This window comes from Dermacentor variabilis, chromosome 2 (assembly GCF_050947875.1).
Source record: "Dermacentor variabilis isolate Ectoservices chromosome 2, ASM5094787v1, whole genome shotgun sequence".
Taxonomy (NCBI): Eukaryota; Metazoa; Arthropoda; class Arachnida; order Ixodida; family Ixodidae; genus Dermacentor; species Dermacentor variabilis.
In genome coordinates, this window is record NC_134569.1 from 148,497,041 (window position 1) to 149,060,113 (window position 563,073).

General features: G+C 47.2%; 4 protein-coding genes across 10 annotated transcripts in view; 1 reads left to right on the forward strand and 3 right to left on the reverse strand.

Annotated features, from left to right (window-relative positions):
- The window catches only part of LOC142572836 (bcl-2-related ovarian killer protein-like), a 208,038-nt gene extending 92,857 nt beyond the window's left edge, over positions 1-115,181 (forward strand). Inside the window, exons 2-3 of one of the 2 annotated variants that reach the window (XM_075682224.1) lie at positions 78,273-78,530; positions 115,048-115,181. In XM_075682224.1, coding sequence (XP_075538339.1) covers positions 78,273-78,530; positions 115,048-115,113 — 324 coding nt within the window. In that variant the 3' untranslated portion in view covers positions 115,114-115,181. Of the gene's footprint in view, positions 1-78,272; positions 78,531-104,921; positions 109,979-115,047 lie in introns of those variants that run through there. The other variant, XM_075682223.1, reaches the window with a different exon arrangement.
- A 43,172-nt stretch (positions 115,182-158,353) lies between these two features.
- Positions 158,354-404,785, reverse strand: LOC142572837 (uncharacterized). 6 transcript variants are annotated; one of them, XM_075682226.1, is made up of 22 exons: positions 404,515-404,785; positions 398,902-399,451; positions 254,509-254,821; positions 247,119-247,271; positions 245,366-245,477; positions 241,192-241,309; positions 238,919-239,022; positions 222,465-222,566; positions 220,453-220,515; positions 218,520-218,585; positions 218,383-218,448; positions 217,417-217,517; positions 210,340-210,440; positions 207,702-207,823; positions 206,648-206,712; positions 197,028-197,184; positions 195,900-195,970; positions 185,804-185,917; positions 179,620-179,796; positions 174,354-174,476; positions 163,595-163,670; positions 158,354-158,567 (listed from the first exon to the last, which is right to left on the reverse strand). In XM_075682226.1, the coding sequence occupies exons 1-22, from the start codon at positions 404,551-404,553 to the stop codon at positions 158,442-158,444; spliced, it is 2,919 nt and encodes a 972-aa protein (XP_075538341.1). In that variant the 5' UTR covers positions 404,554-404,785; the 3' UTR covers positions 158,354-158,441. The 6 variants fall into 6 exon arrangements, with proteins under 6 accessions (XP_075538341.1, XP_075538340.1, XP_075538342.1 ...); XM_075682225.1 differs by having other exon boundaries at positions 398,902-399,454; XM_075682227.1 differs by lacking the exon at positions 247,119-247,271 and having other exon boundaries at positions 398,902-399,454.
- An 87,977-nt stretch (positions 404,786-492,762) lies between these two features.
- Positions 492,763-508,272, reverse strand: LOC142571021 (lactosylceramide 4-alpha-galactosyltransferase-like). Its single transcript, XM_075679320.1, has 3 exons — positions 508,078-508,272; positions 496,224-496,292; positions 492,763-493,803 (listed from the first exon to the last, which is right to left on the reverse strand). Exons 1-3 carry the CDS (start codon positions 508,181-508,183, stop codon positions 492,977-492,979), a joined length of 1,002 nt encoding a protein of 333 aa, XP_075535435.1. The 5' UTR covers positions 508,184-508,272; the 3' UTR covers positions 492,763-492,976.
- A 30,819-nt stretch (positions 508,273-539,091) lies between these two features.
- On the reverse strand, positions 539,092-551,330 carry LOC142570486 (TBC1 domain family member 25-like). The gene is made up of 4 exons (XM_075678868.1): positions 550,938-551,330; positions 550,317-550,619; positions 542,964-543,145; positions 539,092-539,962 (listed from the first exon to the last, which is right to left on the reverse strand). Exons 1-4 carry the CDS (start codon positions 551,328-551,330, stop codon positions 539,092-539,094), a joined length of 1,749 nt encoding a protein of 582 aa, XP_075534983.1.
- Between the last annotated feature and the right edge of the window lie 11,743 nt (positions 551,331-563,073).

The window sequence follows — 563,073 nt, forward strand, 5'->3', positions numbered from 1 at the left end:
CAGAAAGGCACATATTACTTGTACGAGAAATCGAGACAAATAATAATCTAATTAACAAAAATCCATTAATTAACTTTTCAATTTACCTTAAAGCACATATTGCAATTTACGAATTGTAGCCGCCGCCGGTGATGTTGCGAGGCGTATCCTCTTGGAATGAATTTCCAGAATGACCCCAGTTTACATATATATATATATATATATATATATATATATATATATATATATATATATATATATATATATATATATATATATATATATATATATATATATATAATGAAATGGAACGATGCTACTATGTAAAGAGAACGAGTACTTAGTTTCAACGCTTCCGACCGGTGGACAGGCCTTCGTCAGCGCTGGGCCTGGAGATTGTTTCAGAGAATATAGTACGACGTATACGCTGTTTTTGCACAGTATATTTGTAACGTTTCGGCTCTTTTCTGTGAAATTGTACCTGCGGGGCCAGCGCGATTCCTAAACACACACACACACACACACACACACACACACACACACACACACACACACACACACACACACACACACACACACACACACACACATATATATATATATATATATATATATATATATATATATATATATATATATATATGCGCCAGCGACATTGTCAAAGTGTCCTTAAATCGACAAGTGGTCGCGTTGTCGAGCGCTGTTCTTTGCGCCTAAAGAAAGAATGCACCACCAAATGTGCGCACTCACATTGTTTCCATCCTCCACAAACTACGCTTCCGAGTCTTCACTTCCGCCCGTATACAGGGTAGCCAACTGGACGTTTATTTCAGTTAATTTCCCTTTCTTCCATCCTTCTTTTTTCTTTTCCTCGTTTTTTTTTTCATCGCTATAATTACAATACATTATAGCACAAGTTGTGTTTTGGCTTGAATGCCAATTAAGATCGTAAATACAAGAAAGTCTCGGCAGATACACTTTTTTGGACAGGAGTCGTCCGCCTATGGGGGCAACAACGCTTCCAGTCGCCATTGATGCGCAGGCAGGACACCTTGTACGGCGGGACAGACGTGGTTGACGAGATGCTGCGACGGAATTTTCCCGGACAATAACCCTCAGTGGAACAGACAATAAAGCGTTATGGGGTTCTGCAAGACCGATCGCGTAAGCCGTCACGCAAGTTCTTCGTCGCTATTGTCGCGAGCGCGCGACAGTGTTTTGCTTTTCATCGGCCGCACTTGGGTGGGTCTCGGAAGCCGATTGACCGTGGCTTTCCCGTTTCCTCTAGATTCGGTCAGTTGTTTATTGCTTTTCGCCGGTACCTTTCCTCTGTTTCTATCATCAACCGAATGATCGTCAACCTTTCCCTGCAATGGTTCACGCTCGCTTGCGTTACATCTGTTGGCGATGTCGGCCCGCGCTGTTTCCCGTTGTTTCCAAACGAAAAAACATGCTTGCGCCTCTTGTCCTTCCTCCTTCTCCTGCGGCTTACCGCCATCGCGTAGCCTTCGTGGTATTTTCCTCGATCGCCCCCCTCGCACAGCAGGCTAAAGAGCGTTAAAAGTTGCTGGCGAAGAATAATGACATCGGAACGTCTCCGATGCGTAAAGTGCGCCTCCCGGCCCGCAGTTGCCAAGTGCGGGCGTTTTTTGCGTCGATTCTCTTTTCTTTGGCTTCAGTCGTGACAAGCGCGCTCGACTGCGGCAGGTTTCCCTCCCTACTTCTCGATTGTTAACACTAAAGGTGGAAAGGCTGCATGCGCGCGGTGCGTGAAATCGTGGCTTTAGTTTTTTTAAAGCGATGTGCTTTCTTTGCGCCAGTACCCGCCGTGGTTGCTCAGTGCCTATGGTGTTTGGCTGCTGGGCACAAGCTCGCGGGATCGAATCCCGGCCACGGCGGCCGCATTTCAATGGGGGCGAAATGCGGAAACACCCGTGTACTTAGATTTAGGTGCAGGCTAAAAACGCCAGGTGGTCGAAATTTCCGGAGTCCTCCACTACGGCGTGCCTCATAATCAGAAAGTGGCTTTGGCACGTAAAAACCCCAAAGTTTAATTTTAAGTTTTTTCTTTGCGCCAAAGACGCCAAATGGGCAAATTTATAGCGTACGATTTAACCGGTTGGCGATAGCTTCGCTTCATGTTGATTCGAACGTGCGCGTTGGATCTTCACTATTCTTTATTGTCTAGTTTTTTCTTTCTTTCTTGTTAACAGAGAAAACCCTGTCGGCTTGTTGATTAGCCAGGTACGGTGCGTGCCCTAATTTATTATCCGGGTATTTTAGCGTAGTGTTACAGTTGCACACGTCGCTTCACCCCCTCCCCCCCTCCCTCAATCTGAGCGTCCACAGCAAATCTCCGGCGCATGTGCATTTAGCGGCAAGCGGCATCGGTAAAAGCAACGCTGAGGAGCGTGTATGGTATGCGCCGTATTTTCTTTTTCATGTAGTAGACGAGTTTAACATTTTTGGAACGCCTAAAACGTAGGGTGGAGAAACGTACCCTATAAAACGATCCTGATATCGCTTCGTCCGGTTCAATACCGGTATGTCACGCTCTCGGTGAGCGCGAAGCAAATTTTCGACAGGCAATGTCGAACAGTTGACCAGATGTTGAGAAACGTGTTTCGTATAGTAGGTTCCGTTGTTCCGCTTGTCGCACTAACAGGTCCAGATGATTTGCGTCCCAACAGTGGTGCCAGGGGCAACAAAAAGAAGGGAGAGATTTAGCACTTTTTTTTTTATTATCATCGTTGCGCTAGGTCGTGAGCTTCCATTCCTCCGACGACTGCCATTGCTCGTTCAGTCGCGGTTTGTTGCTGGAGGAGTTAGAAAAAGTCGATAGCAGTTAGACAAAGATACTTTTTTTTTAAAACATACTTGCCGTTACACAGCTCAACTGCAGACACGAGACAAGCACGCTGCTGACGAGCGTGTCTTTGCTTTGGTAGTTGTCCTTTTCGAACATACCGATACAATTTTGTTTTTGTCACTAAGCCTGTCTCAGATTTCAGTAAGGTTCACGTTCTCCACAAGAATAAGTCGCCGACAGGTTGATATTACGGCAAGTTTCACTATGCAACCACTGCTGAAAATGTTGCCGGTAGATCTATTCTTTAGCACACAAAGAGGCAACTACTGTTCGACGCACGTCTAGCTTCTTTGTTGCTTTTTAAGCCGTGACAAATCGGCTCACAACAAAGAGGCCAGTCAGGTGAGTACAAAAAAAATAAAAAATAAAAGAAGAAAAGACGACACTTGGAGCAATGTCATCGGGAACCGCGTTCTGCGCTAACCATTCGCTAAGAGGACAATGCCCGTTTATGAGTCCTCCACAAGGCGGCCTACGCTGGGTTCCTCTTTCCTCGCAGGCTCATTTAGAATTCGCTTTACACACACGCGAATCTCGCAGAAAGCACGTGCATCACAATGCGAACGCGGTTGACGTGCGCGAGACAGTGCAGATCGATTAACGCTATTATTTGACGCACGAGATGGGCCTGACGTCGGCGTTTTGTCAACGCCCAATGCTATAAGCATTCTTATAAATATTGTTAGTTTGCTTACGCTTATCATCCGTGACATATTGGTTAGCAAGCTCGGCTAGAAGTCGTACGAGCGGTGGTCAAATATCTTTTTGTACGTCACGTCGTACGTTGTCTGAAGCGGGGCCCGACGAGCGAACGAACGAACGAACGAACGAACGAACGAACGAACGAACGAACGAACGAACGAACGAACGAACGAACGAACGAACGAACGAACGGACGGACGGACGGACGAACGAACGAACGAACGAACGAACGAACGAACGAACGAACGAACGAACGAACGGACGGACGGACGAACGAACGAACGAACGAACGAACGAACGGACGGACGGACGGACGGACGGACGGACGAACGAACGAACGAACGAACGAACGAACGAACGAACGAACGAACGAACGAACGAACGAACGAACGGACGGACGAACGAACGAACGAACGAACGAACGAACGGACGGACGGACGGACGGACGGACGGACGAACGAACGGACGGACGGACGGACGGACGGACGGACGGACGAACGAACGAACGAACGAACGAACGAACGAACGAACGGACGGACGGACGGACGGACGGACGGACGGACGAACGAACGAACGAACGAACGAACGAACGAACGGACGGACGGACGGACGGACGGACGAACGAACGAACGAACGAACGGACGGACGGACGGACGGACGGACGGACGGACGGACGGACGGACGGACGAACGAACGAACGAACGAACGGACGGACGGACGGACGGACGGACGGACGAACGAACGAACGAACGAACGAACGAACGAACGAACGAACGAACGAACGAACGAGCGAGCGAGCGAGCGAGCCGGGCAAGTACACAATAAGCCTATTTCCTTGCTCATGTAGCAGCTCGGCAACAAGAACGTGTATGCGGACAAGATTTCAAAGTGCCTCCTGCAATCAGAATTCCCCCATTTGCACAATTAATTGCACCAAAGCAAGCGAGCTCACGCCATACCATCGTGCGATGGTGGACCGATATGCAAACCAACAGGGTTGCTGGACAAGTTCAATGCTGATGACCACTGCTGCTGGCTCGCTTAAACGAGTGAACTTCGTAATGGGGTGTTAGCTCATTAGCTTTCGACCGGGGGTACGTTTCTCTATAATTATCAGAGGCTGGAGCATGCGTCAACACACGCTGATATTCCTGCTCGAGGCGAAAGGCATTGACGTTTTCGAAACACGACATCTGTTCAAACAGCACCCCCGCTTAACTGGTCCGAAAATTTTTGAATAACGTAGCCCTTCCATTCTCATGGAATGTACCATAGAAGTGTTTAGAAAAAAGTTTGTTGCAACGAAAGATTTCAACATTTTGAGTAACGATGACCGGCACAATACCACCAGGGCGCTAGCATATACAAAGTATTGAGCTCTGTACACAAAGCACGTTTTCACACAAATGTCCGGCTCCACATGACCTCACTAATACGTGTTACCATTCAGAACAGCAGAAACACAGTTATTCATAATCTAATTATCGACCCGTCGTGGTTGCTTAGTGGCTTTGGTGTTGTGCTGCTAAGCACGAGGTCGCGGGATCAAATCCTGGCTATGGCGGCAGCATTTCGATGGGGTCAAAATGCAAAAACACCCGCGCACTTAGATTTAGGCGCATGTTAAAGGACACCAGGTGGACAAAATTAATCCGGGATCTCCTCCACTACGGCGTACCTCATAATCAGATCGTGGTTTTAGCACGTGAAACACCATAATTAAGAAAAAAAGACTAATTGTAACATTATATATCATGATGTCAATGTACATTGGTTATGTATAATGATGACGTGGCAGACGCATTTTTCATAATTATGTAGCGATGCTCTGAGATGTATATATACAAAAATTGTCATGCATACAAGCACGTTATATATACAGCTACCCGAGCTTTGTTAAGTCCACATACACACGCAGTTTGCGTACAGCCATTTTAAGGAACCTTCGTTGTTGCTTTGCTTATCTGCGGTAAAATATTTAAATATTTCTTGTACATTCGTGAAAGTCGTAAACGAACAACAGCTGTACGCCATAGATTTGTTGTGCAAGCGTATTACTTTTGACCTAACGTCACTATTACCTCTAAACTAAATTTCTATGTTCTGTATTGTAGGTAGAAATCCAGGGAAAACACGGGAAAGGCGGGAGATGTAAAATCAAGACGATGAGCGAAACGATCAAGACTTGTCTGTGCTATAACGTTGGTCTGTGCCGAGAACATTTAGGAGTACATATTTCTATGACCCTGTGGGTCTCATATGTTGAGGAAAGGAAAAAAAAAAAACTTTAGATCTATTTTGTTCCGAATCAACCTAAAGGGTAATGCGGAAATAGCGACCGGTGATTGCCGTGGGAACGGTGAGGTAGACTCAAATACGTTTGGAAGTATAAGGCACTGAAATGTGCATCATCCATAAAAGGAGAAAGCATTTCGAGAGCACGAACCAGAAGGCTAGAAAATATTTATTTAGGCCGAGAAGTGTATGCTAAGGAGTTGTTCGTGGAGCAAGGCTCGAGAAAGTAAGGTTATTTTTTTTTAAAGAAAAATTCAACACGTGCGATATGAAGTTCCGCCATCAATTCGGCCGGGTGTATTGCGCGGAATTTTTACAGCGAAGCTGCCTACGGCTGGGATCCCGGGATTCTTTCTCGTCCATCACGTCGACAGAAAACCCAGATCGGTTGATCCCGGCTGCGGGGTAGGGCTGGGAGCATTGGCTTTTTTTTTATTGATATTGTATAAGGAGATGTTGGCGCGCAATTTAAGGCGCCGGCTACTCCTTATCTCTTGGGTGGTTCCGTCACACATCATTCAGGGTTCACGGTTACATATCAAATAATCTTTTCACACAGCCACCAGGACTTATAAAGCAACGTTTCCACAGGAAGACTATGGCAAATGTCTCCACACCTATGTAGTCGAAAGTCTCAAAAGTACAAACGATACTGTCGCCTAATAACACATTTTCTACTGAGCGGGTCAGCGGGTACATACAATATACACGGCAAATGTCTCCACACTTATGTAGTCGAAAGTCTCAAAAGTACAAACGATACTGTCGCCTAATAACACATTTTCTAGTCAGCGGGTGGTATATACATCGTGTAAATATATTAGCACATACAGTCACAACAGAGCAGTCAACATAACATAATTCCCAAACAGATGGATATATAGAGTGACATTGAAATGAACAGAACAATGAAAGGACTAATAACGTCCCACGATGCCGCTGTCTTCAAAAAAAGTCTTTAGTGCTTTTAAAGCGTTCTTCTGCAAGGCCGTTGTTGGCCAAGGGCCCAAAAGTTTCCTTAAACTGAAAGGTCTGCGGTCTAATTTACTTAGCGCTGATTTAAGTCGGCATCTTGGTGTGTCGTGATGTGGGCAATCTAGAAGGACGTGATGTATATCTTCATCTACAAATCCACAATCACATTGGGGGGTTTCCGCTCGGCCAATTCTGTGTAAGAAATGCTTTGTGTAGGCAGTGCCCAGCCTTAATCGATGAATAAGCGTTTCCATAGTTCTATGTAATGACAATGAAAATTTGAATTCAATAAATGGATCAATATGATATAAGTCAGAGCTATTAGAATTCTGGTCAAACCAAGTGTTTCTAGACATATTGAAAGGCGTTGTCCTTATAATGCAGCGTAATTCATTCTTTGATATTGGGAGCGGAGCCGTATCATCTTTCAGGTGCGCTTGTCGTGCTGCTTCATCGGCTGCTGTGTTGCCAGGAATGTTGCAATCCCCTGGTATCCACTGGAATGCTATTGCATGTTTCGCTTCGCTTGCCTTTGTGAGGTTTTTAAGTGTTTCATATATTGTACTGTCGCTGAATGTTTTCCCCTTTGTGCTGCAGAGTGATGTTAGAGCCGCCTGTGAATCGCTGAAAATTACCAATTTTTGCGCTTCTGTTACTGACAATATAAATTTTACCGCACATAGGATTGCGAACAGTTCAGCCGTTGTGGACGATGTCGCACGAGATAACTTAAATGATTCTTGTTTGTTGAGGTGCGGTATAATGAATGATGAAGTTGAAGAGGTTGCTGTACTGGAGCCATCTGTATAGACGTGTGTGTATCCTGAATACCGCATATATATCTGGTATAGTGCTAGTTGTTGAGCAGCTTGAATGAACATGTCTCTTTTGCTGAATATCCCTTCTACTGACAATTCGATTTTTGGAACTGTAAGCAGCCATGGAGGATATTCGATGTCTGAGTTCCAAAATTCATTTCCTGGCAATATGTGAAGATTTTTTTGAATTTCTATATGAACATAACTTCTATCTCGTTTCATTATGTCTAGAGGCAATGGGTGTTTTTTATGCTGGGTTTGAAGACGGAAATAATGCCGGCATGTTTCTGTAGTTCGCATAACTGGAAATGGTGATTGGTGAGCCTCAGCTATTACAAGAGAACTCGAAGTCGCTCGTGGAACTCCTAGACATAGGCGTAGTCCTCTAGCTAAATGTCTTTGAAGTCTCTCTTCTGACGTGTGGGAAAGTCCGTGTAAGATGGGCGCGGAATATGCAATTTTTTGTCGTATTAATGCATTGTAGACAGTCAGCATGGACGATACTGATCCGCCCCATGATGTGCCTGCAAGTCTGCGAAGTACAGTTACTATGGCGTTGACCTCGTTTTCGAGTTTTTTTATGTGGGGTGCCCAGGATAGCTGCCTATCAAGTATTATGCGTAGAAATCGATGCTGTGGGACAATCATTAGAAGGAGTCCTTCCAGATTAAGAGTGAAATTTTTTAACTGCCTCCGAGTGAAGGGCAATACAGCAGTCTTTGCGTGTGATGGTACCATTCCTCCTTCTCTCAAAAATTGGTTGATGATATTTATGCCGTCTTGCAATGCCCCGTAAGGCGGAGATGTGAAGTGCACATACAGCTCACAGCCATCGTTTCAGTACGAAACGCACAAATAAAATTGACTCGCCATTCTCGCCCTGCGAAAGTGGGTGTCCAGCTGAAGCTATTGCAAAACCGCCACTACAACTGCTGAGGGGAGTATGCAATGCTAACTTATTGATGGTACGGATGCTTGTTTTGATCTTGTTCTTTATTGAAACGTATGGTGTTCTTTTGTGTTGTGTGGGTGATTTCAATGAAGGCGCGCTCTGTTCGCTTCACTTTGCTGAGCGCTTGTAGCCTCTGCCTTACGGGGGTATTGGCCATTGCTGACCATGATGGATGCTTGTTTATAGCTTGTATTACAGCGAAGCTTTATAAGGGTAAAGTGCCAAAGAATTTTCGTGTCTGCACACAAAAACTATCATTATCAATGGCACATACCCCCGTAAGCAAGCAAAAAATGTAATGGCTAATAGCCCCGTACGGTTAAGGCTACAAGCACCGATCAAGGTGAAGCGAACAGTGCTTACATTCTTTCTAATCATGCATACATCTTACAGAACAGCATGCCGAAAACTGTTATCATCAATGGCTCATACCCCCGTAAGCAAGCAAAAAATGCAGTGGCTCATAGCCCCGTAATAAAGTTATTCGTACCATACCATAGCCGCGTAAGATTCATGGCTATTCACTTTGCGTGGATTAGTTGCGATGACACTACCCCTGCAGTCGTTGTCGGTAATCTCAATGTAAATGTGTCGGGACCGAAAAGGAAATGGATTACCCGTTTAGTGTTGCAGACATATCGTTTGCGATGCCACACCGATCCGGCCCAACCGACCACCCGTGCCTCGATTTGACATTATCAAAGAATGTGTTAGCAGTTGCGAGTATTCCGATAAATGTATATCATAGAGACCACAGAGCCATTGAGACGGTCGTTAGGAAGTGACAATGAGTGATGCCAATAATGTCTTTACCACAAGCGCCGCTGGACGCTTACCTTCGCAGGGCGGGATGGATTTGAATTTTTTTATTGAAGCGTACGCTGTTCTGCACGTTGTACGCGTGTTACCAATGAATGTATGCACTGTTCGCTTCACTTTCCTGAGTGCTTGTAGCCTCTGAATTACGAGGGGGAGGAACCATTGCATTTTTGCTTGCTTAGAAGCTACGAGCAATTGCTGACGATGATAATTTTTGTTTATGAACGGACACGAAAAATGCCGATCACCAAGAGGCTTCGCTGTAAAAAAAAAACAAAAAAGCAAAAAAAAACCGCAAACGTTTTGATTGATGACGAGGCGCGCGCACTTCTGCGTTGGTCAAAGTACGTTGCCGCCGATCCTTCGCCGGTGGTCGTTACCGTATACATTAACGTAGACATCTCAAAACCGAAATCAAAGCAGTGGTTCACCGACTTTGTGGAACAATTTGGCCTCGGTTACTTCAATGATCCGAGTCAACCAACCACCGTACACGGGTCATGAATCGATTTAACATGGCATCAGACATTTCTCAAAGAAGAGCGGAAAACATCAGTGTGTATTCTAGCGACCACAAAGCAGCTGTAGCAGTCATTTCAAAGCAATAAATAAAACAAATGCTTTGTAAACTGCACTGAAGTGTGTGTTTGTGTCATATATCGCTTTGAAGAGCAGTGTGCGTAATGGCGCACATCATGGTGTCAGTGTTTGAAAAGCTGATCTACATTAGGCGAAAGATATCTACAGCTTCGCTGACCGGCCACCCTCACAATATTGGATTGGCAGAGATCTTTTTTTTCTTTTTGTCTTTAGACAAACGGCGTTTCGTGGTGCATAGCGCTTCACAGGCATGGTTGGGCACGACACATGACAATTTCATTTGGGCAGAATAAATTAGAAACGGACGTCGTCTACGGCTGTGCCTGACGGGAAATAAAGGAGTTTCCGCTCTTCGATATTACGTAGGCTCCAAACGGACACATATACAAACCTCCGTAGATGTACCGCACATATACTATATATATATATCCACACATATACTACCCAACAGCATAAAAAGACGTACGCCCGTGGTGCGGGAGCACACTCACACTCTACCACATCACATGGGAACGCACGGTCCACACCGAAGAGCAACAAGAGAATAACACGAGAGGGCGGTGGGAGGCATTGCTATCGAGCTTTGCCCTCGAGGACCTGCTCAGGCTGGTCCGGAGGGCAGAAAGAATGGCGAGGGCCAGCGGTGCCTTGGTATAGGGACCCGACCACGCGTCGTTGCCCCGTTTTAAGGGCAATGAAGTCTTTTCTGCAAATAAAGTTTCGTTCTTCTTCAGTGAACGGAACGATGGCCGCCATCTGTCCCATCAAAGTAAAGCGCTCCTTAGGTGATATTTTTGTGAACGTTGCAAGAAATAATAATAATAATAATAATAATAATAATAATAATAATAATAATAATAATAATAATAATAATAATAATAATAATAATAATAACAACAACAACAACAATAATAATAATAATAATAATAATAATAATAATAATAATAATAATAATAATAATAATAAAGAACTGAAATAATAAAAAACTTGAGTCATCAAAATAAGCTATAAACCATCCTTTACAGCCTCCTTCACAGCAGAGGCGTAGATTTGGGATGTAAGTCGTCCTACCCAACGGCGTCGCATGCGAAACCAAGAGTGATTCCTTGTTGAGCGATTTCTCCTGTATCAACGCGCGCTTTTGCATATAGAGTTGCATATCACGTGCAAATGGTGAAGGCCCTTATGTCCTGTTGAACTCACCAAGGACGTCTGCGTGAGAGCGGACGCACATGTCCGCACGGAATGTTCGCGCTGTCTAAAGATGGGCGTATTGATTCGAACGAATCACTACGCTCACGAAGGCGTGGATTGTTCGGTGCATGCTACAAACGGAGAGGGCTGTTCTAAGCGAGGGGCACGACGCTGCTGTTAACGCCACGCAAACGACGAACTGATTGCACTAAGCGCACAATCACAATCGAGAAGCATAGCCTTCGGGCAGGACTTCTGTTCCGTTACGCTATGTCATTACGGACGAGCGATCGAAGCGTCGCGTGTGGGTGCTCAATTTTCTCTCGGTGAACACCTGTCCGTTTAATTGAAAGTGCAAAGAAAAACTGCTATACTACAAAGCCTTCGACGAAGACTAATTACTTACAATGAACCTTGTTTGTGAGAAGGAAATTTCAAAATAATAATGAAAAAAATCCGCCTCCACCCTGTGAAATTATTGTACATGTACAGCGAAGCTGTTGCCGACGTTAGACAAGCACAACCATCGCAAGCGCCGTGCATCACGTGGGCAAGCACGTGTGCGGAAGTGCAGCATACATCCTCATTCTTCTGGGCCCTTCGTGAATCGCAAGTGCGCTGTTGAACTAATTGAATGTTTCAAAGTAAAGTGCGTAAGACAAATCGTAAAGTTTGGCTTACACACAAGCTACAGACGCGACAGCTCGAGATTGTAATTCGAATATACGAGAAAACACAATGCTGTTACGCGGAAACTCAAAGGCGAAGCCCTTTTCAAGATGCCGTTGGAGGTCTGACGGGGTGGCCGTTGGGTGGCAGTACTGTTTTTGGGTGAGTACAGAATGAGGCCGCGAAAAATCCCGACCAACTAAAGACTAAGAGCTTCGCTGTGAAAAATGAGTCGAACCGCGTACGGCATTCATTGCCAAATCAAGGCCGGCAGCCCCCCCCGCCTCTCCCCATACCTCTAACCTTGAAAAGAAAAGCGTACAATCACCGCATATTCCACTGGCACGTATGGGGCCCGAACTTGGAGGCTAACAATGAAACTTGAGAAGTTACCGACAGCGCAACGAGCGATGGAACGAAAAATGTTAGGCGTCACGTTAAGAGACAGCAAGAGAGCCGAGGTGGACCAGAGAGTAAACGGGGATAGCCGATATTCTAGCCGACATTAAGAGATAGAAATGTAGCTGGGCGTAGTGCAAATAACCGGTGGTCTATTGGAGTTGCAGAATGAATGCCAAGGTAAAGGAAAACTTCGCTTAATAATTGGGCTACCATTCTGCAAGGTCGTACAAGCCAACTGTGCTTTTTACCGATTCAGTGTATATGCGACCAGGTCAACGGCGACTCTCACCCTTTTTCTTGTCTTGCTCGTACCCATAACGCTACTTGGAATCATAAAAAGTAATTATAAAATCAAAAATCTGTGTTTTACGCCATCCGTTTGACCACTTAAGCCTTTAACTTATTAAATAATTATTTAAACGCGACTATGAGTCGACTAGTAACGGTAAAGTGTCGATAGAATTCTACGTGAATTTATCGACAGAGAGCTTGCCGTATTTACATAACCTACTTTTTGTTTCATGCGTCATAATAAGCCTATTTGTTAGCTCTGTTCATTGTATGGAAGCATGCTTGGAAATATAACGTGGCGACGAAAGCTGTACACCGTGGAGATTGTAGTAACAGTTAAAAGAGTAGCTGTTTGGTGAATGTCGCGTCCATTCCAAGGTCAATTCGATAACGCAGCATCTGATACGTCGGTGCGAAGCCGTATCCCGCATGGACTGTGTAGCTTGTTCGCCTTAATAGATACGATGCGTATAAGTCGGGACAATCGGATAGTTGTTACATTAACCGATTAAAATATGCTGATGTAAGGTGGCTGCTTAACGGAGGCTCCTAGCGACCGGCCAAGCCTAAAACCCCGTCCCCCTCTATCACGATCACGCGCAACAGGAAGCCAACCACCCGCTTCCCTCTGACGTCAATGAGAATGCAGCTGCCATGCTTACATACCGCACAAGACGTCGCTTTCTTTGATCCACCTATACGGACTAGCCGGTGATGCACGTCGACGCGGCGGACCAGCTGCGATTACATCACGCGCTCCCATTGTCATCCTTGTCAAGGCTGCCGAGAAAAGAGGCGTTAAATCTCCCGCTCGTGACTCGCATGGGACGACGAGAGGGGGGGTCCCAGACGGATCATCGCCCCTGCGCGTCTCGCGACGGGGCGTGTCTCGGGAACCGCGCCGTCCTCGCGGCCAACGCCATCCCGCCCGCTTTCTCTCGGACACCGGCCGGCCCACGCGGTTCGGGGCTCAAGTGCGCGACCTTGAGACGGCGAGAATGCGTGGCGAGGCACGGCGCACCTGTGCTCCGGTTGTTTTGCTTGCTCGCATTGCGATCAATAGCAGCGTGGCTCAAGGAAACGAAATGACTAGCCGCGAATTGCGCGCGGCGGCGTGGAAAACGTAAGAACGCGAACAAGTACAACTTTTATCGATCTATACTGCTGTTCTTTTTGAAGCGAACCCGCCGTGGTTGCTTAGTGGCTATGGTGTTGGGCTGCTTAGCACGAGGTCGCGGGGTCGAAGCCCGGCCACGGCGGCCGCATTTCGATGGGGGCGAAAACACCCGTGTACTTATATTAAGGTGCAGGTTAAAGAACACCAGGTGGTCGAAATTTCCGGAGTCCGCCACTACGGCGTGCCTCATAATCAGAAAGTCGTTTTGGCACGTAAAACCCCATAATTTTTTCTTTGAACCTTTCAATGGGGAGGGGGGGGGGGGGGGGGACGAACGCTCCCGGACTATACTGACCGTGGCTGGTGGGTGCTGCTGATGTCTTCCCGAATAGCTCTCACACTTTAAAAAAAAGCTATTGAATTACCTGCCCATTTACGGGATGGACCATAGGTGACCCGGTGCAACAGCACAATGCTCTAACCATTGGGCCACAGTCGGATGCGTACACTGCTGTCGTGCCAACGCCAACTGACTCGTTGAGACGACCGCACGGGCGTGCCAGGGCACGTACGTGCGAGCTAGTTTTCGTTACGTGAAAGACGCAGGAATGACGTGGACAAATTTGTAGAGTTTCGTTAACCGCTTCGCGAAAACTTCGCCTCACATAGGTTCCAGAATGTGCGTTGGACCTGCCCTTTGTTCTTTGGGTGTCAGAACGGTAGCCTGTCACGCCGCCTTTTTAAACGAGGACATTCGCACTATCGCCCCGATGAATGCAATTCGCTGTGAGTCACCATCGAGGTGAAATCAAAGTGATTCTTGCGATGCACCGTGCAAACTCTTGACTGTAAGTTAAAAGCAGCTTTGAAGGAAACAGAAGAAAGCTGCCCGGCCGACATTGTTGAATCTGCAAGGGTTACTGAAGAGAGGAGATAAAAAGATAAAAACACGGCTCGTTCTATCCGTCGCAGCCATCATGAGTTTAGTGTGCGGTGAATGAAATGTTGACTTCATTCATCGCTGGAGACAACCCGGTACTTCACGAGTTTTGCCATTGCGCATCAGGGTACAAGCAGGTATAAGACGAGCTGTCATTTTGTTTTTCGTTTACTCCTTTAACTTTCGTTACGAATACAAACTGAGCACGTTTCGCGCTTTATGGGCGATTGCTCCCGTCAACATCGCAAATCAATAAAGGCGAGCTTGCCCTAGGCAGCTGTAACACACCAAGGAATATATAACGGGTGCTGCTTTAGGTAAGCGTGGACAGCTGGGCCCTTTGCTTGTGAATAGCATTATGGAACATACTGAGCTGGAAGGATGTTTCATAATGCTGTTTCAGGGACTTACAAAGACCGAGGCTTCGTGAAAGACAAACTTGGCATTAGCCCGAAAGCACTAAACAACAAGTCGATGCCAAGATTCCATTTCATTGGAGAAACATGGCACTCGCCCATGTTATAGGCTCCTCGCTAACTCAGTTGTTAGAAAGACCGATACGAACAGGCAGCAGGTGCTGGCTTCGGTAAGGACGAATCTACCTTCGGCCTCGATGCTTTCCTTCTAAAGAAATCGCAAATGGGATCCCTTTGTAGCGTCATGCTAAATTCAAAATTCAATGAATGACTGATTTCTCTTTCATGAAACTCGTTTTTCATCTTGCGAACTTCCGCGGAACTTATGAGGATCAGACAAGAATACTGGTGAGTATACAAAGACGTCTATAACTGGGTAATCACAATCCTGAGACTCCTAGCTGCCGTATGTCATTTACAGAAGGGACGCTGCGCACATTTGCTTGATCTGCTTACATCCTTCTACAGCGAAGCTGTTTATGGATAGGGTTCCGTGGATTTTTCGTGCCCATCAATAAACCTGCGTGTGCAAAAACTCGGCTCCCAAATTTGACGCCAAATCGCTTCATTCTATGTAGAAAGCTTATACGTGTCATCACTTGGACACGCATCTTCAGCACTCAGCAGATTAGTTATCAATAAGCACCATTTTCAAGATCAGGAGAGCCTCAGGTACATATATATATTGCTTCCTTAAGAGCGTTAGCCATTCATTGTCTTATATGAAGGACAAATTTCTCATAGTGTAGGCATAGAAATGCTTACACATTTAATAACAGAAGTGATACGAGAATGTGTGTGCATACCTAACGTCAGGACAATAAATGTGGTCGTACCTTCGTTCAAAATTCTGTGTCACCTCTGTGTCGCGCGCTAAACAGCTTCGCTAGTCACCCACCTTCACAGAGTGGCATGACTCATGATTTTTTTTTCTATACATATAGACTGCGCGTAGCAATGAGAGACGGAACCAGTTGCACAAAGCAGTAATCATGAGCTGGATGCGTCTTTCAGAAAGCTGTATATTTCCTAATCTTTCGGCACTGGCGCTACGCGTGAATGTTCAAGAGAATCAGTCGTTGCACCTGCTGCCAGCGGGCGCAGTTCCGAGAAAGCGATGATGCTGCGCTCTGAACCTGCAAACGCCGGCGAGACACGTGGGCATTAAGCGGCCCCGTCGTGCTTGAACGAGGGCCCCCTTACTTTTAATTGGGTGCGCGGTTCTCAGTGGGGGTGGGTTTCGGCGAGCTGAATGCGTGCTCTCTGCTTCATTCGCTCCCGCGCTGAGCTCTCGATGTCTTGAACACTTATGTCGAAATGTACGAAAGACTGAAGGTGCATTCGTCGAAGGTAAACCACAAGAGCAAGCCTGCCCCCGGGGAATTTAGTGATATTTTTTTAAATAACGACATTTCTTGGAACATAACCGCGCGCGCAACCTCTGTCTTTGGGAATGCGGGATTATCAGGTCATAAATTTCTTTTTGCTTTCTTCTTTTCTTTTTAAATCTTGCACTTATCTTAAGTCCATAAGTCTGCTTCGTTCGCTGCAGTATAACACGCGCTTTGCTACCAAGTCCGCCTCAAGATTCGTCGCTCATGTTACCGCACCAAGCGAGTTATCGCTGGCTTTACACATTGCGTTGATTCGTGTCATGGCGAGTTACTCCTTGACCATTCTTCATGGTCTTCCAGCATCTACTGAAAGAGGGCTCTACTCGCTAGTGGCAAGAAGCCAACGGATATGCGTAGTGGTACAGCGGCGTACTTGGAGTTACCTGGTACACGCAGAAGCTCGACAACCGTCTTTGGCAGTGCTATGGGCGGGAGACAACTCCAGACATCTGTGTAGAAGCTTTGCGCAGCGTATAAGCGTCCCGAGCAATAGTACTGATCTGTAGTACCGGGCGTTGTAGAGGTATTTTGGATGCATATACGGCGTGCACGTGAAAGATGACATGGCGCCTTTAGTGGCTGCGATAATTTTGTTTGGGAATTAGTGCACAAGCCATGGTGGAACAGTACAGGCACGTACAGATGGATCATGTACTGAATATTATTCACCTTCTGCGTTTACAATCCCAGAGCTTGGTGAAAGGCATTTGCAAAAACTGTCTCATCGATCTTCTCCACCAACGTCGGAGTTACATGCTATTTTTGAAGCGGTGAAGTTTATATGGGAAGGAACAGAAGCAAGTCATTGGGTCATTCTCACTGACGGCAAATCGATATTTCAGATTATCGCGAATATACGAACAGCTTTCATAAATTCATTAATAGTTCATCGCATTGCGGAAACGATAGAAGAAGCATCAACGCAGGGTTGTAATATTGTACTTCAATGGGTACCCAGTCACATCGGATTAAAGGGTAATGAAGGGACCGACAGACTCGCCAAACAGGTTCCAAACGAAGGAAATAACTGTGCGATCCCTCTGTTTAAACTGGATATCCGGACTGTTATAAAACAAGTGTCTATCTTCTGCGGCGGAGTAGCTGGGCAGTGGTAGAGCGAAATGGCCACTGTTGCATATAATTCGGCCTAAAATTAATCCAAGTTTGCAGCAAATCTGCCGCGACACATTGATACAATTATACACAGGATTCAACTGAAAGCAGCATATACAAATAGCTTTCTGTTCATAATACGCCGTTCCAATTCTCAATGAGTGCAGCAGTGGCCATGAAATTAAGAACGTTTGCCCTATTTTTTTTTTATGTTCAAGACGCGCTGCGAGAAATGCGACGCGTTATCAATAAAACTAGGGAGCGATGAGAAGCGCTCCTTTACAACGCAAAAATTACTTGTGCCATGGCCAGCAAGCAATCTACAGTAAAAGGTATATTTTAAAAATAATTTTCTTTAAACAGAGTTGAAAAAGCATTTACAATAAGTAGTGCTGTTCAGATATACGCGTGCTTATGACGTGTTTATGCTTTTTTCTTAAGATCCACTGTGGTTGCTTAGTGGCTGTGGGGATGGGCTGCTAAGCACGAAGTCACGGGATCGAATCCCGGCCATGGGGGCCGCATTTCGATCCGGGCGAAATGCAAAAAAACACCCGTGTACTTAGATTTAGGTGCACGTTAAAGAACTGCAGGTGGTCCAAATTTCCAGAGTTCCACCACTACGGCGTGCCTCATAGTCAGATTTTGGTTTTGGCATGTAAAACCCCATGATACAATTTTTAATGCTTTTTAAGGTGGACAGAACTGGTACTGAGGCGTGTGTTTGGAGCTACCGTTCATTTATTGCGTGAACGACCCTTCTATTTCATAATGTATAAGGACTTCAAAGTGTATATATTATTCGGGCAGCCACAGGGACAGACATCGGTGGACACTGCTTTTTGATGTTGTTATCCTTGTTTGTTTCATTCAATTTTTAATTTTTTATTTACATTACAATTATAATTTGTTCCTTCATTTTTTGTTGCGTAGCATAAACTAAAGCAGTAGCCGAGGTCCTCTTCAGCTCAACCTCTCCATAGCAGTCCATGTATAACAGAACAGAACTTAAACAGGGAAGCATGCTTCGGTGATTAGGGTGCGTTGGCGGACGGAAATAATGCTCTGAAAACAGAAATGTTGCCCCGTAAGTATGGATTCGTTACTTCTGTACCTATCCGGTATTTCACACAAAGCAGTAAGGCAGAAAGTAGAGAATCCAGGTTGAATTCTGTTACAAACGGATAAACAAAACGGCATTTCAGTTATTTGAGTATTTGTATAGTATTATAGTTAAGAACAGCAAAAAAAAAAAAAAAAGGAAGAAACGTTCCCTGTTTCATGTTGCGTAGCTAGCGGCGCACTTATATACTTCAGTACAGGCGACTGCTGCAATATCCTCTCGTCTGCCCCAAGAACAAGTTTCATATCGATAAATTCATTTCTGGGTAAGGTCCGCACGCCTTCTTAGCACGAATAAAAGGAAAAACTATAAAAGTAAGTCGTAAAAAAAGAAATAGCGCGTGCACTTATTCTTACGAGCAAACGAGAACAAAAGTGCGCAATGTGACGCCGCAATCTACAGTGAACTCTGGGGGAAGGATATTCTCGGGAGTAGGGCAAAAAAGAAAAAAAAGAAAGACGATTCGCTCCGCAGATTACAGGCGTTCGCGTGAACAATGCTGGTCTCACACAATGAAGCACAGGGAAAAAAAACAAACCAGACCTTGAACGGACGTTCGTGGCAAAGCCGGGCGGTGGCCAGGCGGCGAGCGGGCCTGGACTGTTGAGAGACCGACTTCCCGGAAACTTGGCCGTCTGCCCTACGAAAGCGAAAGTACAGACCTAGCGGTGTTCCCTCTCTTATTTTTGTCTTTTTTTTAAAGAGCTCGTTCCGCCACAACGCTTGAGTTTTGTTTCACCGCAGTGCTTCGGTACTGGAGTATATGGACGGTGTACAACACAAGGAAAACGGCGCGGACGACGTAATTTAACCTTAGCGCTTGGTTTTGTACACTTTTTGCTACTTTTGTTTGGAGCACAGTACTCTAAATGGAACGGCCCGTATGAACTTGCAGAAATAGAGAAGCATCTCCCCGCTTCAAAGTGAAAGAGACAGATAGGAGGAGGAGGAGGAAAGAAAGGGAGAAGGCAAGGATGTTCAGCAGAAATGCGTCTTGTTTGCTACGCTGGGGAACGGGAAAAGGGGAATAAAAAATTGAGAACGAGAGAGAGAGAGAGAGAGAGAGAGAGAGAGAGAGAGAGAGAGAGAGAGAGAGAGGCAAGACGCGGCCTGTTCGCGCATGCTCGCGGAGGGCACAAGTGACAAGAGATTATAAGTCAAAGGCGTTCACACAGGCCAGTCGCCCTCAAGAAAGACAAAAGTGCCGTCAGAGACTTTTTGACCGAAGAGTGGCCAAAGTGCATGCGCTACACTTCGAGTAGTGCCTGCACTTACAACGGGTGATCGTCCAGTCATCGCAATGCGACAGATAGTGTTTGTCTTTGTGATAAAAGTCGACGACAGCAGCACAATAAACGTTCGATGCTGTATTCGTTGCCGTGGACGTCGCACGCAGCACTGTCGTTCATTTTAATCAATATCGTGTCGGCCTTCGTGAAGGCCACTCCCAACTACAGCTGGTACACAATCGATGCCTCACGTCGATGAAGTTGGAGTTGGAGCGAAGGGTTCAGTTGTCTAACCTGGTGCGCCTTATATTTTGGTGTGCTAAAGAGACCGTGCGTGTCGGCTGACGAAGCTGCCTTGCAGCGTCTGTTCCGGAAAGATGAATGGGATCGTTGCGTTATTATTAGGGTGACGCTCGCGCTTCGTTATCTGCATGATCATTTCCGCTGCTCCGGCAGTGGCCGTACAACTATCGCAAAATAATTTCGTGACCTTTTTGCTTGACGTTGTGATGAAGTCTGACGATTTCGTACGTCAATTGACTGTTAATGAGATACACGTCGGAGAACCGACTGCATGCCGTGTAAAGCCGGTCTTGAGCCGGAAAAGGCGGCCTATTTGCCAGCGCTCTCTCTGTCAATAAACTGAAGCGCACTGTGCAAAGCCGCAAGTTGCGCAGCCGTAGACTTCGTGACGTGTGAAACCTTGAATCGTAGTGTTACTCCTCGCGTCGGTGTGAACACAGCGCCGCCATAGCTGGTCGATGTGGTCGATCCATCAGCATAGGCGTGTACGTGGTTTCTGTAATTCTCGTACAACAGGTGTACTCTGAATTGTTTTAGTTCAGACGGTGGTAGATCCGACTGGTTTTCAGGCCCTGGACTCGTGAGGTGTACTTCAGGGTGGCACAAACACCACGGAGGAAACACCCGCCTGGCCGCAGGTGTGTACCCCGACGTAAGCGAGTCACGATATGCACAGGCAGATTGCGCTATATGTCGTGCGCGGCTTTTCTATGCGGTGAGGCTGGCGAAGTGATGGGAAGGCGTGAGATAAGAAGCAAAGGCAGGGAAGTTAAGCACTAACAAAGGTTTCAACAAGATGGAAAGGTGGGCGAATTGGAATTGATGCATCATTTGAACCAGCGCAGAAACGACGGCAACACACACAAAAGAAAAGGACTCAGGACGAGCGCTGTCTAACAACTGAAGTTTATTAAGCGAAAAGGAAGAGACCATCTGCGTGTGCATGCTATTGAGTCACACGGAACAGATCACGAAGCATCTGCGTCCCACAACCCAACAAAGAGATAGACGGTACCGATACGCGGCCATCAAGCCTCTTTTGTATGCGAAATCGTCTTGTACAAGTTCGCGAACTGTTTTGTCTTCGTGCTTGACGGTTACCTTGGTTAGATCGAAGAAAGGCTTACAACAACACGCTTTGCAGTGTGCTGACATATGAGAGGTTGGCGTTTCCTCTAAAGTAGCGTAGCGCTGCCGCAGATGATCGTTCACGCAGTGGCGAGACTGCCCAATGTAAACTTTTCCGCAAGAGAGTGGGATCTCGTAAACGACGCCAACGCCGCACGAGGCAATAAGGTTTCGGCGATTTACAGAGCTACTAGCAGTAGTTATCCTAAGTGCCCTCTTCTCAAGCCTTTCCAACTTTTTTAGTTGGCAGAATAAAAAGAAGATTAATGTTAAAACCTTCGTCAATATTTTTTGAAGCGATGAGATATTAGGTTCAAAGTCAAAAGCGTGGTAGTTTGGGCGAATTGTATGTCATGACTTTTTTAGGCTTGTAGCGCAGCTCAGAATGAGCAAAAAGGAACGTGGAAGGGGTAATGAAAAGGAACGGAGAACAGAGTGAGCGCTAACTTCCAACTGATGGTTTATGTTGTGACACAGAAGGCTACTTATACACTCAGCCAACCATGTGACATGAAGAGATTACGCAAGACCAAGCAACAAAACCGAAAGTAATTAGCCATGTGAGAAAACATATTCAGACAGCCTGTGGCGGCAGTCTGAGATGCGCCAGTTCATTGCTTGATTACGATAATGAAGGTGAGCTTACACATGCATGGCCAAGACCTATGATAGCCTTTGCTTCGATGATGTCTCATGTAAGCTGATTATGACTACGACCTAGAATGACGCATTCCTCCAAAACAGGTTCGCAACCACACGTTTTGCAGTGCTGCGCAAGAAACCCTCCAGCTGTAATACAATTGTTAGCATTGTAACCATGTTCGCGCAGCCTATCATTCAGACATCGGCCAGTTTGACCAACGTAACGTTTTGCGCACCTTTCACATCTCGTGGGGGTGCGAGGGCAAACCTCAACACTTAAAGACTCCTAGCACGTCATTTGAGCGGTGGGAGGTACAGCTGACCGGCGATACCCTGGCGGGACAAGAAGCTCTCGTCCAGCAAGTACATCGAGCAGCCATGGCCAGTGGAGTCCTGGAATGAGGACGCCACCCAGTCGACCTCAAGAGCAACCACCTCGATGGTCCGAATAAATGTTTTTTCTCTCTCTTGCGCACCTGTGTGGAAAACAATAAACAACACAGTGTGTGCAATCTGTGCGCTACAAGCCTAAAAAAAAGTCGATTCTAAGGGCATACGTTGTCGCTTTATTCTGTAAGGTAACCTACTCATGACTTGACTCCTGGCACTGTACCGGATCAGTATTTCGAAAGAAATCTCTTCGCGAATTGAAAACCACCTATGCATGGTGGATGTTTCTGCTATGTTTAAAGTACTTACTCTACAGTGATAAAGGTAAAAGATACTTCGGTTATATTTTGCTCTATTCTACAGCAAGAACTTGATTATATTTATTGATAAAATATTAAGTAATTGAAAAGAGGGACAATTGAGATTATAACTGCTATACAAATGCCGCAATGCCAAGTTTACTGGACATCTTTGCTTCGAATGCATAAAATTTCGTGTTCTAATCTGTTTGCTCCTGCGTTTTATTAAAAAAAAAAAAAAGGAGCATGCTCAAATCAAGTCGTCCCCGCACGTTACTCTGCATGCTACTCGTCCAGAGAGAGCAATTCTCAGCTACTACGCTGCTATACGTGCTCTCCAAGACAAGTGGTGTGCAGGCAACGGCCGAAAGAAACAGCAGAAGGCCAGGCATGCACGCGATGCGCGAAGCGAAGAATACAGAGAGCCATGGATCGATGCCCGGGTGTCCCCCTTAAGTGAGGCCGGGAGATCCGTATCCCCCGGGGCCTGCGATAACACGATTACTCGGAGAGCGCAGCCGGCAGAGATCGTGTCTGGTATCATCGCCGAGCAAACAAGAAAGAAACCGAAGAAACTGCGCAGAAGGAGAATCAGCTGTATGCCCGCGCTATGGTTGGCTCGTTCCTTCGTCTGACCTTCCTGTAGCAGCTTGAGCCACTGCTGAGAAGCCTCACAGTTGCGCCGTGGGGTCAGGAACGACGGGATCCGAGAATGCATACGCTATAGCCTCGGCCGAATGAAAAAGGCAATATGCAGTGCGCCGCGTCTGGCGTGCACATCTGTGCATGGCTCTCAGTTCTCGCGACGGGGCACATGTGGCGCTCGTAATGTGCGAGCACCGTAGCCAGCCAGCCGAGAAACCATTCTCTCTCGCCGCGCTGAAGCGGCAATGATCGCATTGTTGCTGAGCGTAGAGTGTTTCCGTCTCGAGAGCAACGCGTCTGGTTCCCAAGTCTTTCCGGTTCTTTCTGCCGTCTCTTTCTAGCCTGTCTCTTAATTGAATCAAGCTTAATGACATGGTGCCGGCGCTACCGGCTGAACCTTTACTTACAGGCTGCATTCCGTGAGTCCATTAAGAACAACTGCTGGACGGATGCGAGTGCATTGTTGTTAGTTTCACTTAGCGCGTTGCACACACTTCGTCGGTTACTAACGGGGCACTTATATAATTAGCAGTTTGAGCCTACTAGTAAGACGAAGAGCCAAACGAGAGCTTTAACTCGTGAGACCTGCTTTTTACTGACCCGTTCTAACCCGGATGCTATGTCCCCGGCCACGACTGCCCTAATAAAAGCCCCCTTACGTGCCGTAACCCCCATATCCAATAATCAATATAATTTATGAGAATGTACGGGAATTTATAGTATATGAACGTATACGAAGCTCCATGTCCGTGCTATAGTATATCCAATGTCCATGTTCATGCCTAACTAATTGAATGTCAGGGTAGTGGGGCCGTTTGGTTGCTTCTACAGGGTGGCGGACAATGCATTATATTACAAACTGCTCTATTGCACAGTTGTCCTTCGTGAATACTGTACATTCCTACCTTGTAAACGAAGATGCCTTCTGTCGAGAAGAGGAAGAGGAAAGTACGAATCTAACTCGACCAGTTTTTTGAACGACAAAGAGTTTCAAGAAATGTGCAAGCGCTGTGGAATCGCTGGCACTGGCCAATCACAGGACGAACTTTCGAAGTTCGTACGTTATCAGGGATCGTGCGTGCGTGGGGCCTTGCCTATAGTTTCTTGGGCCATGGTTATTACCAAGACAATTAACGCCACCCAGTTACAGACAGCTTTTAGCATGTAAATAACCTCAATAGCTCGGGCCTGGATTGAATAAGATTATCTGCAACTTACACAAGTGCGCACAGTTATGTGTTGATACCTCTTCATATGTGAGGCACGTCAGAAGCGACGTTCCATCCCGAGTGAAGTCCATCTGAATCGCCCCGCACTTTGTCAAATAGTTCATTGCGGTTGAGTGCCTGCTCTGCGCTCGCGCAGAACCGGCCCGGCATCTCCGGCACGAGCCCTGCGCTAACTATCCCGAAGGTGCAGGCAATCAATGCCGTGCACTCGATTTGCACGAGCCTCCACTGGTTGAACACTATGGCGACGTGCAGACAAGGCCACGTTGCGTTAGTCCAACGGGCAGCACTGTGCACCACCTCCTGAACTACTTCAGCAAGTGAAGGCGAATCGAATGCACCTAGAGATCACCCGCCTCGGCTTTCGAGTTCTTCTTTGCTTAGCTAACTTCCGCAGCACCACAATGCCTTAAGCACGCTTGCGATGTCGTATTTGCTTATTTCCGTCTTATTTTACTCTGTAGAACTTTAAATGTTTTTTTCCGTGCTTCTAGTTTATCCTCTATGATGTGCTTTCCTTCTCACCCGGTCCTTTAACCTTCTGCCCTCATACCCCACTGCTAACCGTTGTTCAAGAGTGAGCAGATCAAGCTAGGCGGTTGCAGTGCCGTTGGTAGTGATTTCCTTCATTTTCCACTAGTGAAAATAAGCAACGACTTCTTAGTGCTGTTCCTTACTACACTTATTTTCCCTATATTGACAAACATGACTCAAAAGGCAGTAACTTGTTCTCATACCAGCTTGATCTTGAAGGCATTGTTTTTTTCGGAGGCAACGATAACAGTTGTCCGAAGATGGGAAAACAATAACTCAAGCAGATAAACAGTGCCCGCACTATTGATATGCGGCACTTTTTTTTCGTCAAACAAACACATCTACTTAATTTGATTACGGTGCTAAACGATTGGTGAAACATCAAGCTTGTTATATATATGTTTTATTCGCGTGTTTAGGCAAGCGTTATGCTTCACACTCTTCAGCGGGATCGAAATTTTTGTGAAAGTGAACAAAGAGCACTTGCACGCACGATAACGAAAGTCAATGCAAGAGCTTTAGTAAAGGATTTTATCGTGAACGTCGTGTCCCGACCACGCTATAGCGATCGCTCCAAGTCTGAATACACACATGCACATATTTTTTTCCAATCGCCACGGAGACAGCCCTTTAAAATCGAGGCTCAATACACACACAAGCCATGAAAGGAGGCTGGAAGAGCGATCTTTACTGTATAAACTAAAATGTTGCAAAACTGAAAGTTGCAAAACAGCCCGTTTGCATACGCATTTCTTTCATTTTTCATTTTTTTTTTTTTGCACGATGCGGTTATGCCGTCGTGAAAGCGAGCTTAAGTATGTACACACGTAATCCTTCTTTACCGCTCGCCGCTCGCGAGCCTTGTCAAAACTCGAGACCCAGAAACGCAAAACGTCTCTCAGACTCTCGGATATCATCAGACGCCCCGGATGACGCAGGGTGCTGCCAAAGACCTTCGGGCTTGGAGACACAAAGGAAAGGCTTTGTGCCCGTCGCTAACCGGCCGGGAAAGACGGGTCTGTTCGAGAGATTCTCCGTGACGTGGTTGCATGCATATTCAATTATACAGGGCGCACTACGAGAGGCGCGCAAACGACGCCGGCGTATTGCGACACGCCGGAGCAGCAGCGGCAGCAGAAAGCGAACTTGGCTCGACTCGGAGCGGCGCGGGGTGCGTCCGGTTGTAGCCGTGACCCTAGCCGTGCGCAGGGGGCTCTGTTGTTTGAGGCCGGAAGAAGCGCCGTCCAGTGACAGGGCGCAAACGCCGGATCAAGGGGTCCTCTTGAAGGCACGTCTGGGTCTGACGCACTGTTTGGGTAAGCGGATTGGCAACCGTGGCGAGGAAGAGGGGGTGGGGAATCAAAGGGGGATATGATGCTCCACGTTGTAAACAGACGGGACTGCGTGGGTACGCATGGGTCTGCCTGGGCGCTTGAGCAGAAGACCGAAATTACAAAGCTTTCTTTTTTTCTTCCTGAGGAACAGTCTATCGTTGACGACTCCTCAAAAAAAAAAAATTACAATTTATAGTAGGTTCACATGAGAACATCAATTGATAGAGTATCTGTAGTTCTTTGACTGTCAGTGCGCATACTGCTAATGTAATAAATTCTTAAGGGTACACATTGCATACGAATACTCCGTTGACTTCTAGACCTTTCACTTTGCACCTTTATTAATTCTGTACACGTAATGTACGGGCGAAAAGGCAAGAAAATCTACGAGAAATAGCATTCCGTATATTGTCTAAAAGAATCTATGGGCGGTCGAAATGTACCGTTGTGTAATGATGGAGCTTTCGGTTTAGTTTAATCAAATAAGTTCGCAAGGTGTTTCGCTTCGCTGCTTCGCAATATTAATTAACTTCAAAACGTAGGGCGTATCACCTTGCCGTTCACAGCGTTCTGCTGTGACTATCAAAAATGTGAGACAGACCTGTAGGTGTCTCGTATACACATTACACGACATCACGACAACTGACACCGACGGCAGTACACAAAAGAAAATAACACAGGCAAGTGAACCTCAGATAACACCGGCGAGGAAGGAAGGGCCGTGTGCGCGGGCAGGATAAAAATAGCTCCGGTCAGGTGCGTGATCCTCAACGAAAGCAAATCTGACACGCGAACGTCCACTGCGCTACGCGCGCGTGATGCATCGCTGGGCCTCCAGACCTCGCATTTTGCGTCCGTGCAGGAAATTCGACTGGCTTCTCCTTCGGTTGCGTTCTCTTCGTCGCCGACAAACAGAAGAGGGAGAGCGTGACTATCGCTTTGGTACGGCCAGAGGTACGCTAGAAGACCACGCATTTGTGGCCTCGTGGCGAAGCTGAACATTTACCTATTCGCGCTCTGTCGAACAGACAAACACGCATTATCAGAAAGAGAGAGAGACGATGCAAAAGAAAACACATGCACGCGCACGTATGCAATGCGGACATAGAATTACGCATGCAAATGCACGCACAGATACGCACACAGGACGCGCACACTAAAAAAAAAAAAAACCAGTATATATATACGCACACACAAACATACAAATACGAACGCGACACACGCGCCTTCTCGACAACGCTGCCTATCGGTCGCCTTGGCAGGAGACCAACGGCGAAGGCGACGGCGCCCCGTCGCGCACCTCTCCGCCCGGTCACTGCCAAGGAGCGACGACGGACCAGTTGTCGCGCTTCCTGGCTAAGTGGCGCTGCCAGTAGCGTGACTCGCGTCGAAGCCGTACGCCGCGACTGCGTGGCTCGGCGCCACACATGGAGCTTCGCAACGCGCGTCGCCGCGACAGGCTTGCGCAACCCGCACGCCTTTGAAGACGGCACATCGCAAACGACCAGCTGGGCGCGATCGGTATCGCATGCGACTGCTGAAACGCCAAGTGCACCAGTCGTATACCCGATGTGTGATGCTGGGACTTGCACTTGGCACTACGTCTGAGAAACCGCTCAGTGGGAACCAGCGTTTTCGCTTCTGCTGTTAAGACCAGCTTTATACAGCATTTCAGACAGTGCAAGGCGTGCAGAACTCGATGGCAAAGGGGGGATCGAACTCGGGAGATCGAGATGTGTTAGCTTGCTAGTTAAGCTATAGCTGAGACGAATAGGCGCCCGTTAAACGACACTTGGCGGGTGCATTAGTCTCTTGAAGCGCTCTGAATGTTAATTAGCTTGGTGAAAAGCGGTGACACCGGGAGAGAGATGAAAGCATGACGGGAACGAAGGAAAGATGGACACAGAGGTAGAGCAGGCACACGTTCTGTTTATTTACCTTTACGCAGGGGGAACCAGGTTTAAAGTTGAAGTTTATTCAAGTGTTGGTTGCTTTTTTGTACAAAATGTGTATAATAGAGTAGAAGGTTCCGCACCTACCCCACCTTAGAAAAAGAAAAGACCAGGAAAATGTCATGGAAACTACCTTTTGAAACAAGTATAGAATCAAGAACGCAAGGTTGGCGAAAGAGGTTTAAAGCAGCGGAATATGCCAACACAGTATAAATAAACAAAACATGAGGTAGTACAAGGTTGTTGGACAGTAATGAGCAAAAGTAATTTATATCTTGAATTATACTTTCAGAGACATTGACAAGAACAATAACCAAGTAATATAAAATTGATGTAAACTAGCCATGATATAAATAAATGAACAAAGGAGAAACACTGCCGGCTTAGCCCACGTGGAAGCAGTACACGTCGAGACCATCACCGGTCTGTTCAGTTTAGGAACCGCAGTGGTGCAGGTGTCGCCTTCGCAGCATGCGAATCATGTCCTCCGTCACCGAGAACAATCTTGAATTCAGGTGATCTCTTTTGCCCTCTCCATTTCAATCACCTTTTTTCTGTTTTTGAGAGCATCAGTGCTGGCAGTGCCATCTTGAGATGTCTTATTAAACCTTAGTGCCTTAGAAAAGTTTTCGTCTTTTGTGATTGCTTGCGCAAAAAAAAATAATTCGCTATGGACGCAATGCTTGTTGATGCCATTGAGGAAAAGTGGCAGCCAACGCATATCTGTGCTGTAATCGACGTCAGCGTCACAAGATGGCGCCACGAGTGCTGCTGCGTTAACCCAGAGGACGTCTGTCTCATGGTGTTCTGGTATTCCATAAAATGAAACACCATTTACGGACCGGATAAAACGCTGCATTTTGAAAGATAAGTCGCGTGCAGCTTTTGGGAGCTTGATGACTTCAGTTAATCATAAGAACTATCAAGACGCCCAATACAGTGCTAAAGAAAAACGAATATTACCGCAATGACTTGTACACTTCCAGGTGCTTTAATCGCAGCAAATATAGTCGTTTACTAGCCGAGAAAATAAACGTCGAATTCGCTCTTCTTGAACCTCGTCCAGATAATGCGCCATCATGAGGGTGTTGTCACGTGTTTCGTTTTACTTTCGCGTATTTATTCGCACTTGTCCTTGGTTTTCCTGCATCGCAAGAACACCAAAGGGTAGAGAACGAAATGCGCTCGTCGCACATCACTAGGCTCCTTACCCCTATACGAGTGGAAGTCGGAGGAAGGTCGGCTAATAACAATATATAACATAATAACAAATCGGAAAGAATAACAGGTTCGGGAAGATTAGATACAGAGCAAAAGAAAAAAAAAGAGAAAGAAATTAAAAGATCGAAGGCCACTAATTTGATTTTGGACTCGGCGCTGCAACTATGTTGACCCAAAGTAAGCTAACAGTTGCACACGGAGATATTCGTTGTTTCCGGTGGGCGGCTAGGAACACTGAGAGCTGCTCGAAAAGTACTCTCGCGAGAGCTCTCGCCTGTGTAGGCGGTGCCATGTAAGTGTCGTGGGTTATATCGAGAGTGTATGTATGTGGTGTTTTTTTTTTTAGCTGCAACAAATTTGTAACACTCACCTTTGCAAATAGCACAATTCTAACCCTTTATTTAAGCTACTCGATGAGGCGGCGATTGCTTCTAGGATAAATCAATATAGTTAATTGAAAAATTAACCTAATTGCGGTTAATGAACTTTTGAATAATTAATTAACGGCACATATTTCAGTTTACGAATTGTATATTCAGTTTGCAAGGCATATCGACTTGTAACGAATTCTGAAGATGGCGCTGGTTTCGAGATAAGAGACGCCAGAGTTGCGGTAAGAATGCACTGTTGTTTCACGTACTTATTAAAACAAAAACGCTTTTTTATGCATTGCAGCACGAAAGTAAATGGAACGCCAGTGCATTTCGTCGGACACTTTGGAAATTATCTCAAAAACTGGTGCCGTCCTGAGGATTCGTTACAAGTGTATATGCCTTGCGAACTCACCGGCTACCATTCGTAGATTGAAACATGTACGTAAAGTGATTAACTGGAAAGTTAATTAGCTTAATTATGTTAATAATTCTTTGAAGCATATTGATTTCTAGTAGAAGCAATGACAGCCTTATCGAGTAATCTGCATCAAGGATTAGAATTGTGCTAACTGCCACGGGCAATTTCTAAAATTTGGCGCAGATAAGGAAAGAACACCTTGTATACAGGTACCGAGTGCTCCTGCTTGTCCACTTGAAGGCGACATAGCACAGTTATGAGATAGACAACGTATCTTAACGCAGAGCTTCCTCAGATGCAGTTTCTTCTTCGCAAAGCCTCTCCATGCTGTTTCCGTTCCTGTCGTAGCTTCTAGTGCGCTGATTCGTTCTTTTCAACAGTTATTACGACAGTGTGACCATAGGCTTTATATATATTTCTTCTTCTGGATGATTCGTTTTCTTCGGCGTTTTTCGTCCGTTTTAGTAAAATAACACACTCCGCTCGCGTTTATTTTAAATGGTACGGGCTTGCTGACTCTAAAAAAAAAAGTGCGAAACTGTCAGAAAGAGGCCTTCATGCCGCACAGATTTTCTCTAAACTACAGCACAGTACCTACAGTAGGTGCACTGGTAAGCTGCTTAAAACAAACAAATATATAAATGTACGCCTTGCAGAGCTTAAGACGAGCGCACGTATACGTATACCACTCTATCACGTCCCAGTCCAACACTTGATGTCAAACGCAGCACCAATACAACGCTTCCATTCACGCATTACCAAAACGTAAATGAACAACACAGCTACATAATACTGAATGGCAAGACAACTAATTGTATTCGTCACTACAGTAATGAGTTCGCTACAGCGCAGTAGACGGCCTGGTTCACCTCGAAAATACTGGAATGTACAAATCGGAGTGCACGCATGAATAATGCACACAGCCGATTTCTCGGTGTAATAAAGGGAGCTTTATCGGCCGATTAATGTTCTCTTGTTTCTTGTAACTGCTTTCCAAGATTGCGCAAGCCGCTTGTGCTCACAGATGGTAAAATGAGCACGGAGTCGCATCGGCGTTCCGTATTGGTAATCCGCGCTCGGCTCATATAGTTACGGTCAGCGCCCTTCGAATCGATCTCCACAGGCGAGACGAGAGAATGCGTATCGATCCTCGGAATAAGTAGAGCGATGGGGCAACGGGGGACGGAATCTTGATAAAGCCGTTCGGCGAGTAAGCATGCTCTGGCGTTGCAATTAGCGCGCATCGATCTCCACACTTAACGCTGCCAGCAGCCCGGCGTAACGCAGCGCTTAGGAAATCCGTGGCGCACGTACAGAGAAAAGTAATAAAACACGTAAAAAGAATGTTAGACTGAATGTAAAATGGCGATGAGAAGCAAAAAGAAGTACAGAGGAAAGAAATTACCGTAGGCGCGACCGATAAGGTAAGGACATTAAGGAGAGATAGGATGGAAGTTCCAGCGTAACGCACGACGAGGTTCTCAAGTTTCTAATGAACTAAAGGTAGTGAGCGTGAAGAAGACAGAAAAGAAAGCATAGATGATGTGTCATTTACTGCCGCAAGGAGAATAAACTCGAACGGTCGTCTGGGGTAACGAACGGCGTAAGAAGAAGGAGACGACGATGGAGAGGGAGTTAACGCGGATGAAAGTGTGAAATTGGATAACGAAGTTGATGGACCATATCTATAGTTTTAAGCTGGGCTGAAAGTACTGTTTCTTTTATTGAAGTGAAAATAAAAGAAAGAGCTGTAGTCACCCTATAATGGGGACAGCTACTCTATTTCTCATAGCAGAAGCAACAATATATAAAAATATATGAATTAGTATTGAAATTTCTGAGCTTTTGCGAACGGAAGAAAACGTTGTCTACGAAGAAAGCCGGATGACTGACCAACAGAAAAAGAAAGAACAAGCCCAGTAGTGTGCATAAGAATAATACACGATGAATAATGTTCTTCAATGCCGCGCAATAAAGTTGTCACGAATGAGCCGCCTGCGCCTTTATCGCGCTTCGATTTTTTTCATTTACTATTATGCGTGCGTGTGCTTGTGCAGCGGCCGGTGGTGCGTTTGCTTTCCTCTCTCTCTCCACAGGCAATTTTTTTTTGTTAACTGTCAACTTTATTATGTCGGGAAAAAATGCAGAGATGGATCAACAATGGTATTATATATCCACGGTTATGTTCAGCCCCGAGTGTTGTCTTTAGTAGTATTTTTCGGGATGTCTATTGTCGGTTTTTTTTCTTTTTGTTAGAATTTTGCGGCCTGTCGCACAAGAGCGTCTCTCTACAGACGGTGCCTGAGGCATGTGCGCATCGAGCTTTTCGAAAGACATTCTGACCCGCAGCGCACGCGTTCAAGCACTCCGGCCTGAAAACGCAGTTCAAGAGGCGGCCCCTTTCAGTTAAAATGCAGCCCCGCGTATATCGTCAAGGGCCACTGAAAAACCGCCTCCTCTCTCGCCCGTACAAACCAGCGTGCGGCCTTGTTATAACCCTCTATATATGGCTTCGTCTCTGCCTTGCGGCACTCTGGTAGAAGGACCTAACTCCGTTTCGAGTGCTTTCATATTTCATTACAGAAGGCTCCAACTGTCGAAACTTTGAGCTTGCGCTTACATTTTTCTTTTCGTGCCCGTTTTGTATAAGCATCCCGTGTGTGGGCCATAAGTAGATTACAGTATGTGAGTTTGTTTTACTGCGGTGATACACTAAGACGCACCAGCATTGTGTGCAACACTCGAACGCAGCCTATCGCGGGTGGAGGCAAGCGGTACAGTATAAACATAGCCGCTGCGATAGAAACAATGTTCATGCGAAGGGTACCAGCCAAAAGGGCGCCCAAGCAGCAGGGTCTTGAACCAGGCGTGCTGGGCCTTTTCAGCGCTTGACTGCTACGTACAAGCGTTAGAAAAAATGGTGTGTCAACCAAAAGCCAACGCAAAAGAAGACAACGTCGACGTGTATGGTATATGTATTTACATGTGTTGAAATTGGAGGCATTAAGGTTGACGCAACGTTGCATAAGTGGATGATATTTTCGCATTATTTTCTCCCTTTCATTGTCATACCTTGTATTTTTTTCGGCCCCACTATTTCTTTCATTCATGTCGACGTTTTTCATTCGCTTTTTCTTTCTTATGTCTTTTTTTTAAACGCATGTACATCCACGTTGTCTTGTTTCCCGTCGACCTTGGTTGACACGCATTTCTTCCTTCTTCCTTTTTCTTTTTTTTATGAAGAGGCCGAATGGTCCGATAATGGAGATAGTACAGTATGTATGGTGCAACGTGGTTCATTTTCGATCACATGGGAGCTAATTCCACTGTCCACTACCCGTACCGTTAACTTTAGGTGCTCTGCGACTAATTCTCACTTCTTGTCTCGCAGAGACGAACATTTTGGTGCGTTTGGCAACTGACTGCGGCATTCCAAAGTAACAAATTGCCCCTCTTCTTAAGAAGTTATGTACATAGATAGCCAGATACCAGATGCGCCCAATCCGCACGAACTCAGATAAGAAAACCTCGTCTTCAAGAGCTGCGAAATATGAAAGAGGCCGCAAGAACTTCAGGAGAACTTCAAGCTCTCGCGTCTCGTTTTTTTTTTTTTTCGTGCTATGTTGGCACATTTAGTTTTTGTAAGTAACTTTAATCTTAAGACACGCACGGACATTTTACTGTTATTGGTCTTGATTTTAGGTGACAGTTATGCAGTATGTATTAAAAGTTACGTCCATTTGAATGCAAGTATGAATGCGAGACATGATGACCCACGTGTGAAACGCGAGCAGAAAGAAAGCGCTTCGTAAACACGGCACAAGCGGGTTCTGCTTCGTGATTTGGCCAATGTCCCCGCGCGACCAGCGGACCTGCAAGAGCACGAGCACAGCACGCTTGCATGCGAAGTGGGACAGGAGGGCTTCGCGGCAAGCCTCCCCCGTCCGGCGGCTCTCCTTCTACCTTCTGACCTCATCGGTGACGTCATGGAGGCATTGTTTTGTCTGTGAATGGTTTCCAATTGGATATCCGGCAACCGCCAGTGGTGGAAGCGGCGCTGCCGCCGCATATCGGCATGGGGCCGAGTGTCCCAAGGGAGGTACAGGGAAGTTTCCGGCCCCTGGTACAGCCATCATCACGTGTCATTAGGTCGTCGCAGTACCTTCTTGCTTCATTTTTTTTTCTGTTCGGGCGCTTCAAAGTCGCTCTGTCACGCGGTGCACGGGAAACCGCGCTCTCACAGTGGCTTCGCGTTCCAACCTGTGTCTGTTAGCAGCCGGCTGCTTGCTGTGCGTTGCTGGCTTCGCCAGTTGCGCTTTGGTCAGTGTACTGCGCCTGAGCTCATATACTTCCTTGGCAATGAGATTCGCTATCTGTTACCAGGCTTACGCCTGAAGAGCGGGCCGCTAGTGTTAAACGCGCCTGCATTTCACTCTATGGCAGTGTCACTTGATAGCCGCGTATAACAGGTCTGCCCCGATGTAGGCGTCCTCGAAAGCCGCCTTGTGAATACGATGGCAGTTCACTGCTCCCTCCAGTACACGGTCCAGTCGTGTGTCGTGTGGTTGGATAACGGCATCCGTTCTGCTTGACCATCTCAGTGGTTTTATGAACAACTACACTACAAAACATAAAACTGTGCTACGAAACGCGAAGAGGGAGAATTCCACCACCCTAATGCAGGCATAGTTTTAACAGATGATGATGAAAACTTTATTTAAGCTTATGGAAAGGGATACAGGGGAGGATCCCTTAGTCCAGGGCCCCTGTGATGTCTTCGGCGATGGACCTAACCCGGTGGATGATCGCTCGCACTGCCTCAGGAGTCCCACCGAAAAGGGCCACCTACTCATTAAGAAATCATCTGCATATTTTATGCTTATCGCTGCCTGCTAATCATGAAACATGGTATAGATAAATTCATATGTGATGGCCTGGTAAAAATTTTTATCCGATGCCTTTGCTGGAGTGATATTACTGCCTGACAAGAGAGGGAATGCCGCATGCGACATGTTCGAAAACTCCAACGCTGTTGGAAATAAATTTGCTTTGGAATGACATCGTTGTACCACATAAGTTAAATGTCTCACTTGATTCTCGACGCATATAAGTAACCTTTCCTTTATGCAAAATGATTAAGGATATTTCAAGACGCCTCTGAACTGGTGGTAGGCAGAGACTTTGTAACAAAAAGTTCGTTTGCAGTATTGGGTGACTTTGATTTCACAGTTGCAACACGGCCAATAGAGTTACTAAAGAAACTTGTGCTAGTTATTAATAGCATTGGCGATTGTTTCGCGAATTCTGACGTCCGTTGCAGTGAAGGTCGGTCAGTAAAATGATCGCTTATTCTTGAATCGGCCATATTGAATACCTTGAGACAGTCGTCAAAATACATGCTCTGTAGAGAGCATTCGACAAAATCTGGATAATTGAATGATTGATCCGGAGTGTTTACCATCCCAATACAACACTGGGCCAATGGCAGGCGCCGTAGTGAAGGCGTGCAGGATAGTTTCGTTGTCCACCTGGGGTTCTCTACAGTAACACTCAAACCTAAGTACACAATAACACTTAAGCTTAAGTACACGAGCGTTGTTGCATTTCGCCTCCTCCTACATGCGACCGCCGTGACCGGGAAAGACATGCATGAGAGGCACATTTCTAAAGGATGACAAAGCATGCTTGGATATGTTTTTTCTGTGCAGGGTGCGAATCCTTAATGCCATGGCGCTAAGCACAACAAAGAGCTGGCGAGTCTCAGAGACTGTCGGCCATTAAGTTAAGAGCCCAATTCGCACTATGGCGTTGGCGAGACCGTCGGGGCTGAGGCGGGCTTTGTCCGAAGGCGCGTTTCGCCACCTCCGGGTCTCAGAACCCTTTGTTGGGACAACGGGCCTTATACTGATGACGATGATAATGACGCTTCCCTTCTCGTTGAAGCGGAAAGGAGATTGCAGGCGGGCGAGCAGAACGCTGAGCGTTTTTCGTTGTCCCGGTACAAGAAGGGAGGGCAACTGGCGGCACTTTTCTCTGCGCTTCGGTTGGTCGTATCTCCCGATGAAAAGGCACGGTAGAAGCAACAACACCCCGCCGCAAGTGCCGCTATATAGGGATAACAAGTTTTGTGTGTGTTCTTCGACACTTGATTTTTGTTTTCTTGCTTGCTACGAGAATCAGCTACGAGGATCACTCGCATTCATCTGAACATAACCCCTTCGGGCGTTTCGTGCACCTTTGTAGACGCTCAGAAAACGCCTCGAAACAAGAAGCACAGTATAAGGAAAATAATGACGCCCTAAACACGTCACAGACGGCTCAACGCACTCCTAATTGGACCCATCCTCTAGAACTGATTAATGTGTGCGAAGTACCTCGGTCAGAAGAGTTACGAGATAGACAGCCACGTGATTGCTACGACGTTAGTATGTTGCCATCTAGCACGTTCTATTCTAGGCTTTTGGCAGTAACTATTCGTATTGGGCAGACTTGTGAAATGGCTTGCTGCTGTTCATGCGTTATTTTCGGCTCTTCAAGCCTCTCTGAGTGTTCAGGCATGGTGCCTATACTCAACGCAGAAGAACTCGCTCCATGTCTTCAATTATGTTGAAGATGCAAGAAATTCGCATCTGCTAAAGCTATGTTTTCAACACACTGGAATAAGTGGCACCTGAAGGAGATATAAGAACACTAAAATAGATATGCCAAAAGCATTTTCCTAATTTGCAAGTGCGCTGCTCTTCAGTGCATTATTTTTCAACTAATTGCGGCACTGGTCATGACCACGAAGTACTAGCCGCAGATGCTGTGTTATTTTCAAATTATTTCAGTTATTTGTTGAATCACCTTCTAAATCCATCCGAGTTGAGTTGTTGAGTTGAGTGGTTGTAGGCTACTGGTGGGATTAGTCTTGCAGTTGCTGCCGGCAATTGCTCCACCGTAGCGACACTTAAAATACATAAATCATATAAATCAGACACAGACGTCACAACTACACATAGTCACTCCTAAGGTCACCATGTGGAGGCCAAATCCGTGTCCTGCAGGTAATTTAAAAGAAGGCGAGAAACCTCCGTTCTACCCAACTGGTTGCCGCGCGGGAAAACAATGTCCTGAAGAGAACTGTGAGGAATTCCTGTCTTCTTGAGGGACCCGAATAACACACTCCTTTCCGCGGTATACAGAGTAAAGCACATAAGGTAATGTTCTATGTCACCGCACACACCACAAGTTGAACATAAGGGAGACAATGCCAGGTCAGCCTTATACATCCACGCAGGGCTACGAGCAGAGTCCGTGCGAATGCGGAGCAGTAAAGTGGCTTGGTTTCTTTTGGGACACTTGGTCACACATGGCTTGTGAGGTGAGCTCCACAAAGAACTGAAGTGGCATGACACCGCTTCTCTGAAGAATCTCTTGTCTTCTTGAGGCACTTTTTTCCATCCGAATCACGGCCAACCCCATTGGTGATTATGAGCCATGAGTAGAGGGCAAAAAAATGAACATACTGTAGCTTGTCTCTCGTGGATGATTTCATCCTAAAAGTCCGTCCACATTTTTCATCACAGGACATGCGCACGGTTCTCGTACGTGGTGATTGCAGTAATGACTGCACCGAAATTAGCTTGGCAAATTCACTCGCTGAAAAGCTACGCATTTAGAACTGTGAAGACACTTCATTATACTGCCGTTCATTGAAAAATATATTTCTATTTATTGAACGGCTCACGTTTGAGTTTTCCTTGAGAAAAGGATGGGGAAACTGCGTTTTTTTTCTCTTAATTTTGAGCTGAAACCATGCCGATGTCACAGATATTCTAATTAGCCCCAGAGTGTAGCACTTTGTTGTGTTTTGGCATTTTCGTCGCAAGAAAGGTTTCGGGAGTTTGTTCAGCTGACTTGTAAGTTCGCTTAGAATGCAGTGCAGTCCTTGTTTATTTTGACGGTTGGCAGCTGACATGAGCCAAGTAGATGCCCGGAGGTGCGAAATTTGCACGGTGGCGTCGCCTATATACCGTCTTTCGTTCTTGCGCTCGTTCTGACATACAAGGCCTACTCTCACGGTAAGAGGGGACCCCCTTGCTATTCAAGGTGTAGTGCACCATGTACAACGTAACTTAATATTACTCTCTCATTGCTTCTACGCCTTCAGCTCTCTTTCCGTGGTGACATTGAGCTAAGTAGGATCCAGCTGCTTGTTCGAAACCAATGGTTATACGTACCAAAACCCTTTTCCTGATTCGCGAGTGTGCCTCTCTCAGTGACATCATTTGCCGACTAATTCCGGCACTGGTCGCCTTCGCACACGACGTCGTTGCCAAGTGTGACTTGCATCATATAAACTTATAGCATCCTTGCGCAATCCGTCGCACGTTCCCATCACTCCTCCATGGACCGTTCTACCAACGTCTTAACCCTTCCCAGATGTCTCGTCTTCGCCAAGTCTTCTCAGGAAAGCAATCAGCCATGAGCAACAGACTGCGACCGCCAAGTCGCTGCCGCTTGAATAAAGCGTGCCTGTGGATTGCCGCTGACAAAGGGTAAATGCGCCGAGCACCTGGCCCAACGCGTACTTATTGTGCCTTGGTGGAATGCGAGGTGGCGCAGGGTCCACGGCACCATGCTGCACCTTCGCTCTCTCCAAGTTTCGAGCTTTCCGAAAGAGGACACTCCTGAAAGCGTGCGCATACATACAGCCGTCTCAACCGCATTTTAAATTCAGGTGTGCGGACAGGCGTAAAAAGCGGACGCTCGGGTCGTCCGAGTAGGCACGGCGGAGCAGCAGCCGCTGACACTCACTCGCTCACGCGAGCGTGCAAACGGACGCACGCACGCACGCATGAACGCGTAGACAAACACACAGGCATACACGCGTTTATCCGCGAACATATATTCAGACATCTGCACATAAACTACTGCAGCGTGCGTACACAACACAACGCGCGCAGGACACGCGCACGCATTTCGTGCCGTTCGTGACACGCTGACGGAATATGCGCTGAGGCAATTGCGAATGTGCACTTTGGTGATAGCAGACTCGGTGCATAACGCCATAGCTGCTGGTGTTCCTTTTCCTGCATTTGCATAAGGCCACGAAAATTGAGTCGTGGAACCGGAGTTGTACGTTTTTTTTTTTTTCCGGGGCAATGCACACGAGCAGTTCGCGAACTTTCGCACGCTCAGTACTTCGAAGTTGAAAAAAAAAGAGAAGAGAAAAGAAATGAAAGAAACACTGGGAGCGCAGACAGAGGGAGAGACAGGTGGAGAGAAAACACTTCTGCCGAAAGGAGAACGACGAGGATACGCGATGACGTGTTTGCGCAAGAGACGTTTGGTGCCGAAAGGAAAATGTGGTAACGGCTTGGGCGCTGCAGACAAGTGAGCTTCTCTTTTTTTTTTTTCTTGATTCTGCGGACACTTGAGCTTCTGCATTGTTTTTTTTTTTTTTTTACTTCAGCGCTGCGCGATGCGAGACATTTACTTCTTTCTGCGTGACACGAAGAAGAAAGAACGTAGGAGCCTATCATTTGGCCCCGGTTTCCTCGTAGTGTGATTTTGCTCAAAATGATAGATGTTTCGTGTGCGTCCTGTTCTGTTATTTTATGAATGCGTTATTCTGGGGAGAGAGGGAGAAAAAAAGAACTTTATTTTTGCTCTCCGGTTTAAAGGCTGAGAAATTAAATAATTCGACAATACTATTTGTTTCCGTTCTACAAAATATGACCGACCGACTGACCAAGCGACGAATGAATGTATTAATTAATTAATGAGAGAGAAAAAAGAGAGAGCAAGGACAGGAAAGGCAGGGAGGTCAACCAGACGAGCACCAGGTTTGCTATCCTGCACTGGGGATGAGGGAAAGGGGAATAGAAAGAAGAAAAGAGGGAAAGAGTGAGCACCGAGTGCGTGTAGGAGAATGCACAGGGTCACGGAAAGCGGTCTCTTAAGCTGGTGCACTTCAAGTAGTGTACTAGTGCACGAATCGCTTTTCGTGTCAGTGATGGGTGTGGCCACACTCCGAGTATCTTTGACTCGGAGGGCGGTTTAAACCAGGCGGTTTAAAGTTGTCCGCAGGGAGAGGCATTGTACGTCGTAGTGAGGGCAGGTACACAATAGGTGCTCGATGGTTTCCTCGCACCTACATGGCTCGCACGTCGGGCTCTTGGCCATTCCGATACGATAGGAGCAAGCGTTCGTGAACGCCACTTCCAGCCACATGCGGCACAGCAAAGTTGTTCCTCCGCGGGAAAGGCTAGATGGCAGTTGTAGCTGTAGCAAAAGGTACAGATTACGCAATCGGCAATCGAAGGCACTTGAACTCCAGAAATCTTGACTTTTTGCGTGCAAGCACGCAAACTTTCCTGGCAGCGTCCGACCTCGCCAAAGGTATTGGACGCGTCTGGGTGTCTTTCGTGGGCAGACCGGGCAGCCCTGTCGGCAAAGTCGCTGCCGACGATGCCACAGTGAGCAAGAATCCACTGAATGAACATGCTGTGTCCTTTTTCCAGAGCATGGTGGTGTACTTCCCTGATGTTGGATATCATCTGCTCGTAAGTTCTGCGATGTAATGCCGACTTGATACCGTGAAGACCTGCCTTAGAGTCACAAAACACGACCCATTTCTCTGTCGACTCTTCCTTGACGTACGTCATAGCGGCATGGAGAGCTGCAAGTTCTGCCGACGTAGATGTTGTCATGTGTGACAATTTGAATGTAACTGTAACCTGCTTAGCTGGAACGACGAATGCCGCAGTTGAGCTGGTAGGTGAGGTCGAACCGTCGGTATATATATGTATGCAGTCATGATATGTCTGGTGAATGAATGAACGAACTAAGACGCTATGAGAATGTTGATGACAATAAGGATGCCGCGACGGATACATTGTAATGGAAATCTAACTGCTATTGATGCCTCGCTATACACAAATGCGGTATATACCTATCTTGTCTCGGAAAATTCTCGCTGCATTAAATGCCCTTAGTTTACTTACGGAGCACCTGCTGTTTTTTTTACAAGTTATTTCTGCCCGTCTTATGGAGCACAACGGGCAGCTGAACGTCCCCCACCGTTAGTGCGAACGTCGACTTCAGTATTTAAACACTTTTGGTAGCTTAGGCTTCTATTCCGAACCAACACCGAGCGCGAGCGGTCATCGAGAAGTCGCTGATATAGTGTTACGTGCATCTCAAGAAAGGGTTCTTCTCAGCGCTGTTCGAACAAGTGGGATGACCAAATCCGTGTAATAGCCGTGCTCTATAAGCTGCAAGGGAAAGTGACAGAAGTGCATCGCTTTGAAGGTCGCACGCCAACTTATTCGCGGACGCCCTGTTTAATAGCGTGGACCTGGACCTAGTTAACTTGCAGCTATATGTAGCTATGCGAGCGATTTTTGGTTCCCGCACCACCACAGTGTGGCTGCCGCGGGAGGGAAATCCAGGCGTTATACCGCGCTAAGCAGCATATAATGCTGGAAAACCAGCAACTGCGTCGATCGTTATTCCGCCTCATCGCTCCTTCCTCCTTGCGCATTTCTGCTTTAGAAGGCCCGGCATACCTTTGTGAGACTGATATAGTCTTGCATCTTATCGAAAGCTCATAAAAAACGTAATCGCCTGCGTAATGCGAGAACCTAGCTCAATTCACGTAATGCATTCTGAGAACGCTTTTCGGGCGGCGGAGTGCGCTTTGAGGACTACAAATGAGCAACAACAGCGGATGTACTTATACGCGGTGATGATCTCTCGGAAAAATTAAGCAACTCTGTTTGGGGTGTCGTAGTTTGTTTCTTTTTCTTTCGCTGGTGTTCCACTGCCGCTTTTTATCCTTATCTCTGGGCGTGCGCTTACCGCAGCTCCTTATTTTGCTTATAGCGCGTTGCGAAAACGCTCATTTGCTTGGCGCATTTTGCTTTTACGGCTTTTTTCATTCACACGCTAATCGACCGTAGTGAACCTCGCTTGCTTTTCTTACACTGAGTAACGCCGCTTAAGTACATAGTAACAAACTCCTGAAGGTGACTGTGGATGCGTGAACCGGCGACTCCTGTAAAAAAATTATGCAGGTCCCACGCACTAAGGGAATGGTTGCAAGCGAAGCTTTGGGACTATATTTTCTCATTGTATATGTTTTTAATATATTTGTGCAATGATGACGTCTGACGGTGATGTTGACGCTATGAGAATGTCGTAATGTGACGTTAAATCGACCCCAGCGTGCACCACTTTTATTTATTTACGTAGTGCAGAAACCACACAGTCGTACGAGTCGAACGCAAGATAGGCGGAGAGGGGAGGGGGGGAGGGAGGAGTGGTGCACAGCTGAGCAAGCGTGAAATTTGCGCAACAATTTGCACACTTGTAGGTCTTATAACTCCTGATGATCACCAGTGTGAGTTTCGAAAATTATACCTACTATGGCATAGTAACCTCTCTCAAATGCGACCACTGCAGCTCAGATTTTCGTCGGCCATTTTTTTCGCATTCTAAACTTGCGAAATAAAGTTGATTTCATTTGATTTGAGACGGGCAAACGTACTGCCGATCTGTGCTTCTCTAAAGGCCGAACGAGAGGCTAACTTTACCTCTGATTAGAGTCTCGCATGGCGAGACAGCATCACCATCTGTGCACGCGACACGTACGTGATCGTGTAGTGGCTTGTTTTCTCTACACGATACGAAAGTAAGGCGCCTGGGTAGTACGGCGGCAAAGATATAAGCGATAAAGCTGTAACGCCATTTTCGATGCATGTGGTTTTATCAAGCGACTTCATTTGACTGATTCCCAGGACGTTTCAAGTCAATAACGCGTGCATTGCACACGCAACCGCAAGGCGACCACATTATTGCGCTGCCATGAAACATTTTGGGACCTTTCTTATCCAAAGTATTGTCATCGCAGCGTTCTCAAGCTTTCACGTTTTTCTCTCAGAACATGGTTCTGACGCTCTTCGGCCATACCTGGCATTCCATAAAAATCCGTACATCGTCATTATCAACAGCGAACAACAACAAAAAAACAACTAACACATCTTGCTGGGCTAGTTCATTGCTAGGCTGGTCTAGCAGTGAACTGAGTTCACTGCTGGAAAAGTGGATGGTTGCTATTTTTGTGTGTGTGTGTGTGTGTGTGTGTGTGTGTGTGTGTGTGTGTGTGTTTGTGTGTTTGTGTGTTTGTGTGTTTGTGTGTGTGTGTGTGTGTGTGTGTGTGTGTGTGTGTGTGTGTGTGTGTGTGTGTGTTTATGTGAACATGCATGCGTCCATTAGCTTAGTGTAGTTAATGCGACGATAAAATCAGTTGGAAGTTGCCGCCTGTCCTGTACTTGTTTTCCATGTCTTGTTTGAGCTATTCTTAAGCTTGAATAATCGTCGTCATCATCATCACCATCGTCGTCATAGCGCGTATTTGTTATTGCTGCTGTATAGAGAGCGCGAAAGGACGAGGAGAACGTCCGGTGGTAGCACTTGCTCATGACAAGTAACGCACAGTCTTACTAACCGCAGGTATGCGCGGCCATTCTTCATCTCTTACGCGAAAACGCTTGCAAGGCAATGCTAAAGACCCGCGGCCGCTGTGCAAGTTGAGACACTATAAGGCGGTTTAAAAAAAGAAAAAAACTTCTGGAGTGGAGGAGATGATATCCTAAGGGCGAAGCCGGCCGCTGCCATCTTACTAGGGGCATCGATTAACGTTAGCATGTGGCGGAGAACAGGACACGTTTTCTTTATTTTTTTCTGTCACATCCAATGGCTTCCACGGGGCCAATTTTGCCGTACAGATGCTTCTCGATGGGTCTATCTGTGTCGCTGGTTTTAGGATGAAGCTCGAAGTTCTTGACAACTTTTATGGGAGATCATGATGTCATTACTCAGCCGATGACAACATTCTAGCTCGAAACAAGATCCTATTATTTTCCAATTCGTCTAAAATTTATATTAACTGATCAAAAGCAGTTAAACTGCGACTGTTCTCCATGTAGTTCAGCACGCTTTCAAGGGGGAAGTAGGGGCAAGCAGCGGCTTCATCTCTGCTGGTAAAAATGTACGAGGGCTGCCACAACAGAATTTTTTTATAACCTTCTAGGTTGATACAGACCGCTCATTGTTCCCTGAAACACGACGTCATTCTAACAAAAGACTTCTGCGGTGTGACGCTGATCTATTCTTAGGCCGTGCTTAATAAAGCCAGTTTCGAGTCCCCCTACCGAATTTACGCAAGCGCCCTTTGCGCGTATGTGTTTATTGCATAAGGATTACCTACGCGGGCGCTTACTTCGCGCTTTTCTCGACAGCGTGAGCGCGAGCACAGCTCGGGGCACAGCTCGTTTCGAATAAAGATTGGCGGGGTGACACCGGCCACCAAGAAAGGTATTACACACGACGGCCGTGTGTTGGGCCTGCTTGTGCCCAAGTGCGAAGGGTCATACAAAGCGAGAATGAGCAGTTAATGTCCCACCTTAGGCTGCGGTTCGTTAACGGCAAAGCAGGACGACAAAGACCCTTGCGTTTGCGCGCCCTTGGCGTGTCGTCGCGCTCTACAGAAGCGTTTGCATTTGCAGTCTCTAGATTAACACCTGCGAGCGGAGATGTTCACCGCACCTCGTCTGGACGACGACCGCTGTGCCAGTAGAGGCCGCTAAAAGCTCCCCGCAGTTAGACCCTTTGAATAAACTATAGCGGCGTGTAGAAACGGGGCCGTCTCCGGTTTCCCTCCTGATGTTCTGCTACTGCTCGCAACTGCGCATGTATTCACCGCTGCGAGTGCAGCCTTTACGTGGTCGCCACACAATGACTATAATGGGACGTAACGGTAGCCTGAATGGGCTTTATAATTACCCCCTACACGTTGACCTTACATGGAAGCGTATGATGTGATAGCAAAGGCTATGCAGGACTGCCAGCGTTGCCAGTTTCTCCTTTACGTCTTTCTTTCTCACTTTCTTTCTTTATTTATTTATTTATTTATTTATTTATTTCTTTCTTTCTTTCTTTTTCTTTCGTTCATGTCCCTGTACTGTGTTCATGTTCATGTCCCTGCACCTTGCGCCATCACTGTCTTTAAATTTTGTTGGTTTCGTTCATGTATATGGTACACGGGTACCAAACAAGAGAATATGTTCGCAGAAAGATTGAGTAATGAAGTGATCAACGGCGGGGGGGGGGGGGAGAGGGGGGACAAGGAGTGTCTGTCTTGAGCCATCGCTTCGACGTGTTACTTGTCTTCGTGGAGTGCCTGACGAAGGAGACAAGTTCCCTCCCCCATCGAAACTTTGGCTCCAGAACTAGATGCTGAAACAGCGCGAGGGAAACAAGGACACGTAGAGAAACAAACACTACAGGACGAACGCGGGCTCCAGAATGAGGCTTCGCTTTCTGGCCTGTATACTTTTCATAGCTGTTTTCCAGAGAAATTCAGGTATACGTAGTATTTTTGGATCAAATCACGGCCGCGGCGGCCGCATTACGATGCGGGGCAAAATACAAAAAAATGGCCGTGTACCGTGATCACTCGCCGAACCTTCCCCCCACCTCACCCCAAGTTCAGCCGGGCGCAGGCTACCACCCTGCGTCAGCTACAAACAAATACGTACGCTTGGCCCGCCCGCCTCCACCTTATATTCCCAGACGTTTACAGTGCCCCCAACTGCCGGTGCTGTGGCATTGACCCGGCTACGCTTTCGCATATGCTGTGGGAGTGCCCAACACAGTACACAGATATTAACACCACGACCCTCTCTTCGAGGTTGCATGAGGCTCTGCGGACCTCCGCCCTCGACAGCCAAACCTGGCCGACCCAGCACAACCGTGAGGCGGCGGCGAGGCGAGCCCTCGACGTCCCCTCATGCGAGGCTTAGGCCCAGCCATCATAACGTGCTGGTTCTGTGATGTACCGTAGCGCTGAGGTGCTTCTATAATGTAGAAGAATCCATTGCAGAGGCAGAAGTGCACGGTTTGGCACGTGCGTTTAAGCTCATGAACTTGATTTGCGCCAAGAAAACCTGTCCATGCATTCACATTTGCTTCACAGGAAGCCTACTGCACTATCAATATGCCGGCTGTTTTTAACTGCACCAAATAAAAATACTAACCAATATAAGTCTTGGTGAGATCGTTTTATCATTCAAGTGTGCATATTGGTAACCTCTAGATACGGATAAGTTGAGACGTTGTGTGAGTAATTAACGAAGCTAGATTAATTATATTTACAAGTATTTATATTAAGTAGCTAAAGAAAATGAGTAGTTTGGAGCCCGTCCTCGATATTGTCTAGCCAAGCGAAGACATTTTGATTAAACATGCTTCTGTAAGAGCTATACGAACAAATATTTTCCAATTAAGCGATCTCGGAAGACGTAACTGACAGAGAAAAAGAAAGTCTGTAAAGTCAACCTGACCGCACGTAGCCTTTTGTGATGTCATTAATGTGGCTCCGTAAGCGTGTTCCTGGTGGCCAGTCCGCTTTCGTTTTGAGAGGAAGCTTTAGCTCGGACCCAACTCCGACGCGGCCCATTCAAATACCTGCACAAAGCAAAAACGTTCTTCTGAGATACCCCCTGACCGATTTTAATCAAATTTGTCGCATTTGAGAGAGAAAGTTAATTTCTAGTGACTGTTGGAAGCGAAATTTCGATTTAGGGCCTCAATTTTCAGATCATTGAAAGCGGACAAATTTGATATGTCATTTGATAAGTTGCGTAAGTTTCTTACGTTGTGTACAAGGGTTCCGCAAAAGCTCTATTTACATTTACTAAATTTTTGAGATTCATGTGTAACTTATCAATGTTGCCCGCTTGATATGTACTATTAGATGCAATTCAGATATTTGTTACATCACTTTTCTTTGCTGAGTTACCGCGTTGTTAACTTGATAGTTTCGTTTTCTGAAAATTTACCATTTTTGTCACTTTTTAATAAAACATTGACGACCTAAATCGAAAATTCCAAACCAACTGTCACTAGATTTTAACTCGTTCTATTAAATGCAACAAACCTCGCCAAATTTGGTGCAGTGGTTGCCCAGAAACACGAATTATCCTTTTACAAGAATTTAGATAGGAGCACCCGAGCTAAGGTTTCCTCTTAACGCTGTTTATTGGAAGGCAAGCAGTTCACAAATTTAATTTCAATATACCAGCGAACGTGTGCCGCCGGAAGCTTGCTTGGTCGTAGAAGCGACGCATGACGCAATGATGGTGCAGGTTTAATTAGCGCGTCGCTGGATTGAAGACGGTGAACTGCCGGTAGCGGCTCACGGAGCCGTGCGTTTGGTGACGGTGCCATCGTGACGAAATTTGAGGCGGCGATATTGACGGTGCAGGCGTGTTTCTTTTTTTTTTTTTCGCCTTGATTTCGCTTTCAGAAAGAGATAGTGCTATAAATGCAGTCATTCGTTCTTGTCTCGTAGATTTAAATGCGGGTTTAATTAAACTCTATATCCCACTTAACCCGGAGAGTAGGCGAAAGCGGGGAAGTGCTCGCGCGCGCACACCCACTCACTCACTCACTCACTCACTCACTCACTCACTCACTCACTCACTCACTCACTCACTCACTCACTCACTCACTCACTCACTCACTCACTCACTCACTCACTCACTCACTCACTCACTCACTCACTCGCTCACTCAAACACACACACACACACACACACACACACACACACACACACACACACACACACACACACACACACACACACACACACACACACACACACACTCACTCACTCACTCACTCACTCACTCACTCACTCACTCACTCACTCACTCACTCACTCACTCACTCACTCACACACACACACACACACACACACACACACGCACACAAAGAGAGAGAGAGCGAGAGAGACATACGACGCATATTTGCACGCATTCACATTTATACGCGCCCACGCGTGCATATACGCACAAAAATGTACGCACGCAGGCAAACGGAACTGCACGCACACACGAACGCACGTATGCTCGCACGCGCATACACGCACTCGTGCGCACGCAGATTCAAATACGGAAAACACAAACACGCGCGCACACGCAAATGCATGTACAAAAGCACGCACGCTCAAGGCGTGTCACATGCATATACACTCCCTCTCCTTCACTGCTGCTTCGCAAAAACATGCGCGTGCAAACAGACTGAGTGACACTTGTTCTGCAATCACCGTCCGAACTTCAGCTGTAATAAATAGCTTTACAGTTTAAATTTGGCACAAGACAAAATTTAAACGATAGAAGTCATTGTGCCCTCTGCCCATATGGAAAAAAACCATTTGCTCCTGTCGCAGTTGAGGGCAATGAATATGCTCATCAACAGGCCCGAGCGCTAAACTCCTGGGCCAACGAGGAGGAGGCAAGGGGATGGCAGCCCATCACAAATTACAGAGATATAGTCAAATATTACAGGGACGGCAGGAAGACATTCCCGCACCCCCACCACTCCTTGACCAGAGCCGAACAAACAATATACAGGCAAATCCAGGCAGGATCCTTTCCCCACCCCTGCCTCCAGAACAATATATACCCAGAGAGATATAAGAACACATGTCCTCACTGCAATGCATTAGGCACCCTTCGGCACGTCATAGGAGAGCGCAATTTTTCCATAGACCACCCCCCACCTATACCCATAACTAACCCCCCTGCTATCCCCACCCTTTACGAGCGATGGGAGATCATGCTGTCCAGCCCCGCCCTGGAAGACCAGCTCCGACTGATCCACAGGGGCCAGGCGGCCCTGGAAGCATATGGAGCCCGCGAAGAGGGAGCCACCCCATCAGACGCTTAACGCGTTTCATTTCATAATGGACCAGTTAAGTTGCTTCTCTCTCTTCTCTCTGTGACATGACCGCCCATCCCCGATCAAAACACTGCTTTTACGCACCCCCAATGTTCCGACTAAGAGCCATAAATACATATGTTGTTACAAAAGACTACCCTCTTGGCGCAGACTGTTGAAACTTGTTGATACTCGGCTATTATAATAAAATTGTGTGATATTTTGTCCATTCAGTTACGCATGTAAATTACAGACAGGATAGTCAAGGTGCAATGTCCAGAATTTCTGAGTATGTCCATGCTACAAGGCACGATAGTATATATTTTTTAGACGTAAAACAAAGACATGCGCTTGCTTGTTGTTATGTTGTCTAAGGAATAAAATGTGAGCATCAAAGCAATGACTTAACAAATACGCAACTAATTCCTACGTTTTAGGAAGTAAATATAGAAAATATAGTATTTAAAGAGCCCTCCTGCAGAAACCAAAACTGGAACGAAATCGTGAGTTTTATGTTTCGGCCATCGGGTGGAAGACTGCCGAACTCAGTCCTACGCGGCGTTAAAAAAATATGGTATCACGGCATCGAACCGCTGCCAGCATGACGCAGAACGATAGGCGCTGGCTGTTAAACGACTCGGCCACGGTTTCCGACGTTGCCGCAAGTGATACGCTCGGTTATTTATAGATACCACTTGAACGTGCACGGCTGTGCGTCGAAAATCGCTCTTGAGAACGGTATTACGCCATGTGTAGGGAGTCAAAATAGGTATCAATCGAAAGCTCAGTCTCCGGACTGCATACGCTGAACTGGGTATTACGATAGACGCCGTAAATTTCTCACAGGCATCGTTCTTGCCTCGAAAATCGAGTACAAATTTTCGTCGTTTCCATAGGCTTCCATTGCTAAATCTTTAACCGCTGTGGGATCAAAATTCGTACGTACCATAGCGTGATCACTGCATTTGGCTCGTGTGGATTGTCTTCCAGAACACGTCTGTCACCTGCCTTTTTCAATATTCGACCTGCAGCTTTTGTTATTCGCGAAAAACCCGCTCGTTCTATTGAAAACGCGCTAGCTTCGTGCCGGGCCCGCTTGCGGCGCTAGTTGGTATGTGTCCAGAAAATCTGGATATGGCTGCAAAAACGTGCATGTAAAAAAAAGTAACAGGCACAAGTTTTGAATTGAGTATAAATTGCCGAGTTCCTGGGCATAGTTTTGGAGTGTATTCCCGGCAAAAAGGCGTTTCGGGATTCTGCGCACTTTTTTTTTGTGCAGCCTTTGTGTACCTGTCTCACAGCCTCCGCATGCGTCGCAAAGCCACACTCGCATCGTCACGCTAGAGTCCTGCTCCAACTGAGATTTGTTTCGCGCAGATTTTGCCAAGCCTTTGGTTACCTTGGCTGTGGTTTCTAAGTAGATAGTCGATAGGGACACACACTGAGCGAGGCTGCTTCAGAAAATCGTTGTCTCGACCGGCTTAAACACTGAATGGAAGGTGTATAGATAGGGACATATATAATGTTTAGGAATTAAAAAAGAGAAAAGTGATAGATGAAGATAGGGACAATGGGAATCTCGGGAATATATTCATGCGTGCCGCTATGATTATAAGCTAACGAATCACGCGGCTATCTTCACTCGCGGGCAGCAGCAAACGCGCTTCCGATGAGACACTCTAATTGAAGGTAGCGGTAGCTTTAGCCGTTTTGCGCCGGGGCAGCACAGACGAGCCCAGTGCACGGACCAGCTCTCTGTACCTTGGGAGGATCCATCTACTACCATAAGATAATTGCTCAAGAATTGCTCAAGATAATTGCTTTTCAGAATTGCGTCGCAGGATATAGAAGATTGGATTAGTGTGTGTGAATGAGATTTTGGTGTTTCCATTGTTTACGGAAACGGGAAGAGCGCGTTCCTCTAGGAATCCGGTTAAGCTGCGCAGCACATAACATTTGAGCGCCGAAGCAAGCGTGACAGACTGTACGGCTTGCCAGAGCGTAAATCTGCGCTGAAACCAAGCGACACGTAGCATTCAAGAAATGCGCCTCGCAGAGATGGCGCTTGTGCCCTGTTTGGATCGGACCGCTGGTACGATCTGTTGGGAACTCGGCGCTGACGCCCGTGGTTGTACCTGGGTCGCAAGCCCCAAGGGTAGCGTTGGCCTGGCGGCCTGGGGTACAACTCGAAGCATCCGAAGGTCCCGGCAAAGCATGAGTCGACTGGTAACAACGAAACAACTTGTTTATTTTAACATCGCAAAGAGTTGGCGGTCAGGTTTGACCGAAGTAGAGAGACGGGAGAGCACTTCACTCAACTGAAGAAATCGGAGCCCTTCTTTTGGCGTCCGGGGGCAGCTGTTTTTATACTCTCGCAGTTGAGGGCAAGAAGGAACCCCTCAAAAGACGAGCACGTGAATGTACAATGGGCTAATGGTGACGCACACTGTCGTGGCGCTGCGCACGATCTCGTAGCACCCTGTCGTGGCGCTGCGCACGATCTCGTAGCACCCTGTCGTGGCGCTGCGCACGATCTCGTAGCACTCTGTCGTGGCGCTGCGCACGATCTCGTAGCACTCTGTCGTGGCGCTGCGCACGATCTCGTAGCACCCTGTCGTGGCGCTGCCGGTCGGACACAATGACTGTAATGAGAGGCTGGTCCCTGCTTTGGCATCGCCTGTTTCGGGCACAATGACTGGAACGAGATCCCTGCTTTGGCATCGCCTGTTTCGGGCCCAATAACTGGAATGAGATCCCTGCTTTGGCATCGCCTGTTTCGGGCACAATGACTGGAACGAGATCCCTGCTTTGGCATCGCCTGTTTCGGGCCCAATAACTGGAATGAGATCCCTGCTTTGGCATCGCCTGTTTCGGGCACAATGACTGGAATGCGAGGAGGATCCCTAGGCGGTCGCATCGCCGCAGACGCGCCTGGAAACACCTGGCGATGAGTGTTGCGGCGACGACGATCGGGCCAAAATGTCTGCCGCCCGCCGCAGTCGCGCCGGCAAAACCACGTGTCGCAGGCGAAACGCAACAGACCGCCCCGCCGGGGGAAGGAGATCCCGATGGACAGGGGACTGCATCCGCTGTCCGGAGGGATGTCGCTCGATGATGCTCATAACCGAAGTCGGGCGTCCCTTGACGTTTCTTGAGCGCAGCGCACAGAGAAGGCCTCGTTCTCTCGTTCAGGTTCGCACGGGACACTGCAAAGTGACTTCGGGAGAGTTCACATTTTTGTTCTCGTTCCCGGCAAGCGTTAGAACTACGCTGAAAACTCAACCGCTCAGTCAGCAAGCACGGCACAACCCTCACTAAGCCCTGCCAGGCTCTTTCCCCTTTTTAGACCACTGCCTAGTTCCTTACAGTAGTCTAGCATCACTCAGAACGCGTCCACAAATTGAAAAATTGCACTAGAAAGCATATCATCACTTTGAAACACTAAACAAAAGCAATATGTTAAAAAAAAAATCCTGCCTCAGGAAGAAAAACATCAGTAACAAACAATTTTGAGGCTGATTCCTACGTTAGGGGCTTCGACTTAAGCCATCGGCGTTACCGTTGAGACTCCCCTTTTTGTAACGTACCTCAAAGGAATATTGTTGTAAAGCGAGGCTCCAGCGCAGGAGGCGGCCATTTTTGGGAGAGATGGTCTGCAGCCATTGGAGAGGGCAGTGATCCGTCTCAATGATAAACCTCGAGCCGGCTAGATAGCATGACAATTTCTGAACGGCCCACACGAGACACGCACACTCTTTCTCGGTGGCGCTATACGCCTGCTCACGACTGGTCAGCTTACGACTAGCATACAGGACGGGGTGTTCTACTTCTCCATTTTCCCGTTGGCACAGTACAACGCCCATGCCTCGCTCACTAGCATCGCACTGAACAATGAACCCTTTTGTATAGTCTGGCGATCGTAGCACAGGCTGGCTTGTTAGGGCACTCTTTAGGGCGCTAAAAGCTCTTTCCTTGGTCTCGTCCCAGACGACTGTTTGAGGCTCTGTCTTTCTTAGAGCATCCGTCAGGGGAGCCGCGATATCAGAGTACCTAGGGATGTACCTCTGATAGTAGCCGGCGACACCCAAGAACGACCGAATATCGGTCTTGGTGCGCGGTTGCGGAAAGTCTCGCACAGCGGCCACTTTTATTTCAGAGGGGCGGCGACGACCCTGACCAATCACGTGACCGAGGTAGACAACCTCGGCCTGTGCTAACTGGCACTTAGGAGCCTTGACTGTCAAGCCTGCTTCGCGCAGGCGGGTTAGCACTGCCCGCAAGTGTGTCATATGCTCAGACCAGGATGCGGAGAATATCGCTACGTCGTCTAGATACGGTAAAGCGAATTCTTGCTGTCCCCGCAACACTTTATCCATGAGGCTTGAAAAACAGTATGGCGCGTTCTTCAAACCAAAACTCAACACTTTAGGACGGAATGTTCCCATTGGTGAAATGAACGCCGCATACCTACTAGCCTCTTCTGTAAGTGGAACCTGCCAATAACCCCTGACAAGATCTAGGGTGGAAATAAACTGAGCGCTACTAACTTTCTCAAGGCGCTCCTCGATGTTAGGGATCGGATAAATTTGATCCTTAGTGATGGAATTAAGCCTGCGGTAGTCGACGCAAGGACGAGGTTCCTTGCCCGGTACCTCAAGTAAAATCAAAGGGGAGGTATAATCACTCTCACCTGCCTCAATAACACCGAGCTGTAGCATTTTCTTTACCTCAGCCTCCATAATATCGCTCTGGCGGGGTGACACCCGATACGCCTTGGATCGTACTGGCTCTGTGGAGGTAAGTTCTATATCATGAGTAAGTACAGAAGTCCTACCAGGCCTCTCAGAGAACAGACCTTGAAACTCTTGTAATAGCTGGTGTAGTTCGGTTTTCTGCTCGGGCGACAGCGGTGCTTTACTGATAAGGTCACTAATGACTTGACCGGTGTCTTCCCTGTTCGTCACTGAGCCTAGTCCCGGAAGCTCGACCGGAAGCTCTTCAGGAACGTTTACCATCATGCACACCACTGCTTCCCTTTGTCTATAAGGTTTGAGCAGATTACAGTGGTAAACTTGCTGTGCTTTCCGCTTTCCTGGCAGACTTACCACGTAGTTAACGTCCGACAGTTTCTGAACAATTCGTGCTGGGCCCTCCCACTGCACGTCTAGTTTGTTGTTTAGCGATGTGCGCAATATCATGACCTCATCGCCAACCTCAAAACGACGGGCCCTGGCTGTCCGATCATAATAAACCTTGGCCCTCTGCTGGGCCTTTGTCATTGCTTCACCTGACAACTCCTGTGCCCTTCTTAAGCGTTCGAGGAGCTTAAGCACGTACTCCACCACGACTGGGTCGTCGCCCCTACCTTCCCACGATTCTCGAAGCATGCGAAGCGGAGATCGAAGCGAGCGACCGTACACCAGTTCAGCTGGCGAAAACCCCGTAGCCGCATGCGGCGCGGTCCTTAAAGCAAACATCACCCCAGGCAGACACAGCTCCCAGTCAGTTTGATGTTCAAAACACAAGGCTCTCAACACGCGCTTCATGACGGAGTGGAGCTTCTCAACGGAATTCGACTGTGGGTGGTACACTGAGCTGTGTAACAGCTTTACCCCACACCTTTCGAGAAAAGTTGTCGTCAAAGCGCTAGTAAACACTGTGCCCTGATCTGATTGGATTTCCGCAGGAAAACCAACTCGCGCAAATATGGACAGTAGTGCATTAACTATCTCAACTGAGCTGAGTTCTTTAAGCGGCACTGCTTCAGGGAACTTTGTCGCTGGGCAGATCACAGTCAAAATGTGTCTGTACCCCGTGGCTGTTACCGGCAGAGGTCCCACAGTATCAATAACGAGCCGTCTAAAAGGCTCCGTTATGATAGGTACCAATTTCAACGGCGCCCTTGATTTGTCCCCTGGTTTGCCCACCCGCTGACAAGTGTCACATGTCCTCACGAAATGGTCTGCGTCCCGAAAACACCCTGGCCAATAGTACTCTTGCAAGAGACGGTCCTTAGTTTTCTTAACTCCTAGGTGTCCGGACCACGAACCCCCGTGTGACAAGCGCAACAGATCCTGACGATAGCATTGAGGCACGACCAGCTGATCGAACTCCACTCCTCTGCGGTCTAGATACTTCCGGTACAGGACTCCACCTCTTTCCACAAAACGCGCAGTTTTCCTGGCGATACCTTCTTTGACATTGCAGCGCACGTTTTCCAGGCTGCCATCCTTTTTTTGCTCGGCTATCAAAGCCGACCGGCTGACTTTTAGCAACCTATCAAGTCCGTCTGACGTAGGTGCGATGAGCAAATCAGTAGATAGCTCTTCTAACTTTCCCGCGTCGGGCGTTTCCTCTCCAGTATCTGGCGCCTTTAACGTTACAGACTCAAGTTTATTCAGTTCGGGCGTGCTCGGAATATCAGCTTGCTGCGCCTCTGACCCTTTTTCGTTGTTTGATAACGTCGGCCCCGCAACTACCGCCTTTGCAGCGAGCTCCCGAACCTTCGATCTGGTTAAGGCCTGAACACTAGCTTCACCAAACAAAAGCCCCTTCTCGCGCAGGAGGTGATCGGACCTGTTTGAAAATAGGTACGGGTACTGGGGTGGCAGCATAGATGACACTGCGGCCTCCGTCTCAAGCGCTCCGAAAGGTCCTTCAATAAGCACTTTTGCTACCGGCAGACACACGCTATGAGCTTCCACGGCTTGCTTGATCCATGCGCACTCGCCCGCGAACATATGGGGTTCTACGTAAGACGGGTGAACTACATCCATCGTAGCTGCGGAATCGCGAAGCACTCGGCACTCTTTCCCGTTCACGAGGAGGTCTCGCATGTAAGGCTCGAGAAGCTTCATGTTCTCGTCAGTGCTGCCTATTGAAAAAAACACAACTTTTGGTGTTGTTTCCGGACACTGCGCCGAAAAGTGACCCGGCTTCTGGCACGTATAACACAAGCGCGCTCGCCTCATCTCGAACCGCTTTCTGCGTTTGGCTGCCGCCGTCTCTTTACGTTTGGTCGGACTGCTTTCACTCGCATCCTCACTACGCGTGTCCCCCTTAAATCTCATGGGCGTGAACCTTGGCCTCTCAAACTTCGAGCCAAATTCACCCTTTTGACCGTCCTTAGCTCCGCGAGCTCGACGCGTCACAAACTCCTCGGCTAGCTCAGCGGCTCTAGCCACCGTACTCACGTCTGGCCTATCCAAGACCCAGTATCGCACGTTCTCCGGTAACCGACTATAAAACTGTTCTAGCCCGAAACACTGCAGAACTTTATCGTGGTCACCAAACGCTTTCTCTTCTTTGAGCCACTCCTGCATGTTCGACATAAGCCTATACGCAAACTCTGTATAAGACTCACTTTTGCCTTTCTCATTTTCCCGAAACTTCCGACGGAACGCCTCCGCAGACAGCCGGTACTTTTTTAGCAGACTCGATTTTACTTTGTCGAAATCCTCTGCTTCCTCTCTATCCAAACGAGCGACTACGTCGGCCGCCTCGCCGGGTAACAAAGTGAGCAAGCGCTGTGGCCACGTTTCCCGAGAGAACCCCTGCTTCTCGCACGTTCGCTCAAAGTTAACCAGGAACAAACCAATGTCCTCTCCAAGCTTAAACGGCCGCATCAGGTCAGTCATTTTGAACAATACGCGTTCTCCTGCACCGTGTGCCTGACTTCCATTACGAGCGCGTTCCATCTCTACCTCAAGACGCTTCATTTCCAAAGCGTGTTGACGGTCACGCTCTTGTTGCTCTCGCTCTTTCTGTTCTTTAAGTTCGCGCTCCTGTTTCTCTTTTTGCTCTTTAAGTTCGCGCTCCTGTTTCTCTTTTTGCTCTTTAAGTTCGCGCTCCTGTCTTTTTGACCTCTCCTCAATAGTCTCAAGGCATTCCGACAGCTCGTCATCCTCAGCCTCTAACTCAAGAATAGCCTTTAGCAGTTCTGGTTTTCTGAGTTTGCCCGAGACATCCAGACCCAACTCTCTTGCAAGCTCCAACAATTTCGGTTTGCGCAACGACTTCAAATCCATGGCTGCTCTGAATGCTGCTTTCTCTACTGCTTACTATTGTCTTGCCGCAAACTAACCCGGCAGCAACGACAACCACAATTACCAGCTCTGTTTCTGACACTAACAAAAGCCTGGCAAAGCTCAGAAGGAGAAAGTCCCGCACTCACCAAACCTCGCAGGCAGGAATTCCGCGCAGTCGTTCCGCTGCAGGCAACCAGTCGTCACACAGGGCTCGTTGCACTGCTCCCGGATCGTCGTTGAGCTGCTCAGCATACAGTCAACTGCATCTCTTTGCTGCTGGCCTCCGTTGTCGCGATCTCACCGCTGGCAGACTGTTGTTTGAAGTCGTAGGCGATCTCACCGCTGGCACGATCTGTTGGGAACTCGGCGCTGACGCCCGTGGTTGTACCTGGGTCGCAAGCCCCAAGGGTAGCGTTGGCCTGGCGGCCTGGGGTACAACTCGAAGCATCCGAAGGTCCCGGCAAAGCATGAGTCGACTGGTAACAACGAAACAACTTGTTTATTTTAACATCGCAAAGAGTTGGCGGTCAGGTTTGACCGAAGTAGAGAGACGGGAGAGCACTTCACTCAACTGAAGAAATCGGAGCCCTTCTTTTGGCGTCCGGGGGCAGCTGTTTTTATACTCTCGCAGTTGAGGGCAAGAAGGAACCCCTCAAAAGACGAGCACGTGAATGTACAATGGGCTAATGGTGACGCACACTGTCGTGGCGCTGCGCACGATCTCGTAGCACCCTGTCGTGGCGCTGCGCACGATCTCGTAGCACCCTGTCGTGGCGCTGCGCACGATCTCGTAGCACTCTGTCGTGGCGCTGCGCACGATCTCGTAGCACTCTGTCGTGGCGCTGCGCACGATCTCGTAGCACCCTGTCGTGGCGCTGCCGGTCGGACACAATGACTGTAATGAGAGGCTGGTCCCTGCTTTGGCATCGCCTGTTTCGGGCACAATGACTGGAACGAGATCCCTGCTTTGGCATCGCCTGTTTCGGGCCCAATAACTGGAATGAGATCCCTGCTTTGGCATCGCCTGTTTCGGGCACAATGACTGGAACGAGATCCCTGCTTTGGCATCGCCTGTTTCGGGCCCAATAACTGGAATGAGATCCCTGCTTTGGCATCGCCTGTTTCGGGCACAATGACTGGAATGCGAGGAGGATCCCTAGGCGGTCGCATCGCCGCAGACGCGCCTGGAAACACCTGGCGATGAGTGTTGCGGCGACGACGATCGGGCCAAAATGTCTGCCGCCCGCCGCAGTCGCGCCGGCAAAACCACGTGTCGCAGGCGAAACGCAACAGCCCGCCAAGCTAGCTGGATGAGTTGAGGAGGAATATTCGTAAGACTTACAAGATGGCCCATGCAATAACTTTCGCATATACTCGCCTTCCACGTGCGCAAAGCTAGGACAAGCTCGATGCCACCTAAATCTTGACTGTATTGGTCGGCGATTAGACATTCGTCAGAAAGCGTTTGTCAGCAAGTATGACGCGTGTCGAGGCTGGCCTCAGGAACATACTCTGTGGACCCTAAAGGCCAGATGGATGGCTAACTAGCCAACCAACGCGTTACCGTCGACCAGTTGAGGACAGATGCTTTTCAGGTTGACACTTACTTCCACCTACGGAAATTATATGTAAATGTGGTTGGTTACAGCATTGTCAACGTGCACGTGAATGAGAACGAACATGCACCAAAACTACAGACCGAAGGAAATGCATATCGCGCTCCCTTGGCCAGAAAGAAAAAGGGTCGGATGAAAACTACCGTAATATCAGTATTGCCAGTTAAGAATTCATGTTAAATATCCATATATATATATATATATATATATATATATATATATATATATATATATATATATATATATATATATATATATATATATATATATATATATATATATATATATATATATATATATATATATATGCCTATTTAACATGAAATAAACGCAGCACCTCGGTCTCAATGTTGCATGCGTGGTCGACTCTATACTGTGGGCGTTGAAGCATCACCTAGCTTATCGCGGTTATTTTTTTTGGTAGTATTGTAGCTATTGTTTTCCTCCTCCCAAGTATCATGTTATTATGTAGGATTCTACTACCCAAATATTCGTGCTTTGTTTTTGCAGGAGTGTCTTCTCTCCTGCGTTATTTGTTCAATGGCGCTGGGGACAGGAAAAAAGAAACACAAACATCAAACATCTTTTTTTTGTTTCGACAGTAATCTCTCCTAATGCAGATTGATTCGTGCGATGCTTAACGCGTGGCGTGCGACGAGAAGCGCTAAAGAAGGATAAGGCTTTGGAGCGCCCGGTACACCCGAGCGAGTTCGCAGCTGGGCCCCGAAGCGTCTTTCCTCGCGACATATATCACGCTGTCTCGCGCTAAGCCACCGCAACCCTTTTGCAGTAAGAAGCTTAGTGTCAAAGTCGTTTACCTAATCCCTTCCTCCTTCTTAGCGAAGATGCGGTAACAGAAAGTCTATGGAACCGAAACTTCCCAGGTCTTCGTTCTTCTTTCGTTTTAAATCTCGAATTTTAACGTTACAGAATTTTACTGTCTTCTTAGATATGACCGAGCTGTACCTTTCCTAGGACGATGTCGTAGACTTGTGCATACAAAGGAAATAGTTAAAAAACGGAAAGCAATAAAATAACAAAAAGCACTCGATCTTTTTAGGATATTTAGAACAATTTCGCCTTGTTTTCATTGACGGCGGTCTTCTTGGACCTTTCCGTCGTAATTGTTTTCAGGAGCAGCTTTGACCGGTTGGGCGGAGGTGGCACGGCACATCTTTGCTTTAATATAGGCGTGGGTCATGACGAGAAACAGTACAAGCAGACCACACCATCGCTTTTGACATACTCGATGACTTTCCTAAACACGTTTGTTTTACAGGGTAAACTTTTCGTGTACGTCGACGTTCTCATTGTTGAAGATTTACCATGCACATTATTTATTTATTTATTTATTTATTTATTTATTTATTTATTTATTTATTTATTGCTACTAAATGCGAATAAATGCGAAAGTAAGCCTCTTTACCCCAAGCTGTCCCGAAACCCCGAATGGAGTGTACTGACAAACAATATATTCAAGAATTTGAATTATAATGCACACTCTTGTCCAATGACAATAACAACGACTACGAAGATGACAACAACAACAAAAGGTGGTAACAGAAGACGGCGTTACCACGCAGATAGGATTCGAAAACGATCTGTACGCCCGCAGACACCGTTGTGCACACAGAACACTCTACATCTTGCCGGCCCCCCAGAGAACCATAACAGCTATGACGCTATAAATATAGCCGCGCTGCCGGGGACACGTGTAGCAAGAGAAGAGGAAGCGAAAGTTCCACAAACTAAAGCAGACGGGGATATCTGTTTCACGGCCTTGAAAAATATTTCCAAGTCCTCTAGGAACTGCTGTGTCGAGCTAACGTGCGATGTATAGCTTTGTCGGGCAGAACGGATGCGATACCGTCGGCGCAGAACGCAATAAATGACGGTGGCCTGGAGCCTCGAGCCCAGACTCCGAATCGTCCCGGTAGTGATGGAGAGACGCAATCCACGTCTCGTAGAAGGAAAACCATTCATCACGCATCGAAGCGTTCTGCTGTATGCCGTTACTGCAGGCGTCGAGCGATTTGTCAAGCGCTCTTGAGAGTGCGTGCGAGCGCACAGACACACACGCACACACTAACACACAGAGAAACACGTATAGTCTACTTGATCTTCGAGGAGTTCTGGATGATCAGAAGAGGCACCTGAGACGGGCTTCTTTGGAGTCAGAAAGTTCGAAGCAGTCTTGAGATTAAAAAAAAAAAAGAACAGACAAGCACACACACACGAACACACATACGACGAACAGAAAGAGAGCACTGGTGGAAATCGAGTGTCATTTTGGCTTTGCGACCGCGAAAGAACGCCACGAAATGGCAGACCATGCCGTGAAGCGGAAGGGCTTCTTTCGTTATTATTTTTCTTCGTTGTGTTCGGTGAATGGAGTGTTCTCTACCAAGAATAGAAGCAAATCGGCCTGCGCTGACGTGGTGGCCAACTCTTCTGTAAGGAAAAGCGCCGCGTTAAGGATCGCAAAGAGGGCCTCTTATTCTTCCTGTCGCCACGGCCTCACCGGTATTCACTCGGCATTCGCCGTGGCGCTCTGCGCCTTCGCTCTTCGCTATACTAACAGAAAGCCGTCTGACTGTCTCCTAGAAGTCCTATGTCACTTTTTATTTTTTTTACGTAATCGTTTACTTAGTGTCAATTTCGGTGCTTGCGTTGAATCCTTTCTATACAGCTGCCCTTTCGCGAAGTTTCGATTTTTGACTTTCTCCGCTGCTGCGGTGCTGTGAGACGACACTCACGCACGCGCAGAGAGAGAGAGAGAGAGAGAGAGAGAGAGAGAGAGAGAGAGAGAGAGAGAAATCGGAAAGCACAAAAGGAAGAAAAATAGAAACCAGGTCTGCAATAGGCTAAGCGTGGTAGAATGGAATTGAATTCAGCAGTCGAAACATATCGGCCGATTCGTGTGTGCGGTGGTCACCGGTGGCGCCTTTCTCTCGCTCAAGATAAACTCGCAGTTGAGAAATGGAGCTGCAGCGATTACATCAAGGCAGAAGCTAAGTGCAGCAATGTCCAACTTCGAATATTTCCGCTCAACTTAAAGAACGCAATGTCGTCGAAGTCAATCTGTAGCCTTTATTTCTGAATCTCTCATAGAACAACGTCAGCTGGGGGGTGTAAATATGAAGTAGTGAATGAATGAATGAGTGACTCATCCAGTAAAAAATAAATAAACAAATAAATAAATAAATAAATAAATAAATAAATAAATAAGTAAATAAATAAATAAATTCATGAGTGATCTCATCATGATATCACGCGCAGTAGTGTGCGTGAGAACGCTATTTGCTGTAGGCGGTATAGCGTGGCGGCAGACGCTCAGTTGTACCATGGGGGCAGTCTGAACTACACTTGTCTAGAGTGGCAGAGTATGGCTGGTTACTGAGTTCCAGACGTGTTTGTTCCCTAACGCTAGCATTCAGTATAGTGCATGATTATGCGTCGCGTTGTCCCGGCGTAGGCCAGTGCTTCTTTTCTTCTTTCTTTCTTTTTCGTGAGAGATATCGGCCAAGTGAGCTGATTGACCACTCTAGACAAGTGTCACTCACGCTGCATGGCACGTTTCTTTGGTGGAAACAGATAAAAAAAAAATTGCAGCTGTTGGTGTCCCTGTCGCACGCGTTACAAGTTCTCTGCGGATCTGGAAGTGCGGGCAAGTTGTTGGTCATCGGGCTTCTGTTCCATGCAGATATCTGTACCTTGATTGATTGTAATTAGAGCGTAGTCTTTTGACTTCACAGCTGTCGCGCTTCGCGACGATGTGTTTTACTTGATAGCTATTGTTCTGCTGTTTCTTTTTTACTTATAATGTTCAGTATACATGACCGCTTTTTTTCTTTTTGCAAGTATCTTTTCCCATTTCTGTTATATTACCGAGGGTATGTATATAGTTCCTGATTTTGGGTTGCTCGTTTCTATACTATCTGTAGAGCAATCACTGTATGTTTAAACAATAATAATGCGGGCTCGCATTCACAAAAGAACGTTTTACGCCAGAACTGCTCGCATAAGATGAGAGACCAGTTAATCGTAATGTTGGAAATAACCTTAGAAAACAAGGATGGTAGTAGGTCAGTGCCAAACATTACATACGAACGAAAAAAATCGTGAATTTGGGGCGTTATAACGTCTGGGTATTCCAAACTGTTTCTATGCCATTTCTGCAACCAGCCCTCCTCGCACCGACCCACGTCGCCTGTCTGTCACGCGACACCATGAAACCCGCCAAAACTCACAATCTGACGCCACGTGTGCGCACTGATTAGGCATGATTACACTGCACATAAGAAACATAATTATTTACAAGTTTACGCCTATTTCGCCATTAGTGCACCGCTATTGGTCAAAACCTCTAGGGCGGCGCCTTCATCGTCTGTCTGTCACGCGACGTCTCAAAACAGTGAAACCTCACGATGTCACAGTGAAGTGTGCGTATTAAAGATGTCATTAATGTGCCGAACGAAACTGAATATTTTTCGGAATAGCCGGAGACTGCCCCGTTCCAAAAAGAATAGCAGACGCGTGCCCGCCGATCTCTGAGGCACTGCCTACTCTGAGTTGCCGGGGAGAACGAATTTATTTACATGCAATAAAAATTTTTTCATGGCAGTATGTAATTGCCAAACCCTTTCAGCACGTATACGACATCACTCGGCCAAGTCTTCTTTGCCGAGGATCCGCCTTAACGCCATTTTTAAGCTTTCGTAGCGACCTGCCGCGATTTTCGACCAGCTACCGCAAGTTAAGCAAGGTGAAGCGGATAAATTCCAAACGCCGGCACCACCCTCCTCACTCGGTTATCAACTTTCCACCGACACGTAACCTCTTCACTTCCGCGTGATTCTCGCCTCTTGTCAGCCAATTGGACGAGAAAAACTTGTCAAGGTAGGCAAAGCTATTCGCTTTGAAGGTAAACGAAAGCGACCTCCTGCAAACGAGGAGAGCGTTTGATTGGGCTGTTCAAACAACGATGGCCGCCCGATGCTCGTGCCGGTGTTTACGCAAGTCTGACATCCGGAGATAGGAATAAAAACCCAGTGCAAGAGTTTTACGCCGTAGGGCCCTTGGCCCCGGAAGCTGAAGCGTCTCGGCAGTGACACTGCGCACGTTCTTCCTTGCGCAGCACTTGCACGTGGCTCGTCTACGCGGGATCGTAGCGCGGCATGCGTTCGCGCTTGTTTCGGAGAGAATACAGACCTAGTCGAGGGAACACTGGCGATCTCTACCATGCCCTCCACATGGCGTTTTATTTGTTTGTTTATTCAGTACTGCAAACCTTGTACAGGTCCAAGCAGGGTGGGTAAAAAAGAGATGCTTACAATTCACAGTTTATACAGATGCTTACTGCTTTACACCCGGGAAATAAAATCCGCCAAGCGCGGAGTAACAAAACTCCGTCGCGAAAGTACATTCCCAGCGAGTGTCGCTTTCCTGTTAAATTTCGGTTTAGCCGGATTTTGCAGCGATTGCGATTTGAACAACGTCCACCGTATTCCGCTTGATTTTCCTGCTGGCGTAGCCGGTTGTTTGATTTTCGTATTTCCCGTGCTGCATCACAAGCAGAGATATGAGGGAAGTCACTACGACTTGCTATTTCTGAATTCGCGCTCAAAAACACAATCACGGAGCCAGGAAGAAGCAAAGGAAGATTGGTGTCATTTCTGGGGCTCGCAAAATACAATTTCCTTTGAGCTGACCGCTAGGGACAGAGAAAGCAATAGATATGCAAGGTAGAACAGCAAAACTTAGATATCCCTAGCAGCCCAGTTTAAATTTCTCGTTTCCGTTCTGCCGGTGGCATGTGTAAGATGGCTGTTTTAATAACACCGTTGGGCTTGCTGTTGTTGAATGCATGTAATCGAGTGTCTCTTTATATTTCTTTGCTGTGCATCAGAACCTGAGCCGCCTTTGTTTCGTTTCAACGGCGCTGTGCTCATTCCGCGTACCGCCGAGGAACAAGCGGCATCGAATTCCGGCTATTTTACAGCGCCTGTAAAAGCTTTTCCGGATTCAATTCCCATGGGACTGCATAAATTTTGTCGGTATTAGTACATTTTCTTTTTTTTACGTCGCCTGAGAGTTTGTGCCGCCATCTGCACCGACTTTTCTCGCTTTCTTTTTTTGTCTGAAGAAAGAAAACGATTACGAATGAACGAACGTATACTGAAGAGAAGTAGAAAAGCTATTTCGCCTCATTAACTAGCTCCAAATTGTATTCCTGTTCCTGGAAGAGTTTTTTTTAATAGAACATTTCAAAATACAACATTTAGTTTTTGTTAATCTGGAAAGATTGGAGTTTGTTGGTTTCATCTCTTCGGGTATATCTATTAGTATACTTTAACTTTAGCACGAAGCGACGTATTCTGTTCTGTAAAGTGCGTGAAAAACGAATAGATTCAAGAAGAAAAAAGAGAAACTGAGAGAATGCGCAAATTGTGCGATGCATACGGACACACACCTCTCACGAGCACACTTGCACCTGCATTTGCTTAGTCCTACATATGCCACTGCGCGACTCGAAGCGTGCACATACAGTCTCATGCTACGTAGCCATGGTGCGCTTCGACACAGCTACTCGTGGGTTCGACTCGGTAATCAGCCCACCTGTTGGGAACTGGAGCGTCGCAAAGCGTGCGAAGGAAGCTAATCTTGTACGAAATCGAGGACGCGGAGCCTTGATTTCGGCACGAACAACCTATATGATACCCTGAATTGCGGTGCGGTTATGTGTATACGTAACGGGGCCCACGTGCGAGAATAAGGACTCGACGAAGTTGAATGCTGAGGCTCCATTAGCGACATGCCACATCTGTGGCGAAGTCCTGAAATAGAACTGATGATTTTGGAATTGTGAGGGGCCACAGAGAACGACAGAACATCCGTAAGTCACGGCTGCTCCTGAAGACAATCGTTTCTGATGTTGAAGTAACGTGATGCAAGCGGTATTATATTGCGAACTTTGAAAATAATTAGGTTGTGCTTTATTATTTTGTGCTTGGAGCATTTGCAGCGCTCTTAGGAATAAGTAACATGTAGAATTAAAAAGCGGTCGATCGACACCACCTACAGAGGCGCGAACGTCTCTTTAAATGGACGCCAAAAGGAGCACTAAATAAGTCTAGGCTTGTGAACTATTCCTTAACAACTTTGATTTCATTCGTTTGACCTAAGAAGGTTAATCGTAAAGGCCAAACTATAGTGTTTGTTGCCGTTTTATTTTTCGCCGAGACTTCAGTGCCACTGACCAATCCGGTGTCGCGGATTTTACGGTACTTTTTCGTATAAGGGCGTTTTGGCGCTGGAAAAGTTACGGATACTTGCTGGTTTGAGTATCTGTTTCGTTTAGGACAAAATGGTTCTCATTCTTTACCGCTAAAAATTTGGGCAGAGACGCGCAGACGCCATTAAAATTTCTGTCATCGTAGCGAGTTCGCCCGGGAGATTCAGGGCGTCGTCGGCATCCATCTTTCGTTTTTGCATCCATTTCTTCCTTACGGAGCCTGTACTCACGGTAATAATGACCGCTTTGTTAATGCGCAGCAGCATAATCTACTAACGCGTCTTATAGTTTACTAATATGCGTTATTAATACCGTGACAGCTGTTACACGCTGAAAACTGGTTTGCTTCGTTCTTTTCTTCATTCCGTAATGCCGGCGAAGGCAGTCACCATCATCGTGAAGTTATCCTAAGCTTCATTCTCACCCGCCGAAAAAGTTATCGTGGCTATTAGCCGGCGCTTAGCGGAACTCTTTGAACGGACCGAGTTAACTCACCTGGCGCCAAGACGTTTCATTGCATAAAAATGAGCAACCTCTGCCGAGCACCCCCTAAACGACCGCGTCTGCTCCTTTGATGCATGCAAGCAGGTGCTTCTAGCATGCCCACGTAAAAAAATCGCGAACGTGAAGCACTCCGTGAACCACTAACGACTCTGCCGTTCTCGGCTGGGCGCTGATCAGATGCGCGGGTGGGGTGCGAATGAATAAAAAGATGGCGTGTACGCGAGGCACATCAATCAGTGCAAGCGTCTTGGTGAGTATCTGCGGTAACTAAACGTACGCCGAGTATCGTCTAGCGGGCATCAAGTCCGCCGTTGTCGTGTCACCGGCAGATGTAAATAAATTCAGTGCGTCGATGGAGTTACCGTATATGGCTTCCTGCAGTAAGTGTACGCTTCGACATCTTCGACAGGTGGAAAAGTACCCCAGCCGAGCCAGGTGTTGCAAAATAATCTGACTGGGTTGTCTTCGGGAGGGCTTCATGGCCTCGTCTTTGTTCGAGTTATGTCTCACGGGCTGTCTTGAATTGGACATAATTTTGGGACATGGGGGCTAAACGTCGCTTACGTTAACAGCGTATACGTGTAAGAAAGTAACTCCAGAAGTGTCTTCCTTGTTTGTTTTATGGAATATGTACGGTGTTTGCTTCCCTCTTCCCTAACTTAGTCTCAAGTCTGCAAGACTTAACTGTTTGAGAACCACACTGAGATTCGCTATACCAGCCGTTATGCCCAGAGCTATGCATGCAATTTTGCATTTTCTTCTCTATTTGTTTCCCTTGAACTGCTTTACGTTCCCTGGCAAGATTATCCAGTATCATTAGGCAAAAGTGAAAAATGGGCGAGTTGGTATGGAAACATGGCTAAATTCAGAGCGCGAACCACTGGGACACAAGCTAAGGAATAAGAAAAGACACCTTGGACACGGCGCTTGCTATGGAACAAGAAAACACAGGACACAGCACTATTCCTTAGATTTTGTCCCAGTGGTTCAAGCTCTGAATTTAGCCTTGCTTCTAAACCAACTCGAGCGCTTTTCACGTTTTGATCAATTTAATTTCTAGTTCAAGGGGTTCTTTCCCGTGTCCTAACTCATAAGTGCCGTATCCTGTCTTTTCTTGTTCCTTAGCTTGTGGCCCAGTGGTTCGCGCTCTGAATTTAACTATGATCACTAGGCTTGCGTTGTTTGCAGAACATCAGACAGCGTCCTGCATGAAAGTCTTAGCCGTCCACTGCCATGTTCAACAGAAGACAGAAAGGAAAAAAAAGAACTTATATTTACATCCTTTGCTGCCATGTTCTCGACTGACTTATCTGATGGCGATATTTGCGGAAGCGCGAGGAACGCTTGCTTGCTGTTTTCTTTCTTTGAATGTCAGTTATATGATCGAAGAGGACAGGGATGCAGCAGGATAAATAGGTGCATATCAGATTTGCGAAAGAGGGAGGAAGTAATTTTCTTCTGGTGCGAGTCCCCCACGTGATCTGCGGCTGTGGTGAACGAGGTCGCAGGTTTGACTGCCGTCTGTGTACCGATGGCAGCTGAAACTAAAGAACGTTTTCGAATCGGGCAATGGGAAGTCTGCTTGGAAGATCCTCAGGTGAATGGTCGCTATTATTCGCGAACACTTAATTGCAGCGTAGTTTATAATCTCCCTGTTACTCTGTGCTGGTAAAATGAACAGGGTTGTGCGAATATTTAAAAACGTCAACTGCACCCAATTAAACATGAAATTGAAATAAACGTACGGTAGGTTTCCACTCCTGTGGAAAATGTATAGACATAAAACGTGGCAACTTGCGTAGTATAGCAGGCTAAGTCGCTTAGGTAGCCGTACATTACAGGCTGTACGGTGATAATTCGCGCTTACTGAAGAGGCCGGTGCATGTGAGGAAACTACTTGTTTGCTCCTCATGCGCCATTTGTATTTTTAATAAACAACGCTTCATAACGTGTTATTTAATGATGAAAACTTGCTTACTTTATGAATACTGGGATATGAACATCATTTATATTAATTGTGATAACGGCTGTTTATAATTGAAAAACTATCCGAAAACTTTTCGATGTTCGATTCGGTTCGCTTTGGAATTATTCGGTTCGTAGTCGATAATTCGTTCTCAAAAATCACTATTCGCACATCCCTAAAATTGGGTGAGTGATAATTAAGCGAATGAATGAATGAATCAGTCAATTAATCTGAAGTAACGCTTCATTGTACGTCTAACTTTCCTCATAGCTTCCGCGACTTCATTGTCTATTGTATTCATGTGACTACGTAAAAATAAAAAAAGAATTCAAATCCCACAGCGCTCTTCTCTTTCCTTGCTGAAGGAGGGAAAGCGATGAAATGAAATGTCAGTAATGAAATTTCCTTTATGTAACGAATAATCTTAACAGAACGAGAAGTCCTGAAAAAAAAAACGTATGAAATGACATCATGTGTTTCTGACACACAAGCATGATGGCCATCTTAGGCAGCATATCCGCAGCAGTAATCCAGTGGCTATGATGTCGCACTTCTGAGCTCGAGGTCGCAAATTCGGTACCGCTGCCACGGTGGCTTCATATTGATGAAGCCATACGCAAAAAAAAAAAAGAAAAATCAGTTGTGTGCTTGATTTAGGTGCACGTTAAAAAAACCCCAGGTGGTCAAGATTGTCCAGGGGCACTGTAGATACGGCGCCCCTCTAACAAGATGTTTATTTTGGGAATTCAAACTTAAATTTAAATAAATTGATTTAATCAAGGCAGAGCAGCCAATATTCGGAATTGTCGCCTAACTTTTTTCTGCTTTATCATCTCACGTGGTCGTACTGCAATATTTTCGTGGTGCAGTTCATAATATTTGTACCGCCAAGAGCACTATCGAGTGCTATTATTCGTAGCCAACCGAGTGCAACATTCCTTTCGACATCACAACACCGTCTCTCAGAAGAGGAAAAGGGACCGAGAGATGATAGTGAAAATACGCAGAGACACAAACGCAGGCGCGTACTCACTTCCTGCTGCATTCGCTAACTTGTCGGCGTCGGTCTTATGGGCTGGCGTCGTGCCAGCGATGGCATGAATGGGAACCGCTGTGCGCGGTTGTGCTGCGCTGAAGAGCGATGGTTATGGATTGAGCTCCAGTTGGTTTTCGAGGCCACGAGTTGGACTTGGCAGAGGAGAAAGAAGCCATATTTAGAAAGAAGAAAAGCGTAGAACCATCTTTGGCTGCGCTGTAGAGGGTGTATACCTCTTTCCAGCACTAAAAAGAATGCAGTGTACGCGTACTCGCAGTGAGACCTTAGCGCGCGCGTTGAATGTAAAATGTACACATATGTAGAGCGTCAAACGCTGAAGCCATTTGCTGGAGGCTTCTTCTAAGTCAGTGCACATCTGTGACAGGCAAAAAGAACGAAAAAAGCCAGCTCTTGCACCGAATTATAGTGCCGTCGCCTGCGTAAAATGGGTGCACTATACATCTGCGTTGATTCACTCACGCTTACTCGCTACAGATATGCCAATGTATTCTCACACTCTTATTACCTGCAGTAGTTTCGATGCCTCGATATCTCTTACAGTCGCCTCAATAAATTCTTACACGCTGGGGCCGTGAAATTAAGCCCATTCCAAGGAACACTATAACACAAAGCGAGAGAGAAGGAAGTTTAAGTGAAGGACAAAAAGGGCGGATGTTTACAATTACACGCGAGTGTGGGAGAAATGTCCACGTTTCTGCTGCTTGCTGCAGCGTATTTGGGAGGCGTTAAGTTTATTTATTTACTTTCTGTTTGGTGAGGGTTCGCGCGTTCCTTCCTTTTTTGCCCACAGACAGGAGAGAAAGCGAACACGACAGGGGCGGTACCTCGAACTGATTTTTTTTCTGGTAGAGGCCCAAGAATAAATATACACTCCTAAAAAAAGAGATTATAGAAAGGTGCAGTGAAATCTGCTGCAGTCACAAAATTTACCACCTATTACCACCACTTTACTAACTGTTTAACGCTTTCGATAATTCAGACCTACGGCAAGTCATGCCTTTACTAAGCAATTGGTATGTTTCACAGACCGCTTAGTAAGAGCTAAGATATACCACCGTCACCTGTAGTTTATTGTTCTGTGCAGTCACGGTCTTAATGTGACGTTTAGGTGAACTACATTTTCTATCACTACGTTCAATCGGTGCCGATGTCCTGTGTTTTGTCGCACACGTGTGCCGACTATACGTTATACAATAATACTTTCATAACTTTGTTTATTCATCCAAACACACAAATGACCACCGGTAGAACCTGTTATCCCAAAAAGTCATGGCTATATACGCTCATGAGCTGGCTCGTAGAAACACATCACGTACAGTATCCCGATCATTCTATCGTTCGGCGAGTTGTTCCCATTTGTCGTTTGTTCCTTTCCATACAGCGCAGTTTGCTACACGTGGCCCAATGTTCCTTTCATTACCCAACATTAAACTGTGTGACCAATTCTGTCCTCATTTTCCTTTTCTTTCTTTAAATGCGTAAGCATTTCTGTGCCTACACAACAAGGAAAAACCTGCGCGTCTGTCACGTAAAACAAATCGCTACAAAGGCCAAAAAAAAAAACAACCTTGGCGGTGGTACGACCCCACGTTCAGAAGCCAAGTATCCTACTCACTGGGCTAAACCCCCACTTTCTTTTCTTTCTTTATTGCATGGAAAACAAAACTGAAAATATATTATAGAGCGAACATCGGTGCACACTCAAATCTCGGGTAAACACACACATGCGTCCAACAAGTGGATCCAGTCAGGCGGAGGGTTCCGCGCAGCGTACACACTTTCCACCTCAGCTGTACTTTCGCGATGGAATGACCTGGTAGCTCGCGGGCTCTCGGCATGGCGATCACATAGTCTAGATCTCCATAGGCCGTGTATATTCAGTACCATGAACATATCGTAGGGAGGAACGCCAGTATCATTAAAAGGTAGAACCCTAGTTGAGTATGGCGTGATCTCAATGTCCTTTCTAAGTGTCCATTAGAGAATGCCCCCCCCCCCCCCCCCCCCCGAGAGAGAAATATAGCATCTCTGCAATCCGTGAAACAGTGAGCTATGGTCTCGGCACGTGGACAGAGTCGGCAGTTCGTCGACCACGGCACAAAGCAGCCTCTCGAGTTTAACCAAGCTTTAAAAGTAAGTGTTTTCGAATGCTGATTAAAGAAAAATATTTTAACTCCGAGAGGTACACACATTTCACGGATCCGCCTCACTACGTCCTGATAAGTCCAACCTAAATAAGGTGCATGATACGAAGTATCTGGGAAAATTGAATCCAGTATTGCAACAGAAATTGCCTTTCGACTCGCAGTGAAAATGTACTGCAGGCTGAATCTAACTTCCAAGAGATGAGTCAATCACCTCCTTGAGAAACCCCCAAGAAGCCCGTGGGACATATTTGGTATCTGATGACTAATGTGGTAATGTCATCGTCATCATCATCATCATCATCATCATCATCATCATCATCCTGATTACGCCCACTGCAGGGCAAAGGCCTCTCCCATACTTCTCCAACTACCCCGGTCATGTGCTAATTGCGGCCATGTTGTCCCTGCAAACTCCTTGATCTCATCCTCCCATCTAACTTTCTGCCGCCCCCTGCTACGCTTCCCTTCACTTGGAATCCAGTCCGTAACCCTTAATGACCATCGGTTATCTTCCCTCCTCATTGCATGTCCTGCCCATGCCTATTTCTTTTTCTTCATTTCTACCACGATGTCATTAACTCGCGTTTGTTCCCTCACCCAGCCTGCTCTTTTCTTATCCCTTAACGTTACACCCATCATTTTTTCCATAGCTCGTTGCGTCGTCCTCAATTTAAGTAGAACCCTTTTCGTAAGCCGCCAGGTTTCTGCCCCGTACGTGAGTACTGGTAAGACACCGCTGTTATACACTTTTCTCTTGAATGATAATGGCAACCTGCTGTTCATGATCTGATAATGCCTGATCTGGAGGCCATCTATTGACACTAACATGATCTAGACCGTCGTGTCGTCACACACAATGGAAAGCGCCCGTGAAGCGGAACAGCGAGTTTACGTAAAAATCCAGGACGGTTCACAAACATGCCAGCCTACATAGTGTCTAGGAAAATGAGAGCGGTTTTTAGGACAAGACACGTGACGAGATTAGTAATTCCAGCGAGTAAGTACATGGATGCGCCGCTTTCAAAATTTAAACTTTTAACATAAAAGTCGGCAATGAGAACCCACTCAAAAGCCATTATTCCTCTGAGCTGTATTCGACTCTCAGCCGTCTTTCATGTGAAATTCCTTTCATATAATACACCCCCCCCCCCTTCCCCATCACCACCAAAAAAATAAAGCGTCAAGGCAGCCAAGCGTCATCTTTCTCTACAGATAAAACTTATTGATCCATCATTTCTCATATCACCGTCAATGTGGAACCGTTTCTATAGCGTGGTGCTGTTCTGAATTTGAGTTCTTGTCTTTCTTTTCTTTAATTATGCGTTCGGGGGTGAGCACAGCAGCTGCTAGTAAGACGAAATGGTAGTCTAATATTTTGTCACTACGCCCACTACTACTGAATTTCTTACTTAGTTCTTGTGAAAGTGACATGGCGGCAACCATATTTACTAACCTGCGCTGCAGATATTGCAGCGAATACTTGTCATAACTATTGACAAGGACAGGGTGGGGCGCTGGTGTTCCTTGAAAGTGTGCCTATGGAATGCGAAGCATGCACGATAATGCTATGCACTGTGCTTGCACAACAAGAGCGCGCAGAACAGTCTATTGTGCCGGAGCTTACATAAACATATGGAAGCACTGAGGGATCACGCAGCAGTTTGCCGGCTGGATTGTACATTGCATGCGCAGGTTCTTTACGTTATGCCGGGTGATCATTTTCAAATTTCATGGAATTTTGAAAAATGGCCTGTTACAGATATCATCATTCTTGTCGTTGAGCAGGATTCTTTGAAAAGGCGCACATAACTAGCATGATAAATTGAAACACATGTTCAACTAATCAACAATAATAACTAATTAACTTCTTACTTAATTGCCTTATGCTACATATTAAGTTACAAAATGTAGCCGGGGAGTTTGCAAGACAATGCATCCACTTGAAATAAATTTCCAGGATGACATCAGTTTTGAGATATTTCCCAAAGTGTGAGACGAAATACATGGGCGCTCCAGTTTCTTTTGTGCTTCATTGCACAAAACAGCGTTTTGTTAATAAATGTAGGTGAACCAACAGTGTAGTTTTACGGAGAATTTGATCGCACGTATCTCGAAACTGATGTCATTCTGGAAATTCCTTCCAAGCAGATACGCCTGACAAACTCATGGACTACAGCTTGTAAATTTCAATATGTACCGTAAAGTAATCATTTAAGAAGTTAATGAGTGAATTTTCATTAATTATTTAAATATCTCATTTCATTTGTTGTGCAAAACAATGTCCGTCTATCTGAACAACCCAGCTCAAGGACTAAAATTGCGTTATCTGCAATAGACGATTTTTAAAATTCCATAAAACTTGAAAATTATAAACACGCATACTAAAGCGAAGATGTTAACGTAGCTCACATATACTTTCCGCTCTGTGTATAGTGTTCACTGGATTTATCATTTATTAGTACTAATGTCAATCGACGGCTATGGCCACGCATTTGCATATTTGAGACGTTACGAGAACTACTACCGATTGCAGTAACAGCAGCTTAATAAAACACTTTCCTCGGGTGACTCTCGTTCAAGCCAGGTACCACAGCAGCCGCACTGACTGTTTCTTCCCTGAAGGCCTATAATTACGAGCCGCGCTCAAACTTCCCGTCTTGAAAAGCCCATGCGAACTCTTCCTTGATTCTCAACTTTCGTGACCAGCCTCTGAAACAGGGATGCTGGCATTTCTCTGTCAGTGCGCCTACTTCCTTCTTGAATTTCCCAGTATTCACCACAATCATCATCAGCAGCCTATTTTTATGTCCACTGCAGAACGAAGGACTCCGCGGTGAACACTGATTACACCTGTCTTGCGCTAGCTGATTCTTGCTTGGACGTGTAAATTTCCTAATTTCACCACTCCAACTAAATTTATGCCGTTCTCGACTGCGCTTCCCCTCCTTTGGCATGCATTCTGTAACTCTATAGGTCCACCGGTTATCTACCCTCCTCATTACATGACCTCCCAGATCCATTTCTTTTTCTCTTAGTGTCGACTAGAACATCGGCTATTCCCGCTTGCTCTCTGCTTCACCCCGTGCTCTTTCAGTCTCTTAACGTTACGCCTAACATTATTAGTTCCATTGCTCTTTGCGCGGTCCTTTATCTGTTCTCGAGTTTCTTTTTTAACTTGCAAGTTTCTGCCCCATATTTTAGCAGCCGTAGAATGCAGTTATTGTGTAGTTTTCTTTACAACGACAGTTCTAAGATGCCATTCAGGATTTTATGATGTGTGCCCTATGCAGTAGCACCCATTCTTATTTTGCTGTAAATTTACTTCTCATGATCAGGGGCGCTATAACGTAAACCTATTCCAAACTTTCCTATTCCAATTTTGCAATCAACCCTCAGCGATTGGTGAAAAACTTTTTTGGACAACCCCTACTTCACCTGTCTGTCACGCGACGTCATGAAAACCGCGATAGCTCCCCATCTGATATGACGTGTACACACTCACTATGCATGATGTGACCGACAAAGTAAAATAGTTATTTCTGATTCGACGCCTTTTCACCATTAGCACTCGGCTATTGGTAAAAAGTTTTTCGGCTGCACCCACTTCATCTATTTTTCACGCGAGGTCACAAAACCGCACGAACCCACCGCGTCAAAGTGACGTGTACGCGTTAAAGATGCATTAATATGCCGAACAAAAGTGAATTTTTTTTCTGAATAGCCGCAGGCTGTCCCGTTCCGGAAGGAATAGCAGATGGCTGCCGCCGATCGCTCAGGCACTGGCTACTCGCACCTGTCGGAGAGCCTGTGTTTATTTGCGTTTAATAAAACTTTTTGCGTGGCCGTGTAACGTTTTAGAGCACTTTCGACACGTTTACGACCTCGTTCTGCCAACTCTTCTTTGCTGAGGATCCGTTTTAGTGTCATTCTTAAGCTTCCGTTGCGTGCCGCCGCGATTGTCGACGAGCCACCGCAAGCTAAATAAGAGAAAGTGGACCAATCGCAGACGCCGGCACCACGCTCTTGATCCGGTTATCGATATTCACTGGAGTGGCTCGGCCCCATCGAATTCCTTTCCACTTGAGCATACATCTCGCCTCTTGTTAGCCAATTAGATAAGACAAGCCGCTCAGCGCAAGCAATGTTATTCGTTTTTCAAGCAAACAAAAGAGACCTCCTATGAACAAGGGGAGCATTTGATTGGTTTGTTTAGGCAACCCTGTGGGTGACCGCCCGATGCTTGCGTCAGCGGTTACGCAAATTTGACGTCAGGAGATTGGAATAAAAACATATTGGAATAGTTTTGCGTTATAGGACCGCAGGGTCCCCTGCGAGTTATGGAACTACGTAAACGCACTTCTAGAGGCTCTAGATTCTAGAGGCTGATAGGCGGTTATCAATTCTTGCTCCTTTGCCAGACTATTGAATTTTACCTTTGTTTTCTGTATATTAATCTTCAACCCTACTCTTACAGTTTCTCGGTTAAGGTGCTCAATCATTTGTTGCAATACATCACCAGTATTTTTATAGTTGTCCTCAGCAGGAATGGTACGTCGCGTATGAAGCTGTTAAGTGGAACCATCCATCCGCACATTTTCTCCGTTTTTCTCTATTGGTGTTTCCTTCACCCTTGCGTTTCACTTTTGTGTTTTATCTATGCTTTTATGTAATAACTATATCATTGCATTAAGCAGTGACACTTTGCATGATAAAGAACGCGAAATAGATTGATTCTGGCAAGGTCTCAAATGTGAGTTTTCCTAAATTGTTTGATATTATGGTGCAGGCCAGGGATGGAAAATGTGTGGTCTACTCGTGGGTCCAAGTGCGGCTCAGGACTTCCTGGCCTCTGCAATTCCCCCTCCGCCCTTTCCCCCCATATTTCTGCATCTAAAGACCATTTACCCTTATGTGCTAGAAGAGAGGCCCCGCACACGGGCAGCCAAGCTTGAAGGTGCTTATTCACGAATGGGGAAGCACAGTGCAGTGGCACAATGAGCAATTGCTGCATAAGTGGCATTCACAGTGATCGTCAGCTTTGTTGGACGAAAAAAAAAAAGTCACACCCCCTTTATACTGCGGCTCTTGACTAAAGAGGTTATTTCTTATGGCTATGTGCATACGCCTGTATGCCACCTTTGGTGTACGTTTTCTTCGCAGGCGCTTCCCTATTCGCCTGTCGTAAGATAACAGACCGCACGCACACACACACATGCTCACAGATGCACGCACAAGCACACATACACGCACAAGCACACATACACGCGCACGCACACACACAAGCACACACGCACGCGCGCGCGCACGCACACGTACATACACACATGCACGCGCACACACACATGCACACACACGCACACACATGCACGCACAAGCACACATACACAAACGCACTCACACACAGGCACACAGTCACACACGCACACACACACACACACACACACACACACACACACACACACACACACACACACACGCACACACACACATGCACGCACAAGTACACGTACACACACACATGCACACACACACACACTCGCACGCGCACACAGACACACGCGCACACACACCCACACACACACACACACACACACACACACACACACACACACACACACACACACACACACACACACACACACACACACACACACACACACACACACACACACACACACACACACACACGTACGTACGTACGCACACGTACGTACGTACGCACACACACACACATACACGCGTACGCACACACGAACAAACTCACGCACACACACACACACACATTCGTTGCAATTTGCAAAGAATAGTAAATTTTAGAATTGTTTTCGCGCTTTGCCACAGTAACTATTTCCTCGGTACTACCCGAAAGATTAACACTGGCTCCAATACTTGAGATGTCAGAGTAGATTAATTTCGAATGAGAATCGTCGATAACCCAGATTTTCTTAAGGGAGGAGAAGTGCTCGTCGACGACCGGTTTGGCTTCACTACAACTACGAGAGTGGCCTGCATACATGTTTAACAATGGAGAAAAAGAAGCTGAACCAAACTGGGCGTGATACGCGCCGCACTATAGGACCTTTCTGTAAATTTTTCATTATAATTAAAATATTATTACTTGCTACAATAAAAAAACGTATCTGAGTAGCGTTGTGGTTTACCCGAACAATATGCCGTAAATTTGTAGCGATCGGCTTAATTTTTTTTTTGCTATTTCGTACCTTCGCGGTCATTGGCTACTAGGTCCGCCACGCCATATATATAGTTATCGCTGGGTGGGGATCGACCACTCAGCGTGTCGGTGCTGCATTTAGTCTACCCGCGCCGGAGCGAACCCAGCACGACGAAGCTGCGGCAGCAAGACAGGCGCATAAGATAAGTGCGTAAATAAGTACAAATAGGTCAGAAATAAGCGCATTTTCTAACGTCACCTGCAAGCGAAACCCAGCCAACTGTCCGCATTCTTGTGTTCGCGATTGCGTCCCAACCGTGTTCCTTGCCCCGCCTCTCCTTTCGCACGGCAGACGGTGACGGGCAACATCGGCGTTCACGCGCTGCCCTCGGAGACGGCCGTGCAGAACGTGTTCGAGGCGGTGGCCCGCGAGCTGTTCCGCAACGACATCTCGTGGGGACGCATCGTGGCCCTCTACTCGGTCTCCGGCGGGCTCGCCGTCGACTGCGTCAAGCTGGGCCACCCCGAGTACGTGCTAGGCCTCGTTCAAGCCCTGGGCCTGTTCGTCGAGAGAGACCTGGCCACGTGGATCAGTCAGCAGGGCGGATGGGTGAGTGGGACCTTCTTTCTCTATCTTTCGTTCCCCATCCCTGGGCATTTATTTGGCGGTGTCAGAGGCTGAATTAAACAAAACATTTTAAAACTTTCCTTTTGTAAAAGCTGTTTGTCATTGGTAGCCCGCCTTTCTAATAAAATGTCCGTCATCACGATTGGAGGACATAAGCTCTTACGATCAATTATAGGGTAAGTACCTTTTTTGTGAACGCGAGACCCTGAGCGCGTATTTACAAAGCTTTCGTTCGTAAGTGCTCTTTCCGAGAGTCAGCCACCTTCACTAATATTATGATGATAGATAAAAATTTTCTCTCACGATCGAATATAGCGTAGGGGAGCTTTTGCTAACGCAGGAGCAGTTTTGTTTGTTACTATTTTGACATCAACGAAATGACATGAAATACGCACCGGCTACATTGATCGCTTTCTATTGTTCCTAAATAAATGTCACGGTGTATCATAGTATAATGAAAGTACCGCCTGACAATTAGAGCAATAGTGGGAATAATGGTTACCACATTTCCAATAGACAAGTGAAATTCTGGGGTTTTACAAAATAATTAGTACAACGGCACTAGAAGCTTATAGCCTCGCCAACAGTGCAAATGCGAGCAATAGCAAAATGTGAGCCATGCAACATGTGTATCCACTCATGGCCACAACGTGATTAGACAGGATGTGTGCACTGAGTGATTACACCTAACAAAACATAGCTATTGTTCTGTATAAATTTCTTAAAATAAAGTTTTTTTCAGATAGCGCTTTTTCGTCATGGGCCCTTCGTTATCGCCGATGTCAGTCGGTATCAGTCCGTATGTATATAACACTGTGTCTCATACTCCTTCATTATCGTGGCAGCACTCAGATTGCGCCTTTATTTTATCTCGCTGCATCTTTAGTATTGCATACTGAACGATGCTCCAGGCTTTCTGCGCTACTGCGGTATACCATGTGTCCCAACTAACGTAAGCCAAACCGCTCAACAACAACAACAAAAAAACTATTTCAAACACAAGCTGCAAGACGTAATTATAAGACTTACAGTGTTCGCTCATCAGAGTTCTGACAGCCTAACACCGTAGGTCTTAAAATCGTATCGCGTATCGCATTTTTCAAATATCTTTTTTTGGCTTAAGTTAGCCGGGACACCTTATATTACGAAATGATCCGCTTGAGTCGCGTAGTGTTCACTTTCGTTACAAGGTACAAGTGCCCCTGATGTGTATGGACACTGTCGCGCATTCAGACTGGTTACCTGGCCCCATCAAGGAGACTTGTCGAAATATGGTTAGACGTGCCGGGTTGGCATCGTAACCGGCTGACTAAGCTCGTCCTTAAATTTCGTAGGCAACTTCAAGAAGTTAAGCCGATAACACGGCATGACTTGATCACGCGGTTAGATCTGCTTGCCTTTGGTGCGGAGAGAGAGAGAGAGACAGAGAGAGAGAGAGGAGTAAACTTTATAGGAAAGAGCACAGTAGCGTAGGTAGCTCTTCCGCTGTGCAGCGGGTGTTCCCCACAGTCCAGGAGTCCAGCATCCTTAGCTGCCCATCTCGCTCGGTTCACCAGGTTGAGCTGGTTGGTCGAGTCGGAGCTGGACGGCGCTACCTCCAATTGCCATGTGGCGGGATGTGTTATGTGGGTGTGAGCTGTGGTGTGCTTACGCAAGCCCATACCATGTGGTAAAGCGTTGGGCATAGATCGCAGTGTGGGTAGTTATATGAATACAGCGCAGAGTGTATGTCGTGGTAGAGAGTCAAGTGTGGATTTGTGTTTGTTTGGAGTTTCCGCCATATTACGGAATCCTCCCGGGGCAGAGCATTATGAGTTGGTGGTAGTGTTCTTTGTGAAAGGCGATACTGTTGTAGGATGTGTGTGTAGATTAATGGTATGGGCTCGGGGTGGAAATGCCCGCCGTGAGTCTCTCGCAGCTCCCGGTGTGCATGCGCTTGGGCGTAGGCGTGTGCCTGCTGATTGCCGCGTAAGGACTCAAGCCTCGGGGTCCACACGATTTGTATGCATGGTGGGAGCTGGTGCACCCCAATCAGAATGCGATGTGCGGCCCTGGAAATCTTGGCCCTGGAGAAATTTCTGCATGCCGCGTGGGAGTCCGACGGAACTATGACGCACTCCCAGTGCGGCCTCGTCGTGATGGCTAACGCTATCGCTACTTCCTCTGCGTCTTCATTGCTCACTCTGGAAACCAACGACGGATTTATTTCTGTCCCGTGATTGTCGACTACGCTGGTGACAAATGCAGTGCTTCTTGATGTGCTGGCCTCGTCTACGTATAAGCTATTGGGGTGGTTCTCATATTTCGTCGCCGTCTCATGTCTCATGTCGCCGTTTCGTCTCATGTCGCCGTCCGATGTGGCAGGTCGGGTGCATGTTTCTGGGTGCGGATATTCATGGCACTTGGGCTTAACGTGCACGCGATATCTCATCATGCGATGTCTCTCTGCGCTCGCCTCTTCAAATGAACGTGCTTAGGCGTAATATGACTATTGACATATATGACATATTGTATTGACATATTGAGAATATGGCATATATATATATATATATATATATATATATATATATATATATATATATATATATATATATATATATATATATATATATTATGCAAGGTGTTCTATGGTAGCCTTTTGTTTGGCGTCCCTCACACGTCTGCCAAGACTTGCGTTCACCTAACGCGCAGTCTGACACTGCCAGCGCACTTGATCCTGCTACGGAGACAGAAAACGGGAACAAAGCGATCGGGCATCGCGGCCGCCTTTCGCGAGCTATAGAAGTTCGCCAATATTTTATGACCTTACCGAGGAAGAAGCGAAGAAGCGCCTGTCATCCGTACTGCGCAGCCCTAAGACGACGTTTGAATGGCAGACGCCGTGCCAAGAGGAAGCATTTGGCGAGCAGGATATTCGGATCATCGTTATCGGCACTGACACAAATGCTGACAGGTTTGACGCAGGGACGTACACATGCGCAAACTGTTCGCTGGACCGACAGCCCGCGCGCTGAGCAATTCGAAGGTTTTGACAGGCAGGAAGCTATGCGAGGTCAGCGCTGGCAATATTGCTTGCGGGATTGTTCTTTTATGCCTGGCTACAGAATTGAGCAGGTATTCGCGTTATTTTCCGCATTTCGAATAACTTGACAGTGGTTAGGCTTATGCACTTATCAGGACCCTTTTCTTCCAGTTCCTCTAAGTTAGCGCGGCTGTAGTGGTGGAAAATCGCCTTACTAGATGCACTGATGAAGCGAAACACACACACACACACACACACACACACACACACACACACACACACACACACACACACACACACACACACACACACACACACACACACACACACACACACACACACACACACACACACACACACACACACACACACACACACACACACACACACACACACACACACACACACACACACACACACACACGCACGCACGCACGCACACACGCACGCACGCACGCACGCACGCACGCACGCACGCACGCACGCACGCACGCACGCACGCACGCACGCACGCACGCACACACACACACACACACACACACACACACACACACACACACTGAAGTACGGTGAAGTATGGAGTGTGTGTTTTTCGTTCATACACTATTATCGCAAACACCTTTATATTCACTTAAATCGCCACGTTTGTTCACCGACTGCTCTTCCGGTGTACTCCTTCGTGGGTTTCTTCAAGATAATGCAGTGGCCCTGCAATTGATGGCAATTTCACTATTAGCAAACAATACAAATAGTCATTCTGCTTCCTGTCGACGGCGAAACTTCTTAGACACACAGATTAGGCAGAGCCACTCTCTTTACATTGCTAGGTAATGGTGCAGTTCAGTAATGACTTGTCGAAAAATTTCGTATGTGACATGTCTTTCCTATATATAGAACACTATGATCGTACGAGATCACATACGTATCATATTACATGATGGACTAGATTACATGTGCATGTGGCATATTGGCTTTTTGATAGGGTTAATCTGATTTTCGTATGGAAGAGGCTTTAATTTTGATATGGTTAATGTATCAATGTTTGTTTGAAGCGTTGCCCGAGTTACACTGTAGCAGATGAAGGCGATGTTATATATATTTTGCATCCCAAGAAAGGTTTTTTTTTTTTTTTTTAGAATACACGTTTGAAGAGTGGCATTGTCCATTGTGAGATCTTTCTGTTGTAGCGGCGAAATATTTCAGTGCCGGAGGAACCGATGAAGTCTTCTGATTTGTTTTTCCATCACAACGCGAGCGTCCTGAAATCGCGCAGTGACCGCGCAGTGCGACGTCGGATGGAACGTGATATTCAAATGTGCAAGCTGACTTTACGATTAAGCAGCGTTACATATAAACGAGCGTTGCGTAATTGCCCATGCTTGCTATTAGCAGAATCCTTCAACACATTCGAGGACTCTGCTATTAGCTACTTGACCTGCTCTGGGTTGGACGAAGGAATCTCTTGCAGATGAAACGATCCCACGGGCCCTCTCCTCATGAGTGTGCGATGCAGCTTAAGCCACAGAACAGCTGCTGCGTTTTATGGAAGACTGTACCGGCCTTTGTGGCTGTCTTTTTTTACTCAATGACAAACTTAGGAGCGCGTGTGCGCATGCGTGCATTATCTCTTCTTCATTCCTTCTATTCATGTTTCATCTTCCTGGGAGCTAAATGGCTGCCAACCAGGTCCAGCCTAGCCGACCTCCCTACCTTCTCCTCGCCGTTTCTTTCTGATTCTCTCTCGCTCCCACGAATGCAGTCCCTGCTTTGGCCAAACATCCTAACCTGGAATTTAGTTCTTCTAAAAACTCCCTAACTGCTGCAAAAAGAAAAAAGAACGCACTGTTATTCATTTGTAATCGATAAACGTTAAAGGATGGGACGCTTCATTATAGGCGTTGACTTATTTTCTTGCAGTATTGTACGTCTTTTTTTTTGCGTTCGCGAAGAAAAGAAAACAAAACGAAAGGTTTACGGAAAATACTACAAGCCGCAGGCCTTGACTCTTTTCTTAACTTTCGGCTCGCCTCTCACTCACCCTTCCCCATGCTCCTCGTAAGGTAAGGAGCCGTTGGCAAATGTGGCTATGGCGGCGGGCAATTTTTTTTTTCGTGACGTCTACTAAGATTATCATAATCGGCGGGTTGAATTGGGTTATGATAGTCGATCGGCGGAAAACGACAGGGTTTCGACCGCACAGGTTGGAAGGAGGTCGCAGAAGCACGCCCATCGGTAGTTTGCCTCCGCTTTTGGGGGTTTCATGCACAATGATGCCGTGAGGCTCTGTTCAAGTAGATTAAAAAATGCACAGAAATACATACGGCACTCTCACGAAAAAAATGCGCACCAAGAACAACACTAGAAGACAACCGAGCATGCTCGTATAAATTGGTAACGACGTGCTTTAGCCGGCTTAGGTTATTTTCTCTTTGATGATTTCGCGTACAGCCTTCCCTTGTGCGTCGCCTAATTTATACTATAGTAAGTCCTTGAGTCGGTTTTGTTGGCTCCTTCATGTCACGATTGTTTTTCGCATTCTATGTTATACGGTTTCAGTACGTTAACGAGTCTCAAATTTGACTATGCTTGTGATAGCATGCCTCATTAACGTCCGTGCCATTGAATGTGGCGGTTGTCTTTTGACACCCAATCTGTGTGGGGCGCAGAAGGTTATAGAATTAAATTACCCAGAAAAGTAGTCTCCTGAATGGAGCAGTGAATGACCCCGGCGACTCCCAAGTGCACGTTTCTATAGTGAGTTGCAACTTGATTACCTGTGGCGGTGGTAAGCGAAGTTTTGTTGAAGAGGCGGGCCGACTATGATGACAACGGTCGTGATAAGCGTAACGGAATGGATGAAGCATATTGGCTTGCTGCGGGCATATTGTCCAAAGCAAGTCTAGTGCCGAGTTTGTAATTACTGTCAAAAAACTTGTTTTTATGGATGTGATTACGTAGTATAGCGATTACAAATTCCTTATTCTTGTAGTGAAACGGGTGGCATCAAAATCAGCTGACGGAACTATGGCCTAGTGAATAAACGCCGTAATCGCATTTCATAGCACCAAGTGTCGTGAATGATTTGTTGTGGTGTTTTTGCCGGGCATCATCTTGATGTGTCCGGTTCTAGCCTCTGATGATAACAAGAGAGCTAACTGAGGACTAGCACTGCCCGCTCCCGCTTGAAGCTATGGCATTAGTTTCCTTTTTTTTTTGTCAAGGAAATCTGTTACGGCTCCCCGAAGCTCTGTCTCCGTGCCCCAAGTTACAATTGGTGGTCATCTTCTGTATTACCGCATCCTTGACAAACAAATTCCATAATCTCGTGCAAGCTGTTGCTTATTATCTGGCGGTATAATAAAATCTAGCACATGTAAGCTCGTGGCTATCCTATTATTGTTGTCAAAACAAGAACTCAGTTTTACATTGATGTCATTGATTGTCATTGACAGTCAGCAAAACATTGATGGTGATATCAAATTATTAGACAGCTATACGAAGTAAAGTCAGTCGTTTCGTCGGCTCCATACTTTGCTGTAAACATTCGTTTACTAACTAAATTAATAAGCACGTTGTACTGCGCGCAGAGACAAACACGAACAGATCTCACTCGACATCAGTGGACGCTCGCTGTCAGAACGCTGGCGGGATGAACAGCGGCAGCAGCGGCGAGCGAATTACCCTTCGTGCTGCCTTTTGCTTGAACGCGAACTAGGCACGTGAGAACAAAGCGCACGCGAAGCCATCAGCTACCTCAGGTCGACTAGCCTTCGAACCCAAAACACATTGCCTCCAAGTTAAGACGCGCGCGGTCGCAGCTGGAGTAGAAAAAGAAGATGCGCACTAACCTTCCTCTGGGTTTCTTCAACTTCAAATCCAAGTGCACGAGTGTTCTTGCACACCAGACGCACCGTAGGCGGCCGCCGCCAGCGGTAGTCGAACATGCGACCTCGTGCTCTGCAGCAAAATGGCACAGTTAGACGCGGTGTCACCGCTCTGGATAACTTAGAGAGGTAAAATACAGAAAGAAACATAAAAGTCCGATAAAGTATATATAATAGCTATCGTTCTAGCAGTGCTGCAAGTCCTCACAGCATTGTGGGCTTTCAGATTTGTTCTCCTTGTGTACCAAGAGCAGCTCATCAATTGAATATACTGCATTGGCAATCGAATACAGAGCCTTGCTGAACTCCCTTCATGATGCAACATTGCACTCGAATTGAAAAGTATTTTTTTTTAGTTTTTTTTCCCTATGCCGTAAGGTAGCCCTCCGGTAAAAAAAAAAAGGAACAGTGCAACAGCGAAGTGCACGTTGCTAATGGCGCTCGCTTTCTCACGGGCCTTGTGCAAGAGCTTTACAGTCAGGGCCGTCCCAGTGCAAGCTCATGTAAACTCACATACGCGGACGTATCGGCACAGGCAAGTGTCTGAGGCAGTATTGCTCATACAGCACAGTTTAAACACGCTGTTGCTCAAGAGCCTTGTCGGCTTTACGCACGCCGACTAGTAATTGCGGGGGAAACGTATGCATACTTCTGTAACGTCAAGCGCGCCTAAGGAAAGAAATGAAGTTGTCACGTGAGTGTAACCCAGCTATCGAGTGATAGTTTAGTGGAATCTGCACTAGGTGCTGCGCTACGATTGCTGCTCCGCTGAAAACGACAGGTGCATCGGGTGACGGACGGCTGAGGAAGCGATAATCGGGCGCGTGCGCTTTAAGGCTGCACTTGCGCAAGTCCTGAACCGTGACGGGCAAGCAGAGAGATCGAATGAAAGACTCCGCTCCTTTTCCTCCTCCTGTGCAGTAGATCGTGGCGTATCGTGCACGAGGTCGTCGATGAGAAAACAAAGCTTCCCGATTACTTTTTTCCTCGGTCGAAACACACGTGTGACAGCCCTCTAGCCGAGCGTCCTGTAGCGAGCTGGCGCTGCATCCGAAAAGCGTGTTCATGTTTTTCGCCGCTCGGTACGGCGCTGTGACTTTAAGAGGAAGTTGCGCTTCAGAAGCTCACTATATATTAACCCATGGCAACAGAGAAATCACTTCTTCGCTCGGCATCTACTGCACCGAATTGGATGAAGCTTCTGCATTGAAAAGAATCAGTTGAAATCTACCGAGTGTAGGGAACTGACATTTTAATAAGACCATCATTGAAAAAGGAGAAAGAAAGGACGGTTTCTTCGATGAATCGCAGAGAGGTTGACCTGAGGGAATATCCGCTACCCTGCTACGCTGCTCACAGGGGAAGGGAAGAGGAGAAGGAAGAAGGATATGAGGGGTGATGATGAGGATAGGCACAAGGATCTACATCTACATAGGCACTAGGATGCGATTATACGGGTACACACGCTCGTGTCGGAAGGGACCGTTTACTGTTTTGAATCTAGCCCTACGTTATTTAAGTATTCTAAAGGTGCTTTGATGGCTCGCTTTGTTGATATTATGCCGAGCCATGGGCCCAGTTATACGTTTTCAGTTTAGCGGCCTGTTATTAAATGGCGCCAACGAACAAGCCTGCCGTTCACGGTCATACTTGAGACAGGCAACATGTGTGTGTTCCACTGTTTCAGGTACAGGAAACGCGTAACAGATCTAGTGAGTCCGTGCGTCGCATGTGATGTAAATATTGTCGCGTAAGGGCAACATCAGTAGTCTAAGTCGTTGTAGGAGGCTCGCGTGGCTAGCTTGATACCACACGGCACCAGAAATGTTTTATAGGAATCAAGCCTATAGAAACGTTTGTGACAATTTTATAGTTGGGCTAAATGCTTGCTAGTGCTTTCCGAATAGCCTCTGTAGACTAACTTCTGATGACATCGTTTTAGTTACCGCTGAGTCCCACGACAGAGGATTAGATCAGAATTAGATTTGGTCTACCGGTACTTTCCATCTGCTCGTCGGCGTACAGCAGGAAACATTTTGGCAGTTTATGCCGGAAGAAGAGTGCATGTCCATTGGTGATCTGGACACAGATATACTGATAAACTTCGTCATGTCTTTCACGGAAGATTTCTTTGAGTTCACATGGTGAGTTCATGTCTATGCAGGACTCTACAAGAGACGTTTTGTAAGCAGACCAGTCCGTGCAGCGCGCACGAGGCGCTGTAAAGCGAATGAACCACCTAAACTGGACGTTCGCTACTCCCGTAGCTTTACGTGCTGTGCATCAGCTGGCTGAATACAGGTGGTGCGCAAGACATGAAGTTGAGGTGCAGGCAGTCGCAGTATGATGTACCACTGCAGAGAAACGTGCGCAGGGGCACCATCTTTGATCACTACCGAACCATGGTTGTGCATGAAGCGTGCCAAGTCTTGTGCCCGGCAATTCATTGCTAGCACTGCTCAACTGCGGATGATGGGCGTTAAAGTCACCAACTACTATGTGAGGTTCCTGCAGCTTTGTATGGCTGATGACAGGTACGGGCTGCGAAACTTTTTTTTTTTTGGTGGTAGGCGCCAATGACAGAAAATGCACGACGCTTTAACTTCAGAATCAGTCACACAGGCGTAGTCTGTCGTGTGGGTCAAGCACATGTCAGACATATGTCACCTCGCGACGTATAGAGCGTAGTAATTTCGTGGTAGATTCAGTTTCTCGGGGCTAAAGTTGAACGTAACCGGGCAACTTGGACGATGAGGTAATATTCTGTTCCTAGATAACTTTTAGATGAAACTCGTACTTGACTGAACGCATGCTGTCAAAAGTCAAACGAGCAAACACGCAGACTTCTTGCATACTATTGAATGATAGGAAAGTGATGTATGCATTGTTCAGGGGATGTGCTTCCTGCCTAATGTGCCGTGGTCGTCTACTGTAATGCCGCCAAAAGCGGCTCCAAAGCGTCTAATAAACGGACTATTGTCGTCGCACTTGGTTTTTTTAGGCCAGCAATCAGCTAGAACAGGTCAGTAAAAAGTTCCTTCAGTGCTACCTTCACATTCTCGGATTCTTTTCAACCAGTGGCGGCCCCATTGTAGGAAGGGACCGTGCCTGTGTGTGGCTGGCATCGGCAGGTCTTGGTGTTACAAGAGGCCAGCCAGCCTCTGGACTCGATGTAGGTGAGGCAATCCGTGATGCACTATTGTTGGTAGAAAGCGGTACAGCAGGAGACGCTGGCTGATTTCTTGTTAACTGAATCCAATGAAAAGGCAGAGTCTGCGGCTTGGAAAAACATGGATGAGCACAGCTATTTGACCTGTCACGTCAGCGCCGTGAACGATGTTTCCATTTGTGAACGGAATAGGTCGTCCGTATATGAGTAGAATTGCCCCTCACCATCTACCTCAGGATACGCCTTTCTTCTGCGATATTCAGGCAAACTTGGGGTTGCCTCGAATGTCCAGAGCAAATGGTGCTCTTCATTTAAAAATGAACTTTTCGTAGGCAGACTGTTAACTTGAAGTTGTAAACTCAAACACCAAATTTACCCGCTTTAGATGCTCTAGCAGGAGCAGTTTGCAGGACTGCGGTATCTTTTCTTGGCACAGAGTTACGGATTTGTAAACCTTGCATGTATAATTTTTAAAAAATTTACTGATGTACAGCCCGTTCTCTATGAAAAGTCGCAGTCTCACCCGTAAGGCGAAGCATAGAGAGCAATAGGAAAGTATTAGACAATTACGCGACCTATGTGTCGTAGTTGTACCGGTCGTAAAAATTGCAGCAATAACGTTCGCTTACTAACTAAACAAAAAATGAACAAGCACTGTGGCAGGCTCGCGCATACAGACAAGAAGAGTTCTCATTCTGTGACCGCGAGCACTCGCTGTCACAAGGCTGGCGTGATGAAGCGCACGAGCAGATGGATGCGCTGTTGCTCGTTTCGCCGAGTCTCCGGAACTGACGGCATCTTCGGTTGACCGCATCTAGGATACCGCCTGCAGGGGGTGGCGTACGCTCTCAGCCGCGTGGACAGCCATGCATAGAGATGGAGATGTGAGATAGGCTAAGGAGTGGGCCTCCCTGCAGCGCTAATGTATCGCAAGAAAGCCACCTTACTATCGCAAGAAAGCCGTGTGTACTAGGCCACTTTAACCATGCGCAGCTATGCGCAGCCACTGCCGGGCTAGAGGGGGACACGCGCTTTTCTCTCCCAGCGAGCACTTGACCACGTGACCTCAAATGTAGGGCGCGCGCATCAAGCCACCCTTCTCCGCTCCCACTCGCATGCTTTTCGCCGCACCCGCAGCACATGGGGCGCTGCGGCCGCTCATTCTTATCGAACTTTGACTTTATACGGAACATCATGGCGACGGCGAGGACGAAAATTCGCCTGCAGTGTGAATATGATTGCTATCGCAATAAATTTATGATGCCCTTCTGCAGGGGTACATACAGATGTACCGTTCACCTTGTCAGTGCCTAGGAAGCAGGTAATTAGCAGGCGTAGAACACCTTTCTTGTCTAATCCGGGCCTCGCTCGCGTGCGGAAGACCCCTCTTTTGTAGGCCACGAAGTGACGCCTTTCCACTCTTACTTCGTAAGGCACAAATCAGGTAGACGGATCAGTAGTAGCCAGTTATTACGCGATACAGGATATCAGTCTGTTCGCTACAGCTACTGCTTTGATCACACAGATTTGATGAGGAGTTTTATAGAATGTCCGGAAACAGTTGCGGATTGCGTCCTTAGTGTGCTGAAGGTTCTTTTAGAGCTCTTAATTTTGAGGAATGGTTGTCCTAAGTGGGTAGCAGAATCACGTCTGGTTTACTACTTCACACTGGGCGATGAGAACGTGATATCTCGCCCGTATCTGCTGTAGAACTTTCGTTTTTGTGATGCGTGCAAAGTATGGCGTGCGGGAATGTTGAAGGTGAAGGTACCGGCGTGCTATAAGTTAGGCGATTGTGTTAGAATGGGTTAAGTAGGTGCCACGATCGATGTAGAAAGAAAAGAGCAGGAAATAAGCTTATTACGTGAACCTAGACTCGCTAAAGCAGGCACAACCTGAATACTGTAATGCGCGACTGTCGCCGCCCTTGTGCTGCCGAAAGCAAGAGAGATCACCGATAAGACTAACCAACCATCAAACACCCGAAAGAGAGCTGGGTGTAGCTGCGTTTCTCCTGCTCTGCTTGTGTGTACAGTGTTCCCGCGATACCCCACTTCAACATCTTTATGCCCTACCTTTGCCAACTCCCCCCGGAGCGCACGTCTGTGTAAAGACAAGTAAATTTGGCAGTGAAAGGTCCGCGTTGCTAAGAAAACTTTTGGTGCCACTCTTATACTACTCCCAGCCACAGGTGCGGGGTGTACCAGTGGGCCGTCTCCTGAGTGTTGTCTTACACGTTCGCAGTGGTATTAAGTTTTGAAAGGTACGCATCTAATTTTCATACAGTACTGACAGCTATGCTGGTTTTTATATGTTGACCGTTTTTAGGAGGTCAGCTACCATTGAACAGAATAGGAACTTCAATATTGTGTAGGTAACTATGCGTCGTAGTGATACATGGCATAAAATATTTCCTGGACCCGCAATTTTCAATCAGTTCATCCTGTAACATTTTGCACTGATAGATGCTACTTCTATCCCCGCGAAAAATTACAGAAATATCGAAATTAGCTCAGCCCTTGCTCTCTCAGAATAAAACAAAACGTTAAGCTTTATGCTTCTTATAACTTGAACTTAATCCATTGTTAGAAGAGATAGCATTTTAGCCAACAAAGATGCAGGTTTTAGGCGCCTGAAACGCGCATTTAAATCTTGATTTAGCTACGACAGGGCTGAAATAAGCACTATAATCTGTTCGCAAACAGTCACGTGGGGCGCTATAGCGTAAAACTATTCCAAAGTTTTCTATTCCAATTCTGCAGTCATCCCTCTGCGATTGGTGAAAAACTTTTTTGGGACCACACCCACTTCACCTGTCTGTCACGCGACGTCACGAAAGCCGCGATAGCTCCCCATCTGATATGGCGTGTACACACTGATTATGCATGATTTGACTGAACAAAAGAAAAATACTTATTTCTGATTCGACGCCTTTCGCCATTAGCCCGCGGCTATTGGTCAAAAGCTTCCGGGCCGCACCCACTTCACCTGCCTTTCACGGACGTCACAAAACCTCAAGAACTTACCGCGTCAAAGTGACGTGTACGCGTTAAAGATGCAACAATATGCCGAACAAAACTGAATTTTCTTCTGAATAGCTGCAGGCTGACCCGTTCCGAAAGGAATAAAAGATGGCTGCCGCCGATCGCTCAGGCACTGGTTACTCGCCCCTGCCGGAGAGCATGGGTTTATTTGCGTAAAATAAAACTTTTTGCGTGGCCGCGTAACGTTTTCGAGCACTTTCGGCACGTTTACGACCTCGTTCTGCCAACTCTTCTTCGCTAAGGATCCGTTTTAGCGTCATTCTTAAGCTTCCGTTGCATGCCGCCGCGATTGGTGACGAGCCACCGTAAGCTAAGCCAGGGAAAATGGACCAATCACAGACGCCGGCACCACCCTCCTCATTCGGTTATCGATTTTCAGTGCAGTGGCTCGGCCCCATCGAATCCTTCCCCACCTGAGCGTGCTCCTTGCCTCTTGTCAGCCAATTAGATAAGACGAGCCGCTCAGTGTAGGCAATGTTATTCGTTTTTCAAACAAACAAAAGTGACCTCCTATGAACGAGGACAGCGTTTGATTAGTCTGTTCAGACAACCCTTCGGGTGACCGCCCGATGCTTGCGTCGGCGGCTACGCAAATTTGACGTCAGGAGATTGGAATAAAAACATATTGGAATAGTTTTACGTTATAGGGTCCCTGCTTTATGCATTGAATATGTGTCGCCAATTTACATGGTAAGAAACTAATGTAGTATTCACTTGTGAGGTCTGAAAGGCCTCAGCCACACCGTTGAAGCACATGAGTATGCACCATCTTTACACTTATGCAAATAAAGAAAAGTGGGAGAGGGAGGCTTGATTGGCCAATTTTATGGTTCCCTTGTAGCAGAATTTACAAGAGCCCAAGTTTACTTGTACAACCTCAATAAAGAAAAAAAAGAAAAGAAAAGAAAGCAGGGCGCTTAAAAGGGGGAACGCACAAGTACATTCTACAGTACTTTTAGGTTTCTTTTCATGCTTTTGCCTAACACGAGCACAGCGTAATTTACTGTTCCCACTCTTTCTACCCCGCAGTCTACACTAAACTTTTCTCCAAATGCGGCGACTTTCTCTCTGAAAGCGCCATCTGCAATGTAACGTGAAGTTGCGTGTCCACGGCCGATAAAAAACAAAAAAACTTTTCGTTATGTTTTTCAGTGGCATTGGTAATCAATGTCAGTTACACGGCGAGATGCTATCAAAAACGTTGATAAAGCAAGCGGCTTTTGTGCTACGTCACACTGGCATCTTCGTTGTCATTAGCAACAGCATATGTAACTGCTGAAGAGCACTCAACTCGGTGGTAGAAAAGGCACGAGAAAGCAAAGTACGTAAGAGACTTCATGTGTTCGATGGCACATTTCCATTTTTTGTTTTCCTTACCAAACATATACGCAAGACTTACCTAACTTATATTCATTCTGTCTTTTTAATGCTCTGCTGAGAAGCAGGACAGAAAAGAAGGCACGTGCAGCATAATTTGTTTTTTTACGCAGCGAAAAAGTGAGCAGTGTGATTTTCCACGAAGATGCTGGAATTTTATTTTGCTTACTATCCCAGGAAGCAAATGCAACATAAAGGTAGTAGGTAGGTTTCATTGCGCAAACATAATCTCAATATTTATTTTCTGTGGAACCTAAATACGCTTTGCAGACTAAATGTTGTTTGGAAGGTTGCGTTACAGCTTAAAATGTAACCAGGGAAATGGTTGAGGTACCTAAGAGGGTCAGTACAACCATGAATGTTTTCATTGACTGCGAGCAAGTTCTTTTCACGAAGAAGGCGTCACAAACAATGGAAAAACATTACGCCTGGAATAACAATGTAGGACTGCCTGACGTGGCATCGCATATTATCCTTACGTTGCACCAAACGTTGATTTCAATGCATTTGCTTCCTTAGAAGAAACTTTTCTTTTAATGATACATAGCTGGGCCGTCACCGACACTGTTTGCAATCCCAGAGTAAATATCCATGGAGGAGGTTATCTTAAGTGAAGGGACAAGAAAAGCTGACGATGCGGCATAGAAAAGTGCTAGTATTGCATTATTATTAGGATCTTGAAGGGATATTGAGTTAGACCCTGCTGGCGAAAAGAAAAGAATCCAGATCTTCCACGATGCAGTAGACGCCAAGGTTGGTGAGGCAGTAAACAACAGGGCTCAGCCATTTGCCCGGTTCTATTGTTTTCTCACGGTGTGTTGACAAAAGCGACGCGGCGTTTCCAATATATGAGCCGCGAAAGAAAACAAGCTGCAGCTCGGCGGCATCGGCTGAAAGGAAAGTGAGAGATCTTGACACCCAGTCAAACGATGTCCGCCAACTCTTGAACGAGCACTGACGCCTACTTTAGAAGATGCGCAAGCACTACCACACGCTTCTCGCACGTAGCAAGATCGCGCTTGTCGAGTTTGAAGGTTGGCAAACTCTTATAATACATTTAAATTTTACTTATTTACACAGTACTGCAGGCAGCGGTGCTGCCCAAGCAGGAGCGAGTTTGTAAAAGATGGCTTCACGACATTTTATCAAAAGAATCGTGTAATGTGCATTCAGCAACACTTTTCAGGATAGATGAACTTTTCCACTTTCGGCTCGTAATTGGAAATGAAGATTTCTGAAATAGTCTTGTGCAGGCAGAGTATGATATCACTAGTTTGGAACGAAAAAGTCACGATGACCTGCCTGAAGCATGAGGAGCATATGTGGCATCTGCCAGGCCTCTTCGGTTATGAAAAATCAACTAGGAAAATTTCAGCCTGACGATTCTACGGCGCACGTGAAGCGAATTTATTACGAATTCGCCTAGCATGCAAGATATTGATGATGACGTTTTGTAGCTTAATAAGCCGTGAGCAAACAAGCCGTGTAGTAACGCGCTGAATTTGTTCCTCTTTGGCTATTTCCTTATTAAAGTACGGGTTACATACTATGGTAGCATACTCTATAGCATGTTATATAGTAGTTTGCGCACTAGGGTCCCGTTAAGATATGAAAGGCTTCTTCAAATGCCGAAACTGGCGTCATCGGCATTTTCGTCACGTCAATACACGGAAGGTAATGTACTATCTTCGTGCATAGCAGTAAGTCTTGGTAATATCGTTACGCTCATCAATTCATAAACAAGGATGCTATACGCGTTTCTTCCGGCTTCGCCCGCGCGGCGAAAATGAAGCGTTTACAGAAGCGGAGCAAGCTGTGTCGATACGTCATGGCGCATCCAACTCCTGAGAATTGTAGCCGTAATTGGTTTACTTAGCAGAAACAATTACCACAATAAACTACGCACACATTATCTAATATCACGATATACACACCCTGTAATGCGCCGCGGCGCTTTCGACAGCGCCAGTCCTGGGTTCGTCCACAGCGATATTCCCAGTGCCCCAAGACCAACGATCACCGCTGGAAACACACTCGTATATTTTCGAGCGGATTCGTTAGGGATGACAGACTACAGTCACTGCAGATCACGTCATACAGCAGTTTCGAGCACCACCACTTTATGTGGCTGTCACGCCGATTTTTGCTTTTGTTCTTCACGTCGCCGTCAACCTTACTAAAAAAACGTGCGCCTTTTGCGGTAGTTGAGGGAATCATCTAGGGATATGGCCAGTGGCGTAGCTAGGTCGTCTGGCACCCGGGGCCCATAGGTCTTCTGTCACCCCCCCCCCCCCTCGTCTGTAGTTGAGGAAGGCGAGGGTATCGACAATTTCCGGGTTTCAGCAACCAGTACAGCCGCCTCGGATACCGCGCACGTCCCCCGAGTCCCCCTATCCTTCGCTTTCTTTCCCAGAGATCACCAATGCGGCAGGTATTGGCGCCTCGCTGGCGTAGTATGAGGGATCACGCGGCGTGCTCCTCATAGGTTTTGCTGTCAGCGCTCACTGAAAAAAGCACGCGGGAACTCTCCCGGACATTTCTGTAAGTACTTTCGAAACGAAAGAAGGTTTTTACTGTCAAAATTATAGTCTTGGCCAAACTGAAAGCACAGAATCGTTTACAGATGCCATCTCTTTACCGAATACGTACAGTGAACGCCACTGTGCGCGGTCGCAGCGATGGAGTCTCCCGAACCGGCTTCTTGCGTGAAAGGTAGGCAAACGCTGAGAGTAAACTATGTGAAATATGTTAGAGTGGGCTGTCTGTATAACCAAATGGGGCATAACAGAATGAAGCCTCAATGGAGCGATCGCACAGCTTCGCAGCGACCGACTGCGCGTCTGCATGCTTGTCCGCGCACTGTTTCGCTTTCGCCGCGTGCGCGTTTTCGCACCGTGCCATGAGCTTTAGGCCGCAGAATATGAGCATTTCACAGTATGCGAGCAACCATTGTTGCGTGGGCGCTATCAGAGTTGTTCAAAAATAATTTCATTTTAGAGACTTCGACGCCTACGGGGACTGTGAAGTGCCGACGCGACGATTCAATCTTTTTTTTCTTCTAAATTCTTGGACGTTTCAATATTATTTCTCGAGTTGCGTCGCACTATATGTTTATCGGTTTTCTCAGCGTGCGATTTCCCGCTGCTTCTTTCTTTGTAATCCAGTGCATTATTTCATAACACAAACATGACCATATGCCATGCTTTTCTTTAATGTGCTTCTTACTGCTCTCTTTCCACTCCAGTGAACTTGCCAGTATCTATAGCATCGACAAGTTCATAGACCAAACCGTCATGACATTAGTCGGGCAGCGGACTCGGGCGAGAGTCTCAGTGGGCGTTTTTCGAACATCGCAGACCCGGCGCCGTAGCAGAAATCTTCCTCGCGTCTGTGCTTGCTGCATACCCGAGTTGTACCCGATGACTGTTTGCCGGTTTTATGTTTCGCGAGCCAAGCTTCACGCAGCTTCTTGTCCTGCGGCTACGTATGAATAAGGCTGACACCGGGCTCCGTTGCGTACGTCCTGCATTGCGGCACCGAGCAGTAGCCTACCATGTTGCGCGCCTGCAAAGGCAGCCACTACGTATTGTAGTGCTTTCAATCGTGTTAAAGGAGACACTCGAACCGGGAAAAGCTCGCCACTAAATGAGGACCACAGCGTACGAGGGAACTTGAACTCTCATCTCCAGCTCGCTTCGGCGCTCCCGAAGCAGCCGACGCGGCCGCTATGTCCACGTGATCCATCCTAGCACGTCACGCCGACGGTGGCGCCAGCTTTTCCCATGGTGGAGCTCGAGGCCAATACACGCTGTTTTCTCTGCGCCAAATAACACAGGGTGCTGCACTGATAACTTGTGATAAGCGCATGTGCACATCTTCTGTCAGACTGTAAGGCTTGGCAACCAATACAAATGCGGCATCGTGGCAAATACGGCTCACGTCACAAGTAAAAAAAAAATTTTTATAAAGTTTTAATTATTTAGTGGCAACATTGCATTTGCAAAATTGAAGGCCGACATTCATATCTTGCCCAACAACAACTTCACAAAAATCGTCGTGGATACTACTGCCCGCAGTATTTTGGTTGTGGGCAGCCCTAAACGAAAATGAAATTGTGTCTCAGTGACGCTGATCTCCCCACCAAATTAGAAAAACGGAAAACGCCACCTGCCTCCCTGCTGCACGGGCGCCAATGCTATGACGATTACGAGTTCTCTTCATTCTAATCAATAAAGCCTTGTTTTTATTTGCTGCTATACGGTCAAACGTGATTATTCGAGCTGCGGTACCACCAAAAGATTGGGAACAGAATAGAGCACGCTTCGCGTCGATTCTTGGCGTCACCATAAAAAAAAAAAAAAAAAAAGAAGACCGCGATGAAGCCCGTGCCAGCGAAACCTGTTGGTCTGCACTCGCAATGGAGAGGGAAGAGGGATCAACGTCACTGGTCCACTATTTCATATTTCTTTCGCTATTGCCACACTGGGCGCCGCCCGCCATGCCAAAGTACCGTAGTTTGTAGCACCCAAAACGATTTTGTTTAAGAAGTTTTTGTTCAGTTAATAATATTACTTTGAGTCCTCAATTCTTGGAATTGAAGTGCTTCCTCTATAAGTACTAATTAAGGAATTATTAAGAATATGGTTATTACTTATCTGCCATATTTTTCACGCTACCGAGTTCCTAGCAATCACAAAGACACGTAACTTCATAGAATATCGGGAAGTATACTTACAAAATTCATGTTTTTTTTTTGTAAAATTCTGTGCAGCTGACACAGACACTGTACTTGTGACATGAAGTCACACAATAATAACAGTTTTCTGAAACTTTCGAGGGTAGGAAGGAAAGCGTGAAACATACCGCCATGTTTCGCAGCGGCTTCTCGGAGCGAGCGGGAGAGGGGAAGTAAAAGAGAGCTGAACATCGCAGCACCCGCGACTATATGCAGCCTGTCGAGTCATACGCCGCCAAACTCTTCGACCGCACCTAGTCTGAAGACGATCCAGAGAATCCGATTCGCGAATTTTGACGGCCGCACTTATGCAACGTCGCTCTCAACGAACGCTTCGCCGTAAACGCGAGCGCCGGGTGCGCTGGTTGAACGCCCTCTTTCTGCTGTCTTTGTTCGTCTTCGCTGCGCGTTCTGAAGGGAAGAGGGACTCAAGAGCCTCAACGCCTTACTACGCCTCACTGCATGTTTAGCGACTCCTGCTCCCAGCATCAACACACGGTACGAGCGCACCCCACATGAAACGTTCCGCTAAGGCGAGTAGATTAGCGACCATTTCGCGAAATAAATTTTTTAGCCCGCACATTCGTGCAATTATTTAGTGGGGTGTTTATAGAGCTGCAGCCGACAATTCTGCAGCGCAACGCATCGGGTACATGAGCTCGGGCTTCTGGAGCATTCTTTGCCATTTGCGGCCAGTCAAGCCGGCGGAAAGAGGGGTGTCTTCAGGCGTATGACACCCCCCCCCCCCCTCCTCTGACCCCTTGCACCCGGGGCCCACGGCCCCCCGGCCCCCCCTGTTGCTACGCCACTGGATATGGCAAAGATCGCGTGGTGCCTAACGCAACGGGGCGCCATGCCGAGGTCCAGACGAACGGCAATTTGCAGGCTCGCTTGAATGAACAGCGTTTTCCGTCAAAAACAAGGACCAGGCTACCATGAACGCAATTGTGCGTAATTGCAAATGTGTGCGTAGTTTGGAAAATCGCCCACTGGCGCAAGGAAAATAGCATCGTGTACGAGACGTCTGCTACGTTCATTAGAGGCTCCATTCACGCAGGCTTTGAGACAGCTCGTGGCGTCGTTAACTGCGACTATGACAATAACGCCACTAACAAAAGTGCCATAGGTGAATGGCCAGGGTCACCTCTTCACATTGAGATGGTTGTTTGTACCAGCAGAAGATGATGCATGGCTTAGGCACTGCCCCAGTGCACATCTGCCCCCCCCCCCCCCCTCGTTGCTGACTACAAGCCGGTTGCACCGCAGTACTCGTATTTTCTTATAGCTGAGGAAATGTAAGGATGGCATCAGAAATCCTCCCATATCTTTTGCTGTCAAAAGCAAAGCACGTCGAACGCTCCACAGTACGAATTTTACCGATTTTCGCACATTGTGCGGGGCCTGGTGCTGCTGATGTCCTGAAAGATGCAGCGTCCGAACTGTTGCTTCGCGTTCTGATCTGCATCGGCCAACCTCCGACAATTTCACGTTGGTCGAACAGCCTAGTTATTAAGGACATACATAGAACGTTGCACGAGTGGCTAGCACGGCGAGAAAGAAGGGAGAAGCGGAATAAATACGACGCGTTGTAGAATTGCGTCATCAATCAGGTTGCCAGCGTGGTGTTTCGAAAATAAAAAGCCGCCTGCCATGAAATGGGACACCGCTCACTCCTTACATTTCAGCGAGGGAGGACAGAGGCAGGAAAAAATGGGTCGTCGTGAATGCGAATATTGTATTGATTTGGCCCGGGCCTCCCTAGAGGGAAACGCCAGCTTTGGGGACACCCGTGACATATGGAGCGCACGTGGAGGTGACAGGTGGGCAAACTGAGCTTCTTGAGCGAAATAGCCTTTGACAAAACGAGTATTCTGATCCAGCGATGGGGTGTTGTCTTAGGCTCTCGAGCCTCGACGTTCGCCTACTAGCCGGATGACATACGTGTTTGCTTTCAGGGAAATGTGCCGAACTTTATTTGACCTTATTACCACAGAATAATAAAAGAAATTCTTTGTTTTATTTTTTTGCCTAAGAAGAACAGGAATGGTACAAAACAGGATGAAACTTAATTTGCCATTCGTATAACTCGTTGTCGTACAAGTGATGCAGGGATGAAAAGCAAACGAGACTCAAAGCGGCCAGGAGCACACAGAATTAAGCGTGACTCCGATGAACACTAAGATTACTTGAGTGATCTCCCTCAAACCTTCTCCAAGATTACACATAAATATAGAAGGAGACAAGTATAGTGCGCAGTCTTGCATAATAGGGCTATTTGTCGTGTGACCACTTGCAAGGGAACAAAAAATAAAATGACGTTTGCTTCCGTTTCTTATATACGACACGTTTCTGACATATAGAAATGTGTCTGATGTGGAAACGGCGCAGCGGTTTCGTCTCGGAACTGTTAGATGAGTAGCCCCGATAGCAGGCACTGAAGACGCACTCATTACCTGAACCCGTTCGAACACTAACACCTCGTACTGGTTTTTGAAAGAGCTGAACCCGTTACTTGACGTGCTAGAGAATAAAACACTACGCCGTCCGCCTTTCCCAGCCCGCCTCGGGGGACTCGCCGAAGAACACAACGTTTTCTATCGCACCCCGGCGGCCCCGTGTTCCGCCGGGCGGATCCTAGGCAAACAAACAACTCAGCGTCTGGACGATGGCTGGAAGGGCGAAAGCGGTGTGCGGCGTGTATTGACGCAGAAGCAGACCCCGCCGTGGCCGCGCGTCAATCAAGCGCTACCCTTCGACACGGCCCTCAAAGACAACAACAACAACAAAAAAAAAAAGGAAGCCTGAAAAGCGTTTACACAGACGGGTAGCGTGTTTTCTTCCTTTACTGAAAGGGAAGTCTGGGCGACTGGAAAGAGCAAAGGAATGGCCGTGCCTCCTCCACATCGCCCAGAGCATCCGCACGCAACCCAGATGGCCCCACTTTCACCCGTCCTTCCCTGTCTGCGTCCGGCGGTGATGATCTCGAGGGAGGTTCTTCAAACCGGCAAGAACCTCCGTGCTTGCCCGTCGTGCCCAGCTTCAGTACAGCTCCCATGCAGTCTGAAACACCGGCTGGAATTAACTCGTCGCACAGCCGGATTCATCCGAACTGTTCGCTTGCCACGGCAATCCCGAGGGTGAAGGAAGTACTGCGAGGGAAGCTTGTGTGTCTCTTGCCAACATGTGTTCTGCTTTCTAACATCGGAACAACGCCTGGAAGAAGACCGCCTCGTGGGTGCCGTTAACGTACCTGAAAGTATCACCGGTTCCGCACGCATCACTTGCTGTCTACTGTAGAATGAACTCACATTTGCTTCGAAACAGCCCGAGACGCAAATGAAAATTTTATTTTGTGCGAATAGGAACACCGGACCTGTGTAGCGCTCGAGGTTGAGTCGAACAGTCCGCGCTGTTGAAGAGCTCACGATGCTTTTTGAACTGTGAAGCATAGCATTGACCGTGAAGCATACGTTGCAGGAGTGCACTTGTGTGAACGCATATCCGCTGGTTATATCCGGTGGTTTCAGAACGTTGATTGTGTGGCGCACGAAATTAGATCGATGCCCTTTTGACAGTTGCGGCAGACATTGATGCTTGACCATAACTCATGCGTTTATGTCTTAATATGGTTATTTAATTTGCTCTGTACTCCGAACCGCTACCTAATGGTCTAATGGTCTAAGAAATGCAGTGGTAATACAAGCTTGATGGCTGTCAAGCCATACCTAGATCGATGAGTGTCCTAGAGCGACGTACATTCGGTCGATGTTTTCTCCGTAATGTTGGCCTGTTCAGTAATTTATGAGAGCCTAACGAGATGAAGTTCGCAAAAGCGTGTTCCCTCTAGATGTGGGCAAGTTACATAGCTTTACCACTATTGGCGTTCACTGAATGTTGACGAGAGCCCCCTTCGTCGCAAATCAACAATCGTTGTGTCCCACGTTGTGGCACGGCGCTTGAGGAAGAAGCAGCCGTGGTTCACCGTACACAGGAGGCAAGCGATATCGACCCTTCCTCCTGCCTAATATACAACGACAGAGAACGCCGCCTGCTGCGCAGTCCCGGGATTTCGATCGTATTGACCCGTTTGCGCAAATTTGAACTGCCTTGGTGAAAGTGAAGCGGAAACAGCGGACCGCCAGCCGACGGGAGTCTCACATGCGAACTGGCAATCATGCGATGAAGACGTGGGGCGTACATGCATTCAATAATGTGCTGGTGAACTTTATACGAGTGCACGCGCCTTCTAGCGAATCGTGAACCATGCAAAGCAGAGACATGTGCACGGCCGTTAACCAGCAGCCTTCCCTGCAACAGCAGCAGCAGGTGGCTAACAGAAAGACAAAAGCCAGGGAGCAGATTCTGAAGTTGTATGCCTACGAAAAGAAATTGTCCGTCAAGAACCGCAAGCGGCAGAAAAGCGCCAAGCCCGTCAAGCCCAAGAAGGTAAGTGTTTGCGTGTGGAATCTGAAATAGCTCTTAATTGAAGAAACCTTATGCATAAAGAGCTTCGTAAGTTTAGTCCCAAATTAATAATTAGGTCTTTGGTAAATACGAGTATTTAACATCGTAAGCAAGTGGAGCTCCCTCTATGCGCCCTGATGCATTGACACACCTCTTTTGACGCCTTACAACACTTCTGTAAGAAATATTAATGAAGTACCTCCAAATTTTGCTACAGCTGCGGGTACAAAATAGCCGCGATGTTTAAAAAAAAGAACCCTTGCTTTGCGCGGGATTGCTGAGTGATACTGCGAACAGGCAATAAGTACATAATCCAAGTCAAGGTTGCTTGCTCTACGATGAAAAGCGTTCAAGTTGGCCCCTTATTTATTTAAGTTTACCAGAGGCAACTGTTGCAATAAACGTGTATACGCGAGGAACAGTCGGTCATCATGCTGTTCAAACACTTTTGAACGACTGCTGTCATATGTGATTTAGGCGTTTGGGAATTGCTGAAGTATATATGGCTTTGTAGTATCTCCTGAGGGCTACTTCAGCTTTGATGACACCACTTATTCAGTAGATAACACATCCGTCATTCTCGGTGAGAATATGCTCGCTGAGCGCGGCAGTTTCTGCCTATGAAAGCACAGTCCGTTAGCCTGAACAGCGCCACGCGGACATTTCATTATATATCGAGCATATTTACTGCTGGGCTCAGTAAAGCGATAAGCACGTTGCTAAAAATGCCGAAGTCGGCAGGTTTCGCAACCGTTTACAGACTCGGTGTTCACTCCATCACGTGTGCGCGCAACTACTGGTTGTTCACTTCTTTCTCTCCTTCTTTATTCCATTATTTTTCTTCGTCTGAGTGCACGGTAGAAAAAAAATCACCACACACACGCTCTCATTCAGCGTAATGCTGGACTCTAAATGGCGCGGAGCTTGTTTGAGTTAGCGAGGTAGCAGCAGTAGCGAATGACACGACGACAGCCTCATCACCTGTGGCGGTTAGCTGTATGCAACACGTAAGCCATGCGCGATCCTGGTCGAGGGGAGAACGTTGTCAAAAGGCGCAAAGAAGCACGATACACGTCGAAACGCATTTCAGGCTTCGTACCCATTGTGTCTCAGCGGCATACTGAGGGATTTTCCAAGAATGGGCACGCGTACCCAGCGGTAAACGTGCCCATTACGTGGGGCCCCAAGGTGCCTATACCGCACTATAAGTGGCGACCCAAGGTGTCTATACCGGGCCAGACATTAGCCCAGCAACAAGTTTGCCATACGCGCACCTATACCCGGCGGCCACACGTTGTCTACTCGGTAATACAGCAGCCAGCACATACCCAAAGTACTACTCTGGACATTGTCGAATTCTGCAATGGCGGCACTTTGATCCAATCAGAGAGGTCCTGGCAGCCGTCGGGGCCAATCAGAGCTGACCATATTGTGAATTAGACACTGTTCAGAATAGCACCCCGCGTGCCCAAGTTGTTTATATGTATAATTCCCAGGGTTAGTTCTAGTAGATAAACATAAATACTCCAGAAATTGGATGGGGAAACGGCGCCGCGGTACATAACTGGTAAGAGCATCGCGCGCGTAATGCGTAATGCGTTTTGTATACCACCTGCGACAAGTTGTTTTTTTTTCATCCACTTTCATTTTGATTAATTTCTCATTTCTTCAATTCAATTAGTAAGTACAAGTAATTTCCCCTACGTTGTCCTTGGTGTTCTTGTTTGTTGGTTTCTTATGATACAAAAACTGCGACGGCAAATCTGTATTCTAAATTTCGCCGCCCTTGCGTATCCCAACGCTCGCCGAGGCGCCAAATTTTGGGGCCCCTACTGGCCAAGCTCTCTGTTAGTTCTGGTGGACTACTAGCTTCGGAAATACCATCCCATATTTTCTTTATTTCCACTAAACCCGCTTTATGGGCAAACCTGGAATGGTCTTCTCCTGCGTGGTGTTCTTGCCGATACAGCAGCGTAAGTGAGTTTGGTGGCCTGTTTTATACCGCAGGTGGGACTTAAGTTTTGTGTGCTTGTGTTTGTGCCTGTGCTGTGAAAAGAAATGACGGAGGCTGCTCTCCCTTTGATATGCAACTGGATAAAATAACCTTATGGAGAAATCGTCGTCTGCTCTTCCAAATGCGCTGCGCACTTTGACTGCCACACGAATCGAGCATGTTCATGTCAGAGTGGTAAAGTATATCATGTTTTACAGAAGTACGCGAAGCTTGGATACTTGGTTTTATGCAGACATTCTTTTGGCTACTTAGGCTTGCGTTGACGATCTAAAAGCTGCACAGCAGAGGATGGGACGACGGACACACATTAAGCTGGACGACTCCCTGTCTCTCCCGTCTATTTTGTTTCATGCTGGTGGCCTGTGGTCTGTGACACTTTATGACGTCTCAAAATGATCGACACCGTCAGCACCATTTACTGTTATTTACATATGTTGACGTTTTGATGACGCCAATTATGTACTGTACAGAAAAAGAGGGAGGCCTCTCCTGCAGACAAATATCCGACTGACCCTGTCTTGTGTCAGCCGATTACACGTACGCTATGGCTTGAATTCATGATGGACCTTATAATTCATCTGGGAGCGACTATGCTTTAATCTGATATAATCCTGCATCCTTTCGTTCATGTCGCCTTATTCGCTTAACATATCTTTTCATGCAGGGAACCCTAATCACACGTTTCCGACGACGGCCCCAGCGGTCAATCCTGGTCGACTTCTTGCTTATCGTGGCTGGCCTGGTGCTGGTGGTGGTCCTTCTCTATTACTGGCTGTCCTGACGCCCGGCGCAAACCCTACACCTAGCAAGGATGCTGTGATCGGCGCCATTTCCTTCCGCCCACGTTTGCCCAGCGTCACATCCTGGAGCCCCACAACGCCAAAGAAGCGGTGCTATGTGTAGTGTGACAGCGAGCCTCGCGAACAAACCCACCAAACACAGCCTAGACCTGACTGAACGAACTGAGTGCGGTGAATCTGTGCACGTGAAACCGTCTTGCGTATAGTTCAACCCGTTGGTGCTGTGGACGTTGTGCTTCAGTTTTATAGGACAATGTTCGCATGATCTTGGAATGGTTACCATAGATGCAAGACGCATGTTCCTTGTTCTGTTGTAGCGTTAATCACGTATGCTGCACCTGGCTTTAGTGGTTCTGTCGTAGCAGATTCCAAAGTCCAGAACTTGTCACAGGGATCATCGCCGAGCGAGAAATAATTTTTGAGGGACCACGTTGAGGAATGAGCGGGGCCAGAATTTTGTACATGGATGTGTATTCTCGCTTCGAAACTACCGCAGTCCTCACGCGCAAAGCTTGTGATTGCGCCCGTGACGAAATGGGCTGACTTGGTGTCCTAAACTGTGCGGATCGCGCTGTAGCGGCGGCCGTCGAGACACTGCATTTCTGTTCCTGGACTTGTTTGTGTGAATACAGTGCGTGTTTTGTGTGGGTGTGCCCCGAGCCGTTAATATCGAACATGCATTTATTCTTGAAAGAAAACTACGGTTGAATACAGTGTGACACAATAGTTATCCACGCAAGGTGCAGGGGAAGTCTTACGCGGTAGCTGATAACAAAGAAACGAGATATCAGAAGGTACTCCACCACATGAAGACTTCCGCACGCAAGGTATTTTGGCGTCGTTAGTTTAATAAGAATTTGCTGGGTTCACAATATGTATCGGCCAATGGCACTAATTTTCATGCAATTCAAGCAAACACACAGGCCAACTGATAAAGCTTTTTTTCTTTTTTTGACCTGGGAGAAAATACTGAGCTGGGCTACACCGGTAGGAAATGCGCTAAAAGGTAACGAGAGCAACACAGGGTGAATGCAAATTATCAGGTTAGGAAAAAGTGTTAATTAAGAAACAACAATTAGTCTTAAATATCCTAGGTGAAGATTTTTAAGAGCGGCAATGTTCAGAATACGCCCAGTTAGTGACTCCGGGGCAGAAATATTCCATGAAACGTTCACTCAGAGGAGTAACTTTCTTAGTACCTCCAGATTCAGCCACCAGTACTGCGTTAGGAAAGCTAAACGATGCAATTTGTAGATGTTTTTATGAAGTAGTTCGTAGAGAGTATTCTCTGTAGCTGCTACCGCCTGACTGAAAAAGAGCACTTACCTTCCTAGTTTGCGCAGGATATCATGCCTTAACGCTCATAGCAAGGCTACTCAAGCGCACGCAGGTAGGTTCAAGTGTATATTGCATTATTGCGTGATAAGTTTCCATGTTCCTTAAGCTAGAGTAGGGCAGTGTTAGCGTTGCTATATAGCCGATCTCCTAGCTAACGAATGATGCAGATAAACATTTTCTTCAAGCATTGATGCCGTGCAGTGTGTAAGACGGTAGAAGTGCAGTCCGGGCATATGCCATGCTGGGACCAACCGACCCTAAGCATCCGCCACTGCAGACAGCCAGGTTAGATATTTCTGCTATATTGGAGGCGAGCTTCTAAGACGAGAAACGGAAAGTGGATTGCCTGAATTGTCGGCCGTCCATTGGGTGTGGGAAGGGTAGCAGCTGTGAAGCTGCGCTTTTTCTTTCCTTTTCCTTTCTTTATTCTGCCCTGCCTCAGCTGCGTCTAAATTTCGGATGAAAACTTGGAGTGCGAAGCATAGCTAATGCAGCAACTAATAATGCGAATTGTGCGGAAAAGGTTTAAGAAACAGCTATGGAGGGTTTTTATTTCCGTTTGCCGGCGCTTCTGTCTTTTGCAGTATTTTTTCTGTCAGAACTAAAAGCTCGAGGCCAGTTCTCCCAAAGACACTCCGCGCAGAAGGCTTTATTCGCGGTACTATGGTTCCTGCGGTCTACTTTAGGAACGCTGCCCGCTACAGCTCTATAGTGTACGCGGTTTGTTTGTGTCTTCTCCTCTCTTTCTCTGGCCAACGGCTGTCTCTCTCCTTTTAGTCCGCTACTCCTTCGCCCCGTGCAAAAGAGCCACCGGAACTACATCAGGCTAACCTCCCTGCTTTTCTATGCATCCTTTTCTCTTTCTCTCTCTCTCTTGTCTGTTCTGTTTAATGCCTCATATACGCAGAAGTTGCAGTATAGGGTTGCACGGAGCCGTAAGGTTGATACAGTCGGATGACGGCGCACAGGTTTAACGGGTAGCACCGGCACCGAGAAAGCCAGCCACAGACGCTTCTGGCTTTCCTGATATCGTAACTGTGCGCTTTGAAGCGTGAAATACGGCCTACCAGCCTTACGTCCGAAACGACCGGTCTTTAGCTGTCAGATCGGGGTTTTGCTTTCTGATGACGTTGTCCATTGCGTCAAGGGCCGTCAGAGAAACTCCCGGCGAGGTTATTTTCTACGGCAGAAGCGGCGCGGGCCGCGGCGTCATTTAGCGCACTTCCGGTGGAGACGTGTTGAAAGAGGGTTCCCCAGAGACGCAGAAGGCACCGTATGGGCTTGTTTTAATGTGTGACGATAATATGCAGGAATGCTTTAATGTGTGATGGTAATATGACAGGAGAAAGTGACATAAGCCGCTAATAAAGACGCCAGTGGTGCTGGTTATTTTTACGCGGATTACCCGTAGATTCGCTACACGTATTTATTGCGTCCGGATTGAATGACCAAGCGGAAGGTGTCTTAGAGCCATTAGGCGTACTGCGCAGCGCTTAATCATACACCATTCTTTAACTCGACGCACGTTTAACTCGCGCCACATATTTTGCCTCATGGTTTGCGCCTGCTTAGTGTAAGAAACGATGAGCTCCTTTTCTGTCGTTTAATATCCTTTCTCTCTTGCTGCTCTCGCGGCCCAGTCAGGTGGCAGCGGCGGCTGTGCCGGGATCACAAGCCGTGCACGACTATCTGTTGCGGTAATAGAAATAAATGGCCCGTAATAAGCGTTCGTTGCTGTCTTCGGGAGAGTCACTCTTTATAGATGCTTATTCGCGCCCTGGATTGTTGTGCCGGGCAACGCGGTTGTCATGCTATTGTTATTCGAAACTATTCGGATCGTAAAACTAGCCACTGAAACAGCCATGAACACGTCACGTATGGCATTACGTACCATTGGTGCGCAAAGTTCGGGGCGCAAATGCCTTTCTGAAGAGACTATAACACTACAGTACACCACCTGTGCACGCACAGTGTATGACTTTCCGGGATAATTCGCTTAATGATGCAGCGATGTTTAATATCCATACTCTTTCATCGCTATAGTGGAAGATGTTGGTCATGCTTCTTAACTTTTAGTACGGATATTCGGAGTCATTTGCAACGATATTCAGATCTGTCACAAATACCGCCTGTAAGTTATTCCAGTCTGACGTATGCGATTTTGTTCCAGAAGAGCAGATTACTTGGGATCGATGACCTGTTTTTCTCGAATACATGGTAGCCGACGAAATGTGGCGTGTATGGACGACATGTTATTGGGCGCATTTGCTGCACAGGGAGCACAATGTATGTCGCCTATGGGGCAATAGTATATTTGTACTGATGCAGACAGTAGAATGTGCACTTGCGCTGAACAGACCTCGCGTAGTTTTCTTAGAGGTAACTGTCGTGCATCTCTCACATTAGCATATCGTAAGGATGTGCTGCAGCAGCTGCACGTTGTTGTCTAACATCAGCATACTTGTAGAAGCTACTAGTCAAAGACTGCGCAAAATGTAACCGGGCAGGCGTGCGCACAATGTTGATCCTGAAAGTTCACTGAAATATTTCCGACGCGCGATTTCTCTTCGTCGTCGTGGCGGGTCTGCTCGATGCGCGCGTGTCTGATGGCACCAGCCCCCGGAAGAATTCTAGGGATCCCGCTGCAGAGCCCATGCAGTTGACGATGGCGCCGGTATGGCAAGTTGCACACACATTTCATTGAATCCCTGAAGTAGCTGATTAGCTACTGAATCCCTGAATAGCTTGATTTGGTTAGTCGATCAGTGCATGGTCCTGGCGTGTACGGCCTATTTTTTTGCAGCATCACCATGTGCCAGTCAGTGTTTTCAGTGTTGTTTTTTTTTTTGTAGAGAAGTCCACAGTGCTCTGGGCCACAAAGTGTAGTTACTCGGTCTGACTGTCTGGAAAAACCAAACCGATTAGATTCACGTTGAAATAAACGACCCACTATGACTTCGCCCGCTTAACATTTTGACGAGCCGTACACAACTTTCGTTTTCTACAGGCATGGCCAATTGATCTGGGAAAATATCCCAACACGTCCTTCGAAAATGCCATAGTTGAAAAAACAGCGATATCAGTGGACGCCGATTGCAAGACACTGTGAGTACTGGCTGAATTCTAATCGACAGTACTCGGAGGGGAAACCGAGGCATCGTTAAGCAGTTGACACATTTTTGCGCAGGCAAATCAGGTATTGTGGCAGAGTGAAGCGTGTGCTCATGCAGGGGGCACAGTCAGTCAAACGTGAATCGAGCAGACTCTGGATAACTTTACTGACGTTTCGTTAAGCGTCGCATTCATTATAGTGTATCTACTAGTACTGTGTGTCGCCATATAGATGTCATACATTATAGTTGTACGCGGTTAGGTGTAAATGCATATCAAGTTGCTACTTTGTCACTGTTGATAGTACTTTCTTTCCCGTTAAATCCCGGTATTTTGTAAGTGTACATTTTGTTTTGACGATGACAAGAATTGCGCGTCTGTTTATTTTATTTTGATCCCCGTGTGTTATCGTTGGTATGTGCGTTTTCTCCCAACCATTGTTTACGGAGATAATAAAGGTGGATCTTATTTATGGAAAAAGTTCGCCTAATTATTTGCTTGTTTTGACGGTTAAGATTTCGTGTACCGTTGTTTGCCTGCAAGGGGGTAAGCAAGAAGGATGGAGACGGGTAAGTAGAGAAAAGAGCGCAATTTTCCGCTGTAAATACCTGTGAGAACGTCCAGAGCCTTGAGGTATCATTATAGAAAAGCCGAAGACCAAAATTACGAGAAATACTTCTGATTGTCCTGAGAAATGACGCCTGAACGGCGAGGTTCGTTTGCGAGCTAGAACGTCCTGTTAGTATAAAGCCTGATAGTCTACTGATGGGATCAGGTGTGCTTGGAAAGATTACCAGAGGGGTTGGAACCAGGCGCTGATGGGACGGCGACGTGATGGAGGCGGAGCGTCGGATTGTGAGTCTTACTTGAGCAGAGCCGAGGCGGTTGTGACGCTCTAAGCAGGCTGATCTTGTTACGTGCCGTATATATATATATATATATATATATATATATATATATATATATATATATATATATATATATATATATATATATATATATATATATATATATGTCTGTGGCAGTTCGCGGCCGCTGATGTACGCCGCGGCTTGACAATGCAGTCGAGCTCACCCGCGGAACCTGGACACTCGGCAGCCATTGATCAACGGTAGTGTAGAAGGGCAGGACCCAACGCCTGCGTCTCGGGAAAGGCGGAAGCGCTGAAAACTGTCCCGGTCTGTGGGACAGCGCCCTGGAAATACTATCGGCCAGAACACGGGCTGCCAAAGGACAACTGCCGGTCGGTTATCTCTAAGTCTTCGCACGTTGTCGTTGTTTTCTTGCAAACTTTGCTGCTAGAGACGTTGATGTTTCATTGTTGTTATACTCGCCTTTCACTATTTGCCTGATCGAGTCGCCAGTCGCTGGTTGCAGTCATACAGAAATTTACCTTTCTGCGATGGTTAAGGGAAAGTAAATCAGTCTCGTTCCTCCCTCTCACCCCCAATTCAGACGGCATCGTTATGTAGTGATAAAAATAGCGGTAGAATGAAAAATACCAATGATAGCTGAAACAAGTAACGAAGTAAAGGAGTAATAAATAAGCAATTTGTTGACAGGGTGACGCTTCGTCCTATGACAAAAGAAATAAAATATTTTCTGTGGTTAGCGTTTTACCAGCGACTACCTCATCAGAAGTGAGGCACGCTCTACGCATGAGGGCTGTGACAAGTGCCACCTAGCAGTGCGTTCCTGTGAATTGTGCCCGCGAATACACGCAAAACTGCCTCGAGCGGCCAGTCGAGCGGCAATTTTGCGTGTATTCGCGGGCTTCTTTCACGCTCGGAAAAAACACTTTTATGTAGCACGTATAGAGCAACAGAAAGTTGTATCGGGACTTTTCCGTGTTGCTCTGACATTTTCTCATTGACACTTCTCGTCTATTACATCTGGAAAGTTGATTAATGAATTAAGATTAATTATGCAATTAGGCCGAACGCAAAGCTATATTCTGAGTATCTCCAAGCGGCGGCGAACAACATTACCTTGATTCTGTCGAGCTACGTGGCATTCGCATATTTTTAAGTCTTAGTGCATGGTAGTTGGGACACCCTGTATATAGCTGGAGCAAGGCTGGCAGGCGAATGGAGCAATATATACTATTGAAGCAGGGCAAAGCTACGGGCCTGCTGTAGTCGTATAATTTTCTTATCAGCAGCATTTAAATGAACCCTTAAGCGCGGACGCGCGCGTGCTTGTTAGCTGATATGACGTAAATCCCAGGAATTTGCCTTCGACGCTACAAATATTACCAGAGGGAACTCTGGCGGTGCAATCGTTGAGCCACCAAGGGAATTATGGTTCCTACACGGAGTTGTCTGATCTTGGTACTTGTGGCTTCAGACGTTCTTTTGGCTCGGTTTGACCACACAGTTTATCAGTGCTTATCGGCCTCACTTTCGAACAAATTGTGTTTTCGTAAACGCAGCAGGTAATACGAGTGCGCACGTGGGTAATCATTGCGGCTTTGTTGCAATTGTAACGCAATATTCGATTGGAAATTAATAATTTAGGGTTCACAAGGTCGTCTTAAGCCATAAGAACGAAGTTTAGACAAGTGCACTAAGTAGCCACCCCCATTCCTGTGCTGACTGAAGAACCATGCTTGCAGCTCCCGTAGACATGGTGGCACAGTTCTAGTAATTATTGTAGGTAACCATGACCACGGGTTCTACCTGATCCAGGAGGTCTTACGAGCAGCGGCGCTGGTTCTCAATGTGCTGGGTGAGCCACCACATTCCGCGAGCAGTAATGGCGGCGTCTTAAGCTTCATCCTCTATTTAGTGATGAGAACTCGTATATCTGCGAATGGCCCCTTAAGCGCAAATAACGTGAGAATGCATTTTCACGAGCAGCCAGCTGGAGTAAATCGAGAAAAGCGGATGACAGCACAGCTGAAAGTCGGGCGGATACGGCGCTTTCGACGAGGTTGTGTTCACGATAGTGAATACGCAACAATTGTTTTTTTTTTCGCTGTATTTCGGAAACGCCGTCGACGAACCGAAGACGTGCCGGCTACTCGCGCATTCGTACTTTGTTGCGTGGAAAGAGGGGAAAGCCAACGTTTGCAGCCTCAGTCAGTGTAACAGGCCGTCAGACAGTCAAACGTCTACAGTTCTTCAGAAAACTATTTGTCCATATCTTATATCAGTTAAGCTGCACTGTCCAGGACTGCCCAGAAATGACCTGTACAGGTGAGGAAAGCAAGCGCCGTTGTTTTGCACAAGTGAGTTTTTGGCATTGTACATCTGGCGCGTCCTGTTTTCGCTCGGACCGTATACGCCAGTAGCGTGAGCTTCAAGCATGCGTAACACCCGCCGCGATGCTCAGGTCGAGGTCGCGAGTTGGAACCCAGCTGTGGAGGTTGCATACCAATAGGGGCGGAATGCAAGAAGACTCGCGTACCGAGTGCCGAAGGAACAACTGTAGGTGGTCGAAATTAACGCGAAGTCCCAGACTACGGCATGTCTCAAAATCAGATCGTGGTTTTGGTATGCAAAACCTAAGAATCTAATTTTGTCATGAAAGGTATGGCGAGTACAAGAAATTTCCCAGCGAATTGTTCAGCTGGTTGCAAACAGTTTGAACTACTGCCTCCGGCAAACATGCGCGCAGGCACGGTATGACGTAACTACCACAGAGGCCAAATCAGCACATTTCTTTACATCTCTTTAAATTGTTATAGTTGTCTTGCGGTAACCTTCACAATGGATACATTTTAGCACCACTGTAAAATATTAACCTGTGCTTGAACAGAATACACTAATGCAGTGACGGACGCTGCGCACTGTCTGCACCTTCAGGTGCCGAAGATTAAACCAATCTCTTTCCAAGATAAACAGAAAAATAGAGCAAAAGAAGTGCGTCTGTCTCTCTTGATGCTTTATTAGCAGGAGCGCGCACCATCCATATCTCAAATATCACTCCTTGTGGTAGCATTACACAAAATTGTAGAGGGATAAAAAACTGGACTTTCTATAATGTGCTCGAAGAGCCATCTGGTAGACCGGCTATTTAATTCCGGTCTTCGCACTGCATTTCATTGTGCAATCAGTTTAATTAAACGAAATGTTTCTTTAACTGTATTGGTATTGAGAAGTTCCTTTTTTTATCGAGGAAACGGGAGTAATAACTCGCTGGAGACTGAGGCACGGGATCTCCGGCGCTAAAGAACAAGTTACTACGAAGGAATATTGTTACGTTTGGAGTAATCGCAGAAGGTCGGAGGCCGGAGTCATTGTGGTACCGACGCCAAGCAAAATTCCACCGAGTCAACGTGGACACTGAGAGGCTGATAGTGACGCCAAATTAGAGGTGAGCGACACGACGGATGTTCTCCCAAAACTTCAGCGAAAGGCGCCAAGACTTGGAGAAGCTTCACCTGCTGGCGAGCTTGAGCCATCGTTGTCTCCCCGGTCGTCAGTGAAACACTTGGTCAGGTATGCTTGCTTACCCATTTCCAGGGTCAGCTTGGGGGCGGCGCATGGGCTTTGTGTCAACCTTGTCCTTCTCAAAGGCGATGTGCTGTGCTGATACGAACCATCGGACTGGGTGACTGGAACATTACCCGTTCGTTTCCCTAGCAAGTGATCTAGGGAAGACGGAAAGCTTTTAGGGACATCCTGAGTCTGTGTAGTGTGCTCTTTCAGAACAGCTGGAGCTGCAGCACCGGGCAGCCACCCGGCTTTGCGTGGGCATTCCTCGCACCTCGCGGCTCGCTGCGACCCTTGCTGAGACGGGAGCATGACCCCTGTCGCTCCTCCTCTTGCGACAGAGACTCTGCCATGTTGACCGCGTCCACCCTGCTCCAGATAGCAGTGCCCTGCTGTCCCGCCTGCGTTCGCGACCCTCATCACAGATAGGGCGTCCATGCTGCCTCTACGAGGAGGCGATTGGGAACTATGATGGGCATTACAGCTGCCCTTACCTAAAAGCTGCTCTCTATCACCACCGAGCTGTCGGGCGGCTCCAAGGGGCGCTCTCCGACCTTTGTCCTGCAGCAGACGGCTGCCTCTTACTTGCACGAGGGCCACGGAGGTCACCTCCCGGTCTTCGTCGACGGCTCAGTAGTTCCAGTCTGAAGTTCGGACTGGAAACGGTGGCCTGCGTGGCACCTGCTCTGCGAAAGACTAAGCTGTGTCGCATCCCATCACACACGAGCTCTACTGCAGCGGAGGAGGCGGGCCTCCAACTGGCCGTCGCCCTGCTCACGAAGGAGCTTACTGACACGCCGGTAGCCATCTTCTGCAACTCCAAGATGGATCTCCTCAGTCTGTAGAGACCGGTGACGGCCAGCATGGGGGTCGCTGTCCTCTCGACCCGGCTGGCAGCGCTCCAGGGCGCAGGCTGCCAATTGTCCCTGCCCTAGATTGTTTTAAAAGGACGTCTTGTTGGGCGAGTTGGCCGCAATTCATCTTGGTTACTAGGCGCGAACACACACACACAAAAACAAAGCAGTAGACTGTCCCGTCTCCTGCCTTGCTTCTTGTGTGTATTCGCGCCTAGTGCCCAAGATGAACTAGATTTTTGCGCACGCAGGTATCCCGGGCAACGAGGAAGCCGACGCCATGGCGAACAGCGGCCACCGCGGCGCCGTCCCACTGAGCCCTGCAGTCACAGCCGGGGACTTCACCAGGCACAGGTTGTGATGGCACCTGCATACCTGGCACCCCAACAAGCGTGTGTCTCTGGGCTGCCCACCACGGCCACTCCCGCAGTGCGGCTTTGCGCACAGGGAGACTTCACTCTTACTGCGCCAGAGGATCGACTGTTGCTGTACAGGAGCACGACGCTACCGGCTTGGACTCGCCACCTCTCCAGCTTGTGCGCTGAGTGGAGAACCTGAGACGCTGCGGCAACTCCTGCTCGTCTGCCCGGCACACCTTCGACAGCTGGGCCAACTTCTGCAGCATTTCCGTCGCGTGGGGCTTACGGCTGGCACGGAGCAAGACATCCGCTTCGCCCGCTGAAACCAGCTCCCGGCCATTCGACTTCGTCATCCTTTTGTGCTGCAGAAGTACTACCAAACAGAGAAAACAAATTCAGCCAACTGTGAATTTGGGGCAGAATCCAACTTTTTCACGGCGCGATTTCGCATGCGCCCTTCCCTAGCCGATTAGTGGCGAAACGTTTTGGAATGGACGCGCACGCGGCCGCGTGGCCTGAAATTGGGGCAATGTCCCTGAAAAAAAAAAAATCGGCCACCATTCCACTCTGTGAAGGTGGACGACCAGCGAAGCTGTATATATGGTATAATGTACAACACAGAGGTACATAAATATTTTTGTGTTGTTCATTATTTCACGCAAGCTAAAAGCTTTGTGGCCGCTATGGTAGACGGCCAAGGGTTCCGTGACGAACGATGGACAAGTTCTTGGTGAAGGTCAAGTCCGAACACGAGCGCCTCGTGAATGTTGGCACCTGACATATATGGCTACTCCGCGAGCTTGCGAGTCGACTCGACGGGCGCACGTGACGCCGGTGTAGCCGTCGACGTGAACGAAGAAGTCGGTCCACGTTTCGTAGAGACACAAGATGGATTTCCGTCGGAGTAGGGCGTCGTAGACCACGTCCGCCGCGTGCAGACGCAGCGACCTGACATTGAGAGCCGCCAGCGTGAAGGTACACTGCAGGCCGTCGAGTCGGCGCACACGCTTTGGTGACGATGGGAAGGTGGTGGCTATCTAGTCGCCGAAACTCGTCCATCAGGTGGCGGTCCAGGTTCTCTCAGGCGTGGTAGAAGGTGTGATCTCCCTTGGCGTGGGTGAGGTATAACCGGTAGACGTCCGTGCAGCTACTGAGAGCAACGTATACCACCTTCCGCAGCTGCCTACGGTCGTACTCGTACACCACGTTCGAGTAGGTGGCCCCCTCGACTTGAGAACGGTAACGGCACTGGCATGAACCACGGGAAACTGCTTGCGCCGACACGCAAGCTCCGTCTTTCTGTCCAGAGTGACGGTGACGGCACGCAACTCTATGGGCACCCAATGGGCCTTGACCTTGATGCCGCGCCTGCAAGCTGACTGCGCGAGCGGTTTTGCCTTGACGCGCGCCATGCGACCGGTGTGAGGGACGTCATATTGAATCCAAAGGCGAACGGCATCGTACGCGTTGCCCTCCCGGTACTCGATCTCCCGCAATAAGCCGACTCCACCAATCAGGAGTCTGTCTTTGATGTCGATGTTTAACGTGACCATGTAGGGCATGCCGCGGGCGAGCACGATCGCGTGCGAAAGATTGTCAATTTATACGTGCGTCATGCGTGGCACCTTGGCATGGACGATCCCATAACATCCGCATGAAGCTTGCGATGCTCTACCAGAAAGCCAGTTGATCTGGCTGACAGCTCACCGTATACACCTGCCTTGTGTATTTGCGTAGTGCATGTATTTATAACCTTGCACTGGAAGTGTAAGCCAGCGCCATTCATAGATATGGCACAGGTCCTAAGGGATCGTAGGAGAATGCAACTCGCCAATAAGCCCTTTTAATAATTTATCTATGTTAATGTGACCACAGTCCCGCATTTACAAAGTTGTGCTCACGGCCCAAAGGGCCTTAGTGCAGCACGCTAGTGAGGTAGCTAGGCTCAGTGGAGCCCTGGAATAGGGGCCCACCCTTGCCGGAAGAGGCTCCAAGTCGCCGGCGCCCAAGACGACCGAGACCTCGAGACGCTAAATCCTTGAAGGAACCAAATTAAGTTTCTCTCTCTCTCTCTCTCTCTCTCTCTCTCTCCCCCCCTCTCTCTCTCTCTCTCTCTCTCTCTCTCTCGCTCTCTCTTACGTGTTCGTGCCGTCCGCGACTGGTCATACCATTTTACGCTGACGTTTTGTTTTCACCTCTATTTCGTGTGCCCAAACGCTCGCTATAGAGGAAGGGCTCTTCCTAAAGGAAAACACAGACCAAGACTTTCTTGAGCCCAAAGCTTTGCGCGAAATACTGAGAGAGAGTGCATGTATATTTGACCCGAAATGCCTTTCAGTTCGGTCAGCACAGGGAGGCCACCTGCTAAAAGCGCATGTAACGAAAACATGTAAATACTATCACCGCTTGATCCTTTGCAAAAATTTTTGCAACTGTTTTAACTACACGTCTTCCAATGGTATTATTGCGCGGAGGAAAGACACCATTACCCAATCATGCATGTGTTGCCTGCACAGGTGGTGTCGTCGTCACTCCACGCATGACACAATCGTAGCTAAATTTAGCCTCCCGCTCGGCGTTCAGAGAGATTTAGCTCGGCAGTACCTTTGTCGAATAACAAAAAAAAATCAATTCTAGGGATTTACGTGCCAAAACCATGATCTGATTATGAGGCACACCGTAGATTGGGCACCGAATTAATTTGGACACCTGGTATTTTTTTAAAGTGCACTCAATTCGCGGTGCACGGGTATTTTCTTTATTTGATCCCTATCGAAATACAGCCGCAGTGGCTGGGATCCGATCCAGTTTAGTGGCTAGCGCGTTGCGCTAACCACTAAGCAGTTACGGCGGGTACGTTTGTCGATCCGAGCGGAAGCGAGCTGACAGCTCACTCAGCTATGGTATGTATAATCCTTCAAACTCAAACGTGCACTCATCAAGAGTCTCAAGTCTCATCACCTTGATCATCAAGCTCATCAAGTCTTGCAAATGTGCCGTTTGTTGCAGAACTTCGACGAATCCTCAGCTATGGCAACCCCGCGTTCGACACGTAGGGTCCAGAAATGGCCTGAAGAGACTGGGCTGCAAGACATAGGGATGCCAGTACGCGCCTATTACCGTTGAACACGGTGTGGCCCACTGTTATTAGGGCGCAAGCACGATCGCAAGATTACACTTCAGGACGGTCATTGGCTGCACGGTGAGTTAAGCACGTCAGGTTTGTAATGCGTGAACAAATGTCACTTATGTATTTGGTTAAGTCATTGGTGAACCCTACTGCCCACACATGCTAAGTAGACGCGAACATAAATTTTCACGTGGCCTACTGCGGCCGTGTCCCTTATACAGATCACCCGACATTGAACTTCATATTTTTTAGTGTGTTTGTGCTTTAGTGCGTTTGGTAACACGGAACGTGACTAGGGAGGTTCAGCGGGAGACTGCAACTCAAAGAACGCCGAGAGCCCTGTGTTTTGCCCGCGCTTAACCATGCTAGCTTGATTTCACCCTCGCTTCAAAACTGTTATATTGCATTTGTGCCTTCAGACTAGACACATGGAAGTCTGGCGGGGAGAGCTGATGTTACATACGCTTCATGCAAAAACAAGGACCGGCACTTTCTCGGTGTAGTCGCGCGTTCGTCTGAAACTCTACCAGTACAATACATTTTGAATCCAAGCCGCGTTGGCGAGTTAGATAGAAGACAGTGGTTTGTTCCTGTGAAGCAGTCTATTCCAGTGATCCTGCATCTATGACCACCGGCCAGCCATTTGGCCGGTGGCCATGGCCACGGCCGGCCAGCCATGCTGAAGCCATTTAGCATTATCCCAACGCGACGTGACACCGCCTCGAAAAGGGGACAAAACACATCGTCCATAACAAAAGGGTGCCAACCAAGGTCGTAAAGCCGAGACGTGTCCCGCCTAAATCTCGTGGCCTACCCGCTTTAATCTGGGCGGGCACGCGTATCGCTGTCTGGGCGCTCACGCGCTCACGCGCGCACGCACACTCTCACTTGGCAAATTCGAGTCGTGTGGCAGTAGCGGTGGCAATAGCCTTCGGACTGCGACGAATCACTCTCCCTGCGCGTGGAACGTGGGTGGCATCGCCTTTGTACCGTACGTGAAACGATTCAGAGTCTACGTGCTGCACTGGAAGGAGTCTTTCGTTGATCCAGCGTTCATAATGCACTCAGTGTCGGAGCCACATTGCGTGTATGTCGCAATGGAATATGTATAGCTTTGTTGTACAGTCAATCGGCTCGTTTTGATAGAGTGAATGTCTGCGTGCGTGTTTCCTTATTTGCATTTATCCTCTTTTTATCTAATCTTTCGCATCTATTTCCTCCTTCCCCGGTACAGGTTAGCCAGCGGGAGATATTCTCTGGTTAAACTCCCTCTCTTTCCTTTGCCTTTACCTCTCTCTGCTCAGCCAAACGACATCAGCGAGAACGATGCTCTAAAAGCCTCTACATGGAAAATAAACGTTTACATACTCGTGCTGAAAGTGCGCAAGGGTCCTTGCGGTTATGCACTGGAATTCTCAGTTTTCATGATGTGTCCCAGACTTCTGGCTATTGACGCATATTTAGTGCAGAGGCTACGCTTTGCCATCATGGTCAGTTCAGTAAGCTCCGAAAAAGTCTTTGACACTGAGCTCACGAGGGAACCTTGGTGAAGACAGCTGAACAACCTGCCAAGATTTTAAAATTCTGATTTTATTTATCTACCGGCGACAGAAGGCATAAGCAACTGTAATTATAATACTTAAGTTATATAGAGAAAGCGCTGATAGTCCATAACACTTAAATTCTAACAAAGACGAATGAGATTTTAAAAAAAATATCGTCGGCGTATCCAGCATATATTTATAGAACAGAAGAAAGAAAACTGTGGTACCGGACTTTTATTATGAATATAATAAGAAGCCAACAAACAATAACGCCAAGGACAAAGTACAGAAAATTTCTTGTGCTTACTAACTGAGTGAAATTATAAAAATAAGGGAAATGAAAGGGGATAAAAAACAACTGGCATCAGGTGGAATACAAGCCCACGTCTTCGCATTACGTCTGTGACGCTCTTACCAATTGAGCTACCGCGGCGCCGTTTTCCAAGCATATAGGTTTTCACACACTTTCATTTTTCATAAACCATTAATTGTTCATTTCTTTAACTCAATTAGCAAATACAAGTAATTTCCTCTTTCCTCTATGTTGTCCTTGGTGTCTTTGCTTGTTGGCTTCTCATCTATCTATCTATCTATCTATCTATCTATCTATCTATCTATCTATCTATCTATCTATCTATCTATCTATATATATATATATATATATATATATATATATATATATATATATATATATATATATATATATATATATATATGCTTCTTTAGTTGAACATCATCAGTGTACCCATACTTTATTGTGTTGCGGTCACCTCCCTTCTAAAAAGTAGGCAAGCGTTGTGCTCCTTCCAGTGGCAGTTGCCAACCTGCTCCTCGCTTTCCCTTTCCTGTTAATTGTATCTATGTGTTCAAAACAAATAATAATAATAATTTCAATGGCTGAAAAGGGGAGAATCAATTTAGTATATACTAAAGAGAATGAAGGCGAAAGCCTGCGCGCTTACGAGACATTCATTAACATACTTGTTTTTCTTTCGAATGCGTTGTTACTTCCGGTTACTTGTTTTCTCCACCGGAGGTCGTGGATTCGAGTGCCCTAATTAACTTCGCCCAAATTAACACCAGTGGTGATGGGTTCGACACCCACAAAGGTCGAGGGCTTGAGTGGCTTAAATGACTATCATAACTAACTATGCCCTAATTTGCCTTATTTAACACCAAAGGTGGTAGGTTCGACCGTCAGTGGTGGCGCAATCAATTTTGGTGCCATGACGCCGGACGGCCACTCTTTCGATAGCGTCGAACAACGAATTTTTCGACCCAGGAGCCTCTTAAGGCTCTCGCCTTAAAAATATTGAAATTTATCGCTCAGCGCAAGACACGCCTTTCTGCATGGGAAGTTTCTACAACGTTATCGCAGGTTCTATACATTGTCTGTTGTCAACGAACCTTGTGTAATCGGATTGTATGCGCGACCCGAATTGTGTAATACTGTCTGGAAGGCAAGCATTCACCAGCGATTACGTAGGAGCCTTCGACGATTCATGTAAGAAGTCGACGTGCTTTACCCACAGATAAGATTTCGACGATCGACGAGTGTGCTCGACGCTATTATTGTTCTAAGTGCCACCCGTTTTGCTTGGCACAGGTTCAACCAATAAACAGTTAGTTCCGTGACATGAATTGTGCTACTGTGGTTGTTCACCTGACACCGTCACCACAACGTAACAGAATTAGCTCTTACCCGCTTCTCGCTAAGCACAAGGAAGGGACTACATAAACGACTTTAAGCTTCTTATTGAAAAACGTGTCGGGTCGCGGTGGCTTAGCGCGGAAGAACGAAATAAGTGTCATGAAGAAGGAAGCCTCTGCGCCTTTCTACATATGCAGTAGCATGTAACGGATGCTGAAAGCTTTCGCCTGCGTTTCTGCTCCTCATTGTAAGAGGGGCGCCGGCTCTCATAACTGTCTGCATTGAGGTTACCGTCCAGGCAGGAAGAGCTGCGCCTCAGGTTCTTTGTATTTCTACCGTCCCATAGCACAAGGTACCTCAACAGTGCTGAGCTTTAGCGCAAGAAGACATATGAGGCTGGAGACAATCCTACAAAAAATTAAGACAGAGATGGAAAGGAATGAGATATTGCTTGTTTCATCAAGTCTGGAAAAGAGATTAACGATGCTGAGCAGGAAGGAAATGGCGCAAAAAGACACAAAGGAGCCGGAAGAGAGAAGGCGTGCGGAAAAGTGTGCCGCTTTATTACAGTCGGCTGCGTCGGCTACTAGACCGGTAGCGGTCGTTTTATCTTAATAAGCTCCCGAAGCACTTGTTTCCGCATTAATTAGTGAATGTCACTTCCAAATCAATGACAAATGTGCCCTGCATCTTTATTCTTTCCGGCCTCGGAAACGTATCACTGTTTTGGCCTGTTATCGTGCGTCTGTGCTCTCTCTACTTACTGCTCAAAGGCGTATCTACCGGGTGGAAGGGGGTTGCAGGGGAAGAGGCACTTTTCTCAACCCCCCACGCCGCTCTCACAACTGAGGGGCAACGTAAGCCCTTTGAGCAACCCCCCTCCCCCTTAAAAGCCGGGAATACGGCGCCTGCAGTCCCGACCAAGATCACAAGAGTCTACAGAAAGCCTCTTGAAGCCCTGATAATGGGGGTCTGGCCTGTCCACCAGCTGCACTAGGAGGCATATTGGTTCTTCAGGGCACTCATCACCGGCATGTATATATCGCACAGGGTCTACTCGGTTCCAACTGGTAAATTTACCCACCTCTACATGTCTGCATTAACCCACCCCCCTTACACACATGTGGAAGCGGGCACTGTCGGGCTGCTCACGAACAAATCCAACAAAAGAACAGGGGATGGCGGCAAGTTTTCTCTGAGATTTGCGCCCATATAGGTACGCTTTACTACGTATGCCCTCCTCGGTCAGCTAGGATTGTCTTTCGGGCGTCGCCACCACGTGCTGGAGCAGATGACACTCGGTCGTCGACACTGAGCAGTTAAGGGTTACTGTATCTAGCGGTGGGAGACGCCTGTTGGGCGTGCTTTGCAAGCCTGCAGCGCTCGTATTCGCGATTCGTGCGAAAGAACTGTGCGCGAGGACCTTGGAGAAGTGAACGGCCGCGGCTCTAGGCATCGGCTTTACAGTGCGTCACCATCTTTGGCGGTGGCACGCAGCGAGGAAGCGCCGTCGCCCCTGATGAGCGATAGGCTGAACGCACGGGTGACAGCGCTGCAATACGATAGCGCACGAGCGCAGTCACGTGGCTTTATTTCATATTTCGCGGGTTTACATTAAACGCCGAAAAATGTCGCCATGAAGCCTGTACGTTGCCACAAAAAATTGTATCGATCGTATATCAACCCCGCTCTACGATGAAACGAAACGCACTTGACCCTACAATGAAAATTAAAATTTTGCATAGTTCATTTTAGTTAACTAATTAAACGGAATATAAAAAAAGATACTCTAAGGAGCGTCACAAGACTGCCAACCATATGCCTTTGGTTCAATTCAGCTGCGGCTAACCACTTTTTTTTAAATCCTTGGCACAAGTTACGTGAAACACCCAGTATACTGTGTAACACCGCTGCAGCCACGCGTGACGAGGCCCTTCCACGCTAACGCGTCACCATACTGACGCTGCCGGTGTGATTGTGACAAGCGGCTGCATCGCCAACTCGATTTCCATTCAGCGCTAAACTTAAAGAGAGAGAGAGAGAGAGAGAAAGAGAGAGAGAGAGAGCAAGGTGGAGGCAGCATATCACGCAGCATTTGAACGATAAGGTGGCGGCATCTATGGTTAGACGTAAGCTCTATGCGGACTCGTTTCGCTGCCTACGTTTTGGCGCGAATTTCGAATTTGTTTCCGGGTTATAGAGTGGCCAATTTCGCCCCGTTTTGCCCGTTTCCAGCGATAGAAGGTATCGTTGCACCATCAATAGAAAGTCCCGCATTTCCACCACTATCAAGCAGTGCGTCGCAATCTGGATATCTAGTAGCTGATTCGCCAGTAACGGTTGCTGAGTCACTTGTCTAACCTCGCACCATGCATTTTCAATATGATGATTTTCTGCAATTGAGCGCCTTAAATGAGATCAGGTAACTCATCCAAAGTGTTGTTATGTATATAAGACACGCGTTAACTTCGAAAAACATGCAGGAGAAAATTCCCACGTGCACATGCTAGGACGAAAGGGGCAGGAGTCCAACAAGGGGACATGACCCCTGCCTACTTCCAAAGGGAATGGACGGTACAAAGGGCGAGAAAGCCAACTAAAAGTGCCTGCCCTCTGTTTTCCTGTCATTTTGTGTGTTTCTGCTCATCGATTTGTCATGATGTCGAACGAATAAATCTAGAGCCACAATTCAAACTAATTTCGCCAACTTCCTTTTGGGGTTTAATTCCGTTGGATCAAGTTCTGCAAAGTCCGCAATAACCATTCAGCCCACCCTATTCCACCTTCCGTAACGGCTGCGTTACATTGTTAAGGTACTTGACATTTTCCGCAAGGTTTAGCACTACAGGCTGACCACACGTACAACAGCTCTCGCCATCACTAGAACGGCAAAAAAAAAAAAAAAAAAGCGCGCCTGTCAATTCGTCAACTCATGGCGTTTCTTCCATCGGTGTCGATTCAAAGATTCGTCTCTTCTAGAACGACGCGAAGGAGTGTTCATGTTAGCGGAAATTTTTGGACACGGGCAGATTTCTATAGAGGAATTCTCTTTCAGATATACATCATTCAGAAATTAGTACAGTGATCACTGGCCGTGATCGTATACTAACTGAAATTCAACTGAATTACTTGTCGAAACCAAGTGGGCAGAATCAACGCACTGTCAGAAAACTTTTCGACGTTCTTGGATTCTGAACAAATGAGCGAAACTCAATACGCGTATAGACGTATATTGACAAACTATTGATAACCCAATTAACCCTTTCAGAGTAGATTTTTCTCGCCATACGCGACCGCCCGGTGTCAAATTTTTTTATACCGATTTAAACTTTTCAGGGGAACCTATTTCGAGAAAAATTTACCGTAATTTTTCTTAGGTGACCGTAAAGTGAGAAAGAAATGTTTTGCATTGGTGTATATATACTGTTTATTCATGAAAAACAATAAAGGTAGGAAATAAAGTTATAAGATTTTAAAAAAATATTAATGCATTGTTATACACAATGCGCAAACGAAAAAAATACACAAGAAAAATGCACACACGAGAATTTTTCGCAAATCTCAAATGTTCCCCTTACACTAATATTCCTTCTGCGTGTGGTAGTCTTTGAAGCATGGCTTCACCCAGAGCGCTTTGTTGCACTCAACGTACATGTACCTTGTGTCCTTGCGACGTTTTTCCTGCTAAGTGGTGTTGGCGCAGAGCTGGCATCTCCTCTGGGTACTGCTTCCCTGAGCAGCGGTGGGAGGCAACTTCTGAATGAAGTGTCGCGCTGTCAACCTTAGAGGATTTTCTTCAGTTGGCCTTCCCCGTTTGCTTTTCTCAAACTGATGTTCTTCAATGAGTTGGCTCACTATTAGCCGTTTGAACTCGACATATTTTGTTGTCGACCCGTTGTTCTCACGAAAAAGAATAAATTCGTTGAGCAGCGACATGTCAAGCAAGGGAAAAAGAAAATTCTTATTCCACTTCACTGTCATGTAATACTTTCGGAAAAGCTCAGTTGCATATCGACTTTGTCTACCAGTCCCCCTTTCTTTTCTTTTTTTTTTGTGTTCTAACACGCATTTCGGCTTCTTCTTCTATTCACCCGTCCTCCAGTCCACCCCCGTTTCGGCAAGCTCCGCTCCATACATTGTCGACAGCACGTGCATATCTCTTCTATCCCGCCACTTCAGGGCCCAGCATGGTGTTCGTGTGAAAGCTATCAATTTGTCCTTGTTGAAACTTTGCGAACTTAGGAAGCCCTCTCCAATTTGTTCGCACCGTACCACAAGCACTCGTCTACCTGCTGTGGAGAAACCCGAACAGGGCCGGGTTGGTATACCAATTGTCAATGACCAGGGAATGTCCCCTCCCGAGAAAGTCTCCAAGCAGCTCCCCCACAACGTACCCTGTAAATCTCAGCTCTTTCAATATGGTTACAGCCGTAGTAGCTCCAGTGTACCCGATAAACCGCAAGGTGTAGCCTGTGTTGACGTCACAAATCACGAACAGCTTTTACACCAAACCGATGTCTCTTAGAAGGAATACACTGTCGAAAAGCAAGGCGTCCTATCCAAGGCATCAGAGACGTGTCTGTGCACAAGTATTTAAAAGGAACAAAACGTGCGGCAAATCTTTCTTGTATTGCTTCCACCACCGGTCTCATTGCCCTCAGGCGGTCTTTTCCATCTGTGATTCAACTGAACTGCCGCACTCGCATCAACAGGCAAAAACGGTTGGCGGGAAAGACTGACCGGAAAAACGCAGTTTGCAACATGGCATCTTTAGACCACTATTCCCTGAGAGTACGTTTCCGCACCAGGCCCATGAATAGCCCAACCGCTAGAAAGCAATAAAGTTCTGCGACGTCCGTCAACTGCCACGACCTGAGTCACGACTTTCGGGGCAGACTACGCTCGTGAACCTTCTGTTTTACGTAATTGTTTGTTTCAGTCACGATCTGCGAGACTACACCTTCGTCAAAATAAGCTTGAAGTAGACGACTTCTTTTGCGTACGGGGGCGACTTAGAGCTGGACACTTGTCCAGAATGTGGGGCGTCAAATGTAAACAAGGAGGGAGAAAAGTCACATTTGACCCAGTCAGCATCGTCATGTCGCGCATGCTTTTGCGATGTTGCACCTTCGTCAGCTTCCGAGTCTGAACTGGTGAGCAACTCCTCATCTGACGGGCTCACATCCAATGAATCTGACCCCGACCCGGTACTTGGGCAGTAGTCCGCATCGGAGGAATTGCGGCTCCACTCACTTGCATGCAGAGCAGCCGGCGCCTACGTCCATAGCGCAATCGAACTGCGAGTTGAGCAAACTCAAGAAAACTCTGTGGTTGTGCGCTCGTCAGAAAAGTAAAACGTTGCGGCAAACTTCCGCTCATCCTTCAATCTTATCGCCAACCAGAGGCAATTAGCTTTCGCGAGTCAAACAAAAAAGTAAACGCATGCACGGCAGCATCCTTCGTATGTGCAGCCCGGTGAGCAACAAACGAGCGAGTAACAGGCGGTCACCCTTTGAGTGATTAGAACGAGATGGCTGTCAGTTTTGCGTGCGAAAGAAGCGGAAACCGCGTGCTGAACAAAACCAAAACTAACCGCCGCGCACCCGCGCCCGCAAATGCGCAAGCAGTAGCAAACGCGCCGAAGCAAACAAACCATACAACGAAAACCGAAACAGGGAGACGCGAGCGAAAATTCCCTGTATTCCCGCACAGTGGCAGCACATGCCAGGCAAGAGAAAGTTAGGAAATTGGCGCGTTTTTTAACGTACAGACGGCTCCGTAGATATACGGCGTCGAACATTTTGGACTTGATGGCGGAGCCGTATATTTACGTCACTGACCCTGAAACGCTTAAAGCTGCACTACAAGCCGCGGTTGATGAAATCGACTAGCCTTATAGACCAATTATAGGCGTGAAGTGATGAACCACAACATGCGTCCACATCGACAGCATCTCATTTTCTAGGTCCCCTGCCTTACTTTTCTTCCGTTAACCGTCTAGTGACGTACAGAATGTAGCTAATCTTCTGTGCATAGGTTTTCCAGGCCTTTCGCGAAGATAGGCAAAATCGATATTCGTTTGTAATTTGACAGTTCATTCTTATTGCTCTTCTTGGTATAAAACAATGACTTCAGGAATCTGCATATGCTTGGGAAAGCACCCCGTTGATAACACGTTTATATACAGGGTGTCCCATGTAATTTGAGCTAAACGTTAAATATATGCCAATGCCACGTTCCTGGACAGAACTAAGGTAAGGTTGTTTGCCGTCGCTTGGAGATACTCAGATTATTTCTTTTCATTCCACCTAATTAGATAATTAGCAAACTGCTCAAATATTACGATTAAATGAAAAGTGCCAATAAGAAAATTGTAGAACAACATGGAAAATTGGCGATACAGCTTGCTGGTGCTCGATACCTGCAACATGAAAGTGTTTTTCCGATCGTGAAAGCCAGGCACGTACCCAGGAATTTTTTTCGGCGGGGGGGGGGGGGGGGGGTGCAAACCGAGGTAAACTTTCTATGCAAGTGAGGGGGGGGGGGTACCTTTACTAGCACAAATGTGAATAACGCCCACCCGTCACCATTAAGGCACGTAAACCCGGAAAAGAGAAATGAAATAAGGTGTATCTCACAGGTACGCCTGTGAGGTTCACATCTCCTTCACTTGGCAAACAAGGAACCACATCAAATGGACTCGCGCAGGAAAGAAGCGCAAGAGCACTGCCAAGAACAAGTAAACAAGAGAAAGTGTAAAATAAAAATTTCTATAGTAGAATTAGCAACCAAGGCACCCGGACCGCGCAGGGTTGTGTTACTCCGCCAGCCAATCACATAAGCAAACAAAATCATCATCATGCGGCCTTTTCAATATGGCATCGTACTTGACAGCTCTGGAGCGTCCGCTGTTCTTGCAGAGTCTTTTCATCGGCGGAAGCAATGAGGTGTGCAACAGACATGGAAAAAGTGTACGGAGTCTCAGCGTTTCACTCTTGAAAAATCTGCGATACAGTTCATTTAACTGGTCAGCCCGCTTCGCTTGTGAAACTTCACTTCCAACTGAAGTGAAAATTGACGATAAGTATATAGTTGCAGCGAAGCAACCATTTTATTTCAGTTCAATAAAGAATTAGGCTTTCGCCGTTCCACTATAATAGGCGAAAGAAAACGTATAAAACTACGCGCTAATAATTTTACGTTTGTGGTTGCCGCCTTATTTTGGTAACAGGAAAACTCTGAAGTACGAATTATTTGCAGCCTCGCAGAGGAACAGTGGCTGGCGGTTATGAGGACGTGAGCGGGCCTTCGCTGCAGACATTAGTTGTATACGACTATAGTAGCGTTTTGATAATTAGTTCTGGAAGAATTTGAGAAATATATATTTGCGGAACAATCACAGTTTTTTTGGATCCCTCGTTTACGGCTCTACCAAGTTAAGTGTCAAAACCGACTCGTATTGTTATTCGGGAAGTTGCGTAACGATGCGTGTTCACCAGTCCCGTACAACCGCGTAGAGCGCATGACGCTGCGGTTCTAGACGTACTGCGCCCACCATGAAAAGTTAGAAAAACACCCACATAAGCACAGCAGAGAAGTGGCTACGTCATGCGGTTCGACCGATTACTGTAGAAGCGTCATTCAACATACAGGAACTTGTTCTCCACTTCCGGCGGCGTTTTCTCCACTTCCTCTTTAAGTAAAAAGATGTTGATCGATCAATATTTTCATAAACAATAGTTTGTTAATTTTCGCTTTTGCTTCCTGTTTGGCTGCTGCCTTGGCTCTCTCCCTTTGGAGATCACTTAATTTCTCAACACCTTGCGACTCTTGTTCCCAGGTGCCAATTTTGCATGAAAAGTGCTGTACAATTGAGGAAAAGCCAGACGAGGTAACAGGTGACAGTCACATTGTTATGGGTTTAAGGGTAATTGCAGGGTTTGATGATGGATGCTGTTTCGCATTATATTATTTTACACCTTATCTAGCCCATATCGCGGGTATATAGTTGAGGGGATCTGCCAGCGTCGTGGCGAGCCGCCACTCGAGGAAATAATGAAGCAAAATGAAAAGTTAAACGCAACTGGCGTTTTCTCCGGCCGAAACTCGTTCCACGAGCATACAGACCAGCTGACTAAGAACCGAACCCCTTTGCTGGTCTCTGGATCAGTCTAAACAAAGGAGGTTGAACTAACAAAGCAACAGTAATGCGCGTGAACGTTGGATAGACGGTGACAACTGAACGCACCTCGAGTTAATCGCGCAGGCATCGAATCTATGAGAAAACTGGCCTTCCCACCCCAGGAGATGCCGATGACCACGGATAACCAAAAGTAGGGAAAAAGGCAGCAAAATGTTGACCGCCGAATAGCTGTCAAATGTCAACATTAATTTGGCGGCGGTCCCCCCGGAGTCCCCCTCTGGGTACGTGTCCGGTAAAAGCAGCCCGTCAATGCACGCAAAATTGCCGCGCGACTGGGCGCTCGGGGCACTTTGCGCGTATTCGTGGACTCCCTCACTTCATGAGTGAAATAAAGGATATTATTAATATCAACTTTTGATCGCTTGGCTACAAGAACCAGGATAGTCGAATATTAAACCATACGCGTCCCCCAGCCGCCCACAGGAAACGGCATGACCACTGTCGAAGGAACTCCTCTGGCATCAACGACAGTAGCTGAGAGTAGAGAGCCTCCAGAAGTGGAAACAGACAGCGGCGACCATGTCCCGTGGCAACTGCATCGCACCGGTGACGTCATAGGCAAAAGGCCCCCTGCAGCAATTAAAAGTCGGGCGAAGCGGCTACGTGAGCAGAGACCAGATGTATGAAGCGGTTAACTCCAAGGCCACGAAAAGCAGCATCCACGGCCCTCCTAGATATCATAGCAACGACGCATTGCAGCAGTACATGGTTGTTCGATTCTTGAACAGGGCAACTGGGACAGAGCGAAGATGGGACTATGGCCCCCGTACTCCATACTCGGGTATTTCCGTACTCAGTGAAAATTGGAAGGCCATGGGATCAGGTATTTTCATTCCTGAGATACAATGAGATGTCATTGGCGAAGGCTGCCACCTTCACAACACCGCTACCAGGCATTGGGAGACCACACACGTAAGGGTGTCTCAGTACCGAGCGCAGAAAAGGCTCAAGGCTGAGGGCAAAGAGTACTGGGGATAGCGGGCGCCCTTGACGAACACCCCGAGTGACGGGAAATGGTGCACTTTCACGACCATGAAGAAGCAAGGCACTTCGGATATTACAGCGAAACAGTTTACCTGAGGATCTTTATGAATTAGCCGTATGCCTGTTCTCGTAGGGGGAAGGGGGGCGTATCTGTGCTGGCTAACGTCCGTAAAGTGAACAAAAAGGATGGCGGCGCGAGTGCCGAATAGGGGAGAACGAACGATAGTACGGCGGAGAAGAAAAAAAAAAGTACACGACATTTCACCGTGCGCCGCACCTACGGAGTCGAGGAGTTCACCCGTGCCGGCCGTGGTTGCTGCCGGTGGCGCCTGCTATTGTCTGCCCTCAGTACAACGGCGTGGCAGTTGTGGCGGGAAAACATGGGGATGTGCGCCGCGGTAGCCGCCGCGGTGTGTGAGAACCAGATTGTGCATTGCAGAGTTAGACCCATCGCAACAGTTTCCACTCCAACAAGAATGGGAAAAGTGGGAAGACCTAGCATTGTGCGCACCGCCGAAGAACAAGCCGAATACGACGAGAGGCGTCGACAGCAGAGACGTGACTATAACCGACGACAACGGGCCCATGCGAAAGCGGAGAATGCGGCCACTGACTCTGCCTCCAAAGATCGTCAGCGAGAGCAGATGCGCGAGTTTAATCGTCGGCGTCCAGCGCAAGCTACCGATGAAGATCGCGCAATGGAGGCCGCTCGTAAGCGTCAAACTATAGGTAGTTCGAGTCTGCGTCCAAGGGGCACAGACGTGAGTTGTCACCTCCTTTGAGTAGCTTTTACGCCACTATTTTGGTCCCTACAATATCATCCGACACATTGGCGCGCTGGACCATGAGGTCGTACCAGACGGCATCTCGCTATCACAGCGCGCGGCCTCTTGGTTTCATTAGATCAAGAAAAGGCATTCGATCACCTTGAGTATAGCTACACATTTATTGTACTAACCTCGTTGGGCCTTTAGTCGAATTTTCTTGAACTTATTAGGAATGCTTATTAAAAAAACACAATTCGGTTCGAGTTATTCATATGGTGGCAGACGAGCCAGCAGAAGTGTCGGTCACAGACCGAATAAGTATGGCCAAACTCCGCGTCCAGAAACATTTTCTTCAATTTGGAATTCGCTCCAGTACTCGTCGGCGTATTTGGGTGAAACTCAAACACGGTCGCCGAGCTGGTACTCGACGTAGCGTCGTCGAAGATTGTAGTATCGGCTGTCCGTCCTCTGCTGGTTCTTGATCCGCATGCGGGAGATAACGTGGCGAATCTTGAGGTGGCGACCTCAAGATTCTCTTTGTCGGTGACGTGCGGCAGCATGGCGTCGACAGTCTTCATCGGGTTGCTGCCGTAAACCAGCTTGAACGGCAGCGCATACGTGTTGTTTTGCACCGCCGTCTTGTAAGCGATGGTTACATACGGCAGGACGGCATCCCAGGTGTTGTGTTCGACGTTGACATACGTAGCTAGCATGTCGGCAAACGTCTTATTCATGCGCTTCATAAGACCCTACGTCTGCGGGTGGTAGGCAGTTGTCCTCTTGTGGCTTGTCTGGCTGTATTGGAAAATGGCTTGGGTGAGCTCTGCTGTAAAGGCCGTTCCTCTGTCGATGATGAGGACTTCTGGGGCGCCATGTCGCAACAGGATGTTCTCCACGAAGAATTTTGCCACTTCGGCTGCGCTACCTTTCGACAGAGCTTTTGTTTAAGCGAAGTGGGTGAGGTAATCATTCGCCACGACGATCCATTTATGTCCGGATATTGACGTCGGAAAGGGTCCCAGAAAGTCCATCCCGATTTGCTGAGACGGTCAGCAATGAGACTCGATCGGCTGTAGTAATCCTGCTGGCCTTGTCAGTGGTGTCTTTCGTCACTGACAGTCTCGGCATGTCTTGACATAGCGGGCGACGTCGGCGGTCATTCGCAGTCAATAATACTCTTCCTGTATCCTCGGTGCCGTCCGGGGATATCCGAGGTGCCCAGCGGTCGTATCGTCAAGCCGGGCGTGCTGTACTTCTGGACGCAGCAGCGAGGCAACAACAAGAAGGTAGTGGGCACGGACTAGTGAGTTCTTTTTTATGAGTAGGTTGTTTTGAAGCGACAACGAAGACAATCCTTGCTTAAATGCCCCAGGGACAACGTTGGTGTTCCCTTCCAAATACTGGACGAGGCTTTTTAGCTCCAGATCTGCTCGTTGTTGTTCAGCGAAGTGTTCCGTGCTCATTATACCAAGGAAGGCGTTGTCATCCTCGTCATCTTACGGTGGCGGGTCGATGGCGCCGCTTGATAGGCAATCGGCATCATAGTGTTTTCTTCCAGACGTGTAGATTACAGTGATGTCATATTCTTGCAGTCTGAGGCTCCACCGCGCCAGCCATCCTGAAGGGTCTGTTAACTTACCTAGCCAACATGACGCGTGATGGTGGCGGACGACTTTGAATGGCCTGCCATATAGGTAAGGGGGGATTTTGCAGTAGCCCAAATGATGGTGAGGCATTCCTTTTTACTCGTAGAATAATTGCCGTCCGCTTTTGACAGCGACCGGCTAGCGTAAACTATCACCCGTTGTAGTCAGTCTTTCCTCTGGACTAGGATGGCACCGACTCGTAGGCTACTGGCGTCAGTGTGGATTTTGGTATAGGCGTCCTCGTCGAAGTGCGCAAGTACCGGCGACGACTACATGCGTCGTTTGAGTTCTTGAAATGCGTCGGCCTGCGGCGTTTCCCACTTGAACTCGACATCACATTTGGTTAGATGTGTCAGCGGCTCAGCAATGCGTGAAAAGTCCTTGACAAAGCGCCTGTAGGCAGGCATGCCAAGAAATCTACGCACTGTCTTCTTGTCGATGGGCTGCGGGAACTTTGCAATTGCAGCTGTCTCCTGCGGGCCGGGGCGCACTCCAGATTTGCTGATGACGTGGCTTAGAAAAAGAAGCTAACCGTAAGCGAAGCGGCACTTTTCCGGCTTCAGAGTGAGCCCTGATGACTTTATGGCCTCTAGTACTGTCGCAAGCCGCCTAAGGTGATCATCGAAATTTCCGGCGGAGATGATGACGTCATCCAAGTAAACAAGACAGGTCTGCTACTTCAATCCTGCAAAACCATGTTCATCACGCGCTAGAACGTTGCAGGCGCCGAGCACAGTTCAAATGGTTCGTTACCAGACCGCCATGTGCGACGACGACGGTGAGCCGTTTACATACATACAGTTTTAGTTTCACGTGCGTAGAAGCGCTGCACCCGTGAAGATCTTGCGGGATCTAAATGTGCATGCGCCGTACGCAGGGAGGCCCGTCGTGTCTCACGTACGTACGTGAAATCTGCGAGCTTGCGTCGCGCGTCCCACGTACACGTGACGGGCTTTGCGAGCTACGAGGCACAGAACGCAGCACAAGATAGCACGGACGCGCAGTTCGCAAAGTGCAAGAAACACGCGAGGGCTCCGATTACGGCTCATCGTGAACGAACTTGGCAGGAGTAGCGTTCCCGTATGCCGGCAGAAGGTGCCAGTCATAGAGTTTCTCACTACATTACCTAGAGGGAAATCTGGCGCTACTGCACTGTGGTATGCGTGGGAATGCCGGTATATTGTGGATTCGGATTGGCATCGTTCTCGTAGAGACAGGACACCTTGAAGACGCGCTTGGCAAGTACCGTTCCGTCTGTCACAATGATTCATTTTCTACTAGAACAGCACATGGAAAGCTGTTTTAGCTTTATTATTACGCGAAAACATGTTTTGTTTAACTATGAGAACTTGTCATTGTGTGTATGACTACATGTTACGTTAAAAGTTTCAGCGGGCCGCTAAAGTTGGAGGACAGACGACAAGGTTCGCGCTCGCTTTGAAACAGTTGGTCGTCTGTTCTTGCTTTTCTTCGCTTGGTCATGCATGGTGGGTGAGTAAAGATGTAATATGCGTGAATGGAAACATTTTATGAAGATTTTACTTTGAGAACGCGTTATTTGCGTAGCCATATCCTCGTTTTAGACGAAGCCTCTTACAACACCAGCCAACACGAGCCTCGCAGACACATATACCGGCATTCCCATGACGGCACGGTGCTCCCATGTCCAGGAATTCTGGACATTCTCCTTCGGAACTTCACAGCAACGCACAAGTGTGACTCAATGGGAATTTTTTTTTTCTAATTTATATTTCAGAATATAGGGCGAGGGTCAAAAAGTTTCAAACGACGACAACAAGAGGGTAGTCCCTTCTAGCAGCATATGCATTTTGGCACTTAGTCGGAACATTGGTGGTACGTTAAAGCAGTTAAAGAAAGTCAGACAGGGGCGGTGAAGTCCAACGACAGGAGAAAATCGTTTTGCACCCTCCCGCCAGAGGGCACATTGGCTTAAAAAAGCGCCAAATTTAAACCTTAAAGCGATTCATTACAGCTGACATTGAAAAGGTATTGGTAGAGGGAGTGTTATGCAGCCTGTTTGCACGTGCAGGCTTTTGAGAAGCAGCCGAGATGGTACAGAGTGGTTATGCATGTGCATGTCTTGAGCGTGCCTGGGTATGGTTCTATGCGCATGTTCGCTCTGTGTATGAGTGTGCGGGCGTGTGCCTCCGTATTTGCGTTTGCATGCGCGCGAGTGCGTGTATGCGTGTGTCAGCGTTCGCGACGTGTGTGAGCGTTCGCAGCGTATGTGGATGCCTGCGTGTGCGCGCGCTTGTGCGCGCCCTTGCGGTGCATGCGTGGGCGTGTGTGTACGTGTACGCGTGCCAACGTGTGCTTTTCGAGTTTCAGCATGCAGGATTGCGAAAAAATGTGTGCGTGTTTGTGTGCGCATGGATATCTGTGCGTGCGTATTGTGTGTGTGTGTGTGCGCGCGTGTGTGTGTGTATGCGTATGACGGATGGAGAGAGAGTACGTGCGTGTGAGGGAGAGTGCGTTTGCGTGCGAGGGATACAGAGTGTGTGTGTGTGCGTGCGTGTGTGTGTGTGTGTGTGTGTGTGTGTGTGTGCGTGTGTGTGTGTGTGTGTGTGTGTGTGTGTGTGTGTGAGAAGAAAGAGAGAGACGCTGTTTAGAGACAAGACAAAGCGGACGTTGCGTACTACGCTGCGATGTTTTCCTTTGTTAAACTGTACTGCATGACCAGAATATAAGTTCTTTTAAAGTTTTTTTTCCCTTTAAACTAAGTTCTCTGTTATCAATCTCGCACAGCCGGCGTATAATCACTGTCGCGCTCACCTATCACTGTTTCCAGCATGTGTGTGCGCGCGAGGGAAAGAGAGCGTGTGTATACGCGAGGGAGAGAGATAGTGTGCGTGAGTGTGCGTGCCAGCGGAGAGTGTGTGCGCGTGCTAGTGCCTCCGTATGTACATATGCTTGCACGCGAGTGCGCGTATGTGTGTGTGAGCGTTCGCGGCATGTGTGCATGCCTGCATCTGCGTGTTAGTGCATGTGTGTGTGCGCTTGCGTGCTTTCGGCGCATGCATGGCGGCGCGTGAATGTACACATGTGCGACCGTGCTTGTTCGTGTTTCAGCATGCATGCCTGCGGACATAACTGTGCGTGTTTGTGTGCGCATGGATATCTGTGCGTACGATGGGCACGATGAAGAGGGCGTGTGAATACGTTTGAGGAAGAGAGTGTGTGCTCGTGCCAGGGAGAGAGAGTGCGTGTGTGTGTGTGCGAGGGTATTTGCGTGTTTGCGGGTGTGAGCGAACATTTTCCTGCTTACACCTACTCTTGGAAACAAACGCGATGTGGAGACCATTAAAGCCCGTGTTTAAATGCATGAGACAACTACGAATGACACTGCAAAAAGAAAGCGCCTGCGATGTCAGTAATGCCGCCCTTGCCTACCACGGCCCGTAAGAGGCTGCCAAGCAGTTCAACTTCGTTATCTTGCTTCCGTCGGTGGCAGCGCAATGTCTTGAAGGCAATGACGCGCAAAATCTGCACTATCATTCGATCGTGTATCGTTTCGGTGACCAAGCGAGCTTTCGGCAGCGCACGTTTGTTGCTATATTGACATTTCAACTTTAAACGGCTTGCGCTCGGAAAAAACAATGTGAATAAAAATCGACAGTCGTCTGGCCGCAAGAAACATGCTCACGGAGCCGTGTCATTCATGACAATATCTCAAAAGGCTGGAAGCGGTCAGGTCAACGTTACCCTCGACCTTTTTCCGCGTCAGCGAGGCTTTCAGAGAGCGCTTAATTGCAAGATATTTGTTCTTACTCTTACAGGATCATGTTTCATAAGCATATATTCGCTCAACTATACAATGTCGAAGGCAGGCTCCAAACTACTCATTCGCTTTAGCCACCCAAGATCAATTATTTAAAAGATAATCAACATACATTCGTGAATTACGCACACAACTGTTCAACTTGCTCCGTATCCGTAGGTTACCGTCTGAACACTCTAATGATAATAATGTCAGGAAGATTTACATTGATCTATTTCTTAAAATTTGGTGCCGTTAAAAAAGACCACCTGTATAATGATAGTGCAGTAGGCATCTAATAAAGCAGGTGCGAATGCTCGGACAGGTTTTCTTGGTGCAATTCAAGTTGATGAACTTAGAACACACGCATCCAAGGATGCACCTCTGTCTTTACAATGTATTCTCCTACATTGTTCAAGAAATGCCTCAGTGCCACGGTACATCACAAAAGGTGCGTGGTAGCATTATTTGCTCTCCCTAATAGATTTCTGAGCGTTCGCGGCATCAGGCTTGGTTTTCTGGCGTCATCAGGAATCAGAACAGTGAATTAGGGTCTGATTTATCTTGCATGAGTAATTGACAAATCGCGCAACAGAAGGTTCCCGGAATGATGTGTGATGACGACATTCTGCCACTATCGAGAATGAATGTGATTTATACACGAGCGAATGTTTGTGGCTACGCAGCGAAAAGCCTAGGCCTTAAGTTTAGCAGAGAGAAATCGGGAATTATGATGTTTAATGAAAAGACGAATAATTACATGGTGTCAATTCAACAGCAAGTCATACGCATAGTCAAACAATGTATATGCATATTCAGCCATTGCATATTTGCTTGCTTACGAGGGTATGGGCCATTCCTGATTATGTCGTTCTTGTTTCGGGTATGAGCCCCCATTGCAACGAGCCACTTTAGATTTTTTCGCCCTAATCAACCAATATATCGTTTGCCAATGTAGCCGTGCGGTTTGGGGCTGCCTCCACCACGGGCACTAGGTCGGAACTCATGTTTCCATTGACTGCATACGTATATCAGCAATAATTCTAGAAAAAAAGCGGTATTTTTTTCTTTATGTGCTAACAATAGCCAGGTAAAATATATTCCGCAAAGCACTCATCCCAATACTTCAGTACTTTTTGTTCTAACACACACGTGCGCGCTACTGTATTTGATATAATGTACCATAATAATTTTGCATTGATTTCCGCCAGGCAGCTGTTTTTATTTTTAATGACGCCAGGAAACCCAGCCTGATGTCAGCAACGCTCATATAAGTAATCGGGAGCGCGCACAATGTTCTCGCATATACCTATGCGTATATACAGGGTGTCCCACGTAACTTGAGCCAAACATTAAATACATTCAAATGCAACGTACCTGTACAGACTCAACGTAATGTTTGCCATCGCTTGAAGATACTCAGATATTTATCTTTATTTCGGCATAATTAGATAATTAGCCTTAATTAATGAATCAAATTCTAAAATATTATAATTAGGTGAAAAGTGTCAGTGACAAAATTGTATAGCAATATGAAAACTCCCGATCAAGCAAAAAATGCAATGCCTCATAGCCCCGTAAGGCAGAGGCTACATACACTCAGCAAAGTGAAGCGAACAGTGCCTAAATTCTTTCTAATCACGCATACGACATACAAAACAGCATGTCGAAAAATGCCATCATCAATGGCTCATACCCCCGTGAGCAATGGTTCATACCCCAGTAAGCAATAAAAAATGTAACGACTCATAGTCCCGTAAGGTTCATGGCTACTCACTTTGCGTGAATTAGCTGCGATGACACTGCCTCTGTTGTCATCGGTGATTTCATTGCGTATGTGTGGGTACCGAAAAGGGAGCGGTTACGCGTTCCGTGTTGCAGATATATCCCTTGCGATGCCACACTGATCCGGCCCAACCGACAACCCAGCGGCGTACGTGCATCTATTTGACATTATCAAAGAATGTGACAGCAGTTGCGAGGGAAATAATGACGACCCATTAGGACAATAAGTGAGTTTGTTCCTTTTGTTCAAAATTATGTCACCTCGGTCTCCTGTGCCAAACAGCTTCGCTGGTCAACCACCTTCACGGAGTGGATTGGCTCATGATTTTTTTTTTACTTTCTCTCTGTCGATGAGGATCGCTATAGCGGCTTGTTGGTACGGCTTATTTTATTTTGTTGTAGCGCAAGCTGAACAAGGACAACACACGGGCTGCATGACGTTTCGAGGGTGTATATATTGCGACGAGAATGGGAAATAAATCTGTTGTCGAAAGTTAGCGTTGTGTGTGTCAGATGTGCCTTTCTGTTGACCTTGTTCAGCTCGCGCTACAACAAAATAAGATTTCTCTCTTTCTTTCTTCGTTTCTTCCTTTCTTTCCTTCTTTCTTTCTTTCTGTCTTTGTTTGTTTTCTCTTTCGTTCTTTTGTTCCTTCTTTCTTTCCTTCGTTCTTTTTTCCTCTTGTTTCTTCATTCATATTCAGCCATTGCATATTTGCTTGCTTACGAGGGTATGAGCCATTCCTGATTGTGTCGTTCTTCTTTCCGGTATGAGCCATTGCAACGAGCCACTTTAGACTTTCACCCTAATCAACCAATATTTCGTCTGCCAATGTAGCCGTGCGGTTTGGGGCTGCTTCCACCACGGGCACTAGGTCGGAACTCATGTTTCCATTGACTGCATACGTATATCAGCAATATTTCTAGAAAAAAAATAGTGGTATTTTTTTCTTTATGTGTTGAAAATAGCCAGTTAAAATATATTCCGCAAAGCACTCATTCCAATACTTCAGTACTTTTTGTTCTAACACACACGTGCGCGCTACTGTATTTGATACAATGCACCATAATAATTTTGCATTGATTTCCGCCAGGCAGCTGTTCTTATTCTTAATGACGCCAGGAAACCGAGCCTGATGTCACCAAGCTCATTTGTGTAATCGGGAGCGCGCACAATGTTCTCGCACACCTTGTGTGATATACCGTAGCGCTGAGGTGCTTCTTGTATAACGTAGGAGAGTCCGTAGTAAAAGCAGAAGTGTACTGTTGAGCGCATGTGCTTAAGTTGATGAACTTGAATTGCGACAAGAAAACCCGTTGGAGCATTTGCACCTGCTTTAACAGAAGCGTACTGCACCATGAATATCCAGGCAGTTACTTTTTAACGGCGCCAAATTTTAATAGAGCAATGTAAATCTTGCTGACATTATTGCTATCATTCCAGTGTTGAAATTGGTAGCCTCTACATACGGAGTAAGCTGAGCAGTTGTTTTCGTAATAAACGAAGGTACGATAATTAAATTGTCAATAATTGATCTTAGGTGGGTAACGGACATGTGTAGCTTGGAGCCAGTCCGCGAGACTACCTAGCTGAGCGAATAATAAATAAACATGCTTCTATTTTACAAATCCTTTACAGATAAACTCTGAAAGCATAACTGACGCTGAAAAAGACCGTCTTTAAGGGCGACCTGACAGAGCCCAGCCTTTTGTGATAATGTGATCAATAGCATCACTCCGTGAGTACGTTCCCTGCGGCCAGTGCACTTTTGATGTACATTTGTTTTGTTTTTTTTTCTAAATCAAGCAGTTTAAACCTTTGATGTCAATACAAAAGCGAACGTGTGCCGCCGAAAGCTGGCTTGGGCGAAGTAGGGGTGCACGACGCAATGATAGTGCAGATTTAGCGCGTCATCGCCATCAAGACGCAAGGAAGATAACGAACGCGAACCGCTAGTAGCTCCTAGCGGGACCGTGCCGATGGTGATGGTGCCATCGAGACAAAATACAGGGTGGCAATACTGACTGTACAGGCGCTTTCACAGCGAAGCTGTGTACCTCTGCCCCGAAATGCATTTGTCGTGTCAGGGAGCAAGAATTTTGGCCGATCCTGGAGGTTGCGAAGTATCGGGCTGTCACGCGGCGGAGGTGAAGCAGGCTTCAAGTGCTCCTCCAATACTACTACTACTACTACTACTACTACTACTACTACTACTACTACTACTACTACTACTACTACTACTACTACTACTACTACTACTAATAATAATAATAATAATAATAAAGATGCATTGTTTCCCGTCGATGGGCATGCTGGAATCATTTGTGAACCGCACATGGTCTCATGCGCAGAAGGCATTGCCGCATATGCATAGGCGGAAATGTATGTACAACCATACAACATGACTCGTAAGAGGAGAGAGGCACCGACTGTGGAGTGCAGTGTCTGCCGTACAAACGAAAGACGAAATTATGATATCCACTGTCTATATATGTATATTCAGGCACACCTAAGTGTGGTACTGAGAAGTTCATTACCACGCACTTTGCATTGGTTAGCTGCGATGACACTACCTTTGTGATCATCATTGAAGACTTCAATTTGGGCATTTGAAAACCAGAAAATAAATGGTTCACTGAGTTTGTGCATGAAGAATTTGGTTTGGAGTGCTACACCACTCGAAGTAACTCAATTAACCAACAATGGTCGTGCATGGATTCTACTTTGGCCAAGACATCTGTCTAAGGTTGTAACCGGACCAACTCGTATATATCACAGTAATCACAGTAAGGCTATCGTCACTACCATTACCAAGTGGTGACAGTGACAAGAACTTTATTAGAGTGTCCTGAGGAACTTGATTAGGGGGCACCCGAAGGCTCCCCGATCAAGTTGGTGGCTCCACCCACTACGGGACAGGGAGATGGTGACTCTCCGCGACGTCGCGGGCCCTCTGGACGGCCTGTAGTTGGCTTGTGAAATCCGAGCTCTTCAGCAAGGCGTCCCACTTGGACTCGTTATGAAAGTCGGAGCCCGCGTTGTACGGGCACAGCCAGAGCATGTGGTCGAAGGAGCAGCACGCGTGACCGCATTTGGAGCACGATTGCGGAAAGTTCGGGTCTATCCAACTAAGCGCTCTCGAGGTGAGGTACGATCTCGTCTGTAAAAGCCTGAAAGTAACAGCCTGAGCCCTGTTCAGTTTCGGACTGGGGGGAGGGAATTTTCTCCTGCTTTGTCTGTAATGTGACGTAATTTCGTGAAAGGTTGTAAGTTTATCTTTGAAGGGGCAATCCTGCGGGAGAGCCGGACTGCTAGCTCTGGCGCGGTTCGCGAATTCACGCGCCAGGCAGTTGGCCCGCTCGTTAGGGTTGCAACCCGCTCGGTTAGTTGCATCGTCCATGTGTGCCGGGAACCATGCTATGTTGATATGACCTGCAGTTTCTTCTCGCGTATTAATACGAAAGCATCTGTTAACGATGTTGGCTGCGTATTTACAAACTAGAGCGGACGAGAAAGCCCTGACCGCCGTGCGCGAGTCAGAGAAAATGGACGCCGGGCCTTTTGCGGCTTGAAGAGCCAAGGCTATCGCGGTTTCCTCCGCCTCGTTCGCGTGTTTGGCGTAGATTGATGCGGCGCTGATAAGCGTTCCGCGCGCGTCAACGACCGTGATTGCAAACCTGTCTTCTCTGCCATATTTGGCGGCGTCAACGAAGAATGCATCTGCCCCGTAAGGATCTATTCGTCGAAGGATGGCTCTAACCCGCGCTCTTCTGCGACCTTCGTTATATATTGGGTGGATGTTCCTCGGCACGGGCTCGACCTTTATACCTTCACGGGCTAATTTAGACAGGGGGTGTCGGTTGAGCGGAGCCTGCATAGGGAGTTGACCAGCTTCATCAAGAATTTTGATTCCCGGCTTAGTTGACGAATGCCTGGAGATCTGTGCAATAAACTGTGCTTCAATTAATTCGTCTGTGGTATTGTGAATTCCAAGTTCAAGTAGTTTTAATGTGCTAGCGGATTGTGGAATACCGAGTATTCTTTTGACGCCGGACCTGATGAGTGTGTCGAGTTTGTTCTTTTCAATTTTGCTCCACTTGAGGTACGGTGCCGTGTAAGTAATGTGACTGATAAAGAAAGTTTGGAAGACCCTGAGTAGGTTGTCCTCCTTGAGTCCCCCCCTTTTGCTTGCGATTCTAGTTATGAGTCTTGGCATGTTTTTCGCCTGCGCGCTCAGCTTGTTTAGAGCTTCTGCATTACAGCCTTTGGCGTTGATTAGAAGTCCTAAAATTTTGATGGAGTTCACCCTCGGAATGGGGTGCCCTTCTCATGTTGTAATTTCGACTGGCAGCGTTTCCAGAGTGGTGAAAATAAATACAAGACCGCTTGTGTAATCCTGTGTGATGTGCTAGAGCTTAGCTGGTCATCCATCTTCACAGAGTGGAATGGCTTCTAATATTTTTTTTCCTTTTTGCGTCGGTTTCGCTTTCAGAAAGTGATAATATTGTCACAGTCGGTAATGTTCTCGACGGACGATTTCCCTTGTGCAGTCTGTCGTCGCGACCAGTTGAGTAACCTTGGAATTCAAACTGTCTGTTCCGTCAACCGATCGGACACCTATGCCTTTCCTACGGTCCCTCATTCGTGACGGCAGTGCCCCTCTCGACCTTTTCGCAATCCAGCGGAATAGCGAACATCTATATGGTATATATATATGGATATATATACCATAGAGAACCATAGAGCCATAGATTCCATAGATCGGCCGATTTGTTGCAACTGCCGAGGCGCTGCAGCCACATTTCCCCTCACTACCGCAATACCTGGACGTCATCCCAATATCAATCTGCGTTCCAACCTTACCACCGGTCACCAGGTACTCGTATAGTACAGGAAGATTCCATAGAGCCATCGAACTCTACTAAGGCGTCCTCATCTACACGGCAGAGTCGTTCACCTTCACCACGACGACCTCTGTCTCACTCACTCCCTGTTCGCAGTTCTCCTTCGCCCATGTACCGGCGCTCTACGGGAAACTGAAGGGTGCAGCTCCTTGGAGTGACGCTGCTAGAACGATCCCGACTGCAATTGCTCTACTGACCTTGCCGACGGATACGGATTTACTTGATGTGTACGTAGATGGTGTCCCTTCACCGCTCTGCTAGATGCAGGCGCGTGCATCTCTGCGATGAGCGACCAGCTTCGTAGACGGTTCACTAAAGTTTCGCAATTTTCAACTTTGACTTCTGATATTACGCCATCTCCTGTTGACGTCTTCTTTGCCGGCTGTCTTTCCTCACCTAACAAACATGGTTGCTCCCGAACTTTCGCCTCACCACGCCGACCAGTTATGCCACCTGCTCTCCTCGTTCAGCGACATTTTTTACTTGGGTCGCCCGTTAGGACAGACCTCTCTCACGACCCACTGTATTGATACCGGTGACGCACACCCTATTCACAAGCGACCATGTCATGGTCCTTGCACAAACGACAAACAATTCAAACGGAGGTCAGGAACATGATCTCGAGAAGTCGTGGAACTGTCATTCAGTCCTTGGGCGTCCAATGTCGTTCTAGTTAAAAGGAAGGACGCCAGCTGGCGCTTCTGCGTGGATTACCAGCCCTACAGCCTACCAGCCCTACAGGCTTGGCGGGCGGACGGTGCGGACGGCGGTACGGACGCTCCTGTGGTCGAGGCTTCAGCGACTTCGTTCGTAGCTAAGTACCTTTTTATCTTTATTAGCTAGTGTTTTGAAGTATTTTCTGTTGCATGGAGTAGGGGCGCAAATTTTGAATTCTTGGTAAGAGTAGCAAACGCACCGGCTTTGTCTAGGTCTGGCGGCTCCCCCGTTAGGCCTAGTTGGTAGGAGGGACCTATTGATAGGCTTCGTTAATTATTTCAGCTAGCTCCTCCGATTCTTGCATGGGGTAGGGAGTGACAATTCTTTATTTTAGTTTGGGATAGCGGTCGAGGTCGGCTTTGTTTGAGTGATTTGGCGAAGTTCCTCGTTGGGCCTCGGAACGTAGGCCTAGCGATGAAATCGAAGAACGCGAAGGCCGCGGGGGACGGGGAGCAAGTGCAGTGCGACGAGTGCCTGCGATGGTGCTTCCTCGACGAAACTAAGTTCCAGAATTTAGCAGACGCGGAGGGGTCTAGCTTCACGTGCAGGTCGTGCGAGGGCGTCAGGGAAGCCGTCCAAAAACTGGAAGGGAATTGGGCGGCTAAGTTCGACGAGCTTAAGGCAGAACTGAGGGAGGAACAGGAGAAGCGGGTAGCACTGCAGGCGAAAGTTGACAATTTTGTCAAGGTGGAGGCGGCCCAGGCCGCGCAGTTAGTAAGGACGGTGGCCGAGCTTGAGGCAGAAAAAGAAAGGAGCGCCGAACTGGAAAGGCGGCTCGACGCGCTGGAGACGCGGGCAGCGGAGAAGGTCGGGTCAGGACAACAAAGTGTTGGCAAAAACTCGGAAAGTAGGGTAGACCCTACAGGCGAAGCGGGAGGCAGGGAGCCAAAGCAAGCCGTCGTCAGCTCGCCGCCGGTGACACGGCGTAGTTATAGTGAAGCTGCACAACGCGCCCCGAGTGAGGCGACGCTGCAGCCACAGGGGCGCCAGCGGGCGCAAAGGGAGGGGCAGCAGGCACAGGCTGCAGTCGAACGGTTTGCACGTAGAAGGGTCCTGGTGATAGGGGACTCCAATGTGGGGAGGGCCGAACAGGGCGTGATGGCGAGAGTGAAGGCGGACGGGCGAGTACAGGTGGAGGTGCAAGCGGGCAAGGGTATGGCGGAAGCAATGACCAAGGCGCGGGAAGTAATTGGGGTCAGCACGGAGAGCGACAGCTTGGTCATTATGCATTCTGGGCTCAATGACGTGCTTAAGGGGAGAAGCCAGGACCTTGAGAGGCACATTGAGACTGGGCTGAGTAAGCTTAGAGAGGCCTCCGGGAGGGTGCATGTGACCATATGCACTATCCCAGAGGTCCAGGGCCAGGCTTACCAGGTAGAAAGGAGGGTGGTTGAGGCCAATCGGGTCATTAGGAGTCTGAGCGGACGACTCGGGTACAGCGTGATGGAGGTCAACAGGGACGTGTACGGAACCGGCTTCCGGCCTTTTGTGCAGGATGGTATTCACTACAGTGGTGCCACTGGCAAAAGGATAGGGGGCAGGATGGGTCGCCAGGCAACAGCTTTTTTAGGGGGACCCAGAGCCCTGAAAGAAGCAGTGTAGGCGTGGACGATTCGAGGCAGGAGCCACAAACACGCGAACATCGGTACTGTAGGAGAGGTGACAGGAATAAGCGCAAGAGCCAAATTAAGTCAGACATAGGGTTCATTAACATGCAAGGTGGCAGAAATAGGCTAAAATGGGAGGAAATCGAAGAACAACTAAGGCAGGAGAACTTAATGGTTTATGGGTTTGTAGAGACACATCTTAGGGACATGGAACAACCGCCCTGTAACCCTGATTATGCATGGGAATACTGCAACAGAGTGCAGGGTAGCAGAAAGGGTGGGGGAATTGGAGCATTCATTCATAAAAATACAAATTGGCAAAGGGTCAAACAGGAATGCAAGGAGCATTTATGACTAGAAGGAAAAGTAGCAGGGGCGAAAACACTTCTGGGCGTTGTATACCTTTGGACAGGATCAAATGCTAAAGAGGAAAACAAAAAAATGTTGGACTGTATAGCAGCGGACATCAATGAGCTAGGAAAAGGATGTGAAGTAATTGTACTAGGAGACATGAATGCGCATGTTGAAGATATGGATGGGTACACAGACTCCACAGGTAACATGCTGCTGGATATGTGTGAGAGGCTTAACTTAGTTGTCTGTAACTCTACTGAAAAGTGTGACGGGATCATAACATGGGAGGTAGGGGGTCGACACTCGACAATAGATTATGCGTTGCTGTCACATAGGATGTACGATAGATTAGGAGCCATGATTATAGATGAACAGGGCTCCAGAAGTATAGGTAGCGACCACAAACGTATCAAGTTGAGTTTTAAGAGGGAAACTAAAGCACGAACGACGCGCGAGGAAACGCCAGATGTGATTTTTTACTCAGAAGACGAAGTGGAAATAGCGGCCAAACAAATTGAAGAGGAAATATCAGAGAGTACTGAAACTGATTGGACTTACCCAAAGTTAATGAGACTATTTGAGCGTGAGCTAGGTAAGGCGCGAGTCAGGAAAACAAGGCAAGGGATACGAAAACTCAAGAGCTGGTGGGATGAAGAAGTTAAGAAGGCCATAAAGAAACGTCAGGAAGCCTCCAGGGAACACAGGTATTCCAAAAGTAAGGGAGAACCTGAAGCAGAAGTAGAGAGGAAATGGGTAAACTACATAAAATGCAAAAGGGAAGCATCTTATTTGGTCAACGAGAAAATCAAGACAAAAGGGTCCCAATGGCTGTCAAAAATAAGCAATAAAAAAGATAAACAGGCAGCTAGAAAATTCTGGCAACATCTGAACTCCTTGGGTAATTGGACAAGCCTAGAGCAGAGGTATATAGTAACAGCTCAAGGTACTCGGTTAGAAGGAGAGGCGGCAATGGAGCATATAGGAACCATGATGAGGGAAAAATTTACAAAACAGACAAATGGTACATGCAGTACGTCGGAAAGGGATAGCCCGGTCAACCCACTGCTTTCGCTTGGACAAAAAGAGTGGGAAAGGGCGGAGAAGAGGGTACCAAGTAGCACATCGGCAGGCCCCGATGGTATTCCAATTATGTTAATAAAGAAATTGGGCCCGAAATCTAAGAAAGCATTGAGGGAGGTGGTGAGCAAAATGCTAGTGGATGGTAAAGTGCCTGACGAATGGAGGCTAAGTAGGATGAGAATGATATATAAGGGAAAGGGGGACAAAGCTGACATAAATAACTACCGGCCTATAACAGTGGCGTCAGTGGTTTACAGGGTGGTTATGCAGATTATAAAGGACAGACTGCAGGCATGGGTAGAGAGAACGAGGGGGTACTTGGAGAGCTACAAAATGGGTTCCGGAAGCATAGGAGGCTAGAAGACAATCTGTTCTCGCTAACACAGTGCATTGAAATAGCTGAAAAGGAACACAGACCCCTATGGCTGGCTTTCTTGGACATCAAGGGAGCCTATGACAGTGTACTTCAAGAGGGCTTGTGGGGCATTCTGGAAACTTAAGGAGTGCGAGATGGAGTAACCAATTTCTTAAAAGATATCTATGAAGGTAACCGGGTGATTATACAATGGCAAAAGCAGGTTTCGGAGCCTGTGATGATTCGGCGGGGGCTTAGGCAGGGGTGCCCATTGTCACCTCTGATGTTTATGCTGTACCTACAAGGTCTAGAGGCCAAAATACAGCAAAGCGGACTCGGCTTCAACCTATCATTTCTCAAGCAAGGAAAATTGATTGAACAGTCATTACCAGGACTGATGTACGCGGATGATATTGTATTAATGGCTGACAATGCAGAAGATCTGCAGGAATTAATGGACATATGTGGTACAGAAGGAGACAGGTTAGGCTTGAAGTTTAGCAAAGAAAAATCAGCAGTCATGATTTTTAATGATAACAGTTGCGGCGAGCATAAGATACAGGAGGCCACGCTGGAGATAGTCGATAAATACAAGTACCTTGGGGTGTGGATAAATAATGGCATTGAGTATCTGACAGAGTACGAAAAATATCTAACGACTAAAGGTAACAGAAGTGCAGCGATTATGAAGAGTAGGGCACTGTGGAACTACAATAGGTACGAGGTAGTACGAGGGATATGGAAGGGGGTAATGGTACCAGGCCTGACTTTTGCCAATGCAGTTCTATGTATTAGAACAGAGACCCGGCAACAGTTGGAAATTATTCAACGTGGTGTGGGTAGGCTCGCTCTGGGAGCACATGGCAAGACACCAAATCTTGGAGTGCAGGGGGATCTGGGATGGTCTTCTTTCGAGGGCAGAGAGGCTAGTAGCAAGATAGCATTTGAGGAGCGATTGAGAAAAATGGGGGAAATTCGGTGGGCTAGGAAGGTTTTCAGTTACTTATACACGAGGAATGTTGACACGAGGTGGAGGAAGCGAACTAGAAAATTGACAAGCAAATACTTGGGAAGTAGCGGGGGAACAAGTAAGGAATCATCTGTCAAGAAAAAGGTTAAGGAGGCAGAGAGGGGTATGTGGAGTACAGAGATGCAAACCAAATCGGCATTGGAGACATACAGGACGTTTAAGCAAGAAATAGCCAAAGAAAATATTTACGATAACTCTAAGGGAAGCTCATTGTTGTTCGAAGCCAGGACAGGTGTACTGAGGACTAAAACGTACCGAGCCAGATACCAGGAGATAGATTTGGTGTGCGAGGCGTGTAGAGAGGAGGAGGAAACGGCGGAACACCTGATACTTGCTTGTAAACAACTTCACCCTGCAGTTGAATCTAACGGGGAACTATTCAAAGCCTTGGGTTTTAAAGACAGTGAAAGTAGAATAGACTTTGAACAGGCAGAAATAACTAAACGGAGGCTATATGATTGGTGGACAATATCAACGCAAAAGTAAAGGAGTAAATACATAGGTATGCATGCATATAGAACCATTCAAGGCTAGGTGGCGCGCGGCGCCGCCGCCCGATTCAAAGGGTTGAGCCACAATCATCCATCCATCCATCCATCCATCCAGCGCCTCAACAAAATCACCAAGAAAGGCGTTTATCCTTTACCAGCCGTTGATGACGCCTCCAACTGCCTCCACGGTGCAAAGTACTTTTCTTCCATCCATCTTTGTTCCGGATACTGGCAGATTGCTGTTGACAACATAGATTGAGAGAACATCGCGTTTATAACACCTGATGGCTTATATCATTTCAAAGTCATGCCTTTCAGCTTATGTGATGCTCCAGCTATTTTTTAACGCATGATGGACACACTCTTTCATGACCTCAAGTGGTCCATCTGTATTTGTTACTTAGATGACGCCTTGATTTTTGCTCCTGCATTCGCCACGTACCTGGGGTGCCTCTCGCACATTCTTTCTGCTTTTCTCAATGCTGGCCTTCAAATTCATTCTTCTAAATGCCACTTCGGACGCAGTCAAATTACTATCCTCGGTTATCTTGTTGATTCATCTGTTGCGCGCCCAGACCCGGGCAAAGTTCGTGCCGTACGGATGCTTCCCGTGCCAAATGTGCTAAATATATCCGGAGCTTCGTGGGCCTGTGCTCGTACTTCCGCCGCCGCATGCACAATTTTGCGGAGGTCACCCGCCCTCTGCTCTTGTGAAGGCAGACGTTTCATTTTCTTGGGGTCCTGAACAAGCAACTGCCTACTCGGAGTTTATCTCTCTCCTAACATTTCCATTCCTTCTTGCACACTCCGACCAGACTGCTCCAACAGGAGTCCGCACTGATGCCAGTGGTCATGGAATCGGTGCCTGTTTTTGCGAACGTCAACGACGCCACGACCACGTCATTGCCTGCGCCAGCTGTCTGCTTCCTCCAGATGAGTGCAATTAGTTCATTACTGAACGTGAGTGCTTTGCACTTCTCTAGGCAGTGGCAAAATCTCGCCCTTACCTGTATGGTCGGCCCTTTACATTCACGAAAGACCACCATGCGCTCTGCTGACTTTCGTCCCTCAAAGACCCTACCGGTCACCTAGGTCACTGGACGCTACGCCTACAGGAATACTCGTACACGGTTGCTTGTGCGAGTTTACACCAACATGCCAACTGCTAGTACTACCACCTAGACGATGCTCCTGATGTTCCTGTGTGCTATGCTTCTGCTTCTGCATTTTCGCTATGTGCTTCGCTGACCTCGCTACCGAAGAGTGCTGAGATCCGGTATACGTGGCATCATGTACAAGCTCACATCTAGATCATGTGATCCTTCTCTTGTTGATCCTTCTGTCCAAGCTGTACGATCTACCAACTTTTCGTCACTTCGGGGAATCAGTACGTACGACCGTGTCCGGCAACGATTCTTACGGCCTGGTCTGTACCGATCGGCCCGCCGCTACGTCGCTTCTTGTGAGTTGCATCAACTACAGAAGAAGCCATCTGTTCTCACTGATGGTTTACTCCTACCTCTTGGCAATCCTACCGAACCCTTTTATCGCGTTGGTGTACGACTGTTGGCCCCTTTCCCCACATCTTGCTGATGCAACAAATGGACTGCCGTCGCAACTGATTCTACAACTTGGTTCGGGTTCACCAGAGCCCTTCCAACAGACGTAGTCTACTTCCTCTTGCACAACATCATGTTCACCACGGCGCTTCTCGTCAACTTCTTACCGACAGGGGTCGCTCCTTCCTCTCTACAGTTGTGGTCTACTTGCTCCGCTCCTGTTCTACCAAACATAAACTTCGTACAGCATCCCACCCTCAGACGAACGATCTTAGGGGGCGGCTTATTCGATCAATAACGGACAAGCTCTCCATGTGTGTTTCTGAAAACCATCTTGATTCAGATATTGCTCTCACTTTTGTCACATTCGCCTACAATTAATCACGCTACGACACTATAGGTTACTCGCCATTTTATTCCTTGTACGGCCGAGATCCAGTATTGCCTTTTTACAATACTGCCTACAACTCAAGAGCCCGTGTTTCAGTATACCCGCCATGTAATTGCTCGAGCCCAAGAAACATGCCTAGTTGCTCACCGTCGCCTTTGTGCTTCTTAGAAAACGCAGAAAAGCATTTGTGACATTAGTCACCGGGACGCCGATTATGTTCCCGGGGATCTTGTCCTTCGGCGATCTCCCAGCCGCCGCTTCGGCCGCTCGAAAAAACTAATGTCCCGCTATTCCGGCCTTACCGGGTCCTTTGTCAGGTAAGCGACGCAACCTATGAGATCTCTCCGACCGCACCTACTACTCGCTCCATCCAGGCATCCCATGACGCCGTACTTGTCGGCTGCCTAAAACGCTACTGGTCCGTTTCAGCATAAAAATCAGCGGAATGGCGCTTCCATGCCAGGTGGAAATACGTTACAGAGTTCTGCACAACGCTGAGGAAGATGAGCAGGAGCTTGGGACTGAAGAAGACAATGCTTCAGAAACTAGACTGCAGTAATTGTCTTTGCCAATTACTGTAAATTACTCCTGATTCTGTAACTTACAAAAAATTAAATTATGCAGCTTTACCTGCCAAAACCACCATCTGATTATGAGGCACGCCATAGTGGAGGACTCAGGAAAATTTCGACCACCTGGGATTCTTCAACGTACACCAAAATCTAAGTACAAGGGTGTTTTCGCATTTTCACCCCCATCGAATTGCGGCCCCCATACTGTAAATACGCTACCCGTCTTGCTTCTTCTTTCAGCAATAATATTCTAAATCGAACCTAACCGGAAGCTTTAGCTCCTACATGGGAAATGAACAATGGTTTCTTCTCACAATCACTGCACCGAAATTAATTAGTTATGTTGAACTCACAAGAGACCGTTAAAATGAGATTGCAGAAACCACGAATTTTTATTTAACTTCCACTTTTTTAAATTCTGAAAATTTGCGAAATTTAAAGAAACGCTACCTGAAGTATACAACCCCGCACCTCACCAACAAAAAATAATGTCGCAATTCTCTAAGCTGCACCTAATATTTCATTTATTGCGGACGAAAATGATATAACATATGCCACCCTTAAGTACACCACTAATTCCTGAATGTGGCATTCGCAAAACCTTGACAAGCATTGTAACAACCTCACATACATCATAAATTCATACACCCGCCGTGGTTGCTCAGTGGCTATGGTGTTGGGCTGCTGAGCACGAGGTCGCGGGATCGAATCCCGGCCACGGCGGCCGCATTTCGATGGGGGCGAAATGCGAAAACACCCGTGTGCTTAGATTTAGGTGCACGTTAAAGAACCCTAGGTGGTCAAAATTTCCGGAGTCCTCCACTACGGCGTGCCTCATAATCAGAAAGTGGTTTTGGCACGTAAAACCCCAAATATTATTATTATTATAAATTCATACGTCAAACTTGCCCGATTGAGCTGCTCCAATATAGAGATGTGATACCAGTTTTTGATGCTAACAAGCGGATTTGTAAACTTCGTACTTCTATTCTTTTTTCAGATTTACTGATTTCCGACGTCTTGTCAATACTTCTATATGACCTAAATCAAAATTATTTCTGCTGCAATCACTGATTTAACGTTCTCTCTTAAATGCTACACGTTCTCTCTTAAATGCAACAATTCTCATTCAGGTCATTGAGCTGTTTTCGCACAAAATCATGCCTTTTACATGTATTTGAGCGGCCGGCATCGAAGATAGGCCCTAGCTAAAGCTTCCTCTTATTCAATCATTCCGGTTCTACCGGAAACCCACGAAACACAAAGCTGACTATATGGAAGCCCACGGCTGAAGTGGTGTACAAATAATAGGAAAATACAACGAAGGAAACCAAAGGGAAGCTTTGCGGGAGCCATTATCTCGGCCAGACATCTCACACGGAATGCCAACGAGCTGTCTGGCAAGGTGTCTAACAAAATCGTCGATTCATTGCCAGTCGGGCAAGTAGCAGATAAGGCCGATACTTGAGCGCGCTCGTTTTCAAGTACCGAGGTGAAGCAACAGTCTCAGGGTGCGCTTCTTTTTATTATGTTTTCTTTTGTTGTGCGTCATGGCATACGTCACGGCGCGAATTTCAAATCATTAAGGTGGATACGCCACGTGGTGGCGAAAAAGGAAACCAAACGCTTGTCCAGAATTCCTGGGTATGCTTAAGAAACTCCCATAGACGGTGGCGCCAGATTACCCTCTAGGTGTTATAGTGAGAAACTCTATGGTGCCAGTAGACCACGCAGACGCAACGATCTAAACATTTGCCGGGCCTACCTATACACCGGCAGACGATTGCATGCGCCAAACTATAAGCGTCCCACGGATGTGGCGCGTTGTGCACGTAGAACTCCCACATTTACGTGCGCAAAACTTCTGTGTCCGTGAAACTAAAACTGTCTAATGATTCCAGCGTATCTCGAGATACAAATTTTATTTCTCCTCTTGCGCGAGAATGTAAAGCTAGTGCTTGCCTTCTGCCAATAAAGTCGCGCGTTCTGTTCACTCATTTGTGGCTTGTTAGTATGGGCGTCAGTAGAGGCTCTTTGGTCTCCTGACAATTAGAACGCACCAGCTACACGGCAGCCATGGCTATGACGTATGTCGTATAGCCAGCAGGTCGAGCACGGCGCACGCTACCTGTGAGAAACGACCATATTGAATTTTGCTCGAAAAAAAAAAAACTTCATTTCGGCTGGATCGATGGATGGATGGATGTTATGAGCGTCCCCTTTGGAACGGGGCGGTGGGTTGCCCCACCAAGCTGCTAATGTCCTACCTAGGTTAAAGAAAAAAAAAAGAACACTATGAAGTATCACGCCCAAATTTTCTGATCCCCTATTGCGAACTGTGCTTTTATACGCCTCCGTTTTTTGTCGTTTCCCTACGCTTCTTCCACCAATCCTTCAATCGCCTCTTACTAATACCTATTGCGGACATGTTTATTTTTCCACTGCTGCCACTGAACCGAAGGCCAGTGGTGCCTAAGTCGACCGCTGGGTAGACGTCTTCACATTCAAATAAAACATGCTCCATAGTTTCCCTAGCTTTACCGCAGCAAGCACAAGCTTCTTCTTCCTTCTTATATCTCGCTTTATATGTGCGTGTTCTAAGGCATCCCGATCTCGCTTCGAAAAGTAATGCCTTTGAGCTATCATAAATTGTTTCTTTCCTGATTTCGTTTTTTCCTCTTAAGTAGTTACTAATGGCAGGTTTCTTTTCCATTGCCACCACCCATGAGATTATTTCAGCCTCTTACTCTCCGCTTGACCTTCTTTGTTGCTGTGTTGCCCACTCTACAGGCTGCATACTTGCTGGTAAGCTTCCTAGTTCTTTTCCTGCACTGTGAATCAATGTTTTTCCTGTACAGATACCTCAACACTCTCCCAGCCCATTTACTTTCTTCTATATTACTCAGCTGTTCTTCATACTCAATTTTACTGAGAGCTTCCCTCACTGCAAAACTAGACCAGCCCATATCACCCTGCACAGCTTCATTCGTAGTCTTCCCGTGAGCGCCCAATGCGAGGCGACCCACTGACCTTTGGTTAACATCGAGTCCTGATTGTACCCCTGATTTAAAGCAAGCAACCGCATTTCCAAAAGTAAGCCCTGGAACCATTACACCTTTCCACATACCTCGGAGGACCTCGTACCTATGGTATCACCATAGCGCTCTGTGCTTCCATTATGGCTGCATTTCTCTTCCCTTTCACGGTTATTGTTTTTTCCTGTGTTTCCATATGTCTATTGCCTTCGTTTATCCATATACCAAGGTATTTATGTTCTGTTACCCGAGGTATTACCTGGCCCTGTATCTCCATTGTCTGTTCACTGTTTTCATTGAATACCATAACACCTGATTTTCTAACACTAAATTTCAAACCTAAATTGTTGCCTTCCTGCCTACAGATATTAGCCAGACGTTGCACATCAATTTGCTTGTTAGCTAGCAACACAATATCGTCCGCATAAAATAAACCTGGGATCTGCTGCTCTATTTCTGTACCCGCCTGTTTGTATGAGAGATGAAACCCGATATTACTTCCTTCTAGCGCCCTCTCCATCCTCACCATGTACATCATAAACAGCAGCGGGGATAAAGGGCACCCCTGCCTCAGTCCCTTGTTGATATGAACTTTCTCCTCGCTCCTCATCCCTTCCCATTCCCTTCCCAAACTGTATTTTCTAGGTAAATCTCTCTCAAAAGCTGCAGACAATCGTCACTTAAGCCTTCCCCTTCCAGAATATCCCACAAAATGTTGCCGACTACGTTGTCATAGGCTCCTGTAATGTCTAAAAAGGGCACATATATAACGGTCTGCTTTCTACTTTTGATACTTCAATACACTGAGTAAGAACAAATAAGTTATCATCTAAAGGCCTACCTATTCTGAAGTCATTCTGAAGTTCTCCGAAAATTCCATTATTCTCTGCCCATACTTGAAGCTTTGATTGCCTGCATTGCTACCTTCTATATTACTGATGTAATGGTCAACGGTCTAAATGAGTGAATTCTATCTTTCTCCGCCTTACCTTTATAAATTAAATTCATTCTACTTTGTCGCCAACTGTCTGGTATTCGTCTATCTTTTAAAGTTTTTTCCACTGCTTTCACCAGAGCTTCCTTACTTTTTGGTCCTAGTTCAATAATCAGCCTAACGGGAACCTCGTCTAGCCCCGTGGCTGTGCGCTTAGGAATTTTCTCTTCCGCTTTCTTCCAGTTGAAATTTGTCAGCAACAGCTCCTTTTTCACTTGGGTCTCTTTCGTGGTCTGTTTTTCTTTAAACACAACCTCGTCATTGGCTTGGAAAGATTCGGCTGTTATTTTTCGGATGTAATAATGGTATTTTGTTTGAGCAGCGCCATCTGTCGTCCACCTACGTAAGTTCGACTTGCTTCCGCTGCTTATTTTCGTACCACTGTGGAAGGTAAAAAAAAAGGCAATTATGGGGTTTTACGTGCCAAAAACGCTAATTATGAGGCACGCCGTAGTGGAGGACTCCGGAAATTTCGACCACCTGGGGTTCTTTAACATGCACCTAAATCTAAGTACACGGGTGTTTTTGCATTTGTGGAAGGTACGGTTTCCCTTCTCTAAAGCTGGTCCTTTATTCTATGAGGACACTCACAATGAGGTTCACTAGAATACAGGTTCCTGCGCTGGGGTATAGTGTAGTGCGCCGTTACGAAATAGCACTATAGCCGTTTTAAGATTGTGGCTAGTATCATCTCCAACCAGACTGCTTTGCCGGTAGCCATTTCATGCTTACACCTACTCTCGATTACGCGATTAAGGATTACGCCGAAGCTGAAGCTGGAAAAGCAATCCTGTACAAGTCTACGGAAGTGAGCGTGCTGGGCTTCCGTAAATAGCAGCCGAACACCTGGCCGGGAGCACGCGATCGTGCCGGCTTTACCATTAGGCAGCCGCTCCAGCACTCTACCTACCACGTGAGTGAATGAGTGAGTGAAGAAACTTTATTGCAGGTCCGGCGAGCACACGCCCTCGTCGCGCACCCGGCTAGTCCCACGTCGGGACCGACAGGTCTAGCCCACCGGCCCGGTCGCGGGCACGCCGGACGGCCAGGATTTGCTTTTCTAGAGCGGGGCTACGCAGAAGCGAGTCCTACTCCTCCTTGATGAACATGGGGTATGTCGACCCGCACTCCCAGAGCATGTGAGGAATAGTGGAGGTCTGGCCGCAGGACGGGCAGGCGTCGTCGCGATAACGTCGGGGTAAGCCTCGTGGAGAAGGACAGACACGGATATGTGCTGGTCTGTAGAAGCCTAAGGAAACGGCTTGCTCCCTATTCAACTTGGGTTGAGGGGGTGGAAAGTCCCTTCTAGGCATGAAGAATTTAATAATCTCGTTGTGAGTAGCGGGAGCATCCCTGTGACCGTAGAGAGGAGGGGAGTCAGTGCTCTTTATAGAGGAAGCGTGGTCGGTGAGGTCACGCGCAGCCTCGTGAGCAAACTCATTGAGGTTCGGGGGAACACCCTCGACCGACCCTACGTGAGCGAGAAACCAGTGAATTGAATGGTTTGTGAGAGCATATTGACTCGAGCCGCTAAGAAGACGAACAGCTTCCTTGGCGATGCAACCCTTCTGAAAAGCCCTAACTGTCGTTTTGGAATCACTATAGATTTCGGACCCACGACCGTCTAGCAGGGCGATGGCGACTTGCTCGGCGACTCCGGGGTCTGAAGTGCGAATCGAGGCGCTATTGGAAATCTTGCCGCTCGGGTCGACCACAACGACGGCAAAAGCCTTCCTGTCACTGTAGTGTACTACAACGTAGTAAAGTGCTCTACTACAACGCAGTGTGATCTCAAAGTGTCATCTCCGTGCTACCCCCGCCGTCGCGATTGTGGTGTCATCACCATAGCTATCCTGCCATGGCCTTGTGATGAAGGAGCATTTCTGGGGTGGTAATTGGCGAAATCTAGTCCCCAGAAAATGGTCAGATTTGCCGACGAAAATTAGGCCCAATTATTCTTCTCTTCGGCGCCCATTTAATATGATGTTTTCTTAGCGTCGAATTTATTTATGCAGCATTTATTTGTGCGGCGCATATCATTTACTTCTGCAACAATTCTTTAACCGCTTAACGGAAGCACTTTAGCCGCCGATTTTAATGTGCCCCGTAATCGCAATACGCTAAAGTCTCTAATACGGGCCCCATTAAAAAAAAAGTACCAAATGCTTTGAAATATAGGTCACATAGGGCCAGATAAAGCGTAATAAACGCAGCCATAGTTTTCAAGAAAGAAAACGCAAGAAACGCGGATGACAATTACTGTCTGGAGCAAAGGCGCGTGCCAAAGAGCCCTCAATTTTTCGAAAAAAAAAAGAAATAAACTATGGGGTTTTACGTGCCAAAACCACTTTTTGATTATGAGGCACGCCGCAGTGGGGTACTCGGGAAATTTGGACCACCAGGGGTTCTTTAACGTGCACCTAAATCTAAGTACACGGGTGTTGTCGCCGTTCACGCCCATTGAAATGCGGCCGCCACCTTAAGAGACTGCAGCCACTGGGCAGGTAGTTCAGCAGGAGAGTACGATTGCAAAAAAAGGGCAAATAAGTTCTATTGAGCATCACCATTCGAAGAAAGTCGTCATTCGCAAAGCCCACTGTTGAATCTAGTATGTTCACAGGCGTGGGAGGGCCAAACCAATTTATTTAGAGGTGGCTCCATATCGGGGAGTGGCTGGCACCACGCAGTTGGGCCTCCTTGCGCTGGCGCACTTAAGGCGTCGGCGGTGAGTAGTTGATCCATTCTTGGAGGGGCGCATTCACCGGTACGACGCTGGCATTGAGTGCTTTCAACTCAGTATCCGGAACACCCCCTTTGGTGGTAGCTTCAGTCTGCAACTGTAATTTTAGGATAAAATGACCACCCGTTAAAGACACAGGGAGCACGAATAACACAATCCGAGCACGCCTGCGAGTTAATTAGCGTGTGGCTGGTCGGGCCGGAAATACCAGCTTCCATAGGCGCATAAGGCGTTCAGTTAAATATCTACTCTGCAACTGTGAAGAGTGTAAATAAATCTGTTGCTCAACTCCGGGATATTATCAACGACGACGTTAATATGTTTGCCCATAAGCGTCTACGAACGTGGCCGCAAGGTGGTCGCAGCAAGCTGACAAGTTGATAAAACTTGCTGTATAGTAGTTAGAGCAGTGGCGCTAACAGTAAAAAATGGAAATGGAGGGTGTGCCCGAAGCATAAGTTAACGATACGCAGCCAGCCCTTGACCGGTCATCGCTAGAGGCTGGGGAGCCCTGGCTGTTTATCCGCCGGATGCGACGATGCTCATCTACTGCGAGTTTTCCTTTTGATTTCTTGGAGCTTTTTGTTCTGGTGCTATCGAAAAGGGAGAAAGGACAAGGTCAAAGGAAGCAGGAGACAAACAATCGCAGTAAGACCACCATCCTGGCTTGTAGCAGTCAAAACTGATGCACGCGCCTGTCTATAGTTGGCGACTGACACTGTGTACCTTCAGTTATGCTTCGAGCACACGCTCCACGCTTCGCGTTTAAAGTTTTGCGTTATTTCACTTGTAGCTAGTATGTATCGTAAATCAATTCTGCGGAAGCCCTCAAGGTAGGAAGAATCTTGAAGAAAAAAAGAACCATTGTCATGCACCTTACAGTAGCCGAACCTGCAACGGAAAGCCAATAAGCGTTTCTCGTTTTCGCACTTGATTTGTCGATTAAATTGCCCTCACTCTGCGATCGCCTTGCCTGCTTGGTTAGTTCAGATGGTAGAGCGACCTTCTCGAACATGCGTTGGTCCTGGGTTGAATTTCTGGGCTAAAGGACGAATTTTATTAAACCGCGACGCTTTATTTCCTGAGAAACCTGTATTGGATTTCCCTTGTAGCTTCGGAAAGTTTTTCCTGTCATTGGTTGCTGGCCCTATGCGACTACTCGTAAGAACAGCACGCAAAAAACTGGCATTTCATATTTCAGTGGAAGTCTCTGTGTGAGGAGCTTTGTCCACTCAGTGCGGCAGCTTCGCCGTGGTGCACCACGCTGGATTGAGTGCGGCACTTTCACCTTCACTGCGGACGGCATGGCGCCCGCAGGAAAGGTAGGCAATCCGAATGCCACAGAAACACGCGTTGATAAGCGACAGTGCAGACTGTAACCTTCCTAACCTCCATGGCGAAGTGAACAACACGCTTTGCGAGCTTCGACAGAGGGTTTGGGTTGTGAAAGACCATTAAAAGTGTGCTAAGAAGTTCTGTATCTTGCAAATTCCATACGCCTGCTGCCGAGTCAGCACCGCTCACTCCATTGCCAGGAGAGAGAATCATCGAAGCAAGCTCGTTCTTTGTCGTTGGCTTGCGTTACTGCGGGCCCCACTACACGCGTCATACGGTGGCTACCAGCATGAGGGCACACATCCTGATCTTTGTCGTGTGCCGTCACTCACGCCATCCATTTAGAAATGACGATCAGTAAGATGGGCGAAGAGAGTTGTTCCACACTTTTGGCCTTCCGCCGTTTTATATTGCGGCGTTGCATCTCCGACACCATATGCTCGGATAACGCACTCTATTTCCACAGCTGTGCGCGAATGTTTAAGGCCATTCTGCCGGCTCTCCAAGATACGCTGCTGATGACAACATCAAATAGAATGGATGTATGGATAGATGGCTGTTATGAGCGTCCCCTGTGAAACAGGGCGGTGGGCTGCGACACCAAGCTTTTATTCTATTGCCTAATGTCCAACTCATGTTAAAAATATATATATAAACAAACACGATGAATTCTCATAACCAAAGTTTTTGGACACCTGTTGTCAGCTTTGTTTTTGTACGCCTACATTGTTGTTTGCCGACTTTTCTGCCACCAATATTCCTATCGCCGCTTACTGTTCTCTATTTCGGACATGTTTACTTTCCCCCTACTCTCTCTGAACCCAAGGGCTTCAAGGAGGCCAGTTATTCCTAAATTGAGCGCTGGGCAGGTATTCTTCACATTCTAGTTTCCTTCACATTCACATGCTCCATGGTTTCCCTAGCTTTACCGCAGCAAGCACGTGCTTCTTTTTCCTTCTTATATCTTGCTTTATAAGTGCGTGTTCCAAGGCATCCTGACCTCACTTCGAAAAGTAATGAGCTTCCCTTGGAGTTATTATAAATTGTTTCCTTCCTGATTTCATTTTTTACCCCTTAAGTAATTGCTCATGGCAGGTTTCTTCTCCATTGCCGTCATCCATGAGATTATCTCAGCCTCTCTGACTTTCCGCTTGACGCTCTTTGTTGCTGTTTTGGTCACCATACAGGCCGCGTACTCGCTGGTAAGCTTCCTAGTTCTTTTCTTGCACTGCAAATTAATGTTATTCCTGTAGAAGTACCTAACCACTCTGCCAAACAATTTACTTTCTTCCATATCCCTCAGTCGTTTTTCATAATTAATTTTAATGTGAGCTTCCCTCAATTCAAAAACTTGTGCAGTCCGTATCAGTGATCCCTGCGCTGCTTCATTTGCAGTCTTCCCGTGAGCGCCCAATGCGAGGCATCCCACTGACCATTGGTTGCCATGGAGTCCTGATTGTACCACTGATTTGAAGCAAACAACCGCATTTCCAAATGTAAATACTGGAACCGTTACACCTTACCAGATATCCCGGAGCACCTTCAACCTATTGTAGCCCCATAGCGCTCTCTGTTCTTTCCTCTGTTTCCATAAATCTATTACTTCCGTTTGTCCATATACCAAGGTTCTGATATCTCGATTTATATTTTTTCTTACGCGAGGCATTTCCCGGCCCTGTATTGTCACTTTCTGTTCGCTGTTTTCATTGAATACCATAACACCTGATTTCTTAACGCTGAACTTCAGACCTAACTTATCGCCTTCTTGTCCACAGATATTAGACAGACGTTGCATATCACTTTCCTTGTCAGCTAGCAGTACAATGTCGTCCGCATAAAACGAACCTGGATGCTGCTGCTTTACAACTGTACCCGCCTGTTTGTATGCAAGATTAAACCCGATATTACTTCATTCTAGCGCCCTCTCCATCCTCACCATGTACATCATAAACAGCACTGGTGATAAAGGGTTCATTACGCAAAAAAGAGGTGAGGCGTGCAGACAGGACACAAGAGTAGAGAAGTGAACAACACGAACGCCGACTATCAACTGAAGGGAGCACTGAGCCGAAAAAAGAAAGAAGACACGAAACTCATCTGCGCAAGCTCAGGAATGGTATCACCACGTGTAAGTCGGGTACACAACTGAGAGGTAACTGTTAAGGCACTTAATCTCTTCCTTATGTAAAGCAATCGAAGGCTGACTCACGCACGCACTTCCACCATTATAGATATGCCATGCCTCTACCATAAGACGCGTGTCTTCATTCTTATGCCTGTACAATATCGCGCATTCATCTAACTCTGGCGTGCAGTTACAATCTTGACAATGTAGGGAAAAGATTAGAAGGCGATCCACCGGTTAACGACCATTTATGTTCCAGTGGCCTCTGATTGATACACCGTCCCGTTCGCCCTATGCGGTCTGTTGTGAGCGTCTGACACCGGAGCTACGAATCCGATTGAAGTGGCCGTACTTGCTCTTTTTTCGGTCCGCGCTCAACACTCCTTGTTGTCAACTGCCTCGGTTACGCGAAGGTGACGTCGTGCTTGTGCACGACGACAGCGCTAATGCGCTGCTGTGGAAGCTGGCCAGAGTTCTGTCAGTGCACGCCGGAAAGGTCGGCATTACGCGCGTTTGTGCATTTCTGCTATCTTCTAGACAGACGATCAAAAGACGCGTTCGGAAGGTGTGCGTTCTCGAAGCGAACTACCCAGAACCAGATACCGAGTGATCACCTTGGCTCCTTGGGAATATGTTGAAGATCATTGCCGACAGGCGGCGACAGGGAGAACATAAGAGAAGGAAGAAGAGCAAGGCGCGAGCAATAGAATAAAAAAAGATGGAGTCCTTGGGCTAGGGCTAGGGTCTTTACACGCCACAGACTCTGCGAAGATACAACACTTCCTTTTGGAATTTAGCACCGTCCATTTTCGACAGACATACACGTGACACGCGGTTGAGGGTGAAAGGCGGAGAAATGAAGCTACACCATTATGGATTCTGTTGCTGTGCTCGAAAAGTCCCTTTGTCGTTGTCGTGCCATAAACGCGTACCGCATTCTCTGGTGCTGCTTATTTCGGGTACTGGAGATTGAGTTGGTATTCTTTACCAACTCAATCTGCCTTCCGTTTGTCATTGTGATGATGCACTTGTTAGCTTGATAGCTGTCGCTGGCAACCATAAAGGTGCCGTTGAATTGCACATATTACCTCGACTATCAGCATGGAAGCGCATGTGTAGTTGTTTATATCCTGTTCTTGTTTCCGTTGAAAGCCTTCGCCCAAGATGAACCAGCTACAGAATATTCCAAGACGTTAGCCGGAAAATGACCGCTTTACGCAAAAGCTCGCCTTTTCCCGCCAGACTGACCAGCTTTGTGAGTGACGCCGCGTGTTTGTAAAGTTCTCCAAAACTTGTCGCGGTCGGCTTGTTCTAAATTCTGAATTTCGCACATAAAATATGCAACTCACATTGTTTAAACCATTTATTCATGTTGGCTCGACTTAACGTTTCAGGACTCACCTAACTTCAGCGTGAAGTTAAAATGCGCCGAGGGAATTTCAGTTAAAGCGATTAAGCCAAATATATGTATTCCGTATAAGGGATATACGTCTTATATTAGTGAATTGCTGCGCAAGCTCTGGCGGATTGTTTATTTTTGTTTTGAGAAGTCACATAAATCACAAGTACTCCTGTGCTCAAACTGTTCATGGTTACATCAAAGTATCTCACAGTGAGCTTTCCGGCGGAGCATGCATTTCGCATGTCTGTGTAGAGGTACTAACCTTTCCCAGCTCTTCTGTCGTTCGTACGAGTTTCAAGATTGCAGCGCTCTTCAGAAATTTTTGGTACACGGCAACCCTGCGCAGTGACATGGAAATAATGAATTATCAGTGGTGTTAAAGCATTACTCAGAATCGCTGCATTAAAACCATTTATCGGCAGTCACCACTTCCCCATAGACGCGGAGCAAAACCAGGAACTGGGCGAACGGTCATAAGGCACAATGGCGAGTAACGAATGGTGAGCAACATACAGAATGGCGAAAACACGGGGAAGGCGGGAGATGGAAATTCAAGACGATGAACAAAATAAGAAGGTGAAAGCAGCAGCCAACGTTTCGAGAAGTGAACTTGTCTTCTCGGCGAGTAACGTTCAACGCGTGGTTGTGCGTTGAACGGCGGCGTTATATGCGAATGTGGTGATTAAGAAAATTGCGTCCCAATTTGATGTGGTTGAATATAGGTGGCTATCATGCCAGAGAGCGTACAATGAAATCGCTCAGTCAGGCCGCTGGTCAGAGGATGGTAACTTGAAGTAGTCTTGTGAGTTGTGCCAGAGGCTCTGGAGGCCCTCTGCCAGAGGCCCTTCACCTAAGATTTCTGATAGAAATGTCTTTCCGCGGTCGCTCAGAAGGACATGATGGGCGCCGTGTCGTAGGATTATCGCTTGAAGGATGAAGGCAGCAACTTCGGAAGCAGATGTAGAACTGACACAAGCTCTTTCGGCATAGCGCGTAAGGGGTTGATGGCTGTAACTTTCCGTCCACTACTGGCGGGATTCATGGGAAGTGGCCCATATAGATCAATGCAAACAACCTCGAACGGTTCCGCAGGACACTTCGAGGTTCAAGGATAGCCCGGCAGCACCGGACGTTGGCCACTTTCGACGCTGGCAAACGCCACAGGAAGCGACGGATCTCGCCACACTGGTAGACAGGTCAAGCCAGTAGAAACGACTTCTTATGCGGTCGTAAGTTTTCTGGATACCAAGGTGGCCCGAAATCAAATCATCATGAAAGGCCTGAAGGACACGAGCACAACGGCAACGAGGTAGTACGTCAGGATGATGGATATGGCGGTATAGCATGGAATTTTCCAGCTTCAATTGTGTCAGCTGTCGATAGAGCCTGCGAAGGCGGGCGCGAAGCCGGTCTGTAATTCTATAATACGCGTAGATCGTACGAGTCGACGAGTTGTTGAGACGGAAATGATTCATGGTCGTCCGAAGTGAGATGGTCAAGAGCGGCGAAGGACAATTTCGCCGTTGAAGGGACGTCACTGGAGGTGGTTGTGCAATCACAGATGAATGTGGCTGTAGGAAGCGTGCCGCGAGAAAGAGTGTCTGCGTCTTGGGGCCTCTTACAGACTTGTAGATGATCTCAAAGTCATTGTCTTGCAGATTCAGAATCCAGCAACCAAGACGTCCAGACAAGTTCTTGTGTGTGGAAAGCCAACATAAGGCGTGATGGTCCGTAACGACGGTAAAATGGCGGCCGTGCAAATAATGGCGGAACTTCTGGACGGACCAAACAGCAGCTAGGTATTCCTGCTCGGTGATGGTATAGTTCTTCTCGGCAGGTGTGAGTACACGGCTGGCAGATGCAACGACTCTCATGCGAAGAGTTTTCTCATTGGAGTAGGACAGCACCAATTTCATGGCCGCTTGGGTCCATGTGCAAGAGTGTGGGGGGCAGCCTCATCAAAATGACACAGGACAGGTTAGGATGAGAGGGCGCCCTTCAGCTGGTCAAAGACAGGTTTACATTCCGGTGACCACACGAAGGGAGCACGAGAACGAAGCAAGTTGTGTAAAGAAGCAGCTATAGAGGCGAAGGCACGTATAAATCAGCGAACATAGGAGGCGATACCAAGAGAACTGCGGAGTTCTTTGGACTTTTCTGGTAGAGCAAAGTGAAGCACCGCCAAAATTTTGTCAGGATCAAGTCGAATACCATCCTTGCTCCCAATATGACTTAACACCTTGATCCCCTTGTTTGCCACTTTTTGGTGTTGAACTGAAAGCCAGCGTTAGCGAGGCATGTGAGAACCTCGTCCAGACGTTGCAGCTGTTGTGCAAATGTCGATGAGAAAATAGCGATATCGTCCAGATATCACAAGCATGTCTTCCATTTCAGGCCACACTTCAGGCCGCACTTCATGCCCATGCCACACAGAACAGTGTCAGTCAGGTGCTCAAAAGTTGCGGGAGCATTGCAGAGGCCGAAGGACACGACTCATAAGGACCATCTGGGGTTGCAAACGCTGTTTTTTATTATTTGTCTTCGCACATCGGAATTCGTCAGTAACCTGAACGCAGATAAAGAGTGGAGAAGTACTCGGCATCTTGCAGAGAATCGAGGGCATCGTCAGTGCGAGGCATAGGGTATAAATCCTTGCGCGAGATCTTGTTGAGCTCTCGGTAATCGACACAAAATCGCACGGAGCCATCTCTCTTTCGGACAGAAACGGTAGGAGACGACCAAGGGCTAGCAGAGGGGTGGATTACCTCACGTTGCAGCATGTTGGCGATGTTTTCCTCAATAATTTTGCGCTCGGCTAGAGACACGTGATACGGCCGGCAACGTACGATGGATCTGCCATCTGTCAGAATTCGATGCGCTGTAACGGAAGTCTGTCATAATGTTGAAGAATGGGCGTCAAATGAACTTTTATGCTTCTTCAGCAAAGTGAGTAACTGTTACGTCTGCGAAGGGGTCAAGTCAGGCTTATTACGGCAGCAAGAGCGGAGGTAGAGAGAGAATGTCCAGCAGACGGGATTTCAGAGGAAGCAGCCCAAAGGGGAACGACAGAGAGAGGCTCGGAATCAACAACGCAAGCCAAAGTGTCGTCTTTAGAAAGACGAATTTTCTCACGCGTTGTGTTCCTTGCGGCGAAAAGCGCAGACCCATTGTCAAATCTAACTAGGCCTGATACAATGGCTATACCCTTTGTGAAACAATGCACAGAATATAAAATTAACGCATCTCCATGGTCGATGACGTCAGATGTGATGGTCAGAATTTGCCTGGAGCTTCGAGATAGCTCGGTATCTTCTGCAGCGGGCAGACGAAGTGGCTTGCATTTTTCGCCGCCAAAAGAATAACCGGTGCCGATCATATGCACACGTTGCCCAGAACATATAGCAGCAGAAGCAAAGGCAAGGAAATCTCATCCTAAAATGAGGCGGTGGGAGCATGGCGACAGCACAGCAAACTGTATAACGCTGTAGGTCATTGCATGCACAGTACAAAACGCGGAAGGCCGGATAGTGCCCCTTGAGCTGCAACCAGCGGCGGTCCATCGTAAGGCGTTGTAGCTTCCCTGAGACGCCTACACAAATCAGCATGCATAACAGATAATGTCGCACCGGTGTCCACCAAAGCTTCAACTTGCACACATTCAACGAACGCAGATATCATATTGTTACGTAGGAAGACGCACGCGAAAAGCTATATACAAGTATATTTACACGGGAATACGCCGCACTTGGCCAAGAGGCAACAGCCCGCGCTAGCCTCCAATCGTCGTCGTTATCTTCACACTGCTCACCTCTTCGTCATTGAAAATACTGTTCCGTAGAACTACCCCCGGCGGCAAAAGCGCCGCCCCGGAGCGACTAAAGACCGCACTCGGAAGCAGTGCAGCAGGCCTTGAGCCTACTGACGTGCACGGCATCACTAGATGCCAGAGTAGAGGACGAGGTTGAACTCACAGGGGCAATTTCGTACGTCACAGGCGTCACCTGGCGCTGCACGCGGTAGGGCCCTGTGTATCGCGAAAGGAGCTTCTCTGAAAGTCCGACGTGACGAGAGGGCGACCACAGGAGCACGAGCGCACCAGGCGAAAACTGTACGTGACGGTGGCGGGCGTTGTACTGACGCTGCTGAGTGGTTTGCGAGGCCGTCAGTCGAGCACGGGCAATCTGGCGTGCGTGGTCGGCGAGGGCGATGGGGTCGCGCGCAAACTCGCTTGTTGAGATCGCAGCAGGAGGAAGTGCCGTGTCAAGGGGCAAGGTCGGTTCGCGACCGCACAGTAGGTAAAATGGAGAAAATCCGGCGGTGTCGTGCCGGGAAGAATTATACGCAAATGTGACGTAAGGAAGGGCAATGTCCCAGTCGTGGTGGCCCTTGGAAACGTACTTGGACGTCATTATCGGTAAGAGTACGGTTTAATCGCTCTGTCAGGCCATTCGTTTGAAGATGATATAAGGGAGTCAGCTTGTGTTGAGTGGAGCAGGAACGCACAATGTCGGCGAAAACTATCGAGAGGTAGTTACGACCACGGTCAGTAAGCAGCTGTCGCGGGCGCCGTGAAGTAAGATAATGTCAAGCAAAAGAAAGTCCGCGACGTCAGTGGCGCAACTGGTAGGGAGAGCCCGCGTGATAGGGTATCGGGTGGCGTAATCAGTTGCGACGGCTACCCATTTGTTCCCGGAGGATGACGTGGGAAAGGGACCGAGGAGGTCTAATCCAACACGAAAGAACGGTTCCACAGGGACGGTGATCGGCTGGAGATGACCGGCAGGTAGCACCTGAGGTGTTTTCCGTCGCTGGCAGGGATCAAAGGCAGCAACATAGCGTCGGACGGAGCGAGCGAGACCAGGCCATTAGAAGCAGCGGCGGACGCGGTCGTACGTGCGGGTTACCCCAAGATGTCCTGCAGTGGGTGCGTCATGCATCTCAAAGAGCAGTTTGTCGCAGATGTTTTGGCACGACAAGAAGAAGATCAGATCCGTCAGAGAGGAAGTTCCTTCGGTACAGAATGCCGCCCTGGAGGACAGACATATCGGCGAACGGATGCGTCGGTACGTGTAGAGCGCCGACGCTCCATGAGTGCTCGCAGCGATAGGTCTAGGTACTGCTCATCGGCGATGTTAGCGACACAGAGAAAATGCCGTTGGCGCTACTACTGTCGGCGTCGTCAGGCTCGTCGACCGGGTAGCGAGACAGGCAGTCAGCGTCCTTGTGTAGTCGGCCAGATTTATAGGTGACAGTATACGAATATTCTTGGAGGCGTAAGGCCCAGCGACCAAGTCTTCCTGTAGGATCTTTCAGTGAGCATAACCAGCAAAGCGCGTGATAGTCTGTGACAACGGAAAAGGGTTGGCCATATAAGTATGGGCGGAACTTCGCAACGGCCCAAACTAGGGTCAGACACTCACGCTCAGTGATGGAATAGTTGCGCTCCGAGGGTGAGAGGAGCCTGCTGACGTAAGCGATAACACGGTCGTTGCCACGCTGGCGTTGTGCCAGTACTGTGCCCATTCCGTGACCTGTGCCATCAGTACGGACTGCGGTAGGCGTCAAAGGATCGAAATGTGCCAGAACGAGAGGCGTTATGGGAAAGTCGATTAGATTCGAGGATTCAGAGGCCTCGTTATCGCCCCACTGGAAAGGGACGTCTTTTTTCAAAAGCTCGGTTATTGGTTGTGCTATGGTCGCGAAATTTTTCACGACACGGCGGAAGTACGAACAAAGGCCGATGAAGCTGCGCACATCATTGACACACTTCGAAACAGGGAAGTGCGTAACAGCATGGATCTTGCCTGGGTCCGGTTGCACTCCGTTTGCGTCAACGAGATGTCCAAGAACGATAATCTGGCGACGGCCGAATTGGCACTTCGATGCGTTGAGTTGCAGACGGGGTCGACGAAAAACGTCCAGGAGTGCTGAGGGGCGCTCGAGGTGCGTAGCGAACGTTGGGGAGAATACTATAACGTCGTCCAAGTAGCACAAGCACGTGGACCATTTGAAACCGTGAAAAAGGGAGTCCGTCATGCGTTCAAAAGTGGCAGGAGCGTTACATAGACCAAATAGCATTACTTTGAATTGATAAAGACCGTCGCGTGTTGCAAAAGCACTCTTCTCGCAGTCGAGATCATCCAATTTGCCAGTAGCCGGGGCGAAGGTCAATAGAGGAGTAGTAACGAGCACCATGGAGGAAGTCAAGGGCGTCATCAATCCGAGGTAGGGGATAGACGTCCTTTTTGGTAACCCTGTTAAGGTGCTGATAATCCCCACAAAAGCGCCATGAGCCGTCCTTCTTTCTTACCAGTACAACAGGTGACGCCCATGGACTACATGACGGTTGAATAATGTTCTTGGCAAGCATTTTGAAAACGTCTGCGTGAATAACTCGACGCTCAGCCGGTGACACTCGATACGCGCGGCAATGAATAGGAGGGGCATCGCCGGTATTAATGCGATGTTTAACAGCTGTAGTTTGGGCCAAAGCACGATCGTTAAAGTCAAAAATATCGTGGTAGGAAAACAGCACGCGGTAAAGCTCATGAGCGTGCTCGGACGGCATGTGAGGCGCAATCATCTTCTGTAAGTCGGCGATGGTACAAGTTGCCGACTGCGTTGGTAGATGTGGATCGGCTGAATTGTCGTCGACTGCAATAGATGCTACAGAGTGATCCTCGAATGAGCAAAGCTGGGCCAGAGACATGCCGCGTGGCAGCACTTGTGTCGTCAAGCCAAAATTGACCACTGGCAGGCAGACGCAATTCGCCGTAATAGATAAAACTGTATGAGGTACTGCGATCCCGTGTGTAAGTAGGACGTCTTGCATCGGAGCCGCGATGTAGTGACCGTCGGGCACAGGTGGGGATGACACTAAGTCAACGTAAGTCAGTGCCGAAGGTGGCAAGCGAACGAAGTCGACGGAACTGAGGCGACTGGGGTGTGGTTCAGCGGGATCAAGAACTGGCAGGTCAAGGCGGAGAGTACTGGCGGAACAATCGATGAGAGCAGAATGTGTGGAGAGGAAGTCTAAGCCGAGGATGATGCCGTGGGGACACTGGGCGATGACTGAATAGCACGATAGTGGAGCGATCAGCGCAGGAGACACGGGCGGCACACATACCAATTACGGGGGCTGTTCCGCCATGGGCGACACGGACAACAGGCGTCGTGGCGGGCGTGATTATCTTCTTCAGGCGGTTACGAAGAACAGCGCTCATTACCAACAGATGCGCCCCAGTGGCTATAAGAGCAGATGCAGAAACACCGTCGACTTGCACGTCAAGAAGGTTCAGATGAGTGGGCAACGTCAGTAGAGGATTTGGCGGCGTAGGGAACAATGCAGCCTCACCTCGAGGCGCTGCATCCTCTAGTTTTCCGGCTGGGAGCGTCGTGCGAAGGCAGTCGGCGAATAGGAGCGACGGGGCTGGGGAGAGCGAGATTGTCGATGTTGGGGCGAAGGCGAACGAGAATTGGGGCGGTTCGGCGCAGGAGAATCAGTGGCGGCATTATCGGAGCGTGCGGCATAGGGACGAGAAGGGCCACCTGGGGGACGAGAGTAGGCAGTATAAGTAGACCGGGTCGGGGAACTCCAGCGAATGGGACAGTGCCGAGAAATGTGCCCGGTTCGATGTCAGTGAAAACAAATCGGCTTGTCGTCAGCAGTGCGCCATTCAGATGGGTTGCGGAAACGTGGTGGGTAAGAAGATGCGGGACGGGGCGGAATCGAAGAAGCCGGGTGGGTATCAGGGCGATGGGCCGAGCAGATGGTGTGAAGACCCATGTTTTCGAACTCGTGGCGGACAACTGCCTAGATAAGGGAAACCGTGATTGCAGGTGCGTTGGTGGGGCTGGAGTCGAAGGCAGCCGGATAGGCAGCCTCACGCCGGACGATCCTTGCAACATCGCCAGTGTTGTTGGTACGAGGAGCGTCGGCACACGAAGATGCCGCTGGGGTATTGGGCACACGGGCAAACTGCTGGTTGATACACCGGCTTTTAGCGAGTTCCAGGCGGCGGCACTTTTTTATAACTGCATCCGCCGTCGCCACGTTGTTGAAAACGAGCAAGTTGAAGGCGTCATCGGCAATGCCTTGGAGGATGTGGGAAACCTTGTCGGAATCAGTCATATTTGCATCAAGTTTGCGGCACAGAGCCAAGACATCCTGAATGTACGTGACGTAGAGCTCCGTTGACATCTGCACACGGCTGGATAACCCCTTCTGTGCGGCAAGTTGGTGACCGTATGGGTTGCCGAACAAGACTCGGAGCTTTTCCTTAAGCGAATCCCAACTGGTGAGCTCATTTTCGTGCGTCCGAAACCAAACTCTAGGTGTGCCACCGAGGTAAAAGACTACGTTGGCGAGCATAATAGTAGGGTCCTACCGGTTATTACGGCTGACGTGTTTGTACAGGCTGATCTAGTCCTCGACGTCTTCCTCATCTATGCCCGAGAATACGCCATGATCATGGAGAGAGTGATGTAGGACGTCGAAGTGGCAGCAGGTGTCGGAGCCGGCTGAGTCGAGTTATCATCGCCGGGAGCCATGACGGAAGGCTCGACGTACCGTCCACTGCGAAGCTCCGTGACGAGGTACAGGGAACGTCCACCGCCACCAGATATGTTACGTAGGAAGACGCAGGCGAAAAGCTATATACACCTACACAGGGGAATACGCCCCACTTGGCCAAGAGGCAACAGCCCGCGCTAGCATCCAATCGTCGTCGTCGTCTTCACACTGCTCGCCTCTTCGTCATCGCAAATACTGTTCCGTAGCAATATTACAAAGGCGCGTTGGAGGAATCGTAGCCCTGTCGGTAAATGCAGTTTTCTCTCCGAAAACTGCATTACTTAGTTTTCTGGGCGGCGGTCAGAGGTGAACAAGGTATGCCGGAGCGGTGACAAGGAGCGGCGGAAGGGCGAAGGTGAGTGGCATCTGGTGCTGCGGTAATCGTTCAGTCTCTCGATCTTTGCGGGCGGAGATGTGGAACGATGCGGAGGGGACGCGTAACGATGGCTTTGAGAAGGGACCCCACCAGAAACCGCATCGCGTTCACACGTGTCGTACCGGCGACGCTGATATTGTTGGCGCTTGCGGCAAAAACACGATATAAGGCCGCGACAACCACAGTAAGAGCGGACGAGATGATCGTCAAGGCGGCTAGTAGGTGGCGCTCGATGTGCTGGAAGATAGTGCGGTAAGATGAGGCGACGGAAGCTCAAGTGCCTCTACCCACATACCTGGGCGTATGTGGGCAGAGGCAGCATTGAACGGACGCCGGTTGGAGGCGAGGAGCAGGAGGATCCGCATGTACAGAGCAAGCCATGGACGGGAGCGTTTGATGACGTCGGGCGAAGCTGCGCCAGAAGGCTGAGGAGGAAGGACGAACGTAGACGAAAAGCCGGGTGAATGAAGTTCCTCGCAGGTGATCGCCCGAATGATTACATGCAGGTCGGGGTGAGACGTAGAAAGGTGTTCGCAGTCCGGCTGCAAGCGTACGGACTCGAGCTAGTCGAGGCGCTGGCACGTCAAGACGATATCACCAACGGTAGTCGGGCTCCTCACGGCAAACGCGTTGAAGGCCACAGTCCCAATACCTTGAAAAATATGACGCACCCTGTCCGACTATGCCATATCATCACTGACACGGCGCCAGAGTGCAAGCACATCCTCCATGTACGATGTGTAAACTCTCCGGAGTGTTGTTTGCGACCATCTAGAGTTTTCTTCGCAAGGGCGGAGCGAACCACCGGCGTTCCAAATACTTGCCGACGCTGCTGTTTGAAGGTTGTCCAATCGGAGAAATCAATCTCATTGTTGAAAAACCAGGTCTTCGCCACACCCATCAGATAAAACGACACATGCCGGAGCTTGAAGAGATCATACAACCGCTTAGCAGAGCTTACGCGCTCGTAATCGTGCGACCATCCCTCAACGTGTTCACCCCGAAGATCTTCACTGTGAAGCGAACGATTGGGGATCATGCTGGTGGCTACTGATGATCAATAAGGTGCTGCTTGCGGTGTCGAGATGGTTAGGGTAGAAGTGCCAGGCTTCTTGTCCTGCGGCATGCTGGCGAACAGTGGGCACAAGCGCTATCGGGAACGGGGCTCCAGGATGTAGGCCAGGCATGCACCGGACGGCTGACCAAGAAACACCTTCACCACTTGGACGTTTGTTGAGCCCTAGAGACGCGGCGAAGGACCCTCGACACAGTCCACTATGAAGATGCTCCTACACGCACGATGAAAAAGGGCACCCACATGATGACGATAATACACAGATGAAGAAGTGATCTTATCACCACCCTACGTTGACCAATCCTCATCTTGATCTCTCTCTCTCTCTCTCAATATATATATGATATGCACCAAATTTTTAAAAAATTGCCTACGGCAATCAGCACAATTCTAACCCTTCATCTAAATTACTCGATGAGGCGGCCATTACTTCTAAGTGAAATGAAAATGTTCAATTGAAGAATTAGCGCAATCACTCTCATTAACTTTCTAATTAGTTTACGCAACATATCTGAATATACGAATTTGAACCGCCGAGTTCGTGCGGCGCACCCGCTTGGAACGAATGCTCTGGACAGCACCATTTCCGAGATATTAATATTCAAAGTGCTCGTCGAAATGCTTTGGCGTTTCAGTTATCTTTTAAAAAACCGCTGTTTCATGCATTGAAGCATGAAAGTAAGCCATAGACCGCTTTGCCGTAAAAAAAAAAAAAAAAGAAATGGAGACAGTTGCGCAGACCCATATAAAGGAGAGGACAACATGGTTCACGTCAGAAGAGTTGCAAAGGGAATTCATGGTGACGACGATCTTCTGACGGCTCCCCATGGTTTTCCGAGTGCTGCGACACTTGGGAACGATTAAACGGGCACACTTGCACGGGACGTACGCGATATGCAAGGCTGGCCGCAGATGCACTAAAGCGAGCCATACGGAAAGGACAGTCGAGAGCACATGTGGGCATGCATGTATGCTCAAAGACGGAAACAGTCACTTACTCCGTAGACAGTGTCGCTGCAGGAGCCAAGGTATCGAGTGCCAATTTACGCAGGCCGTATGGCACACGAATGGACGCGGCCTCTGCGTCTGTCCAGTTTTGCTCGAGCGCCAGTCTGTACTGCCTGCGAGTGCACCGACATCAAGATTCTAATTTAGCACAACTTACTTAACCTAGCGTGCTGCTAGCTATCTCGAGACTTCAGTGCTTCAGGCGGGGAACTGCACGTCCTCTTTGACACTGACCAACTTTAGCACGGAATAACTTGCAGAGGTACAAGCACCTAGCCCTTAAGGTAACAACCATCCTTTCATTGTCTTATTCCAAGTGAAGGCCAAATATGTTCGTTATTGTGTTAGCATTGGGAGTTTAAAAGTAAAAAAAAAATGAAGATGTTTGTGCCTGAAGTGTCGGAAGCCTGTCGCTTGCTAGAGTGACCACATGCTGCTGGTGTTGTCAGCCGAAGACAGAGCCGACAATGCGAGCGGGCACTGTCGGCGGTGCCACACACGCGGAGCCAGCGCCCTGCGCTTCAACTGAAGCGCCGTGAGCTCGCGTCTAAAGCAACAAAAGGTACGCTCGACGTCAGCTCCCACTCAGAACCACCTATGTTACTGCTGTATGCGTCGGCGAGCGCTGCCCAAACCATTCCCGATCAGGGACCAAGGGAGAAGACACGTGAATAAATATTCTCTCGCGCCAGCACAATGACATCACGCAGCGCTTTCGATGGTGTCCTGTGCGATGTCAGCTACCCCGGCCGCTGTCTGGGCAAGTAGGCGTCTCCAAAAAGCCTTGGCCGGAGCGCAGGACCCAGTGCCGACAGCCAGAGAAGCTGTTTGTGCGCTGGACGGCTCCACGACGACGACTCACTTCCCCGTGGCCTCAACGACGATGACGCGTCCGGACTTGGCGACTGGTCTTCATCGCCCGCGCACCCTTACAACCGTCACGGTCAACGTCGCCGACTCCACATGCCACGTTAGCGCGTACCATGGTGCAAGCCGCGCCGGAAACTTGCAGCGTGGCCGTGTGTGAAGGCGAAGTATATACGCAAGTAAGTGCGCTCAAGGGAAAGGAACGCAGGGAACAACAAAGACGAGGGAGAAATAAAGAAGGCGTTCGGAGCGTCGGCCTCTTGGGTGCTTCTTACCATTACTGTTATACAGGGTGATAGCGTAATTCTAGTCCTTGAGCTGACTATTCAACGCGACGTGCACTACTTGCACGAGAAGTCGACACACATATTTGAATAATTCACAAAAGATACTATTTATCGTTTGAGTTGTTTACTTCAAGGCACGTATTGCAATCTACTATTTGCAGACGGTGAGTTTGAAAGGCGTATCCAATTGAAATGAATTTCTAGAATGACGGCAGCTTGCAGATATGCGTCATCAAACTTGCCATGAAACTACACTGCGGTTCCACTTACTTGAAAAAAAAAACGTTTTTACGCATTGAAGCCCTAATGTAACTCGAACGCCCATGTAATTGTTTACACACTTTGGGAAATAATATTTTAAAATTGGTGTCATGCTGATATTCATTTCAAGCAGATTCAAGATCACCGGCTACAATTCCCTTATTGCAATATTAATTAGCGAATTTGTTAAATAGTTGAGTATGCGTTTCGATTTTTCGTGCTAGTAATCTGTGTCTTTGAATAATCCAGCTCAAGGAGAAGAATTATACTATCTGTCACTGGCGTTTTTTAAAAAAATGCCATAAAATTTAAGAATGATCATCATTTCATTTATTTCATTTCATTTATTTGCTCTCAAGGCCGTGCAGGAATTACAGAGAGGAATGTCAATAGAAAAAAAAGAAGAAAAAAGGCTAATGAGGCAGCATATGGTCACAGATAGCCGACTTGAACACATCATATCTGTGATAGTGACGATGGATGCGGGAAGGGGATTCCAGTCTTGGCTTGTTTTCGGGATGAAGGCTTCGACGTATACATTGCTTTTACACTGAGGCACCCCAACCTCTATTCGATGACCAATACGGAGTGACATATGGCTCGGTGGCGAAAAAAGTGTCATTTTTAGGTCATTATTAGTGTAGTATATTTTATGAAACAGGCATAACCGGGAAATTCGACATCTAGTAGAAAGGCGAGGTAGTTCAAGCTTTTGCTTCATGCGAGAAACGCTGGCTAAGCGATAGTAGTCAGGATAAACCTAACTGAGCGGTTCTGAACCGATTCTATGGACTGTGTGAACGAGCTAGTGTACGGGTCCCATATCGATGAAGCGTACTCGAGTTTAGAACGAACGAGTGTTTTATATAGTAGTAGTTTCAACGGAACGGCAGCGAGGTGGAAATTCCGGCGAAGATAACCAAGGGGACTGTTAGCTTTGTTAATAACATGGTGGATTTGCTTCTGCCATGACGGATTATTAGTGATATGGACACCTAGATACTTGTAGCTGTCGACGAACTGAAGAGGGCAACCGTTAAGATCATAGCCCTGAGAAATGAACTGGTTAATCTTTCGACCCACCCTCATTGGTTTACATTTGTTAATGTTTAGTTTCATAAGCTATGTATCACACCAAGAAGAAATTTTATTTAGGTTAGATTGAAGAATGGAGAAGTCAGAGTCATAAGAAATTACGCGGTACAGAACGCAGTCGTCTGCAAAAAGCCTTATGTTAGAAGTAACAGAATCAGGCAGGTCATTAATATAAATTAGAAAAAGAAGAGGCCCTAGGACTGACCCCTGAGGAACACCGGATGTTACATTGCATGATTTATCATGATCATTAACAGAAACGTAATGTGTTTTATTCTGCAAGAAACATTCGATTCCACTTAAGCAACTTACAATAAAGATGGAGTGTGCTAAGTTTCAGGACTAGCAGTCGATGTGAGACGGTATTTAAAGCTTTCGAGAAGTCAAGGAAGATGCAGTCAATAACTGAAGCTCGATCTAAAGCGGAAGACAAATCAATAGTAAAGGTTAATAACTGAGTCTCACAAGAATAATTTTTATGAAAACCATGCTGCTGTGACGCAAAAAAAATTATTAGACTCGAGAAAACCAATCAGGTTGCAGTAGATCATGTGCTCGAATAACTTGCATGATAAAGAACTTAGGGAGATCGGCCGGTACTTTAAGGGGTTATGTGTATCACTAGATTTGTGGACTGGAATCACCTTCGCCGTCCTCCAGTCCTCCGGAAGTGTTGAACTCTGTAAAGGGTGTATAAAAATATATGACACGAAAGCAAATGAATATGGTACAGTACTCTTAAGGAATTTGTAATTTATGGTACCAAAACCTGCCGATGGAGAAAGTTTAGCTATTTTAATCAAATTGTATATGCCATCTAAGTCGATCGAAATCGGCTGCATCTCAGGGTACGTAAAGGCACGTGCGGACAGTGAAGTATCTATTAGTGTGTCAGAAAAAGATAGCGAGAATGTGTTGTTAAAAACCGCTCAGCAAAGCTCACGGGGGACAGGAAATGCATAGTCAATTTTCAGAACGATTTCTTTAGGTTTACGTACGTTGATAACGTTCCAAAAATTCTCAGGATTAGCTGTGAGCAGATGAGGTAGTGTTTCAGAAAAAAAGTAATTCTTGGCTGAGCGGATTGCCGTTTTATATTCAGATGTGATAGCTACATAGGTAGCTTTTGCTTTGGTTTCCCGAGACAGCTTGATGCGTCGAAAAATGCGTTTTTTCTTGTTAAGAAGCCGTTTTAAACTCAAGTTGAACCAAGGCGTCCAATTTCATGGAGATAATAGGCGAGTCGGAATATATTTTTCAGTTAGTGTTTCAACCTTGTTTTTGAAAAGGAGCCAGTGTTTTGCGATAGTCCTTTCCCAGAACTCCGGAAAAAAGAAATCGGTAAAACTTTGTAATTCGTTATTGATCGAGGAAAAACCTGCTCGACTGTAGTGACAAACTTTCTTACACTATTTTAGACGCTGGGGCGAGCGTAAGGGGATTGCAAAATGAATCACGGAATGATCGCTTGAACCAGGTATAATTGATAATGAAGAAATTGAATCAGGAGATGTGGTGAAAACGAGGTCAAGGATGTTGGCAGAATTGGTTGCATATTATATATATATATATATATATATATATATATATATATATATATATATATATATATATATATATATATATATATATATATATATATATATATATATATATATATATATTTGTGTGTGTGTGTGTGTGCGGCGGCCTGCACCGCACTAAATTGCACTTCGCTCCTCGAAGAGGCTGGACGTGTTTCGATGAGTTCCTGAACAACGCGTTGCAATGAGCTGAACGTGGTTGATGTCATAGACCCGCGAGCTCAAAGAAGGCCGACGTATAACTAAATCAGTTCTCTCGCGTTTACCGCTACATGACCAGTGATTCTTTTTCAACACCCGACACCGGTACTTGGTAGTGCGCACGAAATTATTTGATGCCACACCGGTAGTGTACTGGCCGCTGACAGAGTGGTAATTGTTTCTGACGATCGCTATGAACTTCCTCAGAAAGTCACAGCCGCTGGCTCCGTGTGCGTTCATGAACACCATTGCTGGCTTTATGAACCACAGATAGATCGGTGCCAGCACACTTTATGCACAGGCAAGAACAGAAACGAACGATTTGGTGTCACCGCGTCTTGTACTGACGCGCTCTCTGCCTATAGGCTGACCCGTTGATGATGAGTCAGCCAATGGTTCACTCAATGGTTCACTCGCACTCTTCACAGACCCGAGTGAACGAAGGCTATAGTTTCACATTTGAGTGAATATGCACGCTGTCAATCTCCGTAGGTCTCATGAGGACGTGCGTTCAATTATTTAGACGTTTAGAAGGCGCTTAACGGACGGCATTTCAAGGGGCGAGTATTATCCGAGCCCACGACTTGGGGTCTATATATAATTTTGGTAATGCACAGTGGCTGTGCTGGCAACGAAAAAAAAAGCAGTAAACCTCCATGGCAGAACGCACGCGTGTTCTGCCCTTTTCGGTATTTCACCGGCACTGCTCTCTACTAGGTCGTCTAGCAGCAACAATAGCGCTTTAAGGCGGCATGAGGCAGCGTGTTACTCTCGCGCACGTTAAACACAGCGCCCGGCAGGGCTGCCCATTAATGCTTGCTTTTCTATAAATTTGGCCTATGAAATGTCTCTGGGGCTTTTTTTCCCCCCCCTTGCCACGTCGTCATCTGTCTTTAAGAATAACGTTAAGTTTCGATAAGAATTCTGTACACAAAAGAGTGGAATTGCAGCAGCGCACTTACTCGTTGACCTTATCGGTCAGGTTTTCATTCTGACTCGGAATGCAACCGCAGAAGGCCAAGCGTACCGACCAGGACGGCTCGGAGCCCGGCGTCAGAGGCATCTTGGCGTCGAACTCTGCTTCATGCATCACAGTGGAGCCGAAAGAGCAGGCTACCGCCTCGGGGGCCAGAGGTGCGCTGCAACAAGCGGCCGCAACGCGGCGTCACTATATTCTTGGACATGTGATGACGGCGCAGACTTCAACGCCCATATCCCAGTGTACCACCGACGGAAAGCAAATGACGACCACAAAATAAGTTAGCACTTATGAACTTTATTTTCAAAGCTATAGTTTACCTCACATGATAAAGAAAGTGTTATTAATGTTGAAGGAAATGCGAGTAAAAGGTGCCTTTATAACACTGAAACATCAGTGCCAGTGAGGCGTTAGGGTTTTCAAAGTATTTTCCATCTGCCACTTTGGCGCATGAAATGCTTTTGACTGCTAATAGGCTGAATGTGAGGTTTACTTACGAAACTGGAAAATTTATAGCCCCTCGGCGAGCCTCGGTGTCATTTTGGTGGTGCCAGCAGGTGTCATTGTCAAACCGAGTCGTTTTGAGTCTTTGCGCATTTCTTGAGTTCCCCTAGGGTGCTTCGTCTCGAGGTAAACGTGGCTGTCTGGTCATTAGGGGAGCGCTAGTACGTGGCGCTAATAGTTTGATTTCATTACTATCTGTGAGTGTGCTTCTAATGAAGGGGCAGAGCTGAGTCAAAGTCGGCCGAGTCTGTTAAAAAGTCGCATGGTGAAGTTGGTCATTACGCGCGTACGTGGATGGATGGATTGATGGATGGATTGATGGATGGATGGATTGGTGGATGGATGGATTGATGGATTGAAGGATGGATGGATGGATGGATGGATGGATGGATGGAGGGATGGATGGATGGATGGATGGATGGATGTTATGAGCGTCCCCTTTGGAACGGGGCAGTGGGTTGCGCCACTAAGTTCTTGCTATTATACTGCCTAATGTCGTACCAAGGTTAAGTAAGAAAAAAAGAAAAACACTATGAACTCTCACAACCAAATTTTCTGATCCCCTATTGCGAACTTTGCTTTTGTACGTTTGCGTTTTTTGCCGTTGCCCTACTTTTCTTCCACCAATCCTCCAATCGCCTCTCACTAATCCCTATTGCGGATATGTTTACTTTTCCACTGCTCTCAGGGAGCCCAAGGGCTGAGGCCAGCGGTGCCTGAATCGACCGCTGAGTAGACGTCTTCACATTCTAAGAAAACATGCTCCATAGTTTCCCTAGCTTTACTGCAGCAAGTACATGCTTCTTGCTTCTTATATCTCGCTTTATAGGTGCGTGTTCTAAGGCATCCCGATGTCGCTTCGAAAAGTAATGAGCTTCCCTTTGAGTCATCATAAACTGTTTCTTTCCTGATTTCGGTTTTTTCCTCTTAAGTAGTTAATCATGGTAGGTTTCTTTTCCATTGCCGCCACCCATGAGACTATTTCAGCTTCTCTGACTTTCCGCTTGACGTTCTTTGTTGCTGTGTCACCCACCCTACAGGCCGCATACTTGCTGGTAAGCTTCATGATTCTTTCCCTCCACTGTGAATCAATGTTTTTCCTGCACAGATACCTCAACACTCTCCCAGCCCATTTGTGTTCTTCCATATTCATCATTCGTTCTTCATACTCAATTTTACTGCGAGCTTCCCTCACTTCAAAACTAGTCCAGCCCATATCACCCTGCGCAGCTTCATTTGTAGCCTTCCCGTGAGCATCCAATACGAGGCATCCCTCTGACCTTTGGTTCCCAGCGAATCCTGATTGTACACCTGATTTAAAGCAAACAACCGCATTTCCAAAAGTAAGTCCTGGAACCTTACACCTTTCCACATACCTCGGATCACCTCGTACCTCAGTGTGCTTCCATTATGGCTGCATTTCTCTTCACCTTGACTGTTATTGTTTTTTTTCCTGTGTTTCCATATATCTAATGCCTTTGTATATCCATATACCAAAGTATTCACATTCTGTACCCGATGTATTTCCTGGCCCTGTATTGCCACTGACCCCCCCCCCCCCTCCCGTTCACTATTTTCACTCAATACCATGACACCTAATTTTCTAACACTAAATTTCAAACCTAAATTGTTGGCTTCCGGTCCACAGATATTAGCCAGACGTTGCAATCACTTTGCTTGTTAGCTAGCAAGACAATGTCGTCCGCATAAAATAAACCTGGAAGCTGCTGCTCTACTACTGTACCCGCCCGTTCGTATCAGAGATTAAATCCGATATTACTTCCTTCTAGCGCCCTCTCCATCCTCACTATGTACATTATAAACAGCAATGGGGATAGAGGGCACCCCTGCCTCAGTCCCTTCTTGATGTTAACTTTCTCCTCGCTCCTCATCCCTTCCCATTGAACGCAAGCGGTAGTTTTTAGGAATATCTCTCAAAACCTGCAGACAATCGTCACCGAAACCTCCACCTTCCCGAATATTCAACAAGATGTTGTGGTCTACGTTGTCATAGGCTCCTGTAATGTCTAAAAAGTCACATATAACGGTCTGCTTTCTACTTTTGATATTTCAATATACTGAGTAAGAACAAATAAGTTATTATCTAAACGCCTACCTATTCTGAAGCCATTCTGAAGTTCTCCCAAAATTCCATTATTCTCTGTGCATGCTTGCAGCTTTAATTTGATTGCCTGCATTGCTAGCCTGTATATTACCGATGTAATGGTCAACGATCTATAACAGTGACTTCTATCTCCCCCCCCCCCCCTTACCTTTATAAAGTAAATTCATTCTACTTTGTCACCAACTGTGTGGTATTCGTCTATCTTTTCTTCTGTTCTAAAGTTTTTCCACTGCTTTCAGCAGAGTTTCCTTACTTGTTGGTTCTAGTTCATTAATCAGCCTAAAGGGAACCTCGTCTAGCCCTATGGCTTTGCAATAAGGAATCTTTTCGTCGGCTTCCTTCCAGTTGGAATTTGTGAGCCCCAGCTCCTATTCCATCTGGTTCTCCTTCATGCTCTTTTTTTCTGCAAATCCAACCTCGTCATTGCCTTGGAAAGATTTGGCTGTTATTTTGCGGATGTAATTAATTGCCGCTTCTCGTTTCAGTGTGTTTCCATCTTCGTCTAGGATAGGCTGTTTTATTTTTGTTGACGTCATGCCTAATAATTTTATGTGGTTCCAAATTATTCTAGGTGCGGCCTTCTTTTTCTCACGTATTTCTGACAACCAACGTTCACTTCCCCGTTTTATCTTTGCTTGCACCAGTATTTGAACCATAGACTTTTTGTCCCGGTATATTTCCAATTAACTGGCTACTTCATCCTGCGGAAACTGCGCCTTCTTTGCCTGCCTGTGCTATCGGGATGCTTTCTATCGTTCAGCGATCGCTTCTCGTAACTCCCTGTTCCACCATCGTTTCCGTTTCTTTTTTCCTTTCCAACGAACATGTTGGCTCTCTTTCCGTATTTCTGCCGTTATTACACTTGGAAACTCCGTTTATTCCCACTCTTTACCATCTGCCAAGTTCTTCCTCGACTCTAGTGACTATATATTTGTTATTTGTTCAGCGTTCAAATGAGGACTGGCCACCTTGCACTGCTTGCTCTGTTTCCCAACTACATATCCCATTTTCAATATGATGCGTTTATGGTCACTCCCTATGCTGCTATACCCTTCCTCGTCAATGACACTTTCTCTCAACTTAACATGGCTTCGTTCTGTCATCAGACAGTAATTAATGGTCGATTTCCGGTTTCCCACTTCCCACGTGATCTACCCTTCCCACTTCGGCTGTGTATTCAGGACGCACCAAACGCACGTTACGCGCGTTTGGTTCGCCATCTATATGACACCCGACCACACGCGGGGCACTTTGTCCGCATTGCATAAACCGGCGGTGTAACTGGAAAAGCTGCCTAATGTAGGTCTGCAAACGCAACATCTTCCACGAGCACGTGCAGGCTGAGGACGAATAACAAAGAGCGACTGTATTCTTCAGAACTCGAAAAACAAACACCGCGAAAAAGGGCGCGCATTTATGAATCGCGATGTTCAGACGCAAGCGGTATTATTAGCGAGCGTCATCAGATTAATAATACGAAGTTATCGAACCGGTTCCTCGGCAGGCACTACACACTAGTGCAAAAATTACTAAGTAGGGTCAGCATAATTAGATAGGCTTCTCCGCAAACACTGCAATGAACCGATTCCGCCGACTACGATTCGAGGCACGGCGCTCCAAAAGGACCGGGATCGCATTACGAGACGCACAGATACAGATATAAGAAATCTAGGGGCGAAACTCACAAAGCTATTAGTTCGTAAGCGCCGTTTGTCATTGGCCAGCTGCCTTCACTAAGAAAATATCCAACGCGAGGACTGGCTGTGATCTGCTCTTACCTGTGATCTGCACTTACAAAGGCTTTTAGCGTATTAAGGACGTTCTTGTGAACACGAGTGCCGATGAAATAGCAGGCAAGTGGAAAGCGCTGCCACGACATTGCATTGAATCGCCCTATTGGGATTCAGGATACTTGGTATTCAGGCGCACTAGCTCTGAATACTTTCAAGTATTCAGGGCTAGTATATGCACATGTTACTTGCTCTCATTTCTCTCGTGCTAAGTTGTGTTGTAGGTATCGTTTCAAGAAACACGTGGCGCCAAAAAACCGATACGAAGTGACTGCTCACGTTCAAGTGGGCATTTGCGTTACTCGATACATAACAGCTGCTCTATGGGGAACCAGCGCTGGATAGGCGGCGCGTCGAAAAGAGCGCGTTGCACGCCGCCCTGGCGACGAAACGCGGCACATTCAAGCCTCTCGACCAGACGACACGTCCGCGGCCGTTTCATAGTTCGCACATACGGTTCGCATGTTTCCGTTTTCGCGCCGCTTCAAGTGGACAGTTTTCGTAAAGAAGCTAGCGCCATGAAGTGAAGAAATGACGAAAGAAGCTTTTTAAGCGTTATATATTTTTCACAGTGTGTCGCGGAGAGCACGTACGTTCGTTTAACGGTTGCGCCGTGTGCCGTTCCCATGCTTTTGTGGCAGCCTGCCTCGCAAATCTAGCAGCCAAGGCGCCGGTCTTGCTGCGCTATGGTTTCTGAAGTATTAGTTGGCCTGAAGACATTCCATACTTCTCTGGCTAGACATAAGAAATTCTGATGTTACTTGGCCACAGCAGTCAATGGAGAAGAAAGCTTTATCGCATCAGCTGACTCGGACAAACAAAGGTTTGAGTGCTCTGCTGCTTGATCCGCAACAACCCTGGCTACATTTAGCACTAATTACATAAATTTACCGGATGCATCTCAGCGCCGAGTCCTCATCCGCATGCGCATATTTAAAAACACATAGGCGGCTTAGTCGCGCGTGCGCCGGCAGTATGCGCACACAACTCGTGTTACAAGGCAGCTTCCTTGCCACATAATTCTTGGCAATGAATGGAAACTATTTACCTTTCGTATCGTTCGCTTGGTGTGGTGGCATTGGAAGTAGCTTGGCGGTAGTATATATGCCGGATGGTGCATGCTATTGCTCATATTGTTTTCGACGAAATACCGACTGCAGATTCTGTTGTTCGGTACTGGCTGCCACGGCTGACCGTCTTCATTATCGAATAAACCAAGCACACACGCGAAATTCGATTTAGAAACCAGCCCGACATCGCTTGACAGGGCGACAAGACGGGAACCTACTCGGCTCGCCTGACTGCTTGGATGCAACGCCGCCTCCATTCTTGTTCGTAAGGTTTAGATGGAAAAACGCAGAAGGATACATCCTCCCTCATTCCGACGTAGTTGTGACACTTGTATACGCAAGAGTACCGGCGGCGTCCTTTTGTTTTCTTTCGACTTTGAGCGCACGCAACGCCGCTACCAGCAGCAATTTTCGTCCGCGGGAGCGGCTGCATTGTGCACGTTCTGACCGCCAGGGTGGCGCTGCAGGCGTCGTAAAAGCTCCAGCGCTGGTTCCCCATGGGAATTCTGAAGCCCTTGGAAGCTAAGGTGATGCTCAGCTTGCGATTCTTGCACGGCAAAGATGCGACGTGCTCTTGAAAAAAAAAGTTTTTTTTCAAGCGCATTCAAAGGGGGACAGAAATTGGGAGTAACGCCAGTTCTACACCGAGTGTAATCTATTGTGGTGTTTGCTACTCACGAATCGAAGGCATTGTCAAGTCCACGTGCAGTGACGGTATCGGGGACAAGCGCGATACATTCCTCCATCCCGATCTCGCACGCCAGGTTGGCGAGCAGGACAGGTGCCTTCTGACTGTACAAGAGAAAAACGAGTGGAAATTAAGCCATCGGGAGAAACTGAAGCACGTTGCGCTGCACTACCGGTGTTTTACTTTATTTAACGTAACACACACACACACACACACACACACACACACACACACACACACACACACACACACACACACACACACACACACACACACACACACACACACACACACACACACACACACACACACACACACACACACACACACGCACACGCACGCACACACACACACACACACACACACACACACACACACACACACACACACACACACACACACACACACACACACACACACACACACACACACACACACACACACACACACACACACACACACGATCAGTGTGAAACAAAAGAGAAAACAATCAGTTGATTCCTTTTTGAGAGCAACTGGCCATAGTACGAAAGTGAAACGTGTATCCTAGGAAGCAGAGCCATTTTAAATGCAAAGCCATAAATGTGCACTATTTCTTATCTTCACTTTCGCGCGAAGCAATCGCAGCGATAGGAAGCACGCGAGGCCTGAGCTTAAACAGCACGCCGAGGAGACCTACCAGGCGACCGGCCCCTCGGGGCCACTTTGCGTGTGTGTTCGCGGGCTTCTTTCACGCTCTGAAAAACACGTTTATGTAGCACGTATTGAGCAAAACAGAAAACTGTATGGGTAATTTGTCAGGTTGCTCTACAATTTTCTCACCGACTCTTTCATCAAATTATAATATTTGAGAAACTGAATAATTCATTAAGACTAATGTAATTATTAGTTCTCCCAAGGCAAGGTAGCGGGGCGCGATTCCACTTCTCCTAAAGCAGCTACGCATAGACCGGCAGCGCGCTTTTATCTTGGAGGTAATGTGCGTTGGGGTTCGAAGGCTAGCCGATCTTGGAAAGCTCATGGGTTCGCGGGTGCTGTGTTGTCACGTGCCTAGTTCGTCTTGAAGCGAGAGGCAGCGCGAATGGGAATTCATCCAGCCGTCGTGCTAACAGCGGGTGTCCGCGGTCATCGAGTGAGATGCGTTCATGATTGCGAAATCGTGGTACCACGCCTGGTAATTTCATTAGTAAGCGAATGTTTACAAGCTTATACGGCCGATAAAGCTAATATCCTTACTTCGCATAGCCGTCTAATAATTGCTGTCGCAATCAGTGCTTCGCCTTTCGGCTGAAATAGCGAGTTTTCTTGTTTATCTGTCTATTCATATACAAGGTGATACATATTAAGTTTTGCGAAAATATTAAAACCCTCCTGTGACAGATAACATAATTCTTGTCCTTGAGCTGTATTATCGAGCACCAGTTCTCCCCAAAGTGAGGAATGATATACATGGGCGTTGCAGTTACTTACCTGATTTGATGCATAAAAGAGCGTCTGGTTAAAAAAATTAAGTGGCACAGCGCATTTTTACGCCAAGTTTATGGCGCCTATCTCCAAAGTGGCACCGTTCAGTAAATTCATTCTATGTAGACACACCTTGCAAACTCACCGGTTACAATTGGTAAATTGCAATACGCCGTAAAGTAATAAATTCGATATATAATTAGCGAATGTTTGTTAATTAGTTAAATATGTGTTTCGATTTCTCATACAAGTAATCTCCGCCCCTCCGAATAATCCAGTTCAATGACTAGAATTATGGTATCTGCAACAAGCTATTTCTCAAAATTTTGTAAAACTTAAATATAATTACGCCGCACTATGTGTTCATGTGACTTGTGCCGAAATATAAATATGCAAGTGCCACTTAGCTGGACAAAACCAACGTAATGTTTGCATTCGCTTGAATAAAGTCAGACAATTTTTTTTCCGCTTAATTGAATAGTTATTATCACTTATCAACTTCTCAAGTAATATTTTCAGAGCACAAGTATGTACATGTGGTTATACATGGGTCACTGGGTGCATGCGTGTGTTCATACGAGTACATAAATATAGGCCACTCGGCCTGTGCTGGCCTCCAATGAACCTCTCCGATGCCAACTTGGGTCCCTGGTGATGTGCCCGCAGGTGTGTGACGCTCTTCAATGAACGCCTTTGTCGCCAACTAGGGTAGCTGGGTGTGTGCCTCTGGGAACGTGGCACTCTACAGCGAAGAAAAAAATATCCCTTAAGTTTCTCCGATGCTGAGTTGAAACAAGCCCACGCCACAAGGGTTCCCCAAGGACGGCAACTCGATGCATTACCAGGCTGCACCACAAATGCACTGTGTGTATGCCGCTGTTTAATAAAGGCGTTTCTCGCCAGCGCTTTAACGAGCTGCGCCATTAACGCTCCGGGTATGTGTCACTCTTCAATAAACCTCTCAGCAACTTGGGTCGCTGAGTGTGCGGCTGAGCGAGGAAACAATTCTTAGCGTTCGCAGGCACCGACGCGCCACGCTTCTCGTCTCGGAGGCTACGCGCGGGCTTCTCGGCAGCGCCACTAGATGGCGCAGTGCGTCCAGAAAAAAAAAGGAACGCGATAGAGGAGGGCGGTTGCAGCATGACGCGTTTCTCAGGCTTCGCACGCACCCGGGCACCATGCATTTCGGTGACCACGAGCAGGCTTCAGGCGGCCGAGGTGCTAGATGGCCCCGAGTGTTCCTAGAGAAGCGTGAAGGAGGAATTCCGCCAGCAGTACACGCCTCATGTGTGGCTCGTTTCGACGGTGGCAAAGCGTTGCGTCGCTATATTGATTCAATGCTTCTGCATTACCGTAGACAGTCATCGTCAGACGGGTTATTGCCGCAGTTTTTACAGCGAAGCGGTATGCGGCTCAGATCCGGAGTTTCGGCACGTCTGTGTGCAGAAACTACAGTGCGTGGGCCGATCCTGCTCATAGTGCAGAAACGGTCCAAGCTCAGTGGCGCAAATCCCTGCCGGCTCGGGAACTGTAACGCGCCCTTTAAGCATCCTTATCACACCTGGGACCCAAGGAGGTCCCAGACGAAAGGGTAAGGACAGATATTTTTGAAGAAACACATGTTTTGTTGAGCTTTTTCAAAAAGGACCGTTAAAACTCTCGGCGTCAACCACGCGAACTCGCGCGTGCCACTGCTCACGCCTTCATCGTCGTTGACTTCTTCCACAGCTGTGTACGTTGGCGCTTATTCCAGCGTGGAATGTAACTTGTCCTAATTGGGAGGCCGCGTTTGCGGGGGTATGAGCCATTCACAGTCCTAGTGACATACGAGCTTTATTAACAGAGGTGATACGCGAATGTGTGTGCGTACCTGTATCGTCACGATGACCACAGATTAAGTCAATAAATATTCGTACCTTTGTTCAAAACTCTGTTTCACCTCTGTGTCGTGCGCTAATCAACTTCGCTGGTCACCCACCTTAAGAGTGGAATGACTGCATTTTTCCGATAGCTTCCAAAGAATATTCTGCACAGTCGGATATCAGATTTTATAAATAGACATGCATTAGCGAAAGGGAAATTTGGCTGCGTTAAATACGAGTCGGTCGAGTCCGCATTGCTAGAATAGAAATACTGCATAATTCTACAGCTTGAAAATAAACGCAATGTACGCGGTGCATTTGTATAGACTTCTCTAAGGCTTTCGAGCTTGAAAATCGCAGTATCTTACTCAGAACGCTTAATATAGGCGGTATTTGGGACCAGGCTTCGTTATTATTAAAATCCTACTTACCGCAACAAAAAACAGAGTGCGCAAATAGATAATGCGAACTGAGACTCCGAAGTCGTCCCCTGCGCTGTTCCGCAAAGCAGTTTTCTGGGACCTCCTCTTTAACTTGTACCTTAAATGGCAACTTCGGTGATTTTTCGACCATGTCAAGGTAATGGAATGTGTAGGTTCCGGAGACCTCCTGTTATGCGCCTGATACTATAACTGTCTGCAAATTCGAACTTTAAGCAGCAAAGAAAAAAAAAAGGCGCGAAAGCCAAACCGATACCTCACCAAGCAGCCGAGCAAATCTCTTCATGTGTAAAGCCCCCTAAACTTCGTAAAGTAGCGACACTCTCCTCCTCCGCCTTCACTCCTCCTCTTTTCTCCTCTCTTTCACGCTCCCTCCTCGACCGTGCCGTCGCCTACATTGCTCGAGCGTAGTAACGGCGCCAACATGCGCTCCTCGCCGCTCCGTAGACGCTCCTCGAGCAAAAATGGCGCTGATGCATGGCGCGAGGGCCCACGTGTTGCTGTTAGGCCAATAGCGACGCGCCATCGGCCTCGGCCAGAGCGCGCGAGGAGGAGGCGGCATTCTTCAAAGCGTGGCAGTACTTTACGAAGTTTAAGGGGCTTTATTCATGTGATGTCACGAGCGCCCCCCGCGGAGAAGGCGTGTAAGGCATGCCGGTCTCGCCCGCTGGGCGAACAAAACCAGCGAAGTGTAGACGTTCAGCTGATTCATGACCGCGCCCAACCATCGGCATGACGGAAGTGTTTGTAGCGACCGTCCGTCACTTCGTTGTCCCCGCTTCTTGGAAATGCGGTTTCCCTCGCCGTGGGGGTCGTTGCAACCTGCTCTCCCAACGGGGGCGCCACCAGAGCCACTCGCGAAACCTGCTTTTCATTTTGAGCCAGCCGTCTGTCCGCTCTCAACCTGTTAAAACGTGTATTACTTGCCTCCACTAAGCCGAGCTCTCAACAAGTGGAGACCCGGGACATACACGTTTTTTTTTTTCGAACACTAGCCATGGACGACGGTGCTCTTACTCCTGCTGACAGAGATGGCGCCACAATTACGTCTCCTGTCATCGCCGCAGAGCTTCAGCTTCCAAGCCTTTGGCCCAAGAATCCTTGAGTTTGGTTTATGCAAGTAGAGGCCCGTTTTCAACTCCAGCACATCACAGACAGCAAGGTACCTGCACGTCGTCGTCGCATTACTCTCCGACAGCGCCTATGCCACAGACGACTTGGTAGCGGGTATGCCTTCGGCCATAGCATACGACGACCTGAAACGCACGGTCCTGCAGCGCCTCGAGCCATCGTAACCGAGTAGGCTCCAACAGCTCCTCTCCGAGAAACTCGGCGACCAACGACCGGTGACCAACTCTTACACCGGTCGCGTCAGTGTTTGTGGGCGGCCACTCCCCAAAGAGCCAGTTTACAATTTTGCGTGAGATTTTCTTGCCGCACCTCCCACTGCCCACGCGTGTGGTGATGGCGGGTTCCGACGAGACTAGTATCGGCACTCGAACGCATATGCGACTGCTCGCCAGCGTCACTGCTACCTATAACCGCTGCGAGAGTCTCAGAGCCAGGAGACCGACTCTCGCGCCTGGGGGAAACAATCGACCGCCTTACCAGTGGACTGGAGAAGCTTACGAGGAGTGGTAACATTGGCGACCAACTTCGGCGCAACCATTCGCCTTCACAGCCTCGCAGCGCAGCTGGAGATTCGCCGCGGCAGTTGTGTTGGTACCGCCGTCGCTTTCGCGAACAAGCAAGTCGCTGCACTCAGCCCTGTTCGCGGACCGGAAACGCACCGGCCAGTCGCTAACGACGGCATGCGACCTCGGCCCTCGCACAAGCCGCCCATATATTCTTCGTAGTTGACCGCATCTCCGGCACCCGCTTCCTCGTCGCAGACTTTCGCAGTTGAAGCCCTGGATTTTGTCGGCCATCACATTTCCCCCCAACGCATCAAGTCACCGGAACCTCGGGTGCGGGTAATCGAGACTTCCCCTCTCTAACCTCCTTCCGAAAGTTGCTCGAGCTTCTGGGGCTCATAAATTTTCACAGGCGCTTCAAACCATCCTGTGTGCAAGTTCTTCAGCCACTTACCTACCTGCTGCGTCGCGACCTTAAAGAAGCGCCTACGATCCAGTGGTCCACGGAGCACGAACACTCCTTCCAGGAAGCCAAAACGCGGTTGACGGCTACAGTGTTGGTGATCCATCCGTTGCCCGACGCGCCAACTCGCCTTATACTAGACGCGTCGACCATGGCAGTGCGTGCAGCACTGCAGCAGCACGATGGCACAGACTTGAGGCTGCTGGGCTTCTTCTCAAAGAGCTTTAAACCTACAGAAGCTCGCTACAGTACCTTCGGGAGGAAGACGATCGCCATCTGTTGCGCTGTCAAGCATTTCAGTTTTTTATCGAAGACTGTAGCTTTTGTATTCTGACCGACCACAAGGCGTTAACCTTCGTTTTCAAGAACAACAGTTCCTCGTACTCAGAACGTAAGCTTCGGTAACTTTCTTTTATCTCCCAATTTTCTACGCACATCCGCCGTATCTCTGGGACCAAAAATCAGGCAGCTGACGCACTGTCACGAAACGACGCTGTGCCGGCTGGCCCTGTGTATTTCCAAGTTGTAGCCTTCCGCCCAGCCAAACGACCCTGAGTGGCGTCCATTAAGGGGAAACAGGATTGTCGCACCAGCATGCGAAGGTGCCGCTTTACGCAACAACATTGGCCACGTGCAACACAGATTGCTGGCAGCTCCTGGTCCGTTCGTGCCCCATTACCTTCAGCGGCCGATATTCGATTCACTGCACGGGCTAAGCTTTCCCGGCATCAGAGCGACACAGATGTTTATCACAGACCGCTTCGCCTGGTCAGGGATCAACGAAGTTGTTCGAAGCTGGGCAAAGAGCTGCCGAGTCTGTCAAGCCGTTAAAGTGACCTGGCACACGCGTTCAGCGGTGCAGCCGTTTCGACTACCAGAGAGCCGTTTCGATCTCATGGGGCCTCTTTCACCCTGCCAAGGTTTCAAGTACCGCCTAACGTGTGTCGACCGGTACTCAAGTTGGGTTTAGACGACCCCTCTACAAGACATCACGGCCTAAACAGTGGCGGAAGCATTTGTTGCTACGTGGATGTCGCGGTATAGTTGCCCTTTGCGCATAACTACTGACCGAGGTCGGCAGTTCCAAAGCTTGCTATTTTCCGCCCCGGCGAGACTGCCCGCACGCATCTTCTTAACACTATGTCTCACCACCCACACAGCAACGGCATCGTCGAGCGTCTCCACCGACAGCTGAAGGCCTCATTGACCACCACTCTCCATAGACAGCACAGGGTGGAAAGGCTACCTCTAGTACTACTAGGGCTGTGAACAACAATCAAGGATAACCTCGGAGTCAGCGCAGTAGAGATGCTCTATGGGTCAGCAATCCGCGTTCCAGGCGAGTTTTTCGGCACCCAGCAAGGCACTTCGCCAGCGGCCGCGCAGCACTTAGGCACCATCCGTGGCTCGACCAGCTTCGACCTACAGCCCTACGTATCGCCCGCGATCAGCCTGTGTTCTGAAAATGCACACAACCACGCACTTCTTCCCGCGACTCGACTCTATCAAGCCACCATTGACTCCTTCCTATGAAGGCCCCTTTCGTGTAGTTTCGCATTCAGAGAAAACGTTGAAGATTGTCGTTCGCGGTAAAAAAGAGAGAGTAGTGCGACCACGTGAAACCAGCCCATCTTGAGCATTAGAGAGTTTAGTTTAGGGGAATGCAAGGCGTTGGGGCCCCTAGCTCTTGCGGGCGCTTGTGTGCGCAAGCAGAAACACGTTATATGTCAGTGGCCCCAAACGCAAGCCGCACTGAGGTCGCATACGCTCGCAGCACCATCAGTGTCTGATCGTTGCTGCTGTTTCGTTATTCTTTAAAATATGAAATCAAGCCATATCAAGAAAGTACATTAAACTATTTTTGTAAAAAGCAGTTACTATATATAAAAACGATATCTGTCGACACTAGGCAAAAGCTTTATAAGATTACCTACGCGCCTACAGTACGACTGAGGCCGAGCCGAAGCAATCCAAACATACGTTTGGTAAACTGCAGTTAGGCGTCTCACGCAGCATAATCCGTTGTGGTCTGTGTTTTGTTTATTTAGAACCTCCTGCAAATTTTGCCAAGCCGCCGTTGCGGCGGCAGCGTGCCGGCGTGCTCTGCGACCAGCTTCTTTGCCACGTCGGCCGTGAAATGCACACGTGCACGCGTCCTCACCGGCGCAGCCATGTTCTCCATCTGTGTGGCGGGATGGGCGGCTCGTTTCGGCTGGTCTCGCTTCTCGTAAATTCTCATACACCGCGAGAGTCACGTGGGTAACATGACCGCTTAAGGGTAGCCATGGGAGCAGCGATGTTTTCGGCCACCCCAACAACCCAAGGACGCAAGTGGACCTAGTGGTCCGCGCATGCGCAGTACCGTCGCCCCTAGTTCTTCCGTACGCAAGCCGCTTGTGTCCCTTAAACTAGAACTCTCTATTAAATTTTCATTTTTTCCTGACCGCGGCGCAGTCAAAGGAGTGCACGAAGCAAACCACGTTTGTAATTTGCGATTGAGCATATTTCCTTCTTAATTAGCTGAATGAAACTTGGAAGTACTAGAGTTTTCTAGCGGACAAACATGGGGTTGTCCTCCGTATCCCTCCCGTAGAAGCCCAGCTGGGAATTCCACAACATTTACAACTTCACTATGAACTACGTAATTATAAAAAGTACGCGAAACTCGGCGTAATGTTTCAGTCCTTTTAACGGCTCATTGTCACATAATTTGTTTCAGGATAGTTTCGATAAAAGAAGAGTTACAGCCGTTTTATGTAACCATACTGTCTTCGTATACGGCCATGTACTGAGAGCAGACGGGAATTCTGTAACGTTTACAATTTCACCGTGAACTAATTATGACAAGTAAATGGAACTCGGCGTACTGATAGACTGGTCCTAGCGGCTAACTTCAGTTAACTTTTTGCGAGATACCTACATTAGAATGAGAGCAACCGAGCATTCGCGAAGAAACTGGAGACGAAAATATTTCGTGCCGACGCAACGAGTAGGCGGACGAACATCGACCACCGCCGGAGGGTAGCTATATACACAGCTTCGGTGCAAAACTCCCTGGGGTCCTTAGGTATCGCCTATGAGACGCGAAGGCGAAAGCCAGCTGTGGATGAAGACGACGAACGCTGAAGCGCTGAAGCAGAGGCACGAGCGCGTTTCTGTGACCACGTGATACTTTTACAGCAAAGCTGTACATGGCTTGTTTCTGACCAACGAAGAGTTCTTATCAAAAGTGCCCACGTCCACAGGGTGGGCAGAAAAAAGTCGCGTCGACAGAGAAAATGGTGGGCCGGTCCCGAAGACTGTGCAATACAGGGCCAACCTGCGGCGGAGGTACTCCATCCACCAACTAATGTGGATGAAGGATGATTAGGGTGGATTAGGTTTCATTGCGGTCGATTAGGGCGAATTAAGGCGTACTAAATAGGATTAGGGTTGATTAATGTTTATTAGGGCGCGTAAAGGTGCATTAAGGTAGACTAAGGTAGATTAAAGTATTAATGTGTATTAACGAGGGTTAGGGTTGATTAAGGTGGATGAAGGAGGATTAAGGTAAATTAGGGCGTCTTTGTGTTGATGCTTTAATTGCATTTATATAGTCATACATATATATATATATAATTTCGTCATTTTAAAAGAACACAGCAGCTTCGCTGGTCGTCCTTCACAGAGTGAAAGGGCACTAAGTTTTTTGTGCGGTCCTGACTGCACGGTCATGGTTCTACGTCTCCTGGCCAAAAGGTCGTTCAAGGACACCTCCCAACGAAACATATAAGGCTTTCGCCTTAATAACGTCAACGGCATCGTGAGTGCCTTGCGCCAACGCTCTGTGTCAGACGTCAGCCAGACGATACATGTTATGCGGCAATTCAACAGCAATCGTCCACTGACTTGGAACACTACTACACGGTTGTCCGATTCAAAAATAATAAGAAAAATAATAAGAACAAATGCTAATTTGCCAAAAGTGAGAACCTCGTCGTCAGAAAGAAAATGCGTCGACAATGCGCAACCCGCGTGAGATTTGGCTCGTATTACGCTCGAATCATGTAAACGTGCGCAGCCAGCAAAAGGAAAGAACACAACAGAAGAAACTGCTCAAGCGACTGAGATACTCCAGATAACATGCTCCATGATTGAGATGTCTCAAGGTCTCAGTAGACCAGTAACTTTGCTAATGCAGCGTTATAGATGGGCAGATCTCATCGACATCGTCCTGTACTCACGCGTTTTCTGCTGTTATTTCTGAGGCTTTGATGGCTTTGACCCTGGCTTCTATCACGGCCTTGATGCGTGCCTGCACGAACAAAAATGAACTTGCATTCTAAGCATTCCTGGGCACCAGGTTCCATAGCATATACCACAGGGCACATATTCAGAAGCTCGGGCAGCGCCACTCGATATGGGCTATGACTCTTAACGCTGGCGTCCTGAAACGGTGCGGGGTGTCTTTGCTTGCTCCTCGCATCGCAGGCTCTCTGCAGTTGCTATGACCAGTACGTAGGGGCAGCGCCACTTTGATTTGGTTAAGTGTTATACAGCAACTAAGCACAGTTTGACAATAAAAAAATCATTAAAAACCTTGTTAATATCTTTTAAGTACAGATGTTTGTATAGTGCGGACTAGATCTATGCATGGGGACGATGGAGGCGAGGAAGTGGTTCCATTGTTTATTAATCTTGCGAGCATATCTTACAGATTTCGTCTTATTGTACAGAAGAGGACCCAACAACTTTTCAAATATTTAAGCTAGTCCGCGTGGCACAGGTTCAGCAGACTTTCCTCCCATGCATTCCACCATATCGAAGCCGAGAGCCCACCACCTTTTATTTCAAGACCACCGCTTCTACCTTTCCCTCCTTTTATTTCCAAGCGGCACAGGAGCGGTTCTGCGCTGTTTGCGTTTCACTGAAATACACTAGAGCTATTTGCGCCGCCGGCTATTCGTGCAGTGCGCACTACATCCACATGCTATGCGCGTGACGTTGAGTACTCTCCTGGGAGCCCGTCACACGCTTTCGCGGTGTGCATTGGTGTACTGCTCAACTTGCTTTGTTCTGACAAACCCGACGACGGTGATTGACAGGTTCAGAATTGACTACTGCGGCTACTACTTATTGACTACCATGCAGACTTTTACTGGTTGAGAATAAAATATTTGCTTCTGTAGTGGATACTAGTTCGTCCCTGCAGCCTTTGTATACAGCGGGTATGGACAACAAAAAAACAAAAACAAAAAAAAACATTTTTTTTGTGGGTAACACCGTGTGTATGCGTTTGTGTTTGCAATGCGCAACCCCGGCGAGAGGCCGTCGAATAAAAATTTGGGCTTCCGACACGCGCAAGAACGCACCTCGTACTTGGTCTCGTCAGTTTGCGTGTCGAGCATGGAGTAGAACACCCTCTCGACTTCGACAAACTTCTTGACGTGCTCGTCCCACAAGTCTATGTCGCCGGACTTCAGGGCAGCCCACATCCACACGAAGCCGCTGAAGTCTTCGCTCCGCTGGCTGCGTGGTGCACAACAATTGGCACGGTGGTGGTGAATACACTGCGTTCTGGCTTAGTTGGTGGGATCAGGTCCTCACGCTGTGCAACACAAACAAGAACCATTTTGTCTCAACGAGAACGCGCTACGGAAGCTCGCCAAACGAACTGCTTGTAACTGTATTCAACCACCTCTGTAGCGCCATACGGTTCACTCTCGAGATCTCTTGAATTTGAAGAAGCGAAGCCATTTCACATTTTATTGCGATAGCAGTTGTACGGGCAATCCAGGCGTATTACTGCCGTCGCCGTCGCCGTGAGGTTCCGTATAAAGACCAAGGGCGGAAAAATTGCCGCCGCGCGCTCTCTGCTGCATGTGCGGGTGAAAGCCTGCGAGGGTGAGCCGGCGCCGATAAATCTACTATACTTCGCGTAGCTGTCCACTAATGCTGACACAATCGTTGCTCCGACTTTTGGGTGAAGCTTGCAACGTCCCCCCCCCTTTTTTTTTGCTTTAGGATTGTTACACCTATTTACGTGTAGCAGCAAACAGTATACACACCTTTTCACGTGTGCTCGCGTGTGTTCTTATACAACGTAAAAAAAAACGCATAAAAAAATAAAACAGAATATTTCTATTCCTACTACAAAAAATTCTTGAGAACGATAAATACAGGGATTCTTTAAGCTAAAAAAATCTGTGATCAAAATTAGTTTTGTTTCTTTGCGAGTTTCAATTACCCATTTGTGTGCAGCCTCACTGCCCACGTAAGTGGAGGCAGACAGACCGTGTTTCCTTGGGTGAATTGTGTTCCCCTTTGAAAAAGATACGGCTGCTCACAGAGCAAGTTATGCTAGTCTAAACATGGCTAGATAAATTACTAGAGATTTTCAACTTATGCGTCGCGTAATGAGGATGTCGTATGTTATGTGTAGTGTAATTATCCGTACTACAGTACGTTCAGTTGCAGGCGCATCGCAGCACTTGAATCTGTACCCCCTGAAAGCTACAATGAGAAAAAGTAATATTTTTTTCTAAATTGAGTCAGCTATGTAAATCAATTTTTCCTGTTATATGACGGGAAAAGCAGGTAACAAGAAATATCAGTGATACCACGAAAGAACTAAGAAACAAAAGACGGAGGGAAAGAGAAAAAAATTGTAATAATATTACCACATTCTTACTGATCCTTATTTTCTTTTTTTTTTGTTGCATTAAGATATTTTAGAACCTAAGGAGGCGTGCTGGCGAACACTCGCAAGTACTGAAATTCTTGAAATATAAGGAAGTGTCCTCAATTGTACTATCCTCATCAGAAAACATGGATGGATGGATGTTATGAGCGTCCCCTTTGGAACGGGGCGGTGGGTTGCGCCACCAATCTCTTGTTATTCGATTGCCTAATGCCATACCTATGTTAAAAAAAAATAAAGAAACGAAAACCGACTATAAAATCTCATAACCAAAGCTTCTGAACCCGTATTGTGCTCTCTGTTTTCGTATGCCTCAGTTGTTTGTCGTTTTCCTACTTCCACCAATCTTGCAATCGCCTCTTACTAATCTGTATTGCGAACATGTTTACTGTTCCCCTGCTCTCGCTGAACCCAAGGGCTTGAAGGAGGCAACTGATTCCTTTCTACCGCTGGGCAGATATATTCACATTCTAATACAACATGCGTTATCGTTTCCCTAGCTTTGCCACAGCAAGCACATGCTTCTTCCTTATATCTTGTTTTATAAGTGCGTGTTTTAAGGCTTCCTGATCTCGCTTCGATAAGTAAGTAGTGTTACCCTTTGGGAAAGATACTGTTGCTCACACTTCTTTCATCTTTCATCGGACTTATCCTGGACAATGCATGCAGCAACTGTCTGATCCAAAGCTTCTTAGTTGGTCTCTACCTGCGCAGGAACTTGCGTAATGCGCTTTCTAATGTACGAAAACTAGCATATCTTATGTTCACCCAAAACTGGAATACGCTTCATTCACATAGTCACCATATCAAGATTATCTAATTCGTATGTTGGAAGCCGTTCAGAAGAGGGCAGCCATATTCATATCTGGCAACTACGACTATCATTCGAGCATTACCCGAATAAAACAAGACCTTGAGTTCAGTCATTAGAAGATCGCCGCGTCATCGCTTTTAAGTTTGTTTCACAGGCACATTTATAGTAATAACTTTCACTGTTTGCCGCTCCATGCTCCTGTGCACACATCTCGTCGAATTCACAACACACTTAGATTCATGCGCATTCATGGTCAAACGCAGGCATTTAACTCATCACCACTACCAGGAGCTATTGCACATTGGAACAGTCTCCTGTATAACATTGCATCCATCTCCAATCGTGAAACATTCCGTGAGAACCTGACTTCGTTGCGTATTAATATTGTATAACGATGTTGCACTTGCTATTTTTGTCATGTAATTGGTGTTGCCGCCCTTACTCAATGGCCTTTGATGGGCCTGCAAACCAATGTAAAGAAGTAAATAAATACACAAATAAATAAATAGGTAAATAAATATAAGTCCTTCCGTAGGGGTCCTTCTTCATTACTACCTGCACTGGCCTCCTGAGCGCCCGTGGGGCCCCTAAAAGGCAACAGCGCAACAGGCAAGTCGCCAGGTACTTCTCATCCAAGCCTGTAATTGAAGTGGATCACGTCTCGTTCAAAATCTCCACACCTTGTCTCTTCCCTCTTTACTTCGACAACCTCGAAACCTTTCTCTCGGCTGATTGTCCATATAGCCTCATTAGCAGCCAGGCTCTTTATACGTTACTGTCACGTAGAGGCACCTTTGGCACCGTGCACACCACGACCTGCACCTGTGGGGCGGCTCGCGCAGGTCCTGTCCCTTTCCTGTTTAGGACGTCAGTTAGCTTACCTGCTACTATGACAAGGTTGCGCACGTGGGCATTTTCCACCAGCTTTGCTTTTGCTCGCTCCATGACGGAACCGAGTGTCCGCCCTGAAATTGTCCCTACCGCCACTCTTCTATCGCGTTCACCCTCTCCACAACTGCTTCTGAGCACCTAGCCGAGTTTGAGTCACCAGCGATAATCGCCCTTTCACGCTCTCCTACTGCCGAGGCCTCTCCTGGCTTCCATTTGTTATTCTTTTTCGTGTGATTCGGATTTGACAAAGGGTATTGGCCACTGCGTACCTGTATTTTCTTCATGGCAACCGCAAGGTAGGTGCAGTTCTTTCCAGCTACGCCCTCCTCACGTTGCACGCATTCCAAGTGCTTTTGCTGGCACTTCCTGCCCTGCCACGTCGGGAGACTGCGTTCCATGGTCCCGACCAATCTCGTTCACGATGGCGGCCCTGTTCAGCTTTTCCTCGGCCACTTGAAGTCTTTTTTTCCATCGCCTTCCGTGCATCACGCTCCATATTTAGCTCATTTTTGAGCTCTCCGACGGGTGTTTCACAAGCTCCATACTGGAAATCCTCAATATTCTTTAGCCTAGCATCGACATCGCAGTGTGTGCCGATTGACTCGATTTCTTCTCCCTTCTCATCCTTCCCCTCGTCTACCTTGAGGGACCCACCGCACAGTGCGCGCTTTGCCGTACTTCCTGCCATGCATTTTACTCAGCTTTTTCTGATGCAAACACCGAAGCTTCCAGAGCACGTGCCTTATAGCAAAAGCCCATAAGCCGATGCGCACTGTATCTAAATCCTTAAAATACCGCAAAGTAATTATGACCCATGTTTTAGAAGCCGTAAATGACGCACAGACTTAAGGTATGACACGTGTTCGCACGTGCACAACCACGCGGCCACGCTGCCACTTTTCTACCAAAGCAATATTCCCGACGCCAATGCACACACAGTAAAACCGCAAATAGCTATTAGTCTTGCCACTTCCAAGCTACTATTTAAAGGCTATAAAGATTTAGCGTCCCACACGGTTGCACGTGCTGAAGCAGGTGCAGCGAAAGGACGCTCCGACTATCCTGCAAAACCAAATATATACCAAACTCACCCGCGCATAGGAAAAGAAGAGAAAAAAGAAAGCTAGGTAATTATTATTTAAAGGCTAAAAAATCAACAAATCTAAAAGAGAAGCAGCTCCAAGCATGCACAAAAAACTTGTTTTCGTCGCCGCCACGGAGCCCTGGAAAAACACATCCTTACGCCACAAACGTCCCCACTGAAAACCACTCTGAACCATTCTGGCGCCATCTCTCTGCGATCCACACAACGAACCAATTTCCAGCATTAAAGTTTTTTTTTTTCGTGATGGAATCAAAGATAAACGTTTAATTCATCGCATTAGAAAAGCTCTCCTCATTTCATTAATGCGCATCATTAAATCATTTTGGACTCAAGCCGACCTCTCCACCTTTCTGCCATTAAATATTATCTCTCTCTCTCTCTTTTGGAGTCGTGTTTACCTTAAAAAAAAAAAAAAACACTCACAATGTCAGCGTGATCTGTTGGGTATGCCCCTCAAAGCAATCTACTTCCCTAAATTTTCTACAAAGCCTATATTCAAAGCATTTCTGAATTGACTTGTGAAAGTGATGGCGTTGATTCTGTAACACTGTACGGAGAACGAATGATTACTATTCTTTATCGCAGGATGTATTGCCAGATACATTGAAAAGGCGGGCAATATTTTTAGGATAAATCGCGTTTTGTTATCGATGTTCAATTATTGACTTTAGGGCACACGTCTTAAGTGCGGAATCAGCGCTGCGAAAATTGAAATTCTGAGCTTTTACGTGTCAAGACCACTATATGATTATGAGGCATGTCATAATGGGGACTCCAAATTTTGACCGCCGGGGGTTTTTAACGTGCACCCAATGCACGGTGGACGGGCGCATTTCGCCCCCATCGAAATGCGATTGTCGTGGCCTGCATTTGAACCCGCGCCATCAGGCTCAGCGCAGCAACACCAATGCCACTACAGTGCCCCGACGGGTAATAACTAGGTCTCAAACATCTAGGGGTGCTGTGCTTAGCACCAATTTCGAGAAGTGCCTCTACGGAATCTGTGTCGAAACGTGCTGGTATTGCAGTTAACACTTAGGCCTCTGGAAAAAAATGAAGCGGCGGCAAGGGCTGACTCAAAGATCAATGAATTTCCCTACAGGATTTCGAAACGTATGCCTTGAAACAGTCCTTAGTTACAAAACCTATGCTTCATTACTGCTTCATTACTACTCGCATTCAATTCCGCTATTATGACACTTGCTTAAAGTGAGTAATTTGCAGGTTTACTAGCGAAACATTGCTAATGTCTTAACATCACACGGTGATTTATCGTGCGAATTATGTTCGCCTGTTCAAAAAATGCAGATAATGCAACAGAGAGCTGAGATCCCGCGTAAGATTTGTAAAGGTTGGTTTCCACTAAATGAATCATTGGATTATTTCAAAGTATCTAAATTTAGTTTCGGGCAGTTACTGAAATGGGTGTACTGATCTCGCATAGAAATGTTTAGTTTTTAAGGTCGCTTTGAATGATGCAGCTTTTTAATGCTGTTGACATTGACCGTGACAAAATGTTAAAACCAAAGTTAAATGAAAGAAAACTGTGCTGATTAGGGACGCAAAATTTAAATAATAAGCTAACTAACATCAATGGCATTGCCTGGATTTGTTGTGCAATGGCATTCAAGAACCATGCTTAGGACCACTACACTGCCTCCTAAAAATATGAAAGTACATCTGATGAAAGTTTATTTTTTGGCATTTCACCCGCTATGTGCGCCTGCTTAAACTATACGTGAAACTAGACTTTGAGAATAGATCATAGCATTGATCTAGCTAGGTCTTAGCTGGGCTTGTTTGCGGCGCTTTAGGAAGTCGCATATTTTTTACGGCACGTTTTTTTATTTATTTGTGAATACTTTCAGTCCCCATAACGGACCGTAACAGTAAGAGAATCTTCGTAGGATAATGAATGCTTACCGTCAATGTGCCAAAGTTAAAGAAAAATGAAACAAGATAAATAAAATGCACACAATATAAGACTAGGACAATCCACATAAGTAGAAAGTAAATAGTTTGCACTAATGAAGAAAAAGAACAGCCAGAAAACTATACATACTAATGATTTCAGAAAGATAAAAAATATATGTACAGAGTATGAACAGTTAGTTCAATATAATAAATTATACTGGAAACTCGAGTGGCAAGCCTTGTCTAAATAGGGTGAAGTATTATTCATTCAATACAACCTTGAATACAATATCAGTGGGAATATGAAACAAGAATTTGACAAGAGAAACGTCTAGTGAAAGAAAGTGTTTACCATTGTGGTATATACAACTCACGCTCAAGAAACGCTACGAAACCGTCGAATGCCGTACTAAGAGTGGTATTTTCGCTCAAATTATTCCAATCGCGGATTATCTTTGGGAAAATTGAGAAATAAAAGCAGTTCGTGTGGAATGGTAATTAAAGTTAGCGAATGCTTATAACGTGTCGGTATAATTCTGGATATATTTTAGTATATTGAAGTGTAAATGTTTAATTGATTAGATAAAAGTTGGTGCAGAACTTTAAGGCGTGCTAGCTCGCCGCTATTGTGCAGGGTAAAAATTCCCGCCTGGTGTAGTAATGCTGTGCGGGAATCTGTTGATCTGTGTTTATTGCATATGGGCACCACTGCTTTTCTCTGCACATCATTAAAGTTTGTGTATGTGTGTGTCTCTTTCTCTGCAGATCGTCTACTTTCTTCATGAGTCGCTCAAAGTACGGAAACCAAATTGCGCTAACGCATTGCAGAGTAGACCTGACGAACCCGCCGTGGTTGCTCAGTGGCTATGGTGTTGGGCTGCTGAGGACGAGGTCGCGGGATTGAATCCCGGCCACGGCGGCCGCATTTAGATGGGGGCGAAATGCGAAAACACCCGTGTGCTTAGATTTAGGTGCACGTTAAAGAACCCCAGGTGGTCAAAATTTCCGGAGTCCTCCACTACGGCGTGCCTCATAATCAGAAAGTGGTTCTGGCACGTAAAACACCAAATATTATTATTATTAGACCTGACGAATGTTATGTGCGGTGTCAGTCTTTTATGTCGTCTGTTAATAAAGAAGAGCTATTTTAGTGCGGCTGGTGTAATGTTAGTAACACGAAGATCCCACGTAAAATCACGTGTTATTGTAAAGCCAAGTTACTAATGAATACTTTTGTATTCTTGTGCGACAGAACGAGGTTTGACGGGACAAAAACAACGGGCAAAACCGGTGTGTGTCTGTGTTTTCGATTGACCTTGCCTCCCCATCGGCATCATTTTCAAGTCGCATAGTTGTAGAGTGTATCAACATTTTTGCCCGTCCTTACACTCAGCGGTACTGTAGAAAAAGTTGAAGACACTGACAAACGCATGGAAAGTGTCCAGAAATATTGGTTGGAATGAAAAATGCCATGAGTTACAGCGATATAATCGAGCACGCTGTTTGCTGCTAAGCAGGAGTTATAACTTTATATTGGCGTAGAAAGTCGCGAGACATGACGCGTCACGACCCCTTGCCCCATAAATTTCGTGCTGCATCGGCATGAATTTCCACTATATACGCGGCCGCAGCTTTTACTGTCGGCTGTATCTAAGTCGATCGATGTTGAGTTCATCATACGTCTTCTTTATAGTTGCAGTCTCTACATTTTGCAGGCATTTGGGCTTTATTTTATGTGCATTATGGTCCAATCAAAGCTATTGCTCGCAAGTGTCGCTACCTTCGCGGGAACGAGTGAAACAGCGGAGCCGTGGCGGCCCTCATTTGCATGACGACGCACATCACGTTGACGACGCATTCAAGTTCACATTATTTTCGCTCCCGCCCGCTGATGTTTTCAAGAGACGAGCTGCGCAAGAACGGCAACGCATTGAACTGCGCGTGATGTGCAAAAAAGTATAGTCCACCGTAGTAAAGACGTCATTTTGACGTTATAAATCTTGGCTTACCTTGGATAAAGAAGGACGAAGAAAAAAAGGGACAGTTTCACTAAAACGGGAAACCAGGAAAGCACCCAGCTATTATTGATAAATAACGTGCATTTCTAACAGGCAGGTATTTGTCTGCTTCCCGACCGTTTCGGCGTACAATCGCTATCGCGTTTACCCCTCGCCGTTTCAAGCACATGGATTCATCAACGTGACCGCTATTTCCGATGGAAAAAAGTCCGATTAAACATGTTTTACGGCGGTATCCTTGTAATCACCGCAGTATTTGACATTCTGACCGGTCGGCTTTCTGCTGCGTTCAAAAGAAAATGAGCACCATAAGTATGATTTGTCGGTACCTTCAAGGCACGAACAAACGGGAGAAACGAGGCGATTTTACACTGATACTGCGTGGGACGCGGTAGTAAATCTTTAGATTACCATATACACTATAGCCATTACGCATATGCCGGCACATAACAGTTACACACATAATAGTTACATACTTGTTACACATATGCAACAGGTATGCTTGGCGAGATCTTGTGACGCGATGTTTAACCAAAGTGCGCAATTTAAACCTTTTTGTTCGCGTGAGCCAGCTAGCGGTCGTGTGATACTCATGAGCGCTGGTGGCGTTGTGTGGCACATCAGGGAAACAAAATCTAGGTAGCCAGGATATTCAGAGGCTGCCTCTTCGTATCAAAGTGGTGACAGGTATCAGTTGGTATAGTTGTCAGAGCTGCACTAATTCTGCAGCCTGGTACCAAAGTTTCTCGCGTTAAATTTTTACGTCGCGATGTTAGGCGATCCTATAGGGCATGTGGGATCTCTGTTGATTGCCTCGTCTGCTTGGGGACTAGAGATATACACATGGATAAAAAATAAAGAAAGAGATTAGGACGGTGCTTGACGCGATACAGCCGCATGCGAAAAAAATCGGCCCAACCCCTGACCCCGTCTCGATGTTAACGTGTCGCACCGTCTTCCTCGGCAATCTCAGCGCGCACGCTTCCTAAAAGACCACAGCCGCCGATAGCAGTGTGCTGCTGCCACACTCGTTATGAGGCGAAGATAAGTGCACGAGTTGCAAGAAGCGACTGAACTCGTCCGAGCCTAGCGGAAGAAAAGGTGCCCAGGCTCGTTATCGAAGCACCCGAAGGAAACATATCGGGGGCGCCCTGCGAGCGCATGGCCACTTGTTAGGCCGATATTTTTGGGGAAACCGAAAAAGAGAAGAGGCGGCGATGGCGCTTTCACGGAGAGTTGGCTGTCAAATACTAGCAGCGTGGGCTAACGTTCCCGTCCTAGCTTTTTTCATTTCTCCGAGGATTTACACTTTAGTAAAACGCGTTCAATGGTTTAAGCTGGGTTGCACGCATGTGAGAGAAAAAACGTCTGTATCGTCATTTTCGATAATAGCATCTCGCCCTCTGGCACGCATTTCTAATTCTCAAGGAGTACAACGCTTATCCTGGAGTTGCCCAGGAAATATTTTGAGAGAACGGTGTGAAGTGGAGAGCGCTGTTACAGTTAAACGGAATGGCGTAACTCCAATAGCAACTCAGTATATCGCTTACATTGTTGGGACCTGCTTTCCCGCCTCGCCCAGAAGGTACCAAGCGTTGATGGCATCTGGTGGTGTCTGAAAATGCAGCAGTGACCATTAGCTCGAACCGATACATTTATGTTTGGTAAGAGATTACGTCGTGTAAGCATTTCTTCTTCTCGCAAACCTGACGTTTCCACTTATTTATCCCGAAATGATATGCTCAGCGCGGCTTATTTCTCACTCTCAGATGAAAATGCCCCTGAGCCACGCCTTTTCCAGGTGGCCTAAGGCTACTGAAACAAGTTTCAGTGCCCTACGGCTACTGAAACAGGTTTCACTTGCATAATACAGACGTGCCACAGTAACGCAGCTCATTGCGACGTGGTTTACTCGTTTCACAATTACTGAGTGTCACTCTGAAAGCATCTCCTTTTCGATTTGATGTTCGTTCTAGTGAACGAACAGTTGTATACGTGTTCCTTATTTAGAACAGTCGTAGGCGCCATTCCGTCATGATTACCGTATCAGCGCTTACGAAAATTAATGTTTCGCAAGCTCGGCTGAAGTTCAACAGAAAAACATCCAACAAGATGAACTGCCTCAGTATACCAGTATTGTTAATTATGCGCTTTTGTAGTACTTTTTGCGCACGCTACATGTTTTCCAAATTGCCTTAAGCTACTGTAAAAAAGCTATACACTTGCATAATTGCATAAGTGACACGTGTGATCCCCCACGTGTCACTTATGCAAGCGTAGCTTTTGGCGGCCGTGGTGGCACGGTATTCCCTCGCACGTAATGAATACATAGCGAGGCCGTAACTTTGCGCCAAAGTAAGCTTTAGTGGCGAAGCGCCGATCGCTTGGGCACAAAACGGTGCCAATAAAAGGAAACCACGCTGGCCCAACTGTTCGGTATGCCAACACGCCGTGCCACGCGCCAGTGTAACACCAATACGTAACCGAATGAAAACTGCGTTTCAGCTGTTTCATTGCCATTATTTCCTTTTTGCCCCCATATATGAGGCGCACCGTCAAGCATCAGTGATGTGGCCCTAATGCGTGAAGTAAGGTTGTTCTCACCGTCTCCATGTCTTTGCCAATGAGTGCCCACCACTCCGAGTTGAGATGGATTCCGTAGCACGCCATCACCGAGGGGTTCACGTACAGGGGCTTTGTGTCCTCGGCAGTCACCTCGAAATCAGCTGCATGGACGATTTGGGAAACGTCTCACGCCGAAGTTGTCGGGAACTGCTTCTTTTTCCCTCCTTAGAGTTCGATGACGTACACCGATTCTCACTGGCGGAGGAAACGAGCTCTTGTGGCGCTCTCTCCCTTTGCTGGCGCTCTATAGTGACCGGCTCAAGCTACTCCAATTCCTCACCGCAGCTAAACGTAGCAGCAAATAAGCTATTGGCCCCGACGCCTGCCTGGGCCAATAACCTATCTACTGCAAGACCAAGCGACTGTTCATTTGCGAGAGGGCAAACGCATGTGCTCCCATGCGCGAGCTTAACACTTCTTTGTTCCCCTTAACAGTGAGCTGCGCAATACTCCACTGAGATTACGTACAGGAATCACTTCAGTGCACATTCGATACAGGCTAATTAGGACGGTAATACAGCCCATTACGCCTACGGTGTTAAGCTACACAGAGCGTCAGTAAAGGATGCTACCGGAACTTTTTTTCAAATGATTTCTCCACAGAACTTAAGCGTCTGTGGTGTCCCGTCTTGTCGCCTTTGTGTCTGCAGTGTTTTACTTGCGCGAAAATGGAAGGCTTCGCCAAGTATCAATCAACTAGCTAAAGCGCAACTTCTTTCAATACGAGGTTAAATAAGCAAGATTTCCTTATACAAGTGTATATAGCCGTGCCTTAACGTACTTTTTGCTGTTTAATCAGTATCATTAAGTGGAATGAACTTTTTATTGTGATATTAAATGTATGGACACTCCAACGAAATTTTCGCACTCATCGTCGCCGTGAGGCCCCGTATAAATTGAGGTACATTTATGCTATATGCCATGTCTGGCTTAAATGACATGCGGTGTATGCCGGTTATATTGCTACACGACTATATTACTAAAGTTACTTACACCAGGTATTACATCCTTTACAAAATTATTCTTCGGTAATTTGAGAATGGCAGCCCACGGAAACAAAATACCGACAGCGCATGCGTTTTACTTTAATTCAAGCTGCCATTACTCAAGCGAGTCTTAAACTTCCTGTAGTATGTTAACATGCTGCTATCGCATTCATTGCTCCGCCCTTATGGCGAAACTGACATTTGTTTTTGGATAAACTTTTTCACGCCGACCTACGTTCGGGCCTCAGTCACTCATAAGGATAGTGGTAGGCATTATAGCGAGATAATCACCGCGGCGGTATGATATAACAGTAGTACTAATTTTGAATACGCACTCTGCGATATTCACTTTGATGATGGCTAAGACAGCGCGCACAAAATGGTACAAGAGCCACCCGCCGAAACAGTCACGTGCGAAAGGCCAAGCTACAACAGAGATGTCAAGGGGCTTCCTTAGTAACATCTCTTTCCGCGTTCTGATGCCTACAATTATTTTCGATATAGTGCAATGTGACGAGTTCAGTGATCACAGTAACGAATTTCACGCGAGAGGTATGCGGGCGTGGGCATATGACGCTGGCGTAACAGGAGGGTGTCCGAGAGCTGACAGCCCCTGAAATTTAGTCTGCAAATACTTAAGAGCACTCCTTCCAAGGTTTCTTAAGAAATACAGCGAATTGGTTATCGATAAATAAATAAATAAACAAACAAATATATATATATATATATATATATATATATATATATATATATATATATATATATATATATATATATATATATATATGCGCTCTCTCTTCCGGTGATGTTAAGTCTATTCTGATTTAAACCGGTTGTAGATAGATTGTTTTTGCTTTGATGTATTCTTTCATTTATTATTATTTTGTTCCACTTTATTTAGACATTATGCATAGTTCTTTTCACCACTCGAATGGTGGTCTTTTCAGAGTTACTTGGGATTTTAGTTTCAATTTGTGTGCACAGTGTACAAAGATTCACGAGTGTGTTCCTTCGTTATTTGGTGATTGCATGTTACTATTTATTTCTGTTAAGCATAATACTTAAAAACACTGAAAATACCACATTTAGTATTGCTTTTTTCTGATAACGCGACACCTTAGTTATAAGATTTGTTATCTAACAGTGTGACTCGGTGAATATTGTTATAAACTCCACATTATCGGCAGTTGGCGTTCCTTCAAGCCGGTCTTGCTGCTTTCTTCCCTAAGCTCATCAAATATTTTTTATGAAAAGAATAAAGAGAGAAAGGAAAATGTTTTTGGCGGGAGGAAGGGGGGGGGGGGTTACAACGCTGAGGCATTCTTATCTAGAGACATGGAGACATGTACGCGAAACGTTGACATGCACATATAAGGCTGGGATAGTATTGGAAACATATAGGGAGGCTCACCTTTAAACGGAGCACATTTGCGACGCATCATTGCGTTCATTCTGCACCGGGCGAATAACTACACTGCCATATCGCGGCTGAAACGCGCACCATGGTGTGCGCGCTATGATCGCCAACCGTGAGATACGATGGGTCTAGGCTCAGCTACGTAACTGACTTGACTGGCTTAATACTTTTCCAAAATTTGAGGGACCTCGTCCCAGCAGAGGCATGTGCGTACCATGGGTCGTGTTCAGCCAGGCAACGGCGACAGGAGCGGGTGCGCGAGCAGCTACGGAGCTCGTCGTGGCGTCCTTGGCGAAGGGCGTGGTATCGTTCGTCCTGCCGAAATCAACCGTAATTTTTAGCTATATAGTGCAGCAGCCGGCCAGGAGTTTGTGCGTATCCCCTCCATGCATGCCGTCTGTTACTGCCTACCCATATTAGCGAACCTGCGCAGGAATTCACATTTACACACACTCAACAAATGTGTTACTCTCTTAAAGGTGTTCGCCACTCACACGGGTAGCGTCCCCTACATTTAGGGCTTTAAAAATTATTTATAGCGAACGACAACGAGCTTTAAAGGGTAATGAAGAGCAAAATCATTTCTTCTGAATCTGCGAATCACTCTTGCACAGTACCGAAAACTCCATTTCTACCGAGAGAAGCCGCTTGGTAGGTAGAAAAAAAAAATGAAAAAACGAGAAACACAATAGATGGGTGGCGACGCCACCTTGAAATTCCCGCACCAGCTCGCCGCTGTGACGTCATAGAGTGTGACAGCGTCTGCTAGGTTCCAGTTAATCTCTTAGCGGTAAAGATTGACTACATTGTGCCCTACAGGAGCCAAAGACTATGACAAGCTTCGCGAACTTTTACTGAGTCAACGCGTCCCAAAACACAAAATACTTCAAAATACGTGACGTCACACTAACGTGCCGCCTTTGGTGTTTCGGCGCGAAACTAAAAAAAAAATGAAGCTGTGAGTTTCGCTTTGTCTTTTAACAAATGACATATTATTGTCTAATTAACGACAACGTAGTTCTCATAGAATGCTATATCAGTAGAAATTGATTTATCGTTTTTCTTTAGTGTCCCCTTATCTAGACGCGAGATCAGAAAAGACGTAATTGAAAACAGTCTTATAATTCTGACAACCTTGGACGCACAGAAATACCTGAGAAGAGATTTTGACAACGATCGCTTTGAAAGTGTATTTAATTCTCTTTTCGGTCGTCTATTGCAGTTATTTTAACTATATACTTGCCCGAGAAAATCGCCAATCGGCAAGCAAGGCGTTTCGTTGGGCCCTAGAAAGAATTCTGTCTTTCACCTTCAACGTGAGGGTGTTTGCCTTGGAACAACCAAACACCCTTTAAGCGCCCCATAAAGGTGCGAGAATGTTTAGTGTGCACGAAGACAAAAACGTGGACAGAACTCGCACAGTTCAGCACTTTATTAGGCTACTGCGTAGCCCTGCCTCGACGTAGAGATTCCTACAAAAAAAAAAATCCTAGATTTAACTCTGGCTTTGCGATGTCTCAAATGCCATGGGAATGATGGTTTGTATGTACATGGAGTTGTCTAATTTGCATGCTCGTGCATTCGTCATATCCTTTAGCGGCGTTATTCGTTACGCTTTAGATTTTTAAATATTCAAGCAGTGATTACCAAATACAACAAGACCCTGCTGTGCACATGCGTAATCGTCGCGAATTGCTGTATTTTCTAACGCAATACCTTGTCCAAGAAGGAACAAGAAACATAGTCGCAAATCCTTGTGAAGCCACAAAAACCAAGTGGCACATCTATGCAGTTGTTCCAACACCGGCTACACCGCCACACAGGCGCGTCTCTTTTAGACGCAAGAGATACCTTCAAGTAACTTTTGTGGAGAACTGCGTGCCTCTACGGCCGAGGTCTGCGCGATGAGTTTCAGGAAAGTGCACTCGCGCCTGCCTGCTCCTCGAACAACAACAAAAAAATGTAACCTTCTGTCTTAGAGGTCCATGTCATGTTTTGTAGTGAGTGCAACGCGCGAGACGCGTCGCTTTGCGTTTTCGCACCAAAGAATCAAGCGCTGCGCCTTGCCTGCGCTCATGTACAATTTCTCGAGTACTTTAGAATGAAATTATTTATAAAATTACTATGAGCTGCAAAGTGCCTGCGAGCTTCTGTATTGGCGCACTATAGTGTGGTTAGCCACTTTCTTTCCCGATGGATAAACTTGGGTTCTTTCCGAGGGTATGACGGGAAACCTTTCAGAGCCTGTGTTCGTAAGCGGCGCAAGAGAACATATTGGGTGGTGTGCCACTGTACAGCCAGCCAAGCACTACGCTGCTGTTAAATTTCGAGCAATGTTTCGCGCAGACGTTTCCAAAACAAACGCCGCCTGTAGAGTATGCTCGCGACCAAGCACAACCCGATGTAGCCGCTCTGTTCTACTGCACAAATTATTACCTTGGTACTCGTTAGGCCGTTAGGACCTCTGATATTCATGTTATTTTCCATCCATCAAGGCCTTGTGGCTTTCGAAATAGTGGCACAGCCATGAAATTTTCCAATTTTGTTACAGCCCCATTCATGTGTTGTCATTCCAGACTGCTCACAACGATCACGCTTTTGTATACTCGAGTAAGTTTGCCAATGACCAGACACTTCGCTGTGACCTCGAGGCTTTTGTACGGCAGTAGGCTTGCGAATCATCAGACACTTTGCTGTGCCATTGAAGCAAGGAACGTTCCCACAACGTAAACTATCACCGCCACAGTTGACAAGCAAGCAAGAGAGGCACGGCGGTGCGAGGAGACGAGTTCCACACGCAGGATCGCAGACGTTTGTCAGTTCAGCGCGAAATAAAAAAATTCACACCCGGATTTGTAGGAAGAAAACTACCTTTTGCATTTGCCGTTCATTTTGACTGGCTATCAAGGCGTTGAGGTTTTGCTCTACATATTCCTACATGAAAGTTTGATGGTTTGTGCATGAGGGTTGATCATGGGAGTCTTTTCTGAACACTCCGCTGCTTACAGCGCAAGCGGCCTAAGAGAATGTATATTTCCTACAGACGCAAATCACTTGTCACCTGCATTTATTGTCCGCACTTCTTTGTATGATTCGACATTTGCCCGGGACATCGGTTTCTAGGGAAGACGCATCTTTTTCTTTCTTTAATTTATTAAATGTTCTGATTCGACGTACAGTATCGAGCATTGTTAGGGATCACGGCGTTGCATGATATCCCAGCAGCTTAAGTTTGTCAGAACCATGGTGAACCATTCGCACCTGTTTTATTCTGTCCATGTTTGTTGTGCAGGCGCTTGTTACATCTCAGTACCACAAAGACGTTAACTGGACATTTGTCAGAAGGTCAACACAGGCCCACCCATCAGCACCTATCCAGACGTCAACGCAGCGTGCACACCGACTCTTGACGGGTCCCAACCCAAAAAACCTGGCAGCCTGAGCTAAGGATGAAGGGGTGGGGTGGGGGGTGGGGCGGTCGTCTAATGCTATCAAACAACGACGGCGACCTGGGATTCGCAGTTAGACGTTTACCACGAGGCAAAACCACCACCTATCCATCAGCGTCGATCCAGAGGTCCACGCAACATGGTGGTCCACGAAAGGCCACCAACCCCACACTAAGGGGGATACCATTCAATGTTACCAAACAACGACGGCGACCTTGCATTCGCCGGTTGCTTTCTTGCCGCATATTCCAAGCCATCGGGTTTCGGAGGCGGGGTTACTGCGTAGTGCTGCAAGCATGGGTGTGGTATTGCAACGGATTCGACGATTGTGATTTGCTGCTGGACAGTTTTCAGATTCCCTAGTTGACTTGCCTATGGAAGACGATGGTATGAAGAGCGGATACTTTTCGAGCAGTGGAAAGAGCGTCCTGATGTGAACTCCGACGTTTAACTTGCTCCCGCATGGAGTGGGCATCCTTACTGGAGCCGTGTAACTAAGCCAATAAACCCCTTTTCCTCCATTTTCTAGAACCTGACGTAGCAGTTGATGGGCTGGATGTACTCCTTGCCCTAACGCCTCATCAAGCTGCAACATGCTATGGTATTGCACAAAATCTTGCATACTTCCATTTGTATTATTAGGTATCCGCATTAAGAGTCGTATAGGGCGAATTTTTCGCATGAAGTAAAATAGTAGTAGTGAAAAAATTTGTTCGGAGTGGATGGTTTCAAGGCCTACGCGGGAATGGGGTGAACATATCGCGAGAGCTGAAAGGTAAGAGGTGCGTGATGTATGAGGTGCAGTTCAGCCGCGCCTCTACGCAACATTCGCCTTGCAGGATGACTTTGCATTGGGCGGCATGACGATGTCTGATTATTTGTAGCAGTTGGGAAGTGTCCATGGTAAATGAGGCGAGATCTGTCCTCCAGCTCATCATGTTGAGGGAATCCTAAAGTTACGCTGGCGTCAATCCTATGGGAGCTGACTGTGTAGTACATGCGGAGGCGTTGTGTAATTTAATCTGTGCGTTGATCGCAGCTTGCACGAGGACGGCCTGCAGAAGAAACATTACGCCCGTATTCAGAAATGCGCCGTAATTTATCATCATAACGCATCATCACCGCATTTGTGTCGCACTTGGGTGGTGTTGAAATTTGTCGTTTGGAACACATTATTTTTAGACAAACGCGTACATTTAAACTATTATTCGTTGGACATTACAAACCTGCGACATTTTGCACTGTTCCCTGTTGCGTTCCTATTGAAATCAAGATCAGATGGCAAGACAATGAACGGCGGCCTTGTAATTTGTGAAAGCAAATTTAGGCAAGGCGGCGCGTTGAACTTCCTCATGTGGTGCGAGTCAGCAGCAAAGTGAACGAGAGATGGCAGCACTGGCGCTTCCGTCGCGCAAGCGCGTCGGCCGCTTCTCTGCCAGCTGAGTAGGGCTGAGTCACTTGTATTTCACGAGATAGCGATAACGCGCCCTAGAATGTGCGCTCATTACCATTGGTCGGCCGCGTATGATGTCTCAAAGCAGAAAACATGCACGTTGGCGCCAATATACGATGACTACTTCCGCTTCTTGGCGATACCTATTCATGTCAATGAACCAGACGACGTCTTGAATGCAGCCGACGACGGACGAGAGACGCTTTTGACGGAATACTCGTAAGCTTTTTTTAAAGCTTACGAGTATTCCGTCAAAAGCGTCTCTCGCTTCCATCGTCGGCTGCATTCAAGACCTGCGACATTTTGCACTGTTCCCTGTTGCGTTCCTATTGCAATCAAGATCAGATTGATTAAATCATGGTTTTGGCGCGTAAACAAGCATAATATTTTTTTTTAATTATGGGTATTTACGCGCCAAAACCACGATCTGATTATGAGGCACGCTATAGCGGGGGACGCCGGAAATTTGGACCACCTGGGGTTCTTTAATGTGCACCTAAATCTAAGTACACGGGCGTTTTCGAATTTCGGCCCCATCGATATGCGGCCGCCGCGGCTGGGATTCCATCCCGCGACCTCTTGCTTAGCAGCGCGACACCATAGCCGCTAAACAACCACGGCGGGTGATCGCAAGCTTTGAGCTGGGTGCTTTTATTATTCCGAGAGCAATGATTATGAACACTTCAAGCGAATTTGCGTTGTCGGCGTCGCCGTGAGGTTTCGTATAAAGGCTAAGGGCAATAGCACCGACGCCGCACGCCCTACGCTGTATGTGCGAGCGAAGGCTTGCTAGGGGAGCCAAAGATCGCGGCTGAATCTCGCCCGCTCGAAAGAGACGAAATCGGGCAGAAAGCGCGCCGTCTCCCGCCGTGCTCGAGGCACCGAGGGGAAGGGAGAGAAGTTGGGGCGGCGTTCCACTACGGCTGCAGCTGAGCGGGTGGCGGCTGCTCGCGGTCTACCGCCAGCTATCTTGCGAGCGATCTGCGTAGGGGACAGAGTTTAGGTGCGTCGGCGGCTCGTAGCTTTGCGAGTGCTGTGTGTTCTCGGCGCTCATTTTTCGCTGAAGCGATCGACACCACGAATGTCACTTCGCTAGTTTCCACTGTAATCGAGTCAGATGTGTTCATGTTTGCTTGTGCCCGCGTGACACAATGCTTGTTTAATTAGTGCGCCTGTAGTTACACGTTTGTACGGCAAATAATAGAGGACGACGCAACGAGCTATGGCAAGAAGAATGATGGGTGTAACATTAAGGGATAAGAAAAGACCGGATTGGGTGAAGGAACAAACGCGAGTTAATGACATCTTAGTTGAAATCAAGGAAAAGAAATGGGCATGTGAAGGACATGTAATGAGAACGGAAGATAACCGATGGTCATTAAGGGTTACCGACTGGATTCCAAGGAAAGGGAAACGTAGTAGGGGGCTGCAGAAAGTTAGGTGGGCGGATGAGATTAAGACGTTTGCAGGGACGACATGGCCACAATAAGTACATGAACAGGGTAGTTGGAGAAGTATGGGAGAGAACTTTGCCCTGCAGTGGGCGTAACCAGGCTGATGATGATGATGATGATGCTGATGATGGCAAATAAATCTACTATCCTAACTTCGTATAGCTGTCCACTAGTTTGCTATTGCAACCGATGCTTTGCCTTTTGTGTGAAGCTGAAACTTTTTTTTTTACTGAGGAGGAAAACTGGGCCGCTATTTTGTAGCGATGCCTTATGCCTTATTCTATGCTATTCTTATCATCCATCACACACGGCCGCCCAATCCCGTTGATAATGTGGGCATACCGTCGCTCTGACCACTGGCCAAGCGCGAAAAGCCTGAAAAAGCATAGAATCGGAAAAGGCATCGCTACAAAATACCGGCCCTGTATTGCTTTAACAGGAGCGATAGGTTCAGTGCCTTTTTTCAGTTTCTTTGACAAAAGGTCAAGTTTGCGTCCCGTTAGGAGAGCGAAACGAGGCCATCTACGCAATTTTAGAAGTGTAGCGCCTACGTCACGCCTCGAAAAGAAATGACGGAATGTCTAGAACAAAGCTCTTTGTCTAATCGTCATGGCGCCATTTTTTTTTACTTATCTTTCAAGCATTCCAAGCATTCTGAGTTTTCTAAACAAGGTAAGACACATTTGGAATACGAGGGTAACATTCGCATTGACTGATAGGCCACGCATCTTTGCCGCAGCATGCGATGCACCCAACAGGCCTATAGAAGACCAACAAGATGGAGGACGAAGACACTCCAGACGTCTGAGACTGTAGAAAATAGCGACCATGCTGGCCGACAATTGGTTTTTGAATAACTTGTTGCAAGCAGTGAAAGAGAAAATGCTGCCTACGCCGAGCCTGGAGTTCACGCAAACACGCAAAGGTTCGCTTACGGTTCGTTCCATGTGATCTTTTTGGGGGTTCCCAGGTGCCTGTCCAGCTTCTTTGTCTTGAATTCTTCCGTGCGCCAGCGAGCGATGTTTTCTCCAGTAATCTGCGAAGGGGTAAACGTTGTGTGAGCAAGCAACGTTCTGTAGCGTACGATGATCATGCTTTTTAAGTTTAGCCATTCTTCGTGTACTTTGCCCGAGTGACAGTTGCTGGTGAACATCGAATATACTTCTTAGGAACGCGAGAAAAAGTGAACTGTTTCTGTTGGACATAATTTCTTACAAAGCGATATTACATGCGAAGAAATCTAACAGACCGAACTAATGAGCTGGTTGATAAAATGCATACTACTATCGGAACACGTAAGAAGCAGTGTCTAGATCCTCCAAATTCTGTGTTCGCGTTCTGAAGTGCGTAAAGCACATCACATGCTCGTGACAATTCTTGTGCAATTTAAACTTAACTATGGTCGTAGATGTTTCGTAGAGCTTAGTCTCTTAAAAATAAATTCAATTGGGAAATTTTCCTCCATGCATCCGTCCGTCCGTCCGTCCGTCCGTCCGTCCGTCCGTCCGTCCGTCCGTCCGTCCATCCGTCCATCCGTCCATCCATCCATCGGAACGATGGGAAGTGACTAGATTTGTCAAAATGTTCGTGCTTGCGGCTTCAGAGGCGTCGCTCATGGCGTCAGCTTTTTCCCAATGTTTCTCGATAAATTTCCAGGAATTAAAGTTTTTTAAGCGAGGCCTGGTTACATTTACAGCAATATATTGCTAAAGATTATTAAGTCGGAAAGACCTTTGAAGCCACAAGGACGAAGGTTCGTGATGTCCGTCATTCTCACGTTGGCTGAATCGGCATAGTCGAACTTCCGGTAGGCTCTAGCGACGTAGTTGTTTCTTGAATTTTTCCGGTAAGGTATGCGTAATGGGACCGCGAGAACGCTTGTGCCAGGGAAGCGCACTTACCGGACTGAAAGCAGCCATTTCTTTCTCACTGGTCGTGGCTTTAAAGATATGTGCGGTGACGTGTGCCTGCGGATATAAGCAGCAACGAAGTGCACGTGTGTTACAGTTCGACGACGGATTTTATAGGTACAGGATACCTGTATAGCCGTCTGGGTGGCTGCGTCACCGAGAATGATGTGCACCATGCGAAACGCCAGTAGGTCCTGCAGAGAAGAGAGCTACGGTTGTTTCAAGTTAGCCACAGTTCAGCTCCTCTGTGCCGACCACGAGGACGCGATTAGGACGAACGCCGTTTTTCTCTCCAAGTAATAGTTCTATCCAGAGGTTGAATTAAAGCGAGGCGGCAGACTCTGTTCGTCCAAGCATGCAGGCTCAACCCAGGCAGTAGTATCCTGATCATCCAGGCGACACGTTTTGCCCAAACACTTGCAAAGAAATGAAAATTGGAAACTATGTAAACCTTATAAGCTTTAATCAATCAACAAATTATTGAAGAAAACAGGGCGTGAAATGTCAATTGGGGCTTACACCTTGACGACAAACAAAAATGTTTGCGGAATACTGGGTCCCCGTTTACATTTTATGCCGTTTATGCCGTTTACATAACCGCGATATCTGTTCTCGATGCAGAGCTATGAATTTGTAAACTTCGTGCTTCTATTTTTGTCAGACGGTCAAATATGTGAAAATCTTTTTAACAACATTCAAGCCCTAAATCGTAATTCCGCTTCCAACAGTCACTAGAATTAAACTTTCTTTCTCAAATGCAACAAATTTCATCAAAATCGGTGCAGGGGTTATCTCAGAAAAACGTTTTTGCGTTTTACATGTATTCGAATAGGCCGCGTCTGAGTTGGGCCCGAGCTAAAGCTTCCTCTTAACGTGTTTCGTTAGACGCAAATTTCAAGCAACGCGCACCTTGTCCAACTTCCTTGCCAATCACTCTGTGGATATACTCTCCCTACCCCCACCCCAAAAAGCTTCATAAACCCGGATTGTCTATTGCAATTCATGCGTTTACAGTCTTCGTTGAGACGGGAGGTTAGGGCTGTCGCACCCATTGTGTTTTACAGCGCAGCTTTCTATGGCTGGGATCTGGAAGAAAATGTGTCCGATATGCTGACAAAAACAAAGCGCCGGAGTGATGAATGCTGTTGCCCAAATGCTAGCCTATGAGGGTGGGTGTCGAAACGTATATGTATGAAGTAAAAATAAAATAAAACATATGTAAAATAAATAATGAAGAGACGAAACAAACAACGAAGTTGCCTGTTCGTGCCTTTATTCAACGAATATAGCACAATCACCATATAGAACTTAATATAGCTGTTGCACAATGCAGCTTCACTGGTCTTCCATTTTCATATAGTGGGAGGGCTCCAAATTTTTTTCGAGGGGCCTGCGCTGCGCGCTGAGATATGGTAGACACTAATGCCAACCGCGTTAAAGTGCTTGCGTCGTGGTCCACGGGCTTATTTAAACACCTGACGCTCTCTTAGTACTTTTTTAAAGGTTGACATTTTATGCGGACGAGCTAAATCTCTTTAGGTTATTCATACCGCGAGTGTGCGTATGTGTTTCTTTTTTTTTTTCGTTTGCATTGAGTGTACACCACAATTCGTCCTCTTCAGGTGGATTTCCTAACAGGCACACATTAGTAGAAGCACAAATAGCAATGTGCAAACAGATAAGAAAAAGAACACTAATTACGTTTCTAGTTATTCGCTTTACAAGACATGATGAAATTACGAAACAAAAGCATAGCAGTCGCGAAGTCACGCCTGCTTACGGGAATCCAGCTCCAGTTTCGATATGTGCTCTAAACATGTGTTACGAAATATGCTAGTTTCCCCAAAGGCCACCAAACTTTTCTTTGGGCTTTGGCCCACGCACGAGCAGTGGACAATGACAAATTCACGATATACTGATTCTCTAAGAATCTGCGCATTTCCATTCACCGAGCAATACCGATATCGTCACCTAGATTACACGGGATAACTACAGAACGAGAAATCTATCTCAGCCGAGCAGCCGCGACAAATATACGTGTACAGCGAACAGCGAACTCACCATTGTGTCAGTATCCGGGGTAGCATTCGTGCATTCTTTCACTTGTTTTAGGATCGTGGCTGGCTGTGTTGAAATAGAGGAATGACAAGGGAAGTGAGGGCAGCAAGTCTGAAAGACCGAGACTCACGGCAAGGTAAACGCACATGTAGGCACATCGTATAAAACGACAATTAAGCAATGCTGCGTCACACGGTACACACACGCCGTGCCAGCGCTGTGCTTCGCAGGCATCGAGGCGTTACATCCAACAAACGTTTCCCCGAACTGGGGATGACTAATTGTTTTGGGGAACAACGCGAGGCTCATCTTAACGATCAATTCTTGCGGTTGAGCAAAACACCAGCGGGAAGCTGCCTCTTGTCCCGCTTGCATATCCGACATATAACCCACACGGAACCCAGAGTCTCCCTGTCATATGCTTGACGTCTCACCTTACCGTGACTTTCAAATACTTAAAAAATGTGAGAATCAGGGATTCCAACCTCGGCGCTCCATTTGGGTGGGCCCCAGCTGATCAGGGAACGGAGGGGAACGAAGTAGCCGATGCTACAGCCCGCGCGCTTCATTTCCGGGCGTTGCCTCTATCTCCCATCGACGAGGCCCCTGAATTCAAACCGGCAATCGCCTTTAAAGAAATCACACAGCTGTATCAGCTTAATCACGGCCGATACTTCTCCCCTTGCAAAGGCCTCAAAAAGATGGAGGAGCGCTGGCTTCTCCGTCTCTACACGAATACAGTACTGTGCCCGGCGGTGCTGAAACACTTCAACCCGGCATTTTCGGGCGAGTGCCCGCACTGTGGGGAGGTGTTTGCGAACACATACCACATGGTGCTGGCATGCCCCTCCAACCCTGCTTTCCCCGCAAACCCCCACCCAACCCGAGAGGATTGGGAGGCCGCCCTGCTCGGATGCTCAACCCTCCAGGACCAACGTGCCCTTATGGCCCGAGCCAAAGACGCTGCAGAAGCCACGGGAGTCCCGGACTAGGGACTCCTCTCCCCCACCCCCACTAGACTTGGTAAGGACTGGGCCCTTAGGGCTCAGCTCATGCCTCTCCTGTAAATAGCAGAAATAAAGTTTATCACCACCGCCACCAACACCTTACGCGCGATTTTATCAACATGCACCTAACGTTGATCACGTTTATTACCTCACACTGTCGAGAATTGCAAGGTTCGACCAAAATTTTACGGCGCCGTAGCATTGGTTTTCGCGCACTGCAGTAGGGCTTGTGAGACCGGGTAGTTGGTGGTTCATGTTTATAAACAGCGCAAAACCAAACAACGGGCGTCAGAAGAAAAAAAAAGGAGGGTACTGGGGGGATTTGGAGGAGCGACGAGTCCTCTCCTGGCCGATAATTATATATATATATATAAATACTGCAGCTCAAGCGGAACAGTGTGTTAAATTCTGGCCGAATTTAGAACGTTGTAAAACGGAATCAGGTTATTATTGCGTCCACTTCAGGACGAAGGCCGTTCTCGGCGATCCCTATATTACCCCTGACCTGCGCTAGCCGATTCCACGTTGTACCTGCAAATTTTCTCATTTCATCACACCACCTAATTTTCTGCCGTCCTCGACTGCGCTTCCTTATATATATATATATATATATATATATATATATATATATTCCTTTTTCCAATTTCTCTAATTTCTTTAAACCATTTCTTTTATTCCAATACTAAGTACAAGTAATTTCACCTAAGCTGTCCTTGATGTCTTTGTTGGCTTATGATATGACTAACAAAAATCGGACCCCTCGCTTTTTTCCTTATGGTTCATATTATGTATATATATATATCTATATATATATATATATATATATATATATATATATATATATATATATATATATATATATATATATATCGTAGCAAGTACGAGCCTCTAGCGTCGCCTCCCAGTGTAAAGGGAGGCGACGCCGTAGGCTCGTAGCAAGTGCACGCGTATGCGACGCAGTACACTGTGTCGCTAACCCAGCAAAACAACCAGACGAGAAACACTCACCAACACGCTTTCCTCGGTTACCGCCAACTGGCACAGGTAGGTGATGCCAGCGGAACCTAGCCAAGTGGTATCGTTTGGCTGGCTCATCAGGACGTGTGTCCACTGCGACGTAAGTTCCGACGTTAAATCTCGGTTTCATCTCGACCCACGCACGCACGCAGTAGTATACACACGCACACGTAACTAGAACTGTTGGTCTTCTGCACGGCGTTTCGATGCATAGCGAACATGTGCCTGCCCGAGAAGACGGCAAGACGCGGAGACGTACCCCACGCGACAGCGGATTACAATGTTTCTGAGATCGCCCTGCTTTACTTCACGCTATTTCATGGTTTACTCGGTGGGAAACCGAACGAGCACGCGCTTCAGACCCGGCGACGAAAGGGAGAAAAAGAACCAACAGAATAAGGAGAGAGCACAGCGTTAATCATAGCATTATGCGCTTGAAAATCTGTATTTGTTGAGGCGAGAATATAAGTTGTTCGCTCTTTCATTGCGTAACCCAGCACAGGAACAAAGCTATCTTCGGCACATTTGTTGGGGTGCAAGAGAAGGCTATATTATTCACTATCACGCGGATTTTTCGTATATAGCATTTTGCGCTATCGTATATGTTGAGCTGCTCGGCGAGAAATTCGGCGTCGACTCCAGAGGCCGTGCGGACAACGGGCAGGGAAAAGAGCGAGGAATGGAGTAGGGATAATCCCTATATATAAGCCGATTCGTTTTCTCGAATCGGTTAGATACGATTCACCGCGTGTGCAGGAACGCGTGTGCTACCAAATGCCGCGTCTCGCGGCATTTGTTAGCGCAGCCCTTGATTATGCACGCATCAGTATTTATTATGTTGTACTAAGTGTAGTTATAATCGCTTGCACCTATCCATACATGGTAGCACGCGAAAAAAAAGAGGGACGACCTGCTACGGTACGTCTTGTCACAAGAAATTAAAAGCCGCGCCTGCCGTGCACACTTTCTTAGCGGAAAAGTAATTACGCTGCTATAAGGGTGCAACTGAAGTGGCAGCTCACATATATATGAGAGCGATCTGCGTTATATGAGAGCTTGTACTTATATGAGACATATATATGAGACTTATATGAGACTTATACGAGACTTATGATATCGTGAAGGAAGCAACGCACGGCTTAAACAACAAGAAAAGAAAGAAGCACGGTCAACTGATAGCATGCATGATCGCACAGCATGCATCTGTATTTGAGGCTGCATTCGCACGGCCAAATCGCTGCACGCCCAACTCTTCTACAGCATTCCTTTTCCGGCCGTCTGCTAAAGGGCAGACGAGAACAATCACGCTCGGCCGTTGGCCGCATTGCCGTGGCAATGCAGAATGGCAGTGTCACCGTTATTCTCGCATTTCTGAGAGAGAGAGAGAGAGAGAGAGAGAGAGAGAGGACTGGCAGACACACAGTCATATTTGGTGCAGAAAGAGACACACAAGCGCAGCAATAGCTGGCCAGGTGTGCCAGGCTAACCCCGCCTGTAACAACATCTCCACCGCCATATTACAAAGTGTCTTTATTTTGATACTGATTAGGGAACCTGCATAATTAAACTGTATAATTTAAGAGCTCAAGGCAAAACTAGCGGCACTCGCGTGTATATCGGGATGGCATGTAGTCGCGCTGCACACGGTAGCAGGTGCGGTTCCAATGTGGCGTCTAGGCTCAGTATCTTCTCCGCCACCGGTACCGTCTAAGGTGCGGGCGAAATGCGAAAACACCCTAGTACTTAGATTTAGGTGCACGTTAAAGAACACCAGGTGGTCAAAATTTCCGGAGTCATCCACTACGGCGTGCCTCATGATCAGAAAGTGGTTTTGGCACGTAAAACTCCATAATTTAATTAACGATGTCGTCGAGCAACAACCGACGACGAAACGCGCGCTCCCTTCGCATATTATCCTTATCGAGGCGACGGAGAGCTATGAAAGCCGCCATGAAAGACATGCAGAAAGAAACAATGGCTACCAACACTGCCAAACTTTTGAAAGAAAATATGGCTGCGTGACACCCCTTCCTAATAAGTTCCGCTGCTTATCATACTTTTACGTTGTATCAGCGATGGCCGCTTCTCCATGCCTTCTCCTCAGCTGATAAAAACGACCATGCCTCGCGCCAAGCAATCAGTTCATTTTGAAGACTCAGGCTGTCGCATTCCGACAGAGGCGAAATGCACAAAGGCGCGTCGTCTGCAATTTTGCAGCCCCATAACAAATTATTGGTTGGTTACGTCAACACCTGCAGCCCCTAGCTACGGTGTCCGTTACAGCCCAAAACGGTACCTTACAGAACTTGACGCCAATCGGTCAATATAACAACAATGACCAACGCCAACGTTTGCTTAAGTTTACCAGCTTTACAAGAACGCCCGTTCAAGTGCACGTCAGAATACGGCGCAGCAGCGCATGCAAAGCACACAACGGTTCTACATTCGAGATGGTTTCGGATCAAATCGGTTCGAGTTGTCGATCTTGCTACACTGACGCACTTTGTCTGGATCCCGCCACTGCACAAATAGTGTGAGGCCAAGGTTGGGTTGATTTTATCCAAGCGGCGGCAGACGCCATTTTGTAAGCACGCGAATGCAGCCTCACAGACGCGAACTGCAGCTCAAGAGGAACAGTGCGTTGAAATTTCCGACGAATTTAGCACGTTGTAAAGCGTCATCAGGCCATTTTTGTGTCCACTACAGGACGATGTCCTTTATCGGCGATCCGATGTTACCCCTGACTTGCGCTAGCCGATTCAAAGTTTTAGCTGCAAATTTTCTCATTTCATCACCCCACCTAATTTTCTGCCGCCCTCGACTGCGCTTCCTTTCCATCAGAATCCACTTTTTATGCCTAGTGGACCACCGATTATCCGCCCCAGTAATCACGTAGCTTGCTCAGCTCCACATTTTCCTCTTAATGTAACCTAGAATATCCGACTACACCCGTTTGCTCTCAGATACAACTCTCTTCTTATCGCCTATCGTTAAGCCTAACATCTTCGTTCCATCGCTTGTTGCGCGGTGCTTAATTTATTATCTAGCTTCCTTGGGAACTTCCAAGTTTCTGCCTGATATGTTTGTACCAATATAATTCAACGTTTGCACTTTTTTGCTTTTCAATGACCGTGGTAAGCTTAATGTCATGATTTGGTAGTTCCTGCCATATGCGCTCCAACCTATTCTCATTATGTAATTTTCTTATCACCAGGGCCCCCTGCAAGTAATAGACCTAGATAAACGTACTCTTTCGAACATTCTAGGGGCTGAATGTTGATCATGAATTTCTGTGCGCTTTACAGGCTGTCGCACATTACCGTTCTTTCCTGCATATTAGCCTTGTACCCTACCCTTCGACTTTCTCCGTTAAAGTCCTCAATCGTTTATTGGAATGCATCCCCGGTGTTGCTCAACAGGACAATGTCATCTGCAAACCAAGGTTGTTGAGGTATTCGCGGTTGATCCTCACTCCTAAGCCTTCATAGTCTAATAACATGAATATTTCTAAGCTTGCTGTGAATAGCACTGGATAGATTCTGTGTCTGCAAACACAGGTTGTCGAGATTTTCGCCGTTGATCCTCCCTCCTAAGCTTCATAGTCTAATAGCTTAAATACTTCTAAGCATGAATAGCATTGCACAGATTGTGTCTCCTTGCCTGACCTCTTTCTGGAGAGAAGCTTTGCTTTGAAATTCCAGAATTTGGCAGGTCCAATACCAAGGGGTAGTCGTTTAGAAGGTTAGGAAATTGAACGGCTAGTTTTTGATCTCCGTATTTTGTTCTGCAACGTGGCTTTCCTATCAGAGTTCCAGTGGGGAGTTGAAACTTGTGCAGCTGTAACTATCACTGAAGCAGAGTCGAAGCGAGTTAAGGATTTGCGGATACTTGTGTTGTGGCTTAAGGTAAATATGGCAGTTCTTTCTTTCTGTATTGATTTATTTAAGACAATGAACCGATTGTCTTAGGGGTCACGGCTAAAGGCAAACATTTGCCTGACTAGGCCGTGCCACCCGTACATTGGCAGCAAAATGGCAGTGGCAGGCTTTGAGGAGGCCACACATGAACTTAATGTAGTACACATTTTCCGACACTTGAGTACACAATTCACGTAAAAAGAAAGAAAAAAAGGTTAAAGTTTACACAGTTTGCTAAGCACTTGAAGCACAATAACAACAAGAAAAAGAAAACGTATGAAATTTTCCATACCTGTAGTTGAAAGGTTAAAGTTTACGCAGTTTTCCAAGAACAACAACAAGAAAAAAAAAACATGTACGAAATCTTTTATACCTGTAGCGTAACATTTCTATCAGTCTTCGGATAGTAATAATTCTTTTACCGTTTTCTTAAAGCTTTGCTTTGAAATTCCAGAATTTAGCAGGTCCAGTACCAAGGGGTAGTCGTTTAGAAGGTTAGGAAATTGAACTGCTAGTTTTTGATCTCCGTATTTTGTTCTGCAACGTGGCTTTCCTATCAGAGTTCTTCTGAGGTTATAGCTTGTCATTCTGCCATGCTATTTACTTTGGAAGGAACATTTGTCTTCCCAGAATTGCCGTGAAATTTTGAGGAATAATTTGTAAGTGTGAAGTTTTGATGCTGTTATCATTCTATATTTGTTATAGTATGGTTTAGTGGTATGAGTGCGTTCTAAGTTACCTATCGCGCACAGTGCGCGGTTTTGGAGTTTTTGAATTTATCTTAAGTTTGTCTGTGTAGTGGTTGACCAAACTAGACAACAATAAGTTAATCGAGAATGTATAAGCGGGTTGTAAATATTGCGCTTCACATTTATTGGTCGCAAATATCGCAACCTGTTTAGCACACCGACAGCATGAGCAATATTTTTTTCTGATAACATCTACGTGCAGTGACCAGGACATAGTTTCATGGAATATAATTCCTAAAAATCTGGCTATTGGTGCCTGTTCGAGGTTGACCTCTGAAATTGGAGTGTTAGCTGAGGGTGTATTATTTTTCCTTTTGATTTAAGCACTAGATACTTAGTTTTAGTTATGTTTATTTGGAGTTTATTTGCATTTAGCCACAAGCTTAGTTGCTGTAGCCAGATGTTATCGTGCTCAAAAAGCTTACCTATTTCCCTTCCTGAGAAGAACACGTTAGTATCATCCGCGTATAATATAATATTGGAACAGCCTTGAATATTGACAATATCATTAATATAGAGTAAAAATAAAACAGGCCCCAAGACGGATCCTTGCGGCACGCCGTACATAATGTGCTGAATTTCGAAACTAACTCCATTTTTTGTAGTGTACTGTGTTCTACAGGTGAGATAGCTTTTTATTATGGATAATGCGACACCACGAATTCCATAAAGACGTAGATTTTTCAAAAGGACATCATGTTGCACGCAATCGAAAGCCTTCCTAAAATCTAGAAAGGTACCTAGAGATAACATTCGGTTTTCTATGTTGTCAAGGATTTGTTCTTTTATTTCAAGTAAAGCGGTTTCTGAAGATTTAGTCCTGCAGAAATCATATTGCTCCTGAGCTATTATTTTATACGTGTTTAGAAACTCACAAAGTCTTCTATTAATTACATGATCAGCAATTTTCGCGAAGACAGAAAGAACGCATAAATGCAATAATTTTTTTTTATTTGTCAGCCTAATGCTGCAAGCTTCGCCTCATTAATGTCAAGTTCTTTCAGGCCTTCAGTAAAATCTAAGCAATATGCACTTGCTCCGCTAAATACAAAATAATGTCGTAACTTCGCAGAGACGCATTGAATTATGTGATGGCATTGTGCGCCGGCGGGACTGCACATGACAACATGATTTGAGCAGCGCAAATGCTGACTTTGCTGGCGCGAAGCGTTTTAGTGACCACGCTCAGCGTCGTGCACACTTGAAATTGTTCACTTCGCGACACCAGGCCACTGCGGTCGGCTTTTTCCACGCAGTCATATTGACTTGACAACTGCGTAGCAGGCGCGGAGCACCATAGGATGGTCACGGGCTGGAAGAAAATTATTCTGCCGAATTCGGAAACGCCTACGAAGGCTTTCTCAAGTGAGAGGAGGAAAAGATAGAACATCGCACGAAGCGACTGATAGACACGAGTGGCCTCATTTTGCACAGGACTGATGTTAGAGGTTTAGAACAAGCCTCTCCAGCCAATCATAAGGCGACGATAGCCCGTCGTCTGCTGTCGAGCCGTTCATGAGGAGTATTTATTTCGCCGCATCAGCCTTGTCAGGCATCACCATACCTGACGGACATGTATGAATGAGCCGTATGGGTGTTCTCATAGAAGGGGCGGGGGAGGTGTCTAACCTCTGTAAAGTGAACAAAAAAGATGGCGGCGCAGCGTGGAGAATGTGAGGGGGGGGGGAGTATCTGGGCTGGCTAACGTCCGTAAAGTGAACGAAATAGGTGACGGAGCGAGTGCCGAATAGGGGAGAGCGGATGATAGTACGGAGGAGAAAAAATGGCTGTGGCTTAGCTAAGGTTAAGCCCAGGATGCGAAGCATACTAGCCTTTATTTTAGTTGTTGAACCACTGTTTAGCCTGGTGAACTGCTGTTGCTTGGCTATATTTGGTTCGGCTAGACGAAGAAACAACTCATGCGTTACTCTGCTTCGCCTTCAAGAGTGGAACGCGACAGCGTTCCCGTCGACCCGCCAAGGGGTGTAAGACAATGGGCTACGGCGCAGCGACTACGCGCCCCGCATTGGACGCGGTGAGCGACGAGCAAAGCAGCGTTCGGCGCGGCAACGAAATGTGCGCCTGAGCAAGCGACGCATGCCTGAGCCTTAGAAACAGCTCGTTTCTAAGGCAACACCGCATTCACTAGAGGCGCTTTTGTACCGCTTTGAAGCATCGTACTCGTGGCTCAGTGGTAGCGTCTCCGTCTCACACTCCGGAGACCCTGGTTCGATTCCCACCTTGCAAGAGTTGAGCCAAAGCCACCTAGAAACAAGCGCAGGCGCCGCGACGCCGCGAGCGACGGCGCGAGTTGGAGCCCCGTTTCTCCTCTGTCGTGACGTCACGGTGTCACGTGGTCAGCCTTGAAGGCGACGGCGCGAGTTGGAGCCCCGTTTCTCCTCTGTCGTGACGTCACGGTGTCACGTGGTATTGAAGGAGACACCGCCGCGCCTGAGGAGCTGGGTTGAGCTCTAGTAATATGCTTCGCATAAAAAAGAAAGCTTAGGACAGGTGACTTCACGGGGCGCCGTAGCTGCGGAGTGGGGGAGTACACCCGTTTTGGCTACCGTTGCTGCCGGCTGCGTCTGCTGTCGTCTGCCATCAATACAACGGCTCTGCAGTTGTGGCGGGAAAACACGGGCAAGTGCGCCGCGGTAGCCTCCGTGGTGAGTCAGAACCGGATTGCGCATTGCAGAGTTAGACCACTCGAACAAGAATGGGGAAAATGGGAAGGCCACGCATTGTGCGCATGGCCGAAGAACAAGCCGAGTACAAGGAGAGGCGTCCACAGCAGAGACGCGGCTATAACCAACCGCTACGGGCCCCTATGAAAGCGGAGAATCCGACCAGTGACTTTGCCTCCGAAAAATTTCAGCGAGAGCAGATGCACGAGTCTAATCGTCGGCGTCAAGCGCAAGCTACCGATGAAGATCGCGCACTGGAGCCCGCTCGTAAGCGTCAAACTAAGTCCTTCCAGTCGGCGTCCAAGCGGCAGAAGCGTGAGTTGCCACCTCGTTCGAATTCCACCAGGGCGAATTCCAAATTCGTTTCTGGACGCGGAGTTTGGCCGTTAGCTGCTCAGAACAGCCTTGCTGGTTAATGTGGCACCATATGAATGGTTCGGCCCGAATTTTTTTTTTTTTTTACGTGGATGTGTTTGTAAAGACGTATTGACGTCCCGCTTCTTATCGTAGACGGACTTGCTGTTCGTCTTACGCATACGTTCGCTCACACCGCAAGCTGCAGGATGAGCGAAACCGTGGGCACAGACACCACGACGCCGCTTCGACTTTGTGCTTAATTGAAACTATGAGCAATAGCATAATAAAAGGCCGAGGATAACAGCATGGAAGGTAACAACTAATTGTCTAAAAGCAACGAGCTTTGATAATCAGAACAATTAGGCGTTTTTAACGCGTAAGCATTCTTTGGAGTGCCCTGGAGAAACCGTGCCTGTCCCGTAACGCCTTGTAACTGGTAGAAAAGTGCGCAATTGGTCAAGTTAAGACATTTAAGCGTTATAGTAGTCTAACTGTAGACGAATGGTGGCTTTAGAATTGATTTACAAAAAACACTGGTCACGTCGCCGTCGCCTCGACATAGTAATTTGATGCAATAAAATAGTATAACATGACAATAATAAGTTGGTGTATGTGGGTGGGCAAAAAACGCGTTGTGGTAAAGTTCAGTATCAGTTTACACGATCGCCTTGAAAGGGCTGGATGCAGCGAGACGAGTTCTTGCAATGGCAACAAAGAAACCGTAGGCTTGGTGAAACGGAGAAGCAGTGTAGGAACGATGAACCACAAAGGGAATATCGTAGTCGGCAGAAGGAACAACGAGAACAGCGACAGCAGCTGTAAGATAATCAACAGGAAGGAGAGCCAGGGATTTGTTCAGAAGCGGATCGGAAACGGACGTTATGGGCGACGCTCGAAAGCAAAATTGTCCAGAAATTCTGAAAATAGTCTACTAATGCGTAAGGATTCTTTCGCTCCGGAAAAAGAAACGATGAGTAGACTTGCATAAGCTAGCAACGTAAGTAAGCAAGTGCGAAGTAACAGTGTAGTCAAATATTGATTACGCGTTATGAGTTAATTATTAAAATTTCTGTAGTATTTTTTGCGTTGTTGCATCTAGTACTGGAAATGATAACCTCGAAAGCCTCTGGAAAGGTAATCCGAAAGCCACATAAGCGAGGCAAAGCTCAACCTAGAAAACAAAATGCCCGAAAAAAGTGCTCGAAACACACCAATGAATAACTTGCTGGTGGTTAAGGCCAGACACTTCACTTCTAGCTGCTACCATTCAATACAGTGCCATGACGAGTATGAAAAGTCAGGTTATTGCACGCATGGAGAAACACAGCCTATCAGACACTTTTTCGTTACCCCTAGAACTGGGCCCATTTTCATTCATTATGCAAAACAGAAGTGAAGCGTGCAGACAGGACACAAGAGTAGAGAAGTGGACAACACGAACGCCTACTCTTGTGTCCTGTCTGGACGCCTCACTTCTATTTTGCATAATCAATCCTTACCAACTAGCTCAGCTTTCTGTCGTTCTAAGCTCCATTTTCATTGTTTTATGTTTTAAAGTTTTATTTCAAGGCATATTAGTCCCCACTGATACTACCATACATAATATTGAAGCCTCGTCAATGGTGTTTGAAGTGAAGGTAAAGCAGTAATAATTGCTCAAACAGTTTAAGAAATCGTATGCCAAGCTTCAAACAAGTTCACAAGCCCTTCCACTCTGTGAAGAAGGAAGAGCAGCGAAGCAGTGGTGTGTTTTACCTCAATCGACGCATTATGTATATTGTAACGTAGACTGAAGACGGAGTCTTACAAAAGAGACGTTTCTCTTTAATGGCGAACCAGAAGAAGAACGTGCAGCTGACGCGCTTCATCGTCTTTCATGGCGCCGACCTATGCGCGCGGGAGCCCGACATCATTGCGTCAATTGCCCCCAGCGAAAAGCGACCGTCTCGGTCGCGTGAAAAAATTCTTTCAGCGACAAGAAATGGAGCTCCTCACGTACACCTCGGCGTTCACGTACGCACATAGTAGGGTTTCATGCGCACTACATGAACAACTTCAGCGCGAGGACGACGACGGAGCGAACCGGGGTGAGAACTGCAAGGGATGACTTCGCAGGTCACGTCACTGAGGCTGGGTGTAACCTTGTAGGGACCAAAATAACGGCGGAGATACTCTTCCGAGAGTCCACGGCGACGGATGGGCGTCCAGACCCACACGAAGTCACCCGTATTGTAATGGACGTCGCGTCGACCCTGGTTGTATCGAAGGGTGCCGGTATGCTGTTCGCTCCGCATACGATGCCGAACAAGCAGGCGTGCTTGTTCGATGCTGAACAAGCATGGCGTCAAGTGTTGACGTGACGTGGCGTCCGTATGCAAGTTCGAAGGGCGTAAACTGCGTAGTCTCCAGTACAGCAGTGTTATACGCGAAGGTCACATAGGGTAAAATCTAGGCCCACGTCTTGTGCTCTACGTCGATGCACATGGAGAGCATATCAGCCAGCGTTCTGTTCAGACGTTCAGTTAATCCATTGGTTTGAGGGTGATACGCAGTGCTCTTGCGGTGAGAGCAATGCGTCAGCTGGAGAACGTCCTGCATAAGTTCGGCTGTAAATGCTGCACCGCGGTCGGTGATGAGAACAGACGGTGCACCATGTCATAGGACGATATGGCGTATAAGGAACTTGGCCACTTCATACGAGTTTGCTTGCAGAATAGCTTCGGTTTCGGCGTACCGGGTTAAATAGTCGGTAGCGACGAGTGTCCATTTGTTGCGCGAAGAGGTCACTGGGAATGTCCCAAATAGATCCATTCCTATTTGTTGGAACAGTGCTTGAGGAAAGTCCACAGGGTGAAGAAAGCCAGCTGGTTTAACTGGTGGGTTCTTGCGGCGCTGACAATCACGGCAGGTATTCACGTACCGTTGCACAGAAGAAAAAAGCCGAGGTCAGTGATACTTCTGGCGTATACTTGCTAATGTCTTAATGAATCCCAGGTGTCCCGCGCATGGCTCATCATGGCAGGCTTGCAAAATGTCTTGGCGCAGCGCCGACGACACGACAAGGAGTTACGCATTTGGGCCACTTCCGCAGTTTTTCCTGTAAAGGACGTTGTTGTGCAAAGTGTACGACGATAAGCCGCGCACGAGCGAGCGGGGTAAGACACCTTCAACTCCTTGAAGATGCTCGATCAGCTGCAGCAGCTCAGGGTCAGCGCACTGGTGCTCAGTCATCTTTATGGCGTCGATAACGCCGACAAATGGCAAGTCATGGTAAGGATGGCAAGTCATGGTAAGTTGTGCGCCTGACAAACAGTCAGCGTCGCTGTGCTTCTTTCCAGATCGGTAGACGACTGTAATGTCGTACTCTTGTAAGCTCAGGCTCCAACGGGCTAGTCTGCCTGAAGGACCCTTGAGGTTGGCAAGCCAGCACAGGGGGGTGGTGATCGCTGACAGCCTTAAAAGGTCTACCGTACAAGTAGGGTCGGAATTTACCAATTGCCCACACAACCGCTCAGCATTCTTTTTCAGTGGTTGAGTAGTTTTTCTCAGCCTTGGTGAGGCTGTGGCCTGCATAAGCAATGGGGCGTTCCACACTAGCTTGCCACTGCACAAGAACTGCACCGAGACCCGTATTGCTGGCGTAAGTATGAATTTCAGTGTGAGCGTCTTCGTCGAAATGAGCAAGTATTGGGGCCGCTTGCAAGTGCTTGCGCAATTCATTGAATGACTGCTGCTGCTTGTCCGCCAAAATGAAAGGCACATCGTCGCGTGTAAGCCGTGTCAGGGGCTCAGCAATTCTCGAGAATCCCTCGACGAAGCGTCTATAATATGCGCACAAACCAAGGAAGCGTTGGACAGCCTTCTTGTCTGTGGGTGGCGAAAACTCGGCTACAGCAGCTAACTTGGGGTCTAGTCGGACGCCTTTAGGACCGACGACATGGCCAAGAAATTTGAGCTCTTGGAACCTGAAGTAGCATTTTTCAGGCTTGATCGTGAGGCTGGCAGTATGGATCGCCGCCAGGACACTCTCGAGTCGTGCGAGATGTTCGTCAAACGTGCTCGAGAACACGACGACGTCGTCCAGGTATACGAGGCAGGTCTGCCATTTGAGTTCAGCAAGCACGGTATCCATCATCCGTTGAAAGGTGGCAGGTGCGGAACAGAGACCGAAGAGGAGAACTTCGAAGTCATAAAGCCCGTCAGGTGTCACAAGCACTGTTTTTTCACGGTGCTGTTCATCAATTTCGATTTGCCAGTACCCTAATTTAAGATCTAACGAAGAAAAATACTTGGCATGTTGTAGACGATACAATGCGTCGTCGATGCGTGAAAATGGATAAACATCGCGTTTGATGACACGGTTCAACTTTCTCTAATCTACACAGAAGCGTAGTTTATTGTCTTTCTTTCTGACTAACACCACAGGGGAGGCCCACGGGCTTGTGGACGGCTGGATCACGTCGTCTTGGAGCATCTCTCTCACCTGATGCTTGATAGCTTCCTTTTCCACTGGAGACACTCTGTAAGGATGCTGACGAACAGGACGTGAGGACTTCTCCGTTATAATGCGGTGCTTTGTGATGGACGTGCGCCGTACGTTGGATGACATTGAAAAACAGTCTGCAAATTCATTCACGATACTCAGTAGACGGTCTTCCTGATGGTCTGGCAGAGCAGCGTTAACATGAATCCGTTCTTTTAGGCTGGGTAACTCAAATTGCTAAGACGATGCGATTTCTAATGTGGCAATGTCAGTAACGTCAATGATTTCGCGAAGAAATCCGATTGTCGTTCCTCGCGGTACATGCCGATATTCGTTGCTAAAATTTGTTAGCAAAGCGACTGAACATTTGTTGCGCACCTCAAGAAGCCCTCTGGCTATGCAGATGTGGCGCTCAAGAAGCAGGGGGACGTTTGCCTCAGCAAATCCTTCGGTGTCCTCCTCCATGTCGCATCGGACAAGGGTAAGCACGCTGGTCTTCGGTGGCAATGTGACGTGATCATCAGCTACGCGAAGCGCAATGTCACGGTCGTTGGCATTGCTATTTGCTATGGCTTGCGTAGTAGCGAAGCTGACTCTAGACTCTTGCAAGTCGATGATGGCACCGTTCGCCTGAAATCTATGCCGAGTATAAGGTCCTTTGAACATTCAGGAAGAATGACGAAGTCGCCGATGTACGTGAAGCCCCGAATGTTGACTCGTGACGTGCACCGGCCCATTGGAGTTATGAGGTGCACTCCTGCAGTACGAATCTGAGTTCTGGCTCATAACAGACGCGTCCGCACCCGTGTCGATTAGCGCCGTGACTTCGTGGTCATCCATAGTAACCAGTACGTCGCAAGATACTGACACCGAACTACACTGTTTTCTCTGCGTCTCAATTACGTCATATCGCGGTCGTCGAAGTGTAGGATCTTCAGCGTTCGCAACGTCAGCGACCTCACCTCCGCAGGTCGCTGGACTCAGTTTTCCCGGAAGGCAGGGCTGGTGAGCGACGCCTTGGTGCACTCAGGTAGAAGGCGGGGCTGGAAGACCTGTTTCGGGCGGGTGACGGTGACCGGGGGACACAGCATCGTGGGGCAAACGAGGTCCTGGTGTCCGCGAGGTAGGCTTCAATTTCCAGGGGGCGTTCACCATTGCGCAGGCACGGCGCATTCAGTGAAAATCCACGAAGGCCAGCTCGGCGGTAAGGACACGCCCTGTAGAGGTGATCGGCTTCACCGCCGCAATGAAAAAACCAGGGCCTCCGGTCTGCAGTGTGCCATACGTCGCTCTTGCGTGGTGGTCGTGTTTCAGCCATGAATGGCGCGCGGCGAGGCCTGAAGTCGCCAGTTGCTTGTTCAACGGCGCGCACGCCATGAAAGTCCGGGACATCGCGCACATCGTAAAAAGTCGGGGACAACGAAATTCGTGCAGCTTCCGCATACGACATGCGAGGCTGTGGCTGCCGTACCTCCTGCTGTGGTGTCTCGCGTCGCTCAGGGACTTGGACTGCCTGCCTGATTTCCTCCCGGACGACCTCAGCCAGAGCGAGTCGCGGTACCGATACCGGAGCCACCTGAAGCTTTCGGAGCTCTTCTCGAACAATAAGCCTAATGGGCTCCCGCAAGGCGCCGGTATTGTCCAAGGGCACAGCGAGAGAGTCGCGCAATAGGGTTGACACGTCGCAGTTGTACTGCCTTGTTCGCTGCTGCAGTGCCTTTCCCATGGATATGGCTTCCGCGAGAAACTCTGCAATGGCCTTTGGTGGGTTGCGTATTAGTCCACCGAAGAACTCTTGCTTGACGCTGCGCATCAAGTTCCTGAGCTTCTTCCGACATGGATGGAGCCGCGCGTCGGGAAAGTCGGCACATATCTTCGACAAAGATTGCGACACTTTCGTTCGGCCGCTGTACTCTCGCCTGAATTGAAGATTCAGCTCGCTCCTTGCAATCGAGGCTGGCGTACGTGCTGATTAGCTGCCGTCGGAATTCGTCTTATGTCGGTAGGGCCGCCTCACGGTTCTCAAACCATGTCCGCGCACAGTCCTCGAGGGCAAAGTAGGCGTTGCGTAGCTTGCGCTCTGGAATCCAGCCGTTGAATTCTGCGACACGCTCAAAGTGAGCGAGCCAGTCCTCAACATCCTCGAAGGTGTCCCCATGGAAGGATGTGGGGATTCGCGGCTGGTTAAGGACGACCTCGGTCGGTGCCGTTGTGGAAGAAGACGGAACTGATGCACTCATCCTTCTGGCTGGACTGGGTAAAGGTTCGTGCTCAGGTGGCAGTTCTTGAAGTCGATAGCTTATCCTTACGTGAACTGGAGTCAGCTCGACCGGTCTTCGCACTGAGCTTGTAGGCGGTGTTCGATCTGGGAGCGGTAGCAGGTACCCAGCACCTCCACCAGAAAAATGTAACGTAGATTGAAGACGGAGTGTCACAAAATAGACGCTTCTTTTTAATGGCGGGCCAGGAGAAGAACGTGCAGCTCACGCGCTTCATCGTCTTTCATGGCGCCGACCTATGCGCGCGCCATCCCGCAGTGCGGGAGCCCCACATCATTGTGTGTTATTATTATTATTATTATTACTATAATAATAATAATAATAATAATAATAATAATAATAATAATAATAATAATAATAATAATAATAATAATAATAATAATAATAATAATAATAATTATTATTATTATTATTAAGGTCGCCTAAGCGACTATGCTGTAGCCACAACAGACAACGCCCACTGGTGGTAAAGTGTGTATAGGTCGCAGGTGGCCATAGCATTGCCGGGGCGCTAAGAAGCGCCTCATGCAAGAAGACATGCAGGGTGTTGCAGCGACCACTTTCAAATTTTATTTGTAAATCGCCTGTGACTGATAGCACAATTCTAGTCCATGAGCTGGTCTACTTGGAGAGGCGGATATGCACAAAAAATTCAAACACATAATCGACTAATTAAGAATTCATTAATTAGGTTATAACTAATGACCTTGGGAAACACTTTGCAATTCACAAATTTTAGCGCGTAAGACAGCAAGACATATCTACTTGAAAAAAGAATTGTGTGGATGGCACCATTTACGAGATATGCGCCGTCAAACTTGCGGCAAAAATGCACTGTCCGTTCCACTTACTTTCCTAACAAAACGTCGTTGTCTGCATTGAAGCTCAAAAGTAACTGGAACGCCGCAAAGTTCGGGAATTAATATCTCGAAACTGCTGTCATCCTGAGAATTCGCTCCAAGCGGATCCGCCTTGCGGACTCCCCGGATAGAATTTGTAAGTTGCAAAACAGTAAACTCTCAGTTGTACGAACGTCAATTTATCGAATATTTCAGAATAACGAACTTTTTGAAAATCCCCGGCAGTTTTCTTATAGACACTATGCAAAAATGTTTCACTGAAACGAATTTCGGAACAGTCAATATTTCAGTTTAACGAACTCGCTCAGAGGACCAAGGCTTCCACTACACTGCACTGAAGGCGCAACCGATGCCCGCCTTCATCAAACCACCACTCCAGCGGCAATGTAATGTCGCTGGCGCTACAGCGCCCCTGGGGCAAAGCGGCGGCGCGGAAAACGAACGGCAACGAAGCATGGCCTCCAAGATCGCCCGCACAAAACGAGCAAGCATGTAATTTCGGAGGCCATGAACAAAGTTACATTGCTGGCGCTTACAACGTCGCCAGAAAAAAGCGGCGATCTGTCACACCACAAACCACGTGGTGTGTGTTTTTTTCCAACCGCCTAGTCGTGGTATGGTCGTCGTCTCTTTCTTTCCAGTCTCGTCGGTTCCGCATGTGCACACAAACGACCCACGTGGTGTGTTCTTCATTGACATGTACAAATTCCATTTCACACATTTCTAACACTATGGATGCCATGTCTTTTGCTCCATGAATTGCACTTCAAATTTTTGACTCTGAATTCCATGTCTTATGTTGGTCTAGTGAATGTTCAGTTTAGCGAACTTTCAGTTAAGTGAACTATTTCCTTCGGTCCCTTGAAGTGCACTCAAGTGAGAGTTCACTGTATAGACCATACGATAACTAGGTTAAGACGTAATTAGTGCATGTTTATTAATTAGTTGAATATGCATATCAATTATTTGTGGTTGTAATGTTTGTCTCTTCGAGTAGACCTGCTCATGGACCAGAATTGGGCTACCTGCCACCGGAAATTAAAACAAATATGCGAAAGTGTTCACTAAAACACCCGTAAAGGACATGATGAAACTTGGCATGCGTCTCCTGCTCACCTGGCGGGCGATTTTAGCACAAATTTTCTCTTGTTTAAGGGTTTCGTCCAGGACAATAATGCCGAGGCTCTCCTGCGCCTCTGATGCCGGGGCGAACACCATGTCTGCAAGAATTCGTTTGGAAAACTAAGCAACAAAACCTGAAACCCGAATGTGAATATAACACAACCAAGTACGCTTGCTGCCCTCTACAGCTGAATATACTGCGCTTTTCTAACGTTAGCATTAGGCATGAGGAGATACAGCACTTAACGCATTGGCTGCGCAAGAGACGCTCGTACGCGAGCCCCGTTTTGACCCCGTAACGCTCTTTTCTCAACCTGGGCAACCAATAGTGGGTTTCGCATTGAATGACACCGCAGAATGCATTCGGGAGCAACATTTACTTTAGTACAACAAAACAAATGGAGAACAACATAAGTTGAACAAACAGTGATTTGAAACCGCTTCCAAGACGCAACGGGCCTAATACGGCCTAACGTGACAGGCCGGCAACATATTTAGCGATGCTATTAGGCTTTGCAAGTATATATGCTCACAGGGGTAACTGCGGGATTGAGCTTGGAGACAATAACAATACTCATGAACAAGAATTCGGTGGCGATTTAGTGGTAAAAGCAAGAGGAATATCATACACACACACACACACGCACGCACGCACGCACACACACACACACACACACATATATATATATATATATATATATATACATATATGAAAGCGACCCCAATTTTAATTTAAATCGTGTACTGTACATGGCCAAGCAAGCTGCAGCTGTTCAGCCAACTTGAGAATCATGCTCAGTACACGGATTTCGTACGATTAGTATCGGCTTGTCGACAAAAGATATTGCAGCATCTTTTGCTACTCTTTGTCATCCAGTTGTGCCAGCGTTCTCGCCTCACAACGCTTACGCATGGTAGCAAAGAGCTTGGGTTGACAATAGACGATTATTTACAAAATAGTGCGCGCCCTACTCCGTGCAGCGGCCCAACTATCGTCTAGTCGGTAAACAAAGCATATCCCCGCTATCGCTACCCGTGGTACTCGGTCGTTTCTCGGTAAGCTGAGCTCGGCTGGGTCCCTTGCGTTTCAAGAGATTACAACGGAACGCGCTCTTGCCGTCTGGTTGCAGGCGGTATACTTCAATATAGACGAACACCTTCCGACGTGCGAGACACTGTTAGGGCTCGCAGGAAAGCCGAAAAAAAACTACAAGTTAGAGAGGCTGTGCACGATAACACATTGATATGCCATTTGCTCGCTTCTTCGTGAGACATGTGAGACAACGAAAGCGAAGAGACGTGACGCTGCGATAACTACCAAACTGAAATTTTTTTTTTACATGTAGGGTGGTTTACAAAACATTATAAGGCCACGAAAAAGAACACAGTGATGCAAACTTGACTTAAGTATGCACGGAATACTAATTGAAGACTAATTGAAAAATCAGTTTCATATTGGCTTTCGTTTTCTTTTTTTATGCCAACTGACGGTTCGTAAACGGCGTAACATGCAGTATAGTGCAGAATAACTTTTTGCTGGGCGAGTTGGTGCGTGGCTATGTTTTAGGAAGAGTTGCGTCTAAGAACGAACAAACACAGGAATGTTCACACGTGACAAAAAAGTAAGAAATGGGGAATGAGGAGAAGCATTTCACATCAAGGAATAGGGCGATGCCTGCGTCAGTGATACTTCTGTTGCCTTATATCATGCTGAACACGATTTCCTGCGCAGCTTGTGTTGACTTGACGCAGGCTTGATTTGCCCTCGCCTCCTCATTCCCTCCTCCTTTTTTTTGTCACGTGTGAATACCGCCTATCGCGCTCTTTTCGTCTACCCCGAGTTTTTCCTGTGTTTGTTCCTTCTTAGGCGCAACGCTCCCTAAAACACACACACACACACACACACACACACACATATATATATATATATATATATATATATATATATATATATATATATATATCGGAATCAGTACATAGACGTGTGTTTTCGTTCCATGTCCCCTGTTTAGCGCTATTTCCTCCCAAAGCTAGCTTGTACAAGTTAGCTCATTTCTTTACGTTATGTTGATAAAGTCAGCGCTGGTACCACTGGCTGAGCGTCAACACGGCGCCCACACCGAAGTGCCGTGACTACACTATGCAATGTACACTGTATACATTGTACTCTGCTGCGCACTGCGTGAGTGTCGTTTCCGAATAGCTGCCGTGCGGATGGCTAACATAACGTCACTTAAACTCCTGCGCGATAAAGTTCTAGTACGCACCAATCTTTGGGATGTGTTCTCCGCCAGCCTTCTGGAAGAACTTTTCAAGAAACTCAAAGGCCTTCTTAGCAGCTCCCGTCAGGTCCGTATTCTCTTGCTTCATGTATATGTTCAATTTCTGCGAAGCGGAAACAAAGTGACCAAGGTAAGCTGTTGAAGTGGGTGACATGACGCTAGAACTTTTGCGTAGGCTTCTCAGTGGTTGACTTCAGGCTCACGATTAGAAGTGACACCATCAGGAATGCAATTAATCGAACACCTTGCAGTTAAACCGACGTGGAACGTCGCGTCTGTGCCCTTTCGCCACCTGCGGTAGTTACATATGAGATAATGGATAGCCATAGCAGCACAAGGTGAGTGCAGGGGGCGCTCAGCTGCGTATAGTAGCGGTACTCGCAAACAGAACTCTAGGAAGGATAATTGGATTACGGAAAACAAAACGCCACGCTACCCGTCACAACTGCTAACAAGTATATGGTATTCAAGAAATATGGGGTTTTACGTGCCTAAACCACGATTTCATTACGAGGTACGCCGTAGGAAGGGGGGCTCCGAAATAATTTCTACCGCCTGGTGTTCTTTAACGTGAACCTAAATCAAAGTACATGGGTGTTTTCGCATTTCGCTCCCATCGAGATGCGGCGGCCGCCGTGGCCGGAATCCGATCCCGCGACCTCGTGCTTAGCAGCCCATGCACCATAGCCACTAAGCAACCGCGGCGGTTTATGTGGTACTGCGATTTGTTACGCGGTATTTTCGTGTGAAGGATCTGACGCGCGTTAGGGAGCGCAGGGTAAATCGTAGGACTAACTTACATTCCAGTTCAGGAGGAACAGCCGGTGCTTTAGAGTCGCGAGAGTTGAGTACAAAACACTTAAGATAAATGTCATGTCTGGTACCAAGGAACATATAGCATGGATGAATGAGGGGAGGATGGTTAGGAAAGCAGCAAATGTACTGCGGAATAACGCAGCAAGAACAGAAGATGCGAATAGAAAATAGAAGCAAAGTAGTGCTCAGTACTCGGGAACTGCGCTTCGTCGTGAGACCCGCCGTGGTTGTTTAGTGGCTATGGTGTTGGGCTGCTAAGCACGAGGCCAGGCGGCCGCATTCCTAAGGGGGCGAAATGCACGAAACACTCGTGTCCTTATATTTGGGGTCATGTTAAGCAACGCCAGGTGGCATAAATTAATACTAATGGGCGTGGCGTGCCTCGTAATCAGATGGTGGTTTCGGCACGTAAAACACGGTAATTATTCTTTTCCCCTTACGAGTGTAACTATGTATGCGCGCTACGTTTACTTCATCTAATCGTGTTACTGTGCGTCCCGACATCGAATTATGAAAAAAAATCTTCTTAAGAAAACGGTTTGAAATTGAAACAAAAGTGCAAGAGAAAAAAATCAAGTGTTGGAACTGCAAGTTGTAGAAAAATTACTAGTTTCGCAGGCAGCTAAGGCAAAATTTTTACTTAGAACCAGCTGCACACACTAGTATGGTAAGTTTAGTGATTATTCGGCCGCGCACGCCGAATCACGAAAAAGAAAGATTTAACGTATGCGAAAACTTCTAGGCGAAGGAACCACTCAGTGAGACAGTGACATAAAAAGAATCCAGATTTGAAGGAGTTTCCAATGCTTTCTTGAAGGGGGTGCATTAAAATTTACAATATACCATTTTATAGGGAGAATGAAGCTATCACATGTTAGAAAATGGATTTAGAAATATCCCTCTTGAACAGAGAGCGCAGCGTTATACCATTATACACATTGCTAGACAAGCCACCGGAAACATCGTTGCCTTTCAACAACAGGATACTCAATCGTCGGCGCAACCATACTGCCGACACTCGGTGCTCACATTTTCTCTAAAACAGGTGATAACAAAATATAAAATTACGCAGATTCCACGCACTGTGGGAATTTACGTTATAAGTTTTTTGCAGGTACCTGGCGCAAGGTACCTGCAGGTACCTTGCGGTTCCGCAAAACGATAGCAGGTGGACCAACGTGAGCCTTTAAGTGTAGTTGTGTAGCTGGGTAGCTAGCATACGAGTATTTTACATCAGCACGACGACAACCAAGTCGTAGACTACCGTATGACGGCAATGGCACGATTTCTCCACCGGCCGTTCAACGCGAGCCCACGACATGGCGATTGTTGGGTTCAAAATAGGTAGTGGATGAGCTTAGGCGAGAGAAACATGGATTTTGATGTTATCATCAGAGACTATACGTGTTATGCGATCACACGTACACATGACTATTTCATGAGGTGCATATTAAAACGAAGGTGGCGTTCGCACTTCGGCGAAGAAATGTTAAAACTTGATTAACTTGGCCGATCATGAAGTCTGCAGAACATCGCACAGTTTCTACGCAGCAAAAGCTGTTACGAGAAAAGTACTGGGCAAAGTGGGCCGGTCGTGGAGATAGTACAGTCTAACACGGCGTCTCAATGCGCGAGCTGTCACAAGGAAAGACGATGATGGGGCACGGTTTGTACGCGCCGAGTGTTTCAAAGAGCTGGTTGGCTTTTCAACGAGATAAGCATGCGTGCCATGATGGCCTACAATAAAGACAAAAAGATAAAATCACCGATGACTACGATACTCCCGACTGCGAAATTTGAGCGCAGCTGTACGCGTGTTTTGATTTTTCCGTATACTGAGACAAAAAATTTGAGAGAGAGGTGTAGCAGAGTCCGAAGTCGTTGAAAATCTGATCTGCCGGTCAAGCACCTAGGCTTCTATGCATGACACGTTGAAGTTTCTAGCGTACATAATCGCCGGTGCCGCGTGGCTTCGAGAAAGTACTACACAATTCGCGATTACAAAACAATCGCAAGCCATGACAATCGAAACAAGTGCGAACAGTATACCAAACCAAGCAAACCAAGAAAGCGCGAGCGAGAGCTTACGGGAGCCTACAATAGTACGAAACGAGTGGTCCGGCTGAGACCAGATAGGAGTACGCATCGAGCGGTCGGGCTGGTGCGCATGACACCAGTTTCCTGCGCGCACGTCATTGAAGGGGCCGCCTTCATTGGTTCTCCACCGTTCGCGACTAGCCTCTTCCGTTCTCCCGCTCCGCGTGCGCTCTTTTCTGCTTCGCTGCGCTCGTTCGCTCGGTTACGCCGTAGGAGCGGGCGCCTCAGAGCTGCGCTCTATGGCTTAATGCTTAAAGCATCCGGCTGCTGTGCTCGATGGCAGATGCTTGATCCCCACATCGGCCACAATATATATTTCTTAAAGTGAGGTGAGAAAATTACCTGTCTACCTGCTTACCTACCTACCGCGAAGTGCCAAAGATGAGGCAGTGAAACGATAGAATGGACCTTACGGAGCCGCTAAAATATTTAATAGACAAAGAAAATAACTGCATTCCCTTAAGACTGGAAAAGTTCGCCGACGATTACGATACTCCCTAATGCGAAATTTGAACGCTGCTCCCTATGTGTTTTCATTTCATGATATATGGTCGGCGCGCACAATCTGTCTTGTGCGGCACGTTGCAAACGGAGCCAAGTGCGGCGCGACTGCCTCGCTAATCGGGAGATCGCGTGAGGCAGCGCGTGGGCGCGACACCCCCCAGACCACGCGCGCTATACTCTGGCGCCATCTCGTAGCCGCGGTTGGCAGAGCCCATGTTCGCTTTTCTTCTCACGCTATCGCGATACCCTCCTCCTCCGCTCTATTTCTTCTCGCGCTCTCTTCGCTATCGCCATCTTTCATTCACAGTTGCGCTGCGCGTTCTCTTTATTATTCTTCGCTGTGCTCGTTCGCTTGGTTACGCCGACACTCATTGCAAGAACGGGCGCTTAAGAGGTGCGCTCTAAAAAAAAAAAAGAAAAAGAAAACAACAACTCACACTTCAATTGGGTGCAACCGGTGCCCAGAACAAATATTCGCGCAGCACTTGCGATTACGCAGTTTTGTCGAATACTAGCACGTGCGCCGAGCCATATATCCCCAAATGCCTTTGTATATATGTACATATGAAAGATTCGTTTCGAACAAACCATTCTGTATACAGTAGATGTTATTCTATTCACTTGCTCTTTTAAGCACTTCGAGTACAGCGGAGCTGAAGAAGAACGCGTCGCACCGTTCTTGTGTTATCAACCACCGTTCATGTGTCATTCAACAACCACAAAAGAATATTTCCCCACTTACGTTTGGAACGGCGGCCGTATGCTTCATAGTCTTTGGAAACACATTCCAGGCAAGCATGTCCGGTGGCATGGCCTTCGTTGGCTCGAACTTGTGGATAGTGAAACTGCCATCCCTGCAGATAATAATGTGGAAGCCTTCGCCCATATACATACTTTAAATTGGGAAGATGTGTCTCAGGAGGCCGGAAATTGTGAAAAAAAAGAAATCGAATTTGTAAAGTTAAGTTTTCGGAATCTGTAACCCTTTTCATAACTTCTTAATGTTTCTGTCTACATGAATGAACAATATTGCCAAAAAATCTATAGCAGGCCTCTCAGATGAATGGCAACCAAATGCAATTTTCTCGCGATAAACCTTTCGACTTCTTTCTCAGCTATACATATCATAAGTGCTTTCGAAATTTATTTCAGCCTATTCTTGTCACTTTGTTCCCACGCCATAAAAAGTGAAGTCTAATAAAATGGCACTTGCGTGACCCCACAAAAAAGAAGAAAATGCTTGTATCATTGTATTCTCTACCTTTTGGGCTTTGACTCATGCAATAAAATAAACTTTTCCTGATGTCATTTTCTCATAATGAAGAACTCAAACAATGACAGGCGATTTTCAATAACCTCAGGAATTTACTGGCCTGCACAAAACTGAGTCTAATCCGAAATCAGCATGATAAACTGGACACGTATGCATAATTTCACCGCGAGATTAGCTCAAAGTAGCGCATTTGGAAAACCAGGCGAGCCTTCTCGCTTTGCAAGTGAACTTACGCAATGCTACCAATTTACACACAAACACACACACACACACACACACACACACACACACACACACACACACACACACACACACACACACACACACACACACATATATATATATATATATATATATATATATATATATATATATATATATATATATATATATATGCATGCTACATCCAACAGTATTAACGGAATTACCTGCAATAGTAAATGACCACGTCTTTTGCATGGCAAGTTCTGTCAATACTGCTGATGTAGGCTATGTATATATATAGGCTACATCCAACAGTATTGATGATAGAACTAAATGCCATGCAAAAGACGTGGTCATTTATTATTGCAGGCAATTATTAAAAGATTATAGTAATCATGATCAATTGATTGTACCCGTAAAGGCCGCTTCAGTAATATTAAAAAGAGGTGGGGGACAAAGGGGGAAAGACAACGTTAAAAATATACTGAAATCTAAAAATCAACTCATCTATATAAATGCTACATTAAATGAACAAGTTTCGACACAATAAGTCGTTAGATAAACAAACATTGCGCAAGGAAGCACTTAAATAAGCCTTGACACAGTAAATAAATGCATAATCCAGAGTTCGACGGAAACCCGTCTGGCGAGGAATGAGCATAGTGAAATAAAACGAACACTCGCCCATGGAAAGACGTGTATAGGCTCATAAAACTTTACGTTTAGGGTCTCATACGGGACCCTTGATCACAATAAAAGCAAACACAGTGGCTCTTATTTAAACATATTTAAACAACAGTCACTGTGTTTGCATTTTTGTGATCAAGGGTCCGTACGGTACCCGGAACGTCAAATTTTATTTTCCTATGCACGTCTTTCCATTGGCGAGTGTTCGTTTTATTTCACTAAGGAAATAAATGTAATAGAAAAAAGGAACAGCGTAAAATACGAACTAGTTTATCCGACCATGGCAAAACGTAAAGCAAGATACCAGGCGTAATGAATGCGGAGTACTCACTCTGTTGGATCCGCAGTCAGGGGCGCGTTTGAGACAGCCACCAAGTCCGCGGGCGTCTCTAGTGTCAGATTAATGGGGACATTCCAGCCTTCCTTTTCGGAGCACGGAAACAAGGAGTGCGCCTGCCCCTTCTTCAGCACCATTTTGGTGAGCCTGCGGCATCGGAAAGCCGGGCGCCCCCCACGTGTCCGAAGGGCTTGACGGGCTTTTTTTGTATTTGCCATCTCGCGGGCGTTCCTCGTTAGTGCGCGAAGAGATCACGCTGACCGAACCATACGCCAACAGAATAACAACTCGTTAAGGCACGCGACCCAATAGATTAACAGATTTGATGTCTATATAATTATAAATGAGAAAACTACCTCACCGGTGGAGATGGCAAGAGGAGTAAGGAGGAAAGCTGAGTTATCGGCGCCGTTGTCAGTGTTAATGGTCGGAACCACTTGAACGAAGAGTTGTAATATGTAATGCAATTAGAAGCTTTCCCCGAGCAACACGGGACGAAATCAAAACGTTCGCCGCATGCAGTTGATAATGGACCAACAGGAGACACAAAATTGCGCGTTTTTAAAACACATTGAACGAACGCGGTATAATACCGCAGCGCCGAACTAAACACTGCAAATAAATATAAACTAAAAACGGCGCACACGCTTTCAACGTGTCACGAGTTGCAACAATCCGGGCAAAAACAGCTGCGCATCTTGCAACATTAGTTACAAAGGTGGAGAGAAAGACGGATAGAGCAGTAATAATAATAATAAACAAATTAGAACTTGCGGGCGACAAGGGAAGACAGAGCATGCCCTTCATATCTGAAACAACCAGAATCTTCGATGCTAAACTTACGCAATATCTAGCAGACAAAACTTATGTAGGAAGACCCTGACTACTATAAAGGTTAAGCTCGATCAAATATTTTAACAAAAAAAAATTACAATGTACCTGTGGCAAAACAAACACCACCACATTTACAAAAAGATTGCCGGTATGAGGAAAAAAATATGTTACACAGGCAATTATAAAAGCTGCCATTAAGGAAAATTTACTCCAGCAACACGCTTAACAAAACAAATGGAAGGAATCACCGAAAGAAATTCCCATACTTGACAAAAAGACAACAGACTGGGGTGACTTAGCAGAATCACAAGCCCCTTTCCAAAGTAGTTGGGCCTTTATTCACAAAGATGTTCGTCCGTAAGGGCTCTTTCGCATCGGCCACCACCTTTCGCTAATATGTCCAGCACGAGGATCGGCTACGAATTTTATCTCCCGCATATTTCCAGCGCCATAGTTTTTTTGCAAATATGGGCCCTGTGTATTTCGAACAGTTGCTATAAGAATTTCAGTTCCCTGCAATTACATCGCTCATTTTTAAGCAGTGCACGCATATGACTGGCCCAGCTGAAATCTTTCTCACGTATAAGGCTTTCAAACGCTTCCACAAAGATATATATTTTTTTTTACGGAGGCAGCAGTTCCACCACAAAAATTTTACTTGGCGAGCACAGGCGTTGTAATGGAGTGTTCCATATAACCGAACAATGGCCACAGGTAACGGATTCTTGAGATGCGAATAATACGCACTTGGACTTTAGCGTAAACTCTGCCTAATCTCAAAGAAACTTAAAAGGTGCATTGGTCTGTCTAACGAGGACACCGAGGAAATCCACTACGAACTTCGTATACGCAACTGAGAGAGAAAAGAAACTAAACGCACAAATGGTTGAGTAATTATTTGCAGCGCTTCCAATTAAGACCGGAACGGGAAATTTTCGCCACATACTGAATTTAGCCTGCCCTCATTTTAGCAGATTTACTCTTCGTGTCTTGCGCAGCTTATCTAGGACTAATAAATTGAGATGGGTGAATATTCTATGTCCCGAATACGAATCGAATACTACACCTCAGCTGCCGCTATCGGTATTCAAAAAGGAACTATTGAATCGGTATTTTCGACTATTGGAAACAAACTAAATATTTCGCTCGTATAGTCTGGTTACTATTCTCCATCTAGTAAATAAGTATCGGAAATCATCAAAAGTGCGGCAACGAGAAATGTTTTTGAAGCACTGTACAAACAGCACGGGCAGTGCAAGCATTGTTATAGTTTTCGCGGCGGAACCCTTTATGGAAACCAGTGATTTTGGCTTGCACAGGCGGATTCAGACGTGTCTACGAAACACAAGCCGTTCAGCATCTTTTTTGCCACAACTTTTCATCTTTGTTTGCCGACAATTATGTAGCATTTTAGAAAGGGTAGTATAGTACAGCAGCAATTCTTTATTGCAAAGATCGTTTGCAGACAGACTCTGAAGCTGTTAAAAGGATATTGGCACAGCTTTTTTTAAAGCGCAAGCTTCGTTTGCCGAGCCCTCCAGCCGTGTCACGCGAAACGTGCGAATACCTTGTATCTTCACAAAAATGCAGAATTTGCAAAGAGATAAACTCGTTATGATAGTGCAAATGTAGATGATTGGTAGCTTTTTAAGCAATAAGGAACAATTTCAGATGCATTAATATGCCGAACAAAACTGGATTTTCTTCTGTATAGCCGCAGGCTGCCCCGTTCCGAAAGGAATAAAAGGTGGCGGCCGCCGATCGCTCAGGCACTCGCTACTCGCACCTGCCGGAGAGCATGGGTTTATTTGCGTATAATAAAACCTTTTGCGTGGCCGTGTAACGTTCTTGAGCACGTTTGCGACCTCGCTCAGCCAGCTCTTCTTTGATGAGGATCCATCTTAGCTGCAATAACCTTCCATTGCATGCCGCGGCGATTTTCGACCAGCCGCCTCAAGCCAAGTAAGGGAAAGCGGACCAATCGCAGACGCCGGCACCACCGTCTTCATCCGGTTATCGATTTTCATTGCAGTGGCTCGGCCCCATCAAATCCCCCTCCACTTGAGCGTGCTCCTCGCCTCTTGTCAGCCAGTTAGATAAGACAAGCCGCTCAGTGTAGGCAATGTTATTCGTTCTTCAAGCAAACAAAACTGACCTCCCATGAACGAGGACAGCCTTTGATTGGTGTCTACAGACAACCCTGCGGGTGCCGGCCCGATGCTTGCGTCGGCGGTTGCGCAAATTTGACGTCAGGAGGATGGAATAGAAACATATTTGAATAGTTTTACGTTATAAGGCCCATATAAACACTCATCGCCGCTTCTCGTGGCGGGTAGGATCGGCCAGTGTCGTGAGCTGCGCGCCTTTCCCGTCTCGACGGCAGGAACGGCGATAGGCGCGCACTGCTGAAAACCAATTATCCAAATGTGTTTATAACGCGCTCGTGAAGCAAGGGCCCTCGACAACAGACCACCAGCCGTCTCCCTACCCCTTCTCTTCAGCACTTCTGTGCGGCGCGACCAAAAAGAAGGAAAATGCGTATCTCAAGCCTAAAGCTCCTCAAGCTAAACTTAGGGAAATAAATCGCGTCTTTCTACCGGCAAGCGTGCATGGGTGATGTTTACGCAAAGCTCAAGGTGCATGGATTAATTACGGCCCTTGGTATGAAATTACCTATGCAAGCACTTCTTAGCGCTATAAGTGTGTTTTACGGACAGCACAGAGTTTATCCCGCGGTCCTGCCATATATAAATGCCACCAAGACCTCATTTAGCGTAACACCACCCTTATCCGGCAGGTTTCCCTTTCTTTCCGTGAAAGCTCTGCTTCACAGCAAGCCTCATAATCATTATCATCATCATATTCATCATTCTTTTTTATGTACACTGCAGGACAAAGGCCTCTCCCTGCGATCTCCAATTACCCCTGTCATGCGCCAACAGATTTCAACAAGCACCCGCAAATTTCCTAATTTCCTCTCACCACCATGGTATTCTGCCGTTCTCTACTGCGCTCCCCTTCTCTTGGTATTCATTCTGTCACCCTAATGTTCCCACGGTTACCTAATCTGCGCATTACATGACCTGACAAGCGCTATTTTTTTCTCTTAATGTCGATTAGAATATCGTCTATACCCGTTTGCTCTCTGATACAAACCGCTCTCTTTCTGTCTCTTAAAGTAATGCCTAGCATCCTCCGTTCCATCGCTCTTTGCGTGGTCTTTAACTTGTTCTCAAGCTTCTTTGTCAGTCTCCAAGTCTCTGCCCCATATGTCAGCACCGGTAAAATGCACTGATTGTAGACTTTCCTTTTCAATGATAACGGTAAGCTCCCAGTCAGGAGCTCACGATGTCTGCGGTATGCGATCCAACCCATTTTTATTCTTCCCTGAATTTCCTTCTCATGGTTAGGGTTCCCTGTGATTGGTTGACTAAGGTAAACGTACTACTTCACAGACTCTAGAGGCTGAATTGCGATCTTGAACTCTTGTTCCCTTGCCCGGGTATTTATGATTATCTTTGTCTTCTGGATATTAATCTACAACCCCACTCTTAAACTCTCCCTGTTAGGGTCCTCAATCATTTGTTGTAACTCGTCCGCAGTGTTGCTGAATCGAACAATGTCATCAGCAAACCGAAGGTTGCTGAGGTATTCGCCGTCGATCCTTACGCCTAAACCTACCCAGTTTAATAGACTGAATACTTCTTCCAAGCACGCAGTAATCGCAATGGACAGATTGTGCCTCCTTGTCTGAGCCCTTTCTGTATGGGTGTCTTCCTACTTTTCTTGTGTAGAATCAAGGTGGCTGTGGAATCTCAGTATGTATCTTCCAGGGAATTTACGTAAGCGGTCTGTACTCCTTGATTACGCAATGCCTTTAGGATTGCTGGTATCTCTACTGAATTAAATGCTTTTTTGTAATATACGAAAAGCATATAGAGAGGCTTATTGTACTCTGAAGATTCCTCGATAACCTGATTAATGACATGGATGTGATCCATTGAAGAGTATCCCTTTCTAAAGCCAGCTGGTTACCTTAATTGACTAAAGTCCAGTGTTGCCCTTATTCTATTGGAGATTATTTCGGTAAATATTTTATATAATACTGGGAGTAAGCTAATGGGCCTATAATTTTACAGTTCTTTAACATCTTCCTTTTTGTGGATTAGTATAATGTTTGCATTCTTCTAGTTTTCTGGGACCCTTGCAGTCGATGGACACTTCGTATACAGAGCCGCCAGTTTTCCTAGCCTTATGTCTCCTCCGTCTTTGATTAAATCGACTGTTATTCCATTCTCTCCTGCCGCTTCTCCCCGTTTCATGCCTTGCAAGGCCCTTCTAATGCCATCGCTAGTTGTAGGAAGTGTCTCTGTATCCTGTTCATGACTGTTTCTACTGGAGGTATCCCGACTCCTCGGGGCATAGTACAGGTGAGTATAGAATTCTTCCGCTGCTTTTATTACAGCTTCGAGATTGATTATATTACCCTGCTTATCTTTCAGGGCATACATCTTGGTTTGCTCATAGCCAAGTTTCCTTATCTCTGATTTCAGGCTAGGTCCATTTCTTACGGCTTCTTCAGTCTTTCTCACGTTATAATTTCGAATATCACTTATTTTCGCTCTGTTGATCTGTCTTTATAGTTCCGCGAATTCTATCTTATCGCTTTAGTTGGACACTTTCATTCTTTGTCGTTTCTTTATTAGGTCCTTTGCTACTTGGGAAAGCTTACCTACTGGTAGCCTTGGTGCCTTGCCTCCCACTTCAATTGCTGCCTCTGATGTCAGCCTTGTTACAGCTTCACTAATTACCTTTAGGTCACCATCATCAAAGGCTGCATATTTGTTTGCAAGGCTACCAGCCTAAATTTGTCTACTTATCCTTACTGCCTCTAAGTTGACGTGTTCTTTCTTGAGTAATTTTACTCTTTCTCTCTTCAAATTGAGGTGAATCCTAGCCCTCACTAACCTACGACCACTGCACTTTACTCTACCTATCACTTCTATATCCTGCACTATGCTGGGATCAGCAGAAAATATGAAATCAATTTCATTTTTTGTTTTACCATTAGGGTTTTTCCAGGTCCACTTCCTTTTGCTACGTTTCCTGAAAAAGGTGTTCATTATTGTCAGCTTATTACTTTCTGCGAATTCTACCAGCATCTCTCCTCTAACGTTTCTAGAATCGACGCAGTAGTTGCCAACTCGTGTGCTTATTCCCCACTCTTGGGTTGAAATCACCCACTACTACTGTATACCGAGTTTGCAGTTTTCTCATCGATAATTCAACATCTTCATACAACTGATCTACTTCCTCATCGTCGTGACTGGATATTGGAGCGTAGGCTTGTACGATATTTAATCTATATCTCTTATTAAGTTTGATTACGACTACTGCTACCCTCTCGTTAAGGCTGTAGAATTCGTCAATGTTGCCCGCTATGTCATTATGGATTAGGAATCCTACCCCGTATTGCTTCTTATCACGGAGACCTCTATAGCAGAGAACATGGCCGTTGTTCAGCAATGTGTAAGCCTCACCAATTCTTCTAATCTCATTAAGGCCCACAAAAACCCAAACAATGTCTGATAGTTCCTCGAAGGGTCCCGCTAAGGTAGCCTCACTCGAGCGGGTTCGGGTATTAAGCGTTGCAAGGGTCAGTTTCCATTCGTGGCCTGTCCGGATCCAGAGATTCTTAGCATCCCCTGCTGCGTTACAGGTTTGACCAGCGCCTTGGTCAGGTGCTCCGTAGCTGCTGAGGACTGAAGTGCATTGGTTAATTGAAGATATCACAGCGAGCTTACAGTTGTCGAAAAGGCGGTCATGTTATGCTTATAATACGCGGTGAAGCCTATAGTGTCTCTTTCCAATTAGAAGCTTCCAAAATTATTATTGCTGAGTTCTCACATGCCTCCCCCCCCCCCCCCCCCGCCAGATTTCTACACGTCATAGCTTAGCGATAACTTTCGCCGGCTGCATCGCTGAGCTGAAGAACGCACCTTGTCTATATCTGTTTAAACTATGGAGCTGTTGTGTTTGACGTGTAAGAAAAGTTGAAAGGGTGTGGGCTAATTACGGCTCTTGCACAAAAATTACATATTCAACTGGCCTAGAGCAGAATGTATTCCACTGTTCTGGGAAAGCTATATTGCCACCAAGAGAAATATTTTTAAAATTTTGTGAAAAAGGTTAATTTCTTATACGAAGGTACATCTGCATGAATCAAGCAAGGGGCCACTGCAAAATTTTTCTTTATCGAAAGCTCAAAACCGTTACCGAGGCCGTTGTGAGAATTACCGTGACAATTTCCAGGAAGCATTAAATGCGGACAACGTGTTAAAATGATTTAAAATGAATTGGCGGTATTGATGCGACTGCTCGAATGAAACACCATCCCTGTAAAAAAAGGGCTGTGGTTCTCCCATGTCGCGCAGGTTTTCTCTGTTTCTCATTCCTTGTCATTACTGCTGTCCACGTCTGGGATTAACAGCTAGGTCTTCCGTGGAAGGTAATGCAATGCTTATAAATCTAAAACGATCTATTTACTCACTCTGCCGCCAGCTTGATCGGTCCTTCTTGCGCAGCCTTGTCGTAGTCGTACTCGACGACCAAAGTGTACAACTTGTTCAGTGTCAACGGTTTCTCGAGCGTTGCGATCAGGAACGCGTTACTGGAGCTCAGAGTCGTGATATTCTGACCCTTGCTCTCTTCATCAGTGGGCGCAGCTTCGAGAAGTGCCAATTTCACATTCTTGATGGTATTCGGCAAGGCCTTCAGGACAAGCTCCGAGGTGGCCTTGACTACCTTGTACGAGACCTCTGCTTTGCCGGTCACTTGCATCGCGTCGTCGGCCAGGCTTGTTCCTGACGGCGATTAAGAAAATGGTTGCCTTCAATATGGCGACACGTAGGTGGGCAAACGGGGAGCACGTAGATGCGGCAACAGCCACACCTACGGCTAGTGCTTTTTGCGGTGCAATATTTACATAATGAATGACTTAAGCCACCTTTCGATATGCTTTCTTACGCACCGTCACCCCATCAGCGAAACGGCTCAGAGCTGCCTGTAGCGATAGATCTCGTGTTTGTTTGTTTGGAAACAGCAGCGGTGACAAAACAACAACAGAACATTCTTAGCACATGTTAACATAATCTTAGGATTAATCCGTTCACAATCATATTGGAAAATTTGCACAATGGAAAGAAAAGTTGCGCTTAGTCTGAAACCGAATGAGCGCTTATGTAACTTTCTGTCGAGTACTACTCCACTGCCACACGCCCACCTTCTAGTATGGTTAAGCGTTATAAGCCAAGAAATAGGCTGAACGTGTGTGGGTTGAGGAGATCTCAGGGCTGCGCAGAATGATGCATAGAAGAAACGAAAGGGTCTAGCATAGTTCGTGCGAGACTAGAGGTGAGTACAAAAAAGCTACGCGCCGCTTATCGCTAACCATATGCCTACAAAAAAAAGAAGAAACTCATGCACGCCTTCATCCAGAATATAGAGCGCCACGCCGGTGGCCTCGCATTACTTGCTGTCCGCAGCAATGGACCTAAGGCGATAAAAGAGTTGCACTAATTAGCCTTTTCTGGTTTTTATTTGTTGCGAACCATTTCTTTCCACACATTCTAGCTGAGACAGCCTCAGGAACTGTTGCACCAAAGCTCGGTATTACCTGTACAGGGCATCGCAGAATACATTAGGTTTGAAAACGGGTGTTATGTATTGGATTTTTATATATTTGACTTATGTGGATACACGCGTAAGCTGAAAGCCATGCTTTAACTAAGTTTGTCGAATTCAGCTGGTAACTAGCGCAATCATCTTACTGATATTTTCCAAGAAATGACCTTAAATGTGCGTCATACGATCACAGTCTTCCTGATTCAAAATAAATCGATTGAAAAACCCTCACAAATTTTTCTTGTGAACGTAAAGATACGGATGTTGTCGCCATACTTACTAAAACTGAGCTGTATGTGAGAGTGAAGAGCATTCATGAATTGCATGGCCGTTATACGTGCGACAGTTGCTTGTTTCTCCCGTTACGAAGCACCTTTAAATATTTTGTACAAGCGGTTACCACTGCAATTGTTATTTTGCGGATAAAGAAGATGCAAACGCGATATGCATGCGTCACCCTGAGTGTGAATGCCAAAGGGCGTGCTGCCATAAAATAGGCAAATTTTCGCGAAAATATTTCGTGCCGAGGGCAGACGAGAGCAAAGGGGACCACAAAAGGACTCAAAACCCCGTGGTTATAAGAAGCCCTTACTAATTAACCCTATATATGCACATTCTGCTTGACCATTCTGCGCAAAATTCCTAGGTCAAAAAGTATATGATGATGATGATTTATTAGCATCCCATTTGAAACGGGGCGGGGACACATCCTCACCTAGCTTGATATGCTATCAATGTTTTTCCTTCTGGCATTCTTGTATACATCTTTTAATATTATTCACTACCCTGTGCCACTACCTGTGCCTGTAATGAATCCCGTCGTTTAAGTTTCTTCCGTTTTTTTTTTCCACCAACAATCTAAACGGCTCTTGTTTACCTCGACTGCTGAACGGTTGATACTTCCTTCTACTTTAAATATAAGGTCTTAATTTATCGGGTTTAACGTGTTACAACCACGATCTGATTATGAGGCGCGCCGTAGTGGGGGACTCTGGAAGTTTGGACCAGCTGGAGTTCTCTAATGTGCACCTAAATCTAAGTACACGGGTGTTTTCGCATTTCGCCGAGGCTACCGTCGCCAATGCATGCAAGCTCTTCTGAAAGGTGTACGTTACGCACCGATCTCGCTGGGCGATTCCCTTCGCATTCCATTAGTACGTGCTGAGTGGTCTCCGGGTTTTTTCCTGCAGCATTCACAGGCCTTATCTAGTTGCGAATATTTGCTCCGGTATGTTTTTACCCTTTGGCAACCAGTTCGAGCCTCAAATAGCAAGGCACTTTCCTTCGTGTTATCGTGCAGATTTTCCTTCTACTTTCTTTTTTCTCGTACTTGTAAATCTCCATGGTCTGTTTCGTTTTCATTCTTTGCATCCAATTCCCTGTCTGTCACTCTCAGTTTCTGATTACTCTTGGTTGTCTGTCCACACTTTCAATTACCCTGTACTTGGTTGCAAACTTTCTTGACCTCTTCCTGCATTCTGTGTCCCTGCTTTTTAAGCGCAGATAACTTGTGCACTTTAGCCGCCTATTTATTTTGATCCATGTTCCTGAATCTTTCTTCAAAAATAATTTTGCACTGCGCTTCTCTCACTTCAGACGAGGCCCAACCCATTTCCCCTTGCACCGGCTCATCTGCGGTTCTGCCGTGGGCTCCCAAAGCCAACCGACCCACCGATCGTTGGCTAACTTCCAAAACTGGCAATATATCCCATTTCAGGCACAGAGGGGCATTTGCGAACGTCAGCGCTGGCACCATGACTCCTTTCCAGATTCCAAGCACCACCTCATTTATTGTCGCCCCAAAGTGCCCTATGTTTCATTGTTGCGGCAGTCGGCTTCCCTTTGATTCTCAGATTAGCTTGGTGGTTGCGTAAGTGTTAATTTCCTTTGTTTACGCGTACACAGAGGTACTTATATTGGTACGACTATGGGTATGACTTGCTGTTGAATCGACACCGCGTAGTTACTCGTCTCGTCATTCCCTATTTCTCTGTGCTAAATTTTAGGCGTATATTTGTCGTTGCATTGCCACACGTATTGGCAAGTGCCTGTAAATCTCCTGCGTTGTCTGCAAGTAGCACTACGTCGTCCGCATACATCAGTGAGGTGGGGGGGGGGGGGGAGGGGCTTTCCGCTGCACCATTTTGTCCGTTACGCGTTCATGATACATAAAATCCTAGTTGACTGCTTTCCAGTTGCCTATCTATGCCCTTAACATAAAGCGTGGGCAACAATGGAGACTGCAGGTTAAAATACGTTGGCGGGCTAGTTGGTTAGAATCCATGGTAGAGCGTGTAAGCGCGACTATACGAGGACGTGTCTGTGTATCTCCGCTGTGTCTGTGTATCTGTTTCTTCCTACGTCCTCGTGCAGTCATGCTTAAATACTCTACCATGGAGACTGAGGGCAGCTTTGCTTCAGTCCTTGGTGAATTTTTACCGCTCCATTGCAAGTTCGGCCTTGACATATAATTTTTACTGCCCACAACTGCCGGCAGCGCCTCCTGGTTTGTGCCAAGGAAAAAAAAAGTATTTGCGTGAGCCCTAAGAGCTGCGTTACATTAAGCGGCTGTGCGACATCAGGCGTCGGATAAATGAGTTTGGTGTCTCCTTTCAAAGCCATTCACTCCTATTCATTTTCATTTGCCAGAACAAACGGAGAAGAACCCGGGCACAGCGGAAGCTGTTGTCATGCTACAGCCACGCCACACCAGATGGAGCATTAGGCCGGAAGGTGCGCGTGAGGCAGATGTCGCCCTGGTCCAAGCCAGGGGGCGCGCTGAAGTTATCATCCAATAGCGTAGTTCGGCGGCGAGGTGAAAGCCTTTCGCAAATGTTTTGCATCTGCGGTGACACCAGCGCCAGGACGCCACTTGACGAGCAGTGGAAACAAGATGCCAGGGAGGCTGTTCCCAATCGCCAAGTACCAGCTGCGGTCGCTCATTAGGAGCAAACACCGAAACTGTCTGAGGGAGCGTGCTCTCAAAGTGATCTCGGTTAGAAATACGCGAGGTGTTTTCGTTGGATTTCTCAATTGGCTGGCATAAATACAGGCCTTCGCTGTCGCCTGTGTCGTCTACCTTACAAGACGGGTATAGAACTGCAGGAAAAGAATGTTCAAATGCCACGGCCCCACAGGTAAGAACACGCCCAAGCTATTGCTCGGCCAGCCATGGTGCGTAGCAAACAAAATAGCACACGACGTGGACTAACGATGGAGACCCGCAGTGGAAAATGTACAGTTAATCGTGTCAAGTCGGCCAGCCATGTCATCCGTGTCATCCCAAGGGAGTTAGCTTTATATACAGGGTGACCATTTAAGTTTCACGCGATTTCTAAATATCACCTATAGCAGATAGCATAATTCCTGTCCTGCAGCTGTGTTGTTTGAAGAGGGGGACATTACAAGCTCGCAAAATCGGAACACATGTTCAACTAACGAAAATTCGCTTAATATCTTGTCAATTCATTAATTCACAGGACACATTGCAAATTACAAAGTGGAGCCGGTTATCTTGCAAGACGTATCCATTTGAAATGAATTTTCAGGATTACACTTGTTTCGAAATATTATTTCCAGTGTGGGACAAAATACATGGGCGTTTTTTAAATTTTTTTTATTTATTCATACTGCAGGCCAACATACTGGCCCATGCAGCAGGGGTAATACAGTTGACAAGGTAATAACAATGCAACAAAGATAATAAAAAATGTATATTTAAAGAGTGCATGAAAATGATGCATCCCATAGCCAAGTTACAAAAATCACAATGCTTCCCTTAGCACAGTAACTACAACAAAATAATCGCACATTTGAATTTATATGTTGATCGAAACGCTATGCCAAACAACAATCGGACACTAAACATAACTAAATACAGGAAATTTCACATATAAAAACGAAAAAATTGTGAAAGAAAATGTGTTTATGGTTCTGTTATTTTATGTGAAAAATAGTTTTCCAACGCATTTGTGAAGTTCCCCGATTGAAGTACTTCAACAGGGAGAGAATTCCATTCGTTTATAGCACGCGGATAAAAACTATTCATGTGAGATTTTGTTTTAGCAAATAATGGCGTAAGGGAAAAGTTGTGTCTATGTCTTGTTTTTCGTGCATTAAGAGGCGTTACATAATGAGGTATTTGAAGCCCGATTTTTCCATTTATGATGTTATGTAAAAACTGGAGACGGCTAACTTTACGCCTGTGTTCTAGTGAAGTGATTTTATTCCTAAGCATTAGTAAGGACGGGGAATAGTCTCTTTTATATTTTCCAAAGATAAATCTAACGGCCTTCCTTTGTACACGTTCCAAATTCATGATGTCCTTTTTGGTATGAGGATCCCATACAACCGCTGCGTATTCAACTTTCGATCGCACGAATGTGTTATATGCTAAAATTCTTGTGTTTACCGGTGCCTTTTTAAGTTTCCTTTTCAAGAACCATAATTTCCGCAAAGCTGCTGAACATGTAAGGGAAATATGGTCTGACCAGGAGAATCTGTTAGTGAATGTGACGCCTAAGTATTTGTATTGTTCAACTTCAGCTATTTTTGTGTCGTTTAGAACATACGAAAATGTACTAGGTTCCTTTTTTCTTGTTGCGCGCAGCAAGACTGTTTTATGTACATTTAATTTCATGCCCCAAAGTTTGCACCAATTGGAAATTGCCATGACCGTTTTCTGCAAGCATGCGTGATCGTTTCGTGAAGCGATTTCTTTAAATATGACAGAGTCATCCTCAAATAGATTGACATGCACATCATCGGGGATTGCGTCTATTATATCATTAATATAGATCAAAAATAAAAGCGGTCCTAATACGCTGCCTTGCGGTACGCCTGAAGTCACCTGACGGACACTTGAGGAACATTTATTAATTTCTACGAACTGCTGCCTGTGTCGGAGATAGGCTTGGATCCATGACATAATATTTAATGGAAGACCAATGCACTTGAGCTTGTAGATTAATTTTCCGTGGCGTACCTTATCGAACGCTTTGCTAAAATCTAAAAAGAGCATGTCAACTTGTCCGGACGAGTCAAGTACTTCAGAGATTTCATGAACGACTGACACAAGCGGAGCCGAAGTCGATAATCCCTTTCTGAACCCATGCTGTAGTGGGGATAGGACATTGTGACCTGTCAAATACAGACGAATAAAGCCTGCAACAACGTTTCAGTGAGCTTTGTGCTTCAATGCATGAAAGAGCGTTGTCTTGAAATGCTGAGTGGAACAACGGTGCACTATTGCGGCGAGTTTGATGGCGCATATCTCCAAACTGGTGTCACTCAATAATTTCATTCGAAGTGGATACGCCTTCCAGACTCACCGGCTACAATTCGTAAATTGTCGTATTGCGTAAAGTAATTAGTCAGGAACTTCATTAGTGACTTTTTGTTAATTAGTTAAATATGTATTGATTTTTTGTGCCAGTTATGTCCGCATCTTCAAATTATTCAGCTAAAGGACAAGAATTATGTTATGTGCCACGGGCCATGCATCCTTAAGTATTCCGCAAAAATCAAAGAGATCCTCCCGCACAGCGTTAGCGTGTTGACGTCGCGTTGTTATTGACGGCGCCGGAGACTTGTGGGAGAGAGTAAAACATACATATGTTGACGTCACATTTTTGTTGATGGCGCGGCAGTCTGCGGGAGAGCACTAAAGATGTACATATAAAATGAAGAAAGGCCTTCTTATTTATTACCATTATTAGGTCAGAACGGGCTAGAGAGAGAGAACGTCGCATTCAACGGGGATAGGATCGTCTGTGTGTCATAGCGATGACCGCTAACCACCTGTTATATGCATGCAGCGCATTCTGCTTTAAACCGGTATCTGACTAAACTTGATTGGTTGTCGGTACCTTAAGCAGCTTCCATTTCGCTGCTGAAGCACGCAGACAAAAAAAAAAAAAAGAAAGAACTGGGATTGCTGCTTTAACCGTCCGTCCGCGCTTTCCGTTGTACACTGATGGCCGTCTTTGTCATCAACTTGTGTTGTCCAAGGGTTACATCCTCAATATTCTAAACATCCGGCGAATAGCTATACAGGAAAAAGCTTCTCCCGCACCACTACTACGCTGCTAGCGCTGTGTACTCTGAGCGTCAGCGAAAAGGACTATACGTAAATAGAAAGAAATTTCCATAGACCCATCCGGGTGGTGCCAGTGCGCCTTACCTCTGCTCTCTTTAATCAAAGAATCACGATAAGCAACCGCGCATGGTGGGTTCCTATGCGTGATCACATAACAGAGCTTGCAGGGAAGAGCGCATTACATGATGTTTTCGCCATAGAGGTGTAGCACATAGGATGCTGCTGCGTCACATTACTCGTTACCAAGTTCTCAAAAATACGCCGAGGGTATGCCTGCCAACCTACGAACAGTGAAATTCGCAGAAACGTCCCCGTTATATGACAATGGGAGGGTGGGGGAAGTTGCGTGTAGCTTGAATCTCATTTTCTGTGCTCATACCGTTTGTAGGACATAAACGAGCTTTATTTACGATGATTTACTTATGTTCGCAGCACACAAGCAGCAGCAAATTATGGAAACCACAAAGAGTAAAAAGCTACGCGTTGTTTTTACGTCATAGTTACTTATGCAGCAACAACTAACTCTGTTGCAGATTTCGTCTGTGTCAAGGACTCGTCTGAATAAACTTGCTGGAAGGAAGTACACCCATCTGGTAGGGTGTATTACGCTGCTACAAAAGTGCAACACGGGAACCGTCGTATTATTCGTTCTTGTACACATTGCTGGCAATCTTGCACCGACCCCGTCCTTTAACACCTCTAAAACATTTTCGCGAAGCTATTTTCCTTAAGGCTTGACGCAACATTTGTAAAATCGTAAAATTCATAAATTCCTAATTTCGTAAAATCGTAAAAGCCCGAGCGAACACGCGCACGTTTGGTTGCCGCGACGGCCTGCAAATAAAAGAAAAATCCGCAAAGAAAAAGAACTAAAAACAAATTTTTCTCAACCAACGTACCAGAAGCCGTACAAGCACGTTGTTCTTCAAATACTTATTCTTTATTTTTTCACTAAATACTGAATCTAAATAAAATACGGCAGAACTCATCTCGCGACGACTGTCGACACTAATAAGTATAGCATTCGAGCAATGTAGCGACAAACCGCATTCCTGAAGACCGCATTCCTGAAGTGATGACGATGGTGAAACGACGGCATGACGACAGCTTGGCGAGAGTTGGATGTCTAAGTTACAATAACGACGATTAAACGACAGCGATGGCATCGACTCGAATGTAAGGCGACAATGGCATGACAACGGCATGAGCACAATGGGATGACCACAAGTCTACGATGGCAATGGCGTGACACGGACTGCGTCATGCAACTTGCATGATGACGATCGCACCACTACGACGGCATGACGACGAGAGTCTGACAACGAATACACGATAGCGGCCGTCTAACGATGACGGCATGCTATGGCCAGCATAATCATGATCTAATGACAACAGTATGATTGCAATACATTGAGGAAGAAAGGTTGGTGTGGATGTAACGAAGGCGTATGACGACGGCGCAATGACGACAATCGGATGACGTTACTAAGTGCTAAGGCCCGTGCACATTACCGGCACGGCAACTCACCGCATGCTATGTGCCCTTCGACGGTAGTTTTGCTAGTGAACGGCGAGATTTCCTTGCCGTAGAGAGGAAGGGAGGGACACATATGCGGTAGCCGTACGGCGAAGTGGCAATCAGCGACCGCGGAGTGGTCACCCTGGCACCAACGGCAGCCTCACCACCGCTGATCGCTCAGCGGCGCCAATATCATTCCTAGACCTGCTCCGGTTCACTTCAAAGCTAAAGCTCGCGGCGCTTCAGAATGAATCACCGACTCTCACAAGCCGCAATATTTTCTTACCGTTGCTGTCGCTCTTCGTAATAGTTATACATAAAGAAGAAAATAGGTTGTTACTAGCGGCGCCGTCGGCTGCGATGCGAGCACAGCCGAGCCGGTCGTCTGCAGTGGATAGCCGCGCTCTGCAGCCGAGCTCGACAAGTATCGGAGCTCTCTTTCGTGTTCAACGTTTGACAGTGGATGTCGTTTTTCATAAAATGTACAATCTATGAATCGCTTTATCTGGCGGAAATTATTTTGCTTGGAACAGAAGCTGCAGCCGATGTGCGTCATCGCCGGTGGCGGAGGCAGCTCTCGCGCGGCACACGCTCTACGGCACTGGAGGCCGGTTCGCCGTTACTGCACGCTTGCCGCTAGCATGGACGTGCCTTCAATGATAAAAGGACTGCTGCGATGACAACGGCATGACGACGATTGGATGACAAAGCTGGAATGACAACGATGAAACGACCACGGCGTCATCACGACCTTGAACACATACCTAGTGACCCAAGCTTTAGACAGCTTGGACCACTGTGCCGGAGTGGAAATCGTATCGGCGACGGCACGAAGAAAGTCAGATCGCGAAGCTAGAATGACAACGATCGTAACACTACGACGACACGACGATGGTGGCGAGACAGCGGACGTATGACGATTGTACGACGATTGTGGCTTGATGAAGAAGGCATGACGCTACAGTCGGATAGCGAAGCTGTAATGACGACGATGCAACGTCCGCGACGGCATCACGACCAGTGGACTAAGCTATTAGACAACTCGTGTCACATAGTCCGAGTAGAAAGCGTGACAGCATGACGGGAGTAAGACACCGAATCTGGATTAACGACGATGGAACGACAACGACTTCGTCACGACCAGGAGCCCAAACCTAGCGGACAAAGCAGATAGACAACTTGGGCCACTTTGTCGGCGTATAAGAGGCTAAATCATCATCATCATCATCATCATAATCATCATCATCATCATCATCATCATCATCATCATCAGCCTGGTTACGTCCACTGCAGGGCAAAGGCCTCTCCCACTCAAAAGGGCTGAAGTAAGGAAAGGATGTCGCTCGCGTTAAAACGGTTTCGCCAAGGGTCACTTTGTCGGCGTATAAGAGGCTAGATAGGTAGACTCAAAAGGGCTTAAGTAAGGAAATGATGCCGCTCGCGTTAAAACGGTTTCGCCAAGGGTCATCTTGTCGGCGTATAAGGGGCTAGATAGGTAGACTCAATAGGGCTGAAGAATAAGGAAAGGATGTCGCTCGCGTTAAAACGGTTTCGCCAAGGGTCACTTTGTCGGCGTACAAGAGGCTAGATAGGTAGACTCAAAAGGGCTGAAGTAAGGAAAGGATGCCGCTCGCGTTAAAACGGTTTCGTCAAGGGTCATCTTGTCGGCGTATAAGAGGCTAGATAGGTAGACTCAAAAGGGCTGAAGTAAGGAAAGGATGTCGCTCGCGTTAAAACAGTTTGGCCATGGGTCATCTTGTCGGCGTATAAGAGGCTAGATAGGTAGACTCAAAAGGGCTGAAGTAAGGAAAGGATGTCGCTCGCGTTAAAACGGTTTCGCCAAGGGTTACTTTGTCAGCTTATAAGAGGCTAGATAGGTAGACTCAAAAGGGCTGAAGTAAGGAAAGGATGTCGCCGGCGTTAAAACGGTTTCGCCAAGGGTCACTTTGTCTGCGTATAAGAGGCTAGATAGGTAGACTCAAAAGGGCTGAAGTAAGGAAAGGATGTCGCTCGCGTTAAAACGGTTTCACCAAGGGTCACTTTGTCGGCGTATAAGAGGCTAGATAGGTAGACTCAAAAGGGCTGAAGTAAGGAAAGGATGTTGCTCGCGTTAAAACGGTTTCGCCAAGGGTCACTTTGTCGGCGTATAAGAGGCTAGATAGGTAGACTCAAAAGGGCTGAAGTAAGGAAAGGATATCGCTCGCGTTAAAACGGTTTCGCCAAGGGTCACTTTGTCGGCGTATAAGAGGCTAGATAGGTAGACTCAAAAGGGCTGAAGTAAGGAAAGGATGTCGCTCGCGTTAAAATGGTTTCGCCAAGGGTCACTTTGTCGGCGTATAAGAGGCTAGATAGGTAGACTCAAGAGGGCTGAAGTAAGGAAAGGATGTCGCTCGTGTTAAAACGGTTTCGCCAAGGGTTACTTTGTCGGCGTATAAGAGGCTAGATAGGTAGACTCAAAAGGGCTGAAGTAAGGAATGGATGTCGCTCGCGTTAAAACGGTTTCACCAAGGATCACTTTGTCGGCGTATAAGAGGCTACATAGGTAGACTCAAAAGGGCTGAAGTAAGGAAAGGATGTCGCTCGCGTTAAAACGGTTTCGCCAAGGGTTACTTTGTCGGCGTATAAGAGGCAAGATAGGTAGACTCAAAAGGGCTGAAGTAAGGAAAAGATGCCGCTCGCGTTAAAACGGTTTCGCCAAGGGTCATCTTGTCGGCGATAAGAGGTTAGATAGGTAGACTCAAAAGGGTTGAAGTAAGGAAAGGATGTCGCTCGCGTTAAAACGGTTTCGCCAAGGGTCATCTTGTCGGCGTATAAGAGGCTAGATAGGTAGACTCAAAAGGGCTCAAGTAAGGAAAGGATGCCGCTCGCGTTAAAACGGTTTCGCCAAGGGTCATCTCGTCGGCGTATAAGAGGCTAGATAGGTAGACTGAAAAGGGCTGAAGTAAGGAAAGGATGCCGCTCGCGTTAAAAAGGTTTCGCCAAGGGTTACTTTGTCGGCGTATAAGAGGCTAGATAGGTAGACTCAAAAGGGCTGAAGTAAGGAAAGGATGCCGCTCGCGTTAAAACGGTTTCGCCAAGGGTTACTTTGTCGGCGTATAAGAGGCTAGATAGGTAGACTCAAAAGGGTTGAAGTAAGGAAAGGATGTCGCTCGCGTTAAAACGGTTTCGCCAAGGGTCATCTGATCGGCGTATAAGAGGCTACATAGGTAGACTCAAAAGGGCTGAAGTAAGGGAAGGATGCCGTTCGCGTTAAAACGGTTTCGCCAAGGGTTACTTTGTCGACGTATAAGAGGCTAGATAGGTAGACTCAAAAGGGCTGAAGTAAGGAAAGGATGCCGCTCGCGTTAAAACGGTTTCGCCGAGGGTCACTTTGTCGGCGTATAAGAGGCTAGATAGGTAGACTCAAAAGGGCTGAAGTAAGGAAAGGATATCGCTCGCGTTAAAACGGTTTCGCCAAGGGTCACTTTGTCGGCGTATAAGAGGCTAGATAGGTAGACTCAAAACGGCTGAAGTAAGGAAAGGATATCGCTCGCGTTAAAACGGTTTCGCCAAGGGTCACTTTGTCGGCGTATAAGAGGCTAGATAGGTAGACTCAAAAGGGCTGAAGTAAGGAAAGGATGCCGCTCGCGTTAAAACGGTTTCGCCAAGGGTCACTTTGTCGGCGTATAAGAGGCTAGATAGGTAGACTCAAAAGGGCTGAAGTAAGGAAAGGATATCGCTCGCGTTAAAACGGTTTCGCCAAGGGTCACTTTGTCGGCGTATAAGAGGCTAGATAGGTAGACTCAAAAGGGCTGAAATAAGGAAAGGATATCGCTCGCGTTAAAACGGTTTCGCCAAGGTTCAGTTTGTCGGCGTATAAGAGGCTAGATAGGTAGACTCAAAAGGGCTGAAGTAAGGAAAGGATGTCGCTCGCGTTAAAACGGTTTCGCCAAGGGTCACTTTGTCGGCGTATAAGAGGCTAGATAGGTAGACTCAAAAGGGCTGAAGTAAGGAAAGGATATCGCTCGCGTTAAAACGGTTTCGCCAAGGGTCACTTTGTCGGCGTATAAGAGGCTAGATAGGTAGACTCAAAAGAGCTGAAGTAAGGAAAGGACATCGCTCGCGTTAAAACGGTTTCGCCAAGGGTCACTTTGTCGGCGTATAAGAGGCTAGATAGGTAGACTCAAAAGGGCTGAAGTAATGAAAGGATGTCGCTCGGGTTAAAACGGTTTCGCCAAGGGTCGCTTTGTCGGCGTATAAGAGGCTAGACAGGTAGACTCAAAAGGGCTGAAGTAAGGAAAGGATGCCGCTCGCGTTAAAACGGTTTCGCCAAGGGTCACTTTGTCGGCGTATAAGAGGCTAGATAGGTAGACTCAAGGGCTGAAGTAAGGAAAGGATGTTGCTCGCGTTAAAACGGTTTCACCAAGGGTCACTTTGTCGGCGTATAAGAGGCTAGATAGGTAGACTCAAAAGGGCTGAAGTAAGGAAAGGATGTTGCTCGCGTTAAAACGGTTTCACCAAGGGTCACTTTGTCGGCGTATAAGAGGCTAGATGGGTAGACTCAAAAGGGTTGAAGTAAGGAAAGGATATCGCTCGCGTTAAAACGGTTTCGCCAAGGGTCAGTTTGTCGGCGTATAAGAGGCTAGATAGGTAGACTCAAAAGTGCTGAAGTAAGGAAAGGATATCGCTCGCGTTAAAACGGTTTCGCCAAGGGTCACTTTGTCGGCGTATAAGAGGCTAGATAGGTAGACTCAAAAGGGTTGAAATAAGGAAAGGATGTCGCTCGCGTTAAAACGGTTTCGCCAAGGGTCACTTTGTCGGCGTATAAGAGGCTAGACATGTAGACTCAAAAGGGCTGAAGTAATGAAAGGATCTCGCTCGCGTTAAAACGGTTTCGCCAAGGGTCGCTTTGTCGGCGTATAAGAGGCTAGACAGGTAGACTCAAAAGGGCTGAAGTAAGGAAAGGATGCCGCTCGCGTTAAAACGGTTTCGCCAAGGGTCACTTTTTCGGCGTATAAGAGGCTAGATAGGTAGACTCAAGGGCTGAAGTAAGGAAAGGATGTCGCTCGCGTTAAAACGGTTTCGCCAAGGCTCACTTTGTCGTCGTATAAGAGGCTAGATAGGTAGACTCAAGAGGGCTGAAGTAAGGAAATGATGCCGCTCGCGTTAAAACGGTTTCGCCAAGGGTCACTTTGTCGGCATATAAGAGGCTAGATAGGTAGATTCAAAAGGGCTGAAGTAAGGAAAGGATGCCGCTCGCGTTAAAACGGTTTCGCCAAGGGTTGCTTTGTCGGCGTATAAGAGGCTAGATAGGTAGACTCAAAAGGGTTGAATTAAGGAAAGGATGTCGCTCGCGTTAAAACGGTTTCGCCAAGGGTCATCTGATCGGCGTATAAGAGGCTACATAGGTAGACTCAAAAGGGCTGAAGTAAGGGAAGGATGCCGTTCGCGTTAAAACGGTTTCGCCAAGGGTTACTTTGTCGACGTATAAGAGGCTAGATAGGTAGACTCAAAAGCGCTGAAGTAAGGAAAGGATGCCGCTCGCGTTAAAACGGTTTCGCCGAGGGTCACTTTGTCGGCGTATAAGAGGCTAGATAGGTAGACTCAAAAGGGCTGAAGTAAGGAAAGGATATCGCTCGCGTTAAAACGGTTTCGCCAAGGGTCACTTTGTCGGCGTATAAGAGGCTAGATAGGTAGACTCAAAAGGGCTGAAGTAAGGAAAGGATGCCGCTCGCGTTAAAATGGTTTCGCCAAGGGTCACTTTGTCGGCGTATAAGAGGCTAGATAGGTAGACTCAAAAGGGCTGAATTAAGGAAAGGATATCGCTCGCGTTAAAACGGTTTCGCCAAGGGTCACTTTGTCGGCGTATAAGAGGCTAGATAGGTAGACTCAAAAGGGCTGAAGTAAGGAAAGGATGCCGCTCGCGTTAAAACGGTTTCGCCAAGGGTCACTTTGTCGGCGTATAAGAGGCTAGATAGGTAGACTCAAAATGCCTGAAGTAAGGAAAGGATATCGCTCGCGTTAAAACGGTTTCGCCAAGGGTCAGTTTGTCGGCGTCTAAGAGGCTAGATAGGTAGACTCAAAAGGGCTGAAGTAAGGAAAGGATGTCGCTCGCGTTAAAACGGTTTCGCCAAGGGTCACTTTGTCGGCGTATAAGAGGCTAGATAGGTAGACTCAAAAGGGCTGAAGTAAGGAAAGGATATCGCTCGCGTTAAAACGGTTTCGCCAAGGGTCACTTTGTCGGCGTATAAGAGGCTAGATAGGTAGACTCAAAAGGGCTGAAGTAAGGAAAGGATGTTGCTCGCGTTAAAACGGTTTCGCCATGGGTCACTTTGTCGGCGTATAAGAGGCTAGATAGGTAGACTCAAAAGGGCTGAAGTAAGGAAAGGATGTTGCTCGCGTTAAAACGGTTTCGCCAAGGGTCACTTTGTCGGCGTATAAGAGGCTAGATAGGTAGACTCAAAAGGGCTGAAGTAAGGAAAGGATGCCGCTCGCGTTAAAACGGTTTCGCCAAGGGTCACTTTGTCGGCGTATAAGAGGCTAGATGGGTAGACTCAAGGGCTGAAGTAAGGAAAGGATGTCGCTCGCGTTAAAACGGTTTCGCCAAGGGTCAGTTTGTCGGCGTATAAGAGGCTAGATAGGTAGACTCAAAAGTGCTGAAGTAAGGAAAGGATATCGCTCGCGTTAAAACGGTTTCGCCAAGGGTCACTTTGTCGGCGTATAAGAGGCTAGATAGGTAGACTCAAAAGGGTTGAAATAAGGAAAGGATGTCGCTCGCGTTAAAACGGTTTCGCCAAGGGTCACATTGTCGGCGTATAAGAGGCTAGACATGTAGACTCAAAAGGGCTGAAGTAATGAAAGGATGTCGCTCGCGTTAAAACGGTTTCGCCAAGGGTCGCTTTGTCGGCGTATAAGAGGCTAGACAGGTAGACTCAAAAGGGCTGAAGTAAGGAAAGGATGCCGCTCGCGTTAAAACGGTTTCGCCAAGGGTCACTTTGTCGGCGTATAAGAGGCTAGATAGGTAGACTCAAGGGCTGAAGTAAGGAAAGGATGTCGCTCGCGTTAAAACGGTTTCGCCAAGGCTCACTTTGTCGTCGTATAAGAGGCTAGATAGGTAGACTCAAGAGGGCTGAAGTAAGGAAATGATGCCGCTCGCGTTAAAACGGTTTCGCCAAGGGTCACTTTGTCGGCATATAAGAGGCTAGATAGGTAGATTCAAAAGGGCTGAAGTAAGGAAAGGATGCCGCTCGCGTTAAAACGGTTTCGCCAAGGGTTGCTTTGTCGGCGTATAAGAGGCTAGATAGGTAGACTCAAAAGGGTTGAAGTAAGGAAAGGATGTCGCTCGCGTTAAAACGGTTTCGCCAAGGGTCATCTGATCGGCGTATAAGAGGCTACATAGGTAGACTCAAAAGGGCTGAAGTAAGGAAAGGATATCGCTCGCGTTAAAACGGTTTCGCCAAGGGTCAGTTTGTCGGCGTATAAGAGGCTAGATAGGTAGACTCAAAAGGGCTGAAGTAAGGAAAGGATGTCGCTCGCGTTAAAACGGTTTCGCCAAGGGTCACTTTGTCGGCGTATAAGAGGCTAGATAGGTAGACTCAAAAGGGCTGAAGTAAGGAAAGGATATCGCTCGCGTTAAAACGGTTTCGCCAAGGGTCACTTTGTCGGCGTATAAGAGGCTAGATAGGTAGACTCAAAAGGGCTGAAGTAAGGAAAGGATGTTGCTCGCGTTAAAACGGTTTCGCCATGGGTCACTTTGTCGGCGTATAAGAGGCTAGATAGGTAGACTCAAAAGGGCTGAAGTAAGGAAAGGATGTTGCTCGCGTTAAAACGGTTTCGCCAAGGGTCACTTTGTCGGCGTATAAGAGGCTAGATAGGTAGACTCAAAAGGGCTGAAGTAAGGAAAGGATGCCGCTCGCGTTAAAACGGTTTCGTCAAGGGTCACTTTGTCGGCGTATAAGAGGCTAGATAGGTAGACTCAAGGGCTGAAGTAAGGAAAGGATGTCGCTCGCGTTAAAACGGTTTCGCCAAGGCTCACTTTGTCGTCGTATAAGAGGCTAGATAGGTAGACTCAAGGGCTGAAGTAAGGAAAGGATGTCGCTCGCGTTAAAACGGTTTCGCCAAGGGTCATCTGATCGGCGTATAAGAGGCTACATAGGTAGACTCAAAAGGGCTGAAGTAAGGAAAGGATATCGCTCGCGTTAAAACGGTTTCGCCAAGGGTCAGTTTGTCGGCGTATAAGAGGCTAGATAGGTAGACTCAAAAGGGCTGAAGTAAGGAAAGGATGTCGCTCGCGTTAAAACGGTTTCGCCAAGGGTCACTTTGTCGGCGTATAAGAGGCTAGATAGGTAGACTCAAAAGGGCTGAAGTAAGGAAAGGATGTCGCTCGCGTTAAAACGGTTTCGCCAAGGGTCGCTTTGTCGGCGTATAAGAGGCTAGACAGGTAGACTCAAAAGGGCTGAAGTAAGGAAAGGATGCCGCTCGCGTTAAAACGGTTTCGCCAAGGGTCACTTTGTCGGCGTATAAGAGGCTAAAAAGGTAGACTCAAGGGCTGAAGTAAGGAAAGGATGTCGCTCGCGTTAAAACGGTTTCGCCAAGGCTCACTTTGTCGTCGTATAAGAGGCTAGATAGGTAGACTCAAGAGGGCTGAAGTAAGGAAATGATGCCGCTCGCGTTAAAACGGTTTCGCCAAGGGTCACTTTGTCGGCATATAAGAGGCTAGATAGGTAGATTCAAAAGGGCTGAAGTAAGGAAAGGATGCCGCTCGCGTTAAAACGGTTTCGCCAAGGGTTGCTTTGTCGGCGTATAAGAGGCTAGATAGGTAGACTCAAAAGGGTTGAATTAAGGAAAGGATGTCGCTCGCGTTAAAACGGTTTCGCCAAGGGTCATCTGATCGGCGTATAAGAGGCTACATAGGTAGACTCAAAAGGGCTGAAGTAAGGGAAGGATGCCGTTCGCGTTAAAACGGTTTCGCCAAGGGTTACTTTGTCGACGTATAAGAGGCTAGATAAGTAGACTCAAAAGGGCTGAAGTAAGGAAAGGATGCCGCTCGCGTTAAAACGGTTTCGCCGAGGGTCACTTTGTCGGCGTATAAGAGGCTAGATAGGTAGACTCAAAAGGGCTGAAGTAAGGAAAGGATATCGCTCGCGTTAAAACGGTTTCGCCAAGGGTCACTTTGTCGGCGTATAAGAGGCTAGATAGGTAGACTCAAAAGGGCTGAAGTAAGGAAAGGATGCCGCTCGCGTTAAAACGGTTTCGCCAAGGGTCACTTTGTCGGCGTATAAGAGGCTAGATAGGTAGACTCAAAAGGGCTGAATTAAGGAAAGGATATCGCTCGCGTTAAAACGGTTTCGCCAAGGGTCACTTTGTCGGCGTATAAGAGGCTAGATAGGTAGACTCAAAAGGGCTGAAGTAAGGAAAGGATGCCGCTCGCGTTAAAACGGTTTCGCCAAGGGTCACTTTGTCGGCGTATAAGAGGCTAGATAGGTAGACTCAAAAGGGCTGAAGTAAGGAAAGGATATCGCTCGCGTTAAAACGGTTTCGCCAAGGGTCAGTTTGTCGGCGTATAAGAGGCTAGATAGGTAGACTCAAAAGGGCTGAAGTAAGGAAAGGATGTCGCTCGCGTTAAAACGGTTTCGCCAAGGGTCACTTTGTCGGCGTATAAGAGGCTAGATAGGTAGACTCAAAAGGGCTGAAGTAAGGAAAGGATATCGCTCGCGTTAAAACGGTTTCGCCAAGGGTCACTTTGTCGGCGTATAAGAGGCTAGATAGGTAGACTCAAAAGGGCTGAAGTAAGGAAAGGATGTTGCTCGCGTTAAAACGGTTTCGCCATGGGTCACTTTGTCGGCGTATAAGAGGCTAGATAGGTAGACTCAAAAGGGCTGAAGTAAGGAAAGGATGTTGCTCGCGTTAAAACGGTTTCGCCAAGGGTCACTTTGTCGGCGTATAAGAGGCTAGATAGGTAGACTCAAAAGGGCTGAAGTAAGGAAAGGATGCCGCTCGCGTTAAAACGGTTTCGCCAAGGGTCACTTTGTCGGCGTATAAGAGGCTAGATAGGTAGACTCAAGGGCTGAAGTAAGGAAAGGATGTCGCTCGCGTTAAAACGGTTTCGCCAAGGCTCACTTTGTCGTCGTATAAGAGGCTAGACAGGTAGACTCAAGAGGGCTGAAGTAAGGAAAGGATGTTGCTCGCGTTAAAACGGTTTCAGCAAGGGTCACTTTGTCGGCGTATAAGAGGCTAGATAGGTAGACTCAAAAGGGTTGAAGTAAGGAAAGGATATCGCTCGCGTTAAAACGGTTTCGCCAAGGGTCAGTTTGTCGGCGTATAAGAGGCTAGATAGGTAGACTCAAAAGGGCTGTAGTAAGGAAAGGATATCGCTCGCGTTAAAACGGTTTCGCCAAGGGTCACTTTGTCGGCGTATAAGAGGCTATTTGTCGGCGTATAAGAGGCTAGATAGGTAGACTCAAAAGGGCTGAAGTAAGGAAAGTATATCGCTCGCGTTAAAACGGTTTCGCCAAGGGTCACTTTGTCGGCGTATAAGAGGCTAGATAGGTAGACTCAAAAGGGCTGAAGTAAGGAAAGGATGCCGCTCGCGTTAAAACGGTTTCGCCAAGGGTCACTTTGTCGGCGTATAAGAGGCTAGATAGGTAGACTCAAAAGGGCTGAAGTAAGGAAAGGATATCGCTCGCGTTAAAACGGTTTCGCCAAGGGTCACTTTGTCGGCGTATAAGAGGCTAGATAGGTAGACTCAAAAGGGCTGAAATAAGGAAAGGATATCGCTCGCGTTAAAACGGTTTCGCCAAGGGTCAGTTTGTCGGCGTATAAGAGGCTAGATAGGTAGACTCAAAAGGGCTGAAGTAAGGAAAGGATGTCGCTCGCGTTAAAACGGTTTCGCCAAGGGTCACTTTGTCGGCGTATAAGAGGCTAGATAGGTAGACTCAAAAGGGCTGAAGTAAGGAAAGGATATCGCTCGCGTTAAAACGGTTTCGCCAAGGGTCACTTTGTCGGCGTATAAGAGGCTAGATAGGTAGACTCAAAAGAGCTGAAGTAAGGAAAGGATATCGCTCGCGTTAAAACGGTTTCGCCAAGGGTCACTTTGTCGGCGTATAAGAGGCTAGATAGGTAGACTCAAAAGGGTTGAAGTAAGGAAAGGATGTCGCTCGCGTTAAAACGGTTTCGCCAAGGGTCACTTTGTCGGCGTATAAGAGGCTAGACAGGTAGACTCAAAAGGGCTGAAGTAATGAAAGGATGTCGCTCGCGTTAAAACGGTTTCGCCAAGGGTCGCTTTGTCGGCGTATAAGAGGCTAGACAGGTAGACTCAAAAGGGCTGAAGTAAGGAAAGGATGCCGCTCGCGTTAAAACGGTTTCGCCAAGGGTCACTTTGTCGGCGTATAAGAGGCTAGATAGGTAGACTCAAGGGCTGAAGTAAGGAAAGGATGTTGCTCGCGTTAAAACGGTTTCACCAAGGGTCACTTTGTCGGCGTATAAGAGGCTAGATAGGTAGACTCAAAAGGGCTGAAGTAAGGAAAGGATGCCGCTCGCGTTAAAACGGTTTCGCCAAGGGTCACTTTGTCGGCGTATAAGAGGCTAGATAGGTAGACTCAAGGGCTGAAGTAAGGAAAGGATGTCGCTCGCGTTAAAACGGTTTCGCCAAGGCTCACTTTGTCGTCGTATAAGAGGCTAGACAGGTAGACTCAAGAGGGCTGAAGTAAGGAAAGGATGTTGCTCGCGTTAAAACGGTTTCAGCAAGGGTCACTTTGTCGGCGTATAAGAGGCTAGATAGGTAGACTCAAAAGGGTTGAAGTAAGGAAAGGATATCGCTCGCGTTAAAACGGTTTCGCCAAGGGTCAGTTTGTCGGCGTATAAGAGGCTAGATAGGTAGACTCAAAAGGGCTGTAGTAAGGAAAGGATATCGCTCGCGTTAAAACGGTTTCGCCAAGGGTCACTTTGTCGGCGTATAAGAGGCTATTTGTCGGCGTATAAGAGGCTAGATAGGTAGACTCAAAAGGGCTGAAGTAAGGAAAGTATATCGCTCGCGTTAAAACGGTTTCGCCAAGGGTCACTTTGTCGGCGTATAAGAGGCTAGATAGGTAGACTCAAAAGGGCTGAAGTAAGGAAAGGATGCCGCTCGCGTTAAAACGGTTTCGCCAAGGGTCACTTTGTCGGCGTATAAGAGGCTAGATAGGTAGACTCAAAAGGGCTGAAGTAAGGAAAGGATATCGCTCGCGTTAAAACGGTTTCGCCAAGGGTCACTTTGTCGGCGTATAAGAGGCTAGATAGGTAGACTCAAAAGGGCTGAAATAAGGAAAGGATATCGCTCGCGTTAAAACGGTTTCGCCAAGGGTCAGTTTGTCGGCGTATAAGAGGCTAGATAGGTAGACTCAAAAGGGCTGAAGTAAGGAAAGGATGTCGCTCGCGTTAAAACGGTTTCGCCAAGGGTCACTTTGTCGGCGTATAAGAGGCTAGATAGGTAGACTCAAAAGGGCTGAAGTAAGGAAAGGATATCGCTCGCGTTAAAACGGTTTCGCCAAGGGTCACTTTGTCGGCGTATAAGAGGCTAGATAGGTAGACTCAAAAGAGCTGAAGTAAGGAAAGGATATCGCTCGCGTTAAAACGGTTTCGCCAAGGGTCACTTTGTCGGCGTATAAGAGGCTAGATAGGTAGACTCAAAAGGGTTGAAGTAAGGAAAGGATGTCGCTCGCGTTAAAACGGTTTCGCCAAGGGTCACTTTGTCGGCGTATAAGAGGCTAGACAGGTAGACTCAAAAGGGCTGAAGTAATGAAAGGATGTCGCTCGCGTTAAAACGGTTTCGCCAAGGGTCGCTTTGTCGGCGTATAAGAGGCTAGACAGGTAGACTCAAAAGGGCTGAAGTAAGGAAAGGATGCCGCTCGCGTTAAAACGGTTTCGCCAAGGGTCACTTTGTCGGCGTATAAGAGGCTAGATAGGTAGACTCAAGGGCTGAAGTAAGGAAAGGATGTTGCTCGCGTTAAAACGGTTTCACCAAGGGTCACTTTGTCGGCGTATAAGAGGCTAGATAGGTAGACTCAAAAGGGCTGAAGTAAGGAAAGGATGTTGCTCGCGTTAAAACGGTTTCACCAAGGGTCACTTTGTCGGCGTATAAGAGGCTAGATGGGTAGACTCAAAAGGGTTGAAGTAAGGAAAGGATATCGCTCGCGTTAAAGCGGTTTCGCCAAGGGTCAGTTTGTCGGCGTATAAGAGGCTAGATAGGTAGACTCAAAAGTGCTGAAGTAAGGAAAGGATATCGCTCGCGTTAAAACGGTTTCGCCAAGGGTCACTTTGTCGGCGTATAAGAGGCTAGATAGGTAGACTCAAAAGGGTTGAAATAAGGAAAGGATGTCGCTCGCGTTAAAACGGTTTCGCCAAGGGTCACTTCTTCGGCGTATAAGAGGCTAGACATGTAGACTCAAAAGGGCTGAAGTAATGAAAGGATGTCGCTCGCGTTAAAACGGTTTCGCCAAGGGTCGCTTTGTCGGCGTATAAGAGGCTAGACAGGTAGACTCAAAAGGGCTGAAGTAAGGAAAGGATGCCGCTCGCGTTAAAACGGTTTCGCCAAGGGTCACTTTGTCGGCGTATAAGAGGCTAGATAGGTAGACTCAAGGGCTGAAGTAAGGAAAGGATGTCGCTCGCGTTAAAACGGTTTCGCCAAGGCTCACTTTGTCGTCGTATAAGAGGCTAGATAGGTAGACTCAAGAGGGCTGAAGTAAGGAAAGGATGTCGCTCGCGTTAAAACGGTTTCGCCAAGGGTCACTTTGTCGGCGTATAAGAGGCTAGATAGGTAGACTCAAAAGGGCTGAAGTAAGGAAAGGATATCGCTCGCGTTAAAGCGGTTTCGCCAAGGGTCAGTTTGTCGGCGTATAAGAGGCTAGATAGGTAGACTCAAAAGTGCTGAAGTAAGGAAAGGATATCGCTCGCGTTAAAACGGTTTCGCCAAGGGTCACTTTGTCGGCGTATAAGAGGCTAGATAGGTAGACTCAAAAGGGTTGAAATAAGGAAAGGATGTCGCTCGCGTTAAAACGGTTTCGCCAAGGGTCACTTCTTCGGCGTATAAGAGGCTAGACATGTAGACTCAAAAGGGCTGAAGTAATGAAAGGATGTCGCTCGCGTTAAAACGGTTTCGCCAAGGGTCGCTTTGTCGGCGTATAAGAGGCTAGACAGGTAGACTCAAAAGGGCTGAAGTAAGGAAAGGATGCCGCTCGCGTTAAAACGGTTTCGCCAAGGGTCACTTTGTCGGCGTATAAGAGGCTAGATAGGTAGACTCAAGGGCTGAAGTAAGGAAAGGATGTTGCTCGCGTTAAAACGGTTTCACCAAGGGTCACTTTGTCGGCGTTGTTGCGTTTCGCCTGCGACACGTGGTTTTGCCGGCGCGACTGCGGCGGGGCGGCAGACATTTTGGCCCGATCGTCGTCGCCGCAACACTCATCGCCAGGTGTTTCCAGGCGCGACTGCGGCGATGCGACCGCCTAGGGATCATCCTCGCATTCCAGTCATTGTGCCCGAAACAGGCGATGCCAAAGCAGGGATCTCATTCCAGTCATTGTGCCCGAAACAGGCGATGCCAAAGCAGGGATCTCATTCCAGTCATTGTGCCCGAAACAGGCGATGCCAAAGCAGGGATCTCATTCCAGTCATTGTGCCCGAAACAGGCGATGCCAAAGCAGGGACCATCCTCTCATTACAGTCATTGTGTCCGACCGGCAGCGCCACGACAGGGTGCTACGAGATCGTGCTCGACATGGTGCTACGGCATCGCTACGACAGTGTGCGTCACCATTAGCCCATTGTACATTCACGTGCTCGTCTTTTGAGGGGTTCCTTCTTGCCCTCAACTGCGAGAGTATAAAAACAGCTGCCCCCGGACGCCAAGAAGAGGGCTCCGATTTCTTCTGCTGAGTGAAGTGCTCTCCCGTCTCTCTACTTCGGTCAAACCTGACCACCTACTCTTTGCGATGTTAAAATAAACAAGTTGTTTTGTTGTTACCAGTCGACTCATGCTTTGCCGGGACCTTCGGATGCTTCCAGTTGTACCCCAGGCCGCCAGGCCAACGCTACCCTTGGGGCTTGCGACCCAGGTACAACCACGGGCGTCAGCGCCGAGTTCCCAACAGATCGTACCAGCAGTCCGATCCAAACATCTGGTGGCAGCGGTGGGATAGCAAGAATTCGCTTTACCGTATCTAGACGACGTAGCGATATTCTCCGCATCCTGGTCTGAGCATATGACACACTTGCGGGCAGTGCTAACCCGCCTGCGCGAAGCGGGCTTGACAGTCAAGGCTCCTAAGTGCCAGTTAGCACAGGCCGAGGTTGTCTACCTCGGTCACGTGATTGGTCAGGGTCGTCGCCGCCCCTCTGAAATAAAAGTGGCCGCTGTGCGAGACTTTCCGCAACCGCGCACCAAGACCGATATTCGGTCGTTCTTGGGTGTCGCCGGCTACTATCAGAGGTACATCCCTAGGTACTCTGATATCGCGGCTCCCCTGACGGATGCTCTAAGAAAGACAGAGCCTCAAACAGTCGTCTGGGACGAGACCAAGGAAAGAGCTTTTAGCGCCCTAAAGAGTGCCCTAACAAGCCAGCCTGTGCTACGATCGCCAGACTATACAAAAGGGTTCATTGTTCAGTGCGATGCTAGTGAGCGAGGCATGGGCGTTGTACTGTGCCAACGGGAAAATGGAGAAGTAGAACACCCCGTCCTGTATGCTAGTCGTAAGCTGACCAGTCGTGAGCAGGCGTATAGCGCCACCGAGAAAGAGTGTGCATGTCTCGTGTGGGCCGTTCAGAAATTGTCATGCTATCTAGCCGGCTCGAGGTTTATCATTGAGACGGATCACTGCCCTCTCCAATGGCTGCAGACCATCTCTCCCAAAAATGGCCGCCTCCTGCGCTGGAGCCTCGCTTTACAACAATATTCCTTTGAGGTGCGTTACAAAAAGGGGAGTCTCAACGGTAACGCCGATGGCTTAAGTCGAAGCCCCTAACGTAGGAATCAGCCTCAAAATTGTTTGTTACTGATGTTTTTCTTCCTGAGGCAGGATTTTTTTTTAACATATTGCTTTTGTTTAGTGTTTCAAAGTGATGATATGCTTTCTAGTGCAATTTTTCAATTTGTGGACGCGTTCTGAGTGATGCTAGACTACTGTAAGGAACTAGGCAGTGGTATAAAAAGGGGAAAGAGCCTGGCAAGGCTTAGTGAGGGTTGTGCCGTGCTTGCTGACTGAGCGGTTGAGTTTCAGCGTAGTTCTAACGCTTGCCGGGAACGAGAACAAAAATGTGAACTCTCCCGAAGTCACTTTGCAGTGTCCCGTGCGAACCTGAACAAGAGAACGAGGCCTTCTCTGTGCGCTGCGCTCAAGAAACGTCGAGGGACGCCCGACTTCGGTTATGAGCATCATCGAGCGACATCCCTCCGGACAGCGGATGCAGTCCCCTGTCCATCGGGATCTCCTTCCCCCGGCGGGGCGGTCTGTTGCGTTTCGCCTGCGACACGTGGTTTTGCCGGCGCGACTGCGGCGGGGCGGCAGACATTTTGGCCCGATCGTCGTCGCCGCAACACTCATCGCCAGGTGTTTCCAGGCGCGACTGCGGCGATGCGACCGCCTAGGGATCATCCTCGCATTCCAGTCATTGTGCCCGAAACAGGCGATGCCAAAGCAGGGATCTCATTCCAGTCATTGTGCCCGAAACAGGCGATGCCAAAGCAGGGATCTCATTCCAGTCATTGTGCCCGAAACAGGCGATGCCAAAGCAGGGATCTCATTCCAGTCATTGTGCCCGAAACAGGCGATGCCAAAGCAGGGACCATCCTCTCATTACAGTCATTGTGTCCGACCGGCAGCGCCACGACAGGGTGCTACGAGATCGTGCTCGACATGGTGCTACGGCATCGCTACGACAGTGTGCGTCACCATTAGCCCATTGTACATTCACGTGCTCGTCTTTTGAGGGGTTCCTTCTTGCCCTCAACTGCGAGAGTATAAAAACAGCTGCCCCCGGACGCCAAGAAGAGGGCTCCGATTTCTTCTGCTGAGTGAAGTGCTCTCCCGTCTCTCTACTTCGGTCAAACCTGACCACCTACTCTTTGCGATGTTAAAATAAACAAGTTGTTTTGTTGTTACCAGTCGACTCATGCTTTGCCGGGACCTTCGGATGCTTCCAGTTGTACCCCAGGCCGCCAGGCCAACGCTACCCTTGGGGCTTGCGACCCAGGTACAACCACGGGCGTCAGCGCCGAGTTCCCAACAGATCGTACCAGCAGTCCGATCCAAACAGCGTATAAGAGGCTAGATAGGTAGACTCAAAAGGGCTGAAGTAAGGAAAGGATGTTGCTCGCGTTAAAACGGTTTCACCAAGGGTCACTTTGTCGGCGTATAAGAGGCTAGATGGGTAGACTCAAAAGGGTTGAAGTAAGGAAAGGATATCGCTCGCGTTAAAACGGTTTCGCCAAGGGTCAGTTTGTCGGCGTATAAGAGGCTAGATAGGTAGACTCAAAAGTGCTGAAGTAAGGAAAGGATATCGCTCGCGTTAAAACGGTTTCGCCAAGGGTTGCTTTGTCGGCGTATAAGAGGCTAGATAGGTAGACTCAAAAGGGTTGAAGTAAGGAAAGGATGTCGCTCGCGTTGAAACGGTTTCGCCAAGGGTCATCTGATCGGCGTATAAGAGGCTACATAGGTAGACTCAAAAGGGCTGAAGTAAGGAAAGGATATCGCTCGCGTTAAAACGGTTTCGCCAAGGGTCAGTTTGTCGGCGTATAAGAGGCTAGATAGGTAGACTCAAAAGGGCTGAAGTAAGGAAAGGATGTCGCTCGCGTTAAAACGGTTTCGCCAAGGGTCACTTTGTCGGCGTATAAGAGGCTAGATAGGTAGACTCAAAGGGGCTGAAGTAAGGAAAGGATGCCGCTCGCGTTAAAACGGTTTCGCCGAGGGTCACTTTGTCGGCGTATAAGAGGCTAGATAGGTAGACTCAAAAGGGCTGAAGTAAGGAAAGGATATCGCTCGCGTTAAAACGGTTTCGCCAAGGGTCACTTTGTCGGCGTATAAGAGGCTAGATAGGTAGACTCAAAAGGGCTGAAGTAAGGAAAGGATGCCGCTCGCGTTAAAACGGTTTCGCCAAGGGTCACTTTGTCGGCGTATAAGAGGCTAGATAGGTAGACTCAAAAGGGCTGAATTAAGGAAAGGATATCGCTCGCGTTAAAACGGTTTCGCCAAGGGTCACTTTGTCGGCGTATAAGAGGCTAGATAGGTAGACTCAAAAGGGCTGAAGTAAGGAAAGGATGCCGCTCGCGTTAAAACGGTTTCGCCAAGGGTCACTTTGTCGGCGTATAAGAGGCTAGATAGGTAGACTCAAAAGGGCTGAAGTAAGGAAAGGATATCGCTCGCGTTAAAACGGTTTCGCCAAGGGTCAGTTTGTCGGCGTATAAGAGGCTAGATAGGTAGACTCAAAAGGGCCGAAGTAAGGAAAGGATGTCGCTCGCGTTAAAACGGTTTCGCCAAGGGTCACTTTGTCGGCGTATAAGAGGCTAGATAGGTAGACTCAAAAGGGCTGAAGTAAGGAAAGGATATCGCTCGCGTTAAAACGGTTTCGCCAAGGGTCACTTTGTCGGCGTATAAGAGGCTAGATAGGTAGACTCAAAAGGGCTGAAGTAAGGAAAGGATGTTGCTCGCGTTAAAACGGTTTCGCCATGGGTCACTTTGTCGGCGTATAAGAGGCTAGATAGGTAGACTCAAAAGGGCTGAAGTAAGGAAAGGATGTTGCTCGCGTTAAAACGGTTTCGCCAAGGGTCACTTTGTCGGCGTATAAGAGGCTAGATAGGTAGACTCAAAAGGGCTGAAGTAAGGAAAGGATGCCGCTCGCGTTAAAACGGTTTCGCCAAGGGTCACTTTGTCGGCGTATCAGAGGCTAGATAGGTAGACTCAAGGGCTGAAGTAAGGAAAGGATGTTGCTCGCGTTAAAACGGTTTCACCAAGGGTCACTTTGTCGGCGTATAAGAGGCTAGATAGGTAGACTCAAAAGGGCTGAAGTAAGGAAAGGATGTTGTTCGCGTTAAAACGGTTTCACCAAGGGTCACTTTGTCGGCGTATAAGAGGCTAGATAGGTAGACTCAAAAGGGCTGAAGTAAGGAAAGGATATCGCTCGCGTTAAAACGGTTTCGCCAAGGGTCACTTTGTCGGCGTATAAGAGGCTAGATAGGTAGACTCAAAAGGGTTGAAATAAGGAAAGGATGTCGCTCGCGTTAAAACGGTTTCGACAAGGGTCACTTTGTCGGCGTATAAGAGGCTAGACAGGTAGACTCAAAAGGGCTGAAGTAATGAAAGGATGTCGCTCGTGTTAAAACGGTTTCGCCAAGGGTCGCTTTGTCGGCGTATAAGAGGCTAGACAGGTAGACTCAAAAGGGCTGAAGTAAGGAAAGGATGCCGCTCGCGTTAAAACGGTTTCGCCAAGGGTCACTTTGTCGGCGTATAAGAGGCTAGATAGGTAGACTCAAGGGCTGAAGTAAGGAAAGGATGTTGCTCGCGTTAAAACGGTTTCGCCAAGGGTCACTTTGTCGGCGTATAAGAGGCTAGATAGGTAGACTCAAAAGGGCTGAAGTAAGGAAAGGATGCCGCTCGCGTTAAAACGGTTTCGCCAAGGGTCACTTTGTCGGCGTATCAGAGGCTAGATAGGTAGACTCAAGGGCTGAAGTAAGGAAAGGATGTTGCTCGCGTTAAAACGGTTTCACCAAGGGTCACTTTGTCGGCGTATAAGAGGCTAGATAGGTAGACTCAAAAGGGCTGAAGTAAGGAAAGGATGTTGCTCGCGTTAAAACGGTTTCACCAAGGGTCACTTTGTCGGCGTATAAGAGGCTAGATAGGTAGACTCAAAAGGGTTGAAGTAAGGAAAGGATATCACTCGCGTTAAAACGGTTTCGCCAAGGGTCAGTTTGTCGGCGTATAAGAGGCTAGATAGGTAGACTCAAAAGGGCTGAAGTAAGGAAAGGATATCGCTCGCGTTAAAACGGTTTCGCCAAGGGTCACTTTGTCGGCGTATAAGAGGCTAGATAGGTAGACTCAAAAGGGTTGAAATAAGGAAAGGATGTCGCTCGCGTTAAAACGGTTTCGACAAGGGTCACTTTGTCGGCGTATAAGAGGCTAGACAGGTAGACTCAAAAGGGCTGAAGTAATGAAAGGATGTCGCTCGTGTTAAAACGGTTTCGCCAAGGCTCACTTTGTCGTCGTATAAGAGGCTAGATAGGTAGACTCAAAAGGGCTGAAGTAAGGAAAGGATGTTGCTCGCGTTAAAACGGTTTCGCCAAGGGTCACTTTGTCGGCGTATAAGAGGCTAGATAGGTAGACTCAAAAGGGCTGAAGTAAGGAAAGGATGCCGCTCGCGTTAAAACGGTTTCGCCAAGGGTCACTTTGTCGGCGTATCAGAGGCTAGATAGGTAGACTCAAGGGCTGAAGTAAGGAAAGGATGTTGCTCGCGTTAAAACGGTTTCACCAAGGGTCACTTTGTCGGCGTATAAGAGGCTAGATAGGTAGACTCAAAAGGGCTGAAGTAAGGAAAGGATGTTGTTCGCGTTAAAACGGTTTCACCAAGGGTCACTTTGTCGGCGTATAAGAGGCTAGATAGGTAGACTCAAAAGGGCTGAAGTAAGGAAAGGATATCGCTCGCGTTAAAACGGTTTCGCCAAGGGTCACTTTGTCGGCGTATAAGAGGCTAGATAGGTAGACTCAAAAGGGTTGAAATAAGGAAAGGATGTCGCTCGCGTTAAAACGGTTTCGACAAGGGTCACTTTGTCGGCGTATAAGAGGCTAGACAGGTAGACTCAAAAGGGCTGAAGTAATGAAAGGATGTCGCTCGTGTTAAAACGGTTTCGCCAAGGGTCGCTTTGTCGGCGTATAAGAGGCTAGACAGGTAGACTCAAAAGGGCTGAAGTAAGGAAAGGATGCCGCTCGCGTTAAAACGGTTTCGCCAAGGGTCACTTTGTCGGCGTATAAGAGGCTAGATAGGTAGACTCAAGGGCTGAAGTAAGGAAAGGATGTTGCTCGCGTTAAAACGGTTTCGCCAAGGGTCACTTTGTCGGCGTATAAGAGGCTAGATAGGTAGACTCAAAAGGGCTGAAGTAAGGAAAGGATGCCGCTCGCGTTAAAACGGTTTCGCCAAGGGTCACTTTGTCGGCGTATCAGAGGCTAGATAGGTAGACTCAAGGGCTGAAGTAAGGAAAGGATGTTGCTCGCGTTAAAACGGTTTCACCAAGGGTCACTTTGTCGGCGTATAAGAGGCTAGATAGGTAGACTCAAAAGGGCTGAAGTAAGGAAAGGATGTTGCTCGCGTTAAAACGGTTTCACCAAGGGTCACTTTGTCGGCGTATAAGAGGCTAGATAGGTAGACTCAAAAGGGTTGAAGTAAGGAAAGGATATCACTCGCGTTAAAACGGTTTCGCCAAGGGTCAGTTTGTCGGCGTATAAGAGGCTAGATAGGTAGACTCAAAAGGGCTGAAGTAAGGAAAGCATATCGCTCGCGTTAAAACGGTTTCGCCAAGGGTCACTTTGTCGGCGTATAAGAGGCTAGATAGGTAGACTCAAAAGGGTTGAAATAAGGAAAGGATGTCGCTCGCGTTAAAACGGTTTCGACAAGGGTCACTTTGTCGGCGTATAAGAGGCTAGACAGGTAGACTCAAAAGGGCTGAAGTAATGAAAGGATGTCGCTCGTGTTAAAACGGTTTCGCCAAGGCTCACTTTGTCGTCGTATAAGAGGCTAGATAGGTAGACTCAAGAGGGCTGAAGTAAGGAAAGGATGTTGCTCGCGTTAAAACGGTTTCAGCAAGGGTCACTTTGTCGGCGTATAAGAGGCTAGATAGGTAGACTCAAAAGGGTTGAAGTAAGGAAAGGATATCGCTCGCGTTAAACGGTTTCGCCAAGGGTCAGTTTGTCGGCGTATAAGAGGCTAGATAGGTAGACTCAAAAGGGCTGTAGTAAGGAAAGGATATCGCTCGCGTTAAAACGGTTTCGCCAAGGGTCACTTTGTCGGCGTATAAGAGGCTAGATAGGTAGACTCAAAAGGGTTGAAATAAGGAAAGGATGTCGCTCGCGTTAAAACGGTTTCGCCAAGGGTCACTTTGTCGGCGTATAAGAGGCTAGACAGGTAGACTCAAAAGGGCGGAAGTAAGGAAAGGATGCCGCTCGCGTTAAAACGGTTTCGCCAAGGGTCACTTTGTCGGCGTATAAGAGGCTAGATAGGTAGACTCAAGGGCTGAAGTAAGGAAAGGATGTCGCTCGCGTTAAAACGGTTTCGCCAAGGCTCACTTTGTCGTCGTATAAGAGGCTAGATAGGTAGACTCAAGAGGGCTGAAGTAAGGAAATGATGCCGCTCGCGTTAAAACGGTTTCGCCAAGGGTCACTTTGTCGGCATATAAGAGGCTAGATAGGTAGATTCAAAAGGGCTGAAGTAAGGAAAGGATGCCGCTCGCGTTAAAACGGTTTCGCCAAGGGTCACTTTGTCGGCGTATAAGAGGCTAGATAGGCAGACTCAAAAGGGTTGAAGTAAGGAAAGGATGTCGCACGCGTTAAAACGGTTTCGCCCAGGGTCACTACATCGGCGTATAAGAGGTTAGATAGGTAGACTCAAAAGGGCTGAAGTAAGGAAAGGATGTCGCTCGCGTTAAAACGGTTTCGCCAAGGGTCACTTTGACGGCGTATAAGAGGCTAGATAGGTAGACTGAAAAGGGCTGAAGTAATGAAAGGATGTCGCTCGCGTTAAAACGGTTTCGCCAAGGGTCGCTTTGTCGGCGTATAAGAGGCTAGATAGGTAGACTCAAAAGGGCTGAAGTAAGGAAAGGATGTCGCTCGCGTTAAAACGGTTTCGCCAAGGGTCACTTTGTCGGCGTATAAGAGGCTAGATAGGTAGACTCAAAAGGGTTGAAGTAAGGAAAGGATGTCGCTCGCGTTAAAACGGTTTCGCCAAGGGCCACTTTGTCGGCGTATAAGAGGCTAGATAGGTAGACTCAAAAGGGCTGATGTAAGGAAAGGATGTCGCTCGCGTTAAAACGGTTTCGCCAAGGGTCACTTTGTCGTCGTATAAGATGGTAGATAGGTAGACTCAAGAGGGCTGAAGTAGGGAAATGATGACGCTCGCGTTAAAACGGTTTCGCCAAGGGTCACTTTGTCGACGTATAAGAGTCTATATAGGTAGACTCAAACGGGCTGAAGTAAGGAAAGGATGCCGCTCGCGTTAAAACGGTTTCGCCAAGGGTCACTTTGTCGGCGTATAAGAGGCTAGATAGGTAGACTCAAAAGGGCTGAAGTAAGGAAAGGATGCCGCTCGCGTTAAAACGGTTTCGCCAAGGGTCACTTTGTCGGCGTATAAGAGGCTAGATAGGTAGACTCAAAAGGGCTGAAGTAAGGAAAGGATGTCGCTCGCGTTAAAACGGTTTCGCCAAGGGTCACTTTGTCGGCGTATAAGAGGCTAGATAGGTAGACTCAAAAGGGCTGAAGTAAGGAAAGGATGTTGCTCGCGTTAAAACGGTTTCACCAAGAGTCACTTTGTCGGCGTATAAGAGGCTAGATAGGTAGACTCAAGGGCTGAAGTAAGGAAAGGATGTTGCTCGCGTTAAAACGGTTTCACCAAGGGTCACTTTGTCGGCGTATAAGAGGCTAGATAGGTAGACTCAAAAGGGCTGAAGTAAGGAAGGGATGCCGCTCGCGTTAAAACGGTTTCGCCAAGGGTCACTTTGTCGGCGTATAAGAGTCTAGATAGGTAGACTCAAAAGGGCTGAAGTTAGGAAAGGATGCCGCTCGCGTTAAAACGGTTTCGCCAAGGGTCACTTTGTCGGCGTATAAGAGGCTAGATAGGTAGACTCAAAAGGGCTGAAGTAAGGAAAGGATGTCGCTCGCGTTAAAACGGTTTCGCCAAGGGTCACTTTGTCGTCGTATAAGAGGCTAGATAGGTAGACTCAAGAGGGCTGAAGTAAGGAAAGGATATCGCTCCCGTTAAAACGGTTTCGCCAAGGGTCACTTTGTCGGCGTATAAGAGGCTAGATAGGTAGACTCAAAAGGGTTGAAATAAGGAAAGGATGTCGCTCGCGTTAAAACGGTTTCGCCAAGGGTCACTTTGTCGGCGTATAAGAGGCTAGACAGGTAGACTCAAAAGGGCTGAAGTAATGAAAGGATGTCGCTCGCGTTAAAACGGTTTCGCCAAGGGTCGCTTTGTCGGCGTATAAGAGGCTAGACAGGTAGACTCAAAAGGGCGGAAGTCAGGAAAGGATGCCGCTCGCGTTAAAACGGTTTCGCCAAGGGTCACTTTGTCGGCGTATAAGAGGCTAGATAGGTAGACTCAAGGGCTGAAGTAAGGAAAGGATGTCGCTCGCGTTAAAACGGTTTCGCCAAGGCTCACTTTGTCGTCGTATAAGAGGCTAGATAGGTAGACTCAAGAGGGCTGAAGTAAGGAAATGATGCCGCTCGCGTTAAAACGGTTTCGCCAAGGGTCACTTTGTCGGCATATAAGAGGCTAGATAGGTAGATTCAAAAGGGCTGAATTAAGGAAAGGATGCCGCTCGCGTTAAAACGGTTTCGCCAAGGGTCACTTTGTCGGCGTATAAGAGGCTAGATAGGCAGACTCAAAAGGGTTGAAGTAAGGAAAGGATGTCGCACGCGTTAAAACGGTTTCGCCCATGCAGGGTCACTACATCGGCGTATAAGAGGTTAGATAGGTAGACTCAAAAGGGCTGAAGTAAGGAAAGGATGTCGCTCGCGTTAAAACGGTTTCGCCAAGGGTCACTTTGACGGCGTATAAGAGGCTAGATAGGTAGACTGAAAAGGGCTGAAGTAATGAAAGGATGTCGCTCGCGTTAAAACGGTTTCGCCAAGGGTCGCTTTGTCGGCGTATAAGAGGCTAGATAGGTAGACTCAAAAGGGCTGAAGTAAGGAAAGGATGTCGCTCGCGTTAAAACGGTTTCGCCAAGGGTCACTTTGTCGGCGTATAAGAGGCTAGATAGGTAGACTCAAAAGGGTTGAAGTAAGGAAAGGATGTCGCTCGCGTTAAAACCGTTTCGCCAAGGGTCACTTTGTCGGCGTATAAGAGGCTAGATAGGTAGACTCAAAAGGGCTGATGTAAGGAAAGGATGTCGCTCGCGTTAAAACGGTTTCGCCAAGGGTCACTTTGTCGTCGTATAAGATGGTAGATAGGTAGACTCAAGAGGGCTGAAGTAGGGAAATGATGACGCTCGCGTTAAAACGGTTTCGCCAAGGGTCACTTTTTCGACGTATAAGAGTCTATATAGGTAGACTCAAACGGGCTGAAGTAAGGAAAGGATGCCGCTCGCGTTAAAACGGTTTCGCCAAGGGTCACTTTGTCGGCGTATAAGAGGCTAGATAGGTAGACTCAAAAGGGCTGAAGTAAGGAAAGGATGCCGCTCGCGTTAAAACGGTTTCGCCAAGGGTCACTTTGTCGGCGTATAAGAGGCTAGATAGGTAGACTCAAAAGGGCTGAAGTAAGGAAAGGATGTCGCTCGCGTTAAAACGGTTTCGCCAAGGGTCACTTTGTCGGCGTATAAGAGGCTAGATAGGTAGACTCAAAAGGGCTGAAGTAAGGAAAGGATGTTGCTCGCGTTAAAACGGTTTCACCAAGGGTCACTTTGTCGGCGTATAAGAGGCTAGATAGGTAGACTCAAGGGCTGAAGTAAGGAAAGGATGTTGCTCGCGTTAAAACGGTTTCACCAAGGGTCACTTTGTCGGCGTATAAGAGGCTAGATAGGTAGACTCAAAAGGGCTGAAGTAAGGAAGGGATGCCGCTCGCGTTAAAACGGTTTCGCCAAGGGTCACTTTGTCGGCGTATAAGAGTCTAGATAGGTAGACTCAAAAGGGCTGAAGTTAGGAAAGGATGCCGCTCGCGTTAAAACGGTTTCGCCAAGGGTCACTTTGTCGGCGTATAAGAGGCTAGATAGGTAGACTCAAAAGGGCTGAAGTAAGGAAAGGATGTCGCTCGCGTTGAAACGGTTTCGCCAAGGGTCACTTTGTCGTCGTATAAGAGGCTAGATAGGTAGACTCAAGAGGGCTGAAGTAAGGAAAGGATATCGCTCGCGTTAAAACGGTTTCGCCAAGGGTCACTTTGTCGGCGTATAAGAGGCTAGATAGGTAGACTCAAAAGGGCTGAAGTAAGGAAAGGATGTCGCTCGCGTTAAAACGGTTTCGCCAAGGGTCACTTTGTCGGCGTATAAGAGGCTAGATAGGTAGACTCAAAATGGCTGAAGTAAGGAAAGGATGCCGCTCGCGTTAAAACGGTTTCGCCAAGGGTCACTTTGTCGGCGTATAAGAGGCTAGATAGGTAGACTCAAAAGGGCTGAAGTAAGGAAAGGATGCCGCGCTCGCGTTAAAACGGTTTCGCCAAGGGTTACTTTGTCGGCGTATAAGAGGCTAGATAGGTAGACTCAAAAGGGTTGAAGTAAGGAAGGGATATCGCTGGCGTTAAAACGGTTTCGCCAAGGGTCACTTTGTCGGCGTATAAGAGGCTAGATAGGTAGACTCAAAAGGGCTGAAGTAAGGAAAGGATATCGCTCGCATTAAAACGGTTTCGCCAAGGGTCACTTTGTCGGCGTATAAGAGGCTAGATAGGTAGACTCAAAAGGGTTGAAGTAGGGAAAGGATGTCGCTCGCGTTAAAACGGTTTCGCCAAGGGTCACTTTGTCGGCGTATAAGAGGCTAGACAGGTAGACTCAAAAGGGCTGAAGTAAGGAAAGGATATCGCTCGCGTTAAAACGGTTTCGCCAAGGGTCACTTTGTCGGCGTATAAGAGGCTAGATAGGTAGACTCAAAAGGGTTGAAGTAGGGAAAGGATGTCGCTCGCGTTAAAACGGTTTCGCCAAGGGTCACTTTGTCGGCGTATAAGAGGCTAGACAGGTAGACTCAAAAGGTCTGAAGTAATGAAAGGATGTCGCTCGCGTTAAAACGGTTTCGCCAAGGGTCGCTTTGTCGGCGTATAAGAGGCTAGATAGGTAGACTCAAAAGGGGTGAAGTAAGGAAAGGATGCCGCTCGCGTTAAAACGGTTTCGCCAAGGGTCACTTTGTCGGCGTATAAGAGGCTAGATAGGTAGACTCAAGGGCTGAAGTAAGGAAAGGATGTTGCTCGCGTTAAAACGGTTTCACCAAGGGTCACTTTGTCGGCGTATAAGAGGCTAGATAGGTAGACTCAAAAGGGCTGAAGTAAGGAAAGGATGTTGCTCGCGTTAAAACGGTTTCACCAAGGGTCACTTTGTCGGCGTATAAGAGGCTAGATAGGTAGACTCAAAAGGGCTGAAGTAAGGAAAGGATGTCGCTCGCGTTAAAACGGTTTCGCCAAGGGTCACTTTGTCGTCGTATAAGAGGTTAGATAGGTAGACACAAGAGGGCTGAAGTAAGGTAATGATGCCGCTCGCGTTAAAACGGTTTCGCCAAGGGTCACTTTGTCGGCGTATAAGAGGCTAGATAGGTAGACTCAAAAGGGCTGAAGTAAGGAAAGGATGCCGCTCGCGTTAAAACGGTTTCGCCAAGGGTCATCTGATCGGCGTATAAGAGGCTACATAGGTAGACTCAAAAGGGCAGAAGTAAGGGAAGGATGCCGCTCGCGTTAAAACGGTTTCGCCAAGGGTTACTTTGTGGGCGCACAAGAGGCTAGATAGGTAGTCTCAAAAGGGCTGAAGTAAGGAAAGGATGCCGCTCGCGTTAAAACGGTTTCGCCAAGGGTCACTTTGTCGGCGTATAAGAGGCTAGATAGGTAGACTCAAAAGGCCTGAAGTAAGGAAAGCATATCGCTCGCGTTAAAACGATTTCGCCAAGGGTCACTTTGTCGGCGTATAAGAGGCTAGATAGGTAGACTCAAAAGGGCTGAAGTAGGGAAAGGATGTCGCTCGCGTTAAAACAGTTTCGCCAAGGGTCATCTTGTCGGCGTATAAGAGGCTAGATACGTAGACTCAAAAGGGTTGAAGTAAGGAAAGGATGTCGCTCGCGTTAAAACGGTTTCGCCAAGGGTCATCTTGTCGGCGTATAAGAGGCTAGATAGGTAGACTCAAAAGGGCTGAAGTAAGGAAAGGATGTCGCTCGCGTTAAACCGGTTTCCCCAAGGGTCACTTTGTCGGCGTATAAGAGGCTAGATATGTAGACTCAAAAGGGCTGAAGTAAGGAAAGGATGTCGCTCGCGTTAAAACAGTTTTGCCAAGGGTCATCTTGTCGGCGTATAAGATGCTGGATAGGTAGACTCAAAAGGGCTGAAGTAAGGAAAGGATGTGGGTCGCGTTTAAACAGTTTCGCCAAGGGTCATCTTGTCGGCGTATAAGAGGCTAGATAGGTAGACTCAAAAGGGTTGAAGTAAGGAAAGGATGTCGCTCGCGTTAAAACGGTTTCGCCAAGGGTCATCTTGTCGGCGTATACGAGGCTAGATAGGTAGACTCAAAAGGGCTGAAGTAAGGAAAGGATGTCGCTCGCGTTAAAACGGTTTCGCCAAGGGTCATCTTGTCGGCGTATACGAGGCTAGATAGGTAGACACAAGAGCGCTGAAGTAAGGTAATGATGCCGCTCGCGTTAAAACGGTTTCGCCAAGGGTCACTTTGTCGGCGTATAAGAGGCTAGATAGGTAGACTCAAAAGGGCTGAAGTAAGGAAACGATGCCGCTCGCGTTAAAACGGTTTCGCCAAGGGTCACTTTGTCGGCGTATAAGAGGCTAGATAGGTAGACTCAAAAGGGTTGAAGTAAGGAAAGGATGTCGCTCGCGTTAAAACGGTTTCGCCAAGGGTCATCTTGTCGGCGTATAAGAGGCTAGATAGGTAGACTCAAAAGGGCTCAAGTAAGCAAAGGATGTCGCTCGCGTTAAAAAGGTTTCCCCAAGGGTCACTTTGTCGGCGTATAAGAGGCTAGATAGGTAGACTCAAAAGGGCTGAAGTAGGGAAAGGATGTCGCTCGCGTTAAAACAGTTTCGCCAAGGGTCATCTTGTCGGCGTATAAGAGGCTAGATACGTAGACTCAAAAGGGTTGAAGTAAGGAAAGGATGTCGCTCGCGTTAAAACGGTTTCGCCAAGGGTCATCTTGTCGGCGTATAAGAGGCTAGATAGGTAGACTCAAAAGGGCTGAAGTAAGGAAAGGATGTCGCTCGCGTTAAACCGGTTTCCCCAAGGGTCACTTTGTCGGCGTAATAGAGGCTAGATATGTAGACTCAAAAGGGCTGAAGTAAGGAAAGGATGTCGCTCGCGTTAAAACAGTTTCGCCAAGGGTCATCTTGTAGGCGTATAAGAGGCTAGATAGGTAGACTCAAAAGGGCTGAAGTAAGGAAAGGATGTCGCTCGCGTTAAAACGGTTTCGCCAAGGGTCATCTGATCGGCGTATAAGAGGCTACATAGGTAGACTCAAAAGGGCAGAAGTAAGGGAAGGATGCCGCTCGCGTTAAAACGGTTTCGCCAAGGGTTACTTTGTGGGCGCACAAGAGGCTAGATAGGTAGTCTCAAAAGGGCTGAAGTAAGGAAAGGATGCCGCTCGCGTTAAAACGGTTTCGCCAAGGGTCACTTTGTCGGCGTATAAGAGGCTAGATAGGTAGACTCAAAAGGCCTGAAGTAAGGAAAGCATATCGCTCGCGTTAAAACGATTTCGCCAAGGGTCACTTTGTCGGCGTATAAGAGGCTAGATAGGTAGACTCAAAAGGGCTGAAGTAGGGAAAGGATGTCGCTCGCGTTAAAACAGTTTCGCCAAGGGTCATCTTGCCGGCGTATAAGAGGCTAGATACGTAGACTCAAAAGGGTTGAAGTAAGGAAAGGATGTCGCTCGCGTTAAAACGGTTTCGCCAAGGGTCATCTTGTCGGCGTATAAGAGGCTAGATAGGTAGACTCAAAAGGGCTGAAGTAAGGAAAGGATGTCGCTCGCGTTAAACCGGTTTCCCCAAGGGTCACTTTGTCGGCGTATAAGAGGCTAGATATGTAGACTCAAAAGGGCTGAAGTAAGGAAAGGATGTCGCTCGCGTTAAAACAGTTTTGCCAAGGGTCATCTTGTCGGCGTATAAGATGCTGGATAGGTAGACTCAAAAGGGCTGAAGTAAGGAAAGGATGTGGGTCGCGTTTGAACAGTTTCGCCAAGGGTCATCTTGTCGGCGTATAAGAGGCTAGATAGGTAGACTCAAAAGGGTTGAAGTAAGGAAAGGATGTCGCTCGCGTTAAAACGGTTTCGCCAAGGGTCATCTTGTCGGCGTATACGAGGCTAGATAGGTAGACTCAAAAGGGCTGAAGTAAGGAAAGGATGTCGCTCGCGTTAAAACGGTTTCGCCAAGGGTCATCTTGTCGGCGTATACGAGGCTAGATAGGTAGACACAAGAGGGCTGAAGTAAGGTAATGATGCCGCTCGCGTTAAAACGGTTTCGCCAAGGGTCACTTTGTCGGCGTATAAGAGGCTAGATAGGTAGACTCAAAAGGGCTGAAGTAAGGAAACGATGCCGCTCGCGTTAAAACGGTTTCGCCAAGGGTCACTTTGTCGGCGTATAAGAGGCTAGATAGGTAGACTCAAAAGGGTTGAAGTAAGGAAAGGATGTCGCTCGCGTTAAAACGGTTTCGCCAAGGGTCATCTTGTCGGCGTATAAGAGGCTAGATAGGTAGACTCAAAAGGGCTCAAGTAAGCAAAGGATGTCGCTCGCGTTAAAAAGGTTTCCCCAAGGGTCACTTTGTCGGCGTATAAGAGGCTAGATAGGTAGACTCAAAAGGGCTGAAGTAGGGAAAGGATGTCGCTCGCGTTAAAACAGTTTCGCCAAGGGTCATCTTGTCGGCGTATAGGAGGCTAGATACGTATACTCAAAAGGGTTGAAGTAAGGAAAGGATGTCGCTCGCGTTACAACGGTTTCGCCAAGGGTCATCTTGTCGGCGTATAAGAGGCTAGATAGGTAGACTCAAAAGGGCTGAAGTAAGGAAAGGATGTCGCTCGCGTTAAACCGGTTTCCCCAAGGGTCACTTTGTCGGCGTATAAGAGGCTAGATATGTAGACTCAAAAGGGCTGAAGTAAGGAAAGGATGTCGCTCGCGTTAAAACAGTTTTGCCAAGGGTCATCTTGTCGGCGTATAAGATGCTGGATAGGTAGACTCAAAAGGGCTGAAGTAAGGAAAGGATGTGGGTCGCGTTTAAACAGTTTCGCCAAGGGTCATCTTGTCGGCGTATAAGAGGCTAGATAGGTAGACTCAAAAGGGTTGAAGTAAGGAAAGGATGTCGCTCGCGTTAAAACGGTTTCGCCAAGGGTCATCTTGTCGGCGTATACGAGGCTAGATAGGTAGACTCAAAAGGGCTGAAGTAAGGAAAGGATGTCGCTCGCGTTAAAACGGTTTCGCCAAGGGTCATCTTGTCGGCGTATACGAGGCTAGATAGGTAGACACAAGAGCGCTGAAGTAAGGTAATGATGCCGCTCGCGTTAAAACGGTTTCGCCAAGGGTCACTTTGTCGGCGTATAAGAGGCTAGATAGGTAGACTCAAAAGGGCTGAAGTAAGGAAACGATGCCGCTCGCGTTAAAACGGTTTCGCCAAGGGTCACTTTGTCGGCGTATAAGAGGCTAGATAGGTAGACTCAAAAGGGTTGAAGTAAGGAAAGGATGCCGCTCGCGTTAAAACGGTTTCGCCAAGGGTTACTTTGTGGGCGCACAAGAGGCTAGATAAGTAGACTCAAAAGGGCTGAAGTAGGGAAAGGATGTCGCTCGCGTTAAAACAGTTTCGCCAAGGGTCATCTTGTCGGCGTATAAGAGGCTAGATACGTAGACTCAAAAGGGCTGAAGTAGGGAAAGGATGTCGCTCGCGTTAAAACAGTTTCGCCAAGGGTCATCTTGTCGGCGTATAAGAGGCTAGATACGTAGACTCAAAAGGGTTGAAGTAAGGAAAGGATGTCGCTCGCGTTAAAACGGTTTCGCCAAGGGTCATCTTGTCGGCGTATAAGAGGCTAGATAGGTAGACTCAAAAGGGCTGAAGTAAGGAAAGGATGTCGCTCGCGTTAAACCGGTTTCCCCAAGGGTCACTTTGTCGGCGTATAAGAGGCTAGATATGTAGACTCAAAAGGGCTGAAGTAAGGAAAGGATGTCGCTCGCGTTAAAACAGTTTTGCCAAGGGTCATCTTGTCGGCGTATAAGATGCTGGATAGGTAGACTCAAAAGGGCTGAAGTAAGGAAAGGATGTGGGTCGCGTTTAAACAGTTTCGCCAAGGGTCATCTTGTCGGCGTATAAGAGGCTAGATAGGTAGACTCAAAAGGGTTGAAGTAAGGAAAGGATGTCGCTCGCGTTAAAACGGTTTCGCCAAGGGTCATCTTGTCGGCGTATACGAGGCTAGATAGGTAGACTCAAAAGGGCTGAAGTAAGGAAAGGATGTCGCTCGCGTTAAAACGGTTTCGCCAAGGGTCATCTTGTCGGCGTATACGAGGCTAGATAGGTAGACACAAGAGCGCTGATGTAAGGTAATGATGCCGCTCGCGTTAAAACGGTTTCGCCAAGGGTCACTTTGTCGGCGTATAAGAGGCTAGATAGGTAGACTCAAAAGGGCTGAAGTAAGGAAACGATGCCGCTCGCGTTAAAACGGTTTCGCCAAGGGTCACTTTGTCGGCGTATAAGAGGCTAGATAGGTAGACTCAAAAGGGTTGAAGTAAGGAAAGGATGTCGCTCGCGTTAAAACGGTTTCGCCAAGGGTCATCTTGTCGGCGTATAAGAGGCTAGATAGGTAGACTCAAAAGGGCTCAAGTAAGCAAAGGATGTCGCTCGCGTTAAAAAGGTTTCCCCAAGGGTCACTTTGTCGGCGTATAAGAGGCTAGATAGGTAGACTCAAAAGGGCTGAAGTAGGGAAAGGATGTCGCTCGCGTTAAAACAGTTTCGCCAAGGGTCATCTTGTCGGCGTATAAGAGGCTAGATACGTAGACTCAAAAGGGTTGAAGTAAGGAAAGGATGTCGCTCGCGTTAAAACGGTTTCGCCAAGGGTCATCTTGTCGGCGTATAAGAGGCTAGATAGGTAGACTCAAAAGGGCTGAAGTAAGGAAAGGATGTCGCTCGCGTTAAACCGGTTTCCCCAAGGGTCACTTTGTCGGCGTAATAGAGGCTAGATATGTAGACTCAAAAGGGCTGAAGTAAGGAAAGGATGTCGCTCGCGTTAAACCGGTTTCGCCAAGGGTCATCTTGTAGGCGTATAAGAGGCTAGATAGGTAGACTCAAAAGGGCTGAAGTAAGGAAAGGATGTCGCTCGCGTTAAAACAGTTTTGCCAAGGGTCATCTTGTCGGCGTTTAAGAGGCTGGATAGGTAGACTCAAAAGGGCTGAAGTAAGGAAAGGATGTCGGTCGCGTTTAAACAGTTTCGCCAAGGGTCATTTTGTCGGCGTATAAGAGGCTAGATAGGTAGACTCAAAAGGGTTGAAGTAAGGAAAGGATGTCGCTCGCGGTAAAACGGTTTCGCCAAGGGTCATCTTGTCGGCGTATAAGAGGCTAGATAGGTAGACTCAAAAGGGCTCAAGTAAGGAAAGGATGCCGCTCGCGTTAAAACGGTTTCGCCAAGGGTCATCTCGTCGGCGTATAAGAGGCTAGATAGGTAGACTGAAAAGGGCTGAAGTAAGGAAAGGATGCCGCTCGCGTTAAAAAGGTTTCGCCAAGGGTTACTTTGTCGGCGTATAAGAGGCTAGATAGGTAGACTCAAAAGGGCTGAAGTAAGGAAAGGATGCCGCTCGCGTTAAAACGGTTTCGCCAAGGGTTACTTTGTCGGCGTATAAGAGGCTAGATAGGTAGACTCAAAAGGGCTCAAGTAAGCAAAGGATATCGCTCGCGTTAAAACGGTTTCGCCAAGGGTCATCTGATCGGCGTATAAGAGGCTACATAGGTAGACTCAAAAGGGCTGAAGTAAGGGAAGGATGTCGCTCGCGTTAAAACAGTTTTGCCAAGGGTCATCTTGTCGGCGTATAAGATGCTGGATAGGTAGACTCAAAAGGGCTGAAGTAAGGAAAGGATGTGGGTCGCGTTTAAACAGTTTCGCCAAGGGTCATCTTGTCGGCGTATAAGAGGCTAGATAGGTAGACTCAAAAGGGTTGAAGTAAGGAAAGGATGTCGCTCGCGTTAAAACGGTTTCGCCAAGGGTCATCTTGTCGGCGTATACGAGGCTAGATAGGTAGACTCAAAAGGGCTGAAGTAAGGAAAGGATGTCGCTCGCGTTAAAACGGTTTCGCCAAGGGTCATCTCGTCGGCGTATAAGAGGCTAGATAGGTAGACTGAAAAGGGCTGAAGTAAGGAAAGGATGCCGCTCGCGTTAAAAAGGTTTCGCCAAGGGTTACTTTGTCGGCGTATAAGAGGCTAGATAGGTAGACTCAAAAGGGCTGAAGTAAGGAAAGGATGCCGCTCGCGTTAAAACGGTTTCGCCAAGGGTTACTTTGTCGGCGTATAAGAGGCTAGATAGGTAGACTCAAAAGGGCTCAAGTAAGCAAAGGATATCGCTCGCGTTAAAACGGTTTCGCCAAGGGTCATCTGATCGGCGTATAAGAGGCTACATAGGTAGACTCAAAAGGGCTGAAGTAAGGGAAGGATGTCGCTCGCGTTAAAACAGTTTTGCCAAGGGTCATCTTGTCGGCGTATAAGATGCTGGATAGGTAGACTCAAAAGGGCTGAAGTAAGGAAAGGATGTGGGTCGCGTTTAAACAGTTTCGCCAAGGGTCATCTTGTCGGCGTATAAGAGGCTAGATAGGTAGACTCAAAAGGGTTGAAGTAAGGAAAGGATGTCGCTCGCGTTAAAACGGTTTCGCCAAGGGTCATCTTGTCGGCGTATACGAGGCTAGATAGGTAGACTCAAAAGGGCTGAAGTAAGGAAAGGATGTCGCTCGCGTTAAAACGGTTTCGCCAAGGGTCATCTTGTCGGCGTATACGAGGCTAGATAGGTAGACACAAGAGGGCTGAAGTAAGGTAATGATGCCGCTCGCGTTAAAACGGTTTCGCCAAGGGTCACTTTGTCGGCGTATAAGAGGCTAGATAGGTAGACTCAAAAGGGCTGAAGTAAGGAAACGATGCCGCTCGCGTTAAAACGGTTTCGCCAAGGGTCACTTTGTCGGCGTATAAGAGGCTAGATAGGTAGACTCAAAAGGGTTGAAGTAAGGAAAGGATGTCGCTCGCGTTAAAACGGTTTCGCCAAGGGTCATCTTGTCGGCGTATAAGAGGCTAGATAGGTAGACTCAAAAGGGCTCAAGTAAGCAAAGGATGTCGCTCGCGTTAAAAAGGTTTCCCCTAGGGTCACTTTGTCGGCGTATAAGAGGCTAGATAGGTAGACTCAAAAGGGCTGAAGTAGGGAAAGGATGTCGCTCGCGTTAAAACAGTTTCGCCAAGGGTCATCTTGTCGGCGTATAAGAGGCTAGATACGTAGACTCAAAAGGGTTGAAGTAAGGAAAGGATGTCGCTCGCGTTACAACGGTTTCGCCAAGGGTCATCTTGTCGGCGTATAAGAGGCTAGATAGGTAGACTCAAAAGGGCTGAAGTAAGGAAAGGATGTCGCTCGCGTTAAACCGGTTTCCCCAAGGGTCACTTTGTCGGCGTAATAGAGGCTAGATATGTAGACTCAAAAGGGCTGAAGTAAGGAAAGGATGTCGCTCGCGTTAAAACAGTTTCGCCAAGGGTCATCTTGTAGGCGTATAAGAGGCTAGATAGGTAGACTCAAAAGGGCTGAAGTAAGGAAAGGATGTCGCTCGCGTTAAAACAGTTTTGCCAAGGGTCATCTTGTCGGCGTATAAGAGGCTGGATAGGTAGACTCAAAAGGGCTGAAGTAAGGAAAGGATGTCGGTCGCGTTTAAACAGTTTCGCCAAGGGTCATTTTGTCGGCGTATAAGAGGCTAGATAGGTAGACTCAAAAGGGTTGAAGTAAGGAAAGGATGTCGCTCGCGGTAAAACGGTTTCGCCAAGGGTCATCTTGTCGGCGTATAAGAGGCTAGATAGGTAGACTCAAAAGGGCTCAAGTAAGGAAAGGATGCCGCTCGCGTTAAAACGGTTTCGCCAAGGGTCATCTCGTCGGCGTATAAGAGGCTAGATAGGTAGACTGAAAAGGGCTGAAGTAAGGAAAGGATGCCGCTCGCGTTAAAAAGGTTTCGCCAAGGGTTACTTTGTCGGCGTATAAGAGGCTAGATAGGTAGACTCAAAACGGCTGAAGTAAGGAAAGGATATCGCTCGCGTTAAAACGGTTTCGCCAAGGGTCACTTTGTCGGCGTATAAGAGGCTAGATAGGTAGACTCAAAAGGGCTGAAGTAAGGAAAGGATGCCGCTCGCGTTAAAACGGTTTCGCCAAGGGTCACTTTGTCGGCGTATAAGAGGCTAGATAGGTAGACTCAAAAGGGCTGAAGTAAGGAAAGGATATCGCTCGCGTTAAAACGGTTTCGCCAAGGGTCACTTTGTCGGCGTATAAGAGGCTAGATAGGTAGACTCAAAAGGGCTGAAATAAGGAAAGGATATCGCTCGCGTTAAAACGGTTTCGCCAAGGTTCAGTTTGTCGGCGTATAAGAGGCTAGATAGGTAGACTCAAAAGGGCTGAAGTAAGGAAAGGATGTCGCTCGCGTTAAAACGGTTTCGCCAAGGGTCACTTTGTCGGCGTATAAGAGGCTAGATAGGTAGACTCAAAAGGGCTGAAGTAAGGAAAGGATATCGCTCGCGTTAAAACGGTTTCGCCAAGGGTCACTTTGTCGGCGTATAAAAGGCTAGATAGGTAGACTCAAAAGAGCTGAAGTAAGGAAAGGATATCGCTCGCGTTAAAACGGTTTCGCCAAGGGTCACTTTGTCGGCGTATAAGAGGCTAGATAGGTAGACTCAAAAGGGTTGAAGTAAGGAAAGGATGTCGCTCGCGTTAAAACGGTTTCGCCAAGGGTCACTTTGTCGGCGTATAAGAGGCTAGACAGGTAGACTCAAAAGGGCTGAAGTAATGAAAGGATGTCGCTCGCGTTAAAACGGTTTCGCCAAGGGTCGCTTTGTCGGCGTATAAGAGGCTAGACAGGTAGACTCAAAAGGGCTGAAGTAAGGAAAGGATGCCGCTCGCGTTAAAACGGTTTCGCCAAGGGTCACTTTGTCGGCGTATAAGAGGCTAGATAGGTAGACTCAAGGGCTGAAGTAAGGAAAGGATGTTGCTCGCGTTAAAACGGTTTCACCAAGGGTCACTTTGTCGGCGTATAAGAGGCTAGATAGGTAGACTCAAAAGGGCTGAAGTAAGGAAAGGATGTTGCTCGCGTTAAAACGGTTTCACCAAGGGTCACTTTGTCGGCGTATAAGAGGCTAGATGGGTAGACTCAAAAGGGTTGAAGTAAGGAAAGGATATCGCTCGCGTTAAAACGGTTTCGCCAAGGGTCAGTTTGTCGGCGTATAAGAGGCTAGATAGGTAGACTCAAAAGTGCTGAAGTAAGGAAAGGATATCGCTCGCGTTAAAACGGTTTCGCCAAGGGTCACTTTGTCGGCGTATAAGAGGCTAGATAGGTAGACTCAAATGGGTTAAAATAAGGAAAGGATGTCGCTCGCGTTAAAACGGTTTCGCCAAGGGTCACTTTGTCGGCGTATAAGAGGCTAGACATGTAGACTCAAAAGGGCTGAAGTAATGAAAGGATCTCGCTCGCGTTAAAACGGTTTCGCCAAGGGTCGCTTTGTCGGCGTATAAGAGGCTAGACAGGTAGACTCAAAAGGGCTGAAGTAAGGAAAGGATGCCGCTCGCGTTAAAACGGTTTCGCCAAGGGTCACTTTGTCGGCGTATAAGAGGCTAGATAGGTAGACTCAAGGGCTGAAGTAAGGAAAGGATGTCGCTCGCGTTAAAACGGTTTCGCCAAGGCTCACTTTGTCGTCGTATAAGAGGCTAGATAGGTAGACTGAAAAGGGCTGAAGTAAGGAAAGGATGCCGCTCGCGTTAAAAAGGTTTCGCCAAGGGTTACTTTGTCGGCGTATAAGAGGCTAGATAGGTAGACTCAAAAGGGCTGAAGTAAGGAAAGGATGCCGCTCGCGTTAAAACGGTTTCGCCAAGGGTTACTTTGTCGGCGTATAAGAGGCTAGATAGGTAGACTCAAAAGGGCTCAAGTAAGCAAAGGATATCGCTCGCGTTAAAACGGTTTCGCCAAGGGTCATCTGATCGGCGTATAAGAGGCTACATAGGTAGACTCAAAAGGGCTGAAGTAAGGGAAGGATGTCGCTCGCGTTAAAACAGTTTTGCCAAGGGTCATCTTGTCGGCGTATAAGATGCTGGATAGGTAGACTCAAAAGGGCTGAAGTAAGGAAAGGATGTGGGTCGCGTTTAAACAGTTTCGCCAAGGGTCATCTTGTCGGCGTATAAGAGGCTAGATAGGTAGACTCAAAAGGGTTGAAGTAAGGAAAGGATGTCGCTCGCGTTAAAACGGTTTCGCCAAGGGTCATCTTGTCGGCGTATACGAGGCTAGATAGGTAGACTCAAAAGGGCTGAAGTAAGGAAAGGATGTCGCTCGCGTTAAAACGGTTTCGCCAAGGGTCATCTTGTCGGCGTATACGAGGCTAGATAGGTAGACACAAGAGGGCTGAAGTAAGGTAATGATGCCGCTCGCGTTAAAACGGTTTCGCCAAGGGTCACTTTGTCGGCGTATAAGAGGCTAGATAGGTAGACTCAAAAGGGCTGAAGTAAGGAAACGATGCCGCTCGCGTTAAAACGGTTTCGCCAAGGGTCACTTTGTCGGCGTATAAGAGGCTAGATAGGTAGACTCAAAAGGGTTGAAGTAAGGAAAGGATGTCGCTCGCGTTAAAACGGTTTCGCCAAGGGTCATCTTGTCGGCGTATAAGAGGCTAGATAGGTAGACTCAAAAGGGCTCAAGTAAGCAAAGGATGTCGCTCGCGTTAAAAAGGTTTCCCCAAGGGTCACTTTGTCGGCGTATAAGAGGCTAGATAGGTAGACTCAAAAGGGCTGAAGTAGGGAAAGGATGTCGCTCGCGTTAAAACAGTTTCGCCAAGGGTCATCTTGTCGGCGTATAAGAGGCTAGATACGTAGACTCAAAAGGGTTGAAGTAAGGAAAGGATGTCGCTCGCGTTACAACGGTTTCGCCAAGGGTCATCTTGTCGGCGTATAAGAGGCTAGATAGGTAGACTCAAAAGGGCTGAAGTAAGGAAAGGATGTCGCTCGCGTTAAACCGGTTTCCCCAAGGGTCACTTTGTCGGCGTAATAGAGGCTAGATATGTAGACTCAAAAGGGCTGAAGTAAGGAAAGGATGTCGCTCGCGTTAAAACAGTTTCGCCAAGGGTCATCTTGTAGGCGTATAAGAGGCTAGATAGGTAGACTCAAAAGGGCTGAAGTAAGGAAAGGATGTCGCTCGCGTTAAAACAGTTTTGCCAAGGGTCATCTTGTCGGCGTATAAGAGGCTGGATAGGTAGACTCAAAAGGGCTGAAGTAAGGAAAGGATGTCGGTCGCGTTTAAACAGTTTCGCCAAGGGTCATTTTGTCGGCGTATAAGAGGCTAGATAGGTAGACTCAAAAGGGTTGAAGTAAGGAAAGGATGTCGCTCGCGGTAAAACGGTTTCGCCAAGGGTCATCTTGTCGGCGTATAAGAGGCTAGATAGGTAGACTCAAAAGGGCTCAAGTAAGCAAAGGATGTCGCTCGCGTTAAAAAGGTTTCCCCTAGGGTCACTTTGTCGGCGTATAAGAGGCTAGATAGGTAGACTCAAAAGGGCTGAAGTAGGGAAAGGATGTCGCTCGCGTTAAAACAGTTTCGCCAAGGGTCATCTTGTCGGCGTATAAGAGGCTAGATACGTAGACTCAAAAGGGTTGAAGTAAGGAAAGGATGTCGCTCGCGTTACAACGGTTTCGCCAAGGGTCATCTTGTCGGCGTATAAGAGGCTAGATAGGTAGACTCAAAAGGGCTGAAGTAAGGAAAGGATGTCGCTCGCGTTAAACCGGTTTCCCCAAGGGTCACTTTGTCGGCGTAATAGAGGCTAGATATGTAGACTCAAAAGGGCTGAAGTAAGGAAAGGATGTCGCTCGCGTTAAAACAGTTTCGCCAAGGGTCATCTTGTAGGCGTATAAGAGGCTAGATAGGTAGACTCAAAAGGGCTGAAGTAAGGAAAGGATGTCGCTCGCGTTAAAACAGTTTTGCCAAGGGTCATCTTGTCGGCGTATAAGAGGCTGGATAGGTAGACTCAAAAGGGCTGAAGTAAGGAAAGGATGTCGGTCGCGTTTAAACAGTTTCGCCAAGGGTCATTTTGTCGGCGTATAAGAGGCTAGATAGGTAGACTCAAAAGGGTTGAAGTAAGGAAAGGATGTCGCTCGCGGTAAAACGGTTTCGCCAAGGGTCATCTTGTCGGCGTATAAGAGGCTAGATAGGTAGACTCAAAAGGGCTCAAGTAAGGAAAGGATGCCGCTCGCGTTAAAACGGTTTCGCCAAGGGTCATCTCGTCGGCGTATAAGAGGCTAGATAGGTAGACTGAAAAGGGCTGAAGTAAGGAAAGGATGCCGCTCGCGTTAAAAAGGTTTCGCCAAGGGTTACTTTGTCGGCGTATAAGAGGCTAGATAGGTAGACTCAAAACGGCTGAAGTAAGGAAAGGATATCGCTCGCGTTAAAACGGTTTCGCCAAGGGTCACTTTGTCGGCGTATAAGAGGCTAGATAGGTAGACTCAAAAGGGCTGAAGTAAGGAAAGGATGCCGCTCGCGTTAAAACGGTTTCGCCAAGGGTCACTTTGTCGGCGTATAAGAGGCTAGATAGGTAGACTCAAAAGGGCTGAAGTAAGGAAAGGATATCGCTCGCGTTAAAACGGTTTCGCCAAGGGTCACTTTGTCGGCGTATAAGAGGCTAGATAGGTAGACTCAAAAGGGCTGAAATAAGGAAAGGATATCGCTCGCGTTAAAACGGTTTCGCCAAGGTTCAGTTTGTCGGCGTATAAGAGGCTAGATAGGTAGACTCAAAAGGGCTGAAGTAAGGAAAGGATGTCGCTCGCGTTAAAACGGTTTCGCCAAGGGTCACTTTGTCGGCGTATAAGAGGCTAGATAGGTAGACTCAAAAGGGCTGAAGTAAGGAAAGGATATCGCTCGCGTTAAAACGGTTTCGCCAAGGGTCACTTTGTCGGCGTATAAAAGGCTAGATAGGTAGACTCAAAAGAGCTGAAGTAAGGAAAGGATATCGCTCGCGTTAAAACGGTTTCGCCAAGGGTCACTTTGTCGGCGTATAAGAGGCTAGATAGGTAGACTCAAAAGGGTTGAAGTAAGGAAAGGATGTCGCTCGCGTTAAAACGGTTTCGCCAAGGGTCACTTTGTCGGCGTATAAGAGGCTAGACAGGTAGACTCAAAAGGGCTGAAGTAATGAAAGGATGTCGCTCGCGTTAAAACGGTTTCGCCAAGGGTCGCTTTGTCGGCGTATAAGAGGCTAGACAGGTAGACTCAAAAGGGCTGAAGTAAGGAAAGGATGCCGCTCGCGTTAAAACGGTTTCGCCAAGGGTCACTTTGTCGGCGTATAAGAGGCTAGATAGGTAGACTCAAGGGCTGAAGTAAGGAAAGGATGTTGCTCGCGTTAAAACGGTTTCACCAAGGGTCACTTTGTCGGCGTATAAGAGGCTAGATAGGTAGACTCAAAAGGGCTGAAGTAAGGAAAGGATGTTGCTCGCGTTAAAACGGTTTCACCAAGGGTCACTTTGTCGGCGTATAAGAGGCTAGATGGGTAGACTCAAAAGGGTTGAAGTAAGGAAAGGATATCGCTCGCGTTAAAACGGTTTCGCCAAGGGTCAGTTTGTCGGCGTATAAGAGGCTAGATAGGTAGACTCAAAAGTGCTGAAGTAAGGAAAGGATATCGCTCGCGTTAAAACGGTTTCGCCAAGGGTCACTTTGTCGGCGTATAAGAGGCTAGATAGGTAGACTCAAATGGGTTGAAATAAGGAAAGGATGTCGCTCGCGTTAAAACGGTTTCGCCAAGGGTCACTTTGTCGGCGTATAAGAGGCTAGACATGTAGACTCAAAAGGGCTGAAGTAATGAAAGGATCTCGCTCGCGTTAAAACGGTTTCGCCAAGGGTCGCTTTGTCGGCGTATAAGAGGCTAGACAGGTAGACTCAAAAGGGCTGAAGTAAGGAAAGGATGCCGCTCGCGTTAAAACGGTTTCGCCAAGGGTCACTTTGTCGGCGTATAAGAGGCTAGATAGGTAGACTCAAGGGCTGAAGTAAGGAAAGGATGTCGCTCGCGTTAAAACGGTTTCGCCAAGGCTCACTTTGTCGTCGTATAAGAGGCTAGATAGGTAGACTGAAAAGGGCTGAAGTAAGGAAAGGATGCCGCTCGCGTTAAAAAGGTTTCGCCAAGGGTTACTTTGTCGGCGTATAAGAGGCTAGATAGGTAGACTCAAAAGGGCTGAAGTAAGGAAAGGATGCCGCTCGCGTTAAAACGGTTTCGCCAAGGGTTACTTTGTCGGCGTATAAGAGGCTAGATAGGTAGACTCAAAAGGGCTCAAGTAAGCAAAGGATATCGCTCGCGTTAAAACGGTTTCGCCAAGGGTCATCTGATCGGCGTATAAGAGGCTACATAGGTAGACTCAAAAGGGCTGAAGTAAGGGAAGGATGTCGCTCGCGTTAAAACAGTTTTGCCAAGGGTCATCTTGTCGGCGTATAAGATGCTGGATAGGTAGACTCAAAAGGGCTGAAGTAAGGAAAGGATGTGGGTCGCGTTTAAACAGTTTCGCCAAGGGTCATCTTGTCGGCGTATAAGAGGCTAGATAGGTAGACTCAAAAGGGTTGAAGTAAGGAAAGGATGTCGCTCGCGTTAAAACGGTTTCGCCAAGGGTCATCTTGTCGGCGTATACGAGGCTAGATAGGTAGACTCAAAAGGGCTGAAGTAAGGAAAGGATGTCGCTCGCGTTAAAACGGTTTCGCCAAGGGTCATCTTGTCGGCGTATACGAGGCTAGATAGGTAGACACAAGAGGGCTGAAGTAAGGTAATGATGCCGCTCGCGTTAAAACGGTTTCGCCAAGGGTCACTTTGTCGGCGTATAAGAGGCTAGATAGGTAGACTCAAAAGGGCTGAAGTAAGGAAACGATGCCGCTCGCGTTAAAACGGTTTCGCCAAGGGTCACTTTGTCGGCGTATAAGAGGCTAGATAGGTAGACTCAAAAGGGTTGAAGTAAGGAAAGGATGTCGCTCGCGTTAAAACGGTTTCGCCAAGGGTCATCTTGTCGGCGTATAAGAGGCTAGATAGGTAGACTCAAAAGGGCTCAAGTAAGCAAAGGATGTCGCTCGCGTTAAAAAGGTTTCCCCAAGGGTCACTTTGTCGGCGTATAAGAGGCTAGATAGGTAGACTCAAAAGGGCTGAAGTAGGGAAAGGATGTCGCTCGCGTTAAAACAGTTTCGCCAAGGGTCATCTTGTCGGCGTATAAGAGGCTAGATACGTAGACTCAAAAGGGTTGAAGTAAGGAAAGGATGTCGCTCGCGTTACAACGGTTTCGCCAAGGGTCATCTTGTCGGCGTATAAGAGGCTAGATAGGTAGACTCAAAAGGGCTGAAGTAAGGAAAGGATGTCGCTCGCGTTAAACCGGTTTCCCCAAGGGTCACTTTGTCGGCGTAATAGAGGCTAGATATGTAGACTCAAAAGGGCTGAAGTAAGGAAAGGATGTCGCTCGCGTTAAAACAGTTTCGCCAAGGGTCATCTTGTAGGCGTATAAGAGGCTAGATAGGTAGACTCAAAAGGGCTGAAGTAAGGAAAGGATGTCGCTCGCGTTAAAACAGTTTTGCCAAGGGTCATCTTGTCGGCGTATAAGAGGCTGGATAGGTAGACTCAAAAGGGCTGAAGTAAGGAAAGGATGTCGGTCGCGTTTAAACAGTTTCGCCAAGGGTCATTTTGTCGGCGTATAAGAGGCTAGATAGGTAGACTCAAAAGGGTTGAAGTAAGGAAAGGATGTCGCTCGCGGTAAAACGGTTTCGCCAAGGGTCATCTTGTCGGCGTATAAGAGGCTAGATAGGTAGACTCAAAAGGGCTCAAGTAAGGAAAGGATGCCGCTCGCGTTAAAACGGTTTCGCCAAGGGTCATCTCGTCGGCGTATAAGAGGCTAGATAGGTAGACTGAAAAGGGCTGAAGTAAGGAAAGGATGCCGCTCGCGTTAAAAAGGTTTCGCCAAGGGTTACTTTGTCGGCGTATAAGAGGCTAGATAGGTAGACTCAAAACGGCTGAAGTAAGGAAAGGATATCGCTCGCGTTAAAACGGTTTCGCCAAGGGTCACTTTGTCGGCGTATAAGAGGCTAGATAGGTAGACTCAAAAGGGCTGAAGTAAGGAAAGGATGCCGCTCGCGTTAAAACGGTTTCGCCAAGGGTCACTTTGTCGGCGTATAAGAGGCTAGATAGGTAGACTCAAAAGGGCTGAAGTAAGGAAAGGATATCGCTCGCGTTAAAACGGTTTCGCCAAGGGTCACTTTGTCGGCGTATAAGAGGCTAGATAGGTAGACTCAAAAGGGCTGAAATAAGGAAAGGATATCGCTCGCGTTAAAACGGTTTCGCCAAGGTTCAGTTTGTCGGCGTATAAGAGGCTAGATAGGTAGACTCAAAAGGGCTGAAGTAAGGAAAGGATGTCGCTCGCGTTAAAACGGTTTCGCCAAGGGTCACTTTGTCGGCGTATAAGAGGCTAGATAGGTAGACTCAAAAGGGCTGAAGTAAGGAAAGGATATCGCTCGCGTTAAAACGGTTTCGCCAAGGGTCACTTTGTCGGCGTATAAAAGGCTAGATAGGTAGACTCAAAAGAGCTGAAGTAAGGAAAGGATATCGCTCGCGTTAAAACGGTTTCGCCAAGGGTCACTTTGTCGGCGTATAAGAGGCTAGATAGGTAGACTCAAAAGGGTTGAAGTAAGGAAAGGATGTCGCTCGCGTTAAAACGGTTTCGCCAAGGGTCACTTTGTCGGCGTATAAGAGGCTAGACAGGTAGACTCAAAAGGGCTGAAGTAATGAAAGGATGTCGCTCGCGTTAAAACGGTTTCGCCAAGGGTCGCTTTGTCGGCGTATAAGAGGCTAGACAGGTAGACTCAAAAGGGCTGAAGTAAGGAAAGGATGCCGCTCGCATTAAAACGGTTTCGCCAAGGGTTACTTTGTCGGCGTATAAGAGGCTAGATAGGTAGACTCAAGGGCTGAAGTAAGGAAAGGATGTTGCTCGCGTTAAAACGGTTTCACCAAGGGTCACTTTGTCGGCGTATAAGAGGCTAGATAGGTAGACTCAAAAGGGCTGAAGTAAGGAAAGGATGTTGCTCGCGTTAAAACGGTTTCACCAAGGGTCACTTTGTCGGCGTATAAGAGGCTAGATGGGTAGACTCAAAAGGGTTGAAGTAAGGAAAGGATATCGCTCGCGTTAAAACGGTTTCGCCAAGGGTCAGTTTGTCGGCGTATAAGAGGCTAGATAGGTAGACTCAAAAGTGCTGAAGTAAGGAAAGGATATCGCTCGCGTTAAAACGGTTTCGCCAAGGGTCACTTTGTCGGCGTATAAGAGGCTAGATAGGTAGACTCAAAAGGGTTGAAATAAGGAAAGGATGTCGCTCGCGTTAAAACGGTTTCGCCAAGGGTCACTTTGTCGGCGTATAAGAGGCTAGACATGTAGACTCAAAAGGGCTGAAGTAATGAAAGGATCTCGCTCGCGTTAAAACGGTTTCGCCAAGGGTCGCTTTGTCGGCGTATAAGAGGCTAGACAGGTAGACTCAAAAGGGCTGAAGTAAGGAAAGGATGCCGCTCGCGTTAAAACGGTTTCGCCAAGGGTCACTTTGTCGGCGTAAGGGGCTAGATAGGTAGACTCAAGGGCTGAAGTAAGGAAAGGATGTCGCTCGCGTTAAAACGGTTTCGCCAAGGCTCACTTTGTCGTCGTATAAGAGGCTAGATAGGTAGACTCAAGAGGGCTGAAGTAAGGAAATGATGCCGCTCGCGTTAAAACGGTTTCGCCAAGGGTCACTTTGTCGGCATATAAGAGGCTAGATAGGTAGATTCAAAAGGGCTGAAGTAAGGAAAGGATGCCGCTCGCGTTAAAACGGTTTCGCCAAGGGTTGCTTTGTCGGCGTATAAGAGGCTAGATAGGTAGACTCAAAAGGGTTGAATTAAGGAAAGGATGTCGCTCGCGTTAAAACGGTTTAGCCAAGGGTCATCTGATCGGCGTATAAGAGGCTACATAGGTAGACTCAAAAGGGCTGAAGTAAGGGAAGGATGCCGTTCGCGTTAAAACGGTTTCGCCAAGGGTTACTTTGTCGACGTATAAGAGGCTAGATAGGTAGACTCAAAAGGGCTGAAGTAAGGAAAGGATGCCGCTCGCGTTAAAACGGTTTCGCCGAGGGTCACTTTGTCGGCGTATAAGAGGCTAGATAGGTAGACTCAAAAGGGCTGAAGTAAGGAAAGGATATCGCTCGCGTTAAAACGGTTTCGCCAAGGGTCACTTTGTCGGCGTATAAGAGGCTAGATAGGTAGACTCAAAAGGGCTGAAGTAAGGAAAGGATGCCGCTCGCGTTAAAACGGTTTCGCCAAGGGTCACTTTGTCGGCGTATAAGAGGCTAGATAGGTAGACTCAAAAGGGCTGAATTAAGGAAAGGTTATCGCTCGCGTTAAAACGGTTTCGCCAAGGGTCACTTTGTCGGCGTATAAGAGGCTAGATAGGTAGACTCAAAAGGGCTGAAGTAAGGAAAGGATGCCGCTCGCGTTAAAACGGTTTCGCCAAGGGTCACTTTGTCGGCGTATAAGAGGCTAGATAGGTAGGCTCAAAAGGGCTGAAGTAAGGAAAGGATATCGCTCGCGTTAAAACGGTTTCGCCAAGGGTCAGTTTGTCGGCGTATAAGAGGCTAGATAGGTAGACTCAAAAGGGCTGAAGTAAGGAAAGGATGTCGCTCGCGTTAAAACGGTTTCGCCAAGGGTCACTTTGTCGGCGTATAAGAGGCTAGATAGGTAGACTCAAAAGGGCTGAAGTAAGGAAAGGATATCGCTCGCGTTAAAACGGTTTCGCCAAGGGTCACTTTGTCGGCGTATAAGAGGCTAGATAGGTAGACTCAAAAGGGCTGAAGTAAGGAAAGGATGTTGCTCGCGTTAAAACGGTTTCGCCATGGGTCACTATGTCGGCGTATAAGAGGCTAGATAGGTAGACTCAAAAGGGCTGAAGTAAGGAAAGGATGTTGCTCGCGTTAAAACGGTTTCGCCAAGGGTCACTTTGTCGGCGTATAAGAGGCTAGATAGGTAGACTCAAAAGGGCTGAAGTAAGGAAAGGATGCCGCTCGCGTTAAAACGGTTTCGCCAAGGGTCACTTTGTCGGCGTATAAGAGGCTAGATAGGTAGACTCAAGGGCTGAAGTAAGGAAAGGATGTCGCTCGCGTTAAAACGGTTTCGCCAAGGCTCACTTTGTCGTCGTATAAGAGGCTAGATAGGTAGGCTCAAGAGGGCTGAAGTAAGGAAAGGATGTTGCTCGCGTTAAAACGGTTTCAGCAAGGGTCACTTTGTCGGCGTATAAGAGGCTAGATAGGTAGACTCAAAAGGGTTGAAGTAAGTAAAGGATATCGCTCGCGTTAAAACGGTTTCGCCAAGGGTCAGTTTGTCGGCGTATAAGAGGCTAGATAGGTAGACTCAAAAGGGCTGTAGTAAGGAAAGGATATCGCTCGCGTTAAAACGGTTTCGCCAAGGGTCACTTTGTCGGCGTATAAGAGGCTAGATAGGTAGACTCAAAAGGGCTGAAGTAAGGAAAGGATATCGCTCGCGTTAAAACGGTTTCGCCAAGGGTCACTTTGTCGGCGTATAAGAGGCTAGATAGGTAGACTCAAAAGGGCTGAAGTAAGGAAAGGATGCCGCTCGCGTTAAAACGGTTTCGCCAAGGGTCACTTTGTCGGCGTATAAGAGGCTAGATAGGTAGACTCAAAAGGGCTGAAGTAAGGAAAGGATATCGCTCGCGTTAAAACGGTTTCGCCAAGGGTCACTTTGTCGGCGTATAAGAGGCTAGATAGGTAGACTCAAAAGGGCTGAAATAAGGAAAGGATATCGCTCGCGTTAAAACGGTTTCGCCAAGGGTCAGTTTGTCGGCGTATAAGAGGCTAGATAGGTAGACTCAAAAGGGCTGAAGTAAGGAAAGGATGTCGCTCGCGTTAAAACGGTTTCGCCAAGGGTCACTTTGTCGGCGTATAAGAGGCTAGATAGGTAGACTCAAAAGGGCTGAAGTAAGGAAAGGATATCGCTCGCGTTAAAACGGTTTCGCCAAGGGTCACTTTGTCGGCGTATAAGAGGCTAGATAGGTAGACTCAAAAGAGCTGAAGTAAGGAAAGGATGTTGCTCGCGTTAAAACGGTTTCACCAAGGGTCACTTTGTCGGCGTATAAGAGGCTAGATAGGTAGACTCAAAAGGGTTGAAGTAAGGAAAGGATGTCGCTCGCGTTAAAACGGTTTCGCCAAGGGTCACTTTGTCGGCGTATAAGAGGCTAGACAGGTAGACTCAAAAGGGCTGAAGTATTGAAAGGATGTCGCTCGCGTTAAAACGGTTTCGCCAAGGGTCGCTTTGTCGGCGTATAAGAGGCTAGACAGGTAGACTCAAAAGGGCTGAAGTAAGGAAAGGATGCCGCTCGCGTTAAAACGGTTTCGCCAAGGGTCACTTTGTCGGCGTATAAGAGGCTAGATAGGTAGACTCAAGGGCTGAAGTAAGGAAAGGATGTTGCTCGCGTTAAAACGGTTTCACCAAGGGTCACTTTGTCGGCGTATAAGAGGCTAGATAGGTAGACTCAAAAGGGCTGAAGTAAGGAAAGGATGTTGCTCTCGTTAAAACGGTTTCACCAAGGGTCACTTTGTCGGCGTATAAGAGGCTAGATGGGTAGACTCAAAAGGGTTGAAGTAAGGAAAGGATGTCGCTCGCGTTAAAACGGTTTCGCCAAGGGTCACTTTGTCGGCGTATAAGAGGCTAGATAGGTAGACTCAAAAGGGCTGAAGTAAGGAAAGGATATCGCTCGCGTTAAAACGGTTTCGCCAAGGGTCACTTTGTCGGCGTATAAGAGGCTAGATAGGTAGACTCAAAAGAGCTGAAGTAAGGAAAGGATATCGCTCGCGTTAAAACGGTTTCGCCAAGGGTCACTTTGTCGGCGTATAAGAGGCTAGATAGGTAGACTCAAAAGGGTTGAAGTAAGGAAAGGATGTCGCTCGCGTTAAAACGGTTTCGCCAAGGGTCACTTTGTCGGCGTATAAGAGGCTAGACAGGTAGACTCAAAAGGGCTGAAGTAATGAAAGGATGTCGCTCGCGTTAAAACGGTTTCGCCAAGGGTCGCTTTGTCGGCGTATAAGAGGCTAGACAGGTAGACTCAAAAGGGCTGAAGTAAGGAAAGGATGCCGCTCGCGTTAAAACGGTTTCGCCAAGGGTCACTTTGTCGGCGTATAAGAGGCTAGATAGGTAGACTCAAGGGCTGAAGTAAGGAAAGGATGTTGCTCGCGTTAAAACGGTTTCACCAAGGGTCACTTTGTCGGCGTATAAGAGACTAGATAGGTAGACTCAAAAGGGCTGAAGTAAGGAAAGGATGTTGCTCGCGTTAAAACGGTTTCACCAAGGGTCACTTTGTCGGCGTATAAGAGGCTAGATGGGTAGACTCAAAAGGGTTGAAGTAAGGAAAGGATATCGCTCGCGTTAAAACGGTTTCGCCAAGGGTCAGTTTGTCGGCGTATAAGAGGCTAGATAGGTAGACTCAAAAGTGCTGAAGTAAGGAAAGGATATCGCTCGCGTTAAAACGGTTTCGCCAAGGGTCACTTTGTCGGCGTATAAGAGGCTAGATAGGTAGACTCAAAAGGGTTGAAATAAGGAAAGGATGTCGCTCGCGTTAAAACGGTTTCGCCAAGGGTCACTTTGTCGGCGTATAAGAGGCTAGACATGTAGACTCAAAAGGGCTGAAGTAATGAAAGGATGTCGCTCGCGTTAAAACGGTTTCGCCAAGGGTCGCTTTGTCGGCGTATAAGAGGCTAGACAGGTAGACTCAAAAGGGCTGAAGTAAGGAAAGGATGCCGCTCGCGTTAAAACGGTTTCGCCAAGGGTCACTTTGTCGGCGTATAAGAGGCTAGATAGGTAGACTCAAGGGCTGAAGTAAGGAAAGGATGTCGCTCGCGTTAAAACGGTTTCGTCAAGGCTCACTTTGTCGTCGTATAAGAGGCTAGATAGGTAGACTCAAGAGGGCTGAAGTAAGGAAATGATGCCGCTCGCGTTAAAACGGTTTCGCCAAGGGTCACTTTGTCGGCATATAAGAGGCTAGATAGGTAGATTCAAAAGGGCTGAAGTAAGGAAAGGATGCCGCTCGCGTTAAAACGGTTACGCCAAGGGTTGCTTTGTCGGCGTATAAGAGGCTAGATAGGTAGACTCAAAAGGGTTGAAGTAAGGAAAGGATGTCGCTCGCGTTAAAACGGTTTCGCCAAGGGTCATCTGATCGGCGTATAAGAGGCTACATAGGTAGACTCAAAAGGGCTGAAGTAAGGGAAGGATGCCGTTCGCGTTAAAACGGTTTCGCCAAGGGTTACTTTGTCGACGTATAAGAGGCTAGATAGGTAGACTCAAAAGGGCTGAAGTAAGGAAAGGATGCCGCTCGCGTTAAAACGGTTTCGCCGAGGGTCACTTTGTCGGCGTATAAGAGGCTAGATAGGTAGACTCAAAAGGCTGAAGTAAGGAAAGGATATCGCTCGCGTTAAAACGGTTTCGCCAAGGGTCACTTTGTCGGCGTATAAGACGCTAGATAGGTAGACTCAAAAGGGCTGAAGTAAGGAAAGGATGCCGCTCGCGTTAAAACGGTTTCGCCAAGGGTCACTTTGTCGGCGTATAAGAGGCTAGATAGGTAGACTCAAAAGGGCTGAATTAAGGAAAGGATATCGCTCGCGTTAAAACGGTTTCGCCAAGGGTCACTTTGTCGGCGTATAAGAGGCTAGATAGGTAGACTCAGAAGGGCTGAAGTAAGGAAAGGATGCCGCTCGCGTTAAAACGGTTTCGCCAAGGGTCACTTTGTCGGCGTATAAGAGGCTAGATAGGTAGACTCAAAAGGGCTGAAGTAAGGAAAGGATATCGCTCGCGTTAAAACGGTTTCGCCAAGGGTCAGTTTGTCGGCGTATAAGAGGCTAGATAGGTAGACTCAAAAGGGCTGAAGTAAGGAAAGGATGTCGCTCGCGTTAAAACGGTTTCGCCAAGGGTCACTTTGTCGGCGTATAAGAGGCTAGATAGGTAGACTCAAAAGGGCTGAAGTAAGGAAAGGATATCGCTCGCGTTAAAACGGTTTCGCCAAGGGTCACTTTGTCGGCGTATAAGAGGCTAGATAGGTAGACTCAAAAGGGCTGAAGTAAGGAAAGGATGTTGCTCGCGTTAAAACGGTTTCGCCATGGGTCACTTTGTCGGCGTATAAGAGGCTAGATAGGTAGACTCAAAAGGGCTGAAGTAAGGAAAGGATGTTGCTCGCGTTAAAACGGTTTCGCCAAGGGTCACTTTGTCGGCGTATAAGAGGCTAGATAAGTAGACTCAAAAGGGCTGAAGTAAGGAAAGGATGCCGCTCGCGTTAAAACGGTTTCGCCAAGGGTCACTTTGTCGGCGTATCAGAGGCTAGATAGGTAGACTCAAGGGCTGAAGTAAGGAAAGGATGTTGCTCGCGTTAAAACGGTTTCGCCAAGGGTCACTTTGTCGGCGTATAAGAGGCTAGATAGGTAGACTCAAGGGCTGAAGTAAGGAAAGGATGTTGCTCGCGTTAAAACGGTTTCACCAAGGGTCACTTTGTCGGCGTATAAGAGGCTAGATAGGTAGACTCAAAAGGGCTGAAGTAAGGAAAGGATGTTGCTCGCGTTAAAACGGTTTCACCAAGGGTCACTTTGTCGGCGTATAAGAGGCTAGATGGGTAGACTCAAAAGGGTTGAAGTAAGGAAAGGATATCGCTCGCGTTAAAACGGTTTCGCCAAGGGTCAGTTTGTCGGCGTATAAGAGGCTAGATAGGTAGACTCAAAAGTGCTGAAGTAAGGAAAGGATATCGCTCGCGTTAAAACGGTTTCGCCAAGGGTCACTTTGTCGGCGTATAAGAGGCTAGATAGGTAGACTCAAAAGGGTTGAAATAAGGAAAGGATGTCGCTCGCGTTAAAACGGTTTCGCCAAGGGTCACTTTGTCGGGGTATAAGAGGCTAGACATGTAGACTCAAAAGGGCTGAAGTAATGAAAGGATGTCGCTCGCGTTAAAACGGTTTCGCCAAGGGTCGCTTTGTCGGCGTATAAGACGCTAGATAGGTAGACTCAAAAGGGCTGAAGTAAGGAAAGGATGCCGCTCGCGTTAAAACGGTTTCGCCAAGGGTCACTTTGTCGGCGTATAAGAGGCTAGATAGGTAGACTCAAAAGGGCTGAATTAAGGAAAGGATATCGCTCGCGTTAAAACGGTTTCGCCAAGGGTCACTTTGTCGGCGTATAAGAGGCTAGATAGGTAGACTCAGAAGGGCTGAAGTAAGGAAAGGATGCCGCTCGCGTTAAAACGGTTTCGCCAAGGGTCACTTTGTCGGCGTATAAGAGGCTAGATAGGTAGACTCAAAAGGGCTGAAGTAAGGAAAGGATATCGCTCGCGTTAAAACGGTTTCGCCAAGGGTCAGTTTGTCGGCGTATAAGAGGCTAGATAGGTAGACTCAAAAGGGCTGAAGTAAGGAAAGGATGTCGCTCGCGTTAAAACGGTTTCGCCAAGGGTCACTTTGTCGGCGTATAAGAGGCTAGATAGGTAGACTCAAAAGGGCTGAAGTAAGGAAAGGATATCGCTCGCGTTAAAACGGTTTCGCCAAGGGTCACTTTGTCGGCGTATAAGAGGCTAGATAGGTAGACTCAAAAGGGCTGAAGTAAGGAAAGGATGTTGCTCGCGTTAAAACGGTTTCGCCATGGGTCACTTTGTCGGCGTATAAGAGGCTAGATAGGTAGACTCAAAAGGGCTGAAGTAAGGAAAGGATGTTGCTCGCGTTAAAACGGTTTCGCCAAGGGTCACTTTGTCGGCGTATAAGAGGCTAGATAAGTAGACTCAAAAGGGCTGAAGTAAGGAAAGGATGCCGCTCGCGTTAAAACGGTTTCGCCAAGGGTCACTTTGTCGGCGTATCAGAGGCTAGATAGGTAGACTCAAGGGCTGAAGTAAGGAAAGGATGTTGCTCGCGTTAAAACGGTTTCGCCAAGGGTCACTTTGTCGGCGTATAAGAGGCTAGATAGGTAGACTCAAGGGCTGAAGTAAGGAAAGGATGTTGCTCGCGTTAAAACGGTTTCACCAAGGGTCACTTTGTCGGCGTATAAGAGGCTAGATAGGTAGACTCAAAAGGGCTGAAGTAAGGAAAGGATGTTGCTCGCGTTAAAACGGTTTCACCAAGGGTCACTTTGTCGGCGTATAAGAGGCTAGATGGGTAGACTCAAAAGGGTTGAAGTAAGGAAAGGATATCGCTCGCGTTAAAACGGTTTCGCCAAGGGTCAGTTTGTCGGCGTATAAGAGGCTAGATAGGTAGACTCAAAAGTGCTGAAGTAAGGAAAGGATATCGCTCGCGTTAAAACGGTTTCGCCAAGGGTCACTTTGTCGGCGTATAAGAGGCTAGATAGGTAGACTCAAAAGGGTTGAAATAAGGAAAGGATGTCGCTCGCGTTAAAACGGTTTCGCCAAGGGTCACTTTGTCGGGGTATAAGAGGCTAGACATGTAGACTCAAAAGGGCTGAAGTAATGAAAGGATGTCGCTCGCGTTAAAACGGTTTCGCCAAGGGTCGCTTTGTCGGCGTATAAGAGGCTAGACAGGTAGACTCAAAAGGGCTGAAGTAAGGAAAGGATGCCGCTCGCGTTAAAACGGTTTCGCCAAGGGTCACTTTGTCGGCGTATAAGAGGCTAGATAGGTAGACTCAAGGGCTGAAGTAAGGAAAGGATGTCGCTCGCGTTAAAACGGTTTCGCCAAGGCTCACTTTGTCGTCGTATAAGAGGCTAGATAGGTAGACTCAAGAGGGCTGAAGTAAGGAAATGATGCCGCTCGCGTTAAAACGGTTTCGCCAAGGGTCACTTTGTCGGCATATAAGAGGCTAGATAGGTAGATTCAAAAGGGCTGAAGTAAGGAAAGGATGCCGCTCGCGTTAAAACGGTTTCGCCAAGGGTTGCTTTGTCGGCGTATAAGAGGCTAGATAGGTAGACTCAAAAGGGTTGAAGTAAGGAAAGGATGTCGCTCGCGTTAAAACGGTTTCGCCAAGGGTCATCTGATCGGCGTATAAGAGGCTACATAGGTAGACTCAAAATGGCTGTAGTAAGGGAAGGATGCCGTTCGCGTTAAAACGGTTTCGCCAAGGGTTACTTTGTCGACGTATAAGAGGCTAGATAGGTAGACTCAAAAGGGCTGAAGTAAGGAAAGGATGCCGCTCGCGTTAAAACGGTTTCGCCGAGGGTCACTTTGTCGGCGTATAAGAGGCTAGATAGGTAGACTCAAAAGGGCTGAAGTAAGGAAAGGATATCGCTCGCGTTAAAACGGTTTCGCCAAGGGTCACTTTGTCGGCGTATAAGAGGCTAGATAGGTAGACTCAAAAGGGCTGAAGTAAGGAAAGGATGCCGCTCGCGTTAAAACGGTTTCGCCAAGGGTCACTTTGTCGGCGTATAAGAGGCTAGATAGGTAGACTCAAAAGGGCTGAATTAAGGAAAGGATATCGCTCGCGTTAAAACGGTTTCGCCAAGGGTCACTTTGTCGGCGTATAAGAGGCTAGATAGGTAGACTCAAAAGTGCTGAAGTAAGGAAAGGATGCCGCTCGCGTTAAAACGGTTTCGCCAAGGGTCACTTTGTCGGCGTATAAGAGGCTAGATAGGTAGACTCAAAAGGGCTGAAGTAAGGAAAGGATATCGCTCGCGTTAAAACGGTTTCGCCAAGGGTCAGTTTGTCGGCGTATAAGAGGCTAGATAGGTAGACTCAAAAGGGCTGAAGTAAGGAAAGGATGTCGCTCGCGTTAAAACGGTTTCGCCAAGGGTCACTTTGTCGGCGTATAGGAGGCTAGATAGGTAGACTCAAAAGGGCTGAAGTAAGGAAAGGATATCGCTCGCGTTAAAACGGTTTCGCCAAGGGTCACTTTGTCGGCGTATAAGAGGCTAGATAGGTAGACTCAAAAGGGCTGAAGTAAGGAAAGGATGTTGCTCGCGTTAAAACGGTTTCGCCATGGGTCACTTTGTCGGCGTATAAGAGGCTAGATAGGTAGACTCAAAAGGGCTGAAGTAAGGAAAGGATGTTGCTCGCGTTAAAACGGTTTCGCCAAGGGTCACTTTGTCGGCGTATAAGAGGCTAGATAAGTAGACTCAAAAGGGCTGAAGTAAGGAAAGGATGCCGCTCGCGTTAAAACGGTTTCGCCAAGGGTCACTTTGTCGGCGTATCAGAGGCTAGATAGGTAGACTCAAAAGGGCTGAAGTAAGGAAAGGATGTTGCTCGCGTTAAAACGGTTTCACCAAGGGTCACTTTGTCGGCGTATAAGAGGCTAGATAGGTAGACTCAAAAGGGTTGAAGTAAGGAAAGGATATCGCTCGCGTTAAAACGGTTTCGCCAAGGGTCAGTTTGTCGGCGTATAAGAGGCTAGATAGGTAGACTCAAAAGGGCTGAAGTAAGGAAAGGATATCGCTCGCGTTAAAACGGTTTCGCCAAGGGTCACTTTGTCGGCGTATAAGAGGCTAGATAGGTAGACTCAAAAGGGTTGAAATAAGGAAAGGATGTCGCTCGCGTTAAAACGGTTTCGACAAGGGTCACTTTGTCGGCGTATAAGAGGCTAGACAGGTAGACTCAAAAGGGCTGAAGTAATGAAAGGATGTCGCTCGTGTTAAAACGGTTTCGCCAAGGGTCGCTTTGTCGGCGTATAAGAGGCTAGACAGGTAGACTCAAAAGGGCTGAAGTAAGGAAAGGATGCCGCTCGCGTTAAAACGGTTTCGCCAAGGGTCACTTTGTCGGCGTATAAGAGGCTAGATAGGTAGACTCAAGGGCTGAAGTAAGGAAAGGATGTCGCTCGCGTTAAAACGGTTTCGCCAAGGCTCACTTTGTCGTCGTATAAGAGGCTAGATAGGTAGACTCAAGAGGGCTGAAGTAAGGAAAGGATGTTGCTCGCGTTAAAACGGTTTCAGCAAGGGTCACTTTGTCGGCGTATAAGAGGCTAGATAGGTAGACTCAAAAGGGTTGAAGTAAGGAAAGGATATCGCTCGCGTTAAACGGTTTCGCCAAGGGTCAGTTTGTCGGCGTATAAGAGGCTAGATAGGTAGACTCAAAAGGGCTGTAGTAAGGAAAGGATATCGCTCGCGTTAAAACGGTTTCGCCAAGGGTCACTTTGTCGGCGTATAAGAGGCTAGATAGGTAGACTCAAAAGGGTTGAAATAAGGAAAGGATGTCGCTCGCGTTAAAACGGTTTCGCCAAGGGTCACTTTGTCGGCGTATAAGAGGCTAGACAGGTAGACTCAAAAGGGCTGAAGTAATGAAAGGATGTCGCTCGCGTTAAAACGGTTTCGCCAAGGGTCGCTTTGTCGGCGTATAAGAGGCTAGACACGTAGACTCAAAAGGGCGGAAGTAAGGAAAGGATGCCGCTCGCGTTAAAACGGTTTCGCCAAGGGTCACTTTGTCGGCGTATAAGAGGCTAGATAGGTAGACTCAAGGGCTGAAGTAAGGAAAGGATGTCGCTCGCGTTAAAACGGTTTCGCCAAGGCTCACTTTGTCGTCGTATAAGAGGCTAGATAGGTAGACTCAAGAGGGCTGAAGTAAGGAAATGATGCCGCTCGCGTTAAAACGGTTTCGCCAAGGGTCACTTTGTCGGCATATAAGAGGCTAGATAGGTAGATTCAAAAGGGCTGAAGTAAGGAAAGGATGCCGCTCGCGTTAAAACGGTTTCGCCAAGGGTCACTTTGTCGGCGTATAAGAGGCTAGATAGGCAGACTCAAAAGGGTTGAAGTAAGGAAAGGATGTCGCACGCGTTAAAACGGTTTCGCCCAGGGTCACTACATCGGCGTATAAGAGGTTAGATAGGTAGACTCAAAAGGGCTGAAGTAAGGAAAGGATGTCGCTCGCGTTAAAACGGTTTCGCCAAGGGTCACTTTGACGGCGTATAAGAGGCTAGATAGGTAGACTGAAAAGGGCTGAAGTAATGAAAGGATGTCGCTCGCGTTAAAACGGTTTCGCCAAGGGTCGCTTTGTCGGCGTATTAGAGGCTAGATAGGTAGACTCAAAAGGGCTGAAGTAAGGAAATGATGTCGCTCGCGTTAAAACGGTTTCGCCAAGGGTCACTTTGTCGGCGTATAAGAGGCTAGATAGGTAGACTCAAAAGGGTTGAAGTAAGGAAAGGATGTCGCTCGCGTTAAAACGGTTTCGCCAAGGGCCATTTTGTCGGCGTATAAGAGGCTAGATAGGTGGACTCAAAAGGGCTGATGTAAGGAAAGGATGTCGCTCGCGTTAAAACGGTTTCGCCAAGGGTCACTTTGTCGTCGTATAAGATGGTAGATAGGTAGACTCAAGAGGGCTGAAGTAGGGAAATGATGACGCTCGCGTTAAAACGGTTTCGCCAAGGGTCACTTTGTCGACGTATAAGAGTCTATATAGGTAGACTCAAACGGGCTGAAGTAAGGAAAGGATGCCGCTCGCGTTAAAACGGTTTCGCCAAGGGTCACTTTGTCGGCGTATAAGAGGCTAGATAGGTAGACTCAAAAGGGCTGAAGTAAGGAAAGGATGCCGCTCGCGTTAAAACGGTTTCGCCAAGGGTCACTTTGTCGGCGTATAAGAGGCTAGATAGGTACACTCAAAAGGGCTGAAGTAAGGAAAGGATGTCGCTCGCGTTAAAACGGTTTCGCCAAGGGTCACTTTGTCGGCGTATAAGACGCTAGATAGGTAGACTCAAAAGGGCTGAAGTAAGGAAAGGATGTTGCTCGCGTTAAAACGGTTTCACCAAGGGTCACTTTGTCGGCGTATAAGAGGCTAGATAGGTAGACTCAAGGGCTGAAGTAAGGAAAGGATGTTGCTCGCGTTAAAACGGTTTCACCAAGGGTCACTTTGTCGGCGTATAAGAGGCTAGATAGGTAGACTCAAAAGGGCTGAAGTAAGGAAGGGATGCCGCTCGCGTTAAAACGGTTTCGCCAAGGGTCACTTTGTCGGCGTATAAGAGTCTAGATAGGTAGACTCAAAAGGGCTGAAGTTAGGAAAGGATGCCGCTCGCGTTAAAACGGTTTCGCCAAGGGTCACTTTGTCGGCGTATAAGAGGCTAGATAGGTAGACTCAAAAGGGCTGAAGTAAGGAAAGGATGTCGCTCGCGTTAAAACGGTTTCGCCAAGGGTCACTTTGTCGTCGTATAAGAGGCTAGATAGGTAGACTCAAGAGGGCTGAAGTAAGGAAAGGATATCGCTCGCGTTAAAACGGTTTCGCCAAGGGTCACTTTGTCGGCGTATAAGAGGCTAGATAGGTAGACTCAAAAGGGTTGAAATAAGGAAAGGATGTCGCTCGCGTTAAAACGGTTTCGCCAAGGGTCACTTTGTCGGCGTATAAGAGGCTAGACAGGTAGACTCAAAAGGGCTGAAGTAATGAAAGGATGTCGCTCGCGTTAAAACGGTTTCGCCAAGGGTCGCTTTGTCGGCGTATAAGAGGCTAGACAGGTAGACTCAAAAGGGCGGAAGTAAGGAAAGGATGCCGCTCGCGTTAAAACGGTTTCGCCAAGGGTCACTTTGTCGGCGTATAAGAGGCTAGATTGGTAGACTCAAGGGCTGAAGTAAGGAAAGGATGTCGCTCGCGTTAAAACGGTTTCGCCAAGGCTCACTTTGTCGTCGTATAAGAGGCTAGATAGGTAGACTCAAGAGGGCTGAAGTAAGGAAATGATGCCGCTCGCGTTAAAACGGTTTCGCCAAGGGTCACTTTGTCGGCATATAAGAGGCTAGATAGGTAGATTCAAAAGGGCTGAAGTAAGGAAAGGATGCCGCTCGCGTTAAAACGGTTTCGCCAAGGGTCACTTTGTCGGCGTATAAGAGGCTAGATAGGCAGACTCAAAAGGGTTGAAGTAAGGAAAGGATGTCGCACGCGTTAAAACGGTTTCGCCCAGGGTCACTACATCGGCGTATAAGAGGTTAGATAGGTAGACTCAAAAGGGCTGAAGTAAGGAAAGGATGTCGCTCGCGTTAAAACGGTTTCGCCAAGGGTCACTTTGTCGGCGTATAAGAGGCTAGATAGGTAGACTCAAAAGGGCTGAAGTAAGGAAAGGATGCCGCTCGCGTTAAAACGGTTTCGCCAAGGGTCACTTTGTCGGCGTATAAGAGGCTAGATAGGTAGACTCAAAAGGGCTGAAGTAAGGAAAGGATGTCGCTCGCGTTAAAACGGTTTCGCCAAGGGTCACTTTGTCGGCGTATAAGAGGCTAGATAGGTAGACTCAAAAGGGCTGAAGTAAGGAAAGGATGTTGCTCGCGTTAAAACGGTTTCACCAAGGGTCACTTTGTCGGCGTATAAGAGGTTAGATAGGTAGACTCAAGGGCTGAAGTAAGGAAAGGATGTTGCTCGCGTTAAAACGGTTTCACCAAGGGTCACTTTGTCGGCGTATAAGAGGCTAGATAGGTAGACTCAAAAGGGCTGAAGTAAGGAAGGGATGCCGCTCGCGTTAAAACGGTTTCGCCAAGGGTCACTTTGTCGGCGTATAAGAGTCTAGATAGGTAGACTCAAAAGGGCTGAAGTTAGGAAAGGATGCCGCTCGCGTTAAAACGGTTTCGCCAAGGGTCACTTTTTCGGCGTATAAGAGGCTAGATAGGTAGACTCAAAAGGGCTGAAGTAAGGAAAGGATGTCGCTCGCGTTGAAACGGTTTCGCCAAGGGTCACTTTGTCGTCGTATAAGAGGCTAGATAGGTAGACTCAAGAGGGCTGAAGTAAGGAAAGGATATCGCTCGCGTTAAAACGGTTTCGCCAAGGGTCACTTTGTCGGCGTATAAGAGGCTAGATAGGTAGACTCAAAAGGGCTGAAGTAAGGAAAGGATGTCGCTCGCGTTAAAACGGTTTCGCCAAGGGTCACTTTGTCGGCGTATAAGAGGCTAGACAGGTAGACTCAAAAGGGCTGAAGTAAGGAAAGGATGCCGCTCGCGTTAAAACGGTTTCGCCAAGGGTTACTTTGTCGGCGTATAAGAGGCTAGATAGGTAGACTCAAAAGGGTTGAAGTAAGGAAGGGATATCGCTGGCGTTAAAACGGTTTCGCCAAGGGTCACTTTGTCGGCGTATAAGAGGCTAGATAGGTAGACTCAAAAGGGCTGAAGTAAGGAAAGGATATCGCTCGCATTAAAACGGTTTCGCCAAGGGTCACTTTGTCGGCGTATAAGAGGCTAGATAGGTAGACTCAAAAGGGTTGAAGTAGGGAAAGGATGTCGCTCGCGTTAAAACGGTTTCGCCAAGGGTCACTTTGTCGGCGTATAAGAGGCTAGACAGGTAGACTCAAAAGGGCTGAAGTAAGGAAAGGATATCGCTCGCGTTAAAACGGTTTCGCCAAGGGTCACTTTGTCGGCGTATAAGAGGCTAGATAGGTAGACTTTAAAGGGTTGAAGTAGGGAAAGGATGTCGCTCGCGTTAAAACGGTTTCGCCAAGGGTCACTTTGTCGGCGTATAAGAGGCTAGACAGGTAGACTCAAAAGGTCTGAAGTAATGAAAGGATGTCGCTCGCGTTAAAACGGTTTCGCCAAGGGTCGCTTTGTCGGCGTATAAGAGGCTAGATAGGTAGACTCAAAAGGGGTGAAGTAAGGAAAGGATGCCGCTCGCGTTAAAACGGTTTCGCCAAGGGTCACTTTGTCGGCGTATAAGGGGCTAGATAGGTAGACTCAAGGGCTGAAGTAAGGAAAGGATGTTGCTCGCGTTAAAACGGTTTCACCAAGGGTCACTTTGTCGGCGTATAAGAGGCTAGATAGGTAGACTCAAAAGGGCTGAAGTAAGGAAAGGATGTTGCTCGCGTTAAAACGGTTTCACCAAGGGTCACTTTGTCGGCGTATAAGAGGCTAGATAGGTAGACTCAAAAGGGCTGAAGTAAGGAAAGGATGTCGCTCGCGTTAAAACGGTTTCGCCAAGGGTCACTTTGTCGTCGTATAAGAGGTTAGATAGGTAGACACAAGAGGGCTGAAGTAAGGTAATGATGCCGCTCGCGTTAAAACGGTTTCGCCAAGGGTCACTTTGTCGGCGTATAAGAGGCTAGATAGGTAGACTCAAAAGGGCTGAAGTAAGGAAAGGATGTCGCTCGCGTTAAAACGGTTTCGCCAAGGGTCATCTGTTCGGCGTATAAGAGGCTACATAGTTAGACTCAAAAGGGCTGAAGTAAGGGAAGGATGCCGCTCGCGTTAAAACGGTTTCCCCAAGGGTTACTTTGTGGGCGCATAAGAGGCTAGATAGGTAGTCTCAAAAGGGCTGAAGTAAGGAAAGGATGCCGCTCGCGTTAAAACGGTTTCGCCAAGGGTCACTTTGTCGGCGTATAAGAGGCTAGATAGGTAGACTCAAAAGGCCTGAAGTAAGGAAAGCATATCGCTCGCGTTAAAACGATTTCGCCAAGGGTCACTTTGTCGGCGTATAAGAGGCTAGATAGGTAGACTCAAAAGGGCTGAAGTAGGGAAAGGATGTCGCTCGCGTTAAAACAGTTTCGCCAAGGGTCATCTTGTCGGCGTATAAGAGGCTAGATACGTAGACTCAAAAGGGTTGAAGTAATGAAAGGATGTCGCTCGCGTTAAAACGGTTTCGCCAAGGGTCATCTTGTCGGCGTATAAGAGGCTAGATAGGTAGACTCAAAAGGGCTGAAGTAAGGAAAGGATGTCGCTCGCGTTAAACCGGTTTCCCCAAGGGTCACTTTGTCGGCGTATAAGAGGCTAGATATGTAGACTCAAAAGGGCTGAAGTAAGGAAAGGATGTCGCTCGCGTTAAAACAGTTTCGCCAAGGGTCATCCTGTCGGCGTATAAGAGGCTAGATACGTAGACTCAAACGGGTTGAAGTAAGGAAAGGATGTCGCTCGCGTTAAAACGGTTTCGCCAAGGGTCATCTTGTAGGCGTATAAGAGGCTAGATAGGTAGACTCAAAAGGGCTGAAGTAAGGAAAGGATGTCGCTCGCGTTAAAACAGTTTTGCCAAGGGTCATCTTGTCGGCGTATAAGATGCTGGATAGGTAGACTCAAAAGGGCTGAAGTAAGGAAAGGATGTCGGTCGCGTTTAAACAGTTTCGCCAAGGGTCATCTTGTCGGCGTATAAGAGGCTAGATAGGTAGACTCAAAAGGGTTGAAGTAAGGAAAGGATGTCGCTCGCGTTAAAACGGTTTCGCCAAGGGTCATCTTGTCGGCGTATACGAGGCTAGATAGGTAGACTCAAAAGGGCTGAAGTAAGGAAAGGATGTCGCTCGCGTTAAAACGGTTTCGCCAAGGGTCATCTTGTCGGCGTATACGAGGCTAGATAGGTAGACACAAGAGGGCTGAAGTAAGGTAATGATGCCGCTCGCGTTAAAACGGTTTCGCCAAGGGTCACTTTGTCGGCGTATAAGAGGCTAGATAGGTAGACTCAAAAGGGCTGAAGTAAGGAAACGATGCCGCTCGCGTTAAAACGGTTTCGCCAAGGGTCACTTTGTCGGCGTATAAGAGGCTAGATAGGTAGACTCAAAAGGGTTGAAGTAAGGAAAGGATGTCGCTCGCGTTAAAACGGTTTCGCCAAGGGTCATCTTGTCGGCGTATAAGAGGCTAGATAGCTGGACTCAAAAGGGCTCAAGTAAGCAAAGGATGTCGCTCGCGTTAAAAAGGTTTCCCCAAGGGTCACTTTGTCGGCGTATAAGAGGCTAGATAGGTAGACTCAAAAGGGCTGAAGTAGGGAAAGGATGTCGCTCGCGTTAAAACAGTTTCGCCAAGGGTCATCTTGTCGGCGTATAAGAGGCTAGATACGTAGACTCAAAAGGGTTGAAGTAAGGAAAGGATGTCGCTCGCGTTAAAACGGTTTCGCCAAGGGTCATCTTGTCGGCGTATAAGAGGCTAGATAGGTAGACTCAAAAGGGCTGAAGTAAGGAAAGGATGTCGCTCGCGTTAAACCGGTTTCCCCAAGGGTCACTTTGTCGGCGTAATAGAGGCTAGATATGTAGACTCAAAATGGCTGAAGTAAGGAAAGGATGTCGCTCGCGTTAAAACAGTTTCGCCAAGGGTCATCTTGTCGGCGTATAAGAGGCTAGATACGTAGACTCAAAAGGGTTGAAGTAAGGAAAGGATGTCGGTCGCGTTAAAACGGTTTCGCCAAGGGTCATCTTGTAGGCGTATAAGAGGCTAGATAGGTAGACTCAAAAGGGCTGAAGTAAGGAAAGGATGTCGCTCGCGTTAAAACAGTTTTGCCAAGGGTCATCTTGTCGGCGTATAAGAGGCTGGATAGGTAGACTCAAAAGGGCTGAAGTAAGGAAAGGATGTCGGTCGCGTTTAAACAGTTTCGCCAAGGGTCATCTTGTCGGCGTATAAGTGGCTAGATAGGTAGACTCAAAAGGGTTGAAGTAAGGAAAGGATGTCGCTCGCGTTAAAACGGTTTCGCCAAGGGTCATCTTGTCGGCGTATACGAGGCTAGATAGGTAGACTCAAAAGGGCTGAAGTAAGGAAAGGATGCCGCTCGCGTTAAAACGGTTTCGCCAAGGGTCACTTTGTCGGCGTATAAGAGGCTAGATAGGTAGACTCAAAATGGCTGAAGTAAGGAAAGGATGCCGCTCGCGTTAAAACGGTTTCGCCAAGGGTCACTTTGTCGGCGTATAAGAGGCTAGATAGGTAGACTCAAAAGGGCTGAAGTAAGGAAAGGATGCCGCTCGCGTTAAAACGGTTTCGCCAAGGGTCATCTCGTCGGCGTATAAGAGGCTAGATAGGTAGACTCAAAAGGGCTGAAGTAAGGAAAGGATGCCGCTCGCGTTAAAACGGTTTCGCCAAGGGTTACTTTGTCGGCGTATAAGAGGCTAGATAGGTAGACTCAAAAGGGTTGAAGTAAGGAAGGGATATCGCTGGCGTTAAAACTGTTTCGCCAAGGGTCACTTTGTCGGCGTATAAGAGGCTAGATAGGTAGACTCAAAAGGGCTGAAGTAAGGAAAGGATATCGCTCGCATTAAAACGGTTTCGCCAAGGGTCACTTTGTCGGCGTATAAGAGGCTAGATAGGTAGACTCAAAAGGGTTGAAGTAGGGAAAGGATGTCGCTCGCGTTAAAACGGTTTCGCCAAGGGTCACTTTGTCGGCGTATAAGAGGCTAGACAGGTAGACTCAAAAGGGCTGAAGTAAGGAAAGGATATCGCTCGCGTTAAAACGGTTTCGCCAAGGGTCACTTTGTCGGCGTATAAGAGGCTAGATAGGTAGACTTTAAAGGGTTGAAGTAGGGAAAGGATGTCGCTCGCGTTAAAACGGTTTCGCCAAGGGTCACTTTGTCGGCGTATAAGAGGCTAGACAGGTAGACTCAAAAGGTCTGAAGTAATGAAAGGATGTCGCTCGCGTTAAAACGGTTTCGCCAAGGGTCGCTTTGTCGGCGTATAAGAGGCTAGATAGGTAGACTCAAAAGGGGTGAAGTAAGGAAAGGATGCCGCTCGCGTTAAAACGGTTTCGCCAAGGGTCACTTTGTCGGCGTATAAGGGGCTAGATAGGTAGACTCAAGGGCTGAAGTAAGGAAAGGATGTTGCTCGCGTTAAAACGGTTTCACCAAGGGTCACTTTGTCGGCGTATAAGAGGCTAGATAGGTAGACTCAAAAGGGCTGAAGTAAGGAAAGGATGTTGCTCGCGTTAAAACGGTTTCACCAAGGGTCACTTTGTCGGCGTATAAGAGGCTAGATAGGTAGACTCAAAAGGGCTGAAGTAAGGAAAGGATGTCGCTCGCGTTAAAACGGTTTCGCCAAGGGTCACTTTGTCGTCGTATAAGAGGTTAGATAGGTAGACACAAGAGGGCTGAAGTAAGGTAATGATGCCGCTCGCGTTAAAACGGTTTCGCCAAGGGTCACTTTGTCGGCGTATAAGAGGCTAGATAGGTAGACTCAAAAGGGCTGAAGTAAGGAAAGGATGTCGCTCGCGTTAAAACGGTTTCGCCAAGGGTCATCTGATCGGCGTATAAGAGGCTACATAGTTAGACTCAAAAGGGCTGAAGTAAGGGAAGGATGCCGCTCGCGTTAAAACGGTTTCGCCAAGGGTTACTTTGTGGGCGCATAAGAGGCTAGATAGGTAGTCTCAAAAGGGCTGAAGTAAGGAAAGGATGCCGCTCGCGTTAAAACGGTTTCGCCAAGGGTCACTTTGTCGGCGTATAAGAGGCTAGATAGGTAGACTCAAAAGGCCTGAAGTAAGGAAAGCATATCGCTCGCGTTAAAACGATTTCGCCAAGGGTCACTTTGTCGGCGTATAAGAGGCTAGATAGGTAGACTCAAAAGGGCTGAAGTAAGGAAAGGATGTCGCTCGCGTTAAAACAGTTTCGCCAAGGGTCATCTTGTCGGCGTATAAGAGGCTAGATACGTAGACTCAAAAGGGTTGAAGTAATGAAAGGATGTCGCTCGCGTTAAAACGGTTTCGCCAAGGGTCATCTTGTCGGCGTATAAGAGGCTAGATAGGTAGACTCAAAAGGGCTGAAGTAAGGAAAGGATGTCGCTCGCGTTAAACCGGTTTCCCCAAGGGTCACTTTGTCGGCGTATAAGAGGCTAGATATGTAGACTCAAAAGGGCTGAAGTAAGGAAAGGATGTCGCTCGCGTTAAAACAGTTTCGCCAAGGGTCATCCTGTCGGCGTATAAGAGGCTAGATACGTAGACTCAAACGGGTTGAAGTAAGGAAAGGATGTCGCTCGCGTTAAAACGGTTTCGCCAAGGGTCATCTTGTAGGCGTATAAGAGGCTAGATAGGTAGACTCAAAAGGGCTGAAGTAAGGAAAGGATGTCGCTCGCGTTAAAACAGTTTTGCCAAGGGTCATCTTGTCGGCGTATAATATGCTGGATAGGTAGACTCAAAAGGGCTGAAGTAAGGAAAGGATGTCGGTCGCGTTTAAACAGTTTCGCCAAGGGTCATCTTGTCGGCGTATAAGAGGCTAGATAGGTAGACTCAAAAGGGTTGAAGTAAGGAAAGGATGTCGCTCGCGTTAAAACGGTTTCGCCAAGGGTCATCTTGTCGGCGTATACGAGGCTAGATAGGTAGACTCAAAAGGGCTGAAGTAAGGAAAGGATGTCGCTCGCGTTAAAACGGTTTCGCCAAGGGTCATCTTGTCGGCGTATACGAGGCTAGATAGGTAGACACAAGAGGGCTGAAGTAAGGTAATGATGCCGCTCGCGTTAAAACGGTTTCGCCAAGGGTCACTTTGTCGGCGTATAAGAGGCTAGATAGGTAGACTCAAAAGGGCTGAAGTAAGGAAACGATGCCGCTCGCGTTAAAACGGTTTCGCCAAGGGTCACTTTGTCGGCGTATAAGAGGCTAGATAGGTAGACTCAAAAGGGTTGAAGTAAGGAAAGGATGTCGCTCGCGTTAAAACGGTTTCGCCAAGGGTCATCTTGTCGGCGTATAAGAGGCTAGATAGCTGGACTCAAAAGGGCTCAAGTAAGCAAAGGATGTCGCTCGCGTTAAAAAGGTTTCCCCAAGGGTCACTTTGTCGGCGTATAAGAGGCTAGATAGGTAGACTCAAAAGGGCTGAAGTAGGGAAAGGATGTCGCTCGCGTTAAAACAGTTTCGCCAAGGGTCATCTTGTCGGCGTATAAGAGGCTAGATACGTAGACTCAAAAGGGTTGAAGTAAGGAAAGGATGTCGCTCGCGTTAAAACGGTTTCGCCAAGGGTCATCTTGTCGGCGTATAAGAGGCTAGATAGGTAGACTCAAAAGGGCTGAAGTAAGGAAAGGATGTCGCTCGCGTTAAACCGGTTTCCCCAAGGGTCACTTTGTCGGCGTAATAGAGGCTAGATATGTAGACTCAAAAGGGCTGAAGTAAGGAAAGGATGTCGCTCGCGTTAAAACAGTTTCGCCAAGGGTCATCTTGTCGGCGTATAAGAGGCTAGATACGTAGACTCAAAAGGGTTGAAGTAAGGAAAGGATGTCGGTCGCGTTAAAACGGTTTCGCCAAGGGTCATCTTGTAGGCGTATAAGAGGCTAGATAGGTAGACTCAAGAGGGCTGAAGTAAGGAAAGGATGTCGCTCGCGTTAAAACAGTTTTGCCAAGGGTCATCTTGTCGGCGTATAAGAGGCTGGATAGGTAGACTCAAAACGGCTGAAGTAAGGAAAGGATGTCGGTCGCGTTTAAACAGTTTCGCCAAGGGTCATCTTGTCGGCGTATAAGTGGCTAGATAGGTAGACTCAAAAGGTTTGAAGTAAGGAAAGGATGTCGCTCGCGTTAAAACGGTTTCGCCAAGGGTCATCTTGTCGGCGTATACGAGGCTAGATAGGTAGACTCAAAAGGGCTGAAGTAAGGAAAGGATGCCGCTCGCGTTAAAACGGTTTCGCCAAGGGTCACTTTGTCGGCGTATAAGAGGCTAGATAGGTAGACTCAAAAGGGCTGAAGTAAGGAAACGATGCCGCTCGCGTTAAAACGGTTTCGCCAAGGGTCATCTTGTCGGCGTATAAGAGGCTAGATAGGTAGACTCAAAAGGGCTGAAGTAAGGAAAGGATGTCGCTCGCGTTAAAACAGTTTCGCCAAGGGTCATCTTGTCGGCGTATAAGAGGCTAGATAGGTAGACTCAAAAGGGCTGAAGTAAGGAAAGGATGCCGCTCGCGTTAAAACGGTTTCGCCAAGGGTCACTTTGTCGGCGTATAAGAGGCTAGATAGGTAGACTCAAAAGGGCTGAAGTAAGGAAAGGATGTCGCTCGCGTTAAAACGGTTTCGCCAAGGGTCACTTTGTCGGCGTATAAGAGGCTAGATAGGTAGACTCAAAATGGCTGAAGTAAGGAAAGGATGCCGCTCGCGTTAAAACGGTTTCGCCAAGGGTCACTTTGTCGGCGTATAAGAGGCTAGATAGGTAGACTCAAAAGGGCTGAAGTAAGGAAAGGATGCCGCTCGCGTTAAAACGGTTTCGCCAAGGGTCATCTCGTCGGCGTATAAGAGGCTAGATAGGTAGACTCAAAAGGGCTGAAGTAAGGAAAGGATGCCGCTCGCGTTAAAACGGTTTCGCCAAGGGTTACTTTGTCGGCGTATAAGAGGCTAGATAGGTAGACTCAAAAGGGTTGAAGTAAGGAAGGGATATCGCTGGCGTTAAAACGGTTTCGCCAAGGGTCACTTTGTCGGCGTATAAGAGGCTAGATAGGTAGACTCAAAAGGGCTGAAGTAAGGAAAGGATATCGCTCGCGTTAAAACGGTTTCGCCAAGGGTCACTTTGTCGGCGTATAAGAGGCTAGATAGGTAGACTCAAAAGGGTTGAAGTAGGGAAAGGATGTCGCTCGCGTTAAAACGGTTTCGCCAAGGGTCACTTTGTCGGCGTATAAGAGGCTAGACAGGTAGACTCAAAAGGGCTGAAGTAAGGAAAGGATATCGCTCGCGTTAAAACGGTTTCGCCAAGGGTCACTTTGTCGGCGTATAAGAGGCTAGATAGGTAGACTCAAAAGGGTTGAAGTAGGGAAAGGATGTCGCTCGCGTTAAAACGGTTTCGCCAAGGGTCACTTTGTCGGCGTATAAGAGGCTAGACAGGTAGACTCAAAAGGTCTGAAGTAATGAAAGGATGTCGCTCGCGTTAAAACGGTTTCGCCAAGGGTCGCTTTGTCGGCGTATAAGAGGCTAGATAGGTAGACTCAAAAGGGGTGAAGTAAGGAAAGGATGCCGCTCGCGTTAAAACGGTTTCGCCAAGGTCACTTTGTCGGCGTATAAGAGGCTAGATCGGTAGACTCAAGGGCTGAAGTAAGGAAAGGATGTTGCTCGCGTTAAAACGGTTTCACCAAGGGTCACTTTGTCGGCGTATAAGAGGCTAGATAGGTAGACTCAAAAGGGCTGAAGTAAGGAAAGGATGTTGCTCGCGTTAAAACGGTTTCACCAAGGGTCACTTTGTCGGCGTATAAGAGGCTAGATAGGTAGACTCAAAAGGGCTGAAGTAAGGAAAGGATGTCGCTCGCGTTAAAACGGTTTCGCCAAGGGTCACTTTGTCGTCGTATAAGAGGTTAGATAGGTAGACACAAGAGGGCTGAAGTAAGGTAATGATGCCGCTCGCGTTAAAACGGTTTCGCCAAGGGTCACTTTGTCGGCGTATAAGAGGCTAGATAGGTAGACTCAAAAGGGCTGAAGTAAGGAAAGGATGTCGCTCGCGTTAAAACGGTTTCGCCAAGGGTCATCTGATCGGCGTATAAGAGGCTACATAGGTAGACTCAAAAGGGCTGAAGTAAGGGAAGGATGCCGCTCGCGTTAAAACGGTTTCGCCAAGGGTTACTTTGTGGGCGCATAAGAGGCTAGATAGGTAGTCTCAAAAGGGCTGAAGTAAGGAAAGGATGCCGCTCGCGTTAAAACGGTTTCGCCAAGGGTCACTTTGTCGGCGTATAAGAGGCTAGATAGGTAGACTCAAAAGGCCTGAAGTAAGGAAAGCATATCGCTCGCGTTAAAACGATTTCGCCAAGGGTCACTTTGTCGGCGTATAAGAGGCTAGATAGGTAGACTCAAAAGGGCTGAAGTAAGGAAAGGATGCCGCTCGCGTTAAAACGGTTTCGCCAAGGGTCACTTTGTCGGCGTATAAGAGGCTAGATAGGTAGACTCAAAAGGGTTGAAGTAAGGAAAGGATATCGCTCGCGTTAAAACGGTTTCGCCAAGGGTCAGTTTGTCGGCGTATAAGAGGCTAGATAGGTAGACTCAAAAGGGCTGAAGTAAGGAAAGGATGCCGCTCGCGTTAAAACGGTTTCGCCAAGGGTCATCTTGTCGGCGTATAAGAGGCTAGATAGGTAGACTCAAAAGGGCTGAAGTAAGGAAAGGATGTCGCTCGCGTTAAAACAGTTTCGCCAAGGGTCATATTGTCGGCGTATGAGAGGCTAGATAGGTAGACTCAAAAGGGCTGAAGTAAGGAAAGGATGCCGCTCGCGTTAAAACGGTTTCGCAAAGGGTGACTTTGTCGGCGTATAAGAGGCTAGATAGGTAGACTCAAAAGGGCTGAAATAAGGAAAGGATGCCGCTCGCGTTAAAACGGTTTCGCCAAGGGTCACTTTGTCGGCTTATAAGAGGCTAGATAGGTAGACTCAAAAGGGCTGAAGTAAGGAAAGGATGCCGTTCGCGTTAAAACGGCTTCGCCAAGGGTCACTTTGTCGGCGTATAAGAGGCTAGATAGGTAGACTCAAAAGGGCTGAAGTAAGGAAAGGATGTCGCTCGCGTTAAAACAGTTTCGCCAAGGGTCATATTGTCGGCGTATGAGAGGCTACATAGGTAGACTCAAAAGGGCTGAAGTAAGGAAAGGATGCCGCTCGCGTTAAAACGGTTTCGCAAAGGGTGACTTTGTCGGCGTATAAGAGGCTAGATAGGTAGACTCAAAAGGGTTGAAGTAAGGAAAGGATGTCGCTCGCGTTAAAACGGTTTCGCCAAGGGTCATCTTGTCGGCGTATAAGAGGCTAGATAGGTAGACTCAAAAGGGCTCAAGTAAGCAAAGGATGTCGCTCGCGTTAAAACGGTTTCCCCAAGGGTCACTTTGTCGGCGTATAAGAGGCTAGATAGGTAGACTCAAAAGGGCTGAAGTAGGGAAAGGATGTCGCTCGCGTTAAAACAGTTTCGCCAAAAGTCATCTTGTCGGCGTATAAGAGGCTAGATACGTAGACTCAAAAGGGTTGAAGTAAGGAAAGGATGTCGCTCGCGTTAAAACGGTTTCGCCAAGGGTCATCTTGTCGGCGTATAAGAGGCTAGATAGGTAGACTCAAAAGGGCTGAAGTAAGGAAAGGATGTCGCTCGCGTTAAACCGGTTTCCCCAAGGGTCACTTTGTCGGCGTATAAGAGGCTAGATATGTAGACTCAAAAGGGCTGAAGTAAGGAAAGGATGTCGCTCGCGTTAAAACAGTTTCGCCAAGGGTCATCCTGTCGGCGTATAAGAGGCTAGATACGTAGACTCAAAAGGTCTGAAGTAATGAAAGGATGTCGCTCGCGTTAAAACGGTTTCGCCAAGGGTCGCTTTGTCGGCGTATAAGAGGCTAGATAGGTAGACTCAAAAGGGGTGAAGTAAGGAAAGGATGCCGCTCGCGTTAAAACGGTTTCGCCAAGGTCACTTTGTCGGCGTATAAGAGGCTAGATCGGTAGACTCAAGGGCTGAAGTAAGGAAAGGATGTTGCTCGCGTTAAAACGGTTTCACCAAGGGTCACTTTGTCGGCGTATAAGAGGCTAGATAGGTAGACTCAAAAGGGCTGAAGTAAGGAAAGGATGTTGCTCGCGTTAAAACGGTTTCACCAAGGGTCACTTTGTCGGCGTATAAGAGGCTAGATAGGTAGACTCAAAAGGGCTGAAATAAGGAAAGGATGTCGCTCGCGTTAAAACGGTTTCGCCAAGGGTCACTTTGTCGTCGTATAAGAGGTTAGATAGGTAGACACAAGAGGGCTGAAGTAAGGTAATGATGCCGCTCGCGTTAAAACGGTTTCGCCAAGGGTCACTTTGTCGGCGTATAAGAGGCTAGATAGGTAGACTCAAAAGGGCTGAAGTAAGGAAAGGATGTCGCTCGCGTTAAAACGGTTTCGCCAAGGGTCATCTGATCGGCGTATAAGAGGCTACATAGGTAGACTCAAAAGGGCTGAAGTAAGGGAAGGATGCCGCTCGCGTTAAAACGGTTTCGCCAAGGGTTACTTTGTGGGCGCATAAGAGGCTAGATAGGTAGTCTCAAAAGGGCTGAAGTAAGGAAAGGATGCCGCTCGCGTTAAAACGGTTTCGCCAAGGGTCACTTTGTCGGCGTATAAGAGGCTAGATAGGTAGACTCAAAAGGCCTGAAGTAAGGAAAGCATATCGCTCGCGTTAAAACGATTTCACCAAGGGTCACTTTGTCGGCGTATAAGAGGCTAGATATAGGTAGACTCAAAAGGGCTGAAGTAAGGAAAGGATGCCGCTCGCGTTAAAACGGTTTCGCCAAGGGTCACTTTGTCGGCGTATAAGAGGCTAGATAGGTAGACTCAAAAGGGTTGAAGTAAGGAAAGGATATCGCTCGCGTTAAAACGGTTTCGCCAAGGGTCAGTTTGTCGGCGTATAAGAGGCTAGATAGGTAGACTCAAAAGGGCTGAAGTAAGGAAAGGATGTCGCTCGCGTTAAAACAGTTTCGCCAAGGGTCATATTGTCGGCGTATGAGAGGCTAGATAGGTAGACTCAAAAGGGCTGAAGTAAGGAAAGGATGCTGCTCGCGTTAAAACGGTTTCGCAAAGGGTGACTTTGTCGGCGTATAAGAGGCTAGATAGGTAGACTCAAAAGGGCTGAAATAAGGAAAGGATGCCGCTCGCGTTAAAACGGTTTCGCCAAGGGTCACTTTGTCGGCGTATAAGAGGCTAGATAGGTAGACTCAAAAGGGCTGAAGTAAGGAAAGGATGCCGTTCGCGTTAAAACGGCTTCGCCAAGGGTCACTTTGTCGGCGTATAAGAGGCTAGATAGGTAGACTCAAAAGGGCTGAAGTAAGGAAAGGATGTCGCTCGCGTTAAAACAGTTTCGCCAAGGGTCATATTGTCGGCGTATGAGAGGCTACATAGGTAGACTCAAAAGGGCTGAAGTAAGGAAAGGATGCCGCTCGCGTTAAAACGGTTTCGCAAAGGGTGACTTTGTCGGCGTATAAGAGGCTAGATAGGTAGACTCAAAAGGGTTGAAGTAAGGAAAGGATGTCGCTCGCGTTAAAACGGTTTCGCCAAGGGTCATCTTGTCGGCGTATAAGAGGCTAGATAGGTAGACTCAAAAGGGCTCAAGTAAGCAAAGGATGTCGCTCGCGTTAAAACGGTTTCCCCAAGGGTCACTTTGTCGGCGTATAAGAGGCTAGATAGGTAGACTCAAAAGGGCTGAAGTAGGGAAAGGATGTCGCTCGCGTTAAAACAGTTTCGCCAAGGGTCATCTTGTCGGCGTATAAGAGGCTAGATACGTAGACTCAAAAGGGCTGAAGTAAGGAAAGGATGTCGCTCGCGTTAAACCGGTTTCCCCAAGGGTCACTTTGTCGGCGTATAAGAGGCTAGATATGTAGACTCAAAAGGGCTGAAGTAAGGAAAGGATGTCGCTCGCGTTAAAACAGTTTCGCCAAGGGTCATCCTGTCGGCGTATAAGAGGCTAGATACGTAGACTCAAAAGGGTTGAAGTAAGGAAAGGATGTCGCTCGCGTTAAAACGGTTTCGCCAAGGGTCATCTTGTAGGCGTATAAGAGGCTAGATAGGTAGACTCAAAAGGGCTGAAGTAAGGAAAGGATGTCGCTCGCGTTAAAACAGTTTTGCCAAGGGTCATCTTGTCGGCGTATAAGATGCTGGATAGGTAGACTCAAAAGGGCTGAAGTAAGGAAAGGATGTCGGTCGCGTTTAAACAGTTTCGCCAAGGGTCATCTTGTCGGCGTATAAGAGGCTAGATAGGTAGACTCAAAAGGGTTGAAGTAAGGAAAGGATGTTGCTCGCGTTAAAACGGTTTCGCCAAGAGTCATCTTGTCGGCGTATACGAGGCTAGATAGGTAGACTCAAAAGGGCTGAAGTAAGGAAAGGATGCCGCTCGCGTTAAAACGGCGTCGCCAAGGGTCACTTTGTCGGCGTATAAGAGGCTAGATAGGTAGACTCAAAAGGGCTGAAGTAAGGAAACGATGCCGCTTGCGTTAAAACGGTTTCGCCAAGGGTCACTTTGTCGGCGTATAAGAGGCTAGATAGGTAGACTCAAAAGGGTTGAAGTAAGGAAAGGATGTCGCTCGCGTTAAAACGGTTTCGCCAAGGGTCATCTTGTCGGCGTATAAGAGGCTAGATAGGTAGACTCAAAAGGGCTGAAGTAAGGAAAGGATGTCGCTCGCGTTAAACCGGTTTCCCCAAGGGTCACTTTGTCGGCGTAATAGAGGCTAGATATGTAGACTCAAAAGGGCTGAAGTAAGGAAAGGATGTCGCTCGCGTTAAAACAGTTTCGCCAAGGGTCATCTTGTCGGCGTATAAGAGGCTAGATACGTAGACTCAAAAGGGTTGAAGTAAGGAAAGGATGTCGCTCGCGTTAAAACGGTTTCGCCAAGGGTCATCTTGTAGGCGTATAAGAGGCTAGATAGGTAGACTCAAAAGGGCTGAAGTAAGGAAAGGATGTCGCTCGCGTTAAAACAGTTTTGCCAAGGGTCATCTTGTCGGCGTATAAGAGGCTAGATAGGTAGACTCAAAAGGGTTGAAGTAAGGAAAGGATGTCGCTCGCGTTAAAACGGTTTCGCCAAGGGTCATCTTGTCGGCGTATACGAGGCTAGATAGGTAGACTCAAAAGGGCTGAAGTAAGGAAAGGATGCCGCTCGCGTTAAAACGGCTTCGCCAAGGGTCACTTTGTCGGCGTATAAGAGGCTAGATAGGTAGACTCAAAAGGGCTGAAGTAAGGAAACGATGCCACTCGCGTTAAAACGGTTTCGCCAAGGGTCATCTTGTCGGCGTATAAGAGGCTAGATAGGTAGACTCAAAAGGGCTGAAGTAAGGAAAGGATGTCGCTCGCGTTAAAACAGTTTCGCCAAGGGTCATCTTGTCGGCGTATAAGAGGCTAGATAGGTAGACTCAAAAGGGCTGAAGTAAGGAAAGGATGCCGCTCGCGTTAAAACGGTTTCACCACGGGTGACTTTGTCGGCGTGTAAGAGGCTAGATAGGTAGACTCAAAAGGGCTGAAGTAAGGAAAGGATGCCGCTCGCGTTAAAACGGTTTCGCCAAGGGTCACTTTGTCGGCGTATAAGAGGCTAGATACGTAGACTCAAAAGGGTTGAAGTAAGGAAAGGATGTCGCTCGCGTTAAAACGGTTTCGCCAAGGGTCATCTTGTCGGCGTATAAGAGGCTAGATAGGTAGACTCAAAAGGGCTGAAGTAAGGAAAGGATGTCGCTCGCGTTAAAACAGTTTCGCCAAGGGTAATCTTGTCGGCGTATAAGAGGCTAGATACGTAGACTCAAAAGGGTTGAAGTAAGGAAAGGATGTCGCTCGCGTTAAAACGGTTTCGCCAAGGGTCATCTTGTCGGCGTATAAGAGGCTAGATAGGTAGACTCAAAAGGGCTGAAGTAAGGAAAGGATGTCGCTCGCGTTAAAACAGTTTCGCCAAGGGTCATCTTGTCGGCGTATAAGATGCTAGATAGGTAGACTCAAAAGGGCTGAAGTAAGGAAAGGATGTCGCTCGCGTTAAAACAGTTTCGCCAAGGGTCATCTTGTCGGCGTATAAGAGGCTAGATAGGTAGACTCAAGAGGGTTGAAGTAAGGAAAGGATGTCGCTCGCGTTAAAACGGTTTCGCCAAGGGTCATCTTGTCGGCGTATAAGAGGCTAGATAGGTAGACTCAAAAGGGCTGAAGTAAGGAAAGGATGTCGCTCGCGTTAAAACGGTTTCGCCAAGGGTCATCTGATCGGCGTATAAGAGGCTACATAGGTAGACTCAAAAGGGCTGAAGTAAGGGAAGGATGCCGCTCGCGTTAAAACGGTTTCGCCAAGGGTTACTTTGTGGGCGCATAAGAGGCTAGATAGGTAGTCTCAAAAGGGCTGAAGTAAGGAAAGGATGCCGCTCGCGTTAAAACGGTTTCGCCAAGGGTCACTTTGTCGGCGTATAAGAGGCTAGATAGGTAGACTCAAAAGGCCTGAAGTAAGGAAAGCATATCGCTCGCGTTAAAACGATTTCGCCAAGGGTCACTTTGTCGGCGTATAAGAGGCTAGATAGGTAGACTCAAAAGGGCTGAAGTAAGGAAAGGATGCCGCTCGCGTTAAAACGGTTTCGCCAAGGGTCACTTTGTCGGCGTATAAGAGGCTAGATAGGTAGACTCAAAAGGGTTGAAGTAAGGAAAGGATATCGCTCGCGTTAAAACGGTTTCGCCAAGGGTCAGTTTGTCGGCGTATAAGAGGCTAGATAGGTAGACTCAAAAGGGCTGAAGTAAGGAAAGGATGCCGCTCGCGTTAAAACGGTTTCGCCAAGGGTCATCTTGTCGGCGTATAAGAGGCTAGATAGGTAGACTCAAAAGGGCTGAAGTAAGGAAAGGATGTCGCTCGCGTTAAAACAGTTTCGCCAAGGGTCATATTGTCGGCGTATGAGAGGCTAGATAGGTAGACTCAAAAGGGCTGAAGTAAGGAAAGGATGCCGCTCGCGTTAAAACGGTTTCGCAAAGGGTGACTTTGTCGGCGTATAAGAGGCTAGATAGGTAGACTCAAAAGGGCTGAAATAAGGAAAGGATGCCGCTCGCGTTAAAACGGTTTCGCCAAGGGTCACTTTGTCGGCGTATAAGAGGCTAGATAGGTAGACTCAAAAGGGCTGAAGTAAGGAAAGGATGCCGTTCGCGTTAAAACGGCTTCGCCAAGGGTCACTTTGTCGGCGTATAAGAGGCTAGATAGGTAGACTCAAAAGGGCTGAAGTAAGGAAAGGATGTCGCTCGCGTTAAAACAGTTTCGCCAAGGGTCATATTGTCGGCGTATGAGAGGCTACATAGGTAGACTCAAAAGGGCTGAAGTAAGGAAAGGATGCCGCTCGCGTTAAAACGGTTTCGCAAAGGGTGACTTTGTCGGCGTATAAGAGGCTAGATAGGTAGACTCAAAAGGGTTGAAGTAAGGAAAGGATGTCGCTCGCGTTAAAACGGTTTCGCCAAGGGTCATCTTGTCGGCGTATAAGAGGCTAGATAGGTAGACTCAAAAGGGCTCAAGTAAGCAAAGGATGTCGCTCGCGTTAAAACGGTTTCCCCAAGGGTCACTTTGTCGGCGTATAAGAGGCTAGATAGGTAGACTCAAAAGGGCTGAAGTAGGGAAAGGATGTCGCTCGCGTTAAAACAGTTTCGCCAAGGGTCATCTTGTCGGCGTATAAGAGGCTAGATACGTAGACTCAAAAGGGTTGAAGTAAGGAAAGGATGTCGCTCGCGTTAAAACGGTTTCGCCAAGGGTCATCTTGTCGGCGTATAAGAGGCTAGATAGGTAGACTCAAAAGGGCTGAAGTAAGGAAAGGATGTCGCTCGCGTTAAACCGGTTTCCCCAAGGGTCACTTTGTCGGCGTATAAGAGGCTAGATATGTAGACTCAAAAGGGCTGAAGTAAGGAAAGGATGTCGCTCGCGTTAAAACAGTTTCGCCAAGGGTCATCCTGTCGGCGTATAAGAGGCTAGATACGTAGACTCAAAAGGGTTGAAGTAAGGAAAGGATGTCGCTCGCGTTAAAACGGTTTCGCCAAGGGTCATCTTGTAGGCGTATAAGAGGCTAGATAGGTAGACTCAAAAGGTCTGAAGTAATGAAAGGATGTCGCTCGCGTTAAAACGGTTTCGCCAAGGGTCGCTTTGTCGGCGTATAAGAGGCTAGATAGGTAGACTCAAAAGGGGTGAAGTAAGGAAAGGATGCCGCTCGCGTTAAAACGGTTTCGCCAAGGTCACTTTGTCGGCGTATAAGAGGCTAGATCGGTAGACTCAAGGGCTGAAGTAAGGAAAGGATGTTGCTCGCGTTAAAACGGTTTCACCAAGGGTCACTTTGTCGGCGTATAAGAGGCTAGATAGGTAGACTCAAAAGGGCTGAAGTAAGGAAAGGATGTTGCTCGCGTTAAAACGGTTTCACCAAGGGTCACTTTGTCGGCGTATAAGAGGCTAGATAGGTAGACTCAAAAGGGCTGAAGTAAGGAAAGGATGTCGCTCGCGTTAAAACGGTTTCGCCAAGGGTCACTTTGTCGTCGTATAAGAGGTTAGATAGGTAGACACAAGAGGGCTGAAGTAAGGTAATGATGCCGCTCGCGTTAAAACGGTTTCGCCAAGGGTCACTTTGTCGGCGTATAAGAGGCTAGATAGGTAGACTCAAAAGGGCTGAAGTAAGGAAAGGATGTCGCTCGCGTTAAAACGGTTTCGCCAAGGGTCATCTGATCGGCGTATAAGAGGCTACATAGGTAGACTCAAAAGGGCTGAAGTAAGGGAAGGATGCCGCTCGCGTTAAAACGGTTTCGCCAAGGGTTACTTTGTGGGCGCATAAGAGGCTAGATAGGTAGTCTCAAAAGGGCTGAAGTAAGGAAAGGATGCCGCTCGCGTTAAAACGGTTTCGCCAAGGGTCACTTTGTCGGCGTATAAGAGGCTAGATAGGTAGACTCAAAAGGCCTGAAGTAAGGAAAGCATATCGCTCGCGTTAAAACGATTTCGCCAAGGGTCACTTTGTCGGCGTATAAGAGGCTAGATATAGGTAGACTCAAAAGGGCTGAAGTAAGGAAAGGATGCCGCTCGCGTTAAAACGGTTTCGCCAAGGGTCACTTTGTCGGCGTATAAGAGGCTAGATAGGTAGACTCAAAAGGGTTGAAGTAAGGAAAGGATATCGCTCGCGTTAAAACGGTTTCGCCAAGGGTCAGTTTGTCGGCGTATAAGAGGCTAGATAGGTAGACTCAAAAGGGCTGAAGTAAGGAAAGGATGCCGCTCGCGTTAAAACGGTTTCGCCAAGGGTCATCTTGTCGGCGTATAAGAGGCTAGATAGGTAGACTCAAAAGGGCTGAAGTAAGGAAAGGATGTCGCTCGCGTTAAAACAGTTTTGCCAAGGGTCATATTGTCGGCGTATGAGAGGCTAGATAGGTAGACTCAAAAGGGCTGAAGTAAGGAAAGGATGCTGCTCGCGTTAAAACGGTTTCGCAAAGGGTGACTTTGTCGGCGTATAAGAGGCTAGATAGGTAGACTCAAAAGGGCTGAAATAAGGAAAGGATGCCGCTCGCGTTAAAACGGTTTCGCCAAGGGTCACTTTGTCGGCGTATAAGAGGCTAGATAGGTAGACTCAAAAGGGCTGAAGTAAGGAAAGGATGCCGTTCGCGTTAAAACGGCTTCGCCAAGGGTCACTTTGTCGGCGTATAAGAGGCTAGATAGGTAGACTCAAAAGGGCTGAAGTAAGGAAAGGATGTCGCTCGCGTTAAAACAGTTTCGCCAAGGGTCATATTGTCGGCGTATGAGAGGCTACATAGGTAGACTCAAAAGGGCTGAAGTAAGGAAAGGATGCCGCTCGCGTTAAAACGGTTTCGCAAAGGGTGATTTTGTCGGCGTATAAGAGGCTAGATAGGTAGACTCAAAAGGGTTGAAGTAAGGAAAGGATGTCGCTCGCGTTAAAACGGTTTCGCCAAGGGTCATCTTGTCGGCGTATAAGAGGCTAGATAGGTAGACTCAAAAGGGCTCAAGTAAGCAAAGGATGTCGCTCGCGTTAAAACGGTTTCCCCAAGGGTCACTTTGTCGGCGTATAAGAGGCTAGATAGGTAGACTCAAAAGGGCTGAAGTAGGGAAAGGATGTCGCTCGCGTTAAAACAGTTTCGCCAAGGGTCATCTTGTCGGCGTATAAGAGGCTAGATACGTAGACTCAAAAGGGTTGAAGTAAGGAAAGGATGTCGCTCGCGTTAAAACGGTTTCGCCAAGGGTCATCTTGTCGGCGTATAAGAGGCTAGATAGGTAGACTCAAAAGGGCTGAAGTAAGGAAAGGATGTCGCTCGCGTTAAACCGGTTTCCCCAAGGGTCACTTTGTCGGCGTATAAGAGGCTAGATATGTAGACTCAAAAGGGCTGAAGTAAGGAAAGGATGTCGCTCGCGTTAAAACAGTTTCGCCAAGGGTCATCCTGTCGGCGTATAAGAGGCTAGATACGTAGACTCAAAAGGGTTGAAGTAAGGAAAGGATGTCGCTCGCGTTAAAACGGTTTCGCCAAGGGTCATCTTGTAGGCGTATAAGAGGCTAGATAGGTAGACTCAAAAGGGCTGAAGTAAGGAAAGGATGTCGCTCGCGTTAAAACAGTTTTGCCAAGGGTCATCTTGTCGGCGTATAAGATGCTGGATAGGTAGACTCAAAAGGGCTGAAGTAAGGAAAGGATGTCGGTCGCGTTTAAACAGTTTCGCCAAGGGTCATCTTGTCGGCGTATAAGAGGCTAGATAGGTAGACTCAAAAGGGTTGAAGTAAGGAAAGGATGTTGCTCGCGTTAAAACGGTTTCGCCAAGGGTCATCTTGTCGGCGTATACGAGGCTAGATAGGTAGACTCAAAAGGGCTGAAGTAAGGAAAGGATGCCGCTCGCGTTAAAACGGCGTCGCCAAGGGTCACTTTGTCGGCGTATAAGAGGCTAGATAGGTAGACTCAAAAGGGCTGAAGTAAGGAAACGATGCCGCTTGCGTTAAAACGGTTTCGCCAAGGGTCACTTTGTCGGCGTATAAGAGGCTAGATAGGTAGACTCAAAAGGGTTGAAGTAAGGAAAGGATGTCGCTCGCGTTAAAACGGTTTCGCCAAGGGTCATCTTGTCGGCGTATAAGAGGCTAGATAGGTAGACTCAAAAGGGCTGAAGTAAGGAAAGGATGTCGCTCGCGTTAAACCGGTTTCCCCAAGGGTCACTTTGTCGGCGTAATAGAGGCTAGATATGTAGACTCAAAAGGGCTGAAGTAAGGAAAGGATGTCGCTCGCGTTAAAACAGTTTCGCCAAGGGTCATCTTGTCGGCGTATAAGAGGCTAGATACGTAGACTCAAAAGGGTTGAAGTAAGGAAAGGATGTCGCTCGCGTTAAAACGGTTTCGCCAAGGGTCATCTTGTAGGCGTATAAGAGGCTAGATAGGTAGACTCAAAAGGGCTGAAGTAAGGAAAGGATGTCGCTCGCGTTAAAACAGTTTTGCCAAGGGTCATCTTGTCGGCGTATAAGAGGCTAGATAGGTAGACTCAAAAGGGTTGAAGTAAGGAAAGGATGTCGCTCGCGTTAAAACGGTTTCGCCAAGGGTCATCTTGTCGGCGTATACGAGGCTAGATAGGTAGACTCAAAAGGGCTGAAGTAAGGAAAGGATGCCGCTCGCGTTAAAACGGCTTCGCCAAGGGTCACTTTGTCGGCGTATAAGAGGCTAGATAGGTAGACTCAAAAGGGCTGAAGTAAGGAAACGATGCCGCTCGCGTTAAAACGGTTTCGCCAAGGGTCATCTTGTCGGCGTATAAGAGGCTAGATAGGTAGACTCAAAAGGGCTGAAGTAAGGAAAGGATGTCGCTCGCGTTAAAACAGTTTCGCCAAGGGTCATCTTGTCGGCGTATAAGAGGCTAGATAGGTAGACTCAAAAGGGCTGAAGTAAGGAAAGGATGCCGCTCGCGTTAAAACGGTTTCACCACGGGTGACTTTGTCGGCGTGTAAGAGGCTAGATAGGTAGACTCAAAAGGGCTGAAGTAAGGAAAGGATGCCGCTCGCGTTAAAACGGTTTCGCCAAGGGTCACTTTGTCTGCGTATAAGAGGCTAGATACGTAGACTCAAAAGGGTTGAAGTAAGGAAAGGATGTCGCTCGCGTTAAAACGGTTTCGCCAAGGGTCATCTTGTCGGCGTATAAGAGGCTAGATAGGTAGACTCAAAAGGGCTGAAGTAAGGAAAGGATGTCGCTCGCGTTAAAACAGTTTCGCCAAGGGTCATCTTGTCGGCGTATAAGAGGCTAGATACGTAGACTCAAAAGGGTTGAAGTAAGGAAAGGATGTCGCTCGCGTTAAAACGGTTTCGCCAAGGGTCATCTTGTCGGCGTATAAGAGGCTAGATAGGTAGACTCAAAAGGGCTGAAGTAAGGAAAGGATGTCGCTCGCGTTAAAACAGTTTCGCCAAGGGTCATCTTGTCGGCGTATAAGATGCTAGATAGGTAGACTCAAAAGGGCTGAAGTAAGGAAAGGATGTCGCTCGCGTTAAAACAGTTTCGCCAAGGGTCATCTTGTCGGCGTATAAGAGGCTAGATAGGTAGACTCAAGAGGGTTGAAGTAAGGAAAGGATGTCGCTCGCGTTAAAACGGTTTCGCCAAGGGTCATCTTGTCGGCGTATAAGAGGCTAGATAGGTAGACTCAAAAGGGCTGAAGTAAGGAAAGAATGTCGCTCGCGTTAAAACAGTTTCGCCAAGGGTCATCTTGTCGGCGTATAAGAGGCTAGCTAGGTAGACTCAAAAGGGCTGAAGTAAGGAAAGGATGCCGCTCGCGTTAAAACGGTTTCGCCAAGGGTTACTTTGTCGGCGTATAAGAGGCTAGATAGGTAGACTCAAAAGGGCTGAAGTAAGGAAAGGATGCCGCTCGCGTTAAAACGGCTTCGCCAAGGGTCACTTTGTCGGCGTATAAGAGGCTAGATAGGTAGACTCAAAAGGGCTGAAGTAAGGAAAGGATGCCGCTCGCGTTAAAACGGTTTCGCCAAGGGTCATCTTGTCGGCGTATAAGAGGCTAGATAGGTAGACTCAAAAGGGCTGAAGTAAGGAAAGGATGTCGCTCGCGTTAAAACAGTTTCGCCAAGGGTCATCTTGTCGGCGTATAAGAGGCTAGATAGGTAGACTCAAAAGGGCTGAAGTAAGGAAAGGATGCCGCTCGCGTTAAAACGGTTTCGCCACGGGTGACTTTGTCGGCGTATAAGAGGCTAGATAGGTAGACTCAAAAGGGCTGAAGTAAGGAAAGGATGCCGCTCGCGTTAAAACGGTTTCGCCAAGGGTCACTTTGTCGGCGTATAAGAGGCTAGATAGGTAGACTCAAAAGCGTTGAAGTAAGGAAAGGATGTCGCTCGCATTAAAACGGTTTCCCCAAGGGTCATCTTGTCGGCGTATAAGAGGCTAGGTAGGTAGACTCAAAAGGGCTGAAGTAAGGAAAGGATGTCGCTCGCGTTAAAACAGTTTTGCCAAGGGTCATCTTGTCGGCGTATAAGATGCTGGATAGGTAGACTCAAAAGGGCTGAAGTAAGGAAAGGATGTCGGTCGCGTTTAAACAGTTTCGCCAAGGGTCATCTTGTCGGCGTATAAGAGGCTAGATAGGTAGACTCAAAAGGGTTGAAGTAAGGAAAGGATGTTGCTCGCGTTAAAACGGTTTCGCCAAGGGTCATCTTGTCGGCGTATACGAGGCTAGATAGGTAGACTCAAAAGGGCTGAAGTAAGGAAAGGATGCCGCTCGCGTTAAAACGGCGTCGCCAAGGGTCACTTTGTCGGCGTATAAGAGGCTAGATAGGTAGACTCAAAAGGGCTGAAGTAAGGAAACGATGCCGCTTGCGTTAAAACGGTTTCGCCAAGGGTCACTTTGTCGGCGTATAAGAGGCTAGATAGGTAGACTCAAAAGGGTTGAAGTAAGGAAAGGATGTCGCTCGCGTTAAAACGGTTTCGCCAAGGGTCATCTTGTCGGCGTATAAGAGGCTAGATAGGTAGACTCAAAAGGGCTGAAGTAAGGAAAGGATGTCGCTCGCGTTAAACCGGTTTCCCCAAGGGTCACTTTGTCGGCGTAATAGAGGCTAGATATGTAGACTCAAAAGGGCTGAAGTAAGGAAAGGATGTCGCTCGCGTTAAAACAGTTTCGCCAAGGGTCATCTTGTCGGCGTATAAGAGGCTAGATACGTAGACTCAAAAGGGTTGAAGTAAGGAAAGGATGTCGCTCGCGTTAAAACGGTTTCGCCAAGGGTCATCTTGTAGGCGTATAAGAGGCTAGATAGGTAGACTCAAAAGGGCTGAAGTAAGGAAAGGATGTCGCTCGCGTTAAAACAGTTTTGCCAAGGGTCATCTTGTCGGCGTATAAGAGGCTAGATAGGTAGACTCAAAAGGGTTGAAGTAAGGAAAGGATGTCGCTCGCGTTAAAACGGTTTCGCCAAGGGTCATCTTGTCGGCGTATACGAGGCTAGATAGGTAGACTCAAAAGGGCTGAAGTAAGGAAAGGATGCCGCTCGCGTTAAAACGGCTTCGCCAAGGGTCACTTTGTCGGCGTATAAGAGGCTAGATAGGTAGACTCAAAAGGGCTGAAGTAAGGAAACGATGCCGCTCGCGTTAAAACGGTTTCGCCAAGGGTCATCTTGTCGGCGTATAAGAGGCTAGATAGGTAGACTCAAAAGGGCTGAAGTAAGGAAAGGATGTCGCTCGCGTTAAAACAGTTTCGCCAAGGGTCATCTTGTCGGCGTATAAGAGGCTAGATAGGTAGACTCAAAAGGGCTGAAGTAAGGAAAGGATGCCGCTCGCGTTAAAACGGTTTCGCCACGGGTGACTTTGTCGGCGTGTAAGAGGCTAGATAGGTAGACTCAAAAGGGCTGAAGTAAGGAAAGGATGCCGCTCGCGTTAAAACGGTTTCGCCAAGGGTCACTTTGTCGGCGTATAAGAGGCTAGATACGTAGACTCAAAAGGGTTGAAGTAAGGAAAGGATGTCGCTCGCGTTAAAACGGTTTCGCCAAGGGTCATCTTGTCGGCGTATAAGAGGCTAGATAGGTAGACTCAAAAGGGCTGAAGTAAGGAAAGGATGTCGCTCGCGTTAAAACAGTTTCGCCAAGGGTCATCTTGTCGGCGTATAAGAGGCTAGATACGTAGACTCAAAAGGGTTGAAGTAAGGAAAGGATGTCGCTCGCGTTAAAACGGTTTCGCCAAGGGTCATCTTGTCGGCGTATAAGAGGCTAGATAGGTAGACTCAAAAGGGCTGAAGTAAGGAAAGGATGTCGCTCGCGTTAAAACAGTTTCGCCAAGGGTCATCTTGTCTGCGTATAAGATGCTAGATAGGTAGACTCAAAAGGGCTGAAGTAAGGAAAGGATGTCGCTCGCGTTAAAACAGTTTCGCCAAGGGTCATCTTGTCGGCGTATAAGAGGCTAGATAGGTAGACTCAAGAGGGTTGAAGTAAGGAAAGGATGTCGCTCGCGTTAAAACGGTTTCGCCAAGGGTCATCTTGTCGGCGTATAAGAGGCTAGATAGGTAGACTCAAAAGGGCTGAAGTAAGGAAAGAATGTCGCTCGCGTTAAAACAGTTTCGCCAAGGGTCATATTGTCGGCGTATGAGAGGCTAGATAGGTAGACTCAAAAGGGCTGAAGTAAGGAAAGGATGCCGCTCGCGTTAAAACGGTTTCGCAAAGGGTGACTTTGTCGGCGTATAAGAGGCTAGATAGGTAGACTCAAAAGGGCTGAAATAAGGAAAGGATGCCGCTCGCGTTAAAACGGTTTCGCCAAGGGTCACTTTGTCGGCGTATAAGAGGCTAGATAGGTAGACTCAAAAGGGCTGAAGTAAGGAAAGGATGCCGTTCGCGTTAAAACGGCTTCGCCAAGGGTCACTTTGTCGGCGTATAAGAGGCTAGATAGGTAGACTCAAAAGGGCTGAAGTAAGGAAAGGATGCTGCTCGCGTTAAAACGGTTTCGCAAAGGGTGACTTTGTCGGCGTATAAGAGGCTAGATAGGTAGACTCAAAAGGGCTGAAATAAGGAAAGGATGCCGCTCGCGTTAAAACGGTTTCGCCAAGGGTCACTTTGTCGGCGTATAAGAGGCTAGATAGGTAGACTCAAAAGGGCTGAAGTAAGGAAAGGATGCCGTTCGCGTTAAAACGGCTTCGCCAAGGGTCACTTTGTCGGCGTATAAGAGGCTAGATAGGTAGACTCAAAAGGGCTGAAGTAAGGAAAGGATGTCGCTCGCGTTAAAACAGTTTCGCCAAGGGTCATATTGTCGGCGTATGAGAGGCTACTTAGGTAGACTCAAAAGGGCTGAAGTAAGGAAAGGATGCCGCTCGCGTTAAAACGGTTTCGCAAAGGGTGACTTTGTCGGCGTATAAGAGGCTAGATAGGTAGACTCAAAAGGGTTGAAGTAAGGAAAGGATGTCGCTCGCGTTAAAACGGTTTCGCCAAGGGTCATCTTGTCGGCGTATAAGAGGCTAGATAGGTAGACTCAAAAGGGCTCAAGTAAGCAAAGGATGTCGCTCGCGTTAAAACGGTTTCCCCAAGGTTCACTTTGTCGGCGTATAAGAGGCTAGATAGGTAGACTCAAAAGGGCTGAAGTAGGGAAAGGATGTCGCTCGCGTTAAAACAGTTTCGCCAAGGGTCATCTTGTCGGCGTATAAGAGGCTAGATACGTAGACTCAAAAGGGTTGAAGTAAGGAAAGGATGTCGCTCGCGTTAAAACGGTTTCGCCAAGGGTCATCTTGTCGGCGTATAAGAGGCTAGATAGGTAGACTCAAAAGGGCTGAAGTAAGGAAAGGATGTCGCTCGCGTTAAACCGGTTTCCCCAAGGGTCACTTTGTCGGCGTATAAGAGGCTAGATATGTAGACTCAAAAGGGCTGAAGTAAGGAAAGGATGTCGCTCGCGTTAAAACAGTTTCGCCAAGGGTCATCCTGTCGGCGTATAAGAGGCTAGATACGTAGACTCAAAAGGGTTGAAGTAAGGAAAGGATGTCGCTCGCGTTAAAACGGTTTCGCCAAGGGTCATCTTGTAGGCGTATAAGAGGCTAGATAGGTAGACTCAAAAGGGCTGAAGTAAGGAAAGGATGTCGCTCGCGTTAAAACAGTTTTGCCAAGGGTCATCTTGTCGGCGTATAAGATGCTGGATAGGTAGACTCAAAAGGGCTGAAGTAAGGAAAGGATGTCGGTCGCGTTTAAACAGTTTCGCCAAGGGTCATCTTGTCGGCGTATAAGAGGCTAGATAGGTAGACTCAAAAGGGTTGAAGTAAGGAAAGGATGTTGCTCGCGTTAAAACGGTTTCGCCAAGGGTCATCTTGTCGGCGTATACGAGGCTAGATAGGTAGACTCAAAAGGGCTGAAGTAAGGAAAGGATGCCGCTCGCGTTAAAACGGCGTCGCCAAGGGTCACTTTGTCGGCGTATAAGAGGCTAGATAGGTAGACTCAAAAGGGCTGAAGTAAGGAAACGATGCCGCTTGCGTTAAAACGGTTTCGCCAAGGGTCACTTTGTCGGCGTATAAGAGGCTAGATAGGTAGACTCAAAAGGGTTGAAGTAAGGAAAGGATGTCGCTCGCGTTAAAACGGTTTCGCCAAGGGTCATCTTGTCGGCGTATAAGAGGCTAGATAGGTAGACTCAAAAGGGCTGAAGTAAGGAAAGGATGTCGCTCGCGTTAAACCGGTTTCCCCAAGGGTCACTTTGTCGGCGTAATAGAGGCTAGATATGTAGACTCAAAAGGGCTGAAGTAAGGAAAGGATGTCGCTCGCGTTAAAACAGTTTCGCCAAGGGTCATCTTGTCGGCGTATAAGAGGCTAGATACGTAGACTCAAAAGGGTTGAAGTAAGGAAAGGATGTCGCTCGCGTTAAAACGGTTTCGCCAAGGGTCATCTTGTAGGCGTATAAGAGGCTAGATAGGTAGACTCAAAAGGGCTGAAGTAAGGAAAGGATGTCGCTCGCGTTAAAACAGTTTTGCCAAGGGTCATCTTGTCGGCGTATAAGAGGCTAGATAGGTAGACTCAAAAGGGTTGAAGTAAGGAAAGGATGTCGCTCGCGTTAAAACGGTTTCGCCAAGGGTCATCTTGTCGGCGTATACGAGGCTAGATAGGTAGACTCAAAAGGGCTGAAGTAAGGAAAGGATGCCGCTCGCGTTAAAACGGCTTCGCCAAGGGTCACTTTGTCGGCGTATAAGAGGCTAGATAGGTAGACTCAAAAGGGCTGAAGTAAGGAAACGATGCCGCTCGCGTTAAAACGGTTTCGCCAAGGGTCATCTTGTCGGCGTATAAGAGGCTAGATAGGTAGACTCAAAAGGGCTGAAGTAAGGAAAGGATGTCGCTCGCGTTAAAACAGTTTCGCCAAGGGTCATCTTGTCGGCGTATAAGAGGCTAGATAGGTAGACTCAAAAGGGCTGAAGTAAGGAAAGGATGCCGCTCGCGTTAAAACGGTTTCACCACGGGTGACTTTGTCGGCGTGTAAGAGGCTAGATAGGTAGACTCAAAAGGGCTGAAGTAAGGAAAGGATGCCGCTCGCGTTAAAACGGTTTCGCCAAGGGTCACTTTGTCGGCGTATAAGAGGCTAGATACGTAGACTCAAAAGGGTTGAAGTAAGGAAAGGATGTCGCTCGCGTTAAAACGGTTTCGCCAAGGGTCATCTTGTCGGCGTATAAGAGGCTAGATAGGTAGACTCAAAAGGGCTGAAGTAAGGAAAGGATGTCGCTCGCGTTAAAACAGTTTCGCCAAGGGTCATCTTGTCGGCGTATAAGAGGCTAGATACGTAGACTCAAAAGGGTTGAAGTAAGGAAAGGATGTCGCTCGCGTTAAAACGGTTTCGCCAAGGGTCATCTTGTCGGCGTATAAGAGGCTAGATAGGTAGACTCAAAAGGGCTGAAGTAAGGAAAGGATGTCGCTCGCGTTAAAACAGTTTCGCCAAGGGTCATCTTGTCGGCGTATAAGATGCTAGATAGGTAGACTCAAAAGGGCTGAAGTAAGGAAAGGATGTCGCTCGCGTTAAAACAGTTTCGCCAAGGGTCATCTTGTCGGCGTATAAGAGGCTAGATAGGTAGACTCAAGAGGGTTGAAGTAAGGAAAGGATGTCGCTCGCGTTAAAACGGTTTCGCCAAGGGTCATCTTGTCGGCGTATAAGAGGCTAGATAGGTAGACTCAAAAGGGCTGAAGTAAGGAAAGAATGTCGCTCGCGTTAAAACAGTTTCGCCAAGGGTCATCTTGTCGGCGTATAAGAGGCTAGCTAGGTAGACTCAAAAGGGTTGAAGTAAGGAAAGGATGTCGCTCGCGTTAAAACGGTTTCGCCAAGGGTCATCTTGTCGGCGTATAAGAGGCTAGATAGGTAGACTCAAAAGGGCTGAAGTAAGGAAAGGATGTCGCTCGCGTTAAACCGGTTTCCCCAAGGGTCACTTTGTCGGCGTATAAGAGGCTAGATATGTAGACTCAAAAGGGCTGAAGTAAGGAAAGGATGTCGCTCGCGTTAAAACAGTTTCGCCAAGGGTCATCCTGTCGGCGTATAAGAGGCTAGATACGTAGACTCAAAAGGGTTGAAGTAAGGAAAGGATGTCGCTCGCGTTAAAACGGTTTCGCCAAGGGTCATCTTGTAGGCGTATAAGAGGCTAGATAGGTAGACTCAAAAGGTCTGAAGTAATGAAAGGATGTCGCTCGCGTTAAAACGGTTTCGCCAAGGGTCGCTTTGTCGGCGTATAAGAGGCTAGATAGGTAGACTCAAAAGGGGTGAAGTAAGGAAAGGATGCCGCTCGCGTTAAAACGGTTTCGCCAAGGTCACTTTGTCGGCGTATAAGAGGCTAGATCGGTAGACTCAAGGGCTGAAGTAAGGAAAGGATGTTGCTCGCGTTAAAACGGTTTCACCAAGGGTCACTTTGTCGGCGTATAAGAGGCTAGATAGGTAGACTCAAAAGGGCTGAAGTAAGGAAAGGATGTTGCTCGCGTTAAAACGGTTTCACCAAGGGTCACTTTGTCGGCGTATAAGAGGCTAGATAGGTAGACTCAAAAGGGCTGAAGTAAGGAAAGGATGTCGCTCGCGTTAAAACGGTTTCGCCAAGGGTCACTTTGTCGTCGTATAAGAGGTTAGATAGGTAGACACAAGAGGGCTGAAGTAAGGTAATGATGCCGCTCGCGTTAAAACGGTTTCGCCAAGGGTCACTTTGTCGGCGTATAAGAGGCTAGATAGGTAGACTCAAAAGGGCTGAAGTAAGGAAAGGATGTCGCTCGCGTTAAAACGGTTTCGCCAAGGGTCATCTGATCGGCGTATAAGAGGCTACATAGGTAGACTCAAAAGGGCTGAAGTAAGGGAAGGATGCCGCTCGCGTTAAAACGGTTTCGCCAAGGGTTACTTTGTGGGCGCATAAGAGGCTAGATAGGTAGTCTCAAAAGGGCTGAAGTAAGGAAAGGATGCCGCTCGCGTTAAAACGGTTTCGCCAAGGGTCACTTTGTCGGCGTATAAGAGGCTAGATAGGTAGACTCAAAAGGCCTGAAGTAAGGAAAGCATATCGCTCGCGTTAAAACGATTTCGCCAAGGGTCACTTTGTCGGCGTATAAGAGGCTAGATATAGGTAGACTCAAAAGGGCTGAAGTAAGGAAAGGATGCCGCTCGCGTTAAAACGGTTTCGCCAAGGGTCACTTTGTCGGCGTATAAGAGGCTAGATAGGTAGACTCAAAAGGGTTGAAGTAAGGAAAGGATATCGCTCGCGTTAAAACGGTTTCGCCAAGGGTCAGTTTGTCGGCGTATAAGAGGCTAGATAGGTAGACTCAAAAGGGCTGAAGTAAGGAAAGGATGCCGCTCGCGTTAAAACGGTTTCGCCAAGGGTCATCTTGTCGGCGTATAAGAGGCTAGATAGGTAGACTCAAAAGGGCTGAAGTAAGGAAAGGATGTCGCTCGCGTTAAAACAGTTTTGCCAAGGGTCATATTGTCGGCGTATGAGAGGCTAGATAGGTAGACTCAAAAGGGCTGAAGTAAGGAAAGGATGCTGCTCGCGTTAAAACGGTTTCGCAAAGGGTGACTTTGTCGGCGTATAAGAGGCTAGATAGGTAGACTCAAAAGGGCTGAAATAAGGAAAGGATGCCGCTCGCGTTAAAACGGTTTCGCCAAGGGTCACTTTGTCGGCGTATAAGAGGCTAGATAGGTAGACTCAAAAGGGCTGAAGTAAGGAAAGGATGCCGTTCGCGTTAAAACGGCTTCGCCAAGGGTCACTTTGTCGGCGTATAAGAGGCTAGATAGGTAGACTCAAAAGGGCTGAAGTAAGGAAAGGATGTCGCTCGCGTTAAAACAGTTTCGCCAAGGGTCATATTGTCGGCGTATGAGAGGCTACATAGGTAGACTCAAAAGGGCTGAAGTAAGGAAAGGATGCCGCTCGCGTTAAAACGGTTTCGCAAAGGGTGACTTTGTCGGCGTATAAGAGGCTAGATAGGTAGACTCAAAAGGGTTGAAGTAAGGAAAGGATGTCGCTCGCGTTAAAACGGTTTCGCCAAGGGTCATCTTGTCGGCGTATAAGAGGCTAGATAGGTAGACTCAAAAGGGCTCAAGTAAGCAAAGGATGTCGCTCGCGTTAAAACGGTTTCCCCAAGGGTCACTTTGTCGGCGTATAAGAGGCTAGATAGGTAGACTCAAAAGGGCTGAAGTAGGGAAAGGATGTCGCTCGCGTTAAAACAGTTTCGCCAAGGGTCATCTTGTCGGCGTATAAGAGGCTAGATACGTAGACTCAAAAGGGTTGAAGTAAGGAAAGGATGTCGCTCGCGTTAAAACGGTTTCGCCAAGGGTCATCTTGTCGGCGTATAAGAGGCTAGATAGGTAGACTCAAAAGGGCTGAAGTAAGGAAAGGATGTCGCTCGCGTTAAACCGGTTTCCCCAAGGGTCACTTTGTCGGCGTATAAGAGGCTAGATATGTAGACTCAAAAGGGCTGAAGTAAGGAAAGGATGTCGCTCGCGTTAAAACAGTTTCGCCAAGGGTCATCCTGTCGGCGTATAAGAGGCTAGATACGTAGACTCAAAAGGGTTGAAGTAAGGAAAGGATGTCGCTCGCGTTAAAACGGTTTCGCCAAGGGTCATCTTGTAGGCGTATAAGAGGCTAGATAGGTAGACTCAAAAGGGCTGAAGTAAGGAAAGGATGTCGCTCGCGTTAAAACAGTTTTGCCAAGGGTCATCTTGTCGGCGTATAAGATGCTGGATAGGTAGACTCAAAAGGGCTGAAGTAAGGAAAGGATGTCGGTCGCGTTTAAACAGTTTCGCCAAGGGTCATCTTGTCGGCGTATAAGAGGCTAGATAGGTAGACTCAAAAGGGTTGAAGTAAGGAAAGGATGTTGCTCGCGTTAAAACGGTTTCGCCAAGGGTCATCTTGTCGGCGTATACGAGGCTAGATAGGTAGACTCAAAAGGGCTGAAGTAAGGAAAGGATGCCGCTCGCGTTAAAACGGCGTCGCCAAGGGTCACTTTGTCGGCGTATAAGAGGCTAGATAGGTAGACTCAAAAGGGCTGAAGTAAGGAAACGATGCCGCTTGCGTTAAAACGGTTTCGCCAAGGGTCACTTTGTCGGCGTATAAGAGGCTAGATAGGTAGACTCAAAAGGGTTGAAGTAAGGAAAGGATGTCGCTCGCGTTAAAACGGTTTCGCCAAGGGTCATCTTGTCGGCGTATAAGAGGCTAGATAGGTAGACTCAAAAGGGCTGAAGTAAGGAAAGGATGTCGCTCGCGTTAAACCGGTTTCCCCAAGGGTCACTTTGTCGGCGTAATAGAGGCTAGATATGTAGACTCAAAAGGGCTGAAGTAAGGAAAGGATGTCGCTCGCGTTAAAACAGTTTCGCCAAGGGTCATCTTGTCGGCGTATAAGAGGCTAGATACGTAGACTCAAAAGGGTTGAAGTAAGGAAAGGATGTCGCTCGCGTTAAAACGGTTTCGCCAAGGGTCATCTTGTAGGCGTATAAGAGGCTAGATAGGTAGACTCAAAAGGGCTGAAGTAAGGAAAGGATGTCGCTCGCGTTAAAACAGTTTTGCCAAGGGTCATCTTGTCGGCGTATAAGAGGCTAGATAGGTAGACTCAAAAGGGTTGAAGTAAGGAAAGGATGTCGCTCGCGTTAAAACGGTTTCGCCAAGGGTCATCTTGTCGGCGTATACGAGGCTAGATAGGTAGACTCAAAAGGGCTGAAGTAAGGAAAGGATGCCGCTCGCGTTAAAACGGCTTCGCCAAGGGTCACTTTGTCGGCGTATAAGAGGCTAGATAGGTAGACTCAAAAGGGCTGAAGTAAGGAAACGATGCCGCTCGCGTTAAAACGGTTTCGCCAAGGGTCATCTTGTCGGCGTATAAGAGGCTAGATAGGTAGACTCAAAAGGGCTGAAGTAAGGAAAGGATGTCGCTCGCGTTAAAACAGTTTCGCCAAGGGTCATCTTGTCGGCGTATAAGAGGCTAGATAGGTAGACTCAAAAGGGCTGAAGTAAGGAAAGGATGCCGCTCGCGTTAAAACGGTTTCACCACGGGTGACTTTGTCGGCGTGTAAGAGGCTAGATAGGTAGACTCAAAAGGGCTGAAGTAAGGAAAGGATGCCGCTCGCGTTAAAACGGTTTCGCCAAGGGTCACTTTGTCTGCGTATAAGAGGCTAGATACGTAGACTCAAAAGGGTTGAAGTAAGGAAAGGATGTCGCTCGCGTTAAAACGGTTTCGCCAAGGGTCATCTTGTCGGCGTATAAGAGGCTAGATAGGTAGACTCAAAAGGGCTGAAGTAAGGAAAGGATGTCGCTCGCGTTAAAACAGTTTCGCCAAGGGTCATCTTGTCGGCGTATAAGAGGCTAGATACGTAGACTCAAAAGGGTTGAAGTAAGGAAAGGATGTCGCTCGCGTTAAAACGGTTTCGCCAAGGGTCATCTTGTCGGCGTATAAGAGGCTAGATAGGTAGACTCAAAAGGGCTGAAGTAAGGAAAGGATGTCGCTCGCGTTAAAACAGTTTCGCCAAGGGTCATCTTGTCGGCGTATAAGATGCTAGATAGGTAGACTCAAAAGGGCTGAAGTAAGGAAAGGATGTCGCTCGCGTTAAAACAGTTTCGCCAAGGGTCATCTTGTCGGCGTATAAGAGGCTAGATAGGTAGACTCAAGAGGGTTGAAGTAAGGAAAGGATGTCGCTCGCGTTAAAACGGTTTCGCCAAGGGTCATCTTGTCGGCGTATAAGAGGCTAGATAGGTAGACTCAAAAGGGCTGAAGTAAGGAAAGAATGTCGCTCGCGTTAAAACAGTTTCGCCAAGGGTCATCTTGTCGGCGTATAAGAGGCTAGCTAGGTAGACTCAAAAGGGCTGAAGTAAGGAAAGGATGCCGCTCGCGTTAAAACGGTTTCGCCAAGGGTTACTTTGTCGGCGTATAAGAGGCTAGATAGGTAGACTCAAAAGGGCTGAAGTAAGGAAAGGATGCCGCTCGCGTTAAAACGGCTTCGCCAAGGGTCACTTTGTCGGCGTATAAGAGGCTAGATAGGTAGACTCAAAAGGGCTGAAGTAAGGAAAGGATGCCGCTCGCGTTAAAACGGTTTCGCCAAGGGTCATCTTGTCGGCGTATAAGAGGCTAGATAGGTAGACTCAAAAGGGCTGAAGTAAGGAAAGGATGTCGCTCGCGTTAAAACAGTTTCGCCAAGGGTCATCTTGTCGGCGTATAAGAGGCTAGATAGGTAGACTCAAAAGGGCTGAAGTAAGGAAAGGATGCCGCTCGCGTTAAAACGGTTTCGCCACGGGTGACTTTGTCGGCGTATAAGAGGCTAGATAGGTAGACTCAAAAGGGCTGAAGTAAGGAAAGGATGCCGCTCGCGTTAAAACGGTTTCGCCAAGGGTCACTTTGTCGGCGTATAAGAGGCTAGATAGGTAGACTCAAAAGCGTTGAAGTAAGGAAAGGATGTCGCTCGCATTAAAACGGTTTCCCCAAGGGTCATCTTGTCGGCGTATAAGAGGCTAGGTAGGTAGACTCAAAAGGGCTGAAGTAAGGAAAGGATGTCGCTCGCGTTAAAACAGTTTTGCCAAGGGTCATCTTGTCGGCGTATAAGATGCTGGATAGGTAGACTCAAAAGGGCTGAAGTAAGGAAAGGATGTCGGTCGCGTTTAAACAGTTTCGCCAAGGGTCATCTTGTCGGCGTATAAGAGGCTAGATAGGTAGACTCAAAAGGGTTGAAGTAAGGAAAGGATGTTGCTCGCGTTAAAACGGTTTCGCCAAGGGTCATCTTGTCGGCGTATACGAGGCTAGATAGGTAGACTCAAAAGGGCTGAAGTAAGGAAAGGATGCCGCTCGCGTTAAAACGGCGTCGCCAAGGGTCACTTTGTCGGCGTATAAGAGGCTAGATAGGTAGACTCAAAAGGGCTGAAGTAAGGAAACGATGCCGCTTGCGTTAAAACGGTTTCGCCAAGGGTCACTTTGTCGGCGTATAAGAGGCTAGATAGGTAGACTCAAAAGGGTTGAAGTAAGGAAAGGATGTCGCTCGCGTTAAAACGGTTTCGCCAAGGGTCATCTTGTCGGCGTATAAGAGGCTAGATAGGTAGACTCAAAAGGGCTGAAGTAAGGAAAGGATGTCGCTCGCGTTAAACCGGTTTCCCCAAGGGTCACTTTGTCGGCGTAATAGAGGCTAGATATGTAGACTCAAAAGGGCTGAAGTAAGGAAAGGATGTCGCTCGCGTTAAAACAGTTTCGCCAAGGGTCATCTTGTCGGCGTATAAGAGGCTAGATACGTAGACTCAAAAGGGTTGAAGTAAGGAAAGGATGTCGCTCGCGTTAAAACGGTTTCGCCAAGGGTCATCTTGTAGGCGTATAAGAGGCTAGATAGGTAGACTCAAAAGGGCTGAAGTAAGGAAAGGATGTCGCTCGCGTTAAAACAGTTTTGCCAAGGGTCATCTTGTCGGCGTATAAGAGGCTAGATAGGTAGACTCAAAAGGGTTGAAGTAAGGAAAGGATGTCGCTCGCGTTAAAACGGTTTCGCCAAGGGTCATCTTGTCGGCGTATACGAGGCTAGATAGGTAGACTCAAAAGGGCTGAAGTAAGGAAAGGATGCCGCTCGCGTTAAAACGGCTTCGCCAAGGGTCACTTTGTCGGCGTATAAGAGGCTAGATAGGTAGACTCAAAAGGGCTGAAGTAAGGAAACGATGCCGCTCGCGTTAAAACGGTTTCGCCAAGGGTCATCTTGTCGGCGTATAAGAGGCTAGATAGGTAGACTCAAAAGGGCTGAAGTAAGGAAAGGATGTCGCTCGCGTTAAAACAGTTTCGCCAAGGGTCATCTTGTCGGCGTATAAGAGGCTAGATAGGTTGACTCAAAAGGGCTGAAGTAAGGAAAGGATGCCGCTCGCGTTAAAACGGTTTCGCCACGGGTGACTTTGTCGGCGTGTAAGAGGCTAGATAGGTAGACTCAAAAGGGCTGAAGTAAGGAAAGGATGCCGCTCGCGTTAAAACGGTTTCGCCAAGGGTCACTTTGTCGGCGTATAAGAGGCTAGATACGTAGACTCAAAAGGGTTGAAGTAAGGAAAGGATGTCGCTCGCGTTAAAACGGTTTCGCCAAGGGTCATCTTGTCGGCGTATAAGAGGCTAGATAGGTAGACTCAAAAGGGCTGAAGTAAGGAAAGGATGTCGCTCGCGTTAAAACAGTTTCGCCAAGGGTCATCTTGTCGGCGTATAAGAGGCTAGATACGTAGACTCAAAAGGGTTGAAGTAAGGAAAGGATGTCGCTCGCGTTAAAACGGTTTCGCCAAGGGTCATCTTGTCGGCGTATAAGAGGCTAGATAGGTAGACTCAAAAGGGCTGAAGTAAGGAAAGGATGTCGCTCGCGTTAAAACAGTTTCGCCAAGGGTCATCTTGTCTGCGTATAAGATGCTAGATAGGTAGACTCAAAAGGGCTGAAGTAAGGAAAGGATGTCGCTCGCGTTAAAACAGTTTCGCCAAGGGTCATCTTGTCGGCGTATAAGAGGCTAGATAGGTAGACTCAAGAGGGTTGAAGTAAGGAAAGGATGTCGCTCGCGTTAAAACGGTTTCGCCAAGGGTCATCTTGTCGGCGTATAAGAGGCTAGATAGGTAGACTCAAAAGGGCTGAAGTAAGGAAAGAATGTCGCTCGCGTTAAAACAGTTTCGCCAAGGGTCATATTGTCGGCGTATGAGAGGCTAGATAGGTAGACTCAAAAGGGCTGAAGTAAGGAAAGGATGCCGCTCGCGTTAAAACGGTTTCGCAAAGGGTGACTTTGTCGGCGTATAAGAGGCTAGATAGGTAGACTCAAAAGGGCTGAAATAAGGAAAGGATGCCGCTCGCGTTAAAACGGTTTCGCCAAGGGTCACTTTGTCGGCGTATAAGAGGCTAGATAGGTAGACTCAAAAGGGCTGAAGTAAGGAAAGGATGCCGTTCGCGTTAAAACGGCTTCGCCAAGGGTCACTTTGTCGGCGTATAAGAGGCTAGATAGGTAGACTCAAAAGGGCTGAAGTAAGGAAAGGATGCTGCTCGCGTTAAAACGGTTTCGCAAAGGGTGACTTTGTCGGCGTATAAGAGGCTAGATAGGTAGACTCAAAAGGGCTGAAATAAGGAAAGGATGCCGCTCGCGTTAAAACGGTTTCGCCAAGGGTCACTTTGTCGGCGTATAAGAGGCTAGATAGGTAGACTCAAAAGGGCTGAAGTAAGGAAAGGATGCCGTTCGCGTTAAAACGGCTTCGCCAAGGGTCACTTTGTCGGCGTATAAGAGGCTAGATAGGTAGACTCAAAAGGGCTGAAGTAAGGAAAGGATGTCGCTCGCGTTAAAACAGTTTCGCCAAGGGTCATATTGTCGGCGTATGAGAGGCTACTTAGGTAGACTCAAAAGGGCTGAAGTAAGGAAAGGATGCCGCTCGCGTTAAAACGGTTTCGCAAAGGGTGACTTTGTCGGCGTATAAGAGGCTAGATAGGTAGACTCAAAAGGGTTGAAGTAAGGAAAGGATGTCGCTCGCGTTAAAACGGTTTCGCCAAGGGTCATCTTGTCGGCGTATAAGAGGCTAGATAGGTAGACTCAAAAGGGCTCAAGTAAGCAAAGGATGTCGCTCGCGTTAAAACGGTTTCCCCAAGGTTCACTTTGTCGGCGTATAAGAGGCTAGATAGGTAGACTCAAAAGGGCTGAAGTAGGGAAAGGATGTCGCTCGCGTTAAAACAGTTTCGCCAAGGGTCATCTTGTCGGCGTATAAGAGGCTAGATACGTAGACTCAAAAGGGTTGAAGTAAGGAAAGGATGTCGCTCGCGTTAAAACGGTTTCGCCAAGGGTCATCTTGTCGGCGTATAAGAGGCTAGATAGGTAGACTCAAAAGGGCTGAAGTAAGGAAAGGATGTCGCTCGCGTTAAACCGGTTTCCCCAAGGGTCACTTTGTCGGCGTATAAGAGGCTAGATATGTAGACTCAAAAGGGCTGAAGTAAGGAAAGGATGTCGCTCGCGTTAAAACAGTTTCGCCAAGGGTCATCCTGTCGGCGTATAAGAGGCTAGATACGTAGACTCAAAAGGGTTGAAGTAAGGAAAGGATGTCGCTCGCGTTAAAACGGTTTCGCCAAGGGTCATCTTGTAGGCGTATAAGAGGCTAGATAGGTAGACTCAAAAGGGCTGAAGTAAGGAAAGGATGTCGCTCGCGTTAAAACAGTTTTGCCAAGGGTCATCTTGTCGGCGTATAAGATGCTGGATAGGTAGACTCAAAAGGGCTGAAGTAAGGAAAGGATGTCGGTCGCGTTTAAACAGTTTCGCCAAGGGTCATCTTGTCGGCGTATAAGAGGCTAGATAGGTAGACTCAAAAGGGTTGAAGTAAGGAAAGGATGTTGCTCGCGTTAAAACGGTTTCGCCAAGGGTCATCTTGTCGGCGTATACGAGGCTAGATAGGTAGACTCAAAAGGGCTGAAGTAAGGAAAGGATGCCGCTCGCGTTAAAACGGCGTCGCCAAGGGTCACTTTGTCGGCGTATAAGAGGCTAGATAGGTAGACTCAAAAGGGCTGAAGTAAGGAAACGATGCCGCTTGCGTTAAAACGGTTTCGCCAAGGGTCACTTTGTCGGCGTATAAGAGGCTAGATAGGTAGACTCAAAAGGGTTGAAGTAAGGAAAGGATGTCGCTCGCGTTAAAACGGTTTCGCCAAGGGTCATCTTGTCGGCGTATAAGAGGCTAGATAGGTAGACTCAAAAGGGCTGAAGTAAGGAAAGGATGTCGCTCGCGTTAAACCGGTTTCCCCAAGGGTCACTTTGTCGGCGTAATAGAGGCTAGATATGTAGACTCAAAAGGGCTGAAGTAAGGAAAGGATGTCGCTCGCGTTAAAACAGTTTCGCCAAGGGTCATCTTGTCGGCGTATAAGAGGCTAGATACGTAGACTCAAAAGGGTTGAAGTAAGGAAAGGATGTCGCTCGCGTTAAAACGGTTTCGCCAAGGGTCATCTTGTAGGCGTATAAGAGGCTAGATAGGTAGACTCAAAAGGGCTGAAGTAAGGAAAGGATGTCGCTCGCGTTAAAACAGTTTTGCCAAGGGTCATCTTGTCGGCGTATAAGAGGCTAGATAGGTAGACTCAAAAGGGTTGAAGTAAGGAAAGGATGTCGCTCGCGTTAAAACGGTTTCGCCAAGGGTCATCTTGTCGGCGTATACGAGGCTAGATAGGTAGACTCAAAAGGGCTGAAGTAAGGAAAGGATGCCGCTCGCGTTAAAACGGCTTCGCCAAGGGTCACTTTGTCGGCGTATAAGAGGCTAGATAGGTAGACTCAAAAGGGCTGAAGTAAGGAAACGATGCCGCTCGCGTTAAAACGGTTTCGCCAAGGGTCATCTTGTCGGCGTATAAGAGGCTAGATAGGTAGACTCAAAAGGGCTGAAGTAAGGAAAGGATGTCGCTCGCGTTAAAACAGTTTCGCCAAGGGTCATCTTGTCGGCGTATAAGAGGCTAGATAGGTAGACTCAAAAGGGCTGAAGTAAGGAAAGGATGCCGCTCGCGTTAAAACGGTTTCACCACGGGTGACTTTGTCGGCGTGTAAGAGGCTAGATAGGTAGACTCAAAAGGGCTGAAGTAAGGAAAGGATGCCGCTCGCGTTAAAACGGTTTCGCCAAGGGTCACTTTGTCGGCGTATAAGAGGCTAGATACGTAGACTCAAAAGGGTTGAAGTAAGGAAAGGATGTCGCTCGCGTTAAAACGGTTTCGCCAAGGGTCATCTTGTCGGCGTATAAGAGGCTAGATAGGTAGACTCAAAAGGGCTGAAGTAAGGAAAGGATGTCGCTCGCGTTAAAACAGTTTCGCCAAGGGTCATCTTGTCGGCGTATAAGAGGCTAGATACGTAGACTCAAAAGGGTTGAAGTAAGGAAAGGATGTCGCTCGCGTTAAAACGGTTTCGCCAAGGGTCATCTTGTCGGCGTATAAGAGGCTAGATAGGTAGACTCAAAAGGGCTGAAGTAAGGAAAGGATGTCGCTCGCGTTAAAACAGTTTCGCCAAGGGTCATCTTGTCGGCGTATAAGATGCTAGATAGGTAGACTCAAAAGGGCTGAAGTAAGGAAAGGATGTCGCTCGCGTTAAAACAGTTTCGCCAAGGGTCATCTTGTCGGCGTATAAGAGGCTAGATAGGTAGACTCAAGAGGGTTGAAGTAAGGAAAGGATGTCGCTCGCGTTAAAACGGTTTCGCCAAGGGTCATCTTGTCGGCGTATAAGAGGCTAGATAGGTAGACTCAAAAGGGCTGAAGTAAGGAAAGAATGTCGCTCGCGTTAAAACAGTTTCGCCAAGGGTCATCTTGTCGGCGTATAAGAGGCTAGCTAGGTAGACTCAAAAGGGCTGAAGTAAGGAAAGGATGCCGCTCGCGTTAAAACGGTTTCGCCAAGGGTTACTTTGTCGGCGTATAAGAGGCTAGATAGGTAGACTCAAAAGGGCTGAAGTAAGGAAAGGATGCCGCTCGCGTTAAAACGGCTTCGCCAAGGGTCACTTTGTCGGCGTATAAGAGGCTAGATAGGTAGACTCAAAAGGGCTGAAGTAAGGAAAGGATGCCGCTCGCGTTAAAACGGTTTCGCCAAGGGTCATCTTGTCGGCGTATAAGAGGCTAGATAGGTAGACTCAAAAGGGCTGAAGTAAGGAAAGGATGTCGCTCGCGTTAAAACAGTTTCGCCAAGGGTCATCTTGTCGGCGTATAAGAGGCTAGATAGGTAGACTCAAAAGGGCTGAAGTAAGGAAAGGATGCCGCTCGCGTTAAAACGGTTTCGCCACGGGTGACTTTGTCGGCGTATAAGAGGCTAGATAGGTAGACTCAAAAGGGCTGAAGTAAGGAAAGGATGCCGCTCGCGTTAAAACGGTTTCGCCAAGGGTCACTTTGTCGGCGTATAAGAGGCTAGATAGGTAGACTCAAAAGCGTTGAAGTAAGGAAAGGATGTCGCTCGCATTAAAACGGTTTCCCCAAGGGTCATCTTGTCGGCGTATAAGAGGCTAGGTAGGTAGACTCAAAAGGGCTGAAGTAAGGAAAGGATGTCGCTCGCGTTAAAACAGTTTTGCCAAGGGTCATCTTGTCGGCGTATAAGATGCTGGATAGGTAGACTCAAAAGGGCTGAAGTAAGGAAAGGATGTCGGTCGCGTTTAAACAGTTTCGCCAAGGGTCATCTTGTCGGCGTATAAGAGGCTAGATAGGTAGACTCAAAAGGGTTGAAGTAAGGAAAGGATGTTGCTCGCGTTAAAACGGTTTCGCCAAGGGTCATCTTGTCGGCGTATACGAGGCTAGATAGGTAGACTCAAAAGGGCTGAAGTAAGGAAAGGATGCCGCTCGCGTTAAAACGGCGTCGCCAAGGGTCACTTTGTCGGCGTATAAGAGGCTAGATAGGTAGACTCAAAAGGGCTGAAGTAAGGAAACGATGCCGCTTGCGTTAAAACGGTTTCGCCAAGGGTCACTTTGTCGGCGTATAAGAGGCTAGATAGGTAGACTCAAAAGGGTTGAAGTAAGGAAAGGATGTCGCTCGCGTTAAAACGGTTTCGCCAAGGGTCATCTTGTCGGCGTATAAGAGGCTAGATAGGTAGACTCAAAAGGGCTGAAGTAAGGAAAGGATGTCGCTCGCGTTAAACCGGTTTCCCCAAGGGTCACTTTGTCGGCGTAATAGAGGCTAGATATGTAGACTCAAAAGGGCTGAAGTAAGGAAAGGATGTCGCTCGCGTTAAAACAGTTTCGCCAAGGGTCATCTTGTCGGCGTATAAGAGGCTAGATACGTAGACTCAAAAGGGTTGAAGTAAGGAAAGGATGTCGCTCGCGTTAAAACGGTTTCGCCAAGGGTCATCTTGTAGGCGTATAAGAGGCTAGATAGGTAGACTCAAAAGGGCTGAAGTAAGGAAAGGATGTCGCTCGCGTTAAAACAGTTTTGCCAAGGGTCATCTTGTCGGCGTATAAGAGGCTAGATAGGTAGACTCAAAAGGGTTGAAGTAAGGAAAGGATGTCGCTCGCGTTAAAACGGTTTCGCCAAGGGTCATCTTGTCGGCGTATACGAGGCTAGATAGGTAGACTCAAAAGGGCTGAAGTAAGGAAAGGATGCCGCTCGCGTTAAAACGGCTTCGCCAAGGGTCACTTTGTCGGCGTATAAGAGGCTAGATAGGTAGACTCAAAAGGGCTGAAGTAAGGAAACGATGCCGCTCGCGTTAAAACGGTTTCGCCAAGGGTCATCTTGTCGGCGTATAAGAGGCTAGATAGGTAGACTCAAAAGGGCTGAAGTAAGGAAAGGATGTCGCTCGCGTTAAAACAGTTTCGCCAAGGGTCATCTTGTCGGCGTATAAGAGGCTAGATAGGTAGACTCAAAAGGGCTGAAGTAAGGAAAGGATGCCGCTCGCGTTAAAACGGTTTCGCCACGGGTGACTTTGTCGGCGTGTAAGAGGCTAGATAGGTAGACTCAAAAGGGCTGAAGTAAGGAAAGGATGCCGCTCGCGTTAAAACGGTTTCGCCAAGGGTCACTTTGTCGGCGTATAAGAGGCTAGATACGTAGACTCAAAAGGGTTGAAGTAAGGAAAGGATGTCGCTCGCGTTAAAACGGTTTCGCCAAGGGTCATCTTGTCGGCGTATAAGAGGCTAGATAGGTAGACTCAAAAGGGCTGAAGTAAGGAAAGGATGTCGCTCGCGTTAAAACAGTTTCGCCAAGGGTCATCTTGTCGGCGTATAAGAGGCTAGATACGTAGACTCAAAAGGGTTGAAGTAAGGAAAGGATGTCGCTCGCGTTAAAACGGTTTCGCCAAGGGTCATCTTGTCGGCGTATAAGAGGCTAGATAGGTAGACTCAAAAGGGCTGAAGTAAGGAAAGGATGTCGCTCGCGTTAAAACAGTTTCGCCAAGGGTCATCTTGTCGGCGTATAAGATGCTAGATAGGTAGACTCAAAAGGGCTGAAGTAAGGAAAGGATGTCGCTCGCGTTAAAACAGTTTCGCCAAGGGTCATCTTGTCGGCGTATAAGAGGCTAGATAGGTAGACTCAAGAGGGTTGAAGTAAGGAAAGGATGTCGCTCGCGTTAAAACGGTTTCGCCAAGGGTCATCTTGTCGGCGTATAAGAGGCTAGATAGGTAGACTCAAAAGGGCTGAAGTAAGGAAAGAATGTCGCTCGCGTTAAAACAGTTTCGCCAAGGGTCATCTTGTCGGCGTATAAGAGGCTAGCTAGGTAGACTCAAAAGGGCTGAAGTAAGGAAAGGATGCCGCTCGCGTTAAAACGGTTTCGCCAAGGGTTACTTTGTCGGCGTATAAGAGGCTAGATAGGTAGACTCAAAAGGGCTGAAGTAAGGAAAGGATGCCGCTCGCGTTAAAACGGCTTCGCCAAGGGTCACTTTGTCGGCGTATAAGAGGCTAGATAGGTAGACTCAAAAGGGCTGAAGTAAGGAAAGGATGCCGCTCGCGTTAAAACGGTTTCGCCAAGGGTCATCTTGTCGGCGTATAAGAGGCTAGATAGGTAGACTCAAAAGGGCTGAAGTAAGGAAAGGATGTCGCTCGCGTTAAAACAGTTTCGCCAAGGGTCATCTTGTCGGCGTATAAGAGGCTAGATAGGTAGACTCAAAAGGGCTGAAGTAAGGAAAGGATGCCGCTCGCGTTAAAACGGTTTCGCCACGGGTGACTTTGTCGGCGTATAAGAGGCTAGATAGGTAGACTCAAAAGGGCTGAAGTAAGGAAAGGATGCCGCTCGCGTTAAAACGGTTTCGCCAAGGGTCACTTTGTCGGCGTATAAGAGGCTAGATAGGTAGACTCAAAAGCGTTGAAGTAAGGAAAGGATGTCGCTCGCATTAAAACGGTTTCCCCAAGGGTCATCTTGTCGGCGTATAAGAGGCTAGGTAGGTAGACTCAAAAGGGCTGAAGTAAGGAAAGGATGTCGCTCGCGTTAAAACAGTTTCGCCAAGGGTTATCTTGTCGGCGTATAAGAGGCTAGATAGGTAGACTCAAAAGGGCTGAAGTAAGGAAAGGATGTCGCTCGCGTTAAAACGGTTTCCCCAAGGGTCGCTTTGTCGGCGTATAAGAGGCTAGATAGGTAGACTCAAAAGGGCTGAAGTAAGGAAAGGATGTCGCTCGCGTTAAAACAGTTTCGCCAAGGGTCATTTTGTCGGCGTATAAGAGGCTAGATAGGTAGACTCAAAAGGCTTGAAGTAAGGAAAGGATGTCGCTCGCGTTAAAACGGTTTCGCCAAGGGTCATCTTGTCGGCGTATAAGAGGCTAGATAGGTAGACTCAAAAGGGCTGAAGTAAGGAAAGGATGTCGCTCGCGTTAAACCGGTTTCACCAAGGGTCACTTTGTCGGCGTATAAGAGGCTAGATAGGTAGACTCAAAAGGGCTGAAGTAAGGAAAGGATGTCGCTCGCGTTAAAACGGTTTCGCCAAGGGTCACCTTGTCGGCGTATAAGAGGCTAGATAGGTAGACTCAAAAGGGCTGAAGTAAGGAAAGGATGTCGCTCGCGTTAAACCGGTTTCCCCAAGGGTCACTTTGTCGGCGTATAAGAGGCTAGATAGGTAGACTCAAAAGGGCTGAAGTAAGGAAAGGATGTCGCTCGCGTTAAAACAGTTTCGCCAAGGGTCATCTTGTCGGCGTATAAGAGGCTAGATAGGTAGACTCAAAAGGGTTCAAGTAAGGAAAGGATTTCGCTCGCGTTAAAACGGTTTCGCCAAGGGTCATCTTGTCGGCGTATGAGAGGCTAGATAGGTAGACTCAAAAGGGCTGAAGTAAGGAAAGGATGTCGCTCGCGTTAAAACAGTTTCGCCAAGGGTCATCTTGTCGGCGTATAAGAGGCTAGATAGGTAGACTCAAAAGGGCTGAAGTAAGGAAAGGATGTCGCTCGCGTTAAAACGGTTTCGCCAAGGGTCACTTTGTCGTCGTATAAGAGGCTAGATAGGTAGACTCAAGAGGGCTGAAGTAAGGCAAGGATGTCGCTCGCGTTAAAACGGTTTCGCCAAGGGCCACTTTGTCGGCGTATAAGAGGCTAGATAGGTAGACTGAAAAGGGCTGAAGTAAGGAAAGGATGTCGCTCGCGTTAAAACGGCTTCGCCAAGGGTCACTTTGACGGCGTATAAGAGGCTAGATAGGTAGACTCAAAAGGGCTGAAGTAAGGAAAGGATGCCGCTCGCGTTAAAACAGTTTCGCCAAGGGTCATCTTGTCGGCGTATAAGAGGCTAGATAGGTAGACTCAAAAGGGCTGAAGTAAGGAAAGGATGTCGCTCGCGTTAAAACAGTTTCGCCAAGGGTCATCTTGTCGGCGTATAAGAGGCTAGATAGGTAGACTCAAGAGGGTTGAAGTAAGGAAAGGATGTCGCTCGCGTTAAAACGGTTTCGCCAAGGGTCATCTTGTCGGCGTATAGGAGGCTAGATAGGTAGACTCAAAAGGGCTGAAGTAAGGAAAGAATGTCGCTCGCGTTAAAACAGTTTCGCCAAGGGTCATCTTGTCGGCGTATAAGAGGCTAGATAGGTAGACTCAAAAGGGCTGAAGTAAGGAAAGGATGCCGCTCGCGTTAAAACGGCTTCGCCAAGGGTCACTTTGTCGGCGTATAAGAGGCTAGATAGGTAGACTCAAAAGGACTGAAGTAAGGAAAGGATGCCGCTCGCGTTAAAACGGTTTCGCCAAGGGTCATCTTGTCGGCGTATAAGAGGCCAGATAGGTAGACTCAAAAGGGCTGAAGTAAGGAAAGGATGTCGCTCGCGTTAAAACAGTTTCGCCAAGGGTCATCTTGTCGGCGTATAAGAGGCTAGATAGGTAGACTCAAAAGGGCTGAAGTAAGGAAAGGATGCCGCTCGCGTTAAAACGGTTTCGCCACGGGTGACTTTGTCGGCGTATAAGAGGCTAGATAGGTAGACTCAAAAGGGCTGAAGTAAGGAAAGGATGCCGCTCGCGTTAAAACGGTTTCGCCAAGGGTCACTTTGTCGGCGTATAAGAGGCTAGATAGGTAGACTCAAAAGGGTTGAAGTAAGGAAAGGATGTCGCTCGCATTAAAACGGTTTCGCCAAGGGTCATCTTGTCGGCGTATAAGAGGCTAGATAGGTAGACTCAAAAGGGCTGAAGTAAGGAAAGGATGTCGCTCGCGTTAAAACAGTTTCGCCAAGGGTCATCTTGTCGGCGTATAAGAGGCTAGATAGGTAGACTCAAAAGGGCTGAAGTAAGGAAAGGATGTCGCTCGCGTTAAAACGGTTTTCCCAAGGGTCGCTTTGTCGGCGTATAAGAGGCTAGATAGGTAGACTCAAAAGGGCTGAAGTAAGGAAAGGATGTCGCTCGCGTTGAAACAGTTTCGCCAAGGGTCATCTTGTCGGCGTATAAGAGGCTAGATAGGTAGACTCAAAAGGGTTGAAGTAAGGAAAGGATGTCGCTCGCGTTAAAACGGTTTCGCCAAGGGTCATCTTGTCGGCGTATAAGAGGCTAGATAGGTAGACTCAAAAGGGCTGAAATGAGGAAAGGATGTCGCTCGCGTTAAACCGGTTTCACCAAGGGTCACTTTGTCGGCGTATAAGAGGCTAGATAGGTAGACTCAAAAGGGCTGAAGTAAGGAAAGGATGTCGCTCGCGTTAAAACGGTTTCGCCAAGGGTCACCTTGTCGGCGTATAAGAGGCTAGATAGGTAGACTCAAAAGGGCTGAAGTATGGAAAGGATGTCGCTCGCGTTAAACCGGTTTCCCCAAGGGTCACTTTGTCGGCGTATAAGAGGCTAGATAGGTAGACTCAAAAGGGCTGAAGTAAGGAATGGATGTCGCTCGCGTTAAAACAGTTTCGCCAAGGGTCATTTTGTCGGCGTATAAGAGGCTAGATAGGTAGACTCAAACGGGCTGAAGTAAGGAAAGGATGTCGCTCGCGTTAAAACAGTTTTGCCAAGGGTCATCTTGTCGGCGTATAAGAGGCTAGATAGGTAGACTCAAAAGGGCTGAAGTAAGGAAAGGATGCCGCTCGCGTTAAAACGGTTTCGCCACGGGTGACTTTGTCGGCGTATAAGAGGCTAGATAGGTAGACTCAAAAGGGTTGAAGTAAGGAAAGGATGTCGCTCGCGTTAAAACGGTTTCGCCAAGGGTCATCTTGTCGGCGTATAAGAGGCTAGATAGGTAGACTCAAAAGGGCTGAAGGATGTCGCTCGCATTAAACCGGTTTCCCCAAGGGTCACTTTGTCGGCGTATAAGAGGCTAGATATGTAGACTCAAAAGGGCTGAAGTAAGGAAAGGATGTCGCTCGCGTTAAAACAGTTTCGCCAAGGGTCATCCTGTCGGCGTATAAGAGGCTAGATACGTAGACTCAAAAGGGTTGAAGTAAGGAAAGGATGTCGCTCGCGTTAAAACGGTTTCGCCAAGGGTCATCTTGTAGGCGTATAAGAGGCTAGATAGGTAGACTCAAAAGGGCTGAAGTAAGGAAAGGATGTCGCTCGCGTTAAAACAGTTTTGCCAAGGGTCATCTTGTCGGCGTATAAGATGCTGGATAGGTAGACTCAAAAGGGCTGAAGTAAGGAAAGGATGTCGGTCGCGTTTAAACAGTTTCGCCAAGGGTCATCTTGTCGGCGTATAAGAGGCTAGATAGGTAGACTCAAAAGGGTTGAAGTAAGGAAAGGATGTTGCTCGCGTTAAAACGGTTTCGCCAAGGGTCATCTTGTCGGCGTTTACGAGGCTAGATAGGTAGACTCAAAAGGGCTGAAGTAAGGAAAGGATGCCGCTCGCGTTAAAACGGCGTCGCCAAGGGTCACTTTGTCGGCGTATAAGAGGCTAGATAGGTAGACTCAAAAGGGCTGAAGTAAGGAAACGATGCCGCTCGCGTTAAAACGGTTTCGCCAAGGGTCACTTTGTCGGCGTATAAGAGGCTAGATAGGTAGACTCAAAAGGGTTGAAGTAAGGAAAGGATGTCGCTCGCGTTAAAACGGTTTCGCCAAGGGTCATCTTGTCGGCGTATAAGAGGCTAGATAGGTAGACTCAAAAGGGCTGAAGTAAGGAAAGGATGTCGCTCGCGTTAAACCGGTTTCCCCAAGGGTCACTTTGTCGGCGTAATAGAGGCTAGATATGTAGACTCAAAAGGGCTGAAGTAAGGAAAGGATGTCGCTCGCGTTAAAACAGTTTCGCCAAGGGTCATCTTGTCGGCGTATAAGAGGCTAGATACGTAGACTCAAAAGGGTTGAAGTAAGGAAAGGATGTCGCTCGCGTTAAAACGGTTTCGCCAAGGGTCATCTTGTAGGCGTATAAGAGGCTAGATAGGTAGACTCAAAAGGGCTGAAGTAAGGAAAGGATGTCGCTCGCGTTAAAACAGTTTTGCCAAGGGTCATCTTGTCGGCGTATAAGAGGCTGGATAGGTAGACTCAAAAGGGCTGAAGTAAGGAAAGGATGTCGGTCGCGTTTAAACAGTTTCGCCAAGGGTCATCTTGTCGGCGTATAAGAGGCTAGATAGGTAGACTCAAAAGGGTTGAAGTAAGGAAAGGATGTCGCTCGCGTTAAAACGGTTTCGCCAAGGGTCATCTTGTCGGCGTATACGAGGCTAGATAGGTAGACTCAAAAGGGCTGAAGTAAGGAAAGGATGCCGCTCGCGTTAAAACGGCTTCGCCAAGGGTCACTTTGTCGGCGTATAAGAGGCTAGATAGGTAGACTCAAAAGGGCTGAAGTAAGGAAACGATGCCGCTCGCGTTAAAACGGTTTCGCCAAGGGTCATCTTGTCGGCGTATAAGAGGCTAGATAGGTAGACTCAAAAGGGCTGAAGTAAGGAAAGGATGTCGCTCGCGTTAAAACAGTTTCGCCAAGGGTCATCTTGTCGGCGTATAAGAGGCTAGATAGGTAGACTCAAAAGGGCTGAAGTAAGGAAAGGATGCCGCTCGCGTTAAAACGGTTTCGCCACGGGTGACTTTGTCGGCGTGTAAGAGGCTAGATAGGTAGACTCAAAAGGGCTGAAGTAAGGAAAGGATGCCGCTCGCGTTAAAACGGTTTCGCCAAGGGTCACTTTGTCGGCGTATAAGAGGCTAGATACGTAGACTCAAAAGGGTTGAAGTAAGGAAAGGATGTCGCTCGCGTTAAAACGGTTTCGCCAAGGGTCATCTTGTCGGCGTATAAGAGGCTAGATAGGTAGACTCAAAAGGGCTGAAGTAAGGAAAGGATGTCGCTCGCGTTAAAACAGTTTCGCCAAGGGTCATCTTGTCGGCGTATAAGAGGCTAGATACGTAGACTCAAAAGGGTTGAAGTAAGGAAAGGATGTCGCTCGCGTTAAAACGGTTTCGCCAAGGGTCATCTTGTCGGCGTATAAGAGGCTAGATAGGTAGACTCAAAAGGGCTGAAGTAAGGAAAGGATGTCGCTCGCGTTAAAACAGTTTCGCCAAGGGTCATCTTGTCGGCGTATAAGATGCTAGAGAGGTAGACTCAAAAGGGCTGAAGTAAGGAAAGGATGTCGCTCGCGTTAAAACAGTTTCGCCAAGGGTCATCTTGTCGGCGTATAAGAGGCTAGATAGGTAGACTCAAGAGGGTTGAAGCAAGGAAAGGATGTCGCTCGCGTTAAAACGGTTTCGCCAAGGGTGATCTTGTCGGCGTATACGAGGCTAGATAGGTAGACTCAAAAGGGCTGAAGTAAGGAAAGAATGTCGCTCGCGTTAAAACAGTTTCGCCAAGGGTCATCTTGTCGGCGTATAAGAGGCTAGCTAGGTAGACTCAAAAGGGCTGAAGTAAGGAAAGGATGCCGCTCGCGTTAAAACGGTTTCGCCAAGGGTTACTTTGTCGGCGTATAAGAGGCTAGATAGGTAGACTCAAAAGGGCTGAAGTAAGGAAAGGATGCCGCTCGCGTTAAAACGGCTTCGCCAAGGGTCACTTTGTCGGCGTATAAGAGGCTAGATAGGTAGACTCAAAAGGGCTGAAGTAAGGAAAGGATGCCGCTCGCGTTAAAACGGTTTCGCCAAGGGTCATCTTGTCGGCGTATAAGAGGCTAGATAGGTAGACTCAAAAGGGCTGAAGTAAGGAAAGGATGTCGCTCGCGTTAAAACAGTTTCGCCAAGTGTCATCTTGTCGGCGTATAAGAGGCTAGATAGGTAGACTCAAAAGGGCTGAAGTAAGGAAAGGATGCCGCTCGCGTTAAAACGGTTTCGCCACGGGTGACTTTGTCGGCGTATAAGAGGCTAGATAGGTAGACTCAAAAGGGCTGAAGTAAGGAAAGGATGCCGCTCGCGTTAAAACGGTTTCGCCAAGGGTCACTTTGTCGGCGTATAAGAGGCTAGATAGGTAGACTCAAAAGCGTTGAAGTAAGGAAAGGATGTCGCTCGCATTAAAACGGTTTCCCCAAGGGTCATCTTGTCGGCGTATAAGAGGCTAGGTAGGTAGACTCAAAAGGGCTGAAGTAAGGAAAGGATGTCGCTCGCGTTAAAACAGTTTCGCCAAGGGTCATCTTGTCGGCGTATAAGAGGCTAGATAGGTAGACTCAAAAGGGCTGAAGTAAGGAAAGGATGTCGCTCGCGTTAAAACGGTTTCCCCAAGGGTCGCTTTGTCGGCGTATAAGAGGCTAGATAGGTAGACTCAAAAGGGCTGAAGTAAGGAAAGGATGTCGCTCGCGTTAAAACAGTTTCGCCAAGGGTCATTTTGTCGGCGTATAAGAGGCTAGATAGGTAGACTCAAAAGGCTTGAAGTAAGGAAAGGATGTCGCTCGCGTTAAAACGGTTTCGCCAAGGGTCATCTTGTCGGCGTATAAGAGGCTAGATAGGTAGACTCAAAAGGGCTGAAGTAAGGAAAGGATGTCGCTCGCGTTAAACCGGTTTCACCAAGGGTCACTTTGTCGGCGTATAAGAGGCTAGATAGGTAGACTCAAAAGGGCTGAAGTAAGGAAAGGATGTCGCTCGCGTTAAAACGGTTTCGCCAAGGGTCACCTTGTCGGCGTATAAGAGGCTAGATAGGTAGACTCAAAAGGGCTGAAGTAAGGAAAGGATGTCGCTCGCGTTAAACCGGTTTCCCCAAGGGTCACTTTGTCGGCGTATAAGAGGCTAGATAGGTAGACTCAAAAGGGCTGAAGTAAGGAAAGGATGTCGCTCGCGTTAAAACAGTTTCGCCAAGGGTCATCTTGTCGGCGTATAAGAGGCTAGATAGGTAGACTCAAAAGGGTTCAAGTAAGGAAAGGATTTCGCTCGCGTTAAAACGGTTTCGCCAAGGGTCATCTTGTCGGCGTATGAGAGGCTAGATAGGTAGACTCAAAAGGGCTGAAGTAAGGAAAGGATGTCGCTCGCGTTAAAACAGTTTCGCCAAGGGTCATCTTGTCGGCGTATAAGAGGCTAGATAGGTAGACTCAAAAGGGCTGAAGTAAGGAAAGGATGTCGCTCGCGTTAAAACGGTTTCGCCAAGGGTCACTTTGTCGTCGTATAAGAGGCTAGATAGGTAGACTCAAGAGGGCTGAAGTAAGGCAAGGATGTCGCTCGCGTTAAAACGGTTTCGCCAAGGGCCACTTTGTCGGCGTATAAGAGGCTAGATAGGTAGACTCAAAAGGGCTGAAGTAAGGAAAGGATGTCGCTCGCGTTAAAACGGCTTCGCCAAGGGTCACTTTGACGGCGTATAAGAGGCTAGATAGGTAGACTCAAAAGGGCTGAAGTAAGGAAAGGATGCCGCTCGCGTTAAAACAGTTTCGCCAAGGGTCATCTTGTCGGCGTATAAGAGGCTAGATAGGTAGACTCAAAAGGGCTGAAGTAAGAAAAGGTTGTCGCTCGCGTTAAAACAGTTTCGCCAAGGGTCATCTTGTCGGCGTATAAGAGGCTAGATAGGTAGACTCAAGAGGGTTGAAGTAAGGAAAGGATGTCGCTCGCGTTAAAACGGTTTCGCCAAGGGTCATTTTGTCGGCGTATAGGAGGCTAGATAGGTAGACTCAAAAGGGCTGAAGTAAGGAAAGAATGTCGCTCGCGTTAAAACAGTTTCGCCAAGGGTCATCTTGTCGGCGTATAAGAGGCTAGATAGGTAGACTCAAATGGGCTGAAGTAAGGAAAGGATGCCGCTCGCGTTAAAACGGCTTCGCCAAGGGTCACTTTGTCGGCGTATAAGAGGCTAGATAGGTAGACTCAAAAGGACTGAAGTAAGGAAAGGATGCCGCTCGCGTTAAAACGGTTTCGCCAAGGGTCATCTTGTCGGCGTATAAGAGGCCAGATAGGTAGACTCAAAAGGGCTGAAGTAAGGAAAGGATGTCGCTCGCGTTAAAACAGTTTCGCCAAGGGTCATCTTGTCGGCGTACAAGAGGCTAGATAGGTAGACTCAAAAGGGCTGAAGTAAGGAAAGGATGCCGCTCGCGTTAAAACGGTTTCGCCACGGGTGACTTTGTCGGCGTATAAGAGGCTAGATAGGTAGACTCAAAAGGGCTGAAGTAAGGAAAGGATGCCGCTCGCGTTAAAACGGTTTCGCCAAGGGTCACTTTGTCGGCGTATAAGAGGCTAGATAGGTAGACTCAAAAGGGTTGAAGTAAGGAAAGGATGTCGCTCGCATTAAAACGGTTTCGCCAAGGGTCATCTTGTCGGCGTATAAGAGGCTAGATAGGTAGACTCAAAAGGGCTGAAGTAAGGAAAGGATGTCGCTCGCGTTAAAACAGTTTCGCCAAGGGTCATCTTGTCGGCGTATAAGAGGCTAGATAGGTAGACTCAAAAGGGCTGAAGTAAGGAAAGGATGTCGCTCGCGTTAAAACGGTTTTCCCAAGGGTCGCTTTGTCGGCGTATAAGAGGCTAGATAGGTAGACTCAAAAGGGCTGAAGTAAGGAAAGGATGTCGCTCGCGTTAAAACAGTTTCGCCAAGGGTCATCTTGTCGGCGTATAAGAGGCTAGATAGGTAGACTCAAAAGGGTTGAAGTAAGGAAAGGATGTCGCTCGCGTTAAAACGGTTTCGCCAAGGGTCATCTTGTCGGCGTATAAGAGGCTAGATAGGTAGACTCAAAAGGGCTGAAATAAGGAAAGGATGTCGCTCGCGTTAAACCGGTTTCACCAAGGGTCACTTTGTCGGCGTATAAGAGGCTAGATAGGTAGACTCAAAAGGGCTGAAGTAAGGAAAGGATGTCGCTCGCGTTAAAACGGTTTCGCCAAGGGTCACCTTGTCGGCGTATAAGAGGCTAGATAGGTAGACTCAAAAGGGCTGAAGTATGGAAAGGATGTCGCTCGCGTTAAACCGGTTTCCCCAAGGGTCACTTTGTCGGCGTATAAGAGGCTAGATAGGTAGACTCAAAAGGGCTGAAGTAAGGAAAGGATGTCGCTCGCGTTAAAACAGTTTCGCCAAGGGTCATCTTGTCGGCGTATAAGAGGCTAGATAGGTAGACTCAAACGGGCTGAAGTAAGGAAAGGATGTCGCTCGCGTTAAAACAGTTTCGCCAAGGGTCATCTTGTCGGCGTATAAGAGGCTAGATAGGTAGACTCAAAAGGGCTGAAGTAAGGAAAGGATGCCGCTCGCGTTAAAACGGTTTCGCCACGGGTGACTTTGTCGGCGTATAAGAGGCTAGATAGGTAGACTCAAAAGGGCTGAAGTAAGGAAAGGATGCCGCTCGCGTTAAAACGGTTTCGCCAAGGGTCACTTTGTCGGCGTATAAGAGGCTAGATAGGTAGACTCAAAAGGGTTGAAGTAAGGAAAGGATGTCGCTCGCATTAAAACGGTTTCCCCAAGGGTCATCTTGTCGGCGTATAAGAGGCTAGGTAGGTAGACTCAAAAGGGCTGAAGTAAGGAAAGGATGTCGCTCGCGTTAAAACAGTGTCGCCAAGGGTCATCTTGTCGGCGTATAAGAGGCTAGATAGGTAGACTCAAAAGGGCTGAAGTAAGGAAAGGATGTCGCTCGCGTTAAAACGGTTTCCCCAAGGGTCGCTTTGTCGGCGTATAAGAGGCTAGATAGGTAGACTCAAAAGGGCTGAAGTAAGGAAAGGATGTCGCTCGCGTTAAAACAGTTTCGCCAAGGGTCATCTTGTCGGCGTATAAGAGGCTAGATAGGTAGACTCAAAAGGCTTGAAGTAAGGAAAGGATGTTGCTCGCGTTAAAACGGTTTCGCCAAGGGTCATCTTGTCGGCGTATAAGAGGCTAGATAGGTAGACTCAAAAGGGCTGAAGTAAGGAAAGGATGTCGATCGCGTTAAACCGGTTTCCCCAAGGGTCACTTTGTCGGCGTATAAGAGGCTAGATAGGTAGACTCAAAAGGGCTGAAGTAAGGAAAGGATGTCGCTTGCGTTAAAACAGTTTCGCCAAGGGTCATCTTGTCGGCGTATAAGAGGCTAGATAGGTAGACTCAAAAGGGTTCAAGTAAGGAAAGGATTTCGCTCGCGTTAAAACGGTTTCGCCAAGGGTCATCTTGTCGGCGTATGAGAGGCTAGATAGGTAGACTCAAAAGGGCTGAAGTAAGGAAAGGATGTCGCTCGCGTTAAAACAGTTTCGCCAAGGGTCATCTTGTCGGCGTATAAGAGGCTAGATAGGTAGACTCAAAAGGGCTGAAGTAAGGAAAGGATGTCGCTCGCGTTAAAACGGTTTCGCCAAGGGTCACTTTGTCGTCGTATAAGAGGCTAGATAGGTAGACTAGAGAGGGCTGAAGTAAGGCAAGGATGTCGCTCGCGTTAAAACGGTTTCGCCAAGGGCCAATTTGTCGGCGTATAAGAGGCTAGATAGGTAGACTCAAAAGGGCTGAAGTAAGGAAAGGATGTCGCTCGCGTTAAAACGGTTTCGCCAAGGGTCACTTTGACGGCGTATAAGAGGCTAGATAGGTAGACTCAAAAGGGCTGAAGTAAGGAAAGGATGCCGCTCGCGTTAAAACGGTTTCGCCAAGGGTCATCTTGTCGGCGTATAAGAGGCCAGATAGGTAGACTCAAAAGGGCTGAAGTAAGGAAAGGATGTCGCTCGCGTTAAAACAGTTTCGCCAAGGGTCATCTTGTCGGCGTATAAGAGGCTAGATAGGTAGACTCAAAAGGGCTGAAGTAAGGAAAGGATGCCGCTCGCGTTAAAACGGTTTCGCCACGGGTGACCTTGTCGGCGTATAAGAGGCTAGATAGGTAGACTCAAAAGGGCTGAAGTAAGGAAAGGATGCCGCTCGCGTTAAAACGGTTTCGCCAAGGGTCATCTTGACGGCGTATAAGAGGCTAGATAGGTAGACTCAAAAGGGCTGAAGTAAGGAAAGGATGCCGCTCGCGTTAAAACGGTTTCGCCAAGGGTTACTTTGTCGGCGTATAAGAGGCTAGATAGGTAGACTCAAAAGGGCTGAAGTAAGGAAAGGATGCCGCTCGCGTTAAAACGGCTTCGCCAAGGGTCACTTTGTCGGCGTATAAGAGGCTAGATAGGTAGGCTCAAAAGGGCTGAAGTAAGGAAAGGATGCCGCTCGCGTTAAAACGGTTTCGCCAAGGGTCATCTTGTCGGCGTATAAGAGGCCAGATAGGTAGACTCAAAAGGGCTGAAGTAAGGAAAGGATGTCGCTCGCGTTAAAACAGTTTCGCCAAGGGTCATCTTGTCGGCGTATAAGAGGCTAGATAGGTAGACTCAAAAGGGCTGAAGTAAGGAAAGGATGCCGCTCGCGTTAAAACGGTTTCGCCACGGGTGACTTTGTCGGCGTATAAGAGGCTAGATAGGTAGACTCAAAAGGGCTGAAGTAAGGAAAGGATGCCGCTCGCGTTAAAACGGTTTCGCCAAGGGTCACTTTGTCCTCGTATAAGAGGCTAGATAAGTAGACTCAAAAGGGTTGAAGTAAGGAAAGGATGTCGCTCGCATTAAAACGGTTTCGCCAAGGGTCATCTTGTCGGCGTATAAGAGGCTAGATAGGTAGGCTCAAAAGGGCTGAAGTAAGGAAAGGATGTCGCTCGCGTTAAAACGGTTTCGCCAAGGGTCGCTTTGTCGGCGTATAAGAGGCTAGATATGTAGACTCAAAAGGGCTGAAGTAAGGAAAGGATGTCGCTCGCGTTGAACCGGTTTCGCCAAGGGTCACTTTGTCGGCGTATAAGAGGCCAGATAGGTAGACTCAAAAGGGCTGAAGTAACGAAAGGATGCCGCTCGCGTTAAAACGGTTTCGCCAAGGGTCATCTTGTCGGCGTATAAGAGCCTAGATAGGTAGACTCAAAAGGGCTCAAGTAAGGAAAGGATGTCGCTCGCGTTAAAACGGTTTCCCCAAGGGTCACTTTGTCGGCGTATTAGAGGCTAGATAGGTAGACTCAAAAGGGCTGAAGTAAGGAAAGGATGTCGCTCGCGCTAAAACAGTTTCGCCAAGGGTCATCTTGTCGGCGTATAAGAGGCTAGATAGGTAGACTCAAAAGGGCTGAAGTAAGGAAAGGATGTCGCTCGCGTTAAAACGGTTTCGCCAAGGGTCGCTTTGCCGGCGTATAAGAGGCTAGATAGGTAGACTCAAAAGGGCTGAAGTAAGGAAAGGATGTCGCTCGCGTTAAACCGGTTTCGCCAAGGGTCACTTTGTCGGCGTATAAGAGGCCAGATAGGTAGACTCAAAAGGGCTGAAGTAAGGAAAGGATGCCGCTCACGTTAAAACGGTTTCGCCAAGGGTCATCTTGTCGGCGTATAAGAGGCTAGATAGGTAGACTCAAAAGGGCTCAAGTAAGGAAATGATGTCGCTCGCGTTAAAAGGGTTTCCCCAAGGGTCACTTTGTCGGCGTATAAGAGGCTAGATAGGTAGACTCAAAAGGGCTGAAGTCAGGAAAGGATGTCGCTCGCGTTAAAACAGTTTCGCCAAGGGTCATCTTGTCGGCGTATAAGAGGCTAGATAGGTAGACTCAAAAGGGCTGAAGTAAGGAAAGGATGTCGCTCGCGTTAAAACGGTTTCGCCAAGGGTCGCTTTGTCGGCGTATAAGAGGCTAGATAGATAGACTCAAAAGGGCTGAAGTAAGGAAAGGATGTCGCTCGCGTTAAACCGGTTTCGCCAAGGGTCACTTTGTCGGCGTATAAGAGGCTCGATGGGTAGACTCAAGGGCTGAAGTAAGGAAAGGATGTTGCTCGCGTTAAAACGGTTTCACCAAGGGTCACTTTGTCGGCGTATAAGAGGCTAGATAGGTAGACTCAAAAGGGCTGAAGTAAGGAAAGGATGTCGCTCGCGTTAAAACGGTTTCGCCAAGGGTCATCTTGTCCGCGTATAAGGGGCTAGATAGGTAGACTCAATAGGGCTGAAGTTAGGAAGGGATGTCGCTCGCGTTAAAACGGTTTCGCCAAGGGTCACTTTGTCGGCGTATAAGAGGCTAGATAGGTAGACTCAAAAGGGCTGAAGAAAGGAAAGGATGCCGCTCGCGTTAAAACGGTTTCGCCAAGGGTTACTTTGTCGGCGTATAAGAGGCTAGATAGGTAGACTCAAAAGGGCTGAAGTAAGGAAAGGATGTCGCTCGCGTTAAAACCGTTTCGCCAAGGGTCACTTTGTCGGCGTATAAGAGGCTAAAGAGGTAGACTCAAAAGGGCTGATGTAAGGAAAGGATGCCGCTCGCGTTAAAACGGTTTAGCCAAGCGTCACTTTGTCGGCGTATAAGAGGCTAGATAGGTAGACTCAAAAGGGCTGAATTAAGGAAAGGATGTCGCTCGCGTTAAAACGGTTTCCCCAAGGGTCACTTTGTCGGCGTATAAGAGGCTAGATAGGTAGACTCAAAAGGGCTGAAGTAAGGAAAGGATGTCGCTCGCGTTAAAACAGTTTCGCCAAGGGTCATCTTGTCGGCGTATAAGAGGCTAGATAGGTAGACTCAAAAGGGCTCAAGTAAGGAAAGGATGTCGCTCGCGTTAAAACGGTTTCCCCAAGGGTCACTTTGTCGGCGTATAAGAGGCTAGATAGGTAGACTCAAAAGGGCTGAAGTAAAGAAAGGATGTCGCTCGCGTTAAAACAGTTTCGCCAAGGGTCATCTTGTCGGCGTATAAGAGGCTAGATAGGTAGACTCAAAAGGGCTGAAGTAAGGAAATGATGTCGCTCGCGTTAAAACGGTTTCGCCAAGGGTCGCTTTGTCGGCGTATAAGAGGCTAGATAGGTAGACTCAAAAGGGCTGAAGTAAGGAAAGGATGCCGCTCGCGTTAAAATGGTTTCGCCAAGGGTCATCTTGTCGGCGTATAAGAGGCCAGATAGGTAGACTCAAAAGGGCTGAAGTAAGGAAAGGATGTCGCTCGCGTTAAAACAGTTTCGCCAAGGGTCATCTTGTCGGCGTATTAGAGGCTAGATAGGTAGACTCAAAAGGGCTGAAGTAAGGAAAGGATGCCGCTCGCGTTAAAACGGTTTCGCCACGGGTGACTTTGTCGGCGTATAAGAGGCTAGATAGGTAGACTCAAAAGGGCAGAAGTAAGGAAAGGATGCCGCTCGCGTTAAAACGGTTTCGCCAAGGGTCACTTTGTCGGCGTATAAGAGGCTAGATAGGTAGACTCAAAAGGGTTGAAGTAAGGAAAGGATGTCGCTCGCATTAAAACGGTTTCGCCAAGGGTCATCTTGTCGGCGTATAAGAGGCTAGATAGGTAGACTCAAAAGTGCTGAATTAAGGAAAGGATGTCGCTCGCGTTAAAACAGTTTCGCCAAGGGTCATCTTGTCGGCGTATAAGAGGCTAGATAGGTAGACTCAAAAGGGCTGAAGTAAGGAAAGGATGTCGCTCGCGTTAAAACGGTTTCCCCAAGGGTCGCTTTGTCGGCGTATAAGAGGTAAGATAGGTAGACTCAAAAGGGCTGAAGTAAGGAAAGGATGTCGCTCGCGTTAAAACAGTTTCGCCAAGGGTCATCTTGTCGGCGTATAAGAGGCTAGATAGGTAGACTCAAAAGGGATGAAGTAAGGAAAGGATGTCGCTCGCGTTAAACCGGTTTCGCCAAGGGTCATTTTGTCGGCGTATAAGAGGCTAGATAGGTAGACTCAAAAGGGCTGAAGTAACGAAAGGACGCCGCTCGCGTTAAAACGGTTTCGCCAAGGGTCATCTTGTCGGCGTATAAGAGCCTAGATAGGTAGACTCAAAAGGGCTCAAGAAAGGAAAGGATGTCGCTCGCGTTAAAACGGTTTCCCCAAGGGTCACTTTGTCGGCGTATAAGAGGCTAGATAGGTAGACTCAAAAGGGCTGAAGTAAGGAAAGGATGTCGCTCGCGTTAAAACAGTTTCGCCAAGGGTCATCTTGTCGGCGTATAAGAGGCTAGATAGGTAGACTCAAAAGGGCTGAAGTAAGGAAAGGATGTCACTCGCGTTAAACCGGTTTCGCCAAGGGTCACTTTGTCGGCGTATAAGAGGCCAGATAGGTAGACTCAAAAGGGCTGAAGTAAGGAAAGGATGCCGCTCGCGTTAAAACGGTTTCGGCAAGGGTCATCTTGTCGGCGTATAAGAGGCTAGATAGGTAGACTCAAAAGGGCTCAAGTAAGGAAAGGATGTCGCTCGCGTTAAAAGGGTTTCGCCAAGGGTCATCTTGTCGGCGTATAAGAGGCTAGATAGGTAGACTCAAAAGGGCTCAAGTAAGGAAAGGATGTCGCTCGCGTTAAAAGGGTTTCCCCAAGGGTCACTTTGTCGGCGTATAAGAGGCTAGATAGGTAGACTCAAAAGGGCTGAAGTCAGGAAAGGATGTCGCTCGCGTTAAAACAGTTTCGCCAAGGGTCATCTTGTCGGCGTATAAGAGGCTAGATAGGTAGACTCAAAAGGGCTGAAGTAAGGAAAGGATGTCGCTCGCGTTAAAACGGTTTCCCCAAGGGTCGCTTTGTCGGCGTATAAGAGGTAAGATAGGTAGACTCAAAAGGGCTGAAGTAAGGAAAGGATGTCGCTCGCGTTAAAACAGTTTCGCCAAGGGTCATCTTGTCGGCGTATAAGAGGCTAGATAGGTAGACTCAAAAGGGATGAAGTAAGGAAAGGATGCCGCTCGCGTTAAAACGGTTTCGGCAAGGGTCATCTTGTCGGCGTATAAGAGGCTAGATAGGTAGACTCAAAAGGGCTGAAGTAAGGAAAGGATGTCGCTCGCGTTAAAACAGTTTCGCCAAGGGTCATCTTGTCGGCGTATAAGAGGCTAGATAGGTAGACTCAAAAGGGATGAAGTAAGGAAAGGATGTCGCTCGCGTTAAACCGGTTTCGCCAAGGGTCATTTTGTCGGCGTATAAGAGGCTAGATAGGTAGACTCAAAAGGGCTGAAGTAACGAAAGGATGCCGCTCGCGTTAAAACGGTTTCGCCAAGGGTCATCTTGTCGGCGTATAAGAATCTAGATAGGTAGACTCAAAAGGGCTCAAGTAAGGAAAGGATGTCGCTCGCGTTAAAACGGTTTCCCCAAGGGTCACTTTGTCGGCGTATAAGAGGCTAGATAGGTAGACTCAAAAGGGCTGAAGTAAGGAAAGGATGTCGCTCGCGTTAAAACAGTTTCGCCAAGGGTCATCTTGTCGGCGTATAAGAGGCTAGATAGGTAGACTCAAAAGGGCTGAAGTAAGGAAAGGATGTCGCTCGCGTTAAACCGGTTTCGCCAAGGGTCACTTTGTCGGCGTATAAGAGGCCAGATAGGTAGACTCAAAAGGGCTGAAGTAAGGAAAGGATGCCGCTCGCGTTAAAACGGTTTCGGCAAGGGTCATCTTGTCGGCGTATAAGAGGCTAGATAGGTAGACTCAAAAGGGCTCAAGTAAGGAAAGGATGTCGCTCGCGTTAAAAGGGTTTCGCCAAGGGTCATCTTGTCGGCGTATAAGAGGCTAGATAGGTAGACTCAAAAGGGCTCAAGTAAGGAAAGGATGTCGCTCGCGTTAAAAGGGTTTCCCCAAGGGTCACTTCGTCGTCGTATAAGAGGCTAGATAGGTAGACTCAAAAGGGCTGAAGTAAGGAAAGGATGCCGCTCGCGTTAAAACGGTTTCGCCAAGGGTCATCTTGTCCGCGTATAAGGGGCTAGATAGGTAGACTCAATAGGGCTGAAGTTAGGAAGGGATGTCGCTCGCGTTAAAACGGTTTCGCCAAGGGTCACTTTGTCGGCGTATAAGAGGCTAGATAGGTAGACTCAAAAGGGCTGAAGTAAGGAAAGGATGCCGCTCGCGTTAAAACGGTTTCGCCAAGGGTTACTTTGTCGGCGTATAAGAGGCTAGATAGGTAGACTCAAAAGGGCTGAAGTAAGGAAAGGATGTCGCTCGCGTTAAAACGGTTTCGCCAAGGGTCACTTTGTCGGCGTATAAGAGGCTAGAGAGGTAGACTCAAAAGGGCTGATGTAAGGAAAGGATGCCGCTCGCGCTAAAACGGTTTCGCCAAGGGTCATCTCGTCGGTGTATAAGAGGCTAGATAGGTAGACTCAAAAGAACTGATGTAAGGAAAGGATGCCGCTCGCGTTAAAACGGTTTAGCCAAGCGTCACTTTGTCGGCGTATAAGAGGCTAGATAGGTAGACTCAAAAGGGCTGAATTAAGGAAAGGATGTCGCTCGCGTTAAAACGGTTTCCCCAAGGGTCACTTTGTCGGCGTATAAGAAGCTAGATAGGTAGACTCAAAAGGGCTGAAGTAAGGAAAGGATGTCGCTCGCGTTAAAACAGTTTCGCCAAGGGTCATCTTGTCGGCGTATTAGAGGCTAGATAGGTAGACTCAAAAGGGCTCAAGTAAGGAAAGGATGTCGCTCGCATTAAAACGGTTTCCCCAAGGGTCACTTTGTCGGCGTATAAGAGGCTAGATAGGTAGACTCAAAAGGGCTGAAGTACGGAAAGGATGTCGCTCGTGTTAAACCGGTTTCGCCAAGGGTCACTTTGTCGGCGTATAAGAGGCCAGATAGGTAGACTCAAAAGGACTGAAGTAAGGAAAGGATGCCGCTCGCGTTAAAACGGTTTCGCCAAGGGTAATCTTGTCGGCGTATAAGAGGCTAGATAGGTAGACTCAAAAGGGCTCAAGTAAGGAAAGGATGTCGCTCGCGTTAAAACGGTTTCCCCAAGGGTGACTTTGTCGTCGTATAAGAGGCTAGATAGGTAGACTCAAAAGGGCTGAAGTAAGGAAAGGATGTCGCTCGCGTTAAAACAGTTTCGCCAAGGGTCATCTTGTCGGCGTATAAGAGGCTAGATAGGTAGACTCAAAAGGGCTGAAGTAAGGAAAGGATGTCGCTCGCGTTAAAACGGTTTCGCCAAGGGTCGCTTTGTCGGCGTATAAGAGGCTAGATAGGTAGACTCAAAAGGGCTGAAGTAAGGAAAGGATGTCGCTCGCGTTAAACCGGTTTCGCCAAGGGTCACTTTGTCGGCGTATAAGAGGCCAGATAGGTAGACTCAAAAGGGCTGAAGTAAGGAAAGGATGCCGCTCGCGTTAAAACGGTTTCGCCAAGGGTCATCTTGTCGGCGTATAAGAGGCTAGATAGGTAGACTCAAAAGGGCTCAAGTAAGGAAAGGATGTCGCTCGCGTTAAAACGGTTTCCCCAAGGGTCACTTTGTCGGCGTATAAGAGGCTAGATTGGTAGACTCAAAAGGGTTGAAGTAAGGAAAGGATGTCGCTCGCGTTAAAACAGTTTCGCCAAGGGTCATCTTGTCGGCGTATAAGAGGCTAGATAGGTAGACTCAAAAGGGCTGAAGTAAGGAAAGGATGTCGCTCGCGTTAAAACGGTTTCGCCAAGGGTCGCTTTGTCGGCGTATAAGAGGCTAGATAGGTAGACTCAAAAGGGCTGAAGTAAGGAAAGGATGTCGCTCGCGTTAAACCGGTTTCGCCAAGGGTCACTTTGTCGGCGTATAAGAGGCCAGATAGGTAGACTCAAAAGGGCTGAAGTAAGGAAAGGATGCCGCTCGCGTTAAAATGGTTTCGCCAAGGGTCACTTTGTCGGCGTATAAGAGGCTAGATAGGTCGACTCAAAAGCGCTGAAGTAAGGAAAGGATGTTGCTCGCGTTAAAACGGTTTCGCCAAGGGTCACTTTGTCGGCGTATAAGAGGCTAGATAGGTAGACTCAAAAGGGCTGAAGTAAGGAAAGGATGTCGCTCGCGTTAAAACGGTTTCGCCTAGGGTCACTTTGTCGGCGTATAAGAGGCTAGATAGGTAGACTCAAAAGGGCTGAAGTAAGGAAAGGATGTCGCTCGCGTTAAAACGGTTTCACCAAGGGTCACTTTGTCGGCGTATAAAAGGCTAGATAGGTAGACTCAAGGGCTGAAGTAAGGAAAGGATGTCGCTCGCGTTAAAACGGTTTCGCCAAGGGTCACTTTGTCGTCGTATAAGAGGCTAGATAGGTAGACTCAAGAGGGCTGAAGTAAGGAAATGATGCCGCTCGCGTTAAAACGGTTTCACCAAGGGTCACTTTGTCGGCGTATAAGAGGCTACATAGGTAGACTCAAAAGGGCTGAAGTAAGGAAAGGATGCCGCTCGCGTTAAAACGGTTTCGCCAAGGGTCACTTTGTCGGCGTATAAGAGGCTAGAGAGGTAGACTCAAAAGGGCTGATGTAAGGAAAGGATGCCGCTCGCGCTAAAACGGTTTCGCCAAGGGTCATCTCGTCGGTGTATAAGAGGCTAGATAGGTAGACTCAAAAGAACTGATGTAAGGAAAGGATGCCGCTCGCGTTAAAACGGTTTAGCCAAGCGTCACTTTGTCGGCGTATAAGAGGCTAGATAGGTAGACTCAAAAGGGCTGAATTAAGGAAAGGATGTCGCTCGCGTTAAAACGGTTTCCCCAAGGGTCACTTTGTCGGCGTATAAGAAGCTAGATAGGTAGACTCAAAAGGGCTGAAGTAAGGAAAGGATGTCGCTCGCGTTAAAACAGTTTCGCCAAGGGTCATCTTGTCGGCGTATAAGAGGCTAGATAGGTAGACTCAAAAGGGCTCAAGTAAGGAAAGGATGTCGCTCGCATTAAAACGGTTTCCCCAAGGGTCACTTTGTCGGCGTATAAGAGGCTAGATAGGTAGACTCAAAAGGGCTGAAGTACGGAAAGGATGTCGCTCGTGTTAAACCGGTTTCGCCAAGGGTCACTTTGTCGGCGTATAAGAGGCCAGATAGGTAGACTCAAAAGGACTGAAGTAAGGAAAGGATGCCGCTCGCGTTAAAACGGTTTCGCCAAGGGTAATCTTGTCGGCGTATAAGAGGCTAGATAGGTAGACTCAAAAGGGCTCAAGTAAGGAAAGGATGTCGCTCGCGTTAAAACGGTTTCCCCAAGGGTGACTTTGTCGTCGTATAAGAGGCTAGATAGGTAGACTCAAAAGGGCTGAAGTAAGGAAAGGATGTCGCTCGCGTTAAAACAGTTTCGCCAAGGGTCATCTTGTCGGCGTATAAGAGGCTAGATAGGTAGACTCAAAAGGGCTGAAGTAAGGAAAGGATGTCGCTCGCGTTAAAACGGTTTCGCCAAGGGTCGCTTTGTCGGCGTATAAGAGGCTAGATAGGTAGACTCAAAAGGGCTGAAGTAAGGAAAGGATGTCGCTCGCGTTAAACCGGTTTCGCCAAGGGTCACTTTGTCGGCGTATAAGAGGCCAGATAGGTAGACTCAAAAGGGCTGAAGTAAGGAAAGGATGCCGCTCGCGTTAAAACGGTTTCGCCAAGGGTCATCTTGTCGGCGTATAAGAGGCTAGATAGGTAGACTCAAAAGGGCTCAAGTAAGGAAAGGATGTCGCTCGCGTTAAAACGGTTTCCCCAAGGGTCACTTTGTCGGCGTATAAGAGGCTAGATTGGTAGACTCAAAAGGGTTGAAGTAAGGAAAGGATGTCGCTCGCGTTAAAACAGTTTCGCCAAGGGTCATCTTGTCGGCGTATAAGAGGCTAGATAGGTAGACTCAAAAGGGCTGAAGTAAGGAAAGGATGTCGCTCGCGTTAAAACGGTTTCGCCAAGGGTCGCTTTGTCGGCGTATAAGAGGCTAGATAGGTAGACTCAAAAGGGCTGAAGTAAGGAAAGGATGTCGCTCGCGTTAAACCGGTTTCGCCAAGGGTCACTTTGTCGGCGTATAAGAGGCCAGATAGGTAGACTCAAAAGGGCTGAAGTAAGGAAAGGATGCCGCTCGCGTTAAAATGGTTTCGCCAAGGGTCACTTTGTCGGCGTATAAGAGGCTAGATAGGTCGACTCAAAAGCGCTGAAGTAAGGAAAGGATGTTGCTCGCGTTAAAACGGTTTCGCCAAGGGTCACTTTGTCGGCGTATAAGAGGCTAGATAGGTAGACTCAAAAGGGCTGAAGTAAGGAAAGGATGTCGCTCGCGTTAAAACGGTTTCGCCTAGGGTCACTTTGTCGGCGTATAAGAGGCTAGATAGGTAGACTCAAAAGGGCTGAAGTAAGGAAAGGATGTCGCTCGCGTTAAAACGGTTTCACCAAGGGTCACTTTGTCGGCGTATAAAAGGCTAGATAGGTAGACTCAAGGGCTGAAGTAAGGAAAGGATGTCGCTCGCGTTAAAACGGTTTCGCCAAGGGTCACTTTGTCGTCGTATAAGAGGCTAGATAGGTAGACTCAAGAGGGCTGAAGTAAGGAAATGATGCCGCTCGCGTTAAAACGGTTTCACCAAGGGTCACTTTGTCGGCGTATAAGAGGCTACATAGGTAGACTCAAAAGGGCTGAAGTAAGGAAAGGATGCCGCTCGCGTTAAAACGGTTTCGCCAAGGGTCACTTTGTCGGCGTATAAGAGGCTAGATACGTAGACTCAAAAGGGCTGAAGTAAGGAAAGGATGTCGCTCGCGTTAAAACGGTTTCGCCAAGGGTCACTTTGTCGGCGTATAAGAGGCTAGATAGGTAGACTCAAAAGGGCTAAAGTAAGGAAAGGATGCCGCTCGCGTTAAAACGGTTTCGCCAAGGGTCACTTTGTCGGCGTATAAGAGGCTAGATAGGTAGACTCAAAAGGGCTGAAGTAAGGAAAGGATGTCGCTCGCGTTAAAACGGTTTCGCCTAGGGTCACTTTGTCGGCGTATAAGAGGCTAGATAGGTAGACTCAAAAGGGCTGACGTAAGGAAAGGATGTCGCTCGCGTTAAAACGGTTTCACCAAGGGTCACTTTGTCGGCGTATAAGAGGCTAGATAGGTAGACTCAAGGGCTGAAGTAAGGAAAGGATGTCGCTCGCGTTAAAACAGTTTCGCCAAGGGTCATCTTGTCGGCGTATAAGAGGCTAGATAGGTAGACTCAAAAGGGCTGAAGTAAGGAAAGGATGTCGCTCGCGTTAAAACGGTTTCCCCAAGGGTCGCTTTGTCGGCGTATAAGAGGTAAGATAGGTAGACTCAAAAGGGCTGAAGTAAGGAAAGGATGTCGCTCGCGTTAAAACAGTTTCGCCAAGGGTCATCTTGTCGGCGTATAAGAGGTAAGATAGGTAGACTCAAAAGGGCTGAAGTAAGGAAAGGATGTCGCTCGCGTTAAAACAGTTTCGCCCAGGGTCATCTTGTCGGCGTATAAGAGGCTAGATAGGTAGACTCAAAAGGGCTGAAATAAGGAAAGGATGTCGCTCACGTTAAACCGGTTTCACCAAGGGTCACTTTGTCGGCGTATAAGAGGCTAGATAGGTAGACTCAAAAGGGCTGAAGTAAGGAAAGGATGTCGCTCGCGTTAAAACGGTTTCGCCAAGGGTCACCTTGTCGGCGTATAAGAGGCTAGATAGGTAGACTCAAAAGGGCTGAAGTAAGGAAAGGATGTCGCTCGCGTTAAACCGGTTTCCCCAAGGGTCACTTTGTCGGCGTATAAGAGGCTAGATAGGTAGACTCAAAAGGGCTGAAGTAAGGAAAGGATGTCGCTCGCGTTAAAACGGTTTCCCCAAGGGCCACTTTGTCGGCGTATAAGAGGCTAGATAGGTAGACTCAAAAGGGCTGAAGTAAGGAAAGGATGTCGCTCGCGTTAAAACAGTTTCGCGAAGGGTCATCTTGTCGGCGTATAAGAGGCTAGATAGGTAGGCTCAAAAGGGCTGAAGTAAGGAAAGGATGTCGCTCGCGTTAAAACGGTTTCGCCAAGGGTCGCTTTGTCGGCGTATAAGAGGCTAGATAGGTAGACTCAAAAGGGCTGAAGTAAGGAAAGGATGTCGCTCGCGTTAAACCGGTTTCGCCAAGGGTCACTTTGTCGGCGTATAAGAGGCCAGATAGGTAGACTCAAAAGGGCTGAAGTAACGAAAGGATGCCGCTCGCGTTAAAACGGTTTCGCCAAGGGTCATCTTGTCGGCGTATAAGAGCCTAGATAGGTAGACTCAAAAGGGCTCAAGTAAGGAAAGGATGTCGCTCGCGTTAAAACGGTTTCCCCAAGGGTCACTTTGTCGGCGTATAAGAGGCTAGATAGGTAGACTCAAAAGGGCTGAAGTAAGGAAAGGATGTCGCTCGCGTTAAAACAGTTTCGCCAAGGGTCATCTTGTCGGCGTATAAGAGGCTAGATAGGTAGACTCAAAAGGGCTGAAGTAAGGAAAGGATGTCGCTCGCGTTAAACCGGTTTCGCCAAGGGTCACTTTGTCGGCGTATAAGAGGCCAGATAGGTAGACTCAAAAGGGCTGAAGTAAGGAAAGGATGCCGCTCGCGTTAAAACGGTTTCGGCAAGGGTCATCTTGTCGGCGTATAAGAGGCTAGATAGGTAGACTCAAAAGGGCTCAAGTAAGGAAAGGATGTCGCTCGCGTTAAAAGGGTTTCGCCAAGGGTCACTTTGTCGTCGTATAAGAGGCTAGATAGGTAGACTCAAGAGGGCTGAAGTAAGGAAATGATGCCGCTCGCGTTAAAACGGTTTCACCAAGGGTCACTTTGTCGGCGTATAAGAGGCTACATAGGTAGACTCAAAAGGGCTGAAGTAAGGAAAGGATGCCGCTCGCGTTAAAACGGTTTCGCCAAGGGTCACTTTGTCGGCGTATAAGAGGCTAGAGAGGTAGACTCAAAAGGGCTGATGTAAGGAAAGGATGCCGCTCGCGCTAAAACGGTTTCGCCAAGGGTCATCTCGTCGGTGTATAAGAGGCTAGATAGGTAGACTCAAAAGAACTGATGTAAGGAAAGGATGCCGCTCGCGTTAAAACGGTTTAGCCAAGCGTCACTTTGTCGGCGTATAAGAGGCTAGATAGGTAGACTCAAAAGGGCTGAATTAAGGAAAGGATGTCGCTCGCGTTAAAACGGTTTCCCCAAGGGTCACTTTGTCGGCGTATAAGAAGCTAGATAGGTAGACTCAAAAGGGCTGAAGTAAGGAAAGGATGTCGCTCGCGTTAAAACAGTTTCGCCAAGGGTCATCTTGTCGGCGTATAAGAGGCTAGATAGGTAGACTCAAAAGGGCTCAAGTAAGGAAAGGATGTCGCTCGCATTAAAACGGTTTCCCCAAGGGTCACTTTGTCGGCGTATAAGAGGCTAGATAGGTAGACTCAAAAGGGCTGAAGTACGGAAAGGATGTCGCTCGTGTTAAACCGGTTTCGCCAAGGGTCACTTTGTCGGCGTATAAGAGGCCAGATAGGTAGACTCAAAAGGACTGAAGTAAGGAAAGGATGCCGCTCGCGTTAAAACGGTTTCGCCAAGGGTAATCTTGTCGGCGTATAAGAGGCTAGATAGGTAGACTCAAAAGGGCTCAAGTAAGGAAAGGATGTCGCTCGCGTTAAAACGGTTTCCCCAAGGGTGACTTTGTCGTCGTATAAGAGGCTAGATAGGTAGACTCAAAAGGGCTGAAGTAAGGAAAGGATGTCGCTCGCGTTAAAACAGTTTCGCCAAGGGTCATCTTGTCGGCGTATAAGAGGCTAGATAGGTAGACTCAAAAGGGCTGAAGTAAGGAAAGGATGTCGCTCGCGTTAAAACGGTTTCGCCAAGGGTCGCTTTGTCGGCGTATAAGAGGCTAGATAGGTAGACTCAAAAGGGCTGAAGTAAGGAAAGGATGTCGCTCGCGTTAAACCGGTTTCGCCAAGGGTCACTTTGTCGGCGTATAAGAGGCCAGATAGGTAGACTCAAAAGGGCTGAAGTAAGGAAAGGATGCCGCTCGCGTTAAAACGGTTTCGCCAAGGGTCATCTTGTCGGCGTATAAGAGGCTAGATAGGTAGACTCAAAAGGGCTCAAGTAAGGAAAGGATGTCGCTCGCGTTAAAACGGTTTCCCCAAGGGTCACTTTGTCGGCGTATAAGAGGCTAGATTGGTAGACTCAAAAGGGTTGAAGTAAGGAAAGGATGTCGCTCGCGTTAAAACAGTTTCGCCAAGGGTCATCTTGTCGGCGTATAAGAGGCTAGATAGGTAGACTCAAAAGGGCTGAAGTAAGGAAAGGATGTCGCTCGCGTTAAAACGGTTTCGCCAAGGGTCGCTTTGTCGGCGTATAAGAGGCTAGATAGGTAGACTCAAAAGGGCTGAAGTAAGGAAAGGATGTCGCTCGCGTTAAACCGGTTTCGCCAAGGGTCACTTTGTCGGCGTATAAGAGGCCAGATAGGTAGACTCAAAAGGGCTGAAGTAAGGAAAGGATGCCGCTCGCGTTAAAATGGTTTCGCCAAGGGTCACTTTGTCGGCGTATAAGAGGCTAGATAGGTCGACTCAAAAGCGCTGAAGTAAGGAAAGGATGTTGCTCGCGTTAAAACGGTTTCGCCAAGGGTCACTTTGTCGGCGTATAAGAGGCTAGATAGGTAGACTCAAAAGGGCTGAAGTAAGGAAAGGATGTCGCTCGCGTTAAAACGGTTTCGCCTAGGGTCACTTTGTCGGCGTATAAGAGGCTAGATAGGTAGACTCAAAAGGGCTGAAGTAAGGAAAGGATGTCGCTCGCGTTAAAACGGTTTCACCAAGGGTCACTTTGTCGGCGTATAAAAGGCTAGATAGGTAGACTCAAGGGCTGAAGTAAGGAAAGGATGTCGCTCGCGTTAAAACGGTTTCGCCAAGGGTCACTTTGTCGTCGTATAAGAGGCTAGATAGGTAGACTCAAGAGGGCTGAAGTAAGGAAATGATGCCGCTCGCGTTAAAACGGTTTCACCAAGGGTCACTTTGTCGGCGTATAAGAGGCTACATAGGTAGACTCAAAAGGGCTGAAGTAAGGAAAGGATGCCGCTCGCGTTAAAACGGTTTCGCCAAGGGTCACTTTGTCGGCGTATAAGAGGCTAGATACGTAGACTCAAAAGGGCTGAAGTAAGGAAAGGATGTCGCTCGCGTTAAAACGGTTTCGCCAAGGGTCACTTTGTCGGCGTATAAGAGGCTAGATAGGTAGACTCAAAAGGGCTAAAGTAAGGAAAGGATGCCGCTCGCGTTAAAACGGTTTCGCCAAGGGTCACTTTGTCGGCGTATAAGAGGCTAGATAGGTAGACTCAAAAGGGCTGAAGTAAGGAAAGGATGTCGCTCGCGTTAAAACGGTTTCGCCTAGGGTCACTTTGTCGGCGTATAAGAGGCTAGATAGGTAGACTCAAAAGGGCTGACGTAAGGAAAGGATGTCGCTCGCGTTAAAACGGTTTCACCAAGGGTCACTTTGTCGGCGTATAAGAGGCTAGATAGGTAGACTCAAGGGCTGAAGTAAGGAAAGGATGTCGCTCGCGTTAAAACAGTTTCGCCAAGGGTCATCTTGTCGGCGTATAAGAGGCTAGATAGGTAGACTCAAAAGGGCTGAAGTAAGGAAAGGATGTCGCTCGCGTTAAAACGGTTTCCCCAAGGGTCGCTTTGTCGGCGTATAAGAGGTAAGATAGGTAGACTCAAAAGGGCTGAAGTAAGGAAAGGATGTCGCTCGCGTTAAAACAGTTTCGCCAAGGGTCATCTTGTCGGCGTATAAGAGGTAAGATAGGTAGACTCAAAAGGGCTGAAGTAAGGAAAGGATGTCGCTCGCGTTAAAACAGTTTCGCCCAGGGTCATCTTGTCGGCGTATAAGAGGCTAGATAGGTAGACTCAAAAGGGCTGAAATAAGGAAAGGATGTCGCTCACGTTAAACCGGTTTCACCAAGGGTCACTTTGTCGGCGTATAAGAGGCTAGATAGGTAGACTCAAAAGGGCTGAAGTAAGGAAAGGATGTCGCTCGCGTTAAAACGGTTTCGCCAAGGGTCACCTTGTCGGCGTATAAGAGGCTAGATAGGTAGACTCAAAAGGGCTGAAGTAAGGAAAGGATGTCGCTCGCGTTAAACCGGTTTCCCCAAGGGTCACTTTGTCGGCGTATAAGAGGCTAGATAGGTAGACTCAAAAGGGCTGAAGTAAGGAAAGGATGTCGCTCGCGTTAAAACGGTTTCCCCAAGGGCCACTTTGTCGGCGTATAAGAGGCTAGATAGGTAGACTCAAAAGGGCTGAAGTAAGGAAAGGATGTCGCTCGCGTTAAAACAGTTTCGCGAAGGGTCATCTTGTCGGCGTATAAGAGGCTAGATAGGTAGGCTCAAAAGGGCTGAAGTAAGGAAAGGATGTCGCTCGCGTTAAAACGGTTTCGCCAAGGGTCGCTTTGTCGGCGTATAAGAGGCTAGATAGGTAGACTCAAAAGGGCTGAAGTAAGGAAAGGATGTCGCTCGCGTTAAACCGGTTTCGCCAAGGGTCACTTTGTCGGCGTATAAGAGGCCAGATAGGTAGACTCAAAAGGGCTGAAGTAACGAAAGGATGCCGCTCGCGTTAAAACGGTTTCGCCAAGGGTCATCTTGTCGGCGTATAAGAGCCTAGATAGGTAGACTCAAAAGGGCTCAAGTAAGGAAAGGATGTCGCTCGCGTTAAAACGGTTTCCCCAAGGGTCACTTTGTCGGCGTATAAGAGGCTAGATAGGTAGACTCAAAAGGGCTGAAGTAAGGAAAGGATGTCGCTCGCGTTAAAACAGTTTCGCCAAGGGTCATCTTGTCGGCGTATAAGAGGCTAGATAGGTAGACTCAAAAGGGCTGAAGTAAGGAAAGGATGTCGCTCGCGTTAAACCGGTTTCGCCAAGGGTCACTTTGTCGGCGTATAAGAGGCCAGATAGGTAGACTCAAAAGGGCTGAAGTAAGGAAAGGATGCCGCTCGCGTTAAAACGGTTTCGGCAAGGGTCATCTTGTCGGCGTATAAGAGGCTAGATAGGTAGACTCAAAAGGGCTCAAGTAAGGAAAGGATGTCGCTCGCGTTAAAAGGGTTTCGCCAAGGGTCATCTTGTCGGCGTATAAGAGGCTAGATAGGTAGACTCAAAAGGGCTCAAGTAAGGAAAGGATGTCGCTCGCGTTAAAAGGGTTTCCCCAAGGGTCACTTTGTCGGCGTATAAGAGGCTAGATAGGTAGACTCAAAAGGGCTGAAGTCAGGAAAGGATGTCGCTCGCGTTAAAACAGTTTCGCCAAGGGTCATCTTGTCGGCGTATAAGAGGCTAGATAGGTAGACTCAAAAGGGCTGAAGTAAGGAAAGGATGTCGCTCGCGTTAAAACGGTTTCGCCAAGGGTCGCTTTGTCGGCGTATAAGAGGCTAGATAGGTAGACTCAAAAGGGCTGAAGTAAGGAAAGGATGTCGCTCGCGTTAAACCGGTTTCGCCAAGGGTCACTTTGTCGGCGTATAAGAGGCTCGATAGGTAGACTCAAGGGCTGAAGTAAGGAAAGGATGTTGCTCGCGTTAAAACGGTTTCACCAAGGGTCACTTTGTCGGCGTATAAGAGGCTAGATAGGTAGACTCAAAAGGGCTGAAGTAAGGAAAGGATATCGCTCGCGTTAAAACGGTTTCGCCAAGGGTCACTTTGTCGTCGTATAAGAGGCTAGATAGGTAGACTCAAAAGGGCTGAAGTAAGGAAAGGATGCCGCTCGCGTTAAAACGGTTTCGCCAAGTGTCATCTTGTCCGCGTATAAGGGGCTAGATAGGTAGACTCAATAGGGCTGAAGTTAGGAAGGGATGTCGCTCGCGTTAAAACGGTTTCGCCAAGGGTCACTTTGTCGGCGTATAAGAGGCTAGATAGGTAGACTCAAAAGGGCTGAAGTAAGGAAAGGATGCCGCTCGCGTTAAAACGGTTTCGCCAAGGGTTACATTGTCGGCGTATAAGAGGCTAGAGAGGTAGACTCAAAAGGGCTGATGTAAGGAAAGGATGCCGCTCGCGCTAAAACGGTTTCGCCAAGGGTCATCTCGTCGGCGTATAAGAGGCTAGATAGGTAGACTCAAAAGAACTGATGTAAGGAAAGGATGTCGCTCGCGTTAAAACGGTTTCGCCAAGGGTCACTTTGTCGTCGTATAAGAGGCTAGATAGGTAGACTCAAGAGGGCTGAAGTAAGGAAATGATGCCGCTCGCGTTAAAACGGTTTCACCAAGGGTCACTTTGTCGGCGTATAAGAGGCTACATAGGTAGACTCAAAAGGGCTGAAGTAAGGAAAGGATGCCGCTCGCGTTAAAACGGTTTCGCCAAGGGTCACTTTGTCGGCGTATAAGAGGCTAGATACGTAGACTCAAAACGGCTGAAGTAAGGAAAGGATGTCGCTCGCGTTAAAACGGTTTCGCCAAGGGTCACTTTGTCGGCGTATAAGAGGCTAGATAGGTAGACTCAAAAGGGCTGAAGTAAGTAAAGGATGTCGCTCGCGTTAGAACGGTTTCGCCAAGGGTTACTTTGTCGGCGTATAAGAGGCTAGATAGGTAGACTCAAAAGGGCTGAAGCAAGGAAAAGATGCCGCTCGCGTTAAAACGGTTTCGCCAAGGGTCATCTTGTCGGCGTATAAGGGGCTAGATAGGTAGACTCAATAGGGCTGAAGTTAGGAAGGGATGTCGCTCGCGTTAAAACGGTTTCGCCTAGGGTCACTTTGTCGGCGTATAAGAGGCTAGATAGGTAGACTCAAAAGGGCTGAAGTAAGGAAAGGATGCCGCTCTCGTCGGCGTATAAGAGGCTAGATAGGTAGACTCAAAAGGGCTGAAGTAAGGAAAGGATGTCGCTCGCGTTAAAACGGTTTCGTCAAGGGTCACTTTGTCGGTGTATAAGAGGCTAGAGAGGTAGACTCAAAAGGGCTGAAGTAAGGAAAGGATGCCGCTCTCGTCGGCGTATAAGAGGCTAGATAGGTAGACTCAAAAGGGCTGAAGTAAGGAAAAGATGCCGCTCGCGTTAAAACGGTTCAGCCAAGGGTCACTTTGTCGGCGTATAAGAGGTAGATAGGTAGACTGAAAAGGGCTGAAGTAAGGAAAGGATGCCGTTCGCGTTAAAACGGTTTCGCCAAGGGTTACTTTGTCGGCGTATAAGAGGCTAGATAGGGAGACTCAAAAGGGCTGAAGTAAGGAAAGGATGTCGCTCGCGTTAAAACGGTTTCGCCAAGGGTCACTTTGTCGGCGTATAAGAGGCTAGAGAGGTAGACTCAAAAGGGCTGAAGTAAGGAAAGGATGTTGCTCGCGTTAAAACGGTTTCGCCAAGGGTCATCTTGTCGGCGTATAAGGGGCAAGATAGGTAGACTCAAAAGGGCTGAAGTAAGGAAAGGATGTCGCTCGCGTTAAAACGGTTTCGCCAAGGGTCACTTTGTCGGCGTATAAGAGGCTAGATAGGTAGACTCAAAACGGCTGAAGTAAGGAAAGGATGCCGCATGTTAAAACGGTTTCGCCAAGGGTCACTTTGTCGGCGTATAAGAGGCTAGATAGGTAGACTCAAAAGGGCTGAAGTAAGGAAAGGATGTCGCTCGCGTTAAAACGGTTTCGCCAAGGGTCATCTTGTCGGCGTATAAGAGGCTAGATAGGTAGACTCAAAAGGGCTGAAGTAAGGAAAGGATGTCGCTCGCGTTAAAACGGTTTCGCCAAGGCTCGCTTTGTCGGCGTATAAGAGGCTAGATAGGTAGACTCAATAGGGCTGAAGTAAGGAAAGGATGCCGCTCGCGTTGAAACGGTTTCGCCAAGGGTCACTTTGTCGGCGTATAAGAGTCTAGATAGGTAGACTCAAAAGGGCTTAAGTAAGGAAAGGATGCCGCTCGCGTTAAAACGGTTTCACCAAGGGTCACTTTGTCGGCGTATAAGAGGCTAGATAGGTAGACTCAAAAGGGCTGAAGTAAGGAAAGGATGTCGCTCGCGTTAAAACGGTTTCGTCAAGGGTCACTTTGTCGGCGTATAAGAGGCTAGAGAGGTAGACTCAAAAGGGCTGAAGTAAGGAAAGGATGCCGCTCGCGTTAAAACGGTTTCGCCAAGGGTCATCTCGTCGGCGTATAAGAGCCTAGATAGGTAGACTCAAAAGGGCTGAAGTAAGGAAAGGATGCCGCTCGCGTTAAAACGGTTCAGCCAAGGGTCACTTTGTCGGCGTATAAGAGGCTAGATAGGTAGACTCAAAAGGGCTGAAGTAAGGAAAGGATGCCGCTCGCGTTAAAACGGTTTCGCCAAGGGTCGCTTTGTCGGCGTATAAGAGGCTAGATAGGTAGACTCAAAAGGGCTGAAGTAAGGAAAGGATGCCGCTCGCGTTAAAACGGTTTCGCCAAGGGTCACTTTGTCGGCGTATAAGAGGCTAGATAGGTAGACTCAAAAGGGCTGTAGTAAGGATAGGATGTCGCTCGCGTTAAAACGGTTTCGCCAAGGGTCACTTTGTCGGCGTATAAGAGGCTAGATAGGTAGACTCAAAAGGGCTGAAGTAAGGAAAGGATGTCGCTCGCGTTAAAACGGTTTCGCCAAGGGTCACTTTGTCGGCGTATAAGAGGCTAGATAGGTAGACTCAGAAGGGCTGAAGTAAGGAAAGGATGTCGTTCGCGTTAAAACGGTTTCGCCAAGGGTCATCTTGTCGGCGTATAAGAGGCTAGATAGGTAGACTCAAAAGGGCTGAAGTAAGGAAAGGATGCCGCTCGCGTTAAAACGGTTTCGTCAAGGGTCACTTTGCCGGCGTATAAGAGACTAGATAGGTAGACTGAAAAGGGCTGAAGTAAGGAAAGGATGTCGCTCGCGTTAAAACGGTTTCGCCAAGGGTCGCTTTGTCGGCGTATAAGAGGCTAGATAGGTAGACTCAAAAGGGCTGAAGTAAGGAAAGGATGTCGCTCGCGTTAAAACGGTTTCGCCAAGGGTCACTTTGTCGGCGTATAAGAGGCTAGATAGGTAGACTCAAAAGGGCTTAAGTAAGGAAAGGATGCCGCTCGCGTTAAAACGATTTCGCCAAGGGTCACTTTGTCGGCGTATAAGAGGCTAGATAGGTAGACTCAAAAGGGCTGAAGTAAGGAAAGGATGCCGTTCGCGTTAAAACGGTTTCGCCAAGGGTCACTTTGGCGGCGTATAAGAGGCTTGATAGGTAGACTCAAAAGGGCTGAAGTAAGGAACGGATGCCACTCGCGTTAAAACGGTTTCACCAAGGTGCTGGCACGAACAACCAACGCAGCCTCTGCAGAAAGTCTCGCTAGCTTTCCCAGCATTTCTCGCGATATAAAAACATTGTATAGGCTATCGTCAAAGTTTCGGGCTTTGCAATATGGGCAATGTTTCGGGCGTCATGGAGACAGCGTTGGCGCGCGTCCGAGCATTTCGGAGGCTGCAATGATCACCAAGGCTTGTAGACGACCGCGGCGTTACGCGCATGGCAAAGTGGAGTTGTAATTGAACAATGGAGTGACAGAGAATGGTTTCTCATGACAGGAACATCTCCTTCGAGGCCTAGCTATGTGGTCTCCCCAGCACAGTTAGGCTTTTTCCCTTTGGAAGATCTTTTCCAATACCAAACATACTAACCGGTAGCACCGGCGCGCGCAGCAGTGGTTGTTTGTAATTTCGCCTCTGCAACTCCACCCGCGCCATTATGCATTACGAATGTTGCTCTCACCGTTCAGGGTAATCGTGACCTCGTAACCCTCCGGCGTGATGTCTCCTGGCAGATCTCCGGTATGGACTGCATTGCCCGGCTTCGGCTTGTACGGCACGGTCAGATCAACTTCCGCATCGTGGGTTTCCGCAACAGTGGTTTCCGCAACAGTGGTTTCCGCAACAGTGGTTTCCGCAACAGTGGTTTCCGCAACAGTGGTTTCCGCAACAGTGGTTTCCGCAACAGTGGTTTCCGCAACAGTGGTTTCCGCAACGGTGGTTTCGGCAACGTCGGGTACGATGACATGGTGTTGCGTAATATTGGATTCCGATGACGTAGGTGGTGACCAGGGTAATGGGGTCGCAGTTATGGGGATTGCGACTGCCGCGTTGGTAGGTGCCACTGTGGTAGGCCCCACTTCGTTGCGCACAACCCGTGGGCCCCGTGTTACGTAGCGGATGACCAGAGCGCTGCCGAACATGACCGGAATGAGCGAGAGAAGCAGGATCACAAAGATGGGTGACCGGCCTTTGTTCGGGTTGGTCCCTCGTGCCGATTCTTTCGCCCCTGGCTGCTGTCAGTGGGTCACAAAAGAAAAGTTGAACTTGTACAAACTGGGATCATGCGCCACGCGAAGTCGCGAGGCGGTGTGCATTCTCCCCAAAGGGGCTACTGAGAAGTGCGGCCTCTGTCGAACGTTTTCGAAGCCGCTCTCAACAAGTAGGTACCACGCCTGCCATCGGACTGTACTCTGACTATAGATACTTTTCGCGAAGGTATGCATTTTCACGTCTTAGGTGCGACCATTGCTCTTTTTCTTAACTTTCAGCAACTGCCACGGGGTCTTGCGCATCCTGTCATTGTTCTTCGTTAGGTATAAAGCTATAAGGTTGACGTGAATGAAAATTGACCTAGACACTATACAATGAGCTTAAGCGCTAGCCTTGCTGTTATACAGGACATCTGACGCCATTCATAACGTACGATCGGCCTGACAAGGAGTCTTGAAAACAGCAGTTTTCTTGTATGCACACCTGAGACTACTGATACTAGGCCGATTATGCGGCATTATTAGTATCTAATCTGGAGCAAGCGTTCTTTTTACGTGGGACAAGCCACTTGGAGAAGTGTTATCTGGAACGCCGGATTTATTTGGTTGTTGCTCTTTCATTTATGCGGAGCGGGCAAGAAGTAAGTGGACCAGTCGCTTGTTTTTGAGCTAACTTTTTTCCTTTGCACTGCGAAGATGTATTAGTAAATCATGTATGTCCCCATTGTTATTTTTCTTTCAGTGATGTAATTGGCATTGATTATTATTCCAAATGTTACCTTATGATCAGAGTAACAAATTAAATCATATTGTAGCAATACTGAGCGACTGAAGCCGCGAAAGAGGAAGTAGGGGGTGCGCGCGTTGTCTCGGGGTAATCTGCGCCGGCTAGGCCGTGCCTGTGGCTTCCTCCTGGACCTCGTTTTACTCTGTAAATAAACATCTTTCGTAACAATATTCCGGGGTTTTACATGCCAGAAACAGGATATGAATGCGAGGCACGCCGTAGTGGAGAGACTGCGTAAATTATTTTGACGACCTGGTGATCTTTAACGTGCAACCAATACACAGCGTGCGCATGTGCGTTTTTTTTTTCTTTTCTTTGCGACCCCATGGAAATGAGGCCACCGGGGCCGGGATTTGATCCCACGAACTCGTGCTTAGCAGCGCATCGCCACATCCGCTATACCACCGCGGTGGGTGGCAATAAATGCAATTTAATAATTACATTTATTATTTATCGTTGCAAGCGAGATGACAGGCTTCTAAAGCTAGAACGCTTGCCAAAGCTGTCGCCGTGGACAAAAACAAAACGTCTGCGCGGAGTCTCGTGACAGATTCATTAGGGAAAATTGTTGTTTCCCACGGCTCCATTACGACTCCCAGTGGTCATATGACGCGGGATGGACACGCAGAGCTTGCTTCCGTGCCTGCCAACATTAACGTATGTGCTAGTCTTACAAAAAAAAAGCAAGATGCTGTTCCATGCGCTCCTGACCGTAAGAACATAAATGTGCTCGATGTATGCTATACAATATACTGGGTGTTTCAGGGAACGCTATCAAAGATGAAAAGAAAAGAGAGAATGCCTTTGGCAAATAGTACAATTCTAGCCCATATATGTATATCGAAGAGGTGGACATCACTTGCAGGAAAACTGAATCGGATAATCGAAAAATGAGCAAAAATTCGCCCAATGTTTAACTAATTACCTTAGGCACCATATTGCAATAATACTCTCTAGCGGGTTGATTGGTTCAGTCTTGAATTATAAATGTTCTGCGAATTTTGCACAAGTTACCAGTGCTGACATATGGGGCATAGGCTTGGAGACTGATAAAAAAGGTTGAGAACAAGTTAAGAACCACGCAAAGAGCGATAGAACGAAGGTTGCTCGGCATAACGTTAAGAGACACAAAGAGAGCGGATTTGGATCAGAGAGCAAACGGGTATAGACGATATTCTAATTGACACCAAGAGAAAAAAATGGAGCTGGGCAGGTCATGTAATGCGCCGGTTAGGTAACCGCTGAACCATTAGGGTTGCAGAATGGATGCCAAGAGAAGGGCAACGCAGTTGAGGACGGCAGCAGACTAGGTGGGGCGATGAAATTAGTAAATTCGCGGGCGCTAGTTGGAATCGGTTGGCACAGGACAGGGGTAATTGGAAATCTGAGGAAGAGGCCTTCGTCCTGCAGTGGACATAAAACAGGCTGCTGCTGCTGATGATGATGATCAAAGACCATTTTAAAAAGCACCAAAAGCAAAATCAAAATAAACCAAAAAAGGAAGAAAGACAATAGAGTACGCAGTAAAAACGAAAAGAAAGGAAACCAACAAGAACCATTTCACGGAAAGCATACGCAAAGTCAACAATAACCGACGCCCATAACAGTAGAGCAGAGAATGGTGAAAACAACACGACCAGAGGAATGCAAAATAATAAAACAGATACGTAGCTATCGAGAGAAGCGACTTCCCTGTTTGAGAGTAAAATCGAAGGCGTGCCTACGCACTTGTCCCTCTGTTGCCTGATGAAGAAAGCTTCAATGATTTCCCTTTCCGTCTCATCACGTGATTTTGCCATGACCCCGATTTGGTGGAACTGCGGTGAGCAGCCGCAACTACTGCAATGGACAGCTAAATGCCGATCATCGTTACTCCTTGCAGCCAGACTGTGCTCGCGCGTGCGATCATTGATGCAGTGCCTCGTTTGCCCAATGTACACACCCCCACAAGATGAAGGAATACGGTAAACAACAGCGGATACACAATTCATGAAACAATGTTGCATGCTTCTTTGCGCACGCACACTTTTTTCTGTTTGAACATCAGCGAGCAAAATCTGCCCTAACTTTCAAGGCACTGAAAGCACCACATTCAAGCCGTACCTTCTCGCGACCTTCTTGACATTGTGGGAGACATTGTGCACGTACGTGATAACTTGAATTGACTTCTTATTCCTTTCCTTCGCCGTAGGGCTCCATTCCTTGTATCTTTGAAGCAGACTTTCACGTGCGCTGGACACTGAACGCATGTGATTTTAGGTTGCCTATAGAAAGGCTTTCCGTCGTTTCATGAAATAAACTTGGTAGTCTGGGCTCTGTCCTGTCGTCTTTTCTCCTTGCGCATCTTGCGTAGCACGCTTATAAGTCCCCTAACGCAATTTACAAATTCTAGCCGGGGAGTTCGGAAGGCGGATCCACTAGGAACGAGTTCTGAAGATCACACCAGTTTCAAAGTATTAATTCCCGAAACTTGCGGATAAGTGCGTTGGAGTTGCAGCTACTTTTGTGCTTCAGCGCGTAAAACGACGTTTCGTTAAGAAAGTAAGTGGAACGACACTGCATTTTTGTCGCAAGTTTGACGGAGCATATTTCGTAAATGGTGCCACCCGCATGATTCTTTTTTGGAGTAGATATGTCTTGCAGTCTCACGCGCTAACATTCGTGAATTGCAATATGTGCCATGTGGTAATTAGTTCAAAACTTAATTAGGAAGATTTCGTTAATTAGTTTATTATGAATGTCAATTTTATGTGCAAGTAATACCCGGCTGTCCGTGTAGATCGGCTAACGAGCTCAAATTGTGCCATCTGACACAGGCCATCTTTGAAATTTCGTCAACGTGCCAGCGGAAATACCTTTATATATATATATATATATATATATATATATATATATATATATATATATATATATATATATATACACACACCCAAGAAAGAGATGACGAACCTTTTGGAAGACGTATTTATTAACGTTTTCGCCGGGTGGACCAGCCGTCGTCAGAGTACAGTAACGAAGGCTGGTCCACCAGCCGTAAACGTTAAAACGTCTTCCAAAATGTTCATCGTCTCTTTCCTGCGTATGTTACGTCGGGTCCTGGGTGCTGAACTTTGAAGAAACCCCCCATATATATATATATATATATATATATATATATATATATATATATATATATATATATATATATATATATATATAAATGTATGCATGGAGAAACTTAGCGGCGCCGTTTTCACTGCAATTCATCGAAACGAACGCCACAAATGGCTCGAAATCTGTTCATTCACCGGCTGCTTTTACTGCCCGCGTACTCCGATGGCCACTAGCAGTACCGCCACGTTTGGAAGGCCTGAACCCTTCTAAGAGGGTTAAGGATGACCTGAACCCTTCTGAGAGGGTTAAGGAATGTAGATGGTTAAAACCTCTACCAAGCAAGCAAACGACGACTCCTTGCGGCTTACGGGAAAAAAAATCATGAGAAGAACGCACAATGTCCTCATATATGAAGGAACGCGAAGCAAAGGTTAGCCCTAAAACTAGAAAAGCTTTAAACTAAAACCTAGCGTTCCTAGCTCTCACCAGTGTGAAGCAAAGTAGTGTAGCTAATTAAAGTCATAATACTAAAAAGAAAGCTAGCGCCACTGGTTTAGATCGATGTTCCCGACAACAGGCTATGCTAGTCAATAGCCTATAACAGCGACGTGTGCAATATTATTGTGGCCAAAATGAAGAACAGAATGTCGTGAAACTCCTTTGGATTGACAAGTACAGCTACATTTACGCAAGCTCAAAGTAAACGCTGCAGAAACGGTGCCTTTACCCGTGCACTAGGCCAAAAACATATACCGTGCATAACGGAAAAGACCACTCTCAAAGTGGACTAAATTTTCCCCAATATGTAAATTCTCCCAAGTAATAGCTGTAACATTTTAGAGCAGTTGACGAACCACTTACTTTGAATTTCAACCGTTTAAGTCTCGTGTAAACAACCGTTGAAGGTCAACTTAAGGAGCCCTCAAGGACGCGCCTTCCAGAGCTCACTCTAGCCATCAACGCTCTAGTCCACTCACAAACTCGGGCAGGCTAAAGTATAGCGACTGGTCGCTCCAATAAGAATTATATAAAAATAGAAATAGTAACTGTACTACTGCCTCGTTCTTACGAGAAGACTATGAAAAAAGGGGACAGCAGGCGATCAATGCGCCTTTAGTGCCAATGCAAGTACAGGTGTTCCATATAACGTGCTTAGGCGTGGCGGGACTTCCATGGCAAAAGAGGGGAAATGCATATGGCTCACCTGCGAACCCTTCTGCTGAGACGGCATAGCTGCGTCCATGGCTTACCGACGAGGAGGCTTCAGGAGATGGTTTACGACGCGAGGCTTAGGAAGAGCGCCGGGAGGCTTGTCCGATGAGAAGCTGCGGTCTTGGCCGAAAGACGCGACAGAAGCTGCGACGGAGAGCTGCCGCCGTAAGGCCTGAACACAGTGGCCCAGGAGCTGCGAGTCCGGTAGAGAGAGAAGGAAGGGATCTCAGGGGGACGGGCGGGGAGACGCGTCGTTCGCGGGACGCTTCGCGGTTGAAAATGGCGACGGGCGGACCGATGATGATGATGATGATGATCGAACCGGCGGTTGCTCTCGTCACGAACTGGTGCGAGACGCGAGAGCAGGCGCCCGCGCGGCACACTTCTTTTGTTTTGCTTGCTTGTTCGCTTGCCTCCGATAGTGCCTCAAACCCACTATAGGGAATTGGCCATGAATGGCGTGATTTAAGAAAAAAAAAAAAGATTATCGGAGTCTGAAGAGAATCACTATTGAGAAATGTTGTATGGCTAAAGGAATGAAGTCAAATCAATTTTGAGAAATTAGCGAGTAAATTGTCCTGATTCAATTGTAAACCCCACAACCGCTACACCAACTTCCCTATGTCCCAGAGTAGAGGCTCCCAGAGATATAATATCAGGAATCGCTATATTGAATCCTGCACTATGCAATTTTGCTTCTGAAGTGTGTTTTCCTAATGCGCGAAAACGGCGGCATGACAGGAAGAGGTGTTCTATTGTTTTGTCTTCACCGCAGTATCAGCACAAGGAGGAGGGCGCCAGACCAGATCGATGCAGATAATAGTTTAATGCGGGTATTCGGCGTCTGTATTTTGTCAGCAGGACTTCAACTTTTCTATTACGGCAGAAGTTTCTGTTCCAAGGAAATAGGAGGTGTCGGTAACCAGTTAAAATGATAGGTTCCAAGAATTTTGCATGATTGCTCGTCTTCTGAACCTAGCAGCAGTTATGAAAGCAGGTACTTGAAGCAATGGCAGCTCTCGCCAAGTTGTCTGGTAAATATTTGCTAACTAATCCTTTATAATCAGGCAGCCATACCAATCTAATCAGTTTTAATTGAGAAGGTACTAAACACTGAAATGTACGTGCAATATGTGAGCCACTATTTCTAGTGACAGCTGAACATAAAGATAAAGAATCCGTTATTATTGCAACTTCCGAAATTGATGAGTTCTGTTTTCGTATAACCAATTTAACCGCCACAAACTCAGCTAATAGTACTGGCACGTAGCCAATAAGTCTTAAAGATAACTACCAGTCAAAAGCGGTAGAGAAAATTCCAATTCGAGATTTTTAGATTTTTCTTCGGTTTGCGATGTATCGTCGCTACGACAGCGTTTATTTTTCGCTTCGATAAGTGTTTTTGTAACATACCATTTCATATATTGTAAGACAGGTGATTTGCGTTGTTTGGGTATATATCATCAAACATAATCTGTGGATTCTGTCTCTCACTGCCAATAAAAAGGAACTCACATAATGGTACATCTAGGGGACCAAAAAATGCCCGAACAAAGATGATCTGAGCATTGTGGAAACGAATACTGCAGGTTGCCGAACATACAAGGTTGAGAAATAAAAACCATTGGTAATTTTATAGAAATTCATACATCTTTAGTAATGTTTGGACCATTGATAACCGAAATCTGCACAAAAGAGACGGTAAATCAGTTTCTAGGTATATATAATACACTGTTGGCAAATAACTTTGGTAAAACAAGGCACAAGCGGAAACCTCCTCGTTCCAGAAGAACAAGGGGACGTAGTTTATATGCCGGGGCAGCTGAATATAGAACACATTCAAATTCAAAAATTGACCGTACGTACATTTTATAAATCATTAGAAGAGAGGCTCTCCCCATTCCCGATTGACAGTTGCAAAACCTTCTTAGCATTCCAACCACTCGTACTACTTTCTTCATTTATTTTGTTACGGGGAGTATTTAATCGACAGTAAACGGCTAGCACTTGGCTAGTCAAGTCTGCAGAGGGCACACAGCTTTCAGCAGGTTTTTTAGTACGCCAGGAGAAACTCTGACCCCGCCCCTTACAACGCTTTTTTTTCACCACCGTTCGTGACATTATCCCCGGCCGGTGAAGCACTGTCCCGTTGCTGGTTGTGGTCAAAAGGTGTTATCACAGTTGTAATGCTTGTGACAGAAAACATGTACCATGTCACTTCGTGGTGTGGCAGTCGATGGAAGTGGATGCAATGGGAGTTATCTCATAGGTGACAGGAGTCACCTGGCGCAGCACGCGGTAGGGCCCGACATACCGCGACATTAACTTTTCACAGAGGCCAACTGACGATATGGGAGCCAGAGAAGTGCTAGAGAACCCGGTGAGAAAGCAGTGTCCCGGAGTCGACGATCCTAAATGGACTTTTGTTGTGCAGTCTGCGATGACGAGAGCCGAGCGCGGGCTACTATGTGCGCGACGAGCGCAAGCGTGATAGCATCTTGCGCAGACGAAGTCATGGACGTGGACGCCAGATCAGAAGGGTGCAAGGCGTCAAAGGATAAGAAGGGATAAGAAGGGAATGGCGGCCAAAGGGAGAGTAGCCGGCTGTCATCATGCGATGAGTTGTATATATATATATATATATATATATGCAAATGTGACGAACGGAAGGGCGACGTCCCAATCGGGGTGATCATCAGAAACGTACATGGAAAGCATGTCGGTGAGTGTGCGGTTGAAACGTTCGGTGAGGCCATTGGTGGAGTTTTCGGGCTCTATCCTTCCCGGCCCTGGATTTTCGGAGCAGACGCCACGTTTCTCCCACCTCTACGACGCGTTTCGGCAACCATGGTGGGTGGACGCCTGACTACGGCGCGTCCCGCAGCGCCCACTCGCCTGCGATACTACAAGTTGCCGCGTTTCTCGAAAGCTGACACCAATCTTGCATGCCGTGAGTTTATTTTTTGCCGCTCCCCGCGCCTCTACAGCTCCGAAGCAGTTCCAACACGGTTGTGCCTGCCGGGACCACAGCCGCCTTGGCGCGTTTTCTGCACCATGAGCCAAGAGTGCCAAGCAACCAGCTCTTCCGAGGCCCATGTTCTAAACGGGCGTGCAAAGGGACTTCGGCCAATTCGCCGCTCTGTTTTGATGGAGCATTTATCTACCGTAACGTCATTTACCAACCAGCAGGAGACGCCATCGGCAACGGAGAACGCCGCCGCGCGTTCATCGACAACAACGAAGACGCCCGAGTTGGATACCGCGGGAGTGGCCGCCGATCCCATCGTCGCCGATTTTCCCTCCCAACAACGAGAGCTGGACACTCCGACCGGGAAAAGCATGGAGTAAGATGCTGTCCTGATCATTTACGACGACAAAACTGACCACGACGCAGATGGCTGTTGGAAGACAGTAATACATAAGCGACGCGTCCATCAAATGCACACCAAGACGCAATCCTTCGAGAACATCTTGGGCATTCCGGACGCCTCAAAGCTTACCGTGCGCAAGCGCAGTCGAATCAGAACCTACCTCGACTTCCCTTGCACGATGAAAAGATAATTCTGCTGCCTCACGGAGGACTTTGTCTAGATAAGTGGACGCGCCCAGAACTCGCTAGTGCTCTATTGTGTTTAGCCGGCTTGACCACCCAGGATGATGAGGACAACATATTCCGACTGCGACCTCAGCAGAACTTGGCAATCATCAGCACACTCCAGTCATATGTCGCAGTCGCATTGTACAAGGTGAGGGAGCTGAACCTTCATCAGCGGGTCTATCCCATCATAACATATTGTGCGGCACCAGACAACTCATGCAATGGAATTGTTCTTGGTCTTTTGCCCGGTACGCCGTCTTTCAAGCTGGTGGATGACCCTCCCCCCTTTTGGCTCTTGAAACTCAGATACTTCAAGCACGAATGACGAGTGAGACGAACGTTGCTTCTTAATGACTTAAAGTGCCTCGCTACGTGCGTGTCTATGGTGCAGAACTCCGCTGCTACCTTCATCGCCCCAGCCAACTGGTTTGCAAGGTATTTCACAAGCTCGGCCATTGAGCTGATTACTGTTCTACGCCACACGCGCTCATTTGTGCGACGTGAGGGACTGACAACCCCACCCCGTCGCATTTGTGCACCTCACACCGCAGATCCTGTGACGGGATCCACCCTACAACGGATCCAAATTGCCCGCGGCGTGCTAGGCAGACACTGAAGAAGGCTTGGGTGCGGAAAGCTCTCGACAAAGAGCAGGAAGAACTCCAAACCTCCAGCGCCCCGACAACAACCACAGATACGGCGGAGCCCTGAACGTCACGCTTGCTAACGAAGGAGACCGGACAAGCACGGTCGGAGGCCCATTCGACATCCCGTCTAAAGTTCCGGACCAGCTCCAAGTCTCGGTCCCGATCCCGCGAGGCATCGGTGCACCTCCCGAAGAAGCGCCCTCCTTCATCGTCTTCCCAGCAACACTACAAGAAGACCCTGCAGACCAACGCCTCAGCCAGGGTGACCCTGGCCCCCTCAGGGGTGCAGCGGACCCCGGAGAAGAAAACAGCAACGGAAGCAGCTCGGGAGGTAAGTCGGATGGAGGGTCCCCACAACTAGCTCCGCCCCGGAAATCTCTCCCTACGCCTTCCCCTATTAATAATTCGTTATCAACCCCCGATCCTTCATTAGAAATAGCCCGTCTACGCCGTGACATGGAGGCGCGCTGTGAGCGCCTGCAAGAACAAATGGACGCTCTGGTGGCAGACATGAGCACTAGGCCCTGGACCGGATAGAACGCCAAATGGAGGACCTTCGAATAGGGATTACGGAGCAAGTCAAATCATGTATAGAGTGCACTTTCGTACGCATGCACGTTAGCGCTTACAACGAAAGCCGGCTGCCCGTCCAAAGCTCTCGGCCGCAACCTTCAAACCTGGGTACCCGGCGCTCACAACCCTATACAGTAACTCTTGCTTCCTCTCACGATGATGATGACGCCGCGTAACGCGGAGCAACTAGCAGCGTGGCAGTGGAATCGAAGGGGATTCCGCCAGAAAATAGGTTCCCTATACAGTATATTGCCATATCCAATAACCCTCCCAATGTCGTCCTCTTACAGGAACTCAATTGCACCCCTTCGTTATTCGGCTACAGCACGCTATCGGGTGTCTGTCCTCTTGTGGGAGCAATTCTTCAATTCTTCCGCCATTCACACCCAAGCCTCCAGCATTCAAGGGCGGGGACCTTGTAGCGACCGTCCGTCGCTTCGTTTCCCCCCCCATGGGGGTTCATTGCCCCCTGCTCGAACCGAAGCGCCTGTCCAACAGGGGCACCACAATTGCCACTGGGCAAACCTGCTTCTACTGTTGAATAATGCCAGTGGACACTACGTTCTCAACCTCTCAAAACGTTTATTACTTTCCTCCGTTAAACCGAGGTTCCAACAATACTGTCGCATGAATCCAATTGCTCGCGCTTAATTTTTCATATAGAGAGCCCGCGTTGGCCCCGTGTGGGGTCCTTCCATGTACAGTTGCTCTAGAAAATAAACGTAATAAACGAAATAAACGTGCGCTAGAAATGGCAGCGCGTACTACAGAGCATACGCGAAAGAAATCTGTGTTTACAGTGCGATCCGCTTTTCCCCACTGCAGAATCAACGGCTCAGGTGAAAAAGCATTTTAGAGAGCAGCTCTTTAACGTCCGTTCCTGGGTTTCGCGTCGTCGTCGGCGTTGTCGTCGGCCTCGTAACCAGCTCCGCCCCCCTTTCATCCCCCCAGCGCTAGCAGCGACCGACTGATACCGCTGGATGCCGCTGACGCCGCTAGAGAGTCAAGATAACGTGACTGCATAGAACACCGTCGCCGCCATGCAGAAAGAGGAGGAAAGGGTCCCCCCCCCTGTTCTTGTGTGGCGGATAGGGTGCTCTTCAGTTGCCGACGCGCCGGTTATTTCACGTAGGCCCCGGCACGTCGACGAATACGTGACCACCTTCCCACGGCTAGACCTGGTTCTTATCGCTGCGGAAGCGAGGGTATCATATTGTTTGTGTCGGCATCGGCGGCGTTGTCCCTGAAACCAACTCCGCAGCTGGGGTTGACTCACTATCGGCGTCAGCGGCATCAGTCAGTCGCTGCTATCTCTTCCCTCCTCCCTTTATCGTGTTGTCCGCTTGCTGCGCGCGCTTCTGCCCCCATCGTTTGCCGCTGGGTGTACACGCCGCCCCCCTCCCCCCTCTTCCTGCGAGTCTCCGGTTGTCAAAGCGCCGGCTCGAACTTAATTCCTTTCTTCGCTCCTCCTCCAATGCAACCCCTGTGCGGTGGCAATCAGAGAGCCAGATCGGTGGCGGCGGATCTGTATATGTGCACCGCCCGAGCCGAAATTGCCGCTGCCGTTCGCCCTGTGCGGTGGCAATCAGAGAGCCAGATCGGTGGCGGCGGATCTGTATATGTGCACCGCCCGAGCCGAAATTGCCGCTGCCGTTCGCCACTGCGAAATTATCTGCCAGTTCTTTCTGAGCCATGAGCGAGACGACCGATGGAAGTCCTCCGTCTGCTGCTGCTGCTGCTGCTGCTAAACGAGCTGCCAGAGCAGAGGCCCAGCGCCGTCGCCGTCAGAATCCAGAGGTGCGTGCCGCCGAAGCAGAAGCTTACCTAGTGGAGTCTTTGTTAAAGGAATACGTGTGAAAAATAAAAAAAAAATTCTGTGATAGCGCATACATGTGTTGCTCGATTTCTTTGCCTCAATCTATCGAAAAGGTGAAACAGCTTATTTGCTGCGCTCAAATTTCGCATTAGGAAGTAACGTAATCGTCGGTAATTTTTTTTTCCAACAGTCGTCGCAACTGGAGCTTTCCGCGCTCGAAGCAGCAATTCATCGGCGGTAAGGAGCTCCTAAAGTTCCGTTTCCTTTTTTTTTTGCACTTTTGAATAAGTCATGTTTATTAAACGCACGTAGTGGAAGCCGTCGGGGTCTACCGCGTGTAAGGATAAGCGAAACGCGGCGCCTAACCGTGGTGTTCTCCGCGATGAAGGGACATCGGAGATCGTTAGTTGCCGGGAAGGGCGATCGTCCAACCCCTGAAGAAACAAAGATCCCGCTGTTGCGCGCGCTACGCATGCATGAAATAAAGGCACTTCTGAAAAAAACTGCTCGCTGCCGATAAATAGCTGCTGCGAGCGCAGTAATTTCCCCTAGCGTTGACCGTTGGAAGAAGCGGCTCCTTTCCCTGAGCCGTCGGTGAAGCAGTGGTCGCACGGTCACCGCAGGTTTATATTGCGAATGCTCTGTAGTACGCACTGCCACCGCTAGCGCACGGTGATGCGATTCCGCCACCGCTCGCACATTCCGTTTATTTTCTGGGGCGGCTGTACGAATTCGGGGCTTCTAACTTTTGACCATGCACAGATCCTAGGAATATATAAGCCTGCGGCACGCAGGCGTCGAAGCGAAAACAAAGCGCCATACAGGCGAGGTAGCTAGCAATGGTGTGTCAGCACAGACGACAGACGTGACCCCTGAAGGTTCCGCCGTCCATTCCTCTCTAGGAGTTCAACACTGAAACGTGCAAAACGCGGCCCGGGAAACGATGCAGAAAATCGCTACAAGTTCATAATAACGGTACAAGGTGTTAAGAGAAAAAATACAGGAGCTTCAACATCCCCAACGTGCTCTCAACGCCGGCTACATGTCACACTAAGGATCACCAGTCAACGGAACGTTACAAAAGCAATTTTAGACACCTTCCGACAAGCTACATATGCATGCCATAAAAGAAATGTACGAAGACGTAGGCATGGCTCTAAAACAACACTAAAGATTTCAATTTAAAAAAAATTATGGGGCTTTACATGCCAAAACCACTTTCTGATTATGAGGCATGTCGTAGTGGAGGACTCCGGAAATTTAGACCACCTGGGGTTCTTTAACGTGCACCTATATTTAAGCACACGGGTGTTTTCGAATTTCGTCCCCATCGAAATGCGGCCGCCGTGGCCGGGATTCGATCCCGCGACCTCGTGCTCAGCAGCCCAACACCATAGCCACTGAGCAACCACTGCGGGTAATTAAAATAAAGGCGCCTTCATTGGGAAATTTGCCGCCTACATCTCCTGCTTAAAACACACTGTATAAACAATTAAACCCGAGAGGTGTCTAAGAGGCAGTGACTACTTACGTGAGCGAAAAGACGGGGAATGCAGGTTGTGCTCCGCATTTCATAGACAAACACGCGTCAGAAACTTCACGGCTGGTACTGACAAAAAGAAGTGTGTGGGGTTCAAGGCAGATTGAACCTGGTTATACAAGCGAAAGCGCTGTAAAGCATGGTTAGACACGGTTCTTTAGTGCTTCTTCCTCGCGAGCTATATCGGCCGGGTGCGCACACTCAGCCGGGTGCCTGCGGCGAAGTGTTGGAGCGCTCGCACCGTCGCCTGCTTCAAACATGGCGAGAGTGAGCGCCCAAGCACCGCCGAAGCGGCTGCCAAGACGCGTTTATATGTTATGACCAGGCCCGACGTTATCCGTGCGGGCGAGCGTTACTCGACGCCGGCGGCGTCGGAGCGCGTTGGCAGCGTCAGTTACGCTGCCTGCGCCAGGGTGTCGAACCATCGCTCGATCTATACGCACTGTTGTTCTCGCCAACGTGACGTAACGTGTGCGCGCGCTCATGCTCTATCGGACTATATTTAGCCCTTAAAAATTGGAGGACGCTTAAGCTTCGCCTTCAGGAGTGGAACGCGATAGCGTTATCGCACCCCATTCGCACCGCCCACTCATTCGCTCGGCATGCTCTTGACGAGACGAAGGGGAGAAGCGGGCGAGTGGCGCGCCAGCTGTCGGGGCAACGCCGTACATTGCGAGGAGGGGGTCTTCTTTGTTTGCCGCAAGATGACTCTGCGTGTGCGCCAAGCGCAGAATAAATGTAGCGGAAACGTACTTCGCTACTAGTTTAACTGCGACATCCGTAATCTACATACTCACAATTACCGATATACACCGCAGTATAACTTTCTACGGGACGTTTCTAAGGCAACACCGCATTCACTAGAGGAGCTTTTGTAACGCATTGAACCATTGCACCAAAGTATTTACTAAGGTAATTGCAGACAGAATCAGGAACACCTTAGACTACCGTCAACCAAAGGACCAGGCAGGATTCCGTAAAGGCTACTCAACAATAGACCATATTCACACTATCAATCAGGTGATAGAGAAATGTGCGGAATATCATCATCATCAGCCTAGTTACGCCCACTGCAGGGCAAAGGCCTCTCCCATACTTCTCCAACTACCCCGGTCATGTACTAATTGTAGCCATGTTGTCCCTGCAAACGTCTTAATGTCATCCGCCCACCTAACTTTCTGCCGCCCCCTGCTACGCTTCCATTGGAATCCAGTCCGTAACCCTTAATGACCATCGGTTATCTTCCCTCCTCATTGCATGTCCGGCCCATGCCCATTTCTTTTTCTTGATTTCAACTAAGATGTCATTTACCCGCGTTTGTTCCCTCACCCAATCTGCTCTTTTCTTATTACTTAACGTTACACCCATAATTCTTCTTTCCATAGTTCGTTGCGTCATCCTCAATTTCAGCAGAACCCTTTTCGTAAGCTTCCAGGTTTCTGCCCCATACGTCAGTACTGGTAACACAAAACTGTTATACACTTTCCTCTTGAGGGATAGTGGCAACCTGCTGTTCATGATTTGAGAATGACTGCCAAACGCACCCCAGCCCATTCTTATTCTTCTGGTTATTTCAGTCTCATGATCCGGATCCGTGCTCACTACATGCCCTAAGTAGATGTATTCCCTTACCACTTCCAGTGCCTCGCTACCTATCGTAAACTGCTGTTCTCTTCCGAGACTGTTAAACATTACTTTAGTTTTCTGCAGATTAATTTTCAGACCCACCCTTCGGCTTTGCCTGTCCAGGTCAGTGAGCATGCATTGCAGTTGGTCCCCTGAGTTACTAAGCAAGGAAATATCATCAGCGAATCGTAAGTTACTAAGGTATTCTCCATTAACTCTTATCCGTAATTCTGCCCAGTCCAGGTCTCTGAATACCTCCTGTAAGCACGCTGTAAATAGCATTGGAGAGATCGTATCTCCCTGCCTGACACCTTTCTCTATTTGGATTTTGCTGCTTTCATTACGGAGGACTACGGTGACTGTGGAGCCGCTATAGATATCTTCCAGTATTTTTACATATGGCTCATCTACACCCTGATTCTGTAATGCCTTCATGACTGCTGAGGTTTCGACTGAATCAAACACTTTTTCGTAATCAATGAAGGCTATATATAAGGGTTGGTTATATTCCGCACATTTCTCTATCACCTGATTGATAGTGTGAATATGGTCTATTGTTGAGTAGCCTTTACGGAATCCTGCCTGGTCCTTTGGTTGATAGAAGTCTAAGGTATTCCTGATTCTATTTGCGATTACCTTAGTAAATACTTTGTAGGCAACGGACAGTAAGCTGATCGGTCTATAATTTTTCAAGTCTTTGGCGTCCCCTTTCTTATGGATTAGGATTATGTTAGCGTTCTTCCAAGATTCCGGTACGTTCCAGGTCATGAGGCATTGTGTATATAGGGTGGCCAGTCTTTCTAGGGCAGTGTTCCCACAATCCTTCAACAAATTTGCTGTTAACTGATCCTCCCCAGCTGCCTACCCCCTTTACATAGCTCCCAAGGCGTTCTTTACCTCTTCCGCCGTTACTTGTGGGATTTCAAGTTCCTCTAGACTATTCTCTCTCACCTTATCGTCGTGGGTGCCGCTGGTACTGTATAAATCTCTATAGAACTCCTCAGCCACTTGAACTATCTCATCCATATTAGTAACGATATTGCCGCTTTTGTCTCGTAACTCATACATCTGATTCTTGCCTATTCCCATTTCTTTTTCACTGCTTTTAGGCTTCCTCAGTTCCAGAGCCTGTTCAATTCTATCCATATGATAGTTCCTTATGTCAGCTGTCTTACGCTTGTTGATTAACTTAGAAAGTTCTGCCAGTTCTATTCTAGCTGTAGGGTTAGAGGCTTTCATACATTGGCGTTCCTTGATCAGATCTTTCGTCTCCTGCGATAGCTTACTGGTTTCCTGTATAACGGCGTTACCACCGACTTCTACTGCGCACTCCTTAATGATGCCCATGAGATTGTCGTTCATTGCTTCAACACTAAGGTCCTCTTCCTGAGTTAAAGCCGAATACCTGTTCTGTAGCTTGATCCGGAATTCCTCTAGTTTCCCTCTTACCGCTAAATCATTGATTGGCTTCTTGTGTACCAGTTTCTTCCGTTCCCTCCTCAAGTCAAGGCTAATTCGAGTTCTTACCATCCTATGGTCCCTGCAGCGTACCTTGCCAAGCACGTCTACATCTTGTATGATGCCAGGGTTCGCGCAGAGTATGAAGTCGATTTCATTTCTAGTCTCACCATTCGGGCTCCTCCACGTCCACTTTCGGCTAACCCGCTTGCGGAAAAAGGTATTCATTATCCGCATATTATTCTGTTCTGCAAACTCTACTAATAACTCGACCTCTGCTATTCCTAGAGCCTATGCCATATTCCCCCACTGACTTGTCTCCAGCCTGCTTCTTGCCTACCCTGGCATTGAAGTCGCCCATCAGTATAGTGTATTTTGTTTTGACTTTACTCATCGCCGATTCCACGTCTTCATGACAGCTTTCGACTTCCTGCTCATCATGACTGGATGTAGGGGCGTAGACTTCTACTACCTTCAATTTGTACCTCTTATTAAGTTTCACAACAAGACCTGCCACCCTCTCGTTAATGCTATAGAATTCCTGTATGTTACCAGCTATATCCTTATTAATCAGGAATCCGACTCGTAGTTCTCGTCTCTCCGCTAAGCCCCGGTAGCACAGTACGTGCCCGCTTTTTAGCACTATATATGCTTCTTTTGTCCTCCTTACCTCACTGAGCCCTATTATATCCCATTTACTACCCTCTAATTCCTCCAATGACACTGCTAGACTCGCCTCACTAGATAACGTTCTAACGTTAAATGTTGCCAGGTTCAGATTCCAATGGCGGCCTGTCCGGAGCCAGGTATTCTTAGCACTCTCTGCTGCGTCACTGATCTGACCACCGCCGTGGTCAGTTGCTTCGCGGCTGCTGGAGACTGAGGGCCGGGGTTTGATTGTTGTATTTATATAGGAGGTTGTGGCCAAGTACTGCACCAATATGGCTAATCCTGCTCTGGTGAGAGAGTGCGTTACCGGTTCTAGTCACCGGGATCAGGCCGCACTCCAGGCCTGTTTGTGCAATTTTCTCAACACACGTTTTTTTGTATTCTCCGGTGGAGAATTGCGCGGCACCCGGATTTGAACCACGGTCCTCTTGCACGGGAGGCGGATACTTTACCGCCCCCGCAGGAGTTAAATTAAAAAATAAGTTATGTGGTTTTACGTGCGAAAACCACTTTCTGATTATGAGGGACGCCGTAGTGGAGGACTCCGGAATTTTCCACCACCTGGGGTTCTTTAACGCGCACCTAAATCTGAGTACGCGGGTGTTTTCGCATTTCACCCCCATCGAAATACGGCCGCCGTGGCCGGGATTTGATACCACGGCCTCGTGCTCAGCAGCCTAACCCCAACACCATAGCCACTGAGCAACCACCACGGGCAACCTACAATTAATGAAATACGCGGTGAACAGCTTGCACGCCTTTCTTCCAGCTAAAATACGTTTCTTTGCCACAAGCACGCGCTAAAGCCAATTCGATGCTTAGTTTTGATTCGACGGAATGATTCCTTACCTTTTACAAAGGCAGCGGGTTCTGCCTTCGTGGTTTCCATGTCGGTGACCATAGCAGACGACGCCGGCAGTCGGGGTGATGTGTAAGGTTTTATAAGGGAGTTAATTTTTTCGGTGCAGGTATTTAACATATCATAAAGTAAGTGACGAAGCCATAGCAGTATTTTACTGATCTCGCCGTAATCGAATACAATAATAATACAAAAAACACGACGCCAAAGCGGCTGCGGGCTGAGCAGGAGAGGGCTGGAGGAGCATTCCGACTTTGCACGACAGACGGATGACTCCGCACGGCGGCGGCATGGTATGTCCTCGCCCCCAATAGCGACGAGCGTTCACCAGCGCTAGTTTAGTTTCGCGCACCAAATCCAGCGGCTTTTAATGCCGAATTTCCTCGTTCGGTCATCCCCTCGGTGATGGAGACCGTGCAGCAGGGGCTCAAACGTAGCATAAATCGTATGGGTTGCGAGGCAGGTGAGCAGGATCTCCGAAGAAAGGCTCAGGTGGCACCTTACTTCCACAAGGTGAGCCACAAAGCCCACAACCTCAAGAAGGTGAAGAACAGGTATGGGGTACTTGTTTTGTTTCCCGCCCCAAACGAACTGTTTCGCCGATGTGCCCAAATCACGGGATGTGCTGGGCAAACGTGCAATATCAAGCACGCAAAACACTGCTTGCAAGGGTTCCGCTGCTGTGGTTTACCAGATACCGCTAAGTTGCTGAAAAACCTACGTCGGACAGACCGGCCGTTGTGGGAAGGACCGAATGATGGAACCCAAAATAATAATAAAAAAAAGATATGAGCAAACACCTTCCTGCGCATTACAGATCGTGCTGCTGAAAGCCACGTTTTTCGGAGTTGAGAATCCTAGGTAGGAGTATACGTAAAACTGTGCGGGAACTGCTAGAGGCATATCACATTCATATCAGTGGACAAGCATGTATTAGTGAAATACCTGTTTCATTTTATGATGCGGAAAGGAAATTGTTAGGTTTGACGCAAACAAGCAGATTTGTCGCTTGCTGTTAGGCGTTGTCGAGAGTGTGCGCGGTATATATGTAGCAAGCTTTGCACCTAATAAACAGTGGTTAGTGTAGCGCCGTCTTTCGTTCTCTTCTGTCTGTCCCTTAGAATCTTTCCTTCCCGGTTTTTTTGCGCTACATTATAATGTCGTGCAGCTTATACGTGTTTTCATTTGCGATATATTGGCTGATGCGGACAAGCGATCTCGCGCGGCACGTTGCAAACAGAGCGGAGTGTGGCGCCACTGCCTCGCTAATCTGGAGACCGCGAGAGCCAGCGCGTTGTTAACGCATGGGCGGGCTTCACAGAAGCTGCAGCCGACAACCTCCCAGACGACGCGCCCTACTCTGGTGCCATCCCGTAGCAATTGTTTGGAAACTCCAGGTGCATGTCTGCCGTCGCCGTTGCCGTGAGGTTCGGCATAAAGCCCGAGGGCGATATAACCGCCGCCGCGCGCCGTATGCTGTGTGCGCGAGGGAAACCTTGCGACAGTGAGCCGGCGCACACGGCTCAATCTCTCGTTCCCGACCAAGAAAGGAGGAGGAGGTGGAGGGGGAGAAAAACGCTCTATTCTGTCGCGCGCGAGGCACGAAGGTGAGGTGAGGGAGAGGCGGTTCTTCTTCTCTCGCGGCTGCAGCTTACGGCGCGGCCATGCGGGCACCGTACCCCGAAAGCGATCTGCGACGTGGCCCAAGTTCATGCCTACGCGGGCCTCGTGTTCAAAGCCATCTGCGGTAGTTGTAGTGCGCGTAGTGTCCGTAGCTTCGTATGCGCTCTGCTTTCGACGTTTCGTTCGCGTTGAAGCGAGACATGCACGGAGGTCCGTTAACTCGCTGCTGCTACTGCGATTCCTCACTACAGCGTCATGACAGCGATTCTTCGCGGTCATAAAGCGAGATGTGTTCATGTTTACGTCTGTATGCGTGTCACCATGGTTGAAAATTTAGTTAGTAAGCGAATCCTTACAGGTTTATACGGCCGATAAGGCTACTGTCCTTACTTCGCATAGCTGTCTACCAATTTGCTATCGCGATCGATACTTTGTATTCGGGCGAAACTGCAGCTTTTTTCTCACGCTTTCGTCATAGCTCCTCTTATTTCCGCCTCAGGGTTCGGCTGTACCCACCTCTCCGCTTTCCTCCTCCTCTTCTCTCTCAACACTTTTTTCACTCCCGCTGCTCGCTGCGATCGCTCTCATCTTTCGTTGTGCTTGTTCGCAAGGTTATGCCGGGAACGCGGACGCTCAGCACAGGAATGGCCACTTAACAGCTGCGCTGTGAAACGAAATCAGAAGAAAAAGAATTGATGAAAGCTCAAAGGGAAGATCTTTACTTTTCGAAGAGAGATCAGGATGCCTTGGAAAGCGTAGTTATAAAGCGAGGAAGACAAAGAAGCAGCTACGGAAACGATGGAACGTGTTTTACTAGAATGCGAAGATATCTACCTTGACGTCAATTTGGGTTCAATGGCTTCCGTGAAGCCCTTGGGTTCAGGGATAGCAAGAAGAAAGCAATATTTGCGGGCGCTTTGGTCGGCTGCGCTGCTCAGCCCACAGCTCCAAGACCAACTTTGGGCCGTCCAAGCGAGCCATGGAGGCCTTACGGGAGCAGCAGCTCCCAGTGGCCATCTAGGCCGCACCAGGCCCGGGCCTCCCATCGTCGAATCCCAAATAAAGTTATCTCGCTCTCTCGCCCTCAATGGAGGACAAAGAAAGCACGTATCGCATTGTGTGGCACGGAACATTCCAACATTTCTTGTATGTCATAACCCCAACGGCCTCGATTGTCGTTGTGCTTCACAAAACTGTTATATTGTCGATACTTGACAGATTCGAAAGAGAGTTGGGAATTGTGTTTTCTGATTTGCTGGTGTCTTTGATGGTTCAAAAGCCTGTTCCCGCCACTCACACAAGAAACAAATCGGTCGCTAAAGAAAAGGTTGTTTAGCAACATCCAGCGTTCGCCAAGCCGTGCACGCAAGCATCCTGTAATTACACCTCCATCATCAATATTATTTTTGGCATCCCCTTTCAAACGGGCCTAGGGCAAATGGTGACCTTGTCTACTTGAGCTAATCAGGCAATCTATACATGCCTACCAGTTAAGCAATCTGCCTCTCTATCCTCACTATTTTTTTCATTCCGGTGTGCAAGGTTGTCTCCCAGAATACTATTCAAATATTCATAGGGAAGATGTTTATCATGATTAGGAAAATATCGTCAACTTCGATTTTAGCATCTGGAACCGAGGAATCAAGTAATACCACCCCGCATAGGTGAACGTTTAATGGGTCTAATAGTTTTTGAACGAAAGCAACTTGAGGGCAACATCAGCGATTCCACTGACAGTACAAAATGAGGCCGGTTTATTAAGGAAAATATATTGTGATCTCCTCTGTGGTGATGTATATACCCTTAGAAAATTTTGTACTGTTATGATATGAAATCGCATGAGAAGAGAAGGCAGGCATGCTTCTTTATATAAGATATCGTTAGCGACAAATTTAGGAAACCCAAGACACAAATGTAATGGCTCTAGTTCTAATAAAATCAAAGGCCAAATTTTGTATGCAGGTCCGACAGAAAACAATACGCAGCCATACTCCATTATCGGGCGAACATACATGCAATAGACAATAATGAGAACATGTTGACGCAACCCTGATCGATTGCTGCTGAGTCTACGCAGCCTTCCTAGTGCGCGTGCTTCCTTTGAGGTAATATGCTTAATATGTGGACTCTAATTAAAATTCTCTGTGTATATCACTCCTAGATATTTGATAGCATTGACCTGTGGAATTCTGTCTTGCCGGTAAAGAATCGACATTTGCACAGCAATGCTTTGAGGGAAAACTAGGACGGCGCTTTTTCTGATATTGAGAGAGGTTAATTCCATAAGGCCACATTTCTAGGTGGTTCATATTAGACTGTACAGTTTGATACAAAGCATGTAAGTCTACCGATGCAGCAAAAAAGAAATGCAATATCGTCGGCGTATGAGTACACATTGTTACGAACGGCCTGCGGGGGCTGGCGAAATAGAGGAGGAGCGACCGACGAAACCTGCCTGGCCCGCTGCGATGACTCACTTTGTGAAAATAACAATGCGCCGAGTCAACAGGCCATTGGCGCCACCATGTCTACTGTGACATGGTGGCGCCCACTGGACCACTACCTAAACGGCAGAATCAGCCACAGCGCGCTCCGCATCCTCCGCTCAAGTGGCAAAACCGTCAACAACCAGGCCAAACAGACGATAGTTTGGGTACCGGCACATACTGACATTACGGGAAATCAGGAGGCGGATAGGATAGCTCGAGGGCACGCAACAAACCGAGCATCCAACAATCACGACCCCGCTGAGGAACCCCAGCCGGTAGCCCAAAGCTATTCAGAGATGCTAAACTACTACAGAGGGATCAGACGAAAATACCTGCCCCCTCACAAACAACTAAATAGAGAAGACGCCGTAGCATGGCGACAGCTACAAAGGGGAACATTCCCGTGCCTAAACATGCTAAGCAAAATCTACCCCACGCAGTACGAGAGCAAGTGCCCATGGTGTGGAGACAAACCAACCCTATACCATACCACACCGGCTTGCCAGAAAACAGATGGGCTAGCCATAATAAAAAACCCGAGTGCGGAACAGTGGGAGAGGATGCTATCCAGCGACATCCTGAAAGCCCAACAAGGACTACTAAGGCGTGCACGCAGGGCAGCTACCCTCAGTGGAGCCCTGGATTAGGGGAACCGACCCTGAAGAGAAGATGGAAGACTCCATCTGAAGCCGCAAAAATCACTGTAAAATAGAGCAAATAAACGTTTTTCATCTTCATCATCATGGACGGCTTGGTCGCTGGGCGTTGCGGCTCCAGGAATTTTTATTTGTTGTCAACTATAAGTCTGGACGCCATCACAAGGACGCTGACTGCCTCTCGCGTCATCCCATGGATCCTCGCGATCCTGTTGCGCATGATCTGGTGACCTGCGTGATGGCGTTGATTGACATGACCGACATGCGCGCTGAACAACAACGCGACACATCCTTACAGCCCATCATCGCCGGAGTGCGATCTGGCAACACCGACGGCACATACCACATGTTCGTGCTGCATGCCGGCATCCTCTACTGCCGTAATATCAGCCCTGACGGCCCTGAGTTGCTCCTTGACCTTCCTGTTCATCCGCGATCCGTCGTTCTCGAACAACTTCACAATGCACCGACGGTGGGACACCTTGGAGTTTTGCGTACATACGACCGCGTACGACGCCGGTTCTTCTGGCTGGATCACTACCGCTATGTGCGTCATTATATCGCAAGTTGCGAACTGTGTCAGCGCCGGAAGAAACCTCCCCTGCCACCTGTCGGCCGACTCCATCCAATTGAAGTTCCCTCTGAACCCTTCTTTCGCGTTGGCCTTGACCTGCTTGGCCCTTTTCCGACTACGACTAGAGGGAATAAGTGCATCGCTGTCGTTACTGATTACGCGACACGCTACGCGATAGCAAAGGCGTTGCCGACTAGTTCCACAACTGACATCGCCGATTTTCTCCTTCACGACGTCATTCTACAGCACGGTGCACCTCGACAGTTACTTACAGACCGCGGCCGCTTGTTCTTGTCTAGAGTTGTGGACGACCTCCTACGCTCTTGTGCCACTGAGAACAAGTTGTCCATCGCCTACCACCCACAAATGAACGGTCTTACGGAACGTCTCAACCGAACACTCACAGAGATGCTGTCGATGTACGTTTCCAACGATCGCCGCGACTGGGGCGCCACGCTGGCCTACGTGACATTCGCGTATAACTCGTCCCGACATGACACCGCAGGATATTCACCCTTTTATCTTTTGTATGGTCGCGACCCCACTTTGCCCTTTGACACCATTCTACTTTATGTGCACCGCGTTGCCACTGAGTACGCTCGTGAAGTCATCGATCGCGCTCCCATGGCGTGTCAAGTCGCCCGATCTCGCTTATTAGCCTCGCAGCGTCTGCAAAAAGAGCCTTATGACCGGTGCCATCGCTATGTTCAGTTCGCCCCAGGTGCATGGGTGCTGGTTTGGTCACCATGTCGTCGGGTCGGCCTCTCCCAGAGGCTTCTCTCTCGCTACACAAGGCCTTATGAACTCCTACGTCAAGCTAACGGCGTCAATTGCGAGATCGTGCCAGTACAATTTCATCCATCATCAAGTCCGCCGCCTGTTGACGTCGTGCACGTTTCGCAGCTGAAGCCACACTTCACTCGCAGTTCTTCGCCTACCATGCGCCGAGACGGCGCTTCATAACCCGGGGGTCCTGTTATGGAAGGCTGACAGAAGAGCGAGAGGAAGAAAAAGATCGCGAGACGCTGGCTAGGGGCGGGGGTCAGCCATCTTGACCACAATGACTTTACTTGTATATGCACTGTATATATATTCGGTCTATACTCCCAACATCCCCGTAACAATATCATCACATCATGCCTCCACAAGTTATTAAATATTGCCCGTTTCCTGATTTTAAAGCTTGACGTGAGATCCGGTGTTTGTCATATGTGTACATATCTTTCTTCAATTACTTTTTGTGTCATTACGCCAGTATTTGTATAACTAAATGGCCACACAGTGCTTTTGTCACGTTATAGTAGTGCTCGCAAAGCCTTGCGAAAATCAACCTATTTAGTCAAAATATGCTTTTGGACATAAGTTTTTCCAAAAAGAAAGGCTGCCAGGCCAAGAAGGTAACAAGAATCAAGAGCATTAAGTTAAATCCACTGCAATGTTTTTCTTTTTCGCCTTTTTTCCTTATACATAAGTGGATAAGCCAGAGTGCGAATGTTACAGAACTGTGCCAAATAAGTTTTTTTTAATCATGCAAAAATGTTAACGCAACTAAGCATAGATTTATGCGCAATAATAAGCTACAGTCTCAATTTCTTTCCTTCTGACACAATTATGACATATTTTATTCCTTTGGGAAGAAGAAAAGCATATGAACGCCAGACAAGGCTATATCTGTATCAAGGCCTTCACGATGGAACGCCAGTATAATGTGACCATTAGAGTACATGCATTAAAAGCAGTGCAGATGATGGCCTGAATTTGACAAGTGCAGCGTGTTAGCAAAATCAGCACTCATTAACCCAGAAATTAATCAAATCCCTCAAAATAACAAAAAAAAGAAATGTGCCAGTGCAGAATCTGTTTTCTGAAGTTACCAGAAAATGGCGTGCTTGTTGGCAAACCTAGAACCACGTCACCTTTGTGTGTTCATCCCCTGCCTCTTTAGGTGCTTTCATGCCTTTGACAAAGCGTTACTGCATACTTAATTGCTTGTCTGTTCTAAAAACAGATGAATTATCAGTCAGGGCACAGTGCACCCAGCCATTTTTCTATGTGGACTCTCTTTGTGTCCTTAGCACTGCTCTCACCTGTTAAGAACAAAGAATCACAAAGAGATTAGTTCCATTTAAATCTACGTGCCAGAATATGTGGGTTCTGCAGTGTAAGTACTGTAAATATAAGGAAAACAAATGATAATGCTAGGATAAAGTTTGTTTTCATAATCTAACTGTTTATTTTGGCACATAACCAGCCATAGTATCCGTACTAAAATAAGAAAATTAATTCAACAACAAAAAGATATATACTGGTTGGTGCTCTACTGATTTTAGCACAAAAATTGAACCAAGGACAGGCAACGACAAATACGAACAACCATTAACTTCAAGATGGGATTATTGTTCACATGTGCACATCATATAGCCACGAAAGCCCAAACGAAAGGAAACATAGAAAAAAGTACATCTTAAAAGAAAAGAACAAGACGAAACAAAGAAAACTTCTCTTAGTAGCTAAAGTACCTGTCAAGACGCAAATGAGAGCCATACTTTGGCAAGCACACGTTTAGTTATTTCGCTCAGTCCTTCGATATCACGCTTGTTTGACAGTGACATCGACAAGACATCTGCGCACATTTTCATTACACATGCCATTTTTGCTCCCTCCAAAATCCTTCTCTTGTGGTTATTTATTTAGCACCTGCTTCGCCTGTACTGGCATTGCAGTCGGGGCTATGCATTCTGTGTAATGTAACTTACACTCAAATCAAGTACAGAAAGCAGGGAGGGAATTATCATTGGAAATTTTGCAAACAGTTGCAGGTGGAAGAACATTTCAGTGCCTTTGGTCGAAAGAAATAACACAATGTGAAGTATCACCTATAAGAGTAAATTAATAAATTTACTTAGTGTGATCTCTTTCATGTGAGGTATGAGAGCCTAATATGAAATTTTCTATCTCTACATGTTTGGAACAGTACATATTGTATAATAATTTTAGTTGCAGCCATTTTCTACAGTCTTTTAATTCCTCCCGTTGCAGCTCACCCTTTACTCTTAGTAACACAGAGCTTCTTGATATGACATCTTATTACAAATCTAACTGCCATATTTTGAACATTTACAAGCATGCCAGCTAACTCAATATTGTGGGAATCCTAGCAAACACATGCTTATTCGAATAGTGAATGCGCATAAGCAAACTACAACTGTTCATTGAGGTTTTCGGGTAGCCGACAAAATGTATACGGGTGGACACACAACTGCTACTACACAGATAAGCATGGTGTCCAACCAAACTCAAGTTTATTCCTACATGGCTGGGCACGGCGGAGTGTGAGCAGAAGATAGTTGGCTTTTTCTGGTGGTACGTACAGTTAAACCCCGACATTACGAAGTCACTAAAATCCGCAATTTTGTTTCTTGTACTGAAGTTTCGCCATTTAGTCAGATAAGTGCATTTGCAAATGGATTGTTTTTACACGGACAGGGCCGCAATCAGAAAAAGCAAACTTCAATGATACAAAAAGAATTTGAGAATCGGCGACCAAAGATATGGTTTCATTTTGTGTCAACAATACTTTCACATAGGCAGTATGAAGCGAACCCAGGTCTGCTTACGCATCCACTTTGCCGTCACTGATACTGTCACATGAAGTGGGACGACGCTATCATGAAAAACGCCAGCAGCAGGGGCGAACGCTTTTTCTGTCTATCACTTTAGTGCATCTCTCAAACTACAGATTATGCAACCTCCAGTGAAGAAACTCTGAAAGTTTAGATTATGCAACCTCCAGTACTAATCACATGAGAAGACTGTGCACATAATGCCACGTCATGTCAGCATGTCCGTTCTTTGCGCACAGCGGATCGCCTCTAGAATAGGGTGTGCAGGCTGCATATGTGCTCAGCTGCGTTCACAGCCATGTGCAGTTAAGGCTGTGCTAGAAAAGAAGACACTCGCGGAATGGGCTCCTCTGGGGGCCCCTTTAAAAGGTCACTTTGTCATTCTTTCTTTCCGTTATAGCCTAGTATAAAAAGCGAATTTGCTTCATTTCTATTAAGAAATTTTGTACATGTGGTAGAAAAATTATGAAAGTGTAGAACATTTTATAGCAGAAAAAGGGTTAAAGCATGCAGACACGGACATGAGAGAAGTCTATCAACTATCAACGCCGGCTATAAACTGAAGTAAGTATCATCATCATCATCATCACCGTAATCATTACTCGCCTGTTTTATGTCCACTGCAGGACGAAGGCCTCTCCCTGCGATCTACAATTACCCCTGTCCTGCACCAACCGATTCCAACTAGAACCCCTGAATTTCCTAATTTTATCGCTCAACTTAGTCTTCTGTCGTCCTCGAGTGCGTTTCCCTTCTCTTGGCACCCATTCTGTAACTCTAATGGTCCAACGGCTATCTAACCAGCCAATTACATGACCTGGCCAGCTCCATTTCTTTCTCTTGATGTAGATTAGAATATTGTCCATACGCGGTTGCTCTCTGATACAAACCGCTCTCTTTCTGTCTTTTAACGTTATGCCTAGCAATCTTCGTTCCATCGTTCTTCGCGCGGTCCTTAACTTGTTCTCAAGCTTCTTTGTCATTCTCCAAATCTCGGCCCCATATGTCATCATCACTGGTAAAATGCAGTGATTGTACACCTTTCTTTTCAATGACAATGGTAAGCTTCCAGTCAGCAGCTGGCAATGTCTGCCGTATGCGATCCAACCCATTTTTATTCTTCTGTGAATTTCCTTCTCATGATCAGGGTTCGCTGTGATTAATTTACCTAGGTAAACGTACTCCTTCACAGGCTCTAGAGGCCGACTGGTGATCCTGAACTCTTGTTCCTTTGCCCGGCTATTTATCATTATCTTTGTCTTCTGCATATTAATTTTCAACCCCTCACTTACACTCTCTCTGTTAAGGCCCTCAATCATTTGTTGTAACTGGTCTGCAGTGTTGCTGAATATAACAATGTCATCGGCAAACCGAAAGTTGCTGAGAGATTCGCCATCGATCTTTACTCCTAAGCCCTTACCAGCTTAATAGCTTGAGTACTTCTTCCAAGCACGCACTGAATAGCATTGGAGAGATTGTGTCTCCCTGTCTGACCCCTTTCTTTATATGTATCTTCCTGCTTTTCTTTTGTAGAATTAAGGTAGCTGTATAACCTCTGTAGATATTTTCCAAGGTATTTACGTAAGCGTTCTGTACTCCTTGATTCCGTAACGCCGCTATGACTGTTGGTATCCCTACTGAATGAAATCAATCAATCAATCAAATCAATCAGTCAAAGTTTTATTTCATCTCTCAACAAAGAGTGAAGGGGGGTAGTGGGAAAAAGCTGCATTACTGCAGCTTGACTAAGCCCGGCCCCCTATGGAACAATTCGACAGTGTGCAGCAGTAGTATAGGTACATAACAACATAAGTCAAGGCACTTTACAGGAAATGTGAAGAAAAAAAAAGAAATGGTAACATGGACGCACAGGCAGTAATGTTTTTTCTGCAGAACAACAAAAAAATGAAGAAAAAAGAGGTACATACGAAATAATTTCAGAAAATAAGCTGTGATAATGCAGTTAAGAATGAAAACAAGATTGAATACATCAGATGCATCGAACTCGATATACGTAGAGGACATACGCATACATACATACATACATACATACATACATACATACATACATACATACATACATACATACATACATACATACATACATACATACATACATACATACATACATACATACATACATACATACATACATACATACATACATACATACATACATACATACATACATACATACATACACTAATACTAATGCATACTGATGCCAATGTACGTACTAATATGTATACTATAATCAAATACAAGTACAGGAATCACACAGCGGGATTTTGCGATAGAAAATAAGTGAAAAAAGAACGAGGAGACATAGTATCCGGGCTTAATCCACTTGTAGTTAGGGTGTTTAGTAGATCAGCTATGCGGTAGGATACAGATTGCTGTCCATAATTAGCAAGACAAAAGCTTGTTAACCAAATGTCGGCATGTCTCGTGCTATAAGGAATTTCGCGATGGTTCAGGTTAAACAAATTTGCATAATCAACATTTCCCCTTCTCAACGTTTTTCTGTACACGCAAGCTAGACGAAATGAATAAATGAATTCAAGCGGCATTATTCTGCATTCGTGAAAATATTTAGACGTGTGTTCTTTGGAGGAAAGATTAGTTACAGCACGAATTGCTCGCTTTTGACATAATTTTAGTTTAGCGATGTTTTGTTTTGATGTTGCTACCCAGACTAGGTGACGGTAATTTAGTGTAGAAAGAAAAAGTGAGTTATATAAAGTTCGTTTCACAGTGGTAGCCAAGAACTGTAAGTGTCTATGTAACAGTCCCGTTATTCTGTTCAGCTTTCTGCAAAGAGATTTCACATGTTTGTTCCAAAGCAGATTTTCTGAAAGTATAACTCCTAGTGTTGTAACGTCGTTTAAACTTTTTTTCCTCACTTTTTAAATACAACCTGTATTCCTATATGCCTTTCAGTAATCCATGAAAGCCGTATAGAGAGGATTATACTCTGCGGATTACTGGATTTCATGGATGTGATCCATTGTAGAGTATCCCTTCCTGAAGCCTGCCTGTTCCCTTGGTTGTCGAAAGTCCAGTGCTGCCCTTATTCTGTTGGAGGTTATTTTGGTAAATATTGTGTATAATTCTAGGAGTAAGCTAGTGGGCCTATAATTTTTCAATTTTTTAACGTCTCCCTTTCTGTTGATTAGTATAATGTTTGCGTTGTTCCAGTTTTCTGGGATCCTCGCAGTCGATAGACAGTTCGTATGAAGAGCCGCCAGTTTTCCAAGCATTATGGCTTGTCCATCTTTGATTAAATCCACTGTAATTCCGTCTTCTCCTGCAGCTCTTCCTCGCTTCATGTCTCGCAAAGCCCTTCTGAACTCATCACTAGTTTTAGAAGGAGTTTCGGTATCCTGTTTATTAGTGTTTCTAATTGAGGTATTGAAGGAAGCACTGAAGCGAAAAAAGAATGACACCTAACTCATCTGCGCATGCTCTGGAATGATAGCACCACGAGTCGATTGGGTACACGTGCCGGTATACGTGAGAGATAACTGTTAAGGCAATTGATCTCTTCGTTATGTAAGGTAATCGAAGGCTGACTCAGGCGCGCACTTCAACCATTATTGATATGCCATGCCACGACCATAAGACGCGTATCTTCATTCCTATGCCTGTACAGTATCACACATTCATCTAACTCAGGCGTGCAGTTACAATATTGGCAGTCTTGGCAGTGTAAGGAAAGATTAGAAGGCGACTTACCGGCTAGCGACCTTTTATGTTCTACTAGCCTCAGATTCATACAGCGCCCCGTTTGCCCTACGTAAAAATAGCCACAGCTAAAGGGAACTTTATATACCACACTGATATGACAGTGAGTAAAATTGTTGTTCTTGATGGGCTGCACTGGACAAATATCTGCTCTTTCTTTTTTTGTCTTTCACCTGCTCTTTTTCCCTCTGCGCGGCAGCGCATATTTTAGCTAGCTTATTGGGAGCAGTTAAAACAACATAAACACCATATCTACTTGCACCTTTTTTAAGCCTGTGCGATACTGAATGAAGGTAAGGAATAGCCACTAGTCTTTTCTTGCTATTACTGCTTTGTGTGATCACGTCTGTTCCCCTCGAAATCGACTTCTTTAGGCGTTCAGTCACAGTGACCTCTGCCACGGTATGATAACCTGCTTCTAATAGGCGCCGGACGTGTGCATTAAAACTGGCGCTCATATTCTACATGCACGATCTGCTGAGAGATGACTTAAGCGTGGAAATTCCGTTTTTTACTACTTTGGGATGCTTGGATTGAAAGTTTAACAATGGCTTCAAATATCTAGAGGAGTACTGCCAACACACGTGATTTTGTTCCAAGCTGAAATGCTTCCTGCGATGAATATTCAGGCAGCAAATCGTTACCCTGATATGACTGTGCCCCCAAGAAAAACAAATGTAGTAGCCTACATCAATGCAATTGGAAAAATCTTCAGTCCGTGCTTGCTGGCACCCTGTGTCTGTATTGGCTACGAGGAGACATTGTGGCGCCCCTCTACTGGAATCATTCCGTGGCGTCGAAAACAACGTTATGTGATACTGCCTGTGAAGTGTTAATCAGTTTAATCAGCAGTTTAATCACCGCAGGAGTTTAATCAGTGTTACTTCCAAGTATTTCCTTCCACAGAATCCGTGAACGACACACAAAATGACATATGGTTCATCGAAACATCCGGTAAACGAAAACTCGGCGCGAGGCAAGCCTGCAGCATCGAGTCAGCTTGCCGGTACAATGGCGACTACAACGTGCACCTGCTCTTCATCGGAAACATCAGCTCCTCTCACTGTCCTTACCATCGCATACTTTCAGAGTTGCCAAACTTTCGCTCGGCGAAGCTGAATGTGAGCGTCGAAATAGCGGGGACTGCGTTGCGTGCCGTAGAAGCAGCGCTAAATCGAAGCGTTCATAAGGTGGTGCATCTAAGTGATTTCCTGCGGTACATCGTGCTTTGGAAGCACGGCGGTATTTATTTCGACACTGACGTGATCGTGACGAAGTCACTGAAAGGAATAAGGAATGCGGTGTTCTACCAGGGCCGAAAGAAGTACGAGGAGATTGCAAACGGTATACTTTCCTTCGACAAGCGGCATCCCATCCTCGGAGCCATCATTGATAAGTGCGCCCTCGTGTACAATCCTAAGTTTTGGATGTCATGCGGTCCTTCACTAATGTCGCTGCTTCTTTTAGACACTGAATTTTCTCGCCGCGTCTCATTCTTTAATCAATCGGTGTTCTTCCCTGTTCGCTGGCGAGATTGGAATGACTTTTTCCAACCCGAAAAGGCACCATCGGTACTCAGAGCGATGAAAGTCAGCTACGGTGCCCACTTCTGGAACTCTGCCAGCAAGAAGACGCGAGTGGTGCCCGGATCTGGTTGCGCTATGGACGTTCTCGCGAGCACCCACTGCGCCGAAGTGTACAGACGAGCCTCCACTGAGGAGTACTTTTGAGTACATTGTGTCCCGGCAATGAAATCGTAATTTGCATGTACTAGAGATTTACACCACTGTGATTCCCTTGCTATACCATGCCTCAACAAGTGTCTTGACTAGGTGCGAGTACAGTACTTTACATAAACGTTTTGTCCATCTCCTCCCGCAATAAGGCATTGCGTCACGCGGCTTGCGACTTCGCACAAAGTGTGGCCGTTATAACACGTCTCTAATTTGTAAATAATAAAGGTTATCCTCGTTCACGTGACCCCCTTTTCGAAAAAATGTGCTCTTTAAGATGTGTCTATTGTAGAAATCACACATTGCAAAACCAAAAACAAAGAAACAGGAAAGTAAATATAATCTAGCATGTTCCGTAACACACATAGCAAATGCACTGCCGACATTCCCCCTCTATGGGAAAAGCGTCTCCACTGAAGTATTCTTCTGAAAGTAGGCTCTTGATAAAATCCTTTCAGATCGCAAGAACATGCATGTGCATTTTGCGCAAAGTCATTTGTTAGGAGTGTGGGAACTTTTTTTGTAGTTTCGAACCTCATTTGTACACATTTTCATGCAAGTGTGTCGCCACTGTTAGCTGGCGTATTGTCTCACACTGGCGGATCCCCCCTGGGTCCGCCAGTGTGAGTATTGAGTGCCCGACGACACTTTGCACTCAGGGAGGCAAATGTAAGAATACATTGGTTTATTGCGACAAAGTCGCCTACACTGACAAGCGGCGGCCGATTATCGTCTCGCTCGCTTTCCCGTTTCATCTCTACACAGTCTTTTAAGTACCCTTGCGAAATGGGGTGGTCTCTTTATTTTAGGTCTCCTCGCTCACATTCTACCAATGAGTTCTTTCTTCTTTTTTTTAAATGTAGGCGGGACCATCAACAACACACTGTGACCGCGTTCCCCCCTCCCGTCCTTTTTAGTCCGTTTGTTTGGAATACGCAGACCAAGATCACTTAAACGAACGCCACCTAGCCCTTTTACTCCAGGTTCGCACGCCTCAGAGCAGCCGGCCCGGTGCAATGGCATGGCCCGCGAACACACAAACGGCCACGTAAACCATTAACCCCGGACATGCTGCAGGATCGTACTCGCGCGCGATGTGGCCGACAGGCCTCCCCTTGCATACGCATGCTTGCTGGCGTAAACTGTGTATCTACCACACCGCAACGGGAATGCTGCCATCCACGGCAGTGCCTGCGTTTGCGTTAGCCCACAGGAACGCACCTGTATGCCGTTGAGCGACATGCGCGCGATGAGGCAGCTGCCTGGCCTCTCATTACGTACGCTTCTCCCTTAGATGTCCGTATATATCGCAGTGGTCCCCAGCGGTCCCCGTCTTGAAAAACAGCGCAGTTCTAAAAACAAAAATGACTGTCGGCTGCGATAGAAAAAACAACCCGCGCGAGTGTCATGCATCTGGCGTCCGGGTTTCAATGTGGTTGCGATCAATGCTGCAAGTCTGATTATGTCAGCCCACTTCACTATGACGATGATGATCAAGATGATTTACAAACTTTCTAGTAACATTTTTTCAGCTTTCTGCTGCTCACCTTAGAATCATGCTTGCAACTTTCTTTTATGTTTTAGAAACACCCTGGTGACATTTTCCGCTTTCTCTATAGAATTTTTTGAAGTATTTTGGTGCTATTCTGATGTAACCTTGCACATAGGTGGGATATAAACGCATCTGTGATCAAAACCCAACGATCTTTTCAAGCCCTCATATTTATTGTGCAACCCTTTCATACATGTCCTTCGAAGCCACAAGCAATCAGCGACGATAATGCATTCTTCATATCCCAGTGGTGAAATTAAGATGCCTAGCCGTGAGCCTAAGGAAGGAAAAATGCAAAAATAGTTAGAATAGCCTGATGCATTGTGTCAGTGTGTGTGGACGGGACAGCATGTAGCAGTCATACACAAGGCACAAGAACTTTAAATAACCTACAATGAAAGCGAAGATTTTGACGGCCTTGCCACACATGCTCAGAATGGCATTCACACATATGGGGCCCAACGCCTCTTCTTCAGCGACGTCATTATGGCCATTGAAACACCACCTAAAAAGCGAATGAAGCGTACTGCTGCACAGACTATGAACCTGTTTCATGTAGGAATGATGCTGTTGTGTAAAGTAGACATAAATCACTTGCAACAAGGATATTCAAGCTTCTTAACGGCTTCAGCCAGACATGCCTGATAATAAATGCTATGGCATCAATTATGCAGTATACAACATTCGAAATTTGAAAGGTCCTTCAAACAGTAACAATAAACAGTAACAGTAACAGTAACAGCAACAATAAACAGATCAATAATAAACGCAGCTGCCTGGACTGTTCAGCTATAGAATATCCATAACCATAGCATCTAACAAAGAGTATTCTATATTTTATTTGACAGATGACTTCTAACAAGTATTGAGAAGAAATGCTCCATATTGGATAGAGTTATGAACTACTTTCATAAACGGTAATTGCCAAATGCTATATATGCTTGCTTGTAGACTGAAAAAGTTAAATGCACAGAGTGCACCATGAAAGAAATCTATATGTACTTTTTACAGCAATGTTCCACAATTACTTGCCCTATACTCAAAAATACAATGTGCATGTGAAGTTATATTTTGCTCGGTTAGCTTGAACTATGGCTGATAGGCAGCTGAAAAGTACTTTCCTTTAAGCAAATGGCAACTCGTGGCGTCAAATGCTTTGGCAGAGCACGCAGCAATGATTAAGTACAACAATGAATGGGTGAACTCTAGTACAATTGGCCAGGAAAGAAACTGGAAGCCACGCCTGTACTTGCGGGGTCCCTAAGAAACAATCAACAGGACACACGCTTATCAAAACGAAGGAACTCCCTCCCCATCTTGCATTGCATGCTAAAACCTACTTAAATAGGGACTTCATTTTTTTTTGCCCCGTTGTAAATAAGGCTTTCGTATGGAAGCCAAAATGTCTAGCTTGTGAAGTTTTATTTGTTTAGTCTGTCTTTCTTTGTCATGTTTCATCGCGACCAGACAAGCTTCCATCAAACTCGATGATTAAACTTTTGTGCGAAAGCATTCAGACACTTTTTACCTAAACAATGTATTTAGGTAGCAGAACACATTCTTCTAGGCGCTCTAAGCATAGTACGAAACTTCAATTCGTTAAGAGTGCAACAAATAATTAAACTACATTAAAAAGTTAATATTTCAAAAATTAAGTGCAGGACCGCTTGAGCTTGAAGCAAGCCTCCTTGTGGCATCTTCGTAAATCCGAGGGAAAGTAAAATGAATTCTTCGCATTACATATAAGTAACTGCAAAGAATAAACTTTATCCCACGGCAACTGAAAAAGGGCAAAAAGATGAAGAAAAAATATGGCAATGTAACAGTGAATGCTCAGCATTCAGCTGTACTGTCATAGTATGGCTTGCAACTACTGCACTGGTCTGATTGATATATGATTCAGCATTTTCCTATACCACGTTGCCAACTCAAATTTCTGTAATGTATAAAGGAGACCAGCTTACAGCCTGAAGCGCACCTGCACTTGGGACTCATACTGAGCATCTAACATTAAAAAGTTAATGATTTGTTATAAGCTTGAGGAATTGAACTCTCATACTGTAACTAGGAATTCAGCAGCTACCTAATAAAGCAATAGAATATATTGTTTCTTTCAAATGTTTTAGGAGGTGAAGTATGGCATGCAATACATAGGTGTGACCGATTGGAGGGAAGAATATAGACACATAGGCAATAGTGTAAGAAGTTAACTCCATAAGACTGCATAATGAAAAGACAAAAATGATACACGTGTGGAGACCTCATGCATCTCTACTCGGTTCTTAGGCAATTAGGCTAGATTAATATAGAGCCTGTATGGAGTATATCATGCATATTTACTCAAGCCCCCCGATTATAGTTAACTCAGAGGAGACGGCTTTGGTTAGTTGATTCAACTGAAGGCACTCCAGATCACCAAAAGATAATATTCACGTGATCTACCACTAAAAATCCCGAAAATGGCACATACAGTAAAACGATTGCATATTACACAAACGCATCCTACAACTTACAAGTAAGCAGCACTTTTGCACGCACCTTTGTGAAAGCATGCAGATCATGTGCTTTGTCGTTGTGCTTTCCCGCTTCCAGCAGTGCAGCAGGTTCCTGCGGGGTGGAAGGATGCCTCCAGAATCCACATAGCCTTCAACAGTAAAAAATGTTCATTTATAGCACTATGAAAGTGGTAAGTTGTGATTTACCAGTGTCATGTGGAATTGCAAAAAGAACCTCACACAGGCAGCTAGAAAAATCTGCGTCTGGTCGTACAAATGGTTCTTCGTTATATCTCAGGATTTTACACTGCTACTATGTAACAAGTAAAACTTCAGGAAGAAATCAAATCAGCAGTAAACATCAGATTACCAGGATAACCTTCCCTAAAACTAAAATATGCAGCAAATCATGGAGCATTGGATTAAGAAATAAGTATGGAGCACATGAAAAACAATCTGAAACCTAGGCCGCTATTTCGTAGCGATGCTCTTCGCTCTTCTTTAGTGGCCTCTCCAACGCCCCGGCCTGTTTTACGTCCTGGAATAGCCGGCCGTCAAGGGTGGAGAATGAGTGGCATAGAATCGAGCGTGAAGTCTCGCTAAAAATCAGTCCTTAATTTATTAAGCAGTGCCATAACAGCAAGACCTGACACCATGTTCCTAAAATCACACACACACACACACACACACACACACACACACACACACACACACACACACACACACACACACACACACACACACACACACACACATATATATATATATATATATATATATATATATATATATAAAATAAAGGCCAGTGTCTGCTGTCTCGATTAAAACAAAACTCGTTATTGTAATATCGGCCTATATCTGCCCGGCATTATAGCAAACAAATTGGGGAATACACCCAAAAACAAACAGTACAGACTGGTTCTCGCGACGCGTGCCTTCAAACCGAGCTGTATACATCAAAAAGTCTTCTTGGAAGCTGATATCTGTTCAAGTGTCAAAAATACCAATCGTGTGCCAACGCGCGAAGCATATGAGACTTCGACGTATACATTACACCTCTAGAGTCCTGGTGTTAACACCACCAAACGTATAAGGGACACGCGACCAGAAGACGAGACCACGAGCGCTTACTGTCAACAGCGTTTGTTTGAAAGAAACGCAGCTTTTTTTTTATACATTTGCCCAAACGTGTCGCAGACACGTCACTGCACATCATCGGAAACACGCACTTCTCTGCGCACTGAAGAAAATGATTTCACGTGCAAAAGAACAAAAACGCCACGTTTGTTTCGAATAAACGTTGTTGAAAGTCGGTGCTCGTGGTGTATTCTCGTCTCGTGTCCCTTCTACGTTTGTCCCTGTTAACACCAGGATAGAAAACCAACAAGCCCAAGCTGCTATTCTAGCGACATGTACTATACTTGCAGGATTTCCCATATAACGAAGAACTTCTTGCCAGGAAACTAACGTAGAAATAGTAACTTGCAGTGTTTTCATAATTGTGTGCCCATTCAGCCGTAGCAATCAGGGCGGGTAGCGTACTTGACAGCGAATGCAAGTGCGCGGTAACGTCACAGGAAGCTTTTGTGAAATCGCTTGCTAAATGCGCACAGAAACATGGACAACCGGTACAAAAAATTATTGAGAAGGCATTGAAATATCGTTGGTCAATGTTGAGTTCTTTATTTAGAAATTATTGAGTTTGTTGGAGAATTGTTGGTTTGAGTGTTGAGGGCTCTTGAATATTGGCCACTGAAATTTAATTGAAACACCAGTGGGTATCTGAATGTTGAATAATTGTTAAGTTACCGTTGAAAGTCCATTGTGCTTAAACGGCCCGTTGTTGTCGTTTTGTTGAATGGTTGTTGGTTTACCATTGATTCTGCGTTGAAATGACGTTGTGGTAGTTCTGCTGACCTGTTCTTGAGTTATTATTGCCATAGCACTGAAAAGTACATTGTGGCCTAGTTGAGATGGCATTGAAATTTCAGAAGTCGCCATTGAAATATGATTGATGTCTCGTTGGGATAGTGGATTTTTATTCATATATTGGAATTGCTTTGCTGTTCACACTTACATGCCCCGGTGCCTGCTCATAACTTTTCCAAACACAAACAAAAGCAAAGGAGAGACTGATCAATCTGAAGTACCTTTATTTACACTAAAGATGCGTGTACATGAAACATTACAGTACATAAGGCACCACTACATCGAACCTGGACATAGGCTAGTACCTCCAGCACTCTAGCAGTGTAAATGCATATGAAAAAACCTATACATATGAATTCAATCAAAAGGATCATTGTGGTCTTCACTTTGGACATAAGTTTAAGACTAGAAGGCAAAGCAATTCAAAAGGCAGGGCTTAAGCATACCCTTGTAACAACTAACTTTGAACACATGAACACTTGATGCTGCTTGCGTGTGAATACGCAAAAGACATCTGAATATGTTACATTAAAATGTTTCGCACACTAACACGTGAGAAGGCAAAATAACAGACTTGAAACAAATGACTTCACGTAAATAATACGAGCTTTAGCACACGTCTTTCCCCGCGATTAAAATTTAATGAAGTACCAAAGTAAACTTGCTTGAGCTTTTTGTCTTCGAGATGTATATATTTTCATGTTGCCCAATTATTTTATAAAATACCATCACTCAACTTAGCTATTAGTCGACGAGACATCATTTAGAAAGTTGTCGGGCATGGTGAACACCTGAATCATATGTTTCTGACGAGCCAGGTTTGCTTTCTTCAGAAAGAAACTTGTAAAACTTTTGTGCAATTATAGCAGCTTATCTCTCTGGCACAAGTCAAGAACGAACAGTAGACAATTTGATTATGTTAATTTGGGGTACAGAGGAGTTTGTTGGTGGCATTTCCTCAATTTAATGAGCTCATTTTCAGATATTCTTTCTGGACTTGTACAAAGATAATTAGAGCACATTTTGTGGCCCTTTCCCCTATACCCAGCAACTAAGTGGTACCTCAGTCAATAAAGATGTAAGGCAAGGCCTTCAGCGATAAGGTAACCTTGAACGATAAGAGAAAAAATAATTATTTAGCATAAAAAATTGGTAGTAACACACGGCTAACACAATTTCAAACAGCCAAATAAATGCTCACCTGCACTTTCAGTGTCAAGTACCCCAGAAATAGTCATAAAGGATGAGAAAAGGTTCCAACGACTGGACAGCCAGATTGGTGAGAGTGAAAAACGCAAATAAATGCGTATGCGAAACACCAATGACCTCAATTGCGCACGTAAAATGTTATTGATATGCTACCAGAATTTTATTGCATAAAATACATAAAAGTTGCATAACAATTGGGACAAAGCAGTAACAAAGACGGAGGGAGGTACACCACCCGTGTTGAAAAAAAAATTACAAGTGATATACTTGCTTATGTAAGCTCAAGACAATTTTTCTCCAATACATACAAAAAGAACACATGCACTCACCGCATAAAAAAGGTTCCTGCGCCTGGAGAAGGCAGCACAGTACAAAGCAGCGTCATGAGAACCGAAAAGTAGAGCTTAGTATGTTTAAAAACCAGGAATGCTTGCATACCTACAAACAGGCATGTGACATGTCATGCCTTGAATGGATGAAATTCATAAGTCATACACACAAAGGAAGTTACCATCACTCTTATTAGCTTCCTCAGGGGACTCCTTGAAGTTGAACTAGAAAATGTACATCAGTGTTAAAGACAAAGAGAAGATAAGACCCTATGGCGTTCTTCCTGAAATGAACAGCGCAAATAACTTCATATATCAATTCTATGGACACTTCGCCAATTCGGTGTACATTTATGTTTGACAACCACCCAAACAGAGACGACAAGGATGAATTAAGGTAGGAACACACATGAACGCTGACTCAACTAGAAGTTTATTCGTGAAGACAAAGATTTTAAACACACTGGCCAACTTCACAAAATAAAGCCGTGGATGCGCAGCAGAAACAGTCCGGCACAACAAAAAAGGAACGAAAGCCGTCCTGTAGAATAAACATGTGCGTCAAAAACTAACAAAAACATGAAAACTGAAAGGTTTGTCCTGTAAGTGATATTAACGAGAAGTACTGCAACAACTCTTTCCCACTAAGGGTCACAGAAATCTTGCATATGAATTTTTCTTCGTGATCAATAAATAATGCTGCCATAAGTCCTCATCTGTTCAGGTCATTGTGATGAAACAATCGTTCTTTCTGCTGTATACCGCAACACCAGAGAAGTTCCAGAAGCAATACTTATTGATCACAAACGAAGTAAATGCATAACCAAGTTATCCGTTGCCCTTAGTGGGAAAAAGTTGCAGTTCTCAAAAGAGTATTTCTCTTTGGGTAGTTCGAAAAAGCGAAAAATTTGTCCGATATAGTTCTCGTTTTTCACGCACGTTTATTCTACACGACATAGCTTTTTCATATTTTTTTTCTTGTCGCACGTGGCTGTTTCTGCCACGCATGCACGGCTTTTTAACTTTGTCAAGTTGACCAGTGTCTTTAATACCTCTGTCATCAAAAGTAAACTTTTAGTTGAGCTTGCGCTCGTGTGTGCTCCTACCTATTTCGTCGTCCGTCGTCCGCCTCTGTTCGTGCTGCTTTTTACCATACGCACGTATCACTTGGTTAGGCTGGTAAACATTATCACAAAGAAAAGTAAATGCCTCCCTTCAAAAGGTAGCCCATCCTTTACTACTAAACGCCAGAGCAAATCGAAAGTAGGCCTTCGCAGCGTCCGTGCGGCAGCTGGTACCCCACAGAGAAGCACAAAAATAGTTGAAAATCCCACTTAATGGGGAGTGGCAACAGAGACGCGAACTTGCTAGTGAATCAGCCACATATCAACGTGTGTCTCTTGCACGACGCCAAGGTACTCTTGACGTAGAACACTTTAGCACCTGGGAATTTACTGCATGCGTAGCCTGTGAGAAGGGAATGCGGAGGGCAGAAAATGGATTACGCGGATTAAGAATCTGCCACACACTGCACATAACTACGCACGAAATAGAAGTACACACTATACTGGCAAGTAAAAATTTGCGACTCTTTACGAGTGCCGTCGAGAAAACGAAGAAATGGGTTGGTAGGGTAAATGTTAGCTAAAAAACGCACAGCGATGTTTCACAGCGGGCAAAAATATTCCCGGCTCTCTCGCAGAACCAAAGACCACGCGACAGTGCATAGCCGATACCAGGCAGAAAACGAATCTGGGTAGAAGTCCTGCAGAAGGAATGACCTAAAGATACGCCGAGAGCAATGCGAGCGTGAGCGTGCCTGTACGAGTGAGAACATGTACCGCTTCTTTGAAGCTAGCCGCTCCGGCGTGGCTCCGATCATCCCACGCAATTTGTGTGCAGAACGTCGCGCACACGCTCTTGCGCGTATTGCGCGGTAGCGTCTGCGCAGTGAGCTAGCTTCACGCACGCGTCATTAATCGGCGCGTAAACGGTGCTCGAGTGCGACGCTTAGCTCGAGGTGACAACGCGCCGATTGGCGCTCCTTTCGCTTCTGCAAGCAACGCACATTCGGATCGCTCCAACTCAAAGAGGCAGCAGAGAACGGTGACATGTTTCGGTTATCGCCTATTAAAATTGTAGAGTACGCCTTCAATGGCAACCCGCCGCGCTAGATAAAGATGCTTACTGCGGTTGTTTTGGCGGTGGCGATAAAGCGAGCCCGTCGGCGGCTGCGTTCTTTGCCGACGTCGTCACCTCACCTCTGTTCATTTGCGCTGGGTATCCGGTACAGTCACCGCGCGGAAGCTGCGACTAATCGGTTGGCCGTTCTCCGCAAATTCCAAAGAGGCGAAATATATTTTGCGGTGTGCCGCATCATTAGCTGCAACCTAAATCGAGGCGCGCTTAACCGCTACGCCACAAAAGGTGATCACACTAACCGTATGGCATACGATGAGCCACTACGGATTAAAAAAAATAATTCTGATGTCCTACGTGCCAAACGAACGATCTGATTATGAGGCAAGTCGTAGTTAAGGACTCCATATTAATTTTGACTTCCTGGAAATTTTTACGTGCATACAATGCACAATGCACGAGTGTTTTTGCATTCCGCTACTTTGGAATGCGGCCGCTGCTGGGATCGTATCCACGACCTCGATCCCCAAATTGCCACGGCGGCCGCCATAGTTACGAAATGCGTAAGCGTGAAGTGCAACACTGCCTTCCGGTATGAGTGTGGTACAAGCGTAGCACAGCTGCACACCTGCCACACAATTATTTGTCGCGGTTCTCCTAAGCTCGCAGTACCTGCCGAAATACCTTGAAAGGCAGCGCGCCTCTCACGTATTGGAACGCGATACCAAGCGCTTAAACGGCCCACGTGAGCCCCTATGAAAGATGACGTGGCCACTGTACAAAATTATCACTGCGCAGAGAAGCCGATCCTTATGTTCCAATTGGGTTCTCTCATACAAATTAAGGAAACGTTATTACAGACAGGAACAAATGAAGCAATGCAATTTTACGCACATGGGGCGCCGCTGCCTCTTCGCCTACCAATGTTTCAAATGAAGTGACAGCGGCAGCGAGAGATAGTATCGCGCGCTTTTGCTCCGGGGCATGCGGTTTACTTGAAGAAAGTGAACTGTCTGCTTAACATCTTACGCTTGTCAATATCAAGATAGAAAAAAAGGCTACGTGCTCAAGAAAACGAGGTTACTTACCTATCTGAAGAAGTTCGGCTGCGACTGTTTCGGGGTGCACGCCTTCTCTCCAACAGGCACCATGACCTCTGCCGCGCAACTCATGAAAACAACCAGGCTCCCACATCAGTCGAAGACTAGTAGCTGGGTGAGCTAACGACTTCAACGGATAAACGTCCCACTTATCGTCGTTAAAGCATTTCACTAAAATGTGCGTCGTGATGTTCGAAAAGAAAAAAATACTTCCATCAAAAAGCACGAGGCGTGAACCACCGCACAACTGCAGCCAAGTAACTGAGTCCGAAAGCCGTTCACAGCTTCACTATCGTACTGAGCTGTAAAAGCCTTTCAAACACAAAATAACGGCATTGAAAAACCGCAAATTATTAGCAATAATTTTTCATCCACAAACCATCATAAATTTTTAAGAACAACCTAATTTGTAGCGTAAACAATAAGTACAACGACCAAAATATACCACTACGAAACTAGCTGTAACCATGTGTACTGTTGCAAAAGTGTGCGCAAAACAAAGCTACAACGGTTGCAACCGCTTGTGCGCGCACACACACACCGGAACGCTACCTTGACGTTTTTAGCGCCACCTAGAAAAAAAATTACTACTCATTTTGCTGTTCTTACAAAAGTAATGCTTTTAAAATAGCTTGTAGCACTTATTCAGATGACGAGGTGACAAATAAGGTATAATAAGAGTCCGTTAACTGTATTTGTTTCATTTCCCCTTGGTGCTGTTCTATTTAACTGAACATACGAGACCTGCAGGCTTGGGACATGAGAGAACGACATTTCGGCGAGGCTCAAATAAATCGCGTGCTTCTTGCAAGGCGAGAGTCGGGAGCAGCCGCAGATACAGCGATTAACTATGATACTGTTGCGGCTGTTGCTGAATCCGAAGCTCTTTGAAGTCAATGGTTGTAGCGGCTGCGCGCTGCGATCTCAAAGCGCGTTCGTTCTTTGATCTCTAGTACCACGGACATTGGATAAAAAAACTATATTTGCTTTGCGGACAGAGGGTACGCCACAGGAAATTTGAAGACCTCACACGTGTATGTTTATAGCGTGTGCGCGCTTGTATCCTACGATTCCCACAGCGCGTCCGATGCTCCAAGGTAGCGTCGTCGCGTGTGCGCGCCTGTCTTATCGCCGGCCGCGATGCCGCCGTGTCTACTTTTGGGGAACTCCACATGTGCGTAGTCACCGTGTTTGCTAGTGAATTTCGCATTCTTCTGCTCCCCGAAATGTGCTCATTTTGGATCGTACCAATGGCTGCGTCATCTAGTGTATGTTAAAACGACGATGGCATTTGTACGCCGGCGAATAACTAAATTGTTACGAACTTGGGCGGTCATGAATCTACTCTAACGTTGCAGTTTTTACGTAGCGAAAACGGTTACGAAAGTGGGGCGGTCCTGGAGATAGGCGCTTCAAAGCGCCAGCTGTAGCGACAGCACGAGGAAGTGGCACGCGGCGCACGCGCCAAGCATTTCAGAGCTTACTGGGTTTCGAATGAGAGGAGTATGCGCGCGCTCGTGGCCTATTGGTTAGAGTACCGGACCCGACGGCCGACGTTCGATTCCACCCCATCGGTCACACATTATTTTCTTTTAATAAAAGCGAGGCGAAAGAAAAACCTACCTGCCGCAAAGTGACAGGAATGAGGTTGGAACGCTTCGCAATACATTTTTGGAATGTCTTCATATGCGACTCCTAATTATCTTGTACTGAACTCAACTGCTACACAACAAGAAAACAACTAGAAAAATCAACACAAGTTACCCAATAAATTCTTTATTGAGAACACTCAACTGTAATATTGTTGTGCAAGGGTTGAGTGAACTCAATTGCTCTTGAAAATTTGTTGAAGTCCGTTGTTTCAATAATTGCCCAACAATATAACAATGGTTAATCAACAGTCATTTTTGTACAGGTAGATATGATAGACCCAAACGGTAAAATTTGTTTGCCCCCGAAGGTTACGCGGAGCAAAACGCCATTGCTACACAGGATTCGGCTGGACGTTGCTTTCACACGTCGCTACGCGCACCACATCGGCCAGTCGAACAGCCCTGATTGTGTACACTGCCAGATGTCTGAAACTCTCGAACACGTACTGTGCTATTGCCCAGCATATATGCTGGAACGAAGGACGTTGGAAAGTTTCCTAGGCAGTGTTGGCAGGCAACCACTCTTGGAGGAACCAACCTTCGGCCCATGGCCTGACACTGCAACTTCAATGCGCGCAACTAAAGTGTTATTGAAGCTTCTGCAGAACACCAAGCTCGACGAGCAGCTCTAGCAAGGCAACTGTCTTATATACATAAGCACTCAACACTTCTCTTATCATCATCACCAATCCCAGTTCTTTCACTCCCCTTCCCTCTTCCCTAGTACAGAGTAGCAGAAGAGCGCACTAGCTCAGGTCAACCTCGCGGTCTTTCCTGTCAATAAATTATCTTCTATATATAACTTAAATCTCGGAGACAACATCAGAGACCGCGTCCCTGGGTGCCGCAATGCTAGCGAAAGGGGCCTATGGCGAGAGCCAATAGGCGCGCAGCTCTGACCCCCCGGCGTCTACGGGATATGCTTTCAGTACGCGCCGCCGGGACGGCGGCGCCAGAAATAACCACGCGGGACTCAGAATGGCGCCGAGACGAAGAACGGCTTTTGACGAAGACGAAGAAGAGCCGGCCTATTTGCAGACTCGACCGCTCACTATCTTTTGGAGCCTCCATTATTGGGTTCAGTCACAGAAATGTTTGCTTAGCAATCCAAAATTACCTCATTGAAAGCAATCGATTTCCATGTTAGACTGATCGGTCTCCCTCCCAAGCATATCTTTCTTTTATTTCTTATCTATTAATTATTATTATTATTATTATTATTATTATTATTATTATTATTATTATTATTATTATTATTATTATTATTATTATTATTATTATTATTATTCTACAGCATTCTATGTGCTAAACTACATAATTACGGTTTTCGGGGGCATTTCCATACATTTATACAAAACTACCTGTTAAATCGGTCCCAGATCGTATGTATTGGTGACGAAAAGAGTTCTTTGCGGTTTCTTAACGCAGGGGTTCCACAGGGTTCCGTTTTGTCTGCGCTTCTTTTTAATTTCTACGTTTGTGACTTGGCTCAGGTAACAACTTCATGTACTATTTTCCAGTATGCAGATGATACGTTGCTTGTATCTAAACACATGCAGTACGAAGCAGCTGTCGCTTTACTTCAAAGCGACATAAAAATGTGATGAACTGGTTTTAAAAAAAACCGTACAAAAGTCAGTGCTAAGAAAACTCGATTAGTATGTTTTAGAAATCCGTTAAAGGCTCTTGTAACAAATCAACATGTTTTCCTTCACGGTTCTGATTGCTTAGACTGTGTTTGTGCCCCAGTACAATATGCGGATAGTGTCAAGTACCTTGGAGAATACTTTGAGGCTGACTTATCATGGAATATTCAAATGGCTCGAATATGTGCGCGATTACGTAATGTTGCGTGTGTCCTTTACCGTATAAGGAGTTATGCACCTACCAAGATTAAAAAAGTGATAGTGCATGCTTTAGGCTACTCGCATATAAGATACGGCATTCCCTGTTTTTTTAATTGCAGCGGATTTTGGAAACATAAAATTGACAACCTATTAAAAAGCATACTAAAAAGTGTTGCGTACAAACAAACCACAGATAACTTATTTCGAGATTTAGAAATGCCCGGTTTCGAGTCTCTGTTTCGTTCAACAATTGTGATGCGTTATTTCTGGAGCAATGCTTTCCGAGAACCTGTCCATAAAAGTGTTGCTTTGCGTAGTCATCCCAGATATGTAGTTCCTCGGACAAGAACTCGTTATGGAAAAGGACAAAGAAGGTACTACATCCCCCACCTGTTTAATAACCTTCCCAGTGCTGTACTGGATCAGACAACTTTGTCGGGATTAAAAAAGGCCTTCAAGGCAATGATAGAGTAGTTCACACTTGTATAAAGTCTCTTTTGTTGTACTGTGATCTTTACCAAAATGAATGTCAGACTGTTTCCGCTGCTTTCACCATTTTTTTCTTTTTTCGTTCTAGATAGGTTGTGACTTTGTTTACATATTGTGCCATGTTTACTCAATTGTAATGGTTGTTGAGTGCTACGTGTTTTCATATGAACATTAGGTGTTGTTTTCTAGGCATGTTTACCTGAAAAACCTGTGAAACGGTCTTTCTTATTTATTTTTTTTTTAGTTCGACATTTAGTTTGTCTGTAATAAGGTACATAATGCATTGCCCTGACTGCCAGGTTTCTACCATACAAGCCCACAGAAGACTTCGGCAGACCTAGCAAAATCATATGTACAATTTCATTATTTGTAATAAAGATTATATTATTATTATTATTATTATTAATATTATTATTATTATTATTATACTGGTTTTTTTCTGATTATTTCTATTTTCTCCAAACACGAAACGCTTACTTTTAAACTCCAACGCTCAAATTGTTAACTCCCTTTTTATTATTATTATTATTATTTTTATGCACCTGATTGAACCACCCGATTCACTGCCAATTCCCCACTGTGGGTATGTGCCACTGCCGCTCAGGACAACAACAACAACGACCGCTCATGTGACCACACACAAAGGCGCCCTCTGGGCGCCAGTAATTCTTGCTTCAAGACCAAACCGCACAACAACCACTACGTCTCACTATTTATTCATAGCGGTCGAACTTCCCCCCAAAATTATCAAATTTATTATTGAACCATTCGTTCACCTATACATCGATGCATTCTAACCGAATGATTGGTGGCCCATGCCTCGCAGCGGGTACGTTGCATATCTTGAAAGCATATCACCATCATCATTTCAGGTAGCCAAGTTTCCTTTGTGTGTTCCAGGGGCGAGAGCATTGGAAATATGACATTCCGAGAAGATGCACTGGGCAACAAAAAGCTTACAATGTTTGCCTGTATTTCAGCGTTCATGGTATTTTTCATCGTGGGACATCTATTGCTGACTGAGGGTGAGTAACATCGAAGCGAAGGCACCCTCATTGTGCCTTTTACCGGGTAGATAGCCGGACATGCGTCTGGTTGCCCTCCCTACTTTTCCTTCCTTCCTTTTCATCCTCCCTTATCTATCTATCTATCTATCTATCTATCTATCTATCTATCTATCTATCTATCTATCTATCTATCTATCTATCTATCTATCTATCTATCTATCTATCTATCTATCTATCTATCTATCTATCTATCTATCTATCTATCTATCTATCTATCTTGCTTCTTACGCCGAGCCAGCGGCCCAAATTCCCTACAAGTTTGGGCCCCTAGGTATAAGCATGTGGTCTAAGAACACGTCGTGGTCGTTCCATTATTGTCACTCCAGCATGATCCGATTCTCGCCATGCCGTCATCTTCACGCTTTCTATGCCGACGCAGTGACCCAAGTTGTCTACCATCACGGGCCACTAGGTATATATTTGAGGTCGTGATGCCATCGCGGCCGTTATATCGGCTTCCTTCCTGCTTTGTCAGCTGACCCTCCTAAAGCTGTCGACATCACGCCATCGTCATCATGCAACAGTTATACATTCACTGTCACACCATGATCGCGACGGGGCGTCGTGGTCATTCCATCATCGTCACTCCAGCTTCGTCACCTGTTTCCCGTCATGCAATCGCCGTCGTGTCATCGTCCTCCTACACGCGTCATCTCATTTTCCTCATACCATTGTTGTACATCGTCGTCATTGTGTAGTTGCCGCACAGTCATCGTCATGCATTCGGTGTCATACCTTCGTAGCGACGCTGTCACGGTCCTTAGATTGTCCATTTAACCTCGCCATCCGATTCTCGCCATGCCGTCGTCTTCACGCCTTCTATGCCGACGCAGTGGCCCAAGTTGTCTACCATCACGGGCCACTAGGTATATGCTTGGGGTCGTGATGCCGTCGCGGTCGTTACATCGTCCTCATTCCTGCTTTGTCATCTGACTCTCCTCAAGCTGTCGTCATCACGCCATCGTCGTCACGCAATAGTTATGCATTCACTGTCACACCACAAGCATGACGTGGCGTCGTGGTCGCGGTCATTCCATCATCGTCACTCCAGCTTCGTCACCTGTCTGTCGTCATGCAGTCGTCATCCCGCCATTGTCCTCATACACGCGTCGTTATTGTGTAGTTGCCGTACAGCCATCGTCATGCATTCGGTGTCATACCTTCGCAGCGACGCTTTTACGGTCTTTACATTGTCCACTTAACCTCTTATCCGGCTCTCGTCATGTCGTCGTCGTCACACAGTGGTCGTCATACCATTGTCATGCCGTCGTCGTCGTGGTGTCATTTTACCTTAGTAATCACTTCAGTAGCGTCGTCCCATTTTCGTCATGCCGCCGTCACCATTCCGCCTTCGTTGATCCATCGAAATCGTTCCTTCGTCATTTCATCGTCATCGCATGGACAGCGGGATATAGTCGTTGCCATGTCGTCATGCTGGTGGGCGACCTTGGCTAGCGAATGTCGTAGCATCGTGGGACGATATGGAAGTATGCCTGATAAAGCCAAAGCAACGTAAGTCTCAGAATAATCACTGCAGATGTTAAATAAGCGTGTCTTCAGGAATACGATGTGTCGCTACAGCGCTCGCATACTAGGCGCATTGCTGTAGACAGTCATCGTGAGATGAGTTCTGCAATAATCTATCTATCTATCTATCTATCTATCTATCTATCTATCTATCTATCTATCTATCTATCTATCTATCTATCTATCTATCTATCTATCTGTCTGTCTATCTATCTATCTATCTATCTATCTATCTATCTATCTATCTATCTATCTATCTATCTATCTATCTATCTATCTATCTATCTATCTATCTATCTATCTATCTATCTTTTTTACAGCGAGTAATCTCCCTTCTGCTTTCGACAGTTTTTGCTAGCAGTTCTTTATGTATAAAAATGTGTCCGACGACTACAATGCTCCAGAGTGCATGATTTTCATTGCGTGAGGTATTGAGGCAAAGAATTTGAAATCGAAATCATCACACTCACTACTGGCTCTGGCCATCAGTGCTTTAGCAGAGGGAGGGGCAGTATGGGAACGCTGGCATGATGAGCGGCACCAGAGCCAACTACTGTAGAACACGACGACGAAAGCGCGAGCAGTGGCACCAACGCGTTCGTGTGGTTACGCCGATCGAAAGGCGCCGCCGCTCAACCTAGGAACGTGCGCGTAAGAGCTGCACTCTAATACATAGCTCTCATAGCTATGCGCCAGATGTTTTAAGACCAGTCAAAATTGCAACCATACAGTAGCGTAGTTCGCGCGTGAATGACCATGTATGGGAAGTATTACACTGATCAACGACAAAAAGAAAAATAGCAGGAAATTTAAACAAACTCCAGGCTGACTTTCGCACATTTCTGAAGGTTCCATAGTGGCTCTCTCGCGCGCTTTAACTAACGAAACACAGTGCGAACAAGCCGTTATTCAAGGTATAAGATATGTAGAGGTTGTTAACGTGTAAGAGCGCAACGTTAAACCGCAACGTATACAGATGAATGGGCGTGATGTGATCAGTGTAAAGTGAGCGAATGTCAGCTTTAAGACACCATACTGCAAGCCTGCTTCATTTATTGAGCCGCTGAGCAGCTTGCGAACAGCAGCGCGCGGGAGTCGTGGGATCGAAAATGCCATCAAAGTAGGAAAATTGGGAACTCACATATCGTGTGCAATTTGCCTGCAGATACTGTGAACAGTCGACAGATTGATGACGACGACTCCATTTCAGCAGCAGTGGTTGTGGCCTAAAGTACGGTCCTAACCGTTGTCTAAATTCTTGCACAGATTACGTAGCCATCTGAGTTCAAGGAACAGCACTTACACAGCACCTACTATGAAGGCGGAAATGTTTCGAGACAACTGCGCTGCGTGCGGTGGCTGCTGGCGAAGACAAGCCTTCTTGAGCGGCTGACTCTGGACGGCGTTCTTCAGTTCGGCCGCAGTGGTTCTGTCCTAAAGTACGGTCCTAACCATTGTCTAAATTTCTGCGCAGATTACGTAGCCATCGGAGTTCAAGGAACAGCACTTCGACAGCACCTACTATCAAGGCGGACACGTTTCGAGACAACTGCGCTGAGTGCGGTGGCTGCTGGCGAAGACAAGCCTTCTTGAGCGGCTGACTCTGGACGGCGTTATTCATTTCGGCAGCGGTGGTTCTTGCCTAAAGTACGGTCCTAACCATTGTCTAAATTCTTGCTTAGATTACGTAGCCATCTGAGTTCAAGGAAAAGCACTTCGACAGCACCTGCTATTAAAACGGACACGTTTCGAGACAACTGCGCTGCGTGTGGTGGCTGCTGGCGAAGACAAGCCTTCTTAAGCGGCTGGCTCTGGACGACGTTCGTCATTTCGGCAGCAGGGGTTGTGGCCTAAAGTGCGGTCCTAACCGTTGTCTGAATTCTTGAGCAGGCTAGTGCTTTAGTAATTTTTTCATAGCCCTTCACAAATACAAGTACTCTCTGTGCCGCCACCACTGCTGCCTTTTCGATCTTTGTTTTACTGCTTGTGTTTATTGCTCTGTGTGCTTAACCTCGATGCCGACTAACGCTGAGCTGGCAAAGGAAATTGAAGTGCTCCTTTCCGAAGCCGCAGAGATGCGCCAAAGCCTGATGGCATTTCACGACTTGTACGAATCTGTGAAATCAAGGAGTGACAGTCTTGGTGCAAGAAAACAAATCCCTGAGGGATGAGAACAAGTCCCTCGTGGATAGTAACAAGAACCTTACGCAAAGGGCTGGTGACTTGGAGCAGTACTCGCGGCAAAACAATGTGGAAATTAAAGGCATCCCAAAAACAGATCGAGAAAACTGCCTGCATTATACAGGTCTTGGGCGAAAAGATCGGCTGTCCTGTGGCTGCTGCTGATATAGATGTTGTTCACCACGTACCTGCTAAACAGGGACCTGATATCATAGCACGGTTCTGCTCTACGACAAAAAAGGCTGACTTTTCATCCAAAGCGCGAAAGGCCCGGCTCACTACGACCGCCATTGGGCTCTCGCATAAGGCGCTGACATCTATCTTTGTCAACGATCATCTAACACCGGAAAATAGCCGACTTCTTGCGCAGGCGTTAGAACTTAAGAAAGCTAAAGATTGAAAATTTGTGGACCGACAACAGAGCTATCAAGGCCAGAAAGTCGGAAGACAGCCGTGTGCACCGCATCTCCCGTGTGACTGATCTAACTATCTTTACGTAATCACATATCGTTTTCTTAGCACTTATTGATCTTTACGAATCATCATGGCTGAGTCTGTTTTTTCACTTGATCAAACTAATTCTCTGCTGGAAAAAGTCAGCCCACGATATCTTTAGTACATCTTAACATCCGCAGTATTCGTAGGCATCACGATGATCTTGTCACGTTTCTTTCCGTTCTGGACCACGCTTTCTCTTTCATTTACCTGTCTGAGGCGTGGTTGTCATCATATGACGGAAATCTGTACGGTCTTGCCGGTTAAACTTCTGAATACTGTCATCGCGAAGAACATCGTAGTGGCGGTTCGGCCATATTAGTGAATTCAAAACTGTCATATAATCGCCGTCATGACCTCACTTTGTGCACCTCTCATTGCAAATCTGTTTGGTTAGAAGTAGATCAAAGTATCTTTCAGTCAAGCAGTAACCTGTTGCCGACCAATCGTAATATTATAATGGCGTCCATCTATCGCTCACCTTCGTCTTCGTATATTGAGTTCTGCAGGAAATTTGAGCAGTTAATGAACATGTTAATTGACAATAAGGACATTGTAATTTGCGGTGACATTAACATCAATATAATTGACCCTAACAGTCAGTCATGCTCTGAGTACGTTAGCACTTTTCTTAGCTGTGGATTTTCTTCGCTAATTGATACTCCCACTTGGTGTGAACAAGGCCGTTCTAGCACTCTAATATATCATATCCTTTCAAGCTTACCTACTGATAATACCACGGCCGGTGTAGTAAACTATGATATAACAAACCATTATCCTATATTTTTAGCGCAGGCTCCGTAACATCTAGTCTCCCTAGAAAAAACATTAGGCCATTCTTTGATTCAAATAAATTCATTGACGCAATTCGTGCAACTGAATGGACTGACGTGTTGCAGGAGCAATGTGCAGAAAAAGCTTTTGTATGCTTTTCAGCGAAGATATCGGAGTGCACTAATTTATGCATGAATAACTTCACCGTGATGCGCTGGTTTATTGCACCAAGAAAGCCTTGGATCAGCAACAGTTTAATGCGGTGCATCGCAAAAAAAGACAACCTTGGCAAGAAGCTCAAAGCTCAGCCATTTAATAACACATTGCGTTCACGATTCAAAGCATATTCAAAAGTTCTTGCAGCCACCCTAAAATGTGCTAATGTAATTACTACAAAAAAACAAGATTAGACAAAATTAAAATGACACCTGACGAAACTGGCAAGTTATTAAAGAATTTTTAAACACTAATGCCACTGATGATGGCATATCATTCGTCAGCTACAATTCAGTTCTTTTAACCGACCCCAAGGACGTCGCTAACGCTTTCAGTAACCATCTTAGTGCTATAGTTGATCTACAGCATGAACCACCCTTACCTAGTTTACCACGCAGTCCCTATTCATTCTACTTATACCCTACAACTTCACAAGAAGATTGTAATATCATAACATCACTGAAAACAACTGGGCCTGGCCTTGGCTCATCCGACCGTCAAACATTAAGCTTGTGCATAAAGAAATTTCACCCGTACTTGCTGACGTTATAAATCAGTTATTTAAAAATGGCGTCTTTCCCAAAAGCCTCAAAATGGGTAAGGTAATCCCAATTTTTAAAAAAGGTAATCGTGAGTGTTTGAATGATTATCGTTCTATTTGCATTTTGTCTTTCTTTAGCAAGGTAATTCAAAAACTTATTCACAAGCATTTAACTATTTACTTATCCAAATTTAAGCTTATCTCCTCATCGATTCAGTTTTAGAGAGCATTTGTCAACAGAACTTGCAGTTATTACGTTTACTGACAAAGTTAAATTAGCTATAGACGAAGGCCTATTAGTCGGTGCTCTGTTTATTGATTTCAGTAAAGCGTTCGATACAATTAACCACCTCATCCTCCTACACAAACTTGAATCTTATGGCATTTCTGGCCCGTTTTTTGCAGTTAATTCCGGACTGCCTAACAGACCGACCACAAGTAGGCCCAAGTGAATAGTTCCTTCTCTTCACCTAAAGTTATTAATAGAGGCGTCCCTCAGGGATCAATACTTGGGCCATTGTTATTTTTATTGTTCATTAATGATTTGCCACAAATATTAACGCATGTACACTGCCTTCTCTATGCTGATGACACAACCATTTTCGTATCCGACAAAAACTCCGTCGCACTACTAAACAAATTAAACAATGATTTCGCTAATGTTCATGCATGGTGCCTGGAAAACACGTTATCTATCAATCCATCGAAGACAACATTTATGATGTTTCACTCCCTCAAACATTATTCAAAGATTCCTTAGTTGTATCACTTAAACATCACATAACCACAAGATCTGGGTCAACCAAATTTCAAGGCATTATCTTAGGCGAGCACTTCAAATTCAATCGCCATGCCCAATCTCTTGTTTGAAAAATTCCTTTTGGCATTCACGTCATTATCAAATTGCGCTCCTTTCTTAAGCCAAGTATTCTCTCGTCTTTGTATTACGCATATATTTAGCCATCTTTCATATTGTCTCTCATCATGGGGTAATACATACTTCACTCATCTTTACCAACTGGATACTTTCCAAGGCAAGCGGTACAATTAATGACATTTCAACCTCTTAGTCTCACTCTGCTCCCATTTTTTGTTCCCTAAACCTTCACCCCTTGCGCATGTTATTCAATCATAAGCTATTGCTAATAATGTTCTGCCTCATAAATAAGGAGCTATGTATTGAAAGTTTTAGCCGTACTGACCTCACTAATAATAACACAAGGTTTACCACACGTCACAATTTTCTCCTTCCTAAAATCCGAACTAACTATGGGAAATTTACTGTCTTGATTTCAGGCATATCATTGTGGAATTCAATTCCGCCTGATATCTTGTGCACTTGAAGCCTTAAAGCGCAAAGCTTAGGCGTATTATATTAACTCTTTACCGAACTCCTGGCATTTTTATTGTGAAATGTAAATATTATGAAATATACTTGTACTGTACTGTTCCTAATTGTTTGATATATATTGTAATTTTTTTCTGTACCTCTCAATATTTTACAGCATTGCTTCTTCCCCATGCACCACCACCATGTTTCGTATTAAAACGCGTTTTTTTTTTCTGATGAAGACTTTTCCGCGTTGCATGTTCCACACACTACAACATCAGTTTTGTATTCAAAACTGTTTTTTTTTTCTTGTTTATTTTCATTCAGTATTTCTTTTTTTTTTTTGCTGGCAAACACAACCTTTGTATGATGTAGCCTGCTACTGTTGCCACAATTGTACTAACCCCCATTTATTTCCTGTTCGGGAAGTCCCCCGGACAGTTTTTACTTCGGGACCTCCGATTGCGCTATTATACTTCACCTGTTTGTACTACTGTTTGTACCTGCTGATGAAAATAAATTCAAATTCAACTTCAACTTCAACCTGCACACAGACTAAAGAGTGTAAGAAGAGAATTCGCGCACTGGAATTTGTCGAAGCACAGGCTTGTGATCTGTCTTTTTCCTCGTAATACGGTATCGTCGTTTGCTATGCTGGCAAAAGAAGTCTACCTTCTTGAAAACGCTTGCCCTCTCAATGCATGCCTGACTACACTAAATAAAGCCTAAGTGTCTAAGGATTTGCTCGAGGCAAGCAGCCATTCGCCTGCAGACTCAGCTGCGGAAGACAGGTTGCCCGTTTCGAAACCACTGATCACATGTTTCAAAGTGCTAAAATTGCTTCTCTTATTTATTTACATTACGCTCATATCTTACATTGTTGTAAGCATTTTACAGACGAGGGGATATACATTGTTACAACAGTACGTCAGATAACTCGCTTCAACAAAAATATTCCTAGTGAAAAGCACACTAGAGACATAGAATTCATCCTGGTTTACTATCAGAGCTCGTTATAGCGAAATAATGGCTTCAACGCAGGAAGCGAAATTGCCCTGTATATCTCCTTAGACATTCAGAGTGCAGTACATGCAATAATGAATATAACGAAGTTTTGCGTATAATAACGTACTTTGGCGCCCCCTTCAAAGTTGTTATCATGACCTTTAACTCTGTATACAGATAAACATCGACGGAGATGTTCATTATGAGCCGAAGAGCCCGCTTTAATACGCTGTACTCGTTGCGATCAGGAGTAACGGGAACAAAAAGTGTGGGACAAAGCGAAGATGAAAGAAATGTAGGTGCTCATCAAGATTAATAATAAAAAATGGTCACATTAAGTGTCTTCAATTTTACGTAAACACTGCAGTGACAAAACTTAAATCTTTTATTTCAGGCATAACAATGCAGCCACTGAGGTTTCTGTACTTCAATGTCACGTGGTACAACAATAACCTACCTAAAGGCAAGTGCAGAGTGTGTCCGCTTCATAAGCGCACGGCAAATCTGGACCAATACCGGGTGTCCCAGTCAACTTGAAGCAAGATTTTAAAAAGGAGCTAGGAGATCTAGAGAAATCTTACCGACTGCATAGTAGCGGCAGTCGTGTGTACACACAGCCAGTATTTCTTTCATCACGAAGCAATCATCTACTTAGTGCTTTTAATTAGCGTAGTTTTAATTGCTTGAATCGCAAACATATCAATTACAAAGTTGAAGAGGAGCAAAAATAACCTCCCAATCAAGCATTTATTTCGTGCTGAAGTGTCTGGTTGTTTCTTCTGCAAAAACAAAAAAACAAAAGGGGGCGAAATACGCGAAATATGCAGTAGGTGCGCGCTAGCCCGCAGCTACTCAAGCGCCTGCAGGCAACCTTTGAAATATTTATGGCTGTACTCGTTTATCGCCGCATTGTATAAGGCTTCGTTGTGTAAGATAGCTCCAGAGGTTTCGCGAGCTAACTAGCATGCTGCGATAAGCGCCAGCATCCCCGGACGCAAGATAGTTGTGCTCCATCATGAGGCTCTCGGGATAGTTAACCTTCGCCTATCATGAAACAAAGCGACAAAATAAATTCAACCAATCTTTAAAAAACCACACAGCGCGCAAAACAGCACGAAAAAACAAAAAAAGGTAGCTGTCAGAAGAACAGGAAAGAGCCACTCAGGAGTTTATTTCAATAAAAAATGAACCAAAAACCATGTTAGGCGACTCAGCCGGCCGAAGACACATCCAAAGGTAGAACTGGTTTAGCCATTTACCCTTTCTGTCTCCTGAACTCGGGAAAAGAGGCAGAACAAAGCAGTTTTTCACCTAATTCTACCTTTATCTCAAGCTTTTTTTCTTTTTATGCAAGAATATGTTGAAATCATGAAGGCGCGTGTTACACCAATTTTTAGCGGCTGTTTTCCACTTCATTTATGGCAAGCGGTCAAACAGTTCACTGTGTGGAGCAATACAGTACTTGCTTTTTCCAACACTTGTGCTGTTGCAATTCTGACCAACGTCGTTGGAATCTCGCGGCACACTCTGCTTATTTTTGCGGCGTGGTATTTTCGCTGCTATACGCGTGATTATTCACGTAGCCCCCTCCCCCCCCCCCCCCCCCAAGAAGAAATCCATCGGTGCGTGCCGGCTAGTCCTCTGCCAATGAAAAAGCTTGTGGAGCCACGCTGCAGACTCACTACTACTATGCGCAGCAGCATCATCGTTTTCAAACCAGATGTTCGGAAGCTGCGCAAGTGGAACGTTGCAGCAGACGTCGTTCACGCTGCCCTCGGGGATGTCGTTGACGTAGCGTTGCGTCGTCATAGCGTGTTGTCAAAAAAGATGAGTCCGATGATGTTGTTATCAAAAATACCGCACCACACAATAAACGACGACTGGTATTGGTGTCGTGTTTGTGCCAGCCAGTGGACGTTCCTATCACTCTAGTAGTGCGCATTGTAAAGATTAACCTGTGCATTTCTGGTGAAATTAGCCTTGTCCGTCGAAAGCACGTGAGTGAAAAAGCCCAGCTCTTGTTCACATTTTGTGAAAATCCAATTATCGAAATCAAGTCTGTTTCCAAAATATTGGTCTTCAAGTTTTTGATGAAGATGATCCTTTATGAGAGGGATCACGAGAGCGCGCGGCCCGTGCTCTGCTGGATGGATGGATGGATGGATGGATGGATGGATGGATGGATGGATGGACGGACGGACGGACGTTCTGAGCGTCCCCTTTGGAACGGGGTGGTGGGTTCCGCCACCGAGGTTTTCCTATTATACTGCTTAATGTGCTACCTACGTTAAAACAGGAAAAAAACGATGAATTCACGATGAGTTCCCGTAACCAAATATTCTGACCCCCCATTGCGAACTTTCTATGTGAACTTTCTATTGTGAACTTTCAGAAATGGATGGATGGATGTTATGAGCGTTGTTACGACTTTGAGGTGGTCCCGTAGCGCTCGTCACCCGTTTCGTGACAGAGCGTTGGTAGCGAAGACTCCGAGTCAGGCGTCGGTGAGAATAACAAAAGGGACTTTATACACTATATACAGGTCATTATACAGGACATGAAGGGATCGGCACTGGGGCCGAGAGCTCACAGCAAACGCGACTGTTCTCGCACGGCGACGTCCGGCGAAAACGCGTGACACATCTCACTCCAGTCGAGAGCGGCACTCTGCTCCCGGTGGGTCGGCGGATCCGGTTTTCCAGGCGGCGCGCCGCGGCTTATAAGCCCCCAGAAACCATTGTCACTCAAACGGCCCAATACAAAGTGAGCACTCGACGGTCGTCGAAGAGGTCCAACCAGCGACCACGCTGGCCACCCCGTTCAAAGTTGGCGGGCGCGGTGACATCCAGGGAAGGGGAGGTACGGCGCCGGGCTGTCTGGCACTTGGCGACACGTTTGAACATGTTGCTCGCCGATGCTTCTCCGGAGGACACCACTGCCTGACGGCTCAGCATCTTGACTTGTCAAGGGAGAATTAGGGCGCTGTGCCTTTCGGCGCAGCCCCGGGTTTGTCCAAAGGGCGCTCGCAGGAAAATTCTCCATCTTGCAGATTCGGAATCCGGGCTTGTGGTAATGGCACAACAGCGTCCCCTTTGGAACGGGGTGGTTTGTTGCGCCACCAAGCTCTTGCTACTATACTGCCTAATGTCCTACATAGGTTAAAAAAGAAAAAAGAAAAACACATGATGAACTCTCGCAACCAAATTTCCTGACCCCCTATTGTCAACTTTGCTTTTGTACGTCTCCGTTTTTTGTCGTTTCCCTACTTTTCTTCCACCAATCTTCTCTATTGCGGACATGTTTGCTTTTCCCCTGCTCTTGCTGAACCCAAGGGCTCCAAGAAGGTCAGTGGTGCCTAAATCGACCGCTGGGGAGATATCTTCACATTCTAATAAAACATGCTCCATCGTTTCCCTAGCTTTATCTCAGCAAGCACATGCTTCTTCTTCCTTCTTATATCGCTTTATAGATGCGTGTTCTAAGGCTTCCCGATCTCGCTTCGAAAAGTAATGAGCTTCTATTTGAGTTATCATGAATTGTTTCTTTCCTGATTTCGTTTTTTTTTTCTCATAAGTAGTTACACATGGCAGGTTTCTTTTCCATTGCCGCCACCATTGAGATTATTTCAGCCGCTCTGACTTTCCGCTTGACGTTCTTTGTTGCTGTGATGCTCACCCTACAGACCGCATACTTGCTGGTAAGCTTCCTAGTTGTTTTCCTCCACTGTGAACCAATATTTTTCCTGTACTCCACACTACCAGCCTATTTCATTTCTTCCATTCCATATAGTCGTTCTTCATAATCAATTTTGCTGTGCGCTTCCCTCAATTAAAAACTAGTCCAGCCCATATCACCCTGCACAGCTTCATTAGTAGTCTTCCCGTGAGCGCCCAATGCGAGGCGACCCACTGACGTTTGGTTCCCCTGGATTTGTGCTTGTACCCCTGATTTCAAGCAAACAACCGCATTTCCAAAAGTAAGTCCTGGAACCATTACACCTTTCCACATACCCCGGAACGGAGGCTGCTTAGAGCGCCAGCAATGGCAGCAAGGAGATAGATGTCCGCTTCTGGTGTAATCTATTGGCGGCCAGAATAACCAGGCTTGGCCGATAGGCAAGCTCCTGCAAGGCGCGGGATTTGCAGCGCAACGTCTGCTGCTAGCAAGCCGCGTTAGGTACGCAAGCGCACTGGAAAAGTGGAAGCGCCAACATACACGCAGTACTTATTAGGTACTCCTGGCCCACCTATATTAGTGCGTAAGCATTCTAGGGCTACTTCCCTAGGAACTCTGTCCGTCCGTCCGCCCTTTTGTCTGTCTGTAAAGCGTGACACGATGCAGTGCATGCATTGGTATACATGAGGTCCCATGGAGGTATTTATGAATGCCTTGTGACTACGTATGAGCACTGAGGTTTATGATTAGGAATGTATATGGTGAATACTGAGATGTATAAGTGCAATTAAAGTTAGTAAGGACTAATAAGATTGATTACAATTGAATTAGATAAGGGTAACGATGATTAATAGATGATAATGAGGAATAGTGATGTTAATTGAAATGAATTTATGTTAAATTACTAGACTAATCAAGAGTTACTAAGGTTAGCTCTGCGCAGCCTAATAAATAATAATCAAGGGTACATCAAGAGTAGTTGGAACTAATTAGGTATCCTTAATCATTCATTACAAATACAAATATCTCTGCCATAACTCAAAGTAAGGCTAAATAATTAAGCAAATGTAATTTAAAGATAACAGCCTGTATAATTAAGAAAATATTTACGTTTTCTTACCTAAGCTAAAGTTTCGCCTGAGTGCCCTTCTTTCCTAAACCGTTCCTAATAAGGAGAGGTTTATTCACACTATGGGGGAATGAGGAGTCATAGCTCCGTACTGCAAAAAAAGGTACCCAGAAACACTACTGGATTTGTCGAAGTGTGCTTGAGCCTGCCCTCAAATTTCAAGTTGGTCCACCCACAAATTTAAGTTGGCCCACCCTCAAATTTCAACTTGTCCCACTACCAAATTTAGGTTGGCCCACCCTCAAATTTAGGTTAGCCTACCACCAATTGAGGTTGTCTCACCCCCAAATTTCAAATTGGCCCATGCCCTAATTTAAGTTTGCTTACCCCTACTATAGAGTTCGCCATGCAATTATTGTGGACCTTGCATATGTCTATGGTTATTCTTTATAAACATCTTTCAATTTTAAGTTGTTCCTGATCGCTTATAAAGCTACCAATTAACTACATTTGCGCCGTTATTACGACTAAATGTCATAACCTCGCACATTACGCATTTTCGTGCAAATACAATGTATTATTCTTTTTGCGTGGCGGACAGATCTTGCTAACCTAGCAACTGCCCGAAAGCAGCAGTATACGTAACGTCATTTACGCATTACGCACACAAACAAAGCACCAAACCTTTTTCCAGTGGTGTGTCCGGTTACAGCTTCACGATTTTTCTGGGCTCTTTGCCGCATACCAGCTGCATCACGTCGCCCCATACAATGCACGGGCCAACGATGTGCGCGCGTGGAACATGGCAAAGATAAAATTAAAATAAAATGGAACCTGACGGAATGAACCACTGACAAATTTCACTTCCTGGAGAACAGATTCATAAAAATTATTTTATCGACAAACCTCACATTGCTAGTGCGGCGTTAAATCTTCGTTATACGCGGCTCAAAACTGAGTAGTGTTAGCATAATGCAGGCGTTTTGGATTGCCTCTGAAGCAACGGTTGTGACAAAACATTTTACTCACGGCTGAAGTTAGGGCGCTTTTTTGAGAACCTTGGCCGCAGATACGTGTCGACGCCTGTGTATGATGGCTCCGCTGGGGATGCAGTGTAGGAGCTGCTGGTAGGATTTTCCTGGGGCGTTTTACATTATCTTCGGCAGTGTTTGGAAATCTCAACTCACTTTCGAAGGCAAGCTGAAAGAGAAAACATGGAATTAAACTTCACGAACGCATATTACAGCGCCTAATCAGCAAAACTTCGTGTCTCTTTGTTGGTTTAATTAGGTTTAGTTATAGTGGCATTGTGGGCCAACAAGAAAAGTGCGAATGAGTTTTTCGTAACGCGCGCGTCGACTGTGGGGATTAGCGGCATATAATATTTTTCGTCATTTTCGAGGCGCACTGCGGATGACGGAGGGAGCAGGCGCTTTTTTCCCCCTCGCAAGAGGAGCCAGGCGGTTCTTTCACCGGCAGTGTTGAGCCTCCTGAGTCGAAAATGGCCACCGACGCGAACCGCTACGGAGCCGCGAAATTTGGCGCCAGCGAGCGCAAGCGCAAGACGCCGAGACCGGCGGAAACCGAACAGCGAACGAGAAAAGCGACTCACAGCCACGGCAACGAGAGCAACACCCCTCCCTTTTTTATTGTCAATTTTCTCGGTCGACCGCACGACCTGAGTCAAACAGAAGCTACATAGAGCACTTGGCCTGACACTAATGCGAAGTTCAGAGCTCAATAAGAAGATCTACATAATACACCGAAAACATCGCTGTTCGGAAAATTGTTCTGAAACGTATAATGAACAAAGACAATTGTAAATAATTTGCTTACTCGGATATTCCAAGCGACCGTGAATGGCAGGGGAGTGCCCGCAGTAAGAACACCATCCGGCCGGAATGTTGGAGTTCGTAGTGAGGGGCGCCGTGCGACGCGACAACTCCGGGCAGTCATACTCGGTGTTCTTGAACCTACAGCACGGCGCGCCACGCAGGTCAATCGATGCCAAATTACTCATCACGTTGTTCCTTCTTGGCCACTTTTTACCATCAGAAAGTGAGCACTCCGCACAGTGCACACTTGAAAGGCAGGCAGACACGATGCAAAAGTGCTTGCTACACAGCCAATGGCTCCAAAGGTTCTAAACCCGTTTTCCCGACAAACTTACCGAAGTGAGTGCCACCTTCAATGCCTTTGCATGAAAAAAGAACAAAAAGAAACGAGAGCAAGCAAAAATCACATCAGCAAATCAGACGCGAGTGACGGCCACGTCGCACGGCTCCCTTAGGGATATGTATCAGCATTTATATATGCGTGAAGAGAAGCGCGACAGGTGGCGCGAGCTTTTCCTTAGAGTGAGTTTTCCGGTTCTCACGCGTGCAATCTTGCATCATGCGTAAAAAAAAAGCGAATGTCGGTTTTCTCGACCCGCGTCACGCTTGGGCGGAGAAAACAACACGTATATTAAGTCACGTGGTGCTCAAATTGAAGTTTGCGATGCCGAGGAGCGCGTCTCACGCTTACTACGCCTTAAAATATTTAGAGTGTACAACAAAACAGTCAACAAAGTCTTCGTTCTTTAATGTGACGTGGTGCAAGACTTTACAGAATGGCAATTGCCAAGTGTGTCCACTTTATAAAGGCATGCGCACATGTGAAGACATTTAAATGGGCAATATATTATGTTTGCTTATTGCTCCAATTTGATGTAAAGAAAAGCCTGTTCGAAAAAGGTGGACGTATACGGTGGCCCCCACATCATGATCTAACCCTCGCCTTCACCGTTTGTAGAGTAAGCACATGGACAGTGGCTGCAGGAAGATTCTTGAACACCGAGACAGGACCTGACAGAAAAAAATAAAAGCATTTGTGCATTTATTGCGCCCTCATTGATCCAACCCATTTGGCGGAATAGCGGTTATAGCGTTGCGATGCTAAGTACGAGTTCGCAGTATCAAATGGCAACCGCAGCGTCCTCAATTTAATAAGGGTGATAGGCAAAGACGCCCGCGTGCAAGGAATTAAATCGCCAGATGGTAAAAATTAAACCACAGTCCCCCACTATGGCGTGCCTCATAAATGAGACCCTGGTTTAGGCACGTAAAACCCTAGAATGACATTTTCTTAAAACTCGCTACAGGGGGGTCATTGGCCAACTAATGTCCGCCAAGGTTCCCTAAACATCGACGCAATATACGGTCCACCTGAGGTCCTCCTGAACTCCAGTCCACGGTCGATCAGGCGTGGCCATTGTTGCCAGTCAGCCAGTCGAACCAACCGTAACGCACGCAAGGTGAGATTGTTGTCACCCCATCCCCCTCCGGAACGGAAACTTTGCTAATCCAACCACCAAACCTTGACGCTTACCCACCACAAGACTCAGATGGATGCCGAAGGCTGATCCAGAAAAGGCCATCGAGATAGATGCGCCAGCATCCGAGAGGACAAGCGTATTGCTGGTTTCCACAGTTTCTTTGATGTATGCGATTGTCATGCCCCTGTTATGTGCGTAATTCTAGCTGAAGATTGCCAGCATCACTTTCGCTTTTCCTCCATCTTGTCGACGCAAATGATCATACTGGAAGAAAGGCGGCATACTAACTTGAACTTCGAGCGCGCTCCAGGCATGATGACTTACAGAGCTCTACGGCGGAATCACTCAGTCTTTGGATAACGTGATCGACTTGGACTTCAATGATTGCTCCATGTTGTTTCAGAAAGTGCAAGCCAAAAATTACGTCTCGCGAGCACTGTTGGAGCATAACGAAGGCCCCAGATTAGGTCCGGCCATGAATGGTCATTCTAGCCATGCAGATGCCAGTTGGAGTTATCAGGTGTCTTCCCGCGGTACCGATTTAAGGACCCTCCAAAGCTGTCTTGAATTTTTCAGTTTAACGGAGAAGTATCTACTGATGACGGAATTGTCGGCTCCTGTGGCTGCAAGAGCGGCGATTCGTGGGTATCGAGAAGCGCGTCGAGGTCGGTGGTTCTCCTTGTTGCATTCCCGTTAGCTCGCGGCGTTGTTCATGGCTGTGTTACACTGTCGCACTCTTGCTACGTCTTCTAGTTAGCTCTTCTATAGGTTGTGTAGTCGTGGCTTAGGGCTTCGACTGAAAGGTGGTGTGTCGTTACTTCTTCGTCAAGTTGGATCTTGAAGCGTCGTCGTCGGCGGCCGAGAATCTTCGGCATTTGGACGAATAGCAAGTGCAGCTGCTTCAGTTACTGCTTTAGTTTTGAGCATATGGGCGAAGTGACGAGGCACGGGTTGGCCCAGCTTACGGGCGCCACTGCGGCGAGATGTAGCGATTGTAGGTACTCCGCGATGTCACGAGGGTGGTCGCCTGGTAGCGGGCGAGGCGCGTTGACGACCAGTCATCGTAGACCCCCCGTGTGGTAAAGGCAACGCCGATAAACACGGCCTGCTTCTCCGCAGTGATAGCAAATCGAGCAGTGGTCGGGGACGCGCCAAACTACCGTCGTCCGTGGGAAGTTGAATAGGGCGGCGAGCGGGCGTGCTGATCACTGCGAGTTTCTTAATCGCCACAGCACTACCTGAAAACTAGAACTACGCCCCCTTCGAAGGCCACCATGTTCCTCTCCATGCCCGCGCCGGGACACTGCCCCGCCGCAATTCTAGCTGTGGCCAGCAGTCCCCGTCAGACAGTCCGCCTGTCTGCGCGGCACCGCCACGAGATGTCACGACGGTGGGGTGTTGAAAAACAGTCGTAATAAGGGTCTACCACGAGAATAACTCTTAATTTGGTGAACCCATGGTCCCCCCTAAGAGCAAGTGACACTCAAAGCACAACTGCAACGGTGAGAACAGTTGTCGATTGTCCAAAATCTGATCAACCGCGTCGTCCTTATACATGGCTTGTTGAAGGTTCTAGCGTCTATGCCCCCCCCCCCGGTTACTCGCTTGCCTTAGAGAAAACAAAACGTTCGCGTTGCGCTAACAGTACGATTACATAGCGTGTGGCACAAAAATCATCATCATCATCATCATCATCATCATCATCCTATTTATGTCCACAGCCAGGACGAAGGCCTCTCCCTTCGATCTACAATTATTCCTGTCTTGCGCCAACCGATTCCAACTAGCACCAACAAATTTCCTAATTTCGTCGCACCACCTAGTCTTCTGCCGAACTCTACTGCGCTTCCCTTCTCTTGGTGCCCATTCTGTCACCCTAATGGTCGAACGTTTATCTAATCTGCGCATTACATGACCTACCTAGCGCCATTTTTTCTCTTAATGTCTATTAGTATATCGTCTATACCCGTTTGCTCTCTGATCCAAACCGCTCTCTTTCTGTCTCTTAAAGTTATGTCTAGCATTCTTCGTTGCATTGCGCTTAGCGCGGTCTTTAACTTGTTCTCAAGCTTCTTTGTCAGTCTCCAAGTTTCTCCGCCATATGTCAGCACCGGTAAAATGCACTGATTGTATACGTTCCTTTTCAATGCTAACGGTTAGCTCGCAGTAAGGAGCTCATGATGTCTGCCGTATGCAATACAACCCATTTTCATTCTTCGGTGAATTTCCTTCTCATGGTCAGGGTTCCCTGTGATTGGTTGACTTAGGTAAACGTACTCCTTCACAGACTCTAGAGGCTGACTTGCTGTCTTAAAATCTTGTTACCTTCCCCGGTTATTTATCATTATCTTTGTCTTCTGCATATTAATCTTCAGCCCTACTCTTACACTCTCGTTGTTAAGGTCCTCAATCATTTGTTGTAACTAGTCCGCAGTGTCGCTGAATAGAACAATGTCATCGGCAGACCGAAGGTTGCTGAGATATTCGCCGTCAATCTTAACTCCTAAGCCTTCCCAGTTTAATAGCTTGAATACTTCTTCTAAGCACGCAGTGAATAGCATCGGAGAGATTGTGTCTCCCTGTCTGACCCCTTTCTTTATAGGTCCCTTCGTACTTTGCTTATGTAGAATTTAGGTAGCTGTGGAACCTCTGTAGATATTTTCCAAGGTATTTCCGTAAGTGTTCTGTACTCCTTGATTACGCAATGCCCCTATGACTGCTGGTATCTCTACTCAATCAAATGCTTTTTCGTAATCTATGAAAGCCATATAGAGAGACTTACTGTACTCTGTAGATTTTTCGATAACCTGATTAATGACATAAATGTGATCCGTTGTAGAGTATCTTTTCCTGAAGCCAGTCTGCTCCTTTGGTTGACTAAAGTCCAACGTTGTCCTTATTCTGTTAGAGATTATTTTGGTAAATACTTTATATAATACTGGGACTAAGCTAATGGGCCTATAATTTTTCAGTTTTTTTAACATCCTCCTTTTTGTGGATTATTATAATCCTTTGCATTCTTCCAGTTTTCTGGGACCCTTGCAGTCGATAGGCACTTTGTATAGAGAGCCGCCACTTTTCCTAGCAGTTTGTCTCCTCCATCTTTGATTAAATCGACTGTTATTCCATCCTCTCCTGCCGCGTTTCCCCGTTTCATGCCTTGCAAGGCCCTTCTGACCTCTTCTCTATATATAGGAGGAGTTTCTGTAGACTGTTCGTTATTGTTCCGAATAGAGTACTCCTGAGTCCTCTGGATACTGTACAGGTCAGTATAAAATACTTCCGCTGCTTTTGTTATACCTTCGAGATTGCTGATGTTGTTACCCTGCTATTCTTTCAGTGCATACATCTTGGTTTGTCCTATGCCAAGTTCTCTTCTCACTGACTTCAGGCTGGGTTCATTTTTACAGCTTCTTCAGACTTTCTCACGTTATAATTTCTAATATCGCTTATTTTCGCTTTGTTGATTACTTTTGACAGTTCCGCAAATTCTATTTTATCTCTTGAGTTGGACACTTTCATTCTTTGTCGTTTCTTTATTAGGTCCTTTGTTACTTGGGAGAGCTTGCCTACCGGTTGCCTTGGTGCCTAGCCTCCCACTTTATTTGCTGCCTCTGAAGCCAGCCTCGTTACGGTTTCATTCATTACCTCTATGTCATTATCATCATCTCGCTGTCCTAAGGCTGCACATTTGTTTGCAAGTACCAGCATAAATTTGTCTGCCTTTACCCTTACTACCTCTAAGCTGACCTGTTTTTTCTTCACCAATTTTGCTCTTTGTCTCTTCAAATTGAGGTGAATCCTGGCCCTCATTAACCTATGATCACTGCATTTTATCCTACCTATCACTTCTACATCTTGCATTATGCTGGGATCAGTAGAAATTATGAAATCAATTTCATTTGTTGTTTCACCTTTAGGGCTTTTACAGGTTCATGTTCTGTTGCTACGTTTCCTGAAATAGGTGTTGATTATTCTCGGCTTGTTCCTTTCTGCGAATTCTACCAGCATCTCTCCTCTAGCGTTTGTAGAATCGACACCGTAGTTGGCAATTGCCCGTTCATCCGCTTGCTTTTTCCCTACTTTTGCATCGAAGTCACCCAATACTACTGTATACCGCGTTTGCACTTTTCTCATTGCTAATTCAACATCTTCATAAAACTCATCTACTACCTCATTGTCGTGACTGGACGTTGGAGCGTAGGTTTGTACTACCTTTAATCTATACCTCTTATTGAGTTTGATTACTACTACTGCTACCCTCCCGTTGATACTGTAGAATTCGTCAATGTTGCCCGCTATGTCCTTATGGATTAGGAATCCTACCTCGTATTGTTTCTTATCCGGGAGACCTCTGTAGCAGAGGACATGGTCGTTATTCGGCAATGTGTAAGCCTCACCAGTTCTTCTAATCTCAGTAAGGCCGATAATATCCCAAACAATGTCTGATAGTTCTTCGAAGAGTCATGTTAAGCTAGCCTCACTCGAGAGGCTTAGGGCCTTAAACGCTGCAAGGGTCAGTTTCTATTGGCGGCCTGTCCGGGCCCAGAGATTCTTAGCACCCTCTGCTGTGTTGCAAGTCTGAACGCCGCCTTAGTCAGGTGCTCCGCAGCCGCTGGGGACTGAGGGCCATTGCTTAATTGAAGATATCATTAGGGACATTGTGGCCGACAACTGCACTAGGGAGGCCAATTCCTGTTCTTGTGAGGGAGTGTCTTTGTTCAAGCTTAGTAGGCCTTCCTAATTTGGTTGTACCCGGATTAGTATAGCCCCACTTGCGCTCGGCATCTTTCGCTGGTGTCAGGCGTCACTCCAAGCCTGCAGATGTAGTGCACTGGAGAGTGTTAAAAAAAAAGGGGGGGGGGTAATTTGAACTACCGACTACCGCAACCAAGCATTCGGCACAGCTCAGTAAGATGATCCCGCAGGCAGCGAGGCTACCTTGTCGCCGGCCCAGAGGGCCCTATATGCCTAAGAGATCCGCTAATTTGTCCGCCCTTTGCGGGGCGGACGAATTCAAAGCCTGTTTTGGCAGTGCGCCTCGTAAGTTGTTGTGGAGAAGTTCTTGAAGATAAGTTGTACATTTGTAGAGTTATCGATTGTGTAGTGCCAACATCTATTAGCGTATTGGTTTCCCCGAATACGTTTCCAAGATCTGTACCAACTAGCTACTATGTATTGTGGGCTTATGAAGAGGGAATCGCGGCAGGTGCAGATGTTCGGAATCTGTCTGCGTTATATTTTCTAGTGTTGTCACAAGAAAGCATGTGCAAGCTATGTCGGTAGTGTATTTGTGAAGCCCTTTTTGTAGAGATTTCGTGTTGCACGACGTAGCGTCAATTCTCGGTGGCTCTAACCTCCTGTTTCCCGAATCGCATGCATGCACGCGGTCTAGAGCGTGCCTAGGTACACGATATATTTTCGCTGAATTTGAACAGCACTTAACACTTGTGCGTAAAAATAAAAAAAAAGGGAAAAGTTTTTCAGCGCTTACCGAGAGGCCCCGAGTTGCGTATGATACGCTCGTCGCATCTGCTTGTCCCCTAGCGTCTGAGAACCGAGCGCTCCGGGGTAGCTATGCAGAATGGTGAGTCGCGCCGCCATCTCAATACCGCTCTGAGACTCGCACAAAGCAGGTGACTTTGACGGCTCCTAGTGGAGTCCTCATTTTTTTTATAGCTTTGGACAGCGCTTATACTACAAATAACAAGAGGGAGAAAAGAGGGGGGGGGGGTTCCGTAGTTTCGTAGTGTTCGTAGTTTTTCTGGGAATGCAGCGAGCCTAAGTGCTAGGGAGTTGGGAGTTGTATGCCTCATTTAACCTACAGTGGTGCCATCTTCGATCAGTAAGACATGATTTGAACCTTTCGCGCTTGTAAGAAAGTGACGGCTCAGCTATCACCGCGGTCCATACAACACAACATGCACAACAGCTAATATCAACGTCAATTCCCGTAACATTCAACATACCCGTAAGCTCCAAATCATGCAGGCGATTGTTGCACTGAGAGGAAACTTGAATTTGTCAGTGGGTGGCATGCAGTCCACAGAAAAAACAAGATAAATTGGTACACGTGTCAATATACCGCATTTACTCGTGTGAGGCCCAACCTCGTGTGAGGCCCGCCCTTGTGTAAGGCCAGCGCTCCATTATTGGAGTGGAAAAATTAGGAAAACGTTTTTCACTCAGCGTCACACGCATAACCAAATGAGAGTTAACTTTCACGAACCACTATACTAAAACTACGTTATACCGCACTGCACTACTAGAACCATGTTATGCGAGTTAGCACTAGTTATCCTGCCAGCGATGCCATTATTACTGTCTCCATACACCGTACGGAAGTGACGAAGATGTGCTGGAGTAAGCGAGGTTGCTCATAGAGATGGTGCACAATGACTTTTCAGACTTTGCTCCACTTGCTTCTTGAACATATGTAACAACCCGTTGTTCGATTGGTGTTATCACACCATCGCGACATTCAAAGGCAGCGCAGCACTGCCCGTTAACTCTTAATTTCCACACTAGAGTGCATTCGCATCGCCAAAGTCTCAGTGGGGCCACTCGGTGGTTCGGTGGTCGAGATACACTTATTACGAGAAAGAAGCTACCATATGTGGGCCTATACTTCCGTCTTCTCGCCAGCTTCCTCGCGTTACACTATGCGCATTCTGTGCAAGTACAACAGCCAATAATGAAATGAATTGCTTACTCACGTAGAAATTCAGTAGAACAGATTTTAATTTAAAACAGTGATTTGGAACCACCTCCTCGGCACACTTTCTGTCCAATCATTATTCGTTTGTCGAAAGCCCTAGATTCTCTACTGGCAACAGTATTTGTTGCAGAAGGCAGCTCGCCTTTTTTACTCAAAATAAAGGAGGTGGTTTCATCAGTAAAGAGTTTGAAACCGAACGTTTAAGCCAATCTGCCGCAGTGGCTTCACGCAAGGAATCTTATAATACTTGAGTTCAAATATGTCCTCTGTGTTCGCAAGCTCTCCCGATTGAGCAAAATGAAAGTTATCCTTTAATCCATTTTTAGTACACCTGCGTAAAACGAAGAGAGGGTATTGGACGCAGCTAGAAAATCCTGCTCGAGGACAGACAAGCATTATATCGGACAAAACGTAGATTTGAGAAGTTGGCGGTTCCCGGGCGCGGAGTCCGCCTTTCTATGGGGACGATAGTAGAAAACACTCGTACTGTGATTTAGTTGGACGTTAAATAACACCCGGCGTTCATAAGTAATCCAGGGCCCTCACCTACGGCATCTCTCTCTCTCCCACATATATCTAACCTTTCTTATAGTTCATTAATCTCGTCATCGAATAAATGAATGAATGAATGAATCAGTCAATCAGTCGATCAATAGTTAAGATGAAATTGGGTAAAGTGTACACAAAGAACGAATCAAGTAAGCTTAATTCCTGGAGTATACCGTTAGTACTCTGAAGATGAAGTGGGATGTAAGTGTATTGGGGAGTCAGGAAGAAATATCTGCTGTTCACGAGTGACTTAATTACGGGAATCAAATAGTGACTTGTGTCTTTTATTTCTTTCCGCAGAATCCGTGAACGACACACAAAATGACATATGGTTCATCGAGACATCCGATAAACGAAAACTCACCGCGAGGCAAGCCTGCAGCATCGAGTCAGCTTGCCGGCACAATGGCGACTACAACGTGCACCTGCTCTTTACCGGAAACATGAGCTCCTCTCACTGTCCTTACCATCGCATACTTTCAAAGTTGCCAAACTTTCGCTCGGCGAGGCTGAATGTGAGCGTCGAACTAGCGGGGACTGCGTTGCGCGCCGTAGAAGCAGCGCTAAATCGAAGCATTCATAAGGTGGTGCATCTAAGCGATTTCCTGCGATACATCGTGCTTTGGAAGCACGGCGGTATTTATTTGGACAGTGACTTGATCGTGAGGAAGTCCTTGAAAGGAATAAGGAATGCCGTGTTCTACCAGTGCAGAAAGAAGTACGAGGACATTGCAAATGGTATACTGTTCTTCGAGAAGCGGCATCCCGTACTCGCAGCCATTATTGATAAGTGCGCGCGCGTGTACGATCCTGCTAATCGGATAACATGCGGTCCTGCACTAATGTCGTTGCTTCCTCTCGACACTGAATTTTCTCGCCGCATCTCGTTCTTTAATGAGTCAGTGTTTTTCCCTGTTCAATGGGAAAACTGGAAGGACTTGTTCCAACGCGAAAAGGCGCCAGTGGTACTCAGAGCGACGAACGTCAGCTACGGTGTCCACTTGTGGAACACTCTCAGCAAGAAGACGCGAGTGGTGCCCGGATCTGGTTGCGCTGTGGACGTTCTCGCGAGCACCCACTGCCCCGAAGTGTACCGACGAGCCTCCACTGAGGGGTACTTTTGAGTACATAGTGTCCCGCTATACCATGCCTGAACAATTGACTTGACTAGGTACCAGTGCAGTATTTAAAATAAAGGTTACGTCCTCCTCCTCCCGCAATAAGGCATTGCGTCACGCTGCTTGCGATTTCGCACAAAGTGTGCCCGTTGTAATAGATCTCTAATTTGTCAATAATAAAGATTATCTTCGTTCACGTGACCCCCTTTTACAAAAAGTGTTCTTTAAACCGTGCCTATTGTAGAAATCGCACAGCGCAAAAAAAAAAAAGAGGGAAGTAACTATAATTTGCATGTTCCGTAACACATAAAGCAAAGGCACTGCCTACATTCCTCCTCTATGGGAAAAGCCGCTTCATTAAAGTGATTTCTCTGAAAGCAGGCTCTTCATAAAACCCTTTCAGGTCGCAAGAACTTGCATATGTATTGTGCGCGAAGTCATTTGTGTTAGGACTGCAGGAACTTTTTTTCTAGTTTCGAACCTCATTTGTACATATCATAATACAAGTGTGTCGCTACTTAATACTGTCAGTTGGCGTATTGACTCGCACTGACGGATCCCGCCTGGGTCTATCAGGGCGAGTGACACTAGCTGGCTTCATTTGATAACGATACCATTCACTACTGACGTACTAACCCGCCATTGTTGCTCAGTGGCTATGGTCTGGAATTGCTGCGCATGAGGTCGTGGGATCGAATCTCGGCCACGGCTGCTGCAATTCGATGGGGGCGAAATGCGAGAACACCGGCGCACTTAGATTTTCCTGCACGATAGCGAACCCCAGCTTGTCGAAATTGCTGGAGTCCTCCACTACAGCGTGCCTCATAATTGGAAAGTGGTTTTGGCACGTAAAACCCCATAATTTAATTTTTAATGACATTTACTTCTGACACTAACGGACATCATTATGATAATGATCGTTTATTATCATTGCCTTCGAAACGGGGTAGCGACAAATAGTCACCTAGCCTGCTTGAGTTAACCAGCTCCAGATACATGCAGCTGCAACTGCTATATGCAAATGATAGATGTCGGGACAGCTGGTGGGATATAACGGAACTACAATGCAAAGTTTGTAAGTATCGACGCTATGCTGCGCGCATGTTAACTGGCCCAATAAGATGCCAATGACGATGATTATTATTTACTGGCAACCCTTTAAAACGGGATGGTGATAAACATTTAACTAGCCTGCTTGAATTAATCAAGCATGCCACACACGTTTTAAACTACCGCTCTTCGGCGCCCCTTCGCGCGTTCCGCATCGCCGTCGGCCTCGCCGTTGTGCCTCGCCGTAACAAGCTCCGTAGCCGGGGCCAGCGCGCTGCTCTAGCTGCGCGCGCTCCTGGCGCCATCTCTCGCGCACAGCGCGAACCTTGCTCTCCCTTTGTCCTCCAAAGTCGGATCACGTGTTCTTACCTATCCTCTCGCCCCCTTCCTCCGCGCAGCGCCATTGCGGTGTCTCTCGCCGCTACTGTCCACTCCGCCCACGTCGTCTCTACTCCCGCTGTCGCGGCACTGGCGTGGTGGCGGCGGCGGGCGTTCCTTGTCTCCTCGTGCGTGATTCACGGGTCTCCACTCCTCCGTCTCCGCCTCCCGTGGCTGCACGGCGTTTGCGGGGCGCGTTCATGAGTGGAATTCAACCCCTCTGGCGGTGCTTGCGCCTTGCTGTCCTTCTGCCACCTCAACTCTTGCCCTATACCTCCCCTTACCTGGAGCAGTGTCGTTTCGGTGACTAGAAAGACAGTTGTAGTGTTTCGTCCTCTTCTACTTCGCACCACAACCTGGTACGGCCACACGGAGGCCTGTCTATGAGTGAATGAATGTGTGACCTCTACTCAATACCACTGGTTTCCACTCGTTTCCTCATCCCACCTCAGAATAAACATCAAATATTAATTGCTAATCTGTCCCCGCTTTCTGCGGCGGTGACCTACTATGGTGGCGCGATGACGCGTCGCCGGAGCGCCGGCTCGATAGTGGCGGATCGGGGTGTGTGCTGCCCAAACAGAAATGCAGAACCGTCTCCATTCGGCACTACGTGTTCTGTATGTGGTTGCATTTTGTTGAAGCAAGGAAGCAGCTGCGCTCAAACATCGCATTACCAAGAAGCGTAATCGTCGGCCACATTTTTTTTTTCATTACATCAGTATATATAGATCTCCGTAATTTTTTTCTGCATCAATACTTCTCTATCTGCCTTGTACGCTGCCTGTGTAACTGCTACATGGCGTGTCACCTGGTTTAATTACATGCAATTGCAATGCAAAGGGCGCACGTATAGACGCTACGCGGCGCGCATCCCACTTCGCAGGGCAAGTGGTGCGATACGATGCTAGATATGATGATGGTGACAGGTAAGTTTCTTCTCCAGGTCTTCCAGGGTGACGATTCTTCAACGAGTCTTCGTCACCACCCGGCGACACTTTGCAAGCTCAGGAAGGCCAATTTAAGAATACGTCGGTATAGTGGGACAAAGTCGCATACACCGACTAGCGGCGGCCGGTTATCGACTCGCTCGCTTTCCCTTTCCGTCTCTACACTCTCTTTTAAACTCCCTTGCGAAATGAGGCGGTGGCCCTACTTTAGGCCTCAACGCTCAAATTCAACCAATCATTTTTTTCTTTCTTTTTTCAAAGTAGGCAGGGCCATCAACACAACACTGTGACCGCCAACCTCCCTCCCCCCCTTCTTTCTAGTCCGTTTTTTCGAATACGCAGACCAACATCACTTAAACGAACGCCATCTGGCCCTTTTACTCGAGGTTCGGACGCCTCAGTGCAGCCGTCCCGGTGTAATGGCACACACATATCGCCGCGTGAATCATTAACCCTGGACATGCTACACGATCGTACTCGCGCGCGACGTCGCTGACCGGCCTCGCGTTACATACGCATGCTCGAGGGCGTAAACTGCGTATCTCCGACACCGCAACCTGAATGCCACCACCTACGGCAGTGCCTGCATGCCTGTATGCCGTGCCTGTATGCCGTTGAGCGACATGCGCCCGGGGAGGCGGCTGCTTGGCCTCTAGTTACGTACGCTTCTCCGTTAGATGTCCGTATAATACAGCAGTGAACGTGCGCCATCCCCAGCGGTCCCTGTCTCGAAAAGCAGCGCAGTTCTAAAAGCACAAACGACCGTCGGCTGCGAAAGAATAAACAACCCAAGCCAGTGTCACGCATCTGGCCCCCGTGTTTCAATGTGGTTGCGTTCAATGCTGCAAGCCTGATTATGTCAGCCCACTTAACTATGATGATGCCAATGATGATGATTTATTGGCCTCACCTGTGAAACGCGGCGGTGACATAGTCACCTAGCCAGCTTGAGTTTATCAGGTACATTATATTCAGGGTGATAGCTTTTCAATTTTACAGAATAAAAAAAAAGCCTTTCGATCATAACATAATTTAGTTCTTGAGCTGGATAATTCAAAGACGCGGACATTACTTGCACGAGAAATCGAAACACATATAGAACTAATTTACAACGTATCGCTAATTATCTTTTGAATTAATTGTTTTACGGCACATATTGCAATTCACGAATTATAGTCGGTAAGTTTGCTAAGGTGTATCCTGCCGGTTGCAGTATGCACCCGCGCAGGCCGCTGCATATTGAATGCCATCTGCGACGGGGGCACAGTCCGCCGCGCGCTGTGATTTGTCGGCTTAGTTCGCGTTGAGGTGAGACGCAGCACGAAGGTCAATTAGCTCGCTGCTGCTGCCGCGCTTCCTCACTCATGCATTTTCCACAGCGAGTTAACGCGGTCATCGAGTGAGACGCCTTATGTTTGCATGTGCACACGTGACACCATGATTGTTAATTTAGTAAAGGTGCTAGTGTTTACAGGTTTATACGGCTGTTAAACTACTATCCTTACTTCGTATAGCTGTTCACTAGTTTGCTAGCGCAATCGATGCTTCGTCTTTGTGACGAAACTCCGATATTTTTGCTCATTCCCCGCAATAGCTGCTGTGATGCTGTAATTCAATCTCTGGTAATCAAATTACGGACTTCGAAAGTATCAGTAACCGGCGATATCTTACGTAACCAGACATAGACTTCACCTGACAATTTGTACTGTCGCTTCTGACAACCGTAATTCTTGATGTGCACACTTGTAACTCCACGCTGCCTTGAGTGATAGCCCCAGTTGTTGTTTGTACAATTTGGTGTCTTTCACTCCCCATCCCCCTCCCCCCCGTGTAGGGCAGCAAATCGGACCAACTCGCGTTAACCTCCACACCTTTCTTTCCTCCCTTCTCTCTCTCTACAGAAAGTCTTAAGAGCAATAGGAAATGATCAGATGTAGTTGAAAGTAATCACAAGAGCAAACGAAGCCGTGGTAGTCGCTTATATCATGCGAATAGGGCCGGATTTCCTGCACTTATTTTTTTAGAACGCTAGTACGCCTGAGATAGATCAGTAGGCACGCTCTAGCCTGTGACGTCAACTGAGGGACTGTGCTACCGCACCACGCGTATCCTCGCTACGTGAGAACTGCTAAACAAAGAAAGCCGACCTCGACCCCCTGCTCATGTTTTGTTGCGATCGCAATGACAGGTGCACACGATGCTGGATGACGCCGTCGACACTGCCACCGCCGTCGTATTGTATTATCGGCGGGGTATGCGTTGCTGGTGCGCGAACGATTAGATGGCCTTTGGAGAAGCGCAATGCATTTGGCTAGAAAAACGACGAAACCGAGCGGCCGTACGGACTGGGGACAGCACATGACCGGCTGGATGCGTTTCGCGTTATTCAAGCACTTAATAACGCGACAGCGTTAAGGGCCCTGCGTCGTAGAAAATCAGGCGGCGGACGTCGTTTCGGCAAAAACATCTTCGAACCACCCATACCCAGGCCCTCCATGTGGCGCAAGAAAGCTACTCAAGTAAATGGATTCTCAAACTAAAAGACGTAGAAAAACCGTAAAGTACCACTTACAGCTACAGACACGATAGCGTCGGATTGTAATTTGACTATACGCGAAAACATCATCATTTTAGACGAAATCTCAAAGGAACCCCTTTTCCTGCGTTTCTACCATACATAGGCCGGCGACGATGTGGCTCGTCCGGTTCCTTGAAATACCTCTACACGCCGCTCAACTCCGCCGCATCGTGGTCCGCCTAAGAGGCTGCATTTCGACCAGAAAGCCCGCCTTTGAGCGTAGCGCTCGCGGCCAGCGTTTCCCGGTAAACATTATGGTTACATACGCTTCAGTTGCCGGGAAGCGTGGGAAGCACTTGGGGATCTTTGAATGCTATCGCGTTCCACTCATAAAGGCTAAACTTAAGCGTCTTTCATCATTTTTTAGAGAATAGTGAAAAAGATATACTCCCCCTTCCTCTGAAAGTGGATTTCTCTGGGTGAAGAAGAGAACAAAAAAGAGGCCCGTTCGAAAGACTTTGGGTTCCTCTCGCATCCCATAGGGAAAAAAAGAAATCATGACTCGAATTTGAGACGCCGTTACATGGTGGCAAGGCGACAGGCACCCAGGTACAGAGCAGCAGCAGCAGCAGCAGCAGCAGCAGCAGCAGCAGGTCCTGCGTGGCATTCTTCCTGATCCTTATTGCCTGTGCGATATTCATCATCATCAACATAATCATAATCATCATCACCGTCAGCCTGGTTACGCCCACTGCAGGGCAAAGGCCTCTCCCATACTTTTCCAACTACCCCGGTAATGTACTAATTGTGGCCATTCTGTCCCTGCAAACTTCTTAATCTCATCCGCCTACCTAACTTTCTGCCGCCCTTTGCTACGCTTCCCTTCCCTTGGAATCCATTCTGTAATTCTTAATGACCATCGGTTATCTTCCCTCCTCATTACGTGTCCTGCCCATGCCCATTTCCTTTTCTTGATTTCAACTAAGATATCATTAACTCGCGTTTGTTCCCTCACCCAATCTGCTCTTTTCTTATCCCTTAACGTTACACCTATCATTCTTCTTTCCATAGCTCGTTGCGTCGTCCTCAATTTCAGAAGAACCGTTTTCGTAAGCCTCCAGGTTTCTGCCCCATATGTGAGTACTGGTAAGCCGCAGCTGTTATAAACTTTTCTCTTGAGGGATGATGGCAACCTGCTGTTCATGATCTGAAAATGCCTGCCAAACGCACCCCAGCCCATTCTTATTCTTCTGATTATTTCAGTCTCATGATGCGGATCCGCAGTCACTACTTGTCCTAAGTAGATGTATTCCCTTACCACTTCCGGTGCCTCACTACCTATCGTAAACTGCTGTTCTCTTCCGAGACTGTTAAACATTACTTTAGTTTTCTGCAGATTAATTTTTAGACCCACCCTTCGGCTTTGCCTCTCCAGGTCAGTGAGCATACATTGCAGTTGGTCCCCTCAGTTACTAAGCAAGGCAATACCATCAGCGAATCGCAAGTTACTAAGGTATTCTCCATTAACTCTTATCCCCAATTCTCCCCAGTCCAGGTCTCTGAATACCTCCTGTAAACGCACTGTGAATAGCATTGGATAGATCGTATCTCCCTGCCTGAAACCTTTCTTCATTGGGATTTTGTGGCTTTCTTTATGGATGACTACGGTGGCTGTGTAGCCGCTATAGATATCTTTCAGTATTTTTACATGCGGCTCGTCTACACCCTGATTCCGCAGTGCCTCCATGACTGCTGAGGTTTCGACAGAATCAAACGCTTTGTCGTAACCAATGAAAGCTATATATAAAGGTTGGTTATATTCCGCACATTTTTCTATCACCTGATTGATAGTGTGAATATGGTCTATTGATGAGTAGCCTTTACGGAATTCTGCCTGGTCTTTTGGTTGACGGAAGTTGGAGGTGTTCCTGATTCTATTTGCAATTACCTTAGCAAATACTTTGTAGGCAACGCACAGTAAGCTGATCGGTCTATAATTTTTCAAGTCTTTAGAGTCCCCTTTCTTATGGATTAGGATTACGTTAGCGTTTTTCCAAGATTCCGGTACGCTTGAAGTCATGAGGCATTGCCTATACAGGGTGGCTAGTTTCTCTAGAACAATCTGCCCACCATCCTTCAACAAATCTGCTGTTACCTGATCCTCCCCAGCTGCCTTCCCCCTTAGCATAGCTCCCAAGGCTTTCTTTACTTCTTCCGGCGTAACCTGTGGGATTTCAAATTCCTCTAGACTATTCTCTCTTCCATTATCGTCGTGGGTGCCACTGGTACTGTATAAATCTCTATAGAACTCCTCAGCCACTTGAACTATCTCATCCATATTAGTAATGATATTGCCGGCTTTGTCTCTTAACGCATACATCTGATTCTTGCCAATTCCTTGTTCGTTCTTCACGGATTTTAGGCTTCCTCCATTCCTGAGAGCATGTTCAATTCTATCTATATTATACTTCCGTATGTCAGCTGTCTTACGCTTGTTGATTAACTTCGAAAGTTCTGCCAGTTCTATTCTAGCTGTAGGGTTAGAGGCTTTCATACATTGGCGTTTCTTGATCAGATCTTTCGCCTCCTGCGGTAGCTTACTGGTATCCTGTCTAACGGAGTTACCACCGACTTCTATTGCACACTCCTCAATGATGCCCACAAGATTGTCGTTCATTATTTCAACACTATGGTCCTCTTCCTGAGTTAAAGCCGAATACCTGTTTTGTAGCTTCATCTGGAATTCCTCTATTTTCCCTCTTACTGCTAACTCATTGATCGGCTTCTTATGTACCAGTTTATTACGTTCCCTCCTCAGGTCTAGGCTAATTGGAGTTCTTACCATCCTATGGTCACTGCAGCGCACCATGCTGAGCACGTCCACATCTTGCATGATGCCAGTGTTAGCGCAGAGTATGAAGTCTATTTCATTTCTAGTCTCGCCGTTCGGGCACTTTCGGCTATCCCGCTTGCGGAAGAAGGTATTCATTATCCGCATATTATTCTGTTCCGTAAACTCTACTAATAACCCTCCCCTGCTATTCCTAGTGCCTATGCCATATTCCCCCACTGCCTTGTCTCCAGCCTGCTTCTTGCCTACCTTGGCCTTGAAGTCGCCCATCAGTATAGTGTATGTTGTTTTGACTTTACCCATCGCCGATTCCACGTCTTCATAGAAGCTTTCGACTTCCTGGTCATCACGACTGGATGTAGGGGCGTAGACCTGTACAACCTTCATTTTGTATCTCTTATTAAGTTCACAACAAGACCTGCCACCCTCTCGTTAATCCTATAGAATTCCTGTATGTTACCAGCTATATTCTTATTAATCAGGAATCCGACTCCTAGTTCTTGTCTCTCCGCTAAGCCCCGGTAGCACAGGACGTGCCCGCTTTTCAGCACTGTATATGCTTCTTTCGGCCTCATAACTTCTCTGAGCCCTATTATATCCCATTTACTGCCCTCTAACTCCTCCAATAGCACTACCAGACTCGCCTCACTTGATAATGTTCTAGGGTTAAACGCTGCCAGGTTCATATTCCAATGGTGGCCTGTCCGGCCGCCATTGGAATAAAGAAGCCTACTAAGGTACTGTAAGCTCAACAGGGGAGGCCTAAATACCTGCCCTCCTCCCAGCTACGACTTCCTTTGGGTAACAACATCCAGTCTTGAAGGCAGTGCTTTTACAAACTGCATGCGCCTGAAGCGGGTTACGAATCTTGGAAGCGAAATCCGCTTCGTTGACCGCAGTGTGGCGCTGCTGCAGTAGGAGAGTAAAGGATTCACAAAGAATCACAAAGGATTAAGGCAAGGTTGTCCTCTATCACCGCTGCTGTTACAACGAGAAGGTTACAACGAAGCAATCTAGGGTACAATCTGTCGTACAGATTAGGCGAAAAGGTTGTGGAGCAACGACTACCGGGTTTAATGTATGCGGACGATATTGTACTGTTTGCAGATAGCCAGGAAGATTTACAAACTCTGGTTAATTACTGTGGGGACGAAGGAGACAGTTTAGCTTTCAGTTTTAGTGCAGCTAAGTCCGGTGGGATGTTTTTCAACGGTATAACTGATCAGGAGCTTACAATACAAGGCCACGAAATACCCCGAGTGGCCGAATACAAGTATCTCGGGGTATGGATAAACAAAGGGCAGATGTACACGGAAAAGCACGAACAGTCTCTAATAGGAAAAGGGCGAAGAGATGCCGGGATAATGAAACATAAGGCATTGTGGGGTTACAACAGGTATGAGGTACTGAGAGGCATTTGGAAGGGAGTAATGGTGCCGGGGCTTACTTTCGGGAATGCGGTCCTGTGTTTAAGGGCAGAGGTTCAGTCGAGACTAGAAGTAAATCAGAGAGCTGTGGGAAGGTTAGCTCTAGGTGCCCACGGGAAAACCACAAACGAAGCAGTACAGGGAGATATGGGCTGGGCATCATTCGAAGCACGGGAAGCTCAGAGTAAAATCCTACACGAAAAACGTCTGAGGAAATTGGATGATAACAGGTGGGCAGCTAAGGTGTTTAAATACCTATACAGAAAGAGCGTTGACTCACAATGGCGGAAAAGAACTAGGAAGCTAACCAGTAAGTATACCAGAGACGAGGACGAAAAAGGACAGAGCATTAAACGACAGGTTAAAAATGCGCAAGGTAAAAATTGGATAAATTCAATGGAAAAGAAGCATAGTGTAGAACTATATCGATACTGGAAACAGCAGATCAGGAAGGAAGCATTTTATGATAACTCAAGAGGCAGTGCCCTACTCTTTGAAGCTAGATCAGGATGTCTTAGAACGCGGAGCTATAAAAAGAAATTTAACGAAGAAGAAGACACATGTACTGTGTGTGGTAAATATGTAGAAACGATGGAACACCTCATACTAGAATGTGATGGTATCAATCCCGATGTCGATGCGGCCAGTCACCCTTCCTGAGGCCGTAGGGTTCAGAGATGATAGTCATGTAAATAAATATGCGGTAGAAATTAGCAAAAGGCGCTTGGAGGATTGGTGGCGCAATAGCAGAGAGGTGACATAAGGTTAAAAGGGTAGGAAGACGTATTTAAAGAAAATCGAGAAATTCAATAACACACAACACAGATAAAAATAAAAGGCAAAATAAAAATCTGAGCATGGTGGCAACTGCCATCGCCCCGTTTCAAAGGGGACGCTCCTACCTTCCATCCATCCATCCAGTAATGTTTTGTTTTCTTTTTGTAACCTAGGTAGGAGATTAGGCAGTATAATAACAAGAGCTTGGTGGCTTAACCCACTGCCCTGTTCCAAAGGGGACGCTCATAACATCCATCCATCCATCCGTCCGTAGAGATTAGTAAGAGGCAATTGGAAGATTTGTGGAAGAAAAGTAGGGAAATGACAAGCAACAGAGGCGTATAAAAACAAAGTTCAAAATAGGGGTTCAGAAACTGTGGTTATGGGAATTCATCGTGCTTTTTTTCCTTTTCTTTTTTTTCTTTTTAACATACGTAGGACATTAGGCAATAAAATAACAAGAGCTTGGCAGCGCAGCCCACCGCCCCCTTCCAAAAGGGACGTTCATAACACCCATCCATTCATTCATCCATTGTTTGGTCCGCAAACCGCGTTGGCTTGTTCTGAGTGCTTATTGCAGTAACGCGGTAATTGAATTATACTTTAGAAGTGCCTAGACAAAATGTGCTTCTTATCGTGTGCATTAACCATTGCAAAATTCCTGGACTCGTGTAACGCCATTAGTTCGCCGTGTCTTGTGTGCGATCCACCAGTGTGAACAGTGTCCGAGTACAGAGCGTGGCCGAACTGCCTTTGTTCTGCTGAACTGCCTGCCCGCGCTCTCTCGTGAAAAGTGTGGTAGTGGGGCTTCGAATCATAGTGTATAGAAGAAGTTGTTGAAGGTTGTGCTTTTGTGTAGTAGGAGTTCATCGGAAGTTCTGCAGTGTTTGCGCCGGAAAAGCTCCAGCGCCACGGTACCTCCGAGCCGAAGGAGCGTTTGCTGACTATACGTCTTGAAAGCTAAGCAAGTTCGGGTGGTTGCGCGCATTTGTAGTTTACGGTCCATGTAACGAGCTTTGTGTAACTAGAGCAGAGCGCCTTCTGAGCGTAGGTTGTCCGTGTTGCTGTGCACATTTCGCAAGGAATTTCACGAAAGCTTCCTCTGAATTACCGCGTACTTGCATTCTGCTGCGAAGCATACTACTCACCCTGATTGCTATGACTCAATGAGCACGTAGTTATGAAAGCACTGAAAGTTTCTCTTTGTTCGCTAATTTTCTAAGAAGAAATTCTTCCTTACATAGGCATTCCCACAAGTACAGTGTATGCCTTATGTATACGTCGATGCGTCATGGGGGCTTCGCGCTTTGGCACACGATTGGTATGTTTGACGCTTGAGCAGGTATCAGCTTCCATGAAGATTTCTGTTATGTATACAATTTAGTGGAAGGCCCGAGTCGCGAGAACCTGTCGGAATTGTTTATTTTCTTGGGTGTCTTCGCGTATTTCTGTTCTATATTGCAGGGCAGATATAGGCCAATATTACAATAAGGAGGCTTCTTTTCAATCGAGACATTTCAATCAGACGCTGGCCTTTATTATATACACACATACATAATAATTTTAAGAAAATGATGTCAGCCCTTGCAATCATAGGATAGGGCACAGAGTAATAAAATAAGCACTGCGATTTTGTAGCGATACTTACCACTCGATTCTATGGCACTACTATCGCCCACCGCTAACGGCTGGCTGTTCCAGTACGTAACGTGGGACGGGGCGTCGGTCAGACCAGTAACGAAAAGCGAACAGGACTAGCTTCGCTAAAAAATTGCAGCCTAGCTTTTAGAATGGTTTTCATGTGCTCGATATTTTTTTCTTAATCCAATGCTCTATGTTTTACTACACATCTGAGTTTCGTTGATGATTGTCCTGGTAGCCGGGTGTTTACTGCTGATTTCATTCCTTCCTGAAATATTACTTGTTACAAAATAGCAGTGTAATCTCCTGAGATATAATGAAGAGACATCTCTACAACCAGATGCAGATTGATGCAGCTGTCTCTGTAAAGCTATTTTTGCAATGCCACTAGTCAATCCCAGATTTTCAAGTTCACAGAGCAATAAATTAAACATTTATTACGGTTGAAGGCTATCCGGGTTCTGGAAGCATCCCTACAACCTGCAGGAACATGTTTCACTGCTGAAAGCTGGACAGCAAAACGATGAAACATCTGATCTGCGTGCTTTCATAAAGGTGTGCACAAATCTGTCGCTACCTTCTGAGTTCTAGGATACGTTTGTGTAACATGCAGTCAGTTTACTGTACGTGCCATTTTCATAATTTCTAGTGGTAGGTGACGAATTGTATCACTTGGTGAACTGAAGTGCTCGCTGTTTAATGAACTTACGCGAATATAATTAGTGCTCAAGTAATGATGCTTGATATACCACTGACTTAACACGGCAAGCTGGACGAGTTGGTGATTGAACATCTTCCTATACTGCGGTACTGCGATACGATACGCAGTATCGTGTACGGCAATACACGATACTGCGGTACGAGCGCAGCATCGTGTACTTTCTCTTGTATTTCGTCCGGGTTGCACTGCCCACCCATAGGAAGATGATATACCACATATACCCTACATTAATATAGGCAGATTGCCTTTAAGAACCGCGAATTGAGGTTTCATACTGCGAATAATGTGTTCTAGAGTGTTTAGAAAAATGCGTTCTGGCACCTAAAGACATGGTTTAGGCAAAAAGTGCCTGAAGCAATGCTTTCGCACAAAAGTTGTATGATTGCTAGTTTCACGGAAGCCTGTCTGGTCAGGTTGAAACATCACAAAAACATAGATCAACCAAATAAATGTTTAAAATCAATGCATTTCGGCTTCCGTACAAAAGCCTTGTTCACAATGGGGCAAAAAAAGTATGAGTGCTTATTTAAGGAGGTTTTATCATTTGATTCAAGCACCGTGCATAAGGCGGGGGAGGGTTCCTTGGTTTCAGTGGAGCGCGTGTCCTGTTGATTGTGTCTCTAAGGGCTGCGGGTAAAGGCGGGGCTTTCGGTTTCTTTCCTGGCCAATTATACTAGAGTCCAACCAGCCACTATCGTATTTAATCTCTGCTGCATGCTCTGCCAAAGCATAAGATACCACTCTTATGGACGTCGTCCTGATGTTGGCGTAGCTGTTTAGAGTTGCCCATCTCCCCGATGTAGACAGCGTCGTATACACTCATTTTGTCGCAAAGCTCACAATTTATGTCAGTAAAATTTGTAGAACGCTTAAGCTTCGCCTTTAAGAGTGGAATGCGATAGCTTTAAAAGACCCCTGACTGATTTTCATGCTTCCCGACAGCAGCAAGTTATGTGACCGTAACGTTTACCGGGAAACGCTGGCGGCGAACGCTCCGCGCGAAGGCGAGCTTTCTGGTAGAAACGCGGCCTCTTTCGTGGGTCAGTCTCCAGTATGGTTTCGCACTTTTAAAATTTTGCTCTGAGAAGAGCTAACATAAAGGATGTGCGCTCTCGTTGTTCTTATTTCTCATTACATTTGTTTGTTGGCTGCCGTTCTCAAAATTCCGAGGAATAGCGTTATATAAAGAATAAAAGTCAAGATGTGAACAATTTTGACGGTAGAAGAGTGGTTGGGTATGCATGGTTTGGAACTTGGCTTGAAATTCTCTTTGCCGAAGCGACGTCCGATGCTGGCGACGGACGCCGATGCCGGATTTTCTGCGACATGGGGCGCTTAGAGGAAGCTTTAGCTCGGGCACTCCTATCTAAAAACATGTAAACGGAGGATTCGTTTTCCTTGGCAACCACTGCACCAAACGTGACGAGGTTTATTGCATTTAAAAGAAAAACTTAAAATCTAGTGACTTGGTTCCGAAGTTTTCATTTAGACTTGGTCGGCAACATTTTAGTAAAAAGTGGGAAAAAATGAAAATTTTCAGAAAACGAAACTATCAAGTTTAGCATTCTGTAACTCAGCAATAAAAAGTGATATCACAATTACGTGAATTGCACCTAATAGAAAATCTAAAGCGGTCAAAATTGATGCTACACGCGAATATAAAAAAAAATTGTAATACGGAAAAACACCTTTCGCAGAACCATTGTAAAGAACGTACCGAATTCATGTAAGATATAAATCGACATACCACATTTGTCCGCTTTCAGTGTTCTAGTGGATTCCGTTTACGGAACCGCGATATCAATTCTTGATTCGGAGATATTAATTTGTCAACTTCGCGCTTCTATGTATTTTCCGCATTTCCGGATTTTTTTAAAATCTCCTTAACAAACTTCAAGCACTAAATCGAAATTCTGCTTCCAGCAGTCACTAGAATTTAACTTTCTCTTTGATTTTATTAAAATCGGTCCAGGGGTTATCTCAAAAAAACGTTTTTGCGTTTTACATGCATTTAATAGTTCGCGTCGTAGTTGGGCCCGAGCTGAAGTTTCCTCTTAACGCTCTCGCGTTAAAATTTTTGATAGTTTGTCATTGGTATAGTTGTCGCGTCGGTTTAGCATGGTTTGTCACTGGGATTGCTCTCTGATTTGTTTAGCTTTTTGCTGGGATATTATAGATTTGATTTTGTGCATGTCGCAAAGACACGCGGCATATACACGAGAAAAGGTTTACGACAGAGTTAAAATGTATGCGCGGGCACATATATGTGTCAATAAAATTCTCAAGCAGCATTTCTGCCTAGAGAAAAAAAAAATAAAAAGAAAGCATGTTTGCTATGCACCCAAGCTGCTCATAATGTTGAGGTGCCAAATATTTTTCGTCGGGCTGCTAACGATACGAAGCTGCATACTCTCCTTGGCCTCATGCTGTTGAGCTTGTTAGCAACGGAAAAGGCCTGTAGTTGGAAGAACGGGTGTTACTGGATTTGTGCAACGGAACCGCCTTCACATTCATGATTAAGGCCCACTTTTCAGCGCACATTTAACAAGGACTAAGAACGCAAACAACAGGATGGGCACCTATTATCTAATATCTGTCAAAAGCAATGTTCAATACTCTTTTTAACACACCGTTATTATTGATATTCCATAGCTGAGCATTCCAAGCAGCTGCAGTTTGTACTGATCAGTTTATTGCTGCTGAATGCAAGAAAATTGTAGTAACAAGGACTGTTTGAAGGACCTTTCACGTTTGAGTGTAAAGTTGTATACTGTATAAGTAATGTCATCGCATTTATTGGCATTTAGGCATGTCTGGATGAAGCGTTCTTAATAACTTCGAATATACTTGCTGCAACTGATTTATGGCTACTTCACACAATTGCATGATTCCTACACGTAACGGGTGCATATTATGTGCAGCAGTACCGCATCATTTGCTTTTTGGGCGGTCTTCCAATGCCCACAAAGACCTTGCCCAAAAATAGGCTTTTGGTCCCATATGTGTGAATGCCATTCTAAGCATATGTGGTAAGGCAGTCAGTAGAAATTTGTACTTTCATTGTAGATGATTTGAAGTTCTTTTCTTTTTTTCATGGCTGCTACATACTGTCTCCTTCACTTACACTGGCTGACACGATGTATCAGACTGTTCTAACTATTGCTGCATTTTTTCCTCCCTTAGGCTCACAGCTAGGCATCCTAGTTTGACCATGGGGACATGAAGAATGTGTAGCGTCCGTCCATCACTGTGCATTGTCCCCCGCTTCTGTGAAATTCAGTTACCCTGCCCAACCTCCCCGCGAGGGTCATTGGCCCCTGCTCTTTCCTGAAATAAGATGGCTGCCCGACAGGCACGCCACCACAGCCACTCGGCAAACATGCTACCAGTTGACTTTTCGTTCTCAACCTCTCAAAACGTGTATTACTTGCCTCCAATAAAGCGAGCTTCCAACAAATCTATTACCGTCGCTGTTTGCTTGTGGCTTCTAAAGGCATGCATGAAAATGTTGCAAAATAAACATCATTGTTTGAAAAGATCGTTGTGTGTCGAGAAGAGATACACTTATATCCTATTCGTTCGTGTTCAAGATTACATCATAACAGTACCGGAATACTTGAAAAAATTCTGGAGATAGCTGGGAGTGCCACCAGGATGGTTCTGAAACGTTCAAGAAAGTTGCAAGGATGCTTCTAGGGTGAGCTACAGAAGGAGGAGGAGGAAATACATGTATTGAGAAAAAAAAAAAGGCGAAGCAGTTGTCTCTCTGCTTGTGCGAGGAGGCGCCCTCTGTCCAGGGCTCATGCGGCACTTGCTATCTCCAAGACCACCGCACCAGTTGCTGCTCTATACGAGGGTCCAAACTAGTCAGCACCGCCGCCCACTGCTCGGGTGTGGGGTATTTGTGAGGCTGCCTTTACGTTAGGGCACGCCCATGGGGTGTGATATAGGGAGGCGTAGTCATTACAAAGGGGACATTTGTATGAGTATAGTGCAGGGTGCATTGCGTGTCGTCTGCTTAAATGGGGGTATGTGCTGGTTTGTAATTGTCGCCATGCTATGGCGTCTCCGCGTGATAGGGTCGTGTGCAAAGGTGGGTATTGTCGTTTGTTCAACCTGTGGTGTTGTAGTATGGTGTTGTATTGTAAAGGTACGGGCTCTATAGATGTGGCCGTATCCCTTTCTTGCGGCGTTCGGGAGGCATGAGCTCGGGCTACAGCATGCGCACGCTGATTTCCACGGAGGGACTCGCGTCCTGGAGTCCATACTACTTAAACTACCGGGAATTGGCAGGCTTGTTTGAGGAGTCGGTGGGTGATGAAAAATGTTCTGCCTCTCGCGTAGCTACGGCAAACTGCCTGGCAGCCAGTAACAATTGTGGCGTGCTCGTTGGTTAGACGAGAGGTGATGGCCAAGGCGATGGCTGTTTCCACCGCTTCGAGGGTGCTGGCAATGCGAACCGTCATCGAGACCACCTCTCGAAGGTTATGATCGACAACACTGACCGTCATGGCTTCTTTTTGGGCTACTGCGGGGCATATCTGTATAGTATGGTGGAGGGACTGCCATTTTTTGTCTGGAGAGTCTTTGCGCGAGCTTGGCGACGACCGGCATGATGTTCCGGGTACATGCTTCTGGGGATAGGGGCTACCTTGATATGCTGCCGGATGCTGGGGGGCAGATATTTTGCTTGTTCGTGGCCTTTGCCGTGTGTGGAGTAGCCAAGGCGCGCTAGGACTGTTCTTCCAGTTGTTGTGAGGGCTAGGCGTTCTCGATGGCTTGTCAGGTGGCGGTCTATGATTTCTCTTATTATGTTATGGACTCCTAGGGCTTCGAGCTTGGCTGTTCCCGGTGATAGGCCGAGCGCTTGCTTGTATGCTTTCTGTGGAAGCACGTCTAATTGATATTTCTCTCTCGGAGTGAGGGGTAGGTATGGGGCAGGCGTAGGCAATGCTGCTGATTATCAGGGCCTGAACGAGTTGTGTTATGTCGTGTTCATTCAGTCCCTGTTGTTTGGTGGTGATGCAGCTGACCATTCGCATGATTTCCAAGGTGGTCTGCTTGTGACGTTGGATGATGTATTCGCCTCCGCCGTCCTGTTGTGTGGAGCACGAGGTTATGGACGCGGTTTACTGTGGGAATTTCTTTGCCGTCAAGGGTGATTGGGATGTGGGGTATTCGATTGAGCTTTCTTCGTGATTTCTGTCGAACAACTTACAGTTACGACTTCTCGGGGGAGCATCGGAGACCACTTGTTTTTGCATGTTGCTGGACAACGTCGGTCGCTTGTTGGAGAAAGTCTTATTTCTCTCCTTCTGAACCAGTGGTGGTCCACATAGTGATATCATCGGTGTAAATTGTATGCTTGATTCCTGGTATTGCGTTGACTTTGTCAGCAAATTTCCTCAAAGCAATGTTGGAAAGGGTGGGTGATAGAACCGCATCTTGTGGGGTTCCTTTGTTGCGGGTAGGTAACGCCGGGGTTCTGAGTGAGCCAATGCCTACTGTGGCCGTGTCTTTGCTTAGAAAGGCGCGTATGTAATTTTAGGTACTACGACCACAGTTCGTGAGACAGATTTGTAAGGATGGCATGGTGAGCCACATTGTCGAAAGCACCTTTGAGGTCGAGTGCTGGAATTGCTCCGCTGTTGTGTGGCAAGATGCGTTCAAGGACTTGTTCCTTCAGCTCAAGAAGGATGCCGCTGTTAGAAAGGTAGAGAAGGAATCGAAACGTTGTTTCGGGAAAGAGGTCACTGGATTATAGATAAGGTAGAAGTCGGTTCAGAATGACATATTGCCTAGGCATGAAGTCTGATATTTTTCTCATATTTTCCAAGGTGGAGGGTTTGCCTCGCTTAGGAATGGAGTAGGATGTCCGCATGATTCCGATTTGCTGGTAGCGTTCGCGCTTACCAATGATGATTAAAGAGGTCAGTAAAAGATTGAATGTTGCCGTCATCCAAATCGCGCAGGAACTTGTTCTTTATTTCGTCATTGCCTGGGGTGGTGTTTCCTGTCAGTGCATGGGTTGCTTGTTGCACCTCAGAGAGAGTGATCGGCTCGTCGAGGTCGTAGTTCTCGCTCTCGCTCTACGTTGGAGGTTGTCCCTGTGCGGGTTAAAATGGCCTATATACGGCACCCAAAACTCCTCCAGGATGCATTGTCAGAACACAAATGGTTGTGCATGATACGTTGGATTGTTTGCTGGCTACCTGCTTTATTTGGGGGAAGGGGGGGGGTTAGGAACATGGCGTAGCAGCGACCATGGTTTGGCCGTGCTACGATTGCCCTGCAACTTGTTGCATAGTTGTCGCTAGTTGTGACGGGTGAGCTCCCCAGCTTAAAGTTCTGCTGTTGCCGTGATTTTCGCTATACGTAGTTTGAGTTCGCGATTATGTTTTTGGCGCTTCCATCTCCCAACAAGGCCTCCACGTGCTTCCCACAGGTGAAGAACGTGTGGGCCTATGGCCGCTACCTCTGTGGTGAGTATGATCTGTTTGAATGTCTGTCCACGTCTTTCTGGAGCTCCGATACCCACTTTTGGAAATCCGTAATGCCCGTTGAGAAGTCATCCGCTCGCACTGCGAAAAGCTGTCCAATCTGTCAGGGTTTTTTTTTTATTGAGAGAAATTCATGCGTAATGTTCAATGTGGTGGCAAGTAAGCAGTGGTCACTGCCCAGAGTTTTCTCCATGTTGTGCCAGGTGGCTTGTATCGCTTTAGTGAGGGTGAGGTCAGGCCATGTAACTCGGGAGGCACTGTTTCCAAGACTATTTCCAAGACACTGTTTCCATGGTTGGTATGCGGGGTCTGTGAGGATGGTAAGACGGTGCTGCTGTACCATGTACTGGAGCGCAGTGCATTTTAATGTTGCCACCGTGTAGCCCCACGCCTTGTGAGCTGCACTGAAGCCGCCTACTATCAGCAGGCTATTGCTTTCTGGCTATGGCAGTCGCTTTGGTGATCAAGTAGTCGAACTTGGTGTGTTTCTGCTTGGGTTGGCTGTAGATGTACAGTATGAGAAGCCTCTTCCAGCCTCGTTGGAGCAGTAGCATCTCAATTAGGTTGTCATCGACATCACTGCTGTCTAAAGTGTGTTGTTTGGTTGTAAGCGTTTAAGCTGCAGCTGTGGCCATGCGGCTTTCAGGCGTGGTGCTATGTGTGCTGACCCGGTTTGAGTTGGGTGTGTGTCTGCTTCCCGCAGTGCGATTACGCTTGGTGTCATTTTGGCTTAACTTATGCACTGTCTCACTGATCCTTCCTTGCGTTTGTAGGTGCGACAATTCCATTGTTAAATGGGGAGTGGGGTTTTGTCTCTATGGTTGGTTTTGCTGTTCATCCTGGCTTACGGTTGGATCGGCAGGGTGTGCCTGCTCTACTTATTCCTGTTGTGCCAGTGTTCTCACTTTCTTACGTCGCTGATCCTTTGCGAGCCCTGTTTCATCGATTACACTTGCCAGTTGCTGGATTCTTTGTTGCATTGCTAGCAGCTGCTTTTGCAGCACATCGACTTTCTTCTCGACTTGTGCGATTTCTGTCGGTTTTGAAGATTCCGCGAGAATCATGTGTTCAGATCGTTCCGAAGATGATGGCATTGAGGTTGCGCTTATTGGTATAGACTGCTGAGTGGCAGTACGACTGGCGTATAATTCGGTAATGTCCAGCGAAGTTTCTTGCATTCCACATGAAGGGGTTTCTTTTCCTCTCTGATGGCCTTTAGTTCAGCTAGAATTTGCTGTTCAATATCAGTATTGTGTATGGGTAAAGAATTGATAAACGAATTTGGTAAATAAAATTAGTAATAAAGTTGAAAAAAAATGTTACTAGCATTTTTATAGGTCGAGGAATAAAAAGTCGGTAGGATGTTGCTATAAGATTTCTAAGAAGTATTAAGATAGTAAATCCCGCTTTTAATGTTTGAAGCATGTTCATTCATCGTTCAAAGAAAGTTCCTAAGTAATTTTTTATTCAATATAGGTGGCCAATAGTCCACAGAATGTTGGTGTGAAGTTTTTAGGAATTTAGAGGACGGTATGAAAACATTTAATAAACCTTAAGTAGCTTCTAGAAACTTCTCTAGAAAATATTTATTCAAGTTTACTACAAATTTTTGTAAGGACAGAAGCAGCTGTCTTCAATGGACGCCCGTGTGACATACCAATGCTCATGCCACCTGCAGTGCTTCACTAAGGAGCTTATTTCACAAACCTCTCTTCGCGAAACAACTTCTTTCATAAAAAATGAATAATGTAGACGTAATTATGGAGTGTATTTCGGAACATATGAAAATCCTTATTATCATCCGCTTTTGGCATCCTATCTACTACAAGTAACAGCACGAAAGCACATTCCAAAAAAAAAACGATTTTTTAGTGCAGAACACATCATTTATTCATGAATGATTGCAATGCAGGCTTTAATGTGCACATTTTCTGCTCAATCGCTGCCTGCATCACAAAAGGGGTCATGGGGAACATTGTTTGCTAGGACCAAGTGAAAGCATTCGTCATGGCAGGATGTATCAAAAGAAATAATTACTATGGCATTCCTGCGCCTGGGGAGGGTAGGCTTGAATTTCTGGATAAAATGTATTCAAATATATTTCTTTGAGGAGGCTAGCTTGTAGACTTGCGGACAGTGATCACGGGCGAGAATGTCTATGGCACAACCAGATCCGGCTACCACCCGTTTCTTTTCGCTAACCTTGTTCCAAATGTGAACGCCGTGGCTGCCGTTTATTGCCCTGAACACCGCTGGTACTTTTGAGGGATCGAACAATGTCCGCCAGGATTTAAAAGCAACGCCGAAGAAGGTGGAGGGATGCAGGAAATTTACGCGCCGAGAAAGTACAGCGTCTGAAGGCAGCCGCGACATCAAAAGGGGCCCGCATGAGGTCCAAACACCGGGATTGTATTCGCGCGCGCATTCATCGATAAGCGCTCTGAGCACGGGGTGCTTTTTATCGAAGAATAGTATACCATTAGCCAGACTCCCATTTTCGTACTGGTAGACGGCACTATTTCTTATTCCTTTCAGCGACTTCATTACGATCACATCCGTGTCCAAATATACACCGCCGCGCTTCCAAAGCACGACATAGCGTAGAAAGTCACTCAGATGTTCCACTTTATGAGGACTCCGATTTAGTGCTCCGCCTTTGACATGTAGTTTGGCTAACGGAGTCCCCGCGAGTTCTTTGCTCGCATTGAGCCCGGCCGAGCGAAAATTCGGCAGTTTTGAAAGTAGGCGATGGTAAGGACAGTAAGAGGAGCTGATGTTCCCTGTAGAAAGCAGATGCACCGTGTAGTCGGCATTGTGTCGGCAAGCCGACTCAATGCTGCAGGCCTCCCTGGCGTTGAGTCTCCGTCTATAGGATGTTTCGAGGAACCATATGTGGTCTTGGTTGTTCTTCAGAGACTCTGCAATAAGAATCAAGAAGAAAGGTAAAGGCTCCAGTGACAGTTTGATATCCTTATGTTAACTATTATGAAAAGCACTTCGGTGCTTCTCGCATTATAGTAGTCAGATTCCCACTTGATTTTATAGAGGACCCCTGGTACTTTTTAAACCCATGACTTTGAACTTTTCGTAAAATTTTGCTAATGTTGGGGCCATGTATGAGGAAACTATTTCATTTTAATTTTGTTTCAATGTTCTAACGTTAAACTTACGCAACCCCTGACGCCGTGCAATAGTAGCCGAGGGCCCACAGCGTTGTTTGAACAGGTCAGTCAAGCGCTCTTCTCTTTAATAGGAAGTCAGTTTAGTGTGCTTTCAACACGAATATCATTTCGTACTTTGACAGTTTACTCTTATCTAATTATCTCACAAAAAGTGAAGAGCACGTAAAAGTGGAGACGGTTTCGGTGAGGCTGAGCTGGCGCAGTGAGAGCAGATAAACTTTGGAGGAAAATGAAAATGGTGCCGACGTCTGTGATTCGTTCACTTCCTCTTGCTTAGATTGTGGCGGCTGGTCGAAAATCGCGGCGGTGTGAAACGATGAGTTAGAAAAAAAGATGCCGCTATACCGAATCCTCAGCCGAGAGTTCGTAGAGCGATGTCGTATACGTCCTGAGCGGGCTCTACAACGTTAGACTGTTCCGGAAAATTACTTATTCTTAGTAACGGAATCCATTCCCTCCGGCAGCTCCGAGTAGCTCGTGCCGAAGCAATTGGCAGTTGCGCTAAAATGTCATGAGACAGGAACGCGATAGAAATACTAGTAGCCAAGGTTGTACAAGAATGCCATAGGATAGAGCAAGTAATCCCGCTAGCGATTGCTAGATCGCACCCGTACACACTGTTCACGTTATCTAGGTGTACATTAAACAATTTTTGTGGCACTATTGTTTCGCTCATTGTTGACACCTTCCGAGTATCGAAGAAGAATTAGAATTCAAGTATTATCATTTCGCTTGCACAAAACTCCAGTGACGTATCGACTGAGTGTTAGGATTGTAACATTCTGCATAAGATGCCAAATTTTTGCTATCAGTAGAAACAGCCAGGTGTTTTGTGTGTGGAACGCTGTTAGACGGAGTGGCTTTACATGTTTCGCAATGGAAAAGAACAAGAGAAGGAAGCTTTATCATACGAAGACTCTACTGCGAGTTAACTTTGTTTGAGGAAGTGGCGCTTCCAGGCGACCTGTGCCAGTAGGGTGCAAGTATTCGGTTTGTGTAGCCCAGCTCCCTCTTGTACAATTTATTCTTGGCGCGTGTGACAATGATGGATGAGGATAAAACGACAGGTACAGATCTACCACAGAGGATGCATCTTGCATGGTTTCGGATCTCGTGTTTGTAGCATCTGGACGATGCCTTTTATCAAGGGGCACTGACACGTGTAATTATGTATCCTTTTTCCGGGGACTGCAATTGACCCGCTAACAACCTAACGTTATGGCTATGCGCAATACGTGCCGGCGTGATTTCGACATTAATTGAATGTTATCTTTTATTAAATGGGTTGTGTATGTTCTCGCCGAACCTTGTGTATTCAGTCTGTGTGTGCGACCCAAATTGTGTAGTACTTTCTTGAAGGCACGCGCACGCAAGCGATTATAGTGGAACCTTTGGCAAGGCATTTATAAAAGCCGACGCGCTTGACTTGAAGATCAGATCTGCCACGAACCCCACGGTGTTCGCGTTATCGTCGGTCCTTTTATGTCACTTGCATTTAGGGGCACAAGTCCCAATAAAGAGTTAGTCTCGTCATTCGCAGTTTTGCTACGGTGTTCCTGACAGTCACTGCAACGCGACAATATATATCAATATATGTGTATACATATATGCGTGTGCGTGCGTGCGTGCGTGTGTGTGTGTGTGTGCGTGTGTGTGTGTGCGTGCGTGTGTGCGTGCGTGCGTGCGTGTGTGCGTGTGCGTGTGTGTGTGTGTGTGTGTGTGTGTGTGTGTGTGTGTGTGTGTGTGTGTGTGTGTGTGTGTGTGTGTGTGTGTGTGTGTGTGTGTGTGTGTGTGTGTGTGTGTGTGTGTGTGTGTGTGTGTTTGTGTGTGTGGAGAAACTGTGAGAGCACATAGGGGCATCAGAAATAATCTCCACCGCCTCTACATAACCACATTACCTCACCGTGCTTGAGCTATGACGACGAACACGCCGCGACGCGCGCGGACATTTCCATGATCACGTGAGAAAAACTTACGCGTGGTGGAATCTACAGATGAACAAACGAAGATGACATCACACGTTGCGCTGACAATATTATAGTACAATCTATTTACTATTCTTCTCACTGGTTCAAGAACCAATATAAAATATAATACGATTTAAGTATATTCAGACCAGGCATGACTTCAAGTGTGTACGTAAGATCTTCACTTGCCAGAAATCAGTGTAGTGTTGTACCACTTCTCGTTGAAGAATAGGGACCTTGGTAGCTGTTTCTGTATACCTGAAATATGAATGTTGATATTAATGGCAAACAGCACCAAGTGAAACACCTCGCCAACAATAAAAGCAACCGGTATTAAGAAAAACATTAGCCATTGCAATGGAAGGAAACCGGTAGGCCTCCAGCGTTTTGCCAAACCGTGCCATAAAACAGCAACCCCAATGGGTAGGCATTAAATTATAAAGCTGTTTCGTCCTATCTCATGTTCGGCTAGTACTGTTTGCAAGCGTAGCGGAGGGAAATAATATTTGGAATATTATAGTATGCTCCCTCTACTTCATAACTGGCTTTCCCGTTAACCACATAGGTCATATTCAAAGCATAGAGCGCAAATATAAGACGTGCACATAAACGACTTTCACAAAGTTTTCTGCAGCCATTACTTCCGTTTATTCTCATCACACCAGTGCTACCGCACAGGCTCACCACGTGAGCATCGACAGGGACCAAATGGCCATCAAGCCACGTTGTGTTACTTTCGCTCCACTTCAACAGACACTTCAACTTGGTTTGGACAACCTTCAGGCTTGTCTTTCCAGTGTTTTGGTTATTGCCCCTTTTAGGATTCAGACTACAAAAACGCTTTTAAGGTTTCTCACGTGCTAGCAGAAAAAAAATGGGAGAATGTGCAAGTTTCTGAGAGAATTGTTACTAGACACGGTTCAGCCAGCTTAGAGACACCTCAAGCTCGAGTGAACGCCGCCATTGGGCTCCAAATTTGGATCTGCGTAGGGGCCCACGCAATCATAATCACCGCTTGTCATTGTCTCACCAATCTCGCGCGTATAGCGATCTTTATCCCGGAACACAATCACAGCGTGGTCAAAATATATGGCACGCCCATAATTGCGGAAATGAGCCATAAGTTGACTATCTCCTCTTTTCAGTGCTTTCAATGCCTTTATATTGAACGGCGTTAACATAGATATCAACGCTAATCATTTATATGACGTGGCAATGCCATTACTGAACGTCATTATTAGTGCAAAAAATTCATCAGCCACAGCTCCTCTTGAGCGTCATGGGATGTGGAGAGTTGTGTTTCATTAGTAGAAGAGCTCTCGCGAATCCTGTTTCATATCTGGAGCGAGATGGTGGCCGCAATTTTGTGCATGTGTGAGAACTGGTGGTAGACTGTGCACCGTGCAAGAGACAGTGGTTGTCCCAAATAACATGTTTGATTTTATTAAAGTGCTATCGGTGATTCTGTAAATACGCGACATTATGGTATACATGTTGAGTATTTTGACATTTTTTTGATATTCAATGCTCATTGGGTCACTGGTTTCTTTATTTCATAGATTCTACCGTTCACGCTCCGCTATCCCTTTTCGTTACCGTAGGGCAGCGCGAGCCTCAGTTCTTCGAGCCGTATAACAAGGGCGCTTACGGTGACTTTCATTGAATTCGGCTGAGATGAGAAACTTCTTGGGGCGAGCGATTTTGGTGAGGAAACGCTCCTATGGGATGAACTGGTGACTCAATGCAGCTCTTAGACGTACTAAAACGGGAAGGAACGGGTCGCTCTTTTATAGATAGCCCTGACGTCACTTGCACGTCCCTATGTCATCAGCGTAAATCGTGACTTGACGCCTAGGGCTAAGGTCAACGTCAGCGATCACCACTTGCGTATGGAAGAACCACGGCGCGCTTCTTCGGGAAGCCAAGATGCGATGTGTCAAGAAATAAGTGCTCAAGAAGGCGGAGAGGCTAACCAGTGGTAGCCTGGGTTGGCTACCCAGCACGGCCGGAAGAAGGGGGGGGGGTATCATGAGAGAAAGAAAGCGGAAAGGGAGAGTGGGAGAAACAAAGACGAGAACAAACCAAGTACACGTTACATGTGTGGGGGGCGGTGTTCCTAAAGGCTATTGTGAAGGACTGGGGACTGCGGGAATTCAAGTAGCTCAAATAAAGCCTTCTGCGTGGAGGTTCTTTGAGAGCTCTGGCCTAGAGCTTTTATTTCTGATAGTGAACGATTGTACCATTGGTCCAGCAGTCTGCATGTTTGCCTCTCGGCACTATAGCATGGGAAGGTACAGATAATCTGCCATGCTCCGGTATTATCCAACATTACTGTGGCACTCACTTACCAACGTCGTTCACGAGCATGGCGGCATGACAAAGACTGTATGACGCTGCCGCAGTGATGACGATGAAATGCTCCAAAAGAAATTAGGGCGATGAAAAGACAAAGGCATGACGATTCCTAAACGAAGATGGTATAACGACGCCGACCTTATGACGACGACATGAGGTTATGGGATGACGACGAGTGCATAAGGATGATGACGTCACGACGACGGTTAGACGACAACCAGATGACAAAGCTAGAAGGACGATGACGGTATGACCACGAAGGGATGCCGACTACGGTTTGACAAGGGATGAGCGATCGCGACCGTCTGACGACGGCGTAATAGCGACGATGGCATGTCAACGGTGTATAATTCCGATTATATGACCACAGCATGATTACGATAAAATGGCGAAAAAGGAACGCCGTCGATGAATTTTGAAGACGAGGGAATGACAATGTAATGACGTTATTGAAGTGGTGAGAATTGTTAAACGAAACCATAAAGACGATGTCAGGACAACAATGGTAGGACGACGACTGGGTGGCGACGACGGCATGGTGTAAGTTGGATGACGAAGTTAGAACGAGAATGGAAAGACCTGGACGGCATCCTAAATGAGATGATGACAAGTGTATGAAGACAATGGCGCGACGCCGTCTGTATCACCAAGGCTTGCACCAAGATGGCATCACGACCGCGATGTGACAATGGATGCATGATGGTTGCATGATGAAGATGTCCTGACGACGACAGCGTGACAAGAGTGGGATGAAAGACTGGAATGCACGCGATGCAACAACCCTCACGGCACCACGGCCTCAAGCTTATACCTAGTGGCCCAAAATGGTAGACAGCTTGGGCCACTGGGTCGTCGTAGAAGGCGTGACGACGATGGCATGACGCGAGTGGCATTGCGAAGCTGGAAGGACCATGATGGAAAGACCATTGTGGTATTCACGTTCTGCCACTGTCAACACTGTCATCTCACGAGCACAAGCTTTTACCTAGTCGCAGCTTGTGCCCCTCGATAGGCGCAAGGGACTAGACTGGACTAGACTGGATCGGACTGGACAAGGCAAGACAAGACAAGACAAGACAAGACAAGACAGACAAGACAGACAGACAGACAGACAGACAGACAGACAGACAGACAGACTCAATATTGTCACGTGGTGGTGACGTTCAAGAACACAGTAGCAATACTGTGAAAGACAAAACTAACTTTTATTGGGCGAACCTGTTCCCACAAAAACAGGCTACACTTATAGCCCAACAATAGCGGCGAACACGGTCGGCGATCGTCGAAAATATGATCAGCGGCTCAAGCGCGTCGGCTATTATACAGCAGTCGTCGAATGTTCCAGACTAATCGTTGGGACCCGCGTGCCTTCCACAAAGTTCTACACCATTCGCGTGACGCTATGAAATCTGATAACACAAGGTTCGGCGACAACAGGCAGCCGGATAGAAGCATCGGTAACTTTCCAGAAACTTCGGATACATGCAGGCGCGCCCCGCGCTGTGCGATAACATTTCTTAGGCGGCGAAACGTGGTCGCCCGATAAAGATAAGTACACGTGTCAATATGGCTGGAGTAGGCAAAAAAAAAAGACATGCAGATCCCACGCACTTTGAGAATCGATGTAGGCGAAGTTTTGTCTGCTGTTTGACTTCATTGACGTTATTAGGCGATCGATGACGGGGAACATGACGAGGTGGCAGCAGCCTCTCGGGATTTCCAGCTACTGGATACGTATCTCTTGCAAATACATCGTGTAAAAAGTTTGATACCCGTGACATATTGGTGGACATGAGGGGTACGCGTCTACCCCACGGCGCTCCGCAGCGACATCTCACCCAGCCTGGGAACATGCTTCCAGCGACAGTCCCTGCGTCTGCAGCTGCATTGCCGACTACGCATAACCAGTACGTTACTGTACCTCAGCCGCAATGTGCTGACAAGTTCGCCAGCCTTGTTGGTGTTGAGGTAGAAGAATGGTTGAGGATGTATACAAGCGCGTGAGCAAGCTGAGCAGATGGGATCCGACCCTAACGCCAGCCAATGTTGTGTTCTACCTCGACAAAATATCGCGAACATGGTTTTACATGCACGAGGAAGAGCTATCCAGCTGGTAGTTGTTTAAAGAGAAGCTGTCCGACATTTTTGGCAATTCCACCGGTCGACAACTAGTCGCCCAGCAACCACTCACCAAACGTGACCAAACTGCTACCGAGTCGTATGTCACCTACATCCAGGTCGTCCTCGCCCTCTGTCATAAAATCGACACGTCCATGCCAGAGGCGCACAAGGTTGGACACATTATCGAAGGCATCGCGGACGACTCATTAAACTTTCTGTTCTTTAGAAACCTATCGACTGTCGACGCCATTATGAAGGAATGTCGCCATTTTGAGCAGGCGAAGAGTCGCCGTATACGCAATCTGTTACACAGCTCCCAAATACTGTAGCGACCTCTTCTTGTACCAACCCCACCAACCAATCTAGCTTTGCTTCCATAAAACGACGACGTGACCCGCATTTTACGTCGCGCACTCGAAGCAGCGTTTCCTCCCTCGCCTCAACAGGCGTCTTAAGACAACACTGCTGAATCCGTGACTGAGTCCGTGATTCGCCAGGAAATCGCTGATATGTGTCTCCCCATCGCCTTCTCCTTGAGTCGTCCTGACACCGGCCCTGCTCCTGTGCATTAGTCCTATCGAACTCCGCCTTACAGTGTCCGTTATTCCTACACAGCCCAAAATACATCGGACTCGCGTACACCTGAGGACAGGCCGATCTGTTTCTGCTGCGTCCGAATCGGTCACGTTTCCCGTCACTGCCGGAGCCTTTGGCCGTCCCCGCCTCGAAACACCGTCTGGAATTCGAGTTCGCCCGAAGTTCGTCACCGTTGTGGACGTTGTCCTCTTTTTCCACCGTAACAATATATTGCCACAGCCTAGTAGGAGACGGGAAAGCCGGTGTCATGGACGTGTAAAAGCACTTTATCAGAGCAGTCAACGCGACATCGTTGTCGTCTCTGTCAAAGGAGGGGCATTTGCCCCTCCTTTGAAGAAAAGGCATCGTCCCGATGCACCAACGTCCGAAGGCTGTGGACAGACGGTGCAAAGTTGAGATCATGAGGAAAATTATGGCTTTATACGAAGCACGTGCACAACCTCGGGCAGATGCCGCCGGCGTTTGGAGCAGTTATGGCTGTGGGGGACAACATCATAATTCACATCGCTGATGCGGCGCAGAACTATATACGGGCCGAATTATCTTCGCACGAGCTTCTCCGACAGCCCCTGCCGACGAATCGGAGTGAAGACCCCCACCTGGTGACCGACGTTGTATGTGACGGGTCTGTGCCGAATATTGTAGTGTCGGGCATCGTATTCCTGTTGTTCTTGGATTCGGAAACGCGCAAGCTGCCTAGCTTCCTCTGCACGTTGCGTAAACTCCTCGGCACCAGTCTCGTCGTCACCGCACTCGCGTGGCAGCATTGCGTCCAACATTGCTGCCACTTCCCGGCCGTAAACGAGGTTGAAAGGCGTCACGCTTGTTGTCTCTTGGCGCGCCGTACTATACGCAAGTGTACCGTATGGTAAAATCTCGTCCCAGTTCTTGTGGTCGACTTCGATGTACATACTCATCACGTCTGCCAGAGTCTTATTCAAGCGTTCTGTCAGCCCATTGGTTTGGGGATGATAAGCCGTGGCCTTTCGGTGAGTGGCACCGCTAGGTCGCAAAATGGTGTTCAGAAGCGCAGCCTTGAACGCAGATATTCTGTCTGTTATGACCACTGCGGAAGCGTCATGCCATAAGACGACGTCTTCGATGAAAAATCGCGCTGCTTCGGATGCTGTTCCACGTTGGATAGTACCTGTTTCGGCGTATCAAGTAAGGTAATCTGTGACGACGATTATCCATCTATTTCCGACAGTAGACAGTGGAAATGGAACTAAAAGGTCCATGCCAATTTTTTCGAACGGCGCTTGCGTTATCTGAACAGGATGCAGCAGTCCAGCTGGCTTGCCGCGTAGGGCTTTGTGGCGCTGGCAATCCAGGCATGTCTGTACGTAACGTTTCATGATCGACGCAAGTCTTGGCCAATAGTACTTTAGCCTAATTCTTGCCAATGTGCGGGTGTAGCCCAGGTGACCAGCGTTCAGCTCTTGTGACAGGCATCTAGGACTCCGTCGCGAAGAGATGCGGGAATGACTAGTAAGTAGCTGCTGCCACTAGGTGAAAAGTTCTTATAGAGAACGTCGTGGCGCAAGCAAAACGAAGGCAGCCTTCTCGCGAATAACCTCGGCACGCTGCTTGTTTTTTCCCTCTAAGTAATCGAAAAGAGGAACCAGTTCTGCGCCCTGGCGTTGGCGGCTTGAAACGGTGACAGTATCAAGCACGCCTAGAAAAGCCGCGTCATCATCGTCGTGCACTGCAGTCTCAACAGGAGACCGAAAAAGGCAGTCGGCGTCGGTGTGTCGCTTCCCTGATTTGTAGACAACCGTGAAGTCGAACTCTTGGAGCCGAAGACTCCAGCGGGCAATCCGACCAGCTGCATCTTTTAAATTAGCCAGCCAACAAAGTTCATGATGATCACTGACAACGGTGAACCACCGACCATACAAATATGGCCGAAATTTCAGGACGGCCCATACCAGCGCGAGACATTCTTTTTCTGAAGTGGAGTAGTTAGCCTCCGTCCTTGATAGCGTCCTACTGGCGTAAGCAATCACTTTTTCGGTGCCGTCCTGCCGCTGTACAAGCACTGCGCAAGGACGCCATTACTAGCATCGGTATGAAGAATCGTAGGGGCGTTGTCATCAAAGTGTGCGAGCACGGGAGGCGTCTGTAGCCGTTGCCATAGGACGTGAAATGCCCGTTGCTGGTCTTAGCCCCACATGAAGGGGACATCTCTGATGAGATGTGTTAATGGCCATGCGATGCGCGAAAATTCTGCAATAAAGCATCGGTAGTAGGGGCAAAGGTCCAGAAAACGTCGCACGCCCTTTTTATTTGATGGCGTTGCGAAATGAGCAACGGCGGAGATTTTATCAGGGTCAGGTCGGACACCTTCACGACTAACAACGTGACCGAGAAATTGAAGTTCTTCAAAGCCAAAATGGCACTTTTCAGGTTTTAAAGTTAGACCAGCTGAGCGTATTGTTTCAAAGAATATCTTTAGTCTCCCTAAGTGTTCCTCGAACGTGACGGAGAAAACAATCACGTCGTCGAGGTACACCAGACAGGTTTGCCATTTCATGCCTTAGAGTACCGTGTCCATTAGTCGTTGAAACGTTGCTGGCGCAGAACACACACCGAAGGGGAGCACCTGAAATTCATAAAGTCCGTCAGGCGTCGCAAAAGCGGTCTTCTCACGGTCTCTCTCATCAACTTCTATTTGCCAGTAGCCGCTTTTCAAATCAATCGACGAAAAGTAACGTGCGTTTCGTAGCCTGTCCAGTGAATCGTCAATACGCAGTAGCGGATAAACGTCTTTCTTTCTGATGTGGCTGAGTTTTCGATAGTCGACGCAGAAGCGCAGGCTACCGTCCTTCTTTTTCACAAATACGACAGGCAATGCCCAAGGACTCTTATATGGCTGAATAACCGCGTCCTCAAGCATCGTCTTCCCTTGGGTTTGCATTGCCTCACGCTCTTTCAGTGCTACACGATAAGGATTCTGGCGAATTGGTCTGGCGTCGGCTTTGCTGACAATACGGTGCTTAGTGAGCGGCGTCTGGCTGACTCATGACGTGGATGAGAAGCAGCTCTTAAACTCATCGATGAGCTCAAGAAGGCTGTTGCGTTCAACGGGCGACAAGGTGGGATTGATATCAACCACAGGGGCAGGCATAGCCCCGGTGGACGTCGCGTGCTCCACTGAGGTTATATATTGTACTGAGGTAATATCGTCGAAGTAAGCAACAGCCGTGCCTTTAACAATGGGTCGACGTTCCCTGGTAAAATTCCTCAACAGGACTTCAGCACGTCCGTCGTGTTCGTTAATTACGGCCCTGGCGATGGAAACGCCTTGACTCAGTACCAGTGCGTCGATGTGTTCGGCGACGCCAGTCCCGGTGTTCAAGTTGTCGCAGATAACAGGTACAAGGGAACAGCTTCGCGGTGGAAGCGTGACGTCGTCGTCGGCGATACGTAGGCGGGGTCGCTGGTGTTCCGCGAGGTCGACGTCGTCTGAGCTCGTAGCAAACGTGACGACGAGGTCACAGACCATCCCCAATATAAGTTCCTTGCAGCACTCAAAGAGAATGACGAGGGTGGCGATAAAGGCTGCACCGGCGATTACTGTTCTGGCTGTGCATTTTCCAATAGGCGTCATCAACTGGCCGCCGGCAGTTCTGATGTTAGGCCCGGCACACGGCGTCTTCACTTTTCTCAGGCTGTCGGCCAGCTTTTGACTTATTATCAAAAAATGGAAGCCAGTATCGACGAGAGCGGCCACTTGGTGGCCGTCAATGCAAACGACAAGATCGGCGCTGACGGCGTCGGTTACAAGGGGTGTGGTTGGAGTCGTCGGAGTTTTAGAGTCGTCGGTCGTCGCTGATGGGGGCTCTTGGAAAGTTAGGCGGTTTGCAACCTCACCCCCGGAGGTCGCTGCCTCTACTTTCCCCGGCGCGGGCTAGGGGACCTGCCGCTAGAGGCCTCAGGAAAATTGCGACAGGTCAGCGGGGTATAACGAGCCGAAGAAGGAGAACGCGATCAAGGCATCGCTTAACCTTCCGGTCACAAGTTTGTAGAATTTTCGTCGCAGGTACGTGCAACATCAAACACAGGATAATTGCAGTTGGGAAACCTTGGATACCCAGCTGCGCGGTAGTGGCACGCGCGGTAAACATGTCCTGCTTCGCCGCAATGATCGCCTGCGCCTGCTTCGCCGCAATCCTGCTTCGCCGATTTGTGGGGCACCGCTGACCGCCGCTGGCCGGCGGTCAGTGGTGCCCCACAAATCGGTCTTTCGAAGCAGGTAGCCGGCAGGGGATTCGCCGTAAGGCCGAGGCGCAGCGATTAGCTGGCGGCGATGCGCCATAGCCGGCGGCGGCTGTGACTGTCGAAAATAGGGCGTCGGAGGTGGCGGTGATGGCTGCGTCGTAGTGGTTGACGGTGTCAGCAGCATCGAAGTGGCGGGAGGTGGACGACAGACAGCTTCCACGTAGGTTAATTGTCGCGGCACCGCCTGCTTGCCGGCCGACGAAAAGGCCTGTCGAACTTCCTCCCGAACGATATCAGCGACAGAAGCCACCGGTGGTGTCATAAGAGAAATCCCAAGCTGCCGGATCTCCTCTCGCACAATCTCTCGGATGACTTCCCACAGAGACGTGCCGCAGCTCTCAGGGAGAATTGAAGCATTCACCGCTGAGTTCTTGCGATCATATTTGCGGTACCGTTGCTGTAGTGCCCGTTCTATAGCGGTAGCCTCCTTGGTGAATTCGGCCACTGTCGTCGGTGGGTTCCTCACGAGTCCGGCAAACAGTTCCTCCTTCATTCCGCGCAAGAGATAGCGTAACTTCTTTTCTTCGGCCATCTCAAGATCTGCTCTGCGAAAAAGGCGGGTTATATCTTCTGCAAACATGGCAACGCTCTCGTTTGGTTTTTGAATACGGGATTTGAGCGGGCGCTGCGCGTTGTCTCTTCTGTCGCTACTAGTGAATGTGTCTAGCAGCTGGGTGCGGAAGGCATTCCATGTGGTCAAACTTCTCTCCCGGTTCACAAACCACGTCCGCGCACTGTCTTGAAGAGCAAAATAGACATTAGCCAGCTTTTGCTGGGAGCCCCAGTCATTATAACTGGCGACACGCTCAAATTGCTCCAGCCAATCTTGGACATCTTCAAAAGCGTCACCATGGAAACATTCTGGTTTCTTAGGATTCTGTAGCGTCACCTGCAATGGAGTTGCAGTAGCCATGGCGGAAGTAGGTAGACGCATTCCTCCAGGGTCCTGCAAAGGGTTGAACTTGGGCCTCAGGCCTAGCCGACGGCGACTGTACCGGTGAACAGGAGTTTCGACGAACGCAGGTGATTCGGCGTTCAATGTATGGTTCCGCGAAGGAGTGCCGAGCATGAGGCAATCCTACCCCGCACCTCCACCAGTGTCACATCCTAGTAGGAGACGGGAAAGCCGGTGTCGAGGACGTGTAAAAGCACTTTATCAGAGCAGCAACGCGACGACGCTGTCGTCTCTGTTTTTCTACTCGCGCGGTATTTCAGCGTCGTTTTCATCGCCTGGCACATACCCGCGGCGACCATAGAAGATGTGGCAATATTGACGGCATACGACAGTCGTTACGTCATCTCAAATGTTACCTTGCCTGCTCCGGTGGTTGTTCTTGCTCCGCTCTATGCTTTACACGAGCCTCCTCCTTCTCGGCCCTACGTGCAGGCTTCGGCGCCATTCTGGGTTCTAGTGTTGTATCTCACAACATCCTCTCATGTGTCCTCTCTCTATTCCCTCGCTAAGATTCTCGCCACCTCCCTCCTCTACTGTCGTTGCTGTTGCGGGTGAGCACGGACACAAGCGCGGCAGCTCCTGCACAGCATTTGGGGGGGTCACGCCTAGTTCCAGCGTACAGAGGACATTGCGCACATGCCACACGGCGTAAATGCTGGCACGCGAGCTTCTAGGGTACTCTTTCCTGTGTGCCACGCTCCTGTCATGTACTAACGTGATAGCGTAAAGGGCCCTCTGCCAGAGAAAAATCCAGTACGGCGTCCAGGGGACATTGCGCACATGCGACGCGGCGTAAATGCTGACACGCGAGCTTTTCATGCATTTTAACGCGACAGCGTTAAGGAGCTCGTGTCGCAGAAAAGCCGGTGTCGTCGGTGTCGGTGTCGGCGGCGTTGGCCGTGAGCTATAAATCCTAGCAGGCACTTCATGAATAAAAAACAACTTGCAAGATGGGCTGGGTGGGAATCAAACCAGGGTCTCCGGAGTGTGAGACGGAGACGTTACCACTGAGCCACGAGTTCGATGCTTCAAAGCGGTACAAAAGCGCCTCTAGTGAACGCGGTGTTGCCTTAGAAACGAGCTGTTTCTAAGGCTCAGGCGTGCGTCGCTTGCTCAGGCGCACATTTCGTTGTCGCGCCGAACGCTGCGTTGCTCGACGCTCACCGCGTCCGATGCGGGGCGCGTAGTCGCTGCGCCGTAGCCCATTGTCTTACACCCCTTGGCGGGTCGACGGGAACGCTGTCGCGTTCCACTCTTGAAGGCGAAGCTTAAGCGTCCTCCAATTTTTTTTTCCTGCGTGCCACGCTCCTATCATGTACTAACACGATAGCGTAAAGGGCCCTGTGCCACAGCAAAATCCGGTGTCGACGCCGCGGGCGCCGCTTGGTGAATAATCATTCATAACCACAACGGCGTGGACCCCGCACGTGGCACATACCTTGTCTCATATTCTTTACAAAGTTATTCCACCGAATTTTTAGAATGATAGCTGATAAAGAAATTTCGCTAAATGAAACACCGACAGCGCACGCCTTTTATGTTTTTGTGACATACCCACGTCTCAACCCCGTCCACACGCGACCGGCGTTAGCGGCATGCAGGACCACAGCAGCAGCAGCAGCGGAATGTCGCAGAAAGAGGCAAAGAAAGCTGTGCTTCAAAATGATAGCATCGATAATCTAATGAATATGTCAGAAGGCACAAGGAGGGTGCTTTCGCTTCGATGCCGCTCACCGTTAGTCCACAACAGATGTCCCGCGAGGAAAATCACGAAGAGCACCGTAAGACAGGCGAACATTCGCAACTTCTTGTTGCCGACCACATCTTGTGTGGACGCCATTTTTCGAATACAGCCGCTTCTGGATAAGGTAAGACAGCGTTGGTGTTGTTGTAGGATCGCGTGGGATATACACCGAGAAAGCTTCTTCTTCTTCCTCCTTCACAATTATGGAACGTACCCACGAGGGGGGCATTCGCCATAGTTATCAATGTAAACATAATATTCATTTCTTGCTTCCTCTTAACTTACGAATCTGTACTATGTATATCTAAATAATTGTGATTAAAAATTATTTTTGTGTTGTTTTCTTTTCCTGAATAGTGGCCATGCTAATTTTCATGAAGATACTATATTACGAAAATAACTGACATAGTTTGGGCCCACTAATGATAATGACGCTGTCTTTTCAAGATATGGCGCGTACCCACAGTGGGGGATGGGGCGATGTTCGGGGGTTGGAACCCGCTGACATACATGTGAACGAATGAATAGCAAAAAATTTGAAATTTTGGAAATAATTTGACCGAGATGGATACATAAGAATGGGACGTAGTGGTTTAGTGCGGTTTTGGTTTCGGAATTAGCATTACTTCAGCCCTATAGACGCTCTATGTCTGGTCACATATCTAGAAAAATATAGCCTACGGGGCGATTCTAAACGCTTAAAGTTAAAATATTGAAGAGATACTAAAGCAATACACAAACGAATAGCGTCACAGTTTCTAAAATTGAATGAAAAACAAATAACAGAGATTGCTAAAAACATAGAGGAGAAAATGGAGGCGTATTGCTACAAAAGTCTCGGAATATAAGGAACTGGTAGACGCTATGCAGCAGGAGATAAAAAGACACGGCAAAAACTTTCTGTCAATTACAATACTTTCTAATGCGAAATTTTAGCGGAGCTTTACACTCATTTTCATTTCGCGATATATTGAGGCAAGGAATCTGGAACCAGTATCATCGCATCGACTGGCAGTGAGCCAGTGCCGTCAGCGCCTTCGCAATGGCAGAAGCAGTACGGGAACGCTGGCATGATGTGTGGCATCGGAGCCAGTTGTGAAAGAACACGAAGAGGAACGTGCGAGCACTGGAACGAGCGCGTTCGCTCGGTTACGCGGAGGGACAGTGACGCTCAAATCAGGAACAGGCGCGCGGCCCTCAAATGAAACTTGAAGCACCCTTAAGCTTCGCCTTTAAGGGTGGAACACTATAGCGTTCATCGGTGCACGTCTCTAACACATTTCATTAAGTTAATGACCACAATCTACTCATTATACTGCATCTCACAAGCAGTGGCCGAATCATGACGGCTCGGAATACGAACCGTTTGCTTCGCCGCTTACGTCACTAAATGTTCCACTCGAAAGGTGGAGGTGGAAGAAGGGGAGGACGCGACCAATAGACGGGAAGGTGCCGCGTGTGAAGTGTGCGTCATCATACACTCTTAGACAAAGGTACACCCTTTGGGGTGTATGTCTGCCATACAACGATAATCGTCATCTGCCTTGCTCGCGTTTCTTTTCTTGAAAACGCTGCGTCCGATTCTTTCCTGTCGGGAATGCTATGTCATGCTGATAAAATCCCATGGCGTTCGTTGCTGGGAAGTACCGGGCTCGCAGCGTTAAAAAAAGGAAATGCGGACAAAACAGATGACATTTATTGTGTGGCAAGATACAATCCAAAGGGTGTAATTTTGTTTTAGTGTGTATGACTAGCTAATCGAGGAACTGCAGAATGTCTATTCTTGCTCAATAAATGCGAAATATTAGTTAATTATTGCCGTAAAATATTTCAGGTATCGTCGCTCGTTGAGATATCTTTTATTGCACATTGGAAACATAATATTAAAGTTTCTTTAACTGTTCGTCTCCAGATGGTAATCCACGCGTTAAAAATTGTAACCACTCAATTCAAAAGCAATAGCCACATTGTCATCACCAACAGTAGCGTCAATTTTGAATGTTTATTTAAACGGCGATTACCTTAAAGCTCCAAGATGTCGTCGCACAGAGACGTTGTGCTCGGGCCACACGTCTCTCACCGACAAAGGGAGCTGCTCATATCCTTCATAGAGGAGCACCTCTACCAGGTGAAGACGTGCGTGCTGGGGCCGACGCTTACCGTGGCGCGGAGAAGCGAGCTATGGAAAGAGCTGGCGGCCATGCTCAACATAAAAGGCCCGGCTGTTAAGACAGCGGCCCAGTGGCGGCAGTACTGGAAGAAGGAAACTTACAGTTCCAGTCACGACGCCGCTGTCGTATCAGCCGAGCAACAGCAAGTACTAGAGTTCCGCTCATTGAGACGAAACACTGATATTATGCACTTCATGTAGGCGCTCATTGCAGGGGAACTGGTGGTGGGCGCCTGCAAGGGCTTCGCGGCCGCATTCTGGCATAGGTGGGGAGCAGTAGTGTGGCCGGCGTGTTTGCGCCATTTTTCGTACCACCGGAGCAGGTGAGAAGGAAAATCACAGCCTACGTATTGCCATCGAGCAGGCAGGTTCGTGTTAAGCGAGGCGTTCATGGTTTTCGCGCGATTTCTAGCTTTTACAACTTCCGTCTCCACCAATTCAACAAAATGAGCCACCGCGCCAGTTCGTACGCCATAATAGTTGCTATTTTGGGGACAGCATGCATTTTGAAACGTCTTTAACGTAGGCGCCGAAGTCTACTATGGGTGTGCCCCGTGTAACCCGCATGTCCGTCGGCACAATGCCCGGAATGAGTGGTGTCGCACGTAAGCAACATTTGCACATTCTGGCAGCCCCCTTTCTTCATTCACAATGCGTAATATTCACGTCATCCCTTCCCTATAGGATGCACCTTTATGTTAAATGAAGCTGAGTTGTACATTTGGTAATCATTTCTACAAACACATCTCAGGTGGTGCGCTGCAACAGATGCAGCTGCCTCGGGAGCCAGCACAACCAGCAGCACCTGCACATTCTGGCAGCCTGCTGGACCATGGATATTGTGCGGAGCCACCGACTAGGCCAGGTAACACTGAAGAGGGTTTGTCGAGTATACTTACTGAATTGGACCACTGTAGCCTCTTTCAGTGGTAAACTGGAGTATTGTTTTATTATCACAGTTATTACTAGTCACTGCTCACAAAGTGTAATTATTATTTTTCTGATGAATTAGGCACCTTTGCACGTGAAGGTGAAGTGCAGTGTATGATGTCGCATAGTTGTACTTGCGTGGAATGCGCCTTGCCTGGCCCTTAGTATCGTGCCAGTTCTATTTTTCTTAGCTTGTAGGTACAGTCGCTATGACCCTGCCAATGTGCAGAAAAAAGTGGGTGTGAAAGAAAACGACAGGAAAACCTTCTTGCCTCTCGCGCTATCCCTTTATTAGTACTACAAATGCGGTTAATAACTTTTCCTGCGACAGACATAACTGTTAACGGACAAGGCAGTCATACAACCTTTTGTGAAGCACATACTGCTATGCAAGGTAAGGATGGAAGAAGCATACTTGAAAAAATATTGCACAGAAATCTTGAACGGTGTGCTATTTCTATGTACCAGTCTCTGTTTATTATTGCTTAACAGTTGCTATTTTAATGTGCGCTCATGTATTTATAAAGCAGTCATGGATGCATGTCATGCGTGGAGTTACCATCCGTGCTGTCTTGAACAAAAAGCTTGTTTTACAAGAATGCACAGTAAGACTGTGTCCATTCTCCCTTTTCATAGTGCCTTCTGTCTACATTGCACACATCTAAGATATTTTACGTACTGATGTAAAGCCCTACATGAAGTGCTGATCACTGCAACAGTGAAGCATCATGAATGGCAGCATAAGTCACTGTGGTACAATGAATTGGTTGAGGCTGCTCCATTATTTTTGGCATTAACAAGCCCATAATAAATCTGTTCAGCTTAAGCCAGACTAGCCACAAATGTTTAGGTCAGGTATGTGTTAAGGAGCAGGATTTATGACAAATCAAAAAGGACAAAGTGGTGGTAGTTGTCTGGTTCTACACTGCTTTGTTACCTGCGCTGCTAAAAATATAAATTGTTCCCCTTTTAGGATGATTTGTCTTGAGACGTTTTCTTAATGGGGACATTGTTTGGTTTATAGTAGTGCAATGAATATACATACACAGTTTCCTAAGCTTCCAGGTTTTTGTTAACTGTGCTTGCTGTAAGTCAATGTATTTGCATACAGGTTTTATGGTGTTCTAGAAAGTACCGTTTTCATGTTTACAGTTCCTACACTCCAGGCACGTTCTCTTAATCGAGGTGCTCGTGTAATTGTCGAGGAGGTGATGAGCGACGTCGTCGACAACTAAGTGTAGTCGGTGAGGCTGCTTGAGGAAAATAACCAGGTATGTCTACTGCGCACTGTCCCATAGATATCTGTAAGTAATAAAATGTTGGAATTAATGTACAGTTCTAAAATATTGTGCGCACTATTTCATCTTATTTTGTGCACTGCACATAATCCACGGTAATTTAATGTGCACAACTTCTCGTCGTTGATTACCACCACATGTGTGAAGTATCACTGCAGTTATTGTGTTAACTCTTTGCTACCAAACAAAATTATGTATTTCTGTATCAATGCTGTGCCTGTCACAGTTATAGTTGTAGGACCAATTAGGAAATATTGGAAAGGCGGCAAAAAACTGGTATCAACGGCAAGCTGTCTCTGGAATTGCCAGGTACAGGAGTCTTACCTGTGTAAAATTGTTTCAATATAGCGTAATATGTTTTCAAATTTTATTCATGAAACATGAATTATTATGCTTCACAGAAATGGATTCTACGAGCAGGAACACATTTAATTTCAGCTCATCTCCATCAAGTAGAGCCTATGCCTTAGACAGTGCCTTTTAAGTACTCTTAATACAAGAGGAGAAGCGATTCTGTCTTGCATCAAGTAGAGCCTATGCCTTAGACAGTGCCTTTTAAGTACTCTTAATACAAGAGGAGAAGCGATTCTGTCTTGCCCATGGAATTACGACACTACTTTGGCAGTGTGTTCACTGTCGTTAAGAAATGTGTGTAATATTTTCTTCAAAGTCAAGACAATGAGAAACTTGATAGTGGCAACATCCAGGGAATAGCATTACTCATGGGGAGGTTTATACCTCATTTCTGTGCAGTGCTTAGTGACAGGTATAGGTTTGGCATTAGATTTATAAATGTTACGGTCGATTCATCACAAGTGGATACCAAAATTTGAAACGCAGACATAACAAATTGTGATCAGGCAAGTTATGTATGCATCCGCAGATGTTACGTCAGCTATTGCCAGCAGTGCAGCAAATGGCCACTTCTACGTAAAGGAATGCTGCAGCTGCCGAGCAGCAAAGGCTACAAAATTAGGATTTATTTATTTATTTTCGATGGTCGTCTCAATTCGCCATCAAGTGTAGTGCAGGCTTTTTTTTTTCTTTTAATGTTTCTGGTGGGCGTCCGTTTTACCCTTGACTGTTGTGTATAGGCTCCCTTTACGAAAGAACTGCTAAAGCATGGAGCTTCTTTCTTTTTCATGTTTTGTAAAGTCGAGCCGCTCTACGATAAAATGACCTGTGTAACGAAAGAATTAATCTGTCCCAGTTCTGTTGTGAGCTGTGTGGTGTGCGACATTTAGAGCGAAGTGATCTGTATAGTCAATTATTTTGTAGGCCCCAAAATTTATCACAAATACATTCGAGTGTAGTAAGTTCAGCCATATAAAACTCCTTTGTCTAAATATATGAAAAACTAAATGCACCTGGAGTATCCATATAACGCATATAACGCAGTTACTAACGCAGTGAAATTAAGTAACAGTCCATGGATGTTTTCCCATTTTTTTTCTTGACGAAGTCTACTCGTGTGCAGGTTATCAATGTAATCCAGGGGAGATTTTAAGTGATTTTACAACAGCTTACCTACAGATAAGCTATCCTGATGGATGAACGTGACGCAGACTGTTGCAATTCACCTTTAAACTTCATGCCGTGCACAGCCAAAACAATGCCTCTTAATACTATGAGGGCTCAATTATTTTGTGTACTTTGTTGCTATCTGTGAACCTGGCAATCGTTACTAGTCAGATTATCAAAAATGTTATATTTTTGGCTTCCAGAGTGTGCTCATTTCGATAGGTGAATGTAACTTTAAATGCTGCATCAAATAGTCATATTCCATGTGATATGAATTGTGATAATGTGATATGTTTAATTAGAATGCGATTAGATATGTTGTTTTATGAACAGTGCATTATTTATGTCATGCATGGGCACTTTGAATGTTTACTTATTCTTCGTTATTTGGTTCTATCTTAGCAGCTGGTGGTTGCTCTAGTCATGTGATGAATGTTTGTTTTCAGTTTGTTTTTATCTACTTGTGTGAGCCTGATATTTGTGGCTGAATGTAATGTAAATTGTCACGCACACCAATTTTATGCAAACTCGTAACAGCCCCATGATGTGCGGTTATTTTATGAATGTGTATGTTGTTCACGTTATGGCAGCTCTAAAAGTTCATTCATTTTTTTTTAGCTGAGCAACTAGTGGTTGCTACTAGTCAGTTGATAAGTTCACTTTTTTACATTTCTTGTCCGTTACTGCGTTCACAAGGATCTAATAGGTGAGAACGTTTTCTTTTAGAGCGCAGCTCTTTGGCGTCCGTTCCTGGGTTTCGCGTCGTCGTCGGCGTCGTCGTCGGCGTCGTCGTCGGCGTCGGCCTCGTAACCAGCTCCGCCCCCCTTTCATCCCCCCAGCGCTAGCAGCGACCGACTGATACCGCTGGATGCCGCTGACGCCGCTAGAGAGTCAAGATAACGTGACTGCATAGAACACCGTCGCCGCCATGCAGAAAGAGTATCAGTCAAAGGCATCAGTCAGTCGCTGCTATCTCTTCCCTCCTCCCTTTATCGTGTTGTCCGCTTGCTGCGCGCGCTTCTGCCCCCATCGTTTGCCGCTGGGTGTACACGCCGCCCCCCTCCGCTTCCGCTTACTGCTGGTTGCTCTCGACGGCGGCGATGAGCCTCCGCTTCGGCGGCGCGAACTGCAGGGTCTTCTCGGCGGCGGCGATGAGCTTCTGCTTCAGCCTCGCTTACTGCTGGTTGCTCTCGACGGCGGCAATGAGCCTCCGCTTCGGCGGCGCGAACGGCAGGGTCTTCTCGGCGGCGGCGCTTAGCCTCTGCTTCCCCCACGGCTGTGACAACCTCGCGAGGCACTTGTATAGATCTCGTCTTTGAGAATCAAGCATTGGTGTACCAAGTCGAACATATATCAGTCTATTTCTCCGGCCACAAAGCTTCCTTCATGACTGTCAAGAACTGTTAGTGGAGTCTTTGTTAAAGGAATACGTGTGAAAAATAAAAAAAAAATTCTGTGATAGCGCATACATGTGTTGCTCGATTTCTTTGCCTCAATCTATCCAAAAGGTGAAACAGCTTATTTGCTGCGCTCAAATTTCGCATTAGGAAGTAACGTAATCTTCGGTAATTTTTTCAACCATGAACAATGTGCCTATGCAGCAACTTCTGCAATTACCATGACCACTCATTTACAAGACAACGCCATGTCTTATAGTGGTGTAATGTGATCACTTGAGCCTGTAATTTGTGTCACTGAAAATGAGTGCTGTAGTTTGTTTTTGGGTACCTACCAAGCAACAGCTAATGCGACGGCTAATAAGCCACCGCTTCATTCTGCCCATATAAAATGTAGTTTCATCAGACCTTTTGCATCTTTAGAACCATGAAAATCATACTGCTTATCAAAGAATTTCCAACATTTCAGTGAGTTTTCTCAAGCTTACATAACACTCCACACAAGAACTGCCTGCAGGAAAGTCAGATACAAGAGCATCAACTTTTCACTTCGCCCTGCCATCTGCTAGCCGCCTGGTTAGCTCAGATGGTAGAGCGGCTGCCCCGGCAAGGCGGTGGTCCCGGACCAGGACAAATTTTTCTTCAACTGCGAGGCTCTTCTTTCGAGTAACCTGTGTGAGTTTCTTCTGTAGCAATTGCTACGAAGGGGTGGATGTCTCATTTTCCCTTTATTAATTACCTCTCTCGACCTTGTGGGTTTTCGCAGAACTCTTTCGTCGAACTTGCCTTTGCTTCGAGTTGACAAATTCGACTTCGCCCTGCCATCTGCTAGCCGCCTGGTTAGCTCAGGTGGTAGAGCGGCTGCCCCGGAAAGGTGGTGGTCCCGGGTTTGAGTCCCGGGCCAGGATGAATTTTTCTTCTACAGCGAGGCTTTTCTTTCGAGGAACCCGTATGGGCTTCCTTTGTAGCAATTGCTATGAATGTGTGGTCAACTGACATGATCAACTGTGTCATGTCTTCAATACTTGGAAAGCGCCCATCCACTCACTTGAAATGTGTCGTAGACATAGTGCACTGCGACACACACTGAAAAAAGTGAACCCGCTACACGACATGTTTGTACCAAGGGCGAACACACAGCTATCTACCGTCAAAATGTCCTGCTACAACGTTGCGCTGCGCAACTCTGTCTTCATTTTTCATCAACACGTCTGCACTTTTCGCATCTATACCGCCTTGCCTGTATTCTCCGCCTTGCACTGTTTTGTATGATCTGTTCCTTCTGTTTGCAACTTATTTGTTCGCTTTGTAAAAATTACCACATTTCATTGCTTTCTCCAGTTTTGTTTTGTTTTGCTTATGCTTTTGTTTTGCTCTTGTATGAGCCTGTAAAGTATTGTAAAGCCTGTAAAGTATTGCTAAAGAAATCGCATGACTAAAACAAATAGCACATTTTAACCAAACTTGAGCACACGTCTAATCACAATTGTCTCAAGGCGTTTGTGATGTTCTAAATAGCCTTATTGCCTTTGGTATTGTCTTGGCATGCAGCACAACTGCATGCATGCACAGTGTCAAAAGGGATGCAAATTACTACTGAAGCAATTTCAAGGTGAAAGATATGCGGCGATTGTAAGCGATAAACAAAAAAACAAACGACAAGGTGGTGTTACATACTTATAAATGCTAACACATGCCGTGAAAGTTGCAATATGACATTGCAGATTGCTTCACGTAAACCATAACTGTCACATACATTGATGCAGTTGTACTTAGGTATTGTACCTACTTAAGCCATCCACTGCCAAGTTATTTATGCACATCTCCGTCTAAACATATTAAAAACTAAATTATGGGGTTTTACGTGCCAAAACCACTTTCTTATCATGAAGCTCACCGTAGTAACTTCGACCAGCTTAGGTTCTTTAACGCGCGCCTAAATCTAAGTACACGGGAGCTTTCGTATTTTGTCCCCATTGAAATGCGGCCGCTGTGGCCGGGATTCGATCTCGCGACCTCGTGCTCAGCATCCCGACACCATAGCCACTGAGCAACCACGGCGGGTATATATACATTTTAAAAATGCTCTCTGTGGCACCTCTTTACATGTACATTTTGTTGTTCGCAGAAAGGCGAGCATAAAAGATCCAAAGAATTAAAGAAGTTTTGAAATGATATGTAACATAAAATTACTTTGCAATGAAAGCAAAACACACATTGTAATGAATGTACTTTTCTAATTATACATATATTTACACCACCTGTATAGCATCTTACATATTTGTTGTACCACATTGCCGCTGTCATACCCACATACGCATGACAGAGCACTATATCTGATGGGCACCAGCACACATATCACATTTTCATGTGCACTCCTATTTACAGGATGCATTTGTCAGTTGTTTACGATATGCAATATTATTGCGAACATGAAGGATATCGTCATGAAGGACAAACGCTGTTTTTCAGCATTGAACATTGCAAATGCAGCAGGAAGGTACGTGAATGAGATGTTGGGTGTGGAGCATGGAAAATGTTTACAATGCAGGTACAAAGCCCTTTTCCGTGGAGCACAGCAACTGGTGCTTTCTTGCGCTTTATGCGCGTTGGTCAGTCAGTGAAAATGTCACACCTCTAGCTGTGGTGTATCTTCGGTTGCAAAGTTGTCGCTGTATCGTGGCTTTATACAAGGCGATGCATTTACCCCAGTCAATTGTTCAGCATATACTGCTTGCTTGGAGCACAGTATTACATAGCAAAGCAAATGATCCTACAATAGTTGCTGCTTTCTCCTGCACGTGGAGTACTACATCAATTCCCAGCGTTTACCATCTTAGTGTCTAAAGTGCTTGATTGGACAAGACAGGCTGACGTTATTTCTATAGATTCCACTGCATTGCTGTATCACTCACATATAAAATGACTGACATGACCTTTGAAAAGAAGCACACTATTTTTTCTTACATTCACTGCAAAAACAAAGACGGACTTCTGTGTACATCATAAAGCACACATCTGTGAAGACTTTAAGCATTTCTATTCACATTGTGCAATTGCCTTTTACCGCACCATGATTGCCTGACAATAAAACAAACAATATTTGTGGAGGAGCACGACTGGCGTCTTTGCAAATTAAGCACGCATCCACATACTGCCTTATAAATATGTTACAGGGATGGATATTCACAAGAGGTATTTGCAGGTGAAATACATAGAACAACATAAGACTGCTACAAGGATGATATCGGTCCATGTCTTTGCGTTCTGGCACAAATCACTGTGGAACAACACAAATGTCTCTGCGCGAATCAACCACCCGTTAAAAGCAAGGCCCCAGTGCTTCACAATTGCTCACTACTTGCAAGCACTAATAGATATAAAATATGCAATTGTGCACGCCTTACACAGCACTGCACGTGAAGTTTGACTGGAACTATGCAAAGGTGTCACATAGCACTGCACAGATTTTGTACAGCCACAGGGTGCCAGGCCGGGCTGTTGAAGTGCTGTGCGAGCTGTACAGCACGAGCGCACTTGCTGGCTTCGCTTGTGCAGGAAGGAATGGCTGCATGACGGCAAGCAAGCACCAACTGTCACTAAGTGCAGATTTGCAATGCGCCATGTTTCATTTTTCTACCAACTTCAATATATCAAAATTTCAATGCCTTCTGTTTGGGAAAGAAAAACCACTTGCTGCTTTACATACTGTTAAAACATGAGCCTAATTGGCCTTCGTTCTGTCATACTTTACTAGTGAGGCTGCCTCAGCTATCTTGTTGTCACCACTAAGTTGTTGTCATGTACCAGTGAGCGCATGTAGCACTTCACTAGACAGCAGTTGCTAAGATTCAAAATAAAATGTTGTAAATGACATAGAGGTAGAGTGCATAACAATTTCAAAGGATACACGACACTATAATCGCACTCCACCAACAAATAAAGGTTGATTTCCTGTTTGAGCTTCCAAAGTCATGTACATAGGATGCAACTTTGCCGCAAGTTATCCATGGCGGCTCTCCGAACTTGTTATTTGAAAATAAACATAAATTAGCGTTCACCAGGCCCTTGTGTGTTTCCTTTAATGCTAGTGTTTCAAACTGTAGTGATTTTCTATATTGCACATTGTCCGCTTTACAAATGACAGCCTAATTGCTAAACATTATACACTTGCGGCTATAGGAATTTTAACAATATCAGTTAAATTATTATTTCAATAACTTTTGGCTGCATTGGTCCTGCCAAATTCGCCTTTGATCGCCTGCTTACTGTGCAAGAATGCAAAATGTTATAAAGGCCGTCAAAATATCACTACACTTTTTTAGGGTAAAAATGATTCTGTAGTGCAAATCACCCGTTACGACCACATGAGATCTACAAATGGACACTTTCACAGTGATGTGGTCCTTATTCATTTTTAGTGTAGTCTTGTCACCAAAGCGGGCAAAATCTTAGGGAGGGACTGTTTTCACACTTGTTATAATGAATAAATTCAGCAAGACAGTTCACCTGACCAGCACATGGGAAGTGTGCCTCATGGAAGAGTATGTGGTTCCTAGTGGCGGCCACTGGAGGGGCGCAGGCGCCGCCGCACCATTTGCAGGTAGGCAGTGTGTGGTCCCTGTCGTCCTCTGAAAAGGTTGACCACCAGGTTCCTTTGCAGTGTTACTCTCAAGAGCAAGTCGTGTGGTGCTGGGGGGCGCCTTGCTTCCGGTGGCAACTTTATACTCGTGCTCTGATGGGGCTGCAGTACGCCTTGTACCACATTGTCATCATCATCACCAACAATACGTGGCTCGCCTGCCTCCAATGTTTTGCAGAGCTGCAGAGACTGCCGCTATCACATTTGCTTTCTCGGGGCTGTAGAGCAAGGTCTGGTACCGTTGAAGGCATCGTAACCTGCTCTTCAGAAGCCGAATACACCTTTCTACAACATCCCGCATGGAGGCATGCGCCCGGTTGTACCGCCCCTCTATTGTGTCTGTAGCTGGGTGTCCCGGGACAGGTGTTAGTATCTAGGGCTCCAGGATAGCCCGAGTCTCCTGCAAGATGAAAATTTTACAGGTGCCAATAACAGAACAGAACAGAAACTAATTCCTTGTAAGAACATTGTGTGTAGGACAAATAAAGTCGTTGTGCACCGTGTTTGGACATCATGCTATGGTCATGCTATTTGATGTAGACCTTGTAGTGACGACACATGACTGGTCCTCCAAGAGACCTTATTTTTCAGTTTCATTTCAAGAGAAGTAACTGTCCCAGTATGTTCAAATTATATTGTGAAGCTATCATGTGCACAGCTATGTACAGCATGCATTGCTTACACACTGACACAACCTGCCTCAAACCTTTAACTTACTTCAGTGTGCCACTTGTGCCTGGCAGGGGGCATAGGGAAAGGAGAGACACCCTGCACTTCCACGTGTATACTAAGTGTGCACACAATGTATATGCTATATGTGGGACATTGCATCTACCATGCAGTGTCTACTGCGAAAGTAATATTTATTTTTGGAATATTACTTTTTATTTTGGAATTCATACGTCATAAGATGTTCCTACTTGGTTTCAGTGATGTCCTCAGTGAACTAAACCAGATACTTGGTTTATATTAGGCAAAAAATAAACGGCATTTTATAGGCAATATGCCAGTAAACATCAAACACAGGGAGCTAATTGTCGCATTTGCAGCAACTTATGGATGCAAGTGATCCAGAGCTAGTTGAATGTTTTTCATGAACAAAGCAGAGTTTATCTAGTCATACATAAGTGAAAAAACCATTTTATAATTTATATGGCATACAATGGTGGGCATTCTCGGTTGTCTATTATCGGGGAATGAATAAAAGAATTAAGAAGAGAGAGAAGCGAAAGTCGCTGTTAAATAGCGTAATTTTCGCGAGACTTAGCAGGGCAAGCCTGAGACACCATCGGCATCTACCATGACAGCAGCGTTCCTGGCACGCTGTTTGCCGCAAAGGAACGAACGTTGTGGGCCCTGTAGTGGACCAAAGCCTCACAGGAACGCAAGCGTACAACTGACACTGTTTTAATAGAGCGGCCGTCGATGCGTCTGGTGCTACACGCAAAACTTTCCAAAGTGGCTCCAACCCCGATGTGGGACGCTGTCATCTCAAAGCGCCAGGAGCACTGTCGCTTGCACACGCGGACGCTTCCGGTGCTACACTTGAAATCTTCCCAAAATTGATAACCGTCATCATCATCAGCAGCAGCCCGTTTTATGTCCACTGCAGGACGAAGACCTCTCCCTGCGATCTCCAATTGCCCCTGTCCTGCGTCAACCGATTCCAACTAGCGCCCGCGAATTTCCTAATTTCATCGCTCCACCTAGTCTCCTGCGTCCTCGATTGCGTCTCCCTTCTCTTGGTACCCATTCTGTAACCTTAATTGTCCAACGGTTATCTAACCGGCGCATTACATGACCTGCCCAGCTCCATTTTTTTCTCTTGATATCCATTAGAATATTGTCTATACCCGTTTGCTCTCTGATCCAAGTGGCTCTCTTTCTGTTTCTAACATTATGCCTAGCAATCTTCGTTCCATCGCTCTTTGCGCGGCCCATAACTTGTTCTCAAGCTTCTTTGTCATTCTACAAATCTCCGCCCCGTATGTCAGCCCTGGCAAAATGCACTGATTCTAAACCTTCCTTTTCAATGATAACGGTAAGCTTCCAGTCAGGAGCTGGCAATGTCTGCCGTATGCGATCCAACCCATTTTTATTCTTCAGTGAATTTCCTTCTCATGATCAGGGTTGCCTGCGATTAACTGACCTAGTTAAACGTACTCTTTCACAGACTCTAGAGGCCGATTGGCGATCCTGAACTCTTGTTCCTTTGCCCGGCTATTTATCATTATCTTTGTCTTCTGCATGTTAATCTTCAACCCCACTCTTACACTCTCTCTGTTAAGGTCCTTAATCATTTGTTGTAACTCGTCTGCCTTGTTGCTGAATAGAACAATGTCATCGGCAAACCGAAGGTTACTGAGATATTCGCCGTCGACCTTTACTCCTAAGCTTTCCCAGTTTAATAGCTCGAATACTTTTTCCAACACTCAGTGAACAGCATTGGACAGATTGTGTCTTCCTGTCTGACCTCTTTCTTTATAGGTATCTTCCTGCTTTTCTTGCGTAGAATTAAGGTAGCTGTAGAACATCTGTAGATACATTCGAAGGTATTTACGTAAGCTTTCTGTATTCCTTGATTGCGTAATGCTGCTAAGACTGTTGGTGTCTCTACTGAATGAAATGCCTTTTCGTAATCTATGAAAGCTATACAGAGAGGCTTATTATACTCTGCGCAATTCTCGGCAACCTGATTAATGACATGGATGTAATGCATTGTAGAGTATCCCTTCCTTAAGCCAGCCTGTTCCCTTGGTTGACTAAAGTTCAATGATGCCCTTCTTCTATTGGAGATTACTTTGGTAAATATTTTATATAAGATTGGGGAGTAAGCTAATGGGCCTATAATTTTTCAATTCGTTAACGTCTCCCTTTTTGTGGATTAATATAATGTTTGCATTTTCCAGTTTTCTGGAACCGTTGCAGTCAATAGACACCTCGTATAAAGAGCCGCCAGTTTTCCAAGCATTATCTCCAACCATCTTTGATTAAATCGTCTGTCATTCCACCTTCGCCGGCGCTCTTCCTCGTTTCATGTCTTGTAAGGCCCTTTTAACCTCATCGCTAGTTATAGGAGGAGTTTCTGTATCCTTTGATTACTGTTTCTAATTGACGTATCCTGACTCCTCTGGATACTGTAAAGGTGAGTATAGAATTATTCCGCTGCTGTTACTATATCTTCGAGATTGACGAATTCGTCAAGATTGAATCAGGGAGACCTCTATAGCAGAGGATATAGCCGTTATTTAGCAATGTGTAAGTTTCACCAGTTTTTTCTAATCTCACCAAGGCCGATGATATCCCAAACAATGCCTGATAGTTCCTCAAACAGTCCTGTTAAGTTAGCCTCACTCGAAATGGTTCGGGTGCTAAATGTTGCAAGGGTCAGTTTCCATTGGCGGCTTATCCGGACCCAGATATTCTTAGCACCCTCTGCTGCGTTACGGGTCTGACGGCTGCCTTGGTCAGTTGCACCGCAGCTGCTGGGGACTGAGGGCCATAGGGCAATTGAGTGAGCCATTTGGGAGGGGGTGGCCGAATCCTGCACCAGGGAGGCCAATTCCTGTTCTGGCGAGGGAGTGTCTTGTTGAAGCTTTGTGGGCCTTCCTAATTTAGTTGTACCTGGATCAGTATAGCCCCACTCGCTGTCGTCATCTTTTGCCGGTGACAGGCGTCATTCCAAGCCTGCAGATGTGCCACTGGAGGAGGTGAATTTCAAACTCTCCATCGTAAAAAAAAAATATTATATGCGGGATTCGAACTTCCGACTATGGCAACCGAGCATTCGACATATGTCAGTCAGGTAATCGCACAGGTGGCGAGGCTACCTTATCGCCGACAAGTACAGCCCCGAGGGCCCTACAAGCCTAAAAACTTCTTTAATTTATCCGCGATAGATGTGTTTTCCTGATCGCGATGGGTAACTCGATATAGAAGGATTTCTAAATGGTTCTGGCCTCGTAGTTCTGGAATCGCGGGTGCGCATGACGGCTGTGAGCTCGGCTAGGTGAACTTTACAGGCGTAACGACGACCACACATACGCACGCGGTCGTGAATTCGGCTAGGGAAAAAATATGCAGCCGACTCCGACTCCCGTTAAATATAGTAATATCGTGCGCGATGTTACTACTTACGACAAAGGCCGCATAGTTACAGTTGAATGACGACAGCATGATTACGAAGAATGATGAAGGATCGATGTTGATGACATACATAATGGGCGCTGTGATGACATGACGTGTGTCGGATGATGAAGTTAGAATTACGATGGAACGACTATGACAGCATGACGACAGTATCATGACGATAAGTGCATATGACTGTATGACGACAACGAAAAGACAATGATCGCACAGCAACGGTATGATGACAATAAGATGAAGACAAGTGTGCAACGACAATGGTATGATGGCTGTATCACAAAGACAGTATGACAACGACGGCGTCATGACGACAGCATGATGGACACAGCTGGAGTGACGACGATGGAACGAACAAAACGGCATCATGACCACGGGCGCATCCCTAGTGGCCCAAGGTTGTAGGCAACTTGGGCCACTTGGTTGGTGTAAGAGGCTGGATAGATGTCTAACACGATCACCAACCATGCAGAATTTGAATGTTCCATCGAAGAAATCACACGCATCGACATTGACACACAGGATTATCGTGTATACTGCTGCGCATCATTATTATTTTATATGCTTTGCCTCGTATTCGCTAATCGACTTGTATTCATTTGACCTGTATTTACCAATTTTTACTGTAATTATGTTGTATCTCCTGTACCAACCCCTCAGGTAATGTCCCTCACGGGACCTTTGAAGTGTAATAAATAAAAAAATGTAAATACAAGGGCGAATCAGAAAGTATTTGCCGCATTTTTTTTAGCCAAAGTAAGGTACATACAGGCAATTACAAATATATATACTATTCTACGTACCTTACACTGTTTCTACACGTAGTCCCCCCCCCCCCGATTCAGACATTTGACCTATCACAGCACTAAATTTCAGATGCACCTGTGGTAGAATTCATGCGGCTGACTGCGGAACCACGGGCGGACCGCTGTCTTGGATTCATCATTGCATGTGAATCACAACATCATCACCTCACTCTTCTCAAAGCGATACACCTTTCCTCATATGTGGGCTGCATTTCCCTGTGAATTTCGATGGGCGTTCGTCTCTTGCTCCATAGAAAGCGAATCACACTTCGTTGCTCATACACGGTGGATGTGCGAAGCACAACTGCCATGTTCAACAACTGACAGCAGGGCCGTACCGCGGAACTACCGGCAGATAAGGCCACGCCGGTTCAAGAAAGGTCCACCACTGGGAATGGATATGCTGACTTCGCTTTGACAGCAATAACTTGGCTCAAAAAATAGGGAGAAAGGCTTTCTGACATATCCGTGACAGCCAACAAATAGAATACTAACCCCGTATGCCATGAAATTATGTAATGGGCGGTTTATTTTGGGTGCAGTTTGTAATCGCAGTTGGGCTTGCCCAGCTGGTGGACTCGCAAAGGACGGTCAGGACGCCGGTGTCGTGGTGGCTGGCCATCGCGTTTCCTTCTAGACATCGGAAAAATTCCGGTTTTGCCAAAATGTAATGCCAATCACGCCACAACGCCGATGCGTTTCGGTGGTTGCGGGATGCGCCTTGCGTTGGAGCATGCTTTTACCGGCCGAAATGCCACCGATCTTTGAGGGCTCATGCGCTTCGTCTCATCACGGTTGATAATGGTTCGACAGGAATGGAGCAGGGGCTGGAGAACGATAAGGGTGTATAATGGCCGGAGCTATTCTGATAAGGTTGATAAGGATCGGTAAGGGTTGATAAGGATAGGATTGATGGCGATAAGATTGATAACGACCGATAAGTGTTTGTAAGGATCGAATTAAGCACGATAAGATTGATAACAACTGACAAGGGTTGATAAGGGCTTATACTGGTCGAATCAAGTTTGAGAAGACACTGACACTAGGCTGCGTTGCGATGACTAAGTGGCACAATGTTTGCGCACATTTGGATAACTCCAGTGGAGTTTACGCGAACCGCTCTTTTTTTTTTTCTTAGGCGTTCAGTGCGTGCCATACGTGACACGAGACCCTCTTCTGCTTCAAGCCTGAACCTGGATCGGCTGTTTCCAGGCGCGGCCGCTAGGTAGCCAGCAATTACTTGGATTCGCGAATACTTTCAAGGCCCACAGGTACTACAGAAAGTAGTAGTAGCACAGAACAAGATTTCAAAAAATAAGAATCAGAATGTCCACGGTTGGCGCATTAAATAGCGGCCTTGAAACATGGTGTGTCCAGAATGGTAGCGATCGATGCTGGAACGTGGTTCCAGTCGATGCATGTGTGGAACAAAAAAGAATCAAAATGAAAGTTTGTACGACAACATGGCACATGAACTCTGCACTTGATCAGTCGTGGACGAAATGTGCGAAGGAGGCGCAATTAGTTGTTTTAGTACCAGGTCGGGTTGGTAAATCTTGTCGAAAAAAAGGAAAACATCACTGCACTTTCAACGTGCTGCCAGATCTGGTAAGTCCTTGCTTCACAAATCTAACGCTTACATGAATGGACCGATTAAACAAAAAATAAAACGGGGGCCTAGGTTTGAAACAGTTTCAAGGTCAACATATAGTGATTCTTGAGCCCGATCTCAGATAGCAGCGCCATATACTCTAATGTTAAGCGAGCTAGTTCTTTACAAAGTGGAAGTTTTAAAAGCGAAGGGAAGTTTGAAAAATTTATGCGCAGGTACCTTAGTGTGAATCAGTCTTGGTGTCTACGCAGTCAACATCTTGTGCCATGACAGGTCATTGGTAATACGGAATCCGAAATACTTGTATGAGGTCACTGGGAAAAGGGCACACCATTCAATAAATATGTGGACAACTTAAAAATGCGAGTGTGGCGCAATGTGCTCATACATCTGCGTTATGTTTGACTTCATGAGACACCTGTAGCACCAAGAAGATATGCTGTGAAGGTCGTCTTGTAGCTTTTTAGCATAAGTGGGGCCACTAATTCTATCATACATTGCACAGTCATCGACAAATTAATTATTTAAGGGCGACGTGCCCCATTTACGCAAGGTACCTGCGTAAATTAGAAAATGCACGGGTCCCAAAATGGACCCCTCCGGGACACCTAAGAGAACTCATCAGAAACCAGGCAAAACATTATCGAGTCCAATAATGTTTAATATAACCGAACTCAGGAGTCACAGGCTGAGTACAATTACAACAAAAAGTCAAAACACGGGTAAATGTTGAGTTTTAAAATAAGTTAATTATGCGACGCGTGGTCAATGGGATTTAGCGAAGTCTAAGTATATGCGATCAACGCCAAATCCATTGTTAGTGACGCCAAACAGCCCGTCAGCAAAGTACACGTGTTGGGTTTCCCGCTGGACATCTTTCTGAAGCCTTGTTGACAAAATCGATGGAAGTGTATATCGCCTAAAATGTAACGTAACGCCAGACTTTGATTTAAACTGCCGGCTCCGGGAATCCAAGATTCAGGTGCTAGAGATGAAGCTTCCTGAATGCTGCCCTTTTCACATTGCCAATGCACATTTTCCTTCTGGTGTACCAGACGTGTGCTCTAAATAGCGTTCTAACTTCTTCAAGATGTGATATTCTACTTTCTGGGGATATTAATTACTACCATGGTTCGTGGGAATCAAAGACAGTTTTGTGCGGCACACGATTACTGAATTGGTCGTTAAACAACAACCTATGGTGTGTAAGTTCTGGATCTACTACTACTCTTTTGCGACGCCGAGCCTTCCAAGCAAAAAGTTCGTGCATTCTGTAGACCTAGTCACATTGTCTTCGTGGTCAACTGTTAGGTAGGCTACTAATCATGATCATATTCCGGGATCTTTTGCGGTCACATGCTCTGCAACATCTACCGAGCATCACGCGCGAACAGTTAATAATTACCATATTTGAAAAAATGCATACGAAAAAAAAGTTTCTGTCATGCCTGAATGGACTAAAAAACCGCAATATTCTTTGCCGCTTTGGAAAGTACTCCAAAAAATACAAATTTGAAGCTCGATTGAATAAAATAAATTCCTATACTACTTTTTGTTCTAATGACGCGCTCGTGATTGCAGAAAAAAAAATGTGCGGATCCCGCGTACTGTGGTAATCGATATAAGCGAAGTTTTCTGTGCTCTTTGTTTTGATTGGCCATAATTGGCGGTGATTTTGACGCCCAATGTTTAAGTTCTTCAAATTTAGTCCAACACAAGAGAGGTGCGTTGATCTTAAATGTTACCTTGCGTGTACCGCTGCTGCTTGTCGGCATAGTACACAAAACACATAGGGGGAGGTGTTTGCCTGAGGCGTTGTTCTGCACCATAATTGATAACCTCTGAGAGGGTTGAGCATTTTCATTTCCTCACATGACACATCGCATTGTGGCAGAAGTGTTAAACTTGAATTGAATTATGGAGCTCTACGTGTGAAAACCACAATCGGATTATGAGGAACACCGTAGTGGCGCACTCTGGATTAGTTTTGGCACCGTGGTGTTGTTTGACATGTCCGTAATTCTAAGTGCACGATCGTGTTTTTTTTCGCCCCTGTGGAAATGCGGCTGGCGCGGTCGGGATCAAGCCCGGGACCTCGAGCAATGTCATAGCCGCAAAGCCACCGCGGCGGGCACAGAAGTGTCGATTTTACGTGCGGCTGCTTCCGTAGTGTCGCCTGGACCCTACGGTGCGCTTTATTGCGGTTCTGCTTCAGCACGCCCTGCGTAAGTTACCCGGTTGAGAAATTTTGATGTTGTTTATTTTTCAGAAACAGCAGAAACATACCGTACCTTGAACTTAAATGTATCCCATTTATCCACAACCGCTGTCGTGCCTACAGTAGTAGTGCTTCCTTGCCTTCTGACGTCACCTTTTCACTATTACCTCCCCCCCCCCCCTTGTGTGGGAACTTCGAGCGAAGAGGGGAAAGGCTGCTTTTGTTATTCACTCGTTTCGCGACCGCGTCGGTATTGCCCATTCTCTGCCTCTTCTTGCCCCTTCTTTTTACCATTCTATCTAGCTTCACTCTGGACTTGCCCGTTAGTAGAAAGGTAAGCGCTGCAATTTCTGCCATGCTTTTGTAGGGGCCACGGTTAAGGATAGCTGTCAAGAGGCTAATGTGGTGGCACCCAGGGAGCTCTACAGGGTATTTAGTCTTTGCCTCCCGCAGGGAAATTTTGTATTCTTCCTGCAAAATAAACATGTTTGATTTGATTTGATTTGATTTGATTGTGTACATTTGATGTGGTTTAAATGTGCAAGCTAGTTTCTCTCGTCGCCTTTCTTCTCTGTCGCACTCCTATCATGTGTATTCACGCTCAGTACCACCCTGGACGCGGTGTGCCAGACAGCAGCAGCAGCAGCTGCTGCTGGAAAGTCGAAGGAAGAGGCAAAGAAAGCTTCGCTTTAAAAAAAGCGACATGGAAAGTTATTAGATAACTTACCCGCAAACTGCAAAAATTTCGTAGCATTTGAGCCATTGTTAAACATACAGTTTGCAGAGCGAAAGAACACCACGAGTGCAAGTACTGATTTTCTCTCAGACAGAAGATAAGTTTGCATCCTTCAGTTTTCTTCGTAGCAGACAAGAAAAACCGTGACCAACCAATATTGAACCTCTAGCATTAAATAGTAAAAAACTGATTGTGTCATTGGAATAAAGTATGAGAGGATTATAAATTAGATGTCTTAATCTCTTGTCGACTTATTCTGAATTGCGAGCTCTATCAGTTGATTCTATAAAGTTTACACTTGAAAATTGGCTGAAATCGCGGAGCGAGTGCCAGATTCCGGTTCAGTATCACATGGTATAACCTAATTTGTCCAAAAAAATTTTTGAATCGCTTAATAACCTCGTAGTTGTGGTCAATCATTCAGGAAAATTTTCACGAATTGCATGTGCATAGAAAATTCCAAGTTCAATTCCCATTGTGGAAAATGATGGGTAAGTCTGCACAATAAACAACATTTGGCTAATTGAGCTAAACTAAAATTTAGTAAAAAAATGCTGTCCATTAAGTTACGCTGTTGCATTGCGGCGAAGTTCAACAGATTGCCGAAGGAAAAATGTCCGAAATTCCTATATGACATAAAAATAAAGGAGAAGGGTTCAGTAATTACTTGCGAAGCTTCTAACAAATCAATGAAAACTTAGTTTATTCAAAAGGTTTCAGTAACATGCCTGCAGTTATGAACGTATTTGAAATCAGCATCTCCTTCAGTTGCTTTAGGACTCGGGGACACATTACGGATAGTGGCAGTGTGACATAAAGGAATGGTCGAGTAAACAACTTTCTACAACGACTGTAGTTAACGCACACAACTTAAAACATTCATCGTTCATCACACGCAGTGCACTTGTTACTTCAATGAAATTTAAAGTACTTGCACTGCATTGTCAACCAAGGAGTCCTCCACAATCGGCTACACGGCTCGGATCGAAATTGCGAGTAAACGGTTATCTACTATTAATGTGTATAATATTCGTCGGATTGTCCATCCACATTTCTTTTCGGCTATCTCTCTATCTTACTCATTATATAGACTAATCACGCAGATAGTTCAGAATGATAACACGTGTCCCAACCTGAATCACGGGTTATGCGCCACGGAGTACGTGCAAATATTCAATGATCCACTTCAACACCAACTTTCGTCATTGGCATATCCGGTGGCAATGTGGTGTGTGCCACGGTGTGTGCGCTTTGAGTAAGTACACTGCGTAATGCGATTCACATACTTGAATAGTTGTCATAGATTAGTGTTGCCCAAGATGTGTGTTTGAGCGACATAAAATATTTTTGAAGCGTGTAATTACGATACACACATGGAACTATCGCTGCGCATCATTCATAGTGTGGGTCCCTTTTTCTTTAAATATGAAATTGCTTCAGTATTTGGTCCTTCCAGGGCAGCGGGGAAACTGTCTGGGGTTCATATATATGATCCTCGAAACAGGCGAAAAACAAGGCTGAAGCAATTTTCATGAAGCTAATTATTAACACGCAAACTTCAAAATTTGTGCGCATATCACATCTATCTTTTCATAGAAATATAAACTTCGGTAGCTATATGGAACTCGCTCGACAACCGTCCCTAGCGCCGATTACAGAATTATACAAAACAATGGACGGGAGCATAGCCTAGTTCATTTGATAGAGTATCGCGTACATAGTGCTGCAGAGGCGGTTTCGGCTCCCACTGGCCTCAAGGTTGTCTTTTAGAGTGCAGCTCTTAAGAGCAAGCTTTAGCTCAGGTGCTCCTATCTAAATGCATGTAAAAGGAGAATTCGTTTTTCTCGGAAACCCCTGCTACAAGTTTGACGAAGTTTGCTGCGTTTAAAAGAAAACTTAAAATCTAGTGACTGTTGGTTTCGAATTTTCGATTTAGGTCTTCAATGTTTTATTAAAAATCGGCAAAAATCGAAAGTTCTAAAAAGACAAAACTACCAAGTTTACGACTCTGTAACTCAGAAACGATAAATGATAATAAGATTCTGTGAATTGCATGTAATAGTACATCTAAAGCGGACAAAATTGATGTGCAATATATGAATCTCAAAAAATCTAGTAATATGTAAATACAGCTTTTACAGAACCTTCGTAACCAACGTAACAAACTCACGTAAAATGCAAAATGATATATCAAATTTGGCCGTTTTCAATGAACTAATTGATGCCTTTTGCAGAACTGCGATATCTGTTTTTGATGCAGAGTTATGAATTTGTAAACTTCGTTCTTTATTTTTTTCGGACTTTCACATTTCTGAAAAATATTTAAACAACATTGAAGACCTAAGTCGAAATTCCGCTTCCAACATTCACTAGATTTTTACTTTTGCTCTCGGTTGCAACAAATTTCATTAAAATCGGTCCCGGAGTTATCTCAGAAAAACCAAAGAACTCGGTGTCTCGTAGGGAGAAACCATCTACGCGAGCCAAACGTCGTAATCGGCCCGGACAGCCGGGCCGCGACACGCCATAAAGGCGGACGCGATCATGGGGCTGACGGCTCGATGGGATCGTCCCCTATCTCGCTTGGGAGCGCCACGCAGATGTATGGCTCCTCGCTAGCAGCACGGCACATATCGCAGGGGAGGCGTTCCCACCAGACGCGCTACGGCGCACCGATCACGTCAGAGACGTCCCGCATCGAACGCTGCACCTAGGAATCGCACTGTGAGCGGAAAGAGGAGCCGCGACGCGCGGGCGAGTGGCGCGCCACCTGTCGGGGCAGAGCCGTACATTGCGAGGAGTGGTCTTCTGTGTTCGCCGTAAGATGGCTCTGCGTGTGCGCAGAGCGTAAAGTCCCTGAAACTTCGTGAAGTAGTGCCACCCTCCTCCTCCGCCTTCACTCCTCCTCCTTTCTCCTCTCTGTCACGCTCCCTCCTCGACATGGCGCCGCCTACGATGCTCGAGCGCAGCAGACGACCTTTCGCAGAGTGAATGCACGCATAGCAAGGCAGTGCTCTTTAGGCGTTCACGTTGGCTTTCCAGCTACGCGTAACTTCGTGTACAGCATAGAATTTCTAGTCGGATGCTTGTACAAATTCGGTAACGGCAGCTTTTGTTTCATTTTTTGATAACTATTTCTTAAAAAAAGTATCTGAAGGAGTGTTAACGCTGTGCATTGACGACTGCGAATGTATCGCGTGCCCTACAATCAGGTACGCAACATTTGTCAAGGGTGTGTCGCAAGATCTTGTTGCGAATGGTTGTAAATAACACATTTACCATCGAATGACAACCTCTTGGCTTCCAGCAAGCCCTCAGCCTAAAGAATCCGCGCCGCCCTTACCAAGTGAATTCGCGGCGCGTATGAGCTATGACGTACAAAGGCTGACGGAGATCACTGCTCTGGAGGTTCGAAAGTGTATTACAAGCTACAGTGCCGCCAACGTGCGTGCTTGCCAATCTAAGCGCGCGCAAAGCCTCAGAGGTGGGCGCTGGTGCTATCATGTTTCTCGTGTCTCAACGCCGACAGAAATACCGCCGCCGATCATTGAGTCGGGACTGTGCGTGCACAAGAAAATAAAATGAGTTTTTAGCATTCGCGCGCGAAGCGGGAGCGCGATAACAATGCTTGACTCAATCTCAAACAAGACCACTGTGGCCTTCAGTATTTTTTTTCAGGTTAATGGCTTATCACGAATAACACTTCATCGTGCGTTGGTACGTCCGTTTACTAAGTGGCGTACTTGTCGCGAAACGAGTTGCACTGAGGTGCATGCATTCAGGACGGTTGCACTCCCTTCGAAGTAACATTTGCGAGACATGAATTTATTAGTGAAGTCATGATCGCGCAAAGAATCCCCCCGCCATGACGCGGCCGAAATTGCGGCAAGTGAAATGATGTTTTATCCATAGGTTAAAATGATACGAAACGGCATTCGGGTTGCAAGTTAACAGTTTATTTTAACATAGATGCATTACAGATTTGCCTTTGCAGTCACAAGTCCGTGTGCACCATTTATTGTCTCATTGCGTAAATAAACGCACCAGCCTAAGAGTCCTACAGCAAGCCCGTCTCAATTAGGCATAATGACTGTAGAAACTAATAGTGGCATAGACGAGCAAGCGAACGACTATATGAGCGCGCGAACTAAACGAGCGAGCAAACGACTAAACGAGCGTGCGAACGAACGAGCAAACGACTAAGCACGAACGACGACTAAACCAGCCAGGGAACGGGCGTACGACCGCACGCTTTCTTTGCGAGTGCTCCACCGCCGCATCTTAAGCTTCGCACACTTTAAAGCTCACGCGAATTAGCACATACGTCTCAATTACCTATGATGCGGTCGCTCGACGACGAACGCACCGCGTAACACGGTTTGGGGAGGGCACGCACGCTTTTCATCGGTGCCTCTGTATCGCAAATCCACCGGGCGACCGCCAACGAGGAACACGAACAAATGTGGCAAACAAAGCTAGTCTATCTAAAGAAGGCTAGTAAGTAACCACAAAAGGCAGAGAGTTGCTCTCCTGAGGCGCTTTCATGATCGAGACTGAAATTTTATCAAAAGGACTGCGCTGAATCTTAAAAATTTCGTTATCACGTTATCGCACGCAACCTCGCGTGCCCGCGAACTCAAGCCGGTTGGCGTTCAAAACGATTAAGCGCACCAAATATGACTAACACGACCATGTAGTGCGCATATAAGCAAAGTAGACGTTGCGTAAAAATCATGTTAAAGCGTGCGAACAAATGACAACATGCACAGTGAACTATGCAATATCTACTACGTTATTGCCCACAGCACAATACGCAAGCCTGGCACATACAATACTCTGAGAGAGCCACAACTTACATCACATAGTCGCGCGGAGGAAGTTGGTCGAAGTTCTCCCTCCCGATTCGGTGAAGCCGTCTTTCTTCTTAACGCGTTGCGCTTACCGGACGGTATCGCGAACATATTCTTGCCTTTGCTAAAACTATATTGGCATCCAAACGCGCAGCAGGTCATGGTAACAGAAAATGACGTGAAGCCACGTCGCACTTGCCACAAAACACCCTTCAAGGCGTTCACAAGATCAAAACAACACAGAATAGGAACGGAAGGAATGCCGCCAACAAGCGCCGCTTCTCGAGCAAAGATGGCACTGAAGCGCGACTGTAAACAAACGTAGCCGGCGCAAGGGGCCACGTGATGCCATTAGGCCAATAGCGACGCGGCGTCGGCTTCGGCCAGAGCGCCGGAGGAGGAGGCGGTGTTCTTCAAAGCGTGGCACTACTTTACGAAGTTTAAGGGGTTTTAGCAGAGCGCAGAAGAAATGTAGCGGAAATGTACTCCGCTACTCGTGTTAGTGGGATTTCTGTAATTTACATGCTCATAATTACCGATAAAGCTTCCTCTTAAGGAAGCTTTAGCTCGGGCCCAACTCCGGCGCGGCCTGTTTAAATACATGTAAAACGCAAAAACGGACGAACGGACGTAAAAACTTTAATGGAAAAAGGACCTGCGAGGTTGCCAGCCCGGGCTCAGGCCACCGGGGCATTATGTGCGGTGAGGTACAGCCTTTCCACCGCTGCCCGGGCCCGCTGGATAGCCCGTAATTGGTCGTGTAGTTCCGAGCTAATCAGAGCGCTTAGCCATGGCTCCTCGAGAAGGTCCGGTTCTATCTCGTACTCTACATAAACTGATCTGATCTGTGTGCACTTCCATAAGATGTGTGCCATGTCTGCGTGTTCGTGTCTGCAGAGCTTGCAGCTCGCGTGTGGGTATTGTGTTGAATTTATTCTGTTTAAGTGTACTGGGTTTCGGAACGTTCTGGTCTGCAACCTTCTCCAATCTGTTTCTTGAGACCTGTCGAGTTGTTTGAGGAGTTGTGGTTAGGCTTCTCTTTGTTTCGTGTTGTGTGTCAGTATGTCGTGGTACGTGACCAGTCTGTCCCTGTCGTCTTTTATCGCTTCGTCGTCGTCGCTTCCTCCGTGTTCTCCATCGCCTCCGCCGCAATCCTTCCCCCTTCCCCGGGAATAGCGGGGTGTTGGGCCGTCACTTACCGTGCCGCGGTGGGTTAGTTCTCGCGCGGCTTGGTGGGCCTTCTTCTTGAGGTTGGGAGGGGCATTCAGGATTACATCTCCCATATGTGCCGGGATCCATTTGAGGTATTTGGGTGCAATTTTGCCGTTCTTAAAGTTTTATGCTCTGCGGTTAAGCATTTTGGCCGCCTCGGTGGAGACCCAGCCCTTTGTGAAGTTCCTAATAGCCGTCATGGAGTCGCCGATTATTGTTCTGTATTGTTGCTGACCGTTGATTACAGCCAATACGATTGCCATTTCTTCCGCTGCCTCCAACGATCAGAACCTTACGGAGTCCGCAGTCACGGTCTTTCCTTTCGGGCATACGACCGCCACTGCAAAGAGGGAGTTACCTTTGTCAGCGCCGACAGCACCATTGTCGTCCCGGTTTCGGGGCTACCGCGCGGCCTCTACGAAGAGTATACCTCCTCCCGCGCGCCGTGGTTTTTGACAATCGTTTTCGTGCGGCATTTTCTTCCCTCGACATTGTGCACGGAATGCATGTTCTTCGGGATATGTTCCGTGTTTATTGCGGCTCGGACGTCTGGGTGAATCTGCGCCTCGGGGCCGTTCATTCCGTGGTAGTTTATGCCGATCTTTTCGATGATTTCTCCGCCCGCCTTGGTTCCGGAGAATCTTTCGAGTTGCGCTATCCTCTGTGCTTCCGCGATTTGCTCCAGCGTGTTATATACCCCGAGTTGTAGTGACTTTTGGTTTCTGGTATATTGGGAAAGACTCAGTGCTGTTCTGTGCGCTTTCCTAATGAGCGCATCGATCTTGTCTTTCTCAGCCTTGTTCCAGAGGACGAACGCCGCCACGTACGCGATGTGGCTGATCGCGAAGGCCTGAACGAGCCGTATGACGTTTCTTTATGCCCCACCTGTTGTTGGAGACTCTCTGTATTAGCCGAATGGTCGCCGTGACTTTCTTTTCCAGGCGTGTTATAGTTTCCGTGTTTGTTCCCCTGGCTTCGATCCAGAGACCCAGGACTCTAATCTTTTGGACCATGGGTATCTCCGTGCCTTTCCTCGTGGTTAATCTGATTCCCCTTTTGTGTAGTTCCGCTGCGTCTCTGGACGGTTTGCCGAGCCTCCTGGGGCGGTAGAAAAGCAGTGCCGATTTCTCCGGCAAACATTCTAGTCCGGTGCCGTCCAGATGATTTTGGAAAACGTTTTTCTGACCTAGCCCCTGGACCAATTTTAGTGAAATTTGTCGCATTCGAGAGAGAAAGTTAAATTCTAGTGACTGTTGGAAGCGCAATTTCGATTTAGGTCCTGAATTTTGTTAAAAGAATTTTCAAGAATGCGAAAGTTCGCAAAAATGTAGAAGGACGAAGTTTACAAATTTATCATTATGCATGAGAAACAGATATCGCAGTTCTGCAAACGGCATCGATTAGACCATCGAAAGCGGACAAATTCGATATGTCATTTTATATCTCACGTGAATTTGTTACTTTGTTTACAAAGGCTCCGCAATAGCTGTATTTCCATATTACTAAATTGTTTGAAATTCATGTATAGCATATCAATTTTGTCCGCTTTAGATGTACTATTAGATCCAATTCACAGAATTGTATTATCGTTTTTGGTTTTTGAGTGATAGCTTCGTTTTCTAAAAATTTTCGATTTTTGCCAATTTTAAATAAAATATTGAGGACCTAAATTGACAATTCGAAACCAGCTGTCCCTATATTTTAAGTTTTTCTTTCAAACACAACAAACCTCGTCAAATTTGGTGCGGTGGTTGCCGAGAAAAACGAATTCTCCTTTTACATGCATTCAGATAGGAGCACCCGAGCTAAAGCTTCCTCTTAAGCGCCTGTTCCTGCGGCGAGCGTCGGCGTTACCGAGCGAACGATCACGGCTAAGATTGAAAGAGCGAACGCAGAGCGCCTCGGCCGATGAAAGACAGCGATACCGCAGAGTGCAAGTGGAGGAAAGCGGCGGAGTAGGGTATGGGGAAAGCATGAGAAGAAAAGCATAGTACCACGCAAGACAGGCGACGATGGCTACGAGATGGCTCCAGATTAGCGCGCGTCGTCTGGGAGGTCTGTCTGTGGCGGCTGCTGTGAATCGCGCCCGCGTTTCATCCACGCGCTGCCTCTCGTGATCGTTCGATTGTCGAAGCAGTCGCCCCACACTTCGCTCAGTTTGCAACATGCCGGACGAGATAGATTGTCCGCGCTAGCCAATACATCACGAAATAAAAACACCTACAGAGCTAGGCTCAAATTTCGCACTAGGGAGTATCGTTATCATAGTGAATTTTTTGTCTACTTTCATTTCCCTCTCCACTGTTAGATATACATGTCAGTTAATCGGCCCTATGCTTTCCTTGGCTTTGTTTTACGTTGGCCTCATATGGCCAAGAATTTATTTCGTTGTATCGTAGTCTTCAGCCGTCTTTTTTTATTCCACCAGCTAATTTTTATTGATACGAGAATGAACTTTTTTATCCATCGTTTCCTTCATCCATCACTGTGAAAAGTTAATCGAAAACCGCTGCCTTTCATTGTAACTTTATGTGCTACACACCTACGGATGGATCTTTTTTCTTTTTTAACAATTGTTAATTTGCTGTTTTATTTTGTTGATATTGCTTATTTTCACTCGTGCACACTTCGCGGACACTATTTAAAAGAAGAAGACGTTTACGGTTGCTTGCAACACAAACGCACGTTACGATATTCTTTGTTGCGTATAACCTTTTCAGCCCTTCAACAAAACAAAATTGGTTAGGGCCTTTAGTGTTTCACTGGTTTGCAAAGCATACGCGTCATACCTGTTCCATTGTCCATTCCTTCAAATTAATTTGAACAGCTACGACAACGTTCGCCTCGGGCGAAAACTGCGGTTATGTGTAAAGCTAATTGCTACCGCAAATAAAGGAGAAAACTGAGCATGTTTCAGATTGTGGCACTAACGTCTCTCAACAACTCTACGCTAACAATTTATTTCATGCACTGGGCAGGCTCCCCAGCCACTAAAGCCTTCGACAAATTCATAATAAAATCTCGATCAAGTGCTGCGTTCGCTGTGATAATAACCATCGCATTACGGTGATACTTCACGTAAATCAGACACTGCTCCTTACGGCCACGTTGATAACGGGGCTTTTCGCTGGTTCAAAAGATAAGCCACAAAACCTAAACGATGGCAACGCACACGCACGCTAGCAATTCTCGACTAAAATCAAGATAAAATCTAACAGCACGATATTGACACATACGAATATGAAAGCGCAACGCTGTGGAAGAAAGCATTGTACGTCTGGACTGGACTACGGAGACATACCACTGTGGTGGCACGCATAAAGCAACTGGGAATGGATGCTGTTCAGCTGCAAGCAGAATTGAAGTGAACTGTCCCCGTTAAGTCCTGGTTACTAGGATCTCACGCGCTAGGTTACCCAGGTGAGAATAGCCAGCTGCCACCTATAGAGTTGAATATAAATTCGTGGAGTTATACACGTGGGTGGACTTCCCATGGTTCGTCCCATCCGAGGCCCAAGTATTCGGAGTACAAGGCCCTGGCGTGGTGGAGCACACTTTGCAAGTCGTGTTGGCGCACTAGCTTATCGAAATGCATGGCCAGTTCGTTGTAGTCCATGCCCTTGCGCATTATGACGTCGCGGTGCTGCGTGAGTATCGATAAGCACAGGAACATCATGAATGGGTTGCCGCCGCCAAGCTGCTGCGGCGGCGGCAGCCGCATGTTGGCGGCACATCGGCGGCGGCCTTTCTTAGTGGAACTCGAAACATTTGTCCGTGGCACAGCGCCCGAGTCTGCTGCAGAGGCCACGCTGGAGGAAGCACCGCCTTCATGGAACAAGTGGTCCCCGCTGGTATGGTCCTTGGGCGTGTCCTTTGTGTCAGAGGCAAACTTTCCGGCGCTGTCTCCGCAGCCGTTACGACACGCATCGGCGCACACCCGCCCGTTCATGATGTTTCGCTCCGTGCCCAGCTCTTGTGAGACGGACATGGTGACAGGCTTGCAGCCATCCTTCTCGTCTTCGTCCGCATTCGCCGACCCTTCATCACGCACAGTGGACGCCGACGGTGAGGCTGGCGACGGCGGGCTCTGTCGGCAAATGACGTCCGCCTTGCTCTGTGAGCTGGCACCGGTGTGCGACGACAGCAGCGCGCATGGCGTGGCCATCTGGAAGGGCCGCTCGAACAGGGGCAGCTCGCCATCGGGTGGCATCGGCGGAAGCGAGCTCCACTGTACCTCGAGCATGCGCAGTGCGTCGTCAAAGGAGAACTCGCGCTTCAGCTCCAGCAGTAGCCAGCGGTAGCAGAATAGCAAGTCCTGGGCACCGCATTTCTCAAGGTACCTGCGAGTCGATTTCAAGACCCCGGTTTCCGGAGTCGCGCAGTAAGTTTAGTTTAGGAGAGTCGCGTAAGAAGAGTTATGTATCTACAAAAAAAAATTTTATCAGAGTACTGATATATTCTTGAGACTGCATAGAGCCGGCCAAATTCTTTTTACGCTTTAGAGATTGGCACTTAGTAAATATGAAGGTTAGAAAAGGCTGGTATGATACTGCTACGCGTACTCAGATAGTGGGCCCGGGGCAATCATTTTCTTATGAGGTCATCATCAGTACAAAGGGCACACCTCGGGCACTCACAGGAAGCGACGATGACCAACATTTCAGCAGGGTGATTTGCTAAGGCGCCTATAGTGGCCAGGTATATCCCCGGTGGTAGAACTTACTTTCTGAGACCAAAACATAATACGGGATAACATGTGCAGTCGGCGGCAAAATTTACCCCCGTAGTGGCCCCGTAACCCCGTACCACCCAACAGTGGTATGGGTGGCAATGTAGTCAGCATCTTGAACAGACAGGGAAGGGGACAGTTCAACATATTTGATGATTGGTGGTGGCACGTAAGCAACATCGGCCAGACATGGACGACACCCGCGCTGGCCAGGAGTACAAGGGAGTTAAGGAAGGTCGAGGCGGATAACGCCGGTGAATCCATTGATGAGTTAGTTCCCCGTGAGCGAACAGAAAGTGAAGGCCGCATATCAGGTCATGGGGACTTCGGCAAGGATGGTGAAAAATACGGCAGTAGGCATGGCGACCAGCAATGTATATGCAGACAATGCGCATTCCACTGATGGCATCTGCTTCTCCCATTACCCTTTAGGCATAACCAAGATCGCCGACACTGATGCCTGCGGTTTGTCTGTCTCATAAATTTTTGGCATGCGGCCTATAGGAAGCCCACATAGGAGTGTTGTGCTTGTATTCAGGCTGCCTACATTAAGCAGCGTCGCTACTACACCTTGTATTCCTTCGTTGGGCGAATGTAATTTCCAATTACTGACCGATCACAACGACTTGCTAGTCACAGCCTTGATTATCACCCTTACGGTCCTTATTTTTTTTATTTTCGTATTTCTACTTCTTCGCTCAGCCGCTCTCCACTAGTGTCATGATTCGCTTACGGCAGATCTCAGGTTCTCTCGCACCGATGGCCGGATCTGCCGTTGCTTCTATGGAACTGACCTCGCTTACTCCGTACGCCAATACTTTGCTGGTTGCGATGCCGGTCACATACGAAAAAACCAGCCACACTTCTGTTGGGTGCCTTCAGCCTATCGTTACTTCAGCCGAACCATTGTTTCGTGGGAGCTCGGATAACTTTTTCACCATTTCTACGAGCGTAATATCGGTAACACCTGGATCGCTCTGGTAATTGAATACGGAAAGCCATGCGCCATGCGGGAATCCTCATGCCTCACGACGGTTGCACGCGCGTCAGCATTTTATGGGACAAAGGGGAACCTTAATTCTTTCCGCAAGAAGAGCAAAGGAATCGCGAGCGCTTTCAACACCAGCTGTCATGTCAGGTCCCTGCGACATCGTACGATCCTCTTTGGGATCCAGCAAGCGATCAGTGCGGAATGCTCCGCCGCCGCTGCCTTTTTCCGGAACGTGGTTAGCCAACCCCGTTTCTGCGGCTGTAAACGCCGCAGCCAGCCGCATCCCGGCTGCTAAGTCAGTGTCTCTTCATTACCTAGCGTATTCTCTTCAAGGAATCTCCTAGTAACGTAAAATATGCCTAACTGGCCTGCTTGAAGTGTTGGTTCCAGCCGTAATAAATGCTTTCCGAGTGTTCGCATGGTTGTCGATGGTTGTTTGCTCGAGCTTGTACCATGCAGCGGTTGATGGGGTGCGCCAATTGCGGTGAGCCTAGGCGTAGCGGTGTTACCCCACCCCATCCCTTTTATGTTTACAGCTGTTACACGGTCCCTTCCGACCAGCTGGGCGACTGAGTACGGTGCTCTACGACAGCTCTTCACTGACAGTGGCAGTGCATCACTTTCCAAAGTCACTGATGACAGCTTCCGCTCTTGCAATAAATACCATGCAGAAATTCACCCTCTCCCACCATCCTCCTACCAACGGCCTCAGTGAGACTGAACCATAAAAAGCAACAACATAGTTGAGCTCATGTTTTCTTATATTTTACTTGCCTAAGTCTCTGTTGTAAATAGATTATGTAACCAATTTCCGTGTGAATAGTGCTTTATAAGTTAAACAATATGTTACTTTGACACTGAACTTGGTGTCCAAACGTCGAACTGCACAGTGGACATTATCGTGATATCATGACATAGTGTGACTTCATGTCTAGCCTGCCACTTTACCCACGACCGATTGAACTAGCGCGCCCATATTGCAGTGCGTGGTTCTGTTGCAAAAGCTAATAAAATGGGATATGTTCTTTTCTGCTGCGACAGGTGTGTCTGATCTTCTAGCCCGCGCACCTGTAGTATATACGTTACACCCCGAAAAGTGTCGTTAGATGTTTGACGATGATGGTCTGTGTGCCCAAGCGCGGATCCAGTTTCTTCTTTTTAAGGGCGGGGGGGGGGGCAATCTTTGATATTATGATTGATGATTGATGATGATGATGATGATGATTACGACGACGACGATGATAATGACCGCACGGATGCTTACTATCAATAATAACACTAACTTTATTCGCGTCCCAGTGAGCGTTCTAATGATACATATCTTTTTTTATATAGAAGAGGCCTTCGAATTCAAGCATGCCGCTTTGCTTCTGCGCTGGCCGCAACTTAAGGAGGGGTCGAGACATCCGAACATTCCCCCCGTATCAGCGCATGTGTATGACACTGCGGGCTCGGTGTTACTGAGCGATGCGCATGCTCCGGGAAGCTGCCTCTGTTGCGCGTACATTTTTTCAAAGTTAACTAAACCAGGATGAACGCGGCTCAACCTGCCCGAATGCACTGGTGTCAAAGACGCTGATGCACTACTAAGAGCAACCAGCGTTGCAATGGCGAAACGTACCTGAAGAAAATCGAATCAAAGTGCTCGACCAGGTCGGAGAGGTGCTTGAACTTGAGCGTCATAGCTTCGCCGTCCTCGTCGAAGTTCGGCCCCAGGCGGCGCATGAGCGCGCAGAAGCACACGTACGCTTGCGGTTCGTCACGCATCACCACCAGCAGAGGTGACGCGAGGTCGCTCATGCCCTGAATGAAGGAGCCAACAGGGGCGCGCAGCGTACTTAACGCATTCGGGTCAAAGACTGACCGCTTCACCACCAGCTGCACAATATGGCGTGAGACAGAAGCGACTCACACTCATTGTTTCTGTGTATATCTATGAATTGTTGCGTTTCGCCTGCGACACGTGGTTTTGCCGGCGCGACTGCGGCGGGGCGGCAGACATTTTGGCCCGATCGTCGTCGCCGCAACACTCATCGGCAGGTGTTTCCAGGCGCGACTGCGGCGATGCGACCGCAAAGGATCACCCTCTCATTCCAGTCATTGTGCCCGAAACAGGCGATGCCAAAGCAGGGATCATCCTCTCATTCCAGTCATTGTGCCCGAAACAGGCGATGCCAAAGCAGGGATCATCCTCTCATTCCAGTCATTGTGCCCGAAACAGGCGATGCCAAAGCAGGGATCATCCTCTCATTACAGTCTTTGTGCCCGACCGGCAGCGCTACAATAGGGTGCTACGAGATCGTGCTCGACATGGTGCTACGGCAGCGCTACAACAGGGTGCTACGAGATCGTGCTCGACATGGTGCTACGGCATCGCTACGACAGTGTGCGTCACCATTAGCCCATTGTACATTCACGTGCTCGTCTTTTGAGGGGTTCCTTCTTGCCCTCAACTGCGAGAGTATAAAAACAGCTGCCCCCGGACGCCAAAAGGGGGGCTCCGATTTCTTCTGTTGAGTAAAGTGCTCTCCCGTCTCTCTACTTCGGTCAAACTGACCGCCAACTCTTTGCGATGTTAAAATAAACAAGTTGTTTTGTTGTTACCAGTCGACTCATGCTTTGCCGGGACCTTCGGATGCTTCCAGTTGTACCCCAGGCCGCCAGGCCAACGCTACCCTTGGGGCTTGCGACCCAGGTACAACCACGGGCGTCAGCGCCGAGTTCCCAACAGATCGTACCAGCGGTGCGATCCAAACATCTGGTTGGCAGCGGTGAGATCGCCTCCGACTTCAAACAACTGTCTGCCAGCGGTGAGATCGCGACAACGGAGGCCAGCAGCAAAGAGATGCAGTTGACTGTATGCTGAGCAGCTCAACGACGATCCGGGAGCAGTGCAACGAGCCCTGTGTGACGACTGGTTGCCTGCAGCGGAACGACTGCGCGGAATTCCTGCCTGCGAGGTTTGGTGAGTGCGGGACTTTCTTCTTCTGAGCTTTGCCAGGCTTTTGTTAGTGTCAGAAACAGAGCTGGTAATTGTGGTTGTCGTTGCTGCCGGGTTAGTTTGCGGCAAGACAATAGTAAGCAGTAGAGAAAGCAGCATTCAGAGCAGCCATGGATTTGAAGTCGTTGCGCAAACCGAAATTGTTGGAGCTTGCAAGAGAGTTGGGTCTGGATGTCTCAGACAAACTCAGAAAACCAGAACTGCTAAGGACTATTCTTGAGTTAGAGGCTGAGGATGACGAGCTGTCGGAATGCCTTGAGACTATTGAGGAGAGGTCAAAAAGACAGGAGCGCGAACTTAAAGAGCAAAAAGAGAAACAGGAGCGCGAACTTAAAGAGCAAAAAGAGAAACAGGAGCGCGAACTTAAAGAGCAAAAAGAGAAACAGGAGCGCGAACTTAAAGAACAGAAAGAGCGAGAGCAACAAGAGCGTGACCGTCAACACGCTTTGGAAATGAAGCGTCTTGAGGTAGAGATGGAACGCGCTCGTAATGGAAGTCAGGCACACGGTGCAGGAGAACGCGTATTGTTCAAAATGACTGACCTGATGCGGCCGTTTAAGCTTGGAGAGGACATTGGTTTGTTCCTGGTTAACTTTGAGCGAACGTGCGAGAAGCAGGGGTTCTCTCGGGAAACGTGGCCACAGCGCTTGCTCACTTTGTTACCCGGCGAGGCGGCCGACGTAGTCGCTCGCTTGGATAGAGAGGAGGCAGAGGATTTCGACACAGTGAAATCGAGTCTTCTAAAAAAGTACCGGCTGTCTGCGGAGGCGTTCCGTCGGAAGTTTCGGGAAAATGAGAAAGGCAGAAGTGAGTCATATACAGAGTTTGCGTATAGGCTTATGTCGAACATGCAGGAGTGGCTCAAAGAAGAGAAAGCGTTTGGTGACCACGATAAAGTTCTGCAGTGTTTCGGGCTAGAACAGTTTTATAGTCGGTTACCGGAGAACGTGCGATACTGGGTCTTGGATAGGCCAGACGTTTGTACGGTGGCTAGAGCCGCTGAGCTAGCCGAGGAGTTTGTGACGCGTTGAGCTCGCGGAGCTAAGGACGGTCAAAAGGGTGAATTTGGCTCGAAGTTTCAGAGGCCGAAGTTCACACCCATGAGAGCAAAGGGGAACACGCGTAGTGCGGATGCGAGTGGAAGCAGTGCGACCGAACCTAAGGAGACGGCGGCAGCCGAAGCCGAACGCAGAAAGCGGTTCGAGATGAGGCAAGCGCGCGTTTGTTATACGTGCCAGAAGCCGGGTCACTTTTCGGCGCAGTGTCCGGAAACAACACCAAAAGTTGTGTTTTTTTCAATAGGCAGCACTGACGAGAACATGAAGCTTCTCGAGCCTTACATGCGAGACCTCCTCGTGAACGGGAAAGAGTGCCGAGTGCTTCGCGATTCCGCAGCTACAATGGATGTAGTTCACCCGTCTTATGTAGAACCCCATATGTTCACGGGCGAGTGCGCATGGATCAAGCAAGCCGTGGAAGCTCATAGCGTGTGTCTGCCAGTAGCAAAGGTGCTTATTGAAGGACCTTTCGGAGCGCTTGAGACAGAGGCGGCAGTGTCATCTATGCTGCCACCCCAGTACCCGTACCTATTTTCAAACAGGTCCGATCACCTCCTGCGCGAGAAGGGGCTTTTGTTTGGTGAAGCTAGTGTTCAGGCCTTAACCAGATCGAAGGTTCGGGAGCTCGCTGCAAAGGCGGTAGTTGCGGGGCCGACGTTATCAAACAACGAAAGAGGGTCAGAGGCGCAGCAAGCTGATATTCAGAGCACGCCCGAACAGAATAAAATTGAGTCTGTAGCGTTGAAGGCGCCAGATACTGGAGAGGAAAATCCCGATTCGGGAAAGTTAGAAGAGCTATCTACTGATTTGCTCATCGCGCCTACGTCAGACGGACTTGATAGGTTGCTAAAAGTCAGCCGGTCGGCTTTGATAGCCGAGCAAAAAAAGGATGGCAGCCTGGAAAACGTGCGCTGCAATGTCAAAGAAGGTATCGCCAGGAAAACTGCGCGTTTTGTGGAAAGAGGTGGAGTCCTGTACCGGAAGTATCTAGACCGCAGAGGAGTGGAGTTCGATCAGCTGGTCGTGCCTCAATGCTATCGTCAGGATCTGTTGCGCTTGTCACACGGGGGTTCGTGGTCCGGACACCTAGGAGTTAAGAAAACTAAGGACCGTCTCTTGCAAGAGTACTATTGGCCAGGGTGTTTTCGGGACGCAGACCATTTCGTGAGGACATGTGACACTTGTCAGCGGGTGGGCAAACCAGGGGACAAATCGAGGGCGCCGTTGAAATTGGTACCTATCATTACGGAGCCTTTTAGACGGCTCGTTATTGATACTGTGGGACCTCTGCCGGTAACAGCCACGGGGTACAGACACATTTTGACTGTGATCTGCCCAGCGACAAAGTTCCCTGAAGCAGTGCCGCTTAAAGAACTCAGCTCAGTTGAGATAGTTAATGCACTACTGTCCATATTTGCGCGAGTTGGTTTCCCTGCGGAAATCCAATCAGATCAGGGCACAATGTTTACTAGCGCTTTGACGACAACTTTTCTCGAAAGGTGTGGGGTAAAGCTGTTACACAGCTCAGTGTACCACCCACAGTCGAATTCCGTTGAGAAGCTCCACTCCGTCATGAAGCGCGTGTTGAGAGCGTTGTGTTTTGAACATCGAACTGACTGGGAGCTGTGTCTGCCTGGGGTGATGTTTGCTTTAAGGACCGCGCCGCATGCGGCTACGGGGTTTTCGCCAGCTGAACTGGTGTACGGTCGCTCGCTTCGGTCTCCGCTTCGCATGCTTCGAGAATCGTGGGAAGGTAGGGGCGACGACCCAGTCGTGGTGGAGTACGTGCTTAAGCTCCTCGAACGCTTAAGAAGGGCACAGGAGTTGTCAGGTGAAGCAATGACAAAGGCCCAGCAGAGGGCCAAGGTTTATTATGATCGGACAGCCAGGGCCCGTCGTTTTGAGGTTGGCGATGAGGTCATGATATTGCGCACATCGCTAAACAACAAACTAGACGTGCAGTGGGAGGGCCCAGCACGAATTGTTCAGAAACTGTCGGACGTTAACTACGTGGTAAGTCTGCCAGGAAAGCGGAAAGCACAGCAAGTTTACCACTGTAATCTGCTCAAACCTTATAGACAAAGGGAAGCAGTGGTGTGCATGATGGTAAACGTTCCTGAAGAGCTTCCGGTCGAGCTTCCAGGACTAGGCTCAGTGACGAACAGGGAAGACACCGGTCAAGTCATTAGTGACCTTATCAGTAAAGCACCGCTGTCGCCCGAGCAGAAAACCGAACTACACCAGCTATTACAAGAGTTTCAAGGTCTGTTCTCTGAGAGGCCTGGTAGGACTTCTGTACTTACTCATGATATAGAACTTACCTCCACAGAGCCAGTACGATCCAAGGCGTATCGGGTGTCACCCCGCCAGAACGATATTATGGAGGCTGAGGTAAAGAAAATGCTACAACTCGGTGTTATTGAGGCAGGTGAGAGTGATTATACCTCCCCTTTGATTTTAGTTGAGGTACCGGGCAAGGAACCTCGTCCTTGCGTCGACTACCGCAGGCTTAATTCCATCACTAAGGATCAAATTTATCCGATCCCTAACATCGAGGAGCGCCTTGAGAAAGTTAGTAGCGCTCAGTTTATTTCCACCCTAGATCTTGTCAGGGGTTATTGGCAGGTTCCACTTACAGAAGAGGCTAGTAGGTATGCGGCGTTCATTTCACCAATGGGAACATTCCGTCCTAAAGTGTTGAGTTTTGGTTTGAAGAACGCGCCATACTGTTTTTCAAGCCTCATGGATAAAGTGTTGCGGGGACAGCAAGAATTCGCTTTACCGTATCTAGACGACGTAGCGATATTCTCCGCATCCTGGTCTGAGCATATGACACACTTGCGGGCAGTGCTAACCCGCCTGCGCGAAGCAGGCTTGACAGTAAAGGCTCCTAAGTGCCAGTTAGCACAGGCCGAGGTTGTCTACCTCGGTCACGTGATTGGTCAGGGTCGTCGCCGCCCCTCTGAAATAAAAGTGGCCGCTGTGCGAGACTTTCCGCAACCGCGCACCAAGACCGATATTCGGTCGTTCTTGGGTGTCGCCGGCTACTATCAGAGGTACATCCCTAGGTACTCTGATATCGCGGCTCCCCTGACGGATGCTCTAAGAAAGACAGAGCCTCAAACAGTCGTCTGGGACGAGACAAAGGAAAGAGCTTTTAGCGCCCTAAAGAGTGCCCTAACAAGCCAGCCTGTGCTACGATCGCCAGACTATACAAAAGGGTTCGTTGTTCAGTGCGATGCTAGTGAGCGAGGCATGGGCGTTGTACTGTGCCAACGGGAAAATGGAGAAGTAGAACACCCCGTCCTGTATGCTAGTCGTAAGCTGTCCAGTCGTGAGCAGGCGTATAGCGCCACCGAGAAAGAGTGTGCGTGTCTCGTGTGGGCCGTTCAGAAATTGTCATGCTATCTAGCCGGCTCGAGGTTTATCATTGAGACGGATCACTGCCCTCTCCAATGGCTGCAGACCATCTCTCCCAAAAATGGCCGCCTCCTGCGCTGGAGCCTCGCTTTACAACAATATTCCTTTGAGGTGCGTTACAAAAAGGGGAGTCTCAACGGTAACGCCGATGGCTTAAGTCGAAGCCCCTAACGTAGGAATCAGCCTCAAAATTGTTTGTTACTGATGTTTTTCTTCCTGAGGCAGGATTTTTTTTAACATATTGCTTTTGTTTAGTGTTTCAAAGTGATGATATGCTTTCTAGTGCAATTTTTCAATTTGTGGACGCGTTCTGAGTGATGCTAGACTACTGTAAGGAACTAGGCAGTGGTATAAAAAGGGGAAAGAGCCTGGCAGGGCTTAGTGGGGGTTGTGCCGTGCTTGCTGACTGAGCGGTTGAGTTTCAGCGTAGTTCTAACGCTTGCCGGGAACGAGAACAAAAATGTGAACTCTCCCGAAGTCACTTTGCAGTGTCCCGTGCGAACCTGAACAAGAGAACGAGGCCTTCTCTGTGCGCTGCGCTCAAGAAACGTCGAGGGACGCCCGACTTCGGTTATGAGCATCATCGAGCGACATCCCTCCGGACAGCGGATGCAGTCCCCTGTCCATCGGGATCTCCTTCCCCCGGCGGGGCGGTCTGTTGCGTTTCGCCTGCGACACGTGGTTTTGCCGGCGCGACTGCGGCGGGGCGGCAGACATTTTGGCCCGATCGTCGTCGCCGCAACACTCATCGGCAGGTGTTTCCAGGCGCGACTGCGGCGATGCGACCGCAAAGGATCACCCTCTCATTCCAGTCATTGTGCCCGAAACAGGCGATGCCAAAGCAGGGATCATCCTCTCATTCCAGTCATTGTGCCCGAAACAGGCGATGCCAAAGCAGGGATCATCCTCTCATTCCAGTCATTGTGCCCGAAACAGGCGATGCCAAAGCAGGGATCATCCTCTCATTACAGTCTTTGTGCCCGACCGGCAGCGCTACAATAGGGTGCTACGAGATCGTGCTCGACATGGTGCTACGGCAGCGCTACAACAGGGTGCTACGAGATCGTGCTCGACATGGTGCTACGGCATCGCTACGACAGTGTGCGTCACCATTAGCCCATTGTACATTCACGTGCTCGTCTTTTGAGGGGTTCCTTCTTGCCCTCAACTGCGAGAGTATAAAAACAGCTGCCCCCGGACGCCAAAAGGGGGGCTCCGATTTCTTCTGTTGAGTAAAGTGCTCTCCCGTCTCTCTACTTCGGTCAAACTGACCGCCAACTCTTTGCGATGTTAAAATAAACAAGTTGTTTTGTTGTTACCAGTCGACTCATGCTTTGCCGGGACCTTCGGATGCTTCCAGTTGTACCCCAGGCCGCCAGGCCAACGCTACCCTTGGGGCTTGCGACCCAGGTACAACCACGGGCGTCAGCGCCGAGTTCCCAACAGATCGTACCAGCGGTGCGATCCAAACAGAATGCATACATTTTCGTCTCACCTGACAGTAGGAGAGCGACGGATGGTTGAGCGCGAACGTGGTGAGTAGGTTGAAGAGCGAGACGACGTTGGCGTTGTCATCTGCGCCTTCGTAGAACGGGTGCGAGCGATCGGTACGGAGAACGTCCTTGCGCACCATGCTACTGACCGGTAGGATGTCATCACTGCAGCTCGAATTTTCCACGAGCGCCTTCCAGGCGGCGCGCAGCTGGAGGTACTGGTCGCTTTTGCGGCGCATGTACGCCAACCGCTCGCGGCCTGTCAGGCCTTCGGGGTACACATTCAGTATGTGCTTCCAGACGACCTGCACAGCATATTGTTGCATAGAAAAGGCTTATCAGAAGCGCCATTTTTCAGAGAATGCCCTGCCCGTTTTCTACTTCTCTTTCGGAGTGCTGACGTTCGTGCTTTATAACGTAAAGGACTGATTATTCGTGCCGCTAGTAACAAACAAAGCGTCATTCGGAATGTATAAGCCGCTGTTTCTAACGCAGATCAGACTGCGCCCAGAGCCCTTCAAGAACCCAATTAGCAAATGTAATTACGAAGCCCTACACTATACGGCGTCCGACACATACCCCGTATTGCTTGAAACCCTAGATAAACGGGTGAATCAGCAGACCTTCCTGAGAGATGGCTCGACACCGCCCTTGTAGACTGCAAGACGCAGCTCGTGCGGCTTGAGCAGTCGCCCTTCGTCGTCCAGGCAGGCGCGGAACGTTCTGTCTCCGAGCGGGTCTGCCGTCTCCTGCTCGCGGCCGCCGCTGTTCCAGGGCAGGCTGATGACCGTGGAAGATCCGCTTGGGGAACTCGCCGGTGAGTCCTGCAGGGTGGGCAGGTTGAGCACCCTGTGGAAGCGACCCAGCGTTTTCTCCATTTGCAGAAAGAGCAGCCAGGCGGCCGCCCTGTAGCGCGACTGCGCCCGCACGCGCAGATCGGGCGCCAGAGGCACTCGAAGGCCGCTGGGTCCCGCCGCAACCTTATCGCCGCGGTTTGTCCTGAACAGGTTCAGCATGGCGATCACCGAGCTTCCGCCTCGACGAGGGGACGTCTCACGAGCGCGCACGGATGATGACGACGACGACGACGATGATGATGATGATGATGATGATGATGATGATCTAATACTATGGCTCGTAGCCACACTGTTGGTGGTTGTTTTGCCTTCGACTGGTGACTCGTACACCCACTATGGGGTCTGCAAGGATCGTGCAAGTTTGCCAAAAAAGCATGAATTCAATGCAACAGATGCAAAAAATTACTGACCTAAGCTTAATTAGGGAACACTGAAACGAAAATAGAGCAAAAATAATGAAGGGAAATAAATTTTATCGGGAAATCGCGTCAAATCACTTCTAGAACCCTATAAGAAACAATAAACATCCCTGTGGCTGCACCAGAGAGGCGAAGCGCAAAATGGAAGGATAAGTAGGTGAGTTCATGGCGCCACATTTCTGTATTGTTGTTAGGATTTTTCACAAATTGTTGTAGCAACGCAAGTGCGCAGGCAGTGAGAACTTTGACATGGCTATTTTTCTTTTTATTATTATTCAGAAGGTTGCTCTTAGGTATAACACAATATATAAAGGAAACGCGTAATGGCATTGCATATATAAGAACAACTTTGCTTCGTGCACAATATCAAACAAGGTCCGGTACAGTGCCCATGTATCCAACGTCGCAAGTCGTGAGGGTGTCCCTGACGATGATCGGTTGCTCTGAAGCGCTGCATACGCGCTTACTGCAGCCCCGGGCACGAACACAGAATAAGTGTCACGTTTACAACGTTAATAGACATGGCGCAAAGCGTGCGTCAGGATCCATGTGTGGTGTGGTACTGATGTGGCCAGTGGGTGTTCACTGCAGCTGTACACGCAGCCCTGACGGGAATCCTCTGAAGCGCCGCCTCCTCTCGGCGAGTGAGCCCACTACGGAGACTGGAACCACACGGAGGTACGAGTTCTCGTGTGTTGCATCAGGTTTTCCTTTTGGCGTGGCAGTTGTCTGCAGCCATCTTCGGGAAATTCTGGTGCTGGATGAGATATGATGGGGGATGGGGAGGGGGGGCGGCGAGTGGCAGAATCTGCGTCTAATTGGACAGGTAGAGCCGCACGTGGGACCCACTGAACACGTACCGTAATGGGGGAGTTTCTTGCCAGCTGATAGATGGCATCTGATAGCGACGTGGATCGGACTACGCGACGGATGTCGTGAATTGCTTGCGTGCAATCTATGCAGATGACAAGGTTCCAATACTGCGCAAGTTCAACGAAGCCCATAAATGAGTTCAACCCATGTCGTATGGCGGCTAGTTCAGCGAGATACGCTGGTGGGGTGAGGTCGACTACATACGTGAATGTCCGCCATACTTCTGGTCGCTTTGCGTACCCCAGTGCGGTATGCACCATGCCATTCTTGGTCTTCGCATCAACGTAGCCTACAATAATGTCCTTTGTGTCATCGATGTGGATGAGGTGAACGACCAGCTCCGTTGCTTGGCGAAGGATCGGGCGATGTAGGCGGGCGAGTGGCTTGTTGTCTTCAAGTTGCACTCGATGCCACGAAGATACAAGGGTTGCCGCGATAGTGAGGGTAAGAGCCTCAGATCGTATGATTCGAGATAACGCAGTTACGGAGCAAATAATTGAAAGCTTGAACGCGCAAGAAGATGTGCTTTGATGTACCAGTTCGTCAATCGTGTTGAATAGTGTCTCGGCCTGTAAATTCGCCCCATGATGGCACGCATAGCCTCCCGATTAACACATTCAGCGCCTTCGCATTCTGACTTCGTAAAATGGGGGAACTGAGTTTGGTACTCGAGGCGTAGCTGGAGACAGACTTGACTAGTTGGCATGCCAGGTTGGTGCGTGCTCCACTCGACTTGCTATAGCAGTCCCACGGATCATGTGTATCATCTCTGCAGCGCGTCGCTTTTGCGATGTTGACCCACGGGAAAGCAGAACGAGTCCGAGCAATTTCAACGCCCAGCACGCGAAGAGTTGATACTTCTTTTAGAGGTTCCTGACCGAAGATCAAGCAAATGGATTGGTTTGAAAGCAGATGGTGCCCGTATCTGCTTGCTGCAGCCGGGATATGCTGTTCTGTCTTTCTGTATTTCTAATCCTGCATGCCCACACCAGTCATTATAATCACGTCTAGGGCCGTTTGAGACGTCTGTTCTTGGCGGGAGATTTACGGTAGCCAGTCCACATTACATGATGAAGTAAATGTCAGGTTACCAAACCAATGCAAGAAGAGCGATGTGGAACACTATTGGTGCAAGGATAGAGCCTCGTGGAACGCCACGGTGCAAGGTGAGCAATCCTACTGCGTGCCCAGCCAGGACGACAGAAAAGGTTTAGGAAGTAAGGCATTGACGAACGTGCGCACGTTCACCGGGAGGTGAAACCAGTGGAGGATTGCCGCTATCGCCTCATGGCTGTCCTGAACACCCCTCTGGCTTGGTGAAAAAACGCAGTCGACGCTGCTAGGAAGATGCCGACCAAATTTTGTGGTCTTGAGCGGTGCGTAGAGCCGTATTGGAACTCGCCCCAAGCGGAGCGCGAGCTCACCTTTCTCAAACGCTCTCTTTTCAACAGAGGCCTCCTCCTCAGCCTTTCTGGACGCTTTATGTCATATGGCAGATTCCGATACGCGCCTCGGGGCTACTACTGACCAATAACTGACATTAATCAAGAAGCATGTTTGGATCAGTGTGCTTCTTCCTATTATTACTGCATTTTTACATATTACTGCATATATTTATTGGCGCAGTTTAATAAACAATCTGAAGTGGGCGAAAATCGGCTTTTGAATTTCGATAAGAATTATACTTTCGGAAACGTCGACTACCGTCTGCTCACGCTAGGCCGCGGCCACCCGTGTAAAAAATAAACTTTGGCCACCCTGCTTATTGGTGTCGCAGCCGTCGGTTCTCGTTGATTTTGACTAGTTTTCAACACTGAACTACGCTCGAATCACGCGAAAGTCAGACCACACGCGCGCTTGCGAGCGCGCTCTCACTCCTGACCACTCCTGGTTAAAGGGACACTAAAGGTTACCATAAAGTCAAGTTAAAGTGGTAGAGCAATGTTCTAGAACGTCTAAGGCGTCAATATAATCGCGAACAGAGCTTTAGTAACCGAGAAATTGAGGTAAATGCATGACACGATTTGAGACCCCGCAGCGACATTCCGGTACTAGCCCGATGACGAAAGCACTCCTCAGAATTTGTGTTACTAATACTGAACTACTCGTATTGAAAATATCCTTTCATTCGATTATAAGACGAAAGAAAATGCTACTTGTCTACGTCTATTCGAGTCTAAGAAAAAATAACATTTTGACGTTACCCTTCTGTAGCATGGGTGGTCGAAAGGTTTCGTTTCCGCTCGACTCTGCGCGCTCGACTCTGCGCCGCGCACGCTTTGGAGTTTCAGTAGTTTCGTTATCGCGTCGTGCTGTGCAGGTTCTGCTGGCTCGCGAAACTTTCATTTCGAACAAGCAGTGAGAATGCCACGTCCTCGTGATGTCGTGGGAAGCCCTCGTTGCTTTCCCGCTCCGGAGAGCCGGTGTCGAGGCCGCCCTCGTAGTACGCAACGACGCCGGTAGCGCGAGCCCTCAGCAGCAGGTCGCGCTCGTCAGTGCTCAAATCGCTGAAGTTGAGCCCAGCATCGTGAGCCAATCTGTCGTTGTCAGGGTCCATTGCGACGAGCGTCGAAGTTAGCGTCATAGAATAAAGTACCAGCTTATGGTCGCGCGTTTCTCCTTCCGCTAGCCACCATACTCCCGCTTTCGCTCTGCTGTCGGCTCTGTCTTGGCTCTGTTTCTGGCCGCGCGTTTGCGTTTTGCGCAGAAAAGCCCTAGCGCCGTATGCGGACGCCGTTCTACTCACCGATGGCGCAACGTCACTATGAGACCATGATGTCAGTACTCCTCGATCGGAGGGCGGGCAATTTGAACTGCGCTAGAGGTACGCGGACGCTTCAGAACGCATTTTCTCTTCAAGTAAGTCTCTCCTTGGCACGAAAGAAGCGTTTCGAGGTTTCTGGGATGGTATTTCAACAGTGCACGGTCACCTAATAGTAACCTTTAGTGTCCCTTTAAACGCCGTTGCAGACTAGGCTTCGAATGCGCAAGTTGGATGTGGCTGCCATCTGTCGGTCAAGCTGGGGCAGGGCAAAGCTGGTCCGCGCCCCTATGGGGAACCAGCGGTGGAGTTTTCACGACGCCTGTAGCGCCACTTTGGAGGTCAGAACGTGCACAATGCAACCGCTCCCGCGGACGAAAATTGCTACTGGTAGCGGCGTTGCGTGCGCTCAAAGTCGAAGGAAAATAAAAGGACACCGACGGTACTATTACGTATACGAGTGTCACAACTACGTCGGAATGAGGGAGGATGTATCCTTCGGCGTCTTTCCATCTAAACCCAACGAACAAGAACGGAGGCGACGTTGGATGCAAGCAGTCAGGCGAGCGGAGTAGGTTCCCGTCTTGTCGCCCTATCAAGCGGTGTCGGGCTGGTTTCTAAATGGAATTTCGCGTGTATGCTTGGTTTATTCGATAGTGAAGACGGTCAGCCGTGGCAGCCAGTACCAAACAGCAGAATCTGCAGTCGGTATTTCGTCGAAAACAAAATGAGCAATAGCATGCACCATCCGGCATATATGCCAACCATTTTTCCTTCGCAATACCACCACCAAGCTCCTTCCAATGCCACCACACCAAGCGAACGATACGAAAGGTAAATAGTTTCCATTCATTGCCAGTGTGGCAATGTGGCAATTATGTGGCAGGGAAGCTGCCGTGTAATACGAGTTTTGTGCGCATACTGCCGGCGCACGCGCGACTAAGCCGCCTATGTGTTTTTAAAAATGCGCATGCGGATGAGGACTCGGCGCTGAGATGCATCCCGTAAATTTATGTAAATTTATGTAATTAGTGCTAAATGTAGCCAGGGTTGTTACGGATCGAGCAGCAGAGCACTCGAACCTTTGCTTTCGCGAGTCAGCTGATGCGATAAAGCTTTCTTCTCCATTGACTGCTGTGGCGAAGTAACATCAAAATTTCTTATGTCTAACCAGAGAAGTATGGAATGTCTTCAGGCCAACTAATACTTCCGAAACCATAGCGCAGCAAGACCGGCGCCTTGGCTGCTAGATTTGCTAGGCAGGCTGCCACAAAAGTATGGGAACGACACACGGCGCAACCGTTAAATAAACGCACGTGCTCGCCGCGACACACTATGAAAAACATATAAAGCTTAAAAAGCTTATTTCGTCATTTATTCACTTGATGGCGCTAGCTTCTTTACGAAAACTGTCCACTTGAAGCGGCCCGAAAACGGAAACATGCGAACTATGAGACGGCCGCGGACGTGGCGTCTGGTCGAGCGGCTGGAGTATGCTGCGTTTCGTCGCCAGGGCGGCGTGCAACGCACTCTTTTCGACGCGCCACCTATCCAGCGCTGGTTCCCCATAATAACGGCGAAACTCATGGAGTGGCGAGACTAGAACATATGAGCGCGACCGCGCACTCAAGCCCTGTAGTGCACAAAGCAAAAGCTGCGCATACGCACTTGCATGTATGACCCTTTTCGCGGAGCAGTTTGTTCTAGAGAAAAGAGATGGAGCTTTCAGCGGCGCGCCGCACGTAGCCGCAGCGACAGCGCACGCATACGAAACCATTACCGCTTCCACCTTACTACTCTGCGATCATCTGTCGGAATTTCAACTGTTTTCGCTAACGCACTGGGCTCTAATCATGCTGCAAATTGTGTAGCAGCGGATTGAAGACATGAGCAGTAGTTGGCTGCGAAAATAGTTGCTGGCATATAAAGGAATGGAATGAATCTACGTGACCAACTTCACGGGCCGCTGCTGCACAAGGACAGCCTGTGGTGTCGGCCCCTCGCTCTACACGACTTCGCTCATCCGCCAGCGCTGTATCGCTAACCTCCAAAGAAAGGGCGACCCCGGCACGTCGGTAAGAGCAGGTACCGCTCGTTAAACAATGACAAAGGGAGTAGCGCAGCTTCCTGTCGCAGTAAGTTTCCTGTACGTTATCTCTACACATGTAACCCAACTGTCACGCAAACTTACGCTCACCCTGTCGCCTGCGTATCAAGAATAACCGAATGCTCGCACATTTGAATATATGCGCACCATGTGCACACAATAAATGACGGACTACACCAACAGCAGACGAATTAGCCAAGCTGAATGTTTCGTGACGGTACACAAGAGTAAGCGAGTTACGAGCGATAATACACCAGTGCATCAATGTATCAGAATGCACAAAACAAACCACGTTTTAATCCTTGTGCGTAGTAAGAACAAATCTATCGGAACTGAGAAATAATGAGATAGTCACCGCACCGAGAAACTTTGTCAGAAAGGTGACAAGCTGCTGCTTCTGCGTATTTGCTAAATAAAGAAGGAAGAGCAAAACACGCTGATCCAGACTCAATTCATGAATTATAGGGAAAGTTTGGGTAGCTCGGAACACACATTTAGCCCCGATTTTAGAGCCAGCACCACATATGCTGCTCGCATCGTTCTGGACACAACCAGCTCTGTAAGCACTTTTACATGTTCTCTGGAGATGTGGCCAAAGCATTGTGCCGTCCACCCAGTCACCGTGTACGCTATATCCCAAAAAAGAGAGGTTTGCTGAGCCGCACCGGCGTAATAGACAACCATTGTAAACATGGAGGCAACGGAGGCAGCTGAGGCAAGCAATGGACGCGTCACCGCATGATAAAACATGGCAGCGCCCACGGGAACGCCGCGAATAGGGTCAATACCATGAGACGTTCATTTGAGGGATCGCCAGCCGTTTGTGCGCAGGCGCGCGTATAAGAGCGGACGCGAGAGAGAAAATCTGGGGCTTTTGCTCCTTGAATATGTGACTTTGCCTAGGCACTACACGGAGCAGGTTTCTTAGCGCGCGTTGTATTCGTTTATCCCCATACATGTCGGCATTGCGCAGTACTTTCGAGTTTGTTTACGCTCAGCCGCTGGCTGCCCGCGCGGTGAGGCAGTGGGCGTGGACTCCCCATTTGGTGATCGCTGTGTCCGAAGGGGCAATGTTCTGACGGGTGTATAAGTCGCGGGTCGTAGTTTCGTCACGACGATAGACTGGATTTTTTACAAGCGCTGCCCCAGGAGGGCACATGTAATCGGCAATCGGAGGCCTCAGGAGAGCACCTGAGGTTTTAATAAAGCAGGCAGCGCAGGATCTCCAGGGCACCCAAGGGGTAGCGGGTGGATCAAAGCTGGAAGCAGGGCGGCCCGTGGGTTGGGGCTGCGGAGGCCCAAGCGTGCCAGGGAGTGTTCGCATAAAAAAATGGCTGTCCGCGATAGCCGATCTACACCCCTGGCGCGAGCAGGCCTTGGCGAGCTCCAACCCACGGACTAGGTTCCAGTTTTGGTGTCCCCGTTGCCGCTTTGGTGCTTTGGAAGCGCCGCCAATAATGCCAAATAATGACACGTTGTTACAATTAGTAAAAAACACGATTGAATAAATATAATTACGTCGAGCCGCCAACTCGTGATGCTCAGTTCAGCACTACCGTACCCCGCGACTTTTTCAATATATGCGGCCCGGGCTCTACTACGGTCGCTACTGCTCCCACAGAAACATCTGTGATGTTATTGACAAGGTACATCGCCGTAAGGCGCGAGAAAGCTATGATCCGCCACGACTGACTTAGCACGAGCGCCGCATATGCGACACAGTCTGTCCGACACAGCGGTCGGCAAATCGGGCGTCAGTGTCCGCTGCTTCACCTATTTTGCGGCGCCGGCAGCCAGAGTCCGAGCGCAAACAAACTCGACCCCACTACGCCATGCCGGCACGCCTAGGGACAAACAACTACAACACGCGCTAGGAAACCACAGAAGAAACCCCTTCAATAGTGCCTAGGCAGAGTCATATATTCTAGGAGCAAAAGCCCCCAGACTTTCTCTCTCGCACCCGCTCTTACTCGCGCCTGCGCATAAACGGCTGGCGATCCTTCAAATGAACGTGTCGTGGTGCCGCGACGAGTCTGCGGCAGCTGAACGCATTGCGGTTTTCTGGGGATTACGGCGTTTGGCTACATTTGGCGCATAGTATAGGCGCCAAATTTGTAAGCGCGTCGTCCACGTATACATACAAAAAGAAATTTGAACTGCGCGCCACGGCAACGTTCAGCAGGCAGAGTGTTGTAAGCACGCTCCGGTCCACCGTAGCCTAGGCAGCGCAAGTCACTGAAGCAGGAACGGGAGCACAGCGAACGGGATCATGTGCGACATTTGAGAGCCAATGATTGCGCTTCTGCTGAGCGCAGCGAAGAAATTATTGCGGAAAAGTATTTCGGAAATAGTCTATTTTAACTTACAATGCATTTCTCGACTTTGACAAAAAAAAAAGTGGTTTGGGGCTCCTTGAGAGGTTGATGTTAACAAAATTAGACAAATGCCAACCCTGCGGCTTTGCCATGGTTACAATGCTAACACAAGGTATGCATTTATAGGCAATCTAACCCTAATGAAATTGCGTTGCAGTTGGGCTTTAAGATTAATGTGGGATAAGGAAGACAAAATATTAAATACTATGAAATTACTCAAGCGCAATGACGATTAATTGTGGGGAATTAAGAAGCGTGAGGATAATAAAATTATTGTACGTTGAATTGATTACAAGAGCAACAAGTTAAGGTAAGCTAATTAAGCCTAGCCAAGATAGATTGAGGGTTCTTAAGATTAATTAAGCCTAATTTCAGTCGATTAAAAATAAGTTTATTAGGACTAATTATGGATAATTCAGGGTAATTCGGATAGCTTATGCCTACTTAAGATTAACCATGATTCCGTTACTAAAGCCCAATGAACATTAATAAGGGTAATGGAGATAATTTGACATTACATATCACTTGACCGTAATTCAGAATAATTACGATTACATTCATTTCGCCCAATAATACTAATTAGGTTGGCCAATTAGGCAGTCGCAACAGGTCATTGCAATACTTGCGGCACATTGCGTCATCCTCTCCTATGTGAGCCGCAGTGTGCGTAACTCTGCCACTCAGTCAATTGTTACATGAGTGCCAGATGAACTATCGGAAACGGTATGTATGCACTGTCTAACGAATCCCACTAAGGAGTTCCTGCAGTAATTTTTGTACCTTGCCTTAAGCGAATAAAAAATTGTTTTCAAAGAATTGGAGATACTTAAACAAAGTATGCCTTTTTATTTGGAAGGCAAGTTTTGTACGTTGCTTGTATCGTAGCGCGCGATATGGTCGAGAACCGCCTGACACGTGTGCAGCTAAAGTGAGGCTAACTTTAGCGGTCACGGTCACGTGGGCAGCTCGAGGCTAGTATTTCAAAAATTTATTCACCACGCTGTTAAACATGAACGTCATGCTTGGCTTAATCCTGAACAAAGAAAAAAGCCGCGAGAACAGGATGATGTGCAATTTTACTTTTGAAAGCCTCAGTCATTACAGTAGTTGTTGTAGGTTAATATCACGCGTGAAGGAGATACGTGATAGTATAAAATTTAATTATGGAATTTGACGCCCAGAAACTGCGCAGTGGTTTAGAAGGGATGCCGTAGCGCGCAGGTCTCCCCGCGGGGTTCACCGATTTGCACCCGAGGCACGGTACGCGAGTGTTCGTGCATTACACGCCCACAACGAAATTCGGTGACTGCGCCCGGGACTCCGGTCCCGCACCTCGTTCTCGGCAGCACAATGCCCCAGCCACTGAGCGCGTCGCTTATTGGAACTACAAAAATTAATGCCAAGGAAAGGAAACGCACTCGATGTCAACCGAGGATAACGTTATAGCCGGAGGATATTAACATGTTTGCAGGCTACGACGTCATCGGCTGACCCAAGGTCGGGGTAAAGAGAGCAGGGGTAAGGAAATATGATGATGATTACTTGGGGCACACCCGCAAGCAGGCGTCGAAGCTGAATGTCAAGGTAATAGCACGAGAGGTCACGCGCGGGGCATTGGTGACTGTGTCATGGACGGAGCAAGAGTCGCAAAGCAAGCAGCCAGCTGTGGACTGACAACCACAAACTAGCGCCTCGCGACAAACCGACTCCGAGTTGCCGCGCAGGGTTGAAAAATGCGCGCTGGGCTGGGTACGTTCCCTTAAGAAAGGACTATTCATACCATTTTGCATCCTGAATGTTCCGTCGTAGATCCCCAAGGTTCGAAAAGCACACCGTCTAAAGACGATGTGCGTCAACTGCTACATTGGAACGCGAAAACCGGCACCACGGCTTAGATCTTGTGTGGGCCTCCGTATGCTCACTCTCGAGGTTCCCATTATCCATTGATTCTATCTTTTCACCTCTCTAGTAATTTCTCTAGTCATTGTGAAATCACAATTTTACGTCGCCGTTTAAAGGCCACGTAAAGCTAAACAATGTTTTTTGTTAACATACCGCGCATTTAGTACACCTCGATAATACGGGAACCCTGTAGCAAACATGGCTTATCGAGCTTGAAATTGCAACGGGCCGGCGGTGTAACAATGGCTTGCCGTAAATGTGTCGCGGATGCACAACTTGATAAGCTCACGCGCCGAAAACTCTAGTTTAAGCCTCGTTAAACGTTCCTTATAGCTACATTTGCCACTCTCGCTCAGCGGGCAAAAAAACAAGTGATATAGAAGCTTCACGATCACTGAATATTTGAGAAAGGAGACTGCATTTACAAGCGCGGCTTTTAACAGCGAGTTAGGAAGCCGTATGGAGTCTGCTAATGCAAAAATTAATGCGCTGTACACCACGACGGCCTTGCTACCTGCGTGGCGCCACAGCGGCAACGACAGGGCTCGCATTACGCGATGGCTGCACCCATCTACCAGGGCGAGCGCGCGTTCGCGCGGGCATCAAGCATAGAAATTGAAGTTGCTGACTTGCGCGCTCTGCGTACGGAGAGCTCGTCGACCTCCCTCGCGGCGGCAGCGACCGTTGCTCCGCACGCATTGTCATACGTCGAGTCGCCTTAATTCTGCGCTTATAACATCTCTTATACAAGGCGCCGCCTCTATAGCTCCCACCGCAGGACGCGCGCGCGGACTGCGACAGTGGCTGCAGCGATCCGAAACGTCATTTCTGCGCGAGTGTATGCAAGGAGTGATGACTGCGCCTTGTCGCCGCCATGGCCGGCGCCGCTGCCTCTCCGCACTGCGTGCGGCGAGGTTCACACGGGTATCCCACCGCTTCGGTGGCTCTCAAAAGGCCAGCCTCGAGCAACGGAAATGAGATGCCTTAACCCGGCGCCTACGGGTGAACCGACTTGGGGGCGCGCGTATCATCCCCACAATTCGTATTTGACGAGCCACGCGGTTAGGCTGCTCATGTCGTGCTCACCGTGGTCAACGCGACTGCAAGCTGCCCCGAGGAGTCAGGAGTGAGGTAAGCCACGCTTGCTATATTCTTGCATACTTAGTTGCGTCCGCCGCTGAAATCGAGTTCGTGCCCTTTTTCGTGCGTCCTTTCCAAATCGCCTGCAATCGGGAGGTGGCTGTCAATGAAACTATCCCCTCGATGATAGCACTTTATGCGAGATAATCTCTTCCGACTCTCAGGCAGGAGAACGTTCCCCGCGAACAACTCAAGAATGCGCCATAATGCCTATATGATGTTTTAAATTTGAAACCCTCAGCAGTGGCAGTAAGGTAGAAAGCTGCTTTGGTCTCCGTGTTTTCTTGTTTCTTTTTTGCTTTTTTTTTGTACCTGCACCGCTAAA

Excerpts from the sequence above, each read along its gene's own strand:
- LOC142572837 (XM_075682225.1), bottom strand. The coding sequence starts at position 404,553 with ATGGACGCAGCTATGCCGTCTCAGCAGAAGGGTTCGCAG. Across the intron at positions 247,272-254,508 it reads CCGATCAAGCTGGCGGCAGA|GCTCACCAAAATGGTGCTGA; the intron begins GTGAGTAAATAG and ends CCGATGCCGCAG. Across the intron at positions 241,310-245,365 it reads ATACGGCCGCCGTTCCAAAC|AAATTGAACATATACATGAA; the intron begins GTAAGTGGGGAA and ends TCCGCTTCGCAG.
- LOC142571021 (XM_075679320.1), bottom strand. The coding sequence starts at position 508,183 with ATGGCGTCCACACAAGATGTGGTCGGCAACAAGAAGTTGCGAATGTTC. Across the intron at positions 496,293-508,077 it reads ACATCTGTTGTGGACTAACG|GTATACAGAAACAGCTACCA; the intron begins GTGAGCGGCATC and ends TTCATATTTCAG. Across the intron at positions 493,804-496,223 it reads CAACACTACACTGATTTCTG|AGTCTCTGAAGAACAACCAA; the intron begins GCAAGTGAAGAT and ends TTCTTATTGCAG.
- LOC142570486 (XM_075678868.1), bottom strand. The coding sequence starts at position 551,330 with ATGCTGAACCTGTTCAGGACAAACCGCGGCGATAAGGTTGCGGCGGGA. Across the intron at positions 550,620-550,937 it reads TCGAGCCATCTCTCAGGAAG|GTCGTCTGGAAGCACATACT; the intron begins GTCTGCTGATTC and ends TATGCTGTGCAG. Across the intron at positions 539,963-542,963 it reads TTTGATTCGATTTTCTTCAG|GTACCTTGAGAAATGCGGTG; the intron begins GTACGTTTCGCC and ends ATCGACTCGCAG.